The sequence below is a fragment of the Columba livia genome, chromosome Z (assembly GCF_036013475.1).
Source record: "Columba livia isolate bColLiv1 breed racing homer chromosome Z, bColLiv1.pat.W.v2, whole genome shotgun sequence".
Classification (NCBI taxonomy): Eukaryota; Metazoa; Chordata; class Aves; order Columbiformes; family Columbidae; genus Columba; species Columba livia.
Genome location: NC_088642.1, coordinates 11,783,898 through 12,360,613, shown reverse-complemented (window position 1 = coordinate 12,360,613; position 576,716 = coordinate 11,783,898). Strand labels below are relative to the sequence as shown.

The 576,716-nt window shown below is 39.9% G+C and overlaps 8 protein-coding genes and 3 long non-coding RNA genes across 23 annotated transcripts in view; 5 read left to right on the top strand and 6 right to left on the bottom strand.

Moving 5' to 3' along the window:
• Positions 1-52,025, bottom strand: part of LOC102097653 (histone-arginine methyltransferase CARM1) — a 61,053-nt gene extending 9,028 nt beyond the window's left edge. Inside the window, exons 1-10 of one of the 4 annotated variants that reach the window (XR_010469212.1) lie at positions 51,603-52,025; positions 33,740-33,865; positions 28,127-28,230; positions 27,806-27,910; positions 18,560-18,670; positions 9,887-10,064; positions 8,753-8,843; positions 4,517-4,598; positions 2,557-2,743; positions 1,261-1,350 (exon numbers count right to left, since the gene is read on the bottom strand). Coding sequence is in view for 3 of the 4 variants with exons in the window: in XM_065047238.1 (XP_064903310.1) it covers positions 1,261-1,350; positions 2,658-2,743; positions 4,517-4,598; positions 8,753-8,843; positions 9,887-10,064; positions 18,560-18,670; positions 27,806-27,910; positions 28,127-28,230; positions 33,740-33,865; positions 51,603-51,771 (1,142 nt within the window). In the remaining variant the exon portion in view is untranslated. The remainder of the gene's footprint in view (positions 1-1,260; positions 1,351-2,556; positions 2,744-4,516; positions 4,599-8,752; positions 8,844-9,886; positions 10,065-18,559; positions 18,671-27,805; positions 27,911-28,126; positions 28,231-33,739; positions 33,866-51,602) is intronic. The other 3 variants (XM_065047238.1, XM_065047236.1, XM_065047237.1) reach the window with 3 other exon arrangements.
• A 6,372-nt stretch (positions 52,026-58,397) lies between these two features.
• On the bottom strand, positions 58,398-175,466 carry RFX3 (regulatory factor X3). Of its 5 annotated transcripts, none has more exons than XM_065047229.1 (17): positions 174,897-175,350; positions 119,051-119,175; positions 110,940-111,037; positions 99,667-99,925; positions 90,492-90,566; positions 85,494-85,675; positions 84,850-84,969; positions 79,513-79,634; positions 78,192-78,304; positions 77,276-77,391; positions 76,632-76,786; positions 71,292-71,389; positions 70,842-70,991; positions 69,236-69,444; positions 68,119-68,272; positions 66,062-66,104; positions 58,398-65,236 (listed from the first exon to the last, which is right to left on the bottom strand). In XM_065047229.1, the coding sequence occupies exons 2-17, from the start codon at positions 119,165-119,167 to the stop codon at positions 64,998-65,000; spliced, it is 2,250 nt and encodes a 749-aa protein (XP_064903301.1). In that variant the 5' UTR covers positions 119,168-119,175; positions 174,897-175,350; the 3' UTR covers positions 58,398-64,997. The 5 variants fall into 5 exon arrangements, with proteins under 5 accessions (XP_064903301.1, XP_064903302.1, XP_064903303.1 ...); XM_065047230.1 differs by lacking the exon at positions 174,897-175,350 and adding an exon at positions 174,482-174,877; XM_065047231.1 differs by lacking the exon at positions 90,492-90,566 and having other exon boundaries at positions 174,897-175,466.
• Positions 175,467-234,310: 58,844 nt separating this feature from the next.
• GLIS3 (GLIS family zinc finger 3) lies at positions 234,311-409,013 on the bottom strand. 6 transcript variants are annotated; one of them, XM_065047226.1, is made up of 10 exons: positions 408,815-409,013; positions 368,058-368,265; positions 361,027-362,152; positions 284,781-284,942; positions 283,236-283,346; positions 269,158-269,299; positions 260,092-260,254; positions 249,122-249,303; positions 239,750-239,932; positions 234,311-238,393 (listed from the first exon to the last, which is right to left on the bottom strand). In XM_065047226.1, the coding sequence occupies exons 1-10, from the start codon at positions 408,873-408,875 to the stop codon at positions 238,278-238,280; spliced, it is 2,454 nt and encodes an 817-aa protein (XP_064903298.1). In that variant the 5' UTR covers positions 408,876-409,013; the 3' UTR covers positions 234,311-238,277. The 6 variants fall into 6 exon arrangements, with proteins under 6 accessions (XP_064903298.1, XP_064903296.1, XP_064903297.1 ...); XM_065047224.1 differs by having other exon boundaries at positions 234,311-238,583; positions 408,815-409,008; XM_065047225.1 differs by having other exon boundaries at positions 234,311-238,583; positions 260,092-260,251; positions 408,815-409,008.
• LOC110362343 (uncharacterized) lies at positions 408,348-412,552 on the top strand. Its single transcript, XR_002419654.2, has 3 exons — positions 408,348-408,568; positions 409,717-409,795; positions 409,980-412,552. It is a non-coding gene; the product is annotated as an uncharacterized LOC110362343 (long non-coding RNA).
• A 29,019-nt stretch (positions 412,553-441,571) lies between these two features.
• On the bottom strand, positions 441,572-447,937 carry LOC135577360 (uncharacterized). Its single transcript, XR_010469103.1, has 4 exons — positions 447,464-447,937; positions 444,953-445,057; positions 443,248-443,833; positions 441,572-442,058 (listed from the first exon to the last, which is right to left on the bottom strand). It is a non-coding gene; the product is annotated as an uncharacterized LOC135577360 (long non-coding RNA).
• A 12,036-nt stretch (positions 447,938-459,973) lies between these two features.
• Positions 459,974-523,081, top strand: SLC1A1 (solute carrier family 1 member 1). Its single transcript, XM_065047222.1, has 12 exons — positions 459,974-460,228; positions 478,146-478,286; positions 501,288-501,380; positions 503,133-503,247; positions 506,280-506,322; positions 507,774-507,881; positions 509,275-509,459; positions 511,481-511,588; positions 516,404-516,526; positions 517,060-517,254; positions 517,778-517,912; positions 520,931-523,081. Exons 1-12 carry the CDS (start codon positions 460,138-460,140, stop codon positions 521,175-521,177), a joined length of 1,584 nt encoding a protein of 527 aa, XP_064903294.1. The 5' UTR covers positions 459,974-460,137; the 3' UTR covers positions 521,178-523,081.
• A 4,414-nt stretch (positions 523,082-527,495) lies between these two features.
• LOC135577359 (uncharacterized) lies at positions 527,496-531,660 on the top strand. The gene is made up of 2 exons (XR_010469102.1): positions 527,496-528,635; positions 530,537-531,660. It is a non-coding gene; the product is annotated as an uncharacterized LOC135577359 (long non-coding RNA).
• Positions 531,661-536,257: 4,597 nt separating this feature from the next.
• LOC135577358 (uncharacterized) lies at positions 536,258-538,257 on the bottom strand. Its single transcript, XM_065046637.1, has 2 exons — positions 537,936-538,257; positions 536,258-537,777 (listed from the first exon to the last, which is right to left on the bottom strand). Exon 2 carries the CDS (start codon positions 537,688-537,690, stop codon positions 536,635-536,637), a length of 1,056 nt encoding a protein of 351 aa, XP_064902709.1. The 5' UTR covers positions 537,691-537,777; positions 537,936-538,257; the 3' UTR covers positions 536,258-536,634.
• Positions 538,258-542,056: 3,799 nt separating this feature from the next.
• Positions 542,057-543,744, bottom strand: LOC110356681 (Trans-acting transcriptional protein ICP0). Its single transcript, XM_021283623.2, has 2 exons — positions 543,394-543,744; positions 542,057-543,235 (listed from the first exon to the last, which is right to left on the bottom strand). The coding sequence occupies exon 2, from the start codon at positions 543,146-543,148 to the stop codon at positions 542,093-542,095; it is 1,056 nt and encodes a 351-aa protein (XP_021139298.2). The 5' UTR covers positions 543,149-543,235; positions 543,394-543,744; the 3' UTR covers positions 542,057-542,092.
• A 16,607-nt stretch (positions 543,745-560,351) lies between these two features.
• LOC135577357 (uncharacterized) lies at positions 560,352-562,215 on the top strand. Its single transcript, XM_065046636.1, has 2 exons — positions 560,352-560,817; positions 560,976-562,215. The coding sequence occupies exon 2, from the start codon at positions 561,063-561,065 to the stop codon at positions 562,116-562,118; it is 1,056 nt and encodes a 351-aa protein (XP_064902708.1). The 5' UTR covers positions 560,352-560,817; positions 560,976-561,062; the 3' UTR covers positions 562,119-562,215.
• A 3,749-nt stretch (positions 562,216-565,964) lies between these two features.
• On the top strand, positions 565,965-567,540 carry LOC135577353 (uncharacterized). The gene is made up of 2 exons (XM_065046633.1): positions 565,965-566,239; positions 566,398-567,540. Exon 2 carries the CDS (start codon positions 566,485-566,487, stop codon positions 567,538-567,540), a length of 1,056 nt encoding a protein of 351 aa, XP_064902705.1. The 5' UTR covers positions 565,965-566,239; positions 566,398-566,484.
• The last annotated feature ends 9,176 nt before the right edge of the window (positions 567,541-576,716 follow it).

Sequence of the window (576,716 nt, the reverse complement as noted above, 5' to 3'; positions counted from 1 at the left end):
ATTTGAAAAAGGGACTTCAGACTCCTATCATCTCTTCTTTCCACACTTCCAGGACAGAGAGTACTCATTTCACTCAGACAATTCCAAGAAATCACAGGAAACATCTGTCCTGAATGTGGCAATATGATTCTTCACAATGGTAGTTTTCATTCTCCATACAACACTCCCCAAGAAGGCCCTAGTTTTCACTTGCAAGAGGTATTTCCATAATATATAGAAAGGGGCTGAAGGTTTGAAGAAAGGGATAGCACAAGTAATACCATGAGCCTGATCCACTGAGATTCCAAGTGCTGAGACAAAGAACTTACAGAGTTGCAGAAACATGAAAGAGCTGCTGGTGAAGCAACTGCCTGCCCCAAAATGGAGACCTTCTCAGTGGAGGACTTCAGTCAGTTCCTACAAGCCTGCAATTTTCTCTACTGTTTTAACTGTTGTGGAATTTCTGGTTCCTTTTTTAAGATTAAAAACTTTACTATCAGCTGTTAAATACAAATGCACATATGTCAATTTTCTTTTAATGGATATACTATTCTGAATTCTTGTCAATCCTCATTTCAAAGGCTAATAAAAGGCATTTGTCAAATAAATAGAAGTGCGTTTTACATTTTATTCAAAAACATCACCTCATCTAAAACTACATCAATTTAACTGGGAAATCAACAAATCCTATCTAAAAGCTAAATATAGATAACTGAAGTCACTGTATTGACTACCTTAGCAAGTTCATCTAAATTCCACCTAATGTCCTGATTTTGAAGTAAATGTCTGGTGCTATAGTGAAAAATCTTCCCAAGCTTGGTGAAATTTTCTCCATTTTCATTTTGTTAGCTGGAACTTGCAACCTGCCTTCCTTTTTGCCCACAAAAAAGACCAGGCCAAATAGGGAAATCCAACTTACATTCAAATACTGCTGCTTTACTTACAATGTAAACCAGAATGGTATATAATACTACAGAGAATCAGCGTTGTGCAGAACAGTGCATTTTGATCTTCCATAATTCCTGGATGTGGTCTACCAGATATAATGTGCACCCCAGTGCTTTCAGTGCATCTGAAACCAAGATCACCACCATCTAGTCATACTGCTAGCACTAGGTTGTCACACTTGTTATTGCCTCTAGAAGGCATCATTTCTTGAATATGAAGGAATTGCATTACAAACACGGTCAGCACCAGATAAAGGTCTAATTCTGGCACACTTTGTATGAAAGGTGCCATTTTTTCGCCTGTAGTTAGTATTTAATAGGAAAAAGTACTTACAGCGATCCTATAAATGCCACATCAAACCAGAAGGCCAGGCCATGGATTAGTCCAGACTGTATCATTTGGAAAACAAAAGGGATTTCCACTCTGCAGGAGAATAAACAATATGTTGCTGAAGTAATTTCCAAAAAATACTGGAAATTCCTCCAGAAACCTGCCTTGTAATAATTTATGTATTTCCTTTTGTATCAGTTTATGTCTCAATTTTCCACATATTTAAAAGGATATGCTCTTTTTCTCTGTTCCAATAGAATTAATCAATGACAACAATTTAGGTGTTAGTTTTTCATGTGCCTTATTCAATAGTAGAATCAAATATGCCACTACACAACTGTTAATGCATAATTTGCAGCAACACTGCAGACTGTTATAAATATGGAGATTCAGTCTTCCCAGTGGAAAATTTCCCATTCCCAGTAAAGAACGTGGATTTAGTTTAAATGCTATTTTGAACAGGAAAATGTTCCACTACAAATTTGACAAACAGAACTACTACTGGACCAGAAGGAAAAATTGAGCTGCTTGAACAAGAGCTGGAATATTTTCCCTTCCAAAAGACCTATTACTGGCTATGTAGTTGAACCCAAATCTCATCCAGTTTTGCGGAAACATATCATAAAATCAGCATTCAGGTATGAACATGTTAGTTCTGAGAACCACTGAAGGAAGTCAATGCCAGCTAGCTGAAACTAGAAAGACATTCTGCAGCTGTTTCATCCCTCTTAGAGCAATTATTCTTTCTCACTAGACCATGTCGTACAATTAGTTGCGAGTAATGTTCAAACAATAAGGGTTCAGAGTTTCAAAGACAGTACATGATATTTTCCCCTTATGACAGTGTCTTGCAAGGACTTGAAGTACTTCCTCAATTTCTCCCATCTGGTACATTTTATTTCACAGATGTCCTGGAAGATTTGAAGGAGCTCTGGAGAGAAGTAAAGAGATGCAGCTGACTCCTGTTAGGACTGGAAAATGTTTCTAAAATAAAATGTACAAGAGTCCAGCAAGGCAGCTTGTGATGGCACCATTTGACAAGGTCTTTTAGGATGTCTACACAGGAAAACAAAAATTGTTTTGTAACTAGATTTATGTGTGTCACAACACATAATGCTAAGAAGAAAAGACTGTCCTCCAGAGCCCATTTTATCCCCTCCACTAGGAAAATTTTGTGGACTGATCTCTGATGTTCTACAGGCTCATAAATAGGCTTCGTTGTTAATACTAGACAAATCGTCATGCAGATGAATGCCCCGGTCCATTACGAGTGTTGTAATAAGCATCCTGGCAAGCTACCTTCTCTCCTCCACATTCACTACCAAAGCTTCCTTCTCTGAGCACCAACGATCAACAGCCAGTTACAAAAATGAAAGAGCACGTTGCTGGCATCTGCTGACCTATGTAAATCTTCCTCAACAGCTTCTAGGAAGTTAATGGTGTATTTCACTGTCTCGGCCATCAGAATTCTCACATCAAAAGTATCCTATGGGGTGGAAAAACAGAAAAAAAAAAAAAGAAAAAAGAAAAAAAAAAGAGTTGAAAGTGTTACTATACTATAAACTTGTTTCATGCTAAATAAAATGGGAAAAAAATGACAAAAATGAACCTGCACCCCAAGAAACTTACTTGAAGTGTTTCATTTCTTTGACATCCCTTAGAACACAGTTAGATTTTGCAATATTATCAGGATTTAATATATTTGATAGCTTACACACCTGTCAAAGACTGCTTTATTCAGCCTAGAAAGAAAAAAATTGTCCAGAAATTGATCACATGTAAGAATGGTGGTTTTACTTGGCTGGTTTATTTAGTGTTGTTGTCTTATTATTAGTTATTTTTTTGTTTGGTTTGTTTTGTGTTGGTGTTTTTTTTTTTTTTTAAACTACACACATTTATTGGCCACTTCTGCAGCACTGCATGGTTGGGTAAGCCAAACTAGGACAGTATGGAAAAAATTGAAAATTAAATTATCAAGTACAGGAAGCAAAATTACTTGGTAGAGATTGCGCTCTAGAAAAAAATTAGTCAGTCAGCAAAAGAAAACTTTTAGCTTCTTTTCTTTCTTTAATCACATGTGCTAATCCTATTCTATCACTGTTCACAAGCTCTTTCATAAGTAAAGCAAACTGAACATAAAGCCTTGTATCACATTCCCTGCCAGTGAACGCATCTCAGGACTAAAATCTGTCTACAGAGTAAGGGGAAGCCAAGGAGATATGTGATTTTTTAAAAGAAATAACAATTTAATGTGGCTTTTATTGAGCAACACATCTCTGATCTTCAAGGGAGGAAGAATCTCAGCTGAGAAATCAAAGCCAAACACACAGGATGCAAGTATGTGCTGCAGTCCTATGGATTACTGCATTTTCTAACTGAAAGCTAAATAGCTAGTACTGAGAATGACCATGCTATAGTCAAAGATATGGCCAAAATTTATGAAGAAAAATGAGAATATTCTCTTATCCATTTCAAGTATTAAAAGCAGTCGAGTGCAGAAGGTCACATCAGTTGTCTGGTGGCCCTTCCAGATTTCTGGGCAGGTTTTAGAGTCTCCGTGCAACAGCAGGTACACTGTCTGTACTTAAACTAGTTAGCTTAAAGCTACCCAAGATTTGTTGCAGTGAAATTTCTGAGACCAAACCTTTTAATTGCACCTACACTGAAGCTCTACACTGCGGCAGGGAGTGGGAATTGTTTAGGTTTTTTCCCAGAGAGGTGAGAAGAATTTCTCCCACGTTCTTTCTAAATAGGTACCCTGTAGACTTCTATTAAAAAGAAGGAAGGGGAATGGCAGGTGCTAGATCCATGTTAGCAATAAAACAAGGATATTTACATATTTTTAAAAGTTTGTTTCATAGTACAGAAACCTGCTTGCTTGGCTGCTTTCTCTTTTTCTTTAATTTGTGGGTCAGAGATGGGAAGGGAAAAATCAAGGTCAAGTCACTTGTTTAAGTGACTGGAAACACTGAGGGAAGATAGTTGCATGTTAGGAAGACAGTTGTTCATGCGCTGTGGCTTCCTAGTATGTGCATATCTCTAGATCTGTTATCCATAGCAAAACCAGGCATATAACATATAGTAGTTAACCCTTGACAGCAGCTCTGTTCACACTTGCAGGCTTAGTTCCTGGATCTCTACTGAACAGAGACAGAGCTCTGTTAAACTAGGAGGCTACTGTACCTGTATGATTTTGTAGAGGGAATGAGATAGGGAGAGGAATAAATGCAAAAAATAACCCCCAGACATAAAAACCTACCACAATAGGTTGTTGGAAATACTCATCCACAGCTGCACTGTGCAGACTGGACAGGTTGACCCCATAAAAGGATTCTTGGTACCTAGAAACAGTAACATATAAAATGTTTAGGAAAAGATGGTTTTTCTGGGTTCCAACCAGGCCCAGTCACAATAACTGTAAATGGCAGGCAAAGCATGGCTAAGCACCTCTTTAACCTTTCTCTTGTCTGTCACAAAGCCAAACTGCAGCCTCCTTTGCTTACCTTCCCCACAGATATCCTATACAGCACTGAGGGGATCATGTCACCTCAAATGGACATGCAGAGACATTTCATGCCATGCCTCTGAAAGAACTCACATAGCAAGCAGAGAATAGGGAGAAGGACTGAGGGACTCAACCTCCTTTTGTAATCTTGAGCTATTCAAAGGCTGGGGTGGACCCTGTATAAATCAAAATAGTGATGAGGACACCTGTATTGCAATTCTTATTCTTTTTATTGACATTAAAGAGGAAAATAAAGGTCATCCTATACCGAGTGGAGAAGAAGATAGTATTTTTATCTTACGAAATTATGTAAATGTGTATTTAATGTATACTCAGAGTATTTTCAGTATGAAATTTGAAATGAAAATATACATGCTTGCTGTAATTTTCCTCCTGCATAAAACCCTCTGATCAACTAATTGAAAAATTTAATAGGTACTTTGCCTTCCAGCTAATATAAACAAAAGAGGATGGAAAGGGGAGAGGGCAAGCAAGTTCACGTCCTTGGGATGGAAACTTCAAATGTTTGTCCTCATTGTTACAACATCATACAACTCATAAAATATCATAACTGTTTTCAAAGTAGATGGCTTAATCTAAACCAATCTGGCAATATCCCTTGAATACTGATAAATTCTGCATTACTAGTTCTGTGCTAATTGCATAAAGGAAAGATGCCCAGAAGACTGTATGCCTGACATACATCTGTGAACATATCTTGCAGGAGAGAACTCAAATAAGCACAACAGAGGAAATGAGCTGACACCAATAACTGCAAGAGCTCTTTTACCCTTTTCCATATGTTTGCTGTACTGTATAATTGAGTTTGTTATTTACCACTGATGAGAAACAGACAAAATGCACACTATTTTTAACTACTTTGTGTGTATATATGCTTTGTATCTTTCTAACTTTACAAGCTTTTCACCAACAAAGAGAGTACTCTGCTCCTCTGTGGCAGATGATACATCTCTTTATGTATGGTAAATGCAAAATAATATGCAACCCTGAAGCTCAACAGTAAGCCAATCTATAGACTTGAAGAGAAACAAAGCATTCTTACACAGTCTCATAATTGTTATTACAGTACAGATCCAAGACAATAATTCCCAGGTATCAAAAACATGTAGCTTTTCCTTTATATAGTAAGCAGGCTATACTAACTGCTGCATCTAATGTTAGAACACACAGCATGATTTATTGCATTTTGAAAGTTTTTTAAAGTCCTGGTGCCTTTGACAGCTGGAAGTTCAAGCTGCAAATCTAGATATTTCTTTCAGTCTTTTGCTCAAGTACTATCACCCAATTGGATCCAAACCCATATCCAATCTCTAAAACACAGGACGTAGATTTAGCTAAATAAGAAAGGATTAATTACACACAAAATGTATCTCCTGTTTCAAGTAACAAAGCTGGACAATGAACGAAAGCTGTTTCTTGAGGCCTGGAATTTGAAGCTTAGCAAATCACAGGCTGTCACCAACTATTTACTGCTCATTTACTTCAAACATCCAAGAAAGCCCTGAGAAAACGCTTTGTCTGAAATAGAACATTTATAGCTCTCAATCTATCATGATATCCAGACCTTTTAATACTAAGAACACAAATGTCCTGGAGTGGTGCAGAAGCGGAACTACTGCACTCTTAGAATATTTTGATCCCACATTTGGTTAAAGACATTAGAAGCATTAAATTGTTGGTCTCTAGAACACACAGGAACTTCAAGAGTACTTAATCTTCTTGCACAATCAATGTCCTGAACATACATCCATTAAAGCTACAACTATGTGGACCAATATGAGGACTGATACTATATCCCTCTGCTCAGGGCATGTCTCAAGACAGCAATAAATTGCGTTGTAAGCACACAAACTATTTTGTCTAGGAATAAGTCAAACAGAACCTGATATTACAAAAAGTATCATGAAGGGTATTTGTGTGACATTTCTGTGGTTAGTTTGGTTGATACATTCTCATATAAAAAAATAAAAGTAGGTAATAAAAAGATCTGTCAAAAATGAGAGACATCCTTTAGCAAAGATGGGTAGATGATGGGCTGTAGTATGTTGTGATTTAGATACCAACCTGATTGCTATCATAATTACAGAGTATTACTACAGTCTGTGATAATAATGTTAATCACAAAAACATTATTGGTGCAAAGAAAAATTAGTTAATAAAGCAGACTTGAAAAATCTGTTTTTCCCCTTAATGCAATTCTCTGGAAGCCTTGCAGTGGTTGACAGATAATTCAGCTTGTTAAAAACATGCATGTAGAACATCTGGAATCAAATCATGTCAGCATTTTTATTTTTTTTTTTAGAATAAAGATGGTGTATTTGTGTTAACAAGGTATAAGAAACTTATCTAGCTGGACTATTCAGTTCCAGATGTACACTTATTAAAGAACGAAAGGGAGCAGATTTTTTCCCACCACCAATAACATGCCCGTATACCTCAGTGTTCATGGAGATACACACTCATACACTGTATCTACCCTGCAGGTATTCCACAGGGGTCTTATATTTATTACAAATTAAGATGAAGCATCCCAAGCAGTCTGAAATCAAATACTTTCATATTAGCAGTAACACCCAGTCCTGTATAGACCTGGAAAAAAAAGCTATGTTTCTGCCTCAAACTAGTATGTATGTATCTATGTGTGCATCTGTTTTCTTTCTTAAGTGATTAAGAATCTGCATCATGGTACAACGCTGTGCTTCAGTCTTGTAATTTGCAGTCTAATACATATCATTGATGTCATGTATATAAGCAAAAATAACAGGATCATTGAGAACAGGGACCAGAATGACATTGGAGATGTGAAAACTTATCAGAAGGTACTTCTACCTTCTTTTTTCAGTCTCTTAACATAGAAAAGTACTGCTGCAGTTTTTGTGATTGTAAACATACGATAGGAACGTTTTATAATTGGCCGAACCTACCCAGTGAGAAAAAAGGGCACAAACTGGCTGTATAAAGTAACATTGCTGGCAAAGAATTCAGCATGTAAATCACTCAGATTTCTCTCACTCCTTTAATCAGTATAGAAATAGTAAGATTTCATCATAACTCTACTTCAGAGACACCAGAAGAAACCTTCAGTTATATTGTAATTTGGGCATGGAAGAAAACGTTGCCTTTAATCTGAGAAACCAAAAAATAGGTTTAACAGAGACTACATAAAATTAACATTCCACATTGTAAGCTGAAAGAACAGTTGAAAGGCTAAATTTATAATCTTCCAGAAGATTTTAAAATAGTTAACCCTGGAGTTCCACAGTACCTTTTATCCAAAACCTTTAAATAATAATCTAGAAATGGCTAATCTACAAATTAATGGATTTGTATCATATAAGGGACTGGAGACGTTTAAAAAAAAAACTTGCCCTTTGCTAAAAAGGTATCACGTCAATCTTGTCATTAGAATATTGCAGTAAATGTTTCCTCCTATATAGAACACTGCAACAGCTCAACAGTGGATAGTAGCAGGAGGACACTCCGAGGCAAAAGGGGTACAACTTCCAGTTAAAGCTGCATGAAAAGTGTAGGTGGAGAGAAAGTAACTACCAAATTAGGAATTGTTCAGGACATGGGAGTTAATACCTTTTCTCTGTACAGACTGCCAAGTAATCTTTCTTGTGCTCATGCACCTGGGACTTGAGTCAGTACAACTATCAGCGTTCACAGCATACTACACTTTGGTGCAGCAAAGGAAACACTAGCACCTGTTCAGCTGTTTTTCTTGTACTCCATGGAGTTAATTTCTCTTTCAAAAGAGACTCAGTCAGCTCTAGCACTTTCTGAGACATCCTTCAGACTTGTAAAATAAACAACATGACTGTAGGTCAGAGCAGAAGTGAGCATGGAAAACATAAATGCATTCTCTTCCAGTGTTGATAGACATTTTATGCTGAATCAAATAACTGGTTTAATTTTTGACTTCTACTGAATCTTTGATAAAAATAAAATAATGTAAATAATCATTACCAAAAATTTGCTCTGGAATAGTGTTCCATGTACAGCTGCTCATCGGAAAAAGGAGCCAAATGAAAGTCACTGTATGTTGGGAACATCATTCCTAGTAAACAAATGACAATACAAAGTAGAAAGGCAAGTGTTCAGGAAGCATTTTGACAACACTGTTAAATAAATTATCTAACATTAAGCTTGCCCTGTGTAGAGTAAGGAGGTGGACTCAATAATCACCATGAGTGTCTTCCAGCCCAGGGTATTCCATGATTCTCTAGTCCCACAGGTATCTCTACAGGAATGTCTTCACTCGTGAAAAAACAGCAGTTCAGAAGCAGCAATTGCCATACACTTCAGATATCTCAACATTTAGTTTAATTAACATATGTGCTACTGGAATGTGAATATGCTAAAGCAGTTAGTAAAAAACTCAGCCCAGAAAAACTTACATACTTACTTCAGAGTAAATACTGAAAATTTTACAAACACAAAAATGTATATTACACTTTTTTTTTTAATTTATTTTTTAACAGGTGCTCAAGTTAAGAAACACAATTTTATTTGCATGAAGTGGCAAATCAGTGACAGAGCATGGAATGAAATCCTGGTCTACTAGTTTGCAAGAATGCATTTTCAGTAGAATCTCACACTCCAATGGCTCAGGAAGACAGAGAAATCACCTTCCATTATTTTCTGTGGACAGTGCATTAGACTGCATAGCAGCTTAAATAAAAGCCCTTGTGTTCTATTGTGCATGTGCCAATGGAAGCAGGAACAAAAGCTTGGTCATTTTGAGCTGCAGTTCAGAACACTTCTTTACCTTTTTTCATCTGGTATAAAACATAATGCATAGTTGAATGGGAGGACAGATAAGAGAAGGGAAAAGGAAACAGTTTTCCTTTTGTAAATACATCCTGTAGAAAGAGTCTACAGGAATTGAAATAAAACCTATACCAACTCATAAAATATAAGCTATTTAAAACTGGCTGTGGGGACAATATTAACATGTTTGCAGAGAATTTGGGACAGAAACTTTCCAAACCTAACTGATACTAAATATTAGTGACTTACTCAAAATGACACAATTTCAGCTCACTTCTTAGACAATTATTCCTTTCTCTATGCAGGGTTTAACTGTGGTGCCACACTCACCATTTGATTTCAACCACTTTCGGGAATGCAGGTAACTTTCCAGCATCCTTTCATTGAACAGCATATAACCCATCGGTTCAGAAATTACCACATCAACACTCTCAGGCAGGGAGATCTCCTCGATTTTTCCAAACAGAACTGTGATCTTGTCAGAAAGGTTGTTGCTTCTCACCAACAGCTGGAGGGAAAACAAAAGCACACAAAAAGTGTTGACTCCTTTGATTAGCAGAATTTATATCTGAAATCTTAATTAGCATTAAACCCCCTATAGTGTAAAACAATTACCTCCATCTGTTAATCACAATAAAATAGAAAGGTAACATATTCTTCCTTTCTACATCAAAATTTCTAAAGACTGAGGGTCACTGGAGCAAACTCAGAGAAATGTATTGTGTGGAATCAGCAACTGACAGTACAAGTACTATTGTCCTGTAAGAGAGAACTGTAATCAATATCTACAAGAAAAAATAGCTAACAGAAAAAAGTGGATATTTCAATTCAATACAGAAGATTATAAAGAAAGGGTCTTCATAATTCTCCAAATTTTTAAAAATACTGTCTTAAGTGAGTTACATAGTCATGAAAAGATAAAGAAAATCAATTCAATACAGAAGATTATAAAGAAAGGGTCTTCATAATTCTCCAAATTTTTAAAAATACTGTCTTAAGTGAGTTACATAGTCATGAAAAGATAAAGAAAATCAAGAGCTGAAAAGTTTGCATTGAGGAATGTCTAAGCATAAATGGAGCAAAGCACTATATTCACATAAACACATTCAAATGGGCCAGTACTTACAGCTAGGATACTGAAGATTTATCTATTTCTGTGTGCATAGTGAACCTCAGAGCAAAACGTTTAATGAACAGAAGAAATTTACCTATAATTTTATGTTCAATACAGCAAGCTTTTAAGGAAAATAACAACCTTTTCAAAGCCTCTGTATATCTACATATGGATGTGTATCCTATTTAGCTGTACTGTACTCAGACATATGGGGAAATATCTAAACCTCTAATGTTTAAATAATGAGTAGAATCTGGATTCTTCTGACACAAACTTATAAAGAAGCAATTATTTCACAGTAATCTGAGGTACACATTGATTTACAGATACACCAGGAAAAAGAAGTATACACAATCCAGTAAGCAATAGAAAACACTCCATCACAGATGTACTTGCACTGGTATAATTGTAACATCAGCAGAAGTACATAATTACTTCAGCAAATCTTTTCCAAAACAGCCCGGGCCTTAGGTAACAGCGATGAAATTTATTACTTGTTCTAACTAGAGAAAGACAGACTCATGTTGTTATTAGCTAATTCACTGAAATGTGAATATGCTAAAGCCATTGGGACTGCTGGTACCCAGCCCAGAATAATTTATAGAACAGACCAGAATACTTAATAAAGGACTTAATAAGGTCCTAATAATTTCATGATCCTATATCAAATATTTGAATTATTTAGCTTCTTTCAAACAAAGTGAAATGCTAGCCATTAAATACCTTCTCAACACTCTGCAGTGAAGTTATAACACTTTTTTGCTTATAGCTAACCTAATAAATATAACATCTGTGTGAAGGACTTGCATGAAAGCTTGAATGAGTGTATACAATGAAGGATTTTCAGCCATAACCTGCCAATATAAACTACATGCTAATATGATAATAAAACTAGAAAACAAAACCAAACCAAAACCCACTGTACATTAATATGCTGTCAATTAGGTAAATATCATTGCTGCTTCTATTACTGACAAGCATTTGTTTCCAAGAACAGGTTGACAGATTTTATTTGAAAAGTCCTTTAGATCAGATAATACATGACAAGACACATTATGTGATTTTATTTTGGAAATGAAATTAACATTTTGCTCACAGGTGAATTCTGAATCTAAAAATAACAAACTGTCAAATGACAGCTCAGCAGCAGCATGGATGTACAAAAGGCAAGAAGCCTAAATCATTTGAGACCCTCAAAGACTGCAACATTACTCACATAGTTGGCTAGAGGGCAGCAGAATATTACAATATCTCTATCACATCCAATGGAGATGCTTAGAGTATAAAAATGTTTACTTTTACTTTGAGACCACACCTGGAATATTGTGTCCAGTTCTGGGCCCCTCAGTTCCAGAAGGACAGGGAACTGCTGGAGAGGGTCCAGTGTAGGGCAACAAAGATGATGAAGGGAGTGGAGCATCTCCCTTATGAAGAAAGGCTGAGGGAGCTGGGGCTCTTTAGTTTGGAGAAGAGGAGACTGAGGGGTGACCTCATTAATGTTTATAAATATATAAAGGGTGAGTGCCACGAGGATGGAGCCAGGCTCTTCTCGGTGGCAAACAATGATAGGACAAGGGGTAATGGGATCAAGCTGGAACACAAGAGGTTCCACCTAAATTTGAGAAAAAACCCCTTCTCAGTGAGGGTGACAGAGCACTGGAACAGGCTGCCCAGGGGGGTTGTGGAGTCTCCTTCTCTGCAGACATTCAAAACCCACCTGGACATGTTCCTGTGTGACCTCACTTAGGCGTTCCTGCTCCAGCAGGGGGATTGGACTGGATAATCTTTTGAGGTCCCTTCCAATCCCAAACATACTGTGATACTGTGATATTTGAAGTAGCATGGAGACATTTAGAACAAATTTTTCATTGCTATTCTGTATTATTATTATTATTATTATTATTATTATTATTATTACTATTATTACACAACCTTAAACAATATTGTCAATTTTTATTTGGTTTCTACCCTCAGACAGTGCAAAACAAAAAAAAAATTCAAAGAAACACTGTCAGTACTAATCCTTCCCTTTAGAGTGTAGTATGACTTGGGAAAGCTGAAGTTCCTGTGCTTTTGGCCTTCTAAACCTTATCAGAGATGGAAACTTCATTTTTAAAAGGAGTTTAGCTGATGCTGGGTTTTGGTGACAAAGTCTCACAGAAGAGAAACCTCTGCTTATTCACACAAGATTCTTCTCCATGTCCCACTAATATGCTCTAACAGTGGTGTGAAGAATCAAGGCAATTTTGCATTGATAAACTCTGATTAGTGCTCATTAGGCTCATCATTACAAGAACAGAAGCAAAAATCAATTAATTCAGAGTAAATATTGGAGAGCTACAGTCTGCCACAAATTCCATGCATCTCTTCTGTACAAGAGAAAGATTCTACAGAAGTAACAGAACCGATTTACAACAGATACAGAACACAAATGTTTTATATCAAATGCACTTAAAATACTAACGTCTACTCCCAGGCAATATTAGTCCAAAACTGAGCTTTAAAAATAAACAAATTAACTAATCATTTTGAAGAGGTGACAAGCTAACAGCTACAAACTAACTCTTTGTCCCAACTACCTCCATCTTCTTCAAACTAACCTTATTTTTGACAGGATTTTAAAATTAATTCACCCTCTGCAGCACCTTAATGAATTGAGGGTTTTACACATAAGAAAGTTATTTCTGCCATCACCAATATGGCTTTGCTGCTCAGGCAGGAATATTGGCCAAGCAATTTAAAAGACTTGCCTTAAAAAAACTATTCCTTCATTTCTTATACTGAAATTCCCAAGCCATATCTTCATTTTGACAGCTTGCTGTTTTTTCTCATATAAATTGAAGCTTATTTTTTACATAACAGCAATTTTTGTGCCTCTTAAAAATCTTATGGGCAAATGAAGAACAAGCAGCTAAGGGTGATGGCAGCAGAGCTTTTTGACTCAGTGCCTTTGGGAATCAACAGCAAATCTGTGGCACAAGAAGAGGTATATCTGACTGGGTGTGTTGACAATGTTTTCGACTCCCACACAGTATTTAATAAATTCCTAAAATCACCAAGTTATGAGGAGCACAATCTGTGTGAACAAAAGGAGTGAAGTACTTTCAGTATTTCATAGCTTTACTAAGAAAAAAAAATTTCCACCCAGTACCTTATAATTTTTTCAATGAGTGAAATAAGTGTGTTGTTTTCAACAGCTGCGTGCTCTCATGATTCTCCTGGATTTCAGGAGACTTTGAAAGCAGGGCAAGATTACAATGATGGGGGATAAAATTGATACCACAAACCAGAACACAGTTAAATTTGTATCTGGTATATGCACTCACTTCAAATGAGTTGTGTCAGTCTGACACCACATGTGGTCTTATTTGTGTCTGGCTGTTTCTTCCTTTACCATTTTTCATGCAGCATTCATAAAAATCAAATGTTCAAAAGTCTTTAGTAAAACCAAACAAATAAAAACAAACACCAGCACTAGATCAAAACTGATTTCTGTAATAAGTTCAGGTAAGCAGAAGCTTCTCACATATCTCTCTCCTCATGAAAGGTCCCATTTTATATCCAGACACAGCTGATCTCTCACCCAGTGAAAGAAAGACACAAAAAGATGCCTAATTGTTCTGCAAGCCTGATAATCAATGTCATGGATTATACAAAGCTATGAATAATTCAAGCCTTTTCCATATGACTTCCCCTAGAAATATCATGAAACTCTATAAAATATCATTAACTGTTTTACGTTTTGACACCGAGATCCAACCCAAAATAAAATATAGAGTCTGTTTTCTGTGGAAACCAAACAAAAGTCTGCAAAAATTCTTCATGGAACAAAAACAAAACTCTGAAAACGAAATAATTGACTCCCAAAGGAATCTCAAAGCTGCAAACACATCGAAGTATTTCACATAGATTTAAAAGATAATCTGTGCAAGCACTGCTATATATATATATAACTCTGACAAAACAGTAAACAGCATGACAGTACCCTTAATACTGAATTAGAAATACTCCAATGGCCTTCTGTCTGATTGAGCCACTATATATTTTTTAGAGATGCTTAAGAACTACATGTTTGAAAGTTCTTTTGTAATCAAACTTATTAACATACTGAATGCTAGGTGATACAGAGAAAACATAACTTCTTCCCACTACATAGAAGACTGATGTAGGTGTAAACATACATATGTGTTAACAATATGCCTTCGTGCAACACTAAAAAAAACACTAACAAAATTGCGAAGTTAATTTGATATACACATTATCTATAGATTTTTTCAAAAGTAAACAGCAAGAATGACAGATGACCCACCCAAGCCCCTGTGCAAAAACGTGACAGAGCCTTTAATTGGCTGTAATCACCAGTTGTCATAGGTAAGAGTGCAGTTATGCAGCTGCAAAAGGAAGTCAAATTAGTAAGGTTAGTTTATCAGGCAGCTTGATACATCTCCACCTCTAAGAGTCTGCACTTCAGTAGCAGCTGCATTTATCCAAGATTTTAAGTCACTTTCCCAGCCTCACCTAACAGGAGGTCTCAGAAGTAATTACACTTACATCAGAAGTTAAAATATAAGGCTTGGTCCACACTTCAGAGTTCATGTGAACTGCCAAGCCTTTTAAATATAGAGGTAAACTAGGAGTCTGTGAATTAGATGTTTATCCTCCACTAGTTCCAAAGAACACAAGGAGTAATAGAATGGTTTGGGTTGGAAGGGACCTTTAAAGGTCATCTAGTCCAACCTCGTGTTGTGGGCAGGGATGTCTTCCGATAGACCAGGTTGCTCAAAGCCCCAACCAACTGGACCTTGCACACTTCCAGGAATGGGGCAGCCACAACTTCTCTTTCCAGTGCCTCACTGCCCTAACCATAAAAGGTTTTTCCTTCGGTCCAATCTAAACTTACCCTCTTTCCATTTAAACCATTACTCTCTGTTCTGTCACTACAGGCTGTGATAAAAAATCTGTCCCTATCTTTCTTACAGGCTTTAAGTACTGAAAGGCCACAATAAGGTCTCCCTGGACCCTTCTCCATGCTGAACAGGCCCAACTCTCTCAGTCTGTCCTCACAGCAGAGCTGTTCCAGCCCTCGGATCATTTCTGCCCCTCCTCTGGCCCCTCTCCAACAGGTCCATGTCTGTCCTGTGCTGAGTGCTTCACAAGTGGACACAGGACTCCAGGTGGGGTCTCACCAGAGCAGAGCAGAGGGGCAGAATCACATCCCTTGACCTGCTGGCCACGCTACTTTTGATGTAGCCCAGGATATGGTTGGCTTTCTGGTCTGCAAGTGCCCATTGTCCATTTTTTCATCCACCAGTATCCTCAAGTCCTTCTCCACAGGCCCTTGCGCTTGGCCATGTTGAACTTCATCAGGTGCTCACAGGCCCACTTCTCAAGCCTGTCAGGATCCCTCTGCATGGCATCCTGTCCCCTAGGCATGCCAACTGCACCACTCCGCTTGGTATCATTCTTTCAAAATAAACCCCCAATCATAAAGAGGCATTTACAGTAAATCAAAGAAATCTCTCAGTCAAAATTATTACAGCATTAATTTGCATTGTTCAGATATAATTTCCCTTCAGTCAGCAGTTCATTGTATTGGTTTCTAGTGTTTTGTATTAAAATTAAAAAAAAAAGTAATAAGACTCATTAATCTCACATTCAACATTACCACACATATCTGAAACAGAAGAAAAACATAATAAATCCATATACAAATGAGATAACAAATGCATGGAAAGTAATGATTTTCTCTTAATCCAGATACTTGATAAACCATACTAATGAAATCCCACTGTCCAATATTAAGAGATAACAAATATATACCTAAGGCTAAGCATCTTTATACCAAATAAACTTAAATTCTTAAAATATACTACGCATTAATAGATCAGCTGATTTTCAATACAGTTCATGAAAAAATTATGACTATATGACTATTATATTTCTTATGAAAACTTTAATCCCATTTGGGGAAGAAGGAGAAAGAAATTACCAAAAATCTATGAATTATCAAACAGACTCTGACAGTATTCCCCAGTATTTACAGCTCCTTAAGGCTTTTAAGTTTTCAAAAAAATACACAATATTTGATACACTGCAGATGGGGCATGTGCTGTTTCACAACTAGTGATTTTGCTTACTTCTGACTGGCATCAAGTTCAAAGCTGTGGCCAAAAGGTAAAAAAACCCATATCCATTATACTCACTGCTACACGTTATACTACTACTAGGAAAAGCAAGTTGTCTTTTTGCCTTTTTATTATGCTTTCATAAATAAAACTTCTGTCTTTCATGAAACAAATATATTGTTCAAAATCATATCTGTCTTCAAAACCCTGTGTGAAATGAGAACCACCCTTCACCCTTGCCGTTGAGAGATACCTTCTGTATATTAACACTTTCAATGCTTTGCATAAATCTGACAAAACGACAGTTATCAGGAAAAAAATTGCCTTTAATTACAAAGAAACTTTCTAATTATTCAAATTATAATAAGAATATATATGTTCTTTCAGAATGTACATGCTAGTTTTGACTAGTAAATTCTTGCCAATTCCAAAAGTAAAACGCACATAATAAGAAAACATTTGTCAATAGCAACACAAATGAGGTGAAAGTGGAAAATGCTTGTATGAAACAACACCTTTCCTCAATACATAAGTTAATGCAAAATGCATATGGGAAGATTATGGAGTCCTGTATTTACACCAGAATGAAAACCACCACAAATTTATACATTAATGACTGCTTCTATCTGAAGAGAAATAAAAAAATATAATATCCACATTTTCTTATTTAAGACCTGAACATATTACCTCAATTTCCAATACTAATGCATTTCCTTCACAGTGTTACAGTCAACAGCAGGTGTTGGCCAGCCTTCACCAAGAGCAAGGCTGGATTGCTGCATCAGGACATATGGGAGCTTTCACTGAACTGCTGCATGCTGTGGGCTTAGAGAACTATGAACTCCCAAAGTTGCTCATGAACATTTATATTATAGCTCAGTAAAGCAAAAAGAAAAATAAACATCTAGATACTGCAAACTTTTTCTAGGTATGGGATGAAAAATCCTCCACTTCACCACTTTTCACGCTCTTCCACATTAAAACTATTTTTAAAACTCAGCTAGAAGTGGTCAGTGTAAACAAAATTTATAACAGTAATGCTCACACTTCTCCCCACACATTCTGATATCCACCTAAATAAGCAGAGACTGTGAGAAAAAACACTGAGAATTTTGCTGCTATTTAGGATTAGCACATTTTAGGAAGTGAACTTCTCCTTCTCCTTCTTCTTCTCCTTCTCCTTCTCCTTCTCCTTCTCCTTCTCCTTCTCCTTCTCCTTCTCCTTCTCCTTCTCCTTCAAGTTACCAATATCACTATGAAAACTTTTTTTTTAATCACGTTAGAATGCTTAGGAAAAGCAATATCAAAAAAATCAAGTGCATTCTTTGGACATGTTCTTTTCAAACCCTAAGAACACAGTTCCATAAGAAAGCTAAGAGGCCTAACCAAACACGCTTAGTGGGAAACTAACTCAACTGCCTGATAACACAGATGTCCAAGAGCCTTAGGAAAAAATCCACCCAAACGTTTTTGCACATCACCTATGAAAACAACATCTGGTTTAATTTTTTTTTTCCTCTTCTGAAAGTAAAAAGTTTAATCACCGTTACAAGACATCACCTTTTTTCACAAAAACAACAATCATACGCTTTATTTATTTCACGTTAGAACATTTAGAGCACCTTCAGCAATTACCTTCCAAAAAGTGTTGGCCATTAGAGACCTGACTTCTTAGGAAAATCAAATGGAAGCCTTTTTCAGGCACAGTTCTAACATTTTCACTCTACACCATTGTAACACTTTGGTCAGGTGAAAAACACTTACCTCTGCATATTTTGCCGCTGAACTGGCTTCAACTGCATAGACTTTTCTGGCTCCAGCCTGCACTGCAAAAAATGAAAGGATTCCTGACCCGCAGCCAACATCTAGGACAACCTTGAAAACAAGAGGCAGACCAAAAGAAACAAAATAATCAAAGAGTCACGTCCTGACACCTCTTTTAAGTGACTAAATTTTCACAGCTGTAACCTGCATTTAGTAAACCTGGCATTATGTCAAAATATTACTAATTTCACTCCAAAAAGTGAAAAAGCTTCTAAATTAAGAGTTTTAATGCCTTTACTATTTATTTTAGCAGCAACAGCATATATATTTAAAAGATTGTGGATTATTTTTACGTGTAAATACATCATTATGGTTTGGTGGAAATAGATTTTTGTAACGAAATTCCTTTAGGAGAAAAAAAAAGAAAAACAAATGCAGTCCGAATACACTGGGAAAGAAGGGAACGCGTGAAAATAATAATTCTTTGGAGGACTGCAGAGTCATGTCTTACTGAATCACTCTCTGATGTGGAAGTATCCTGAATAAAACCAAACTATGTATCTTTGTTCAAATATCGGTTCTGCCTGCTGATCTTAGTATTAGACCTTTAATTGCACTGCTTGATATGGTGTTTCACAAAGGACCTCAGTTAAATATAAATCCCAATGCCTCATTTTCTCCATCAGTCAGGTGGCTCACTTGTAAGCCAAAATGTTAACTGAAATGTTTCAAAGGGTCAAAATTTTTGTTTCAGTGTATAGCTTAATGCAAAGTCAGTGGCTGCTGCAACAGTCCAGACAATCCCCCAGTTCCTACCTTCCTTCTGTTGTACAGGTCACTGAACACTGCTGCAGAGGCGTATATAAGTACATGGAAATAGAGGCTAGCTGCTGGAGAAATTATTACAATGATGTGACTAATGTGATCTTTGATGCAAAGCCGACTTCTACACTGCCCAAGAGAATCAGGCTAATACCAGTACCTTGCTTCCCCAAAATTTTAATACCAACTTTGAGAAAAATCTCACTGAGTGTGACAACCTTGAAGCACTCCCCTCATGCTTAGCAGAACAAAGACATTGTTATGCCTTAAATGTCTGGGTTTTGTTACTTTGGGAGAAAGAGATAGATGACACCTCATCTTATCTTTCCTGAAGTTTTATGGCCATGGAGGCAGACACCTTGGAAGATAGGGACAATTAACAGTGTTGCTGTAAAAGGTCGCATAGCCTGATTGGGATGATAGAGATGAACCATCTGTTAGACAACCAACTACTAGAAGAAACCATGAACCAACAGCTACCCCTGACGGGAAAGACAACTCACTTCAGGTCAATACCATGAACTTTCCCCTAGTTTGAAGACCCCAGATCCATTTCCAGAAGAGTCTTCCTAATTAGTATGAAGAGCAAGCAGAGGGAGGAGACAAACCGCCTTCTCCTATCTCGCATGTAAATGAACTGGGTTATAAAACATCCTCACGTATGATACAGGTTGGTGGCTTGTAAATCTTCAACGCGTCCCCCCCTCCAGAGGTCATCATGGGACCAATGTACCTGTGGATTGGTGATATGTTACTCTCCCTCTCTGTGTATCTCTCTCCCTTTCTATTTCTGATATCCTAGTTTTCCTCTTCTCTCTCTCTCTCTCTTCCTTTTTCTTAAACATGTAAAGTAATATCATTGTAAGTTCTGCTGCTAAAGTCTTGTTAAGTTTTGCATTACAGTTACTAATTGTTGCCAATCCACCATTTTTAGAAAGGCTTTTGCTGTCAATGTATTGATAAGTTCTGTGGTACTATAACATACTTTTGCCAAGTCACTAATTGCTGTAATTTGTATACCACCATGTGCTTTTAATAAATTCATAATTGAACCCCAAAGTGAATGTCTGCCATTCACTTCACATTGCCACACAGAATTACCCGGAGTTAACTCACACCTGATCTCATCTGTTGAGTCAGGGCGTGTGTCGCGTTCAGAGTTAATTCCGCTCATCCCATCTGCTGGGACAGGACACAGAGCAGCTCACCATTTGGGCTCCTCCTATGTGTTGGTACTTGACTGAAAACAAGAAGCAATGGTTTTCCTGTCCCTGTGGCTGAAATTCCCATTAATTTTTTTATTCAAGATCTGAAATTCATGAGGCTGTTAGGTGACAAGCCACTTGAAACTGGAATCTTCTAAGATTTCAGTGGGGAGACTGAACAGGAGATAGTTGGGATCTTCACAGGCACTTTTTAGAGGCAAAAGCCTTGAGCATCAACACTTCGCTGTGTAGCTGGTATCATAGATAGAAGTTTGGCCTTTATGAGCACAGTACCTTCTTGAGGAATTAGGACTGATGGGGAGAGACAGGACCATGGGGTGAGTGTATCTTTGGCATCAGTTTTCCAACCTAACAAGGTGGGCTGAAAAACTAGGTACATGTTGTTGGAGGTCATTGTAGCCTCAAGAGAAGTGAAGGCATGAGGAGAACTGTTCAGGAAGACAGCACAATGCACCCCTTGTAAAAGCAGCACGACAAGGGAGCCATCTGAGATGCACATATACTAGCACACATAGCATGGGAAGCAAACAGGAATCTGAAGTCCATGCACAGATGCACAGCTTTCACAGAATCACAGAATGTTAGGGACTGGAAGGAACTTTGAAAGATCATCCAGTCCAATCCACACGCCGGAGCAGGAACACTTAGATGAGGTTACGCAGGAGTGTGTCCAGGCGAGTTTTGAATGTCTCCAGAGAAGGAGACTCCACAACCCCACTGGGCAGCCTGTTCCAGTGTCTGTCACCCTCACTGTGAAGAAGTTTCTTCTCAAATTTAAGTGCAACCTCTTGTTTTCCAATTTGTACCCATTACCCCTTGTCTTACCATTGGTTGTCACTGAGAAGAGCCTGGGTCCATCCTCGTGACACTCACCCTTTACATATTTGTAAACATTAATAAGCTTTCATCTCACTGGGGTTACAGAGGCATGGTGGGATAGCTTGCATAGCTAATGCTACAATGGATGGCTAAAGGCTGTCAGAAAGGATAGGCTGCCAAGGTCAGGAGGAGGGGTTGTACTCTGTGCAAAGAATGACTCAAGTGCATGGAGCTTTGGGAACAGGCAATGAGCTAGCTGAGAGTTTATGGGCAGGGATGAGAAGACACAGTGTAGGGATACAGATATTATTGAGGTAGGCATCTGATCAAAAAGAGGACGTGATCAAGAAGAGGAGGGAAATGATGCTTTCTGGAGGAAGCCTCATGATCATAAGCCCATTACTTATCGGGAAATTCAACCACCCTAATTCCTTCTGGAAGGGTGGTATGGTGGGGCGCAACCAATTGATTTCTGGAGTATCTTGATGATTTCCTGATAGTAGTGATCAATAAGCTGAGCTGCTAACAAACATCCCCAGCCTCTAGTGAGAGGACAACTTCTAGAAAGCAGCTTTGTAAAAAAAAAAGAGACCTAAGGGTCCTCCTGACAGACAACAAACTGAATACAAGTCAGCCCTTGCAGCTGAGGCCACCAGCTGCCTACTGGGCTGTATTAGAAAGAGTGCAACCAGCAGAGGTCAGGGAAAGGCCATTTTTAAGATGACACTTGGGGGTCTCTGCACTTTTGATCTCCTCAGCACATGACACCTACGGACACGTGCAGTCTCATGGAGGTCCACCAAGATAATAGGTGAGTGAAGGACATGACATGAAGAGAGGCTTGAGAGAAATCAGTTTGTCTAGTTTTAACAAGAGGAGGCAGGCTAATGGAAGAGCTTACTACTGTCTTCATCTGCCTAATAGGATTTCAGAGAAAACTGAGACAGTCTTTTCTTGAAGAAGACACACGGTGATAGGACAAGAGGCAACAGACAAGTCATTACACAAGAAATTCCAACAGGTATAGTAAAACTTTTCACTGTACGGGTTGTCAGACACTGAAACAGGTTTCCTACAGAGTCTGTGGCATCTCCATCCTTGGATTCATTCAAAATGTAACTGGTCAGACCTTAAGTAATCTGGTCTAGTTGGCCTTGCTTTCAGTAGAGGTTTGGACTAGAGATGTCCAGAGGTTCTTTCTGACCTAAATTACTTCAATTAATTGAACTTGTAACAGCATAGCTTCCTCTTCAAGTGGCACTGGTGTTATTGCTGGCATCTCCTACAGAAAGCTTTGCTACATGTAGACAGGAAAAGGATCCTAACAGAGCTTTAGGAGCAGCCATTAAGACAAAGTGCTGTGAAATAACAATACATGGTACTAGTATGTGTTTTTCTGAAAAGCAGAATTTTAAACAGATACTTGGGTGATAATAATGTCATGCATGTTGAGAGGAAAGGTGGTAGACTGTACGTGCTTCAGTATTTATTTTGAAATGTGAATGCAGCGACTTCACTGATTATCAGAAATCAGAATCAGGAACAACCTATACTCTGCCCTCCTGTCCACAGTGCTGTGCTGCTCCTGCTTTCACCTAGGTAGATGAATAACTTTCTTAATGTGAATTTAATGGGAATTATCCACATGTACAAACATGTTTGTATACTTGAGTACGTGCATGATTAGAGTCCTGAAAAGCACTTTTGAATAGATAGGTTGGGGGCAGAGGTCAAACAAGGAAGAGCAACAACAGAGAGAACACACAAAACCAAAACCAAAAATGTCATATATCAACAATGACATTTTTCATTCAAAATTACTATATATCAGCAAGATTATACAAAGAAAAAATAATATATATATACACTTTTTTTTAGCATTTGCCTTTGGCTGCACATTGTGAATGTTTAATTTGTGTGATCCTTCATCCAGGATCATTACAGATATTCTAATTCTAGTTGCTTTACTTTTAAGTAAACTATTCATAAATAGACTACAAATGAAAAATTCAAAAGGCTCAAGCGTAAACTTGTCAGCCTTCATTCAGTTTGAAACAGCATTATACACTGCTACTGTAAAAATTTATTTATGAGTCTTTTTTTGAGGATAACTAATGAAAACACTTTGAACTCTCCCTTTTGTCTCTATAACAGTTCAAAATCTAAGACGAAGTTTTACTAAAAAAGTTACTGAAAGCTCTAAGGTGAATCCTTCCAAGAGAAAATATAAAGGAGTATTTGTAGGTAAGAATTGCCATATTAATGTGAAGAATCCAGCCTCAGATTCATTACATTCTGAATGAGTTCTCCTTATTCTAGTAAGCTTCTATAGATATAAATGGTCAATCCATGCACTATTCCCAGTTGTCCTAAAGTAGTTTACCTCTGACAGACAGTATTTGGATTTATCACCAAGATCCCTCTCAAAGGCTCCAGAATTAATTTTGTCCAGCACAAGTTAGAAAACCTGTTGAACTTTCTCAAGACTTTTTTTTTCAAAAACAAAGCTTAGAGTAAAAAAAAAAACTTTATCACCTCATATTCTTCCACTATATGCAATAATAGTTGTATAATAAATTACCACAGAATTTAGCGAAGTAGATAGCAAAGGTGAAGAAATATATTGGGGGGATGCAGAGTAGGTAGGAAAAAAGATAAATAGCAATTGAATAAATTTTTTTCCAATAAAAATAATTATTTCCCTTTTGCTTTTTTTATCTCCTCACTGCCATTATTAAATGTTTCTGCCTGCCTTACAGTTTCTTTATGTAGGATAAATAAAGTTGCATGTTACCAACAGATCAAGTTTCAGCACAATGGGTTTCTCACATTCTCATGGGAAAGCATTTTGCTACAATGTAGGAAGTTCAGTTTTTTCAGCTACATTTATCCTGAAAAATTGCCATTTCTCAACAGAATCAGAAAAAAAAGAGAGATCATTTTCTAGGTGGGTGGTCAGCACCACCCAGCCTGTAATAGTCCTACTATTAGGTATGCTGAAGAGAAGCCAAAGCACCTCCAACATTTGGGAAAATAAACAAACCAAGAGCTAAGGCAAGCAAGCTGTACTGCTACACAGCAGCGAGATTTCCTACAGAGGCAAAGAGTATGCAAAACCTCAGTTCCTTACTGCAGGCACAAAAAAATCGGAATGGATATGTTACCTACAGAGATAAATCTGCCTTTTCCAATGTGACATTGGAGCATCCTATTTGGCAAGAAGCCAATGGCAAATCAAATCCTCTCTTCTGTTTCTTTTCCCATATATTCAAGTTACCTATTCCACTACATATATAATCCATTAATGATACAGTAGCTCCGTGTACCCATCTGGTATCATCCAATACCACATGCTTTGGGGTTTGATTCTGTTTAGACTAGATATTAAGAAAAACTTCTTTATGTAAATGGTTGTCAGGCATTGGAACAGGCTGCCCAGAGAAATGGTTGAGTGACCATCCCTGGAGGTGTTTAAAAGATGTGTAGATGAGGTTTGTATGGACATGGTTTAGTGATGGACTTGGCAGTGCTAGGTCAATGGTTGGACTCAATGATCTTAATGGTCTTTTCCAACCAAAATGATTCCATGATTCTATGATGCTCATAGCACAACACTAGTTTACTAACCTTATCGAATTAAGAGAGGAGGATTGTCTCAGGTCTGAAATAAATTACAGAGACTGAAACATATTTGTTTAATTTCTATAAAGGTTTTATTCATTTTTATGAAAGTAAATAGTTACATGTAGTTCTGAAACATGCACAGTTCACCTAAGTTGCATGGCAAAGAAAAATTATCAGCTGTACTTGGTTTTGTTACTAAATGTAATAGTTAAAACATAATGATCTTAAAACATTGCAGACAAATTTCACATTTACAACTCTCCTCACTTTGGCCATAAATATGCTACACAATTAAAGAAAAATGTTTTGTTTGGTATTTGTTTATATGTTATTAAAAACTATTTTCTGTGATGTAATAAAGCCATTTGTACTGGCATGAGCTGAAGTCAGAGGCTCCTTTTCATTGGAAGTGCACACAGAAAGATAAGAGAAAGTAAGGGGAAAGGAGAAGGGACAAAAGAATGACAACAACATGAAAAATAATTGCAGCTTCATTTTCACCATTGTTTTTGTTTGCAGTCTGATGGCTAAACATCATAAACAGAGCTCCCATGGTCTCAGCTGACATTTTGAGACCTAGAAAACATTTCTGCTAGGCTGCTGCTTACAAACTACCTATTTGCTTACAGAAGGTCACATGTAGTCAACTTTTTTGCTGTTTTTATTAATTTGTTAAGAGAGGTGAGCAGTGTCATAGCAAGAAATGAAGATGACACAGTATCTAGTGATTAAAGAGCAGAGTGAGCTAGTGAAGATGATCCACTGGAGAACTCAGTGCTGATTAGTATAACTTTGTGGAAAATCTGAACTGTTCCTGTGCAATTCAAATCCTAAATGAATCATCATCATCCACAACAACAACAAAGAGCCTAGACAGCATTTTGAATTGTTTGGTGAAGATCAATGCTCAATGGACAGATGCAGTCCCAGGCAAAAAGGTGAAGAATCATGAGAAGTACAATAACAAGTAACTAGGGAGTTAGAATTCTGCAATATAAATCAATTGTATGGAACCATCTACACTACCACACATAACTACTGCCAATTTTGCTCGGAACAGGCGCTGCAAAATGGTGACACTGAGAAATATGCACAGAAGACAACAGAGAAGACCACTGACCTCGGAAGTGAGGCTACATAAGGAGAGACAACAAAAAAATGACACAATGGAGGAATGATATAAAGAAAATTAGAACTTCAATCCTCCTTTGCCTCACAACATAAGAGCAAAATGACAGCATTAGAAGGCTGATAAATTAAAAATCTTACTAAATTATATACTTTTCTGAACAACATGTGATTACTTTATAGAATTTGTTGCTGTATTAAGGGTAGAATCAGAGAAGAGTGTGCATGGGGACTGGTGTCCTGGAGAGGGTCAGACAGTCTCTAGCTAGTGTGACTGATTGAAATGGGATGGGGAGGTGGAGGGAAGTAAAATATACTAGGTCTATGCTTTGCATTTCAAGAGCCCTAAAAAATGAAATTAGAAAATTACTTCATCTGTGGCTAGGAGGCACATTATCCCTGATCTCCTCAGTGTAAGTTTTCTTGTGTCTTTTGCTGAAGTATCTGATTTAGACAATGTGAGAGGGAGAGGACTAGCTAAAGAAGTAACAAACATCATTATACTCATTACAGTAGTCTTCAAGATCTAAATACATATTTTGGAGATGACTTTTGCATCTGAAGTTGTAAGTATCTGCATTGTTTCCAAATCTTTGCCTTCTACAAAAGGAGTCACACCAGCCACTTATGTGTTTGTTAACTTTGTAATGACTGTAAGGTGCAAAAACATTCAGTGTAGACCTCCATGAATGAGATATAAACTAGAATACATTTGCAGGTATTTGCAAGAGACTATATGGCACAATAGGAAGTACACAATCAACAGTTAGTGAAATTAACGTTGTATATGAACTACAGGATGCCAAATGGAATGATAACAGCCCAAAATGTTAAGAAACATATATGTGTAGGTTCCCAGACTGCCCACAGAAGACAGCAGAGGAATGTGTAGCTCATGTTTGGATCCATGTTTGGTGCCATTCATCCTGAGGATGTACCATCACCATCATGCACTGTCATCCATGTGCTCGACATAATGCATTAATAATATTCACAGAATGTTAGGGACTGGAAGGGACCTCAAAAGCTCATCCAGTCCAATCGCCCTGCCGGAGCAGGAACACCCAGATGAGGTTACACAGGAATGTGTCCAGGCGGGTTTTGTATGTCTGCAGAGGAGACTCCACAATCTCCCTGGGCAGCCTGTTCCAGTATATTCCATTACCCTCACTGTGAAGAAGTTTCTTCTCATATTTAAGTAGAACCTCTTGTGTTCCAGTTTGAACCCATTACCCCTTGTCTTATCATTGGTTGTCACCCAGAATAGCCTGGCTCCATCCTCATGACACTCACCCTTTATAAACATTAATAAGGTCACCCCTCAGTCTCCTCCAAGCTAAAGAGCCCCAGCTCCCTCAGCCTTTCCTCATACAGGAGATGCTCCACTCCCTTCATCATCTTTGCTGCCCTGCTCTGGACTCTCTCCAGCAGTTCCCTGTCCTTCTGGAACTGAGGGGCCCAGAACTGGACACAATATTCCATATATTAAGCAGACATGAATTAGAATACTCATACACAAAGTCCGAGGTGAGAAAAGGCTCCGGTCTGATCAGCATTGATCAGGGCAAGTTGAAGTTTAGAGTCTCAGCAGCATACTGGAACATTTAAGACTTTTAACAGACCTTACCTTGTCTGCAAAATCTATGTGGTTCTGTATGATAGCTCTGTAATAAGTGGCTGTCCTCACAAAATCCTGCATCATATTCTGTTGTTGAGACAGACAGCCATAAAACTAAAAGGAAAGGAGGAGAGGAAAAACAGAAAAGAAAAAAAAAAAAAAAAAAGATAAAGCCCAGCTTCTATCAATCTTACCTTAAATTACTTAGTAATTAAGTTACCCAAGTCCTAAGCACCCTCTCAATAAACCTCAGCTACCTAATTGACCTGGTTACTAAAGCCAAGCAAACAGTAACTTAGATTTCACAAACTGGCACTGAAGTTTCATTACCTGAAAATACTGAGCAGCAGATGCTTCCTCTGTTCGCTGACTGAACACAGAGTACTTCTTCCGGCTACAGCATCTCTGCAATGCATTTGAAAATGTGTCATATTCTGGAAAAGAAAAATAGAAAATACTTGAATGTAGCAAAAATTACAAGGATAGTAATTGAAGACAGACATCCAAAGACAAGATAAGAACACATTCAGTCACACTTGAAAGGAATGTTTCATTTGGCTTATGATGTCCATAAATACACAGCAAACAGTTTCAAATTTCATTAAACGGGCAAGTGATCCTGCAAATACCTGGTCACGACTAAAAGATTTTAAGGAGCACCCAGATGCATTCAACAGTGTTGTCAAGGAGTCTCTATTCAGGTTAGCTAACTCCTGGTGACCTCTAAGTGAGGACTGGTTGAACATAAAGCCTCAACCTGCTGTTTCAGGTTAATCTACACAAACCAATCCAAGCTACACACAAAGAAGCACTGAGGGTTATTGAGAAACATGTGGATTTGAGTGAGGAGGTTTATAACTAAGAACAAAATATTCAAATTCAATTGGCCTAAAAAGCCAGGCTGAGGACCACATTTTCTTCCTTTAGAAGAAATCTAGCTAAAAAAGCTGACAGGTATAGCCCTTGGGCTTCTGTAGACTAGGTCACTTCACACATTAGATAAGTAACACAAAAAATCATGTGGACCTGTAAAACAAATAACACAGAGGCTTTTGTGCCCAGCTTTTAAGATTAAACCAGCTCCACGAGCAAAAAGTAGTTCCATGATGTTCAAAAGAAAGGTACATGACAATAAGTGGAGAAAATATCTAGAAAAAAACACTACAAGGAATAATTGTCAATAGGGAACATAGCTTACAACAATAAAATCAGGGATGGAAGTTTTGCATCTTCTGTTCATACAAAGACAAGAGAAGACAGGGAGAGCAGACCACACTACATTTATAATTTGCTAAACCAGAGAGACAGGAAACTCCTACAACAGTTCATGACAAGGAAGAGTGGTCAAAATTACAGACAATGCCAATCTTCTCCTGGAAGATGCAAAAATCAGCTTAAAACATATTAGTCTTTCTGTTCTTTCTCTGCATGAAAAGACAAAACCAGAAGAAAGTCTGACACTGGACAGTGGAGATTTTTTCCAGGTAATTACACATTGCCTTAATCTTCTCCCTTTTTTTTTTTTCCTATCTGAAGGTAAGAGATGATATTACAGATTCAGTGACATGCTTGACTCCTTTCTTTTCTAGTCAACCTTCAACATTATTTTCATGCCTCTGCAGAGACTATTTAATAACCCAGAAGACTGTCTTTAGTCCTTGTTGTCTAGGAATGACAATGAATTTCAAAATCACAACACTAAAAAAAACCCTGGAAAAGCTTGCCTAGAGAGGTTATGCTGTAGAAGTTTTTTTCCTTGGAACTTTTCAAAACATTACTGTACAAAGCTCTGAGCAACATGGGGCTGAACCTATTTTGCAAAGGAAGCTTCACCAGATGACCAAATGACTCGTTTTCCAATTAATTCTTTGATTATTATCAGACACTTAATTCTGTTGAAGCTGAACAGGTCAAACTGATTGCTGCACATGTCCAATGCCCACCAGTGTTTGCAACAGCCACATAAACGAGTTAACACAGGAAAAGCATCTAGAAATCTCAGAGCCACTTTGTGACAGTAGATTAATTTAGAGACTGGAGTATGACACAGAACCAGTTTCTGCCCCAGAGGTGAGAAGTTAGGGATTACAAATGTGATCAGAAGGAAAAACCTTCCTGCTTTTTTAAGTCATTCCAGAAGCAGCACGTCCTACCACTCTTTTGAGACTAGCAAATGCTGGATTTCACAATTGCTGCAAATTGCAGACGTGTAATTATAGTTAAGGCATTGAATAAGTTCTCCTCTCAACAAGTTGCACCTCATTGTTTACACAATAAAACTCTGCAAGAGTTTCAAGCTGCAAGATTAAATACATTTGTGAATTTAACTGCTTTCTAAATTAACTCAAATAAAACAAGATTCGGGTAATCAAACTCTATTTTTTTTTTTTTTTAATTTTCTGAAAAAAAAAAAATCACTACTTTAGACAGAAACTAGCAAGCAACCATGGAGCCATTTGGTCCTTTACTTCACCAAATTTATTATGTGACACAAATTCCTAGGTGTAAACTGCTGAACAGCACCCTTGCAACCTGTGGGTCTTGAGGCGTATCAACCAGTTGTTCCCGTGTACACTGCTTTGGTTTGTATGACCGAATAGTCTCAGTGGACGCTATCTGGAATTTGTTTGGATGAAATTAAACCAAATTATGCACTCCAGGAATAAACTTGGACAGGCAATAGCCATTTAGTCTATGTGACCAGACTAGATCTAATCCAAAGTAAACACACTTTTCATTCTTGCCTCCTTCCCTCCTCAAATGAGAACAGTCTGCATACCAAGGCCCCAGCACCAATTGTTCTGTTCTACAAACTTGTTCTGTCTGGACTGTGTGACTTGCTAATGGAATCATAGCTCATTAGATCCATATGCCATTACATGAAATAATAATTTGGGGAAAAAAATAAAATCACAGCAAGACATACCATGTTCCTTTACTTGAATTAACTGCAGTAACAGCATGTATCTTTACACATACAAAACTCAATGTATACCTTTAATATATTTCACCTATATATATATATACATCTACAGACCCACACTCATATGTCTCTAGGTCAGTTCTGTATGCGGAGATACACAAGTACTATATGTTAGAAATAACAGAAAACAGTAAATAACACCTTTTTCCCCACCTGTACTGTGCTTCTATGCAAGCAGCACAGGTATTAGAGCTGGCACACAATTTTCAAGGTGAGTTGAACTAGAAAAATAACACCTACAGACACCAGCCATTGGCATGTCAAATGCCTGGATGTACTGTGAAAGTGCCTGGAGACCAGTGTTATGAGGTTTGAAAGGAACCTGCCTTCTACCACAACCCTGAAACAACAATTCATCCTGTGCTCAAGAACTAATTCCATGCTAAATTAAGCAGCTTATTTCCACTAAGAAGCAGAGAGCGGCATACCAAGTCTGTCACAGATGAGTTACAAACTGGTTGGTTGGTGTATTACAGATAGATGATCTTTGTTTTTGAAAGAAAAGCCTGTAGGCTACTAACTTTCATTTTTATTGCCTGCTTGATCATACTCAGATGTTTAACATATGTTCAGCAGGAAATGAAAGATACAGTCTATGACTTATGATTGTCTACATGCTGGAACCAGAACAGCAATTCTCTGTGTGGGCACAAGCAGGGCATGAATTTCCCTCTCTCCCCATTCCTCACTCCTAATCTTTCTCTATGTTTTTATAAGACAGAAGACTTAAAAAACCTTATTGCATTTTCCTAACTATCACTTTTAACATATGATAAAGGACCTTTCAGTACATTTTTGAATAACAGAATTATTTTTATTTATCATGCACACTTGCAAATACATAAAACTGAGGGTAACACCTACACGTCTACACAGCAAACATCAAAAGGTTAGCTTCAACTTATTTGGAAAAACATAAAACTTCCTCAAGACTAGACAATGTTTGATTTACCCAACACATAGAAGAAGGTACCAGCAAGCTGTTTCTATGGCATGAGGAAATAATATTCTACAAGTAACTTTCAGATTAATGCGGCAGCCAATACATTCCATTTAATATCAACAGGTTTGTAATTTAATCTGAACAGACTTTACTTTGACCAATCCATTATATTTCTGTCATTTTATCCATGAGTTGTTGCATGGATTAACAGGCCATTTCACTTTATTTTCTGCTGAGTTTTAAAGATGGAAAAATATAGAAAGCAATCATTTTTTCACATTAACAAGCAAAATCAGAAATGATACATTAAGAGACTTATCTATACTGTTATTATCTTTTCACAATACGTAGCTTTATAAATGAATTAAACACAAATCACGAAGGAATATAAGCTAGAGAGGACTGAATTTACCACTTACCACTTTCCTCTCAGGAAAAACAGCAGACTGTACAGAAATCAGCTGGATTTTTTACAAATACTTGTTTGTAGAGGTGGTGAAGAGCACTAAGAGAAACTTATTTTGCCTTGGGATCCCAAACTATCAATGCCTTTTGGAATCAGAACTGTCCTAGGTAGGCAGGACATAGTAGAGATTGCAGACTAAAGAGTACTGACAAACTTGCCTGACTCCTTAATTATGAACAGTGAGCTAACAAATTGCTAAACAACCTAATCTCAATTATTGCTTCAATTATGATGTGGGTTTCTGTAAGAGACATTATTGTATTGCAGTCTCAAGAGAAATTATAATAACTTAATGGAAGCATAACACTGATCTGTAACATTCAGATACATACATTTGAAAAACAAAACCAACAACAAAACGGAAACTCACAGTCATTCTCAGCTTACATTCATACTGTTTTAGCGAGGCAAGAGGTTGAAAATGTGAATAGTTTTTCCTGACAGATACAGATGAAAAGCTGTAACCAGGTAGGACTTCAAAGGCCACCAAGATTTTGCACCCAAGAGAAAATACAGTTAGTCTAAAATCTGTATTTTCTAGTAGAATGGGACTCAAGAGTTCATGTATTGTGTCTACATGATACAGGACTAGCAACTCATTGCACAAACAAACCCATCTAAATCCAAATTCTCATCCTTTGATGCTTTGAAACATGTATGTGTCTTTAAATAAGCTGCCAAAAAAAAATCTAATTGCTTTGTGCATCAGTTTCCACAAAATATAAAATTAAAATAACTATAATAGCCTCCTGGAAATCACCAGGCCTACTGATGTAGGCTGCTATATAAGAATGCCTGTTTACTACTAAAGAGGAAGCTGTATGTTACTTATAGTCACACAATTTCAAAATGAATTGTGGCCATGCTGCACACTACTCGGAATAGATATGCAGCCTTCAGAATACCCTTGCATAAAAACTAAGAATGCTTTTCCAAAATCCAATATAAGGACATGAGGATATCACATATTAAAAAGTCTCAGCTGTTGGATTTACAAAAACACATTGCATGGAACTATAAAAATACAGATCTCAACATTCTACTAAGATACAGTCCCATTTCTACAAGAGTGAGTTTCTCTTTCAGCATCACTAAACACAAAATACTTATCCTAAGAACTGTAGGTGTATGCTAAACTACCTCAATTAACTATACAGATGTACAGATCTGTAAGACAATTTCCGAATGGGGAGCAAGAAGTGGCAGATTTCCCACAAAAAGCATTTGCGAGTTATATGAGTTTACAAAGTAATTTGAATGTGTTGTCTGCTCTTCCTTTCTTCAGAAAATTAATCTGCATTTGTTTTGCAAAAATGTTATGTTCGCTACATGAATGGTCCATACTCCACAAAAGGCAGCTGGAATGGGCTAGTAGCAAATGAAGTCGCACAAATTATCATAACAAAATGTAATATTTAAATTAAATATTAAATTAAATATTTAAATTAAATAATAGTCAAATATGAAACAGAAATAGAAGATAACAGATTTTAACATTAATTTTACCAACACAGGGAGGAGAAGATACTCAGAAGTCCAAGATGTACTTACCAGCTTGTGACCTGAACTGAAGCAAGGCACTATTGTATCCCAATGTAATCAACACAGACTGTCTTCCCACACGACAGTATTCAGTGTCTCTGTTAACCAAGCATTTAAACACACAGACTCCATCAGCTGAAGGGAAAAAAATACTTTAGAAAACTTTTAGCAATTAAAACCAAAACTATATAAAGAATTAGATGTCCCTTTTGATTAAAAATATGTACATAAGCATGTGTCTGAAGTACACAACTTGGTGAAAATACACTTTATCTGACGTTTCTTAAGGCAATTTTCCAGCAACCAACAATTTCCATCACACTCATCATCCATAGTTTCTTGAAGTCGCCCTGTCCCCAGATGAAGGAAAGAGATTTGACCGAATTAATTTTTACCTGAATCCTAACAAGGTCTTAACATTTTTTAACGCTTCTTTTGCTTCTGCAACTGTATGTGCTGATGTACTGATAACATGATAACAGAGACGCTGCTCTGGCAAATGAAATGGCAGTGTAAAGAGTTGGGGATCAATTACATTGACTAAATGAGGAGAATTAAACTAGCTTTGTCCAGCAAACACACATTACAGACCACACCATGTATGACAACTATCAACAAATCTACTGTGTGAGAAAAAATGATGCAATTTTTCAGACAATGATGAACCCGCGAGTACTAGGAACAGGCACAGTAGAGGGTAAGCCTGTATGCTGGGCTCTTTGGGGAGGGGGATCCAAAATCAGAGGCTTCCATGGAGCGGTACATCAGCACACATTGTCTCACCATCATCCTTGCAGCTCTCAGGAGGCAACTGTGTGAGCACATCAAGCAAGATGCACATTGTCACTTTCAGAAACCTGACAGAGGTCCGAAAGGAAACTTCATGCAAATAGCAGTTATGGACATGGTATACGATATGTAAAGCTTTTAGGTTATCAAGGTTTTGTATTACGGATATCTTCATCACTCAAGCAGCAAAGCTTTGGGACTTAATACCCCTGGATCATTCTTTCATGCATTTTAGCCTACTTTGCTGACAACAACTGTTTATTATGCATCTCCCACACACATTTTATCCTTCTGGAGATAAACAATACAACCACACACACGCACACAAAACAAAAACTAAACAAAATGGCAACAACCAACCACCACCACCACCACCAGAAAACAGAACCAGAAAAAAGCAAACCAAAATGTTTAGGACAAAATAGAAACAAAAAGAAAACTAAAAGCAAAAGTTCACAAACTGGCAGTAACACAGAAAAATTATACACTGCAATATACTAAAGGGCATGCAAGAAGAAAAACTGAAGGAAAGCCAGAATGAAGGGGAAGAAAATACACATCTTGAAAAGCAAGAGATGTAATAAATATATTATTATTATTAAAAGCTACTAAAAATCTATCTATGGTTTGTTAGCAAATTTCACAGACCAGAGTGAGAAGGCATACATATGCATATACCATACAGGCACCCCGTGCATTTCTGTAAGCCTTATACTTCACAGCATCTGCTGTGATGAGAAGTGAACAGAACAGACAGAAGGACTACTATGATGTTCCACACACCAAGCAAAGTTTAATCACACGTAAACAGACCTGGGAATGATTTTTAAATCTTTGACGTTTTGCATGAAGAATTAGGATAAATTCCTGCCTCATTTCATGTGTGAGGTCCAAAGACAGAGACTGTTATGCAGAAAACTGTGCACAAAATAGGGCTGGAATGAGTCCTGCCTGATAACTTACCACACGAATATAATAAAATCTTCAAACAAAAAAATTTGTGTATTCATTCTCAGAATACATTTTAAATTCAGAATATGTAACATGGAAGAAGTCTTTACAGAGCAGGATGAAAATATGTTGATTTTTTTTTTCTTATTCAGGTCTTCATTTTGAGTGAGTTTTGTGTGTGTTTGGTTGGTTTGGTTTGGTGTTTTTTTCACCTGTTAAACAGTCCAAGTGTTTCATAAGATCACACACAGGACCTTGGTAGATCCTCATTATAAAGATATTCATTAAAAGGAGTTTCAAAAGTTTGCTGCATCAGAAGAATAAAGATTATGTTATACATGGCCTCTTCATGGTGATTATTTCAGACTAAACAAATCCTTCAATAGTTAGCACAGTATTGCTCAATAGCTGTGTTAACAGCCAGTCATCCTAAAGAAACATGATTATCAGCATGTGAGAGCTGAACACCACCCTGCAAAGCACAGAAAACTTTATCCCAGAATGGATATTAATTTGTTCCTGGGATAGTCACACTGTAGGGTGGTCATTCACAGGTTACATTTGATCATGGCAAAGATGATGGTACCCAGCCAAGCTCAGAAAAAGCAGCACTTCTAAAGTGGCAGAAAGTAGTCAGAAGTCTGTCAATGGCCTCAAGGCTGCTTCTTCCTTAAGTAAATGATTGGTAACCTCTGGAGAGGATTCTGACCTGGAGTTAAACAGCACCCTGATCATGGATGCCTGCATGAAAAGAAACCACCATCAGACCTTGGTTCCTGTCCCGATAAGGAAACCTATGTACACAGAGTTTGCTAAAGAAAGTAAGATGTGTCATTGGGAAGTTTCATGAGAAATTGACAGCTGAGAATATCTTAGAGAGATTAAAAAAACACAAACAATTGTGAGTTGATCTAAAAATGCAGATAGACATACTAAAATGCTTTCACTTTTATTTCTACTTATGTCCTTCTTGAAATATGCATCTATTTTGTTTATATAAATGATATTGTGTATATATATATATATATATATACTAAATTTTACTGTCTGCATGGGTTGCAATTATAAATTTATTCTACTTTAAATTCCCAATGTACAGTTAACAGTGATCACACTAAGACCATACCAAACAGGTCATATCATAGGAGTATTAAGTACTTCAAGTTTTGCTGGTTGCTTGAAACCCCTAAAGCCACAACCATCATATACAATTCAGAATCTCTACAGAAATATCGTACATTCATTTCACATATTTATTGCCAAAAAAGCAAATCCATGAATAATTAATCTGTCTGTCTATCCAGCCATGAAGGGCTGGTATTTGGAAAGCTAAAGTTCAACTAGACTTGAAACTAGAAAATAATGTCAAGAACAATGAGAAGAGCTTCTTCTACTGCATCATCTTTTTAAAAAACAAACAAACAAACAAAGACTCCCTAAGAGAGCTGATGGTAAGTCAAAGTATTGCCATTCATAAACAAAGACAAAATTCATAAACTACAATATGCACTGTTTATAACCTGGACAGTGGTACAGTGGCACCAAACATAAGGTGGTAACACTCCGTTCTTCAATGCAGCTCCTTAAAATAAGACCCCAAACTGGGAATTCCATGTCAAAGTGTTCATTTTATTTACAATATGAACAGGTTACTAAAGGAGGGTCCCAAGGACATTTCCTTTACCCTTGTCTCAGAAGTCAGTATTTAAAAAAGATACATTATTCTCTCCTAAGCCTATGGGAACAGGTCACATACAGCACCTTCTCTTGTGGTGAGAGAAATGAGTTCCCTTCCACAAGTCTTTATGTTTATTCAATATGTGAAGCAGATTTTACCAGACTTGACTGCAAGGACTGTCTTTTTGTCTCTTCCGACTATACTGTCATGCATGTAGATATAACCTTACAACTAAAATGGATTTATGAGAAACATGTCATGAACACATTAATTTCAAAATCTGTGGAATCATACAATTTGTCTTAGCAGGGTTTGAGAAAGAATTTAAGAAAATGAAATGGAAAAGAAAAAATGGCATTACACTAAGTAACAAAACAATCCCAAAACAAACAAACAAACAAATCCAAACCTTGCTACTTGCTGATGTTTGTTTGTTTGCTTGGTTTGGCTTTTTGTTTGTTGATTTGGTTTCAAAGTCCTTATAAGAGCTCATATTCAAACAACAGATAATAAACCCATCCCATCTTTTGCAGCTTTGACTCGCTAGTGTTCAAGGATACAAATGTTTCTGAACAATTCCTCTCAAAGAAATTCTAGGTTTCCAAATCTAAAAATCAAGCAAGCACATCTTCTTCTATGTCACAGCCTACTGCATACAGCACCTGCAGAACACTACAAAAAGCTTTACAAAAGTCAAGAATAGCTGTTCAGAAGAAAACCGAGCATATGACTAGCATTTTGTCTGATAGATACTAACAATAAAAAGAACATTTGTACGAAGATTTTGTCCAAGCAAAACAGACTTAATGGACAAAGCCTGAAGTCACTCCACCAAAATTTAAACACAGTGAACCTAAATGACTGAAGTTTCCAAGAAATCTATTCACAAACAAGAATGCGAGAGGGTTGAAGGTCAGTCATATACTGAGTGGCAGGGGGAGAAGGATGGAAATTGTGTTCTTTCACTTAAAGTTACTGACCAATGGATACTCTGCTTAGCCGATAGTCAAGGAAGAGGATTTAAAAACTATTAAACTCAGACAGCATGATGTGGCATTTCTCAAAGAATAAAGCAGAATTTACTTAAATAGATTCACGCCTAGCTTTCCTACATGGCCCCTATTCCAGTCCCATTTCTGAGGAAGCTGGTTTATGCAGCTGTGCTGATTGGCAATCCCATCTTTCCTAATTCTTGAATTCTCCAGCTGACTAAAATAAAATTTGGCTGACATGCCAAAACCATGCTTTTTTTTCTTCTCAGCTCACGCACGAGTCAACACCAGAGTCAACCACTGCTGGTTGTACATAAGTAGGAGATGAGGGATTCATAGTCATGCATAGCAGTGGAGTAACTTTAAGCAATCACAGAAAGGGTTGGGACAGAGAGAAGGAAGCTCTGAAGTCAGAATGAGAAAGGATGAGGAAGACACTATGATAGATGCGAACAACGTAAACTAGCTGAAGGAACACCAGGATTCATCAGTTCTGCTGTTCATAGAATAATTTTTTTAGTCAAGAGATCCTCTCAACAGTCTTATTATAACACATTAACTCAGTGTCATGGCGTTCCTCTGCATTCACTACATCAGGCAATATTGTACCATGAAGAGAGCCTAAAACCTTCCTGGCCCCTTACAGAAATTCTGCAACAGGAGAACATATAGACTCAGTGTCTGTTAATCACGTACTTCAACCACTAGATCATCTCCGAGTCAAACCCAACTTCAAATCACAACTTAACAAAACACAACTTCATTACAAGAGAAAGGTATTTATACTGTATCTACTTGTTTACTTTGAGCTCGCCTGCTTCATTGATTCTGTGTCTGTATGTTCAGGACCCTAAACTTTCCCAAATAATGGCAAAAGAGTCTCCTGCAGAAAGCCCAAAGCCATTTGCCTAGAGTTAGGCAGCATGAATCCTGCACACCATGAGGGCACTTTTCTAACTCAGAAAACACTTTTGGAAAACCAATCCACTTACTGTAAGTTGCTTATAAATGTATGGCTAAGAAATAACTTCTTATACCCCCGCAAGTGTTAGTTTCCTCAGAAGCTAATATTAGAAACAAAACACATGCAGAGGTTGCCGCTATTGCATAACCTATTAGGCATTAGGAAAACATATTTTGAATCATACAATCTACCCTTTTCTGGATAAAAAAATACATGTCTCCGGACCATCTCATTACTGCTACCAAAGCAGTTCACACAGAGGGCAATTAGCGTACAGTAATTACAGGGTACTTTTAGCCAGAAACTTATGCTGACATACAAGTACTGTCCTGTAATACAATCTTACTTCCATTTCACTTTCAGTGTAGATTGAAGAATGTACCTAGGCTTTTACAGCCAGTCATCAGCTGCTCTGCACAGTAAGCACACAATTCCAAAGTGTCACAGAATGGTTTGGGCTGGAAGGAACCTTTAAAGATCATCTAGCTCCAACCCTCCTGCCAGGCACAGGGGTATTATTCCACTAGGCCAGGTCACTCAAAGCCCCATCCAACCTTCCAGGCATCCGGAACTTCTCTGATCAACTCGTTTCAGTGTATCACCACCCTCATAGTACAGAATTTCCCCCTTATATCGAATTTAAATCTATCCTCTTTCAGTTTAAAACCTATCATAACAAGCCCTGGTAAAAAGTCTCTCTCCAGCTTTCATTCAAGCCTTCTTAAGTATAGAAAATCTGCAATAAGGTCTCCCCAGAGCCTTCTGGTGAGGGAGATGAAGGAGAGGGAGAGGGAGAGGGAGAGGGAGAGGGAGAGGGAGAGGGAGAGGGAGAGGGAGAGGGAGAGGGAGAGGGAGAGGGAGAGGGAGAGGGAGAGGGAGAGGGAGAGGGAGAGGGAGAGGGAGAGGGAGAGGGAGAGGGAGAGGGAGAGGGAGAGGGAGAGGGAGAGGGAGAGGGAGAGGAGAGGAGAGGAGAGGAGAGGAGAGGAGAGGAGAGGAGAGGAGAGGAGAGGAGAGGAGAGGAGAGGAGAGGAGCAACTGAATTGAAAACCCCCTATCTTGCTGGAAATATTTCTAAGCAGTGGCTGTTTACTTAGAAAATACATCTATTCTACCCATAAATGTCTTACAGAATTGAGCAGTAAATACTTACTTTTGTACTGGTCTTTCTCCAATTAAGATATTAAATGAACTACTGAAGACTATTTAAAAACCAAAGTGTTTTTTAAATACTTCCCCAGGTACATACTTTTTGAAACTAACTGTTAAAGTTAAAAAAAAAAAAAAAAAAAAGTTAAAACATTTAATCACCAGAAAAGGCATTTGCCACACAGAATGACTTTTCCTAAGTATGTTTTCGGGGAACAGAAAATGTAACACTTGTTGATGTTTCCCTGGAAGGTCTCTTCATCCTGTCTCCCACGACAAAATATTTTTCCTTTAAGATTTTCCTGGCCTTTATGGTTAAGAAGAAGATGATGCTTATATTAATTTAAAAATTACTGCTAATCAGCTTTAGAAGAGAGATAATTTGACACAGTTATGTACCATAAATCCCAATTTGAATACAGGTCAGCACCAACTGCATGTAGGAGGCTAATGCCAAAAAGACATTTCCAAGCACTTCACATCCTTCAACATCACATTGTCTTTTGCCATTGATGCAAACACAAAATGAAAGAAACACAGCCCTACCAACAGTGGGCTTCAAATACTCCTGCTCACTAACCACCTGTATCACACTGCCTGTTCATTCAGCTGACTCATGATGCCCATTAAGACACCAAACACCACAAAGAATGTTTACCCCCCACAACTAAGTGTAATGTAAACATCCCTCAGTAATAGTTAACCAAAGCTGGTACACTCACACAGCAAAAGACATCTTCCAAAGACACTGACTCAAGCCTGGAAGTTATCTACAGGCAACACAGTCTTGAGTTAATATGTAAGCCGAGCTTTGCGGGCAGAGCTGGTTTTTATGGTGCACTTGTCAGGGTGCAGGTGTGACAGCCCTCGAACAGAGCTCTGCCTTTGTCTGCAGTCATGCAACCCAACGAATAAAACATGGCATCACAAGCAGATCAAGAGACACCAGTTGCAAGCAGTGTTAGAAGAATACCACGGTACAGAACAATTTGTGCCAATTTTAAGAGTGTTCCTATTTATTCGGTCAGCCTCAAGAAGATTGTCATGTTGCAATAACAACAAGAGACTAGAACAAGTTACTTCTAATTACTGGTGTAACTGACACATCCAGGTTTCAAAAGCATAACTTGGTTCATAAAAAATTCTGGAGACAGAACGACAAGTTGGGATTTAGAATCATGGGCTCTAAAATTTTTCTGATACACAAGCCACCTCATCCAAACACCCACCTCTGCCTGTAATCTCAATAGTGATACCTCCTCTAAGTATTTACTGAACCATTTAAAACCTCATATCTGACTAAAACTGGCACCCATAAGGTGTAAAGAATCTCTGCGACATAGACTTACGATGGTGACCATTTAGGACAACTGCCCTCCTGGTACCCTGACTGTCTGGGATGTAGTTTCTAAGGCACTCAGAGATCAAGCAAATATGCTGAAATAACCACCAAGGGAAAATGATTTGACACACAGAATAGGAGACCTACTTTAATTGTACTACAGCAACCCTTAGAGAAATCAGGTACTTAAAAAAAAATTAATATTTATTCCGACAGACATTAAACTGAGTTTGAGAAATTTATTTCTCAATTATACACTCATATCTGTAAATGTATTAAAGAGTTTCTTTTCTACTATAAACAGACACGGTTTTATTTACTTGAAATCAGCAAGTATCAATCTCAGATAACTGTGGTAAACCACTGCAGTTTAGACACGCTGCACCAAAAAAGTGCTGGGCTTTCAAGTAAAATAGGATAAAGGAATACAATAGCACTGTATAAGCTACCTCCTCTTACTTTTAAAGGACTTAGCATAAGAAAAGCAAGAATAGCATATCATAATACCTCAGTACTGCGACTCATAAATTGATTTGATACTGCTGATGTTTACTCAGCTTGACATTTTCAGTACATCTCCTTCTTTGTAAAAAAACACTTTGGAGAGGACAGGCCTCGTGTAAAGTTACCAGATTTGCAGAAAGAGGCACCCACACTTCTTTTGTCACTTTCCAAGTCCTTTTCTAATTACAATATAGATATACTTTTATTTTTTCAAATTTTATGCCCATACATTTCTGAGAGCATCATTACATTTCAACTATAGTTTTACAAAAAGAAGACTTAAAAATAATAAGCTACCATAAAATTATCAAGGAAAAGCTGCAATGATACATGACTGTTGACCACTTGCATTTAAATCCTAACAAAAAACCAACGGTTTAAAAACCACAATATCCTCTGGACTGGAAAGCCCAATATTTTCAAAGAAAAGCAGTATTTTTTTAATGTGAATTAAAAGCAATATTTTTTAAAGAGTTAGTGAGTTCAGCACAGTAAAAAATGCCATCAGCAATTACACTGTATCCTTTGAGATACAAGCTTCTTTCATTTTTCACTCAAGACTAAACTAACATGCTACATTTAATATCTAAATATTTAGTGGCTACTACAAAGCATCATTAAATGTCAATTTAAAAAATAAAGTTTGTTTCCTGAAAACATTATATTTTAAAAATCAGAGAGAAAATGAGGAGAGCAGTAAATTAAGAATTAAAAATTTAGAATCTCTTATCTATGGATCTCTAATGAAACTAGCCTTCTGATTATGAGTGACAATTTTAAAAGAGGGAAATCAATAAATTGTAGTCAGTGGCCAATACATGTATAAGATTTGTTACATTTTAGTCAACAAGTCAGATGTATTTATCTTTTTGAGCAGTAGTGAGTTGAAGCCTCAAAGAAAGAAACAAAAGACGCAGACAAGTCTTCAGTCATCACTGATCTGTACTGCCTTATCTCAGTACCCTGCAGTAGCCATGTAGTCTCCTGCTGCTGCTTACGAAACAGAAATATCTCAGTTTATTACTTTATTGTACTTTAATTATAGCTGATATGTTTGATACAATTTTCCTACTTCAAGAATGCTTTTTGCACTTCACAAATGTTTTTAACATATTATTTGCCATTTAACCAGACAACAGTGTTACTTCATTTCTAGTCAGAAACACACAGCCACTGTACATGGCAGAGTACTGAAGTATTAAAACCAGAACATATTAACTAATAATAAAGATTGAAGAATTCTAGAAAAAAAAAAAAGAAAAAAAAAGGAACAATTTTCCATTAAATATTCCCTTCATATGTTTGACCCTAGTATCACTCTGTCTGCACCAACACTCCCTTGCATTCCTTTTATATCACACTACTATGGAAATCAAATAAGCAGACCTGCCTTTAGGAAAACTAAGTTCCTAATACAGGATTTCTGCTACAGTTTTGGAAGTGACTGTAAAGTACAGAGCATATTTGGAACATTCCGTACATGCGACAGTGTGAAATGAATGGAAAGCCTCTCTCTAGTAGACACTCTTTAGCTACCAGAAGAACCTGGTATACAAGCAGCTGGCAGTGAAATGATCAGTCCATCATGACCTCAGTGCAGATGGTTTGTTTTCCACATGTTTGTTATTAAATAGTTGCAATTTGTTTTCTAGATAAAAAGAACCTGATCCTACCGACAGATGTAGATGTAATGCCACCCATGCTACTTCCAGGAATACTGTCAACTGAAGCCAATGGCAATAAATCACAAATACTATTAATAGTACGCTTTTCTGCAGGATCAAGATTTGTGCCTGACTCACTCAAAGTTATACAGCTAAACACAAATGGATGCAAGATTTTCACATTTCTCTTTCAGATGGAGAGTTCCTAATTAATTTATAGATAGCAAGTAAGATTATTGAAAGGAGAAAATAATTTATGTTGACATTTACCTAAAGATGCAAATATATTTGAACATAGCTTCAGTTTCCCCTGGAGTTTAAATAAGTTAAAACGCACCCACAGAAAATTCAAGACAGAGCATGAAAAGATCATAAAAACAACAGAGCTAGCAACAGGACTCCTGCTAGGCTACCACAAACATGTGCAAATATCTTCTGAGAGGATTGTGACATTACTACTGTATGTAAATCCTTCTACTTATTTAAAAAAAACCCTAATTCAATCATCTGTAGTACACATAACAAAACAGTACTGGGTTTTGGGGTATAAGAGACAGAAGTGCAAGCCTAATGCACTAAATGTGCCAGCTAGTAAAATGTATGTGTGATGCCAGCTTTCAGTTGCCATGTTGTTGCCTTGACTATATACACTGATCTCTTTAGGTGGCTTTGGCTGGAGAACACGGAGAGGCAGGAGCTGATCCAGGCTCCCTTGAAGCCGATAAGAACCTTTTCACTAATATCAGTTGCCTATAAATAAAACTCCCCTGGCATCTATCCATTCATTTTCTCTGTGCATGCAATTTAAGTAATTCAGCAAAACAATCCCATGCCCCTACAAACCTGTATAACCTCCTTTTTTTTTCCCCCAAAGCAAACCCAAAAAAGTAAATTTATTTCAGAAGGAAGTACATCCTTCTCCCTCAACTAAAAGCATATCCTAAACTCAATCTAAGTATTTACTGCAGCATGTACTGGCTGACTCCTAGATTTAAAATCTTCCTGGTAAAGTGTCCTCTTCCTTAGCTTTGTGATCTAAAATCCAAAGATGATTCTTCATTCTTTCTTTCTTTTTTCTCTCATTCACCTCTATGCTCTAGTTAGGCTGGGAAATCCTTGAGAAACAACTGCGTTTATTACAAATATCTCAGCAGCACTGCAAAACATTTAAAAGCAAACACATACAAGCTAAGTAGAAATTTTCATTGACGTCTGTCACCTACCTAGAAAGTAAGGGGAAAAAATTATACAAAGTACAAAAATGGAAAATCATGCATCATTTTCCATGATAACTATTTCCATCCACACTATCTCTTCTTGACATAAGCACTAGATGTTCAAAGTTCTAATTTAGTTCATTTCAAGCTACAGCAGAAGTAATAAAATCTGAAAGTACCATTATTCAGCAAGGCATTTAATGTCTTCTGGTTCATTTAGGATTCTTAATTTATTGCCTCAAAAAGAAGATTTCCAGCAGTTTCATTTTACTAGCACATATTTAGGTCTGAGAAATTCCTACACTCTTTCTTCAAGGCCCTTATTCAGAGTTTAAGTTCAGAAAGAGCTGGAGTCATCTTATAAACTCACTCAAGAAGTCTTTAAACCTTTGCAAACCAGGCAAAGAAAGCTAACTCTGAAAACCTTCCTAGAAAGTTGTACTACTAGTACTATTATCAGGGCCATCAAACTGTACCTTAAAATGACAAGTTAATTAGTACAAGAGAATGAACCCTTTTTCCTGAATGTTCAGGTTCCTCGGGTGATCTTGAACCTGATGTTATTTAACTGTGGGAGGGACTTTGCTCCCCCAGTGCCCATCTTGCAGTCCATCCAAGTAAGAGGTGTGGGAAGCATGGTTGCTAGCAAAGACTGAGGCAAAAGAGTTGTGGACTACCAGTCTTCTCCTCATCCACTATTACCAGTTTGCCAGCCTCGCTCATTATGAGGGAACACTTTCTTTGACCTTCTTTTTCTAGCTGAAGCACACATGGAAGCCCTTCTCACCATTCCTTGTGTCATTCCTTGCCAAGTTCATCTATAGGTGTGCCTTGGCCTTCCTGACCCCACCCCTACACAATCGGGCAGTATCCCTATACTCTTCCCAGGATACCTGTCCCTGCTGCCACCACCTCTGCATTTCCTTCTTGCCCTCTTTTTTGACCAGCAGGTCTCCAGTCATGCATGCCAGTCTCTTGTATTCCTTTCCAGATTTCTTAGAACTGGGGATTGAGAGCTTTTCATTCTATGGAAGGCACCCTTAAAAATCTGCCAGCTCTGTTCTACTCCCTTGGTTCCTGAGTACAGTTTCCCAGGGGGTCCTATTGACTAACTCATTGAAGAGCTGGAAGTTGGGTTCCTAAACTTCATGGTTCTGACTTTACCCTTTGCCTATCCCACATCCCTCAGGAATGAAAACTCCACCAGTGCATGATCATTGCAGCTGAGGCTGCCTCCAATCTTGGTGTCACTGATCAGCTCACTTGCACCGGTGACCAACAGGTCCAGTAACGCACACCCTCTGGTAGGGCTGTGTATTATCTGGCTTAAGAAGTTATCCTCGGTGCACTCCAGGAGCCTCCTGCTATAGCCTGCAGCTCACCCTAGTACTTTTCCAGCAGATGTCGGCATACTTGAATATATAGTGGCTTCTCAGTGTAAGGCATTATAGGCAACACTATTTACTATAAACTCAGTTTCAATGCTTCTTGCCCCAGCCACTATAAAGCTACTTCAACCCATCTATAGATGGTCTTATCACAGTATCCAAGCACCTCACAACTTTAAAACATTCAGCTTTACCATATGGCTGATGGATGAGGAATTCCTATCACCACATTTTACAGAAGGATTAGGTGTATTATTCATGCATACACTTCATGGGAGAGCACAGAACTGAATCCAGACCTCTCAAATCTCACATTTGCATGCATAGCCAGGGGACCACATTTGTCACAATACACAGTATATGCAGTGTGATGGTACAATATAAGAACACAAGGAAAATTAGCTACAAAGAAGCAGAAGCAAAACCAACCAACAGAAGGCCTAAACCACCACCACAAACCAACTAAGCTATACAGAATATACAGTAGTTGTTTTATGGGTAATTATTGAACTTCCTGATTCAGCCTTTAATTTATTATCTCTGTATTAATCTACCTGCCTATATAAACACACATGTGTATATATAGTTACACTATCTGTATTGATACAAATACCAAAAATGAATTATAATTACCAAACAATAAAGGTGAGGCATGCTCCTACTGCAAAACTTGCACTTTTTGTTTTACCTGCTCTCTCTTCCAAGGTAAAAAAAGGGCCATGACTGACTAGCAAACTGCTTACCTATTACAAAAGTTCTGCATGGAAAAAAACCCCTAGCACTTGATATATAATTAGAAAAAACCTACCAACCATATGAAATGTAAGTTTAAGAATTTATCTGGTCAACTAACCACTGGAATACTTAGTACTATATGAAACAGCTAACAGGAAATTGCAGGATTACTGTTTCTAGCCATACCTCCTTCAACCACTTTACTATTCCTTCACACAAACTATCCCACTTCAACCACTGTCTGACCTGCAATTTTCCCTCAGAATAGAATAAAATAAAATAAAAAAAAATAGTGCTTTTTTGGTCCCCCCCTGAAATCCTTTGTGCTGCCCTAAAGATGTAGAAAGAAGAGGAAAAGGACAACTAAGAGCCTCCATGTCACCTGCATGTCAGAAGTTATATGAATGATATGTATAAAATATTAACTATGTTGTCTTTTCTAATTTCCTCTAGCAACTGATTTTCCCCCACTAGGAAAATGAAGATTTTCACAGTGGAAAAGGAAATGGTGAATTACACCAGTTCTGCTGTTAAGAACTATTGGCAATGATTGCCCTCTACCAGCACAACGAGGCTGCTGATGCTAGAACTATCTGTGCAATGCAAGCCAAAAGTACTTCAGAGAAACAGTAGCTAATGGTATTTCAGAGCAACTAAACAAGAATATAACAGCATTAAAGCCGAGCTACTGTGTATATGAGCAACCTCCAGACATTGCCAAATTTTGAAACCTCCAGTTCGACCTTCACTGGTCCTGGTTTAAGATAAACACCTGTTTAGCTCCCAATTGTCACTGGAAAGGGAATCCAAAAGGTCTCCCAGCCCTGGAGAAGCCACCATACTGCCACACCTGTGTCTTATGACCCTTGCTCATCTGCTCTTAGGCTTCCTTTGAGCCAAGTAGGTTGTACCCTTGGATTTTCCCCTGATCTCCTGGAAACAATTCCTGGACAGCAATTTTCTACTTTCTTCCGAGAAGTTCTCACTATCCATACCAGGACTTTTGCAACTCTGTTAGGATCATTACATAAACCAGTTATAAATTACATTTTTAATATCCCATCCTCCCACTACGTCAGTCAACAGGGTTTCTTCTTCTGTTAAGCACTCTCAAAAATATTTTGACCCAAGGTCAGAGTTCTCTCAGCTGCAGCAGGCCACCTTTCAAGAATAGCTTTGCAGACTACATTTTAATGTTCAAATCAGTGGTGAAGGACTGTCGAAGAAAATCAGTAGGACCGGGTGATGATCTATCTTATTGACAACACCTTTGCTCCACAAGAGTCATTGGTCTCCAGCTCTCATTGGATTCACAACTCACTAGAAACCACTGCCTCCCTGATGGATGCTTCTCTCAAACTGTTGCAATACCAGCTCAGCACTTGCCCCACTGCACAGCACTCAACATACTCACCTGCTTGCTGCCTTGGGCACCCGTACATTAGAAACTCCAGTGTTGCTTCGCACTCTAAACATATTCATACTATATTGGGAAGATTCTTGCATTCCCCTGTCCCACATATAAAACAGATCCATTGCCTGATAAAGCATAATCCTTCATTCTTCTTTGTTTTAACATCTGCATTTATTTGCCAGTTTCTACATGTCTCAGGATCATAACCAGTTGTTTCACCTATGGAGAAATTCTACTGCTTTGGGTTCCTTTCTGGGGAACGGAGTGGTTGCATTGATTTCTCTTTACTTTAGACGCTGTATTGCCCCATGTGCATCCACATGAAAGGGAAATGTTAAGGCTGGAGCTGGTATAATTCTTACTGACACTGCCAGTAAGGAGCGTGAATGCCAGCATTTGATCGACCACAGCAGAACTCACACGTTGGCCTTTAAAATCAGCATAATTTTTGACCAGACAGTTTGACCAGGGGCACATTGAATGTGCACATTAAAAGTGTATGCTTTGTTCTCCAGAAAAATACTTCCTGATAAATATTCCCTTACCAGTGAAGAAAGTAGAAGGTATCCTCAACTAGAATGGGGGTTTGTTTGTTTTTGTGTTGTTTGGTGTTGCTTGTTTATGGGGTTTTTTTGTTTGTTTCATTTTGTTGTTATTGCTTGGGTTCTTTGGGCTGTTTCTGTGTGATTTTGTGGGTTTTTTTGTTTTTAGTTTGTTTGGGTTTTTTTTTTTTTTAATAATCAGAAAATACAGCAAGATCTGTTTAAAGAATCACAATAACTACAACAAATTATTTTTTCCAAACATAACCAATACATAGCTTTGGGATATGTATTCAGGTACAAAGTTTGAAAAAAAGTAATTTTTATTGTTTCCATGTGAAGTATGCACCTAAAAAAAAAAAAGTCAACACTTCAAATTACGTCAATTTCTTTATTGCTTAAATAACCTGTATCTTACCAACAAGAACAAAAGGCACCATTGTATGATCAATTCTACTCAAGATTTGTAAAACAGTTTTTCTCTTCATAGCAAAATTGTCCTTCTTAGGTGAGACAACATAATAGTAAGATCACTGTAATGAGCAGATACTAATGCTAGAAAAAGACACTGCATTTGCAGCACTAATAATAGGGTACGTCATCTATCTGTTTACAGACACTTTCCTCTCACCTACCACACAAAAGTATTCAAATATCAAGTTACTGAAAGAAGTAAAAGCTTGCACCTCAAAACAGGTCTGCAAAGTTCTCCTCCCTTGGCAATAATACATTGATGCCCACTGATGCACTCTCATCCAAAACTTATTAAATGAGTCTTTAGTAAATGACCCTCTAGTGTTGTTGGGTATTAAAAAACCAAACAAAACCAAAACAAAAACAACCAAACCAAACTAAACCTCCATGTCTACAGAGTTCCCAGTTGTGTCCCACCTGAGCACTTCCAATAAAACAAACAAACAAACAAAAACCCCAAAACCCAAACAAATCAAAACAAAATAAAACCACCAAAAAACACTGATAACTTTGAATTTCACTCTGCTGCCAAGAGGTCTTTCATTCACTTGTATGCATGAATGAACCACAGACCAATCTTCAAATTAATACAATGCAAGACAGAAGCACTGATTAAGCATCATCACTCATGATTTCTAAGGTGACATGTTAAATGACTGATAACGCAAGCAAATATTCAGTATCAACTGGCATCTGAACCGATTTACACTGCTGACTGAAAAACGAACATGACTGTAATCCATCTACTCCGGCAATCCTTTCAGAAGTTACTGAGGTTGCTTTTGAAAAATCAAAGTCACAACAGGCATCGTGTGTCTAGACCTGCTCAGGATTGGTCTCATATTCACCCATCTCACTGAGAGCATTTCTAATTACTTCCTATATCTACAGCAATTTCAGTTTTCCCTGGTCTTCCCACCACCCAGATTCAAGCAGGTTGTCTTATTTTAAAATACTGGCTCTGCTTCTGTCCTGTAAATACACAAATCCAAAAGAATGACTGCTTTGGAGAAAATCAGCAAAGTGTGTGCATGCTGACATCACCTGTGCGTCTTAATACAGCCTACCGATCAGGAGCAGAGCCAGGGAGGCTTCAGGGCTAAGCGCTGCCCTTCTGGACCAGTTCAGACTCTCCCAGCAGCGCAGCAGACCCGAGGCACTGCCCTGCCCCGCTACTCGCACAGCACGGCTGCCCTGCTGCCAGTAGCAGGAGAAAGACAGAGTGCTGTTTATACAACTACAGAGTGGCTTATTTGCTTCCCCCCCTTTCCAGTTTTGTTATTTTATCTCTTTGATTTGGCTACATAAGAAGAAACCAAGACGTCGTCTTTCAGATGGGGGCGGGGGGGTGGAATATCTTCTGACCGTCCCTAGCTACAAACTCTGTAACGCTTAGAGAGGAAAAATCACCCCGACATTCGAGTTTGTACCTTTCCCCGATAAAGCAGCCTTTCACTGCCGAGGCTGGCACAGCAGCACACAGGGCAGCGCTTTGCCCACCGTGCAGACGGGACCAGCTCCCGCCGGCTGCCGGCGCGACGCCCGTCTGGAGTTCGAGCCGGCTCCTCACCGGCAGTTCATCGCTTTTCCACTTACCCGGCAGCCCCAGAGCCCGGCAAGCCCGAGGAAAGCAGCTACAGTGGCCATCTGCTGCATGAGGCGAATTGAGCCCGGCAGGGACAGGGCAGCCGCTGCCGAGCCCGGCGCCCACCGAGGCAGGTGCCGAACCCCCAACCGTGCCACGTCGGGAGAGACGCGGTCCCACCGCCCACAATGCGCACAGCGGCCGCTCCGCACCCCGGCCGTTCACGGCCGCTAACGGCCCGGGACGCGCCGCCCGGTCCCCCAGGCAGCCCCTCGCACCGCGCTGCAGTGACTGTAGGGGCTGATAGCCGGGCGGGCCACAGACCCGCTTCTCCCCGAGCCGTCAAGAAATACCCGGCGCCGGCGAGAACCAGCCACTTCCCGGCGGAGGGGGAAAGCGCGGACCGCCTGGGCAGCGAGGTCGGAGCCCCGCGGGAGGAGGAGGCCGAGGGCGACCGGCAGAGGCGCGCCGGGGCTCGGTACTTAACCGTCTGTCACAGCCACGTCCGCGTCCTCCTCTCTCGCCCGCACCTCCAGCTGCAGGGCTTCCTGACTGAGGCTGGTGAGCTGCAGCCCCGCCGCCAGCTCCTCCCTGGCCAGGAGCAGCTTCACGCTGCACAGCAGCGGCTGCTGCGTGTGCGGAGACGGAGCGGCCATGATCCCGCCGCCCACCTTCGCCGACAGCGGCTGCCGCCCGTCCCGCCAGCCTCGGGAAAACGGCTGCGGCGGAGGGCCAGCCGCTCACGGTCCTTCACCGGCAGAACACCTCCACGGCTCACACGCCTCCCGCGGCATCCGCACCGAAACCCCGCCTCGAAGAGCTCCCCAGCCGCCGCACGGGTCCCAGCGCGGGGAGCGAGGCGGCTGCCGCCAGGCAGCGACACCTCCCGCTGCGGCGTCGGGTCCCGGTGCTGCCGGTGCGGAGCGGGCGCCCTCCGGCGGCCCCGGCGCTGTCCCGCGGGGAAGGACGCGGGGACGCGTTGTGGGGAGACGGTGACATCGTGACACCCGCTCTCCCGCCGGTTCGGGCGGCCAACGGCCCCTGCCCACGGCCCGCGGCGGCTGGCCGAGAGCCCGGGCTGGCAAAATGGCAAGTACAGTTATGATCCTGCTAAGTGAGTTCAAAGGTATAGGAACTGGTGGTGGTAAAAAAGAAAACTTCTTTCTTTTCCAGACATCGCAATAATCTTTGTCTATAATGCATTAGCTACCTGACCACTTCTTTTATTTTTTAAAAAAAGAAAAGTCCACCAAACTTTCAAGAATTTAAAACCAATTAAATTCACTTTAATAGGAAAAGGATAAAAAAAACTTAAATGTGTTACATTATTCAGCATAGGTATTGTTAGATCTTTTGGCAATTTTGTCAGCAGAAACATCTTACAACAAGACATTTTCTTGTCTACCTGTGATGCAGTTGGTGTAGCAGAAGCATGAATTTCATTTGGATTTGCCAAGATAAGTGAATGGACATACAGTGTACAGGTAGCAGGATCATGCTTTCCAAAGACACACATAACGGACCCACTACCAGAAGTCCATATGAAGGGAATTACATTTTATGTGGTGATGATTAGCCATATTTATGGATAAAGTGGTTTTGTTTTTAACACATACAGCCAAAGTAACTTCAGAACTATTCTGCATTTACTTCCTGTGGAAAAAATTCACCTTTGAAAGCTCTGAGGACAAGTATCATTGCAAGAGCTACTGTGAGCCACATCTGTGACCATAATAGATGCTCTCAAAAGGCCTTTCAGAGAAGTCTGCCTTGACCCCACAGCGAGGAGACAGCTGCACCTACCAAATGTGAAAGAAAGCACCAGGCAGCGCTCTCTGAGCTCTAAAACAAGCAGCGTTTGGGGACGTCTCTTTCACGCAGAGATGAGATCCGCAAGTTGTGTGGGAGCATTATTCCAACACTGAACAACATAGAAGTGACAGCTTTTCTACTTGCTGTGTCATGCTCTCAACCTGAAACAACTTCAATATCATGCTGCTCACTGGCTGATCCATTCGGAGCCTGGGCTGCATGCCATGTGTCACAGAGGGACCCTGAAGTTAGTTTTAGGCAGACAACCAGGTCCAAAACAGGCTTTTATTCTGTCTGGGAAAGTCTGGGAAAACAACCAATTAGAAATGGTGTTTATACAATCAGTTAATCCAGTAACATAAAACACAGATTCAGATATCAACTTTGAGGAAATTATTGGGGTATAGCAAATAAGAATAATGGAGATCCACAGTGTGCATACATGTGGCTCACCAAAAACAATGCCAGAGCCGTCCCTGACTCCAGGAAAAATACACCCACGTGTTTAGTGAGAAATTATATTAAGGATATACACTTGCCTGAATCTGGCAAGGAATTATTAAAGAAAATACACGTGCTTATATTTAAGCACGGAATACACTCACATGTCTAGTGAGGAAAACACCTGCCCAAGTGGTGAGGAGTTATTTAATACGCTCGCTTATCTGGCGAGGAAATATCTAAGTTATCACTCACCCACACGTGGATGAGGCAGTCCCATTTTTCTTTCGGGAGGTTACCTTAGATGGCGTCCCAGTCCCGGGAGGGCTCTCGGCGGCAGCATTTGGCCCACGCTCCGAAAGGGCCATACAAAAGGCAGCCTCGGCGGACCCTGTTTATGGTCTCGTCAGATCTGGCTGTGGGCAGTCTAGAAGCTTTGCGGCTTCTCTGCACCCCACTACTGTGGCTATGTGCACCTCTGCACCCCACTACTGTGCCAGGTGCGCCCCCTCCTCTCTCCTAATGACTCTGGCCTGGGTCATACAATAAGAGCCATTAACTTGCCCCGTTGCAGGAGAGGGGGGAGGTGTTGGGGAAGATGGGGGTGTGCACACATGCAGCTGCCACATCAGTTCTCAGCAGAGGAGAGGGGCTGGGGGAGGGTGTACTGCCACACCATGGTACTTCAGCTCCACGCCTCTCCTGGTTGGTGAATGTCAGCTGTCCAGGATAGGGCAGTCCCATTTCTTTGCTATGTTACTTACTGCTCCTTTTGTTTTTTGCTGTTTGGCTTTCTTTAGCAAAAATAGAGGAGAGAGTCTAAACTTCACTTAGGCACCAGAAACTGTTGAAAACCAGGGAAACGAAGGGATGGAGTGATTGCTACCATTCTGAGCTAAAGTCATCTTGACACTCATATGGGCCAGTAAATTCAATCCCTGTGTTGCAACTACTAACAAAAGCTGCTTTACACACAGTCCTTTATGACCATAACTTCAAACAGTGTGGTGTTATAGCAGCTTCTACAGCTGTTTCTGCTGTTTCAATATTGGTGGAAGACAGTATCACCTCAAATTATAGCTCTGCAAAGGGCCAGTTCACACCCCCTTCTTATGAAGTACATACTAAAGGGTATTCAGATATTCCTGTTCACAATAATATCCCTGGTAGCTCAAACTGGCCTTTGACAACTCAAGTATTGTAAACAGGCTTCTGCCAGGAATACTTTATGAAAGAAGACAAAGAATCTGACTATTCTTATGCTATCAGCAAGTTCTCAGGACTTTCTAACCAACAAATGTCTCCAGCAGCAGAGACATTAGTACAGAACACTTTTAGTAGCAGTTTGAGCAAAGGTGGCTAAATCAGAACGGCGCCAGGATACCATCTACTACTGTGGCTCCATGGTGGGGAAAGGTAACAGCCAGCTGCAAAGAGAACAGCTTGAGGCAACAAAATTTCTAAACCACTACTAGATAGATCTTCGAACATATGCTGGGTTTATTAACTACTAGATACTAAATACGTACTAACCGACTATGCCCTAAACTCTGATAACGAAAGCAGCAGCAGATTTTGTGGACAGTGTGCCAGTGAAGATGTCTATATGAAGACTGATTCTTTCTAGAACCATTCTTATAAAATTGCTTAGAATAAACTGTCATCAACAGCACATTGTGGTCAAGGAGGGGTTGTTTTGTTAGGAAAGTCCTACTGTTATGTTAATTGGGGACATATACAATGGTATTTAGCAAATTTTGGAATGAGCTCCTCAGAATCAAGTCAGAATAAAAACTCTCTCTAGCATACTGTTAACAGTGCCGAAGACAGATCAAGGTTTCTTCCTTGCCTCAGTCAGACACCTTTGCATAAAAATAACTGACTTATATTTCAGGTGGTTTTTGGCATAGACCTTGATATGGAACTAAACAAGTGATACACATTGGATTGCTGCAGGCTGTATGACATTTTACATAATTGAAGTGAATGCTTTAGATAAGTCAAAATAAATATGCTTAAAATAAATTAATAATGTATCTTACTTGTTTGATATCATTAACATTGTACAGAAGATGACCTTACAGAAGTAATAAAAATAAGCTTCACTTACAGCCCTTCACATACTTGTGTTTTCTTACAGGACCCGGTATTTCTGAATTTCCCCTCCATTTCAGCTATGCTTCATGCTTTGAGGTCTGGATAATTTTGGAATGCTGAACTAAACTTCCATTAGTTAACCAATTAAACCACTGGAATTAATATCAACAGTAGCAGAGGCTGAATTCTGCAGGATCTCACTGCTCACTGGTTACGCTGTCAGTGGAAAAGGAGTGAGTAATGTAGGCTGTTGGCTCTATCAGCTGTTGGTGTGTGAGATCCCTCTGGAGGGAGATGTCCCCTTACAGGCTGTTTTCTTGTGCATGTGTGCTGGAGCAAGACCGACTTAGTGTCAGCATGGCACCAGCTAGGAAATGAAGTCTTAGTCTTGATGAGCAAACCAATTAGGAGTATTCTGTAAACATACATGTGGCTGGCACTGGTGCAGAAAATTTATAGTCTGGTTTGACAGGATGCATTGCGGGAGACAGTATTGTACTCTACTAAGCTTTTGGTCTTTATTTGAAATTAAAGGATAGGCAATGGTTGGACTTCTTGAGAAACTTCCTGATAAAATTTAGGATGCGGCTTTTCTATCTTTACCACAGCTCTGTGTGAAATACCTGTTTCAATCTTGGTATCCAATACTCATTTTGATATTCTAGCACATATTACTTGGTGGGTCCTTCGCAGTTAAAACAACATTCTGCCTTTCTTTATATGAAACAGTGCCTGCAACATGTACTAGAGACCCCTAAGATATATGACTATATATTATACTTCCACAAGCCCACCAAGGTAAGCGCTATGTACTTACCATGGTGGAAGCAACCAGCGGATGGTTGGAAACATATGCCATACCCCATGCTACAGCCTGGAATACTATCTTGGGCCTTGAAAAACAAGTCCTTTGGTGACACGGCACGCCAGAAAGAATTGAGTCAGACAATGGCACTCATTTCAAAAAGTCTTGTAGACAATTGGGTCAAAGAACATAGTATTGAGTGGGTATATCATATTCCATATCACGCACCAGCCTCTGGGAAAATTGAAAGGTACAGTGGTTTGTTAAAAACTACACTACAGGCAATGGGTGGTGGAACCTTTAAAAACTGGGATTCACATTTACCAAAAGCCACTTGGTTGGTCAACACTAGAGGATCAACCAATTAAACTGGGCCTGCCCAAACAGAAATTCTGCGTGTTGTAGAAAGAGGTAAAGTCCCTGCAGTACACATGAAAAATATGTTAGGAAACGCAGTCTGGGTTACTCCTGCCTCAGGCAAAGGCAAGCCCATTCGTGGACTGTTGTTGCCCCAGGACCTGGAAGCACCTGGTGGGTAATGCAGAGGCTGGAGAAATTCAATGTGTACCTCAAGGGATTTGATTTTAGGTGAGAATATTCAATATTGAACTGCATGATGTTAATTGCTCTATGCCATACTAACAGTGTTCAGTAAGTGTCTTTCAGATCAACGCAGTGGTGATGAATCCAGAGCTGGCTTCAATAAGTGGCGCCTGACAACTTCTCAAAAGTTGATGTCTTTAACCAACAAACTGCGGGCATGAGATGCCCTAGATGTACCATTTTTCCTGCCCTGGGAGACTGTTTTGATTAATGAAGCTTAAAGTCATTAACTAAATGTACTTAATGAGCTTTTCAAAAGGATGATCCATGGACTAAAGGAATGATGAATTACATCTGTGTATAATGTGTATATGTATATATGTACATATATGTGTGTATATATATATATAGTAGTAATTAACTAGAAGGTATTGCTAAGGCCTAAGCATGCCATAAAACGTATGGAATAAAAGGTGGAATGACCTGTTTTTTCCTTTCAGCTAAGTTCTTCTAAGGAACTGTACTTTTCTGATTTTGGCTGCGTGTTTTTCAGACACTGTTAGCTTCAGAGCTGATAAAGGTAGCAATGGTACGCAGAAGAGACCCAGGCTTAGACTTATTGCTATGGCACCCAGTGTTACTGATAAATTTTGCATGAGTGAGAGGGGCATATTTGCAAGGAGGGGCAAACAGAACAGGTGACTAAAACTGACCAAGTGAGTATTCCATCCCATCCACGTCATACACCCTAAAAAAGTGGGAGATCACGAAGGTCTTGCTCTCTTCGGCCATGGCCGGCATCTGAAGAGGACCCTGCCTGTTGTCCCTGCGATCCTAGGCCTGGTTCCAGAGCCTGCATCCCTGAATCCAGTTCCGGTTTAGTGTGGAGTCCAGACCAGGATTTCTGGGTGCCTGCCCTGCAGTTAGCGGAGCAAGGTCAGCTCTGCTGCGGCAACACTGCCCTACCCAGGAAATTCAAGATCGGTTTTGTGTTATTTTGTATTATTTTCTCTATTTATTAGTAGCATTAGTAAAGCATTTTTAACTTTTCCAACTTGCAAGTCTCCCTCCCTTTTCCTCCTATTCCCTTTCCTTAGTTGAGTGGGCGGGGGATTAACAAAGAGCATCTGCCATGGTTTATTGTTGCCCTGCAGTAAACAGTGACAATGACATGATCAGATTAGGCCTCTAAAAATGCCAAAACATCCAATGCATTTACAACAAAACTTGCAGAAGTAGGTTCTGCTGGTAATGAACTGACACCACTAAGTTCTGGAGGCCAAAGTCTGCATGCCCCTCACTCATAGCTGTTAACTAGCTAAATCTGTAATGGGACATTATTGTCAGTGATGAAATTAGTAAGTATATTACAATCTGTATTTACTGGGAATGTCAGAGCTACTTAACTGAGCTGACACTTCAAAATATTAGTTTATTTTGCAGTCTGAAACACTCTTCTTACTTAATTCTGTTGATGCTAAATACAAAATTATATAAAAGGCCTAAGTTGAAATATTTTTCTTGCAAAATCAATAGTACCACATTCCAAAATAGCTATAAAAAAAAAATTAAGCAATTCAGATATGTTTGTAACAAGAAAACAAATTTATTGATTTTAAAAGACAAGACACAATTTCGTTTTGAAAAACACAAGAAAGCTAGCCTGAGTTCAAGTCTGAAATATTCAGAAAAATCCTACTGTCTTTAGTATGTTCCAGTCATTTTTTTAAACAACACACTAAAAGTTAATATATATTTTTATAATTATAAAAGTTCCCCAGTTATTGTACAGTACACAATACAAATTGCCCACAAACTATTATTTCGCTCCTGCAGTTTTGAGAGGACATGATATACTAAAAGATTTAGCATTTCTCACAAAAATCACATCAGGAAATACGTATTTACAAAATCAAATACATTATACAAAAAAACCATCACGTTATTCTGTAAAGATGTCTTCTTTAAATAATTAAAAAGTATATTCAACTGTAGTCCAAAAACTGGAAAAGAACATTACATTATCTCACACATACAATCTACAAAAGTTGCTTACCTCATTTACATAATATATTCAGTCAACTGGAAAATAAAAGTTTGAATATGTCCTAGTGTTACGATGTTTCTGTGCTGTGGGACTGAATAATGTAATCTGCCACTTACTAAGTGAAATTTAAATGATGGCACCTAAAAAAAATACAGTATAAAACAAACGCAACAAAGGAAGTTTTCTAGAAGGTAAGAAAGCCCTGAGTGATGGCAAAATCACTGATTGGTAGCTCTAGAATTAACCTAATTAAAGTTTACCACCTTAGGCACAACTTTCCAAGTTTTTGAAAGGCACTCAAAGTTTCTTTAACAGCCTCATTGGTTATTAACTGTAAATCCAAATTTTTAGTGAAGATGAGTGGAGATGGGCAACTTGCTTTGGTACAAAGTGATATTTTCCTAGCATATTTTAAATTGTTTAATTGGGTTAAAGATGGATATTTAATGTTTAAATACAAGGCAATAACTTCAAATATTGTACTGAAGAAAACTTGGGGAACCATTTAAGTATTCTTTGTGTAAAAAGCTCTTGCTGGTATCAGTGAGTCAAAAAGAATTGAGCTGAGTTCCTGGTAAATATCAATCCACACAAGGTTGTTCCTCTGAAGTCTAAATTCCTCTTACAAAGACGTTCATTATTTCAGAGTAAAATCCATCCAGAACTGAAAACTGCTGTAAGATGTTTTGCACAATAACCAAGAAAGTGCTTAAGAACAACCAAAGAACGTTTTCCTGATTTAGATTTAAGTGAGGCTCATTTGATGCTCACAGGCTTGTTCTGGGCCTTCATCCCTACAGCGAATTTCAGCCTTAATGAGCAATTTACAAGAACAATTCTTACCAAATATTTAACTACTCAGGGCTTCCAATCCCAAAATGCTAATTTAGTTTTTCAACAGGAAAAGGGAAAAAAAAATCAGAATAAACAAGAGTTAAAATGATAGTTTTCAAACTAAGGCATATTTTACTTCAAAGAAACACTAGGCAGTCACTTTGTAAGTGGCTTTTACTATTTCTTACGTAAACTGGTAAATTAAACTCAGGTCTACTGGCACATAAAATCACTAGCAGCAATGATCAAGGCATGCAAACTCAGAAGCATTTACAATAAATTATGAATAAAAAAAGTTGTTAAATTAAAACCCTTTGAGTATTGCATTTATGTTAATTAATTATGCATGAATTTGCATTAACTGACTAAAAATGTTTACAACTTACTTGCACTATACTACTGACGTAATTCCATTAAATAACTTAAAGAGACCCTTTTTTTTGTCCTCAGCTAGACTTAAGTAAGCACAGCTGCACTTAGTGTTTGCTGACTGATTGATATTGCAAGAAATCAGTAGAAAATGTATTGTACTCTCATTTAGTAAGGTGGCATTTCTATCTTTAAGTTCAAAGAATATCTACTTGCTACTACACTTGTCCCCTTGTTCTTGTAAGCAGTGTTTGTAAGAACAAAGGGGCTTTTTAAAATGGCAAAAGGCTTGTGCAATTTTTAAGTTGTTTTTAAAATTCTGACATTCAATAAGGGCCATCCAAACTGTGCCCCTGTAGATGAATAAAACATTCATCTTTTAGCTAGTTATTATTGCAGTGATGGAGTTTTAAAAGGAATATCAATATAATAATGCAATTTTTGTTCTTATCAAAAACATTGCCAAAAACTTCAATGCAAACATACCAAATATTCTGCAAAATTTATTTTTTTTCACTAAGCCTTCTTCCAAGTCTTAAGATTCTCTTTTACAGTACCACAGTATTCCTATACTAACCTACCTCAGATTTTCAAAAGTCTGAATATATTTTCTAAACCTTTATATTCTAAAGGCATATTAAAGTAGACAACTTCATGTCTATAGAAACATATGCTTGTTTTTCTTAATGTATTTATGAAATTAACAAAACAAGGAAGCTGAAGTACCATTTTCTATTGGACAGTACTACATCAATGGCAGTGAATATTTTGCCTACATCTATTGAGCCTCCTATAACAAAACCATTCCCGTATAGTATGCAAGTATTTACTTTAGAAATAATTTTAAAAAAATCTACAACACTATCAGCTATTTCAAAGTATATCTTCAATGGACTAATTAAATTATCTAAAAAGCTTTGTTCCCATTATGTTACTTACAATGCTCAAAGGGTTAATGCAAGGCATTATATCAAATTAATTCTCTAATACTAGAACTAAGCACTGCATGTTTATGCTTCTATTCCAGTTTTTATTATTTGTTTGTCTATAATCACCAAATGAATTATCAGAGATACTAGAATTCCATTATTGATTTGTTTCAAACCATATACAAAGAGGATGTCCTGTTAGAGATACAAGGGCCCAATTTTCAGAAATTCATACGGCTCTCTTAATTTAATGTCTTAAACTCTACAATTATTGTTGTATGCTTATCTATTTTTCATCAGCTCTTTTATGGCTATTAATGGTTGTTTCTATTTTGGTGAAAAATTCTGAATTAAATTGGAGTGTAGTGCATCTCTATTAAAATTTTTTTCTAGACAGTGCAGATGGTGTGAATGCCAAAGATATCAGAATGAAAACAAAGGTGAGCAAAAGAAGTGGTTTAGATGTTTAAAAATACCTCGTTTTAAATTAAATTTGTATATAGACCTATACATTCCGGAATAACAGAATATTATCTATTTTCTTATTTTTTAACTAAAGGCAGTAATGCTGTGAATCATGTATTTATAGGTAAATAATTTAAAATCTATTTTCCAAATTTGTATGGAACTTTTTTTTTTTTTTTAGAGAAGGTGCTTAGAGCATGCTACAGTACAAAAGCAAAACACAGAAATAATGAAAGCTTTAAAACTGATTTACCATGAGAAATATGAAAATCTATCAACAAATTTTAATAAACATATAACTTTTGAAAATTGGGCCCTGTGTTCTGAAAAGGTAGTTCAACAACACCCATTTCCCCACACTGTTCACTGTGTTATTTGTGCTAATGGGGAAAATGCCTCTAAAACCACTGTTTCAGATTCTGTGTCAAGATTAGATAAAACACATAAACCATATCAACTCTCCTAATGTCTACCCTGTGGTTACACACTACACCTCTCCAGAGCACTAACAATAAACAGACTTCAGAGTTGGTGCAGCAATGCAACCACATGCTACACATTATAGAATATGGCCTGAGGTATTTGTATCTCTGTAGTTCAATGATTACTAGAACCCAACTATTAAGTAGCAAGAGTGTGCAAAATATTTTATCTAAGTGTTTGATTAAAATGTCAGTAAATGTAAAACCAAAAGAGAAGACCCCCAAAAACTGTAAGTACACAACACAGCTTACAGTAACATAGTTGTTCTAAAAAAATCTGGTAAAATCTTTAGAATTTAAGCATAGGAATACAAACTCCATTCAGTTTTCTGAACCTGGGATAGTTCCAACATGTTTTGATAACTTATTTTATTAGAAGCTGTGAAATACATTCCATTTTTGTATTCAGATTTTTGTTCAGTTTTGTTTTGCACTTTGTAAGCAGTGAACAACTGAGTGGAGCGTGGAGCTAAATAATGAAAGATACTCAGGTCCCACCTCTTTTGGCAATCTAGATTTGCCTATTACAATCGTTCTCAGCAACAACAAATCCAACATTAAACCAAGAAAGGACAATAATAAGAAAACATTATAGTTCCATCAACACAAAAATTAAACAAGTACTACAGTATTAAAAAAAGCTGAAAATGAAAAAAATGTTGAATTATTTCACTTTATTTTACTTGTAAACATCTTATAATGCACAATGAAGGGGAGTAAATATTTATCACAGCTTAGTTTTAGCATTTTTGGTGAAGGGTACAGATGTGCTGATTTCCAAGGAAAAATCAGGACACATTTGAGCAATATATGTGAGAACAAAACTTATAATGAGATTCAGTGCATTTATGAGTTTAGAAATATTGAATATAAACCTCACTTTCACTTTTAACTGGGGCAAAAGCCATCTACTGACATCAGTAGGAATTAAACCTACATAGAATGAGCAGAATGGGTTCACCTCCTAATTCTGCAAAGGAATGAAAATTTAATTTTGTACACCAATAATGTTAGGACATTTTAGTTAATGTGCAGCTGTATTTTGAGCATATGTAAACTCTAGCAACAAACTTGTCTGCTCTAAATATGCTGTTTGTTTTACATGCTTTTCTCCCATTTGGTATATATGACTGTAAAGTCATTTTCAGACACACTAGATAAACCAAAATAAAAGCCCTAATTTTCTTACACAGTCTTTTCTATAAAGTTGATCTTTTTGTGCTCTCCTTCACTTTTTGGCTTTTTATCTTATTTAACTCCACTACTTTAGTGTAGCAAATTAATGTGTCTGCATAATGAAATGTTTAAGAAGAAAAAATTGAGTTGTTTAATGTCAATTAATATGGTCTCTATAAACTGTCATTACTTCATAATTAAAATGCAAATCTGGCTGATACCTCACAAAATATAGAAATTGAAAACATGCACTGCGTTATGTACCTGCTCATTTATTTCTTTTTAGTTTTTAAAATTAAAAGTAGGCAAGGGTTTAGAAAATACATAACCATGCTTAGGACTATGGTCAATCTATTTTGACATTTGAAGTTGGTATTAAAGCTAGTTTTGCTTTCCAAATTCTCAAGCAAATTTTATTTGTAATAAAGTGAAATCCAGCTAGAAATGAGAAAAAATAGGTTTATTGTCATTCTAAGAGGGATATTAAAATCATTTAATAATAAAAAAATCCTTTTATTCTTTTGAAGGCTATGTAACCTGTCCTTACTTCTTAGGGAATTTGAAAATGACAGGCACACCTGTTGAATTAATTTAAGAGTTAAGAATAACAAAAAGTACTAAGTCTTAGCTTCAGTTCTGTTTAAGGCACCATGTAATAGCCGAGGTACAATGATCCCTGATGTACATTCTTAAATGGCAATGGTCCATCTAGCCACCTATTCAAATTCTACACAATTGGGAATAAGTACAAGTGAGGTGTGCCAGTTACACTGCCTTATCTAATTTCTGTAAAAATTTAAATCCACTTTAACAACAAGGAAATATTTTTGAAAGGAAAATGATGCAGGGTTGCTACATTCCTTGCATTCTATAAATCATCTTTTCTAAGAGCAGCAGATTGAACCACTAGTAGGAAAGACCTGGAATAGAAGAAAGTCATCCAAATGGAATGTTTTCCTGTATGTCCAGTTCAGCATAAGTAGCACGTACACGTAAAATTAATAATAATAATAATAATAATCAAGTCACTTCTTTTTTAGCTTCAGTTTCTAACAACTACAGTACCACTCAACAGCCTAAAGCACCTGTTCAGTGGCCCAACATATAAAATCAGTAGTCTTCAAAACAGAGGAACTGGTATGCAAATAATACCTGGAATTGCTGATTTTATAGGAAGCTTGCATTGTTTACATGATGGTCAGATAATTAGGTATGTTTATGATGTACACATTACCACATTCCTTTACTATTCTGTCAGTTAAACTCGTTTCTTTCTCACAGAAAGAAACTAGATCTTCCCAACTCTCCAGAATTATTATAAAAATCCCCATGAATGCTCACAATTTTATCAAAATAGTGTCTTCTAGTTGTCCAATGAAAAGCACCTTTTATAACAAATTTGATACATCTGCTGTCAAACAAGTATGCCTCCAGTGTAAATCAAAGAAAATACTTCTTTTGATATTTCACAGAAGTGCACCTACATACAAACCTATTTATATGAAATCATCACCATAACTAATAATTAACAGTAAAATATTTTTTAAAACTGTGAAAAAAATTAAATTATTATAAGAGGACAAAACATTAACATTAAGCTTTGCAAATATCTTACTTGCATTTGATACTAAGAAAACTCTTCATATTGAGCGGCCAATGTGAAATTATTCTGTTTACAAAAAAAAAAAATTCTCATTTTTTTAAACAGATCTGGCAAAATACATACACCCATTCCGTTTAACAGCTCCAATAAAATAACGTTCAGCACAGCTAAAATTTGACAACAGTCAACCTTCAAAGTTATGATCTTTATTTTTTTTCATATTAAACCGAAAGGGCTAATGTCATGGGGTGTGTCAGGGGCAAGGGAGGAGGTTTCATATTAGACTGCAGTATATGTATTTCCAGTAGCACTGCACTGTCTGATAGTCTGAGTAGTTGCAACAATGTGCTCATTATGAATTGGGTTCAGGAGGTTCTGCTGCACTCCACTCTCAAGCACTGGCTGCATGCAGCCCACCTGGAACGCCTGGTTTAGCTCAGTTTTCTCCCTCTTGGCTTGTGGCTCTCCGTTTTCATCCAGCTCTTCATCTATTTCACTTTCGACTTCACTGCCCTCATCTGCACAAACAAACCACCATGAAACTAGCATGAAGGGAAAACAAATCTAATACAAGTGATTTTATTTTGCAAATAATAGTTGAAATACAAAAGTACAGGGAAAACTAGCAATCTGATAATGCACAAACTGGAAATTTAAAATTTTAATGGAAAATGTCAATGATTGTCTTAAATAAGTTAACAGACTCTCGGCTTTAATCACTTGAGTTACATACTTAGTGTATGTGTAAAAAAAAACCTGCAACCTCAAAAGCCATCTCAAGCAATGTTAACTTCATACTGCAACCTGTTTCTCTTCTCTAAGATACAACGAACAGCAAAGTTTTAACTCTTGGTTACAGATAGGGAAACTGAGGTGAAGAGATCTGTGGTTACCTGACCCCAGAATTTGACATATATTTTTATGGGGTGACTTGACCCCAAATCACTCAACTAGTCAGTATAAGAATGTATGTCAAAAATATGGCATGAAGAGGTTATACGGAACTAATTTATTTCTGTCCTCTCCACTGACAAGTTATCTGACAACTACTTGCATGCAATTCATCCTTCTTCACTCAGCAGAACATTTACTACAGATAAACGTACTCAAACATACTCCTGTTTTTCTTCTCACAGCTGTTATCCTCCTCTATCCCATCAGATACAACTAAACTCTGTGTAAAAACTGGAATATGTATTCATATAACATACACATGCATTTTAATGCACGAGGCAGCTCTAAATCCTGTTTCACCGTATTTTTAAAACCTAAGGACTTATTTTGCTTAAAGAGACATATTAAGTCTATACAGAATTATGCACTGGAGAGATTAAAATGCTTACCTTTATCTATATTTCCAGGGGACACAGCATTTAAATCACCAAACTGCAAAATAAACAATAAAAAAACTGGACACAGTCTTAAGCAAATGTGAACTTGGGCTATCTGTGACAGAGCAGATCTGTGCTCCACTGATTTGAGGATAACAGTCAAGTGCATGACCTTGGCTGCAGCCACATCCACAGTACACCAATTCATTTTCGATTCCATCCTAGTCTTGTGCTTATTAAGACAATTATCACTAAGTAAACCCTAAAAAAATAAAATGAGGAAGTATAAACTTTTTTAAGATTACTTCCTCTGGGCCTTTGTTGCTTGAAGTGAGCCATTTCTGTGTTGTATAAAGCCATAAATTATGATGGAATATGTTATAAACTGCAAATATTTTAGCAAAGAGCTCTTTTTAAAATTTCACAGAGACAACTTCAGTTGTGCTGGAACAGAAATAAGTATGTGTCACAGTGTTGCAAATCTACCCCTAAGGCAGATGAAAGGGACTGCTAAGAAAGTGTGCTATCTGGTAACTCATTTACTTACACCAAAAAAAGTCCTTCCCTGAATCCTGTAAATTTCTCTTAAATAAGAATTGGCAGAGCAAAATGGCATCAGTGAACCTCAAATTAAAGCAGCACCTTATTTAGATAAATGAATTTTTAAACATAAATTATGATACCAGTCTTCTTCATAAGAATTTTGCCAACACCTGTGTCCAAAGCTGGGAGAAGAGGGAGAAAAATGAGAATGCTTTTCTCAGCTGCAAAACCAGTTTATACTGGTTTTAAGGTGCTTGTCAGACCATAGTCTTAGACTTCCTCACTATATTTCAGTCATAATCATTAAATACACAGAAACATAAAAAGACATGCATTTGCTGAGTATTTAATACTTCTGCCCCTCTCACCGCCAAAAGTTTTGGGTTACTTACTTCCTGATAATATCTCCATCTTCAGTTTACATAAAATTTTAGAAGTTCCTACACTACATTTATGTCTAACATACATTATGTCTGTTAACAAGACAAGAATGTAGGAACTGTATACTTGTACATTACTGCTGATATAAGGCAGAGATTAAGAAAATATACTGTTGGTAGGTCACTAAGCAGAAACTTAGTTTTTCTGAAACACGTCATGCCATATGATATAAGGTAATTTCACATATAAATCTTGGGTATTTCCAATTTCTCTTGAAAGTATAGCATCTACTTATAGTATTTAATGAACCTATCAATATATTTTGAGGGAAGAAAGATATCTGATGCCAAATCAACTTGCAAAATGACTTGCAATTTCACAGTAACATAGAATATGATAGAGTGACTCCCAAGTGTAAAAATGTAACAAACCTGTCCCATTAACTATCTAGTGTATTTTCAAACGTATCAGTTTTCCAGCACTTTCGAAGTGTAATTCTTTGATGACAATTCATGCATACCTCACCATCTCAAAATAAAAGGTTAGATGAACTACTGGAGAAAAGAGGGAAAAGATAAACTTTGTCTTGCAGATGCCATAGACGAGTATAAAAAACTGGTTATGAATTGAGACTCTTGTTCTGTTTTTTAAACCAATAATCTTTGAAAAACATGTATGAAAATCGATTGTGTTGCAAGCCTCTGTGTATTTCTGTTTTTATTACATGCACATGAACAGTACTGTACAAGCCAAAATTCATCATGTAAGCTGTTATTCCCAAGTCAGTGAGGGTACCCAGCTCACTTGTGTTAACATTTGTGTGGAAATTAAAAACTTGTGCAAATACTCGTAAACAGAACCATGTAAGCAGCACTCTGCTTTTTCAAATTGTGCACATGAATCTGCATGCAGATTTGTAAGGGAGCAAGCTCATTTCAAAATAATTGGTTCTTAGAAATCAATGTGGTTTTAGTACTCTGACAAGCAACCAATGAAGCAAGTTTGAAACTGCTGTATGTATTTGTAATCCGATCTACTGTTATGTTGCAGAACATCCTGAAGATCCCAATAAATGTTTAAAAAATTTTCAGACACATACTCAAATTCATCACTAAATCAAACTCATCTCTTACACATTATCTTACCTCTCCCATAACTGCAATAGGTGTCTCTCCTGTTGCCTGAGCAACACGATGTTCTACTAAGTAAAACATGTATTCATCGTAAAGCAAGCGGATCAGATGAAAAGAGCCAAAGCTAGCAGCACTGCGCAAGGTTAAATCTCGAATCACCATTGAGCTATTCAAAAATAGAAAAATATATATATATATTTATGTATTATATGTCATAGTCACTTTAACACTTATCCATGTAGACATTTCACCTCAAAACCCATATTTCTCAAAAGTAATGCTATCAACAAATGTCTGATTTATGGTGTGTTTGGAGAGAGATGTCCAGGAAAGGCCATTATTTGCTCCTCTCCTTTCTCTGAAGGTATTGTGGACACTATATTACATAGGAAATAACAAGACCGTTTAAACTTACTTTGTTTTGATATATGCATAACTACCAATACTTGATGTATATTAAAAACCTAACTTGAAAGAAAACTGTGTTGAAAACATAACTAAAATGGCAAGAAAACTATTCGATTTTAAATGAAATAATGCTTAAATTAGTCTCTTGTTGTTGTGTCCACCTTCACAGTATAAAAGTTTTGATTGCCACAGTTTTAAAACTTTGAAAATTAAAATTACATACTGTGTTGACAAATATTGGTATCCTCAGCAAGCAGTTACTACAGTCATTTTCAAAGAACACGGTTTACTCTGATAACTGTGTCAATAAGCAGCTAACATGGAATGCTTGTCTTAATGTTCATTTACACATTAAAGACAGGTTTTGTCTTCCCCATCTAATAGACAGTGGTTTAATAAATACTGTTAAAAATAGTGGCTTAATATTTTTGCAGTTATTCAACTCAAAAATTTCCTATTATGTTTGCAACTCAGGACAAAATTCCATGTCCACTCATTTGCACATGGCCAAAAATAAACAAGGATCATATAAGTAAGTCCATGCTGATTTGCAAGTTGCCCTGAGTTCAAGGTTAATGGCAATAATATTCTGACAAAAAACCCACATTTTTCATGACCTAACAAGTCACTGTTTGATGTTACATCTGTCAGCTTTACTACAGTGAACAATTCAGCAAATAATAGAATAGTCAGAATCCTTTAGAAGTCTGTTAAATGCTACCTGTAGAAAGACCATTTTAACAGAAATTGCCGTGCTGCTTTAGGAAAGCTAGGTCTTCCTTCATATGGTTTCAACGCTTGCATCATTACATTATCAAGCCAGGCAGCCCACTGCTCCAGCGTGCTCTGCTGTTGAAGAGTCATCTTGAAATCTGTTTCTAGTCTCTGAACCATGTTGTCGTCACACTGGCACACCCAGGAAGCCTGCTCCTGTTAGAGCACATGGCAGTTCTTGAATTAACAATACATAAGCCAAAGCACAGAATGTAATTCCTTCTCAAATATTAAGCAATTCAACTGATAACATGGACATAACCCACTTACTAGACAAACCAAGTAGTATTTAATTTTATGTCTAACATAATTTTGTTGAAAGCAAATGGGTGAGAAAAGCATGACGTAACAAACAATGGAAATGACACAAGGATCTTGCGGTTTTCCACATTCACTTTCACGAAGGCTTCTACTTTCCTTATTCATTATTTTTCTACTGTAATACTCAGGATTTGCCACCTTTTCTGGGACTACACACAGCGCAAGGAGAAAGAACAGTTAAACAGGGGGCTAAAGTAATAAAAGAAGTAGCAAGAAATCAAGTGCAAGGTTCCTTTTGTTCTAAAGAAACTTAAGCTTAAAAACAATTTCTGCTATATCATAAAAGAAAGCTTCGTATGTAAACAAATATTGTTTTGTCTGCTGACTATAGGCAGTAATAGATTACACATTACTTAAAGCAGAATATAAACTACATGCAAATGGAGAAACACACTCTGCATAGAATAATAAGCAGTTTAGTCAGTGTTACCAAGTCTCAATAAGACTAATAGTCAATTCAGAAAAGTAAGAGACAAAAATGAAGACTTAACTAACTGCAAGCTATGTGCTTAAACTCTAGTTATCTTATGCCAGGTTAACACTGCAACATTCACAGACTCTGTAACCATATTAACGTATTACGATACTTAATATATGGTATCTTCAGTCAAGCACTCTTGAATTACTTTTGTTAAGATTATTGACAAGTACATTAAAACACCCATTCAAAAGGAAAAATGCTACAGCTAACTGGAAACTAATCCTAATCTGTATGAATATAATCAATTACTCAGGAGATCTTGTAAATGTAAGCATATGCACTTAGATAATGTATAGTGATGGTTTTCTATTTCAAATAATTAAATAGTCTAATAAAAACACATGCATTACATAACTTTTAGAGACATTCAGAAGCTAGCTACTATCTGAGATCTAATTATAAGATATAATTCATGCTATTATTAAGACATCGTTCATGGTACCCATCCTAAGAATGTATTGCTTTACATTTGCATAGAAGTTGGAAGAATATGTGCACTTTAAGACAGTAAATGGAAAAGGATAATGGTTCTGAGCTCTTACATTCCTAAAGTATAAACTGTCTGAATCACTGCATATATGAATCAGCAAAATGTTCTCACTTCACTTTTTTGATGGAATAATAACATGTAACAGTAAAATTCAAAATCATTGAGGAAAGAAGAAATAACAGTTTTGGTGGCTGTTCTTGTTTGTTAGGTTGCTTTGGTTTTGTTTTTTAAAAAAAACTGTTATTTAAAGCTACGCTTTACCTGAACATTGGCAAAATCAACACGGTTAAGATCATTGAGCATCTGGTTGATTTGAGAAGTATTTTGAAGCACAGCACGAGCTGCTTGAGCCAGGTGATTAAGAGATGTGTATCTTCGCAGAGTCTGGGCAAAGGCACTTACAGCGGCAACCTACGAAGAAATCAATTTATTTTAAAATATTTTACTCTTTATCTGTAGATTAATTATACAGATTGAGTCTTTACCTTCATGTTAATATTCTGCATTAATGAGCCCTCATACGTCCACGTAGCAGATCAAACCATGTTTTCATTATCATTTCTGGAAAAACTAAGCTTTTTTCTCTCCCAATATTCAATGCTTGATGCTAGACATGAAATTTAGTATTAAAGGTACAATGCTACTGCTTTTAGATGCTACTGCCCACCTGGTTTGCCATTGCAAGAATAATACTGCAACAGTTTTGTCTACCTTGGTTTGTATCATCCTCTGTGGAATATTGTTCATGGCATTTGAAAGCCAACCTTCAAGGCTTTTTGCAAAATTGCGAATGGCTTGGGTCAAGGCACCTGTGCATTAAAGAATAAAAACAGAAGTAAAGTACCTATCTTGAAACGTTTCGCATCCTCACTACTTACGTACTGAATGTTCAGGTCTGCTGCTTTTACTGACTAAAAGACAAATCCAGCCCAGGTTCAAAATGCCTCATTCAGATATAGATTGCACAATAACAATTTTAGTTTTGGCTTAATAAACAGTTCTGACCTCCTCACCTGACAATCTTTCAAGAAGTCTGTGACCAGCAGTGTTCTTTTGGGCACTCCTACAGAAGAACATCAGTAATTGCAGCAGTTGTTGTGATGGAAATTTCCATCACAAACTTTCAGCTTCACATTTCATGTAAACACCTCTTTTCAAAACCAAATCTCTGGAAAAAATTCCAGTTATGGGAGTACTGCACTTTCCTCAAGTAAGAAGTAACCTTAAGCCATGTCATGATGCTGCTTACTTCAGCTTTAAAGAACAAAATCCAACAAGCAGTCCTTAAGGATAACATCAGTAAGCAAGATATAGGAGTGTGTTTCACTGACAAAAAGTGGTATTATTCAAACGGCTGTATAATCTATGTGCATTTTTTGTTTACTATAGCACTCACAGAACTGCTGAGTGACTGACTAGAGATTTTGAGGGAAATTGAAGAAGCCCTTACAGCAATCTGCACTACTCAAAATATGGTTTAATTTCTCAAAACTGAAGGAGAGGAAGTATTTTCCCAAGAACCTGTGCCTGGAAAATAGAAAATTCTATCTCCTGAGCAGCAGAAACCTCACTTTCCCATACCTATCACTTGTTTGTTGTCATAACAGCATTCAAGTGATCGCAAAGAAGAGGCAAATATTACAAAATACAGGTTTCTTAAGACTAGTAGAGAATGAATGCAACTGCAAAGGTGAAGAGGAAAATTCTAGACAGTTTCTTTTCAAACTCTTTTAGCTACATGTGAGAAGAAACAGTCCAAGCAAAGGCTGAATACTTTGGTCGAGTGAGAAATTAATGCTTATAGAACTTGTCTCTGAGAAATCCTCTTCAACCATTTGAATGAAATAAAAGAAAAAATGTATTCTTCATGACATTTTTTTCATGTCTTCAAATTTGCTGTGATAAGCAATAGAATGCATATCAGTGATTTATATAACTGACCACACATTTGGATGCTTAGCTGAGCACAATTTGATTTTACAAAGTATGTGTATTAGCTGAACACTCTGTGGTAACAGTTTTTCTTCTCCCTCGAGGTTTCCAGATGAAGACCAAGGTTTTTTTCTTCAATCCTGTCAGTCACCTAGGTCACATGCTGCTTTGTAAATTATTTCTGTGCACTTGCTAATTAACTATGTATTTACTCACATTTTCTTACCTATCGAACAAGAAAATGCAAAATGGGAGGAATAATGTAAATATTGTACGAATGAAACTTAGATATTAAAGGAAAATATTACTGCTTTTTCACCTCTAATTTGCTTATTACTCCTTTTCACCCAACTATATATCACAAAATTATTTCCATCACTGTACTGCTGATCTCCTTTAAAAATAAATATGGACAAGCACATTCTTGTTAAGAAAGGCCTTTAAATAGGAAGAGAAGCAAATAAAAGGAATTCTAAGTTCTGAAGAAATTAACTGAAGTATATAATCAGGCATCAGCATTGTACAGAATAACCATGCATTTCTAATGAGCTTTGGGGACATAATTTTAAATACAGAATTTTTTCTCATACTCCATTGCTAAGTACACATCCAGCCATTACCAAAAGCTGAAGCACCTACATCCTCAAAGCCACCTTTTAAGTTCATCTGCCTAGAAACAAGAAAACCCTTTCAAAGAATCACATCATGAGTACGGTGCAAAGTAAACGGCCTGAGTTAGTTCAGTGTTACTAGACGTACCCTACGCACACTAAATGGTGTTGCAATGCCAGTTACTGATAGAGAGTTTCATTTGGATAAGCACCTAAAAAGCTTCTCAGCTGAAAAGCCTCTGACATGCAAATCTCATAAAATCAAGGCTTTACATTCTCTCCAGTACTTCAAATTTTTGTCTGCCCAAAATCATGTAATACTGTGTGGAAACTTGTTCAGCACAAATTCTCCACCTATGATCCTAAATCACAGGCAAGTTTGTTACTATCCATTGTGCCACTGTGAAGCCGCAAAAAGTTAGTTCTAAAACATAATAGCTCTGGTCCATTGTCAAAGACATTAGATAATTGCGGTCTTTATTCCTGACTCAAATGGACAGCATTTAAGTTTTCTTAGGAAGATGATTTTTTCTCTTTCATACACAGCAATTCTTCATTCATTCTGTGAGTGCCAAATATGTCAGATGACAAATTTAACATAGAGGTTAAAAATAAAACAATATTTTCCTCAGTACTCTCCAAATTAATCTATATTCCTATTTTGAGCAGCCACTGTTGGTATCTTTTCATTTATTCAGGAAAAAAAGGCATAAATATGCTTTAAGGAAGCATTTATAGTCCCCTTCTGTCTACAGCATCCAAACTTTCATATAAACTACTGTTTTCCAGCAGAACATGATGAATATGTCTATTTGGACCAGCTCTATTATTGTCATAGTCAACCATGAAGCACAACCTTAAGCCTTCCCCTTGGTCTCTTGTAATGGGTGGAGATACTTTAATTCAAAATCAGGAGTTTAAACATTAATAATATTTCAAATATTTAACAGTGAAGAGAGAATTTGTATGGACCATCATTATAGGAAAGCTGACTCAAAAAAGCTATTCAGTTAGCTGGTCCTAAAGACAAAAATAAGGAAGACATACATAAACCTGTTGGAGCGGGTCCAGAGGAGGCCACAAAAAATAATGAGAGGACTGGAACAGCTCTCCTATGAGGACAGGCTGAGACCGTTGGGGTTGTTCAGCCTGGAGAAGGCTCTGGATAGACCTTTTTGTGGCCTCTCAGTACTTAAAAAGGGCCTATAAGCAGGATGGGCACAGACTTTTTAGCAGGGTCTGTTGCTACAGGACAAGTGGTAATTGTTTTAAATTAAAGGAGGGGAGATTCAGGCCAGATATGAAGAAGAAATTTTTTTAAAATGAGGTGGTGAAACACTGAACATGTTTCTCAGAGAGGTGGTTGATGCCCCATCCCTGGAGACATCCAGGGCCAGGCTGGACGGCGCTCTGAGCAACCCGATCTAGTTGAAGATGTCCCTGCTCATGGCAGGGGGGTTGGACTCAATGACCCTTAAAAGTCCATTCCAACCCAAACTATTCCATGATTCTATGAAAATACATTAGCTGTGTTCCGAATGTAGCTCACTGGATGGACTTCTGAGCAGAAAACCACTGGATTATTTACAAAATAGAGAGAGCAGTCTCTTGGGATTTATTTGTCCTGGGACTAGATGATGTGTTTGCATCAAGAAGTTGGATAACTATCCCCAAAACATGAATTTCAAACACAGCAGGTATCAATTATTCAAATAATACAGGTAATACTAGAAAGAAAGAAATAGCATGAAAAAAACCCGATGCCTGTAGGTATTAATACTAAGTGATTGTGTCTGATTTTCTTTAAACCTTGTACTGCCAATGCCAATGCATCTTAGGAAATCAGGCAGGCAGACAACACAAGCTAAAGACCTATCATATAAAAACTTCTTTAGAGACTGCTAGGCATTGCAGGATAAACAAGTGAAAAACGAGGAAAAAGCAGGTTTCATGAAAAACCATGTCTGTATCACCTCGTTATTCAGAAAATAATGTGCTTTTGGAATAGACAGCTTTAATTCAACATATTAAACTTTGTAATTTCATTTCTGTTTTTTATTTTTAATCATTATGATTTGCTTGTGATAGACTTTAATACTCTAAAAATATTATCCTACCTACTTGCATTGGCATTAGATAGAAAAGTAAAACATCAAATGTAAGCTAATGCAAAATAATTTCTAAAAGTAATGGTTGTCAATAATTGCATGTATCTGAGAAAACATTTTTCCTTTATTCTGCTACATAGGTGAAAAGATAAATTACATGAATCTATACCAAGAACTTGCTCTTTCCTTAAAAAAAAAAAAAAGGAAATAAAGAAATAAAGAAATAAAACATGCCTTTGTAAATGGATGATCTTCAGGTTTTATAGGCATCCAGTCCCAAAATTTCTTTGTTATCATGCATAATTTACTAAAATCTAATTTTACGTCAATGACAAGCAAAAAGTCAATAAAACTTTTCTGCAAGACAGTACCTGCAAATGTTTTTATGGAGTGCTTAATACTGCTGGAGTCACTGTAGCAGAAGTGTTCACAGCATGAACAGCTTTGTTAGCTGAAAAGCTACTTAAGGCCCAAATTTTTTTAAAAAATATTAATCCCACTTTATAAAGTGAGTACTGTTTTCTTCACAGAATGGACACAGTATATAGGAGTTACATGATTTATAGTGGGTTGGTGACATGATTTCTTTATAATATTTAGTACTACATATGTGAGACAACAAATGCTTTATAAAGGTGTTCAACATTCTTCACATAAATTCATATTCTACCAAAAATACCCCAAAAACCACTGCTGGAGCAACAGTGGATTCTAGTAAAATTAACATTGAAAAGAAAGCTGTACTCTGGGTAATGGTTGAATGGCCAAACAGTTACTGACTCTTTCATGCAGGATGTATGACAGAAAAACCAGTAGACTGGAACAATAAGCTGGACTAAAAATTTATGAGTCAATTATTTATTGTCCTAAGAGTCATCAAAATTGATTTCAGCAGCCACTGATAAGGAACAAAAGACTAACTGTCCAAAAATGGAATCGCAAAGATGATACCCTTTTTTTTCAGAGTGATCAAAGATTAATATGTAATATTTAAACTAAAAACTACCCAATTTAGTGGAAAGACTGACTGACACTAGTGCATATTGGCCCACGGCCACAGGACTTAGATGTCTTAAGTCTATCAGGTAGTCTAGGGCCAGGATAAAAAGAAACATTTTTATCTGAAAATACAACACACAGAGAAAGAAGTACCTTTAACATGAAACTGTCCCTTGAAAACCAGATTTTCCAGCTGGGCTAAAATCCTCAGTTATTTTTAAGATACAAAGCATAACCCTCAGCACAACTACCTACACAACAAAATTAAAGTTAAATAATACACAGCAGTTTCCTGACCTACAAACCTATTCTTAAAGCTGCCCTGTGCAGTGCAGGACTACCACCACTATACACATGTATGCACAAAAATATTTACAAAATGTTTCAGGTATTCAACTTACTAGGAATAGGTCTAAGGACGTCAGGAATGAGAATCTCCACCAAAGCCTGGTACATCACATGGTCACAGTTACACATCCATTTCAGAATAGACTCATTCTTGCACAGAGTAATCAGCTTTGCTTTTGGAAGTCGACTTTCTATTTCACTCAGATTGCTAGTGTGAAAAAACACAGGAAGTAAATAAGTGATAATGCATTTACAGCATACAAAAACCTGCAATGAGTGTTAAATGTACTGTTTTATGAAGATATCATAGATGTCTCAACTACATGCAACAGAACTTCTTTACATGTTCTGTTACATGGAAATGGATTTACAAAATGCCTCCATATCTCTGCTGCCTCTCACAAATCATGCAGAGGTGTGAATGACCTTTTCGGCTTAGAAAAACTGGATTGTATACTGGGAAAAAACACGTCGCTGTAGTCATCTAAGCAAAGTTAAAATGGATGATACAATCCTTTCATGACTGCACTGTGGCATACACCCAGGCTATACAAAAATTCCAGATAACATAAATTTAATTTGAAAAAGTGACAAATGGAAAAAATATTACCTGCAAGTAAAACCAATTTTTTTTTTTTTTTAATTTGACACTTGCATTATCATGAGAAGCAGTGAACAAAGAGATACGTGTACTGACCTTGGTTCAGTAACAGTAGTGCCATCAGGTGGAGCAGAGGGAGAGTAGCGCCAGAAAGTTTGCCACAATTTTTCTATCAGGCTGAACTGAAGATTCACAACCACATCCAGTATAGCCTGAGAAATAAAACACAAGTACAGATCACCTTCTGCCCAGTTCCCCCCACTCCCAACTGAACTAAATCTATAGCTTTTTTTCCTTCATTGTGGAGTGGAGCAAAGGCAACTACACATTTCTCAAGTTATAAACAATATCTGCCTAAATATGTTTGATATCCACAAATTATCCAACACTGTAAACGGGTATGCACAGAGACTTGAGTAAGGCATGTTCCATGCATGGAAGCCTCCAGAAACGTGCATGGTCTATGTAAACCTACCAAAGGAATTCACCGAAAGAAAATATTTAATGCTACTGCAAACACAAAGTAAACCTGCCATTTTGTTCATTTTCATAATTCAGTATAAGTTTGAAAGCACATTCAAAATTAATTTTAAAAGACATATTATTCAATATCAAATGTTGCTAAAACATTTCAATGTTTCTTTAAAATGTGAAAAAGTTACTGCTTTTAATGTAAGAAAAAGAAAATATAATTTAACCTGATTTACATTTCCTATTGACTAAACCAAAGACCTGCATGTACAACCTGAAGTCTAGTTTCTCTAACATTCTGAAAACATACACATAGCTACATTTCATTCTCAGTGTCTATTATATATTACTTCTTTTCACTGTAAAGGGGACTTTCCAGAAAAACTATTTTACTAACGGTTTTTCCAGTGAAATAATCAAAATATCCTGGGGGAAAGCCACATACCACTAAGATGGCGGTAATATATTTGCCACTACCATCTTGTGTTGACCTTCACTTGAAATCATGAACTTTAAAAAATAAATGTTTTCTAGGAAATACCTCACAGTGCTCTCGATAAAGACTCTGCAGCGATTTGATGTCCTCAAAGGTAGTACCATCTGGTAGAGAAGATATTTCAACTTCTCCAAACTCTGGAAGTACTCGAGATGCATCTGTTTCCATGACAACATAATGAAAGAGGGCTATTGTGAATAGTGCAAGTTACAGATTAAGAATAAATTTAAGGATGATGCAATGAAATAGATTCCAAAAGGTCATCATGTTCAAAGAAAAGTCTTTAATACCTGTTGCATGTTTAATTTGTAAACAAATTCAGTCAGTATTTTTTAACCAAAACAAAATTAAAAAATTATTCTTGAAGATATTAAAAGGATGTTGTGTACATACTATACCTATTTAGAAAAGCAAACACACATATATTCAGAATATTACAGAAAGAGGGAAAACGTCTATGTCAGTGTATGAAAGATGAATCCTTAAACAGTTTTTTTTCCTCATTCAACTGAAGAGTTTCTCTGTAGCCAGGTATGATGTGGCTTAGTAGCCTCAATTTGAAATTGACTAGTCTTTCAAGTAGAGCCCATGTGTGCTTTTACTATTTGGCACAAAAGTTTTGAAGACACAAGCTGATACTAGATAAAAATGCTGAACTGAAACGTACATGGAAAGGAAGATTCAAAACATTTCAATGCTACACTTACGATTGCAATAATTTCAATAACAGCAAAATTAGGCCAAAGGATTTGGTGCTTGAAAATCCCAACCAAATAAGCCTACATCTTCTGCAGTAACACAGTCTGTCTATAATACATAAACAAATAACTGAATCACCATTTGTTTCTGAGAATATGTACTTAGCTGGATCAATTAATCCACAAGTTCGACATTTTAAAACATGAACTTTGGGGTACTGGCTGAAACTATTTCGCTCTTTCCACTTATAACACTACAGCTCACTTTCAGATCAGCTCACTAGATGACTAACCTGCAATGGTAATCCAATGCCACTGTTACCCTCTTATCAAAATGCACTGTAATGCACATATAGGGAACAACTTTCATGGCACGAATTTCAATATGCGTGTCTGATATAACTTAGCACAGCAACTGCATTGTGATTTATATAATATTAAATTTATCACACAAATACAGAATTTGCATATTTTTCCCTTTATACTTACATGACACATAGTAAATATTCCATAAAGCTTACAACACAGAACATGTAATTTAAGTCTTTTTTTAAAAAAGGGCATGATAACTTTATAAGCAACTACTGTCCTTGTGTGACTTGATATTCACAGTGATAATGAAGTTCATCTTATTTATTTATAGAGCAGTATACAACCTGCTTTTATACCTAAAAACTGTTGATGATGTTGACTTTGGGCAATTACAGTTTGTTCAACAGATGTGCCTGTCTGTTGACCACTTCCTGTGAAGCCATCTGCAACTCCATCCACTTTCTGCATAGGCTTATACCTACAAAAATATCAAGTACAAAATCATCATTTCTGTTCACTTCCTCATAAATAAGATCACATAACCTATGTTCACTGATTTCTCCATCTCAAAATGAAAATTTGTGGAAATGTAAGAAAAGAATTTACACATTTTTATTTTGTAAATAACAGAAGAAACAATTACTAAGGGGAGTTAGAATATTAACAATGAATTACAGAATTCATAAAGGTGATCTTAGCAGCACCACTACCAATTTCCTGTGGAATTTAGATTAGGAACAGCATGCCGTAAGACCAGCTAATTTACACCAAAAGGAATCAAATCTTTCCCTTTCCAAACAGACTGACTTCCCAACAGTTACATAATTACAAAATAATGTTTCATTACCTTAAGAGAAAACAATACTGAGGACAGTGAAAGACTGCGGCAATCCAACAAACTCTCATAAACACAGAAGGCCTGAGAAAGCTACCTGGAAATCTAAGCTCTTCACTAGTCAATTCTCAGAACCTTTTATAAAGGACAAAAATCACCCAGTTTTACAAATGGGAATGCTGGTTTGGATGGTCAAGTGCTGTCTTGACCATCAGTCTGACGGGTTGAAGCTCATGCCTGTCACTTCCAACACAACCGAGAATTTACTCTGTGCTGGGTCTTAATGGTAACATCTTGGACACTCTGCACTCTTGAAAAATAATTGTAGCCACTGGCAAAGAAAATAAGAGAAAACTCAAAGCTCAATGAAGTGTGTTTCAACGATACTCAAACTGGTATTGTTGTGCAGACCGCAAAACTCCATGCTAACTTCAGAAATGCAACAAGACATTTCACTTTTTTTTTTTCACTTTTTTTCTTCTCCCCAGTAAACGCAAACCAGCTTTGTCTCATGTAATTACTTAGGTTTCACTTGAAAAGAAAGTTCCCATGAAAAAAATCCCTTCAATATTTGGGCATTCCAGACATGAACCTGAATATACAATAAGAAAAGCCAGTCAGAAAATATACTTTTCAACAGAAAGACTCCTGTCCTAAATAACAAATACTTTTAAAACTTGAAGAATTTCAGTGCTTGGGAAAAACGACACCTATGCCTATCCTATCTCTAGGACATTTGCATCAGGTTTCACTTTCTGTAATGGTCCACTGTAAAACTGTATTCCTATTGAAGTCAATAGTGAAACTAATCAACTTTAATAAAGAATAAAATTTCACATCTGGTATCATGGCAGCACTGAACTCTTCCGGATGTACTTGTTATTACTTGATAAATCTACCTGCAATCCAGGCAGTTCATCTGGGAAGAGTTCTTAACTTTTCTTTCATTACGCATCGTAATTAAAAATACCAGGCAGAAGATCAACTTCCAGAAATATTCATAAATCTAGACCCATATTTTCTGCAAAATGTATTACCTTACAGATGCTTCAGCTCCTGAAACAGGATTCACAATAATTTGGATACATAAAACAACAGTCCTTTAAGAGTTTTTCAGTTATGCAAAAACTTTTTAATTAAAGTATAAAAGCAAACTTAATCCTTTGGTGCTAGGAATCATGATTATGCACCTACCTACTCCACTGTGCTTTATACAAAATACATGGGGCAAAATTCTTAATTCTGGCACTGTGACAGGTAGGTTGTCACAAGAGTTAGCTACTTGCAACAGCATTAGAAAATCACTTGCAAAATGAAACCAAAGAACAGAGAAAAAAAAAGAAAAAAAAATATTTTTCAGGAGCTTCAGATGAAGCACTAGCAGGCAGTGGTTAACTACTTTAAATCTGCTTCTTTTATGTAGAAGTAGAGCTTTGGCAGTTTAGACATTGAACAGCTCTCCACAACTCTTTAATTGAATTTGAGCCACTTTTGGTGTATGGAAAAAATAGTTACAATTTCCTAACTGGTAAGAGTTAAATTTTCTAAAATTCTCCAGATTTTAGAACATAGAGGTTAGCACAAACACAGTAAAAGGTTGTGAAGCCTTAAGTTAACAACAGACATTTTCTCAATTTGTACAAATCTATGAAAGTAAAACAAACAAATAAAACCAAACAACAACAACAACCAAACAAGAAACACAAAAAAACGAACCAACCAACCAAAGAACCACCCAAAAACAAACAAAAAACAAACCAACCCACCAAAACACTGAACCACTGAAATTCGAACATGGAATTGAGTAATTCAGAAATGGCACTGAATGATATGCTGGTCTCACTTTGCAGTTAATTTAGAATACAACTTCACTGACTTCTATAGTCCAACTGTGACATATGTTCATTAACAGAAACAGGAAGTTTCTCACTGCAGAACAGATTAATAACTTCCTGACTAAAATTCATGTGCAGCAAACAATCCATATTGATTAATAAGATAAAGCAGGAAGGAGAATTATAATAAAATGCCTGCTTGCTTTGAAATGCACATAGGAAATTGTTAGAAACTGCTACTCTTTGGATTTTACTCTAAGTCTCAGAAGTTAGTATTTTTCTGAAAGACCAAACTCATGCTATTACACAACTTATAATATACTCCCTTTTTCTTAAAAACTAAGGTTTCTATTCTTCTGGTTTGCTAGAAAACAATCTATAGAAGTCCTAGAAAGAAACTGGCTCTAACCTATTCACTCTAAGGATTCACTTCAATTTGATTTTTACTTTATATTGTGATCTATCACCAGGAAACATGAGAATACAGAAAAGAGAACAGCAGAAAAATACATACTATTTTCTACATAAAATTAATATCTAAACATCTATAGGAAGTAGTGATTAATAATTCCTGGTTTGAACAACAATATATGTGTTATCTGTATGTTATAGTGTACAGTAGATAACAATTTAGTTATTATTTTTTTTTTTAAAAAGCTGAACACTCAGCTCCCATAAATGAAAGCAAAAAGTTATAATTGTTGCGTGCAAGAACGGAAATACATATTTGAAGTTATCTTGGAAAGATGGAGGTTTACTTCTGGAAATACAATTTAAAACATACATTGTTATAAATGCCATTAAGACAAGCATATCTCAATTTCACTTAAAATTAATGAAGCAAAATATACAGACATTTCTATTTCAAGAATGTGGAATAAAGCTTGACATTGTAGGACCAAATACTACCCTAAAATTAAAAAGTAAGGCTACAAATAGGGAAAAATAGACTAAACCTCATGATCGTCACATGCTAGAGAGCGTCCGTAATGAAGTAAACAGGCTAGATTGTGGAATAATTTTATATGTATATATATCATAATTAGCATGCTACAACGAGACAAAAATATTCTGGAATCACCACACTTGACTTTAAAAGTGCCTGTCTCTGTTAGAAAATGTTGCAGTTTTTCCAGTTTAGATAAGCATGAATAAATAAGTTAAAGTAATAGTGGCTCATGAGTTTCAATGAAAATTTACTATATTTTGTTGGATAAACATCTTCATTCTGAAAATTTCTATATTCTATTCAGCATTGCTAGTATGTTTGATGGTATGCAGAACAGAGACAATATACATTTTTCACCGTGCAGTTGTCAAAGTCTGGCTAGCTCCTTGATCTCTGCATTTTATTTATTTAGGATGCTGGGATTCTAGAAAGACAGAAAATATTTTACTGAGATCTGTGCACCCTGTAGTAGGAGATGAAAAAGAAGACCCTCAGAACTAGTTCATATGAACAGTACACCAGCAGGACTACGTGAACAATACTTCTGTTTCTAGGGTACCTAACCAGACATCTCAAGATTTCAAGGATGTAAAGAGAGAAGCCTGTATTTTGTCTTCAGAAACAAGAAGGTAAGTAATGCAAGTTCCTAAGCAAAGACATAAAGCTTCACCTAGGAACGTATATTGGGACAGCTGCTTTTAAGGATTTAATAACAATATCATCATTATTAAGATATAACAATATGGTTGTCTTTCCTGCAATCAGTATTGCAGACAGGTGATAAAGGCTTCCACTTCTCTCCTTTTCCTATTCACCTGTCTTAGTGGTAGCCTCAAATGAATACAACGCATAACCGACTTTTCTACTACAGCACAATATTTTTCACAGAAACAATTCCAGCTAGAACAATGTGGCATATGTCTTCGTGTATACATGTGATTATGAGTGAAATGAACATGTTAGTGAATGAGCCTGAGTGGGTAAAATAAACTTGCTTGGAGATTTTGTAAAGATCTGTCACCCTTTCTTACCAGGAAATCCTGCGATGATTTTTTAACAAAAATTTCCTGCGTGATTGTATTGGCAGACATCTCACGCTTCTGTATTATGCCCAGAACAAGGCAGTTAAGACCATGAGTCTTACCATTAACACATACTTAGGGCTGTTACTACTTCTGGAAGTGACAGTAAAATAATTTCAAATTAAAGTGATATCTTTGTTTGAAGTTAAAGGTGTTTTCCATGTCCCAGTTGTGTCCCAGACCACAAAATATACTTATTAGACTGTTTATTTGGGAGGTAATAGCTCTGAAGATGCCTTGCTTGACAGGGTGCTGTTCTACCTGTGAGTTTCACGAAATCACACATCTTAGATATTTGACTTTAGGGTAACGTGGAAGGCTAGTGAGATAAGTCAAATAAAAATTAATTTCAAAGAAAGGTACTGGTTTCAGTTTGTTTTTTTTTTTTTCTAAAATTTTCTATTCAAGATAGTTTTCATATGCATATTCACATGTTCTTTCACCACCAGTATATCCCTTTGTGGTCACTGTGCCAGAGCTTTCAAATACTGCTGAGATTTCACAGGATTCTCAGGAAAAACAGATGCTGAGGGAGAACACTTCAATCAACTTACAGATGAACCATTATGGTCACATTCGTTCTTCACAGGGAGAGGAAAAAAAGATCAAATTTAACTTAATCATATGCTTTCTTATAAGCAGCTTGTAAATAAAATGTAATGAAAAAAAAAACAGATAAATTTGAAATTCACACTCTTGCTACTTTTCTTCAGCTTGTAGGATTAGAACACAAGATACTTAAGAAGAGTCTGTTTATCCCATATTTCAACTATTATTACTTTTCGAAAATTATGAGAAGTTCTAGGCAAATACTCTTTCATGTTGATCTAACTTCAGTGACATTAACTGGATATCTAAGAGAAATTTTATTTTTTCACAACAGAGAAGCTGAACAGAAGTTGCATAAGGATTTCAAGTTTTCCACATAAAGAAAATCAAGGCTTTACGAACTAGAAATATTAATGAGTTATAATGTCCATTCCACACTTTACCTCTGTTTCTGCTGCATGGGCTGCTGTCTCATAGCCATATATTGCATGTCCTCTTGTAGTCGATTAAGAGGAGAGTCTGGCTTGACACGAATCCCATAGTAATGATATTTGGAGTTTCCCCTTTATGAAAGAACAAGAATGAAAAGAACAGTCACATTAGTTTTATGCTACTACATTACATTATGATTTCTATTGACTGGAAAATAAAATCCACAAATCAGGCATGACTCTCTTACCTGTTTTACATGGGTGTCAATCTACCACCTTTGGGAAATTAATTCACTGTCTTAAACAAATATTATCCAGAATTTTAACTTACAATCCACTTGAGTAAGAAAAGTGCAAGTAAATACGACTTATCTAGTCATGGAGAAACACAATTCTTAGTACTTTCCTAACAAGAAGCTACATTTGTGTTGATGAAAATCTCCAGTGTATTTGTCAAAATGTAAACAGTCAAAACCAGAAGTATAATAACATCTGGAAAAGCAAAAAACTGTTTAACATTAACAGACAAAACTGACAGAAAACCACTGTAATATTTAAATACAGGTTTTACTGATTTTTTGACTAGCACACAAATTTCTTACTCATAACTATTACTTATATTTTCTATTATAGTTCAGGATTTCCTTAACACAAACCTAGTTCCAAGCCTTCTGGTCCGTAACCCCATGAAGATTGACCGTATGAGTTTTCCAAAGGAGGCAGCATTGACTGGATCCAACTTGTGTTCCTGACAGTGTCGCAAGTAATGGTTGTAAAGGGTACTTCTTGGAAGGCTCACTCCTTCTGCAGTTTCATAGTTGTCTAAAAGCCACTGAAGCTATATCACACACAAAACAACAACAACAACAAATCATTATTACTTCATTAAAAATCTCTTAGCCATACAGTATTAACTTATGACAGCTCTAAAACAATTTTTCAGATCTATTAAACAATTACTTTCTTCTTCAAACACTCCTTAAATGCTAGGTATACCATAGCACTTTAGGATCTTCAGAATTACCAGGAAACAGCAGAACTCATTGCACTTGTGACCTCAGATAAGTGTCCACTTCTCAAAATATTTTTGATTCAGTACCACACACCAATACTTGATAAAGATATCTATGCTTTGGAGACAAACTGTTAGTACTGCAAAGAAATAAAGTAATTGTGAGTGTAATTTAAATCAGTTGCAGAAAACAAACTACTTAGTTAATTAGTTAATGTATTTGTAAACCTTGAATATGTTACTGTTTTTCTTTGCCTGATGATAAAAAAACATTACGACACTTATCCAAATAGAATATTTTATACTCTCAAATACACACACAAAAAAAGCTATTGCATGTAAGTCAAAGAGCAACTTAGATGATATTGAAAATAACTGGTACATTTCACAGTATGGTTGGGACTGGAAGGGGTACAATCCTATTCAGTTGTAGCCTGTTTGCCTTTGACTTTCAGGAGGAAGAGATTCTTGAAAAAATATTAACTTTTTCATGTAATTGTGGTAGTTAATTCTAGACACATGCAAGGAAAGACTTTTTATGTAAGATCATGGGACTTCCCAAGTAGTGCACACTCACAAAACACCTCTAGCTGTCACTGATATACAAAAATATAGAAAGGACAGTTTAATATCCTAGCTTTAACATTACACGAGAATGACAAAATAGATTAAAAATAATATAGGTTGATGACACATTTAAATTCCACTGTTCTGGATATGCTACTGTTTTCCTTGTCTTTCCCCAGTACTTTCCATGGCTTCAGTTCCTTCAAATTTTCCTTTAGATATAGCTTGAATGATTCACAAATTTAATCTTCTGTTTAAATGTTATTTCCCTGTTTTCCTAAGTATTTCTACCAAAATATTACAATGTGAATACTCAAGCTTGCTAAGATCAGAGTTCTTACCAAAACTCTGGATTTAATTCAATTATCCAGTGAAAATGCAAACTGAGGACGTAGCCTCTTCAAGACTTCCTACAAACTTCGCTGAGCTAGATATTCACAGAAATGCACAATAATTTTCAATTTGGTCCAGCAAAGCAGCAACTAGTATAACTAAAACACAAATCATTAAGCAACAATAAAAGATACACATGGTCTATGTGTTAATTCCTTTGCAGAGTTATTTTGTGTTATAACAGTGCACAAATTCTGTTCCATCCATGTTCAGTGTAACTTATCATGAAGAGAACATGAATATATTTGTGTGCAACAGTCATAAAATGTTTCAGTCTGGACCTTTTCTTTATTATTAAACTGTTACGTAATACAGTACAGATGATAACAAGTATATTGAATTTATAGTCACAGTGAGAAATTCACCAATGCAAACTCAAAAAACTTTCCTACAATTTTTAGTCTAGACAATTCAAACCCCATTTCTATATTTGGTTGTTACTGAAAAATATGCCCATAACTTTTGGCTCTCAAATGTAAGCTCTAGAAAATCACACAGGTATAAGATGCAAATGCTTCCAAAACATATAATATTTAGCAAATTTTGCAGGTAATTTTTCATTTCAAATAATCAAAATGAAAAAGTACAGTTCGTCCTCTATATATCATTTATCATATCATTATTTTAAAAGCCTTAACATTCACAACTGCTTTCAAATTGAGTATCTGCCATTTTGAAATAAAGCTGAAGAAAAAGCATAATTGTACACATTAAATTTTATCTGAAAGTAATAAACTTATTTCACTAATGACCTGATGTAAGCCTGTCTAGGCTTAGAAACAAAGGTAATTATATATTTCAACTGTTGTATTATACATATATTTAAAGTCTATTATTACATCTATATTTACATAATACATATTTATATAACATTTGTCATATATTGTTACATCTCTAATTTAATCAGAACAGACATGGAATTTGAAGTATTTCTGTTTTCCCTAAAGGGAAAAGCTTTGTCAATCCCAAAAGACTAACAAACAAAAAATAATTACTTTCCAATTAAGTTCTGTGTGTAGCATTAAAGACATTTTCCTCCAGATGGTTTCTAACCTATTATGAATGACTTTAAGTGCACTTCATTAATGATATGAATTTCTAACAGATGTTACTTCAACCATAAATTCAAAAAAAAACCCAACCCAAAACAAAAAAAAACAACCAACCAATCAACCAACAACCCCCCCCTACAAAACAAAATAAATCAAAAGATAAGGGGAATATAATAATTTTGTCCCTGGGTGGAGTTAGTTAGTAGCAAAAGCTTCAAGTAATTACTTGCTAGATTATAGCCTGAAAGAAAAAGTGCAGTTAATACATTATTTTAAAAGAAAAATTATCTCCAAACATTAGAAAACTATTGTAAACAACTTAACCCCCCCTATTTCTCTACCAAGATGAAATACAATTCTAAAACTGAGTTGTTCAGGTTTGAATCCTGGCTTTGTAGTTTGTAGTATTGACCATACTGTATGGGTTAAGATGGGTAAACGTATGAAATATTTACAGAGTTGGACCTGTTAAATTGACTGTGACTGCAATTAAGCTGCAATGTTTATAAAGCATTCAACTATCAATTAACTAAACAAGTCAATCTCATGCAGAAATAAATCAGGAAATAACAGAAAACAGAGGAGAAATTACAGACTCCTTAAAATGAGCACACATGAATTTAGGCACAGAAAAAATTCTAAAAACCTCATGGAAGTACCAAAGGGGAAAATCACAATCCCAAAACGAGTATTTTCCCACTACTTAATGTAACATCTGTAAAGTGAAAGTTAATTAAACACAAAATTTAGAATTATATTTTAAAACTTATTAAACCGAATTATTTAAATAAATGCTACACCATTATAAGTCAAAATCAAGAACAGATTAAGACTAAATTTGAACTTTCTTCATACTGCCCTTACTTGAGTTCAAAGACAATAAGCATTGCTCTAAAAACAGGTAAAACATCCATTACATTTGAGCTAGATAAAGGTTTTCCAAAATGACCAAGGCTAGGAAAGACTGATTGCCACAAAAATATGTGGGTTTTTTTTCTTTCCACAGAGTTAAAGATACCAGAAAAATTTTGAAAAAGACTTCACCACAGTCAAGAAATAAATATTACAACAAGACTTAGCGGTTGGATGTGAATCTCATTATTAGGACAAATTGTGAATAGTACATAGGACCAGGAATGAGTGCAACATAGTTTACTGGGGCCCAGCAGCTTATCTTGTAATTTTTCTTGTTTTTTTTACGAAGATTCTGCACTTCAAAATGAGATTAAATGCAAACTTATAAATAGTTCAAGTATTCCAACTCTTAACATGTATTTCCAACACTTTACAAAAAAAGTTACAGTGCCTTTAATAAACGACATTTAAATGATAGTTTTGGTATTATCTATCTACTATTATTTAAGTAATAATTTTGATACTTTTTATTATTCAAAACAATTATTTTGTAAACATCCGAGGTGGAATCTTCTCTAAAACATTTTGTATAATTTCTGTAATACAATTCTCCTCTTTCAATATTGGCATTTTACAAATGAAAGAAAAAAGTTTGCTTAAAATTTCCACAAAATAATTCTAGTTTTGCCTTGGACATAATCAGAGCCATACAGAAAAAATCCAAATGCCAAACCCAAACCTGCTAAAACATACATTTTTAATTTGATTTCTGAGGGACAGCTTCTACTGCCATATTCTTACATTAGGATCACAAATCAAACTTAAATTTCTTTTCTAAAACAATAAACAAATTTTAATTAATATAATAAGGCTGAGAAGGTAAAAAAAAGAAAGATGAATGCAAACTAATCAACATGGCAAAAATACAAAATACAAAGCCACAAATGTAGACAGGGGAAAAACCAAAACAACAACCAAACAAATATTTCAAGAAAGGCTAGTAATCTAGTAACTTACAAAGCAATATTATTAGTTATGTAATAAGTTTAAAATTAACTATTGGCCTTTTTCCTTTAAAGTTACATACGATGGGTTTATCAATACATTTTGAGATCAAGTTTTTACCCAAATATCTTTTAGTTTCACAATGGAAAGTTCTTAATTGTAAGATTTGCAGAGTAAGAACAAAGGAAAAGGCAGCTGAGTAAGACATATTTGTGTGCTTCAAGCTAAGAGATTGCTTTCATTTTTTCCCAAGTCATCAGAACGATCTTTAGGATTCTTAAGGAATTTCATAATGAACATAATAAAATTCATTTATCCAGAATATATGAAGAAACAACGAAAAATAATCTAAATATATTGCTTATGCATGCTGTTTATTTCTTCTCTTCCTCTTCACATGCCCCAAAATTAATATGGAGTACCTTGACTTTGCTTTGTAGACAACTTTATTTAAAATGTCACAAGCCAGATAATTAAGAATTGTTTGAACTTTATATTGAAATTTACACTGCAATCTGCAAAACAGTCAAATGTGTTAACTTCTCTTAACACAGGTGTAGAGCATCTGAAACAAGTAACACTCTGCAATATACCATAAAGACATTTCATCTGACAAAATTAAGCCATGGGAGATGTAGTAGAAGGTTACAAGCAACTAAGATGAGAAGAATAAGAGCAAAAAGTAGTAAAAAAATAAAACAAACATTTAGAGGCAGGCTAAGCATGCAGAACAAGCAAGAGAGAGTGTATGTGAAGAAGAGACAACTTACATGGCTGTTGAGAAGAGAGCTTCTGTGAGTGGACAGACCATCAGACTTTTGCAGTGTCTCAATCGCCATTTCAATCTGATAATAGATGTCATTAAAAAAAGGACTCAAGACGAGATAGTAAAAAAGCCTGATCAGAGAAGTTTTGACAGGTTGCTTACAGATCAATAGAAATGCCTTCTTTATTCCTGGCTATGGTATATGTTCTACTAAAAGGCCTCGTTCCAGAGTCTCAGTGGACACAAACCTCCCCAATGAGGACAGAAAGGCATTTTGCTTGCATATATACTGCCAGGTCACAGCCTCAAAGTCTGTTTTACCTTCCAACCTGCTCAGGAAACTAAATAAGTAGATTAACTGGTGAGCTGCACTGTAACAAAAATAACCCTAACAAAAATATCATTAATAAAATAGAAAAATAAATACATCCCTAAAGAGAATTTTAAGAAATCCTCCATACGTTTTCCCTCCAACTGTATCATAAAGAGACGTGCACAGATTGTAATAAGAATTGAATTAGAAACAAAACTTCAGCACTCTGGAATCAAATCCCAAACCAAAATAATTCAATAGCTTTTCCACCATTAGCTTCACTGAGACAGGACATCACCCTTACTCCTGGCAGCACTCTTTGAATATCCCAAGCTGTTAAAGTAAATGGAAAGTCAGGAGTTGCACAGACTTTACGATCCAGCCTTCAGAAAAGATGATTTGTTCACAATAATTTTGCCTTTTAAAAGGAAAAAACATCACTACTAAAATACAAAGTAGTATTTCATTTATTCAAATGAAAACGTGCAAATACTTTCACATCCTTTCCCATTCTTTTCTTTTTTAATATCAATGGATATTTTGATCAGTTTGATAATAACAGCATTGAAGAAAAAAAATTAGAACCTAACTGTAATTTAACTGCAGAGCTTGACAGGCAAAAACAACAATGAAAATGACAATGGGATGCACAGTAAGAAAAGGCATGCAATTAATTAGCTACATTAAATGGCCAAAATGAAAGCAAGGGAAAATACCACCTGTACTTTTCAAAACACTCATCATGCTCCACATAGATATTTTTTATGACCCCTCCCTATCCTACTTCATATATCACAATATTACGCACAATTTCACTGGCATAATTTATCAATATTGGCTAAATTCACATTCTGTATAGCAAAAACAGAAAAATACTGCACTTGATATCTGAATTTACTGTACGTATCAAATTAGTTTCTCCCCTTTTTATGGGGAAACTGCCAAGAATCTCATTGTAATAATTGTGTGGGATCACTTCTGTCTCTCTCTTACAACTGTTTAATATTAGCTATACAAGCTTTTTTATAAAAAGTATGCTATTGAAAATAGGCAATTACTATGTAAGAAAACATTTTCACATGACAATAATGTTTTCTTTTAATATTCTGTTTTCTTCTTGCTTCAGTGGAAAATATTGTGTGGTAAAAGTATTCAATCATAAATGAAAATCAAATTTTAAAAGCATGAAGCATGCTAAAAACTACAAGCTTTAAACATCATCATAGTATGGTCAACTTCCTATACACTGTAGCCATAGAACCTCCCTTCTTAACATAATGGTACAATCAAACAACAAAGACCACATACACATTTAAATCTGAATTCTGGATCTTAGGTTATTGTTCCAAAACGCCCACCCCCCAGCAGTACATTAGCACTGAAGTTACACCTCCTGCTGCTCCTTCCCCTACTGCAGGGCTGTCATTTTGTCACCGCAACTTGTGGCATTGTTTGCTCAGAGAACCACTCTGTTAAAAAGTAGTTGTAACTGTACTTGAAAAAGTGGCAAAACAAATGACACATATTATTCAATGCCATATTGTTTCAATGCCTTTTGTTTCATTTTTGCCATTTGGGGGATTTTTGTTCCTGGGGTTCCGTTAAGTAGATTTCACGGGTACGGCCAATGAAGACGACAAATCTGTGTTCACTTTTACTGCACAGCATAAGCCAAGCAGTGCTGGTCACCACGAAAACATGTTAAATTAATTCATCAAGCTCCGAAAGACATGTGATCTGTTTAAAATGAGGCTTCCCCATATTCTACTATGACAATCTTCTCAAGAGAAATTACTTTTTCTACTAAGTATTTTGTTCAGTATTTCTAGTCTAAATTTTGATAAAATGAACTTTCAGCTTTATCTAACACATACCTATCTCTTTAATGACAGATTATTTATAGTAAGTTGTTCTGAGGATGTCAGGATATAAAGAAAACAATCTACAGAAGTTTAAGCCCTAAGGTTTTGCTATTAATCTGGATATCCCACAATTTATTTTCTTTCCCTGCTTGCATCTGCAAACCACCCTCCACCAACAGCAAAGCAGACAACTTTAGGTGGTATCTTAAAATTCAATTTATCGTTGCATCATGTTCAAAAAGACAGCTCCTGTCTATCTCCACAGGATGTGAAATTCTAAGGGAGCTTACATCACATGATCAATTATGAAGGAACTAGTAATTCATCATACATGTACAAGAAAGATTAATTTGGTGCAGCTAGCTCAGTCCTAGGTATTTGTGACAACTGTGCTTACCTACATAAGGTGTATATACATCATGAAGTCACCTGAAGCTACAGGATAAATGGACTCAGGGCTTTCAAAAATGTGACACTCTCTCTTAGGATGCCACAAACATTATTTACAGTGGCTTTTAATTCTGTTTCAGGACAGAGTATTCATGTATGTCATACAGTTTTCTGAAACTTATGCCAGAGGGCTGTGTTAGGCAGACAAGCTTACCCAGGAAAAAGAAGCTTGAAAAATGAAATAGTATTGACCACATCAAGGGAACTCAGGTCTACAGCTGGAAGAATTATATTTAAAATATTTGCATGCCTCACAACAAACCTGTAGCAGCACTTTTAAAAAGGTTCTACAAAATTTTGCTCAAGAGAATGAAACAGTACTATAAAAAAGGCAGGATACACTTTTAAGTTTTCCAGAATGAAAGAAATGTAAATACACAGAAAAGAATAAAAGAAGATGTAAAATAGGAGTGGTATGCTGACTTAAGAAAGAATGCTGATAAACCTTAAAAACTTAGAAAAAAGCTTTTTTCTCCTAAAATGGATTAATTTCTAGTTACAACATCCAAGTTTAATATACATAATAGATGTTGGTCAATATATCTGCTGCAAATGCACACCTCCAGCAGTCTGCATGCACAAAAGGTACGCATACTGACCAATGAATATAATATGTTTTCTAGTTATTACAAAATAATATATTAAGTCAATGTTGGGGAAATAGTGCACTTAACAGCCATAGGCTGGAAAAATAAAAAGTGTTTGTAGTTTAGGTCAGATTATTTTCTCCCTCCCAAATTTTCGAATGAAACATTGCTGCTTGTGTTTATCTTCCTTGCTGAATGTTTTCAAACATACGGTCAAATCACCATCTCTCCCCTGGATTATTTGAATACCTCATCTCTATTATACACATATTCAAACGGATTCTAAACTTCCTTTCTTCATAGTTATTTCCCCTGTACTTGGTACAAACACTTAAAGGACAATTGTTAAGCTGATTGTACGGGCTTCTAGAACATATATATTCCACCTACCACTGAAAAACACATAGAAATGCACTGGAGATACACCAGAAAATTGAAGTTGAGAAGTTAAAAGTAAAGTTTAGTTCAGATTATTATTAAAACCGAATTTGAAAACATTCATGGCAAGACAGCCTTAGAGAGATGCAGAGTGGCCATTTAAGAACAAAAGTGTATTTAATCAGAAACAAAAAACTCCAGTCCTTTAGAAACGTGATGCCTCTATGCCACTGATGATCAAACTGTTATGAGAACATCAGTGGCAAGTCACCTTGCATCCAACCTACGCATTTTCAAATAAAAGGCATTAATAGAAATTCTTCTCATAAATTCAACTATGCCTATTTTTAATATCTTATGATTTGAAAAAAAAATGTGTTTCTTACACTATTTTTTAATTGGTAATGGGAATGCTACAATGGAATAAACTCAGTTTCCAACAACACTACATCTTCATTTTTGATACATCAATATCAGAAAAAAATATTCAATTGCCAAAACTGGCAACAACCTATGAGATGCTACAGAGCTTTTTATGCAGAAAACACACCATGAGCCCATGACTAAAAGCTGAAACCAGACTGTATCAGAAGAGAAACCAGGAACATAGGCAGGTGAAGGCAGAATGCAGACAGGGTAGGTGTGCCTGACCTTTCTAGGGTCATTCTCCCTTTTCCCCACAATCTTTGGCTTGTGAAAAGGGCAAAGTCTCCACTTAAGGCATCACAGTGGAGTAGCAAGGCACTCAAACTGGCAAAGAAACACATAAATCATTGTGGCCACACAGCTGGACTGAAATCCCTCTGTTGGGCTGGAAGAGAAAAGGAGAAGCTATGATGCTCCACAGGTCTGGTTGATAAACCAAAGCAGGAGGAAAAGTCTTGGAGGCAGAGGTTTATAAAAGCACCAGGTCCGCAAATCCTCTAAACTTCCCACCCTCCAGTTCATGCTACAGAAATGTTGGGTTTTATTTTTTGTTTGTGTTTTTAGCAGCATTAGTGATTAACCACTCTTATGGCTCATTTAAAAGCAGAAAAAAGCCAAGAACTAAAAAAACCCATTATCTGCTTACTTGTATCCAGAAATTGATGGCTTTTTTCACTAAAGATGTCACCGTGCTCAATTGAAGTAAATGTCTTGCTAGTATAAGAGTACAGATCAAACAATCTAATAATCCTTTGTAGCATAAAAATCTGTACATATTTGATTGGATTGGATATGGTTTGTGTTACACTAAAATGGATCCAGCTAAATAAAATTTACAAGAAAAGTTGGGGAATGGAAGAGGAAAAAGTTCCTATACCAAGATAGATATTAATGAATAAAATCTCATCTCAAACTATTTTCCACATTCTAACCTCTCCACCTTTAATGGATGATTGAAATATGTGTTACTTTTTGTTCTTAAAATAATTATACTTCCACTGAAACCATATTAACAGGATATGATATTTACACTGGGCCTTCTTCTTGTTCTTCCTCCATTAATTATGACATATTTTGCATAGGTACCATCTTTCCTTTAGAGGTAAGAGCAAATTTTGCACACTGTGCTTACTACCAGTAATAATAATTTGTAGTGATACATTATATCCATATTAATTTTACTTTTATTTTCATGGACAGTTATATTTGCACTGAAACAGGACAAATTTATGCAACAGCATAGGTCTCATCATTGTAAATGACTGATGAATGACAACTATAATTGCAGATCAGTCACAAAACTTGTTAAAAACCAAGACTGATAGTTGGGAGCCTCTCACTGGCTGACAAGCAGAAAAACAGACTTATTACAAGAAATCATATGATTTTTTTAACCTTGTGATATTATGAAATATGATGATTAGATAATTCTGTTTTATCACAAGATACGTCCTCAGGCAGTTACATATGGAAAAAAAAAAAATGGAAGGTGATTTAGAGTTCACTATTAACAGGACAATACAATTTTCTAGTTAGTCTCTTAATTATAGCTTCCTCTTTTTAATGATAGCTGCCAATAAACCAACCAGACAACTCTTTCATACAGGTTTCAACACAGAAATTCATTTCAAATACATATCCATTTAGGTTAAATCACTTCTTTTTCAATGCAATCACAATTTATTCTTGACTAATCCACATATATTCACACAACAATGGTAATTTTAGAAATCTGTTTATGTACCTAGTATCTTATATAGAAGGTCTTATAATCTGAATCTCTTTCTGTTTCAGAGAAAAAAAATCCTTTTTAGTAGCCAGAAAAGTAGTTTAATAGGTCAGCAAAGGATATAATGGGAGGAAGCAATGAAATTGATGGAAATGAAAATAGTAAAGACAATGTTAACAAATGTTCTTCATGCATACTAACATAAACCACCACTGTAGATACATGGGAATAGTTTTCACAATGCACAATTCTTAATATTTTGGCTATTAAAACGCTGCTATTGCCTGCTGTAGCTGCAGGATACCTTTCCTGAATCAATGTTCAACAGAAATCAAAATGAATGAAATGTTACAAATGAAATATTAGCTCTTCATTAAACCCAAAGCAGAATTCAGAATTACATTAAACCATAAAGATAATAAAGTGAAGACAGTCTTAAAGTAGCAAGCATTTAAGCCTCTTTTATTGATTTTTTTATAAACCAAATAGCATATCTGGTGAAAAGTAAAATAGATTTTAAAGTTTTGTTTATCTAAAATATAGTTAATATAATGGACTTAATTTATACTTTTTACTTTTAACCTGAAACTGGTTTGTTTTTTTTTGTTTATTTTAACTTAAGCTAGATCTATCAGAAGTAGACAACATCAGTAATACAATTAATTGATTTGTTACAGAAGGTAGTGATTTCATCAGTGAGAGTGAATAACAAACAAACAAATGATGTTATCAGTTGAAAAGAATAAATAGAACTTGTATCTCTATGGCCAAAGTAAAGAGAGCTCGTGACAACCACATGTGTTATTGTAAGTTCTTATTCTTTTCTATATCCTTTGTCTCCATATGAAACTTCTCCAAACAAATTCAAAATTCAGAAATATTTTCTGAGTAATTATACTAGCAAACTAGCCTGGAAACATATTATTTTGATATCTCAAATAAATTCTCTACCCAAGAATGAAAAAAGTCATGATGGTAAAGATCAAATGAGGATCACAAGTGAAACAAGCTCTACCTATGTAACGTGCAATCTAAATAAAATACTACATTGCTCTATTTTGCATTGTTTAATTATGCCCTCTAGTAAAACTAACACAGAGTTAGTGCTTTAAAAATTATAGTTTAAGCTGAACCTTTTGTGTTTCAATAGACTCTTGAATATTTCAGCTGTTCCATGCATACCAAGAGTCTAAAATTATAAAATCAAAAATCATGTTGTGTTCCACTTCCTCAGTAAGGAATGTAGTGCAAGTATATTCTAAAGTCTCATACTTACAGAACTACACTACACATAATAAACAGAGGAAACATACAGAGGAAACTATTTTAGTGTTAAAAATCTGATTTAATAATTGTAATCTAACTGGAAGTATTTTTTTTAAACTTCTTTCTAAAGGCAAGTGATACAGCAGCATAGCAGTCACTTGTAGCAACTGAAACAGGCTATTTCATTGACACATGAAGCAAGAGAAAGAGGTTGCTGAAGGCATGACCCTTAGATTTTGGCAAATTTTACTTCCAATTTGGACAAATAAAAAAAAATATTTTAATTTGCAAAATATAGCATGTAGTTATGATATCATTCAAATAATTCTAGGATATCCAACTTCAAAGTAAGGCCGCTATTTTTCGTTTGTGTTTACTGGATGTATTTAAGCCTCACTTGATTTCACATTCAGTTAAGCATATCTACCAACCGAATTCTATTGTCAGTGAATAAAACAAAACTTACAGCACGATATGCAAGAAACAAAAAAGCATTTGTTCATATTTGATTAAGGAGAAAGCTAGCACGGTCTCTAAAAGAGGCAATACTTGGGTTCAATGGCAGAACAATTTAAAACAACTAAGAAAACAAACACATGAATATCATCACCATTTAAGTATTTAAAGAAACATCACATTCCAAATTCCATTTTGTCTAGAAGACCTATTCCTTATTTATGCCTATCATAAACTCTTTGTTTTGCCTGTACTCGGCAATCATAAAGTCAGGTGAAAATTTCCAAGAAATATCTTCCAGATAGGTAAAATGAGAGAGTACTTTAAAGGAGAAAGCAAAACGGTTAACTTTATTTTAATTAAAAGAATCAAAAGAGGAATGCTGTTATTCTGTTATTCTATTAAAGTCACATAAAGTACAGGCAAATGTTAATATATACCTTTTTTCATTTTGCAACTAAAACATAAAATTCTCTGTTGCCAGTTGAAAGCTCACACGTTACTGATATTTATACTATCCATTAATTACGATTCTTTACAATTTTTATCCTCAAAAAATAAAACTACAGTTTTTAGATTAACTATTTTTTCCATTGTACAAAAAAAATTTGTGTTTATCTATACCAACCACCTTAATAATAAAAATAATGAGATTCTATCAGATCACCTAAATTGTCCAACACTATCATAAATGTTCATCACAATTTGAAATAGAATAATATTAGATTTTTTACTTATTATATTGGTTGCTAAAAATAAAGCCCCCTAATTTCATTGCCCTTTCGAGTACCGATGAATCTGTATTATTAATGATACATCATCTCCTACACAATATTTTTCAACTCTTCCTACTCTATGTTTCACATTTCTTTTGCCCATTACTTCCAAATCTCTGCATCCAGACCAGAATACACAGAATTAGGTTAAAGTATTCATGAGGGCTATGCAGCAAAGCTAGAAAAGGTATAAACCCTTACTGAATAAGCTCTTGAGGGAAAGTTCCGTGTTTACGTTTAAGTGTCCACAACATTATCTATTACAGTTGTAACAGAATGTATCTTCCCATAGTATTATAAGACAGTTCCATAATTAGCTTTTTAATCTGGAGCAGACTTTGGAGATATATTAGAGATGAGTAAGAACAACATGTTAAAAGGTAGTATCTCAATATACTGAACAACTTGAAGTATTCTGAAATAAGTGAACAAACCTATACTAATATTGAGAAAACAAATCAAACACATGCACAGAAGTTACAGATACCTTTCTGTAACTGACATTATTTAACATTTACGTCTAACATAGTTACACTCGACAACACTGAGTTTTTCTTATGTTTTCAGGAAAAATACAAAATGTTAAAAGAGGCTGGTTTAGCTCCCAACCTGACAAATATTCAGCTCAGACAAACTACTATGTGAGCATTCCCAAAACATTCACTGATATTAGCTGAATGCAAAAATTTAACCTATGAAATGTAAATATTTGCAAGCTGTCAAGGGAAAGGTCTGCCTTCAAGTTTGTTTTTACAATGTTCTTACTTCTGTATCTTACAGATCTATAGATATTTATTACTTATTTTATAAAAAGTATTAGCCTGACAGCATAATATTACTATACATTCTGTCAGAAAAAAAAGTGTCAGTCTGCAGGAACATCTAAGTGACTAAGAAACTAGTCTCAAAGATTTTGCATCAGTCTGAAATACTTACTGTCGCTGGGGAGGCCCGCGTTGTATGAGTCACTGAATGACCAGAATTTTCCATTGAATTGCCAATCAGATAGGTCCCTCCTGAGCTGCTAATGAGTTGTCCACCTGTGACACCCATCTGAATCCCTCCAGTGCCCACCATGCTATGAGACGAGACCACTGTTGTCACCTGTGCAGAACTTCCTTGAGTATCAAAATAATTTCCCCCAGTGTTTTGGCTGTACATCTGGGTTTCTGTGTAAGGATAAGTTGTTGATCGGCTTCAAGAAAAGAAAACAAAAAGGAAAAAAATTATTGGTATTGTTCATTCAGCTGAGGGAAATGCTACAATTCTAAAAGTGTGTGTACAATAGCTATAATCAAATGAGACTGGGAAACAATCCCTGCTTCCACAGAAAATAACAGTTAATCAAGTCAAAGCACTAAATAACTAATTCAGTGATGGTGGCAAACCAAGTATGCGCCACACCTTAAAGAAAAAATAATTAGTCTTACCTGAAAAGGAGAGAAGGGAAGTATGACAAAGAATTGTGCAGATGGGTAGAGGAGCTCATCCAATTACTAATATATTGCAAAGCAATGTATACAGCTCTATCTGCTTTCACTTTTTTTTTAATCTGACAGTAAAATTTTTAATTTTAGTCTGATGTTGTATATTTTGTATATTGAGCATGTTGCAAAATTCCAAACAACTCATACAAATATCAGCCAAGAGAGTCCTAAGTTCAATAATCCAATGTTATCCACTGTTCTTAAACCATTAAACCTCTTGGTTGAAGCTTGAAATTCTGAAATCATGGATATTTTGCAAAGTGCAGTTATTTTTACAGGGTGAATTCAAAATTTGACATGAATTCACGTTACGATTAAAAAATATTTAAGGAATAACACCAAAACGGAACTATGACTTGTAAAAAGGTCACAAAGATGAAAGAAATTAAGGTATGCAACAGTAACATTTTAAACATTGCTTTCATCTTTAAACCATTCCTGCTTCATTAACCAGCCAGTTTACTCTAACAAACTATTCAGTTACTGAATCTTTGTATCATATGTTTCACATTCTTAATCACTATCTTGAATCATTACTCTTCATAGTTTATTTATAGTTTTTGAATACATATTTGTTCCCATGTACTAAATTTGATCTTCAAAATTATTAAGCAAACAGCATTCATTGATTCAGAGGCCAGATTCCTCATTTTGGAAAAGTCTATTTGGAAATTTTATCCTGTTTTATGAATGCTAAGCTTTGCATCTTGGCAAGCATGATAACAGAAAGGTGAAAAAGATAAAACCTACTCAGTTTACCCAACAATTTATCTTCTTATTTAAGCAAAAAATATGTAATATTGCTTGTAATCAACAGGCAACGCCATTTTGAAATTAGAAGTTCTCCATTAACTTGGAGTTTCAAATGCTGAGATGTACATAGTCCAAGTAAATATACTGTAAAAGTATTATGATTCAGAGGTGCCCAATCTCCACATAAGTCTCCAATTCATTTACTATAATCAACAAAAATACAAAATCATGCAACACACCATGTAACTAAGCAAGTTCAACAAAAATATTTTTGTCCAAGAACACGAGAGGAGGAAGCAGCATCCACGTTTTTATGCAGTGAGCTGGTGATTAATACACCTATCCAGGAACCTGAAGTCAGGCTTATTTTTTTCCTTTTATCAAGGCAGGGATTAGTTTCTTATCAATGTACAGAAAAGGTTGTGGCAATTTACTGCTTGTTGTTGTCATTTTTTAATTACGAAAAGTTACACAAGATTAATTAATTGGTAAACAATAGAGTCAGAAAATAGTAAGAAGAGTAAGAATGACTTAGCCTCAGAAAATAATTACTTTTGAATAAGTGAAGAACAAATGGCACCTTATCAACAACCAAAGTCAGAACTTCTGTCATATTAATTATGGACACAACAGAATATCCCATCCTCTTCAGAGACTTTAGAACTCTAAAACTTTACTTTTAAAATCGAAAATGTTTTATATGGCTCATACTACATTATTTGCTCACACCCCTCCTTAAGCTACTTCAACATTTTCCTTTTTATTTTGAATATTTCAAAAGCCTCAAGATCAGCTGCAAGAAACTTGAATTTAATATAAAATAAATGCCTTGCGGTCTACTGAAAACAAAGCAAAATAGTTCTTTTAGATATTAATGTTTAAGTAGTCAGTTAATCTATCAACATTTCTTTGGGAGAGCTAAAATCAGTTGGTCTTTATATTGTATTATTAATAGTAACCTGCACATGTGTTTGGGTACCATATAGGTCCCAACTGATCTGTTTTATCAAGCCAAGGTATCACTGTGACATGTTGAGATACCACCATGACATTGTTTATCTTGTGATAAGCAAGATAACCACTAGCAGAGCTGGTGCTGCTCTGTCTCAGAATCACACAATTTACAGAATGTCACAGGACAATTTAGGAAAATGTAGTGATGGAAGCTCAGGGGAAACAGTTCATGCAAAAGACTGTCAAGGGACTGAACACAGTAATTTCTCCCAAAAGAGAAACTTGGTATCAATATCAGGTATTGGTAAGGAAAGGAAGAAAAGGATAAAGCCATTGTTGACAGTAAAAATAGACATGGCTAGAGGAAAAAGACTGTCCAAAATATGTCATTGCATACAATAATATGACCCCTCTACATAAAGCTGTAGCAAAGAGGAAAATACGATGTTATATCTTTCAGACACACACAAGAGATAACCTGAAATATGGAAGTGATATTCTCTGCATAGGATTTGTGGCACAAACATGCCACACTTTCTCAAATAATCTGACATATCTCATACAATCAGCTCTTTACCATTGCAAAGGCTGTAAAAGAATTCCTAGCTCTTCTTTTCTTTAACAGCTGAATATAAAGATGTTCTAGGGACTAACCTCAGCGTTAACTTGAAGTCTTCTGGCTCTTTATGAGAACACCTTGGTGATATACTGTGGCTTGAGATACAAGTTAGGCAACAGAATCTAACAGTTCCTCCTATCAAAACACTGGCAATGCAATATTTACTAGAATGTGGCATTACAAAGCTCATCACAGTTACTAATAAGTTTGAAGTCTAAGTAGTTAGCCTGCAGAATCCTAGTTTCCAGAAGGCTGTGCAAACTTGATGATGTTTGCCCTGAGAGCAAGTCACACATAGTAAAACACTGCATGAATTCAATTTAGATTAAGCAAACCCAGATTAAGTTTCCAACTGGGAATTAATGAGACCAGCATGAGTTGGGCTAGGAATGGAAGGTGCAACAGTCCAAGGCATTGTCCATTATGCCTTACTACTCACATACATTTTGCAATGATCTGCAAAATATAATGCTAGGAATAAAACACATGGAGTTGTGCTATAAAGTTGTTAATAAAGTATTTCTGGCACATGAAAACAGAAAATATCTAAGTTCAGTACGTCTCAGCATTAACACACAAATTAAGTGCAATGTCAGAATTACAGACACTGACATAATGTTACCAAGCTTCACTTTCAAAGACACTTCTGTTCCTTCAAAGACACTGACAGTTTGAAGAAAGAAGACAAATAAAAGCAATGGTATAGAAAGAGTAAAACATGCTGTTGTCCCCCCTTAGTTTTCAATGCGCACATGCACACATGGGAAATAATTTATTCCCACCCGCACCTATGATTTGCTTCTATGTAAATCTCAACTCTATTGACTACTATAAATCAGTGTTCCTGCCATGTCATCACGTCTCAGTAATTTACACAGGCTGATCACAGCCCCAGATTTTTTGGGGGCAAATAGTTGATGGGACAGACTTACCTTTCCCATAATTATATTTGCCCAGAAAACATCATCTACAGAATTACACTGGTTTTATGAATTTCTTAGAAATGTGTGCCTTGCTGCAAGATTTTTCCACCACTCTGTGTTTTAGTAAAAAAATCCAAACATATTTATTTCCTTTTCTGGAAACTGAAAAATTTAGAGTGTCTTTAAATAAAAAATCTCAAATCAGGTTTTAGGTTGAAATTATATTCCAGTAACTTCTGTGTCTTGCAAAAAAGTAATTAACTATTGAGTTCCTATCACTCTCTGTATGTACTGACTTGGAAAACTCAAATCTTGGCTAAAATGCACACAAATCTCCTTTTTTTTTTTTTTTTTACTTGAAGATGTACACCTTTTATACGATAACTTGAAATACCAGCATCCCTTCACAGTGGCTGCAGAAGAAAACCATCTTAATGCAAACAAGAAAACCATTGACTTTTTTTTTCTTTTAATTTTTCTGTAATTCTAATTCAAACAAACAGGTAACAAAATAGCTATTATCTTACTCATCAAGTAATAACTTCAGAATTAGTCTTCTCTGTTTTGCTATATATTACCCACATAGCTTAGCAGGCAGGCATGTATGTATTTTTCACTGTAATGAAAGATCATGTTCTACAGTACTTAATTAACAAGGTTTATTTCCTGGGACATAAATATTATAAACACTAGATGAAAAAAAAATAAAATTTAATTTATATGTAAAATAGCCAAAAAAGTATTTAATGTCTGAAAAATATCCTCAAGCTCCTGTAAGATTTCAGTATAATCCTCCAGTCCTAAGACTGATAGTGAGCTTCACAGAAACTAGAGAGAATGGAATCCTTTGTCTGACATGGAGGGAAGGCCTGACTTCAGCCAGTGCATCGCTGCAGCCTCTTGGAGGTGGTGCCTCATGAACAACAGGAGGAAGGGGAAGGGAGTCACATATACCCTGACAACGAGCAACAACACATGACAATGGAGAGGGCTGAATCATCTATCTCACCTTGTCTCATACAATCTCCTGTCTCTCCACAAAGAAATCTACTCCTGTAACCAGAATATTGATTCAGGGCTCTTTAATTACAGATCAAATCCCAAAGAAGCCATAACCTTATTTCACAAAAGCCTTCTCAATTGATCTAAAGATAGAGGTGGAAGACCTGGTAAGGCATCGTTACCTTTCACCAGTCTCCCTTTATCAAACAGAACTGCCAAAACCAAAGATCAAAACCAACACTATGAAAGGGTAATTAATGCATCTATAACTAGAGAGCAAAAATGCAAAGGTTTGCACCATAATAGTGAATAATTGCCCTGCTGTATACATATACATATACGTTTATCTATACACACAACTTAAAATATACCATCTAGGAAAAGCCTTGTAAAATTTACCAGAGAATTTTCAATATAAAGAAATCCTATTTGCCACATTCAAAAATTAAAGTAAATGTTTATGACAGACATTCATTATCAATAAAAAAGATCCTCAACGCGCAGTCCAAAAATTTTTCCACATGGAAATAAAGCAATAAAAGCACACTGTCACAGAAGCACCCCGAGGTTAGTTTAAGGGACAACAGGGTCCAAAACAACTTTTATTAAACTGGCGAGAAACAGGGTTTTAGCACTGCAAAGTGACTTAAATACAGGTTCGGATATCAGTTGAGGAGAATTATTAAGGGGCAGCAACTAATACAACAGGCGGTCCACAGAGTGCATGCACTTCACCAAAGCAATGCCGGAGCCGTCCCTGAGTCCGGGAGGAATACACACTTGCCTGTACACGGTGTGGGATTATTTTAAAGAGATACACGTACGCGTATTAAGTACGGAACGTGTACACTCGCGATTGTGCGAGGGTAAATTTATAATACACTCACAGTCCTGCGAGGAGAAATACAGGTGCAAATATGCACGGAATATTACACGTGCTTATGTGGGAGCATGGGAGGAAAACACACTCACGATTGTGCAAGTAAATAATTTATAGACGTGCTCATATTGAGCACAGAAAGTCACACGTGCATATGTGCATGGAAAGTATAAATACACTCGCAATCCTGCGAGAAGTTTTACTCACATACGTGGCGTCAAGAGAGGCGGAGTCTCCATCCCCCGGGGGGCTCTCGGAGGCAGCATCTCGCTCCTGCTCCAAGAGACCCGTGACAATGGGCGGAGAATCGACGAGAGTCCCGTTTTCTATTGGCTGATCAGATCTGACTGTAGGCATTCCAGAAGCTTCTCTGCACCCCCACCCTGGCTGTGGGGGTGCCCCTGAAGCTTCCAAACATCCCCCATACCGGCCGCAGGCGCCCAGCGGCTCACTTGGGCCTCGGCGCTCCCTTCTCCTAGTGGCCCTGGCCAGGGGCTCTGGGGCCAAACAAAAGAAGCTGTTAGCCTCAAACAGCAGAGAGAGAGGGAGATGTGCCTACTCCTTCCATGATGAAGGAGGGAGGGAGAGAGAGGGGGAGAGAGAGGGTTTTGCATCCTGCCACACACACATAATGCACAACTGCAGGAAAATCCCATGGACCAGGGAACAAAGTAAATTAAAACAGAGGAGAAATCTTAAAAATAATATTCTCAGGACCTGTAAGTTAGACAGATGAGGAAATCCTAGCTCCAGACTTCTAAAAAGTCTCATTAAGTATTGCACACCTATATTCCAAGAAATATGCTATTGCCACTGTTAGGAACATGTCACAAGGGTTGTACTAAATCTGCAAGACCTCAAGACTTGGGCTTGTAGGGCTTCCTTTATCTAGACTTGTCTGTGCTAGCCTAAAGCTTTGTTCTAGCTTATCTGTAACAGTAATTGTTAAACAATCAGACAAAGGTCACTTAATATGTTTCCATTTCAGCTTGGCTGTGATAGGATAAACAATCCAGACCCTAGATTAAAAATGTAGCAAAGAGGATCACGGGTATGGGATGACAGTATTCAAGAAGCATCCAGCAATTGTGAAACACACCATATATAGTAAATTCAGCTGTAATATTGAAATGGAAACCAATGAAGAATGAATAATTTGTAGACTGGTCTAGAAAACATATTAAAAATCACTGCAAGTGGACCCAATATGAGCAGAGAGCCCCGCACCACCCATTATACTTCCCCAAGCATAAGACCTATGGTGATGGTAACTCACTGTAACACTTTCTCAGATGGAAGCCGTTGTCTTTGTATGCAGCAGGTAAAAGGGTAAGCATAACACCAGGGAAAAAGGGATGGATACTAGGAAGTATGAGGAAAATAACTTTAACTGTATTGATAGTATTTCTTCGGTTTGACCATTAAGATTGCAATTAGAGTAATAATAAATTCTTAGTTTTGCCTAGAAGGTGTGTTTTGCCCATGTAAAATACAGCTTTTGCAGTACAACACACTGGTTAAGAATTAGGTATGGAGACACAGCAGCAATTCTTGGACAATTCCAGCAATTAAAATCCTCTTTGCCAAACCAGAATTACCAGGCAAATGGTAAGAAGAAAGGTCATGTCCAGTATAGCGGACTCACATGGCTTCTTAATATGTGTGTAGCCATGATATTCTTTATTCTAAGCTGCCATGTAAGTCTGTACATGTCATCACAACAACAAAGCACTTTTGTTTCACAATAGAGTGACATGCTTGACAAGCAAAATTGTTATTAAGCAGACACAATTGTAGATAATATAATTCAAATATTCTCATACAATGTATGTGACAAGTTGTAGGTTACACCCATTGTATTATCATTATGCCTCCAATTATAATAAAACCAAATAACGTTTAAGCATAGACAAATCATGATATAAAATGTGTGGGAAGCACGCACTTACTTCTTATCTTTAGAATCAAAAGAATCAGGTAACTCTTTCCTCCTGTATATTCTTGCTGCATCTTTTGTTGCTATCTATGCTAGTTTACAAGAGCTTTATTTTGAAACAAAGAATAATTCTTTCATCAGACATGCTGTAACACCTATTCCAGAGATGCCTGTACACAGATTTAATGTCTTCACCCTAACTATGGGTTGCAATCTTCGTATTCCATTGCTAGAGCAGTACTGCTACTTGATAGACCAGTACTGCTACTTGATAGACTATGAAATCATCCTATATCTGATTTTGAGTTAGAATTAAGACTTTGATTTAGCATGGTGGTAAAATAAATAAAACATATAACCACAGGAAGACAACCCAAAAGACAAACCAGTGATCAATCACTCTAATCAGTTGCATCCTTTACAAACCTAATCCTATTTTCTGAAACAGGTGATTTTCTGAAACAATTTCCAGAGTGGAAGTGGTCAAACTGGCCATAAAACACTCTTGTGAATCTTTCAGGATCCACAAGACTCTTTTTTCACAGATTTCAGTATGAAGAATTAAAAAAAAAAAACAACAAACTGCAATCTGAACACTTGCGTAAATATTTTAGAACAAGAGAGACTCATCTCTGTGTTTTCTGTGACAGCAGAACTTGACACAGTCTATGCCAGCTTCGTTTACGGATATGGTAAGCTTTTTGTTCAATTCCAAATACTCTGAAATGTCACTCCCACATTGATACAGCTCTGACCAAGCTAAGCCAGTGGCAAAACAAGAAGAGGAGAAACAAAACCCAGATCCTAGGTAATCATAAAATCAGCAAACAGAAAAACAAATCTTTAATCTCTGAAGAAAGCTAGCCATTAGCTTCACCTATCAAATAAATGGCATTATAACATATCATACATATATTCAATAACTCTAATTTACAAATATTACATTCTTCCATTCTTAATCTGGAGTATAAGTGCATGCGTGAAAAGGTGTTTCACAATACATAATCTTTTTAAATTCTGAGCAGAACCAGACTGGTCCTGTTCTCCATGAATGAAATAAAAATCTTTAGAAAGGTTAATGTTCCTAAAAGTATTAAATAACAAATTGGCTGTTCACAATGCTGTTTTTGACAACAACATAGGTTTAATTCTTCTTCTATAGGAGGGAAAGACAATCTGGATTAGGCTTACTTCCTAAGGAGAGCTTTGTGATTATGTTAAGGAAGTCTTTCATATCCCATTGATTGATTTTGCAGAAACTGACAGAGGGATTCAGATACAGAAACAGAATAAAATAATGGAAATGTAAAGGTTTGTACTAAGCAGTCAGTAATATCTGGTTATGTTTTTTGCAAGGACTCTACACAGCCATCTATTGGACGACTCATACACTGCCAAAAGTGCATGTGCCAACAGCTCACATAAGAATTTACAAGTGATAAATGAAAAGAGAAACTTGAATAGTAGCCTATTTAAGAATGATTTATTTTGGAGGCTAACAGTGGACTATCATGGTTGCAATGAAGTCATACTGCTGCTGAGTGTTGCTGTACGGCACATGCTAGAACTCCAGTATGAACTGGAGTCAAAGACAGCCAAGCAATCTTCTACAACTGATACCTGTAACATGTTCTTCCTGATCCCTTTAACAGCAGAGTGCAGGTCATGGTTTGCTTTCACCTGGAGGGGTATGTAGTGCACCTGGAATTGACTGCCGCAGAGGTGGAAACACAGCCCTAATATTTGCCATACTCCATTTTTTGCTGTACACGCTAAAGACCAGGTTTGGTTTTTTTTTTTGCAGTTACAAAAATCAAGTAATGAATACTCTGACCAGGAACAAAGGGGCCCTGCCTTTTGGCCAGGAGGAGGAAAGGCACAACTGGGTTTACTGGATTGGGTGGGTGCGATGGCCTGGCACATTAGTCTTCTGGAAGATAGCTCATGCCATAGCACTTAGGCCAGTCTGGAGAGGACAACGCGAAAAAATAAGCACAGCCAGGGACTATAGTCCCATGATGGGTGCCAGAAAGGACTGTCACGGTTTAACTTCAGTCAGCAATGAAGTCCCTCACAGCCACTTGCTTTGTTCCCCATGATGGGATGGGGGAAGAATCTGAAGGTAAAAGTAAGAAAACTCATGCATTGATATAAAGACAGTTTAGTAAGTAAAGCAAAAGCTGTGCATATGAGCACAGCAAAATAAGGAATTCATTCACTACCTCCCAACGACAGGTAGGTGTTCAGCCATCTCCAGGACAGCAGGGCTTCATCGTGCATAACAGTAACTTGGAAAGACAATCGCCATGTCTCTAAATGTCGCCCCTTCTTCTTCCCCCTGCTTTCACTGATGAGCACAATGTCACATGGTCTGGGATATTTTTGGTCAGTTGGGGTCAGCTGTCCTGGCTGTGTCCCCTCCAAACTTCTTGTGCACCTCCACCCTACTCACTGGCGGGGCAGTCTGAGAAGCAGAAAAGGCCTTGGCCCTGTGTAAACTCTGCTCAGCAGTAACTAAACATCCCTGTGTCAACAGCACTGTTTGCAGCACAATCCCAAAACATAGCACCAGAACATGTACCACGAAGAAAATGAACTGTATCCCAGCCAAAACCAGTACAACAGGAAAATCTAATGCATATTTAAGACCAATTGTTTTGGATTTACAAGTGAGAAGAAAACAGAGAAGGCAGTATGTGAAAAATCAATTAAACACAATATGCTAGTAGTGATGACCAAAGAATGTGGCCAGTTCTAACATCAGAAGTTTCTGATCCAAACAATACTGCTCTTCCGATTCACTTTCAGATTACCATCAACAAATAAGAACTTTCAGACAACGAAGAAGTTTTCAAAATCGTATTTCTTGCAAAGCCAGTAACACAGAAAAAATGGCAAAAAGTAGGTGAATGAAAAAAGAGGCAGAGAGGCTCCGTCCCAAGGAACATGATCCTACTTTGATGTTTGATGCTACGTCAAACCAGGGATTAGATGAGGTAACCTGCAGCGGTCCCATCAAACCTAGGTTATTCTATGTTTTTCAGCTTGTGTATTGGAGAAAGGAACTTGAAGATGGAAAAGCATGCTCAGGAAAGCAGGAAATACACAATAATATGTAGAAAAGAGGCTAAAGAAGCAGCAGAAGGAGACAATGTTACTCTCTTTTGCCTTTCCTCGTTCCTTTGGAAAAAAATACTTATTTAATTAAACACAGGCATGAAATTACATTACTACTTTTTTTAAATAATAACGACAGCTGTTGCACCTTTCTATGCATTTGCCACTAGAACTGCAGCCAGGAAGACGGAAGCCCTGCCTTCTGTCCTGAGGACAGAAGTTACACAGTATGTCCTATGCACAGAACCTACACATAAACTGAAAAGCACTTTTTCAAACAACATTACACTGTATATGTAATTTCATGTAAATTCAACTAAAACAATCACAAAAATTTTATTCACACGAAAGTTCTGCCTTAATAAAAATAGCATGAGTTCGGCTTCAAATACAAAAAACAAAACAAAACAAAACAACAACAACAACAAAAATCTAAAAAACCAAAACTCCAATTGAATAGTTTTTATTTCTAAGTAAAAATATATATTTTACTTCACATTTTAACAAACATTCAAATTTCAATCATTTGCCAACTTACATAGCTCCATTCGTGTAGACTGTGTCACTTCCCTCCACATACTGAACCTGGGCTGGGTAGACATGCTGTACCTGTTGCACAGTCTGCACTTGCTGAACCTGAAAACAAGAACACCAGAAATTCGGGATATTGTAAAGAAGGACCCATGCTTCAGTGCACCTAATGGCTTCTAAACAACATGGGATTTCTCTATTCTCATGATTACTAAAGGTATGTTGTAACGACAGCTAGTTACTTTTCTTACACAATATTTGTGCTGTTAGTCTGTTAAATGGAGCCCTAACATTGAAGATGCATGCTCATGGAGCATGCACACCTTCAGTGCCAAAGACAGAAATAACAGGAAAGGGTAATAAAGATGAAATGAAGTGTAACTATGCTTTGCACCAAGATGAAGAATTACATATACTATGGAAGAAGGTAGTATTTGGCCATATGTATGCCTTTTCTTATTCCATTTCAGCCCTGAAAAGTACAAACCTTAAAATCATAGCTCAAGTGTGTTGCAGTAAGTTTAGAAATAAAGGTTCACATTAAGATGGTTTAGCTCTTGTTTAACTGGCGTTAAACTACAGTGATACTAGTTTTTTTCCCAGTAATGCTTTGACCGAATGTAGAATTACGCATCAAAGCCATCAGAGTATCCCTGTTCCAGAATTTCATCTGCTATGACAAACTCTGACAGAACCGGGTTTACGTCAATGAGCTAAGCAACAGACAGTAAGGCACGGATTATATTCACAGACACTGCTGAGATAGAGTGCCTGTTTTGTAAAATCACATCAACACAAATCAATTCCCACAAGTCACATACTACGTAGGGAAGCTCCTTCTTATGCAAAGTTCCTCTCCAGTTTTCATTTTTTGTCTTCTACCACATTAAGGATTAAGAATTCCGTATTTTACACCTGTAATCATTTAGAAAAGCCATGTTTTGGTTCAAGAGCTATCCAGAATCTAAAAGATGCAAAAGGACTTAGAGACTTCACAGACTGGCACAATTTTACCTAAGGGACTGGATAAAGAAAGTGCACATATTTAGTAAATAGATTTAATATAAATTACTTTTAAGCAACTTATTCCTCTCAGATATTTTATTATGAGGCAAATTCAGTGTGATCCAGTTGGTCCTAAGGACTGCAAACAACATAATCCCAGGTGAATCTGGGTTTCCTGCATTTGATAGATCACCTCCAAGAGCTCTTAGAGAATACCCTAATACATTCAACTCTGCTGTATTTTTAAAAGTTCTGTAAATAAGCACAGTTTTGCCAGTCTTTCATAGCACTGTCTGAGACTGTGAAAGGAAAACCTAGATTTTCACAGAAACCTTACATTAGGTTGACATGAAAACATGAATTCTGAAAAACACAAAATACTCAAGGTTTTGAGTGCAGCTATACTACCATGTTAGAAAATCAAATGTTTCTGCCTATTAACAGAAATGAGACACAACATGATGGTTAAAATATCTATCAAAATCCAAGGTTTGTTGATTTCCTACATGAATCATTATATAAATTGACAAATATACCTCAAATACTATTTCTCAATTAAAAAAAAAAAAAATTAAAGATGTTTTCTAATTAATAAGGTAAGGTACTGCTGTGTACATTTCCTCTCCTAATAATATTTAGATATTTAACTTAAAGATTCAGTTCTCAAAGTCAACACAAAACACTCTGATCCAAATTAGGCACGTTACTAGGCTTTAGAACATTTTTTTGAATTAAAAACCATAAATAGCTGTACTGTGCAAACCTCCTTTCAAAGAATTAAACTACTTCTATTTCCATCACCTTTGACTTCATAACTTAAACTAATTATAATTTGGTGGAATGAGCTTGACCCAAATCCACTATAAGAAAGTTATGTCTGCAAGCTTGCAATTAATTAGTGTCTCTCAATATTCACATTTGCCAATCTGTGACAAAATTATGTACTCACGCAATTATTGGCTAAAATGCATATATGCTTCACAGTAAAGCACATATTCAATATATTATGATAGGTTTTTAAGTTTGACTCTAGAAGTATTTATTCCTCTTGATTGACTCAAGTTCTATGACCTTTAACCAACAGGAGAAGGGGAGTCATTGTTGATAAGTATATTACAGAACACCAAACTGATCTACTTAACCTATACAGTGAGAAAACATATTGAAAGTAGGCTCTGTTTTTAAAACCAGTCATCTGTCACCTGCCATGTGATGGATATGCTCCATTTTTCTGATCTAGTAGCATAGCTGGGGAAACATTGTGGAAATGATGCTGCTGTCAGTATGAATTCCATGTTCTTGTCCAGCCTCTCACAAGATGCACTTTGTACCCTATTCACACACACTGGATATGTCTTAATCCCTATATAAAACCCCACACCATTTTTCTATTAATAAAGGAAATGTGATTTTTGTCCCTGTAACCTGCATACTGATAAAATGGAACTCTACAGTATGTACAAACACAACATTAAAAACTTCCTATCAGTAAATGCAGGTCACGTTCCCATTCTATAAAAGGTATTATATTCTCCCTATATTCTTGGACACAAGCTGCTACCATTTCAAAAACAACAGATCAGCACTGTGCAACACCTTTACCATAGAACTGAGAGGATACTGCAGTGACAAAGTGGTACATAGTATATCAAAGCTCAGTGTCTATTGGAGAGGAAACGAAAAAATTCCAATATTCTGACTTGGAACAACAACAAAAATTAATTAACCATAAAACAAAATATCAAAAATTGGTAAAATTCAATTTTTCGTGGATTAATTTCAAATTTTCAACAAATTTTATAAAAACTCTTTAGTAGCCTACTATGTAGCACTACTGGATAAGTCATTACTGTTTGAGTAAACAAAGAAACTTATTTTTTAAATCAACATTTAAGAATGGGTACACTACACTGCTATTAAAACATCTTTTCTACATCTGTAGATCAAAATGTTTTTCCTTTAAATTTTCACAATGAAGTTCAATACAAAAGGGTCACTGTATTAGGTTAATTTTTCCCTAATAAGGTAATAAAAAAGACAGTTTATTAAAAAAGTTATTTTGCTTCAGCTTCTCAGACACTCAGTACTGCTATACTTAAATTGATTATGGGACCAAGAAAGCTTTAGTGACTACATCATATTGCAATGTACATAGCAACCTTAAAGTAGAGAAAGTTAGAGGTATTTTTCATTTCAAAGAATTATAAGTGAGTAGCCCTTACGATGGACTTGTTAACAAAAATTCTGCCATGCTGAAAATCTTTGTTATATATCTCCAATACTAATTTTATTCCCTGTTTTATTGCACTTTGGGAAAAATGTTTTCATGAGAAATATAGTGCCTCTGGATTATCTTTTTAATCTTCAACAACAGGAAGAAATGAAATGCATATTATCTACTTTCTAAAAGCACAAAATTATTTGTGATTAGGTTGTTTATGAGGAACCAAAAGGCCACCAAACATAGCTTTTGTGGAATAAAAAATTCTTCTTTTCTATTTATCTTTTTCTTGTACCTTTTCTTAAGCTGTTAAAGGAATTGTATCAGCTATGTTCTTCAGAGTCAGTGGCAGAGCAGAAATTAGAGGTCATAGAAAGAATATTCAACAGCGATCTAAAACTAAATGGCACTCTTGTATTTAAAAGTACTACAAGAATCAAATAGTTCGGTGGAAAACAGAGAACACAATGAAATATTTATTAAAAAGTGACAATAGGCAAGTTCAGAAATGTTATGGTCCATCAGGGTGGACTGGTGAGCTAGTCATGGTAATTGTTACTATTGTCTGGCTATAAAGCAGAAAATTAACTGACTTGTATAGGAAATAATGAGTTAAGTAGGGTCAGACAGAAGATCTTTCACTCCTTTTGCTTTAGTGATTCTAGCCTGAAATAAGTAACTGGACTAAGATTAGAAGTAAGCAACTGAAATGTTCCAGGAGAAGAGGCTAATGAAAACTTATTTCAAAATACATATGTAATTACAACTACTAGTTCAAGGGGGAAAAAAAAGGAAAACAAATTATATCGTTAATTACACTACCTCAAAGGAACAAATGAGGAACTAAGTTACATTGTATCTATGAGTTTGTCAACAGAAGTCCATAAAAGCATACTGAAATAGAGAAATTACACTGAGGAATAAAAACAAAATTTAAGAGAAAATTTTGATTTCCAATAAAAACTGCTTATGCTTAAAGTACTACTAAGCAAAGAGTAAAACAATGGGGCAAAATATGTAAGGATTTTAAAATGCCATTTAAAAAAGAACATGTAATTATCCACAGTGTCTAAGCAAACAACTTGAATGTGCATAGTTTTCTGTTCTCAGAGATAAAAATAATTTTTGTATGTTCATTAGTCTGGATTACTTTCGGCAACCAACATATAAATAGCACATGCTGTAATATTCTAAGCACATTCATATTTATATAAAGGCTAATGCCAGTTCATGATTATGCTTTTCATATGCTAAACATGATTTTGCATTAAGAGCAATTTTGATCAGCAGAAGTCTGTATCTCCAGTTAATGATACAATGCTTTGTGAATGCAATGGCCATGATGTATGGTAAATACGCAGAAATGCTTTGTTCAACTTCTGATGCATGGATATACTTTCATAAAATAGATTATATTTGCAGTTTTATTTCTCCAATCATTCCACACTGCTTGGTATAAACTGCAAAATGAAGTTAATTTTGGATCCTCAGAAGCTTACTGCACTGCGATAAAAACCTCCTGTTGAAAAAACGATGCTACATCAGTGAAAAATTCCTGTATCGGGGGAAGCAAAAGACTAAGAAAATTCCTCAGGCTATTAAAACTGAATTTGATTAAACTCCAACCTTTTTGGCTTTACTTTTGTTGCTTTTTGTCCCCTTACCATTCCCCTCTATCCCAACTCAACAGTGACAGCTGCTGTGCTGCATGAAACCAGCTGCCACAGTGCCACTTTTACCAGATGGGAAGCCGAAGTTTCCACCAAAGGTACTTTTTTCTTTTTCCTATTTCTGGAGTATCACAGCAGAGTTTCATGAACTCAATATTTATACTAGTTATATGCAAATTAGGGAATTGTTTTCGCTGAAAATATCAAAAGATACTATTTAGCTGTTTGCTCAAAAGACAGGATGCTTCAGTACAAACAGCTGCACGAAAAAGGCTCTTAGTCCATCCTTCCATTTATTCAGAATTATTCACTACAAGTACTAATACATTACTGTAAACATAATATAGACGTTTCAGCTACACCAAATTGTTGCATATATAGACACTTACGCTACAGCATCTTTGAATTTAACAACAGTCAAGTGCCCTGTTGTTTTAGTAAAGTATAATCACAAGAGCCTACAATTCAAATGTGAATATTCACACTTATTTTGGATACAGCATATGTCTTAAAAACCATAGGAAAAAACCCAAACGATATCTCATATACTATGCACCTAAAACCTTTCTTCCAAATTTCAACACTGGTAACTTCAAATCTGCAGAAACAATAAGCACTCACTCTGCCAATGAAAGTATGACTTTATGAAATTAAAAATCTCTATGATTTTCCTATCAAATGTACATAAAGCTAAAATTAACTTTAAGCAAATGCTGTCTGTAGACAAATAATTCCTCAGGGCAGAGCATACCTAAAACTTCTTCAATACAATGATTTTTTCCGCATTTGATACTCTCTTTTTTAACCCTACAGTTCAAATTACCTACCCCACCTACATTCTTCATCGCATTTCCTGCTGACACACCACATTTACATCTTTACTCTTCCCTTTCTCCTCACCTCACATTCACTTCCATAATGTAGCTTCTCTCTACACAAATCTTCCACCGATACCATGTTCTAATCACTGCAATACTGTCTGTACTGGATTTCTAAACATCCTTGTTACGTCTTCAATCCCTGCAAAATTTTGGAGAAACTCCTTTTCCTTGACTGGGTTGATCCCTTAGCTTTCCTTTCTGAAACATTGTGCCAATCCTTACAGCAAGTGTTAGGAGTCAAGTGGAAAAATATAATCTAATATCTCCACAGAGAAAAATAATCCAAAATAATGGTGGAGTGAATACTCAAAAGCAGCAGTACTAAAGGAGATGTATGTAAAGTTGATCAGGGACAGTTCTACATAGACATTGCAACAACTTAAAAAAAAAAAATCAGTTTCCTTTGCTCATTAAGGTATAATCAAGCAAGAAAAAATTGCAAACTACTCCTGGACTTCCATGTTTTGAGATGAGTATTACAATAATAGAAGATAACTGGAATAACTTCAGAAAAGGTACAGTCAGTGCCAAAGATTAATGTATCATTTATGTGGGAAAATAAGGGGCCAATTCTATTCTAGAAGTTTTCAGAAAGGTAGAAACTTTGGAGAAGCAAAGTGTATGAACACTAAAGCCCTGCTCATTCGTCATTTGCTTACAATAAAATGAGAGCAGAAATGCATTGGAGACCCTACTTTTACAATTCAACCAATCCAATGGTTAGAACTGCAACACTATAAAGTATTCTATGTGCCACTAATTGCTTCCTAATCTTCAAACCCTCATACTGCTTAAGTACTTCATATGGATAAAATTCAGCATGTAATATTAGACCATAGTATGTATATCCTGTTTGTTTAAAATAAGCAACTGTGTAGCACTACCAAATTGCCATCTTTTAGCTGAAAAGATGAAATAAAGGAATAACAAAGAAGATATCACATGAACTACATCTATTAAACATCTGTCACCATGAAATAATATAAAAATCACACAAATTATCCAGATCTTATTTCACAAAGAAGAATAGTCTTGCACTTCACAAACCTTATAAAAGAGTTAACCAGCCAAAATCTACAACGGTTAGCTATGTTCAAGCATCATGGAAGCTTCAATTAAAAACTAACATAGTATTCAGAAGCCTCTGAGAGAATTATTTAACAGTCTGAACTCAGGAGAAAATACTTCAAAAAATTCTTGTTTCACAAGTGGTGAATTCTAAGCAAACACACAAAAACATTTATATACAATTTTACTAGTCCAAATTCAATGCTTTTCTGAATAATTTATTTTTTATAAAAAACAAGCATGAATCCTAAAAGATACATGAAGATACAAGCAGAAATAATAGTAATGGAACTATGAGGTACTATAAATTGAGTCTGCACATCCGGAAACAAATATCAGTGAAATGTACATGGCTGTGGAATACATATATAAAAATGCACCACCTGGAATTTTAGAATTAAATGAATGCTGAAGAATTTAATTGAGGGAAATGTTCTCCACTGGCACAAATTATGCTATTTAGTAAACTATCTTCAGTTCTCATATTATTGATTCTGAAACTGTGAAGTCAGTTGTTGGTGAGAAACGGCATCAGGTGTCACCCAGAGTACCTGTCACATGGACAGCTCATTTGTGTATTCCAAAAAAGTCTTGTACAGCTGTCATGGCTTTCACATGCAGTCCATTACCTCCATACTTTTCCTTTTTTCCTCCCTATTTTATTCAGCCATCACTCCTTTCAAAGCTTGTGTGTGCTGCATCGGTGCGTGACTGTCTAATGTAACAGAGATATGCACAGTGCTGGCTGCTACAAAAGTCGTCTTACTTACCTGGCAAATGCACATCACTAATTACCTATTGTCATATCAAAAATACTTTCAGGACACTGTGCAAAGATCTGCAGAGAGTCAAGCCTAGAGATGCAAAGAACAGTACTTTTAATTTTTACATTTGTACTTGGATGTCCAAATGAAAGGAGAAATTATATAGCAAATAATATAAAAATATATTCATTATTTAAAGCAAAAAATTGTAAACGTTCAGTAACACAAATTATATTTCTACAAGCTATTACATGAATTCCTTAATAACTTTCAGTTAGAAACATGTATGTGTACTACTGGTGCTTGTCAGATGCTGTAGTTAATGAACAGATCCTGAAAACAGCTTGCCTTTCTCCAGCTGTTTTGATTCCAGCAAAATAAAATTGATAAAAGCAAAGCAAAAGAGTTCATTTAGCAGTCTTGTACAAAATCAAGTTCTCCACTACATTGTGAAGAACTATCCTTCCTGATTTTTTTTTTTAATCTTCCCAAAATTTAAGGTCACCTACCTGTTGCTGAACCGGTACTTGCTGTACTACTTGTGTGGGCACTGCTGCCTGGCCAGCCACAGATGTCTGTAAAGTCACAGTCGAACTTGTATCCGACCCAGTCTCTGATGTCTGCATTGTTATCTCTAAATAAAATTAAGAAATAAAATAAAAACGTTAGTGCATTACTTCTTTTTTTTTTTTTTTTCAATTTTGTCACTTCTATTAGCACACTAATTTGATACTTATCTCTATTTGGATCTCAAAATTGGTATGAGCCAAAAGGTTTTTCCCCTTACTAGCACAGGAGTTAGTACAAGTGGGTTTTTACTTTACTTTTATCTTACCTATATTCAAAATATCTTTTATTTACATGTTCAGAAATACATATTACTTTTCTGAGTTTTGTCACTTCAGGAATAACTCAGAAAATTCAGCAGCAAATCGTCTCTCAGCTTGAAAATACCTGGTCATCATTCAAAACTGCTTTTTCTCTGGCTTACTGAATTACACCAAAAACTAAACATTCAAATTCTAAGTCAAACTTCTCGTAGTCCACAGAATGAAGACCTGTAATCTGGACAGCAAATTCTGAAAAGCATTTAATGAGTCACAGTGACAAAGGAACTCTAATAACCTTTTTCAGTAGTAAGTATTAAAGCAACCTCTGTATTTTTAAATCTGAGAAGAATAAATGTTTCGGCACTAAAACCATATAGAAATACACACGCAGTGGAAAAGTGCCTTGCATCGGAGCCCTGACATTTAGAGGGGACAATGGAAATTTGAGCAGAATACAGAAATCGTTTGAGAATTAAGCAAAATGCCTTACAAACAAAACTTAATCAGAAAGACAACCACGGATGACTTATACCTTACCTAAACATGAAACATAGACTGGGAACTACAAAATTCCTCAATTTTGCACAGCAGAAATAACAATACAATTGACTGGATGACAACCAAAACCAAAGTTAATTCAAAATCAGGAATTAAATAAAAAAAAAAAAAAAAAGTCATTTAAGGAATGGATGATTAACATGTGAAAATAATAACCAGATAAGGAAGGTTCACCTGGTACCTTCAAAACAGAAGGTTGTATGCTTCTGTGAAGAACTAGAGCAAATACAAATTATTAGTCTGTAAACCAAATGTTCTGGGATCTAAAATTTTACTGCCCTTAATGTATATTGGCTACAGAATGCTTTGGCAACCTGAGGACTTGTATCACTAAAAATGAATAGCATTGCCATACATAATAAATGAGATTTATGTGAAAAAAAATTCTCTAAGTACTGAATGAACTATCAAGTGATTTTTCAGTTTAACTCTACAAACCCATATGGCTGACAGAGAAGAAACTAGAGTTTAATTCCACCTTCACTCACTCCCCCAAGGAAATAACAACCTCTCCCCAAAAAAAACCTTACGATATTTTTTTGAGACAAAACCATAACAAAAAATTTGTCTATTCATGGGCATAACAACATAGAGTAGGAGGAATTCATTGCTGTATCAAAAAAAATGGAGAGCCTCTCAGAATATACAACATCCTCCTTGCTTGAAAACTGAACCAGCTGCAACAACAGACCTTCCTTTCAAGGCTAGGATCCACAGCAGTTTAATCTGATTTAAAGCTGCGGTTCTGCAGTCGCTCACTCCAACTACCTCTGAATCACTTTGCTGGACTGGACAAGGTTGAGAAGTGGGCCCACATGAACCTCGTGTGGTTCAACAAGGCCAAAATGCAACGTCCTGCACCTGGGCCAGGGCAAACTCTGGTACCAGTTCAAGCTGGGGGATGAAGGGGTTGAGGGCAGCCCTGCTGAGAAGGACTTGGGGGTACTGGTGGATGAAAAGACAGACAGGACCTGGCAATGTGTGCTTGCAGCCTCAAAGGCCAATTGTATCCTGGACTGCATATGAAAAAAGCGTGGCCAGCAGGTCAAGAGAGGTGATTCTGCCCCTCTACTATGACCAGACCCCACCTGCAGTCCTGTGTCCAGCTCTGGAGCCCTCAGTACAGGACAGACATGGACCTGTTGGAGAGGGGCCAGAGGAGCCACAGAAATGATCAGAGGGCTGGAACAGCTCTGCTGTGAGGACAAGCTGAGAGAGTTGGGGTTGTTCAGCATGGAGAAGAGAAGGCTCCACAGAGACTTTTATTGCAGCTTTTCAACACTTAAATATGGGGAAAGACTTTCTAGCAGGGCCTGTGGTGATGGGACAAAGGGTAGTGGTTTCAAACTAAAATAGGCGAGATTCAGGCTAGACACAAGGAAGAAATTTTTTACGATGATTATGGCAAAATACTGGCCCAGGTTGCCCAGAGATGTGGTCGACGCCCCATCCCTGGAGACATTCAAGACCAGGCTGGACAGGGTCTGAGCAACCTGATCTAGTGGAAGATGTCCCTTCTCATTGCAGGGGGGTTGGACTAGATGAACTCTAAAGGCCCCTTACAACCCCAACTATTCTATGATTCTATGTTTGCTGTAAATTAGTAAATTTCATATTTTTTTTGCCTACAGAAAATGCTGTACAAAATCCAGAATAGTTACTTAACACTAAAATCATGCTACAGTTCCAATATCAGTCCATCATAACAGATAGCAAATAGTTTTTCCCCTTAATTTCAATATTAATGAGAACACTTAACTTCCAATAATAATATCCAGAAATAAAATTTTATTTACTTTCCAATATGCAATCATCTTAAAGTTTCTGCAGATAAATTAATGCAATATTGTGCCATATAAGATATCCTTAAGTGCACTAGACCAAACTCATGCACTATGTAATCTGTAAGCATAAATAAACTGAATCAGATATTTAGAAAACTATTTTTTGCAAAGGCAAAAAAGGGGACTTATACTTTATATACATATGCCTAAACATGTATGTATAAATTATACCCATAGCAGTGATTTTTATACCTTTTGAAAAGAGTCACATCATAGTACAATGGGATACCAAGTACTTTCTAGGGTTTCCAAAACGTAACAAATGCAATAGACAAAGGCAACATTCCTGATGGAATACTAGTGAGTGGAGTATTTCAGTTTTATACTTAAACAATAACCATTTTCCAAATTTGAGCAAATCATGTCTTACACAGTCCTTGCAGAGCAAAATATCACTGCTAACAAAAAAGAACCTAAGTCATAAAAAGATCAACATTCATAAAGGAAGAAATGTAATGAAACTGGCTTTTAAGGAAAAATATGAACTTCAAACTACATTTAACTGACTTGTAAATGATCTTTCAGTTAATGAAGTCACAATATTTAATAAATAAGTATTCCTCCTATTTAGAAATCAAAGCCAACTGTTATTTAACAAAGGCCAATTCCTATATATTGAAATTATTTAGAAAACAATTTATTTTTGTAGTCGCTGTTTTCCACAATCACACATAAAGGTCATTGGGGAAATGTTTTATGCATAAGTACTGAAAAATAGAGAGAAGGAAAAAAAAATGTGTAGCATACACATGATGCTGTCTGGTCCAAACAACAGTTCTGCCAATTCAGAATTTAAAACTTTTCAAAAGCATTAGAATAATCCTATGAATATGTCTACTCACTTAGGGATGTACCTTCACCTTAAGGTATTAATCATTTGTACTTAGTCCTCAACCTGTTACCTTTGACTTGGAAAATTTCTTCAAAAGTGAAGTAAAAAAAAAGCGCCAGGTTGTCTGAGCAAGCCTGCACCTGCTGTCATTCATAACCCAGACAAAAACACCGAGAAGCTGGCAGAATAGTGGAAATCAAAAGCTAAGTGCTGAGCAGCTTCCTAAATCACCTCCCTGCTGTAAAAGTACTTCGAGTCAGTTTCTGAGCACAATTAAATGAGTCAGTTTAAGCCACCAGTTCCAATAATCATTTAAGATACTGCAGCTATAATGGGAAACAAACGTGAACAGTTGAATAGAGTCAAAAGACATTGTTTGATACCAGCCCTTAGCTTTATTTGGCTATATGTTGGTTTTGTGGTAACAGTTTATAAACGTGTCAATCAGTGGAAGAGAACAGAAATGCCACTACAGTCAAACAGAGTTTTGACTGGTGAAAGACCGCTCTGTATTGCCATTTATCTGTTAATTGCTATGTTACGTCTCAGGCAGCACAGGATCACTACAGCTGCAGTTCAAGATGCTCAAGAAACCAGAGCCAGGTACTCTCACTGAAGTGAGGCGCATAATGTGTTCACTTCCTTGTGGCAGTTGTCACGGATTGCGTCTGGCTGACATTCGCATCAGCCCTTTAGGGAAAGGGAGCAGCTTCATTTTGGCTGTAAACCAGCTGTCAGCCAGAGAAACTGTGGAGAAGCTCTGCGATGAGCAGACTGCAAGTGCCAGTGCCAGCCGGCAGTCTGCTGTTAGGCACTGAGGGATGCTGAACAGGAATAGCCAGGAGTCAGATATTCTCTGCCCAGTCCTGGAAGTCACCATGTCCTAAGACACATCAGGACACATGACAGAAAATCCAGGGTTAGGTGAGAGAACACCCAGAAGGAAATGGAGAGATCTCAGAGGACCCCACAGCACAGGCTGGGACTATCCACAGTACAGCTGGCACTGCTACACTGACCTGCCAAACTTCAGACTACAGGATGGGGGAGACATGCAACTTGTAACATGCATGTACATTTTTCATTAAAGTTTATCGGTGACTGAGTGCATTTTACCTCCACACTGTCAATTTGGTGAGACCCTATATTTAAGTATACAATCTGATGTGCTTCTCTAACTCAGAACTGTAATACACTTTTATTAATAATCTGAGAGACAGGTTAACTGACTTAATATGAATTTATTCAAAAGTGTTTAGGTTGCTTCCATTATTCTGCCTAAGTCTCTATCCTAAGTGCAGTTCTTCTCTATAGCTCAATACACAGTATAGATTTTTCCTTGTAGATGCCATACAATATGTTTGATAATGAAGCTTTTTCATCTTCCTGTTCACTGGAAGGTTTTCTAGCACCATGTTAGTGAAGCAGTCAGTGTAATTCTTTTACATAGTATCAATACTGAGCAGTTACATTAATATATTTTTATAATCTAAACTAAGTCTCTTTCACAAATACTGCATATAGGTAAAGAACATGCATATTACAACAGAAAAGACATCATCCTTGCCTAATGGGGCTGTCAGGTGTATGACTAGCAACAGATAAATGTTTGATAAAGATTCTTTTTACTCTGGCTAATTAAGCGGTTGGACACACCCATCTGTTAATGGTTTTACTTTGTATGTGAATGTCAGCTAAACAGGCCACACTCTGAAAGAAGGCTAATTAACCCCTCCAAGTGGGAGGCCAAGCCCAGCTGCTGAATGTGACAAGATTAGTAATTCTTTAGTCTAATGGGAAGAACACAGGCAAAGCTACTACGCTGAAAATTACCCCTCTCCTGTATACTCTGTGTAATTTCATGTTGTCTGCTAAGTTCCCTAAAGATGTTTCAATACACTCAGATTCTGAGTTGGAATCCTTCTGTCTTCTAGATGTGAAATATCAAGATGGAATGGTTAAAGAGTCTAACTTGATCCATTACTCATCAAATGTGTCAGATTTATGATTACTGCTTATTTTGTTCCTGAACTACTTCACCCCGAACTAATTTACTTTTTTTAAGCTACCAGTGTTTGCAAAGTTTAGTTCAGCTCATATGCTTTATTGTCTAGATCAAATAATGTAGCAAGCTTTAATTCAATGCAGAAAATGAAAGCCTGTAATTTACTTTCAAGTGCAGCAGGAAATTTCTTTTTTCTCCTCTAGAAGGCTAAATAAAACATCACAGAAGGTAAAGTGAACTAGATCTCATAATCACATGCAGTAATAGCAGGCTTTAATGGTCAGAATAAAAGGGTAATCTTAAGATTTTATCTATTTATAATGGTGCATCACCAATACAATCATTAAGAATTTCGGGCAACATAATTTGTTTCACAATAAAGGAAAACTACTCAGAACATAAAGTTTCAACAAGTAATGCAGAATGCTTGGTTCCTGAACAATAGTATAAATGGAAACAAGTTTCAGTAATACAGTGGAGTTTTAGATAGGAATTCATTTTCAACTTTTGTGTGAACAAAAATTTTATGAACAATTGCCTTCAAACAAGTGATGTTATGAATTTGAAGAAGTAATTGATGTGTGTTAGCAGTAAAGCAGAAGGGAGTTTATACATGCCATTCACAGGAAAAAAATATATACTGTAAGTAATTTTTAGATACTAACGTATTTTCATGTCAGAACATCAGTTTCTTACTGAACACTATTTGATTGTTTGTCCCCTGCCAAGGTTCTCAGGTATACCACTGTAGGCAGCTGGACTCTGCTGATAAAAGGACTAGTTGCTAAATATTCCAGTTAGCAATGTGAACGTCATTATGTTTTGTCCAACTTTTCATGGATTTATGGAAGGAATAATAGTTAACTGGATGGCACAGAATGAAGTATATAAGTTGATTCTCTGGATTCACTTATTTCCAGTACAAAACCTACAATAGCAGAACAAAAAGGGGAAGTAAAGAGAGATACACTGGAAGGGACCAATATGTAAGTGGCAACTCTTGGTAACTCCTTCAGAGAAAGTTCATAACATCAAAAAACAATGTCTTGACAATCAGATTATTAAGTACCTAAGAACAGTACTAGTCAACAATTGTCATGATTAAATTTTGTATCTCCAGCAGATCATAGACAGAACATGGATGGTTAGGCCCAATGACTACTTTATGACTCTCCCACTGTGACCTACCTACTAATTTTACCTGCAAAAACTTCAAAATTGTATTTAGTCTTGGTGGACAATATATCAATATTACACATCAGCCCTACACATCAGTACACACCAGCAACAGGACTACATTCACAACAAAAGGACAAAACAAAACTTCTGAAGAGTTTTTGTTGTGACAAGACAACACAGGAACGTCCTTGTTGCGATGGGTATTTTGTTGTGTTTAGTCAGAAACAAGTTTTGACAAAAGAATGAAAAATAATTAGAGGTATTGTAACTATCATTAACTATCATTATGCATAGAATTATTTCTGGGAGATCAAGTACATGCTTATCCCAGCCCATGGAAGTTATGCTGGCCCACACAGAAATGTTCAAATGCCAGTGACAACCAGTGGAGCCTGGGGAAAGAGAAAAAGCGCCCAGTTTCATTCTAACTTTCTGTGTCAAAGAGCTCATAAGCCTGGTCATCTTGATCTCAGAGACTAGGAACCATCAAAGACCATGGCCATCAGAGTCAACAATAATCATCAGATTTATAGTACTGTAAGCCTATGGCTTAGTTAATGTATTTGATTAATGCTTGATTCTTAGCTTTTAACAGACTAATTGGCTAGTAGTTGAGCATATATAAATGCCTGCCTGAAATCTGGAGATTTGGTTGGTGCCTCTCAGAATATTCCCTTTACAGCAGTTCCCAATTACCCAGCAATAATAGCTGCAACAATTCACACCACAGCTGTACCAGGAAATCTGCTTGGTATGGTGCCAACTCACGGCAAAATGGAGAGGAAAGCACTGGGAATGCAAGATAACTCTGAACTACAATGGAACTAAACAGACTTAAGATGTCAACACACAGGGAATATGAAGGGGACAAGGACACATAGTTGTGTCCAGATGTAACTTCATCATACTCACCTATATATTGTCATTTTGCACCTGACAGCTGTCTTGCCAAATAAGCCTTGCTTCTCCTTATACCTTCCTCCTAACTTACCCTTCTACTCTAGATTACCTTTACCCTTGCTCGTGTTTCTGCTGAAAGAGCATCTGAACCAAAAAAAACAAAAACAAAAGAAGGTTAAAGTTATGTAATATTAGGTTAGTGGAAAAGGAAATGCGTTTTTTACATTGTTGAAATTTGCTGTCTGATATTGGAATATATTCTTAAATAAATGTGGTTATGATATACATCATTTTAATATGCCTTTGTCACTTTATGTTTTTTTGCTACTGACTTATTACTTGCTGTTTCTTTTATATTTATTTTCAACTACAGGAATGATGTTAGATAAAAATTGAATTAGAGTGATTTTCTTACTCAAGTTCAAAATGGGTCCTAAAGTTGGGGGGACAACTTGCAACATCAGCAATGCCTTTGGCCCAGGATCTGCTGATGAACATACAGTGCAGTGGTGGTGCAAAAAGTTTCACAAAGGAGACGAGAGCCCTGAAGATGAGGAATGTAGTGGTTGGGTATCAGAAGCTGACAATGACCAACAAAGACTAATCACTGAAGCTGATCCTCTCACAACTACATGAGAAGTTGCCAAAGAACTCAACATCAACTGTTCTACAGTCGTTTGGCATTTGAAGTTAATTGGAAAGGTGAAAAAGCTCAAGAGGTGGGTGTCTCAGGAGCTGATCAAAAATAAAAAAAAATGTTGCTTTGAAGTGTTGTCTCCTCCTACTCTACACAACAACAACAAACAATTTCTCACACGACAAAAAGTGGATTTTATATGACAACTGGTGATGACCAGCTCAGTGGCTGGACTGAGAAGAACCTCCAAACCACTTCCCAAAGCCAAACAGGCACCAAGAAATGTCATGGTCGCTGTTTGGTGGTCTGCTACTGTTCTCATCCACTGCAGCTTTCTGAATCCCAGCAAAACCATTCCATCTGAGAATCTGCTCAGCAAACTGATGAGATGGACCGAAAGCTGCAATGCCAGCAGCTGGCACTGGTCAACAGAAAGGGTCGAATTCTTCTCCACGACAATGCCCAAGCACACATCACACAACCAATGCTTCAAAAGTTGAACAAATTGGGCTACAAAGTTTTCCCTCATCTGCCATATTTGCCTGATCTCTCACCAACCGACTGCCACTTCTTAAAGCACCTTGACAACTTTTTGGAGGGAAAACATTTCCATGACCTGCAGGATGCAGAAAATGCTTTCAAAGAGTTCATCAAATTCCAAATCACAGATTTTTACACTACAGGAATAAAACTCATTTCTCAGTGGCAAAAAAATGTGTTGACTGTAATAGTTCCTATTTTCATTAATAAAGATGTGTTTTAACCAGTTATAATGATTTAAAATTTACGGTTCGAAACCACAATTACTTTTGCACCAACCTAATACTTGAAATTAAAAGCATTCCAAAGCATAGAAATCTGTTCTGCTCAGACGCACTAACTAAAAAGAAGAAAAAGCACTGGAAAAAAAGGTGAAAATTATATTGAATTAGGTACAGAATGAGCTAAAGTTTTGTGAATTGAAATCACTTCAGTGCAAAGCTTCTTTACTAATCACATTCAGACACAAATTATCTGGAATGCCGTGGGCAGAGCATGTGAAGTCTTCTTTCTCAGAGCAGTTAACTCAGACCTGGAGCTTCAGTTAGCCCTGAACACTGGCATAGCTTCCTGATCTCTGTGCTCTATCATGTAAATGTATCCTCTGAACCACCATAACTGAAAAGCATTTTTTTAACTATCTCAAGGGAAAAAAAATGTTTTTGGTGTAAAGACCTGATCAAATAATTCACAAGAAGCTCTGGAACCCAAAAGTTTGGAATTTAAAACAGAAGAATTTTTAAAAATTGGTATTTTGAATAATTTCAGGTCCTAAACCAACAGCAAATTGGTGGCTCGGGCTTACTTATCAGGTGGCTTGTAGGGTTTTAAGCCATTTATCAATGGACAGCATCCTTCTCTCTTTTTAAGACTACTTAAGACTGTTCCTGGCTTGACAGCATTTGCTATAGTAGAAAATTTGTCCCTGGCTTGAGAGCATTTGCTGCAGTAGAGCATTTGTCTCTCAAGATACTTTGAAAGCTTTCTTTTGTATTCCAAATAGAATTCGCAAAAACGGAACTGTTTAATGGATTGACAGTGGAATATCTGTTAATTTATTTCTATACAATTTAAAAGGTTCTGTTCTAATGTAAATCATAGATTAAAAAAAATCATAGATAAAAAGATTCACATATGCTTTATTTGTGCTTGTAGCTGTAATTATGCATGACATTAACTTGCTTCACTGAATCACATACACATTGAAGTATTTCTGATCTCCCCAAACAACCTCGTTGTAACATGTATTCAGTGCTGTGATGTTAAAAACTACTAAGTATTTAGATACAACTAACACTCTGTAAAGAAAATGGGAAGTTAAAAGATAGATATATCTTTGCAGCAAAGAAGACCAACAGCAAGCAGCCTTGACTGTATTAGGAAAGGTATAGCCAGCAAGTGCCACAGTTCCACACCTTCACACCCCATCTGGAATGCTCTGTCCAGTTTTGGACCCCCAGTAAGACAAATAAATTACAAAATTAAGTCTAGCCGAGGGTCAAGATGGTAAGGGGCCAAAAATACTTGATGTGGGAGGAAAGGTTGACCAAAATGAATTTTCAGCCTTGAGAAGTCTGCATAATGCACCATTTCTTGAAGAAAAGATGCACAGGTAAATTGTTTGCCTCATACATTTCTTGACATACCTTTATAACTTCAGAAAAGATGCATCAAACTACTTTTAGCAGTAAATAAGATTATTGTATGTTTACCAGAATTTCTCTGAGATAGACTCCCCACACACTCAGTCTTGAAAGGTACCAATTTCCAGATGAGGTGTATTCTAAATGGTAAAGATTATGCTTATGCTAGTGACTCTAATTCTCAAGTATACCAGTAACCCAGTATTTTTGCTTAGACAACCTAGACTTCAACTCATAAAAAAAGCAGAGGCACTTAAGCAGACTGCCTAGATTTCTTAATCCAACATAAACAATGCTAATGACATTCTTTCCATAACTCATTTATCTCTTAACTCATCTCATATCTTGGCGAACAAACAAATAAATCAGTAGCTACTGAATAATACATTAACCTATATTCAGGTTAACTAGCCACTCTGATGCTTAGCCACTGCAATTTTCTAGGCATCAAAAGAGTGGAGATTTAATCAGAAAATCTGGAATGTTTTTGTTTCTTATAGATAGCTTCACTTACATTTAAGAAGTCCATACATAGAAAGTGAAAAATACCGATGGGCTGCAGCAGCCAACAAGATTGGTTAAGGACAGAATGCACTCAAAATAAAACTAAAAGAAGTTACTGACACTTCGGTTCCAGATTCTACTGCACTTTAAGAATTAAAACAGTTTGTCTGCCTCAGATGCACTGTGCTGTACACAAAAGAATAGTGGGCACCAAAATGATGCTCCAACTGCTCTCAACAGTACACTTATTTAGCATAGAGAGAGATAAATGCTACAGCCTATTCTACTAAGGTTCAATGAAGTATACAAAAATTATCAGTCATTATATGAGGAGTTCTTTGACAGCAAAACAAAACTCGCCTGTCAGACGGCACATGATTAGCTATGTGTTTTAAACAAGTTTGCTGAAGTGTTACTGCTCACAGTATATATGCCAATGCAGCTATTATGTTTACATTTTCATATCTGAGATCAATTGACAGGTACCACACTGTCTACATCATGCCTAGAAATGTGATGATTTTGGTTTCTGGTGAAGAGCAGCTTTCTTTTAATTCTGTGGAGTGTGACTCAAGTTTCTTCTACAAAGTATAAAAAAGTGCTGTGCTACTGCAAGATTTATTTTCAGCTTAGGAGAATCAATAATGATTTGCTGTGTTGCATTGTGTTATTCCAAAGTAAACAACACTAATCCCAGACCAAATAGTTCAACTTATTTTGTCTTTGTTCTAATTTTCCAAGTGAAATACTAAGCACTTCCCTGTATTATGATGTCAACCAAACAGAATTCCCTTTTCTATTCTAAGAAAAAAAACCAAAACCAACCAACCAAAAACCCACATAGAACTCTGAAACCATAATTAAGATACTTACAATCAATTAAAATGTCAGAACCTCGTACGTTCCCAAATGATTCTCCATTTTTGGTAAAACAAGATAATGACACAACTACCTCAATTGCTTTGAGGAGGCAGGAGAAATAAGTGTAGTTCAACTGATATAATATATAAAATAAGTTAAGTGACAGTACTTGAAGGAGTTTAACATATGGACAGATTCATGCTCTGGTTCCTGTTAATTTTATTTTCATTATGAATGTGGTTGCAGAGAAGTCAAATCTAAATGGTTTATTCACACTTGAAATGTCAGGGTTGCCGCTTAATCAAAGAAGCAGCCAGTCATATCTGCTACTTTTAAAATTACTATATTTAAGTACTTCAAACAAAACAGAAATTTTCTTTCAAATTACATGAATCTAGAACACCAGGATGAACTGCACAATTATCACACAGTACAAGAAAATATACTAACAATACACTGATGAAATTCTCTTCCCTTCTTTATTTACAAGGAGGGACACAGCGCATCTTCTAAAATAAGAGTACGCCACAATCATATCCTTATCAAAGTTCTGTGATATCTACAAGAATCAGTGTTTTTCTCTTCTTTCCCTTCCCATCTCTCCGCACACCTTCCCAAGATTCTCAGGTTCCTGGACAAAAGTTCTCTACTCTGCAGAAAACTACCTGCATGTTGCTCCCAACTCAAACCTCTAAAATCCAGTAGTTCTGCACTTTGAAAAACAATCCATTGTATATTTTCCCTCTCGGTATCTGAAATGTGTCTGAAATGTGGCACATCTTATATCAACAGAGATAATTCACTCTTTCTCTGGTCTCCATTTAGAGATGGTGCACACAAAGCAAGTACTACGCAATGATCACCTAACCAGATACAGCACATTAGGATGAAAGGAAGTGTCTACAGTATTCACTGCAAGTTGTGTGTGACAAAGTTAAAATCCTTCTCTCAGCCTTTGCTCCAGAAGCGGGAATTTGCTTTAAAATATAAATAAATTTCATTTATTTTATATATCATAAATATAATCAGCTGTTACATAGAAAGTTAAATATTAAAAAATAAAATAAAAAAATAAAACAACATAATATAAACCAAAATACACCGAACAGCAACAACAGACAAGAAGTTCTGTGCAGAAATAATTAAAAAATGTTTCTGAATGACAGGACAGAAAGAATGAATGTGAACATTTATATACATGAAACCATGTAACCCCTCCAAAAATGTATAAAGTCATTTAAAAGTTGCCTCCTCCAACTAAGTTAAAACAATTTCTAAGATAATTCAGATATTCACAATAGAACCATCTTCACCTATATAACACTGAATATTTAAACTTAACATTGGCAGAGTTGGATGCCACATAACCTAGACTTTTAGCATGCAAAGGAAACACTTCCGTGTTTAAACTATTGACATGTATGTGCATACGCACCACAGATTCCACCCCGAATTTATGAAACACCCCCCGTACAAGCTCTCTTGAAATAAACTATCTTGTAGCAAAGACCCTCAGCTGCATTACACAAAGTATTGAATACAAGTCGATGGACCTCATGATCTTTGCCCTCTCATCAGCACTGGTGAGGCCACACCTGGAGTGCTCTTTTCAGTTCTAAGCTCCTGCGTTGTGTTTGCATGGAAAGGTTTTGGTAGCAGGGGCCTACGTAAGTCGCTTCTGGGAGAAGATAATAGAAGCTGCCCCCATGTCAGACAGAGCCACTTCCACTTGGCTCCAAGGTGGAGCCATCACTGGCCAGAGCTGAGGTAATTAGTAATGGTGGTAGCATCACTGCAATAACATATTCAAGAAAGAGCAAAAAAAGCTATGTAATAACAGCTGACAAAGACTGAGAAAATGTGAAACAATTATGCAAGCACCAAAGTCAGTGAAGAAGACGGGGGGTGCTTCAGGTGCCAGAGCAGAGATTCCACTGCAGCCTGTGGTGAAGACCATGGTGATGCAAATTGTCCTCCCACTGCCCATGCAGGTCCACGGTAGATCGAATATCCATATTCTTGGTGGGCAATGGCTGGGGCACAGCCCCAGAAATTCCTGTGCTGTCACCAGGGGTCACTTGTGATGGACGCAACCTCTTTGCTGTGTCCTGGTGCATTTTGTCCAGGCTTCCTGCAAGTGCACATGTACAGCACGCAACCTCCAGCTGGACTGCAGCCCTTCTCCACTTCTAGTGCAGAGACCTGGCTGGTGCAGGTGCTGTGACAGGTCCTACGTGGCAGCTGTTCCAGAGTGGTGGCCCTGAGGTACCACTGAAGGTTCCCAGCTCCTTAGCCTTCCCTGGCCATCTCCTGCAGGTGCCCTGTGCTGGTTCAAGTCATGCTAGCTGGCTGGTGGCAGTGTAGGGGGTGCAGGGTCTCTGGCTCGGGGGCAGCATGCTTGGGGCATATCTTTGCATGCTTTGCATATCTTGTGGTAGGACATGGTGTCAGGCATCAAGAAGGCTCTGCAGGACAGCTGCTCTGCCATGACAGCCAGCATGAACCAGCTGCAGCGGGTAGGGTGGTGGAAGGCAGCAGCAGACAGCCCTTGTCCCTCCTGCCTGGACTACATGGACAACGCAGCCTATACTGATTCCTGGCCCTATGCCTTCTGCTTCAGCTGCCTCCTGCAGTGGGCTGCCCAGAGAGCTACTGACCCACTGTCCTTCAGCCGCATCCTGCACAGAGTGAGGGTGGACGAAAACTACCTGGAATACATGGTCGGATCATCCCCCTGCTCGCAGAGGACTGTGGCAAGGCACAGGGTGCCCAGCAAGTCCCTGCAGCGGTGCTACCACTGTGCCCAAGGCCCATCAACAAGGAGCCTGTCACTGCTGATAGAAGGGGGCCTGCGGGGAGGGATCGTGGGGTCTGGAGGGACACAGCTCCAAAGACCTGTGACACCTCTGCCCTGGCAGCTGCAGGGAGCACCCAGCCAGCCCTGCCCATGGACCTATTTCATACTTCAACGTCCTGGTGCTGCAAGCTCAGGTTATTTGCTTTGTGGACATTGACTGAGGATCCAGAAGCTTTTTAGAGTGTGTGCCTTTCAAAATCATTTGGTACACTGCATGTGAATATGCTAAACTGTCTGTAGGGGTAGGTGTAATTTTACCTCCTTCTCTAAAGCTAACATTTTGATTTGCACTACATAAATCATTACATAAAAAAGCTGTCATTTACTATGCCAAGAGAGACTGTACGAAAAATAAAATCATCCTATGCAGTGTAACTCTGTTGCACCTTTTAAAATGAGCCATAAAATGCAGAATCAACACATGTAACAGTCCTTGTGCTTGTAACACAGCAACCTGCTGAGATACACTACACTGTGCCAACTCCATACATTCCATTCCTTATTTTGTCTATTCTGAATGAGAAGTTTACAACAAAGCAATTACATAAGTTAAACCAGGTTTACAGGTTTATCAGTGAAATTAGTTACTGTAATAACCCATGAAAGCAATTTGGCTCAGAGTGGCAAACCAACAACAACAAAGACGTGCTTGCGTAATAAGTCTAGCACCACGCTTAAGCTGTACTTAGCAGAAGTGTCATGTTTGGAAAACTACTCCACGTCCACCAAGTCTGCTGATATCGAGCATCCATCACCGCCACAACCACTTTGTTCCTCTCCATGGGCTTTCTTGCTGGCTTGCATAAGATCCAGGTATCCTTGTTTGCAAGTCGTCACTTGGCTTCAGTTCATATCAAGTCAGGCCCTTTAGCAGCTTCTAAAAAGAGATTTATATCCTCCAAGCCTTCCATCTCCCCAGGAGCACAGCAGATGCCTTTAAAGAGAAGCGGCAGCATGAACATTTCTATTGACATGCCATTACTACACACTTATGAGAAATAAAACACTTCACCACAATTTAATTCATGCACAGAGATATTTTATTAACTGGTTACGATGGATGCCAGTCATTGGTCAGGCCTTTCCAAGCTCTTGTTGCAGGTTTTTCTGCTCTTCTGTGAAAGCCACTGTCTTTTCTTGACTCGTTCTTTGATTGCTGCAGGCCCAGATAGGAACACTTCCGTCTTCTGCTTCCTCAGCTAGTCAGTCAGCTGGAGCTTTTTAAAATGTTCTGTAAGGACATCGGCCTAAGGATAAGGAAACAGATATAGCACAAGCTTGCACCTCACAGTGGTGTTAAAAGGAACTGCAAGGTTCCACCAAAACAGCAGGCAAAGGCAGCTCCCAACAGCACTTGCCCTTTCTCTGTGAAACCTACCTGGGAATGGTCCTCCTGATTTGCAGGCCTGTCAGATGGCTCCTCTACTTCATGTGGTCTTTTCTCAGGAGTCCTGCTGAGGCTCGTCCTTATTGTCTCCACATCTATGTTCTTCTGAAGTTGGTCTTTTGTTCCGGATTTCCACCTTTGCAGGGAGCCTCAAAAGCTGCCCCAGTAATAAACAGCGCATGGCCATCCTGGCAGGCAGTTTGGTGCCAGAGGTGGGGCTCCAGAACTGGGCTCCTCTTTGCACATGGCAGAGGAAGCTGTGAGGCCCCTTGGTGGGCCACCTCTGAGGACAGGCCAGTAGCCCCTGGGCATGTTCCTACCTGGCTGTGCCCCTCTCCCCACCCTACCCTCCTCATACCCCCTACTTGTCCCCTGGTACCTCCCTCCAGCCCAAACATATCAGGATTTGTTCACTGGACTTGTGAAGTGAGGAGGTCCCAACATACTTTATACTATTATTTAATTACTTTCCACTCACATTTAAATTTTAATTCATTTCACTAGTTCTAACAAATGTTTTTACATATTTGAGGCATGCACTTCTACATATATATATTTATATACCTTCATACTATATAAAGTATGTATATCTATACTGTATATAATATTAACATAAAACTATATATAACATATATCAAAATACAGGAAAAATAAATATTTTTATGTCTTTGTAAAGCATTTTAGATCTAGGTTTACTATGTATATACTTACATATAAATGAACATACATTTGTAAGTGGTATCTTTCTGTTCGAAGATGATTAAGCAACCAACTGGAGAGTGTGCTGAGGTCACGTGCCTTTGTTGCTGTCAGTACTGGCAGCCAGTGGTGGGGCAATATGTAAGCATGTGGGTTACGAAGCAGCCAGAGATGACGGCTTCCTGCCATGAGATGATGGCTAAAGCAAAGTAGTGGCCCTGACTCTGAAGAAGGAGGGGACCTCCAGTTCTACCTTGCTTTGGGTAAATCAGTGTGTGCTGCTGTTCCAGCCAGTCCCAGGGTGCTCTGCACACATGCAAGGGGACAGTGATGACAAAGCAGGGGCTCCCAGGGACAAAAAGGAGAGGTGGGGTAAAACCAAATGATTATATGTATATATATATATATATATATATATATATAATATAACACTTTATATATATATAAAATAATATATATTAATCTTTGGCAAGACTTTCAGTCTGACTTCTGAAAAGAACTTCCTATGACCTCCAGACACCAAACCAAATTGTACTTAAATTGCAATTTTTTTTTTTTTTTTTTTTTCTAAATACAAATGATCCTTGCTTTGTATTAGATTACTGCATGCAGATAATTTGCACAGTTTAAAAAGCAATCAGATGGATTTTGTTGTTTTCGGTTTAAGTAAGTTTCCAACAAATGAAGTTTCTAGGTATATTTAAGGAAGGAAAAATAAAAAAGATGAATCACTGGGGAAATAGAGCATTTTAACAGGAGGTACACAAGTAGTACACAAAATGCAAAAGCAGAATCTGACATCAAGAAACAGCTATACTTCCTTTAGTGAGCTATCACAAATTTAAATGGTTACTGTTAGCATACACTACAATAAACATCACAAATTCATTCAGGAGTTAATATATTACATTGAAGTCACAATGTATTAATACTTTATCATTCAATTTTTTGAGAGTTGTCTAACTTTTGTATGAGGATTGATGTATCTTTATGATAATCAAATTATTTAAAACTTTGGTTATTAGTTTATGATAAGCAGTACATTATTTGAAGCATTACTGTATTGGAGCCAGAAAGCAGACTGAGAGAATGGAGGAGAAGGTAAATAACTAACAACGAACACAGAGTCTGAAACTGGCAAGGAAAAATGATATCCTCTGCAGTGTGTCTCATGTATTTGAGAAAAAAAAAATAAGCTCTACTCAGATTCTTCCAGCTCATACAGGAAGAACAAATGCACAACAAAATATAATAGCATAAGAGCTGATTCTGTCATCAAGTTCCTAGGATGTCCAGTCACCACAAGCAATTCATTGAGACTGGGCTCTTCTCAAAGCTTAGATCCCATTTGAATTTGCGATTCACTCCAACATGATGTAGTGAGAGCTTCAAAATAAGAAATGAGGAAAGAAGGTTGAGAAAGATATATTTAATTCCATTCATGATTTTTAAGTAAATGAGAAAATTAGCTAATAAATTAATAAAGCAATAAAAAGCAAAGAGAAAAATACTACTATTACTGATGAGAACATAAGCAAGGGAAGTGAAAGTTAATGAAAGGTCTAATATGATTAGGAAGTGGATTTAGATAATTACAATCTTATGTGTCAAAAAATATCAAAGATTTTGGACCCTCCCCTCATTTCCTGCCCAAAAAAGAAATAGAATTACTTGGAGAAACATCTGAAATTCGGTCCCACCATGTCATCAGAAACACAGTACCACAGCCGTCATTACAGGAAAATAAAAATAAGCTAAAATATGAGATTTGTGAAAAGAGAGCAATGAAGATTATAAAGCTGTTTCAACTATTGTGTTGCATAGATAAAATGTGTCTGTTATCAAAAGCATAACAGGTCAAGAACAGGTATGAATAAACATCTCTGTGGTATTTAAGAGAGACAAATATTACTGGAGAAGTTTATGATAAGAGGAGCCTAATTTTTGAGTTGTAGCTCAGAATCTTCTGTTACAAATTGCAGGTACAACTATCATAGCTGCCATGTTTCTTTACTAAGTAGTCCTAAATGTATTTGAAGCACCTCATGCTACAATCCCTAATGGTTGTGCAGTGTACTGTTTTTATGCCACTGGAGGCTAAAACGATTTTCTTCATGGAATCAGCCTACACATGTTGTATAAATTTGATAGAGAGACCTGTCATACAACCCTTACCAACTAAACACAGAACCAGGGTATACACACCTTCAGGTATCCCCTGTGAGTGACAGGCATTTTGCATAAGCACACAGGTTCTACCGTAAGACCTGAGAGAGAATCCTGCACCACTAATGACCTCTTATGACCAGGAAGCGTGCATGTTCAAGTCTGCAAAGTTCTGAAAGATGGATTTAGTGGTACATGTTTTTCAAAATAAGAGTTCTGGGTTTTAGCAAGAAAGGGTTGTCACAGGTGGCACAAAGTCCATCTGCAGCCCAGACTTTAGTTGAGTACACGTTAGGATTGATACTGGGTACAGTGCTGTTTAACATTTTAATTAATTACTTCAATAGTGGAACAGAGTGCACCTTAGCAAGCATGTAGGTGATGCAATGCCAAAATACAATCAATTTGATTTTTTAATTACTTTAAAAATTCACTTACTTGCATTGACACACAATGATAAGGATCAATCTTTATGAAATAAATGGATAAGACTGAAAAAAACAAAACAAAACAAAAATAACACCACACTGATACTCCAGTTCCAAAACATTTTTTAGAGATTGATATATGATGAACAATTTCAACCCTCAATTTAGCCTCATGCCTTCTCTGTCGATTAGGATATTGTCAATTTTGTAATAAATTATTTTCCTCAAACGGAAGCTCTTAAATCCAATCAGAAAATTCCATGGAATAAGTACTGAGGAAAGAAAACATGGTGAGCTAAGACTCACATGTCTTAAATCCTAGTAATTTCCTTCTAAATTCAGCAACATAAATGAGATGCAAAATCAGGGTATGAAATTATGTCAAGTGTATTGACAAACTCAAAAAACACCACACTTTTGGAAACAAACAAACAACCCACCCCACAAACTAATACTTAAAAACTCTAAGGATTAGCTAAGAGGAATCAGATTCCTAAATACTTTTGGTTACACAGACCTAGAGAATTTGTTCTGGACAACACATAGAGAATCAACAACACAGGGAACAGTTTGCAGGTTTCTAGACTGGCATCCTTATTTCTAGATCTTCTTTCATCTTCAACTAGAATTGACATATACTAGAGCTAAGCTTACAAACTATAAAAATACATTAGTGTAAATCATAACTACCTCTCACAAAATAAAACCATAAATCTTAAATTATTTCATATCAAAACAGTATATTTTTAATATATCAGTTTATGTCCCTGTGCCTTCCAGAGTACATATTTGGATTAGTTTTGACACTGCTGCTTTGTTTCTTTCAAATGGGGTAAAAATGCTATTTCATACTATAAAATACATATTATTTACTCTATAATTTCCATTATTGGTAATGCTGAGCTCATTTTCAAAGTAGTATTTTAACCATTGTTGTTTCCACACTAGAAGTGACAAAAGTGATAATTACTTTTCAAAATTAACTTCTGAGGTCTGAAATATTTAGGATTATACATCTAGGATAATTTTTAGGCTCTGCAACACAGCTTTTTCTTGTAGAGAGGAATGTAGCTGTCAATCATTTCTTCTCTGGCAACATAAATATGCTTTGCAGCTTTTACTTGTCACTCCCATTATATGTAATGTAGGCAGCCTAGCACCAAAACAATATAAGGAACTGCAGAAGTTGAATACATACATTATTATGATGATGACAGAGAAGGCAAGGAATGCCTTGCAGCTCCATTTGCTTTCTTTACTAAGGAAGAAAAAGCTAATTATCTGCAGTTATCAACAATGAAGACCTATACCTATTTAAGTCAACATAAGCCTTGGACAAGCTAAAGTATTTTTCACATTTAAACCCCATTTTTTCTCCCTCATTCTGGAAAGCAGGATTTTATTGTAAAACACTAAGTATCTACACAAAAGTGAACAAAGACATACAAGACATAAAACTTATAAGGATTTTATTTCCATAAACATAAACAGAAATTCCCTATATTATTTTAAAATATATATGCCATACAGAATGAGAATATTCATTTTTTCATTATCACATCTAGAATTTTGACAGTTGTGAAGAATATACATTAAAATATAGTCTAATAATCACAGGAAGAGTTGTGGTTAGTAATTTAAACTTTATGTGGAACTGTTAAATTTTTAGACTAAAAAGGCTGGGTATCTCACAACAAGGAAAACATTAACATTTATATATCAATTCAAACTTCAAAGAGAAAACTAAAATCTTGTTGAGCTATGAAATGTATCTAGAATACTCTCTCTACAAAGTTTTATGGACACTCACCCATGGTGTAAGCTTTAAACCCTCTCTTCTCCTGTCTTCTTCTAGAACAATTCCTCATCCAGCAAAATATAAGAAAGGTCAGAAAGCAGGACAGGGAAGAATGGGAGGAGGAAAGAAAGGGAGACTAGAAAAGGACAAAAAGTACACTTTCTGTCCTCACCTTTCTAACCAGTTAAACTACAGAAATTGGTGCATTTAGAGCTTTCAGGAAACATTATTCATTTTTTCCTACATATTTGTCAAAACCAAAGATTTACTGAACTTGTAAGAATCTACTTATGTTACAGCAGTTCTCAAACTTTTCCTTCCCTAGTCTTACATTGAATGTATTGATCTTTTCCCACTTTCAACTATAGCATGTACTTATCAAAACATGCTTTCTCAGTTGGTGAATTAGCCCCATCTTCCCTCATGTCTGCTTCCACAAACTCTTTGATTCCACTGTACCAAACTTGATTTTCCAACAAGATATTATATTTTCAAACTGCCACCACTGTCAATCAACTATCTAAAGAGGAAAATCTCAAAGTATGAGACAACAAGTGAACAGACCATTTTTGTCAGATAATCTGAGAATTCAAACACTTGGCTACTTTTAAACATTCATTCTTAAATTGACACCACTTGCTACTAAGTTATTTGAAGAAAAAACATGTTGCTAGAATCCTCTGCAATTCCAGCCATTAGTACTAGCATTTTATTTCCAATAAAGGCAAAAATAGCAGGAACAAAAAAACCAGCAAACTTCCTCAATTCCATCATTAAAATGACCTCTTCCAGCAATCAGGTGTCTTACCACAGTCAAGGAATGTTGACTAAAGGTCTTCCACTTGACACTTTTCTGCTAAAATATTAATCATTTACTTCCATACATTTCTTTTTTTTTCAGCCAGCTCATCAGCAACAGTCCAGAAACCTCACAGTGAGATTACAGTAAGCTGTAATCTAATGGCATACACATTCAGACATTAAATTCAAAGCAATTTTAAACACTAAATATGTGAAGAATGCTTAAACTTCTGAATTCTATAATGGAAAAAATTAATTAAAATCTTTACATATCCAGAGAAAAAAAACTATGAGGATGATCTAAAATTAACAACTAAATGATTATTGAATGTACTGTAAGTTAGTTTACATGAGTAGATAGAGAGCAGGTAAACTTGCATCAAATGCAAATGTGATAGTCAGGAGTCCCACTGGAACACATACTGAAATAAAATTTCAATGCTTTTGCAGGACAATAACTTGATTCCAGAACAGACAGCTGAAAATAAACACCCATGCTTTTTCACCTTCTAAAATTACATACATAATTTAAACTCACTAGATCAACTCCTGCCAGATCACTCAATCTTCATGGGAATCAAGAGGAACAAATACTAAAATGTTTACTTCTATAGTGTATTAAGGGGAGGCAAATGGTATAAGCAGACTGTAACGTTTTTTTCTTATTAAAGAATTTTATGAGTACAGAATATTTCCAGTCAAAAGTTGAAATTCATTCCTATATTATGCCTACATATTTTCCTGGCAAAACTTGTATCTTATCCAAAGATTTCTGCTGGTTTTGCTTTATGAGAAGAAGTTAAAGTAACATTATTATTATAAAGGAACTGAACTGCATATATTCTGCTGTCTTTAAGTATATATTTTAAGAACAGTAATTAAAAATTATGTCTTTTCCTCTCATTAATTTGCTTACAAAAATTTTGGGGAAAAAAAAGATAGACATGAGGCCATTAACAGAAGTTGAACTGATCACCTTCCCAAGACAGCTAACCCAAGGTTTAAAATACTAAGAGTTTTATTAAACTTCAGCTCTGAAAACAGAAAAGAATAAAAGACAACTGCAGAAAAGTCCTTGTAAGAAAAAAAAAAAAACATAACTATTCTTTTCCAGGAAACAGAGGAAATCCATTCTAGAAATAAAATAAATTGGCCCACAGGGTGGCAGAAAAGAGACACACATACACAAAATAAAAAATATGCAAGAGATATTCCTGAATCCTATTTGAAGAAAATCATCTAGCTTTAGTAGCACCTCACCTAGTAGCCTGACAAAAACAAACAAACAAACAAACAAACAAACAAAACCCAAGATGGTCAGGAATAATAATGAGGTAAGGTACCAATGTATTCATATAGCTTACTTAACAGATTCATTATAGTGTGGATAACTAGGCTGGTAGTATATTCTAATGTAGTTACCACACAATTTATGAATATTTCCTATACATTTTCTACATAGAGTAGTATCTACACATGCAGTTTAGTAAGCCCATCTGTTTCCAGAAGTGTGTTCTGTCTTCCCCTTAAAATAAGAACATTTTTCCTAAATTCTAGGTTTTCTGATAATTTTTTATTACAGTGAATGCTCCAGAGTTTTACTGTTAGCTCTAGTTTTGCATTGGTATATTGGTATTCCAGTTCAGCCTAAAAATAATCAGGACTGAAGTCTGAATGTTTTCAAGCAAAGTAAAAAATACGCACACACAAAACCAAACAAAAATGCAAACAAAAAAACCACAACAAACAAAAATACACACACACACGAAAAGGAACTTAACATTTCTTAACTAAAATCCCCGTCATCACTACACTCATAGTATCTAAGTGATACAGCTACAGAAGCAGCACAATGAAAGGAAAACAGTTGTTCAGACAAGTATCCCTGAACAGATTATGGCAGAAAAGCTCAAAAGAAGTCTTTAAACTCCCTGAAACCTTAAACATGAAGTGCACAGAAACATTACAGACTAGCATCTGTTAGGGAAATTACACACATACAGTAGATTTTAATTCCATATGCATGACTGTATGAAATCTACCAAGCATTGATAGCTACACAGAATTCGAAGCCATATGACAAATATTTATTTAACCTGGATTGTTTCATTGATTTTCCTTGTGGTAGTATGCAGAAATTTCTTTAAAACATGAAATAGTTTATATTAATGAAATACGATAGAATACTTTTGTTTTTGTTTTGATTTTTTTAATGAGCATTGTTATGCTCATTCTTACCTACATATAATTTTAAATGCTTTTCATTAGGTATACCTCTCAGTAGGTCACACCAATATATCACTTATCTGGCCACCAAGAAAAACTATGACACTAAATGTTCCCCTACAGTGAATAAGCATGCAAAGCTTATTTCTTAAAATTCAGGTAATGAAGATGTTAATAGCTCAACTCCAATATCACTGAAGACAAGCTGATAAACTGATTAACTCTTCCTATATTATGTTATGACCAGCGACAAAGATAGGTTTCCAAAATTTCATTAATTACATTCACTTCTGAAATTTAATTATGAACATGTGAATTACACAGACCTAAATACACTAAGAATGTAGCTAAGCTGCAGCTAATCCTGGAAGTTCTAGTCCATGGAAACTGTATTTTGGCTGCTTGCTGACTTCATTTTAGAAGAAACTGTGGTTGCTTATTATGCTGTTTCAGTGGTTTTACTAATTTAGACAACTGCAAGACCATTACAGAAGGGGTGCACTGTGCAACGTGATAAAAATAAATACACAAATAATTAACAAAGACTTAGATTATTTTAACCAATTTATTTGGTATGTAATGGGTGTACTAACCCACTTGTTTTTCTCATCAATTTTTAGAAAGTCACTTTTTAGAAAGTTTAGAATTCAACTCTCTAATGGGTGGCACAAAAGAGATTATATGCATCTTATCAGAGGGTTGAATTCTGAAATAACAGCAGAGCAGTCTCTTCAGCTGTACACTCTAGTAATATATACAACACTGATCAATATCTATGACCATAAATCATTTAATGGTTTACATTATGCTACATATTTCACTGACTAAAGGTTAGAAAAGGAATTTGATCTATATCCAGTAGAAAATATTTTCATTCTCTATGGAACCTCTAGGTTACAAAGACCAAAATAACTCTCATAAGAGTCCTGCTCCATACAGTGAAGATTCTTGACTAAGAGTCGGGATCTTTAAATTCAGTACCCTGCTTTCCCACATTCTTTTTCATGGTTTTTGGTATGTCACTTTGCCTGCCTGAGTTTCACCATTTCAGTCTCTGAAATGGAGAGAGATGTGTTTCTCTGCTTCACAGAAATGTCCAAAGAGGAAATACAGTGACATCTCTGATCCATTGAGATCCAGTAGTAAAAAAATGGCAGTATACAGCACAAAGTAGATCATTCTCAGGTTTCTAGGACTGAAACTGCTAACAGGAACAATTGAGTTCTAACAGATATTTCCTATCAAAATATGCTCTGGTAATGCTTATGACTGATAAATCAATTTCCACGTGCCCTGTCATCAGCAAAAGGAATAAGCTCATTGCTGAACAGTAGATCACTTGGTAAGATATACAGTGACAAAGCCTCAAGTATGTTGACAAGTTCAGGGATCTTTTTCATCAAAACAGCATAAAAGAAAAGCACAGAATGTTCCTGCAAAATTTACTTTTATCTATACTGTCACTGTACTCTGCTTTGGCTCTGGCATTTAACCAGATTTATCTCAATAGGTTTTACAATTGATTTATTTAATGACTAAATTAATGAAATCCAACTCACTGCAGAAAACCCTAGTACTTTGTTTACTTCCTTATATTAGTCTTTTACTAGCAGAATCTAAACTATCATAAAGCAGTTTTAATAAACCAGAATCAAGTCTCAAAACAGCTTTGAAAACATTCTAAATAAATAATATCTTATTGCATCCAGAATGAACCTCAATTTTCTCAAACTGTGATAACTGAATAGCTCAATTATCCAATGCTAAGCCAGCATGGAAGAAAATTAAACACAGAAACAGTCAAGGTTACCAACACCCCTCTGCAGTCAGTGTCATACCAGGGAAGTAAATATGATCCTAAGCAAAAGTGAACACTAGGTAGACCTCAATTAACTGGGAGAGAGGGGTAAGGGAAGTTTAATAAAATAAACTAAGACGTGGAGGAAGATGTAGTTATTTTTAATGAGAATATACACAAAACAATTATGTTTCTGTGATAAATGATCAAGAACAGCAGCATGGACCAAAAATGAAGTTAACACTCATATCCCTATCCCCACACTGCATGTTTTGTGAACTGACTAACCTGAAGATACAGACAAAATGGTCAGTTCTTTATACCAACTGCAGCTGTTTGACATTATATACCTAAATCACTTAGACAAGACTCTTGGATTCACTAGAGAGTATGCTCCAAAACTACAGCTTTCATTTATAAAAATACCTTCCAGATTTCAATATTATGAAGGTAATTTTGCAATGTGAAAAACTGTAAATTAATCACAGAGATGACATTCCAAGTTTGACACAGATTTGAAATGTTAGCACACAGTTCAACAGTTTCCCAGAAGAATTCATCATTTTGCTGTGACTGCATGCCTGTCTTCACACCCCACTCCACTCTCCCGTCTTCAGGCCATACCAAGACTTCTCTGAAATGCCTCATGCTTTCCTATTGGACAGTAATGGGTTGTGTTCTGCTCTTAAATTGTCCAGACAACAGACAAGCCTGGACTGCAACAAAACCAGTATATTAAAACTTACTGTCAGGAAGCAAGTGCATAAAAACCAGATTTTTGTCGATGACTGACTCATTAATCAGTCAGAACAGGCATACTGAGCTACCTGCAACACCACATCCCGTGTGGAAGCAACCATGAGAACGCATAGAGAGGAAACAGTATTCAGAATAGACTACTAAAAATAACCAAGGATAACCAATCAGACATAACTGTCTGCATAAGAAGGCCTAAAATTCCTAAAAAGTTTCTAATTGTCAAGTAGAAAAACGTTTGTTTATCCTTATACAGCAATGAACTATGGGTAATTAACTGCAGGAAAGATTTATTTTCAAAAGAACAGTCACATCTTTCTTAAGGCTGTATCTTCCTTCATTTCTGCCTAGAGTGAAATTTAAGAAGAACAGAGATAGATGGTTGTCCTATTCTAATTCTTTCTTTCTCTCTACAGTCCAAAAAGAAAATGGCTGATGCAAACATCAGCTCTGGATATAACTGCAAATAACATCAGAAAAAGAAATGTCATGGGAGCAAATACAAGAGATATCAGCAGATTTCAATCTCCACATGCTCTTCCTCTCTCTTTAAAAGAACAACTCAAAGAACCAGAAACTTCTCGAGTTTCTCCAGTCCAACTTCTCCACAAATAGTAGTCAACCAGAGCAGATCGCCTGTGATCACATACATACAGGCTTTGAATATATCTCCAACAATGGAGACTCCAAAATCTCTCTGTGCAACCTGTTCCTGTTTTCTACCACCTTCACAGTATGGCATGTTTTCTTATGTTCAGATGGTACTTCTTGTATTTCAATTTTTTATGGCCAACTCTGTGTCACTGGACACCATTGAAAAGAGTCTGGTTTCCCCTTCTTTACACAGTCCTACCAGTTACTTATGAACAATCCTGAGCCTTCCCTTCTCCAGGCTGAGCAGTCCCAGCACTCCCAGCCTATTGTAGGAGAGATGCTACAGACCCTTCATCATCTTAGTGGAGTCACTTGAGTATGTCCATGTGTCTGTTGTACTGTGGAGCCAAGAAGAAAAGAAGGATCACCTCCCTCCACTCCCTGGCAATACTTTTCCTCATGAAGCCTAGAAGGCCACTGGTCTGCTTTTCTACAAAAGCACATTGCTGTCTTGTGGTCAACCCACTGTCCACCAGGACCTCCAGGTCCTTTCTAGCAAAGATGCATTCCAGCCAGTCAGCCCCCACCACGTCCTGCTGCATAGGGGTATTCCTTTCCAGGAAAGGACTTGGCATTCCTTTTTGTTGAACTTCACGACGTTCCTGTCAGCCCATTTCTCCAGTTGGTCAAGATCTCTGTGAATGGCATCACAACCATCTCATCTACCAATCATTCCTCTCAGTTTTGTATTGCCCAAAAACTTGCTGAGTGTGCATTCTGCCACACCATGCCTACATCACTGGTGAAGATGTCTGAAAGTACTGGACGCAGTATCAATATCTGGGGGCACGCTGCTGATGACTGGCTTCAAAGCTGGCCTTTGTGCCACTGATCACAACCCTGTGAGCCTGGCAGTTCAGTCAGCTTCCAGTTCTCCTCAGCATTCACTTATCTAACTCATCAGCTTGTCAATGAGGATGTTATGGGACAGTGTCAAAAGCCATGCTAAAGTCAAAACAAACAAGATCCTCTGCTCTCTCTACCCTAATCCATCAAGTCAGTTATCCCATTGTATAAGTCTGTCAGGTTGGTCAAATATGATTAGTTCCCAGTAACATTCTTTTCCTTTATACAGTTTGGAAATTGGTTCCACGATTATTTGCTCCATCACCTTCTCTGCCATTAAGGTGAAGATGTTTTGCTCGTAGCTCCCTGGATCTTCCTCTTGAAGTCGCATGACCTTTACTTTCATTCAGTCCTCAGGAACCTCCTCTGATCACCATGACCTCTCAAAAATAATCGCGAGTGACCTCCCAGTGACACTGGCCAGCTCCCTCAGCATTTCTGTGAGCATTCTACCAGGTCCAACAGACTTAAGTATATTCTATTTGTTTAAATGGTCATAACCTGATTCTCCAATACAGAGGGTAAGCCTTCTTTGATTCAGTCTTTCCCACTTGTCTCATGTATCTGCAGCTCCTGAAGGCAGGTCTTGCCCATAACAACAAGGTGAAGAATGCATTGGATACCTTGGTCTTTTCCGTGTTCCTTTCCACCACATCTGCCCCAAATTGCACCCTCAGAACTCATCTTCAATTATTGTCTGGACATTTCATTCCCCCTTCGCCCTTCCATACACTTCAATATTAAAGTAGTCCCTGAAGAGAGTGTTTAAAGTGACTTATTTCTTATAATGATCTGCTGTTCTCTTGTTATCAAACTCATTGCAGGGTATATAGGATTGTGATATGACAATTATTTTAGTCATACTACCACAGTTTGAATGATATTTTGTTTATTCAACTCAAAGCTAAACAATGCACTTTACCCATTACACATTTGCCTTACATATTGAAGAAGAAATACAGAATGAGACAAGTGTAGGAAAGAACTGTATATTCACTAATATATATATATATATATAATATAACACTAAATATTCAGGGCATCATTACCTGGCCTAAGATTTCATTTTCAACACTACAATGGTTTCATTTCACATATTAAAATCAGCAATAACATGGAAAGCTGAAATAGTATTGGAACTTATTTGGAAAAAAATCCTCAAACACATGACATAATTGACAATAAACTGTAATGAAATAACTCAGCCAAACATCTATGGAAGAGGAAGTTGTTTAAAAGGACTGATGTATGGACAAATCTCCAACACCAACATTTTTACTGAGCATTGCCAGTCATAAAATAACATTATTTTAAAATAATAACAGCAGATACTTGCTATGTTCACCCATTTTCGTAAGAGCAGTGGCACGCCAACTTATTATTAAAAAGAACTACACTTATTTTAATGTCACGTTTGTCACATCAATGCAACCTTCTAGTTCAAACGCAATTGTGTCTTCTATAGGAAAGGAAAAAACAGTCCTATCTACTGACATTTTGATCAACTACAATATTATTTCTCTAATGATTGCACGCTTAATTTTTTTTAAATTTCAACAATGTACATGACTGTAAGGTGGTATCACTGCTGTTCTCATACACCTGAAATAGTTGATTGGCATATTTTTCATAAGACATGAATAACCACATGTTACGGACTGTGATTTTGGCATGGATGTTACATTCCATGATGAACTAAGAGAAAACTGAGTAAAGGTTGCCTTATAGGTCAGTACCTTCAATCACTAAAACAGGAAATTCCTGTGCTTCTAAAGAGATCTACAAATTACCCAATTTCCAAACACAGGACTTTTGGTCTAGTAAGTCTGAAAAATCAAATCCTGAAAGACAGCAACTCAAACTCTGTATCTGGAAAACGTTTGAAAGAGACTCTCATTGATAAACTAAAGCAAAATAGGTAGCAGCAAATATTATTTTTCCATAAGTTACATTTAACATTGTCTCATCACAGTTAGCATTTTCAGAATAATCAAGAATTCTATTAAAAAACATCAACAAAATGAAATGCAATGAATTAGTACAAGTATGAAAGTGAAGTTATACAAAATACTTAGTATTATTTAGATATCCTCCTATTTATTACAGTATTCTTTCACCATTTGGCTTCTGAATGTCTAATATATTCATTCCATTAAGCTTAAAGGAATCTGAGAGATTCTCAACTGTCAGCAATACAGGAAAGTACCAAAGAAAATCTTTAAAGACTGGGCACCTCAGAACTTTCCAGTAATGAAAACCCTTGTAATAAAAGTAAAACATGAGCATTCTGAAGAAATACTTCCCAGAAAACCCATGGTGATGCCTTTCAAAACACAGGAATTTAATGGAAGAGAATCCAACAACAATAATTTAATATGAACAGTAGATAATATACTAGCTCATTGGTGATCACTGCCAAAAGTTCATGAATGATGAGTGAGCAGACAGCAGGAAACAATGAGCACAATCATATGGGCACATAACCACAGATAGCCCTCCTCAGCACAAAACTCGAGGAAACAGTTGGATTAAGATGGCAACTACTCCTTTAAGGCAGCTGATCTTGTCTACTTTAGATTTACACTGCCAAAGGCCTAAACAAGGCCTAAACAAGCCTTGTGAGACCACTGTTGTCATCACTGTTTCTCTTTCAGAGAATACAACTGACATGCAAAACCGCCAGATGCCCTTCTAAGGTCAGTACTATAAATACAGAATATTAAAAATGAACCCACATTATACTTGAAGATTCTTCATACTTTTTTATTAATATCATAATCCAACAGAATTTTTTTGCTTCATTAGCATTTGAAATATGTGGTCATTTCTTACCAATTGAAAAGCTAGAAACAATAAGAAGATTGCTTTCCCAACAATTAGAAAGCAGGCATACACAAACACGCATTTCTAGCAATTAAATGCAAGTTACTTTTCTGATCATAAAGTGCTGTCCTGAACTTGAACCTAATGATGACCTGTCTTCACACATACTAGAGAAAACAAAAGTGCTCACATAATGCTCACATTCCATTAAGCCAAGAGAGATACCCTCATCCAATGGAAAGGTTTCTTCTTTGAAGTTTAAAAAATTAAACTAAAATAATTTCAGAAATATTTTTTCAAATAGTTCTCTACTTGCACAAATGTCCAACAGTGTTCTGAAAATTCTGCATTCTTTCTGCATGTCTCCCAGGTTCACAAGGAAACTCATTTTGTTTTGCCCATTTCCTACAATATTATTGTTTCTGAACTAACAGACATAAATCTACCAACTTGAAAATTTCATCTACTTCTTCAAAGGGTCATCAGCAAACATTTTTGTACACCTCTGTCCTCTCTAGATAAAAGCAGGGCTGATTCACAAGAATACTGCATTGTAGCTTCCTACACCTGTATTTCCCACACAACTCATTTTAAAATCTTCAAGGGCATATCGAGAAGAGAGACATACACAAATATAGCTTAAATGCAAACAGCATTCTGTACTTACATCTGATTAAATGCTATGTTTACGTGATGTAGGCTCATTAAGTTTGGTCTTAAGTATTTAATTAAACAGAAAAAGAGCTCATTTACGTTCTTTGCACTTCTTGGCAGATAATTGTGCCATAAATACAGTATATGATCCCAAAGTGAATATTGTATATTGGTAAATTCATTCAAGAAGAATAGCATACATGCTCTAGTAGCATATAAATAGCAGCCGGGTCCCAGAAAATTTATTACATCTTGTAGTCCTTCATATAACAAGTACATTGAATGCCAATATAGTCTTTTGCTTGAAAAATGTTCACTGCTTAAAACTCTTTCTTTACCCATTAAAACCCCTGTATTTTTAAACACCTTGCAATTTTACACAGCATTACACTAACAACACACAAACTAACATTGTTTGTATTTGTTATTTTAGTAATGGTCAGTGTATTGAAGAAAGGAAGACATCTCTACAAAAATTAAACAGAAAGCAGATGACAAGTTCATTTCATAACTGGTGCCTGGCCTATTTTTTCAAGTTATGCTTTTCAATATACAGATATAAAATTAAAAATGAGATAAATAATTGTTTCAACTTAAACATAACTGTTCTTAGACTAAATCAATATAAGAATACAACATGTTTACATTAAATGGAAAATTCTGGAAATAAATTTGCATATGAACAGCAGTAATTAAAAAAAAAAATTAGGAGGGAGCACATAATGCGATGCCACAACACATTGAACAGCATGGAAATTCAGTCGGAGGGATAGACAAACAGGCAAACAGACTGCAAAGATTTTTTTGCCAAACTTATTTTCTATTGTCCCTCAAACTTTAGTGATCTACCTCATCCTAGCCTATTTTTTTACATTTCCAAACACTTAAGTAAATTTCCTACATGTACAAAGCTATATTTTAAAATAATCAATTAAATAAAATCAGGAATAAGCCTATTTTATTTTCTTGTTTGCTTACCTTCCTTTTTGTTTCCCAGTCTCCAAGATTTTCCATTGTTACATGCTACAACACTCTACATGCAACTGTTTTTCTGACCTCTCAGTTTTTAGTTATCATTTTAAATACTGCGGGTTTTTTCCGTTTTTATAAAAATGGTAAAGTTCTAAGAAATGCAAAGCATCCTTTCAGATGCAATTTCTACTTGAACTCCACTAAAAACATAGGAATCAAAGTTACACTCATTACTATCATATTTGGCACAGCACATTATCTAACCTCCACCTTTTTGTCTGTTTGTTTTAAATGGGAAGGGGTTGGTTTGTTTGGTTGTTTCGTTTTGTTTTTTAATCATGAAGGAAGCAGCTCAATAAGTTAGGACTAGGTGCAATGAAAGCAATTAACCTGCAAATATAGTTATTCTGGTTTGTTCAGTAAGAAAAATACCGGGAAGTAACTATTCTAAGCAACATCATCTGGTCTAGAAATAAAGATAGGTACCAATAAAAAATACAGAAATCCAGCTATTTAGGAGAAGAGGCATGGGGAGTTGAACAAAGATAATGACTGCAGTACTGGAAAGTAAATTACATCGTTAGAGAAATTCTGAAAGTAGTCTACATGACTTGGGAATACGTATTTGCCATAATACTGGACACTATTTCTTATATTGTAAGATTAAAATGTTTCAGTCTCCTCTGAAAATGTCACAACTGTACTACATAAAACAATTCTTAGTAAAAAACTCTAAAAAGGTATAATCTCTGAATCTGAACCTATAAAAGACGATGTTTTTGTTTGGTTTGTGGTGGTGTTTTTGGTTTTGTTTTGTTTTGCTTGTGGTTGCTTATTTGTTTGTTTGGAGGGGGGTGTTGTTTTGGTTTAATTTCTGCTTTCTATGTACTAGCTAAAATTTCATTATCAGATTTTAGTCTCTTTCTAAATTATAAACCTCTAGTTTTCCTAAATCTTTCAAACTCTCCCAGTCCTGCAGCTGTGGCAGAAGCAGTTACTTTACCATATAAATACCCTTGTAATGCACAAAATTAGTTTGCAATCCACAAATGCAACTCAAATGCTCTTCAGTAGATCATAGACTAGGTCATGCTGCTAAGTTTTTTTAAACTCCAGGGTTTAAATTAGTTACAAACTTCATATGAATTCAAATACTGTTCAGACTAGCACTTAACTCCAATTTAAACTAACAGACCTCACATGCCTGAAACTTAGCACCAGCTGAGCAGTTTGCCTAAAGATGGCTCAGATGAACCAAACTACATTTCAAGATATTCTTCTAGATTTGGATTTATATATGCTACATTTTAATATAATTTTCAAATATAATTGTATAAAACCATCTTGTTTCATTGAACATATCCAAAATACCTCTCTGTCACCATAATAATATCCTTTGCAGTGAGGATTCCAGTGCTAAATGATGTTGAGGAAAAACATTTCCAGATGAACAGTTAAGCTGCGGGATACTATCTGCAGAGTCAGACCTAAGATGTCAATTTAAAAGATTTTTTTTTCAGAATTCAATTTTTAAGATTCCTGTGATAAAAGAAAACATTATTGATCAACAACAGAATCTACTGAAACAGCTGAATCCAGTAAAACATCCCTAGACAAGTCTCTAACATCTAGGTGTTTACATTTTACAATTTTCTTCTTCTACACTGTATAGCCAGTAGAGTTGCCCCTTTTATCAGTAACTAAAAATTTAAGTTTTATGTTCTTAGAACAGCTTTCATCTCCTCAGAAAAAAAATGGTGCCATCTGAATGGAATATAACAGCTCACAAATAACCAATTTGGGCTTTCTATTGAAGTAATTGTCCTTTACCATAGTGACACTACAACCACCATTCCAAAAGCAGGCATAGGAACCAAAGATGACTGTTTATCTAGTGTAAATCTACATCTTTACCCAACAACCAGTGTTCCAATTTTCAAACCAGTTAGCCAGGTCCAAACATTTAAACTCAAATATAACCATCCAGAATCACATCTGTTACTATTTTCAGATAAATTTTCTGCCTCTCAGCCCAAATCACCCGTTTGCCTACATATTTCTACCTTTTACATATAGCAGGTCTTGAAAACATGAAATACTGACACATTGGCATGATCTAAGATAAACTTGTCTGGCAGCTACTGTTTTATTCACTACCCCTTTTTACGGTTTCTTTACAAGACATTTGCAAACTTTTCTAAATAACATGTTAGAATTTTAATGATTTAAAATTACCTATTTTATTGTGCATCTTACAAAACAAGAACTTTTCATAGTACCCAAAAGCTGAATCAAGGCAAGATAAAAGAACAAATACTAACTTTGGAAAAGTCCAACTATGACTAGCAACCACTCTCCAGCAGTAGCTGATACCATATGCTCCAAAGATACACATTGAGAATCCAAATAGTAGGCCATTACAGAATAACCTCCTCCAGGGAAGCCTCTTTTCAGCTTCATTAATTCAAGTGTGACTGACCATATTCCTTCCATAATATGCACCTACCTGTACAGCTAGGGCCTTCGATGAAGTCCCAGGACAGATTAATTTATAAAAGAAGTTGAGATTTACAAGCCATTTAACATGGGTATTAAATACCTTCTTTCTTTGATAACTCATTCAATGTTTCTTTGTTTTCTCCTATGTTTCAGACTATTAGGCTTCAAAGTCACTAATTCTAAGCAGCTTTGTCCGGGTTTCAGTACCACAACTTTTCAAAAGTACCTTCATTTTGCAAAGAGGTTTGCTGCTTTGAGAAAGAGAATCTCCCTAAATTCAGACTAGTTTATTATGAAAAGAAAACCATGACAACTGTTTGTACTCTTGCTTTATTATTACATCCGGCCTGGTCACTATTGGAAATTCAATCTATTATTGTTGCTAGGAGCTGGTTGCTATGCAACCTAAAAAGGTTATGCAGCACTTTCAGGCTGAGAAGCGTTGAAAACACGGCAGGCCTCCTCCTATGCTCTAACCAGTTTATTTAAATAGATTAACACTCTCCTCAGTCAATTCCCAACTCCGAGCATACCCTTAATAAAAAAGTTAGTGACAGATTTGAACAACACAAAACACATGAAAACAGAAAAATTACACAAAAGCAATATATCTGATCTCTATTGCATGCTACAGCAAAGTACACAGCAATACTTCCTCTAATTCATCATTTAAGTTAGGAAAGTTAAAATCCGTAAACTTCAAAATCCTTCAATGTTTAACCTTCAACTAGCTAGTATAATGGAGTTGCACAACATGGTCTACACAGATATTTTATAATAAACTTTGACAGAACAATACATTAAGTTTCATACTCTGGATCACAAAGCAGTACTTAAAAAAAAAAATGTATAAAAGTAACTTTTAAATGGCAGAATAATACTAAGTATTTATACTCTATATCAGATGATGGCCTGCAACTTGGTTTTAAGACTTTGCAATCAAACCAAGTTCTGCCTTTGTGCATCTTTGTCATCTTTACAGACAATGCAAGTCAAATTTCACATCTACATACACGTCTGCAGATGCATTTCTTTTGGCAATATTTTTGCAAATCAGCTGGAGAATGCCTAAAAAATGATATGCAGAAAATCATAATATTATGGCTTTTCTTCACTCTTTCTAACAATCTGAGGCCGTTTCAGCCTGCATCAAAGAAAAAGTTGTTATACAGCACCAGAATTAAGAAAGACATGTTTCCTCCAGCTTGGTCCTTTAACTGGATCCATACTACAACACACTAGCACAGGTTGTGTTTGCTGATTGACTCAACAGGACGCTGGGAGTATAAAACAAGTCATAACTGTCTTTTCTTCAGTGGTAGTATGCTATTTTGCTTACCTCCCCAAACTAATTATTTTGTTGGTATCTGTTTTTCTCAAACAGCTATCCCCCTTTTGAATAAGATGGACAGCCATAACAGAAAAAAGTACAAAGCTAAGAAAGAAACACACTGTCCCAGAAGTTGTTGGAAATGCTAAGATTATCTATACAATAGCTGTAATAGCCAGAGCTACAAAATAAATTCCAGAAGTCAGATAAGGAAATGCTAGGGTAAAAAATATGAAGACTGTTCTGAGGACAAAAATCTCAGAAGGTTGGGGATAAGACAGCAAACTTTATCAGAATGCATTCATTAACATAAACTCTCCTGACTAGAACTTCTCTGGTTCTCCAGAACTTGTAAATTTGCAGAATCCTTTTCTAAAGCAAAGCCAAACTTCCCACCTATGTTAGGATAAGACTCAATCCCTGCACTTGAGGGATTCAGACTAGTAAAGCTGACACTCACTGGTATAGCAGAGCCCACAACCAAATACCGCAATCAAGCATGCTCCATCAATTCGTACAGCCAAAACCATAAATCTAAACACTTACTGAATATGATCACCATTCCTAATTTACTTTATATAATTTTATGAAGCAAAGATCACTGTAATATTAGGCTACCCTAGTGATCGTGACCTAAAAGATGACAGGCAGCTTAGAAAACATCAACAGAGGTATAGCTAGAACAGTCTAAACATGTTTTACTGTAAAACTATCTCCTGGTTTGTAATTACAAACTAGATTTCGGTTATCTGAACTAAGTTATATAGCCACCATTTTGTTAAAGCTTGTTAAGTGCTTCTGTGTTGCTCAAGGATTTATTAGAGACAGGAAGGACTTTGACAAAGAAAGCAGAGATCCATGTACCACTGTTCCTTGAAGGACCCTTCCTAAGTATGATATTCTGTTCAATGTCACTGAAGCAAGTGAAGCTTGCAGACACCAAGGTTTTGTTTACACAAAACAGAATAGGGTCTTGATTAATTAAATCTAGTGAGGCACCCTGGTTGTCTTTATTGACAGCTCAATAAAAAAAATTCAACCAGAATCTGGCCAAAATGAGCTTAAGGCCTAGCCCAGTATTCCTCCATCCTTTTATCACAGATCACTCACCTGTAGGACTGGCCATTCAAGGAAGCTGTGCAAGCTGAATCTTCATTTGGCAAGTAGCAAATAAGCTCCTGGAGACAATTTCACATTACCAAGCTGATTTAAGAAGTTAATTACTGTCTCCCTTAACTCTAGAACTCCTGCATAATTCACTATCACCACAGTTATACCAGAGAAAATGCACACAGAACTGCCTCCTTATGTTTTCTGTTCAGAAGAAAAAAATTGTAATGAATGACATGAAACCGATAACCTGTGGCTATTGCTACAAGCAAAAAAAACCCTAAGCAAACAAACAAACAACCTACCAAACAAACAAACAAACAAAAAAAACAAACCACACCACACAAAACCAAAACAACAAAAAAACAACAAACAAAAAACAACACCAAACCAACCCTGTATCATTTAAGGTGCTAGGTGCTTAGAAAGGTTATTTCAGACTTCAGAAACAGTGTATGGGGGTAGCAGTCCTGCAGAAAGTCTTTTCCACTAGTTTCTACCAGATGTCAAATCATGTAATGTAGATGGACTACATTTGGTTTTATACACTCTCTATAAACACAAACGAGAGACATATACATAGACACTGTCACTCTGCATACACATATATTTTACATGCAAATATATATACATAAACATACACATCTATACATACAAAACAGCTGCTTCATCCATATATAATACATATACACCCAGCCAGCCAAACTAAGTGGCATATGTTGTCACCCATACTTCACATTTTTGAACGTTTTCCATTACATTATTGTTTTAATTTCATTTTATCTTTAAAAAAAATAAAAATAATTTTTATGCGTAGTTCCTCTCACACATAAGTAGTTTCAGAAGATTAAAATTCTCAGCAATGCTGAGAATAACGTACAGGGGGAGAAAAAGTTATTTACTTGTATGTATTTAAACACATACATATTTTATGATACTTAAACCCCAGCTACTTCAATACTAAGTTTTAGTAAATGCAGAAATCCCAACAGTAATTTAAAAATGACATAGCCATAAGACTTCATTACCAGAAACTGGCAATATCAGGCTTTTATCTGTGACTCAACTAAACTGCTAAATTTCTCTGGTGATACCATTTAACAATGTACAAATCACTCAAATAATCATCTTCCACATACAAACTACTGACACCACACCCTCAGATGAGTAAACACGCTACTAGCTGAAGCTATGATTTTCTCCCAAACTGCCTTCCTACAAATTTATTAAGGTGTTTAGCTGTAAAGTCAATGATTTAGAAACTGTTGTTCCTGTGTCTCCAACACTCCCACAGCTAATACAGAAGCAGCACAAAGAAGTTGAAGATAAACAAAAGAACAAAGGCGGGATGAGTAACAGTAAAAGGCCAAGCACATAGGAGAGCAATAAGGAGAAGAAGCGCGAAGGATAGAGGAAGAGTCATTAGCTGAGATGCAAGTGAAAGCTAGTAGTGAAAGGCAGGGAAAACAGCGGGAATTAATGCATATCATTAATAGTTCTCAGCTTTCCGAAAAATCTCACCTTTCCTTCTTTAAAGCTAAAAAGAAGGAAAAATACTTTGAAAGACACTATCCATATATCCTTGGAATGACTATAAAATTGGTGTAATGTATACTAGAAAAAAAACAGGCACATTGCAGGCACAAGTTTGATTTTCCATACAGAGAGGTCAGAAGTGTCCAAAATTTACAGTAATACAACTATATTTCACTTAAAAATAAACAAGACTAGACGTGTTTCAGTAATTGTTTATAATTTTTACTGAAATGTAATACATTCTCAATAACTACATTTATGAAAACTACATTGTTGTGCTCAGTCATATCACTTATCATTTGCAGTAGGTATTAAATTTTAATGACCATGAGAGCTAGAAGTTTCATATTCAGAAAAAACAGAATTAGATGTAAGACCATGCACTACAAGAACAGTGATCACAGTGAAATAAAAACTTGCCCTTTTAATTTTGAACACATATGGGGCTTTAAAAGTAATGTCTTTCTGTTATTACAAATTTTGGCAAAAACTAAATTACAATTGTTATTCAATATTAAAACCAATTATAGGAAACAAGATTACTATTATTTTCACCTCTCCAAACATAAAAGAATGGCCTTAAACAAGACTTTTATATTCTATAAACAGTCAATAACAGAGAAAGCCAATTTTGTTATAGTTCCCCTAAAAACTTGAATTTTTTGTAACACTAATAAAAGTCATAGTCCGAATTATCAATGTAACATTATCAAAATAATTGGCATAAAACGAAAATTATGATTGTAAATTACAAAAACTATCTTTAGACCTCAGTATATGGATAGTGCACTCAAATATGAAAACATAGATTAACATTTATCACATATAAAGGATATAAATTGTTATGAATATCTATATGGCTATATGAATATAAAAGACTGGAAGAATCCAGAACAACTCTTAAAGAAACATGGATCTCTAAACACGCATAGCTTCTCATCCCATTATAAAATGAGTTTTGTACTGAAAGAGAATTATGCAATCAGAACATTTCAAATCCTAAAGCCCAGTATCTTCTGAACTAAGCAATACCAAGGTAGCACCTTAAAGCTGATGAATATTATTAGACTCACTTAAATGTTTAAAAACTACTGTGGATGAACTGCTCAAAACTGTGACCAAGAAGAAACTATGTGTGGAAAGAAGTGCAGAAAATTATGGCTCTAAATACTATGATAATACCTTGCGATTAGTCAGACAAATTTTTCAACAGTTAGCCTCTAGCTGCCTTGAAGTATTGTACATATTTTTTTTTCCAGGATACATTCTGATAACCCCAAGGAAGTATCATCAGCAGCTCCTCCTCAGCAGCTCCTCAGATAGCCCTACCAAGTCTGGGAGCTTGGCTTTGTCACTCCACAAGGTTATCAACAGGCTCTGCAGAAATTTTAGAGGCTATGAAATGAGCACACCTTAAAAAAAAAACCAACACACACAAAACCAAAAAACAAATAAAACCCAAGAAAAAAAAACCCCAAACAACAGAAAATCTGATTTTAAGATAATCTCAGAGCTTCTTGCTCCTCAGTATGATTTTTTCCCCTAAAGTCTTGAGACTTTCATATTCTCAAGTTGCTTGTAAGAGAAACAGATTCTGAACTTCTCCATACATATTCTTTCAATTTATATAAAATTGGCTACAAGTATATTCCTCAGAATTTATTTTTGAAGTGTCAATTTTGTGTACCTTGACATGAAGCAGGCTAAAGTACCCTGAAATAAAGCTAGACACTACCAAACAAGAAAAATAAGTGAAGGCTGGCAAAAAAAGAATCATAAAACCCCTGGAAGCAGAGACCAGTAGCTGTAGGCTACCCCTAAAAGCCCAGCCAGATATATGTGAGCAATATGCGATGCTTAGCAGCCTTGTCACACTCCACCATCTCAGGTAAACTGTTAAATATTAAACCACATGCAAGTCAGGCATCCAAGAAGGAACAGGAAAAAACAGTAAATACTGAACTGCACAGCATAGTAACTAAAAATAAGTGTTATAAAATAATGAAAATATAATTTTAATTACAAAATATACATAAAGAGATATCACTGCCATCAATTGTAATATAATAAGGTAGCAAAAAAAGGACTAAATAATGAATTGCAAAGGAAAAAGATGTTGACATCAAGGAAGATTTAAATAGTGGTATAAACTTTTATATCCCGTTTAGGGAAAAAGAAAGAAAAGAAAATGAAAATCAATCTTTAGGTATACATAAAACTTTCAAACAAGTATTTGCAGAGAAATTACAAAATTGGGTACATTTAGAAAAAGCTACCTTATTTTAAAATACTGTTTAATGTCCTAAAGATATTCTTCACTTTGACCCATCACAAGAATTTTAAGTATCTCTTTAAAAATCTGCCACTTTGTATCTACAGCTTTGTATCCACATATTTGAAGTACACTAATTGTAAAATTAAATTATCATTTTCCTAATACAGTATTAAAGTTAGCTCAAAAGGAAATCAAACTATCTCATTCAGCTTCAATAAAAGCATACAAAAAAAAAAAAAAGGAGGAAAAAAAACAATACACAAAGACAGATGGTAACTGATGATAAAAGTATTCATGTCCTTTGACATCTGGGTATACTTTTAGGAGGCAACTAATATTTCACCAAGTTTATAATGATCATTCTTTTTTTCAAGAAACATATTCAAGCGAAGAGCAAATCCAGCAGCAGCAATTCTATAGGAAATACACATGAAATATGTTATGTTGGAAGCAACTACAAAGAAATTCTCCCACTGTAACAACATCATTTTACCAAACATATCTGAAATTCAGTATCACACTGGACAACATTTAGGGTATTTATATTAACCATGCCTGCTTTCTCATGTGACTTTTCCTAGTAACTCAGCTTTCACAATCAATATTTACTCACAAGACACTGTTACTATCATATATATTTCCAAAAAAGTGTTTGATTCTGTTTTCTCAAGAAATGATAAAAATTTTTTTTGTAAAAATATAAATAGAATAATACACACAGAAATAAACCAAAAAAATCCATAAGCCAAACACTCCAAAAAACTCCTACATGTTTTTTTGTCTACCTTTAGTGAAACACACTGAGTTGTAAACAGTGTGTTCTGTTCTGCTTTTCCAACCTGACAGTACTCAGCACCTTAGACACAGTGATCTGAACAAGTCTCAGCTTATATTTCCTGGACAGATATAAATATTGTTATTGTTGTTCCATGCGTGACTTAAAACCTATCATTTCAACATTTATATTAGATTACAGGCATATATTTATAAACAACATGCTAAAATTATTAAGTCCTCCTTACTTATCACTGCATTTCACTCAGAGAAACAGTTCTCTGAGCTCTTAGCTAAGACTGACTCTAGAAAGCACATGAAAACATGAAATTGTGAAAAAAACCATGCATAATGGTACTTTAGCTAGGATTATCTAGCATGGCCTTTTTCCTCAAAACCAAAGACACCAAGACAGAAAAAAATAGGAGGTTCAGCATAAAACTGAACGGAAGTAATAAATACTGAACAACAAATCAGCATGCAGAAATTAAAAAAAAAAAAAAAAGGAAATCCACTAATTACAAAGAAGAAAAGAATGTAATTAATCAAGCTAGTACTGTACAATAGTGAATACTTAACAAATCTCTGTGCTTACAGTCATTGTACTTACAATACAAATGGAATACAGAGAATTGCGCAACTGGATCCAAAGCATGTTTGTTCACTTTTTTCCCGACTTCTAAGTTTACAAAACATTCCTAACAGAAATTTTCATATTGTCTGACAAAAACCTTGATGCTCAGGTAATGTAAAGACCATTACTGTCAAAAGATTGTTTGAAGAATGGTAATTTTGAATAGTTTTTATAATTGTTTAGTAAGATTTGTTTTATTAGGGTCTATCCTACTGCACATATAGAGGATCAGAAAACAATTCAAATATAAAGAACATTCAGTGACAATATGTATTGCAGGTATATGCCATGAACAGCAGAAACCAGATTTTATTTGTAAGTCTTAAAATAAGGATGTAAGACTATGTAACTTAAATCATTTGATTGTTTTTCATAACTGGCAAGTGACAGTAAAATAATATTATCAAATAGATACCATTAGCTATCCCATTTATAATATGGGAACATAAAAATCTAAACTATGACACATATACCACCAACACTAAATACTACTTACTCTTTGTATTGCTCATAAGAATTTATATCACTTCAATTTTCTTGGTATTAATTCTAATCAGAGACTTGCAAAAATCAGACATATAACCTTACTTGACAGGAACGTTCTTAAAGACAAGCACAGTAAAATACAGATATTTGAAAAAAGTACTGACTATGTTATGGTGTTAGATCCCTTAGGACACCAGGTTTCAATGTGCATGCAGTTATTTAGTTCAAGAAGCAAAAATATTTTACTCAAGAAAAAATGGACTGCAAACACTTTATGGAAACCCATGTCCCTCTTCCACTTAAAATCCTCGAATTTGAGGGAGGTAAGTTTAACAACTTACAAATAAAATCAAAATGGTAGTTTTGAATAATGTATTTGTTTATTTATGCATTAATCATTGAACTTGATTCAGCTAACAATGAAACACCTGCATTTAAATAAAGGCATTACTTTCTAATACTGCCTTGATTATCAAGACTATATTTATCACAATTAGTAACTTGTACAAAAGCCTTTGCTTGTCCCTCAGGCAGTGCTGAACAAGAATAAAAGAGACATTAACTTTGCTATGGACTTTGGTATCTGAATGGCCACAATGATAGTACCCCAGCCAAAGCACATAAACAAAAAATCCAAAACAGAACCACTTCAATCAATAGAAACTATTTTTGTCATTTCACCAATAGCAGTTACTGCCATATCCTCTTCCTCAGAGCATTGCTTTGTCCCAAATCCTTTTTCGGACAGAATACAGTTCTTGTCAAAATTAATAGGAATACAGGTTAGTTATATGAAAATATTTGAAATATCCTCATCAGAGCAAAAACCCTCTTCAGAGTCCTGGCCATTATATTTGTTGAATACCACTTACCAATCACCAGGCAGTTAGCCATATACAGAACACCCATAAACTTGTCTCAATAAAGCAAGGACATTATCCAATTTATTTAAAACATTTAAATAATTTCCAATAAAAATTTTAAGTTTGCTCATTTTCCTCTTCTTTTTTTTTTTTTTTAATTTCATCTTTCACTGCAGCAGAAGCATTAAGAACTGCAAACAAAGATTCTAATAAATAAGCACAAAAACTCCACAGAAATCAACAACTGGGATTTAGTTTTGCCAAGTGTTCAACATCTTCCTTTCTTGTTTTTTATATCTCTTAGTTCATAGTTGTCTTCTCCTGAAGATATCTAAGAAATTTGTTTTTCTTCTATTTTAGTTCTCTCTACTGTTATTATTTTTGCCTCTGCAGGGCTCCAGTGAAAACTCTCAAGGTTTCATTGTAAAATATTTTATAAATAAATGCACGGAATTCAGTCAATGTCGAGTCCTAAGTCTGTGAAATCTAGAAAACAAAGTGTTAGACCAAATAACATAACTGTAGTAATGCACTGAAGGAAAAAGGAACACAAGAGTTCTGTGCTGTTAGGCAGACAGTCTCTTGGGTACTCAAAATATGTCTTTGTGATATATCTCAAGACAACGGTTTTGTGATTTTAACTCTAGAGACAATCACAGTATCACAGTATGTTTGGGATTCGAAGGGACCTCAGAAGATCATCTAGTCCAACCCCCCTGCCAGAGCAGGAACGCCTAGATGAGGTTACACAGGAACATGTCCAGGTGGGTTTTGAATGTCTCCAGGGAAGGAGACTCCACAACAATCCCTCCTCATTTACCCCCAGAGGTGAAGATTCAGTTGCAGCCCATAAGAAATGGAACGGGCTAACAAGAAAAAGAAGACAAACCAGAGCACAGCCTAGAACTTCTGCTGTAGAACGAGAATCACAAATAATACCATAGCATAGTTCAGGCTGCCACAGATTTCAGGAGCTCTCAAGTCCAACTTCCTTCCCAAAACAGGCTCAGACTTGGCATCAGACTAGCTCCTCAGGGATTTAGCCAGTCAGGGCTTGAAAATCTCCAAGGACAGAGATGGCAAAATCTCACTTGGCCCAAGCTGCATGGCTGGGCTGTCCTCCAGTCTAAACTTCTCTTGTCTCAAATTATGATCATTGTCTCTCATGCTCCCACAATGGACTGCTGTGAAAATCCTGGCTGCTTCTTCTTGATTACCTCCTTGTAGGTATTAGGGAAGGCTGCTCTTAGGACCCCTGAAACTGTCTCTTCTCCAGACTGAACAAGCCCAGGTCCCTCAGTGTCCCATCACAGACATATGCTCCAGCTCCTGACCATCTCAGTGGCCCTCTGCTGAACTTACTCCAGCTTACCAACATCTTTCCCATAATGGCATGAGGGTGCAGGCAAAACTAGATATGGATGTAGATGTTGCCTAGTAAGTGTGGAGAGGGGTGAGATAATAATTTTCCTCAATTTCCTGCCTATACTCTTATTCATTCAGCCCATGAGACACTGTTGATCTTCCCTACTGCCAAGGCATGCTGTGGCTCATGTTCACTTCACTGCCACCAGAAACCCAGCACCTCCTCCACTGAGCTGCTTCCCAGCCACGCTCTCCCCAGCCCATGGTCTACAGATTATTGGCTGAGGGCCTGAAGATCTAGACAGCTGCACAAGACTGGTATTTCTCTGCCTTTTGGCCAGTATATTAATGTAGAAGTAGGTCAAAAGGGAGTCCTTTTCTCAGTGACCACTTTTGTACTAGATTTCACTAAGTAGCACAAAAATACCATACCACTTTCTAACATTCTGTGAAACACAGTCAACCATATTTGAAAAAAACATACGTAATATAGAAACAGCACGACAGCAATGAGTGATGTCAAAATCAACAGTTTTATCCATTGCCATAACACAAGTAACTCCATTTGACAAGACTGGGCCACCTAGATTAAAATAAGATGCCTGCTATATCATTCTTATTCCCATGAAATTATATGCCACATTTCTTTCACTCTTTGAGGAAAAACAAACACTTAGTGCACTAAGCACCTTCTGCTCCTTTGGTTTTATGGCAAATTTAACCACTTTCATACTAGCAGGTTGAATGCTGTAGAGTATGTAAAAAGCTTTTGAATCAGTACATGAAAGGCAGAAGTATTCCATGTAGAACAAACATATTTTTAAAAGCAAAACATAAATATTAGCCAATGAGAGCAGATTGTTGTGAGTTCAGAAGCACAGCTATAAAAGTTATACTTGTGACCAGGAAGCTTAGTTTATGGAGATGACACAGCTAATTTTATTAAAGGACTTAACATATTATCAATCAACATCTCAATCCCCACTGTTAACACCCACTTACATTTTCAAGCCACTTTTAGTGGCGAAACCCTGCTACATTGCCCTTCCTGTACAACAAACTTTGGAACAAGTTCTTTAGCATTTCTGATCCCAGCTTCCCACACACAGACCTACCTTTATCACAGATGACCAAAACATAACTCCCAATTTCCTATCCACCAGATACATCTGTTTTTCTGCCTTGCCATTATACCTTTTCCTATATTATGAATGTGCGAAGAAAAATCTTACACTTCATTAAATACATTAGTTATTTTCATTACAGTGAAAAAAAAAAAAAAAGAACTGCTGGCTACAGCTTAACCTTGTTTTAGTAGGCTACAGATAGTCTGCCTGTTGATGTTGAGCTTTTAAGAAATTCAGCTGTGTCTGAAGAGTTACTGTCCTTGGATCATAACGTGTAACCGAGAGCACAACTAAGCTGACATAAGAACCTTTGAGTATCCCAAGTTTATGACTGTGCTCAGGACACAAGTCATTACGGGGTGCTAATATTTACAGCACTGAGTTCTTGCAGATTCCCACCATACAATCTAGTGTGTCATCTTGAAATCAAGCAGTGGGAATCCCTAAAAGGCAGCCTTCCATACATAAAGTAATCCTAAATTTCCTCTTCATTTCAGTTGCCTGAAATGTGTTTGTCATACACATGACATGAATAATGTATCTTCACTAGGTCATGAAAGTTGGTCACTGCACTGAAATCATGATCCCATGTCTAGTTCTTCCTTTTAGTCAAGAAATCTCAGTTTCTTCAGAATTAAATTGGGAAGAATATATATACTAAGGTAAGGACAATCAGAGAAGATCCTGAACACCTTCAAATCTTGACTGTAAAAGATAAGAAAATTCTATCCTCACAAATTTCTGGAATTAGATCATCCGTGATCAAAAATACAGGCCAGTATCAGATGTTAATTAATTCATCACAATCCCTCAAATGAGTCAAGGAAGCGGCTTTTATCTGAATCATGGCAGGTAATCTTAGTATCTGAAATTTAAATCTTAGTATGACCTGCCTCCCTGAACAACTACTGATATGAGATGGTACCTGAAATCTGAACATTCCGGACAGCACCAGCTCATAAGGTTATGCCCTTACACTACAGGCCATTTGGTTTACTTGAAACACCATTTAAAAAACACACCAAACAACTGCAACCAAACCAGCATAAAAACACCACCTTTAAACCACCAAGAGAATCTCTGTTCCATAAACCAGCATGATAAATTATGCTATTGCTTTGTAGGACCAGCTCTAATCCTCAGTCTATTGCAATTAAACCTTCCCCGGGTTTGACATAAGTTTGCTAGTGAAGTGAACTCCAGTCACAAAACCCGAATTCTGTAAACCCGTCCGAGGGTGAGAAAACCCTAAGCCTCTATCATCTCCACATAGCTTCAGGCCTAGTACACCAAAACCTCTATGAATTTACCTGCTCACTATTGTTCCTTGCAATACTCTGTCAGGACTATGCTCCTTATGGTACAAAGACGTTTCAAGAGCAGTTGTAGAAAAACAGAGAAATGTAGGACAACCTTCAGTTAGGAAGCACCTGGCAAGCTAAGGAGAGGCAATACCATTAAAAATTGTGCTTTTATCTTAGCTCATTTACACTTGCCTCACTTCAAAACAGAATCTGAACGCAAAAGGATTTCCACAAAATAAGGGAATGGAGCCACATTTCTGTACAACATATCTCCATTCTAAAGCTAAGCATGTTCTAGTCCCTAAAACAACCACAAGGATGGTATAGTTCACAGAAGAGATTTTGCGCCTTTCCGAAAGGCCAAAGAGTAATCTTTCTAGAAGTTACACGGAACTGCTACTAATATTTCCCACCATCAACTCTGAGGAGTTTAAAACATCCTGGATTGTACATTTTTCCATTCACTAAATCTGATAGGAAATAATAAAATGCATATAGGAGTGTTATTTATCAACTACCTTGCAAACAGCAACTCAGTTTAAGTGATTTAACAAAGAGTGGACCAAATAAAATAGGAGCGAACTAAATACTAAACAGAAACCTGTCTGTTGACATTACCTTAGCTACAACATGCTCAACAAAGTAGCATGTCAATTCCACCTCGTGTCTAACAATTTCATAAGTCAGCCACTATGCAGATAGTTCAACTGCTCCTCACCAGCAAGGGCTAATGTAACTCTGAATACAGCCAGACATTTCTGCAGAAGTAATCTCGACAGTATTCATAAATCCTATATTAATTTTATAAATGAGCACAGTGGTCTGTAGAGCTATAGATATTTAGTTAAACATTAACTTTCAGTAACTGTAAAATGCATGATCTGATAATTAAATTATTTTATTTTTTTAATCAGAAATTTTAAGTAAATTTAGTTTAACAATGACGATTATGGAACAACTCTTCCTAAAATGCACTTTAAAAAGCAAGCATGGGTTTTTAGGGTGAGTAGTTCTAAATTTTCATTACTGTATCTTTCCAAATTCTCCATGAGACACAAAGCAATTAACATTGAATCCTAATAATAAACATAGTGTGTAAAAACTTAAATAGAAATACAAATTAAAAACCCCTTGTGTACAGCCACATGTCCTTCATATGGAAAAACTACACCTTATCAATGTAGGATAGAAGTGTACAGGTGGAAGTGGTCATCTTGTCAACAACAATGTGGCGTGGGAAACATTCTTCCTTCACTAAAGCTGTAACTCTGTTGTCTCTCCTGCTTACATCAAGTTACAGAACAATGCAGAGGTAGGAATACAGCACACATCTTACTAGGAAAAAATAAGCTAGTGGATTATTCTGAAATCATTTTGCAGCAGTTAAATAGAAGGTGAATCTTCAAATTTATGAGACTTTTAACATAAGACAGAAATCCTGATATTTACCACTTCTTCCATTGGTAAGAGAACTACAATTATTTTGTTATTTTTGCTTTCACCTACCTATAATGAGTAGATTTAGTCCTCCTTAGTAAATACCAGTTCCTTTTTGCAGTTCCAGTCATCAAAGACTTGCACTGTCAAATTGCACTCTCAGCTGTTCAAAGTCCAAAACACTACCAAGGGATAAGGAAGAAAACACCCAGGTGATAGTATCTCTTCTTGCTTAGATGAGGCTACACAGATCAATAGCAACTTCTGTAAATGTTTTGTGGATAATGTTGGTCACACCAAAAGACATTAGCTCAAATTCACAATCCTGGTCATCTAATCCACTAGCAAGTAAACCCTTCAGATAGCCTATTAACATCCAATATAATTGTTAGATTAAGGGAGCTACATAAGCAAGACTGCTTTCCCTTGCTTCCCTTCCAGAATTTAGCTATCCTGGAGGGGGAAGAAAATCAGACCAAGGGTACTCCAGAAACATTATACAATGCATCAAAATTCAGCAGACATGAACTAACTCGTTGGAGATAAAAATGTATCTTCTAATTTTAGCTCCACAGAAACATAATAAATAACTATCTATAGACTTAGGAACTGTGTTGTAAGTAGTTCTGGCTCATATTAAACATTTTCATTCTTCTCAAGATAATATAGTTAACAACACAGAAAAATGATTAATCCACCAAGAAAAGAGAACACCTTTACTGAAGTAGAATAAACTGACTCAATGATACATGCAAAGTGACATACTGTACCTTTCAAAAGATTTGGTTGTTTCTGTTTCTGCTTTGCAATGTCACATGACTTAACTACACCTCTAAGTGTTTAGAAAATATCCCTGAAGTGGTATGTAGGAGAAAACACAGATCAATTACTATGAAGTAATAGAAGAGAGAAGCCATTTACTTGGCTTTGAGTCATAAGTTGTAGTGGTAGCATCCAAAGCCTGAACACAATCTAAAGACACAGTTCTTGTCTCAAAGACCTTATAAACTTATTTGAAATAAGACTTCAATAAGAACAACACGAAAGAACTAAAGAAATTATTTACTCAGAGAACATCTAAGAAGCTAAGCTATACTCAATGTAGTGGGTCTGTGGGTGGATTAAATGACCTTTAAAAATAGTGCTAGATATTTTTTTCTCTTGTAATTCACGAATAAAAGTTCCAAACGCTACAATTACACTCAAATTTAGTGATTAATATACAATCTTTAGTGTTCCCATAGTATTGTTATGGATGTCATGTAAGAATTTTAAAAAGCAGAGTTAGAACTAAGTTAGGAATTTACAAAGGAAGTTTGAATTGCTAGAATGTAAACTTTCAAGTCTCATTAAAATGCACATAGTAAAACAGGAAAATACTTTATTAAATACAACTTACAATATAGTCCACCACCTCTTGATTTTGTGCCACTATATTGGATAGTTAGGGGACCAAAGACAAAAAACTTACCACAATGGAACAGGAAAAGCAATCGAAGATAGCGTGCAAAACCAAGCAATTTAGGTATACTCTCCCAATTCTGGCATCCACCTTTGCAAATACTTCCAAAAGGAAACTACACTGAACTAGACACTATTATCCACCCATACGCATGAAAAAAGCATTGCTGTATTAATCTCACACTGTATGGCAAAATAATAGATATTATTAAACTACAGAACTAACAAGAATGCATTTCTAATCTGTCGGGTTCATGTATAGCCATATAGAAATTATTGGAATTAAACATAGTGGTACTCATACGTATGTAGAGGATACAATTTTTAAACTGGTGGGTTTTATTTGTTTTTTGATGGTTTGGGTTATTTTGAAGGGGTGCATATTTTTCTCTCCTAGAATGTATAACATACAATAAACACCACTCCAAAATGCATGCATCTCTCAGGTTCACCTAGCTTTTCAGATCAGCAAAAATTCATTTCAGTCAGTAAAAACTGTTTCACCTACATGCTATACAGACATAAGTTACGCAATTTACATGTAACTATATGTTCAGAGATTATATTTTAAGTGTGTATGTGTGTACAGACACACACATACTCAGATATGGAGCAACTCATTTATCTCAACATTTTTAGCACAATATTGCCAAAATAGTAAGTTTGCTACATTGCAATGTGCAGGGAAAAAAAAAAAAAGTAGAAATATTTCAGTAAGATTTAAACAACTCCCATATACATTATCAATGTATTTCAATGACAGAATTTTTAGGATTTTCTTTCCTCTTTGTATTTTAAAGAAATTAACTAAAAATAAACATAAATCCCATGTTATAAATAATAGGCTATTCTTATTAAAATATTCTTAAGTTAAATATTCTTCAAGGAAAAAAAATAAAGGTAAGTAATCTAGTGAAACAAAAGATTTCTTCAAGCAATGGATCTTGTCTTGGTGAGCATGAAAATTATTAGGATTACAGCTAACCACACAGTCACAAAGCACTAAATTTTACACTCAAACAGTCACATCTCTTTTAAAAGTCCAATGAGAGAGAATTAAAAAGTAACATGATTGTATTATATAGAACACTTCAAACTCTGATATGACAAGTTAACTATTAAAATGCACCTATTCACTGGGAAAATAATTGCCTACAAAAGTACATTTTGCTAATGGCAGAAGCAGAGCTCACCACCTGCTTTAGGCAGCTCTTTTGTAAACCTCTGGAAGTCTCAACACAATGCACCAGAAATGAAAGTGACACCTGTTTAAATCAGCCATCTGTCCCTAACAAACTAGATTTAGCCAAATCAATATATGTACTGCTCCTCAAATTTCCAAAATACAGGTACACATAGCATCTGTGAGAAAAGAGTAATATAGTTAAAATTGACAACCAACTTTACCAGCAATACATAAATAATCAACTTGTGGCTAACAGAAAAACATAATTTTAAATGTTAGCCTATTCATTTTAAAAGCCTCATTAATTTTTCAGCCCTCATTTTTAGTAAAAAAAGTAAGTAGTTTCATTCATAATTTTAAAATATACTGCTTTGGGTATCCTAATATGTTAATTTTACAAAGTTTGATTTTGAAATGGAACTCCAACTACAAGGACACTACAGTATCACTGAAAGCTTATTTTTTAAGCTGTCTGTATTTGTGATGCATTCACATGTCATTTCAAGTGAAAACAACTTTTTTAAAGGCTTTAGGAGTCATGTATCTTATATTTTTAACAACCTACTCATTTTTTTAAGTATTCTACATGACAATATCTGCAGCTGATATGCTTTTGAAGACTGCAGGTAAAAATACAACTAATATGGAATATTTTTAGAGTGAAGGAAGCCTTTCATAGGAGGACAAAGCATGAAAACCTGCAGTACTAGCCAGAACACCAAAAGGAACTACAATGATAAAAGATTGTTGACTTTTAGATACTTGCTTACATTTTAACTAAAAAGAGAGGAAAACAGTAACAGCTTTCCCTCTCAATGTAGAGTTTAGTAAACAAAAAGAAACAGTAACATCTATTTCTGTAGATAGTTTTGTGATTAACATACTCTACCAGACAGGAACAAGAAATGGGTTAGTGCTAACAAACCTGAACCTATTATCAAATAAAGCGCACGAACTTTAAACTCTTTAACAGCATGTGCCTTTGATTCCCATTTCGTTTACCTACACTACGTTCTGGAATGGGTTTCTCCACAGTAGCACAATTTAGGTTAGTTCACAAACACCACAACAGAGCATATGATCTTGAAAGGCCTATTAGGGTATGCTGAAACACAATCAGATATTTACATAGTCCAAGTCATGAAAACCAAGGAATAAAAAAAAAAAATTACAAACCACCTCACATTCAAACACTGGTTACCATCACAAACACCAACTATCTTGATAGCTGAAGGCATCAGGGAATCAGAAAGCATAATCCAGATCTCATCTGTGATCATTACAGTATTTCAGAGAGAATAAAGAGTCAATACTTTTCTCAGTACAGTCAATATTATTAAAAGAGGTGATTACAGCCGCATTATTATTTTCCAAATTGCAGTCATTGCCTAAATAAAATGTGGCTAAATAGTACTAAACCAGCCTTTGTTTCTGGACAGAATCCTGTACTTTTAATCCAATTTTTAAGAAACTTCTGTAGCTCTCCTCACACAGTTAAAACAGAAAGTTTGTCTCATAGCCTATGGACACACTTTCCTTTGCTACCAGGGGTCAGGATACCTGTTCTGAAAAGACAGATTCCAACATCCAGGAAGGATTCAATCCCGAGCAGTACTCTGTCCTGCTGCAAGAGGGCTACTCAAGAAAGGCATGGTGCAGAACTGATATCTTCTCTTTTCAACAACAGAAGATGCCAGCAATGATTTCACAACCAATGAATCTCATAAACTACTCAATAAAACTAATAACAAATACATTAAGATTTAAATGTGCCATTTAAGTGATACGGCATTATAACTCACCCTGAAAATTCTTAATGTCTTCAGAACTTATTTGACAGCAGGACCTAGAAAATTAGCACTCAGTGGTTTCATCTTGAGCAAAATCATTCAAAGATTACAATGTAGAGACCTTTGGTCTTTATTCAAAATAATGTATTTTCTAAGTTTTTGTTGGCCCGCGAAATATACATTAAGAAAAATAAAAAATAAAACCAAACCAAAACAGAGCCAACATGCCTTAGCTCAAGAAATATTAATATCAACAGTGCACACTTAGCACATTTTGTAGTCGACAGCCTCTTGGAAAAATTGTCCCTGTCAAATTCATTGGTAGTTCCAGCATGAGACAGACAAATATATTGTTGCTGAAACTGTAATGAGAAACCCTGCATTTTACACCAGGTTCTACAGATATAAAAAACATATATACCATTAAAATGTAGGTTTTAGATTAAAAACAAGAATATCCTTTTTCCTAACTATTTTAATAAATAAGGCAATAAGAAAGTAAATAAGTCATCACTTCAAAAAGAAAAAAAAGCTTGCCACAATGACAGATGGTTTCACAAGTCAAAAAGGGAGAGTGCAACTGGATATGGAGAGTTAAAAGAGAATTCCATTCCCATAACAGATGCCAAAAATTCACTTCAGCTGAAAGAATTTTAAAAGTATATAAAGTATGATTTGACACTGCTGACAACACAAATCTTTAGATCATAATAAGCAATCACAAAAAGATGAAAAAAACCAAGCATTTTTGATGAAAAAAAATGCAAAACATCCTCATTAATAATAAAATTTCTACTACAGCTCCTTGATAGGTAAAGATCTGCCTCTTCTCTCTTTCCCAAATGTACTCTCGAAATATAGTAGTAACAACAAAATAAAAAAGACTTTTTTTTTTAATACTATGTCTTTTTTTCTCCTTTCTTCGCTGTTCAGCACACAAACTGACAGTCCACGTCTTGGATTTCCTTCATTGTGGAGAGTTTAAGGAAACGGAAATGGATTCTCTCCACATGAACATAACTCACTGTGCACAAACTAGATCTACACATGCACTGTTCCATACTACACTGGCAGTATGAAAGCATCATTTAAAAAATAACCCCCTGCAGAAGGAGCACAAGAAAAAAACCCTGATGTTCTGTGTGTGTACGGGTGGAGGCATTGAGTAAACAAGAAAACACTTCACAGTACAAAGAAAATACAGCTTGCCCTAAAATAACCAGCAACATTAGTTATGAATAAAAGAAAAATTTAAAGCGCAGAAATGTGACTGACATGATCAACATGGTGAGAGCATCATTAAAAGCCACAGCGAGTTCACAAATATCTGCAGCATTCAGCAGTCACATCAAATCAGAACAAGGCCCCTACAAGTGAAAGGGGAAAAACACCCCCTGCTCCCCGGTGGGCTGGAGGACCCGTCTCTGGCTGCATCTTCCCTCCCACCCCCACGGTTTTTTGGGGGTTTAAAGTCAGTAACCTTAGACTGCGGCCAGAGCCTCGTTCCCCGATTTCCACACTCCCTCATCCGTGCAAACGAGAGTCCAAGGAAGATGCATACCCACCGCATTCAAGCGATTGTCTGGAGGTCCCAGAAGCGTGCCGCCGTCCCCAGCACCGCCAAGCCTCTCCTCCTCCTCACTCCGTACCGCGGCCAGCTCCCCTCCCCGCCCAACAGACACCCCCATCCCAACCGCCCCGCTCCGCACGCCGCTCCCCACCCAACGGCGAACCACCCCCGGGCGGGGGGGTCGGGCAGCTGGCCCGGGGTGCAGGGGCGCCGGGGGGAGAAGAACGAGGAAGAGGGACGACGTGGGGGAGGCGCGGGGGAAAGCGGGGGAGCCGGGAGGGCGACCCACGTTCCCCCCGCTGCACCGCAACCAAGCGCGCAGCCCCAAGGAGCAGCCCCGGCCCGGATGCTGCGAGGAGGGGGAGGGAGAGCGGAGGGAGGGCTGGCGTGCGCCCGACACGGACATTCACCTGGGCTGCGGCGGGCTGCGGCGGTGTTCCCGCTGTCGTTGCTGCTGGAGGTGGCTGTTGTTGTTGTTGTTGTGGGTGACGATGAGGAAGGGGGTGAGGAACAGCAGCAGCAGGAGGAGGAGGAGGAGCAGGAGAGGAGCGGTTGTTGTTGATGGGTAACAGTCGCCAGGACTACGGTGACTATGGCGCTTGATTCACAAGGCAACGGTTGCTATAACTCACAAAAGGGAGAGCGAGCGAGGGAGGAGGAGGCGGCGGCCCAGCCTGAGAGGCCCGGAAGAGGCGGGGCCTGCCCTAACGGACAGGCCGGGGCGGGCGGGGGCGGCTCCTCCAGCCAGACCGGGCGGCGTCCGGGCCACGCGGCCGCGCGGGGGGTCCGTGCGCGCGCGGGGCGGCGGGCAGGCGGCGGCACGGACGGCGGGGCGAGCGGGAGGCGGTGCGAGGCCCGCGCGAGGGGCGTGGCCGCGCGGGTGCTGCCTGGGCCGTGCCCGCGGCCGCCTGACGCCACTTCCGGCGGGCGGGAGGAGGGCGCTGGGCCGCGGCGCGCTGGCCGCTGCGGGGGTCGCGCAGCCCCCGCCGCCGGGCGGGACGAGCAGGAAGTTGGGCCCGTCGGCGGCCGCCCTCCCCCTTCCAGCGCAGCCTGTCACAGGAGCCCCACGCCTCCTTCCCTCGGAAAATGGCAGCGAGGAGCCGTCGGCGCTGGTGGTGCAGTCCGGCTGCCGCCATTTTGAGGCGGGAGGAACGGCGGAGCCGGGCCTGCGGCTCCGCGTGGCCCCGTCCTCCCCGGTCGCTCCGGCGGGAGGCGCTGGGCGACGCTGTGGCCGAGCCAGGGGCCTGGGGCGCGGAGTGGGTGACCTGGGTGCGCTTGGCCTTGCCAAGCGACCGGCCCTGCCTGGCGAGCGGTGCTGGCAGCGCTGAAAACCAGCTGCTCGCTGCCTGGCCCGTTGAGTCTTCGTGATACGTGTGGGCTCGGGGCCCGTGACTCCGAGGCGCAGGTGGTTTTCTGGATGTGTACGATGCCCACACATCCCATGGCCACTACAGTGCGTCTCTTGCCCCTTTGTTTTCGCACCTTCGGCTCTTCACTAACCTGCCAAGTATCTCTGCAGCTCCGTGCTCGTCTGTTGCTGCATGTGTAGCCAGTAATGCTTGCCAATAGTCTCTAAACCCCGTAGTTCGTTCATGACTGTTTCAGTGTACTGGTCTGTATCACAAGTGTTACCAACACAGGGGTTGGTAATGTTGATATGTTTCTCATGCCTGTTGCTATAAGCACCTGACATTTGCCTTGCATACCCTACAACCACACCACTACACCTGTCCCTACAGGAACACATGTAAATTGTTCTTACAAACCACTGAAGCAGTTTTGAAACATTAATAAACTTACTGTGGTTTTCAAGGCTGCATGTAACAGTTCTAGCTGCAACAACTTACGAAAAAATAGTGAAAAATCTGTAAGTATATAAAAATAATACCTTAACTGGTGAAGCTTTAGCTCTATAGCAACAATTTTGAATTAATAAAACTCAGCACTTCTAAAGCCGAAGCTATGTCTTACTACTCACTGTGGAACCTAATCTTGAGACGCTCTACTGGGATCTTCAGCCTCTGGGTGTTTTGAGAGCTCACACCTGCAGCAGTAGCCAGAAACAGTAAGATGATACACAACCATAAGAAATTTAATAAGGATACAAAATAATTTTAAATATGTTTCTACAATTTTTCCTCTCAATATCAATTTATCTTATCAATTTGATCTTTACCAATGTATGTCTCATCTTAATTTGTGAAGAAATTATATATTTTTTAAACTTGCCAGCACTTACCCATTACAAGATAATCAATAAAAATGTTCAGCCACATCACAGAACTTCTGTAATTAATGGCAGTATTAAAAAATATGTGGAATTGAAATATGAAAAAGCTATTGATTAAAAGTGGTTGTACTGTTAAAAGCCTTGTATTTCATATTTAGATGCAGAATGTACTGTATATCTAAAAAAAAAAAAAAAAAAGTATGCCCTCTTCTTAATCAAAATATAATCAAAATTTTTCACCACTGAATGAAAATGGAGCTGGATGGAAGTTGCTCATATACTTCAAAAAGTATTGTTTTTGTTGTCAGAATCAAAAATTTAACACCTCTGAAAGATAATTGGTGTCACATGCAGGAATTTATCCTTCATTTTTTTATGTTGAGAATGACAGTGGAAGAAAGGCTATTCCTGTGAACTCTTTTTTCTGATACTGAATATGTAATGCTTTCCGGTTTTGATCTTCAAGAAAATTATGCTGCCATCCCTCAGGACTTTTCCAAAATACAGAATGTTATAGAGTTTGTGTATTTCTTATGAGGTCATAATTAGTCTGTCTAATAATTTCACACAACTTGGCCCATTTTTTGTTAAATCCACTTTGTAGGTTGTTGGCATTTCCAAATGGTTTTCAGATATAGTCTGTCATTTGTAGCATATCTGGAACGTACAATAAGGCGTTCTTATCAGCTGTGTTGTACAGAACACATATCTATATGTCTTATGAAACAGTATAAAGGCAATACACAATATTAAAGTGTGTGAGAACAGGAAAACTGATTAAGACTATGGGTACATCTCATAAATCTTATTGGCCCAGTTAGTATGAGTTTATGCGTAGAGAAGTGCAAGAACAAGCGTGTACCTGGATTTCAGTTGTTTGTTAACTTTGCTACCTTAGGACCATTTTCAGTTCAGGGATTTTCTGAACCCTGCATGACCGATATGTCTATTTTATAACCTTCAGAGAATCGGTTCCAATAATTTGTCCAGTGTCCCCTTAAACTCGTGTATGAGCTTTGCATTTGCAACATCTTTTGCCAACTGTCTTGCAACTGTTATATGAAGAACCAAGCCCTTTTCCTTTCTCTGAATTCCAGTCCTATTGGTTTCTGTCTTTTCCATTCTTGTGAGTGCTCATAGTGAGGGGGAGAAAGCAAAAAAGATATATGTAGATGTTGATGTTAAGGGATAGACAATTTAGTGCACATCTGGAGGCTACACTGTCTGTCTGCTTGTGATGGTTCTTTTGAATACTGTAGGAAAAGAGGAATGCATTTTCCAGTTTGGTTGCATGGGAAAGGTACTGTGAAAAGGCATAGGATGTCTGCAGGCACCAAGACTGTATCATGAAGAGAATCTAAACGTGATAAGTGGGAGTGATAGGACATTTCCCTTGACAATGCACTGCAGATATGAAATAAAATGCTGTAGTAGGCATATCCATAGTTAATTTAGAAGCTGGATGTGTTAATTGGTATTTAAAGTCTCTCACAGTTTCGTTACACTGAGTTTGTGATAAACCAGAAGTATCAGTCATGATTTTAAAAATCACACTGAGATATATTCCTAGAACAGTTTTACCTATATAATGAGTAAAAATCCAGTATAAAAGAAATTAATCATTCTTCACTATCTGATGTAACAAATGTAAAAAACAGTGAGTAGGCATCTGTTAAGCCACATTGCATCTTAAATAAACAGATACAGATTTGTTTGTTGCCATATGAAATCTGAGATTATACCAGCCACTGAGAATCCACTTTTCCTTAGGAAAATGTCTGAAATCTCCAGCCCTAATCATGGAAGAAGTCCCTTTTATTACTGAATTCAGGGTTTGTAGTTGTTTAATCAGAGTTAGGACAGTCATTTAAACAATTTCTACAAAAATCATTTTGCTCCAGCTTTCTGATGTCAGAGAACGATGTTGAATTGATGACCATTGCAGATGTGGCAATGCCAGAGGTTTCCGAGTCTAAGCACTGTCTTTTGTACAGACACCAGGGAAGGTGTTCAGCTGTCTGGCCACACATGAGGCTTTAAAATTTCGCCCTTGTGCTCAAAGGCCATGGCATGAAAGTCTGTGGGTTAGATGGAATTATCCCCTTGATCTGTTCTGATTAAATCAATCCACTCAAGACAGTGACAAAGGATAAAGTAATTAATTGTCACTTTCTGCACCCTGATGTCCTGCTGGGTTAGTGCAAGTCCTTGCCTTCACCAGATTGTGGCTGGACTTCGTAACAGCTGTGAAGACCAAGTAAGCATTGCCCTTCCTAGGAAAAAAAAAGTTCAGATGGCTGAAGTAGTAAATGAATATTTGTTGAGAATGCAACACACAACAGGACTCTCTGTGAGAAATGTGCTACCTACTCCATGAGTGGTTAATTTTGTAGATGAATTTTAAAAATCTGATAGAGAGCTGCTCTAATACAACCATCCACCCTCAAGAATATATGCCTAGTAGATCTTAATTTAAATTCAGCATGCAATCATAAACAAAATCATCCCCTTGTTTACATAGGTTTGGCCTCTCTGCTGTAGTCAAATGGGGATACTTCGTCACTAGGCTGGGCTAGAGTAGACCAGTCCAGGGTCCAGGAAGGCCTGACATTTGTATACAATTTTGTTTGTGATATAATACTTTGCATATTGAGTCAGTTAGCGAAACGCATACAATGCTATGGACAAACAAATTTTCAGTGGGAGTTGTGATATACAATAAAGGGTTTTGTGGCCTGCTTTTGGTATAAATATGTAAGGTTTCACATGACATTTTTTTCCCCATTACAGTGAGACTAGAGAAAACATTTATTCAAGCCTCTTATGTGTATTTTCATTTATTTCTTAATTGGTACAATCAAATCTGTCAAAACCTGTTATATACTAGAGCTTAAAATCTGTGGCTATTTTGGGATTTATCTTTTCTTTTTGGCAGCATCCAAAATTACAAGCATGTAAAAAGACTCAAAAGTGCATGGCCCTTTCTGCACAGGCACAGTCCCGTTTACTTGACTGAGGCTCTATGGGGTTCCTCAACTCATTGTCACTGTCCTGGGAAACCTTCTGGAGGATGGTCTTACACAACCCTCACAGGTGGCACAACTGCTTTGTGTGCAAACCACAGGCGTGTGGGCTGCCGTGCAAATACTTGGGTTGTCACACAGCGCCTGACACAACGACATCAGTCTTTGTGAGCCCTTGCAGCTCCTTGCTGGCTCTGAGCTGCACCCCAGCAAACCAAGCATGTCTTTGTTCATGGAGGTGTGAAGCAGGTGAAGATGCTGGCTGTGCCTATTGGTGGTGGCTGCAGGGCTGTGAAATGGGGGCAGACACGTCTGTCGCAGCAGCAGTGGTCAAACAAGGTGGGCTGTGACTGCCTGAAAGGGCTGTCCCAAGAGGCTGATCAGGGAAACTGGGCTGCTGAACTGCAACAAACCTGGTGCTTCTTTCTATCAGGTGGAGTCAAGAAGAAGTAAGATTTCCAAGAGCCTGATAATCAGGTCAGCAGCCTGCTCCATAAGCTTGGCTCATCCTCCTAGGGATGAAGCAGGTTCCAGTGCTTTGAAAAACCTGGGTGTGAACTCCTTCACTACTGGGAGCACCACATGCAATTTCTCAGTGAGTGGCCAGCCATGTGGGTGCTTGTGGACCACGGTAAGCAGGGGTACCCTGGGTGCGCAGACCCCTCTCACCAGGCTGCTGGCCACAGAACTGCAGGGCAGAAATGGTGCGTGGCAGCTCAGCAGCCAAGCCAGCATAGGGGATACCTCAGCACTGACACAGCTGACCCCTGCTGTCCCCTGACACAGCAATTAGGAGAGGCAAAAGCCAAAACTCAAGCCAAAACATGGATGGTCAAGAAAAGTGGCTCAGAACGCCATTAGAAAACAGAGAGAGAAATAAATGTTGGTTTCATCCCTCTTTAGGCTTTTTTTCTTTTTCCTCAAGTGGTGTCTGAGTTTGCTCAAAGCACGTGATACTGATAATTTCTTAACACAGATTTCAGATGCTGTTCCTCCTTGCTGAGACCCCATTGTCAGTAGCACAGCATGGCCAATTCTTGTTCTGAGACTGTGCTGTGCTACCATTGGGTCTCACCAAGATTCCAACCACAGAACTGCAGAAGCATCCAGGCTGGCTGGCACCTCTGGACAGTGTCCAGTCCCACCCCTGCCCAGAACAGGACAGCCACAGGAGACTGCTCAGGGCTGTATCCACCCAAGTTTTATTATCTCCAGGGATAGAGACTTCACAGCTTCTCTGAGTATCCTGTTCCAGTGTTCAGCCTCCCTCACAATAAAAAAAAAAAGTTCTTTCTTATGTTTAAATGGAATTTTGTGTATTTTGATTTGTGCTTGTTGCTGCTTCTCCTGTCACTGGGTACCTCTGGGTGTTGTCTTGGTCCATCTTCTTTAGTCTGCCCATAAGGTAGTTGTATACTGTGATAATATCTCCCTGAGCTTTCTCTTTTCCAGGCTGAAGACTCCCAGCTCCCTCAGCCTTTCCTTGTATGACAGAAGCCTCAGTCTTTTAATCATCTTTGTGGTCCTTTGCTGGACTCACTACTGTATGTCTGTGTTTCTGTTGCATTGGAGAGCCCAGGAGTGCACACAGTTCTCCAGATGTCTCTCACCAGCACTGAGCAGAGAGGAATGATGACATTGCACCACTTGGTGACAACATTCTTCCTAATGCAGGAGGCTGTTTGCCTTTGCTGCAAGGGCACGTAGCTGGCTCGTACTCAGATTCTAGGACCTCGAGGCATTTTTTGTCAAAGCTTCTTTCCAGCTGGTCAGACCTCAGCCTATGCTTGTGTGGGAGGTTATTTCTCCCCAAGTACAGGACTTGGCATTTTCTATTCTTCAACATCATGATGTTCCTGTTGGCCCATTTCTCTAGCCTGTCCAGGTCCCTCTGAATATCAGCACTCAACTCAGTTTTGAATTACCTGCACATTTGCTGAGGTTGCACTCTTGTCCCACCATCTCTAGGCCATTGATAAAATTATTAAACAGCACGGGACTCAGTCTCAATCCTTGTAGCATACCCATAGTGATGACCCTACACCAGCTGCACCTTGTGCCAGTGACTACAACCCTTTGGGCTTGGCAGTTCAGGCAATTGTCAATCAGCCTCCATTTTGAAGTTCGTGCTTCGTCAGGTTGTCTGAGGATTTTACAGATGATAGTGTCAAAACCCTTGCTGAAGTGGAGATAAACAACTACCACTTCCCATTCATCCACCAAGCCAGTCATTTCATTCCCAGTCACCTTTTCCTCAAAATATCTGGAAATGGTGTCCTGGATTATTTGCTCCCAGTCACCTTCTCTGAAACTGAGGTGAGGTTGATCAGTCTGTAGTTTTCTGGATCCTCCTTTGGGCCCTTCTTGAAGATTGGGTGGATATTTGCTTTTTTCCCCAGGTTTCAGGGACCTCTTCCATTTGCAGTGACCTTCCAAAGATACTTAAGAATGGCATCACAATGACATGGGTCATCTCCCTCAGCACTTGTGGATGCAACTGGTCAAGTACTGTGCACGTATGAGTATCCAGTCTGTTTAAATGTTCTGTGAACTGATCCTCCTCAATCAAGGCTGATTATTCCTTGCCCTAGTCTGTCCCACTGGTCTTAGTGACCTGGGATTGCTTTATCTCTAAGGACTGAAGTGAGGAAGGCATTGACTACTTCAGCCATTCCCATGTTTGTTAGTTCTAGATCCCTGACCCATTCAACCATGGACCCACATATTCCCCAGTATTTCTTTTCCTTCCTTTACCTATAGAAAGCTTTCTTTTTCTCCCCACATCCCTCATCAGTGTCAATCTTCCTAACCCTTCATAAACACGTTTCCTAATATTAGGGTCTGCCCACTAGTCCTTGCCCATGAGCTCCCAGCCACCTCATCATCCAGCCCAAGGCAGAGATCCATGCATCCCCACTGCGCTCTCAAGTAAAAGGTGATGTCCCTGTCTGACCTGTCCAGTCTGTCCTTCTTTCAAGCCTTGTTTCTGCCCATTGCAGCACTCTGGTTGTGTGAGCTGTCCCAGCATTCTCCCTGAGCACCAGTTCTTGTTTCAGGCCTTATATTTACTGCCTATTAGTGCTTCTGAGCATTAAGTAGCTGTCACTTTCGTGATGGCTGAGGTATATTCTTCACCTTTGTGAATCACATGAATCCTATTACACTTTAGTACTTGGACTGTATTTCACAAGATATTAAATGCAATAGATGTGATAAGAATGCAGTCTTACTTTCCATGGCTTTTAATAAAAACAAGAGAATAATTTCTGAATTTAGACATCCCTTCTACAGAATCTAATCTAAGATTTTAGATAAATGCATTTTAAAATGACCGTGATTAAGTGCATGTATCATGAATTAGAAGTTATTTCAAGTAACTGTAGCATGTTTTATCTTTTATTTTTGGCAAGATGTAGGGGGAACAGTAAGATCTAGACTGTGCAAGTTGCTCACTGCCAACTTCAATGTCTATTCAAATACAGTGTTATCATCCAAAGAAGAACAAACACAGTTTTTGAAAACAGGAGAACAGAAGCATGAGGAAGTGCAGAGATTTTTCCAGGATCATGCACTAAGACAAGAGAAGATAAAGTAATTTGGATTCTTGTATTCTGCACCTTGGTAATAATATTTAACTTCTCCTGTAACTGGATAATTATTACGCCGGTTTATAAGGCACTACCAAAAAGCAGACATTTCATAGCAAACTTCGTCTCTTGCATTTCATGATATCAAGGATCAGGCATTGTTATCATCTCTATGGCCATTCACAGGGTACAAACTGCGAGTTGTGTTCAGTGGCTGCAGTGAGACAAGGAGGAATTTTAGCATGCAGTCCAAAACCCCTCAACTTTTACAGGACATTCATGGTCTCACTGAGGACAGAAGGAAAGGAATTTGGCTGAAATTGTGGGTAGCTCATGTCTAGGCAACGGAAAGGGAGTCGTGGTGGAAGGAAAGACATTTGCAGTTAGATCCAGACAGGTATAAAGGTGTTGCAAAAGTGAGCATGCAGAATCTAGAGTTAGCTTGCATTTGGAGCGCCCATAGAGTTTACAGGAAGATTTAGTTGCCACAGGAGGGATTCCCTGTCCCTCCTGAAGGCTGAAACTCATGCAGCTCCACAGTCCACAGTGCTGTGCACTGAAGTCTTTCATCCCTGCAAGGCGACAACATAGATCAGCAGAACCATGAGGCACTTGACTGATTCCCCCTGCTCATGTTACTCACTGGGTGTTGGAGAGCAAAATCCTGGGAAGGGGAGAAAAAGTGACGTTAAGTTATGAGTTTCTGCAAGTCAGAATGAAGAGGCCTGTAGGGGGATGGAGAGAATATGCCCTAAAGCAACAAATTGCCTCATCAGTAGCAGGTCTAATGCTTTCTAATGGTGAGGATCTTGGCAGATAATTTTGTAGCATGTGTAACTTCAAGGACAATAAATAAGGAAAAAAAATATCAAATTTTGTTACCTATGACAAGTGTTTTACTTACTGAAGCTTCTTACCCTTTGCCTCTTTTGGAACATGGTACTACTCTGCTGTGTGTTACCTTTAGTTGCAGGATGCCAACATTGCACGTTGCTGTTGATGTGAACAGCGACATCATTATGGTGATTATAAATGATCTAGTGTGGGGTTGTTGCTGTATCCCTAACACCACCTTTTGTATATAAAGATTTTGGTATAACACATGAGCTACTGAGACAGATCTAAGTTTAAAATTAAAGTTTGATTCAGGCATTTCTGGAATTCTAAGCATGACTTCATTATTTTAATATTATTTCAACTTTTTTTTTGGTTAAGTAGGGAATATCAAAAGAATAAGCATTAGATATAACTCTGTTGTCATGTATATTCATTGACAACTAGGCTCTCTTTAGTTTTTAAAATGCTCACATATGATCCTATGTATTTCTCTGTTTGTCTGCAAACCCCAAGAGCCAGGAGGCTGATTTCAGAAAAAATTAGTTTACATGTTTATGTACTTTCCCAGTAGCTGAGGAAAATACTTAATAGTGGGATTCTAGAATGTACGTAAAAATATACCTTATACGTACTGTAGAAATATATCTTAAATATACCTTAATTCTATTATGTACTTTCTTATAAAGCATCACGATTTCAATACTAGAATGTTTTATTTTTACAAGTTCTCACACAATAGTGCTCCCTTTATAGTTACTTTCCATTTTTCCCTTCTCACTCACTTCTTTTTGAGGGGGGTTGTATGTAGGGTGAATTCCTTGGAGATCTCAAGATTATTCCTTTTCAGCCAATTTCAGTTGAAAATAAATTTTTCACATATTCTATTTTTTATTTTAATATATGATGCAAAAGCAATGTTATTCTATTGGATTCTTCCCTCAATATATATTTCATTTTCCTTGTATTGGTTCAAATAGATTTAATCAAAATGTAAAAAGTAATTTCTCCAGTGTTGGTCCCTTTGATTAAGTCTCAAGGCTTCATTCCTAGAAAATCTATGAAGTTATTAGTTTACTTAGCACCATAGTTAATTTCAAAGTATGATATTTTCACTGTAGACCAAATAACATTCCAGTTTATACTGATAATTAAAGTACAACCCAATCTGAAAAGTGACTACATAATATGGAGCCTTTTTTATGAAAGGAAGGCTCTGTGTACAGACAAGACACAGAAGTGGTGTGAACCCTGAAGAGCTCATAAGCAGCACGAGACTGGGCAAGAACTTAACAAGAGAGGAGGTAAAACTAGCATTCGCAGGTGCATGTGAGCACTGTAGGGGTTCCTGTCCTTTTACTGAAAGAAGAGCCCAGCGATTGCTGCCCCAAAAGAGAACAGGATTAAAGGGAGAGCCTGAGGTTTTTCAGTGTTTGCTTGTTTTTATGCTTCAAGAGGAAGCAAATGGCTTGGGGCCAGCTCCGGGTGCATTTAGGCATTGCAGAAGGGAATGTGCCAGGCATTGACTTTCTCCAGTGCTCTTTGGCTTTCTGTCCTTACTGGCATGTGTTTATGCCTTCTTAGGAAACCTTTCGACAATGGCAGCTAAAGCCTGAGTGACTACAGTGCAGGAAGGCAGAGGCTGGGTAGCGTTTAAGAGCTATCACAAATAAGTGAAAGCAGAAGAAGAATGTACCTGTGGTGCTGCAGGGCTGAGCAGCTGGACTGTGGATGGTGGCATGCTGCTACCCCTGCAGACTGCTATTTTAGGGAAAGCACCATTCTCTTGGCCCCCTCCATTGCCTTATTGTGTCTGTCTGGTAGTACTGGAGAATAAAAAGCTTGCAGTGAAGTTTTGAATGCATAATGCTGCAAGTAGCCTGGATTTTTTTTTTCTGTAAGGTGGATTTGTGTGAGTAAATCTCTACAGACAGTGACTGCAACCTGACACACAAGTCCTTCTCTAATCAGTTGTTGTTGGAATAGTAAAGGGAGAACAGCCAGCTCAGCACTTTCATTAAGCCTCCCCAGGGGGCTCTAATACTCTCTCAAAGTTGTTCTGAGATCTGAGAGCTGATTTTCAAATATGAGAAAATTGGAGTTCTTAGATCAGTCCAAAGCAAACTAGGCATAAAACTTTAAAGCCTTCTGCATCAAGCTTCCATAGCATGTGAAGCTTCAGTCATGGAAAACTGTCCTTGAGGACACAGCTGGTTTTTGCCAGTCCTGCCTCTGCTGTTTATAAAACATTGAAAAGTTTTCCCCTCTGCCCCTCACCAAAAACTCATATTGTAATTTCTCTGTCTGGGCTAAGAAGGAAATAATGCATCTTCTGTTATTTTCACCATCTATATGTATAGCTGGATGTATGTAACTAGCAGATATCGGTACTATACAGGCATTAAGGAAATGGTAGTGCTGAACACCAGCTAGTGCTGAAAATGCAGGGAGGGTGTAAGGAAGCATTTTGAGATATCATAGTTGCAGTTTTGCCAAGGTATCAGTTTCATGCAAAAACATTACTGGGAACATATATGAGCTGTAATTAACACCTGGTTTACAGCTGGACAAAAAAATACTGCTACAGTATCCAGGATCAGCGCCATCGAATGGCAGAGGATGGAACAAATCAAAACAGGTAGCTCAATAAGAGTCTTATGGCTTCAGAAAATGGATGTGCAGATTCTACTGTGTCCTTTTACTGGGAGAAACTGGGGGAAACTCAGTCCTGACCGGTCCCATTTGGCAAGGCCAGCAGCCACAAGGCACCAGCTGCCTGGCAGGTCAGTGTTTGTACAGCCCACCAGCCACCTCTTTGGCCCTAATGGCAGCATTTGTAGGAGCCAGCATCCAAAAAATGTATGCCAGCCTCGTGAGGTGAATATAACTAGTGACAGAGATTTTAAAAGACTTCCAGGAAAACAACGTAGGAAACTGTCATGGTTTAACCCCAGCTAGCAGTCAAAACCACAACAGCAGCTCGCTCACTCCACACACCTCCCCCCAACTCTAATAGGGGAGAGAATTGAAAGAGAGAAACTCTTTAATTGAAATAAAAACAGTTTAATAAAATAATAAAATACTAACATACTACCACTACTACTATTACTAACATATATAAAATGGGAGTAGAATATCAAATAAGTGATACTCAGTGCAGTTCCTCAGACACTCCATCTGCACTGAGCAGTCAGTCCCAGGAAGACAGAGAGAGAAAGAGAGCACCCTGGTCCTGAACAGTGGATTCTGTGGAGAGAGAGAAAAAGCCAAAAGAGGCAGAAAGGCCCAGAGGCCTCTGCAAAACAGCGGCAGGGCAAAAGGTCAAACTAAAGGAACTCCCAAACAGAACTCCACAGAAGTGGAGTGGGTCTTCCCAGCCAGAAAACCCAACACCCATTAAACTTGAAGCATGATGCTAATGGCATGGAATATTCTCATTGATCAGTCTGGATGGCAGTCAAAATCTGTCCCGTCTATGCCCCCCTTCCTCACACCTGGAGACAGAAAGACTTCAGCTCCCAAACAACAACTAAGATACTAGCAAGCTCTTACGTTCTCTTTGTTCCACCTCAAAACCACTGGAAAGTTACTTGCAGAAGAACATTAATTCTGTCCAGGAATGCTATCTTATTATTCTCAAACTAAATCTAAACAATGACCATGCTAGCTATCAAAAATAAAAGTTTCTAACTGCATGAAGAAAATTAACTCACTTTCAGTCAAACCAGTACAGAAATTAAGCTTCAGTAGTCCTGATGCTGCTAGAACAATTTTATCTCTTTTTACCTTTGGAAAGCTAATGTAGGAAGAAATATTTAGCAGCACGATGGTGTATCATCATGTTTTTCTTAATAAGTTACCCAGCCAGAAGGTGTCTGCAACAGGAGAACATTAATTTAGTAATAATATTTCCACTTTCACAGAAGTAACAGCATGTCACTCTGGAGACAAAGTGACATGAAAGAAACAGATTCTAAGAAAATTCTTTTTCAGATCTTTTACACGCTACTTGTCCCTATAATGGCATTAGTGGGTGCTGATTTCAAAAAACAATATTGCCAACCTAGGCGAGTGAATATAACTCATCAGCACCCCAGAAAAATAGTGGGTTTCAGATCTTTAGGATTTTTAGAGACCATGCTTGTGCAGCTTCAGTTTACCTTTGCAAATATTCTTCCTGAGCCACACGCTCCCTAAAATGGAGTAACTTTTAAAGACTGAAATACAGCCTTAAATACATGTGAGATAATTCCTAATGTTGCTGAAGGACAACTCTTTTAATTCTCAGCCTTTTCAAGACAAAATTTTCAGCTGCCTTTCCAGCCTCCTAAATATGATTAGTCCCTTACAACATTTTACTTGGTGTTGCCTCTAATAATTTTGCAGTCGTTTCTTCTTCATGCTCTTGTATCTCATTTACTCACCTATTCATCTCACTTTAGGCTTCCAGTGTACACTTTCCGACATCTCTTTTGCTCCTCACACTTCCTATTTCTTAGCAGCATTTCACAATGCCCTGTTAATATCCCTTGTCCTCCCTTGTGCACAAAATCACAGCCCATGCTTGTAATTATGATTCTCATTTCATTAAAACCAAAAAATAGTAGTGAGTATCTTAGGATCAACTTCTAAAAAGGCCTGTTTACTGAAAATTCAGCTCTACACTGATTTAGTGCATGTAGGTGTCCATATGAAAATGATCTGTTTCAGGACAAGCAATGCTTTGCTTTTGAGCTAGAAGGTCTATATCAGGACATAAAGTTCAAAAGCTGCTGATATAATGCATAGATAATGATATCTTTGTCAGTTCAGTTCATCACAGTATCACAGTATCACAGTATCACAGTATCACAGTATCACAGTATCACAGTATGATACATTCATATATGTAACCTGCATGCTTTTTTGCAGTCTGAATTCTCAGCTGAACGGTATTAGCTTGCATGACTTAATCAAAAACCAAAGGTTTACACTTTTGGAGAAATGTGTAGAAAACATGTCCATTCAGTTGACTTCAGCCCTTCAGACAGTAATGCAAATGCGTGGACATTTGTGGGGGCGGGGTGGAAAAGGAGACTGGTGAAAATTACCTGTTAAATTCCAAAGTGCGTGCAGCAAGGTTTGTCATTAGGATTGAAATGAATAAATGAACGCATGAAGGTAAAGAGCTAGGATGCCCTGGAAAAAAGCTGGAGCCTGTCCAGGTGCAAACCTGGTGCATTATAATAATAATAAAAGCATTTTAAACTCAATCCAAGGTGGAACTAAGAAGCATTTAACCATATCTTTTCAAAGAGGATTATGTAAATTGACTGAGGGAGGAGACAAATGAGAGCATTTATGTAGGCCTAAGGACAACACTGAAATAGTGAAAATAGTTCAGAAAATAAAAAAAATTACAAAGGGTTTTCTACATGCTGAAAGATTATATAAATTAACGCTGGAGGAAGCCCTGCTAGAGCTCACTAAGGGTTTACCTTTGCACTTGATCTGTGTCATCCATTACCAGCTGTGATGTGTAAAAGGAATGTCTCATCAGCTGAGCCTGACTTGGGGCTCAGCGTACTGCTCTGGAGCCCACTATCCACTCCTAACTAGTGTAAATGCCATTAGCTCCCAAGAAACAAATAAGAATTTCTGGAGAGACTGGAACAAAACCTACTACCATGATTGTAACTGCTACTGCAGTAAGATGCAACCACAGTTTTTTCACAGCATTTAAAAGAATCCTTTTGGCACAAAGATCTAAACAAGGCGAATCATAACCAAAAGATGAGAAGGGAGATAGACAAAGCAAAATTACATAACGTTGGCAATACTGTCATTTTATTACCCTTGCAATACACACATTTAATTAGATATAAATTTCCCTTAAATTTTAAACTAAGCATGGTTATTTTTCTCCTTCTGTGGCAATAGAGGAGATAATGATAGGAAATTACTGAAGGAGTGAGGAAGGGTGGAGAGAGGTAGAAGAGATCTTAACGCAACCAGCAAAACCAGCATGTCAGAGTTCAGTAAATGATGAGATTTCTCACGGGCATTTAATTTTTCATATCAAAGGACTCAGGTGGAGGCCTGAGAGACCATGGAGAAGGGGGCAGATGAAGCTGTAATTTACAGCCTTCATGGTCTGTCCACGCTGGCCCTGAGTGCATAGAAGAAGCTGAGAAGCTTCCAAGGTGCAGCTAAAATCCCTCCTTCAACCAGCTCCTACTGTTTCCCATGGGGGCTGTGAAAGAGGAGGCCTTGAGCCCTGGCGAGTCTGATCTTTCCCAATTACTTCTGTGTTACAGTTAATATTGGATTTACTGTGCCAGGAAACTGTTTGGCCACAGATGTGAAATTAATAATGAAATAATTAGCAGAGACATTATTTCATTTCCTTCACAGTATTAAAATGAATGTTAGTTCAGTATTTGAGAGTAAAGGCCATGATTTTATATTAAAATGGAGAGTGGGAAACTAGTTGAACTAAGCACTAGCTGTCACCAGGGAGCCTGACCTCTGCAGTCTTATACAGAGACCTGTGAGCTAGCTGGCATCACACCTGGTGAGCTCACATGGCGGAAGAACTCCATCACGAAACTGTCATCAATCCTGCAAAAACAAGAACAAGCATATTTTAAAGAACAAGAACAGTTCAACTAAATCCACTGGAATGACTGTTGTGTTTAAAGTAAAAAATATATATATATTTTTTTAAATCACAGCTTCAGAACTAAGCCTGCAAATCTTTTCAGCTGTGTGATTGAGTCCTTTTTTAAAAATGAAAATTACACAAATGTTTAATTAGGACTGATCCAAAAATCCATTCATTTTCCTTGCACACTTGTCGAATCAGAATGGTTTGTGCTGGAAGCGACCTTAAAGATCACCTAGTTCCAACCCCACTGCCTTGGGCAGAGACATCTTCCAGTAGACCAGGTTGCTCAAAGCCCCATCCAACCTGGCCTTGAACACTTCCAAGGATGGGGCAACCACAGCTTCTCTGGGCAGTGTCTCACCATGCTCACAGTAAAGAATTTCTTCCTAATGTCTAATGTAAGTCTGCCCTCTCTCAGTTTAAATCCATTACTTCTCATCCTACCACTACACTCCCTGATAAAGGGTCCCTCCCTGTCTTTCCTGTAGGCTCTTTCTAAATACTGAAAGGCTGCAATAAGGTCACACCAGAGCCTTCCTGAAAATTCTCCAGGCTGAACAACCCCAACTCTCTCAGCCTGTCCTCGTAGGAGAGGTGCTTCAGCCCCTGATCATCTTGGTGGCCTCCTCTGGACCAGCTCCACCAGGTTCATGTCCTTCTTATGCTGGGGGCCTTAGAGCTGAATGCATGTATCCATATTTGGGATTGACCCAAATCACATGCGGGACCTTACCTTGTTGACCTTAATGAGGTTTGAATGGGCCCACTTCTCAAGCCTGTCAGGGTTCCTCTGGATGGCATCCCTTCCCTCTAGAGTATCAACTACACCACTCAGCTTGGTATCATCTGTGAACTTGTTGAGGGTGCACTTGATCTCGCTTTCTGTGTCCCTGACAAAGATGCTAAATAATACTGGTCCCAGCACACACTGCTGAGGGACCCCACTCATAACTGATCTCTACCCAGACACTGAGTTGTTGACCACAGCTCTGAGTGTGACTGTCCAGCTAATTCCTTATCCACTAAGTGCTCTTCCTACCAAATCTATGTCTGTCCATTTTAGAAACCAAGATGTTGTGTGGGACCATATCAAATGCTTTGCACAAATCCAGGTAGATGATGTCAGACACTCTTCCCTTACCCACCAGTGCTGTAACCCCATTGTAGAAGGCCACCAAATTTGTCAGTTTACCCTTAGTGAAGCCATGTTGGCTGTCTCAAATCACCGTCCCATCCTCTATGTGCCTTAGCACAGTTTCCAGGAGGAGCTGCTCCACGACCTTGCCAAACACAGAGGTGAGATCAACTGGCCTGTAGTTCCTTGGGTCTTCCATTTTTCTCTTTTTAAAAATTGGGGTTATGTTTCCCCCTTTCCAGTCATTGGGAACTTCACCAGTTTAAATGAATATATATATCCTTTAATCTTTACTAACCTTCTTGTTTGGCTGAATAGCATCTTCACCTTGTCTTGGAATTGCTGGTTTGTTTGTAACAGAGCAAGATCCAGCCCTCCTGTGTGAAAAAGGTAAATTAGATTGTATTTTAGTCTCAGTCATTAAGTATAGCTAGTACAGCTCTTTTCATTCCTGGACACCTGTAATTGATTTTAGAATTTTCCTCAAAGTATTTATAGTAATCTTAAATTCTCTAAATATATAGTATCAAATTTATCAACAGTGTTGGAAGTATAGCACACTGTTAGAGCTGTTATTCCTACATCATGCAGCCATCTCCAAACAAACCTAAATATGTGTCAGAGAAGTTCCTTTTCTCTAGGTTTCCTGCAGCAGAGACTCAGGCATGGGTTTCAGAAATTCTTCAAAAATAAATAATTTATTTGCAAGATACATCATAGAGCAGCTTCAGCTGGTGCCTCCTGAAGAGGGATCCTCATCAGGAGAAAATGTAGACAATTATACCCTCCACCCCGCCATGCATCACTCTGCACCACTTGCAAAATTAGAGTGTGGGATCTCCCCGTTCTTCATTGGATCTCTTCATTTTCATCAGGCACGCTGTCAAAGTTCTGACTTCTAGTTGCTATTTCTTGCCTGCAGCTAGAGAAGAGTAAGCTCTTGACAAACCAAAACATTCTTCTATTTTGTCTTCTTTTAGATGTCATTCTGTTCCTTTATTTATCTCCAGGGACACATCCCCCCTTATCTTCTGTCTTGAAGACTCTGAGGCCTTTTTTATTTAACAAAGAAGAAGGTATCAAAAGTTCACGACTTGCAGAAGTTGTGCTATGCAAACTTACTTATGCTAAGCAAATTCTATGTGAGCAGTTTTTGAACAAGTTTTACAAGAAGCGATGTACCAAATAATTCAATAAGCTAAGGCAACCTATTCTCTAACATACAGGAAAGAGTTACCTTTTACAGTAAGCCACACTGAACACAGGCAAGTCTGCAAAAAGATAATATAATGAAGTGCAAAAATCCTCAGCAGATTTATAGACAATTGGTATTTAAGACCCAAACAGATTTGTGTGGGTTAGATTCACATGTAAGATATTATAGTGCTTCCGAGCTTTGTTCCGAAGGACTTAAAGGTAAAGTGATAGTCTCTTGTGCATTAAATATACTGATACATGTATAATTTCTAAAGTATAGTCTACAGAACAAGGATTGTTTAAGTCTGAGTACACTTGGAATCTGGCCATTTAGGTGAATTCTGTTCTTTCATTTCTGCTTATCATGCTTTATTTTTACCTCTGAAGAGCAGTAATGAGGATATTGAAACGTTTCATCATTTCCTAAGTTACCAAAGATACTATGCAGTAAATAAAGAAGGCATCTTAGAACATATTAATAGATTATAGGAATTTAAGGAAATTCCTTAGTGCTTGGGAGGATCTATATATGCCAAACTACAGGCTAAAACTGTTTTGAGAAATTAACTAGTAGCTTGTCATTAATGCAAATTATTCCTCAGCTACAGGTTAGGTGAAATCTGCCTAGGCCTTCATGAAAATTACTGTATTGCGCATAGCAACTGAAATAATTCAGACCTTTCACAGATCATATTCACACTGAGTGGCTGAAATTCACATTTTTATCTGTCTTTTGAGTTGGACGTTAAGATTCAGAAAATGAAGGTAAAAAAACATTAGAACAAAGTAAATTCCTGACACATGTTAATGAATGAATTGGGAGTAAAATAAAATAAAATAAAATAATATAATATAAAATAGAAGAAGGAAAGTATGGCTAAGGTTGGAATGCACAATGCTTTCTAGGTCTTCAAGCTAAACAATTTTTCATTAAGAGTAAACATCATTTTTTTCTATCCACCTTATCGCTCTCTCTCTTTTCCTTTTTTTTTTTTTTCATTTTCTCTCATGATCTGTTCTCTTTACCTTAAGAAGTAGTAGTAGAGCTTTTGTTAAAACATGGAACATAAACAGATAACAGTAAGTTCAGAAATTAGGCTTCTATGTTAATGCAGTTAACTTAGCCAACTAAAATGGAAACCTCATGGGACTATTGCCTTCTGTCTGTCTTTGCTGCTCAAAAATATGTGATCTCAATATAAAATGTTGAAGTTATCCAGTATGATGGTATACTGGTTTTGATCCTATCTTCGTATCATACCTAAAACTCTCACAAAAGGAAGGCAAATCAATAATGATATTAAGAAATTTCACTTAATTTGCACATTTAAAACTGACTTTTGGCAAAGCAGCAGATCTACAAGGGAGACTTGGGTATTGAACAGTGATGAATAAAGAGCTCCACATATTTCCCCATCTGCTTTTCCAATTGTTAAAATAAAAATATCAAATCTAAGTGGGAATGAAAATGTTATTTTGTACAATGTTGGTCCTTGCAACAAATGTTTTTGGAGTTGTTAAATTTTCTTTATCTGAAATCTTCCTCAGTGCTGATCCTATCCTGCAAATTTTATTTTCTTGAGATTGGTCATGAATAATAAGGTGCTATTTGGCAGAAACTTAAATAATGCCCGTGGCTTTGTATTATCACAGCATAACAAAGATGACTGGGCAACGTCCCCCAAAGATCCTAATGTCAGCTGGTGAGCTGTGGGGCCAGGTTCAGCTTTCTCCTGGCAGAAGAGAGAGAGAGATGAAGACAAATATCTTCTGTGTTTTTCTCTTAAATTGCTGCCAATGTTTGCATTAATAGCTACAAGGATATTATCGCAGGATACCCAGTTCACAGGGATATGTTTAAACAATAGCCAAGTAATATCTGGAACTGAAAATAAGTATTAGCTGCAGGCTGTCCATGTAAATTAAATAACCATCCAAACAAACTGAAGGTGTTAAGCCAAAAGCCTCAAAGAGTAGCCTTGACCAGTAACCTTGGCCTCTTGAAACTTTTCTAGTAACTCCTGGTTGGATTGAGGTTAAATGTGGACCTGAAGTTACTTCTGAGAAGTGTGCAACTCTGGGTGTATCCACCAAAACAAAAACAAAAGTTTTACCTCCTGGGCTGGAAGGAGTGATCAGCTATGTAACTGCTGATCTTGATGTTTAGTGAATTCAGTGCTAGTTAGAGGCTCTTGGCTGAAAGAAGCAGGTGCCCCAGCTCCAAAGCATTTATAAGAGAAACCAAAACCTGGTATGATCAAAAGAGACAGCAAAGGCAACTGTAGATCAGGAGCACAGGTTTTCCTTTCACCAAGGCTACCTATAGGAAAAAATAACAAAGCTGCAGAGTTTTCATTGTTGTCCCCACATTCTGATTTTAACAAGGCCAGAGTTTGGGGATGGGTGGTGTATTACCTGATGGCCTTGCAGTCATGCACTACACTGCTGAACCTTCAGGTTCCTGGCTGGCTGTTATGCTGTTCAATTCTGTCCTGCAGTGCCTAGCACAGGCACCTCCTATTTCCCATCCTCTGCAGAGTGCTGCACATTAGTGTTCATTGCCGCGAACATGTGGAAGGGAAGGTGGCTTACCACATTTCCCAAGACCAAGAAGATGAACTGCTGAATGACACTCTGAGGACCCTGCATGTCCACAGTCTGTTGAACACCGCAAAGCCCTACTGCTAAGAGCTGCTTCCAAGCACCAGCTCTTGTCTTTTTACGGCATATCAGATGGACACATATGTGGTCATCAACCGCTCTGAATTTTATGGCCATATTGGAGAAACAATTAGAAATGAGGATGCTGGAGAAGGCCATATGGAGATGTATAAAATCAGAAGATGACGTATATTCTATGTGCCTTGTAAGCACTCAGAGGAGCTGATTTTACAGTGATATTCATGACTCCCAGAGCCAGATCACCTCTTTAGTCATAGCCAAAATTACTCATTTTAATATTAAAGTTTTGGCATATGGCCTGACTTGTGAAAAAACTGAACTGTAGTCACTCAGCCAAACTTGAACATGGTAGTCAAAGAAGCTTGTTTACCATAATTATTCAGGACCTCAGAAATAAAGCAGACATGACAGTCTTCATATAAAATAAACTGCTATTCAGACAGGTGTCATAAATTCCTGCCATGATTATTCTTCACATTATATGAAGGTTTCTCAGCGTTTTTCATACCAGATGCATTCTTTCAGTTAATCGGATTCATAAATCTCCCTTTTAAAATAAACACAATAGATTGATCACAGCCTTCTTATATATGCTGTACAACTTCAAGTTGAGAGACTAAGCTGAAGTACTCTTTAGTAATAAATAAACGATCTGCACATTTATTTCAGCAGAACAATAATGAAAGAAAAAACTGTCAGCCTGATTTTCATCTGCGAATATGTACTTCATGCATCTCAGCACTGAAGATGATGAAAATAGACATATTTACATTAGCACTACCTCCAGTCCATGCACGAATAATAGTGTGCTTTACTGTTGCATACAAAATGATCTGGAGCTAAGCATAATGCTTTAAAATAAAACCATTCCTCATGACTAGGGAAAAAAAAGAAAAGAGGAAAAAAAAAAAAAAGAAGAAGAAACAAACAGCTTGTGCTGACAAACACTGTCAATTCTGTGTTCTGTCTTCTCCTGCCTTGTGCACTTCGGTACCGTGATGTAAAAGCCACATTCTTGCATGTTCATGTTTTGTTTGAGGACCATCTGCCAGGGACTGTGAAGAGCTGACCGAGCATCTGCAAATGCAACTCCTTTCTGCAGAGAAACTTCTCTGTCGGCTGCGGGAAAGGCAGCTCCACCTACTGACATTTCTCTCTGTCTGCTCTTTAAAGGGTGGAGGAATTACTCAGAGGTGGCATCTAGTCATTTCCCGGTGGAAATGCTGTTCCCAAAAACACTGAGAGGGCATTCCTAAGCTTTAAAGCTAGAGGTCCACATTTTCTATCTTAGGTGGACTCAGACATTCTGTAGGTTCACAATTTCTTAAAATGCAACTTTCTGATAGTAGGAGATCTACCAGTACCTTAGTGCATTTAAAATGAGCTATTGATTTGAGTTTCAGAATGCTCTGTCCTGAAGTAACATGCCTATCTGTTCACTTCTGATCAAGTAATATTTTTTGGCGTTGCAGGTGCTTAAACATTTATTTTTGGAATCTAGTGCATGCTGTGCCTTTCAAAGGATTTTTTTTTCCAGAAGCTGCAAAATTCTCACAGTTATTTCCAATGCAACATTACTGCATTTGGTCCATCAGGGTTTTTGGGGGCTGATACATATATGCATACTCGATGCCATTGAGGAGGATAACTCTCTGCTTGGGTGGATTCAGGATTTGGATGCAGATGACTCACACAATGTGGTCCACAACCTTGCGAGCGCTGCTTCTGGCTCCTGTAGTGCAAGTCAGAGGAGCTGACACACCTCTTGAGCAGCCAAATGTGGAAAGGATGAGAAAATCTGTTGTGCTGTGAAGATCCTAGATGGACCGCTCTAATAAGATGTTTGGGTGGGAATGAGAGTTAAATGAGCTTGATCTGAATGCTAATGTAGCTGTAAATAGGGCTGACCTGATTTCTACTGAGTGAGTGGATAGAAAATGCACTTATACAACCTTTATTCTGCTTTTTTCTGGGGGAGGGTAGGGAAGAGGGCTACTGTTACAGATATCAAATACACATACTTACCTGAATCTTAAAAAAAACCAAAAAATCTATATGACACAGCTGTGCCCCCGGATTTTGCTGAATTTTGAATAGTTTGGCTTAAATCACTCACTTCAAAAAAGTTAACTTTTAAGTCAAACCAAGCTTGCCTTGCTGATTTTTCTTCCTTGTGCAGTGTCTTAGAATAATTCAATCTTTCTTTCAGAGTCTGATTCACACTTACAAAGATGAAAAAGGTTTATTCAGCATCAGCAATGAAGTCTACTCTGGTCAGTCCATAAAATATCCAGTAGGTGGCTATTCAGCTTAAACAGGCAATTAGTAGTGACATATTGATCTCAGCTTCCAGTAGAACCTTGCTTGCTCAAAGGAAGAACTGTAAAGGTGGAAACAAGAGAGTATCCCAGTGCCAAATATGGTGGTGTAAATATCAGCTGGAAAAACAATAGTGCCTGACAGACCACCAAAAAGAATCTGTAGCTATGAATGTGTCTTCCACTAGTATAATGCCCAGTTCCAGGCAGAAACAAAGTTCTCAGACTGGATCTATACATAAAGATCAAAACTGCAAACTGTCCTACAGATTGAGGGCAGATGCCTGAGAGCTTCACCAGCAGCGGGTGTCCTTACTACAGGTGCATTTTCAGCCAATATCTGAGAAATCAGAGCGCAGCACATCTCTAGCTGGGGATATCTGAAGTCTGCAGTTACTGAAAGTTGAAGCATTTTCTGAGGGAGGAAAAAGAGGGGATAAGGAGAAATAAAACAATGGGAGGCTAGCTTTAGGGAACTCGTCTAGTCTTTGCAGACTTAGAGCAACTGTGAGTCCAGGGAAACAGGTTGAAGGTCATAACTCACTAAACAGAAATAAAACTGTTTAAGAGAGCAGGTTACAGCAGATAATCAGGAATCTGATGGGGACTCTATGCTGAGCATCAGCCCACTGGAGTATGTGTCACTGGAGGAAGTGACTTGTTCGTTTTCACTGAAAATGCTGCTGGTGACCTGAACCCCTGAGCAGAGGGAATGCCACCTGTCAGAACTCGCACCATCAACAGCACAATTTCATCTTGTTGTCCCATCCTTGGGATCCCTGGCTGCTCCCACTGTGGGGCAGGGAGAGAAGAGGAGAAGGGCAACAGTGAAAGAATGATGCAGATGCTGGGTGAGCAGGCAGGATATGGGGGCGCCTGTTTCTGGCTGTCTCACCCTCCTAGTAACAGGGTCATAGCGACCCAGCCCTGCCAGGGTAGCACTGCTGGAGACTATATATAGGTAGCTCTTGCCTGAGAGAGGCCACCGCCACTGCTTGTTTTGGGTGCATATAGCTCTCCAGTGGCAGTTGAAGGAGTACTAATTCCAGCACTGAAGAGATAAATGTGCCAGCACTTCTACCAGAGAAGTATCGCAAGTGTTTTCAGGTTAGCATGAGAATGGTTCAACTATGCTGCTGTTGAAAGCAAAGTTTGAAAGAGACATCCTGTTTCTATGCCTCAGAGTGACAGGACTCTCGTTCACCAATGCTGATGTTTGTTTGCTGAGTAGCTCTATGTGCATTAGTTCGTCATCATGCTGGAATACAATTTACCACGTGCTCAGCACAAGAGGAACTCGTTATGGTCCAAGGTTGGACGTGTTAACATAACATTAACGCTCAGTACTTACAGTTTGTTATGCAGATGTGGTTCCCTCTGTTTTCTAGGACAAAGATTACGCGTGTTGTAAGCACAAAGCCTTGAAAGATACATACAGCAGCTCCCAAAGGCAAAACAATTTTGTCTACTGTTTTTCAGGTGATTAAACACAATAATGTTAAAACTCCTCTGTAATGAAGTTGTGTCACTGTGCAAAAAATGCATTCAACTGATTAACTGAATTAAAGCATTCATGTTCAGAAGGATAAAACAACATTGCGTGTTTTTTCAAATTTTTAAAGCAGTTTCACAGAAGCAAGGCTGCTGTTCAGAATAACTTCAGAATGGATCAAACTCAAGAAACCAGGGATTAAATGTGGGTGCCAGAAAAGAAGACAGACCTTGATGATAGACAAACAGATTGTGCAATATTATAAATGATATAAAAACATGGAGCTAAAGGTAAAAAAATAAAATCAGCTTCTCCCTAGAAGTAAAGTCTGCGAGCACCACTGCTCAACAAAATACGTTCTTTATATCTTTTATTAATATTTTTCACCAAGGCTTATCACATTTTGTCACTCGTTTTCAATCAAAACAGAAAACTGTCCTGCAGGTCTCTAAAAATTTCCTGTCATGTGAACAAAGGATATGAATATTAACAAATGCTTTCTGAGGTACACTAATTTTAGAAAAATCAGATGTAATGAATGCCTTCATATTAATTTCTCGTTGGGTTCCTGCCTCTTATATCTCTTCCAGTTCTTTATCCCCTTCTTGTCTCGTGCAGTGTTACTATTTCCTCTTAGAATCATAGAATCCTATATTGGTTTGAGTTGGAAAGGACCTCAAAGATCACCTGGCCCAATCCCCCTGCCACAGGCAGGGACACCTTCTGCCAGACCAGGTTGCTCAGAGCCCCATCCAGCCTGGCCTTGAACTCTGCCAGGGATGGAGCATTCACAGCTTCTCTGGGCAACCTGTTCCAGTGCCTCACCACTCTCATAGTGAAAAATTTCTTCCTTATATTGAATCTAAATCTACCCGCTTTCAGTTTAAAACCATTACCCCTTGTCCTATCACTACAGGCCCTGGTAAAAAGTCTGTCCCCATCTTTCTTAGAGGCCCCTTTTAAGTACTGAAAGGCCAATCCCTGGAGCCTTTTCTTCTACAGGCTGAATAACCCCAACTCTTTTAGCCTTTCCTCACAGGAGAGCTGTTCCAGCCCTCTGATCATTTTTGTGGCCTCCTTTGGAACCTCTCCAACAGGTCCATGTCCTTCTTATTTTGGGGGCCCCAGAGCTGGATGCAGTACTCCTGATAGGGTTTCATGAGAGCAGAGTAGAGGGGCAGAATCACCTCCTTCCACGTGCTGGTCGTATTTCTTTTCGTGCAGCCCAGGATATGGTTGGCTTTCTTCGCTGTGAGCATACATTGCCATGTCACAGTGGGTTTCTCATCAACCAATACTCCAAGTCCTCTTCTCCATGGATATTTTTAATCAATTCTCCACCCAGCTTGTATTTGTGCTTGGGATTGCCCCAACCTATATGCAGGACCTTGCACTTGGCCTTGTTGAACTTCATGGGGTTTGCACAGGCCCACATGTCAAGCCTGTTAAAGTCCTTCTGGACGGCCTCTCTTCTGTCTTGATAAGAGAGTTAAGAACTTGAATTTTGCTGTTGGTTTATGTTGTGCTATTACTAAGCCACAGTGTGAGATACAGTAAGTTACTGTAGGTCCACTGAGCCCTGGAAGACACTGCTCCAAAACAAAGTGTGGACCCGTTGCTAGGGACTGTAGTGACAATGAGGACAGCAGTCTATTTGCCACAGCAATTTGATTTAACAATTTCAGAAAAGCTCAGGAAAGTTACATCATTTGCTATTGAACAATTCCTGAAGTTGGTGGGAATTCGGCACAGAGAAATAATGAAGAATAAAACTCTTAAGTTTATCTTGTATGGGTTATTTTAGGACACAACAAGAAAAAGAGCATGTAAAAATTATTTCTACATAGGTTTGTAAAAATAGTTTCTTTTCTGCTCTCTCTTCTTCTCACCTCTAAAAAACATAAGATTTTGTGGCTTCTTCTTGTACTCCAACTTTATCAGGCCTCAGTTTCTTGAGAATCTTTAAACTACCAAGAACATTAAATTAGTTTGTTTAATCTGAAGTCATACTTGAAATAGGTGACTGAGAATCACACTCTAAAGTGTGTACTCCATCATTGTTTAAATTCTCATTTGATTTTCTGTTTTGTTTTCCTGTTTTATTTTTTTTTATTTTTGCACGTAAGATTGCTGTTTGTTGCCATGGTAATTCTAATTGATTTCTTTTTACTGTTTTTTGCAGCTTTGCAGAAGAGGAGCCGTTCTTTATACCTGTTTTAATTACTGTAGAGCAAATGATCATACTGACTGCTATAAAGGTCTATAATAATCTTCAACATAGTCTTCTGTGTAGATCCCCAAATTCTTATATATACTTCCTGAATAATATCTGAGGTAAGGTCTTTCTTATCTATCCGCACAGATAAGAAATGCCTTTTGGGGCTCAGAGCCATCCTCATTTTCAACTGTAATTATGTCAACACTCTTTTCTCTCTACTAATACCTCTTCAGCATTTTGTGTTAGGCAAACACACTTTCACTAACTTGCAGTTTAACCACCTATCTGCGGCCTCCCACACTGGAAATTTCTCTCTCTTTCACCAACCATAAAATATTGATTTTCATTTTTATTGCTTCTCCCAGTCTTAACCTCTATGTTTTACTTGTTCACCCTCAGGAATTCAGCCCCTTCCTTTAATCTGCCCACAGTAGTAGCCTTTGTTTTCTGTTATTTCTCCATACAAATAAACACTTTCACATACTTCCTTGTTCTAGGAAAGAACTTTCAGTAAACATGTAAGGTTAATCTCCATTCCAAATGTAGTGATAGAAATCAAGGGCATCTTCAAATACCTCTGTAGAATTGTCCTTTGTCATTCACGGTTTTAAAAATGCAATTAAATGCAATTATTTTTAATTGGCATTATTTCAGGCATCAAATAAGTGAAGGGAAACAAACCACCTCATATGTTGTGCTGCTGTCTACACTTTGTAATCTATTGTGGTTAGTCAAGCAAAAGCATTCTAGTTTTGTGTAATGTGTGCACAAACATATATATAATAATATCTACTAATAAGTGTGTATGTAAGTATATACCTAAAATATATGTCTATATATCTATTTTAATTTTTTTTAAGTTCTAATTTAAATATACTCTTTTTTTAAATATAAGGGGAGGAAAGTGATGATTATAATTTTCTGTAAAAATACGAAGAATAGAGAATTCCCAAACAGAAGAGTCTAGAAGTTTCTTGAAAAGAGGTGATGATTTCAGTAGTGTAATAGCACCAGAAGGTGTGCAGATGGCTTTGACAATAGGCAGCAGTTTTTTCTTTATTCATTGTCTTAGAAAGGTGAAACAAAACCAGAGGAGTCTCAGGACAGCTCCACAGACTCAAAACCAAGCCAATACAGAAGCCAGTTTTCTGTCTCTTTGTGAAGCCACATACTTTACTTGTCTGCAAACTCTCTAATGCATGTTTATGTTTGCTTTTCTCCTTATCAGACTGGTGCAGGTCCATTTCAGAGAAGTATCTACCTGCCTTTCGCAGCAGCTTTCACCCTGAGTTAGCATGACCTCTCTTCTGCCACAGCAGCAAAATGGCAGCTTGTGAGCAGCCTCCAAGGGGAAGTGCGGTTGAATTCCCTCTGCATCTTAGCTCGCTGAGAAAACTCAGGACTCCCTTGTCACTTCCCACACTGAAAGAACAGAGCACGACAAATCTCTTTTTGTGGCATATTGAGGTTTTGCTGCACTACAACCCTTGTAGCCTTGTTTTCTTCTTTTTGTGCTGGAGAAACAGTGGCCAGTTATTGTATAGACTGTTTTACAATAGGGAATGATGAAGGTTTAACACCATTAGTCACATTATTGTTCAATATGTGAGGATAATTCTTTTTAGATTCACAGAAGTTAACAAAGGGCTTTTCTAAATTGATCTTGAACATCTTAAAAATAAATCTGGGGCTTTAATGCTCTGTAATTATCCTGTCTATTATCTCATCTGCCACTTAATCTTTCGTGCTTTCTCCTGATCTTGTAACTACATGGGGGGACTGCAATTTAAAAACAAAACAAAAAAAAAACAACATAAAAAACATATCTGGGCATTTTTTAAGATTTCTTTTAATCTTTTGAAGCTTCATAATATTCACTTGACGGAAATTAGGTTTGAATCTTCATGCAGAGATCAGTGGCTATTTTAAAGTTGAAAATAATACCTAATTATGTTATTGCATAAGAGTTCCTGACTGTAAGGCAAAACTGTTTTTCACTGTGCCTAAAGCACAAAATAGTAATTCTATTACTTGCCTAGCTTAAGTTGTGTACAGAGTTTTTCTGCTGAGACAGAGCAGCATTAAACTGACTTCGGAAAGCAGTTTTGTGGGGGTGAATTTCTCATGAATCTGAGGAGTGAAGACATGAACTGGTGCTGAGTCCCACACAGGATTAGTTGCATTGCTTCAGTAATGTTGGCTTAGAGCCAACACACCATCTAAGAACTGTAATTTGGCTTCATTCTATGTTTTAGTGCATTTTTCACTCAGATTTTATTATAGGTAATCTCAAATTAGTAATAACTTCATCAAAGCTGTTGTTTGAAGTCTAAGTGGTCTGGTACTTGGTTCCTGGCTTATTTTGACAGTGTAAGACCTCACCACCATCTACCTAGTGATGTTGTAGAGAGAAGACCTACCTTCTGCTTGTCATTTTCTTCATGATACTGAGGGATAGACATGAGGATTAAATGCATAGAAGTTCATTCAACAATTTCCCTTACCATTCTAAGACCATCCTCAGAGTAAAACAGTTTTCTTCAATGGAATTTTGTGCATTTCACAGTGTGCTCATTGCCTCCTGTTCACTGCCTGTCACTGAGCACCATGGAGAGCAGTCTCTCTTCTTTACTCACTGTATCTGGTATTTATAAATATGGATGGAATCCTTCTGCCTTCTCTGCTTCAGGCTGAACAGTCTTGACTCCCCCAAACTTTCCTCACAGGAGACATGCTCTATGTGGAAATGAAGTGAGTCCTTCAACTGGACTAGGACAAGTTCAGAGCAGGGAAACAAAGCTGGGGAACAATATGGAGCACAAGTCTTTTGAGAAGTAGCTGGGAAAACTGGGTTATTTAGTCTGGAGAAAAGGAGGCTGAGGGGAGACCTTATCACTGTCTACAACTACCTGAAAGGAGGTTGTAGCATAGAGGGTGTTGGTCTCTTCTTTCAAAGAGCAAGTGATGGGACAAGAGGAAATGGCCTCAAGTTGCACCAGGGGAGATTTAGATCGGATATTAGGAAAATGTTATTCACAGAAAGGGTTGTCAGGCATTGGAACAGGCTGCCCAGGGATATGGTTAACTCACCATCCCTGGAGTTGTTTAAAAGATGCATAGATGAGGTTCTTAGGGACATAGTTTAGTGCCAGTGTTAGGCTAACAGTTGGACTTGATGATCTTAAAGGTCTTTTCCAACTAAAATGGTTCTGTGATTCTATGATCATGTTTCTGGCATTTCTGTGGCCTCCATCCTGTAGCTCCATGTCTGTCTTGTACTAGGAAGGCCAGAACGGGACACTCCAGGTGTGGCCTCACCAGTTCTGAGGAGAGGGCAAGGAACACCTCCCCTCAACCTGCTGGCAGCACTCCTCCTAATGCAGCCCAGGTGACTGATGGCTTTCTGGCCACCAGGGCACACTGCTGGTGTGTTTTGCATTTTGGTGTCACTCAGTACCCCAAGGTCCCTTTCTGCAAAGGTGAGATGGATCACCTGCAGAAACACTGTGCAGAGGCCTTGCAGGCTGCAAGGGGTCTCTGCCAGCAGGGCTGGGGGTCTTTGTGGGATGCAAGGCAAGAGTATATGGGGCTGCCCAGATGTTACGAGGGGATGCTGTTTAGGGGGCTGTGCAAATGTGCAACACTCGTGCTGGCATGACTGGGGAAAGGCTTAAAAATTGGAGCCTGGGATGGGTACAAGTAAAATGAGGGGGGAAGTAGCATGTTTCACCCCATGGCACAAATGTCTTTTGCTTGAAAGGCAGTCCCTGAAATCCCAGATTGTTTGGGGTTTCATGCTTTGCTGTCCCAACAGAGACCAAGCCAAGACATGCAGATCAACAGATGGGCGTCATTCCCCTGAAGTGGCTTTTGGGAAGCAGGCAGCTTCTTCCCAGAAGAGAACAGCAATCCCCTACCTGCCTCCCAGCCATGACCACATGGTTTGATGCTGGAAGAGCTGGGCTGCTGTTGTAGAGGAGTGTCAGAGAACAGCTCAGGGCCTGTTTGGGTGTGGAGACACCAGAAGGAGGCCCCAGCAGGGAGAGGGCTGTCAGCATCACCTCTGTCCATGACACCCAGCTTTGCTTCTGGACAGGCAGCTCCGCTCATGGAAAAGGGACTTGGACAGCCTTACTTGGAATGGGGAGGCTGGGAGAATGTGAGTGAAAATAACTCTGTTGCAGGATATACATTGAAGAAGTTCACAGCAAACTCCTAGACATTCTCCCCTTTTGCTTTCCTACACCTTTGAGAGTCTGCTAGAAAGCACTGCCTGCAGTGGCTTGTGCTTTGATTTTCATAGAATCTTAGAATCACAGAATACCAGGTTGGAAGGCAACTTGAGGATCATCTGATCCAATCTTTCTTGACAAAAGCACGGTCTAGACAAGTTAGTCAAGCACCCTGTCCAGCTAAATCTTAAAACTGTCCAGTGTTGGGGAATACACTACTTCCCTGGGGAGATTATTCCGATGGCTGCTTGTCCATTGTAAAAAATTTCCCTCTTGTGTCCAATTGTAATCTCCCCAGGAGGGACTTATACCCATTGCCCCTTGTCTTTTCTATGTGACTCCTTGTGAAAAGACCTTCACCTCAAGACCTCACACTTGTCCTTGTTGAACTTCATAAGGTTCTTGTTAACCCACTTTTCCAGCCTATCCAGGTCATACTACAGGGTGGCTCTCCATTCTGAAGTGTCCACTTCCCCACTCAGTTTGATGTCGTTGGCAAACTTCATCAGGGTATACTTGATGCCATCACTCAGATCACTTATGAAGATATCAAACAGCGTTGGCTCCAATATCGATCCATAGGGGACTCCACTTGTGACAGGTTGCCAGTTTGAAAAGGAACCATTTACCATAGCCTGTCATGTAGTTTCCCATGCACTGCAGAGACCACTGGCCTAGACTGTAACACATCAGTTACTCTGGGAGAAGGCTGTGGTAAACCTCATCAAAAGCCTTGCAGAAATCCAGGTAGACAACGTCCGCCACTCGCCCCACATCAACTGAGCAGGTTTCTTTGTCATAGAAGGTGAACAGGTTTGTCAAGCGTGACTTACCATTGGTCAATATGTGCTGGTTATTTCAAATCATGTGCTTTGTCTGACTTATAGTAGCCCCCAGGAGTATTTGTTCCATAACATTCCCAAAGAATGAAGTAAGACTGATGCGCCTATAACTTCCTGGATCCTCCTATAAGCTCTTCTTGTAGATGGGGCTGACATTAGCCTCTTTCCAGTCTTCTGGAACATGCCGTGATCTCCACTTCCCAAAGATGATGGAGAGTGGCCTCACAAGACATAAGCCAGCTCTCTTAGCAGCCTTGGTGTGTGTGAGACAAACACTCTGAAAAGGTTCTGGATCCTTATTCAATATGCCCCTGAACCTTTTCTTGTTCAGGCTGAGTAGTCCCAGCTCTCTCAGCCTTTCTTCATAGAGGAGATGCTCCAGTCCCTCCAACATCTTAGTTGTCCTTTGCTGGACTCTCCAATAGCTTCTCATCCCAGCCCAGACCACTCCAGCTGTGGCCTTACCAGTGCTGCAAAAATGGCATGGATCACCTCAACCTGCTGGCACCACTTGTCCTGATGTCATGCTGGCTCTTGTCCAGCCTGGCATCCCTCTGAAGCCCTAGGGCATTCTTTGCCAAGCTTCTGTCTGTGCAGCTTGCCCATATGTTGGTGCATAGGTTTATTCCTCCTTAGGTGCAGGGTTTGACATTTCCCTTTGCTAAATTGCATAAGATTCCTGTTGGCCCATTTCTCCAACCATTTAAATGAAAGTGTTAAAAGAAAACACTTGTTTTGGTAATTGCAAGTGATAAGACAGTGGTAAGAATGTCTAGATTAAAATACATGATAAGGTAAAGTACTTTCTTTTACTTCAAGGGAGACCAGAGGAAAGAGGCACGAGAATGTAGAATTTGTTTTTCATTCTTTTTATAGGCAAAATGGTGACATCTGGCCATATTGTCTGCAGGGTGAAACACAGCAATTGTGCTAGTATTTCTTCACTTTCTTTAACATGACTCCTGACCTTAAGAGGCTTATTCCACCTCATATTTGGCCTTCAGAAGACACAGACATCACTAAATTAGATACTGTAACTCCTGTGTAAGTATCTTCCTTAGACCTTCTTTCTTCTGTTGACCTGAAACAAGAGAAGAGGTGATTATGGCCTAGATGCCTTTGGGTCTTTTGTTACAGGAGGACAGAAACTCACTGTGCTCTCCACCATTTTAACAAAACCAGGTAGGGTTGCCACCTCAGTCAGTTGCAGCACATGTGTTATACCAGCTGCTGCTCCTAAATCTTAACACCTGCAGTTTGGGTGACATTTGTTTCAAATCCAGAAGTGCCAATCTTTTCAATAAACGAAACTCAGTCTTGCTCTGGGTCCTGTGCTAGCCTGAGGGCTAGCAGTTCAAACAGACTACAGTCAAAGTGTCCTGCAGTGAGGATCACTCCCTCCAAGTCAGGGCTGATGTATGTACAAAGTGCTGTGTGTAGGAAAGCTGTTAAGAATGAAGACAGAAATATTACTTTTGGAGTACAGTCTGTCACCTCTCACAACAGTAAATTATTAACTGATGTATTTTATAAATAAAAATACACGCATATATACAAGCTTGGTAGTACAATATTTGATGACCGAGACTGTCTTCACTGAGAGAAAGAATGCATTTTGTATTAAAAAGAAGCACCACAAGTTGACCATCTAAATATAAATCCTACCTGATACATGGCATTTTAACCTACTACCTAAACTGTGATAAAGGCAGCCTTTGCTATGTCTCCTGTGGGACTTAGCATTTAGGCAGCTAATTTATCTTAGCTCACTTAAAATTAAAGCACATGGTTTCCAATACAGATTTAATGTTAAATATGATAGAAGTCCAGGTAGCACATGGCACAACAGTTGATAATCAGCTGTTAATAATCAGGTTTATTTAAAAAAAAATAATCATAAAAGGTTTATGATAGAAACTCAGAATGAGGGAATTCCAACAAAAAACTGATGAAAAAAAATGATACATGAGAAAAAGAAGAAGGGAAGGGAAGGGAAGGGAAGGGAAGGGAAGGGAAGGGAAGGGAAGGGAAGGGAAGGGAAGGGAAGGGAAGGGAAGGGAAGGGAAGGGAAGGGAAGGGAAGGGAAGGGAAGGGAAGGGAAGGGAAGGGAAGGGAAGGGAAGGGAAGGGAAGGGAAGGGAAGGGAAGGGAAGGGAAGGGAAGGGAAGGGAAGGGAAGGGAAGGGAAGGGAAGGGAAGGGAAGGGAAGGGAAGGGAAGGGAAGATCTTTTTTTTTCATTAATAAAGATAGTTGACAGGAGGCAGAATTTCCCAGTAGTCCTAACAATAGGTTTAGCCCCACCCATCAGACATACCTTCTGTCTTCAGATCCTCCTATTCTATTATCACAGCACGATCCTTCTACAGTTGAAATTTATGCAAATTAATACTGTTAAATACAGTGTACATCAGTGACAGTCGTAAATTACACCTATAGCACCTGAGTCATTCTGCAGTCTGTAGCCTGTAGTGAATTCTTGAACTAGGCTTACAGCCTACCGTACGCTTTTATGTTTAAACTACTTGAAAACAAACTCGAATGATAGCAACTGACAGGAAAAAAATCCAAACTTTTAAAAGTATTTTGATACACACTGAAAAATTTATGCAGGCTTAAGTTTGAACCTAGATATTTTTATAAATAAGAAACATCTATCTAGAACAGTGTTATGCATCTCTGGAATGTTCTTGATACAAAAAAAAAAAAAATCCCTTCAAATTTTGAAGTTGATTTCTGAAAAGCATTTAGATAATGTATAGAAGTTCTGGCTTAGACTTTGGCATGCATCACATGAAAACACATATTCGATTATCTCTCCCTGAGGGTATGTAATAACAATGTCGCAGAGAGCTATAAGATCATGTATTATCTGTATTCCAAGAATATTGCATGTGAATGTTAAGGTGCCCTCTGCATGAGCAATGGCCTCATAATAGGAAACCATGTTGCTTGGCACACGTGAATGTCCCAATCACTTTGGAATGACTTTTCCTTTCATCCTGGAGCTGCATGCATAATGTTGCAGCTGACAATCAATTAAAAAATATCATCACCTTATCATGGTATCTCAAAAGTAAAGAAATTGCACTGGTTGTCAGTCTTGTCAAAAACTTCTTGTCACTTAGGTAGTATGTAGAAAAATTCCAAATGCATTTAAAAAGCCTGAGAGAGAGACAGATTTAAAAAGAGGGAGAAAAACCATGAAGTAGTTTTAGGTGCTACAAGCAGCTTTTGAAACACACCACTAATTCTTATAGTTTTGTAGTAACAAGTTATTATCATTTTTAAGTGGTCTGTACAAGTTCTGTATGATCAGCTGGGGAAAGTAAAACCAATAATGAGGGAAACAAGCTAACAAAGTAGAATAAAATATTTCACAATAGTGAAAGATTCTTTCTTACTTTGCTAGTTCAATGGATATTTGATGATACTTGCCACAACAAAAAACCCCACATTAACATTTGGGCATTCATTATCTTTCGTATGTATAGTTATAAAGTGTTTGAAAAGCAGTTTGTAAGAGTGGAGTGTATTGAAAGTAAACACATTCCTGCAGGGGATTTCAGCTCAAACACCACAATATTATATTACTACATGTGATACAGCAAGTTAAAATGCATATGCACAAAAATGAAGCTGCCTGGTCTGCTTTTACTGTTCAAATTGAATGAAAAAGAAAAAGAAAAAGCCAGCAAAAGTGATGTAAATAAAAGATACTTTCTTCCTTACAAAGGATTATTTTAATTTTTTTGTCTAACAGTGCCATTTCAGTTTGTGAGGTCAGTCAAAAATACTTCTTACACCTACACATCCTTATAAATACCAGCACAAATTACACTGCCCTGAAGGATGACAATTGGTAAGATAAGTAGATTTCCATTTACAGAAATAATGCTTTTCCACTTATGATTCTCCAGAAGTTTCAGGGAGAGGAACTGTCCATGTGATTGAAATACTACATTTTACTTTTCTGCACTGAGTGGAGCACACTATAAAAGAAACTGAGAGAACACCATTGTTCTTTTTACAGTGGGTTATAAAAACAAAAACTATAGCTGATCTACACAAGTCATATGGAAGTCATACAAATAGATTGCATCTTAAACATGTTTAATACAATAAACCTTCTGTCAAATTACAATAGAAAACCCCTTTCTAGCTGTAAGAGTGGCCTAGCATCTATTCAGGGTAATGTCTGCCTTATTGAGCAATCAGATAATATTTATACCTATTGCTAAAAGCATCAAATTGTTTCTCAGAGTAACTGAAAACAGTGCTTGGTGTTTATATATCTCAAACAGTGTGTATACGTAGAAAATCACAGTGTGTCTGGTGCATGAAGGAAAATTCATGTATGGATAGACACAAATCTAAAAATAGAAAAGCTTTTCTTGTTGAAGATTACCCAGCCTTTAGGACCTTATTTCATGGCATTGGGCTGCAATGCTTATCTAATTTAAAAGTGGTGAGACATTTTGGTGAGGGCAGCAATGGGATCTGGTTGGGATCCCTCTGTCTTTTCTCTATTGGTTAGAAAAACTGCAAAGACCTGTATCTTCACTGATTTTGCGGTCACCCTCTGATGGCTCAGTGCCTATCCATGTAAAATAACAATGTGGACAATATATTCTCATTGGTGCATCTGTATGCTAACCCACTGGCCAGATGATAATGCAGTTCTAGTGTTTTGACTGAAGAGGTAGTTTTCCAAGGCCTTTATTATTGCCCTTTAGGTATGTCAGTACCACTTCTAGTAGGCTACTGTTAGTCACATAATGTAACTGATTAAAGGTGGAAAAAAATAATCCTTAAATATAGTGAGAAAAGGTTTCTTCATCACCCATATTATGTTACTGATCTGTTCTTCAGGACATTGACAGGGTTTCTTGTAACAATTTTACACATAGGGTTGGATCATGTGTAACTATAACCTAAAATTTCAAGTTACAGCCCAAAATAATAGTGACAAACAATGCGTCACAGGACGTCTTTTATTTTTCTCTCACAGCTGAAGAACACTCAATGGTTAATCGAAGTTGAACAGACTAGCTTGATCTAGAAAGGTTTATTTTATGCCTGAGAATGGCTTCAGTGTTAATTCTTGGAGTCATGGTTTTCTGAATCTGAAACCTTTTGTGTCTAGGGTAGATAAAAATATGTTGTATTTTAATGAACTTTTGACAGAAATCTGAGATTCTTGTGTTCCCTAGACCTGTTCTCCTGCAATTGGTGCTCAATAGAATAAAGATGCAAGGTGAGCTCAGCTTCCTCAAGAAATGAGGAGTATAAATTCCAGTATAAGTTGGGGGATGACCTAGTAGAGAGCAGTGTAGGGGAAAGGGACCTGAGGGCCCTGGTGGACAGCAGGATGACCATGAGCCAGCACTGTGCCCTTGTGGCCAGGAAGGCCAATGGTACCTGGGGTGTATTAGAAGGGGGGTGTTTAGTAGGTTGAGAGAGGTTCTCCTTCCCCTCTACTCTGCCCTGGTGAGACCACATCTGCAATACTGTGTCCAGTTCTGGGCCCCTCAGTTCTGGAAGGACAGGGAACTGCTGGAGAGAGTCCAGAGCAGGGCAACAAAGATGATTAAGGGAGTGGAGCACCTCCCGTATGAGGAAAGGCTGAGGGAGCTGGGTCTCTTTAGTTTGGAGAAGAGGAGACTAAGGGGGGACCTTATTAATGTTTACAAAGAAAGGGTGAGTGTCACGAGGATGGAGCCAGGCTCTTCTCGGTGACAACCAATGGTAGGACAAGGCGTAATGGGTACAAACTGGAACACAGGAGGTTCCACTTAAATTTGAGAAGAAACTTCTTCTCAGTGAGGGTGACAGACACTGGAACAGGCTGCCCAGGGAGGCTGTGGAGTCTCCTTCTCTGGAGACATTTGAAACCTGCCTGGACATGTTCCTGTGTAACCTCATCTGGGTGTTCCTGCTCCAGCAGGGGGATTGGACTGGATGAGCTTTCAAGGTCCCTTCCAATCCCTGACATTCTGTGATTCTGTAATTCTGTGAAATGTAGGAAACTCATGCCCCGACAGTACTTTCCACCGTTCAGCAGAACCAGAAAGAATATGTTCTTGCTTTGTCATTTTAGGGATGCCCTCTTTCCCAGCTTTGCCTGCATACCTTCTCCTGAAAGGAGCAGCTGGGCAGAAGGTAACAGCATCTTCCACACTTTTCACAGGATCTGCTGGAGCTGCAAGTGATCCTTCACCTGTCCCAGTTCCTGCCTCCCTAAACAAAGTGATTAATCTTATGGCTTGTTCTTTAGATTTCTTTAAGATTTCTGGAAGCTTTGGTCAGAAAGAAATTTGTCTGGCCTTGTTAGACTGGAGTCTAAGACAATGGGAAAGGGGCAGGGCGGGGGGTAGGAATTTAAAATGCTGTGTAAAACTCAGAATTGCCTGCAAATATGTTATTGGCAATTAATAAATTCTTCAGTCCCTTTATCAGTTTGAATGTTATTGATAAATTATACATCTAGTAAACAGAAGTGTTATGTCTAAACTCTGGTGCTTTAGTGCTTCCCCTTTTATTCTGGTGAAAAAATAGTCGTTCACTTCAGCTTTAAGTTTGCAGTTAATCTTGTGTCTTCTACGCATGTACTGGATTTCATTGCCAAAGACCAGGAATGGCTGAGAAATGTCTATGTCTGGTCTGTATTGTACATGAAATACTTGAGTTTGGGACTTGTCATAAACAGTCAGTTAAATTCATTTCTTATCTTAGATGTAAGACAGTCATAATTTTGATTTTTATGGGTAGGTTGAGGTTAAACACCTTCTACTTTATATGCATTTCCATGGTAAAATTACAGCTGCATGTGATTAATTCTCACATTTCAGCTTCTTTCTTAAAAACAAAACAAAACAAAACAAAACAAAAACCACAAACAAACCAATCACTAAAAAACACAACAACCCCAAAAACTCCAACCTATTTAACTTTTCATTCATAGTGTAAAAAACTCGATATGGTTATAGCTGTTTACTACAGCATATGCAGGGCACTTTGTGAGGCAACCACATACGTGTCCTTTTTAAGGGGACTTTCTATTCTGTGTTATTTTAGTCATTGTAGGAATTGGTATATTTAAGGAAAAACTCTGAGATAAATAATTCTATTATATAACTCTCCATTTCACTTAACTATTCCGCAGAGCAATGAACAGCCTTATTTACAATCACTGAGTCTGTTTGATGACAGACTTCCTATCACAAACACACTACCGCAAGAGGGAGAATTTCACACAGGCTTACCACAGAGCATACAAAGAAAGACCTGGGGTGGACAGGGACAGTGGGAACCTTCTCAGTGCCCTAAGCAATGTCTGGCAGTGCAGGAACTGTCTGCATTCACAAAGCTTCTTGTGGTTGCTGTACCGTTTAACACTTCCCCTTCTGTGGGTCATAAAATAAATAGGGTATTTGTACAGTAAAATAATTTTAATCTGATAAATTGACCCATTTTTAAAATACAGATGCAGGAATGTAGTTCTTTAACTTTAGATCTGCTTAAGATAGACTACTATCTTGTACATCTCTCAGGTCTGGTAGTAGTCCAGCCACAGAAGAGCTGTGTTCTTTGGCATGCCATGAAAGAGCTTTGTACTTTTCTTTCTGATTTTTATTTTTTTTTTTTTTTTTTTAATAGTGAGACTTGACTGAACTTTTCTTCCAAGTACATCTTCAGTTATCATTTCAATGCAGTGCTTAGTTTATTCACCAGGGGTCATCAAAGGTCTGGATTTTCTTTGTCTACTGAAATGAACTGAACGATGACATTTCACAGCTTTCTTCATGACTTGGCATTTGGAAATGTTTGTGAACCCTCTTACAGTTCTATTGCTCAGTCTGTGATAACTATACAATGCACTCTGAAGAATTACTTCAAATATTTATGACCACAGTGGTTGTTTAGGCAGACAACTTAGCTTGAGAGTCACTTTTTAACATATTATTACTTTCCTGTTAGTAAGTTTAAATTTCCCCTGTATAATATTTAAGGTAAAATATTAGCAAAAGCGGGAGCAATAACAACTCTTTGTCCCTTGCAGATGTTTGTATAAGCGAATACAGGATAAAGTAAACTTGCATTAGGTACAAGTCTGGTTTTCCTCTGAATTCTGGACTATTCACACAGCAGAGAAATCAAACTTTACAGACCTGCCTGCATTATAGCCTCTCACAAAGGCAGCAACAATGAAGAAAGCAGGTATGAATTTTCCTAATGAAGCACTTCTATAATAATAACTATTTTTTCAGCATTGGGTAAAATGTTTACTGATGGGAGTAAAAGATACAGTATAATGTAAGTCACATTACCTATAGGCTCTGGTCACTATAACACTATAAGAAGTGCCTATTCTGCTAGACAAAACCTGTCAGTGATGAAATATCAGGGCAAATATGCCCTCCCTCAACTTCAAAGACTTTTGGACATAAACTGAAAACAGTTTACCTCACTTTGCCTGGCACTTCAGGATCTAGCTTCTAATTCGAGCCAGACAACAAAATTAGTGAGAAGTGAGTGCTGGGTGGCAAGAGCAAAACCAGCAGCTCCAGCCACTGAGTTTGAGGTGCTTTTCTCTCTGTTTCTGCCAGTGAGTAATGGCAACTCCCTACCTCAAGGGTCTATTGTACAGGAAATTATTTTCAAAAGGCTGAGATAAGTAGTATAATTAAAGGATGCATATTGGCATGTCAGGTAGATAAACCATGTTGAATATGCAATATTCCTGACATACCATTGTTCAGAAGGTAATAAATGTCCTGGCATTACTTTGTCGTGCCTTAAAGTCCAAGGTTACTGCTGGTTGCTCTAAACCTTGTCCACTGCTTCCCATTATAAGAGTATTTAGTCATCACCTTATTTCCAGAAGACTAAATATAGAACTTGTGTCACATGGTTTAATTTCTTTTCACAGGACCTCTAAATGCTCTGTAAATCATGTCTTCTTCCTGAGATCTCAGCCACTTCTAAAATGTCCCCACTTTTAAAGCATCCAGTTCCTTGAGTGGTAAGTCATTATTTCTGTTTCATGTTTCTGTTTCATGCTTGCATTATCATATATCTTGTAAGAGATGCACTCGTATTAAAACTTGTCCTATAAAGATAACTTTTCTCTCCTTTGTAGATTTTTGATTTCTAAAATACAACCTGAGTTCATGCCATATCCTGTCAGTGGGCCACTGGTGCACTGGTATGTTTTCTCCATATTATTTGAAGTGCATCTGCAAGATCTTTTATCATTGGTACCTATGTCACATCCATTTGAAATTGACCAACAGAGTCCAAAAAAGTTCAAGGTAGATTTTACTGACAGAAACATTTACAGATAGATAAATTAGAAAAGTAAAACTTAGTGTTGTCACATTCTCATAAATATGCCTCAAGAAAGAGACATCTAACACAGCCACACATTGTTCAAGAGGGAATATTTTGGCACTTTTTGGCACTTCTGTGCTCTCATTTTAACATATTCATAACAATTACCATATAAATGCTTGTCACCACCTCAGGTTTCTGTCCTTATCTAGCTATTTATATATATATTTGTCTACACATATCACTAAAATCTTCAAATGCTTTTATGATGAGGGGTTTGATTATATAAGATTATATACTGCAGATTCATCAAGATGAACACAATGAGCTCAAGGTAACCAGACAGAAAACTTACATACTTTGGTTGAGATCAATGCAACAGTGTTGATTTAAGCCAGCTGATTAACCATTCCTAATTCAATAGAGGATTCTTAGGTCTGTTTAATGATTGTTATTAACTGCTTGTTTCTGGACAGTGTGCTAAGTAGTTTTCAAGAGACAGGCATCTATTTAATGGGCTAGACCAAGCATAAGAGAACCGAGGCAGAATACAGCAGTGAGTGAAATACCAGCACTGATACTGTCACATCTCAATACCTTTTCCAACAGGTTTTTCTTTTAATATATTGAAAGTTTAAATACAGATTTAGAGCTTTCCTGATTCTAATTCTATTTATCTTAGTGTGTACTAGGTATGTAATCAGAGACATAAACAAGAAAGGCTTCAGCAAATACAGTCTCTGTGAGAAGCTGTCATGAAATACACTGAATGTGTATAAGAAGACCTTAAGAATTTCCCATTTGTTTCTCCCATATGCTCTGATCTTCACCTGCTCAGAATGCGCCTCTTACACTGTGTGTGTCTACAAAAGGTACCAATACAGTCTCTTGCTCCCAAACAGGAAAACACTAACTAATGTACTTTTAATGCCTTTAATGGTGTGGAGTTGGTGGTCACCTTCTTCGATATTGTTGATAGACAATGCTATCTTTGTAAGCTTAAGTGTTTTCCACAGTAACCCTGAGCAAAGACCACTGAAATACTCCAAAACGGCACCCGGGAAAAGGTGTTTCACCGGCCGTTTCTTACCTGGTTTCACATCACAGATCTCAGAATATTTACTTGGCAACACTAAGGAAAATGGTGTCAATACTCCTTATACACTTGGGCAATTTTGTCTCTTGAGGAGTAACAGCAGCAATTAGATACCTGAAGATTCTGCTAGTCTAATGTTTTGTAAGCAGGCCTTGCTCAGCCCAGCCATGGAAAGTCACTGCTTATAATTTTTTTTTTTTTTTTTTGCAACTTTGAGTTGCAAAAGTTGGGGATAGGGACAAGGCAACAAGCTGTTGGTGTATCTGCACTCAGTTCAGATCTTCGCCTGCCTCATTTTATGCCTGAAGAACTTCTACAGAAAAAGAGTAGGTATACCTGCATGCCAGTCTGCAGAATCAGGGTCGCCAAGCTTACCATAGTGTCAGTCTCTAGCAGAACCAAATCCGTGTTGCATCATTTAACAGGTATGTCTGCCAAACTTGAGTCATGCTGTCAGGCCTCTTCTGTTGGACCTAACAAAGCTTAAACTGAATTCTTTGACATACATATTGTAGAAAAACTTTTCTCAGAATCAGAAATATAATGAATGACCAAGAAAAGCCTCTGAGTCTAGTTGCAACGTATTTCTTTCTCACCTTCTTTTATATTCAAATTCAATGAAAAATTGCAACTCATTGGAACAAATTTCTTTTAGCAAAGTGAGGACTTCATATTACTCTTTGGAACGATCTTTGAGACAGCTAATTTGGAACAAAAAATTTGACCTCTGCCGTAAGAGGAACTAAAGCCAATGTATATGCATATGGACATCTACAAAACATTCCTGATTTACAAATATGCAGGTTATCTGGGTTTGGGTGGTGAGAGGGCATGTTTGGTCATTTGTTTGTTTGTTTGTTTCCTGACAGGCACAAAATTTGTCTTTATTTGTCTTTCATTTATGAAAAAGCAAAAAAAGTCAAAAGTAGCACACTGATTCACTATCAGTGTTATGGGTTTTCAAATTTATTTCATTGTGACAACAAGATATGTTGCAGACAATGTGTTCTGAGTTTTAAATTACCTGTTAAATCTGAAGTGCAATAACACAGAAGTTGACAGTTTGAGGCATGAGGATGCTCCAGCTTGGGGCTTTACCACCCATTGCCATCTTTAGAATGGATGTCAGTGATTCAGGATTCATTTCTTTCTTCAATCTATTTTGAAGTCCGTTAAAAAAGTTGAGTAACATTTACATTCTTTCACAGATGTTTATACTAGAACATAAATTTGAAAACTATGATAGTAACACAGAATACTACTTGCTATGATAAATGCCTCTCCCTGACTAAGCAAGTGTCTCACAATACCTTGCCATGTCTTTGCAGAAGAGCAATGCTGCAATTCAAACTACTTTGTAGAAAGAACAAAGCTATGAGACCGGGACATGTTTGTATGCTTTTATTTATTTCTTCTATTTAATGAAATTGTTACAGCTTTCTTAGTTGAAGCTCTGTTTAGAAAGCAGTTAGTGTATTGATTTTAACATGACTCTTTTCCTTGATTGCCTTTAGAAAACTGCTGGCTTAAAATTATTCAACTTTACCTTTCATACACATAATTTTTCTGATTGGGGAAACAGCATAACTCTAAGTGCAAGGAATCAGGCTAAAAGCAATCTCTAAATTCATTGCTGTAATTCTATGCAAACGAGTGTATATACGTGGAAGTCAGATTAAGCAAAAGAGTAGAAGTTTGCTTTTTAAAAGTAATTAACTGTGTAGACCATTATCCCTATATATGGATGCAGCATATGAGGTACAGGTAAATATACCAAAGCCAAACATTTTGAAGCATACAAGAGGACAAAACAGATAAAATTTCTTGTCAGAAGCAAGGAATGATGCTAGAAAGTATAACAGCAAAACACAGTGAGCAGTTGTAGTACCACTTCCCATCCACAATCTTTGCTGACTCTTACAGAAAAACCCTCTAGCTTTGTTGTTGTTGTTTGTTTTCTAGGTTTTGGTTGGATTTTGTTGTTTGTTTGGTTGGTTTTGTTTTGGTTTGTTTGTTTGTTTGTTTGTTCTTTCCTTTGTCTCGCCTATGTCATTTGTAGAAAAATTTACAAGGTTCTCTGAAGTAATTGTGAAATCTTTTCATTTCACGCATTAAGAAGCCATAATTCTGGTTTGAAAGTTTCTTCTTAAGGTTTAAAGAAAGAGAAAGGGTGAGAAGATTTTTTGTGCTGTAAATCTGGATTCTGCTATCTATCTTTTGCATGTCCTTTGCTTGAAGTGCCGTATAATTATCCTCATTAAGTGCTATACAGTACTGGAATTCCTTCAGCTGACTGTTGTCACCTGGCAAATGTGCAGCAGCACATTTTCACATGCATCATGCATCATTACCTTCCATTCCCAATAACTTTGAATATAAGGGGTGCTGAACTCTGACAAATCTTGGGTTTTCATAATGTGTTTAAAAGTAATTTTCTAAGGCATTTGCTGACAAAAACATTGAGGGACCTATCTGCTTCTCAAGTTGACTTCTGAGGCAGGAATGCATTTATAATTAAAGATCAGTAGTTTATTAATTAAGTAGTAATTTAAGATAGTCAGTGTAGCTGGTACCTTTCAAACCTGTGTTGATGCTCCCTCCCAAATGTCCTCTTTGACTGATAGTCTACTGTTAAGGTATGGCATTATATTGTATTTCTTTGGCATCGTATGGTATTTCTTTTATTTTAAGTGGTGCTTTAGTTAGAATCTGCTGGAGTTTCCATTAGAATTGCTTTTTTCATAAACATTTATTAGTTCTGGATTTTTCCAGCACTGCAGGGTCCTTTCTTATTCGCTTGCTAGCTGATGGTATCTGTATTTTTAAAAGCTGTTAATCAAGTAAGTCAAAATGTCATTGCTAATTTTCTGTTATAATGCCAAGCACTGTTTGTGTTAAATCTGCAAGTTTTTCACAATAAAACAAATGGCTAAAGTGAGAAGTGAGAGACTGGAAGTTTGATACCAAACACAATACTGAAGCTCATTTTGTTTACTTTAAGAGTACTTGCTGTACCTATATGCAAAGCTTGATGTTGTTGATTTGTTTTGCTAGCACGTAATAACATTTTAAGTTGTGCCAGGGATATGATAAGGGATTTGATACAGGTTGTCAAATGCTTTCTTCAGCCCCAAATATCTGTAGTGAGGATTTTTTACTATTCAATGCTCCATGTTACTACTATTGCTAGAGTAGATGTTCTGCATCAAAAAACTAGCCTGCTCTTCACCTCAGCTACTTTATTCTGCTTTAAAGAATTTTCCTGATGCTATACTTAGAAGAAATGAGTAATTTTCCTGTTCTTATTGTCAGAAGATTTCATTGCTTCCCTAATCTTGATCTTCACCTTCAGCTTTCCCAGATTTTAACATTCTATTTTTATTTCCATGTGACTTGAGACAATGCACTGGTTTGTTCTGCATATTTAAATTATTTTACAGAGGGATCACAGGGTGTTAGGTTAGTTTTGTTTGTTTGTGGGTGATGTTTCCGGGGTGTTTTTACTTTTATGGTTATGGCTGGTTGGTTGGTTTTGTTTGTTTTGTTTTTACATTGGCCTTTTACTATTACTTGTTTCTTTCTTGTTTAAGGCATTTCCAGACTTCTCTGTGTGGTGGATAGTGCAAGCTTGGCCATTAAAACTTGCTAAGCAATATTTTACAACTTCACAGCCAAAACTTTTAACCTCTTCAGCAAATGTACCTCCAGGAGATGTTCCATTCAGCAAAGAAAGAGAAAACTGAAGTTAAGAAAAAATTAAAAGACATTTCCCCCATTGATACAATGGAGGAAAAAACATGATAAACTCCAGTTTCTGGAGAATGAGGTTGCAGGTGAACACTTTTCAGCTGAAGTCACCAGCTCACAACCAGGAGTGAAGCTTGTAAAGCTGTTCAGTGGGAGGAAGCCGCCTGCTTGCCTGAAAACTGTCATCCAGTTTTATTTCACAGAAACGGAAGGAAAATCACAACACGACAAGTTACAATTCACAGAAAAAACAGGTCTTGGCACCTTTGTCAGAGTGTGCTAGCCACATTATGTGTTTCTCCATCCAGAAGAAGCTGTACCTCTGTTATCTGTCACTGCTGTCTGCTTCCAGTTTAACCAACCAGAAAAGCCTTCACTTTGACATCTGATTGGTCTGTCCTGCCTTCTTTTGAGAGTGTCTTGAAGCCTAGGGCACATCTTACATCCAGTGAAGGTTTTTTAAGACCACTACATTTTTAGGGTACAGATTGTATTTAATAATTCTGAATAGTGATGCAGCTTGAATGTTATCTGACTTTGGCATCCTGACCAAATCTCTCTGCCATGGGTTGTTCGTTTCAGGGATTGTCCAGGGAAGACCTTGCAGTGTGGTATCTGCCTGCCAAAGGTTGCTTGATATCCTGGGGTTGACAAGTGGGCAAAGAATTCCAATGTCAGCAGGTAGGCCCATCCTGGACTCTGAAGGAGTTTGCAGGGCCACTCTTTGAGGTGCTACACAGCAGCTGGAAGAACATGTTAGCAGTAAGCAGCACGCTTGGAAGGCTGTTTGGGCCTGTTGTAGATACAAAGATATTAGAGCAGAGCTGTACCAAATGAGCTGATTGTTTGGTTTATTTTTTTAAAGGAAAAACTATACTTTTCAACTTAGGGCAAAATGGTAGAAACACCTACAGCCTACACAGATTTAAGGCAGCTTGCTTTCCTTCTGAAGCTCTTCACACATTAAACTGAGGTCTGTACCAATGTGTTTTAGTATCTTAACCACAGACTAAAACACAGAGCATTGGCACTTTGCAAAGTATAAAATCATACCAGAAAAGTAAATTTAAAAGATAATCAGTAAAGAAGTTTAATGTAGAAACACAAAGTTCTACTGCTTTCTCATGTTTTTCTTCTTTGTGTAAAGTCAACTGTCACTAAAAAATGCCAGCACATTGATTAGTAAATAGCTTCTCAAGTAACCATCGATGTGCTGTAATTTTCTAGCATGAAGTAAAAGATTCTGCAAATCAAAGACTGGAAAGAATCTTTATTTAATATTTAGATGCATTCCAGTACTGATTTTCTTTTCAGAGATTTAGATCTCAGCAGTTATAATTTTGTTTGTTTTTCTTCTTTGTGAAGTTTCTTCAATAGCATGGGACTTGGGTTTTTTTAATATCTTTCTTTCTTAAATAAAAATGTCCTCTTCTCACAAGAAAATTGAGCAGTCTGGTATTATAAGGACAGATCACAAAGAGCAGGTGTTAAAGGGTTTAAGAGACGAGTGAAAGAGCAGAGTATGAAACTTTGATCCAAAGATCCATTATTACACATATTCTCTATGGTTTCAATAGTCTTCTTCTGTTGGAAAGTGTAAATATGAGAAGGAATTAAGATTGTGGTTTTGCACCAAGAAAATCAGTTAAGAAAAACAGTGAACTGACATGAATTACATTCGAGTGTTTAAATGAGTAAACATTTAAAAAGTGTATACAGTATAGGAAGCAGAGGGAAAGCAACTAACATAAGGGAAAGGCCATTGCAATTAAAAAAGACCAAGTCTAGGGTAGGATTTAGTCTTGGGGCTTAATCAACATGAGTCATGCTTTCAGACCAGTGGTAGTGAACTACCTCAGAAGTTTCTGCGAGGATTTTGACAGTGAAAAAGAAAAATATTTAATTGCAGTTCAAATGATATCCTTTGTGGTTGAGAAAAAATATATTAAGTGTGCTTGGTCAATTTTTGTAAAAATGTGCTCATGAATAGTTACAACTGTTAAAAAACTACAACAAAGAAGAAAAATAATAGGCTTTATTGTTTTAAGATAATACAATACAATAAAAAGCCAGCATTTCTTGGAAGTTTTGGAGTAGGTTCAGAATGCATAACAGAAGAACTATGAAATCTGGACCCAGTTTTACTACAGCTAATTATGACTCAAAACAGCCAGAAATTTCACAAAAAAAAAATATGATTTTCCCATCACTTGTCATATTGGAGATTTTTATCTTTGCCTTCTCTTCCAGTTGCAGCCATCCTACAAATACATACAGACAGTTCGCACTGCTTTGCAGTACAAACTGTACAAGAATATGCCTGGAATTAAATCTAAACAGCTCTCAGAAAAAATAATTGTGTTAAATTCTGCTCAAGATGCATGAATTGAATATTCATAAGCATCTATGGTTCTTTCTAGATGTCTCTTACAGAGATTTTGGCACAATGAGAACCCATCAGATTTGACATCTGCATTTTCAAATCCGTTTAGTGTATGGATTATGGATAGTAGAAAAAGACGAAAGATGCCCAGTGCAAATAGTTTCTCTCAGCATTTTCAAAAGGATTACTTAGATGTACCATTATTATCATATGGTGATCACAGAAATGGGATTAATGATTAGTCATGAAGTATATGAGTTACGAAGCTTTCTTCTGGTGCTCAATTCAGAATCTGTTTTCCATTGTTGCAACCTATGAGAAGAAAAATAGTGTAAGGGATCTCTATGTAAGGATTTTTTTTTTTAAAGGAGCAGTAAGAGATGTTTTTGTCTCCGAGAATAAATTACTAACTGTTTTGCTATGTGCTCTCTTTCTCAGCTGAATGTAGGAGCACATAATCACATCAGTGTAGACTTCACCATAGTTTCACTGTGGAAATGATCCCATTTTATCCCCACTTCGTCTGACTTTTCAAGACTGCTAAGAAATACATTTCTCACTTCATTCACTTTTAGGTCATCTTACACTGCTATGTGTTCCTATGGCAGGTGTTCTTTTGGAAAGTGAAGAACATGACATTTGTGACACATTTCTACACATCATTTGCATATAGTTTGAAGTTTCTTTATACTTTTTATCCATACTTTATACTTTTTACTCATAACATCACAAAGAAGATTCTCAGAGCAAAGTAAAACTGCTACCAGCCATCTTAAAGATCAAAATCCATCTAAATATTTTTACAGCAGAAAGAATGTGCTTTTGAGTCCTTAGTGTCAGTGCTCCAAGGGAGTGGATCTGCACTTGCTTTCCAGCACAGTCACTTTCTGAGGCTCATTGCCTGATTCTCACTCTACTAATACTGATTTACATCAGCTTATTTCCATGGACTTCAGATAAACTACTGTGCAATGATAACCACCCTCTTTAAGCAAGTAAGTACATACATGCTCATAGAATCATAGAATCATAGGATCATTTCGATTGGAAGAGTGACCTCAAAAGATCACCTAGTCCAATCCCCCTGCTGGAGCAGGAACGCCTGTTCCTGCATGTTCTTCCTTTATCTCTGTACATGTATAGTTTGTAAGTACATTGTATGACATATTGTACTATGACTGTTTTTAGTCTTTCCTTCACCATTTTTTCCTGAAAAATTAATGCTCAAGAGCTTCAGGATCATCGAGCCCAACCACAACCTAAGCTAACTCCAGCACTAAACAATGTCCCTAAGAACCTAATTCAAATGCCTTTTAAACACCTCCAGGAAACAGATCTTTCAGTCTGTCAGTACACATAGCTATCACAGTAATTTTCCAAAGCTTTTTTGTCAAAGCAATATTTCGAACACCAATAAGGCATATGGCACATTTCTGCTCAATGCAAGCAGTCCATGTCTTACCAGTGTATGCATAGAATTAAGTCCTTGGAAGCAGAGTGACACCACTCCAAAAGCAGGGTAACTTAGCTCAAAAGCAGAAGCATCACACATAAAGAGAGGCAGTCAGCAAACAAAATCGGCACTGTTGAGCACTCAGGACTGAGAGGGTCAGCAAATCTAGAAAGATCACATACCAATTAGATGAGGCACGTCAGCAATTTCAGGAGAGATGGAGCGGTTTCTTGGAATCCTATAACTCAGCAAGGTTATTTGGGTTGGCATAGGGTTGGATTTTTTTTAATAATTTCTATGCATTTTACATGTCTTGTGCAACTGCCACATTTGTTACCAGCGCTGTTACTCTGAAACAGCCAGGGCCTTAGCTGCTGTTTTGTTGATGTGTAGATCTTTTTTTTCTTGTTTTTACACAAAGTAAAAAAATCCCTTAATGCTAGAACAAACAAGTGCTTACAGTTGATCTGCTGCTGGAAACATGTCTGTTGCTAATTTAACTTTTTGTTTTCAGGACAGTATTGAAGTAACTCAGTAGCAAATCTCAGCTCAGAAGGTGCTTTTGTTCTCTTTGTTGTAAATACTTTTTAAGTTGTTTTACAGAACAAAGTGTCCTTGAAGTTCAAACATCATGAAGACACCTTTCCTGACATCCTGACCTCATTAATTATATATATATATATATATAATTATAAATATGTAAATGTTTATTAATTCATTATAAACCAATGTTTATAAATATGTCACAAGGACGGAGCCAGGCTCTTCTCAGTGACAACCAATGATAGGACAAGGGGCAATGGGTGCAAACTGGAACACAGGAGGTTCCACTTAAACGAGGTGACGGAGCACTGGAACAGGCTGCCCAGGGAGATTGTGGAGTCTCCTTCTCTGGAGACATTCAAACCCACCTGGACACCTTCCAGTGTAACCTCATCTGGGTGTTCCTGCTCTGGAAAGGGGATTGGACTGGATGATCTTTCGAGGTCCCTTCCAATCCCTGACATTCTGTGATTCTGTGATTCCCAACAACACACTGGAAACCCATGACCCCAAGGAAACAGACAGGTATGGGGCCTGGATCCTTCTTCACGTAATGCAAAGCCTAGGCAGAACCTGATGTCACTTCTTTCAGTGCTCTCCTCTTGCTGAAGTCAGATGAAGGGGATTAAGCCTCAAGGTTGTTTCACTCAGCTCCTGCATTTTAGACAGAAGGTCTTATCCATAGCAGAGCTTATTGACCTTCACTCAAGAGCAGCTGATATGCTCACCAACATCCCTGATTTTTCCTCAGCTTCTGACCTTTAAGTAATACAAGCAGCTCATAAAAGATGAGTTTGTTATTTTTAGAGCTGCCCGATGCTGATAACCTTGTATAAAGACACTGAGCCCAGAAGATAATCTGGGAAATGGGTCTTTCCAATATATCCTCCCTCCATAGATGCAGATTCACAAATGGGAGCCATCTTTGCTCTGAATCAGGTCTGGAGCATAACTTGATTCTGGGTTTCAATTTTTATTTTATTTTTTCAGGTGTGATCTGGCATTCTTTTTCACCCTGTTGTTTACGGAGTGCCCTTGAACTCCATTACATTTTGTCAAGGAGCAAAGATATATGTTTGGAATTTCCAAGTACAATTCTAGGATTAATTACTGAACGCTGTAAGGAAACTCAGTGAAGCAAAGAACCTCCTGATTATTAAATGTAAAATACAACCCTGCAGCAACAGGGCCTTACACACTTGTGCAGGTTAAATGATGTACAAACAGGTGAAACACTTCTAACACACTTACTAGTTGACATTTTTCATCAAGTGCCTCATCTCCTTTGCTGAGAAATAAGAGCCTATTTCAGGAGCTCATGAAATGTTGTTGCACAGAAAGCTTATGTTATCCTAGATGTCTGGGTGAATTATTAACATGGCATCATGTCAGGTGCTCTTTGTTCCCTTTTTCTCTCACTTCTGATAATTAGCTGAAACTCAGCATTCAAGAATACTGCCTTTGTTAAATGCCTGCAGGATGAGGTAAGGCTATAGGATTAATTCCAACATTTTACAGACCCACGCACAGTCTAGCAGGAAGCAGCCTTCAGAGGCAAAAAGTAGATTACTCACTTTTTCTCTCCTTTCCACCCAAACCCAAGTATATAAAATTTAGATGAGCCTTTATTGTGGCACTTCCTAGGTCTGGTTTGGTATTCGTGCTCATAGCATGCTCTTTTTCTGTACGTTTTAGCAGAATCACTCCTCATTCACTTCAGTTCAAATTGGGCCTGAACTGAAGTTAACATTTCAATGTCACACTTTCATAGACTTTTCTATTATCCCCCACTTCAGCAAAAACAGAGAGAAAAAGTGCACAGATGTTCTTCCTCACTTTGCGGTGGGATTTTCCCTACCTCCCATGTAGAGTGAATTTGACAGTGATTCTCAGGGTACTCTGTAACTGCCATGGCAATACCAAGGAAGACCGCACATCTTGTATTGGCTTTCTCTCTAAAAACATGAGACAAAGAACAGAGAGGATTAAAAGAATAGGAAGGAGTGAATGCAAAATTCTCCTTTGGAGTACAGTTTGTGCAGTCAGTTATGTCAGGGAAAAGTGGATGTACAACTCTGCCATGCCAGAATGGTAGTACTTCGTGACCATGGCAACTTGCTATTAACAGGTACATATGGTAAAGTACCATTGAGAATCTGCTCAAGGGTTTACGTGGAATTGGAACAAGGCTCTCAAGTGCTGTGAGCATAAAATCAAGGTAAGACAAATTTAGAAGGCAATAAACCACCACTGGAAGGTCTTCCAGATTATAAGCAGCCTGCATCTTCCATTAAGTAGTAGATTCTAGTTTTTATGATGTCTGTAGCGGCTTAACCTAGACTGAAACTACATAATTTGTAGTCTTATAAATGTTACTGGCAACTTCAACTCCAAATAAACTTTGATGATGTATTGTACAAGAGCCTTGAGAGCTTTGAAAGGAAAAAGCTTTTATCAATTCACAGTATCACACTATGTTTGGGATTGGAAGTGACCTCAAAAGATCATCTAGTCCAATCCCCCTGCTGGAGCAGGAACGCCTATTCCTGCATGTTCTTCCTGTATCTCTGTACATGTATAGTTTGTAAGTACATTGTATGACATATTGTACTATGACTGTTTTTAGTCTTTCCTTCACCATTTTTTCCTGAAAAATTAATGCTCAAGAGCTTCTTGAATCTACATTTAAAATTAGTTGCAATTGCCTGTGATCAGTTCCCTGCTATTGCTATAATGATACTTCTGTTTGCAGTTGAGACCGTTTCATTACAAGCTAATTGTTCATTATTGTTTTCAAGTGGACAACTAAGTTATTGATGTATCATCTCATTTGCCCTTTGATTCTTTGAAAACCTGTGTATTTCCAGCCCACTTCATCCTCACCAGAGCAATGATACCTCCTACGACACAGCACGCCACACTTCTCATACTAAGCAGGTGAGGAGATGTAGCTTTTCCACGCACAGGACCACGGTTTTGTAGTGGATCTTGGGAAGAGCAGCATGCAACTACCCATTGTGGGGGGCGGTTTCTAACCGCATTCTGAACTGAATTCCACAATTAGCTTAAACTCTAGAAAGTAATTGGATAGGAAGTCCATGTCTGCCTCCAGGTGATCTTGTTGTGTTACATTATGAGCAAATTGGCAAAAAGCACTTAAACATGTCAGTGGTTTCTTTTTGCTTTTAAGTTAATCCCAAACTTCAATTTAAATTTAGATTGGGTATGATTCCCAAGAAGGACATGTAACTTAGGGCAACGTTAGTTATAGTCTTATCTTTTTCTGCAAGCAGAGAAGGGCAAATTTATACTCATTCACATTTGTGCAGCCCCAAAATGAGTAAAACATCTAGTGTGCTTTGTCAGGAAAATTTTCTGAAAAATCAAAAAGTACTACAGGGAAAGCTTTATTCCTCTCTTTTCTTGGTATTGATTTTAGCATAAAAGGATATTTTAAAGTCATCAAACACAATGAAACAGCAGTAATAATAATAAGTATTGGAATGTCCAGCAGGAATTAATTTGATGATAGGTTTGTCCTTCAGTTTTTCCCTGGTACAGGTGGTCAGAATCATATCCAGCAGGTTGGTTTTGCTCAGTAACCATAATTCTCCCAAGTCTGGTGTAAAACTCAGTGGGTCAGTTTCCTCAGGATTCTCTCTGTTGTGGGATTCTCACTTGGCACAGAATCACAGAACCATAGAATCATTTTGGTTGGAAGAGACCTTCAAGATCATCTAGTCCAACCATAACTTAACTCTGGCACTAAACCACGTCCTGATAACCTCGTCTAAACACCTTTTAAACACCTCCAGGGATGGCCACTCAACCACTTCTCTGGGCAGCCTGTTCCATTGCTTCACAACCCTTTCCGTGAAGAAATGTTTCCCAATATCCAGTATGAACCTTCTTTGGTGCAACTTGAGGCCATTTCCTCTCATCCTGTCACTTGTTACTTGGCAAAAGAGACCAACACTCACCATGCTACAAGATACTACAGAGAGGCGTAGACAGCAATAAGGTCTCCCCTCAGCCTCCTTTTCTCCAGGCTGAACAGCCCCAGCTCCCTCATCAGACTTTTCCTCCATATTCTTCCCCAGCTTTGTTGCCTTTCTCTGAACTCTCTCCAGCACTTCAACGTCTTTCCCATAGGGAGGGACCCAAAACTGAATACAGGATTCAAGGTGCAGCCTTACCAGTGCTGAGTACAGTGCGATGATCACTTCCCTAGTCCTGCTGGCCACACTATTCCTGATAGAAGCCAGGATGCTGTTGGCCTTCTTGGCCACCTGGGCACACTGCTGGCTCACGTTCAGCTGGCTGTCAATCAACATCCCCAGATCCCTCTCTGCCAGGCAGCTTTCCAGACACTCTTCCCTGAGCCTGTAGCACTGCCTGGGGTTGTTGTGACCCAAGTGCAGGACCCAGCACTTGGCCTTGTTGAACCTCATACAATTGGCCTCAGCCCAATGATCCAGCTCATCCAGATCCCCCAGAGAGCCTTCCTACTCTCAAGCAGACCAGCGCTCCCACCCGAATTGGTGTCATCTGCAAACTTACTGAGGATGCACTTGATCCCCTTGTCCAGATCATTGATAAAGATATATTAAACAGTACTGGCCCCAATGCTGAGCCCTGAGGAACATCACTTGTGACCAGCTGCCAAGTGGATTTTACTCCAAAGCCATTGATCTGTGCAGAGAGAATGTTTGAGGTGGCACAGGCCATGGCCAGCTCTGGGCAACACTGGTCTCCAGTTGCTTCAGCAAACCTTCTACTCTCAGAGTGCTCCAGTTTGCACAATCTGCAACCCCTTGGTCCAAAGGAGTATGAAGATCACTTTTAGTCATGATTTCCCTTAATGCCCTTGTTTATTTGCTAACAGCCTTCATCACAATGACTTGACCAATAGCCATGAGGCTGTAATTCTTACAGTGAAAGTAACATCTCCATCAGTAAGACATGAAAAACTAATCAGACTAAGCAATTTGGCTTCAGCTTGTTCCTGTATGTTATGTGTCCTTTTAGAGGTTGCACAGTGATGTGAAAGTAAAATGAGGAATGATGGGATTGGCAAACTCAATTCTTTTTTGTCCTTTGAGCCATTGAGCATTGTCTCATTAACAGTCACGTTGGGGTTAGGGACCCAAGAAGAAAGCACAAAATAAATGCAATGAAGCCACTTATGTAAGTCCTTTTTAGCTAGAAACAAACATCTGCTCTCACCTTTATTCAGAGTATGTTTGCTCAGCAATGTATATAGTGTGTGGTTTCCATGAAGAAGGCCCACAAAGCTGAAAAGCCCAACTGCCAGCACAAATTCTGCATCAGTCTCTGCAGTGAAACAGAGCTCTTGAGTAATTGAGAAACACAACTGCAAGTAGTAGAAAAATTGTAGCAATAAGTAAGAGTACCACAGTGGATTTTAAGGCCACTTTTTACTTTCTGGTTCAACCTTTAAGCATCATTTCCATTAGTGTGGTATTCTCACCATATCGTAAATGTTGAGTCAGCTTTAGTTTGAGTAATCATGGTAGAAATCACTGGTATTGTGCAGATTCTACTTCAGCTGGTTCCCTAAAATTAATTTAATCTTTTAAATCTAGTTTCTATTCAATAGATATCTAGATCACAAAATTGCTACCATGTCTAATGCCTTTGTGAACTGTCTTAACAAAGCCAAAAAGACAAAAATGGTATTGCAACTAGACAACTTTTACCCCACATTCTTTTGTTTGCTTCTAAAGAAGGACTGAAAAAAAGAATGTGTACAATAGAATGCAGCTTCCACATATTTTAAGCTTCCAAAGTAAAAATCTCCATTTTGCAGAAGTGTTTTGACTCTTCATTGGGTGAAAGTCAAATTGATCATGAATAAATGTTTAGTGCAATAATGGTGCCATCTAACACTTTCTACTTCCTTGATGGATAAGCTCGTCCAGTATTACTGGTTTAACCTTTGCCTAAGATCATCACTCAGGTACTAATCATTTAACTTCCATTAAAGTGAAGTATCCTTCCTCTTCCTCCCACCAAAGATACATGCAGCATAATAATAACAGTGTGCTATGCAAAGCGGTGGGTCAACAACTGAAATCACAATGTTGTCTGTCTTGTTTTTGTGATGATAAATATGTCAGCCACAGTTCTAGCAGCAGCTTTGTCTTGTGTATTTTTCAATAGATTTATGCTGGAATTTTCAGAGAATTTTCAGGGAATTTGGAGGCCAGGACAACTTGGTTTTCTTAACCTTAATAAGCCTCACTGTGTCCGTTCCTGGAATAGCTGAAGTCAGGTGATTTACACCTGTAACCAAGCCTGTACTGTGTGCACTGATTGGCAGGTTCAAGTAAATTTTTGCTCAAAAGGATAAAAGGCATGCTATTGAGAAAACGGTTATCTTTTCTTCTGTCTGCCTAGATGTACTTGCAATACTTTATCCTGTGTAGCGAGTTGCAACCATGCATGAAGTTTGCCATTTCATAGTTATAACAAAGGTATGTTGTAACTTTTAACTGCACACACAGAAAGGCATTCTTTGTTACAGTTCACTGAACTAGCTCGTCTCATTTGTGAATCATTAATGATACTGACTGCTGGGTAAATTTACTTCGGTTGTAAATCTATAAAAGGCATGGGAAGATGTGGTAGAATGATTTTTCATACTTGGCTTTTAAATAAGAACACCATAGTTTCAAGGAAGGTAGAGGAAAAATATAAATTAACATTTTGGAAGGAGACACAGCAACCTTGAAAAGCTAACATTTTTCATTCTGTAATATTGATCTCACCATTCTTTTTCCTGTAACGATATATTGCAGTGACTGAGTATACACAGCTGTGCAGAAGTTGTCCATTATGGGAGGAGTTTTTTAAACCTGCTTCTTGAGTGGTTACAGTGGTTTGCAGACAGTTTAAAAATCAGGTAACTCAAAATGCATTTGATATTATTTGGGGTCATGAAGTGATCCGAGGTAGGAAACAGCAAGTCTGAACATGAAGAAGCATTTCACTGAGGATCACTGGCCTATAAAAATAGACAGCTGTGTTTTTACACAGACATAATCACTCTATTACAAAGTATCTTGAGCACCGTGTGCAGCTCTGGGTGCCACAGGATAAAAAGGATATAAAGTCACTGGAGAGTGTCCAGAGGAGGCTATGAAGTTAGTGAAGGGTTTGGAGGGGAAGCTGTATGAGGAGCAGCTGAAGTCACTTGGTTTGTTCAGCCTGGAGGAGACTGAGGGGAGACCTCATCATGGCTACAGCTTCCTCACAAGGGGAGGAGGAGGGGCAGGGCTGAGCTCTTCTCTCTGGTGACCACTGACAGAACCTGAGGGAATGGCAGGAAGATGAGCCAGGGGAGGTTCAGGTTGGACATGAGGAAAAGGTTCTTCACCCAGAGGGTGCTGGACACTGGAACAGGCTCCCCAGGGAGGTGTCACAGCCCCAAGCCTGACAGTGTTCAAGAAGAGACTGGACAACACCCTCAGACACATGGTGTGAACTGTGGGGTTGTCCTGTGTAGAGACAGGAGTTGGACTCGATGATCCTTGTGGGTCCCTTCCAACTCAGGACATTCTGTGATTCTCTGTTCTTGTAATTGATGCAGTAAATACAAATGGATTCATATTCAGAATGGAAGAATGCTGTTTGGTTTTTTTCCACTCTTATTGAAGGAGATACCTGTATAGCAAATGGAGCTTTATTGAACTATTTTCCACTAGGGCAGAACTGCTATAAATACAGGAATATACAGTGGCTTTAGCACAGGCACATGGGAGAACTCCTACAATCACATACAAGCAATGAAATAATAACCATCCCCCCCACCTTGAATTTCTATCTCGTGAGAAATTCTGATGTTTCTATTCTGAAATACAAAAAAACCACACACCAACACTTTACAGAGCAGAAAGGCCAGAAGTGTCTTTCATTCAGAAATAATGTTCTCTGGAGGAATACAGCTCCCACATAACTTCTTTACTACACTTCACTATTTTGCTCTAGGAGGGTTTCCAGGCCATCATGAAAAACTGATCTAGCTCAGGCATCCAGAGAAAAGCACATGTTTTCGAGGTGTTTCAAGCCATGTTACTCTCCATTGCAAGGAGAATTTGTATACTTCTCATTTTAAGAGCTCCCTCTCCATGAAAAAGAAAAAATGAATTCTGAAATGCCTGAATTCAGCAACTTTCTGTTCTTCATGGGGGCTTGCAGGATTCATTAACAATATATGCTGAATCATGGGGCAAGTTTCCTACATTAGATTAAATTCAGTGTAAATAAGATGATGCTAGGCTAGAACCATTTTAAGTAAAGCTCCACTAAGCTCACATGTACATCAGCCAGTGAATTTGGGCTTGCCAGTTTTTGCTTTGCTCATGGTTGACTCAGAGGCAGCCTTGCTAATAATTTCATAGTAAAATCAGCTTGGACCATTATTTTCAAAGGACTCTTTGCAAACATATAACAGGATTTTTTTTGTACTTAACTAATTTATTAGTTTGTATTTTGTCCTTAGATTTATAGTCTTATTTACAGGTGGGGTAAAAGGTAACCTCTTCTTTCCTAAACATGCTGGATTCTTAGGATATGTTTTGAATAATATGGACATTACCATGCATCAGCTTCCACATCAGTCTTTTGTTAGCCTTTTGTTTGCCTAATGCACAGTAAAAATAGATGCTCTTTTCCTTGCATCAAATGGTCTGAAATAACTTCTTAAGTTTTTTAATATGTTAGGAACAATAACCAGACAGAACAGCACAATCTCTTTACATGTTGTATCGCAGAACCACACGAACAAAGAAATTAATAAAAATTATCACAGCACATAGATGTAAATAAATGGTCTTCTTTTATTTTTGTCTCCACCCAGGGTGTAAACCCACACTGAGGCATTCATTTATCTCTACAAATCTCTAGGTTCAATATATCAATAATTAGATCCAGATTTAAAATTCTGAACAAAGTGTTTTTTAGAAGAAATCTCTGAGATTTTTTTTTCTATTTCTGTTTCTAATTATACTAATCCATACAAATACTAGTAGTTTTATGGTGCAGAACAATGGCTGGAGCAGTATTCTTTAAAGGCACCTGACAATACAATGTCATTGAGTTACAACTTTCCAGTTTTATTTTGCAGCATGCACATATACCTTTCAATTTTACCTTTTACATAAAAAAAAAAAAAGAATTTTATGAACTAGGACAAAAATAACTTATGTTTATATGAAAAATAACTGTAACAAATCACAAAATTATACATACTAGTACAGAAAAAAGTATAGCTAATTCATTTGAAAATTTATTTTTCATGGTGTGCAACAGATATATCCTTAGAGAAAATATTGGCCAGATGTACAGTATGACAAATTGAGTTCGCATCTGTATATGTAAGCATGTATAAATATGCATGTCTAGGAAAAACATATTCCCACTTTCTTTCCTCACCAAAGTGCTCTGTGTAAAAAAATATTACACAAGATGCTGCTTTCTGTGCAGAATAAAGGGATTTATTTCTTAAATAAACCCCCATCCAGCTAATTTTAAATTGTGGTCTTTTCTTTTTATCTGTTCCTAGGAAATTAAAAAAGAATTTTAAAAACCCTACAACCAACCAACCAAATGTCATACAAACAACAAAAAGTGCTGTTTAACAAAATCTGCTATAAAATTACACAGGGAAAACAGGGAATAAACAGTTAAAATGTAATTTCCATACTCAATCACACCTCTTCAAATAGAGTAGAAAACAGGATACAATGTGACAGATGGCCTAAATACTGCAATACTTCAGCATCCAGTATTAGTAAACCATAATGCCTATATGTATGTATGTATACACATACATAGGGAGATCCAAATACACACATGCACTCACATACACTCACTTGAAAATTTATTTTAAACTCCAGTGTAGACCCATTCCTAATGCAGATATAAATAGATTATTTGAGTCTGAAAAAAAGAGAATTGTATAAAAGAATGATTGTAAATAATTTCATTAGAATATTGTTTAATGTCCATAGTCTAAAATAACTTCATCTTTTAGATATGAGTCCCTTTAGAAAGTTAATAATCCAGCAAGTAGAATAAAAACACAAAAATCACTGAGGCACACGTATTTCCATATAAGTCACTAACTGCCATTATGCTATGTATTTTCACAAGCACCATTTTTCATTCTAACATGTGACAAACACAATTCCATATTTAAGTATCCAAAAATACATAAGATAAAATGGTTCTTTTTTATACAATCGCCATCAGTGATATAAGTTGATCCCCTAAAGACAGTCTGACTCCAAAGAGCATAATGAAATAATAATGAAGAATCCTCTTAGTCTTTGATACAGAAGTAAACAAAGGCATACCTTTTTACAGACTGGTAGCCCACTCTCATGTGCTTAATTTGACTGTACTCTAGTTCCTTTTTTTTTTTAAGATTAAGGCTCATAGAAAGCTGTAAATATATATATATATATATATATGTTATATATATTAAAGAATGAATTAATGACTAGCACGTTTCTTTTTCAGATGTAACTGATGAACCTCCAAATTATGAATACCCTTTTTGAATTCTGTTGGCTTGCTTTTCCTTTGGTCAGGATCTTTGATGATGTATAAGTACCCCCTCTCCTGGATAGCTTGCCTGTTGAGATACTAGAAAAAATATTCAAAAGCTTTAAAAGTCAAGGTGGTACAGATCTGAATTCAACAGCTATATTTCAATTTTGTACAGAGCAACTGTTCTGGACAACCATGTGGTTAAAAGAGCACTGAAAGATTCATATAGACAAAAGCATGTATGTACATACACATGCATATGTACACACCAGGCCTGATCCTGCACTTACTGACTTTGTTGGAAGAAAAATGTTCTACACATTTGAAATTGAAGTGTTCAGTGTGCCTAATAACTCCTGCTGAACCAAATTATGCATGTGCAGTAACTACAGACAGGGCTTTTAGATGGCAAAAAATTAAAGCTTTATGAAAAAGCAAAACCCACTGTCAATGCACTGGGCTGTATCATACATTAATGTAAACAGATTGTCTTTTTGCCTTTGTATGTCTAGCTGTGTAGGCAAGCCTGATGTCATTCAACCCAATGCAAACCACACACAGTAACTACTAGACCTACCACTGTGAGCTGAAGCAGAGGGTCACATTCACTTGTGACATGAGAATCAGAATAAAAGCGGGAAGAATTTACTATAGAATTATCTGTATTTAAGCCATATTACTTCTTGTAATTAATGTGCATGTTTTCTCCATATATGTTTTGCATTTATTGGACAAAAATCTATTAAATCTATAAGCACATATGTCTGTATATAAGAATATACTTCATTAATATACATTGCTAGTCTTTATAAACATCTGGATATAAATTAATCTATGCAACATAATGGCAACTTAAATTATGAATTTGACCCAAACTGCATTCGACAACTCTCAAAAGCTTCTCGGGATAAGAAAATTATTGGATAAACACTTTTAAAAAATTCAACTTTCTAGAAGAGTGTTTTCAGAAGAATAGTTATAGTCTAGCCTGTAAGAATGAACTTTGGATTTTAGTCCTCCTTATTAAATTGGGTCATGAGAATACTAAGTTGCACACTACACAGTAAGGAGTCCACAAAACAGATGAATAGGGTTTAATAACCTAAAAATTCACTCTTACATAAGATAAGAATTGCTCCCAAAGTACATAGGATCACAGTGATGACACATCTCCACTGCAAAATACTGTTTTTAGCTCATACTCTTGTAGCTTTAACAAAGGGCAACCTCATTTGCTTGCATCCTGGACTAAACTGGAGGACCAGAGCCTGACATGGAGCAGAAAAATCGAAACAACCAAGCCAGTTCAGTTTTACATCTCTAAATAACCAAAGGGAACATAACAAACTTAAGAGTAGCTCTTCTTCCTGAAAATGTATTATGGAAACAAAAAAAGTTAGGGCTACAAAAATTTAATCAAATTAGTACAGATTGCTTTGAAAAGAATCTGTGGAATTTAAGAAAGAATGCATTTTCTACAAGGTATTTTAAACCTTCCTACAGAGTACTATAGCACATACAGCAATAAAGCTCTACGATATAATTAAAAATCAGCAGAAAGTTAAAACGTAGTTATTTTTATCTAGCAGCTGTGCTAAATATAGACAAAGTCCATGTACCTTCTCAGGTAGTGCATTTAACCCTTCTTATTCATTGTATAAAGTACTAGGGCTGAAGGAATATTGGAAAAATAGTAGTGGCCATATTGTATGGCTTAAAATACCAAGGGAGGGAAAAGACATCTAAACTGAGGCCGGTGAGAAATCCAGTACCAAAGATATTTGGCTCAAGCCTCCAATGGGTGGTGTCAGGATTATGTCTAATTTCTCTCCCTTTTTGATGATGGTGTGTGTTTAACATTGGAAGCATCACATGCGAACAGGTTGTGCAAAAAGCTGTGTGCCTTTGAAATGTTTGTAGCATGCTCTGGTTTTCCTTATTTTCCTAAAAAACCAACAAAAAAACCAACAAAAAAACCAACAAAAAAACCAAAGAACAAAACACGGAGTTTTCTAAAGCTGTGTTCTTCAATAAGTCCACCCATTCGGCTTGAAAGGATTACAGCCAACAAGCAGTTTTGTTATGCAGTCTGTGAATTCCCTTTGAGAAATTAAAAAGAAGAAAGAACAAAAATGTAGAGTTGCTGTGCCACAGATGAAAAGAAGGAACTGCTAAGGTTTTGGCAAGGTTGCTTTCTCCAAACATTCTCCTTCTCAGTTGACTGCTTGATTACATGATGAATGCTTGTTGATTGCTTTCTTCCTCTCCATTATGTATGTATATCAACCTATATCCCCATACATACATGGCAGTTTCATGGAGAGAAAAATTTCGTAGAGAAGTACCTGAAGGGCAAGATGAAATAGAATCAAGTTCTTGTAAGTAGATTTACATTACTTTATCCTTCAGTGTAGACAGAAGAAAGCTGGCTAGAACAACGATCCACTGCATTTACTTGTAGGAAACTGCTATCCTCTGGCATGCTGCGAGCTGAATCACCAAAGATACCTGTGGACCCTGCTGGAAAGTCATAAACTGGAAAAAATACAGAAACAATTAATTAACTAGGATAACAATATAATGGAGAACGTCCTAATACTTATGCAGAGAACTGGAAATTGCTTTACACAAAACAAACAAAAAGTCAACAAATATATGAAATCAATAATCACATAACTTACTACTTACCACAAAATGAATTTCAGTTCTGTCAGAACCAAGTCTGAAGTACAGCAGAGTTAATCACAACTAACACTTGCTCATTTAACAGATGCTAAAATTGGGATAATGTACAAAATAAATTTCATGCTTGCTTATTGAATTTCATCATACTCAACTTACGATAAGAGGCAATAAAGTATTGTAGAACTCATTTGCTGCAAAGCAGACCATGGCACAGAAATTACTAACTAGTACGAGTGATAGTAGTAAGCACAAGAGCAACCATTTGCAGAAAAAAATCCCACCTTTGGATTACATCTTTACATGTGAGTGGGATGACTCTTTGAAGTTAGAGGTGCATTGGCTTTTTAATGCACTACAGAAGGACCAAGACATAAAGGAGATTTCAAAGTGCAATAAATGCTAAGTGAAATCATCCTTTGTGGCAGGACAATAAAGGACTTGGGCATCAATTGTGCTTAGGCCTTAAAATCAGGCCCACGGTCTTGTGCTGATTCTCTGCACAGAGGTAACTTTCACCCTTCCAGAGCAGCATGCAAGTCCCTTGCATACTTTTCAGCTAGGCAGAGACTAAGTCAAGTGTGCACAGAGAAGTGTGCACCCAGGCAGCTCTTGTCATGGAAATGTGAGTATATTAAATTCAAGGCTGAGAAAAATCAAATGTGCATGAAGCAAAACCAATGGTTTGGATCATCTCAGGTCCCTACTACACCACCTACAGCAGAGTGGAGTGGCTGCGCAAACATCACACCTGGCTCACTGGGCTGTATTTCAAAGCAAATATGTGAGCTGCTGACTGTCTGACTCCGAGAGGTTAGAACATCGAGGAGCCCTCAATAGTCTGCGGTCTGCACGCAGGACAGATGTTACTCTGACCCACAAAGGTCTGAAAACCATCTCCTCTTTGTGTAGAGTCAAGTCTGTCGTGACAGGTCTCAGTCACATACACAGCTCATGCAGATTTGTCAGACTCCACAGAATGTACACAACCATCCATGAAGTCCCTGGATGTTATTTACCTGTAACACCAGAATGAGCTGAGAAAGTTCGGTGGAAAATGCCGAGCCCTGCCTGGCCCACTGATGTGGGAACTAAGGAGTCTTCAAAAGGAGGAACCATATCGCAAGAAGTGCCATGTTGTACGTTCTTCTGAGTGTCAGCATAATGTGGAGGGCAGAAAGTCTGAAGCTGCCCATAAAAGCCTACAAGGAGAAGAAAGTGGTCAGTGAAAGACCTGGAGAGATAACAAGGGATAGCATGTGGAACCATGGCCATGAGAATGCTAAAAAACTCAACTGCAGTAGCACCAGGACTTCAGTTATTTTCCACCAATAAAGCTGCTTTGATATGAAGCTCCTTAAGACTTCCTCCAGTTGCTACTAATTCCAAACACAATCTACTTCATGGATACCCTGGCTCCAGCACAAACTGTGAGAAGCACTGACTGATTAGAAGCAGAAATTTTTCAGGAAATGTCTCTTTCCTCTGCAGTCCTGCTTTCTGAACTGGTACTCTTCAGATTTCACACTGGGCTGCTGCCTGCAAAATCTAAGCAAATGCTCTATTCAAAATCAAGGAAGATTATCCAAGAAAGGTCTGAATTAAACTGGAGGGTCTGTCACTGATGTCAAGACATCTGGCTGGTGGTGGAGACATGCATATGAGACTCAGAAGGGCTGCTATAGCTGATGATCCATGGGACCTGCTTTTTATAAATACAGGTTGAGAGTATTGCTCACTTATCAGCAGCAACGAGTCCACATGGAAGAGAACAGAGACCATTGTGCCACATGACATAAAAGATCCTCACCAGGTTTTTTTGTGCTTTAAGTTGGGTTTTTTCCTTAAATTACATTTGAGAGAGGCATATAAGCACTGAGTAAATTCACATTGAAGTCCATGCCAAAATACATATTTATATAACCAAAACCATGCTCCTTGGGGAAAGAGGAATACACATGCAATCTAAGAGGCATAGAAAGATGTTCTGCAGTAGATAGGGCTGAAGATTTTTCTCATGGAAGTAAGGTCTTTTCTCATCCTAAAAAACCTGCTGCTAAGTCTAAGTTTTGGTGATTTTGTTCAGAGTCTGAAGGATGGCTTTTATACGTAAAAGACTGTAGTATGCATTTATTTCTGTTTTCTACAATATGTTCTCAGAGTACATCAGAAATGAAACTATTATAAATTCAGTATTACAATATATACATATTTTTCTTTTAAGAAAAACTGTGAATCAAGCTTCTCTCTGCAAGTGCTGTGGCTCCTTGTTCTCACCACTCTCCTTCAATTTATAAATTAAAAAGGAAAAAGACAGTGCATTACATCCAAGGTGTTACATAGAAATTGTAGGCCCTGACTGTCCAAAACCAGGCCCAGGATTGATACAGTCTCTGAAGGTTTTATTAACAAACAACTTATTGCCTAAGGGCTTGTGTGCTATTCTCTTGATGAAGAATATGCTGTGGTAAATCATACCAAAAAGCCACTGTCAGAAAAATGCCCCCCTACTTCAGAAAGCATCTTGAGGAATTTCCTGTGTCTCAAGTTTATTCCAGAGACATTATAGTCAATAGAAAAAGCTGATCTGCGGGGCTGTCTCCTCTAGCCAGTCTACTTAACCAACATTGGCAAAGTCCTTCGAGCTGAATTTCTTTTCAGTCTAGAAAGATCAATAAAAACAAACAACTACAAAACCTCCCCTAAACCCTTAAATCATCAACACCATAAAAAAAGGAAAAAAAAAAAAGGGAAAAGAGGCACTGAAAAACATATTTTAATACATTCTCTGTATTGCAGATACTGGCTTAAAATTCAAGAACTTAAATGACTCCACACCCCTTAAGCATCTGTTTATTGTCTTCGCGATATTATGAAAAAGGAGGAAACCTTGTTACTTTCAGTGATTATTAATGTTCACAGTTTTGACTTCAAAGAGCATTTACTAGTAGGAGGGAATAAAGAATCCTAATCTAGGTAGTTACAGGGCCAGCCAGCTCAAGTTCATCCTTCCATGTGTTTAGGAATTAACTTCAGTACATCCTACTGTGTTGATAGAAAAGCATATTTATACTAGACATTCAGCTTTCATGCCTGGGATCTACTGATGTCCATGAGTAGTAATAAACCATGAGTAGTAAGCAAATTAGTTGACAGGTTTAAAAGCTAATCTCCATCCCTAAAAGTAATGGGATGTTTGGGTGAGCAGCATATTACAAAAGGCCTTTGAGTACCACATAACAGTTCATAAAGTATCAAGGAGAGATCCCAGAGGACAGGAGATGAATAAGGAGACAAGATCCTTGAATGGGAAGCAAGAAACATTGAATCACAAGCTGTTGATAACTGAGATGGACATGTCTGAATATTTCAGTATCTTCTGACACCTGAACATAACTATTGTCCTATTCATTCATTACTAGTGATTAGAAATGCCTCACATGGGGCATCTAGTTTTGACTTATGAAAAAAAAGTTTTTTAAAAACAAAAATTTATATTGGTGCCATTCCACACCCTGACCCAAAAAACCTTCCAACCTCAGTTCCCTTTAAAGGTATAGTCTACGCTTAGAAACATGTTATAAACATAAGGTACCTGGCAAACTTTTTCAGCATTATTGCTAGGAGCTAGGTGTATTTCCATTAATTTTCCCATGGAAGTGTGCTCATGGAGATGCTGTTTGCTAAAGCTGCACTAAGTGTTTATGTACAGATAACGGATTTCATAAATAATAGGGATGGTGAAAGGAGAAGGACATAGTGGAAAATATGCTGTATCCCTTTATGTGATATAACTGATCTTCTGTCAAGCCGGAGGAAGGACACATGTCTGTAAAGTTTTATGATTCTAATTATTTTTCCTTTGAGATCAACTTCTGTGGTCTCCACAAGGAAACATACAAATGTTGGCATGCACAAGATGTACTTGAATTAAAGCAGAAAACTCAACATTTAAAAGCATCAGAATAGGCCAGGACTATGGACAGGAAAAGACAGTCTGAACCTGCACCCAGGAACTCAGAAGCGACCTTATGGGGAGGCCTGGGTAACAATGGTAAGTGACACATAGTCTTTGCACTTCATTTAGTAGTTTTGCAAGACACTTCTGTGTACACACAATGAAGTAAATGCCTAATTTACACACATTTTACAAGAGTTTAGATCAGGCAAACAGTCACATGACAGAACACTGAAACAATTGTCGGTGTTGTGTCTGAAAACCTGAATGAAAGAAATAGTATTTTGACTTCATATAAAAGAAAGAAAGGAAGAAAGAGAGAAAGAAAGAAAGAGCGAAAGAAGAATGAAAGAGAGGAAGAAAGAGAGGAAGGAAGAGAGGAAGAGAGGAAGGAATAGAGGAAGAGAGAAAGAGAGAAAGAGAGAAAGAGAGAAAGAGAGAGAGAGAGGAAGAGAGAAAGAAAGAGAGAAAGAAAGAGAGAAAGAAAAAGAGAGAAAGAGAGAAAGAGAGAAAGAGAGAAAGAAAGAGAGAAAGAGAGAAAGAGAGAAAGAGAGAAAGAGAGAAAGAAAGAGAGAAAGAAAGAAAGAAAGAAAGAAAGAAAGAAAGAAAGAAAGAAAGAAAGAAAGAAAGAAAGAAAGAAAGAAAGAAAGAAAGAAAGAAAGAAAGAAAGAAAGAGAAGGAAAGAGAAAGAAGCATGGCACAGCAATCACAATTTGCAGACTGTGCTCACTCTAGAGAGGCTGAATACTCATAGATTTAATTGTCTTCTGCAGGGGCTGCAGGCACTTTGCAGACCTCGCTGTAAGATGAGAGTTTCAACCTTTTTTTTCTTTTAAAACTTAACTGCAACCAAACTGAGTCAGACTGCAAAGCATGCTAGGAATTTACGTCCTAAAATGTTCAGTCCTGACATTTAAGAATCAACTGTAGTAAAATAAAATAAAATTAAAGAAAAAAACAATAGCCATCCAAAACTTGATTTAGAAGCTATGTAGCTATTGACAGACTTTGCCTCCTTTAAAAATGCTTTTAAAATCAACTTTTGTCTCAGCCATCAATAGGACATGCTGTGAAAGTTTACTATTGAGTCAGACTAGTTACCAGAAACAACTATTTCAATTTATAGTGGTCTGAGCCAGCTGGCAAGACCCTTCAAGACACATGCTGAAATGTCCTTTCACACTGCTCTGTGCTCATTCTCCATTTGTCCCTTTCTCACAGCATCCTGTTCCCAATGCAAAACAATCTGGCAGTAATTTTGACTATTGCTAGCTGAAGTCTGGCAGAAAAACCACTTACCCTGGGGTTGAGCTATTGTGAGTCACATCCTCTGTGTTTGTTCATTCCCTACTTATGCAAAAGAATATTGTCTAGCAAAGTCTTACAAGCTTTGATACATTGGTACATTAACCACTATACTGCAGAAAGAACCAGGGAAGTGCAAAGAGCACTTTCATTTACTGATAACTTCCCAAATAATATTTTTAAGATGGAAAGAGAGCACAGATAAATAATTCAGCTTTCCTAGATACATGTTCTTTTAATGATTCAGTGTCATAAATATCCTCCTTACAAAACAGAGCCATAAAAAGGAAAGAGCAGAATAAAGCATACATTGTTCTCTTCCCCTCAATTATTTAGCACTAGTCTAAACGTCGTTGTCCACATTTGCAGTGCATCAGGTCAGAGTGTAAGTCTGAGCTTGAACTCGAGCCCAAACATGATACAGCAAAATCTCCTAATTCAATATCAGGAGCTCTTCCCTTTATCCACATAGTGCCATGTCCAAGATAATCTACACTACTGCTGAATGTTGGATAACATGAAACCATAGGCAATTCAGATCCTAGACCTGACCATAGCTGGTCCCTCCTTCAAGATCACTTCTTAGATAACTACCTGTAGCATCAGTTTTCTGTGTTTCCCTGCAGCACTGGAAAGTAAAAACACATTGGCTATTGAAGTTCCAGTAACTGAGCATTTCTTCTCAGGACTGCAACTCTGGATTGTATCAGTTGTTCTCTTATTAAACTATTTAACATATACACACACACAAACACACACAAGGTTATGTCAATTGTGTTTCTTTGAATCAGTACACTATAGCCAAGGTCCAAGACGTCAGGATACAGTTGTTTTTCTGGCATGATAGTGTTATTTCCCGAGGAAAGTGAAATATTTTAAAATATGAAAAAATAGCTGCATACTCCAAGAACCCCTCTAGAAGAAGTAGCTCTGGTTCTTTATCACATAAAAAGCCTCATCCTGAGAGATACTGAGCATCTGAAAATCACAGGTACACAGACGATCTCAAACTCACAGCTGAAATTGTGGCCCACATAAGTTTGTGACAGACTCCTGATCCCATTGAACTGATGTGGACAAAGATTTTGTTACAGGTATTTAATGAATGACTGTCACAGTCACAATTTTGATAAGGCAGGAAGTTTCTATCAGACATTTATTTCCTCCTCAGTCAGCATTCTGTCTGGCATCACAAAGAGAGGATATTTTTTCAAGAAAATCATTACAACTGCCACTAAGAAATATACATAATGGATGAGCAGGCTTTGTTACTATGGTATGTAAAAATTTCAACAGTCTTTGGCTTAAACTAATTCAATATAGTGTTCCTCTGCAGTATATTTCTACAGTGTCCACTAGGTGAATTACACAAACATAAAGTAATAATTTGGTACCATATAAGAGTGAAGAACAAAAGGAAAAGAAGGAGTAAGATATGAGAGTCACTCATTGTACTGTCAGACTGACTTGCAAGCGTGAAAAACTACAAATGTTTCTATATATTTAAATCTGATTTTTTGTAATTAAAAGATAGCTCTTACTAGTAGAGCTGCCTGTACAGAAATACTAGTATAGATAACTCATACTAGTTAACAATTAAAAAAAAAAAAGTAACTTTTTTTTTTTTTTACTGAATATATTGCATGACTTTTTTATTTCTTCCTTTACTCAGCCATTATTGGTCATCAGCTTAACCCACAAACACATATGACATGAGTTACTAGCACAATTTTAAAGGACAGTCAGATTTCTACTGCAAAAATGCTCACAGCATCCAAAATCAAGTCAACTACGTCCATGCCTAAAGGAGCTTTCTACCTCACTCGCTACTACAAACACAAGAAGCTTTCTCACTGTGAAGGAGGAGATTCTATTGCTGTTCTTTCCTACCTCACACATTTCTTCTGACTTGTCTCAGAGCAATACCTTATTCTTCCAGCTGTCTGTGTGCTGCAGGTGCCTGTGTTTTTCAGGTACCTCTGCTGAGATCCCTGTAGTTGTTCTTGGCTGAAAAGACTCATCAGTACAATACAGGTCCTAGACCAACTGGAGCCAATTTCCAGAACCTGTACTGTCTTCTATTCTGCCTACAAACAAATAGTATAATGGCATACAATAGTGTCAAGCTGGGACGTCATCACTCCAGTCTCCAGCTCAGGATAGTTTCAGATTTACTGCCTATGTTAATCCAATAAGAGATACTACAGTCTAATGAAAGAAGAGCTTAATTTCTGCAGCTCAGTGAGTTGACTAACACCATCCCTTCCAAACAGCCCATGCAGCAAAGGAAATTGTGAATTTCACAAGAGGAAGGAAGGAAAGGGAGTATTTAGTCTATTATAAGATGTTATCCAAGGCAATAAAAAGCCCTCTCTGACATTACTGTGTGTCTGATGCTGAAAAGCACTCAGAAAAAAATGATGAAATCTGAACTGCAGACAACATTCTTCCATGAAAAAGCAGTTTCACAATACAAATACTTATCAGACATAAGAGGCTTGTCAGTCTTGGATCTCCTAAGTCTTTTCTTTCTAAAAGATAGTGCTCCGAGATCTCCATGAGCTTCCAAGATTATCAGGTTTTCAGTAAGGGAGTCTGTTTAGAATTTTTTTACTTCTGAAAGCTTTTGGGCAATGAAACTTCTTTAGTACAGCCAATTTCGATGGAGTTGACAAATTTATGACTACATATTGAGACAAAAATGTCACCTTTGTTTGGTAGTGGACTGAGCTGAAGTGGCTATAGTTACAGCACTTTGAATAATGAAAAGGCAGATTATGAATTGCAGGAGACAGAAACTAACAGAGCTTCCCGCAGACTCTTCTTATGTATCAGATAGTCCAGGCTGGTGAGATAACTCCATAGCGGTTTTCTACACTATAATGGTGTAACCAAGGGAGATGGCAATCTTTTATTGCTGCTGGGAAAACATGACCATGAACTCTTAAAACGTTTGCTTTGAAAAGGAGAGTTTAGGCAAGAATTCCAGGCACACAGGACAAACAAAGCTTTCAGTGTAGCACATGGAGGAGAGGCAGCTGTGCTTAAGTGGGACGGAGTACATTCAGACAAAACACCTCTTATAGTGACAATAGGTTACTTAATGCTTGAAAGAAAATTTAATACCCAAATGTGGCTATTGCATTGCATCTTTCAATACTAAAAAAAAAAAAAACAAAATAATTCAGACCACAATGTCTTCCTACCAGTTTTAAGTGCAGAGATTTCCACAACTGCAGCTTTGAGTTATCTATGTGTATATAATTCCTGTCAGCAACATCTATTTTCAACATAGATTTTCCTAGGACAGTAAGGCAAACATAGTAATGCTAGTGTGGGACTAAGTATGATATGGGTATAAGGTCCATGCCCTAGAGGTTCTCCATTTTTACATCTGCTCGGAAGACAGCATTAAGCTCTATCATAAGTGTGGCTTCCCCATTGTCCATATAAAACATTCACCCAGATCAGGGTATCTACTAGGACTTCTTCTTATAATGTTTTTAAGGACTCATGTCTCTTGTCCTTTTAAATCGTCTTGGGACTGTGGGTGCAGGGGATAGGAACACAATAGCATCAGTCTGGCCTGCCCTAAAGAGAAGACGCCCAAGCAGATATGGAGCTAGCTGCACCAGCTAGTGCATGTCCTATGTGCAGCTCTTTGGGAGGCAGGATTCTCAGGAAACTGTTCACCTTTGGAGCAACTGGCTGTGATACCAGCTTCTAAAATTGCTGAAGCTCCCATGGCCCTGAGAGGAAGAGAGTGGTGAAGCCATCTGTGCACTCAAAGACTATTCTTTTTTCCACACAGAAGGACATACCTTAATGTCTGGATGCCTTTCTGTAATATGAATTCTTGCCAAGTACTCAGCAAAAAAAGGAACTGAGTAAAATGTATTGTACTGCGGAAACAGGATGGCTAACCTGGTCCCTTCATGCCACATATGCTAGGAATTTATTTGACCTGCTCTGGGATGTCTTTGAGTATCTCATACAAAAAGTAACAGTACTATGTTGGCCCTAGATTATTAGTAAAACTTTAATCAGAGAGTAGAGAAAGCCAACAGTAACTGTTTACATCCATTGGTAAACTTAATGTTCTGCTAGTACTAATCAGCGCTGTTCAGGGTTATCAGTTCCTGGAAGAAAAGAACCTGGCTCAGATCCTGCTCAAGTGTGGTCTACTATGACAAGAAGAACAAAACAACACTGACACTTCCTTTCTTCACTTCATACTCATGAACTCTGGGAGATGCGTCAGTGTCCTATCTCATCCCTTTGCCTAAAGAGACTGCTTCCATCAGTGGAAGAAAATAAAGGAAGCCTTGGCTTTCTCAAGATATGTTTCCTATGATATCTGCTGTGGTGATTCTCAGGAAGCCTAATCAAAAAGCAAAAACCCAACACCTATAAAAGTCCAGTGAATGTAAATATGGCAAACCATATATTTGAACAGTTGAGAGGAACAGCATTACTGCTGTCAAAACATTTCTGAAATGTTAAGGTAATTACCATTCAGACTCCATACCCGCTAGAAAAACAACAACAAACAAACAAAACCCCATAAAACCAACAAACAATCCAACGTTGTTTTCAGCTGTTGTTAATTTTCTTCTTGGCTACAGAAGTTTATACTCGATTGAACAAAGAGGCAGAGAGAAGTCTTGTAGAAGCTCTTTACACAGCACAAGTGGGAACACAGCTGTAAGGGACATGTATGTTAATAAAAGCAGAGGTCTCCATCACTCCACAAGTGCAAGGGAGACAAATATTCCACCTCCTGAAAACCTGTTAACACTTTATATGTAAACTCAGGAGGGATGAGAAGTGTAACATTGGAAAATTAAAAGCAGAGGCCACAAAAAAATTATTTGCAGTTTTATTTCAACAACAGCTCTGAAAATCAGTTTGAAGAGAAGCCTGTAACTCTGTAGTAAGACGAATAACAATTAGCTAAGCTAAGAATATTAAGGAAGTCTGAAGGCAGGGTCCTGAAGGCTACTTCCCAGAGTCTTTCAAAAGGAAATGCACCTTAAAAATACCAGCACCAGCCCCCAAAGAACGGCATTTGAAGCCAAGCAGCAGTGGCAAACAATTAACATCAGTGATGATGATTCTTCTTTCTTACCTTGGATGTGGAGGCTGTTTGGTTGACAAGAAGGGTTTGCTGCTGGCTGGTATGTCTTTAGAGACATTCCTGCAGATTGTTGAAGGTGGGGAGGTTGTGGAGTCTGTCTCTGCATAGTGGGATGCGGAACTGAAATTCTCTGGGGGCTGATGTGGTGAGGAGAAAGAGCTGGAGCAACAAACCTAGGAGTTCAGAAACACAAATCTGTAAAATCCCGAACAGGTAAGAGCTAAAGACTGTTTCTACTTTACTTAGATTACTATGTTTAGTACTTTGCATAGATACAGACTTCTAGAAGAACAGTGTGCAATCCAAATACAGAGAAGATGTATTTTTAAATGGTGACATATCATTAGATTTGACAACTAGGAAATGAAAAGAGTGAATTGCACCCTTGTCATCGAAAACTCCTCTTAACTTCCATGGGTGGGTTTAAGTCTTAATGGGAGGAGATGCCTCAAGGGGCACCTGATTTCTGCAGCATTGCCAGCTGTCTCATTGTAAGGTTTTGTATCAGCTATATCTGTCAATAAATAGCTGTCCTTCCTCACTGGAAGTGAGTGATCAGTTCTAGTCATTGGACACAAGGAGTTAGATATTAGGTTCAGGTTTTGAGTTCTATACATCTTTGTATGTTACACAGAGCTATTTGAAAACAAACAAAACCAACAACAAAAGCCACTAACAAACAAACAAAACGAAAACACATCCCACCCCCCCCTCAACCAATCAAAAAAACAAACAGAGAAAAATCCCACATTTTGAAGTGAATTTAATGGCCAGTATTAGATTGCTTCCAGTTGGGCAGAGTCTGACCACATCAAAATGTTGATCTGGACTCCATTCAGACCAAACCTGGTGATGCAGCTGTCAAAGAGGTTCATCACTTCAATGTTATGTTTTGCACAGCTTCGTCGCTACTGGCACTACAGGGATACACACTGCGTTGAGTATTTTACACAAGGATTTTACAGAATTTGTAAATTTAACTTTTTTCTACATGTCCTTAAAACGGCATTCTTCAAAGTACATTACACATAGATGCCACAGTCATTTTAGCAGATGGAAAGCTGAGGTTAAAAGAACTCTGGTCTATGCCCCTGATGACCAAACTACCCGCTAGACTAATGGGACCTGATTAGTAAATGAAACAACCTGGGCTCAGGAATGGCTCACAGCCATTTTCTCATACACGAGAGGAGAGTCAGGAAAGCCCAAAGAAAAGAGTCAGGATATTTCTGCAAGAGGGTAGAGTGAAAACTGATGTGGTATTCCTGTCACACATCAGTTTCTCTCTCCAGTGCTAAAAGCAAGCTGTGAGCCTGTGCCAAGCCAGAAAACCCACCTGCCCTTCTCTGTGGTGGGTGTGCTTGGTGGCTGCTGCTGGGGGGAACTGGTGCTTGCAGCTGACAGTCTGCCAGGATCACAAAGCCTGGATCTGGTCCCTGTTCTCCTGAGATTGGACCACAAGACACCAGACAACTTTTTTGAAGTTTTTTTTCCTCCAGAAGTGTAAGGAAGCTGTAATCTCACCCTGAATACAACAGAAGGTGCAACTGTGGTAGTTGTATTACAGAACACCTCTGGTCAGGGTCATCGTACAGGATATTACTGTAGTTAAATCCAAGATACCTGACAGCTTTTATGCTGAAGCTCAGAATCAGTTTCTGCCACACATAATCTGTGTGATTTTGACTTAATCTGAAATCTGTTTTATACCTTTCCAGTAGATCCATAATTTACATTTGGAGTATAGCAAGTGTCAAAATGACCTTTGGATGATTTACTGCCTACTCAGTGTTCTTTAAGAATCAGATTTTTAGGCATATTAGATAGGGTTTGGATGGTATTTGAGCTGATTTCATATTGACTTCATAACCAATATATTATTCAGATATAGATGGAGGAAATAAAGATGTTGCTCCTGAGTCTCTAATGACCAAACATTTCCTTGTTCCAGATAATTGATGCAATGTAGTCTTAAAAACACACTAGGCAGGAAGAGAATAAAGCATGCATGCGTTTCACAATAATATTAGATTTTTTTTTTTTTTTAAAGGAGAAATCAATAGCTGTATTGTGATAAGAATATCAGAGGTTTTTCAAAAACGCTACATCTGCCTGGTTATGTTTCCTTGAGTAAGGAGTTAGATGTTTGTACAGCATTTACGTAGAAAGACTGTTACTTGCTGCCAGAGGTTAAAAGCAATGCCCAGACAGTCTTTTATTACTGCTATTAATTAAAAAATAATGGCATATCTTCCCTGGTGTTTTCAAAATTAATTTGTGAAAATTGATCTCTGAAAAAATGGCTTTAACCAGCAGCCAACAACAGGAAAAAATGCTTTTCAAAATGCAAAGTGAAAAGCATTTTTACAGATTTCACTTTTAATTTAGAATCCCAAGCCCCCTCCTTTGGCTATACTACTTTGTACAGCCAGACAGGACTCATTTTTAGTAGATTTTAGTGGTGTTCATAATGATTTATTAACCACTTCCCGAATTCCTGGCCTACTGATATGGGTGACTATAGTTATCTACTTTTACTTCCCTTCTGCCTAACAAAAGAGAAACTCGGACTTGTCTCGCTCCAGATTTGTCCCTGAACAAATCACAATGTGTTACTGGGGGAAACGCAAATTTAATTTTGTTCCTGAAACAATCAGGACCAGGTTGTAACCACTGCCACCAAGAATTGTGGCCAAGCCCTGGAGACAATGCAATCAGGAACCAGGCAGATTCTCAGAAAGGTGCCACAAAATCAGAGCAGGAATGCTTCTGGAGCCTTTGAGTAGCTTCTCCCTTTCCAACAGTAGCTATGAAAAAGTGTCCTGCTGAGAAATGACTAGATTTGGTAGTAAGTAAGACAGATGATGAAGTTACTGAAGCTTACCTAATGTGATGAGACTAGTTAAAACAGTACACATATAGGGTTCTTTTTAATGACCAGTACTGGTCATGGCTACACTCAAAAAATCTTTTACGCTAGTGTTTGCTGGCCCAAATGTAAACTACATGCACAATCAAAGCAACATGTGGAAAAGGAAGAGGAGAGGAAAGCTAATAGTATATCTATATAGTATAAATGGTGTATTTATAGACTATTTATAAGTATTCATACAGTTTATTTTAGCATGGTTGGCCACCTGGAAATGGCCATTTAGTGTGGTAGGGAAAGAGCTTTTTATGTCTCTGTAACAAGGATATATACAAGGTGTTTCTTCACCCAGGATCTCAAGTGCTTTGAGACTCCTTGACATAAGAACTGGATGTGCTGAGTTGTTTGGGCATAAAAGAGCTAGAGGGGTTATTTTTATAGGTGAAGAAAATACTGAGAACTGGGTGGCAAAGAAACCATTTTTGTTAAACTTCCCACCAAGCAGAACTGCCATTGCAATCCAAGACAGTGGAGACAGGTATTGCAACTGTGAAATCAAGCTGTCACTGTTCGAGCCGACTGGAAACAAGCAAAGCAAGAAGAGAAGTACCATTCAAAGCTCTGCCTGACACAGCTTTCACATGGCACTCCCTTTTTTCTATGGGAATTTGAAAGACTTATCACCTCAGAGTTATTTTGGCTGATGTTCTTCTAGGCTGGAAGTCTTTCATTTAATTTCACACTCCCAGCCTCAGGAAGCTCATGGAAGTACACGACTGGCCCAGGAACATTGAGCGATTCCTGTATAAGCACAATGTCCAATAGACTTCTCCCAGTTTCACTGCTTGATGTCTCAAAGAGCTGTCAGCTGCATCCACTTTACAGAGCTCTCTGTAGCTAAGAAGCCAGCTCCCCTTCCTAGGGGCAGAAGGAAGAGCAGGAAATTTGGTCCATGACTGCAGCCAATGTGCTGATAACCAGAAAAATTCCAGGTCTCTTACAGATTTCAGTCTCATCTTCAAAAAAAACCACCTTTCACTCACTGTCACTGCTTCACCTGGCCACCTTCTGAAAGAGAACAGCAGCTCCAAGCTGCAACAAGAGCCTGAGTTTTTCTTGCCTTTTATTTTTCAGATAATGAAAATGGAAACAGAGAGAACACAAGGCAGCATCCCAAATCTTTCTGATCTTCTGTCCTCCTTTCTCAATGCTTCAAACCTCACCCTGCAGAAGCAAGGAACGCAGGAAGGCTGGGACACTGGCATTGTGGAGGCAGAACTGCAGAATGACTGATTGCAAGACAGACTTACAAGTGAGAAAGACTACAACAAAGGAAAGCTGGAATCACATATCTTCTTTGTGAGGAAATCTGGAAGTGGCTAATCTAATTGCTATATATGTACACACATGCGCATAGACCTAATTATGGTTGAAAGAAGTAATACAAAGAGTTCACGTTTCAAATTGCAGACAAAAATTGTCAACATGCATTTAAAAAGAATATAATTTGGCAGCCAATCACATTGATTTGGTGTCTGAAATATAATTTCTGAACTTTTGTTTTTAGCACTAATGGTACCATGAAATCCCCCTCATGCTTCTGTCTTTCCTCTCTCAAATTCTCTTTATGTGGCCATATTCATAGCATATCAGAAAGTACATTTTAAATATGAGTATAAAGATTAACTTGAATCACTATAGAAGAAGTGTAAGGGCAAACTTAGTTAAAAAAATACATTGTGAAGACAAATTTACTCTAGCCCTTTCTTTGTAGTCAAAGAGAATCAACTTCGTCAAACAGGTCAGAACTGCTAATCTATTCTAGGAAACAGGAGTTAAGACTTTTGACTGCCTTTTGGTAAATAAATTAGATAATGCCAAAACTGTCTGATGCTCTTTTTTTTTTAAAAAAAAGAAAAAGATATTATTTTTGCTAAATCTAGCACAAGATCATTATTTCATATTACATCAGATTATGTGTTCCCCCCTCCATGCTACATCCTCCTTTCAGGTAGTTGTAGAGAGCCATAAGGTCTCCCCTCAGCCTCCTTTTCTCCAGGCTGAACAGCCCCAGTTCCCTCAGCTGCTCCTCATCAGATTTGTGCTCCAGACCCCTCACCAGCTTCATCACTCTCCTCTGAACTCTCTCCAGTATTTCAATGTCCTTCTCATTATGAGGGGCCCAAAACTGAACACAGGATTCAAGGTGCAGCCTCACCAGTACTGAGTACAGTGGCACAATCACTGCCCTGGTCCTGCTGGCCACACCAGTTCTGACACAAGCCAGGATGCTGTTGGCCTTTTTGGCCACCTGGGCACACGCTGGCTCATGTTCAGCCACTTGTCAATCAACACCCCCAGATCCTTTTCCACCAGGCAGCTTTCCAGCCACTCTTCCCCAGGCCAGTAGCGCTGCCTGGGGTTGTTGTGACCCAAGTGCAGGATCCAGCCCTTGGCCTTGTTGAACCTCATACAATTGGCCTCAGCCCAATGATCCAGTCAGTCTAGATCCCTCTGTAGAGACCTCCTACTCTTGAGCAGATCAATACTCCCACCCAGCTTGGGGTCATCTGCAAACTTGCTGAGGGTGCACTCGATCAGCTCATCCAGATCACTGATAAAGAGATTAAACAGAACTGGCCCCAATACAGAGCCCTGGGGAACACCACTCGTGAAGAGCTGCCAATTGGATTTGCTCCATTTACCAAATGGTGGATCTTTATTTTGACAGAATATTTGTTAAAAATATATTGAAAAGAAAACATCTGCATAAAAATTATGGAAGAGGTTAGAACACAGTTTACCCCACCATTAATCCATGCTATCCTATGGCACGAAATGCTACTAGCAGGAATTATTTGAGGAAGGAACTATGTAACTATGTTGGATGCAGCTATATCTTCATCCTCTGCTTTTTCTCTTTGCACTGAGAAGTAAAGTGTGTGCCACCATTTAGACAACATCAATCCTTATGGTTGCTTTCAATATGGTTCCAAAATGGAAAATGAACATTAAAGCTGAAAACTTTGTTCTTTTTTTTTTTTTAAATTCAGAGGTCAACATTTACTTTTAATACTGTATAAACAACTTATTGGGTTGCTTCTCTGTTAACTGGCTGAGTTCTAATCCTTTTTATTGGGCTGAAATAGTTTGGGAACATATACAGATGTTACGCAGTTGACATGGACAGCAGATCAGGCTTTCACCTTACTACAGCTGAAGTTTTGGCTAGACAGAGGACAAAACCACAGGCTCCCTGTAGCAGGCTGTTGTCTCCAACAGTGTCCTATACATTGCTGCACTTTCTGACAAGGTTAAGTGAGGAACAATCTACGCCTGATCCCTCTAATTGCCTCTGTCTTTCTAGGCAAATCCAGAAAATCCAGGGTGATGTCTCCATTGCTGCTATAAAAATTTCTGTCATTCTACCGTGATCTCACATTTTGTTTTGGCTCCAAAAGTTACGCTGTGTGCTACACTCTGTGTGGACTTTGCAGCTCCTCGGTCCACTGTCAGTGGGGGAAATATTCTATTGTAATACAGTATTCTGTAACCCAGCATACTGCCCTGTAACTTAGTCCAGGTAGCTACCAATGACAATCAAATAAACATGGTTTCCAAGCACTTGTAAGGAAAGCATAGCTTTTGCCAAGTACAATTTTGACAGAGCAAGTCTCTTCCCTTAGAGTCATGAAAGCATTCATTTGACCAAAATAACAAAAAGCTAAATTTTTTACATACCTACAATACAGAATGTTTCTCTCCAATGATTTTTCTGTTGGAAATTGTTTTTTAAAGGAAGGGAATCTTCTCCCACAACAGTAATATTTTGGCCAACACAAACCAAAATTTTTATCAATAGTTTTGTTCAGGCACTGAATTTGCACTTGTCTAGCTCTGCCTCACAACCGGAAAGCAATGATGCCACAGTGGGTTTCCATCTCCATGCTGCCTCCGGGGAGTAGATTGCATGAGCCAGTAGACTTTAATTTTCTATCCTTCTTTTCTATCATTAATAAGTGTCCAAAAATCCTTTTCATGCTCAAGCTTTAGGAACACAGGAACTGCCACTTCGGATTAAACCAGTGGTCCATCTAGCCCAAGGAAGGGACAGCATGAAGAAAGAACAGCCTTTCTGCTCAGCATCACATACTTTGGTGAGAAGAAAAAGAATTTAAATTGGATTTAAGGTGGATTTTAAGGAAGGAAACTGTGAGGGGCCATCTCCATATACAGATTCCCTGGAAAAAGAGATATATAGAGTGTTTCAAAAACATGGAACCAATTTCAAATATACAGTGATTTCAAGTTTGGTCCATCTTTTTGATACACCCTGTATAACTTTAAAATGTCTCTTAGCACTTTCTGTGGCTGCATTCTATTAGGGAACTGAATTTCTTGCAAATGCAAAGAAAAAGAGTGCCCTTAAAAAAAAAAAAGTGGAAATAGGCTGGAGTAAAATTCAATGCTTTGCTAGGTCAGCTCTGGTTCAGGTTCAGTATCAGACTTGCTGCCATCTCCATTCTTTAGCATCTGTCATGTGTATGTGTCATTTGCGCACTGACAAAGAAAGTGATAATGTCTTAGCAGACAATCCTCCAAAGTGTCTCATGTCTGGAAAGAAATTACTGTACTGATTCCAAACCCACATTGTTAAGGTCTTTAAGGACTTTCTTTGAGGCAGCTCCTATATGCCACAAAGAAAGGGCTTTGTAATATGTGAAGACTGGATGTGTCAGCTCCCTGGTTAGAACCACTCAGACGCTTTTGCTTCTGGAAGTCTGGCTTGGAGCTACTTATTATTTTATAGCTAAAGCACAAAAGGAATATAATCGCACACTCAAATAAGCAAAAAGAATCACTATTGTGGAACTCATTAGACCATTACAGTAATGATAAACTGAACAGGTCAGTCCTAAGTCCTTCTTTCCAGCTTTCAACAGTCTCTAGCAATTCCTGTGAAGCCAGGATGTGTCATGCTGCAGGGACACACCACGAGCTCTGGCTCACAGGAAGGTGAAAAATCATCTGGAACACCAAGTTCTGGTCTCACATCAGTTAACAGCCTACTTCTTGCAAAAAAGCAAGGAATAAAAAGCAGAATTGCATAATCCAATAAATAATAAATAAACTGATATTTCAAGAATTTGGCATCATCAGTTTTGAGGCACTGAGCTAGACATGTTAACTATGCCATATAAAAGTCACACTTTTTTAATCTGAGTTTTAATTAGATCATTTTTTCAGCTTCCTTGAATGCCTGTGTCATCTTTTATTATAAAAATGAGTGAAAAAGAAGCCAAGTACATATGCCCTTTTATACAAATGTTTTTGGGTACTATTACCATTTGGTACCTTAATTTAACAGTTGCCATATTTCCTACTGGGGGAGCACTGAAAGTTAGTACCAAAAAGATGGAACAAATAAAATGTAAATCTGCATTTTTATTATGCATGTTTTCTCCTTTGATAAATGAAGTTGCTTCTTGTATCCAAACTCTTTGTCTGACTTGTGCATTGAGTTTTGTTCACAGAATGAAAGCAGTGTAAGATGTTTGATTCAATTTCTCACATTGATAAGGCTTAATGAAATCTACACTTTCCCATCATCTAGGTGGAGAAAGATACAAAAGAAGCCCTCCTATTATTTCTCTACCTCATGGTACCTGGAGATTTACAGAAAGTGCTTATTTCCTTCCGCTTCTCTCACTCACAAACCTGAGCCCGCTGTCCAGAATGGAAGGGGAACATGACTGGCCCCAAAGCCACCCAAGCAGCCAGGCCAGGTGGATCGGCTTCACCCCAAGCAAGGCGAATGCTGGGCAGCCAGTCCCAGCTCCAGAATGACCTCAGGCACCCACAGCATGGGAGGAACAAACCCCACGCTTGCACCACTAAATCCTGCAGCCCTTGCCATGACAAGACTGAGGCAAACAGAGTGATGGCACACCTTCCACAGACACTGGTTTTGGCACTTTCTATACACAAGAGTTGTTTTGTTCTGTTCACATTTTCACAGCTATCATCAATCAGACCCATGAAGTGGTGTAAATGACAGCCTACTTGCAGGGCCCTTTGAGTGGACTCTATTAGATGCAGATTCTGAACTAATTTTTCTCTTAAACATTTCCCTTAATTTGTACTAGATATTCTGTAACCAAACCAACACTGCTGTAACGCTTTTTTTCTTTCCTGAATTTAAATTGCCATTTGTCATGTTACCTAAATGAAGATAACTGGCACTTTTTTTTGTTTGTTTAAATTCAAAGTAGCTCCACCTATGGGAATTAGCACTTGAAGCCTTTTTAGAGAGAGTGTATACAGTTAACATATGAGAAAGGAGTGTATGACACTAGTTTTTTATTGTTGTTGTTCTGCAGAGTCCTGTAGTATCCTGAGGTTTGTAATGGATTCAAGTCATGCTCTAAACGTGTCTGCCATGGTCCTGCACAAGTGAGTGCCTCAGAAATGGGTTAACAGGAGATCACTGTTCTTATAATGAAATTTATGTCTGTAATAATTATTGATTTGTTCCTACCTGCCACCTCGTGCTCTGACACTTGTTGGATATGAATGTTGAACAGTTCACACACTGCAGAGAAAACCATACCAGGAAGGAAAAGCCTCTAGTCAGGCAAGTGAACGTGGGCAGCCCCACAGTCTGCACAGAGGGTTAGGGCAAGGGAAAAAAGATCAGGATCCTGTGTCCGAGAGTGGGGAAGAAGAACTAAACCACTAGATGAGCTTCAGTGACAACTAAACAGCTCCATCCCAGAGTGGTGTACAAAAAGCTCAACAACTTCCAGTGGCTCCAGATCGGGCTGAATTCACGCATGCAATCTGAAATGGAAAAGTACTTTCACCTGTTGTCAATCCCTGAGCCAGCATGTTCTCCCATCTTCCTGATACAAGCCAGAGTGAGTACTGCTTTCCTCCAAACAAATTACACCCATTTATCAGTAATTGAAATCTAGTGCATGTTCTTTTCAGGTTTATAATTGGATACTTTGTGCTCTGCAAATTACTGGCATTTCTGTCACTTAAGGAAATTATACACTTTGAAATACATTAATGAGATACAGTAGTTTATCATTTAGAACACTGAAAAACAGGGAGATTGATAAAATAATGTTTAAGTATCTGTACGCATATAGTAAGAATTCAGTATTTTATGTGATGATGTATCTTACTGACTTTTCCACTGAAAACCTTTTTGCTTAGGCCTCTTAAGTCTTGTGATCTGGTAGACTTCCAGTTCAGTGAACTAAGTGGAAACCTGTAATACCATACACTACACAAGCAATTGGAAGGATTGCTGAATATAATTTAGGGAATGAATAAACATGAAAATTAAACCACTTACAAGCAATCTGCTTTCACATCACTGAAATATCTAAAATCATGGAAACAGCAAAGGCCAGGGTGTTTGTACATAGCCAGTATAAAATAAATCATGACTATGAATCAAGCTCTCAAACCAGTGAACTAAAAATTCTTTCATCACCTGTTAGTCTTTATAAAATACCAAGAAAAGAAAAGAAAGGAAAAAAAAAAAAGAAAAAAAGGGAAGGGAAGGGAAGGGAAGGGAAGGGAAGGGAAGGGAAGGGAAGGGAAGGGAAGGGAAGGGAAGGGAAGGGAAGGGAAGGGAAGGGAAGGGAAGGGAAGGGAAGGGAAGGTGAAAAGTTCCTGTAGAAATACTTAGTATAGAGAAAATATTGTCAGAATATGACTCTCCTACCACAAGAAAACAGAAACATGAATGTCAGGGCCCTCATTCTGTAAATTGTGGCTGGGGTCCTCTGAAGTTTAGTGTCCCATCCAGTAGGGCTTTCCTTGCTCAGAGCATTGGTGGAGATGAAGAAAGGATGGGAGGAAGTCCTTGAAATGGAGATGGATGGAAAGCTCCCTGCCTGGGACAGGATAAGAGCCCTTTTCCCCTCTCTCTCTCCCCTGAATAAACCCATACCCAGAGGTAGCCAGGGGCCACCACCACCAACTTTCTGCACACCGATAATTCAGACTGCACCCGTCCTGGCAGCTCTGAAGGCAGGGCCGCCCCAGGCTCAGGGGGAAAAGCCGGAGCTGGTCTTACCTCTCTGAGTCCGCAGCTGAGAGAAGAGGTAACTGGGGGGGAGGATGGAGAGGACTACCCTGTACGTGCTGTCCTGGGGAGGGGTGGCTGCTGGGGTGGGACAATGACACTGCCCCAGCTCCTGTTCCACTTCGACTTGTCTGTGTGCTGGGGAACACGGCTGCTGAAAGCAAAAGGAGAGAAATAACCCTCATCAGGCAGGCGATACCACTGATAACTGCCCAAATACTAATGGGTAACACCTTCCCTAAAGCTGTAGTGCCAGTTCTTAGCAACTGTTTCTTCTCAAGTGCTCTTTTCTGTCTGAAGTGGAGGAAAAAAACACATAATAAATAACTAAATAATTTTTGCTGTTCCCAATGATACTTTCATAAAACCAGGCATGACATGGCTGTGCCCCTTGTCTTGGGAATTTTGTCTGAATAAGGCTACAAATCTTCTACAGCTTTCTGTTGTACAAGAGGTGGCAAATACTTCCTAAGATACATATTTTTAGAGCTAGTAAATAAAAAGCACAGTTTTGTAAACAGTAAAACACCTTACACATTTTCCCCTCAGCTGTAAAAATCCAAAATTTATTGAAAAGGGCACCCCAAACTCAAATATTGCTATTATTTCCCCCAAACTACCCAGTAATGCATACAAAAATTTTGAACTATCATTAACAGTTTCATAATTTTTTATGAGGTTGCTCTTGTATACATTCCGAATAAGGAAAGGTTCTAGATGATTAAACAAAACACAATATCAGACTACCTCCAAATGTCTTAACTAGTAGACCCTGAGTCCCATAACTATATCTTCAGGAATTCTTTAAATTAGGCAGTCAGAAGGTGAGACATTCATTACCAAATCCCTCTGAAAATCCAGTTACTCAATTATTTTTACTGACATCTGTGTAAGGTGGCTTATGTCGATGTTGAATGGCAGCCAAATACATTATCTTAAATATTTTATGAACCCCGAGAACAAATTAGATAGGCTGTCTACAACACGAAAATGATCTCTCACTGTTTGGTTGTCATAACTTCCAGTCACTTTATAATAAAGCAATGTTTAAGCTTAGTTTACAGAGTAAAAGTCTACCTGTAGAACTTACATTAGTGAGTGTTGCAGGTAATGATTCAAATTTATTTATAAAATCTTAGAATTTAAACCAGCTCTCCAAAGGGCATTGTCACCAGTAAAAGATCCTTCTAGGCTAAAACACCTGCATGGATGCTGCAGTCCTAGCAGAATAAACATTATATTAGGAGTAACCCCAGCACAGATCTGTCTTCAAGAAAATTATTTCACAGGTCACCATTTTGAATGTTGCTACTCAAGGTCAAAAGGGTAAAGAGTCCACCTCATCTCTAAGTCCTCAGCCTTTTTCTGGAAAGCCTCTTTTCATCCTCACAAACCAGTTTTTGTGCCCTACTAGTTGTTCACCAGGCTAAGGCAGACATAAGGCAAGACTCAGAGCTTTGATTATGCTGTAGCCTCATTAGTGGCAGTCCTGGATATCTCCTAGCTGATGGAGATGACAGATGGTCCAAGATGACAGATAGGAAACCCCTTTGTGAATAAAAACTTATAATACAGATGGCAGCAGAGGTAATGTCAAAGTTTAGGGAAAGCTGTCATGAGCCACACTGGTGGACAAAACTGGAGGATAAACCCCTACCACATGGCCAGGAGGACCAAAAAAAACGCAGGTGGCTGTCCTTGGCCTTTACTGTTTGTTAATTTTCATATGGACCAGGGCCTCCTAATCACAATCCAAGTGACAACAGACGTCTGAGAGTAGAAGGCACCTCAGACCTTAAGAGAGGCACACAGGATGCAGAACCCACAGCAAGGTAACTTTTGTTGTTTATTCACTTTGCTCATGCACCCCAAAAATCACTCTCTCCACACCCATCTCTCAGAGTAGCATCTAGAGAAATGCAGAGGGGAAAACATAATGGCCTTTTGAATTCATTTTATGGTTACATGCAGTGCAGAAGAAAACACTGAAAAACAACCAAATGCACATTCTTGCAGAATAAGGAGAGAGAATATTTAACAAATCAGTACAATGCAAAAGAAACCCTGATTATCTAAATAAAACCAGATACTATTAAAATTACTCCATTCAAAAATGGGGTAACTTGCATTTTTTCCATCAGGAAAACAATAAAATGTGTAAGAAAATACAATGACTTAGTTTCCCAATACTGTGAGCTTTGAGTATAAAAAAAAATCAGGAGTAAAAAGGATGGACTCTGACTGGGTCTACAGCATAAAGGAGCAAGTGCTTTTCTTCCCTGTCATAGCTGATCTCTACCAAAGTGCTGATATGGATTTCAGGCAAGTATTTTTTAAGTTGTGCTTGCACATTCCTAGTTGGTCCAGGCTGCAGTGACAGCACAAGTTCCCACAGCACTGCCCAAGACCTGGGCACCATCACAGCAGTACCTGCTGCTGTAGTAGCTTTTGGCTGGGTTTCCCAGCAATTTCTCTATCCTTTTTCTGTTTCTGATGAAGAGACAGTACACTGCGTAAAGTAAGAGCTAACTATGGCAGGGAGTAAGTGAAATCACAATGCTGGCAGCTGCTTCCCCATGGAAATGCTGCTGTTAAAACATCCTAGAGTAGACATGGCCTTGGCCCAAGCTACTACCTAAATCTGAACGGAAACACTGTCAGCCATTGGCAGTCTACAGACACATGGCAGTCAACAAATATTGTCCGTAACAGCTCATTTCCGTAGCAGAGCTAGTTTTAAGAGGCTGACAGAAAACTTCAGACACTATTTAAGAAACTGCTAGATAACCTGACCACTTCTTCTTGGGAGCCTTCCCAGTGGTTTGGCTGTAAAATGTGAGTTGCGTGTTCAGGGTTCTGGCAGGAAATATCTACACAAAGGAATGTCTTTTCAGTACCTGATTCCACTAAACACCTGATTTGAATGGTATGAAACCAGAATGGGCACTGTCTCCAAGGTACCATCAGGTAGGTCCAGAAAGAAAGATGCAGAATTAAGTGTATTATTGAACAAAAAGGCTTCCTACAAACGAGGATTTTCTCTCTAACAATACCAAATAAACTAACACACTTAAAGTAATTTTTAAAAGATTCAGATATTCTGAAAACAAAACAAAAAACCAACAAATTGTTGATGCTGTTCCTCTGTGTCCCTTTAAAAAGCCCTTTAAAAATTCCCTTTAAAAAGCTACACCATGACTTACAAGGTGGATATAACCTGTTAGTCCTGAATGTGAACCTCAGTTTGGGTTCCACCCAAAAGTTTCAGGCACAGAGAGGGAGAAGCCATGTCTTCATTTCTGAAGACCCATCAGAAATCAATTCATCCACACATAAGAATTTTCCACAAGAATATCTTGGTAAAGGCTTCTCTATGAGAAGCTAAATTCACATGCAGTCTCATAATGCACAGGAATAAATTAGGTGGTTGGAAGAGAAAAAAAAAAAATTATTTTGGGTACAGTTCCTTTAAAAAAAAAAAAGACAGAAAAGCAGCATTTAAAAAGTTTTAGAATCCAAAGCCTTTTTTTTTTTTTTTTAATGGAATGATAAACCTGTCATTTATGGAGTATTTTTTAAATGCAAAAGAAACACCCTCTCCTTTGCAAATTATCAACAATGGTGTAAATTACTGTCTTGGATTTATTACTGTCAAATCAGCATTCTGTCAATCTATTTCTGCCCCCAAAATATCTCTCCTCTTACCACTGCCAGCATGAATTTGGCATAGGACTGAGACTTCTTTCCATATAGAATAAGACAGTGTGCAGGTTTCATTTTGTAGCTCAGTCAATTAAAATTACATACATACATTGCAAGAGTGTTTTTCTAATTATTATATTTAATCTTCCATTTCTATAAGGAGTATTTATGCAATCCTTGTGAACAAGTGATTTACTAGTGCACCGAAAAAACATCTGAAATGCTTTTTGCACCTGGGGGCATGACCTCCAGATATCCTCCCCTCTCACCTCCCCTAACGAGCTCATACTCTCCCAGAGGATTTCACGGCCAAGAATATGTGGGCATGTGGTGTCTAGAGCCATAAGTGGTAAGCCCAGCAAATGTAAAACATTCTTCCTGTGTTGTCTTTTTACTGCCCAGCTCATCTGTAAACCTGACAACTCCAGTGTACGTGGAACTTGAGAAGCCATCATGCATTAAGTAGAGCAGAAGTCAAAATCACATTATGAAGACAATAAGCCTGTCTGTCACATGGACCATCCACATTGATGGTTTCTGTATCTTTCTTCAGATGTTCTGCAGGCAGATCAGAGATACTGGAGGCATCCACGTCCTGGAGGTACCAAGAAAGCTGGAGAGCTTACAAACTCCACCCACTCAAGATATTTGCATAGAAGAAGAAAACAAGTTTAGGAAATAACATTGTACAGTAGTCCAGTCTCATTATTTGGAGACCTGGCCAATCAGTCTCTGTCTTCTGAGATTCCCTGCCTCAAATATTTAGAAATCTGAATGCTTACAACATAAAGTGGTTTTGTGATCTTCCACAAGTAAAAACTGTCCACACAATCTACTAAGAATCCTTTGCTTTACTCCACAGCTCAGAAAATCGGAAAGGAAAATTAAGAAAGTAATTGCTGAGTCAGAATATCAGAGTTAGTTTACAGGTAATTATAGGCTTCTGATAAAAATGGTAAAATGGTGCTTGCTAAAAGTCTCCCAATTGCTACCCAAGATATTCCCAGAGCAGTCTGTAATACAAATAAGAAAAGCCGCATGGTTCTCATTTTTCAACATTCTTTCATCTTTTCTTTGAGCTGGACAGGAGGAACATTTTCTAGTCCTGTTGCTGCGTATTTGCAGTGATGGGCAGCCGGGCTGATTAGCAGTTGAGGAAGGTGGACATCCTGGAAACTCCCATAGTTTCTGAGATTAAGAAATAATTAAATCCCTGAAGCAACAAGTTGGGGTCTGGATTGCGATTCAAAGACATTCCTGCCATGGCATCTTTACATCACATTTCTGCCTTTCAAGACAGATTGTTCTCTTTCAGTGGACTGAAGTTTCTGAAGTTCTGTCTCACCATGGAGAAAGGAACTATAAAAGCTGCAGTTGCCTTGTTGCTTACAATGTTTGTACCATTTCATCCAATTCATCATTAAATGTTCTCTTCTTCACAATGTGAAACTAGTCATTACACCAATTTTTGGAGAACAATTAAGCTGTCTCAAAATGGAAATTATAAACTCAGAAGTAAAACTGCTGAATAAAAGGACAAGTCTGAAGGGAAATAAACTATCCTCCTGAAAATAGTAAGATAATAATATCAACACTTTTCAGCCCTGTGTAATATTTATATGGTCCTGCCTGGTAATACATCACATTTGGCAGGATATGTGAATATGTATGCCATGCTTAAATTCAGCCAAAAAGGTGACAACGGAGATCCTCTTAATTGTTGATTACCCTACATCACCTCCTCTTTTGCATCCACTCCCTATGCATCAAATACAACTCAATTTTTCACTGCAATGGCCGTTCATATCACCATTCTCCTTCCTCATTCTTTTTTTCTTCCAGTAATGAGCCATAACTGCTCCTCCAGGCTGTCAGTTTTGACAGACAGACAGACTGCTTCTCCCTCAGACAGCTCCCACACTCTCCATGGTGCCTAATGGTTATGGAGCTCACCCATGGGGATAATTTCCTTAATAAAATTATTTCATTTTTCCTGTATGAGTCCTCTATCCCTTACCTGCCTGTTTTATCTACTTAATGCTCTAACATTACCTTAGATATAAATTCCTCTGAGAATGAATTTTCTTTTGATGTGTGCAGAGCACCTAACTCACTACTGTTTCATTGGGGAAAAATAAGAACACAAACGCAGAATTAAAGTGTTACTTAAGTAAAGCACATCTTAAATGACAGGCATAAAAGCAGTTAGGCCAAAGTTTCAGATATTATTTAAAATACACTTAGAATCTCATTGCAAATCCTTCTGTAACTTTACTGGTGTAATTTTTAATTTCCAGCTTTCAAAGAAAATCACACACTTGACAAGCTTTAGTAATATCATTTGCTTGCCCTGGAGTTGAGCATAGTGTGACGTTCAGTAACTATTTATAAATGAATGACACATTCTGGTTTATTCTTAAATATGAAATAGCCAAGTTTTAACTGAGCAGCACAGTAAAAATAATTTATTTGTATTGCATTATTTATGATTCTTTCAGTCTTAGGGAATCTAGATTGCACTATACAAAGTAAGTTGATATAAGTACATAGTAGAAAAAACATCATTCATACGTTCTCATGAATGAAATGCTCACATCTACATTCCATGAGCTGAATAAACTCAAAAGTGTATTTATTTTTAAAAAATTAAAATTTAGACGCTACCAGAAACTTTGCACTCCAGTAGAAACAGACTTTGAATTTCTGTTTTACAAAATATCACTATGCTTAACCCTGAAGGAGGATGTATGATTGCTTAACTTTAGACCTGAAAATGTAATTTTGTGTTAGTTTTAAGCAAAGTATCTGTCATGTAACCTCACTGTATTAATAAGATTATACTCAGTTCAAATTTCTTTTTAAAGTCACAAAGGCCACAGTACAGGGAAATGGTGATGATCACGAGCATTTTTGCACTTGGGCAAGTGGAACCAATCTAGCATCCAAATGTTTACTTTTATTGTTTCTTACCTATCTCTAATAGTTTGCTGTCAAACCTTTATTCTTAGGAAAAAATAAAACTTACCTATACTTTAAATGTGCATAAACAATAAGGAAAGTAAACTTCAAATGAGAAAAGTTTGATTTAATGTCACTGGAAGAATGGAAAATGATCTCTATTTCTACTGGAAAAGTAGCACAGACACATTTTAGCTAATATTCTGTCTCTAGGAGCTCCCAGTAAAAGTTACATATTTTATTTCTCAGAAAAGTCTCAACTTTTTTCTTTGTATTTAGAAAAAAATGGTATTTTCAGAAAAGTTTGAAGGGTAGCTTCTCCAAGGCAGGACCCTTAAGCTTCTGCATGTTTTACTTTTCTCTCCTTGGGGCATGAGTAATTTTCATGTTGCCATTTCAATAAAATAATTCCCTTCCTGTTAGAGTAAACTCACTTATTCATATGGAATATCATTATGTATCAGTCCTGGTGTGTAGTTAATGAAACAATTCATTTCAACTGGATTGGGTGGTTGTCAAAATGGAGAGACACGAATTTATCCACCCTCAGTTAATTGGTGTGAAACAACACAAGTGAATAAAACTAAGAGAAATCCGCCGAGTTATAGAAAGCTGTGAACACATGGAAGGGAATACAGTTTATTACTTACAGATAAATTAATGCTGATAAAAGCATGTTGATCAATACTATAAAAGTTGCCGCACAACAGGAAGCAGTGCCAAGTAAAAACAACACCACCACCCCCAATAGCTATTGTATCAAAGAATGTCCACAGGAGTGCTGTAAACCCCAAGTATTGAAAGACAAAGTACGCATGAGATTACAAAAAGTAATGCCACACTCTCAGAAGACATCTATGGGACATCACAACTGCAACTGCCTGCTAAGGGCTGTCTGGACGCAAGAGCTTTACTTGGCTTAGGATCCTTACAGGTCATGGACAGTAGTTTGTTCAAGCCGCTGTCAGCCCAGGTTGGGACTGACCCAGCAGCCAGAACCTGACACTTAATCACAGTTTGGAAGCTGGACTGGTAGAAGAGCTGAGTGCTCAAGAGATTCCAGAGGAAGTCTGCGAGAACGTCCTCAGTTTCTGAAAACACACTGTCCCCACCTAGCTTCCATTCTAGCTAGGGACTTGAAAGGAAAAGGAAAAGCTGAGTCTTCCACTCTTTCTCAGTTTTGTGCATTACACTTGGTAATGCTAGTAAATAATTTAAAAAATCTCAGCATTCTTCACTATCCAACTCCCTCTCAAAGTACAATATAAAATAAGCATCTGTAACTAACACCATGTCACTAGAAGTTCCCTGGCCAAAATCAGATATTTAAAATCTGAAATTTCCGTTACCTTTTAAATAACAGATGCCACACCACACTCAGCCTACACTCAGAGTATGGCATTTAAAAATTAACAGCATACAAGTAATACCAACTATTTTATAAATTAGGATACAACCAGTCACGGGTATAAATTACCTGATTTTTGTGATCATCACCAACCAGTGTGTAGCTCACAACAGCCTTGAGAAAACGTATCATAGAACTAATAGATTTACAAGTCTCCCAGCAAAATAAAGCCACTTACTGAAGTGCTCACTTAATATAATGTTATTTTCAGTAGTGCACATAACATTAAGCCAATACTTTCACTTCCTACATCAGTTTCTCAAATAAAAGTTGAACTTCTAGAAGATGTAATACATTCTGCCTGGAAGTTAAAAACAGATGTCTTGACAACTACTAAAATACTGCATTAAAAATGTTAACATCATGCCAATCATTGTCTTCAGCTTTGAGATGCATTATCATTCATAACTTATCAAATGTTTCAAATTTAGCTGAAATGTGAACAACAATAGTATATTTAGCCAGGTATGACAGAGTTAGGGATTTTAATATGAAAATCTCAGATACTTAACTGAAACAACAAAATAGGATTATCACATCTATAGCATAAATGTGTTTATTGGCGTATTTATAGTCATGAGAGCTCACAATGCTGCATTTAAGCCATTAATATAGATCTACTGGAAAACTGGTATGTGATACATGAATAAGGAAGAGGAAAAACACTACTTCAATTTTAAATGAAGCTTAATAAATTCAAGAGGTCTACACAGAATAGTGCAAGTGAATTGCTAGCAGAAGTCAAACGTCTATAGGGCAAAAATATGGCTCTTTGTTGTGGCAGGTCTTTTCATGTGCAAAATATGGTTTTTCCTGCCTGCCTCCAAAAAAAAAAAAGCAAAAATTTATTCGAAATCTATCTTTTTTTATTACTTTGCAGAGTCTATCCCTCTCATGAGACTGATATGGATTTCAGAGTAAATCCTAATCTGCAAAATCATCCCTAATCTTAAGTGAGCAATAATATAGCAGGCTATCTTCTCCTATACCTGGGTAGATATCATGAGCAGGCCCTGGGGAGCGTCCCACGGTGTTATCTGCAGCGTCATGCGGTGACGAGGGCAGCTGGAGGGGCTGGATTGCGAGGCAGTCATTCAGGAGGTCCTGGCCAAGCTCTGAGCTCGATCGCAACTAAAACACAGGAGATGGAAAAGGATAAACTATTGTAACATGGGGGGAAAAAAAAAAGGAAATAAATCACAGAAATCCTTAAGACACTGAAAAGTTATAATGAAGAAATGTTGAAGGGTTAGAGACAGAAAGGGAGAACAAGCAGAATTATTTTTTTTTAAATCCTGGCTAATAATCTCCCATTATGGCAAGTATTTTTCAAATATTAGGAAGGAAACTCTTCCAGATGCTTACCAAGACTGTACTCAGGACGAGGGCTACTTGTATAGACAGGATCTTAGACAGATGGACTTACTTGTGTGCTCTTGTCTTCATACAATGGGAAAGAGAGAAGGGTGTCCTGATTCATGGATAATGGAGATTTATCAAACGTCTGACATCTCTCAGCAGAGGGATATTATAAAAAATATAAATATTTTCCTGCTGTTTTAGTGTCCTGAAGTGTCTCACTGAAGGACCAGAAAAACAAAGGTGATAGTGGCAATGGAAACAAGGGACTGGGAGCAAGCAGCCAGGTGTGGTATCATTTGAGATGGTCAAGACTGAAGTGGTACCACTTTATACAGACCAAAGTTGTCTTGAGACCACACTGTTGAACTGATTAGTACTTCATTTGTTTCATGTTATGTCTGAAGTGATCTGAAAGTGAGTGGTCCATCACTGCCACTAATCCCAGCTGCACACATGGCCACTTCCCTGGAACCTCATTCATTAACAGCAGGTCTGTTCATCTGGCTGATCCAGCAGAAAACTCACTGCAAATAATAAATAAATTCATAAGGAGAGTCTTCCTTTGGATGAAATTACAGAAACAGTCTCACCCTGAGGCTACAGTAGAATAGAGTAAAAAAATTAAATTCAAAAAAATAATCCCCAAACTTATAGGAGGAGAAGGGAGAAAGCCTCCTGCAGCACCCTGACACAAGGCTGTCCTAGATGTAATGCAAAACTGGACTCAGAGGTTTCTGGCAGGTGGATGTCACCGTGGGCTGATAGCACTGTTGCCTGTCCCAACCCCCTGTCTGATCTTACTGTCATATATAACAAAAATTTGCCTGTTCCTTATGGCCATCTTGGCTCACAGGCTGGTTGGTGTAGTCATTAAAAAAAACCAGAGGGTTTGTGCCTATATGCACATGGGCCACTGCAGTGGCTGAGATGTACATAAATACGCTGTCCTGTCACCCATACCGATGAAGAGACAGTTCACGCAGCCTGACGGACAGGCATCTGACCTAGTGCAGCAGGATTTGCTGCATTCGCGCATCGGATTCCCAAGAAGCAAATCTCACAGATGCAACTGATGCTTCTCCTCTGTTTCATGCCATCAAAGGTCAGCAGGAACAGTAACCAGAACATCACCCAGCACCTCTAACAAACTATTAACGGGAGGAACAGCAACAACATGAGAAATTCCTGTCCATCCTATACTCAGAAATAAAAGAAAAAAAAGTAAGAGGGAATGATTCCAAATGCAACTGTAGGAAAACCCTTTACTGCGCCACAAAATGCTAATAATCATTATAAGGACTTCTGATGATTTGCAGTAGTATAAAATCATTGCATGTGGGCAGAGAGTTGGTCTGACACATCGTAAGTACCTGAGGTACGGTGACTGTGAGAGACACTCCACCGCCTGTGATACCTGTGCACAGACTGTGCACGCTGTAGATTACTCCTTCTCTTAAAAATTTAGTGAGTCATTGTTAAGCCCAAAGATACACCATCTGTGTGAGGTATATTTGTTATTCTAGGAGTTGTCACTCTAGAACTGTGCAGAGAGAGGGAAGCAGGAGGAAGGAGGGAAGGAGAATGAAAGAGAGAACTACCCTGGCAAATGTTCTTCATTTATAATCCATATCTACAATCTGTCATAAATCCAAATGTTTGTTTGTTTTTGTTTTTTTCCAGTGTAGTATGTATGGTTGTCTGCTATTATCCATTAATTATTCTGTTTTTATGCTATCACTAATAATGTGTTTTTTTCAAGAATTTAAGTGCATGTGAAATTAAATGCCAGTTATATCCAGATTCAAAGTCTTATTAGTTGAATTATTGATGAGCATTATGTGACTTCAAATTTCTATGGAAGCTAATATGAGAATAAATACTAAAAAATCTGACTTCTGCAAAAAAATCAGGATTCTGTCACATAGAATACAGATTTACAGAGGTCACCTGTTCACCTGTGCAAAGTTTTGTGCCTCTTTTTTTTTTTTTTTGAGAAACTGATCAGTTTTCTTTGATCAGACTGCACTCATGGATGTAACAGAGAGCACAACAAGGAAATGAGAGACAAGTATTTACACACTAGTTACACACAGTAAATAACAACAACTGCCTATTTTGCACATTTTTTTATTTTGCACTGTTCTGGACATTTCTTTTTCATTTGCAAATTCTGGGACTGAAAACTTAACAATCTACTTTTGAGAACAATAAGGTCAGAAAGTTACCTTGCTGAATGATGAAATCAGTAACTAGCAATTTTGCCATGCTGAGTACAGGCATTTTCTGTGTGCTGTAATGTAGCCTAAATTTATGGTTGACCAAGGTGCAAGTTAACAATCAACTGCTTAGCTCACTTAAAACTTCCCTGTATTAATTATTTGCTTTAAATAATAGACTTTCAATTTTAATAGCTCAGTTTCATGGTAGACTTGTGAGGATTTGTATTTGGAAATCTGAGACATTCCCACTATCAAAATGTGGCAGTTTTTTAAAACACCCCAAACAAATCACTGCCAGTCATGTTTTACAATTGTGATACTTTTGTGACAATCATGTTTATCAGCTTTCAGAAAAATGGATGGAAATTCTACTCCTGTACATTTTAGACATGGTCAAATAATTACCCAAGATAAAGTGATACAAGCAGAAGTAATCAGAAGGGACTACATTCTTTGATTTTCAAGTTCATTATATTTTAGTCCAAGAGCAGAATAGTGCTGGTGATTTGATGTAGGACATAATTACAGAGAAAATGCCTCTGTGTAAGGAAAGATCATTTATTTTATTTTTCTCTAACCCATGTGTGTTTTATCTGAGATCTGCATGCTTTTGTACAACTTGGCTAGTTTCTCCAGCATTATTCTTGTTCAATAGAAATCAGACACCATCAAGGAAAACATAAGAAATGTGTGTTTATGAATACACTTAGTCAGAAGAGTAGCTGTTTAGGATTTCTCAAACATTGTTAGTGTGTTTCCAAAAACCATAAAATAGGATCTCAGTAGCTTCAAAACCTGCCTACGTGTACTCAAATTAACTCTAGAAATTCTTCAGCAAAGTCTGGACTCCTTCAGTCATTCAAACATACTAGTTATGTCATCAAATCACAGCATTCTGTACATATGCTGAGCACCTAGTAGAGTATTCCCATATGTAAGGCAGACATTGGTTGTATGTATTTATTTTGGTCCAGATTAGATCTGTGTCTGCTACATCTAAGACCAGCAAAAAACCCTAAATACTATTATGTTTTATTGAGAGGAATTGATTTACACTAGCTGTAACAGCTTTATAAATGTGTTCTTTTTTCATTATAAGCCTAAGGAGGTCTTTCTGTGTTCACATAGTCTCTGTATTAAGTTTACTAAGCGCTATTTGTCAAGTAGAGAATAAACCAGTAGTCTTCCACTCATTTTTATTGTCTGTAATTTGAGATGGCACTGGTAGAGGGAAGCACGACCCATCTACACAGAGCTACATATTGTACTAGCTTTTCTGAAAAAGTAGCCAGAATTTAATATTTGCTTGTACAGTTAAGAGTAAAATTATGTCCTGTTAGCACCATGACATTGACAGTACACAGATGTGACCACTAGAAAATTACAAGTTCAATATGAAGCCATGCTATGTGACTGTGTTTAGTCATATCATAGGTTTGCTTGCTAAATCATCTTTTTACTCATGTAGATCAGCTTACAGGTCCAGTGCTTTCTTGCACAGCACTACATCTTTTATAAACAGACAATAAGAGTTTATACTTGCTGAAACTTTACTCTTGCTAAGTGTCCTAATTCTTGCCTCTGGAGGCTGCAGATACCTTGGGGCAAAGAAGCAATGCAGACAGAAGGAATTCATCAATAACTTTTGTTTCCAGTGAGTCATCTGGGCAGGATTTCTAGAGAGCCAGAGCATTCATTATTCTGCTGTCTACCGCAACTTTCAGATATGTGTGCATGCTATTTTCTTCTGCTTTTACCTTTCATTTCAGCTAAATGTTCAGCCAGGAAAAGACAATAAAAATAAAATTAAACTAGTATATCTGCACAATAGGGTTGTCAGGTTCTAAATGAGAAGTAGTTATTTTTGCTCCACTCCAAGTTTTTCTACAAACATTCGAGTTCAAATACGAAAATGGCTTCTACCTATTTGACGTAGTGTAAATCAGGAAAACATACCAAAAATGTTTTTCAGCCTCTTGCATTAAAAATTAAAATGACCTGCAACCTACACAATCACCTAACTTTGGCAAATTTCAAGTCAAGAAGAAATTCTGATTTTGAAGCAATACTACAATAGGAGAACACTGTTACATTAAGTTTGATGGCACCAAAATGAATCCTGCCTTTATAATATATGTGGAACAAAGAAGTTTGTTTTGATTGATACTATTCTAATATGAGGAATGGTACGGGTTATTTGCTCATCAAAATGACACAGAACACCAAGAACACCATTTTAAGGGGAACAATTGCAGCAGGGATAGATCTGAAAGGAAACTTCAAATAAAGTGGCTTGGTGAGCACCTCCACCAGCTGCCTCAGCACCCTTGAGTGGATCCCATCCGTACCCACAGACTTGTGTGTGTCCAAGTGGTGCAGCAGGTCACTAACCCTTTCCCCTTTGGATTATTGGGGCTTCACTCTGTTCCCTGTCCTTGTCTTCTAGCTCTGGGGCTTGGGTAGCCTGAGAAAAATTGGTATTATTATTAAAGACTGAGCCAAAGGTACTATCTACGTTAGCCTTTTCCTCACCCTTTGTCAGTATGTTCCCCCTGCACCACTAAAGTGTGGAGATTCTCCTGAGCCCTCCTTTTGTTGCTCATGTATTTATAGAAAAATATTTTGTTGTCTTTTACTGCAGTAGTCATATTAAGTTCTAGTTGTGCTTTGGCCTTTCTAATTTTCTCCTTGTATAACCTCATGGCATCTTTGTAGTCCTCCTGGGTTGCCTGCCCGTTCTTCCAAAGGTCAGGAACTGTCTTTTCCTGAGTTCCAGTCAAAGCTCTCCATTCGGCCAGGCTGGTTTTCTCTACCACCTTGTCTTTTGGCACATGAGAATGGCTGCTCCTCCATCTTTAAAGTTACATTCTTGAAGACCGTCCATCCTTTCTGGTCTCTTTGTCCTTCAAGACTGCCTCCCAAGGGACACTGTCAAGCAGGTGTCTAAAGAAAGACAGGTTCCTGCTCCCTCAAGCTCACCTTCACGCATATGCTCTGGCAGGGAAGTGAAGACACACAAACACAGAAAAGGATATTGTTTGCTACCAAAAATGAACCTGAAGAATATAAAATGCTATGGGCATGCACTGACAGCTGGTTACAGTTTTGAGACAACCTGGTTGTTTTTTTTGGCATGTATGAAAACCTAATGAAGGTGGTAACACTTATTCCTCTTGCACTTTTCAACACATCATGCTGCCAAAGCTCACAGGAGTACAAGCTTGGGGCAGAAACCAAATGCAGGGAGGAATCGCGATGTGAAACAGAAAATGTTAACATTAGAGTGAACCAACAAAACCCTGGTTCTAACAATGGCCACAGCTGCCAGAGCACCATGAAAACCATAGGTGTGGTTTCCATGTTTCCTCCTCCCTGGAGAGCACTGCTGGGAAAGCACATCCCCAGAGGGAGCTCCCTCGCGAAGAACATCCCACCACAGCCGCGTTGCTGCCGCTGCAACATCTGCGGGGTAGTCGACCACAGCCAGTCCACCATTGCTTGCAGGGTCTATTTTGCTGTGTCTCACTGACCACACTCAAAAGAACTGGTCATTCGTAGTTTTCTAACAAATTGATGATTGAATTCCTTAAACACTGCTGCCCATTCCTAATCCCTTTTTGCCAACATCCCTTTCAGGAAAAATTACTGCACGACATGGTGCCTGATTTATATTTCATTTTGAAAACAGGAAGTAAAGGGATTAAAGTCGGGGATTAAAACACTTTCTCTTTACAGCATTTTTTCTGCAGAATAGTTTCTTAGTTGCCATGGGCACTGCTCACTGACCCTTAGCCCCTGAATGCACTTCGTTTTGCATTAGTGACATCTCTTAAATGGACTCCATAGAGAACAAATGAGGGAAAATATCCTTATGTTCAACTGCTCTAAAAGCAAGAAAACAGATTTGCTTCCTTTTCTATCTGTTCTCTCCTTTTTGCAGTTTTAACAGTGAAATCTGAACTAAGAGTCTGAACACAGGGTAAGTGAAACCTGAAGGATGCAGAAGCAAACTGGGCTCACACTGTAAGATCTGTTTGCTCCCCATGAGGCAGGTGTTCACAAACAGAGCAGTTTTGCCAAACTAATAGAGTCACATAATGGACAATGTCACTGGTAACTAGCTTAGTGCATTAATAACCTGCTGAAATACCAATGATGTAATGCTCTAACCCTCCTTGGCTCCCTCTTTCCTCATCAGTTAAACATTCTGTGTTAGAAAAAATAGAAAATAAGTGAAGCTATTTCCTGTAAGAAACACATTAAGCATTGTGGCTCTTGATTCACAAAAAAAGCTTCATTCAAATACTGAGAAATTAAAAGAAATTAAAGGAAAAACTGGAAAAAAGTGTTGCAAAATTAAATAAACCAAAGATACTGGGGGAAAAAAATCACCAGACATTGTTTTGTTTTCATGTTCTCCATTAAATCTAAATGCTGGTGTAAAATTTAGTAATTCTAAAATTTTAAAAGAAATTGACAGCTTCATCAATTGTGAGGAAAAATAAACATGTAGTCACAATAAAAAAGCCTGCTTCTAATTTAAAACAATGTAAACAATGAACAATCAAGAACTGTGCAGCACTGTAAGCTGTGTTTGCTGAGGGGTTAATGTACTTGCTGATAAAATCCACAATATACAAAGGTATTTATATAAAACTCCATGTTAGCCTGTAATGAAAACATTTGTATGTCTTATTTCCAGAAAAAAATACTGTTGAGTAGGGGGATATCACATCTCTAAACACCTACTTTTTTCCCATTTCTCTTAATATTTTCGTTGTAAAATGGATAGGTTTATATACATTATACACAATAGAGCTCTAAAAGAGAAGAGGTGAATTCTTAGAAAAGGGATGCAAAATGACCAGGCTTCAGAAGTATTCATTCATTGAGATCTGCCTCTAAACATGGGGATTTTATATCCCCTTTTGCTAATACAGGGGTCGCACAGTGGCAGAAGAGCAACATCTGCAGAATCATTACTACCTGTGCAAGGTGGCCTCTGCAGAGCCCCCTCAGTTCAGACGGGAACCCTGGTGAAGGTCAGTGCAGGCCACTCTGCAAGGCAATGCCATGGACTGCTTTGGTCAGATGATCCATATTCTTATTTCATTCTTTCCAACATGCTCCACACCTACAGTGGACTACTCTGCCTCTGCTGCTGTCTGTAGTAGAAGTGGATATGTTTGAGATTTAATACACCTTTTCTCTTTATTGTAATCAGGAAAAGTATTCTGAAAACTTCCAGCTATTGCTACCTGATTTGGTTTTGAAAGAGCAATAAATGCGACAAGAAAGAAATGATGCACAAATAGCAGCAGTATTAGAGAGACCCCGATTGCCTGTCCTTTCTTCCTCCCCAGCAGAGTAACACCTGAAAATATCTCCTTCCAATGAGGTATCACAGGAACAAATCTTGAAAGAGTTCATCTTCCTAGAGAGAATGTTTTGACAGCTCCCCAGAAGCCACTCTTCAGCCACCATTTTACAATTGACCAATCTGTGTCAAAAAGCAAGATTATTAGGTAGAAATGACTCAAGCTGGAAGTCTGCACACATATTCCTTATCTCCTGAGGCCTCACTAGTCCCTTCATTCCTTAGTGACTTAGCAGACATACCATATACACCATGATTCAAAAAAACCTCCACCAAGTGTAAACAAGTTTCAGAAATGACCTTTAGATCACCCTTCCCAAAGCTATGCCTCCATGATACTTGCTTTCTGACAGAGTATGAATATTCCATCCCAGAAAAAGCCAGGAAAATAGACAAAAGCACAACTGCTGTGGTAGACTTAGAGTAAGTACAAATCAACTAAATAAATAAGGAATAAAATACACTGAAGAGTAACCACTGCATGCTTTAGCTGATCTATTCTCCCCTGCACAGTACTGAAAAATGCAGTAGACACCTAAGAGTATCACATACTATGCAATACACCTCCTGAGGTGTTAAGGTACCTGGTCAGCTGAATCCATGCATGGTTACCCCAAGACCTGTTTGAATGAGCTGAGATGATGCAGGTTTCCAGGAGACAGGCAGCTTTCAGAGGCAACTGTCAGGTAAGCATTCAATATCTCACAGCTTCTCTGTATAATGTATCTGATCCATAACTAATTACACAACAAGATCAAAGACGTGGTCTGGACACTGTTAGAACTGCCAAAGAATCAAAGACGGATCAGCTGAAAGACGATATTATTTGGTTTAAGTCATCTTCCAGTTCAAGGCCGAGGCTAAGACTTTTACATTCCCTCTTGCTGGTCCTGTTTATCTGAACTGCTCAAATTATCTTTTCATTCTTCCCACAAAGATGGAGCTAATCAGTTGTATCCTTATCCATGACACTTTCCTTTAATCAAATGGAAACAATCTTTTAAATCTCTTTGTTTTTGTGGCAGGACACACTGACTTAAAGGACTCTTATACATGACAACAGTTGTTTACTGGTGTAATTATGGATAAAGTTAAAACAGTATGTAAAAGCACAGCCACTGCATTGTTCAGATTATAACGTATATGTTACTAAACTGATCTTGTCCTTGCCAAACAGCTGTATGAAATCAGAACAACCTTTTGTTCTTTTTAAAATTACCTTCTATCTGTTTGAAAATGCACTTTTTTAAAAGATAAGACCTTTAAAATAGACATTAGACATTGCAAATGTTCATGACAAATTCTGCACAAATCCAGAAGAGAGTGCATTCCATTCACAGTGGTACTTGCATTATAATATTAAAAGCAAATTAAATACTTTCTTTAGATTTATAAATATAGACTTCTTCAGCAAGATTCCTGCAGAAATAGCAAAATGTTTTCCATGGTATACTTGTATGAAAAAGATAATGTTCTTATACTTGTACAAGGCTTAGTGCTTGCTCACACAACAAACAGATCTTAATGAATAATAAAATGGTAGTATCTGCCTTTTATACTGGTTTAAAATTACTGGATATGTAATAGTGCAGACTCTGGATTTCGTTAATGATACTTTGCGTAATTTCATTGTCATTAACTTCATTAAAAAGACTTATATACTAAAAGCTATGGCTTCATATTTTCAAATACATTATCATCAGTTTATTGATGAAATAAATTTGCTGTTTAATGAAAACACAAAGTGTAACCAACTGAAAATAAGCTTACTTCCATCAAGTAGTTTCCTGGGTTATGACTAGTCAGAGACTCCACAGGATGACTCAAGGAACAAAATTACTTAGCCCTGTTGAAGATACCAAAGCAAAGCTCTCAACTGTAGCCCTCCTTACTAAAGCTGTTCTACATACAAGAACTACAGGATCTAACAGGGACAATGATTAACCTGACTTCATAATATTTCTACTATTACCAGCTGCACCTAATATCTTAGGCTGGCAATTATAAAGGCCACGCTATACTCAGAACAAAAAGTATCAATGTATAATTGGTGAACAGATTTTATGAAGGCATAAAAATATTGTTTTGTGTGAAGGATAAATAATATGAAGATCAGCTGAAGCAAATACCTGCCTCGCTCATCCTTCTGTTTTCCTCACCTTTTCTTCTGATTCTCTGCACTTCCACAAAGCAAGCCAAAGCAAGCATTGTTTTCAGTGGCATTTGAAAGAAGAAATGAAACAGAAATTTCAACCCATTAATTTCTTTCCTTGCCCCTTTGCTTCCAGAAATCTTGCATGTTTACCATTGATTCTGGGAAACAATCATCTTAGGCAACTATAGCCCCGTATCATATAAAAGCTGCTAGTTCAGGAAGAGACTCAGCTAAAAACTGGATTTCTCTCCTTTTTACAGCTTCCCAAAAGTTTAAAAAACCAAACAACCAAACAAACCCAAACTTATTTGTCTTTCTAGTCCTGATCTGCCTTGAAAATGCAAGGAAGACTGAAAAAGCTGGACAGCTGTTAGGTAATTATGGATATGAGGTGAAAGGAAAAGGTAAATGGTTCATGAGATCCTAAATTAACGTGAGGTCCAAGCTAGCTAAAGATTATCAAACACACAGCATGTCAAATGTTTAAGTGGCATTTACCCGTAGGTACCAATATACTTTCTAAATTGACAATTTAGTTGAAGTCTGCATATGAAAAAAAAATGAAGGAAAGAAACAGAATTAAAGATGAGAGAATATAGGAGTTTTTGGGGTGGAAGGAAAACTTTGGACTGGTCTTACCATGGCATACATACCTCACTCATCTACAGATGTTCAGTTTGTGTTGCATAGCTCAAAGACTCAAAGCTACAAAGGTGGAAGATACAATAAGAAAGGAAATTGAAAGAGAAAAGGATCATAAAAATGGAATGAGAGAAGGAAAAAAGCACGAGAGTACAAAAATTAAGGCTAGGCAGCATGAAAGTTATTTTAAAGTAGAATTTAGAAGCAGATGCTTCTTCCAGATCAAGCCCAAGACCCCTCCAGACTGCTCTGAGTTACATACACTGTGTCCACCAGCGGCTGGCATTTCAGGAGGAAGAGTGAGAAACTGCAAATAAGCAATACAGAACAACCGCACTTCTCCCTCATCTATTTAACTTCTTGTTGACTTCTGTCCTGAAGCATGGTCTTGAAGCAGCGATATCCCATGTAAATCTTGTGTTTATTTTTTAACCCTGCCTCATTAACCACAAAAATATCCAGTTCCATTTCAATCTCACTCAGGCTCTCAGCTTCCATTATATGTTGTGTAATAAGCACCACATGGTAACTGTTCAACTTAGAAAAAAAAATCCTTTAAGTTAGTTGTCATTTCAAAGCTGAAAAGAGGAAATGACTAAGAAGAGGACAGATTTTTAAAGTAATTGTAGTCCAGGGGCATGTTGTGCATTAGCATTCCTCTTGGCATCACTTCATGCTCTTCCCTGCTCAGAAGGACCTCTATCTTTCCCAAGGGAAAATGAAATCCAGGCACAGTCAGCAATTTTTATATTTTAAAATTATAGGAAGCAATGCTTTTTATCCTACTAAAATATTTTAGAAATACAGACCAAATGTTATGATGCATAGAGATTGTACCTAAAACATTCTGCTACAGACTTTCAGCATTTGTTCCCATGTGTTTGCATGGTATTAGTGCACGTCTGCCCTCATGTTTCTGAAGAATTTTCCAAATTACACAAAGGTGATTAAAACAGGCATGGCTCTCTTTACTCTTCTGCTTTCCTTTAAAAAGTAAGTGAACGTTTATTGTAATATCCACTAAGTTTCTTGCATAAAACATATTTGTGCTGGGATCTTCTTGGTCTGTAGAATTTCATCCCATTACCTGGAGAGATTCTCGGTTAAATGTATTTGGTGGATGGTTGGAGTCTGGGGTTTGGGAGGAGCAGGGGATCAGTGGCTGCTTTACGAGATTTGCAGGTATTTTTGCCTCACATGGTAAGCCATAAACATATAACAACAAAAGTTCCTTGAAACAGTTCAGAGAAGGAAATTTATTGATATCCCATTGCATAAACTGGCCCCATCTTAGAGGGCCATGGAAAGGGCAAAATCTTTGAAGACAGATCTAGAAAATCTGGGCTGAAGACTCAATACAATGTCTGGCACAGGAGGTAGCTGATTCTGCTGTTATGAATGTACTTCATCCTGCTATTTTAAGTCTATGCAACATCAAAGACACATTTGCAGGTATAGTCTTGAAGAGCCAGGAACTTAAGACACCACAATAATATCACTTGGTGTGCACCGGGAGGTTAAAAGGAGGATTAAAAGCAGTCAGGCATGATATATTAAATGAATCCATGACTAACGGAGTGTGACAGCAAAGGGTTTAATTCTTTTCAACAGAATAGATCCCTAGGGCTAGAAGTATTACTCCACTGTGGCTTTATCATCTTGGAATTTTTATGGTTATTTTTGATGAATTCACATTTTTGTAAAGACTTTTTTGACATTAAGCCAATTTTCACTTTTAATTAAAGCCATAAATAACCTTAATTCTGCATTAAAAGGTTTATTGTTTCTTACTTTTTATTATTATTACTGCCAGGAAATATTTCAAATACCAAGCATGATGTTAGTCAGCAATTATAAGTCCTCAAAGGTCCAGTAACTATGCTGTACCTTATAAACATTGTACATTGCAAACTTGATCCATGATTTAAGTATAATATCTGGCTTCATAGATGCTACAATTTTAATTTTCTTTTTGAGGTGCTTTGGCTTATTTACCCTTCCATTTATCAATGTATCTCAGGTGACCAGTAAACATAAATAAATCCTTATCAAACAGGGATGAAAAAATAAGCATTTTTAAGCCTAGAAAGTGCCCATAGAGAGCCAAACTAGGAGTAAAAAGGGCCATATTTAAACTGTTTAGCTCAAAGAAGGAACGGAAAATGAGCAAAATCCAATAGTGAATGAAATGTAGGAAGGAAAATCCCATACTGCATGGCAATCTGACAAAATTAGAAGAGATAACATATAGAGTTCACTTTCCATGACAGTAATATTACAATGCAGTTTAATACCTATATTCAGATCCATTATGCCAGTTTCAGTTGAGGTATCACACACAAATTTCTCAGAAACCAGCATCTTGATAGGCATTTGATTTAGGTGCTTGTAAAAGGCAGCGTCTGTGTGGCTGAGATGTCCCCCCTACCTGGACAGGCAGGACAGGGCTCACTGATCCTGCAGCTTTCCCACCTGGGCAGCATGCACAGGAGCAAGGAGCCAAAGCTCTGCTTACTAAGGTGAAAATGAATGAAAATCCATTTTTGCTGCTTTCTATGAATGGAATGTGCCCATTTGATTCTAAAATTTCTGAACTATAAAATGTTTTACATGGGGCTGACATCTCAAAAGTTTATCTATCCCTTTTATTAAGACAATTTCCTTTTAAAATGATCCTCAATGATCTAAACAATCTAGTGAAATACTGCCAATATTTCAGAGAAGATACAGTGAAAAATGCTTAGGAAAAAAAAAAACAACATTCCCTTAGGTTGCAACTCAGCTCTTCAAAGATGCGCTTATACTTATTATATAAACAACTGCTGACTCATAAACTTGACATCCACAGGGAACCAGCGTTGTGAAATGTCTTGGTATTTGGAAATGTCTGGCATATGGAAATAGAATTTAGAGCTTAATCTCGCACACTGCCCATCTGCCCCCAAAATCCATCCTTTCATCTGAGACTGGCCATGCAAACTGGATTTGGTATTACTGTGTATTTACCACATGGCACAAGTTTAAAAACAAAATTTCTGTTTTCAAAAATTGTTTTTGGTTTGCCTCATTATGTATGTTTAGTGGTTAATCATCACATCAGAAAATAAAGAGTGTTAAAGCAGGCAGCATGATTAAGTCGAAAACAAAATTATCATCTACATAAGAACCATATCTATTATTTCCCATTATTGTTTCTTCTAGTCGACACTCTGAAATCAGCACAAGTACTTCAAGATGCGTTGAAACATCCAGAATTAGGACACTGACTTCTCCACACAATCTTTACATCAGTCAACACAGTAGAAAATTTACCTTTTTCCTGACTTGCTGGTCTTTGGAAGAATGGGCTTTCACATGCTTTCTCAGGGAACTTGGATCTGTGTATCTCTTAGTACATCCTGGAATCTGACATGCATAAGGTTTCTAAGTCAAAAAGAAAAAGGATAAAGCAGCTGTTACATCACAGATTAGTTTAACTCAAAAGAAACTCCTTTGAGCCTTCAGATGCTGCAAACCACATTACTACAGAAAACAAATGTTGTACATTATTACAAGCAGAATGCTAGGTGATTTATTAGAAAGGAAAAGCAGGTAAGTAAGGCTTATAAGGAACATAAACCAAAGGAAAGCTTTCATTATGCCACCATTAATTGTTACCTTTTTTTTTTTTTTTAATCAGTACAATGAATATTGCTAGTTATACTCACAATTCTTCCACCCTCAGAGCAATCTTTGACTTAATCAGAAATTACATTCTTTAGTAAATCAGGTAAAGAAACTGCAGTAAAGGCCCAGACAGGCTGTTTAGGATTATAGGAGAATCTGCTTCAGGAAGAGAGAACAAGAAAAAGTGTTAGTTTACTACATTACAAAGAGAGCAAGCAAAAAACCAAAGCAAGCATTGAATACTGAAGTTCCAAAAATATTACATACCAAAATACACATTCAAATGTGAAGTACATGAAAAAGTCCTTCAGCTCATATTTTCTAATAACACATGCCATTCTAGAAAGATATCAGTGCTGTAATACCTTTATAGTTTTCTTAAAAGAAAGCCCGATAAGTCTAACTAACCAAATACACACCTCTATAAATATCTCCTTCTGCCTGTTGTAACCTGTTTGTCTTCCCTGAATACTTGTACGTCCACAATACCAAGTACTAAATTAATGTTAGATCCAACTGTTTGCTGATATTAGCTATTTTGCAGTTTAGCCATTTACATTTCACAAGAATTTCTGAAAACACCGTATATAAATGGTGAAGTTTCCAACCATACTATTGACTATTCAAAATGGTTAATTTAAGTTTCATGACAGCCATTTAATTCAAAAGGCACTGTTCTTGTTTTCTTTCTGGACTTCTGCCCTTTGGAAACTGCTTGTCTCTGAAGAAACAGGATCTTTTGTTATGAAACAAAAGTTTTTAAACAAGTCTCAGCTGTGACTCAAATTCACAAGCAACAATTTGTTGGCACAAACATTTTTAGTTTTACAAAATTATTTTTCCTCTCTTGACTTTTGGGTATATGCCACAGCCTTGACTGAGTTTTTGTCAGAGAACAGCAGTTATAATTGCAGATGGATTCTGTGTCTTCAGCTTCCCAAAAAATCACCTAAGTGGGAGAAAGTTACTGCCTCTACGTGCAGCAAAACCCATGGAGCTGTGGCCTTTTGCTTGGACTATTTTGTTCCAAGCTCACATTACTGGGTCACTTCTGAAACAGCTTAAACAGCCTCATCATGGACTTCTCCCTCCTGTCTTCAAGGTTATGGTCTACCTGCTGCCACCAAGCTGGAGGAAAGGAGCACACGGTCTAATGTACAGGGGGCTGCAATGTGACTTCTGCTTCCTTACAGTGTCCAAGTGTGTCCTCTGGTGCTTGGCGCGGTCGCTGGAGTTGCTGAATGCTTTCTGGCAGCCAGGGTGCTGACAAAGGTACGGCTTTTCACCCGTATGGCTCCTTAAGTGAATCTTGAGATTTTCTAGTCTGGAAAAGGCTTTCTTGCAACCCTCAAACTAGAAAAAAGAAAGAAGTGATTTGAAAGCAAAGCACACACAGCAAACAAACACCGAGCAGGAGGGTGAAAGGGCTTGCAGAGGGCTGCCATGGCTGGATGCCCCTCCAGAGCTGAGAAATGCCTTGCTTCTCAATGTGGGTGTTGCCACAGGGTTTGAACCATTTAGGCAGTAAGAACATACTTATCCCCCCTGCACATGGCTGAATTAGGAAACTAAGTCCTATTTCCACTTTACAGACCCAAAGAGCTCAGAGTGCAGCACCATTCAGCTGATGTGGCACACACAGGCCCAGCTGATGCTGATGCTGATGGTCCCAGTAGCGCACAGAAAGCAAACTGGTCACTGTGGAGTTCCCGGGTCCTGCCCTTGTCTCAGCCTTGGGCGTGTTTGGGTCCTACTGACCGAGCTGAGCACAGCACCAACCCAGCCCACAGACCAACAACGAAATCACGCAGGGAAATATCAGTCTGCTCTGCCTTGCTGCCGGTGATGTATAAAGTACATTGACTTTTGAAATGTTTCTTTACCTTTCTGCCACGAGCAAATTCATGAGATACTAAAAATAATGGACACCCATTGAAATGGGATTTAATTCCTACCAGTAACCAATAATCATGTGGCACAGTATTTCTACACCTAATTAAGTATGGCATCTGCAGTGAAACCTATGTTTATGTGAGCAGAAAAACATTTATTCATCTGTTTTGTTCCCATAGTATACTTTACTTTATGGAAAACTAAAAACCATCAGTTCTATCTGGCAACCAGCATTTTCACGTAATTTCAATCACACTTGAGTATTTATTAGTATTAGTTAAAAATTCTATTAGTCAAGACCAATTAATCTCACTAGTTTCAGCTGCTGCATATTCCACCATGCAGCATCTAAAGCATCTGCTGCATAACATTCTAGTTTGCAGTTCTTGTATACTTACAAAAATAATAATGCATTAACAGAGATGTAGACATTTTAATGCTAACACAAAATCTTCCACCAGTTCTCTTCCTATTAATTTTACTCACTTGAAAAGAAAAAGGCCATTTTTTACTGATGTTAAAATGACAAAAATAAGTTTGATCATATCTTATTCAGTGCATGTATGTTTACAAAAGAACGTGTAGGAAAACACCGACATAACTCTGATCATAATTAGCATGCCTTTCTTAAAACTCTGTAAGACTCTCAAAAAAGATAAAAAACAAGACATAAAGTTTTCATAACACAATTTTAAGCACTTCATGATTTTGGATAAATGCAAGAGAGAGTTATAACTTCAAAGAATAAAGTGCAGGGAGAAAATACTGAAAAAAAAAAAAAGTTTCAGCCTCCCCAAACAAGTCGGGGAGGCTGAATTTCTGTGCAGCACTCCCTAAGAGCTTCTGTTTAGTTTTAGCAAGGTAGGAAACATAGACTGAATGTTGCCCAGGAAAACAGAGTATATAGGAGAAAATACACATTATATTTGATAGGCAATACTAAAATTAAGCTTAAGAAATTAAAGCCTGAAAAATGGGATGAATCACCCCCACTACATCATAACTGCAATTTTATCTGCCACACACATCCATTTCAGAAAATGTCTCAACCCAGGAAGCTTTTCATTTATATATCACCCTTTTATCCAAAGCAAAGCTACGGTGCTTTTAATATTATCCAGTTTTGACCACTAAATATTAATTTATGCTTGTACATATACTGTTGCCTCTATGTTTATGAATGTTTAGTATACAAGCAAAATATTACTGCAAGTGCAAAAATACCTTTTCCTTTAGGCAACTATTAGTAGATAATACTCCAGGATAAGTTAAAAAAAATACATATCTCTTACAATTGCTTGATTAAAAATACCACATTTTTAAGGACAAAGAGTGGTGAAAGCATAGAAAACATGGGAGCTAAAAGACTGACAGAACAAATAGCCTTTGAAAAGCAAACTAGTTCAAGAGTAGCCATATTAAACTAACAAAGACACCTACCGATTAGCCCATCTTATGTAGACATGTTATTATTTTTTATTAAATTCATAACAGAAAAATATAAATTCGAATGATAATAACTAAGCTGTACATAAGCATTAAAGAAATTGTAGTATCTCAAACAACCTTCAATTTCATAGGGGAAAACTCAGCCCAGTGAAAAATTTTTAAAAGCATGCCCTGTAATGTTTATTTCACAAGTTGCTAAGCTTTGAATATTCACGCACACAAACAAAATTAAACATGTGTAGATAGTTGTTTATATGATGGAAAAATCAGCGTTGAATTTAACTGGACAAGAATGTTTAACTGAGTAGAACTGGGGAATGTTATCTTACAAATTTAAAAATTGTGATTTCTGAAGACTCCTGCATTGCTGCTCATAACTTGGAAGCAGAGAAGATAATTCTGAAGATGCCTCTCCCTTCCAGAGCCCTTAATTACTGTGTCTTATATTCACAAGGCTATATATAATAGTGTATTGCAGAAAAGGTCATTCTAGCAAAACACAGAAACTACAAGCCTGTATTATTAGAAAGACTGTCCTCACACAACAGTTAACGAATATTTACTATAAAACCAGACTTGCTGAAGCCTTGGGAATCTCTGACACTTAAGATTAAAAGAATGAAAATATATTCCTTCCAACAAGACAGAACATAAATTCTTTCCTGATAAACAGATTTCAATGACAGTATTCCAGAGAAGACAAGATTACCTATGGGGGAAAAAGAGTCAAGTAGATGGTACTTGTATTTTGAAATGAAACTCTTAGTAATTTTGAAGTTATTAACTGTGGTAGAAGAGGATGTAACACCTTTATTGCAATTAGTCACTTAAGTACATGGCATGCATTTGGCAATGTGGAGCTGTTTAACACTCCTAAACATACTTCCGACTAAACTAGATTTTATTTGAAAGTGTTATATGGAATTACTTGTGTAATGTTTTCCTAAACTGCAATACAGAAATCATAGTTACTAAGCTTTTGTTTTCACAGTTGCATGCAAATTGAAACCGTTAAGTAGCTCATAAAGAAAATTTATTCTTTGTACTTCTGAAACTTGGTAGCTTTTTTAAAAATGTACTCATTGGAGTGTCCATATCCATGTGTAATTCACCTTTTAATACAGATAATTGTCAACAGAAAGAAATAATATATTTACAATGAAAGGTAAAGTATATCAATGAAGAGCAAAAGCAGTGCTATGACTTTAAAATGCTTATGTTCTCATGAGTGTGCTGTTCATGTTTGTATGCACAGTGTTCAGTGTATTGGGCAACCATCCTGTAAAATTGCAATATAATTACATAGATTTATATAAAATACTCTGTGTAGTATGTAAAGCCCTGCTGGATGTACCACGCACTTCTGAGCCCTGTCAAGAACCAGACAGCAAGCTTCATTATGAAATACATTTAGACCCTTTCACTGTAGGCAGAGCATGGTAATATCTGTGTGCATACCTCAATGTTAGTAACAGATATTCACTGGCCAAGTGTTCAAGAAATTACTAAGTTTTCACTGTAAAAGGAACTGCTCTGATTATCTCAGTTGATTAGCAGTCTAACAAAGACTAAAGACCTCGCTCTGTCAAACAACATCTGTCTGAGATCTGGTCCATTCCCAGAAAAATATCTAGTCTTGATTTTATAAGTCAATGAAAGACAGCTCAGCTTCCTATTAATCCATCTATCCCCTAATATTATCTGGTATTAAATATCTTCACTTTTTGCCATCTGAATTTGTTTTGCTTCAGCATCCAAACTCTGTGTTTTCTTTTGTCCTTATCGCTGTCTACAAGTACCTGAAAGGAGGCTGTAGCATGGAGGGTGTTGGTCTCTTCTCCCAAGTAGCAAATGATAAGGCAAGAGGAAATGGCCTCAAGTTGTGCCAGGCGAGGTTTAGACAACCCCTTCCGTGAAGAATTTTTTCCTAATATCCAATCTGAACCTTCCCTGGAGCAACTTGAGGCCATTTCCTCTCATCCCATCACTTGCTACTTGGGAGAAGAGACCAAGCCCCTCCATGCTACAACCTCCTTTCAGGGAGTTGTACAGATCTCCCTCCACATACGGTTAAAAATTGCCATGTGATTCAAACATGGAAAGCCTTGGTGAAACCAAATCATAGTGTATATTGTCCTTTTCAAAAAGAGAACTGCAGGCATTTCACAAGCAGTATTTTACATTCCATTACTCACTGATCCTCATCTGGGACACAACTCAGTGCAAAACCTGCTTTGGATGTAGCATTATCTGTCTATGATTCCACGTTTGAATTACATTTAAGATCTACTCATTAACAAATTATTAATTAATAATATTGGACTATTAAAATATTGTGTGCTTATCATTTACAATTTGATTTAATATTTTATTCAGTAAAATATCAATACAGAAATGCAGTTGTTATTTTCTTCTTCTTTTTTTCCATCCCAGACTGTAGAAGTATTAGAATAGCTTGATAAATCATGCTCCCTCAAATAGCTGATGGATATGGGAGAAGAAAAGCAAGCAAGCGGGACTCTACAAAGGCAAAGAAGGACTCCAAGATGTTTCATGTAGCCTTTTGAGTCTCTACAAACAGCATGAGAAAACTTGATATGTGCTGAAAGATCCCAACTGGTACGAGTCTGCCTGCTTGAAGACAGTACGAAATGTTGCCTCTGCCTCCCACAGATTTCCTGTCTTGACACTGAATTGATCCCATTCACAACAGCAAGCTACTACCTGAGATTGCTTTGACAAGCTGCTTGACTGGCTTACTTTAGTAATTTTCATAAGCATAAGGAAAACATAAACCATTTCTGAGTTATAGGGAATGCTGTCATATATGAAGGCATATGCGTAAATGGAGGGAATGGTATCCCTAAAAACTACGGAGGAAAAAATAAATCCAGAGCAGCACATACATAACGTCCCAAACCAAATCTCTGAATGGTTCAGTAGTCATGTAGCATTTTTAAAAGATTTATCAGCAAATAATGGGCAAATTAATTATTTAACAATCTTTTATGTCTATCTGTCAATTAGTTTTGAATGCTCTGATATGCTGACCAGGTCGGTTCTTCTGTATCAGCACCAAGGCAGGTGCTATGACAAGGACAAAGCGCCTTTCCCCAGCTTTGCGTTTATCACAAGAACAGATTTAAGAGCTGTTCTGTATATGGCTTTCAAACAAGAGTGATGCATTTCAAGCACTAACTAATAGCCTTTTAAAAAGCATTTCCCTTCCTGAAAAGCATTACCAGGGTGCTGCTCTGCAAGAGATGTAAGGACTTTCAAAAAACTGAGAGTAAGACTTCATATGAAAACCTTTTAAATAGCTTTTTATTCTGCCAGATTCTCCTGCCTGGCAATCACATAATTAGTGTCAGACATCATTCAAACTGCTGACATCAGGTGCTCACCAACAAGAAGGCTACATGCCACAGGTGAGATTTAAAAGCTCAGGTTCATTTCATATAAAATAAGTGCTGTGCTTTTAACCCTTCAAGTGTTTAAATGGGGAAAAGTATAGCATTTGGAGCAGCACTTCATTATAGTGCAACCATTTCTATCTGAACGGAATACATTTTGTGACATGGTGACTGAATGCTTTGCTGGATGCACAGTACTCATGTAAGGCTGTATTTTCCTCAAAGTTATGCAGAAGCTGGGATTTTTTTTTTTTTTCTGCTTTTATAGCTAAGCTTATGAAATGACAGAAAATCTTGGAATTCTTTTCTCCAGCAAGTAATGACATACTATGTTTGTATGTGTTCCGTAAAATTACAGCAGATGCTTGTTGGCCCAACCTTTCAACGATAATTATGTCCAAACCTTGTTGAAGTCAATAGGTGGTCACTCTCTTTTTTCCCCTCTTAAAAAAAGCAGTTGTCTCCACTGCAAAATCCTCACTTCAGGTATTTTTGGTATATTCCATTAAAATTCTATGATTCAGCGTTTCATAAGTATAAATGCAAACAAAAGATAATTACAGACTATGACAAAGCCTGAAGGAAATTGATATTTATCTTCTTTGTAGTTCCTACTTTTAAGCCAAAAGGCTTTTGATACTCAACACATGTACAAGAAAGTTCTTATTATGAGTCAGAGACTTACGGGACTAGCCAGTGCTTACAGCTATAAGGCTCGTATTTTAAGAGCTTTTGACAGAGGAGCACATAATGTTTTTGTGTATATGTGCAGATAGAGCAAGATTAATAAACTATATCCTAATCGGCTTTCAGTTTTCCAATACATGCAGCTCCATGCTGCTGCTGTAACTGACAAATACAATGAAATCAATGAGAAAAAAAGGAAATACTAATGCAGAGCAAAAACTTACACATTAGTTAACATATAGGAAATTGGTCTACTTTTCCAGACAGGCATAAAAGAGAGGCTAGCCTATTGCATTCTCTTTGAACAAAATCTCACTTCATCAGTCACACTGTACACATCTGGCAGAGTACTTCCATGTAGACACATTACTTATCAATAAAATGTGATTTTAATTTTATTTCTGAGGAAATTAGTATTCACAGAAGAGACTCTGGTGTCAGTTCTGACGGGACAAATAAGAACAGTGGATTAAGGATGCCACCAAATCACAGTAAAAACAGCTAAGGAACTGTGGCCATCCAAAATAACCATTTATTGTGAGAGCTCTCTTTACAGATGGCTCTTTATGTGTTCTTGATAAATGCAGCATGCTCATTTTCATTTTTTAGTTCAATATTCTGGAGATCTTCATGCTTCTCACATTCCAGAGACCTGCACCACACTGTATACTCTTACTTTCTTGGTAATACCATGCCTAAAGACACAAATACCTCAGCTGAAATGAAGCACAGTACATTGAATGTTACTTATCCCCTGAAATAATGGTGTCAAGAGACTCATTCACCATGGAAATGTCTCTTGTTTTCATTAGTTTTAGTAAGCATGGCCATTTCAGCCTTGGGAGCTATTTCTGTTGCTGTAGAGAAGGTAAATATTATGACAAGTCTCTTCAAAAGAAACTATCACTGAATACATCAGCTGCTACCGATTCAAAAACCATATGGTAGTGAAACCATTGAAGGAAGAACGAACAATTTGGGAATTCTTTCACTGCTTCCTTTTGGAAGAGAGTGCTTCTGATTTTTTTTTCTCTTTTCTCTTCCTCAGCTTTCTAAAAGGTTGTCTTTAATCCTCTTGTAGCTGAGGTCACAATCTGTATTCATGCAGCTTTCTCTACTAAAAGTAGTAAATGCTCTTAAAGCAGTGACTTATCGCCAAAACCCTAAGAAGTCATCTAGATTTGACTACTTCTTCCTTCTAGTAACACTTCAAGAACTAAATAACCTTTTGTCAAGTAAAAAAAGCAGTTAATTTCTTGTGAGTATTTATAAAAAACATATGCAGGAACACTATCTTCTCCTCCAATACAAATTCAAACATGTAGCTACATGTCATTTCTGTAGTTCAGATCTCTATAGGATCTCATGGCAGTGACGTGCTATAAATTGAGACCACAGGCTTTCAAACACGGAGATGAGCAACTGTAAATCACATTCTCACTGTGAAGATTCTGTTGTTTTAGAGCATTTTGTTCTGTAAATGTCACGAAGGACTAAATTTTGATCTCTATTATGTGAGGTGAGAAAAAAAATAATCAAGGAGCTGCTGAAACTATAGCTCAAATGGGAATGAAATATGAGTGTAGAGGGTTCTTCCTCACCAAAGTCCATGTCCAAATGCAGATTATTCATTATTCATTATATTTTCTATAAGTAGAAACAGAATAAAATACGTATATACACAGATATAGGAATATTCTGTTCTGTCCTATCCTAGCCTAGCCCAGCCCAGCCTAGCCCACCTATAAACAGGCAAACTGCGACTGAAAGATTCAAACATGAAGCTTTCCTACAAATACCATCAAAGTATTTCTTCTTAAATTTATTTGAAAATGTATCACTTGATTTGCCATTTTCACCAGATGCAATGATATTAGAGACAGGAAAGCACTAAGAAGATACTCTAGACTAGAGTATTGGTGAACTCTTGCATTTAAGGTAAGGTACATAGCTCACAATTGACACTGGAACCATTTCAGCACACCCATAACTCCACTTATTATTTACAGAGCAAAAATTAATTTTTCTAACAGATTTTTTTTAATTGAAAAAGCCATATAGATCACTGCCAAGAGCAAAATAGGCAGCAAGAAATCCATTTGATCTTTCATGACCACAGCATTTGCCTAGAGAAACTATGTTGGAATACAGTACTACATGTCCATAAACACTAACTTCATGTCCAAAGAAATTATGTACTTAAGTTGTCCTGGAAAAAAATAAGTTTGAATGCCTCCAATTTTGACAACCTGACACAGATGTAAATTAAAAGGCCTGATTAAAAAGGTTTTATTAAAGCAAAAGGCATAATAGGCATAATTAAATTGTTTGCTTGTTTATATAAAGTGCCTGAGACAGAAAACCACAATACATGCAGGAGGAGGCATCATTAGGGGAATAAAATATGCTTGGCCAAACCTTGACTTGAATTTATAAGTTCAAGATTTACTGTAAAAATGCGTGAAACTATATACTGATTAAGGCAACTCATTTTTAATACAAAAGCTAGATACCTGCTGCACTTTTTTTTTTCTCCTGCAAAACTGGCTCAATCATATATAACTTCTTGCATAAAGACAATTTTAATTTACACATATAAACACAATATTTTACTGTTAACATAATAGTGGACTAAACTATGTTGCCGTTCCAATTTGTAATGGTGAGAAGCATACCATTTTTCTGAGTAAGCTCTCTCACACGGATACACAGAAGTGTAATGTTTGATTTAAAGAACCAAAAAGTCTTCGATTCTCCATTATGCAACAACCACCTCATCAGGGGACAGAATTTTTTGCAAATTTAATATGACTGAATTTATTTGACATTTTTCCATCAGGGGGTAATGCTTCTTGAATGTCTTTTGTTGAATTAACGAGAAGTGCAAGCCACTCAATCCACAGTGTATTCACGGTCCACTCAGTCCATAATGTAGAAAGGACCATATCTGTTATACTCTGGTAGAACTAAGTAATATTCAAAAATACAAAAGTACCTCTTGGATAATAGTTCTTGTATTTTTTTCTCTATATTATGAATGATTTAGAAAACCACATCTGTGAACCAAACAATCTTACTTAACTGCTGAAGAAACAGTAAGAAAATCAGATTAATGTCACGAGTCTATGAAAAAATTAAGGCTAAAAATAGGAATATTTTTTCTTCTTTTTTAATTCTGTATTTTGACAAAAAGAATATATTTTATATTCTATTTTAATTAAATATATTATCATAGCACTAAATCCAATGAACATGCTTCACAACCTTCTTCAGTTAGTTTCTTCAGAAGGATGAGGGAAACTTGAAAACAGACATCCATTTCAGTAGATGCAAATTAGAGGATTTAATTATTTTTTCATAGAGTAATTCAGGTGTTTCACTATGAAACAGAATAAGCAATTTAGCTGCAACGTCAGAGCCACAATGCTGTTATAAGAAGTATATCACTATGCAACTGTAACATTTCATTTCATAGATGATACTACTTCTGCACAGGTAATGAGAGGGGGCTGGAGGAAAGAGCTTTCCTCTAAAATGATGTATTCACACACATATTGTTCCCTCAAAAGACTGATTGCTGAATAATAAATCACAAGAAATTACACACATATTGTCAAAAGTACTCTCTTTAAATTTATAACGGCATACAACCAACTCCAGCATTTGAACTTCAGATGTCTAAGTAAATGAAATGTATAGGGTTTTTTTTCAATGTACTTATAATTTTCTTCTAAACCTACATTTTGAATCTTGCTATATCAATGAATCCATCCAGTATCTATGTGAGAAGAGAGGGAAAACATTACTTTTGTCCTACACAAATGATCTGAGGCCAAATATATAGTGGAATCGATATGGTCATACTGTGGGAGTGAACACATGTAATTAAGCTGAGCAGCCTTACCTCTGCCAGTCCTAATATTTTATAATAAATGTGCAGTCACAGTATCACAGTCATGACCAAAACATTACAGCAGTCATGAACTCAAGAAAAATCTCCTTCTAAATGAATTATTTGAAAAATGTATTCCTTGCACTGCCTTTTAGTAGATTATTTTAAAAAAATATAATCTGTGCATCTTCATAGCTACAGTTAACTGCTATACTTGGATACTTGGATATGAAGATTACTTGGCTACCCTCCAATTGTACTATTAACTTTGAATTTCCACCTGTTTGGGGAAGAGACATGAAGCATACTATTATTTTCTACCTCAATTGCATTAATACTCAGACTTTACCATGGTAATGCTATCTCAGTGGCTTTCATAGGAAATTTTAATCTTGACAATTGTACATAAAAAGCAGGAAAGAGTATGTTACTTTGTGATATTTCAACTATTTGGAGGCATGTAAATCATACAGAAGTTACATTCATGGCCATAGTAATCAGTAAATATTCAGCATTTTCTAACATTTCAAGTGTTTAATTTGGGTTTACAGTTGGTCTGAGGCATCCAGAATACACTGTGTAGCATTTAAAATCCAGCTCACATAACTCAAAACTACATGACTAGAAATTAGAAAATATCATATTATAATGTTAGTTTTATGAATTTCAGAACATTTAAAACTAAATTAATTTTGGTAATTCTATAAAGAAGGACGCATTTGAAAATACAAACTGAAGTTTTATATCAAAAGTGTGAAAATTATGTTTAGACTTTTCCCATTGATTTCTTCCTAATTCAGTTGAGGTAATTTGCTGATTCTGACATTAATCTGTTTATTCCTTTTGCTAGCCCTTAGCTGCATTTCCCAATAAATAAAATACTTATCTCTGCAGCACATTTTATGGTATTAACAGTAGCATTCTGCTGATTTAGTCTAAAACTCATACCAGGGCCTTACCTCTGCACTCTTCTCTGTAATAAGGAAATTAAACTAAGCAACCAAAAGTTTTGAGTTAAATGCAATTTCGGCTATTTAGCAGCGTAGCCTTAGCTCTTCCCATTTGTCCCTCTTAAAGGGGAAATCAATGATAAAACTCAGAATTTGAAATCGTAGCTTTACCCTGTTCTGAGCAGAGGTACTTACACTGCTCTCCTTCCACAGCAAAGCACTGGAGTTTAAGAGAGATGGATTGTAGAAAAGAACAGTAGCGGGGAAACAAGGCCAAAGTGCTTGCATTGTGACCAGTGGGAGTCCATCACAGTAGCGAACAGCCAGAGGATGTTTCTTTCTTACTGCACAAGTAAACCATAGTCAAATTTCCAGCAACATTCAAAGCTCACTTCCCAACTCAGTACATGTTTTCTATTCTTGGCTGCTTAGCACCTTCAGCTTCTTCCAATTAGGTCCTGTTTGTTTAGTTTGAACAAAAAGAAGCAAAAGGCAAAAAAAAAAGCAAGCTCTACAGAAAGGATTAAGCCCTATATCTTATGGAGAAAGAACACAAATTCTTTTCGAATCTGGAGTATGCATTCTTTAGTCTTCTGCCCTGCTGGGAAGTGTAATAAGAATAAAGGCAGAAAGAAGCTTTCTTTTGCTTCATTTCATTTGTTCAGCTGAAAACATACTTTTGATTATCTGGAACTAAATCTCAGAATTCATGACAACTCGGACAATACTCCCACATGTTGTACGCCTATGAGTTAAAAAGAGAGCTGGGAAAGCTTAGAGAAACCCACCTGGTGAGCAAGCTCTCCAGATTCAAAAGGGCAAGACAGAAGGTTGCGTGGACGTGAAGCAAGCAAGCTGTGACTGTGAGAAGATGGTGACAGGAGTTTAAGTGCTGGCAATGCAGTTCTTCAGTAAGCTGTGGCCTCAGAAGGAAAACAATTTTCAAATTGACCAATAGACTTGACTGATGGGTGTGAGTTAGCTAGGGATGAGAAAACCAATGGAAGAGGCCAAAGGCTGGAAAAGGTAAAGTGTTGGTTACTATTTATTTGCAGTTGAATTAACTGAAATCTAATTATTATGCTTTGAATGTAATATGAAAATGAAGAAAATTTAGTGAAAAAAACAGAAGACAAAAGAGAATGCTAACAGCAGAAATAGGCACATTCTTTTTAGGACAGAAAATCACCTTGCCTGTATGTGCTATGCCAAATTGCGAAAGATTTTTGCTGTGATCCTGTGCCAGAAAACTCTGTAAGTTATCTTCGTCCTTTTGGTGCAATGTACCAAAAGAACCAATTTGTACAAATACAAAAGGAGAGAAAACAAGGCTGCTGTTCCTCCCCTTCCTCCTCCCTCTTAACATCAGAAAAGACACAGTAAAGCAGCAGCATGATCTTCAGACAATGGTCAGTGTTTGCAGCTTTCTGACATCCAATTTAATGTCACCAAAGCTCATCTCTCAACTAAAACAATGTGATGCTGAATCTGGGAGTACAAATATTAGGGCTGGACATCGGTTTGGAAGCAGGCAGGACCTCTGCTAAATCAACAAATGTGTCTGGGTACCAGAGAAAGGACTAGGGGTTCAGAGCAAAGGCTGAGCACACAGGACACAATACAAAGGACCAGGCAGGGCACAGAGCTGGACCAAACCCAGCAGAGCTGCTGGCACACACTTGCTCGTTGTAAAACTGTGTCTGGGACACAATATTTTTTTTTTTTTTCTGAAGAACTCAGCAGTCAACAGCTTCTGCCTAAGGGCAATGGGCACAGCTGGTCTTTTCTGACTCATGCAGACTGTAAGAAGGTTCAGGTTCCCAAAACCAGAAGATAAGGTAATGCAATACCTATGCAGATGCTCTTGCAAAGCTTCGCTCATTTCAGTCACACATACAGGGGCTTTTGGTCCTGTCTACCAAGACGCTGCCTTATGCAAACAAAATCCCTGTGAAAAAAAGGCCTGTGGTGATGGGACTGTAAGAGATTAATGCAAAACAGCTCTCTCAGAGTGAGCCCAAAAAGTTGCTCATCTCTGAAAAATGTAATAACAAGGAAAGTTGAGGAATATGCTAGTAAAGATTCTGTAGTGTTGATTATTTTTTATTCTCCATCTTTCTAATAAAGTTAAATCTCTCATACACTATTTGCATCCCCTAACCAGCCTTTAAAATAACAAAGACATCTACATAGCATAATAAAGCAAGCACGTACTTCATGTCAGGCATAACTTACAGGTGTGCCGAATTCTCTTCTCTCCCTGTGGCTTTTGAGAAAAGCGTCATGGCAGTGATGTAGAAATAGAATTACTAAGTAATTTGGAAATAAGCCAGTTTCTCTGCCCTACAGAACAGATTGTCCAATGAATCTAGCAATGCATTTCTTTCCCCTGGATGTGTAAGTAGATGAGTCTCATACACCGTACACGAGTGATTCTCCCCATGCAACTGGGGCTTATGCTTGGACGAACCTTATGTGACCAATATAGAGCAAGTGGAAGAATAAGAAAATAGGGGAATTCAGTAATAAATGTAGGGTGTTAAAGGCATATTCGCAAGCCTTGATGCATCAAATAATTTTGTTCCTATCATGCAAGAGATGTCATTTTCGAGGAAAGCCTTGAAGGGTTTCCAGACTTCACAGAAGCAGAACGCTCCAGGAATAAATCCAAGGCTATGATGAGAGAAGCCAGTACAGAGCATGCAAAGCCAGGCAGAGGAATGAAAAGCACAAAATGAGGTCAGAAAGAAAAAGAAGATTGGTGAGAATGGCATATTACTAAAGTACACATATCCACTGCTCAAGTGAAGTGTTTGTTCAATGAGCGAGTTAAAAGATTTGTACTTATTTATGGAGTGTGTCTGGCACAACAATAGGCTGTGGAATACGTAGAGGACATTTTATATAATAAGAGGTCAACAACTGTGCCTAATTTTTACTGCTCCTGGGTACAGCCAATAGAACAAGATCCAATATACCTGCAGGTTCAGAGGCACGAGCAGGGGATGAGATGTGCAACTCTTTGAGGGCAATGCTAAGAAGCTTTGAATTTCACCAAAGAAAAATAAAAGGATGACTGAGTAAATAACTATCCTCAGAACATATCACCAATGCATGAAGTTAAGGGCTTTTTTTTCTCCTCTCCTCAGTGGACACTGCATTCTTCTTAGTATGTATTTCCTCTTGGCAACTGAACATTTATCCCATTCACTGTGAATCACTACAGCCTTCAATAGTCTTTGAAATAAGTATTTTCCCACTGTGAAAGGGTGTCTTAGAGAACCTACAACACATACTAGAGCTATTTTTGCACTGTTCGCCAAAAACATTGTGCTTATGTTGTTTAACTGATAATGAAAACTTTGTTTTCTCTTTTAATTGTCTGTACCATTAAAACAAAACCAGATGATAAAAATACAGATAAGTGCAAAACGCAAAGACTAATCGAAAGTGAACAACAGATGAAGCTTACATGAACTAATGGAAACAGGAGACTAACTCTGAGCCTGGATTTATGTCCACCTACTAATCAAGAGCAACGCCACAAGTGCATGTCAATGTGCAGCACAAAACCAGTTGAAAACACAGCAGAATAGTACTCTATTGAACTTTACCTATATGGTGTTTCTGTTTCAAAATAACTTTGTGTTTACAGTGCTACTGAAAAGGTCAAAATCTGGCTGGACAGATGCCCAAATGCAGGGTGAGCAAAACTGGTATCTGTATTGTAAGTCAAATTGGTAAATCTGATAGGTTATTGTTACTGACAGCTTAGTACAGAACCCTGATTATCTTCAGACAACAGCTTCTCTGATAGAGTGTGTGGGAACGAGGAAATGACGAGTGAGGGTAAACCTGGCATGGTTTCAGAGACCTGGAAGAATTAAGAAACAGAAGTGAATGAGTGATCTCAGGATGGGTCCTGTTGGACTAAGCACTTACTGACTCCAGTCACACCCGCAGCACTGTGAAAAACATATGCGACCTCTGTATTCTGTTATTCCCTTTCAATTCTGTGTACAAATAAAGCATTCAAACCAGAGTGGTTTATCTTTGAAGATAAACCTGAGTTTTAGACCTCAGAGATGACTCAAGGAGGGCTCAGTGGAAGTTCTGGGTATACTGCACTGGCAACTTCTATTTCATCTAGAAAACTGACCACTTGCAGAAAAAGTGAGGGTTTCATTTATTTATTTTTGTTTTCATAGTCAGTCAGAGGGGAAATCAGAGCCCAGCAAAGGAGAAGGATGATGGTAATGTTGAGTGTGATGGTAATTAGTAACAGTGCTAGGTTAATGGCTGGACTCGATGATCTTGAGGGCTTTTTCCCAATCAAAATGATTCTATGATTCTGCGATATTACTGGTAAGATGGTGCTACAGTCTCCTTTTTTTTCCTTCATTAGTGTTTGCTCCTAAGAAGGGCCCATATCTAATTACCTTTCCTAGCCCTTCTAGCAGCGACGTTTTGATGCTTATGATACTAACCGCATAACACTGTCATTCCAAAACCAACACACATTATGGGATCCCGATATTAAGGCTAGGACCCTATAGTGATTATAATGTCTTTACAAGAACTATGTCTAGATCAAACATTAAACATCCTCTTTTAAGTGCATGCCAGCTGTTACACTGTTACTTAAGTTACTTTATTACTTGACTTTGGCTGCTTTGTCCTATAGTCTGAAAACCTGAGGAAAGCCTGAATAAGTCTTTTGCATTTAGCTAATTCAACACACATATGTTGACACACTTACCTGAAGCCACTACCATCAATAAAGGTCTAAAGCGTTCTTACAAAGATTTTCCTTTGACTTCTGCGGCAATTTATATTAGGAACACTGCTTGAAAGCCTCAATTACTTCCTTTAGTGTCCTGATCTCCCACCAAACAAAACCAAATTGATTGAAATACAGCCCGTTGATGCTTTTGTATCACTATAGAAGCTGATGGCAACCTTCCACCTCTTTTGCTGAATGGCATAATTGGCCTGCCAGAGAGGATTTGGGATTTTAACACGTTCCCTGTTTGGCTGAGCTAACCAGTTATTCTGCAGTTGCTATCAAGGCTGCAGACTTTTCTTCGTTGGGGTCATTAGGCTTGTCAAAACTAATTTGTCACCACAACTGCTGACCTCCATTGCCTCTGACAGCAGCACAAGTGTCAAACTAAACAGGACTTTGCATTACAAGAAAGTAAATTACTGATCAGAGCCCTCCAAGCATCCTGACCGTATGCCACAGTCTGGCCTTCTGACCCCAGGAGAGTTGGAGACAGTACCAGCTAAATGACATGGGCTGAACAAATGACACTACTAATCATTTTGCAGAATAAGTAAAAAAAGCCTCAAATGGCTAAAGTCAAAGAACAAGCAAAGGCAGCAGGTGACCTGCATTGATGATATAATAAAGTTTGGAGGTGAAACTTGAAATTCAATGAAATGAATGCAATGAAATTCACTTATTCTGAAAAAAAAAAACATTCTATGAAAGAAGTGACCATCTGACTCAGACTGCCCTTTCGGAAAGCAGCTCAGACGCAGCAGCTGGCAGTGAGCACAATCCAGCTGATCATTACTGTTTAATTCTCTGTGTATTCTTGACCACTCGAGTCACATCTCGATCAGGCCAGTGTCAGGTTCTTCACCTGATATATTACCAGCAACAAAGCAAACAAACTTAATACCAGTCCACACTTGTTACAGTGGGGTAAAATTTGCCCCAGAAACATCTGCATATACCTAGAATTTGCTTCACTGAAGGTACAGGATATGAGTCTTATAATGGAGTTAATTGCTTCTAATTATTCAGATCTCTATTATTTTGGTGATAATTCATAACCTGATTTCAATCTTTCCTTCACTGTTGCAACTACATTCCGTTTTATGGGGTAAATTGGAATAAGCACCATGTCCTCAGTTGCTCTAAGGTGTTTGACAGTAGAATTCACTTGAAAAAATATGGGAAAAGTTTCTCTCAGCATGTTCCTGACCACTCAAGGCGATGATTCTAGAAGTGCTGTTATCCCCAATACTCTGAGAGGTCCTGCTTGGTTGAATTAAGATGACTTGTACTGCCATAAGCTCATCCCATGAATAAATCTTTGCAGTGTCAGGACCTCCACACTTGTGCAGTAAATGAAAAGTTCTGTAAATGCAGGGAGGGCAATAGGTGTTCTGTTTTCCCCCTAGAACCCTTGAAATGCCATAATCTTTTCTCCATATTTTTTGTTAGGCAATATTTTTCTAAGCCTTTGGAAAGACACCTCTTTAATGAAAAAAGGCAAATGCAATACACCTCAGCAAACAGGACCTAGACTTAAGAGACAATGGCTGTAGATTGTGGTTTGTTGGGGTTTTTTTTGTCTATGTGAATTAACTTTATTTAAACAAGGCTGAGTGATTTATGGTTCATCAGCAATGTAATGACTTTGAACACCACAGTTCCCATTTAAGAACGGAAAACTAAAGGAGGAGGAGGAAAAGAAACAATGAAGAAAGAAATGGAGAGTAGTGCTGCACAGGATCCCAGGATTTTGTTGAGTCCTAATGATGTCATTCAGTATTTAATCTCTAGTGACAATAAGGGTTTTTTTTCCCCCTCCTTTCAGCAAGAAAGCAAATTCAACATTAACAAAGCCCTGTGTTTGAAGCCAAGATTGGATGCGAATCTTAAGTTGTTCCTAGGCTGCTCTGACCCTTCCCCCTGGACACAGAGAGCAGCTACAACTGAAAAAATATGCTTTAAAAGCCATATAATTGTATTGAGCTTGTATTTAATTTATATTTGGGATAGGGCCTTACAAAAAGGCTATTAGATTAACTGGCAGAAAAATAAATAATGGCAACAGTCATTGTGGTATGAATAATTGGGCAATTGCTAAATATTGCAACTCACCGAGCATCACAAACAAAAGCTTTTAAAAATACGCATTCTTTGACCAGCATCTTTGTTGTTAAAATCAGGCACGGGTGAACCAATCAGAATAAGAGAGAGTGAAAGTAAGAGCAGAGAATTAAATGGGCATGTCAGTCTTCATATTCCCTAACTACTAATCACTTCTAGAGGGAGACACTCAACATTTAAAACAAATTGCATTATCTCTTGATGTTTTTATTTTACAGAACAGCATTGACACTAAGAGCTAGTGTATGCAGAGAAAGGGGAAAGTTTTTTTTTCTCCTTTTGTTTTACTTAACACTTAGCACCTACAGACAGGTGGATAAACGGTTGCTCTCATGTGATGTACACCAAAATTTTACAGAGTCGATGTGTTTGTACGGTCCAGTGAATATCCACATCCAGTGTTTCTAGTTTACATCAGTGAAGCTTAATTCTAGCAGCAAAAAGTAGACAAGTTTAATGCAAGAATAATGGCTACGTGCATATGAACTGTTCTGTAAAGGTTCCAACTCAGGAAAGCAGCTCCTTAAGCTGCAAAGTAGATTTTTTTTTCGATTCCCATATAAAAGAATAGGAAAAAAAAAATAGTATCGTTTTTACTCTCTGTAAAATAAAGAGCTATACTCATCTAGGTGTTCTTGCTTTGGCAGGGGGGCTTGAACTAGATGATCTTTTGAGGTTCCTTCCAACCGCTAACATTCTGTGATTCTGCAGTTAATTAATGAGGACTGTTACCATACTAAGCATAATTTAGTGTATGTGCTCAACAGGTGTCAGGCACTGACAGCAGGTGTGAGAGAGAAAGAAAAGATGCACCATGTAAAAGATGCACAATAAGCCACGTACATGCCAATAATCCTCAGTCACCTCATAACTCCCCTAATGTGCCCAAAACATGTAACTGGTCCAGGATCCAACACGATGGAATCAGAGTGGTTCAGATTACTGTCACAATTTTAACCAGAAATCTGGAACCCATGAGACCCATGACTCCTAAGGCACACAGAGGAATGGACAGCTGTGTCTTGACAGTAGCTTTTCAGACCAGACATTCAATCCAGCACTAGACTTAAAAAGTTAAGTCTCAAGGTCAAGCTGCCATTACATAATTAATTAATTAGGTATTAGGTAATTAATTAGGTACCTAATTAACATCTGCAATGTACAAACACTCCTGCTTTCTATTTGTATGGGAATAAGGAACATTTCTCAGCTTTAAACTTACAGGTTCCTACAAATCCATCCACTTACTTGGTATGTGGATCTTGCTATTATAGGAAATCCATGTTTTATACATGTCAGAATGGACAGAAGCTGACTAAAGCTGTAGAGTTGTGAAAGACAGTGCAATATAGCTACATATAAAGACTGTGAGTTAGGTTTTAAATTATTATTTCAAGTCAAGTTTAAATCACATTTCTATTCAGTTTGAACATTCCAGTACTCAACATGCTTTAGCACAAAGATTTGTAAAAAGCTGATTTCAAAGTGAGATGCATGCCTACTTAGGCAAAATAAACTTTTATCCAGATATTGCTAAATATTTACGCTGGCCATACAGGAACATAAGTAATTTTAAGTAATAAAACACAGCTTGTATTTTACGTAGTCAGAATCGTATCAGAAAGATGTAGAGAAAAGATTCAGAACTCCAGAGGCCCCTTCCAAACTCAGCCATTCTGCAATTCTGTGATCATGTGGAATAGGCACAATGAAAAAGATTAGGATCCATATGCAGACCTGAGCTAAGAGATGTGAGTCACTTCTGCTCTGTTTTTTGCAGAGCATTTTAGCAGTGAGAAATTAATGTAAGATAAAAAATTACCTATAAAATAAGAGGTATTTTGCATTCCTTTTAATTAAATACAAATATCTACACAAGTGCAGGAACACTGAGAGTCAACCGGAAAAATACATAACACCTGAGACTATAATGTGCTATAGGAATGTGCTGTTCTACGAATATAAAAGAATAGGTGTGCTTACAATATATTCTATACCTAATTCTGGCTATATAAGAAAAATTACATCCAAATCTGCATTTTTTAGAATTATCAAATAAGTTAGTAGTGACTTGCACTGAAAAACACTTAAAGATCTTGGTGAAAAATTTATCATTAAAGAGACACTGTTTGCACTTTCAAAAATACAAACACAAATCCGCAGACTACAGCTTTGAACCAAAAGTACACTTTCCCAGTTAATTTAACCTAGTGATTTTAGTATTCAGATGTTCTCACTTGACTGACATATAGAGATGAATTCAGTGAGATAAGGCTGTTGATGTCTACCAGTGCCAGCCAAAGATGACTCCAACTTTAGCTGCTCAGTGCTGCCTAATGTTTTGCTAATTGCTCCACCAACACTGCTGATGGATGTGATGATATGACAGTGTTCTCTCACCCTCAGGAAAAGCCAGGCAGGTTAGTTTATAACATCCATATTTAAGCAAGATAGCTGAACACAGATGCACATGATTATGGAAAATCTACGCTATTAGACAACTTCCAAAGTCAGCAAAACAAAGGGACAGTTAGTGCCAGCAAAAGGCAACTACTGGGGAAAGCTTTGTGTTCTGCCACTGCACTGTCTGCAAAACAACATATTTCTGGCTATGATCAGCCTGAAGCTTTTTCAGTTGTAGTTTTATTTCAGTTTGTGAATACTTGTATTTCCAAGGAATACAAATTCCTACCTCACTATTTTGTAGTCACATGATTTTCAATAATTTGCCAGCTGATAGCAACCTTAGTGGAGATGTCTCAAGCACATGAAATGCTGAGAAGAGCTATTCACCACCTTTTTGGTGGGTGTGAATTTACAATTTCATCCACAGGCACATGAAATCGACAATCTTTCCACAGATGATAAAAAAGGAGCAAAAATGAAGGAAGATGACAAATCTGCTAATGTCACTTCCACAGGGAAACTAAATTCATCCACAGATTCCACTGCAAGTTATTAAGCTCTCACTCTTCCAAATACAAAGTAGAATTTCTAAAAAAAAAAAATACCCCCCCAAAAAAATACCAAAACCAACCAACCAAACAAACAAACCAACCCACATTAAATAAGGTCAGCAGAGAAACTTCAGCTCAGTCAAGGCTGGAAACTCGCAGGGAAATGCAGTGAAACGTCTCCTCTAGCCCTCCTAGCAAGGCACAGACAGGGATGGTTCCACGTTTGTGTGTCAGTTCTGCCATGTAAACAGTGATTGTTCACCTGTGTGTAAGGCTGCATGACTTAATTATGTCTTGCGTCAAAACTATGTTATACTTTTGACTCATTATTGTGTTGGTTGTGTCCTCTGCTTTGCTATCACAGGAAGCAATTCTGTAGTGAGCTGTACCAATAATGCAAGTAAACAACTTAGATGGTGCCTGCCAGCCGTAAATTTGAACGAGCTGTGTCACCAATTTTGCAAGTAGCAAAATGAGCCAGGGCATAGCACAGTTATCAGATGTTGCCTACCATTTTGACTACGCAACTTGAAAAATTTCCCAGACAGTTTTTCAGACATACTTATGATCTGTTTCCCCTCAGACACAAGCACCCCAGGGTTTTGAAAGGCAGGTCTTCAGCACTTGAAGTTGAGCACAAACAAAAGGGATGTGCTCTAATTTAGGAGTTCTTTGAATATTTCTGCTTACAGGACATACTATAATTTCTCCAGAAGTAATTTCTCCACACAGCAGTGGAAGAAGTGACAAGTTTGATATCCAGGCCACAATGAGGGAACACAGCCTGTGACTTCTGTAGGGTCAGGACTCAACCCCAGTCTCCTCATTCAGCCCAATAACTGCAGTACTCCTCCCTTCCTAAAGATAACAGTTCGTTTGGTAGACTAATACACTTTTCACCTGTATACACAGAAATTGATTTACTAATATTATTTTTATTGTTTTTACAATTGTGTCTTACAATATTTACATTATTTCTATTTTCCACTTTAATTGTATTAATTTCCACTTTAATTTTAAAATTGTTTTGATAGTGATTAACATGATTAAGATTTATCAGATTGCCATTACCTATTGAAATTCTATGCTTTTACCATAGCTTTTGTGTTTGATAATTAGCCTTCCCTCTCTTGCTTTCTTTAGCAGCCAGCAAGCCAACTTTAATTTTTGGGGTTTTTTCTACTTTAAATGCAAGGAGAACGCTGTTACAGTAACTTGGAAACATTTATAATTTTGGCTTCCAGTAAGAGGTTCTGGCACTAAAGCTCAGAGAAGAAATAAGTAAACAAGATCCCAAAGGAGGTTCCTTGGAAGAAGGGGAGAAAAATAAATAAATGTGCTAACACAATTTGCATTCAGATTTCAGGCTTTCTGGCATCTGTTTTATCCACCAGTGATGGAAGATATAACCATGGTTTCTCATTAAAAATATGCAGAACATGTATCAGGACAAAATAATTTTGATTTCTTACTCAATTTTGTAAAATCAGAAGTATTCTGTACTTTTTTTAAAGGAGGCTATTAATCATTAACTGATTATCAGGACTGAGTTAAATGTCATGACTATGAACCAAATTGAAATGCAATGTAAGCATACTGATATTAAATAAAATGACAATTGAGGCATCATTTTGATTTTTTATCACCCATATCCTGAGACTTCATTGACAGATGAAATCATGTGACTTGATAAAATGCAAGTAAGGCACATGCCTTTCTAAATCCTCTATTTTTATCACTTTATTTCCTCCATAAGTGAGGTATACTGCAAGTTTATAAGGAAGAACTTATAATTTCATATTTCTGCTATCAAGTTATTCTCCATCAGGCAGCTTGGACTTGATAATCATTATTCTAATCAGCTTGGTATATGTGTTCTCTATAAAAGTATTAGTGTGTAACCTAAGGTCACCTTCAGTTGTATACTGAATATTGTAGCAATGTAAATGTCAATTATATTTCCATGAATATGTGATCACACCATAGCTAAGCATACTTCCTTAATAAGAATTTTTTTGTTATTGTTGCTTAACACTACTTGCAGAAAACAGGCAAACAAACAAACAAACACAAAAAAACCTCAGCTCTGTGATTAAGACCTGTCCACAACTGAAATAATTAATGTCTGTTGAATTTACAAACCCCAGATTGCAATGCCAAAGTCTAATATAATATGCAAAATTCTGAGTCCAACACAACCAAATGAGAGGTCTTCAGTTTTCTGACTGGTATCTTTTAAAGCTTTGGCAGGTTGGTATATTTAGGTACGTAGAAGCCAGTAATAAAACTTCCTTCATACAGCTTATTATTCAGAAATGAAGATGATGCACAACAAGTGTTCTGACAACAAAACAGCAGGGGAGGAAAAATGCAAGTAGTGCTGACTTCTCAGGAACTTTGTAATTTCAAAAATAGTACTTGTTTCTATTTCAAAACTAGAAAGAAAACTGTTGATGTTTTCCACATGAAGTCTTCAAACGTATGTTGGTAATAAGACACTATGCTTGCTGTAAACATTACATAATTTAATGAAATAAAAGGCCTCATGTTATAATTAGTATTGCCTCTAACTAGGATTGTATTTGATTTGAAAATTTATGTCCTAATCTTCTCTGCAGTTTGTTTAAAAGCGTAAAATTTTATAAGTTTGACTACCAGTCAAGAGCAGATTTGGAAAAATTGCTGATGCTTATCTAGCCTAGAAAAATACTAGAGCTTTTTTGTTCATCTTTAGTATTTAGGAATTCAGTCCTTCTCATTATGTAAATAACAAAAAATGTTGCTGTTATGCTCAACATTAATTGCTAGGTTGTCTTTGATACACATTTTACTATTAACGAGGGCTGCCTTTGACACAAAATGAATTTCAAAGGAACGCTATTCCAGTGAAAACTCCTATTTAATAGCTACTGTTGATGTAGCTGATGCATTTAGCAAAAAAATGGTACTTCTTTCATTACTAGCAGAAAGATTTGGCTTATGCTACTCTCACAAAGTCAAAGAGCATTATTCACAACATTGTTAAAAACATTTTTTTCAGCAGTGGGGAGGTCATGAAGTTCACAGAGAATTTAGAACAAGATTGTTATAAGGCTTAAAAGAACAAGTCAGAATTTTTTTCATATATGGAAAGTTAAGAGTGCAGACTGCAGGTGAATGACTTCCTGGAATCTCAGTTTACACGATTTTAATATGTCTGACATAAAAAACTTGAGAACATAATAGCAAAAGAATGTAACCTACTGAAACAATTTCACCTTCCCAAGGTTAAATTAATTGCAGTCTCTTTACTTGCAAAACAAAGTGTGCATTTTTCCAGTCTTGTCAATGTCAATAAACAGCTGGGAAATCAAGACTAAAACAAGCAACACTGACTTTTCAAAACCAGGGTTATAATAATTTAGACATGTTTTGTTTTCCTTCATTTACATTGTGCAAGAAATGAGAGAACAAGACTCAGAACTTTCTAATTATGGCTATTTAGACCATAAAGCTGGATTTTCTCTCTAATGAGTGTGACTTCCAGTAACTGCAAAGGGTTTTGCACTGTTGATCAGGTATGTTTCAGCTAGAAAAATCACTGCCTTAAGGATGAATATACACAGACAATAATACAGAACTCTGTGGACAAAACTGGGCTATATCTCAACAGGCTGGTGTTGATGACGGAAGATGTGTAGTCTTGTCTCTCTAAATCATGTTCTCACTTTCCTTGTTCACCACTACATTACTGATCCCCCACAGATACACTTTTAAGAGTTTCCTTCTGAAAAAAGCTTCTTCCAAGGTCTGTGGCTGTGGATACTCAGGTCATTACCAGATGGATGAGTTTTGTCAAATCTGCCTCAGTTTTCAGCCTGATTTGGCTTGACAGTCTCTCTAGAAAAGCACGCTTTTCTTTAAAAGGGAACTGAGAAATCTCCAATTAAATTTATGTGGCACTGCTGGGCGAAGTAACAAACAGCATTCCTATTAGTTGCTGCAAAGAAAGTTACTCAGAAATAAAAAATGGAAATAATTTATAGTCAATACTTCAGAGTGACAGGTATTGACCGATAGAAGGGTAGATGTTAACAATGTCCTGTTATCCTTTCAGACTTAATGCAGCAGCATTAAGTGCAGCGTATAGCACAGTTCCCTCCAGTTCCCTCTTGATGTCCAATGAAACATGGACAGTACCATGTATCAATATAGTTCATATCAACACAGAATTTATTCACCTCTCTAAACTACTTTGGAGGCAGCATTTTAATTCTAAGTCATTTTCCAGGCTGGCATAGCCTATAGTAACATTTTGCTTGGTTTGTCAAACTTGGTTGCTGTTTTTTTCCAAGCAGAGATGGATATCTACTACAATTTCTGATTGTGAAGAGTGCTGGTGTATTTTTGAGAAAGGTGAAGCAAAGACTAAAGAAATTTCTTCTGCAATTAAAGCTAGAACAAAGATACTGTCAAACATGATATGCCTAGTTCCAGGGCCATGTCAGCACTGGTTCACACTGGATCAAACTCTGTAATTTTAGTCTTGATTTTAAAAATTCTCTTGGCTGACAGGAAGAAAACTATGAACACGTGTTTAATATTTTACTAAAACACAATGAATGTTATTTTCATGCTTGAATATGATGAACGCAACAATCCAAAAGTGTATTTGTGCTACTAAAACCTATATGAAATTGTTTTAACTTACAAAAAGGTTTAAAACTTTTGATTATATACTTCTTGTTTTTTTAATTACTGTAACACCTCCTTTCTCATGACAGAAATAATTGAGATGAACCCCCTGAGCCTTCAAAGGACAAAGAACAGATGCCTGAGAATGAGAGGGGACAACAACTCCTCAGTTGATAATGAGGAAGATGATGATCACAAATCAGAATTAAAGAAGGCTGATGACATCACCACTTTCCTACCTGTTGCAGGAAAAGCCCACCAGGAAACCTCCTCCCAGGCTAGACAGGGTGCTTGCAGCCACATTAACGGTATTTTTTTAGGAATAAACAGCTCCATGATCTGGATGCTCTGTATTTTCCACATGAGTGAGTGCAAGCTTGGTGTTGTTGAAAACTTCATACACAGCGCATACATATCAAGAAAGTTTACGGCATCCATGGAAGATTATCAGCACTGACGAACAAACAAGCCCACAGCTTTCTATATGTTTTAAGCTTCCTTTTTTTTGCTGCTATGGAATCAGGAGCTGAAACAGCTCCCCACTGCTCCCACACCTTTGGCAGGGAAAATGGTTCACAACAACAGGATGCCCATGACGAGCCTGTGTCTGTTGGCTCCACATTGTGATGCTGCTGCCCATGCACTGGCAGCAAAGGATGCTTTTGTAAACAGCTCAGCTTTTGGAGAGTCAAACACAAGCACAACAGAGGTGCTAATACCTTGCTCTTTGCTGGGAGTACTATATTAAGTTATTTGACTGCTTCACTGCTCAAAGAAATTTTCCTTCTTTCCTCATAAATTACGGCCTACTTGTTTGTTTCATTCAAGCCTATTAAAACCAAAGGACATAGAAATCACAATAAATTCCTACTTTTTGAAATGATCAAAATGACTCTCAATGATGAGGATTTTATATTTGCATATAGGATCCGAACAATAATTACACATACTAAATAACAGAGTCGAAGATGCAAATTTCTGGATAATTATCATTAAACAAATATAAAAAATACATATGAAGGCTCAAAATTATAGTTATTCAGAAAACATAGACTAAAAACCTAGAAAATTCAGAGTTAAAGTCACAACCAGCAAAATAGCTTGATTCAGATACAAGCAAGACCAAAATTTACTGATCATGAGCTCATGCAACTAAACAACTTAGAAATACATAAAGCATAAAAATGTGCTGAGAAGCACACTCTCCAATTCAAATGAAAAATAAATATTTAGGAAACACATGAGATGTCACAGATTCCTCTGGTGAATAATAGTGAACATTAAGAGACCCTCCTTCATTTTCTAGGATCTCCTAGGAGCTTCACAGACATAAGAATCTGCAAGAAATCTCGGTGATCTTTGAGTGCATGGAGAAAAACTGAAGTCAGGCTAGCCTGTTCCTCAAGAACATCACTATGCAAAGTTTTCTTCAAGGTATAAGTTACATAAAAGAACACAATCTTGGCCCTCATGTGGTCTTGCCAACGAAATGCTTAAAATTTACAAGTAGCAACTTCCAGAACAACATGTTTTTGACTAGAAGTCATATATTATGCATATAAGCCTAGGGGAATTAATAGGGACATCTTATTCAACAGCAGTTTAACTCTCACCTCAGCCATAACTGAAATATGAGGGTCAATTGTTTTAACAGGATAAAATATCTGTGTTATTTAAACCCATGATAATAACATGATTTGTACTTTATATCAGGAAATAGAAGGGTTCTGTAAAAGACTCGGGGAGTGTGTGTGTGTCAGTTCAAGAAGAAATATTTCTTAAATTCATGTTCTGTAACCACATCTATTGAAAATGGCCTAATGGAAAAAGTACTAGTGACCATATCTTCTGTCTGAATCGGTACAGACTTTCTGGCTCTGTTGTTCTCCTGTTTCTTGCTTGCATTCTTTCAGAATTTTATTCTCACTTCCCTGTAACTGGCTTCCAGCAAATCGGCTAATTAAATACCACAGTGGTGACAGTGAATTTCAATGAGTACTATGTGATTACTCTGTGGACTCCTGCCAGCCTCCCAGCTCAGCCAACAGACAAGTTCTGCACTGTTCAGCTGAAGCAAGTTCATCGTGTTTCTGCATATACTGCCTACAGACGCAGTAAAAGATGCACTGGCATTATACTACATGCTGTAGGAACAGGGTAGCTAATTGTCCTTGCAAGTACTTTGCAGTAAAGAAAATTAGGTATAAAGGAAAGGGATTGGCATATGGAAAGAAAAATACCACTGTTGCAAAGATGTCAATGTCATGGTTTCCATTTAATGAAAAAGCTTCAGTGAGGGGATAAGCTAAAGAGAAAAAAATGCGAAGGGAGGAGGTGAAGAATGTAAAGAAGCAACAATGGAGGTGAAGAAGGGAAGACTGGAGGAAGCTTGTTTTATGCAGGGCAGAGAAAACCCAGGGAAAACTCTCAGTGAAAAAATTCTCTCTCTTAGCTGTCTCAGCAGATGCTTCTATCAGGCTGAGTATTTGAATGCAATTTTCTTCCTGAACTAGATTTGTTTAAACTGTTTTCTAAACTGGATTTGGAGAAAAGCTGTTACCCAATTTTGTGGCCCCCAAAGTGGCAATGTATGTCCCCTGCAGGTGTTGAGTTTAGATGACAAAACTGAGGCAAAGACATGCCTATCTGAGCCATGGTTTATTCCCAATGGTCAACGTTGAGGTGAAAAGCCTAGAGAAGATTTACCTGGAGACCCTGCAGCCCTGGTACCACATTTCTAAGCTCCAAACCCTTGGAGGTGTTCAAATCCAATGCTTTTTATAAAGTGTCATTACAGATACAGCCAACCAGACATGTTGCTACAATTTCTAGGTGACTTGGTCTTCAACAGTACTGTCTGAGAGCACCTATGTAAACATCGAAAATAGCAGGAAAACAGGAATTTAAGGAGATAGGATAATCAAAACAAGAAAAACATCCCACTCCACATTTCTTGGTCAGATTCCTGGGCATATTTGTGAAGCTTAAAAAAACAAGCAACCAAACAGAATCTACTATAATTAAGGATAAAATATCTTCAAGTTTCTAATAAATTGATACATGGTCTTCCAAAGAATCAATGCTAAAGTCCCATGTATGTTATTATACTGCAAAACCATAACACTTAGATACTCTATATGCCACTAGCAGGGGTGTGTACGCATGAGTAGGGAATAACCACAACTTTAAAATTCACAAAGAAAAATCCTCTCAGTTGGCCCTTACCAGGGCTCCAATTTAAACACTTTTGATTAAGGTCTAAATACAAGTCATTTTGGAGCTCAACAAATGAGATCTAAATCCTTAAAATTCTTTCTTCTTATTTGCAGTACAACTAAACAATGTCCCTCTGATTTGTTCCTTGGAACAGAAACAGAACTTCTAAGAGCTTCTCTAAATAAATACCTGAGGAGTTATAGGACAAATTTTTTTCACATGTTCTGCTTGGGAGCATTTTGTTTTGCAGATTATATATTACCCTTGCAATTACTATTTAATAAGAGCTCCCATGCTCCTGAACAGACAAAATTAGTGCTCTTAATGGTATTCCTGCCATGAAACACTCACTCATGTTCCTTACTGTGATTCTTGTAATTTTAAAACCAATGTGCTAAGTTAGGTTTTGCTTTCTTCTAACATTCTGCACATGAAAGCAACAGGTTTATTAACACTGTGCTGTCCAAAGTACACAGATGCTAGCAAAAGCAATTTATCAAATAGACCTTATCAATTTACAGTGATGTTTTCACTGTAAATTCTTCAAAATTGTTTCTTAGGATGTTTTGGATAACCCTGATATAAAGATGTGTTCTTGCTATACGTCAGTATCTTATGTCAGTACTGAGTTCTTTGAGGAAAAGAGGTTTGTTCCTCTATGGTCAGGATATATAGAGTCCTTGAGAGGCTCAGTACATCCAGCTTCTGCAGTCATGGTCAGTAAAAGAAGCTTCACAGACTTGCAGTGTATTTCCTGTGTCACTGGTATGAGAGGATAAGGAGTTCATACATCATGTATGCTTCTTCATTTTAAGAGAATTCAGAGTATAAGCAAGACAGAGCGAAAGAGAAACACTGTGGTTTTATTTTTGGTATATTTATGAAACACTCGTGGAAAAACAGGGTCACATAAACACAACTTAGGGTGCAAACAGTCCACATGAATGGAGTACTGTGTACATGGACGGAAAAAGTCAGTGATACAGGTCTAACTTGGGTACAAACATCCTGCCTTTGGACACTGTGATTTAGCAGAATCAGCCCTTGAATGACTACAAGAACAGACTCTGTATTTAGTCATTCTCAAAATACCATGTGTGAGAACAGCTTTCCATTTGCTATCCACCAAGGATCAGCTTTTAAACATTTCAGGAGTTTTGTTCCAATATCCTGCTGTTCTAAATCAGTGATACTGGGCTCATGTAAAAACCTGAATCTTTATTTCAACTGCAGTGTAATTGTGAGGCTTTTTGTTTTGTTTTGGTGGGGGGGCGCGGAAGTGTGTGTTTCTGGTGGTGGTGGGGTTTTTTGTTTGTTTGGGGTTTTTGTTTGTTTTTTAAGCTATTCTGAATTGTCCTCTGTGAGTTCATAATTTCTTTACAGAATAGCACACTTTAAGTCCTTTGTTTTATTGCAGAACTATTGTATTTACTTGCTAATGCAGAGACAGAAAAGAACACAACATTCCAGAATACACCCTTTCCCATGATTTGTTCTGCCTCTAACAGCATGTGGTAAGACTACTCTGCATTTTAATACAACTGCATAAATAACAAAATAAGAATGTTTACTATGTTATCTATCTGGATAAAAGAAGAAGAAAAGGCTAGCATATGAATTACAACACACTTCCAGGAGCAACTCAATTTGCCATTTGTTCTGGTAGTGAAAGGTTTAAACCTTTGCAAGCTGATGTGTTCTTCAACACTAAGAGCTTTATTGCCTTCTTCTTTTTCAGTGTCTCTTTACAGAATAAAGACAATATTTTCTTTCATCTCTGTGGGCCTCTCTATCTACCCATGGTACAAAACTGACCTAGGAAATAATAAAAATATAAAGCATATAAAAACTCCAAGCAGCTGAGGAATTTCTTTTCTGGAGACACTTTCCTGATTGTACGTTATATCTGTGAGCTTGAAGTACTGCAGACATCACGTTTGGGTTCACAACACCATTAACATCCCAAGAACCTCTCTAGTTACTACCTAAAGCATAGCTAAGAATGCTTTAGTCCAAACATTGATGTGCTTCGGTGCCATCACCCGAAATGCATGGCTTTTCCTTCTAACTCCCATGCTGAGGGTGCTCTTGTGTTTCACAGTTTTAACCACTATATAACTAAAAAATACCAACTTCGTTCATCAGCTCAGTTTTGTTTATGCTATAAATAACACAAATCAGCACTTAACTCATCACAAAAAAGAAAAGAGAAAAACAAAAGCTAGTATTTCTGAAATGACATTGTGAGGTCTAGTGTTTCTGGTCAAAAAAATAAGTTGCTTTGCAACAGCAAGACTGTTAAATAAGCAACACTGTGCTTAAAAGTAAAATGTATTTCAATTAGGAGCATAATTCGTGGTCTAAAGTGAATAATGCAGCAATTTTCTATAGCTTGTCTTAGTGCTAAAAAACTGCTCTTATATCTCAGCCTAGAATTATAATTTTATACAATTTTATCATCATTCTCTATGCTTGTATTCATCTTATAAATCTGAAGAAAATTATTTAATGGGGAAAGGGAGTAGTTTTTCATGGCCTTGTAATAGTTTAAGCAGGAGACATTAGCATAGCTATAGTGCTAAGGACGTGTGCAGTTTCAGCACAGGAATATGGGATGTGGAGTGAACAGCACAGCACAAAGATGTATTGCCCATACAGTCAGACTAATAGAGTGCTTTTGTAAATAAGCATCCTTTTCACCAAGATATTCCACCAGGGAAGGGGAAGGGGAAGGGGAAGGGGAAGGGGAAGGGGAAGGGGAAGGGGAAGGGGAAGGGGAAGGGGAAGGGGAAGGGGAAGGGGAAGGGGAAGGGGAAGGGGAAGGGGAAGGGGAAGGGGAAGGGGAAGGGGGAGGATCAGAAGTTCTGTCTACTCTAAAATTCATGAAACTTCACTTTGTCTACATAACAGAAACTTTACTTCGTATGTATCAGATCTGTCCTCCTACATTTAGGCTGCACATACCTTAAAACCATTTTAGTTACCTGTAGTCTACAGATCTTTATCCTGTGTGTCAAGCCCAGACAGTTATGAACTATTTAATTTTATTTATTTTATTTTATTTTGTTTTGTTTATTTTATTTTATTTTATGGAGCTATCCAATTGTGGTTTAAAAATCTCTGTATTTCTTGGAAGCTACAATGCTCACTGGTAAAATATTTCACCACATCTTTATCCTCATAGTCACGCTAATGACTCATTAATGTTGGCTTCCATAGGTTCAGCTTACCTAAATGAGGTTTTTACTTCGTCAGCTAAATTTTGCTTGCTGAGTAATGCCAAGTATTTATTCATATGGATAACTGCAGAATGTGATCTTGCAACATCTTAATATTCTTTCCAGCTGTGTTCTCTCAGTCTGCTTTCTCACTGTGCCTCATTCTCTCCACTGTAACACGTGTTTTCACAAATGTGTACAGCACTTCACAAGCATTTTCTTTCATTCCATGTTCAAGCTCTTTATCCTTACAACAAGTAGCACATCAGATTCCTTCAGCCATGGCTGGCCTAAAAGAGCTTCTTTAAGAAGTGTACCCTTTCTAGAAGATGACAGAAGAGGTGGCAGAAGAAGGATGGAAGATGCCTACAGACAGCATTTTGCCCATGTCCCTACTAGAGAACAGAAACTTGTAGCCTCAGCTGAAAGTATTGCTGACTGGCATTTAGTTTTTTTTTCTCAAAGGCTTCCAGAGCTGTTATTGCATGGCTTCTGCTGGCAATCTAGTCCAGAAATTCACTGCAGTACTCTTCCTAGTGACACTAAGTTTTCCTAACAATATCCTTTCCTCAAAAAAAGTCTCTATGCCCATGAGGGGCAGAAAAAAAAATAATGAATTGACCCTTTCCAATAACATTTTATGAACCCAAATAATTTATACCTGCTTTCCACTCTTCTTTAGTCCTCCATTCCTTAGCTAAAGCTAACTCAGCCCTTCAATGCTGTCTAGGTCATGTTTTCTAAACCTCTGATCCTTCACATGGGTCTTACTGGAGTCCAGGTTTAGGCTTTTCAACTGTTCCAAGTCTGCTTGAATTGCAGTGTTGAACTGGACAAATTATCACTGGATCAAGAACAAGCTAATGATGGTATCTTATGTCTCACACATAGTACTTCTGCCTGTAAATTCCTGTGCTCTAAAAGTCTCATCTGCAGCAGAACAGCTTTATTTAATGATATTCAGCTTGAAGATAATTACTGTATTTTTTTTTCCCTGAAAATCTGTTACATGGCAAAATGTTACCAGGTCCCCACAAGGTTCATTACTTCTGCATAATTACAATCCTCTATATTAATTCTTACTTAATACCAATTCAAAGAAATTCAAGATACCCCTGTATTTCAATCCTAGTCCTTCAAGATGCAGACCATCTTCCACCTTCATCTGCAAAGTGAATAACATGTCAGACTGCTAAGTAAACTACTGACTAGACATGGTAGATCACTGTGAAACCTCACTCAAGATATATCCCTGTCTCTGTCACAAATCACGGGGGTTTGCTGGCAGGGTACCTCTGGCAGCATTACTCAGCCTGTTTGGCATTCACCCTTCAACCATTCTATGATTATATTTCTCCAAGGCTTATAACATGTATCACATACAAGCATCAAAAGCTTTCATGAAGAACAATCACAGCATCTACTAACTTTTAAGTGTCCTATCATAAGTGGTACTGGGATTAGAAACAAACAAACAGAACAACACAAAACAAACAAACAAAAAAAGAGCACAACAATTGCTCTTTAGAATGAACCTGTGCCTTTAATAATAAAGCAGGTATTTGAGAACCAGGATTATGTCACGGACATGTCTTTCCTCAGTTGAATGAATCCAAATTATTTCCTCAGCTGTCTGACTTCAGTCCTTATTTGCACACACTGACTCACAGAGAAAGGAATTTGTGGAGGGAGGAATCACTTGAATCACGCAGCCTGACTCGGCATCATCCATAGAGCTACTCACTGTATTTTCCTGAAGTCTCAGCTCAACTGTATTTACATGTCTGCAGTGATAACCTCTGCTGCTCCCTCGTCTGTCTAGTCTGCTACCACATTATTCATGCCATCGGGACTTTTTCCTACCTCAACATCTAACGCCTGAGTAAATACAGAGTGAACAAATATATGAGTCAAGTTTTCTAAACCCATTTTCACTTGGTGTCAAAGCAATGTCAAATTACTAGGTCACTTCTGGACCCCATATATTTTCAGTGAATTTATTTTTATTTTTGAGAAAGAAGTTTAAAAATTAAAAACTTAGATGCTTAACACCCACTAGAAATATCAAACACAACATAGAGAGGACAAATAAAACTGTGAACAACAAAATGTCATTTGATTGGTCGATTAAGATTTCCCTGGTAAATATGTCCATGTCTATTGCCTCTGACGGGACCTTACAATTGTATGTGAGACCAGAATGGATGTTCCTAGTCATGTGTCAGCAAAAGTGAATGTGATGACATACAGTTTTAAACCCACATTAATTACGTACAAGGTTTTTTGATTGGTTTGTTATTTTGTTTTAGTTTTTTATTTTAGTTAAAGCTTCAAAAGCGCATGGACTAAAAGTGTAAATGTAAGGGGTTTTTTTTCCATCTTCCTTAATTTTGGTGCTCACTGTTCAAACATGGGTGCCATCAGCAAGCCCTGCCTCACGTGCAGACTGATGACAGCTGAAGTCCAGCACTGACACTGTTCAGAACTGACTGGAAGGTTTAAATCCCCATTTTGTATGCTATAGTCCTCATATAAGTAATCTCTTGTTCCCTTAGGACTTCATGAGTGTGGCTAAAACTGTGGTACCAAAGGTTTGATCCAGGCACTTTTCACATCTTACAATGTATTGTAAATTGCACTATGAGAAATAAGGAGAGCTCGAAGCTGCAGTCGACTTCTGCTGAGCAGCATCATCATTCATGGCAAATGGCTTACAGCTGAAATCAGTACACCATGATTCAGTGAAACAAGGGGCCATATATTCAACAGAACCAAAAAAGGGTCTTCTGCAAACCACGGGCACATGCAGCTCAGGAGACAACTCAGCTCCTGTATAAGACCTGGAAATCCATATCTGCCTGTCAGGTTCAAATAAACTGTCATTTTTATGTATGTAAAGATCAAGAGGCCCGTATATTAAACAGCAGAACCTCAAATACATTACAACGGTAATTTGATGATCAAAAAGTTAGGCTCTAGATTTCTAGATAATTAAATAATTATTTGCTCCAATGTTAATTTATGGAGAGAGCCAAAGCTCAGTTATAATTTTTCTCAAAGGTTAAAGAAAAATTCCAGTAGAAATCAAAACAGTAGTAGAACATGGATTAAGGAAGAGCAATTGCAGAAAACTGCAGATCTTCAAGATCATCTTATCAGGTTAGTCCAGGCCTAAAGGCATACAAGAAAAAAGAGCTTACAGCAAATGCTAACAAAGTTAGTTTAGAAAACTGACAGGCCTAGAAGGAAGTTCATTAAAAAAAAAAAGTTTAAGAATGACCGAAGAAGTCATTGAGCTGTAATTCTGTAACTCTTTACTAGAGGAAGAGATGCCGAACACAATTAACATGGACATCCAAACAAACAAACAAAAAAATCTTGAATGCGCAACAATGCCTAGAATGGTATCAGATACAGTGTACTGCACAGACTGCTTACCATAACAATTGTATATAAAGTCTGAGCATGGAAATAGTAATCCAAGAAAAGGACTGATACCCCACAAACAGTACTACACATCTCCAGGCTGTTTAACTGTGCTTTTGCAACCTTCAGTGTTTACCCGACTGCATTATCTAAACTCCATGAGTTCTCCATACTGCTTTAAATAAAAATTGCCACTTTCTAGGTAGTTGCCTGAAATCTGTGCTGTAATTTAGTCTCACCTGTAGATTCATCCTGATAATTTTGAGAAACTTTGATGTATACGTGTTTCTTACAATACCACACGGTCTGCAAGATTAGACCATCAAAGAGCAACGCAACTGTTCACCTCATACTCAACCTTGCAAATATTTGCCCTAAGCACCCAGGGTTTTTAACACAATACAAAAACGAAACAGAGGTACATGACACAATAGGTGTTTTCAAGCAGGTACCATATGCCACAGCCAGTGACCCTCTCCAGCAGCATCTGGGAAGCCCAGTTGTGCCCGAAGGCCACACCAGCTGTGCCCAGTACCACCAGCCAGGCGTGGCGATGTGGTGACAGTGCTGCAGGAGGGGACCCAGGCTCTGCGGTCCCTGCGGCGCTGCCGCAGACCGTGATTACAGGGTTGCCGTCCCTCTCAGGCAACCCTGCCAGCAGCACAGAGGAGCACTGGCTTCCCTCAAGTGAATCAGATGTTTAAAATACCCAACCTCTATTTCTGTTGTTTTGGTGGTTTTGTCTCTTTTTTTTTACATGAAATCTGAAATGAGACTGTGAAGGACAAACCCATACCTAGGTCCTCTGAAACGATGGACAGCCCCAGGGACACTTCAGGAAGCAGCACAACTTGACCCAGCCTCTCTCAGGCTTGTCTCTGAACCATGCTTCCCAGACAGAACCTCAATATAGCCTTCCAGCCTAGGTTGGTCAAAATTTCTGCTGTATTGGTGAGTGGATAAGTGACCTCATCAGGTAGCAGAATGTAAAATATGGATTCACTATAGTCAGTTATATCCTGGTTTAAAGCAGCTATTGACGGGAGAGTAGAAAGGAGTATTTCAGCAAGGATGTTCTCTCTTTCGTGTTTCAGCCTTGCATGCTCAGCCTGTGCTGCAAGTTTTTAGCGTTGCTGCTGTGTCTCATGCTTCAATCAGGCTGGTCAGGAACATTAGAGAAATAAAACAGACAAGGCCAACTAGCTCAAGTAGAAACTTTTCACAAGAATAACTCAGCCTGCTCTAGATGCAGCTGTTTGGCACAATTATATAATCCACTATCTGACATAGACCATAGTGGATTATATGATTGTGCCGAACAGCTGTGTGTGCTTTGTACTGAATTATTTGTGTACAGGATATATACTTTTGGCTTCTAAGCTACATTTCCAGGTCATACATAATATTGGCTAAACTTGTAAGCTCTGTCATCTCAGCCACAAACTGTGACAGGCTAATCATAGCTACCGTGCTGCCGTCGGTTATGTCTGGCAGGGAACATGACTAAGAAGCCAGTTCTGGCCTAAAAGGTCAACAAGAGGGATCAAGCAGCAGCCAGCCAGCTCCCACCCCGACCTAAGTACAGGCCCTTACCCCGACATAGGTGTGGACCAAAACACCAGCTTAACCACTGACTATATTTGGCAAAGAAGTAGAGCCCGATCTCTCTGCTCAAATCTAGTTTCCAGGAGGAGTGCTCTGAAGAGGCTGCGCTACTCTGTGGTGCCCGGACTTGCACCATTTTTTCCACCTGTGAAAACTTTGCTAAGGAAAAGCAAATGCCAGCCCTGCCTAGCTTGGCAGTGTAGTGATGACTTAACGGATTGCAAAACAGATTAAATAATAGGTGCTACACAAAGTCAGTATGCATGACACTGCTTCATCCTACATGAAAAGAACACTGCCAGAAAATTCTTGGAAAAAAATTTAAGAAAATGCTATCCTGATGAGGAAACAAATTCCACACAAAAAAGGAATGCACTGCTGCATGTCACTGTTACACCAGAGCTCTTTTCAATCCTGGCAAATAAGTCTGAGCCTGTAAATTTCATTACTCTATTTACTTTAGGGGCCACAGATGTGCTTACCAGGCTCATGGTACATCAAGACTTGTTAGGCTTCTGAGGGACATAAGGAAATATTCAACCCGAGAACCTATAGTTCTAACACAATGTTAAGAGTTATTTTTCAGAATCCTAGGCAGGGTGCAAGAGAGAAAATCAATGCACTAGACTTGCAACTTATACATGTGCAGGACAAGCAAAGTTTTGGTTTAGATTTAAATTTCAACAGCATCCTGTAAATCCGACTTTTTAACCAGTCTTCACCAATTTATCTTAGGTTTAATGAGCATCTCTGTTATTAAATATCTAATGTTCAACTCCATGAACATGTGTGGTAAATTACTGATTTGTACTTGTTGCTAAGGCTTACCGTTCAGCATATATAGGATACAAAATGAATTAAGTCAAACAATAAGCTTTGAAAAGCTAACTGAATTATAAAAATAAAAACCCACCCCATAAACAGCTGAATACCAGCCTCAGCTCAAATTACATGCTATCTAGTTTTTGCTTTCAGCCTCTTTTTCTTTCCTTATGGGAAAACCCACAGTGCAGTTGGCAGAAATGTTCTGGGATCATACTCAAATTGTTCACAGGGAACAAGGATAATTACCCATTTAATTTAAGTGGCACAGGTGGGCAGCGATCAAACTGCAGATTTGTGCTTGGCCAGGTGGGCACCAGCAACTGTGCTCCCTGCTGTGTCAAAATGGTCCCTTCCAGTCCCTCACATTCTGTGATTCTGTGAAGTGCACGGTCTGAGCCCCTCCCATGCCATCCCTGTGCACAGCAGGAGGCTGCAAGAGCTGATCTCTCCAGCATCTTCTCTGTGTCTGGTGAGGAAGGACACCCTTCCTCCTCCTCTGTCACTATCACCTGGCCCATTGCCACCTGTTGTTCCAGCTCAGTCTCTTGCCTCTCACGCTGGACTCATCAGTAAGGCCAGAACATGACGTGTCTGTGATTTTGTGCTGCTGTTTACAGGTTAAGTCCTCACACAGCAGGGATTCTTGTTAGCAGAGCTGTGGCTATCTGTTCACCCAGAGAATAAGGGAAACACTCGTCTAGATAGCTTGTCATCTTTTTGATAGAAAATACATGAAATAAAGATGTCACATTACTACTTCTTTTTTTTTTTTTTTTTTTTTTGTGCTCAAGGGATTAAACACAGAGGAGCTGGATGACCAAATTAAGCCTTCCTAAAGAAATCACTGCTTATGTGTTCTGCAAAGACACAGTAAAATCCAGGCAGAAGATTACTATGTGGGCTTGCAGCATTATACTGCAGCACCCAATTTAAGCACAGACTGTCCTTCCTTAGAGTTATGCGGTTCTGTGCATACTTTAAAACTCCCACACAAGGTTGCGCTAAATTACTCTCTCCTTTTTAAGTGAAACATTGAAGAATACTGTCACTTGTTATTTGTCATGTTTCTCGAGGTTTTCGATGACGATGCCATTGTTCAAAGCCATTACAATCCCATCACCAGACAGGAGACGGTCACATAACACCAGCACCACACAGAAACATTTAAACACCGGAAAGATTGATTGAGGTCTCTATGATGGACAAAGTAGCTCAGGAATTTTCTGATATATCAACAGCAGCTACAGTTCTCAACAAGTAACACTTCTGTTGTTGAAGAAACAGCATACATGAGCTTGCTCTTATAGTCATGTTATCTAGTCTTGAGTGGTGAGAGAGGCACACATTAAAGCGTTTTATCTCTCTTCAAGAAATACTGTAATAAGATAAACTAATGCATTTAATCCACTAAAAATAATCAGATCTCAGATCTTCTGTAGCAATTTTTTTCCTTAGTGGAAAGAGTTGTTAGCTGAATCTGAACACTTAGTCAGAGACAACAGATATTGAGAGCAGAAGTCAAAAGTCAAAATCTTGTCAATCCTAGCCTTGCAAATAAAATATTATTGGATACCAAGCAAGTCACTTTGTACTAAACCCAACCAGGGACATAAATATGTAACTATTTCAATGCTAAGTTTTAGAATTGTTGCATGCAATGCACAGGGAGAAGAAGAGAGCCCAAGCAGCAGCCAGCATCGCATTCTCTGTTGGAGTCACACACCGATATGACTGGTATTCCCCAAAAATGCCAGCTTGGTTGAGCCCTCAAAGAACAGACAGAACACCTGTTTTCCAGGCTTGACTGTGAGTCAAGAATCAAACCAGGGCTGAGTCACTGCACTCTGTCACCACCACACACGTCCTAAGCCAGAAACACAGGTGCCCACGGGACTTCAGGGTCAAGAATTTGCATGCCTATGGGCATGCCCAAAGCCAGGCAGGAGCTTACCAGGGTTTTCAGGACTGGGATGCCAACAGAGGGACACGGTGTCTTTTTCTGGGTCTGGGCGACTTGTGCCTGACTGTCCCTCTGTAACAGACAAAGACTTGCCCTCTAATAATGTTCTGTGTCACTGAATAAACACTTCGTAGCCGCACTGAGGGGTGACACAGCACTTCCAACCCATAAAGAGAAGCAGCTTCCTTCCTGCCTCATCCTCCATTTCAGTGATTAAAGTTGACATTTTAGGAGTCAGGCTTAGGAGTTAACTCTCCAGTGATAGGCAGAACAGAAACCCAGTCCTCTGAATGAGGTATTTATTATCACTGCATTAGAACTGATAAAGTCATGTATAAAGAAAACTGCAAATATTTTCCACACAAAGAAAGAAAGGGCAAGAGGCATCTAAACACGCCCCCCACCCCCCCAAATTTTATATGTTGGCTAGTTTACATGGTCAACAGGTGGAACACTAGGTTATGTTTACACAAAGTGATACTAAGTGATACTAAGAACAGCATAACTGCACTGTTTACCCATTTAAAAAGAACTACAGAACTCTCAGCTATTTTTCTACCTGAAGTAAAAATTCCTGCTTCTATAACAAATTAACTTCCAAATCTGTCTTTCCATGCCAATCTCTCCTTTCACCTGAGCTACCAAAGTGCAGGCAGACACTAAAAAGTATATGAAGATCAGACACTACAGAAGTTGTTCAAAATTATAATCATCTCTCTCAGCTTAAGGGAAGCAACAAATGCACAAATTCGCTTAAATATATTTTTCAACAAATTTTTGATGTTTTCATGTAGAGAAAAGCTTTTACTTCTGAACTGAGTATGGTGATTAAAAACTCTGTTACAGTTAGCTCATCAGAAATGCCTCTGAAAAAACCTGAACTTAAGCTTTGGGAACCCATAACACATTCCGAACACACAGATACTTGCAAAAGGTGCATACATTAAACAAGATAACATGAAAAACAGCAATTTACAACTAACCTATCAGGCATTTTTCAAGAAGGGAAAATTTCTTGTAAAATACTGATTGGGCAACTGGAAATTTTTTCTCTGAAATGATTTGAGGTTCTAAACAACTCATTTAGTTTCAGCATCTATTTAATTATAAAAGATCTATCTTGGGTGTAAAAAACTTAATTTTATGTATTTGAAAATTTTTATCTCAACCTTTTAACTTTTGGCTTCATTACTGTAGGTTAATTTCCCATTTCCGAACTTCAAATGACTACTTCATCTAATCTCACTTCCTATTTCACATTTTAACTTAATAAGTATTTAAACATATATTTTTGTTTTTCCACATTTCTGAGGCGGGAAATACAATTTAAGTTGGAAACATTCTTGTTAAACAAGCCAAAATAAGTCTTTTGTGACTCACTGCAGTTTTCTATCCCTCCTGTGCACTAGAAAGGATATGGGACTGTCAAGCCCTTACTTTTAGGAGCTGGATGTTTACCCTGTTCTGTAGGAGCTCATTCGTTTTAATGAAACAAGCCTCCATTCAGTTATCACTAAGCAGTACAAAACCAACTGGCCAGTATGGGTTGCATGTTCCTTTTGTGAACCCCTCTACTGAGTGATTCGGAACTAAAGAACTGAGCTTTGTGAAGAGCTGTAAAGACTCACATTATGCTGCAGCGTTCCCCAGATCAGCTCTTGTTGCAAGTGATGGCAGCCCTCTGAAAGGCGTAAATGCCGGCCTGAGCCTGCCAGCATTTTAAATCTGTTGTTCTAATTAGTATGAAACAAGTTTTACAAGTTGGCAGCAGCAGCAAATTAATAATGGCTGCATCACACCAGCAGTAAACAAGGAACGAGAAAAGATGCAGAGAAAATCTGTGCCTGAATATTTTTATCCCAGCTTGGATGGGAACTTTGTTACAAGAAGAAGGGTCTAGAATAAAACGCACGTATTAAGGACTATTTTCTGCTTAGTTGTTCAGTTCTTCTGCTAAAACACTGAAGAATCAGTAGCAAGATTAAGTAGTCACAAGAGTCTGAACAGTCCTGTGGGCAGTGCAGGAGCATAGTTACTTTTGTTATCATGCTCACACGAAACTATAGCAACGGTTGACCTTGAAAAGCTACCAGTTTATGGCAGCCAGCATCTCCTCTACCCACCTATGTACTGGAAAAAGTGGGCAGAGACATTGCAGAAAGCCCAAGATGTACCAACTAATGACTGTTTTAGGATCAGATTAATTGCCCCTTCCAAAATGTCTGTCTGTCTCTGCATCTCCCTCCACCAAACTTGGAGAGCCTCGACAATTTGCTGAGGAGAGGTGAATCCCACCACTGGAGTGCAGACATTACAACAGCGTAAGAACAAATGCAAAGAGCTGTATGACACATTCCACATCCTCATAGTGGTTTTCTTCATCATCTGTGTAATGCAAGAGCTCTAGTTGCTAACAACTACAGATTTCACGTTACACCAGCAAATTAAAATATAAAATTGTTTTAAAGAATACTAACCTACTGGTGTTGTTTCTAGGAAAGATTCATCTACTAACAGTGATTCAAAAGGGCTTTCAAAAATCGTGCACCATACTTCTTTGCTTGCTTTGAAGAAACGCCAAAGTGTGCCTATTTCTGTAGCTCAGGAAGAATATCAGTATTGTTTCTATTTACACATGATGTTGCTATTCAGAACATATTTTGAGAGGTATTATTTTAATTACAAATATACTCAAATTTGAAACAGTGCTTAAAACATAAATAAACTAACAGGAAAAGTCTAGTATGGTAGAAGAGCCTGTGTATTAATTTCAAACCACACCAAGAAAAAAATGCTACAGCCCACTAATATTTAGTACCCTCTGTACCTCTGTAAAATATAATATCATTTTGGTCATCTAGACTTTGGTGAAAATTTTAAAATGTGACCCTGTTTTCGTTGTTATTCATTACTTCAAACACACTTTGGGCAAGAACAAAGGTATCTAGACAAACTTTCCTTTCCTAGCAGCTGAGTGGCCCTGCTGAGAAACCAAAGTTAGTGCAGATATCCCTCCCTTACTCCTGACAAAACTGAAGAGAAACTAAGCTTTCAGTCTTTTGCATACGTACCCTTACAGGTAGTTGATTTCACAAACTTCATTGTTTCAGTTACTGCTCACAGGCTGGAACATTTCTGTGTGCACTTGAGAACAGAACAAGTTCTGCTTCACTCCAAATGGAAAGACACAACATTGACTTACCAGGAGCCTGGGCAGGCACAGCTCTCACTCAGACTGGTTGTCACGCAGCTGAGCCCGACAACTAACTGGTGTTCTGCTAAATCCTGCCTGCTTCCCAGTGATGCTAACCATGTTTTATGGAGCCTGTGGAAGTAGAAGCTTGTAATTGCTGGTGCTCAGATCCCCTGCCACAAGCAAGGGCCACTGGAGCATCACGGTAGCTACAGGACTATGGGACTCAAGAAGAGCCTTGAAAAGTGCCCTAGGCTTTCCAAATCGGAACGTGAGACTTAATAAATCATGTAAACAATGACATCTCTCATAATGTAACTATGAGTGAGAGTATTTTCTTTTGAGGTGATTAACATGCAGTCATCTTCCAGTTTTGACATTCCATAAATATTATTCCTTCAGTGATTGTTTCTCTTGAAGTTCAAAAGAGAGCTGCACAGCTTGTTACCAAGCAATAAAGATTACTTTTGCCGACACTCATGGGAACCTCTAATTACATGAGTCAGTGGAGGTTTACAACTGAACAAACAGTTAAGAAAAATGGAAAAAGTTGTTACAGAAGAGATAACATCTGATGAAAAGTGTGATGCCCAGCCATTTACTCATGTCTTACATGAAGCATCTATTTACAAAGGAAACAATGATGGAAGGTAAAAGACATGAGGTCCTGTTAGAATGAATTTTTTGGGTACATCCATAAATGTAATAAGCATTGTATTGAACGGTTTAAAAAATAAAAAAAAATTTAAAAGGCATCCCTTGAGTCTTACAATATTAATGGTATATTCTGATCAGAGAACACAGAAACCAATATTTTGCTACTTTGTGAGCTGTTGCTTTTACTGTAATGCTGAACCACTATTTTTTTATATCTTTAGTCTTGGCCTTGAGGACCAGATACAGCATTTAGCTTAACAATAAAGGTTTATTTTAATGGCAGAAATAGCTCAATAAATATTTCCTGACAGCTATTTGGTGTTACGTTGTGAAGTACCAGGATCCTTTTCCTCTCTCAAGGAACAAAATAACCAGTTATTTTATGCTAAAAACAATCCTTACAACAACCAGAAGTGCCATTACAGAAAATCAGAAACTGAGACTCTAAAAGCCTGTATATTGGCTATATTGGGTATATTGGGTATATTCTGATCACTGATTATTTTTATCATGCTTATTTTAGTGTCTCCTCATGCTTGGACTAGCTTCCTTTATAAGAAAAGGCCAAAGGGTCACCTGTTCTCTCGCATATTCATTTCTATCATCCCTGACTGTAAAACTGTTCCATCTGATCAGCTAAAAGACTACACTGATTTTCTAGAGGGCTTTAAGTCGGAAAAGTTCAATTACCTTCAGAAAGCCTTGCTGTGCTATTGACTAAATCATGTTCATTCCTCCTTTTCAGTTCTTCCTGCTTCTATTTTCATGCAAGCAAAAGAAGTAAATTTCTTCTAGATATAGTAAAGAGCTCTAAAATTTTCAATTAAATAGACATATTAAAGGGTTGAATGCGGCTGGTATGTATTATCTACAGCCATGCAAGACAGACTAATCTGACCTGCAGCTGCTTCTTTTCATTGCTGGGGAGCAGATCATACCTGGCCTTGGATAGCAAAGAATGAGGTGGGAAGCAGGAAACTGAACGAACATCAGTTGAGATATGCTTCTCTATGTGACAGGGGCATACAAAACATAAGTTTACATAGGCTACGCAATATGCTAGATGCCACATTAACACAGCAATTGCTCTTACCGCTATAGGCATATTGGTGCAGAAAATCATGTAATATTGCACAAAGTCACTGTTGATTTCTGGTGTGCATCTTGAGTCGTCTTAAATTATCCTCATTTCCAGGAGGCAAGTGAACAATCCTATGATAAAAAAGCTTCTTAAAAGAGTCTCTAGTTAGGTACTGAAAAGCAAAGACAGCCCAAGCTATCAGGTGTTCCTCGTCCTTCCTGCATGGCCAACAGAGGAGTCAGACACCAGAACAGGCTGTGCCCAAGTGCACACCCGCATGCTGCGGCATCCTGGTCTCAGCTGGGAGACACAGGTTCCGAGATAAGGAACCGGAACGTGCTGCAGATTCTTCCTAGCCTGAAATCCTAGGAAATCGAAGTGCTGGTCCTTGGTAGGACAGAGGCATTAGCATGACAAACTTGTAAATCATTATGGTATTGTATGATGATTAACTTATTCTCAAAAGCTTTTCAAGCCAGAAATGCCGCTATCCAAGGGTTCATTGTATTTATGCCACTGGAATAGCTTTCAGGATCATTAATATTTTCTATTTTTTGAGAATTCCCTTTGTGAATACCTCTAAAGTTTATAATAAAAATAGTTAATCAATCTTCAAAGCCTGTTTTGCAAGTCCAATTTATGTGGGGGATTAATTTGTTGTATCCAAAGCAGCTGTATAACAAGTTTGATAAGTATTTTTAACATATTTCACTTCAGCTACATTTTGAAACCTTTACTTGAGCCCCACAGCCTGCGTTTATATTTTTTTACAGTCAGAAAGCTTTTTAAAAAACGTGTCTCACCAAAAACATCCCTGTCAGTATGAACTTCATCACCCAAGCAAGTGCTGAGGAGATGTATTGTCTTTCTGGAAAACACGGGGTACCTGCTGCCTGATCCAACCCAGCCTACCTTGTGGTCATTGCCTATGAGGTATGGCTGAGTTCTCCATTTCTAACCTTTCTGATCCCACCGTGTATATTTCTGATTTTTTTTTCTGAGAAAAGCACTCCATGATTACAATAACTTTTGATAATGGCGATAGGATTTCCATCTAAGCTTTTGCTGTAAGTTTTAATTCCTCACTGAGCTATCTTCCTTCCCTCCCACTTTGGACTGGCAGCTGCAACACTGTGATATCTGACTTTGTAAAAGGGTGGCCTGGAAGCCTCTTTGATACTGTAATGGTTTTCTGCATGTTTTTCATAAAAATGTCCAGTCAACTCCCTCGAATGAAGAACAGGAGTCCAGGAACAGCGTCCACCCTAGAGTGCTCTTACCTTCTGAAGACTGAAAGACAGTTTTTCTGAAGTGAGCACTGGGTAAAAACAATTTTAAAACAGCATAATAGTAACAACTCTGCCAGAATTATTCTTTGTTTCCACAGCTGCTAGCTCAACAGGCACTGGAATAACTGAAAAAAACCAACATGACAAAGACAGACACCATAATGTGTTTTTACTTTTGCACACATAGGCTTAGCTGAAGATAGGGAGATATGAGTCAGCAGCTCCTACTGTAGTTTTCAAACCCATCTGACTATTTATGCCCAGTACAAAGCAGGTGAAGCAATACAGTACCAGAAAGGTGAGAGAAGATGTGGTTGAATTGCTAAATATTTACCAGGGATACTGATGTCTGCTCCAACACCTATTTTCAGTAAATCTACTTTTTAGAAGACTAACTCAATTGTACTGTGTGCTATGGACAGACAGGGCTGAAAGGAGACAGCCATAGTTCTGGATTTCAGCAGAATAGGGCCAATCTCAACCCACCGCAAAAGTCAACAGGAAAACAAAATAGAGAAAACAACTCAAACCACTAAAAATAAATTGTAACATTAGGCTAGAAGGGCCTGCTCTTCTTGAACCTGAACAAGTTTTCTAATTCCACAGAGCTGCATGCATAAAAATACCTTGAAAACAAGTACTCTTCCTTCACAGCTTATTGACACCGAAACAACAAACACTTAAGCATGTGCTTTACTCATGTCCCACCATCCTTCCTGAACAGGTCTGCTGCCCGAATCTGAACCATGGAAAAAACACTTACCTATTTGCATATGAGCAAGCACATAATTATTTCCGTTTCTATCTTTCCAGCTCACTACAGTAAGCCCACAAAAGCCTACAGTGCCATGGAAATTCCTTCAGTCCTCTACTGCCTCTCCCCACATGCAATGGTTTCTTTGTCTCCCTGGTACTAACAACAAAGACACCCTCTAAGATATATAAGCAAAATACAGCAGAGAAATATAATATCTGAATAGAAGAGAATATCTAGGGTGTGTATGTCTATGTTCGTATATTTAATTATATAGAAAGTTGAAAAGGAGTAATAAGGACACAATCCACCAAACTGCTAAAAATAACTTTTTTTTAATGAAAACTTCACAGTGCTTCAGCTTATAAAACGCATCAATGGAAATGATCGTGTCCTTTCATAGAATCATACAGTGGTTTGGGTTGGATGGCGCCTTTAAAGATCATCTAGCCCGTTCCTGCCCGCCATGAGCAGGGACATTTTCTACTAGATTAAGTTACCCAAAAGCCCCATCCAACCTGACCCTGAACACTTTGCAGGGATGGGAAAGAAGATATTTATCCTTTTAGGTAAAAAAAGATCTGCTTGGAAATGTAACTGACTGGTGGCAGTGATTCTTTCAAGGTCTGACCCCAGTCTGTCCCTCCTCCACACTCACATTTTCTCCCTTATGCATTTCTTTCTGCCCCCCCCCCTTTTTTTTTGGGGGGGGGGGCAAAAGGGGAGGGCACAGCTGTAAGCATTAAGTACCTACTCTGCTTGCAGTATTTAATATCAAAGAGATTAATTACACAGGCTGACTTGCCCTTTCTTATTTAATTCCTATTCCGTGGTTAAGAATATGTCTGCCTTCTCATACTTTTGTAATGTCTCTCCAGCATTCTCAAGCAGTGAACATATACTTGGTCTAATTTCTCAAACATATACTAAGATCCAAGAGTTGACAGAAAGCATTCAGTTGTCTTCAGGAATTGGTTTATAACAGACTGTACAGAGGAAAAAAGTCTAAAATGTCAAATTATTTGCTCGTTGGCAAGAGATTGGGATGCATACTTCGCAAAGAATTACCTCACATGACATAAAGCGTCGATTTAATTCCTCCCTTGTGAAGTGAGAAAGGTCAAGATAAAAGCTCCTATTTTTGTGCAGCACACCCTTTAATAAAAGTAAGTTCGTACAGATGCAGTAAACAAAATCCCAGTGAAGAACCTGAAGGAACCAAGTCAGGAATGGACCTGCTTGTTCTGCTCACATCAACAACTGCATTTGGTATGTCCACACATCTGCAGGTCTGTACATGAACAAATAACTGAAGCTGAAAGTTTTTGTGTGTTTTTTTAACAAAAAATGTTCCCTGTGGAAAGTAATATTTTAGGTTAAACTGAAGTCTTTAGCATAAGCAGAATATCAATGATTTATGCAACACCATCAACTTGGCCAAGCAGCAAGTCCCACAACAGAAGTAAAAGTATGTTTATAATTAGTGCCTAATGTGTTACCAGGGAAGTCTGGAAATTAACCAATCCAGAAACAGTTTTTATCTATGATTGTATATAGTTGAGATGTGATTTGTATGTTATGTAGGAAACCATTCCTATGTGTAATACTGGTAAATTACTCCAAGATTTCTCAATGAAAAGTAATTTTTAAGCATGGGCAATTATCACTTCCTTGTTCTAGCAGAGCCAGATATTCTGAGAAAATAATTACAGGATATAGTTTAAAATATCCATTTATAGTTCAGAAACTGTACGAATTAAGTCAAAATGTCCTCAAACTTAAATAAAACCCACCTGATTTCCAGGTGAATCCTGCTCTCCTGCAGTGTCTGGATTAGCTCACCTGTATCAGCCCGCAGGAGACAGAAGTGTTATGCATGCAGGAATCAGCTCTGGATAGGAAAACAGACAGATATGGCCTGGAAAACTCTGATGGGAGAAATGTCTCGCAGAGCATCCTGTTCCCTCACCATGGTGTTAGGCAGAAAGAGAATATCACTGTTGCTCCATCCTTTAAAATGTTCCTTCTGCATTCACTAGGCCTGTGTTCTGGGGTTACAGCTGTGACAGTCCTTAAACAGGGCACAAAAAAATATAAGCAGGGTATTCATGCTCTTCCCATACAAAAAGCACAAAGCACACTGCGGTTAGGGACAAAATGGCTAGAAGGCTTGTTAGCCTTTTCTGGAATGACAGTATAAATAATATTTTGGGTTGTTTTGTTGTTGTTTTTAATATTTGTTCAACTGTGTGCAGTATCAGCAGGTCTCTGACAATACTGATTAGTTCTATTAGCATCACTTTCCCATTCAGTGAGGTAACACTGCTAGAAGCAAGGTACTTTATGTATAAAACCAGTCATTTCAGTTACGGAGAATCTGAAAAGTTCTCTAAATGGGAAAAAGCTAAAACATCACCCAGTTTACCTGTAACAACAGCAGTAACAACATCAAATTTGATGAACGAATACATAAAGGCAAAGTTTTATAACCGATGTGGAAGAAATGAACAATTGTGGCATTTCCAATACATAGACCTGGTTAAGCATCCTGCAGAAGAAGTCTGCCTCAACAACAGTAATGTGTCTTCAGCTTCCTGGGAGACAGCAGGAGCTGGTTGGAAAATTAAGAACTGGTGGGCCAGCAGCATGCACATATGCACAAACACACTGGTACAGTGGAGCACAGAAACAGATGTGGGGGAAAGAAACCCAGATGCTTCTTCATGCTTTTCTAAACAGCCACTGACAGCTGATAATATTTGCAAAACAAGATGAATGTGTAGTTTTTGAGAAGCTAAAATATCACATCACTTTGTCCATCAAGTAGAAATAGCTACTTATTAGCATTGAAGTTTAACATGGGTGAACAGAGAAGGTAAAAGAAAAACAATGAGCGTTGATGGGATATAGTATGGTCTTTGCTGGCTGTGAAGAGAGCATAACGTTGGAGCATAATTCAACAGGCCAGCTCTTTGTGAGTTTCCCAGGCTGTATTTTGGGAGTGTGCCTGGGACTCCAGGTAGCTGTGGGTGTTACCTGGTTACCTGTGTGGGTGTTACACACAACCACAGTATGTGTTTGGCTTCCTCTGCATCTGTCTTCTGACGACCAGAAGTAATCTGCAGCAACAAGAAGTCTGTGGCCATAAGGAGCACGGCTTTCTGCAGCCATCCAAAGTGGACAACCTGGCTGGCGCAGAGACCAGCAAGGAGCACAGAAACAGCAAAGAAAAGTTGAACAGAAAGTCCGAGATAGCATTGCAAGTGCAAAGCAGCACAGTTCCTTGAATCTGAGAACCAGGTTTTATGAGCAGGATCTTATTTCTGATGTGGCAAAACTGGTGGGGTGTGTGGCAACTTACTGCTCCTCGTTGCACAGGGTCGAAATACCAAGCAGTGGCCCAAGCTGAAATCTCAGCTCTGTGGAGCCAGTGGCCAAATAAGTGATACGGAAGCTCTGCAAAACTTACTGTCCATTAATTTGTAATTTTGCTTCCCAGTTTGTTGATATCTTGTTAGGTAGTAATCTTTTTCATTCTTACTGAATACTTCAATATTCAGCAACGTTAAAAAGCTCCTTTCCTTGTGCTGTCAGTACCCTCCATCACACATGAGGAAACAAACTGAAGCAGCGCAATTACAAAACATTTTGATGTCCAGCATAAACATTTCAGACCATTCAAAACATAGCTGAGGTCTATACATTTTGTATGGATGTTTTCATAATCCACATGGGGATAAACTTCCAAATATTGGTATTCTGACACAGCCAACTTATTTCATGCATGTGTGAGCAGACATAAGCAAAGACCAACATTTAAAATGTTTACAGCACCACCTGAATACCAGTTGAGCAATTCCTAGTTTCTAAAGCATGATGAGACCATCAGCTATATCTAGACTGGCATCCTGAATAACACAATCAGTAACTTCTTGACTACAGGAGATTATTTATGCTCATTGTCTAAGTAAACTTTACATAGTCCATTAACTTATGATTTAACTAGAGAATATGTTTTTATTATAAAAGACATCCAATGGCAGCAATGACGTTGGAAATAGAAGGGGAAATTAATCTAAATAACCATATAAATAAATAATTTTCTCTTTTGACTTCTAAATTCATTCACTTTTGAAGTAAAATAAGAAATTCTACCTTAAAAAAGGTAATTTCCTTGTGGATTTTTTTTTTTTTTTTAATTTCCTTGATACCTAATATTGACTTACAGCATTGGATACGTGCCACAGCAAAGCTCACTTTCCCACAGCAGGGTTTGTTGGTTTTACTTTTGCCATCATTGCTTGTAGGCACTGAAAAATGTCACTGGCCTCACAGATGGTACACTAAGAAGGTGCCTTTGAGTTCTGCACTCACAATCCAAGAGGACATAAGTAGGAACAGAACTATGCACCTACGCTCTGCTTCATGATGCCAGTTGTACAGAAGATACTCAAACTGCATAAGAAGATAATTCATTGCATTAAGAGAATAGTTAAATTGCATTTGTACAGAAGATACTGCAGTTGTACAGAAGATACTTAAAATGAATAAAGTCCCATTATGCACACAAAATGCATCAGTAACACTACTGGGCCGAATACCTTTGTGGTGCTTACAGATGCAAATAACATGAAAGCTGCAGACAAATTAGTTGGTGAGTGAAATGACAGTGGCGGAGAATGCAACTAGAACGCTACAACATGTTTTGGGGAAGGCGGTGCTCAATGCATACAATGTACACCTGTAGAAACAGAAGAGGACTGATACAGGGAACAGTACTGAGAAACCACAAACCTAAATATGGACAATCAGGGCCTGTGCTGATCCAGCCATCCCACAGGTAGCCTGCCCTGGCAAGACCTCTACCGAAACTGAATACCACCCACAGGATGCTAAGGGAAATCAGTAGAGGACTCCTTGTCCTCCTTCGGATAAATCCCATCTCCTCTCATGGTACAGCACCAACCTTCCACAACAACTATGAACATCATGTTAGAGTTTTGACCATGAAAATCAACATATTTAGCCTCTCAAGTCTGGATTTTATGACTAATTCCTACATCAGTGACAAGTCTCATTAAACTATGTACCCCATGTAACACTCCTACAAGAAAACTCTTTTTCCACCAAATACAAAAAACAATGCAAGATTTTCCATTTACTGCCAACAAGCAGAACAAGTAAGCAAGACATCCTCTAGTGAATTATATCTATACAGTATGTATGGACTTTGCAAAAACACAAGCAGTTAAATTGCACTGCAGAATTATACATGATGATATGTTATAGTGTCAGATATACACCTAGTGATCATGCCTACAAAACAGTATTGATATGCAAACCTTCTGCCCAATATGTCAGTAAATACGGAACGCCACTGTGTCAATATAAAGTTCTATGAAGTGAAAACAGAGCATACATGAGGCGAACATTTGTATACCTCTCTACATTGTTGTCATGCACCCAAACCAGAAACCATGTGATTAAACTGAATGTAATCTATAACAAGGAAAATGATAAAACAATTTTAAAAATACCTGATGTAACAGCACACAATTTTAATTTGTTTGCACAGTAAACACACGGCAAAATTCTTGCCTTGGATATACTGATTCACCACTGTTTACCTCAACTGATTGAAATAGTATGATAGTTTTAATGAAAATGTGACCACTCCAACTAAGAATGTCACATTGGATCCACACATCACTCAAACCAGTGTAACCATAACAGAAGGCAACGGGTTTATCGGGAGTCTTTAGAGTTTGGTTCCGTCCTTTCAAAAAGCTAAACAGCTTACTTTATGACTGAAGGAAAAAAAGCCCCCAATAGCCCTTAGCAACACAGCCTGTGGTAGCTTTGACACAGTTTACAAGTATATCTAAGGATCATTTAGCTTTTCCTTAAATATGTAAATTCTGTTTTAAACATTGTTGCAGAGGTCAAAAGATTCTTAAATTATCATATTGCAACTTCATCTTTTAGGTAATAATTAAACACTGTTAAACCATGTTTAAAATGTTTAGAAAGATGTTAAAATATTTTCAGAAGAATGCTATTGTAAGTAAAGAGAATCACATATTAATATCTGCAGTGACAGATTACAAAAAACTGTTATCCCTCCTGAATGACTGAAACAATATTTTTAATTACAGACTGTAGCCCATGTATTTTATTTTATTGAAGCTTTTTAACTGCTTGAAATTTAAATTTATTCAGGGAACTGTATTTTATATCTGTATTTATGCAAGACTGAAACATACTTTTCTTCAGCTACACATCATGTAGGAGTAGTAACACAGCACAATGCATACAGTTTGGTCATAACTTTTTGGAAGTATTTACTTGCTATTTAAAATACATTTAGTTTATTACTTCATTTGATCCACTTAGTAGAAAAGTATTAATCTAAAAGTTGAAACTATACAAATAAAAAATAGAAAAATAGCACATTTTTAATACTAAGTGTAATTAACCATGCAAATGAGTTACTAGCATAACTACTGACTCCTCCTTCCTGAGGTTTTCAAGATTAAATTTCTTTCTGTAAAGAATATTGGAATTATCTATAAGCTATTGATTCACAGTTTATAAAGTATAAAACTCCCCAGTAGGTTGTTGGGCCAGATTATGTAACAGACTGTTCTTATTTTACCTGTGTCCCACTAGCACTACCTCTTAAAATAAAGTCCCTCTCACCAAAAATAGAGATATATCCCTTTTGTCCTGTGCTCTTGAAATATTTACTCATTCATTTCAGGGTCTGCTGTATTGCTTCAAACCTCTGAATCACGACTGAATGATAGAGACAGGGCTTATTCAGAATTTATTAAGCATATCAGCTGAACTCTTAATCTCACTAAAAAATCCTTGTTTGTGGAATGTTTCCAGGTCTCACAAAATATTAACAGGAATGGGTCAGTTCATGACATGGTAAATATTTATACTCTTAAAGTACTTAAAGTACTCCTTAAAGTACCACTTAAAGTACTCACTAAGTACTTAAAGAGAGTAAGAATTTTAAATACTGGGGACATGTATAGATAGGGCTTAATTTCCCCTTAGCACACACGCTTTCAGATTGTTACGCTCTTATGCTTTCGTATGTTGAGGTTGGGGTTTTTTAGACCACTGGAGTATACTACACACCAAGCATTCTGGAAATGTAACTCAGTCTGCTCCACTTAAAAAATAAACAAAACAAAACAAACAAAAAATAAATAAAAGCCACAAGCAAAAAACCCACCACAAGTTAGGCATTAATTAATGCAATTAAACAGTCATCTTCTGTTTTGCTGAGCTCAGGCATTCCTAGTTTCTCTATACTTTGAGGCACAACTGCAGACATTAACTGCAATGCTGCTGCAACTTTAAGTGAGACCTTTGGAAGCAGAAAGGTACATACACTACACACATTAGCAAAAATGTGCTCAAAGCACCCAGGTTTGTAGTTAATATGTTTCTAATTTGATGTCGCAGCTTAGTTTGCATTGCAAATTTTCCAATGCTGTGTATGCTTTTCTTGGGCACGTGTGGTTGTACATGCATCTCTACTGATGTATCTCATTAAACTACAGCCAGGCTTCCTCCTCACCTAACTGATACAGCACTTAACTGGGTATTGGCAGAAGTGAAAAATGCCACAGCAAATACTTACAAGAAGCATTGTTTTCTTTTTTTCTTCTTCTTCTTTTCTTTTTTTTTTTTTTTTTTTTTTAATAACAGCTGCCAATTTGATACTGTCCAAGATCCCTCCTACAGTGGGGAATCCCCAGACAAGACAACATTGCATACTTTTTCTCCTGTCACCATGTGTCAAGAACTGCCTTCAAGTTGAGAAAATGGTTTGAAAAGCACTTCAGGAGACTAAAAAGCAAAAGATGCTTGAGGATCTAGTCCCATAGTTGCTTTATTGCCATGGCAGAAAACACTAATATACATAGGAGAAAAACACATGTTAAAATATAGCAGCGCCTCAGAAATAACATAGGGTAACATGAAATGTCACCAGATGGCACTATTAACATAGTCTTCACATTATTTTACACATGTGAGCAAGTTTTTAGCCTTAAAGGAAGTATACCTATTTTATTGTTATTGTTTTGGTTGTGAGGTACACGGAAGAAGTCACAGCTGGCAGCAGACTCTTGTTACAGCCTGGGGGACAAAGTCCCTCCCAGAGAATTAAGCAGCAGCAAAGAGACAGACTATGACTCTTGGGTGCAAATCTTATGCTGTTTACTGCTCATTCAAGGGAACTGTGCTTCCAAAACTTCAGTGAGCTTACTGAGGACCACGGACCTCTTTTCTGAGCCTTTCCACAGAGAAGACTGCTGTCTTCAGACACATGGCCTGTTGCCAAGGGCCAGATGGGACAACGGAGTTGAACTACCGTATCTGTCGATGCAGCTGTAATGACATTGCGTTTGCCCATACAAATAAATTAATTACACACAGACCTTCCTTCCCCCTGTCTCCTAGGAGAGACCATATTCTTTTCACACTGAAAACAAAATTCTAACAGTGACAGAGAAGAAGGTATATGCTAGAAACTCATCTAATTTGACACAACTTTTGCAGTGATGCGAGAAGTACAGCAAACCTTTCCATAAAGCGATGTATCCTGGTGCTGCCATTCAGTGTATAGGCAATTAATGTACTTCAAAAATTTGAAGAGAGACTCTGAAAATTATGTATCCTGTTCTTTGCATCACTTGCATAATGAGTCTTAAATTCTTCTGTTTATGCAGATTGAAAATTATTGAGCCAAACAAGTTCAACTGGATGAATGTAATGACAATATTTCAGAGTAGTAAGATTTTTGTCTTAAGCAATGTTCATTCCTCTTGTAATATTTCATAACCATGAGTCAGAATCACTGAAGAGGAAAACATCAATGAATATCCTGCAAGTACAGTTGGCTAGTCTCCCTTTCCTCTTAAACACCTTTACATAGTGGACTCCTCAGAAGAATACTCCCGAGATATCAAGTTGTGATTATTTTTTTTTTAATCCAGACTGCTCTATAAAGTAATGAAGATGTTCTATATATGTATATATAATGCAAAGAAAATGGAATCTACCTAAACCAGTAATTTAGCCAGATGTGCATTACCTGAAAAGACTGCTAAGACTATATGCTCTGACTTGGTCAGGGAGTTGCATAGCTAACATCTTGTCAAAATTCAGGAAAGTAATTATTTCCATGTGTAATTGGCTGTCAGGTGAAAATTGGAATTTAAAATTTGAATTGGTTGTCAGTATCAATTAACTAACCTACCAGATATACTTTCCAGTGTTTTCCACAACACATTATGTAATAAAGAAAAATCAAGATGCTGCGTAATTTGTTCTTCAAATAAGGAAACGAAGAGGATTCAAAACTGAAATCCTCAATAAAGTGAAGGTTGTAACTACCAATAAACCTGCACTCTAAAAAGATGAGCCTTAAGCCACCAGTCTCCTGACAACCATCATGCTAAGTAAGTATCAGGTTGCCACCTCTGACTGGGGTTTATTCTATGTGCTTCAGTTTTATTATAGAAAACGTGAAACTCCTGGCAACACTCTCAAAGAATGTGCTGAGGAGTATAATGAATAACTCTTTGCATTAGAAAGATTCACAGGACTTTGATCAGCGTCCCAAGAAGCATCAGGTCACAATGACTGTACAAGCTGATTAGGGTCGACCATCATCGGTCTACGTGTAAGCACTGCTGTTGTCAATTGCCAAGTCAGCCATGGCAAAATATACTCAATAATAAACATTAATATCTGCTGCAGTACCTAGGAGTATAGCTCCTTAATTTGTATTGAAGTAATTATGAGAATATTCATCTATCAGTCTAACTCCACAGAAAATAAAATCAAGCCACAGTATCTTGACAAAAGGGAATGTGGTAACTTGCATGTTGGTGGTTCATCTTGTTGCTAGTTTCATAAAAGAAGATCGGAACTCATATCTGGAACTAACTGGTAAATTTTTTGTATTTAAAAAAATCTGAGTCAACAGCCAGGTGCATTTTAAATTGAAGGACACAATACTTCTATTTTGTGATCTTTCTTTTCCATTCCACAGTCAGCATATGTATTTAATTACTGAATTCAAGAGACAAAATATTTTTAAGATACCAGAACCTACCCATCTTCTCCTTCTCTCTCCAATAAAATGATCCATCATTTTTATTATATTCAGTCTTGGACCTACAACATGTTACTGTATACGCGACACTGAGAATACACACCTGTTCTAACAGGCCTCAGAAATGGCACATGTCCTGTGGATTTCTTCTCTGTCCCTGGACCAGGCACCTAAGAGGTCGCAAACCACGGTGGCGAAGCATGATTCACAGACATCGTGACAAACTGAGACCAAGGTGGAAGCTACGCTTTGTCAGAAAACTCAAGCACCTCTTAACAAGTTATTTTCTCTGTCAGTGCTTTATCTGTCCCACCCAGGCAATCAATTATACGATGCCACAGGGCAATGCCTTGTTTTAATTAGGAACAATCCAATCTAAATAAAATAACCAAGATAAGGCTGGCCACAGCTGTGCTCCCCGAAATCAGTTTTGCAGGAGATGAAGAGCAAGACTGTGAAGCTCACAGAGTAGCCTGGAACAACCAGGACCTGGCTCACAGGATTCAGTGGGAGATCCTCATTCACTGCTCAGTCCTCATCCCTACTTGCCCTGCATTGGAAAGGAATCACTGATCCTTACTGCTCTGTTATTGCTAGGTATTGCTTTTTAATCATTTGCCCATGGTTTACTTAGGTTTCCATCCTAACCCAAATCCAGATTTGCAGCACAAGCTTCTCAGATTGCTTATTTCAGCCACTGGATGACAGATGCCTTTGACAAGGTTTTTGAAACACTGCATGTCTTCACTTCTTTGATCTGGACCATAATCTAACCTGATCATGATATCCAGCTCTGACTTTGACCGTTGCCTATGTCTGACCACTAGAACTGACTGTGTCTATTGCCAGCAGGGATTTCCTGGACACTTCAGTTATTTTAAACTTAGAGACAGTATAAAAGTTAATTTTTTTTTTTTGTAGATGCACTTTTCTCTTGTCTCCCCATACTCAAAACCACCTGGGTTAATTCTGCTCAAATTTGAATAAACATTAAGACCATAAGCATAAATGATAAACATTGTTGAATATTCTGTTTCTTGCTGTATTCTGCTTTCCTCTGCATTCTGACATTTTTTATTAGATCCACCTGATGTTTGTGTGGATAAGTACCTCTACAAAAGATCTTTGAAGTGCAAAACAAAGCAAATTATATTATAAAAGCACATGGCAGTGTCATCTATAAGATATGTGGATGTCAGCTTGGTAAAACACAAAGTTTAAAAAGAAACAGAGACCACTGAAAATGAGAGCAGCCCCTCAGTGCAGAGTTCTTATGTGGGTCACATCATCCAGCTGCAGGCAGACCTAAGATTATGGAGCAACAACACATGCAATGACACATGCCCTGGCATAATTACAATAAAGTTGTTTTCAACACATGGAAACTTCTGGGGCAAAAGACTGTAGGCTGCTTACACCTTTCCTTAAGAACTGCACTTTTAACCTGATGGCTGGACATTGTCTTTTATATTATTTTTTTTTCCTGTGAGGCACTTAGAACTACTTAGAAATACCCAACTGTTTGCAATGGACAACTCACTCTGAGTGTTGTTAAAATATGCCTTTCCTTTAGGTTATCAGACATCTCATACTTCCCACCACTGTTGCACAACGTTTCAACTGGGATAACAGAAGCCTGTTAGTTCCTGAACTCCTTAAAATTAGGCAGCTAAAACCTGCAGCTTATGGCCAACCTTTCATGTGGATTAGTGCTGTTGCAAGTCAAGGGGTTTCAACAGCAGCTGCAGTTCGCTGGAGCCAAAGAACACGGTCTTCACTTGGGATCGTACGGCACAGAACTGAGCATTGCATGGTACGCAGCCCAGAGACTTCGGATTGTTCATTTACCTAACTGTGAATTCCTATTTGTGAGTCAAAACTGTTCAGCTTGAAAGCTGCTGTAATTAAGCTGACATGCCATTCAGTGACCTTGGCATAATCCTAATGAGATCTAAGTTACAGACAACTACTGAAAAAATAGAGGTATGGTTCAAACAAAGGAGAAATTACTAACATTTTCCATGGGTGAGATCAATGTACTTCACAGCAGAGAAATATAATAAACTGCTTTATCAGCTAAGTCTCTTTATCCACCACAAAAAGTGGCTTGTATCTGGACAGTACATCTAGGAACAGAATCAGGCAAACAAATTACTCTAGGAGATTAATTGACTGCAAACCAAGGCCTTTACAGCATTTGTTTCAACAGACGCACCACAATGCAGACATGCCTTTTAAAAGAGTCAGCAATCAATACTACCCCAGAGTCAGCTGAGCTTTGTAGTTACTGCTGTGCACTGGCAGGTCAGGAAAAGTCACTTATCCATGCTGCTGTCATTCCCATTGATGGTCTCTTGACCAAAGTGAGAAGTCAGTTTTGTTCTCTACCTGAGAAGTAATCATCCCTTGGAACACCCAAGGAACACACATTTTCATCTACCTAAAACTAACTAAAAAGTGCATTTTAAAATAAGGTTGCCATCTGATGCGCTTGTACAGCAACACTGAAAAAGCTTCCATGTTTAAGAATACTTTTAGGTCATTGATGTTTTATATTAAAAAAAAGACTATGTGTTTAATATCTTAACAAGCAAAGAGTTGTTAAGAAGATACTCAGAGATTAGTATAAAAAACTAATGACATTGTTAAGCAATAACAGCCAATTTTAGCAGAAAAAGTGAAATGACAAAACAGCATATGCTGTTCTGTTATTTTGGCCTTGTTTAAAACGTACAATTCCAGTTGCCAACTGGAATTTCACTGCAAGTTCAGCAAGACAAGAGTCTTGTTTACAGCTCTAGCACAGTCAGCTTTAGTTATTCTTAGAGGGTAGGGTGATACTTGAGACTTGATTTCCATTCTAATATTTCTGAATCATTCAAGTTTCTCAAAATAAATATGTTATTTCTCTGAAAGAATTAGTGTCTTGCAACTTAGCTATTTGCAGTGGCCTAAACCTGTGTTACTTTTCAATACAATTCTATCAATCTAATTAATGTTCTCTCATCCATATGCCAGTTGGTATAATTCCTTGAACAGATCAGAAAACGACTTGTGATCCTTCCCAACATCTGGGCATTCTGAAACATCACACCTTAAAGGGCATCCACGATAAGGCTAACATGTTTTTTATTATTACAAATCATGAAGATCGAACACTTGTTAAGTAGCCAAGATTGAGATATTTTGGTGGCTGTTCTAACAGACAGCAAATGAAGCCAGTGTGTTTTACACAATAGATCTTTTATGACGAGATATTTATAACAAAAAAAAAAATTTAGCTTTCTGAAACTGCAGTTCTCAAAAATCAAAATGTCTGTTTACATATACCTTATGAAGCAAAACTAAGCATAACAGGTTTTAAACAGCTGCTTTACATAAGAATGTGATTCATTCATAACTAGTTCCAGATTCTAACACATGCAGTTGTGTGGAATGCCAACAAGGCCAGCTTCACATGTCCTGGGACAGTTTCCCTGTGTGATAGATGTATGGGCCATGTACTATACACCTGCATGTTTGTCAGGATGCATCTCATTGCCTTTCCCTGAATAATGAAACAATGGCATGACAAAATCAACCTGACCTCCTGAATACCACCGATAAGTAGTTTCAGGTGTTAATGACATTTTCCCCAGGAGGCCATGTTCAAGGATGTCAGATATTTCTTTGTGAAGTGCTCAACAACCTACAGAAAATACAGCAGAAGCACCCTGGGTATTGTTATTGCAAGGACAGTCATCAAGCTCTTTGTTGCCTCCCTACCCTTCCACCTAATTTACCACTTTGGCCACAAATCTCTTGCCTATGATCAACAGTTGACTTACAGCAAGGTTCAGGTTTTGCTCCATGGCAATCAATGTGTATGTTTAATAGAGCCAAGTGCCTTCTACAAGGTCATTACTAACTAGGAAAAAATACTTGTAGGGACCTGGACAAGGTCAAGAAGTGAGGTCCATGCAAACCTCATAAAGTTCAACAAAGCCTAGTGCAGGGTCCTGCACCTGGATCGGGGCAACCCCCGGTATCAATACAGGCTGGGGGATGAAGGGATTTAGAGCAGCCCCGCTGAGAAAGACTTGGGAGTACTAGTGGATGAAGGATTGGACAAGAGCCAGGAATGTGCACTTGTAGCCCAGAAGGCAAATCTTATCCTGGGCTGCATCCAGAGGAGCGTGTCCAGCACATTGAGGGAGGTGATTCTGCCCCTCTGCTCTGCTCTGGTGAGACCCCACCTGGAGTCCTGTGTCCAGCTCTGAGGCCCTCAGTACAGGACAGACATGCACCTGTTGGAGAGGGTCCAAAGGAGGGCCAGCAACGTGATCAGGGGGATAGAACAGCTCTCCTACAAGGACAGGCTGAGAGAGTTTTCGTTGTTCAGCCAGTAGAAAAGGAGGCTCTGGGGAGACCTTAAGACCTTATTGTGGCCAGGGGACAGACTTTCTAGCAGGCCCTGTTACGATAAGACAAGGAGTAATGGTTTTAAACTAAGAGAGAGGAGATTCAGGCTAGATGTGTGTCCTGTTTTTTTTAAAAACAAGTTTATCTTTTAGTGATTTTGCCTGTCAGCTAAAGCCTTCATATTAGCTGCATTTTCCTGGAGAACCAGATACACGTTTTGTTAAACATAGCAACGGAACGTGCGGTTATTGATAACAAATTGATGAACGTCTCGCGAGAGAGGCAACGAGAAAACAGGCGACCAAGAAACTGACCAACGGAGTATAAGATCCCATTTAGGTGAATACTTCATATAAAAGTGGGAGATCATGAGGATCTCGTGCTTCTCCTCCTTTTCCTTTTTCCTTATGGCCGACATTAGAAGAGGACCTTGCGAGTCATCCCTGCGAACTGAGGCCTAGTGAGAGACAGAGTCCAGCTCCGGTTGGCTGCAGAGTCCAATCCAGGATTTCAGGTGCCAGCTCTGCAGTTGCTGAGGCTTTCAAGATTGGTTTTGTATATTTTGTACTATTTTCTATATTCTTTTTAGTAGCATTAGTAAAACATTTTTAATTTTTCCAACTCTCTTCTCTCTGTCCTTCTTTCCTTCCCGATCGCCTGTCCTTAGTGGGAAGGGAGGAGAGGGAGGGGCTAACGAGGGAAGCGGGGGAGGTTAACAATACACCTGCAACGGTTTTATTGTCACCCCACAATCAAAACCCTCGACAATGTGATGTAGAAATTTTTTACAGTGGGGGTGGTGAAACACTGAACATGTTGCCCAGAGAGGTGGCTGATGCCCCATCCCTGGAGACATCCAGGCCAGGCTGGATGGGGCTCCTAGCAACCTGATCTAGTTGAAGATGGCCCTGCTCATGGCAGGGCGTTGGACTACATTACCTTTGAAGGTCCCTTCCAAACCAAGCTGTTCTATGATTCTCTGACACTGAATGCCCGTACCCATAGATTAGCTAATTTTCTGACAATGCAAAATCTTGTATATACCAGTAAATGAAAATAACTACAGTACTTTTTCCTAATATGAGAATTTGTTAATCAGCTGTTCATATTTTCAACTTGAAGAAGCTCAGATAACCTAATGTTCCTAGCAACTCTAGTATGACCAGAACCAGAAGACAGAACCTCAGAACACAGCATTTTATCTTATCCCACAGGCTAATATAAGTGAAAATACTCAAAGAAATATATAAATTAACTAAGTAGATAACAAAATAAATAAATACAACACATAGTGCCTGCTCCTTACCAGGGACACATGTATTTCATTTACTTTTTTAGCTTTCTCAAAACGTATGTTTCTTTTCTATGCAGGTCAAATACTTCACAACTTCCTGTGCAACTTTATGTAACACATTTAAATTACTTTCTTCATCTGTGTTTGAAGTGGTGCCTTTTTGGAGAGGAGGGTGTTATGGCAATGACACAATGTTTTATCAGATCATTACCTTGAAAAAATTAAATCACAGTGAATTCATAGAATGGACAATTATTTTTCTGGGACTCAAGTCAAAACATTTTTCTTTGTAAGGATTATAATCAATTTAAAAAGAAAACCCTATCTGTTAATAAATTAGGTCCATGGTTCATTAAGAGTACTTGCATTTTGTTTAAACTTTTAACTTCAGAAGGAAAAACATGCAGTTTCTGGAAATTCTACTGATAAAGCAAGCCAAAACATTGAACAAGTTAACGCAAAGACCACTGGTACCATGCAAAAATTGGAAGACTTCAAGCTATTTAATTCAGCTTACTTTTACCATACAAAAGGAACTAAAAATGTAGTTATTTCTTTAAAAAAAAAAAAAAAAAAAAAACTCGGGGAATATATTACACCACAGGGTATATATGTATGTCAAACCCACAGTAATGAGTCAGATTCTAAAACACTAGCAGAAAATTTCTTGTGTCTTCCCCAGTGTCACTATAGGGGTAAAACAGAATAATTGTGATTTTTTTTCAGAGCTTAATAAAGATGACCTTATTGTTTGTATGCCTCATGTCACTAGTTCACTGAGGGAGGCTTTCAGGATCAGTAGATAGTACCTATCAGTACTATCAGTAAGATAGTACCTATATAGTCTTTCACAGACAGAGGTGACCCTAAACTCTGAGCTTGCTGTATACGTGCCAGAAGAGGTCCAAATACCACATATCCGTGATCAGTGTTGTGGATTGATCCCACTGCACAGAATTTCACAAGAACTATGAAGAAGGATCTTCACAACTAACACAAAATGAACTTAATCAGCTCTATAAAGGTTGAAAATTGGGAAGAAAAAAAGCCACAAATTTCAGATATGCATAAAAGAATGACAGCCAAAATCATCACATATGACGTAAAGCCTGCTAGCCTAATTTTCTTCTCTTCTTTTGACAGCATGCTGAAGTCATCAGACACAACTATGTCCTTCCTCCCCATCCTCCAGAGAAACAAGCAGCAGCAGCAGCAGCAAGAAACAGCCTGTACAGGCAGCAAGTTGTCTACAAAGACACAGCACAGCATCTGTTTCCAGTCTCTGCCACCAGCACAGTCTGTTATAGAAACATTCTACATCTGTACATCCCCAGACACTCTCTGTGTCCTCACCTGAGACATGATTCCCCTATTACATCTAAAATGGAATGTGCAGCTGCCTCACCCTATTGCAAATTTGCCTTGTGTGCTCTGAGCCATTAAAGGCCTCATGCTACTCTGTTATATTGCATACCATTGTAGGAAAAAACATGTATCAAGACAAGGCCTGAGATAACTGACCAGCTTTTCTCATTTTCCAGGAATATAAACAGAGCACAGCTCTGTCTCTCTTCTTCCTTTATAAAGGCTGGTTTTTTACTACAACAACTTTTTATTGTTGTTCATCTTTACCAAAGCAGTTCATTCCCACTGTTTGTTCCTCTTCAAAAACTTCCAATGGCTTTTAGCTAATATTGCATCCAAACTTGACAGTCACGGAAATCTCCAGGAGCTGGATGAACATCGTCCTCCTTAGAAGAGGTTGCCCAGAGAGGTGGTAGATGCCCCATCCCTGAAAACATTTATGGTCAGGCTGGTCAGGGCTCTGAGATGATTAAGGGAGTGGAGCACCTCCCTTATGAAGAAAGGCTGAGGGAGCTGGGTCTCTTTAGTTTGGAGGAGACTAAGGGGGGACCTTATTAATGTCTAAAAGTGTATAAAAGCTGAGTGCCATGAGGATGGAGCCAGGCTCTTCTCGGTGGCAAACAATGACAGGACAAGGTGTAATGGGATCAAGCTGGAACACAAGAGGTTCCACTTAAATTTGAGAAAAAACTTCTTCTCAGTGAGGGTGACAGACACTGGAACAGGCTGCCCAGGGAGGTTGTGGAGTCTCCTTCTCTGCAGACATTCAAAACCCGCCTGGACACCTTCCTGTGTAACCTCATCTGGGTGTTCCTGCTCCGTCAGGGGAATTGGACTAGATGATCTTTTGAGGTCGCTTCCAATCCCAAACATACTGTGATACTGTGATGTCCCTGCTTCTTGCAGGGGATTGAACTAGATGACGTTTAACGGTTCCATCCAACCCAAACTATTTTATGATTCTATGATTCATCTAAGCAATCAAGAATTCTCCTTATTCAGCTCACTTTAGTTTTCTCTGTCTCCCTCAGGTTCAGAGAATGGCCAGGTATACTGTTTCCTTGCTGAAGAGATGCCACTTTAGCTTGATGGTAATGCAGGGTCTGTCACACTAGTGAAATACAGCATAAACGAGAGGGATGCTAACATATTAGCCTTAATTTGTCTGCAAAAGCACATGGTGGCGGATTCAGTGGCCTACATCTTCCTGCATAATAGAAAAAAAATAAAGTACTCAGATATTGGTATGATGAAAGAACTAAAGTTAGTAAATGGAAGTGTTCATTTTGCAGTCTTCCAAGTCTTGTAAAGACTATCTGCAACATGTGACCACTATGCATCTTCAACTGATAAGCACAAAACAAATGAAGAAATTAACTCCAAAGCTTTTCGCTGTGGGTGGCTGAAGGATGAGGAGTGAACATGAATTTCTAAAGATCCTGTCACCATTTTTCAAGATGCATAATGATTCAGACTCAGTATTTGAGATTAGTGTTGCATTCTGTGGCCCTTCAGCAGCTCTTGGCAATCAGAAGCAGAAGACCTTTGCCTTCAGAGGAAATGTTAGCTCTCACTAATATGCACAACAGACTTTTGAGAACCTTATCACAATTAAAGCAGATCAACAGTCTTGCAGATGGCTTCCTTTTAACCGGGAACCAAACACTTCATTGATTCACTGAAATGCCAGGTTCCCAACCCAGTCTTCATAGAGATTCATTTAACTGAGCTTAACAGTCTGAGTTTAAATGCTGATATGTTGTATATTTTCAATTACTCTGCCTACAGAGCTATCAATTATAATGATTTCTACAGTATTTGCTCAATCAGTATGTCTCTTTCCTCGACAAGTTATGTGATAATGGACCTGCTTCAGTGGTGCAGACATAAAATCAGTATAACAATTTAGCAGCTCACATTGTTAATTTACACAACAGATTCAGAACACATTTGTTCAGACATTCAAAAGCCAAGAGTCCTTGTGAATCAGGCAGAGCTGAGCAGCCTTGTTTCTCATCAGTGGCTCGTTTTTAAAAACGTACTCTCAATACAGCAGTCTCAACATAAATATGCCTTAACTCTGTTCACGCATAGCTCACTCCTTTAAACAAACAAAGCAGAACTCATGTTCATGCCATCTAACAACTTCTGTAACAAATTACCGTCAAATACTTTATACAAGGTTCGACAAGTGTGTCTGAATCACTTGGAAATGGTAAGACCATAGGACTGAAACTTTGTCATACAAATTATGTAAAGCCACTGGAAAGAAATCCATGCATTTTTGCAAGCAGGCAAAGCAGGCTTTTTGTGGAACAAAAGAAGCCTTGTCTTTTCCTATTATGTGACGACTCCTAATTAGAACCACTGATTTTTTTTATTGTCAGCCCAGATAAGCTTGTTTGCATAGCTGTAGTTCCTTAAAACAGAAATCTGAATGTTACTAGGAAAATAAATCCATCAGCAGTACAACAGACCTTGAAGAACAGTGGCATTGCTTGATGTTTACATCTGATTAACCTTGGAGGCAATTCTGCAAATGTTAAACAGTAAAGAATATCATAAAAAGCCAAAGCAATTTAATTTTGTTTGAATGTACTTATAGAAGTGTACCAGGAGTACCCATAAAGGCACACTGTCATCTTTTCCTTGAGCTTGTTCTCAGCTGATGACAAACAGAAAGCTTTCAAAGAGGAAAAAAAGAGAGGGAGGGAAATTATTTGTAACAACTGTTTGCATCAAGCACACTACTTCACGGACAGATGAGGAACATTACATTTCAACATTTCATGCAGAAACAGCTCTTGAAGAAGAATTTCTTACCACAATGACATCTCTCTAAATTGATTCACTTGGGATCTTGAACTCTGTAATGATGTGTGTCAATTCATAAAAGCTGAGTACTTACAGAATAAAGTTGCTATAAATCCTTAAAAATTATGGTAAGAAAGTATCAAACATAAATCAAAACAATCTTTAATAGACAGGAAAAGCAAGCATTTTGACTAGATAAAGGTGATACCAGAAAACAATCACCATGTGGCTATATCAATGTTTAGCTAAGCCAGGTGCACTGAATAGAGTTAACTGAGTCCCATGGCAGCTCCAGACAAAACAGTCACAGCATCCTCACTACCTCCTCTTTCTGAATTTCCTATTCTCAGCTGGTTCAGCTCTCTACACAGACACAGGCTGCACCTTCACAGTGGCAGCCTCCAAAGACCTTGCTGTTTCCTGGCATCCTTGTTCAGAAAGGTTTGCTCAGCAGTTACCCAAGCCCTGTCAACACAAGATCAACAGCAACTGCATTTCTCTAATAGAGGACTCCACTGCGCTAGCTGCATCAGTAATATCCCTGTCCAAGAAGCTTATTTCAACCATTTACAGGCAGAGCCCACTAAAACCACATTCTGAGCAGTGCATAATCCTTACACTGTCCCAGTCCTTTGGAAACCTACTCTGCAACTATCTGTAAAAGTGCACAAGATTTTAGCATCTGCTAAAGGCCACCTCAGCTAATTGGGACTGCAAGGGCGGTAAAACAGAATTGCTTCAGGAATCAGAGGGAATCAAGTTGATTCTTGTGCTCCGTGGTGTTCAGGCTACTGTGCCTGCGGCTGATGGTAGACCTGACCACTCTCTACAAGTACCTGAAAAGGAGGTTGTAGCATGGAGGGTGTTGGTCTCTTCTCTCAAGTAACAAGATAAAACAGTCTCAAATTGTGACAGGGGAGGTTGAGACTGAATATTAGGAAAAAATTCTTCATGGAAAGGGTTATCAAGCATTGGAACAGGCTGCCCAGGAAAGTGGTGAAGTCACCACCCCTGGATGTATTTAAAAGGTGTGTGGACATGGGGCTTAGAGACACAGTTTAGTGGTGGGCTTGGCAGTGTTACATTTGTGGTTTGACTCGATGAACTTAAGGGTCTTTGCCAACCTAAATGATTCTACAGTTCTATGTAAATAAGCGTACAAAGCTGCATTCAAGACATGCCATTGAAATCAATGGAATCACTGAGTTGTGTGTCACTGACTTCAGGATTCTGCCTGGAAGAACCTCACAAACGTCTGTAAGACTATTGCTGTGCAACTTAATTTACCCTTTAAAAATTCACAGAACCAGCCCCCCCCTCTTGATTCTTTTAAAGTAAGTAAAAATATCTTAAACTGAACCTAAATCCTGAAAAAAATGTCAAAAAATATCTTAGCATGGTCCAAATGCTTCAGAATATATTTGCATTTGGTTTGCAACATACTTAACTAGTGCAACTGTATAGTGCAAAAAAAGGTATGTGGCATTTTTCCATTTCTTAATTACTCTGTACAAATAATCCAATGACTCTTCTGTGATGTGTAATCATCAACATTTGTTTTTAAAGCCTATGTTCACAGATAAAGCATCAGAACTAGATGTCTGCAAAGTTCTCCACAGAGCACCAGAAGCATTAATTAAATTTCTAATCCTTAGGAAATCATTGTCTATCACCTGAATAAAAGCTAACGGTGTTTCATTTTGCTTGAAACTGTATTTACTTTCTGAAGACGTAATATTGCAATGCACAATATAATCTGTTAAGCAGTTTTCTCCACTTCTCTCTTCCTTTCTTTATAACAGAATCATGTTTTCTGGGAATGGTTTATTTCTGGTTTTGTTGTGGCATTTTCCGTTTCCCCATATTGTTAGGCTTTTCTATCAGTAAATGGAAAGCTTCATAATTCACTCACTCTGTTCTTGATACAGGTCCAGCCATCAATCAAAAAGAATGCTGAAAATGCATAGTAAAATTGGCAGAAAAGAACATAAGTTATCTAGAAAGATTTTATGACTTGCAGAGTAATCCAGTTTCCAAATATTTTACCCAGACATGGTCCAAAACCACAACCGTAGTATTCACCCTTCTAGCTTTGAATTCAATTAATTTTCTAGTTTAAAATTCTAGTATTAAAAACAAACAAACAAACAACAACAAAACGACCCAAAGCCAAAACTAAAACCCCGGCCCCCAAGAAAACAAGACAAAAGCATAACCAAGCTACAGATCTTCTGCAGTTGAAATCTTGGCAGATACAAAGTTTGGTTTGGGATTCTAGATTTCAAGTAGATGACTTTTTAAGAGTGCTTCATTTTTTTTAGTTTACCATTTATTTATAGCTTGGTAGAGCAATGGAATAACAGCCAAAAAATGTTCAATTACAATCATATTATAGGGAAATTAAAATAAATAAAATATAATCTTTGTGCTTATTCATAAGCACAAACAGGCAACCAATCAGAAACCTTTCCACACAAACATCAGCATTTGTGCAATTATGAATGTTCATTGTCATTCTTAGATACTTCACAGTCATTCTGGATTATAGTGAAACTAAAAAAATGCATGTTTTAAAAAAGTTAATTAAAAATCTGGCTTAGATTTTTCAAATATCTAAGTCAAAAGGAAGGAAAAGCTGTCTCAAATACTTAACAGTAAAATCAAATTATTCATCAGAACAAGAACAAAATTAGAGGTTTCATAAGTTTTATTCTGCACCATAAAATATGGTTCTCTGACTACCATTCTTCACTGCCATCAGTTCTACATCTGCATGTAGAAAGGCATTCACTTTGCTTTTTTGAATGCATGAAGAAATGCTTTAATATTAAAGGTCAGTATTTTGGATACCATAAACCTTCAGGTGCTCACTGACCTCAAGAGGAAGTTGTGCATCTTAAGCAGCCACAGGAAAAACACATATCATTACATTTTGGGCTATGGACACATTACAGATTTCATACTGAAAGTATAATCATAAAAAAGCATTAGTACCATTGTTGAGACGTAAGATTTATTAGCTTGGGCTAATTTGATGTAATCACATGAGTTTGAACCGGTTGTGAAGGCACACCCACAATTCATAATTTGTTTTCCACTTAAACAGCTAAAACATCATAATCAAAACCAGTTCTTAAGACCGCACAAGATTGTTGGAGTTATGAAGTCGCAGTTTTATGCTTGCAAGTTAAAACTCAGCTTTTCTGTGTCTATACACCATGATATAGACTAATTAGTCACACATATCTGCCTTTTCTGTGGTATTTCTGTTTCTGTTAGTTTACTGAATTAGTGAAGAAATGGACAACAGGGAACTGTAAACTTGGTGTTTTCTAACTTTCAGGAACTTGACTCTACAATTAAATTACTGTTCTTGTAACATTGTTTAAGACTAGGTGCTCAATCACTACTTCAACAGAGCAAAGAATTCTTCTCCAAGCACGTAAGTGAAAATGGTTTCAAAATTTTTTATCATTTCCATTTTCTCAAGACTTCAGTGCAAGACAGGATTTGATATGGTCTTTCCTTATCATCAAGAAACAGAAGCATGTGTTGCACATATAGTACATGTCATATATAGCACGTTAATGAAGCCTGAAAATGGAAAGAAATTCCCTATTATTTTTACAGAATGCATTTCTGATTTTAATCAAAATTTCTTCTTGAACACCATCTTCCAAGTACATGTTCTTCAACTAGTGCGTGCACACACACAAAAATCTAAATACTCATGCTCGCCCAAAGATGTTTACTTGTGTCTCAAGAAAGTATTATACAAATGTTTTCTTTGTTTGTTTGTTTGTTTTACCCACACCTCCTGTTTTACACGCTTAGTAGATTGATGTGTTGTGGGATAATTTCAGATATTTAGCAGACGTTAAGTGAATGTTGCTTCAAATCTCACAAGAAATAGCAATTTTATTGGTTTAAATCACATTAAGCAGCTGAGACAAAAAGCTCAGTACATGTGTTACTATCCCATACTTTAAAATACTAATGGCATTGTGCTGAAGCATAGCTCAGAACCTACAGAAAAAAAAAAATATTTAATTCCATTTCAAAAGAGGAAGCATTCCTACTGTACCTGAAGGGAACAGCAAAGAGAGCCTGAAATTTATCTCCAACAACATGCTGTTAATACTTACAGCAGCAAAGCGTTTGACACAGTCTCCCATAGCATCCTAGTTGCTAAGTTGAGGAGGTGTGGTCTGGACAATAGAGTAGTGAGGTGGGTTGCAAACTGGCTGAAGGAGAGAAGCCAAAGAGTGGTAGTCAATGGTGTGGAGTCTAGTTGGAGGCCAGTATCTAGTGGAGTTCATTAACAATTTAGACGAGGGACTAGAGTGTACTATCAGCAAGTCTGCTGATGACACTAAGCTGGGAGGAGTGGCTAACACGCCAGAAGGCTGTGTTGCCATCCAGCGGGATCTGGACGGGCTGGAGAGTTGGGTGGAGAATAACCTGATGAAATTTAACAAGGGAAAGTGTAGAGTCCTGCATCTGGGCAGGAACAACCCCAGGTTCCAGTATAGGCTGGGGAATGACCTATTAGAGAGCAGTGTAGGGGAAAGGGACCTGAGGGTCCTGGTGGACAACAGGATGACCATGAGCCAGCACTGTGCCCTTGTGGCCAGGAAGGCCAATGGCATCCTGGGGTGTATTACAAGGGGGGTGGTTAGTAGGTCGAGAGAGGTCCTCCTTCCCCTCTACTCTGCCCTGGTGAGACCCCATCTGGAGTACTGTGTCCAGTTCTGGGCTCCTCAGTTCCAGAAGGACAGGGAACTGCTGGAGAGGGTCCAGCGTAGGGCAACAAAGATGATTAAGGGAGTGGAGCATCTCCTGTGTGAGGAAAGGCTGAGGGAGCTGGGTCTCTTTAGTTTGGAGAAGAGGAGACTAAGGGGGGACCTTATTAATGTCTAAAAGTGTATAAAAGCTGAGTGCCATGAGGATGGAGCCAGGCTCTTCTCGGTGGCAAACAATGACAGGACAAGGGGTAATGGGATCAAGCTGGAACACAAGAGGTTCCACTTAAATTTGAGAAGAAACTTCTTCTCAGTGAGGGTGACAGACACTGGAACAGGCTGCCCAGGGAGGTTGTGGAGTCTCCTTCCCTGGAGACATTCAAAACCCACCTGGACATGTTCCTGTGTGACCTCATCTAGGCGCTCCTGGTTCAGCAGGGGGATTGGACTAGATGATCTTCTGAAGTCCCTTCCAATCCCAAACATACTGTGATAAATATATTAAGCTTTCTGTTCGCATATCATGGCAATAAGGCTAATTAAGTACCTCTTATTGCAGCTGAACTTGAAAAGTACAAAAATACTCACTATAAAAGAAGGAACACTGAGTAGAAAATACTCTCACAGGTACAGTCAAGGAGACTAAAAGGTCAGAAAGCTAATGCTCCTGTGGAGTTTCCACGGCCAACAGGAATTATCTTTTTTTTGTGCTCCAGAGGAAACCTGAGGGAATCTGCGATACCATTCTGTGGTAACTGCTGGCAAACACTACAGATTTTATCTCAACCACTGATGTACTAACTGCTTGCAATTCAACATCAATTTTTCATTCAATTTGTTCTTTAACTTATTCCTACAAAGTAAAAGCTAGTGCATAGATTAATACATAAATACAACACATTTGAACCTGTCATATGTAGTTTGTATAAAGAAGTTTAGGAATAGACACTAAATATATATTAACATGTCATTAATAATGTTTTCCAGTCTTTAAACCAGGTCACTGAAAATAAGAATACACTCCAGATACAGTAAGTTGAATAGAACCTGAAAGATTTTTTTAATTAACAGTAAGTGAGCCTAATGCATTTTAACAGCTATTTAATGAACTCCTATTCCAAACAAGGGAACTTCAGCTGAGGCCCCTTACATGCAGGTGCTCTTCAACTTCACAAATTTCCATGTAATAAAACAAGGACAAGCATAGCCACCTACTTTGGTTTCTTGCAAAAAATAAAATGCAGGACTCCGTGAAATTTGCAGTTTTTAAAATTAAAGTGCATTTTTTAGAATGAGAACCAATCGTTTAAAAACGGTTAGGAATTAAAAATATATCTTGATTTTTCAGTACACAGAGAAAGTATATTGGAATAAAATGCCACAATTTAATGTGAACATGCAGCTTACACAGCAAATTCAGTTAAAGCTGGACAAAAGAGCCTGATTCACAGAAAACGAACAATACTGCCACAGAGTTACACTGCCTTAGCTTATTGAATTACTTGGTATACTAATTCTTACAGAACTTGTTTAGAAGCTGCTTCCATAGAACTCACTTAGCATAAGTAACTAAGTTTGCTGTGAACTTCTGAACTGTCTGCCTCGTTATGCAAAAAGCAGCATATGGAAGAGAAGATGAGAAACAGAATAATGTTTTGGTTATTGCCAAGGACTTACTCTTCTCTCCAGCTGCAGGTGCAAAATACCAACTGGAGGTCAGGACTTTGACTGATGTCTAGTCTAGTCAGCAAAAAAACAAACTACCTGCAGAGTTAAGAAATGGCCTGGCCAATGAAAATGAGGGGATCCAATGAAGAACAGGGAGACCCCAGACTCTGATTTTACAATTGGCCCAAACAGATGTGTGAGCAGTGAGAAGCCTAGATTTTAAGAATATAATTGCCCAAGGCTTTCTTTAATCGAGGTGCCCACTACCGGAAGCACCCAGCTCAAACTGCTTTATGCTGTGACTTATAAATAAATTATTCATTTAAGAAGAATTTTTGGAATCCATGGCTGACTCTCTGCTTCAGGAAACCTAGGGAAAAGAAACTTCCTTGACAACATGAAACAAACCTAACAAGACCAGTATGTAATTATTTTCCACTCCACCCTAGTTACCTTTGTACAGAGGGACAAGTATGTTCTGAGTTTTTGACCTTAAGAATGCTTAACTTTGAGTTTGGATCTGATTATCAGGATTGTCACATGTTTTTATGTTCTGCTGATTAATACCCACCCTACGACACTTTTATCTTCTAGAATCGAAGGAGACTGCTTATCCAGAACAAAAAGGAACTAATGACGAGAGTATTGCTTGTAGCTACAGTTTGTAACTTCAAGTTTTTGTTCCATAGATAAATAGAAACTAGTTTAGATGTGGCAGAAGAATGTTGAGGTCAATGGAATATTTTACTTGGCCCTGATATTACTGTAAGCATATCAAACATTGCAGTCCTAGCTGTTTTTCAAGTTGCTTCTCAAATGTACGTTTTCATAATCACAGAGCGATAACAGAGAAGAATAACATGATTTTATGAAGTTCAGCCTATACTTAGTTGTGCATCTGACTCCACATTATCTCTATGAGTGTTACAATACAACTGCGACGTAATCCTGACATTGGGGACTAAAACCTTGCAAAGCTTGCTGAACTATCACAGCAATCCATTGGGATGCACAACACAGTATATAATAATACAATTTCAGCACTCAGCTGCACAGAAACAAATACTGCATGGTAAATATACTGACTAGGAACTATTGCAATATATGCTTTAAAAAAAAATTGTCTCTTGCAAAATGCCAGAAACCATCAGCACATAAAATGCTCACACAATTACTAGTGTGTGATATCACTAAGGTGACTAGCTGCAACCGGTTGCCATTGATTATAGTGTGTCTTGACACACTACATGAAGAGTGTTCCTCCCAAAGACCTATGAGTTCTGCTATATTCTCTGCAATAAATCTGGATGGTTCACATAATGTAACAGATGTGTGTTTGGCATTTTTCCTTCCCTGCTTGTCTACTAGACTGCCTCTTATTAGTCTGCAAACTACAGTGGACATAGACTTTTACTTCATAATGATTTTATCAGAAGAGACATCATACACACAGAACCAGAAAACAAATTATAGAAAGACCCGAGGGTGAAAAATAAAGATTATGAATGCATTGATTTGATTTATCACTTTAAAGCATAAATTCATACAGGTTTGGTGAAAGATTTCTTTTGCATAATTTTTTTTTGTTAATTACAGAAATTATACTTCATTATCATCTTCTCCCTAATATCTCACTTAAAATCTGTTTAAAACCTGAAATGGTATTAATATCGTAAATGTCACTGCTTGGTGAGAAAGATATGAAGTGTGGCTGAAGTAGCATTTCCTAAATATATTAAGAGACCCCCAGACCATGGCCCCTTGGCATTAGAAAACCAAATATGTTTTTCCAAATTCATACCAGTTGTGAAATGGTATAGGAAGAAAGCAGCAAGCTGTTTCATTCCTGCTCTGCTAAAGAATGCCACTTCTGCATGCTTGTCCCAAGAAAAGGAGCCCATGCTCCAGATTTACACCAACATTATGAGGGTTATCATGTTACCCTGAATATTTCTGCATCTCATTACACTTCTAAACATGAAAGCTAGATAAGCATGCGGCTGCTGCTTCTGATACGCAAACTTCTTGGCACTATACAGCACTTCTTGCTGAAGTTCAGTAAAATTAATCACACTTTTTATTGTTTATGAAAGCAATCTCTGAGCAGCTAATATAGACACATCTCATTTTTTTGTGGCAAAGCATGACCTGGCACACACTTTAGTTTAGGGCTCATCAAGTAAGCTCATCGTGATCCAAAATACAGACTAGATATATAGTCAATCAAGAATCTGAATTACAGAGATTATAGATGGTTCACTGGAATCTAAACATGAACGGATTCTAGGGTTTATTGGATTGATTATCACCCCATGTGATTACATATGGAGAGACTGACTTGCACTGACCCTAAGAAAAACAGCAAGAAAAACATGACTTTGGGTTTTGAATGCTCACTGCTGGAATCTGTGAACAGAGAAATTGTCATGTGTTTTCTTCCTATGGTATTCATGGAAACGGGGGTGTGGGCCTCATTTTTGTTAGTAATGAAACAAACAACTGCTTTAAAAAATACCAAACTCTTCTCAGTTTCTCATGGTAACATTATGCAAGATCTCACATTTTCCTCATGTCAAAAAGGAGTAACATAATGCCAGAATATTTCAGGATAAATTGTGCCATTTATTCTGCAGCACTATTCCCACATGTGTCCTTCATGCAGGTACTTATGTACTGATGCTACTTAAGTTTTGCTTTATCGAGGTCTACTGTGCCACTTTTGCAATCCAAAGTTTTTAAATTCAGAAAATAAAATTTTGTGCAAACCTATCTGTTGATACATATCAAATTAAATAATACCTTTCCTTTCTATCTAGGTGGAAAGATGGAGTGGTCATTCACCCACACAGACTAGTTAAAAAGCACACCATTAACTACGAAAAACAAAGGCAGAATTACAACTTCTCTCTATTTTCATGAGTAATGGAGAACCTTTTCTTGGTAAGAGAGACAGAATTCAGACTTACTGTGCATTTGTTGGGCTTCTCTCCTGAGTGGACTCTCATGTGAATCAGCAGTTTATAACGGGCATTAAATGGTTTGTACCTTCGTGGGCAGCCTGCCCAGAAGCAAGTGAAGTCCTCTCCCTTCCTCTGGTCTATATGGATCTTCTCTATGTGCCGCACAAGTTCCTCTCGCTGGTCGTACAGCACGCCGCAGTCAACCCAGTGACAGCCATGCTTGCCACTGAAATCATCCAGCTCACCGTCTTCATCCAGCAGGGAGCCAGGGGCAGACGGAGGTACGGGCACAGGGTGAACGCGACCGGGGAGGCTGTGTGGGTGCCGGTGCTGGTGAGCGTGGTATGGTGGGGGTGGCCCTTGTGGGGGAGGTGGCGGCAGTAGGGGTGGAGGAGGCACGTCAACCATACGGCCTGAGAAGTCACCCAGCCGTTCGTTTTTCAGGACACCCAGCAGCTGGTTGTCCGCAGGAGGCAGGCCCTGCTGGATCACCATGTTAGGTGTGCTGGCCATCTGCAGGCTGGCTTCCTCCAGCTGCTGCATGCGCTGGTACTCGCCCGCCCCGTTCTCAGCGTACCCCGGGAAGGTGACGTTGCCATTAGCCATGAGAAAGCCCTTCTGGGCAGCTGGAACAGAGCAATTTTGGGGTATACAACTTCCTCTCACTCCCAAAAAATGCCCATAGACCTCAGGCTGTGGGGAGATACTTGCTGGTGATGTCCTGGAGCTGTTGATGTAGGCCACCAGAGAGGTTGGGGATGTACGGATGATTGTATTGAAGTCGATCCCAATGCCGTCAGACAGAGGAGACAGAGAGACGGCTCTCTTTTTGGAGCGGGCTGATTGAGACCGGGCTGAAGAATGGCAAGGACTAGAGTAAGGGGAATGGTTATTCTCCATGCCAAGCAAGTAGGACGGTAACGAGTTATAGATGCAGTTGCTGGACTCAGATGTTCCAGGTGAAAAATTTAGTAAGTCCCCCAGCTCACTGTCATTTTGTAAATCTTGTTCAGGAGGAACAGAAGGAAGTGTCTTGTACCCATGTGACCACTCTTTCTTAATGGTCAAAGCAGAATGACTTTCTGACAAGTTTAATGTCGTAGAGGCCAGAGATTCACGTGACAAGAATGACCTGAAACAATGGCACAATAAAGTAAGCAAGGAGTTAAACAATTCAGCAGTTCAAATTTCATGTCTATATACCACTATAAAATCATTCTTCTATCTTCACACACACATAAATTTAAAGTAATGTGAGGAAAGTTCTCCCTAATTTTAGGTACTCAACTTTAGCCCTCTCAGTTAAGGTACCAGCAAGCTTACACAGGCAATACATATGCAACAAGGTCACTTTGGAAACTACCTTTAAAATTTCAAGATTTTGAATAAAAGTTGCTGTTAAAGTTCTTTATCTGTTACTGCAGAAATCAATGCTGTGGTGTAAATGGGTTTGGGCTTCTGAAACCAGAGCATTATGTTCCTGCCTTTTATGAAGCTCATATTGATTTGAGTTGACTACTATTTTTGCTGGCAAAGAACAGGAAGAAAACTGATTAATAAAGAATAAATATTTAACCTGAATGACTTTGTCAATTCTAATGCAGGCAAATAGTATTCTCTACAGAAACAGCTTAAGTTTATACATACAGATAATATCTAACTTTACAAAACAAACTAAATAAATGAATAATGTAGAAGAACTGGTTGAAGGGGTTTATTTAGTTTTGATTTGATGATTTATTTGCTTCCAAGTCAGCAATCAAAATTTTTCACAAAAATGTACTCTTGCTGTTATCATTGGTTTTTCACAGAAACATTAAGAAATCTGTTCATGCTGCAAATGTCCTACAGGTAGCTTTTAAAAACAAAACAAAACCAAACCACACAACAACAACACACTCACAAGCCCTTGAGCATATTTTTTTCTACAGAAATATATAAAAAAGAAATACAAGGACATCAAGGTCCCTAATTCATAGCCAGAAATGCTGGGTAGAGGCCAAGTAGATTTTTGTCTTTATGTTTCCAGTTCTCATCCTGGTGGACTTGGATTTCCTGTCAGCCAGTGGTGCTATCAGTATACTAATTTATATTTTTAAGGGGCTGTAACAGTAGGAAGAACCAGATCTGTACCAAGATGAACCTGGGGATCTCACAGGACAGGGAGTTAATTCCTGGGTTTATTATTTTCATAATACACTTCTGATGAAGCAAGGCATTTCAATGGTGGACCAAGAACATAAGAAAGTTGATTTATCTTCTAAATCTAAAACACGTTTTTGAAGGTGGACAAGTCAATCACTGCTTCTCAGGTTCTCAGGTTCTTCTCAGCTTTCTCAGGAGAAAGAAGATACACAATTGTTCCTCCTATCATACAAAGACTTCAGGGGGTCAAATTAACTTAAAAAAAGACAGCTAATAAGTGCTAATGGGTACCTTAAATACTTCTTAAATACTTCTTAAAGCTCCAAGTAAACAGTATATTAAATATTTACATGAAATAATCCAAACAACCAGTCAGGCAGGGAAGGAATAATATATTCTTACTTACAAAGGTATGTTCCTATAGTCAGTTATTTATATTTCTTTTACTGCAAGGTTTTATGCTGTGACAAACTTTAGATTTCTAAAAGAGAAAATATGCAGCATAAAGGAAGTAAATAAAAACAAATCTCTTTCTTGATCCAGATAGTTACATCAAGCACCTTTGAGGAAGCACTTCTACTTATTTTACTTGCCTTTTTTTTTTTTTTCTAAGGGGGAACCAAGTTTCTATGTCTGCTCAGGGTAAGCAATACCTTCTGAGCTCTGCAACACCTTCTTATAGAGACTGCTTCAGGAAACAAGGATCCACAGGGCAGATTTGTTAAGGCTCATAATTGCATTCTATGTCTGCACCACAGCTCTACTGCAGGGACTGCGGCTTTGTTAGAAATATGTGAAACTACTTATTTGAGAATAGGTGGTAGGCTAAAACTGGGGATACAAATCCCATTTAAAACACCAGTCAAGGCAAGAGACCAAGAACAGCTCCTGAACAATGTCTCTGGTGATATTCCCAGTGAATATGGCACTGTTTACTAGATTTCCATTGTTTTGCTTGGTAAATCAACTTTTCACGTCTGAGTTCTGTGGATTACCTTTCAATTAGATAACCAAGGTTGAAGCAATCTATGAAAACACCAGGTAAAGTCATTCAGACAAAACAAATGTATGTAGTTTTCCACATTTAGCCCTAGCCACAGAGTTCGAAGCTGAAAAATCAGTGTCTTTGTTATTTTATTCTGCCCACCACACAAGCACTCCCTGAGTCCTACTACTTAACATTACAGCAGTTCTGGCACTTGACTGTCAACCAACATGAGGAAGCAAAAGTCCTTTTGCAGTGACCTTGATTTAAGGGCTGGCTTGTGCTGCCAGAACACAGCTCAGTCATTGCCAAAGAGCTGGAAGAGAGGAACTGGTGCTCAGGACACCCTGGCTGCCCCTTCAGCCCCTTTTTGTCTAGAGGGGACGTTTGGCACAGGCTGGAGGGGAGAGGAACCAGTTTGCAGGTGCTGTGTGTGTGTGTATTGAGATGGCTGACAAACAACAAAAATGTATTTTTTAAATATCTCCTAGACTTGCTGTGGTGACCTATGGGACAGGTGGGTGAATGCTCCTTTGCTCAAGATACTTGCTTTGTAACCGATGGTTGATTTGCTGTATCAGAACAGGAAACATCCTGTTAACATCGATTGTCAGTACAGGATACTGTTACAGAGGTTATGTTACTTCATCAGGGTTTAAACAGCACTTTCAAAACAGAAGGCTGAAGAAAAGCACAATTAACATGCTAGCTACAATTTGCATTGCAAGAAATGAGAAAAATGGGATTGCTATACCAGGTTAATCTTGTATAAGATGTAGATCTAAAGGGATAATTATTTGTGAAAATAACTGATCCAGGCTGTTGGGCCTGTTATCAACGGGCTTTGTTAAAGCACAGTTCATTATGGGGCATTTAAATCATGTTAGTATGCTGGGAACCCAAATACAGATCCACAGTCTTCAACAGTGCAAGAAAAGTAAGTGAGGTTTGATTTTTCCATGCTAGGCTAAATATATTTATATCTGGAAAACACAAATAAGGGGGGTTTTGCCAGTTTGGTTATTATTTTTATTTTCTCTTTTATTTTCTAAAAAAATCATGCATCAATGTAATAAGTCTATTTTTGTAATTTCAATAATTTTAGATGCACAGAAGAACCAGTATCATTCAAAAAAGCTACTAAGGCCTAACATAAGGGGACATATCCATCAAAAAGGCTGAAGAAAAACTGCATTTTAAAAGTCTCGTAACAGGAAAAAAATTAAAAGTTGGCCCAGAATTTCAACAATACAAGAAGTAAGAGCCAGAGAACCTGAAGAAGTTTGGTTCTCACTTAACCCTCTAAATTCAAAAGTAACAAAGATTCCAGCTCCCAAAATAAAGAAGAATTCTCTAAAACCCAGCCTGCACTGAGACTAAGTAGTATTCCGTGGGAAAATAAACACACCTAATATGAAAATGAAGAGCCAGCTATACCATCTGTGCCAGATTCTCAGATGGTATTAACTGCCATGTCTGTTTACTGTAATCTAAACTAGCTGTGAGTTTGGATCAAATCTTTTATGAACATCTACAAGAGATTCCTGCAACTACTTTCTATTCTCTCCCTGCGTAGAAAGACCACACTGTCAAATATAACCCAGAATATTAAGCATAAACATGGAAGAGTTAAAATTATGTTTTCTTATCTTTTTGCATGGTCTTCTATTTTACTAGCCAAGAACCCTTTGCTCTTTCCTACGTCCCTTTCTGACTTGCATCAGAGTAAAGGGAAGTATTATATCTGGTTTCAAGCAGCATAACAGAATATTCTGAAAAGATTTCTGGGAAAATCTCAAAAAATACGGAGGAAGGTCTTCTCCCTCATGGTCTGTATACACCAATATATGATGTTATCTGTAGCAAAACTCCAATTTTGCCAACATTTTTCTTTCTTCCATCAGTAAAAATCAAGACAAGTCACTTTGGTTTGGGTCAATTCAGCAAATAATCAGGTTTGGATAGAGTTGCCAGAGGATGGTTCATGATGCCCAAGAGATGCAAACCAGAGACACACTTAGCTCATGACAGATTATGGAGTCAGTTTAGGCAACCAGTTTAGGCAAATGCAGTTTATTGCTGAAGCAATTAAGATATATATATATTAAAAAAAAAAAAAAAAAAGGGTGTTTCAACAACCCGTGAATTTAAATCTGACTTTAAACTTGTTTTGCACCATAAAGTGGTCAATTTGAGGGCAAAATTGCTGAAATGGACATTCTTTGGGTGACAAACTAATTTTATGACATCTTCATTGATAAATCATTAAAAGAGACTAGGGACGCTAAAGCCTCAATTCTGCCAGAGTTTCAACTTCAATTCACCCTTAGTAAATGTTTCTTCAAAACAAAAACAAAACTGTATAACTTAGTACTGACACAGTACACCCCACCACACATTCAGATAAAAATAACAGTCTTCGGAACCATACAGGAATGCCTAAAACTTATTAAATAAATAATAATTACTTAACGGCATTTTCGTATCATCAGTTTTTTTCTGTCTCAAAGGCATATCTCTGGATTTCTCATTTGTCATCATGTTAGCACTGAGTGGTTCTCCCTGACATAATTACATAGGAAGCACAATTAATTTTGTGAATTGTCCTGGGGGAACTCAGTCTTCACAACTGAAGTGGCAGAAATGTCACAAACTACCTGCTAGTAGCGGGAAGCAAGGTTTTCTTCAAGTTACATAATATCAATTTTAATTACTTCAGTAATATTCCTTGGCTTGTAATAAAGTGATACAGCAAACTGTAAACTGTTTTGAGAATAAAGACTCTTGTGGCCTTTTGTAAAAAAGAACAGTTACATTTCAACTCACTAGGCAACTATTGCACAAGACACATCTACTAAAGTGGGGACATGGCTTCTAAAGTAACACACCAGAATGTTTCTCACCATATGTTTAACTAATATCCAAGTATGTGCTTAATGTATTTATACAGAGGTTGTCCGAATAGCTATTTTCCCTTCATTTTAGGAAAAAATTATTCACAGAAAGGGTTGTCAGGCATTGGAACAGGCTGCCCAGGGAAGTGGTGGAGTCACCGTCCCAGAAGTGGTTTAGAAGGCGTTTAGACGAGGTTCTTAGGGACAGGGTTTAGTGCTAGAGTTGGGTTATGGTTGGACTCGATGATCCTGAGGGTCTCTTCCAACCAAAATGATTCTATGATTCTATGATTCATGTTTGTCTACAATACAGCCAAAATCTCAAAACTTATTTAAGCATTTAAAAATCAATTAACCAATATTTATCTGCGGTTTAAGGCAACACTTACAGGAAGAGGCCACAGTTTTTATGAAACTACCAACCAGAGTTAGGAAAATGGACAAGTTTCAGGAACACAAGTCTAACACAGATAAAGTTAACTGCTGGCTCTGTGCAGACTGGGAACAATTGATCTGATTAGCTTAATTATATAAACAATTAAATGATTTGAAAGCAAAGGTATTTGTCGAAGAGAGAGGAATACTAGAAGGGCTTTTATTTTTTCTGGCATCAAGGTTACTTGACAGGCACCAACCTAACACTTTTAGCACTATGGTAAGCTTAAAATACATCACTGACCATGAAGATGCAACACATGGACTATTTCTGCTTTCATCCTCTATAACATTTCCAGTCCCTAGTACAAACATATAGTTAAGTGACTATAAAAATCTTTATCTAACAACAAAGCCCTATCAAACATTGAAAGTGTGTAGGCAAATTTCACCCATTATTTGAATGATCCATACAGTATGATTGTAGCTAATGTGAACTAAATTGAGCTGAATTAAATTTCCTGGGGCATAACAGAGCATAATTTAGGCCATTTTAATAATCAGAGAGGTTGCATTTAAATTACAGAATTAAAATACCATCTTTTTAAAGTACTGAATATAAAAAAGTAACTCGGGACCTTGTATCTGATGGAGAAGCACTCAGGCTGGAAGCATCCATAGACCTCTGTAAACTAGGGCTGATCTGGTTGCATGCTGTTGAAACCTGATTAGCAGGGGGTGAAACAGGTCCCATCTGTTGAACTGTCATGGGACTGCTGGTGGCTATTGCGTTGTTGCAGCTGCCTTTTCCAGTGGACTTGCACACGGGTCCATAACCAAGCCCTCCTAAAAATAAAAAAGGCAGGTTAGTATTCATCTCCCAGGACCCCATGATCAGGCCACAGAACTCACATCGTTTTCAAAAGTAGAAAAAGTAACTGTAACTGACTGTTTTCAGATGAAAATGAAACAGAGGACCAATACAAGGATTTTGAAAACTTCTCCAAGCAAAAAAAGCAACATTCTAACGGAGAATTAATAAATTATGCACATTTAAAACATGTGCTGTAGTACATAAACTAAAGACCACACATCAGAGATAAAATATCAGAAAAAACACCTCTGGACGAGTCCAGGTAAAAGAACAGCCCTGATCTGAGGACAGCCAAGCCATGAGCACACCTTTCTCTGAAGAAGGAGGGACCAGAGAACCCAGGGAGGCTGCAAACACCACTGTGCCTACCAAACTGCCCAGCTCCGAGTCACTGCAGACCCTTCCATCATTCCTACCACTACCCATCCACAAAGCACAGGGACAGTCTCCGCTCCAGGGCAGAGTTACAGCTGGAACCCAGCGTTCCTCAGAGGCCTGGGGAGAGGAATTTGAGCTGGATCAAGCATTCTGGACTTTTTTCAAAAGGCCACAATCTGCTCCTAATCACTGCTGCCATGACTCAAACTGGTGGCTATTATACAGTAGCACGAGATGATTACGGAGGTAGCTGGCAAGTGGGATATTATCTGCAAAAGGCTCTGTGTACTTTCTGTTCTGATTTAGGCCACAGATGGTGGTTTACAATATACTCTGCGTTAAAACACATCAAGTTGAAACAGTTAAAATGCAGGTCATAATATGGAAGCTGTTGGCTACCTAGCAAATTCTCATCACAGCTGAAAATTAATAATGAGATTATTCACTTTTCTAGCTGCCCCCCTGTGTTCAGACTACTCCCCAAAGCAGGACAGCAACATCAGAAGAAACAGAGATTTCAATAAGCATTTCCATTTACACCATTTTCTAAATTAGATCTACTTTTGACTCAGTTGTACAACTCATTTACTCATTTTTCTCACTGGCATTCAAACTGGTTGTGGACTTATGGCCCTCACAGTCATAGGAAGAAAATCCAAATCCTTCAATGTCCTCCAGATCAAACAGGATTACCTTAAAAATTTGCAACTCACCCTAGAAATTTCAAATTATAGTTTGTTTGGGTTTTTTTTTAAAAAACTAAAAAAACAAGACGATAAAGAGATATGTTTGCTCTTGTTTCAGAGGTCTGTTCCTTTTTGCATTTTTTTCAAATTCTTCTTCTCTTTGACTAAATAGCAACACCTTACATATGTGTGAGGAACACATTCACAGCTTTCTTTCAGTCCACTGGGATCCTAAGTACTTCGTAAATTCATGTACAGATGTTACAAGGTGACTGCATGATCCACCACCAACAACATGTACTCCTTGGGAAGAAAAAGAGCTTGCTTACTTCTACTACATCAAAACATAAATTACAAATACAGCATCTGGCTGAAAACTCAAGGGGAAGGATGGAAGAAAACGTTTAATAACCCATCCTAAAACTAGCTAGAAGGACTGGAAATTTCTGAGGACAAACATGTAAAGATTGATTCCTTCTACTGAACTTAACTCCACTGTGGGTACCAGAAAAAAAAATAATAAAATACAAACCACAACTTCTAAGCTTTGTGGGATTATTGTGCCCCCTTAATAAAGATGTCCAAGTAAATCAAAAGAAAATGGGAAGACATTTTATTTTCTTTCCTGTGCAGTAGTTGTTATTTTGAACTCACTAAAGCTAAATCACTGTGCTACTCAGTTGTCACTTTTACAATGTTACAGAGTGCTAAAATGGAACCAGCTGGCAAAATTAGGGCAAAAAGCATAAGTTGCCACTGGCAGTAATATGAACACTACTCCTCTTAGGAAGAGTGGGTGGGGTGAAGTTAAGAATTTACATGTCACCAAATATATATTGATTCTTCCTTGGATTATACCATAATGCCCTTCACTCATAAGCCCCTTTCAACAAATTTCAATGGGTAACAATAACATCTACTTTGTCATATCCAGGAAATCATGGACTGTGCACTTGTAAGGTTTTCATTTAGGGTCAGTCCATATGTCATCTAGTCAGTTCAAATAACCATCTGCAACCATACAGTGAAATTGCTATTTATACACGATTAAACACGAGCTGCCTGGAACTCACTTGTCAGAAAAAAAAAATCCCAAAAGCAAAACCACAAAAGGGAGCCGTGTCAACCCAGTACAGTTACATACAGAACGTGGCATCCTGAAGACATCCTTGTTTACCTTTTAATTATAGGGTCTGCTCATATTATCTGTGCATAAAAAGCACCTTGGTGATGCTGAGAACAGCTAAGAGAATTTGTTCTGTAAGGATGAAGGCTAAAGATGGTCTGGTCACTGTTCACTGATAGGAAAAAATCAGAAAAGGAGTACTGTGGAGAGATTGCATTACTGGGATGACAGGCAAAAGAAATGCAAGACTCTGGTCCTGATAAACATTTGCCTGAGCATTTCACTGATGCAGAAGTGGAAGAAAAATGCTTTGTTCTTTTTATCACTGATAAACATTTGCTGTTATGGGGAAAAATTAAAAAGTCTTACACTTAAAAGGTGGAGGTGAGGAGAAAATTTAACCAAGAAATAACCATTAACTCCCACCATCCAAACGGATCGCAAAGTAAAAAACTACTGGTATGAAAAGCAAAGTCGTAACATTTTATCCACTGTTTCATACATGCATAAGTATGCCAAAAGACAACCATTAATACCTTGTCTGTGCCCTGCAGCTCACAGAGCAGTATTAGCTTGATCAGAATCAGGTGTGAGCATATGCACAAGATAGGAAGCTTATGTTGGCTTTAAGCCAGCTGCAGGATTACACGCCATTTCTGATCTGGCATAAAGTTAAATGTGTGCAACATGGACATCCGACCTGCCATGAGCCTGCTTCTGAAAGGCGAGCTCTCAGAAAATGTGTCTACAAATGCTGAATAAATGTGAACTGGTAGAATGCCTGTGTCCCACATTGGCACCTGGCATCATATACGCATAGTACAAGATGAGCCTTCTGTCCAGGTTTGCTGTATCATTGACCCAAAGCCTGAAAATTTCAGGATGGTGAAAGGACACCCAGCAATTCCTTCATGTGTTGAATCCACATCAGCAGAGATAAATGGTAACTTCTTTGGAGACATCAGTGGGTTTTGAATGAGACTGTAGATTCTGGGAAAAATACGTGGACCTAATATTTTAAATGAGCAAGAGAAGCAATTTCTTTTCTTACACACTAAGATGTATATCAGGAGATAGTCCAATAAAGGCAACAACAGTTGAGAAAGTAGAATCAGCCCTGAGCTGGCTCACAGGAAGAGCTACGTTTGATTAGCATGTTATTGATTCCAAATATACCACACATAAATCGAAATTGCTCTTTATCAATAACTAACAGTAACAGTTAACAAGTATCAGCAGTAAAAATATTTAATGGAAAAAATTTAATCCATTTACTTCCTCATTCGCTAGCATGCCTATTTTTCCTGTTTATTCTCCATAGCTGGTTAATAGCTAAGCTTCACTCATCATTGGCATGCAAAAAATATTTCACTGCAATCTTCTGAAGCACGTTCAAAGAATACAGAAAAATACAACTACTTTAACCTAGGCTCACTGAGTTTCAGAAGATATTATCTTTTTTCATATCACTCTCATACTTTCTGGAGGCAGACTCCAAAATTATTTCCATTTAAACACATTTTCTTTTCTCTTTTCTTCATCTCCAAGTCAGGAGTGCCGACTTGTTAATTCTGCCAAGGTTATAACATGAAACTGCTTCACCAAACCTTTCAAATTGTAAACTAATGCTTCCCATGTATAAATCATAGTACAACAAAAACATACAACAACAAAACCAGGTTTAATTGTTTGGTGTTCTGAAATGCACAACATACCGAATACACAGCACCAGATCAAATTCAATCACCTCTTAGATCAATGTGTTCTGCAATAACAGAATCAATCAGGATGAAAGAAAGCTATTAAAATTACCTGAAAATCTGTCCTGTTGTTACTGTTAGAATAAGAGCCAGAAATAAAAGAACTGCAACAAAAGAGCAAAAAGGTAATTTCCCTAAAGGATTTTCTGTCTGTTGACATACAGTAGTTAAGAGCTTCGGAAATAGTCGGTTTTAAAATTTCCCTTGTAACTGGCTTCCAGTGTTGTTAGTGTGGATTCTGTATTCACCAAAACCAGGAGAAAATGGCACACTCAAAAAAGCATACCGTAAGACAATAAATACTAAAAAGGACAGAGAGATCAAAGTAAGACTGTGACAATGTATTCTTATACAGGTTACACAAAAGTCACCAAAACACCTTCGAAACAAATTTGGGTTGGTTGGGTTTTCCACAACACACTGAATCATCTGGATGTAGCAGTCCCCAGCCACCAGACACATCTCTGCCGTGTTCCACCACATACATCTCTGCCGTGTTCCACCACACACGTCTCTGTCGTGTTCCACCACACCCGCAGGGTTCTTGGCGCCCTAGTTGGAGGGGCCCTGCAGTAGCTACTGACTGAAGAAACTCCAGGGTTTGCTTGGTACACTTGTTTCCAGGTGGGAAATACCCCAATATATCTCTCCTTTAGACTGATATACAATTCCTTTCAGGTCTCCCCTACATCAGTTTTAGTCATATTATTAATGATTACTAGAGAGCTATCACTTATTCCCCATGTCCTTCAACACAGTGGCCACCTTCTGTTGCTCCCACCACCGGCTAAGAGACACTGTTGCATGCCACCTACCTGGAGAGACACACCAGCCACAGGTAGTGGATGTCAGACCACTTCAAAACTTCCTTAAGTGTGTTAAAGTGGAGCTTCAAAGGGGTTAAAGAAAGGCAGAATAGGGGGCAGATGGCCACTTGCCTCCCTTCGCGCGGGACCAGCCAAAATCTTTGCCTATTTGGGAATCTGGGCTCCTTCACACTGGTATCATCTTCTGAGCCCAAGTCTTTTTTTGGGAGATGTTGAAGCTTGTAGATTAACTACAAAAATTCAGTCAAAATTACATTAGGTATGAGCAATTTTTGTACAGCATGCAATCTGGAATTTTTCAGGGTACAAGTAAATTACTAAACCATGGGTCAAAAAGTTGCCAAATTGTGACTTCTATTGCAAACCTTGTGAAATATAGTAGTTTCTCAGCTACACTGCACCACACAGACACTACACATAAGTGCAACTGTGATTACTGGCTTTTATTTTCTTAAAAAATAATTAAAAAAAAAAATAAAAATCAGGGCTTTCTAAGTTAGAGAGAAAATTCTGAAATTGAAATCCTAAAACCTCACTTTTTTTAACCTCATGGCTATGATCTTAGCTCATGGTTTTCTTAACACTTACAATTAGCAATGCCATGTTAGAAATTTCCTCCCAAGCCTTTGGCAGTGTCCACTCTGAACAGTGAGTCAGACGATTTATCTGACTAGTATTGGCAATTCCCATGGTCTTAACTGTTTGCAGAGACTCAACCTTTCCAAGAAAGAAAAATAATCTGGAGGAAATAACACTAAATAGAATTATATGACCACACTGTATTATGAGAAAACATTATGTATGCACTTTAAAAGCTCTCCCTGCATTGAATCTTGAAAAGGCAGTCTCTTTACAATCAGAGTACGCTTGGTAAATTAGCTTGCACTAATTTCCACTCTATTTGCCATTCATTGTATGAAGTAATCAAGCATGTACTTTCAGCAACTCTACTGTGAGACAAAAGAGACTGACAAAGCACAATGAAAAACAATGTCTCCCTTCAAGTGGAACCAAGGTAGAAAATTATCCAGAACTGACCGGTGAAAACAATACCTCACAGGTGATTAACTTAGCTGGTTTAAAGCAGACAGCAGTGAGATCACCTGCTTCTGTGGAACACTTTAACCACTAAATTTAAACAAATGAAAACACTGGTCTTGTAATGACTAAACTAGGAATATATTATGAAACAGTCGGGTTCAGGAAACTTCCAGGAGAAAACACACAGTGTAAAAGAAAGATTTTCAATTAGATCTGCAGACATTTATAATATCTGATATTAATTCTGAATTGGTTTTATTCATACCAGGAAGGCCTCACACTTATTGAAAGACTATTTTGAAAGCCACTTTGTTTTCTTATTTTGTGTAAAAAGTATGAAGTTATCAGTTAACTACTGCAAAGACCAGTAAATGTTTAACTGAACTAAAATATAAATGTTTCAGCTGCAATGAGTAACATCTTATTTGTTATCAGTGACATTAGATGACTTCTGATTTTGTCCCTGTTATGATAATACACAGTATGTGCTCTTCTATTGCAGAAAACACACAACTTGTCAACTTTAGTTTGTGCTACCACCTCCCTTTAGTATCAGTTACTCATACCAGCTTCTGCTAAGTTTCTATCCACAAAACTTAGCCAGAATCAATACACTGTGAAACTTCTCCTAATCTTCTCAAACAACTGGTATGAATCAAGAAAAACTCTACAAATAATGTAATACATTACTCTGCTAGTATATTAATCTAAGGGTGAATAATTACAAAGCGTATCAATAGGAATCCCTACATGGAAGAACCATTTTGGAAAGAATTAATTTACTTTCTATTTTCATAGTATCTGCACTGAACTAGATGTGAAACAACATGTCTCCTTGTGCAAGAAGAGCCAATTATGGAGGGGCAACAAGAAAACACTTTAGAAAAATAATTCTCTGGACTCTGTAACACTTATCTCCCACAACAACTTCTAGCACTGTTCAGCCTTCATGGCACATTTTTGCTTTTTTTCGTGTTAGAAATACATACTTAGCATTTTTCCCAGTAATTCCTGAAGCTTTTTCCTCAATTTTAATTAAAAGATGCCCAGATCAGATAACATCTGTTATCTCAACATCCTTAGTGTTCTAGAAATTGCCATGTAGGAGCTTTGCTATCTATAACCACAGGCACATGCAGATCCATTACTGAACGGACTTTATAGTTCCAAGTACTGAAGCAAGGCAGCATAGCATCGTACCTCTTGTTCACACAGTAACTTCTGTTTTCTGGCTGTTTATTGTACTATCTAACACAGAGGCAGCCTTCCTTGTGCACACCTTACAGAATCACAGAACGTCAGGGATTGGAAGGGACCTCGAAAGATCATCCAGTCCAACTCCCCTGACGGAGCAGGAACACCCAGATGAGGTTACACAGGAAGGTGTCCAGGCGGGTTCTGAATGTCTGCAGAGAAGGAGACTCCACAACCTCCCTGGGCAGCCTGTTCCAGGGCTCTGTCACCCTCACTGTGAAGAAGTTTCTTCTCATATTTAAGTGGAACCTCCTGTGTTCCAGTTTGTACCCATTACCCCTTGTCTTACCAATGGCTGTCACCAAGAAGAGCCTGGCTCCATCCTCGTGACACTCAAACTTTACATATTTATAAACATTAGTGAGGTCACCCCTCAGTCTCCTCCAAGCTAAAGACACCCTCAGCCTTTCTTCATAAGGGAGATGCTCCACTCCCTTAATCATCTTCATGGGTCTTCCTATACTCACTTGTCCCGTCAGCCTGGTTGTACAGGCAGTGAGTAACGCTGGGAAGAAAGATGCAGACCCCTTCCTTCCTCCAAGCCCCAGGCACAGGGAAGATCTTTTGTCTCCTTTACTCACTTAGACGTGGGGATGACAGCTCCATCCTGCAGAGCACCAAGAATAAGTGGACACACATCAAGTTTACACCGCCTTAACAATCTATGACAACTTCCCCCCAGAAGCTGGAGTCCTGAGCAGAGGAAAGAAGAGCAAGGAGGTTGATTTCTACCTCCAGCATGAGCCAGGTCTCAGCCTCTGCACCATAACATATCACTGCCAGTCCACATTGCATGTCCTGATGCAGCAGGAGACATCTGGTCAGCAAAAAGCGTGCAATAAAGGATTTGTTCAGTGTTAAACTGTAATCTCATGTGAGGCTCGCTCTCTAAATCTTTATAGATTTACCTTTACATTTGACCACTGCTTCTCAAAAAAGCATCTCTTTAAGAGACCAAAATACACAAGCAGGAGAAGAGAAGAATAAATGCCAACCTGTTAAATACTGATACTAATTAAGAATGAGTGGCAAATGTTAACATGGAAAGAACTGCAGAAACTGGCCCTTGCAGTATGCAAGCGGGAATGTAAGTAACCTGCAACCACTTTCAATGTGTTTTTGTTTCACAGACAAAGTCCATTGTTCAAGGATACTAAAGGGTAATTTTTAAAACTGCATTGTCCCTAAGTTTCTGAGCACTACAAACAAACAATTTTCCCTTTTTCCTTTGCATTAAAAACAAAATAATGTCTAATATTGTTTCTTCTAAAAGATAATACGAGAATGTTATTTTAGTTGTCAGTTTAACCACGCAGAAATAACAAGCATACAGCCCACATAACGTATGTATTCTAAAAAGCTTTGTACTCCGTTAATTTGTTTAACTATTGCTTTCATGGTTCATTTAAAAGTTTCATGATTCATTAAATATCAACATATTTTATCAGTTCAGAAAGCTTTTCAGTAAAAATACAATTGTCTTTTCAAGTGATAATCTTGCTAACTTATATATACATTTCAACCATGTCTATCAGACACTATCAAAGTCTGAATTGCTGCAGTAGCAGTATCTCAAAGCATTATGCAAATCTCATGCCACACACAATGGATTTTTTTTTCCCCTGAAGCAAAAGTATTTTCCAAGAAAAATAAAATGGTTTTGACATGTGTCATTTACCATTTAAAAAGTTCCTTCACTGATCTCTGTTTGTTCCACCTTCACAACAATCAGCTCAAACAAACCTTGGATTCAGTAGTTGTCACTGTTTTGTCAAAAGCCCTTAAGTTCAGAAAGTCAGGAAGTCATGCCCTTAAGAAAGTGTAAAGATCAATGAAACTAATAGTTGCAAAGATATAGACACCAAACAGCTAAACGCAACTCAGAAAAAAATCAACTTCTGTCATTAAGAGAATATTTTTTCTGCCATAAAGTTTTACTTACTTATGCAGAGTATGCATTTTCTCAATTCAGGATATAAGATTACCTCAGAGCAGTTTAGAAGAGCATTTTCCCGACTGAGAAATTACTCCTTAAAGAGTCCACCTGCATGATTAATTATCACAGCTTCTCTGGAAATTTCTACTTCCACGTGCAATCTTGTTCTATGAAATATATGGTCAGTAAGGTGCCTTGCAATAATAAAATGACAGTGGTTCTTATTATTTAAGTTGACTTTCAGAGGAGGCCACTATCAGCATGCTTTATGTTACAGCCTATTAAGATTCCTTAAAAGCTGAAATGTTATTACATCATGGTCCAAACAAAACCTTTCACTTGTCTTTCCACTCTTATCTCTTCAAGTCAATGAGGCAAACCCTGGGAAAATTACACAAACAACCACAAATATTTAATATCTGTATTGTCACTACATGCTTCCACTCCTCTCAAAGATTTAGACATTTTTCTTTCAATTTCATTCTTTCATAGCCCAAGACATGCTAATTAATCAGAATTTCCCAGGTCTTTTGTTGTTGTGAACAAAAATAAAAGATTTTTAAAAGTTCATTCCATCTTGTTAAAGTGAGTCCATCTATCCTCCACAAAGCCAGGATACTAAGAGGGAGGATTAAGACTACTTGAATGGCTTAGGCCCCATAAAGACAACCCCAGCTCATGCCCTTAGCCGTCATCCTTGCCAAAACTGATTTACAGAGAATGACATCTTAACCACAGCTATGACTCTGTGAAGAGGAGGCTGCTGCGTTGGCAGGGCTGGGCATCCAAAGTTGGCTACTGAGTAAGGCGTGATGCAAAGACACAGGAAACCACACTGGCATACCAACACAACCATGTGTGCACGTCTGCAAGGGCCGTCTGAAGGGTGGAAAGAAGTGTTCATGGACAAAGGCATAAAAAAGGCAAAATCAATGTGTGCTCTGCTGACACGAAGCAGCTTTGTTAATGGGTAGAAACCCACACAAATATCCTGATGGAGACTGAAACCTTTTTAAGAAGCTTGTTGTCCCAACTATGTATCTCTCCTCCATGCCTCTAAAAAAATCAAGCAATATCCATCTTTACATTAGTTTGATCTAGAGAATGCGCTATATATCTAAGAGTAAAATGTTAAAAACTGATTATGTGATTTTTGAGAACTTCATCCTGTTGACTTTCATTGAAGTTAAATTCCCAAGCACATAAGTCATTTTTATGAACAGAACACGGCCTTATGGGATGGTTAGGTAATTTTTCAAACTTTTTACATATGCAGGTGTTCACGTATTCTTCTTCATATAATTTATTGTGTGTTTCTTCAGTATTCAGGCTTGACTTTCATTAACTTGCAGGGATTCTCTGCAATTCAGGGACTGCAATTCCCTGAAGTTAATGTGAGTAGGATGTAAATCAGCACCTCTTGCAGCCAGCTGTGGTTGTATTTCACTGTCACTGAAATCTATGCTCTGTTCTAGAGTTTGTAAAACTTTATGCTAAAAAAAACCAAAACATATTTGCTTTTTAAGTACTTTTGATGTCCCCTGCATGCTATAGATGCAAATCAAAGCCCACTCCTCTTCCAAAAGCCTCTAGAAGACTTAACAAGGCCAACAGAGTTAAAGCACTTATAACTGAAGACAATAACCAAAACAACGGTTGTAGAATTTTTACTTTTATATGCCTAGCTCCTCTTCTTCATGAAGCATTCAAGAATCAGATCTGCACAAGCAGGCTGAATGGAGTGTGGATTTGTAGTCTGGGTTTGGGAGAGTTTTCAATGCCCAGATGCGGTAGGTTGACCTTGACTGGCTGACAGATGCCCACCCAGCCAGTGTCTCAGTCCACCCCTGCACAGGGGAAGAAAATAAGATGGAAAAATTCCTGTGCCAAGATAAGGGCAGTTTCATTTTAAAGCAAAAGCTGCATGCAGAAGCAAAGCAAAATAAGGAATGTATTCACCACTTCACATAAGCAAGCAGGTGTCTAGCCACTTCCTGGGCACAGTACATGTTGATGTTGCTCAGAAAGACAAATTCCATAACCACAAATGCCCCTGCATCCTCCTTCTTTCCCTCAGTTTTTATTGCTGAGCACAACATCACACAGTATGGAATATCCCTTTGGTCAGTTGAGGTCAGCTGTCTGGGCTGTGTCCTCTCCCAACCTCTTGCTCACCCTCAACCTACTGGCCTGTTTCTTGTGGTGTAGAAAGCCTGGGCACTATGCAAGCACTGCTCACCAAAAGCCAAAATGTTGCTATGTTATCAACACTGTCTAGTCATAAATGCAGAGCACAGCAGCATATGGGCTGCTACAAAGAAAGTTAACTCCATCCAGCTAAATCCAGAATACCCGATATAGAAGAAACCCAAAGAAACGTCAGGAGACTGCTCTGAGAAAGGCCAATGTGTGAGCAAGCGCCTCAGTGGGGTACGGAGGGTAAGCACTTTGCCAGTGAAAGTCCGGACTGCAGGATTACTCCAGACTTCAAATTTACTTCCAAAAAAATTATCAGCGTCTATTTTAAACAGAGGAACACTTTGTGATTTTATTTTAAAATATGGGAGAAAAAGTGAAATTAAACATTAGACAGGTAGGAAACATTCAGTTTTCTGTTCAAATACTGGTGTTGTGGGATTTCACAAAACTTGCATTTTCTGGAAAGAAAATCACTAGTTTCATAACCATGGATGTCCCATTGGTTTCAGACAATAGCAAGGACTTTGAAAATTAATAGGAATCCCTTCCTTCTATTCACTCTGAATAATTCTTTGAAAGCAAATGCCTGCTCTTAAATCATCATTAAACAAAGGTAGTTGCTTTTTTAATCAGCAGCCATTTCTTAAAAAGGATGTTTCTGCATGAGAAACCCAAACAAAGAGGAATCCTGAAGCAGATTGCAGCCAAAATTGCAAACTGAGCTGCCTGTTGCAGGTACCACAGAGGTGTTCTCATTCCCTAATGAACATCCTTTCCAGGACTAAGAGCAGCACACCAACCACAGCCTGCCCTTTCGGTTGCTCCAGGAGGCTGTAAGGTAATAGCCCATCTCATACAATTTTCAAAGCAAAAGCTAGAACTTGGGGCAAGCAGTCCAGAATAATAACTATCTCATAGGAATATGCATGTTCACAGGAAAATATAAGCCATCAAGTTTCACATAAAACTTCCAACAGCTGCTCCAAGGTCCTGTCTTTAGGTCTGGCATTACTTCCATATAAACGCATGAAAGAGGGAGGCAGTCCTGAAGGGCAAAGGAGTCCATGAAGGCTGGTCACTCTGCAAGAAGGAAATCTTAGAGGCACAGGAGCAGGCTGTCCCTGTGTGCCGAAAGGCTGGCTGGCAGGGAGAAGTCCAGCCTGGCTGAAGAGAGAGCTTTGGCTGGAACTTGGGAATAAAAGGAGAATATATGACTTTGGAAGAAGGGACAGGCTACTCAAGAAGGTTACAAGGATTCCATGAAGTTATGCAGGAAGAAAATTAGAAGGGTCAAAGCTCAACTAGAGCTGAGCCTTGCTACTGCTGTAAAAGGGAACAAAAACTATTCTTTAAATACATCAGCAACAAAAGGCAACTGAGAAGAATCTCCACCCTCTGGTGGATGTTGCGGGAAACATAGTGACAGAAGATGAGGGAAAGGCTGAGGTACTAAATGCCTTCGTTGCCTCAGTCTTTAACAGTCAGAACAGTTGTTCTCTGGGTACCTAGCCCCCTGAGCCAGAATACAAGGATGGGGAGCAGAATGAATCCCCAGTAATCCAAGGGGAAATCTTTAGTGATCTGCTACACCAACTAGACACACACAAGTCTATGGGGCCAGATGGGATCCACCCAAGGGTGCTGAGGGAGCTGGTGGAGGTGCTCACCAAGCCACTTTCATTTATTTATCAGCAGCCCTGGCTAATCAGAGACATCCTGGTTTACTGGAAGTTGGCAAATGCGACATTCATCTACAAGAAGGGCAGGAAGGAAGATCTAGGGATTACACACCTGTCAGTCTGACCTTGGTGCCGGGGAACATTATGGAACAGATCATGCTGAGTGCCATTGCATGGCAAGATACAAGAAAACGAAGCTATCAGGCCCATTATACATGGGTTTAGGAAAGGCAGGTCCTGCTTTACCAACCTGATCTCTTTCTATGTCAAGGTTACCCACCCAGTAGATGAGGGAAAGCCTGTGGAAGTTGTGTACTTGGACTTCACTAAGGCCTTTGACACTGTTTCCCACAGCATTCTCCTGGAGAAGCTGGCAGCTCATGACCTGGATGGGTGTTTCTGCGATGGATAGAGAACTGGCTGGATGGCCCAAAGACTTGTGGTGAACGGAATCAAATGCAGCTGGCCAGTCACAAGTGGTGTTCCTCATGGTTCAGTACTGGAACAGTTCTGTTTAATATCTTTATCAATGATCTGGATGAGGGGATCAAATGCACCCTCAGTAAATTTGCAGACAATATCTAGCTGGGTGGGAGTGTTGATTTGCCTGAAGGTAGCAAGACTCTACGAGGGATATGGACCTGCTTGATTGATGGAGTAAGACCAATTGTATGAGGTTCAACAAAGCCAAGTGCTGGGTCCTGCACTTTGGTCACAACCCCAGGCAGTGCTACAGGCTTGGGGAAGAGTGTCTGAAAAGCTGCCTGGCAGAGAGAGATCTGGGGGTGTTAGTCAACAGCCAGATGAACATGAGCCAGAGTGTGCCCAGGTGGCCAAGAAGGCAAACAGCATCTTGGCTTGTATCAGGAATAGTGTGGCCAGCAGGACCGTGGCAGTGACCATACCTCTGTACTCAGCACTGGTGAGGCTGCACCTCAAACCCTGTGTTCAGTTTTGGGCCCCTCACTACAAGAAAGACATCGAGGTGCTGGAGAGAGTTCAGAGAAGGGCAACAACACTGGTGAGGGGTCTGGACCAGAAGTCTTATGAGGAGCAGCTGAGGGAACTGGGGCTGTTTAGCCTGGAAAAAAAAAAAGGAGGCTGAGGGGAGACCTTATCACTGTCTACAACTACCAGAAAGCAGGTTGGAGCATGGAGGGTGTTGTCTCTTCTCCCAAATAGTAAGTCATAGGATGATAGGAAATGTCCTTAAGTTGCACGAGGGGAGGTTTAGATTGAATATCAGGAACAATTTCTTCATAGAAAGGGTTGTGAAGCACTGGAACAGGCTGCCCAGGGAACTGGTAGAGTCACCTCCCTGGAAGTGTTTAAAAGATGCATAGATGAGGTTCTTAGGAACATAGTTAAGTGCCAGAGTTAGGTTATGGTTGGACTCAGTGATCTTGAGGGTCTCGTCCCAACAAATTGATTCTATAATTACACGATTCTGTGAAAGCACGAGGTGCATACACCAACTAGGTATCCTTCCTTTTGGTAGATATTCATGACTGTCCTCAGGATCAGAAAAGAAACTTAACAACTAAGATTGCCCTTTCCCTTCTGCCTAATATGCAACATGACTCTTCCTAGTTCGCTAGGTGAAAAGGCCAAGAACATATACAGTTTCAAAGGGCCTAACAACTGCTGGAGACACCCCAAATTTGTCAGCTAAGACACAGTTTTAGGCCCTTTTACAACTCTTATTAAAAGTCAGGTGCTCAAATCTGGAAACCAGCAGAATTTTCTGCAATTCCAAATAAATATCTCTTAAAGTGTACCAACATACACTAGATTGTAAATTTTTGCTCCTATGCCCAGTCAGCTATTTACTCAACGGTCCCTTTGATTTCTGGTCCAAAACAGGGACTAGTCAGTTTCAGCTCTAATTTTTCCCTGTGTTAATAAGAGTAAAGTTTTCATCAAATTATCTTTGAAAACAAGTTCTTGGGATGTTGTTTTAATTTAATTCCACAAGAAGCAGCTAAACACAACCATAGCCTCACATAACAAATATCTGCCATACTAACAATGTCCTTGTTTCTCCTCAGGTATTATACGTGGGTACTACTAAGAATGCATTTGAAACTAAACCACAGTGTATTTTACCACAGACAAGCATATTTCACCACCTAATGCATACATACACAGGCAAAAAAGTACAGCTACCCACATGTCTAACTTTGTCAGGTCTTAAATTAACTCTTCATAAACAGGCATCTCTGAAGTCTGAAGTCTTCAAGACAACATTTTGATCTCCACGTTTTCTACTCTTCTAATCCTGCTACTGCCATCATAGAATTTTTGCCACTGTGTTTTTCAAAAGGGTGCAATCAGTGGCAGGAACAAAATGTTGATATTTCTAAAGTTATCAGTGGGCTAAAGCAGGGTGCTTCATTGAAATAACTATGCAATCTTTGTGATATTAATTGGAAAAGGTACAATGTGATCAGTCAAACGAATTAACAACCCAACAGCTTGACCACATGCATTGACGTAAATCCTCTGGAACAGTGCGTCTCACATCAGGAAAGGTGTGTAAATTCTTAAGTATTTATGGGACAGGATTACAGCTGTGATCAGAGTAAACCTATACATTTTATTAACCTAAACAACTAAATCATATAAATTTCAATAGCCACAACAAAGTTTTCTGTTTTAAAGAAACAATGAAAATGCCATATCGGGAGTATCTTTGTTAGGATTGTACCTCAGCCCTTGGTTTCTTGTTTGCAACTCCTAAAAATTACTTCTTTCTCCATGAATTTTTTAAAATAAAGAAATCTTAGTCTAGCTATAACATGCTAGGCAGTCACAAAGGGAAAATGGAGATTATTATCACTATGTTCAAGTCTGGTTTTAACAAACGCCTTGCAAAAATTCCAGCATCTAATTTAAAAGACTCATTTTAGTAATCTGTGGGTAAAGAACTATTCAAATCATTCAGTTTGACCATTAATGAACTTATAGGTTAGCATGAGGTGAAGGAATTCATGACAAGAGCAATCATGTGGAAAGAATCTGCTCATGACTATTTGTTCTTGTTTTGCAGAACTTTTTTTTTTAATTTTATTTCTTTTTCTTTTTTTTTTTTTTTTTTTAATCCAATCAGCATGGATTGGTTCTTTCTGGTTTAACATTCTACAAAGTTTCCTAAGTCTCCCCAGACAGTGAGGAATTCAGAATCTTTCTTGAACCAGAATCCCTAAAACTGAATATAAGAAGAAATACAGAATGAAAGATGCACAGTGAACTTTTTGTTTGCACAGAATCCATGTCCTAATGTTTGATGTATGACTGGACAAAATTAGGTTAATTGCTGTAGCAGTTAAGAGAGCATTTTTATTAGTCAAGAATGGGCATATATTTTTCTTGTATTCTCAAACCCTCCCAGTTCTATTTATAAATCAACACCTCTCTATAAATGTCAATTTTTATTAACATGAACTGGGAAAAAAAAAAGGAAGTTAAAGATCACACTCAACATATTGTTCAGCACAATAAAACTTGGCCAGAAATGTGCCTTCCTCCTAGAGACATATACATGGTTTTGTGGGATTGTTTCTGGAAACAAATGGACATCCATGCAGTGAGCAAGACTGCATCAAGCTGACCTAGGCCACAAGTGAAGGGTCACGGAAAGGTCCTTGACTACACAGAATGGGGAAGAAAGTTGATGAAGCAAGAGGAGAATGAGGAATTAAAGTAGTTTGTGGTGAGACATGGGAGATGATGAGTGTCTAAGATAGCGACCAATCATGTATTAGCTAGAGACATGTAAGTAGCGCGTAATCTAACTATAATTATCCAACTATAAGTAACGTAACTACAAAATCAGCAGTTTAAGATTATATAAGCTGATCAAAGTTTGCATTAAACGGCTTCAGTTTATAACTCTCATAGAGTTGTTGGAGTCCACTCTTCTCACGCGCAGTTTCACACACATCTTTTTCCCGACGATTCTGCCGAGTTACTCATTACACATAGAAGGAGTGACAGAAGACATTGCATACCTCAAATGGTATTAATGACTTCACATCTATCAACATTTTTCAAGCATGGATCTGTGTGTAAATGTGCTCATGTACGTTTCTTTTTCACAGTCAAGCTAAGGGGGACCAGCAAAGGTACTGAGAAGATCTTGCTTGCCCTCTACCCTCAACATCAGGCATGTGCTCCCACACATTTTGAATTCCCACTTGGTGTTTGTCAGCTTACTCGTGCTCCTCCCCTACCTGCCATCAGGGGGTGAAACAGAAGGAGAACCCGAGAGGTGTCTTGGCATGGTGAGCCACTTGTGTGAACAGAAGGGCTCTGGACTCACCAGGGACACGCCGTCCAGGAGCACGCTGCACATCTGCAAGCGCCACTGTGGACATGCCACTGGCAGACAAAAAAGGCTCCTCCTCTCAAGGTAAACAAAAATAGCTTTTCCTTGGTTCTAGCTTTTACAGGCAAACACCAGCACTGTTCTTCAGAATACTGGCTAGACGGATATATATCAAACCATCTGCAGACGCCCGAAAGATCTGAAACCTGCTAAAAAACTATTTACCTAAAAATTCAAAAGCTGGTATTCACAAAACCTTACTTGCATTGTAGCTCATAATCAACTCATCACTACATATTTAAAAATCAAAAAGGCTGTGCAGAATGTTTACACAGTTTTGCATGGTGCTAACAATAGTGAAACAGACCGTTTTGTTTGTATATGCAATTATACAAACAAATTATACAATTAATGTTTGCACAGTGCTTTAATGTATACAATTTTTTTCTTTCAAGCGTTGTTCATATTTATCAGGTGGCAATATAAACAAAATGAGACCAGGGTGTCTCAGCTGCACTCTGCAGTGCAAGAACCCAACTAAATGTGACCACTGGAGACGTGTGTTGTCTGCAATTGCCGGGTACTTGCGCAGTCCAGCTCCCTACCTGCAGCCGCCCCCGGCAGCAGTTGAGCGTGAACTTGTCCCACACCTGCACTGAACTCAGTCCCCACCTCCACTTCAGTAAATGCAGAATGAAATTTTTTAAAAGTGCCAATAAGTTTCTTAATTCACTTCCACTGCACTCAGACCTCAGGATCAGTCAAAGTGAGACCGTTGCTGAAGGCTTTAAAAAAGCCCATCAGTGAAATGTGCAAGCACATATAGCAAAATCAAGCTCATCACCGTGCAGTCAGTGTTTTGAGGCTTCAACATCCTGGCAGGCTTCCGTGAGCACACAAGAAACAAGAAAACTTCAAGTACTTTCTAGGTGCTTTTATACCCCGTACACTGTAAGAGTAAGAACTGTACAACGTGTGGTAACGCTCCCTTTTTTTTCCACAAGGTATGTTGTGCTTTAGGCTGTTTAAAATGAATAAAACAAGAGCAGGGTTCTTTTTCTTGTAATGCAGAGACTCTAGCCTGTTTCATTGTATTCCCTTCACTCTTGGCTTCCATATAGAAATTGTCTTTCTTTTTTTTTCTGGAGGCCACAGAGGACCAGAGTGCAGCAAGATGGGTCTGGAAATTTTGCTTTCAGTGGTCTGCCTTCACCTTTCATGTATAAGGCCATAAGACAATCACAGTTTGTATTTCAGAGGAGCAAAGCTAAGATGCAACAAGCACACTCAGACTAACATAGCAGTGTCCAACGACCGGACAACAACCAGTACAACAGGACTGGCCCTACAGTGTTTGGTCTAAACAAAGGCAAACAATAGTGAAGAAAAAGTAAACAAAGTGAAGTGTAGAAAAGAAAGTAAAGCAAAACTGCATCTTCCTGGTGAAACCTGTGAACTTTGAGGCACAATGCTTCCCAGGTCTCTCCCTCAGGAAGTACAGCTTTGCAAGGCTTCTCAAGTAACCTGAACATCATTTGCGCAGATTTGGTCCTTGGTGTTCCCCTTGGCTTGCAGCAGGGCAATTAGCAGCATATTCCCTTTGTCCAGCTGGCAGAATTATATTGTGGTTAAGTAAACACGGGGCATGTACACTTTGTTCTCCTCTTCCTCCCACAGATATCCCTTCACACACTTTCAGCTCTGACACCCAAACAAATTTCAATCAACAATGGTCTTACCAGAAGTAAAAGGCAAAGCAGTAAAATCTGCATGAAAAAAATTACCCTCTTGTGCAAGTAGAAGACCTCAATTATTCACACAGCTGATGTTTCACACTGCAGCTATACCTGCTCTGTACCTATGTCTTTCTGTAGCTTATCGTGCGTGCTGTCACAGTAGCTTTTCATTACTCTATAAAGAAACTGGAGACGTTGGGGGAATTTGAACAGTGCTTTCAAAGTCTGAAAATAAAAGGTAGCAATGATGGGGAAATAACGAGAGCCCAATGAGGACAGGAGAAGATAGATTGGAAACAAGAATACTATCACTGAACATGAAAAGCAAGAGGTAGACTTATCATTGCCCTCCACCTAATTTGATTTTGCTGCATGTGCTAAAGTACCACTTCCCCAAAAAGGACCTTCTGACATCGAAAAATGACAGGTACTAACCTGTGTCTTTACTGAGTTATTACGCCTGCCAGGGCACTAATTTAGAGATGCTACTGCTCACCCTTGCCAGAAATTCACCCTTCATTGGCCAAGTACATTTCAGACAAAAAGAGATAGCCTGACAGGTAATTGAGCCGTATGACCACAGGCACCGTTCAGACATTTAGACACTTCTCTAATTGGCAGCTGTACCTTTTTTGCACAGTAACAGCAGCAGATTTTGGCAGATACAGTGTTAGCAATGATTCAGAGTACCTAGACGAGAAATTTCTAGTGAAAAAAGTCGCAAAACTGTAGATCAGGGAAAGAACATTTTTCCACAAAAGCTAACAGCCATGAATACAACGCAGGTATGTAATTTCATGTGTGTTTTTGCTCTTTATTTTTTTTTTAATGTAAGAGTGAAAATCTGGCATAATGTCCTACTGCAATATAAAAAAGCCACTGATGTGTTTTTTTGCTTGAGAGATGAGAGTATTAGCACAAGCACAGAGCAGCAATCAGTGGTCACGATTTTTCTGGTCACAAATTAGACAGTTTTACTACTTGATTCACTTGTACATAGGAGTAAGAAGTAGTTTGCACCTTGTATTTTGAATTTGTGTTGCATCAGTCGTGAGCATATAAATTTAGCATGTGCGCATATATTACTATGTAAACAGATAATAAGCAGCCAAGTATTAGATATGAACAACCAAAAATAGTGATGATCATTTTCTTCCTTTCAATAATTCAAAACAGTATTTTTAAAATGTTTGCAGTTGTAAAATCAGATGCTTTTCCAGTCTACACCTTATTATGTCTTTAACATCTTGTTTTTTCCTGTTCTGAAATAACCCGGGGCTTTCAAAAAGCTACAGAGAAGACACTTAGACAAAAAAACAAACAAACAAACAATCGTATGTACTCTTTGTCTCTTTTCTTTCAAAGCTACACTTATTCCTTAGTAAGTGACTTATCTTTGGCAATTCATAATCTAAACTCAATTAACTTTCTTTCAACACTATTTTACCATCTTAATTTCAACAAAGGTTCTCCTGTGAAGAATACCAGATTATGGAATATAATTGGAATGAAATAAACAAATCAGTCTAAACCTCTAACACAATTTTTTTTCCCACACTTCCAACCGTTCTGAAGAAATATCCAGTATAGACATAGTTTACCATTAGATTCTGTGGAAGTCTAATATTTGCTAACAAGGCTTCTATGACTTGTCCACAGAGGCTAAAAATAAACTGCTCCAGCAACCTTTCATTCTGAGTTCCAACTTCACCCTTTGACAGGGAGAAGTTGTTAACCATCTAGAAGAAAAATCTTTCCAGCTCCACAGATCCTATCACCTCTCTGAGGCTATTTTAAAGGTCTCTCAATTAAAGAAGAAACTAACCGTGGAGCCAGGGAATGCTCATGCGATATCTTTTGTTCATCAGAATGTACCAACTCCTGCTCTGGAGACCAACAGAGGTCATAGACATGTAGCAGGAGCTTTACAGGTCGTATTTGCAAAACTCTCAGGTCACACTGGGGCTGACCTTCCCGCTCAGGAGGCCTTATACAGAGTAACCAGCCCAAGAAGGTCCATGTTTTCTCCTCGGTTAACTTTCATAGGACCACAGTTACCAGCGTTTGTGACTGCCTTCTACACAATGCACAAAGGAATGTCCATTTCCTTCTTCTGAAAGGACGACTTGTGCATCATGTTCTAGGTTTGAAGGCTGAGAATACTTCAGCCATTTGCCCTCAGGAACAAAATAAACAAAAATCTTCCTTTTTCCCCTTATAAATGTCAGTGCACAACAAGAAGAAAATGCACAAGTCTAAACAGGTCCTTCAATCTACAGAATATTAAGACACAAATCTATGAAAATCTGCACAAGAACTGAAGCCAATCTGAAAGCGTACTTATAATCAACACAAGTGCACAAGCACTTGCTAAACTTGAATCGACAGTGGTGTTCACAACAGATTTAGACCCATATTTTAATTACATTTTCATATTTCAGTCCCGGTTGCCCTACATATACTGAAATTTTCACCTTTAGTGGCCCAGACTTTGATCCTTTATTCCCATTAGCCCTTAACTTTACACAGTGTAGTAGTATTTGGTAGGCAAACGGGGTTCAGAATCTGTCACTACAATGTCTTCCATATCAGATAATAATGATGTCTGGCAAAGCCAAAATTTAAAATCATGATTGGTTCAGACTTATTTTTCATATTAGACTCATAACTGGAGTTGACGATTCGTTTGTTTGGTTTTTTCCCCACAAGAGAGAGAATTCTTGCAAGCCCCAAGTTTCAGTTTCTCCACCTCACAAAATTACAGTTTAATGTACTTCCTCTTTACCTAAGCAAGTTTTCCTTTTCCATCAGTGCTGTTTGACAGAACTGGTAAGGGCTGAGCTGCAGGAAGGTAAGAGGCACGCCAAGGACATATGGAAGACAAGAAGTCAGGGTTATCTGAAGCATGGGATGAAGCTCCAGGGCACACTCTGTGCAAGCATGCTGGTTTCTAGAAAGGTTTGATGACAGAGCAGATGTAGAGGGAAAGGAGAGAGGATTGTGATGCTGGGGCAACCAGGACTTACCCTCCATCCTAACTGGTAGGGACCAGGGGCCTTTGGTACCACCAGTTGGGGGCCATGTGGAACAGGCATGGGCGAAAGGTTTTCCAGTAGCAAATTGAATACTTTTTCTGTCTTGGAGAATGACCTATTAAGAGAGCGGCGTAGGGGAAAGGGACCTGGGGGTCCTGGTGGACAGCAGGATGACCATAAGCCAGCACTGTACCCTTGTGGCCAGGAAGGCCAATGGCATCCTGGGGTGTATTAGAGGGGGGGTGGTTAGTAGATCAAGAGAAGTCCTCCTTCCACTCTACTCCGCCCTGGTGAGACCACATCTGGAATATTGTGTCCAGTTCTGGGCCCCTCAGTTCCAGAAGGACAGGGAACTGCTGGAGAGAGTCCAGCACAGAGCCACGAAGATGATGAAGGGGGTGGAGCACCTCCCTTATGAGGAAAGACTGAGGGAGCTGGGTCTCTTTAGCTTGGAGAAGAGGAGACTGAGGGGTGACCTCACTAATGTTTATAAATATATAAAGGGTGAGTGTCACGAGGACAGAGCCAGGCTCTTCTCAGTGACAACCAATGATAGGACAAGGGGTAATGGGTACAAACTGGAACACAAAAGGTTCCACTTAAATTTGAGAAGAAACTTCTTCTCAGTGAGGGTGAAAGACACTTGAACATGCTGCCCAGGGAGGTTATGCAGTCTCCTAATCTGGAGGCATTCAAGACCTGCCTAGACACCTTCCTGTGTAACCTCATCTGGGTGTTCCTGCTCCGGCAGGGGGATTGGACTAGATGATCTTTCGAGGTCTCTTCCAATCCCTAACATTCTGTGATTCTGTGATTCTTATTTGTTTTTCAAGTATTTCCTGGGGCAGATTCAAAGCTGCTCTGCCTCTCAAACAGCCAATGAGCTAAACATCCCAGCAAGATATCAACCCTACCTAATTTCTCTACAGGACTTGTCATGAGGTCAATAAAAGTTTCAAAGCCTTCAGCAGCTTCCATATTTAGCAAGAAAATGATCTTTCTTTTTGTGAGAAATTCAAAACTGTCATGGAAAAAAACGTAAAGAATTAATGCTGCAGGTCTTACACAAGGTTCCAGACAGAGTTAGCAATTTTACTATTAACTACACAAAGCCTCTTTTTGAAACAAACGCTTCCCATCTGCATCTAAGTTAACAGTAATAAAAAGACTCACCAAAAATTTGGTTTCACTGGGTTTTGCATACTGCCCAGAGTTTGTGTGATCACAAATTAATTAATGAATATGAATTTATAAATCTATGTAAAATTAATTTCCCCATCCCTTTTCCCTCTCAGTGCATCTCTAAAATGCATTCAATGATCCAAAATGATTCTTATTATGACTTCTCTGCTCCCCCTCTCACCTTCACACCAAAACAAGTACAGCTAAATAACAACCACTTCCACTGCAACCAATCAAGAGGCCAGAAACAATATTCCCATCATGTGAAAACCCAGTAATTTCAGAGAGAAATACACATGGCTCATGGCAGAAATTTTCATGTTCTTATGAACAGACATGATGCATTAAAAAACAAATGGCTTTCACATTAAGTAAGACATGCAACAGTATTTCACACCAAAGAAGAAAGTGATTGAGAAAGTATATACAAGATGGGGAAGACGCCGACGCAGCAAGAGGTCAAAATAGAAAGCCACTTTAGGTGGTGCGGGAAAGGTAGCAAGAGTCTGAGTACAGATTAAGTGGGCAAAAGCTACCGGCCTTGCACCTCTGTGGGCAAAGAAGAGTCGGGCAGCAGCATGAAGCATCCCGCTGCCCTGGAGCTGGGCAGGAAGGGTACACGGGATATCGAAAGCGTTCCTCCAGCAGGCTACAGGCTCCCAAAATGAACAGCATTTCTCTTACATTACAAAAGGTTTTTAAAACATTTCCTCCTGTTTGAAAGCCAACTCATTTTCTAGCTACATGCTTAAGCAAATAAATATCCAAGAAGTCCTCTCCTGCTGCCAAAAGGATCAAAACATTACCAAGAAACAGTGTGGATTGTGTGAGAAGATAAATTTCGTTAATTAATTGACAGTAATGCTGTGTCAGTAGTTATTAGAAGAAAATTTCTTTGGGAATGCTGATTTACAGACCAATTACAGTTTTGTTAGCTGGACCCTGAAAGCCAGTTGCAGATTTACTAACAGATACTCAGACATAGGATATAGCAAATGTAAATTAAATCTGGACTACATATGCTACTGCTGAACTATTGGCTTATCCTCTGACATCAGTCATTAGAAACATCTCAATAGGACAGAACAAGGAGGTTAAAGTGTATGTTATGCAATTAAGAACTATATTTAGCTGCCCGAGTATACTTCCTGTTGATAGTGTCAGCAATTATGATGACTGCCTGTCATACTATACTGGTATTTGAATAAAGAATGAACTATAAATTCAAGCAAATTTTAAATTTATTCTGGGTTCTCTCAAGTGCCTTTTTAGTAAAAGTATCTATTTTAGTTTTACTTTTCTAAGGAAAAATTACTAAACTGTATAGAAACATGTTTTTTAAAAAAACTTCTGTGCTCAAAACACTTATTTAGGATGTTTCCAAACTATTAATGTTAAAATTCTTGGTGACTCCAAAGCCTTTTCAGCAGCCAAATCTAATTCAAGTCTCAGAAACAGACAGACTGAAATGAATTCTGTTCCTAAACTGCAAAGCTAATTGTGTGTGTGTGTGTGTAAAAGGCAGGATGTAACGCTAGTTAAAAGCACTCTGCTTAGTCTTAGGCTCCCCATTCAAGTAAAAGTAAAGAAGCGAATTAAAGAAAATAAATAAATGAAATAAAGAGAAACATTTTAAATCAAAACCCCAAGATTTGAGGATACTGAAAATCAGGGAAACTTCGTATCTCGATTTTAGTCCAGTCAACACAGAATACCACCTGAACAGAAGAACACGTACAATTTCATTGATGCTCGTACAAGATCATCACTCACGGTGCTCATAACCAACAAAACCTGAATATGTTATAATGTTAATAAAACACAGTCCAGGCTAAAAAAATTCACTCTCTGTCTGGACAGAACCCCTTTCTGGAAATAACACGAGAACTTTCCTCTCACCTTGAAGCTCCCAGAGTGGTTTGCAGGTGTTGGATGCCACAGCTCCAGAGTTGTTACAGCATTATTTACAATGGCTAATTCAGAAAACTTACCTTAAGCCTTGGCATACCTATTGCATATCGGCTAACCAGCATTCTCTGTCACAGGCATTAGCAGCTGTTATCTTCACTAACAAGTGGAGGACTGAATCAGACGTTGCATGGAACGTTCCTGAAACCTTCCTGGCACTATTCAGCAGGGCTTTACCACTTAAACACCACAGACTCAGAAATCACATCTGCCAAATTCAATCACTTAAATTTTTAGCATTATCTTTGACCAATAAGAAAAGCAAAAACATTTTGGGGGAAACGTGGCTTTAAAGCTAGTCATTTACAACTGTCATTTGCCATTCCCAGTTTGCAAGCTCTTTAATATGTCAGTGTTTTTTTAGCCACACTGCAAATTTTAATCTACTAGGTATTTTTAATCCACTAGTTTTAATCTACTGTTAAATATTTCAGTAACTAATTCTTCAAATCTCAGTTCTGTAAAGGATTTTTACCAAATACAAGACACGAATCAGGCGATTTTTTTTCTTTGTAAAAGCAGAAGAGCCTGGATTCTCCCCACAACAATGGTTTCACAAGACTGCAGGGACCTTCCCCTCTACTCTGCCCTGGTGAGACCACGTCTGGAACATTGTGTCCACTTCTGGGCCCCTCAGTTCCAGAAGCGCAGGGAACTGCTGGAGAGAGTCCAGAGCAGGGCAACAAAGATGATGAAGGGAGTGGAGCATCTCCTGTGTGAGGAAAGGCTGAGGGAGCTGGGTCTCTTTAGCTTGGAGAAGAGGAGACTGAGGGGTGACCTCATTAATGTTTACAGATATATAAAGGGTTTACAGATACATAAAGGGTTTACAGATATATAAAGGCCACGAGGATGTAGCCAGGCTCTTCTTGGTGACAATCAATGATAGGACAAGGGGTAATGGGTACAAACTGGAACACAAAAGGTTCCACTTAAATTTGAGAAGAAACTTCTTCACGGTGAGGGTGACAGACACTGGACCAGGCTGCCCAGGAAGGTTGTGCAGTCTCCTAATCTGGAGGCATTCAAGACCGGCCTGGACACCTTCCTGTGTAACCTCATCTGGGTGTTCCTGCTCCGGCAGGGGGATTGGACTGGATGAGCTTTCGAGGTCCCTTCCAATCCCTGACATTCTGTGATTCTGTGAAGGAGCGTTATCCCACTGCTCTGTTGGAGACCCAAAGACAGCTCCTTTAGTGGGAGACAGATCTCAGTCCAATGCAGCTTATTTCCCTGCAGAGGAGATACAGACCAGATAGCAATTGTCAAGCACCTCCAACGCCTTCTCTTTTTTTTTTTTTTTTTTTCTTAAAGAGGAAAACAGTGCAAGGAAATGAACATGGACAAGAATGCACTTGTAAAGTACTGCATCCACTCACCATTGTTTAAATATATTTTCTTCTTCATATTAATCTCAAATAAAAATACTTATTTTTTAAGGCTTCATGTAATTAAAAAATAAATAGGCTTAAGGCAAAGTCAGTCAAAGCAGCCTTTCTTGAACACAAAGGAGTGTCTCCTGAATGAATATAACATTTTATTCTCTTGATCTGCCCTCCAAGAAGCAGGAAACTGCAAAATAACTCTGACCATGCAGACAAGAGTTACATCAATGTGCAAAGTAATCTACTAGACCCCACTATGAAGTTCTGAGCTGGATAAAACCACCACTGATTTCAACAGGAATCTGGCTGGAACAAGATTTGGTGTCATTTCAGGGAACTAAATTAATGAGGATTTTGGACACTTTTGCAAGGGGAAAGTGTAGTAAGGGAAACAGAAGCTTCCTTGCCATTGCACACAGCTACCACAGGTCAGCCAGTGTGCCACGGGATGCCAGTTGTCCTCACTGGCTGAAGTCCACACACTCCAAGCACCAACAGAAGACCTACACACTGGCCACAAAACAGCTGAAGGACGTGCTTGCCACCTGCAGAATCTCACAGACATCGGTATAAAATGACTATATTTGACTTAGCCCCATAAATATGATGGTTAAGTACAGACGACAGACTTCTCTAGCTGTTCCCCCAGTCCCAAAATGTTTCTTGCTTTAAGAATGAACGTTCAGTTTTAAGACAACAGAGTGTGTATTGGTTTTGCAAGACCAACTATTCAAAGATAAATTAGGAGATCAAAAGCCCCCTTATAGCCACCAGAACTGAAGATGTTTGTTGGCTGAAATTCAGAAGTAGTACCACTTTACCACTGAATAAGTTTCACTGGTAAAGTCACAGCACTCAAAAATGACTATTTTTCCATAATTCTGTTTACCCCACAAGGTTACCGTGGGAAATAAAAGATAAAAAACACACTTGGCTGTTGCAATTCATGTTAATACAATGACTACAGTAAGCATTTCATGGCAGTATATTTGTTCTGGTACCTTACACATAATACCATATTAAAATGTCTTTGTTTGTTCAAGAGAGAATAATCTCTCCATTTACTTATTCACTATAGACACATCACACCCATCACTATATATTGTGACGTTACCACTGTAAAGATCACATTATAGCCCTGCCAGGAAAGACAATATGATTCAAGAAGAACATGATGGTAATAAGCAAAAAAGCCAAAACAATCTGCAGAATTCAGTATTTACACACACCTGTCCTCAGCTGTGCACTAGGCTGCTTTTTGGCCTCCCGCTCCCCCACATAAAGGCACAACCAACCTGTTCTCTTTCTGTAGGAGCACGTACAGCTCTGAGATTAATTTTGTGTTTGACATCAACAAATCGCACTTCAGGTGGAGATCTAAAAGCACTGTGTAAATGTAAAAATAACATTCAAAAATTGCCCATGAAAAAAATAGCAAATTCAAGAGACTTGCCTATATTCAGAGCAAAATACTCAAATCTCATTTCACTCAGAGGGAGAGGTGGCCTCAATGCAGTTTTCAAGAACTTTCAGGTACCAAACTTCCAGAACTTTTGTATTTCAACAAGATTTTCTACTCCAAATTTCCCCTACAAAAAGGTGGTTGAAACATGCATCTATCTGTATGAAAACAGATTTTGCTAGTGCCACCTCCTGGTGATAACAAACACCTGAAAAATCATGCAGTAAACTGAATATTCTCAAAACAAAGTAAAGTGAAAATGTAATCGTTCAGCCTGTTTTGGTTTGCTTGTTTATGATGGCTTGACCCGAGGCCATCAAATCTTCCTCTCCCCCTTCTTTCTTGAAGGGGAATACAAAACTGAATAGTCATTTTTAGGATGGTATTAAGTGCAGATGCAGAATCATCCTTTAACCAGTGACTATGGAGAAAGAAAAAATAAATGCTGCATTCCTGGAATAGTCACCCTCTCAGGCAGGTACATCTGCCGTGGTTTTACCCTTTGGGGATTTTGCTGGGTGGACATTCAAAGGCATACTGAGATCTCCACTATAGGGAGTCGGGTCGTGAGCTTGGGGTAGCCTCCCCATCCAGCTTGCCCATGGTTTTTTTGCAGCCTTCCAGCTGGAGATACTCTTTGGATGCTACTAAAAACAGCAAGCTGCCACCATGGCGAAAACTGGTGTCATCAAGCTATTGATAAATACACCCTATCACTTTCAATTGGTTTGCCCCAGTCTGAAAGGTTAATATTTGGTCTAAGAAAATTATAAAATATGAGCTTTAATTAAATCTACCCCTTCACTATACTGCATTTTGGACAGCTGCAATTAATTTTAAAGCTCACTGTCCAGACTCACAAAGCAGAGGATAAAGGTATACAACTGGGTATGAGAGAAACTAAATTACACTTTTAACATCGAATGGGTAACTGTTGGCAGGATGCCTAATACTCTTGAGGGATTTTTACAGTTCTGTGTAAAGTAGATCCTTTTTGGCACAAAGCCTAACACTCATCAGCGAATTTTTCTAAGTTGCCTGAGGCCTTTATAACACATAGTCCAACATGCACCCACCAGTTATTTCTGTTTTCCTAAACACTTCATTCTCAAACAAAATTCTGAATGCTCAAGATAAGAACTGTAAAAGTACACAGTTGAAGTCAATGTAAATCACTGCCTTCCACAATTTGTGTTCAAGAGTTGCCTGAACATCATGAACCAAGCCTGAAACACAACAGATAGGAAAAAAAATTCAACCTGAAATAAGCGCTCTAAAGCAGTGTCTTGCAACAGAAATCTGTGCACCACCTGTTACGCAAAAATGAAGTAAACTTCTTCTGCATCCTGTAAGAGGGACACCAAGAACCGCAACAAGCCTTCTCAGACCTGACCAGGACTGTTGGTTACTCAGCCCTAAAACTAATTGCAGAATTAAACTCAGGGAGTTTCATGTTATCAGCTGTGCCCTTTTTCAAAGACCTAGACCAGAGAAAAGAATCCACCGAGACCCAACCTTGTTGTCTTCAGAATGGACTGTCCCAACAATTACCAGAGCTGCAAGCAATTATTTCCTTGCCTTGATAGATCCCGGGTTGTTTTTCAGGCATATGAAGGCCACCGAAGCATATACAAAGCTGGAAAATGTGTCATGCTGCATAAAACTAAGATCATTATCAATCACTTTGCTGTAACTAAACACTGTCAATAATCAAGCTTTAAAACTGCTGATAATTGATTACAGAAAACAACTGAAAAGGAAAATAAGTCTTGAGCCAAGCTTTCTGCATAAAGAACTGCACAGAATACTGATGAACATATTTTTTTTCAGACTGCACCAACAGACACATTAAAAAAACAATACTAGAGAGCAAAATGAGTATGTTAAAGAGATTTCAAGTGTGGCTCAAGCTGCTTACTTATTAACACTTCTGCACATAACATTCCTCACAGACCTGCGCAGTTATTGTTCAAAAGTGAACACGGCTCTCTTGGCAACTGGAGACAAATGATCCTCCCTGAGCAAGTTCACAGTTTTCACACAGCTTAGTGACATTGGAGCTGCTGCTTCTTTCAGAGACTCCACCAGAAAAAAAACTAAATTCCCAAGATTTAATGCCTGTCAACTATTTCCAGGATAAGGAAGAGCCTTAATGATCTCCATCAAGAAATGGAGATGAACACATGAACATGAATGTCAGCTGACTCACTTTACTAGAAAAAAAATTACAGTAACACTTGCAGGAAAATAGGGAATGAAATATACAATCAGTTCTTATGTCAAGGAACAAATTTAACACTTCAGGAAACACAGAAATTGAAGATGACAGCTGTCTTTTCAATGGCCCTGATAAGGAGAACAAAAGGTGTCCATGCCCATCTGCACAAGTTTCTTCATTTATTATTAACAAATGTCCAGATTTGCTTCTTCAAGTCCCATCTCAAGTGCACTCATGTCAAGTCTTCACCACTATAGCATAGTCTTAGTCACATACGCAGATGTTGATTACACTGGTGGAACAAAAGGCCAGACTGGTTTTCAAGGCTTGAACTCCTCACATCTGCAGCATCACCTGCTGCAGGGGGAACAGGGGACGCAAGCAGATGGCTACAGCTACAGCTGTCATGACTTAAGAGCTGCTCTCAATTTCTAGAAAGTCTTCCCAGTCGTACCAGTTCAAACCACAATCACAATAAGGGAGACCAGAAGCCAGGCTGACAGGCTGCCCTTCCCATGTCTGTGTTGGACCTCTCCATGGGGTTATGAACATGATGGCTGGAGATACAGCACTGACCACAGGGATTCAGAACAAGGATCCAGCTCCCTCAGTACGACCCTCCCCACAGTGGTTCTTATGAATGATGCTGAGGGGAAAACACCAAACTACTCCACACAATCCCCTTCCCTAATTACCTACACCAGCAGCGATGGCCTTCAAAAACATGTAGAAGAGCTACTAGGTTTTCTAGAAAACAAAATACTATTCGCATGTGTATGAAGTGCAAGACAAGCTGGTAATAAATCCTTGACATCACCACAGTTAGATCACAGTTCTAATTTGAACTATTCAAAATTTAAACACTTTTTAAAAATCACCTTCTTAGTAGAACACTTGCTAGAATGCTGGGGTATTTTTTAAATTATATTATTTTTCATTGTAAGACTTCTGTCAAAAGATATGCATTCAAGAGAGAAGCTGAAGACCAGTGCTGGCCAGGTTATGGTTCTTGTGTCTTCCTTCACTGTTCTCACCCCTTCCCCTTTCTGCTCATTCTTGGCTGACATCTCTCCAGCTCACTTTCACCTAGGTGGATACTGTCAGTGAAGACCTCTTTCTAGGTTAGAGTAAATCTAAAAAGTGTGAAACTGAGTATTCAGAAAAAGCAGTCAGATGTATATATCAAACAAAATTAAAGACTGTAGATTTCCAATGCCAAATATGCGTATTGTTATGTCTGTATTTTGCGCCTTGTTTCTGTGTGAAAATATCTAATATGGGTACACAAAAATGTGCACTCTTAGGAAACAAAAAACAAATCTGTAGCATCACATTTTTCTGTACTTAAAAAAAAATCAACCATTACTCTTTTCTTTGTATAACGTAGTACTAGAAAGCAAATTATACCATCAGTACCACGCACAAGGTAAAGCTGCTGAAGTCAGAGATGCACAACCAGTGCACGTTCAGACTTGCCTTTTTTCTCCATACAGTAACACAGCACAATGTGCTTCAGGTTCTCATCATGCACAAAAGCATAACACTTTCTCTTGGTGTGACTTAGGTGCCATCCTTTCTAAAAGACCTTTCGCTTTCAAAGTTTTGCAACATTATACAAGATAGAGTCTTCATGCAAAGTAAATACTTGTGTGTTGTGGTTACTGTAGATTATTACTGTTCTCTTTTTGTGCGCTCAGCACCATCTCCTGACAAAAAAAAATAAGCCTCTGCAAAAAAACAAATCACACAACTGGATTGTCCCAGAATATTCTGGTATTTCATCCATCATAAAACGAAACTCCTGTTGTTGTAGAATGCAGGGAAACTATTCCAAAGCCACCAAGTCATTTTGTTGTGTATCTTGCTGCTTTTTACTATTCTATGTGTTTTCAAGTTAAAAACCAACCAAACACACATACAAACAAAAACCAATTTTGAATAATCCAAACCTCTATAACTGATATTGAAACAAGTGTAAAAGGAAAACTGTTGTCTTCCTGAAATGAAAGTTTAGCTAAAATAAGTACCTACCAAAAGACATTTCTCTCCATGTACCCAACACTAGAAAAGGATAAAATACGAAAGAGCTGCACAAGCATAAACTGCATGAATAGTTCTGTAAGGTTTATGGTCTTGTTTACATATATGCTATGCTTTATATAGCACAGCAAGGTTCAAAGTCTTAGAAAATTATCTGGAGGTGACAAAGTGAAGGAGACTTAGCTATTCCATAGCAGATACATTCCCAGCATGTATGATCTTCAGTGCTACAAGTGGTCCTATTAATAACAAGAACTTTAAAGGATGAGGAATTACTAATCCCAATCCATAGAAACACGGAATCTGAACTCCATTGCATCTGAAGGCCACAGTATCTTGTTTATCCAGCGCTGTTTATACATAAGCTTCCCTAACACCAGCCGTTCAGCTGAATTCTCCATTTGCTGTCCCACAAAACAGCAGACTACTTAAGATAAGTGAGAGCTGATCAGGCCAAGAAGGAAAGATGGAAATGACAGAAGCGAGGAACAGAGCAGTCAGGCACAGCTGATCAAGATCCCCAAACCAAGGACATTATATCAGGGGATGCTCTCCTCACCCTGTGATGCTGCTCTGCAACACATACTGCAGGTGGATCAGATGTAGGGCTATTTTAGAGATCCCAGCATGGATCCCTGGGTTTTAGGCGTGCAATTTTGAAGACAGCAGGAATCAGGCTCTACTTGTAGTGAAAGAGAGGAGAGGAAAGTTCCTGCAAAGCTCATTATGTGAGGACTCCACCTCACTTCACTGTAGCAGAAGTATATGCTGCAAATCACACCCACCGTCACCACCAAAGCGAGCACCAGAGGGGTGATCTCAGAGGTCACCCCATGAATATGTATGTGCATTACCACTGCTCTGACTCAGCAGAGCACTCAAGCATGCAGTTAACTTTCAACTTGTTCTGAAACGATACTGGTTTCAAGCCTGCAAGCACTGCTGAAGATGGATGGACTTCCTAAGGTTTCAAACGGAAGAGGCAAAGAAAAACAAAACGGAGGGAAGTAACACACTTGGAATAAGGCAGGAAATCTGTCTCCTTTTCTGCACTTTCACTAAGATATGAAGCTTTTTATTATTATTATTTTAAACCGTTTCTTTTCTATACTATAAATTTTCATGCCTATGTACATTCAGTTACAAAAGTGTGATACCACAACTCCTTAAAAATAGCATTCCCATCTCCAACATGGCCAGAGATGAGAAGTACTGAAAATTTAAAAGTTCTGTTTTGACTTCAAAGACCCAAGAGCAGACAGTCAAGTACTTTCTCTTAAATCTCCGATGCACAAGCACTTAGTCACAGAGGACCAGCCTCCAAATCTTGTGAGGGCTACGCATCATTATTTTCTACAGCATAAACAGTGTTTCAAAAAAACAGATTGCAAATCCATGGTCAAGACATGCTCCAAAGTGCTTTACAGCTTGTCCAGCCTAAGCACTCTAAAAAGCATGACTACATTGCTGCTTTCACCTCTAAGCATCTGTTAGTCACCAGTGGAAAGTTGTGTTCATACATCCAAGGAGTATTTCTGATAGCACTCACAAAATTCTGGTGCCACAGAATATAAAGTAACTATCTCGATTTGTTTAGTTAAGAGATTATGTTACCAAAACAAAGTCAAACTATGCTGTTCATGAATAATCTTAGGACAACTCAGGCGTTATGAGCACTTGCTGTGTAATGCAAAGCCCCTGAGAATAATCAAACAATTAATGACTTTTGTGGAAAACAGCAAAACATTTTGTTTCAGTAACTCTCCCTTTGTAGTAACAGAGTAGTAAAGAGATGGGATTCCATCTACTAAAACCAATACCATCTGGGAGCCTTACATTCACCTGTAGACATTATTTCCAAATTCTTGCTGGTTTTCCTTTAAAGACTGCGCGGCTGGCAGTCCAGGGGCTGTGGGACGTGTAATAAAGGCTTCTCATTTGCAACCATTTATTTCCTGGGACTTAGAGCAGGAAGGTGAATAGTACTTTCAATGATGTTACAAGAAACAAAGTACAGGCACTATATGATCCACCAGGGAAAATGAACAAAGCCAAGCAATGACTTCGAGCTCTAACACAGAGAAAACCTGCCTCTTCAAAAGCTGAAGTTTGCAATAAGGTCAGCTGCCTTCACATTAGCTAAACCAGCCATGAAATTAAGTGAATGTTGATCCAAGTGCAAGACAGCAGCCGCGAGTGAATAGGCTCCCTGATAGGAAGTTGTCATTAGGATGAAAACGGCTATCACCCCTTTTTCTCCTACATCTGCTAATTTAAATGGTGTCAAAAAGCACACATAGTAGGCCAGTACTATGCAGATAAGAGGCAAAACAGGAAAGAGATACCAGTTAACATTCTAAAGCATGTGCATGCAACAAAAATGAAGAGGGAAGAGCAAAACCATAGAAATACCTCCATAGTCCTTCAAACTCCATGGCGCTTCACAATAGAAAAGTATTGCAAGAAAGCACAGCACGGAAGTATTCATAAACAGAACTGCAATCACTTCAAAAGTGGGTGTTTATTGCAAGCTCATAGATGTGACATAATTTAAATGTAACCATACAGTAGCAAATTTTCAAGGACATCTTTCAAATTATACCTATAATTTTTGAGCTCTGACTTGTCGTCGTTTATATTTTTTTTGTTATTTAAATCTCAGAAGTCAAGGCTGGTAATGGGTTTAAGAGATCACCTCAGCCACAACCTACCCCAAGGCTAAATCAACTAGATCTAAACATTTCCTGACACAAAATAGATTTGTAGGCAATAGTTGCACTTGTCAGCCCACATCACTGGGCTAAGATATGGCACAGATAGCGTAATTCCAGCCCTAACTCAGCTGAGCAGCATATGCCCAATTTACATCCCCAGGCTCATACGTTTAACATTAAGCACAGGTTAAAGTAGTTGGTTCAGTCATACACTCAATGTCTAATTAAATTGCTCTGACAAACAAATTAAGTTGATGGAAATAAAACTGAAGTTTGGCTTCAATTATGGTTTTCAATGATGTATACATTAAGTTTTAATTAAGTATTATGATCTTGCCACAGCAAAATACTGAACCATAACTATTACCTTCAGCACATGAGATTTTCAACACAGAAGCCAATAAAACTATAGCCAGAGTTTTCATTAATGAATTTCATGTATAACTTTTATACTTAACCCTTTGCTTACTATAATTCTGAAATGTCTTTTCTCCATTGTGAACTATTAAAAAAAAATAATAATAACAAACCAGAAGAAAGCACCCCTGCTCCTTTTTCAAAACTACATTCATAGCACACTTCCAGATAAGAGCAAAAGCCATCTAAGTGTCTGCATATTATTTTCAAAGGTAAGATCAAAATCCCTGCTAACATTAATAAGAGAGACATGCCTTAACCACAATTAAAATAGCCATAAAAGATTTATTCTACATACTATATTCCACTGTTTCATTTTTATGCTATGGGAATAAAAATTGTAAAGCACACCAATTAAAAGTAATATTATTTATTTTCATGCCTGGCTGAAGCATAAATCACTCTCTGCAATTCAACCAAGGACAGGGAGAGCTGAATGTTCTCAAATTCTCGGAGTTTATTTTAAAAGCAGAATGTACCTTGCCCTAACACAGGTGACTAGATCCTTAGAAAAGGACACACGAAGGCAGTTGTTTCACTGGCAAGGCTATACACCATGTCACTACAAATTGGCTACAAATAAAAATCATTCTTGCCTGTAATTCTTGTCTGCAATTTTCACTACGTAGAAAAGTACTAACATAATCAAGAAAATACTATACATGACAAACGCATTAGCTTTACTCAACAAAGTACCTTTAGTTTAATCAACAGAAGAATATTTCTACATAGCCTACACAGACCTACCGGCCCTATAAAATCCAGGTCAATATACAACTTGCATTGTTAGTAGGTTTGTTTCCTTTGCTATTCTTCTCCAGTAATATTATATCTCACAATGATTAACACTGTTCTACAGTATCATTGTCTCCATTTTATCGCTGGCTACTGATGGGTTTTTAACAGTTGAAGAAAGTCCTCTGGGCCTGTAATTTCTTTCCTCATGCTAGTAAGGTATATTTTGAACCGAATGACCTGAAAGTGAAAACAAAAAACCCTTTTTTTATGAAAGCAGAAACAAGTAATTTCTCTACAATTTTTTCGCCTAGTCTCTTTCCTGACTCTATGCTGAAAATGTATAACATTACATTAACATGCAAATCAGTGCTTCCTTTCTTTAAAATTTTAAAGCACCTTGGAGAGCATAATGTTTCAGATTTTTTATTATTGATATTTTGTGGTGTTTTCAATATGATTTGCTTGTTCATGAGTGTCTTTTCATTAGTTAGATTTGTTAAGCATCAATTTCTATCACGATCTCAGGACCTTCTCATGTTAAAGTCAGAATGGCCAAACCAATTCAAACCAAAACAACAGTTTACCTAGAGGAGCATTAAAGCATGCATAACTAAGTGCCAATTGCACATAAATTATATTGTACAAGTCTGACTTTTGCATCAGATCAATAAATAGCTCCCGATTATAGCTACCTGTAATAGTAAAAAGAAATGAAGTGATCTTGGAAATTGTAGGAATACAGTGCCAAATACAACAGCTTATTTAAAAATAAGCCTAGAACTCCTGAACAGGGTTGAAGCTTAATACACTAAGTTAAAACACAAAAGAAGCAGAAAAGAATACTATCCTGAGACTGAATAGCTATGCTGACAAATTCTGGTGTTCTACCGAAGGAACACAAGCACTTGCCACCTTCTAATGAAATATTTCTGTCCATCAGTGAGATATCGTAGTGACCTTTTTATACTCCCACAGATGTTAAAGCATCTATGTTAAAGCATCTGCTTCTAAAGACTCTCATTTCTTAAGCTGACATTACTCAAAGCTCTGTGACTCTGCATCTATCAATAACAGCATGACAACATAATTACTCAAAATCCATAACAATGATTCATAAATTCACTTTCACAAAGCCATGTAGTAAAATCTAAATTAAAGCTGAAGACCTGGAAAATCAGAACACTAATCCGTCAGGAAGCAAAACAAAAGAAGAATTCACAAATCTGTGCCTACAGCACAGTACACCGTACTTTTACAGTGCAGTTTTGAGAAGTAATAAGAGTTGACTTATTGCTTCACTCACTGATATAAAGGGTAAGATACATTTCAGCCTCAATAAAAGCTGAATTACTCCACTGCAGAGATCAGTTTAAGGAATTGTAATAAATCCAACTCAGGAGATACTTTCACAAAAGTAGTTATCAGACACTGGCACTTCACCCACAGGGTAGCATGCACTACCCCAAGCCAAAAGAGAAGATTGAAAGACAATACACCAAACAGCCCCTCCTTTCTATTCCTCCACTGCAGACACCTCACCAACAACTACCATACAGTGCAGAAAGCAAACATGGAACTCCCTTGGGACTGTACGCTCCGAGACTGTGAGTGTCCTCCCTCATCCCCACCACAACCGGGGACAGCCAAGCCTCTCAACATATTCCCCTCCACGATCTCCTTGGAACAAGCCCAGGAAAACAGGACTCAGGTGGCTGAACTACCACAAGGCCACCCGAAGAGGCTTCCTCCCCTTTAAGCCCTGCTGTCCCCTGCCAGCCCTTCCCTCCCTGCATGACCATGGCATCTGGAGCATCACCCGTCAGTGGCACCACGGTGAAACACTCAGAAGTCACTGCCCCCCTGACATCACAGCCCTGACGAGTCAGTCTGGGTGGACACAAGGACTGGGATGGAGAGGGGGAAGTGACAACCACCAAAATCTACAGAGATGCCTTACCTGAGCGTCACTGATCACTCATCGTCTACAGAAATGGGGCCCTGGAGGTTACTGAGGTTTTTGTGCCTCACAACCGCTTGCAAAAAGGGCAACCCCTAAAATAGGTGTTAGCCACCAACTTACAACTCATTTTCTAAAATGCGCACATGCACACGTAGGAAGGGCTGGTACTACAGCTCTTCTGCAGTTATCTGGCTATAACTCACAGACCGAAGTACGGTAATAAATTACTCTTAGAAAGGAAAACCACACAGAGAATTGAGCAGAAAAAAAAAAACAAAAACATAATAGCTGAGAACGTGGATTAGGCTTGGAACAATACGTACAGTAAAAATCACGGCTGCAATAAAGGAAGACAATGTGGCTTCAAAACTGAAACTACAAAATAAGCTTTCCACACAATTTATGGAGAATCTTTTCCCCAACCTCCATGCCAGCCAGCATCTAAGAAGTCACAAACTACTGAGAATAATAAATAAGCCGCATTAGCATCCACTGGTTTGGTCATTTGTACCTATTTCTTGACAAATGTGCTTTTGGACTATCACAGGGAGCTTCATTTCGAACTGCAGTACTCTGATAGTATCACATTTTTCTTAGCCCCAGGTGGTCAGCCAAGGAAATGAGGAAAGAGTCACGTAATCAACAATTTCTAATTCTCGAACATCAGCAGAATGCCTTCTTGATACAGTATCCATGAGCAAGGCAAATGAAAGCTAAAGAAGGTCCTCTACAGCACCGTGAGACAACAAGCCCCCAAACAGGACTGACTTTCTCAGAGCTAGCATAATGAAATATACTAATTACTTATTACTTGCATCACTATAATTCCTAGGAGGATTAGTCACAGAAAGGAATGCCTTTGTGTGAGGGACTGTGCAAACACAGAGCAGAGCACAATCACCGATACTGCTGCAACTGCCACAAAAAGGGCAGACAGTGGACAAGATGATGTATATCCTAGTGTAGTCAAGATTAAGCATTTTTACCATTCTGCCAGAAAAACAAACAAACAAACAAACAAAACAACAACAACAACAACAACAAACACAAAACAAAACAAAAAACCATCAAACTTCTCAGGTTTTTATTATGGAAATTAAGATCTAAGCTTTTTTTCTATTAGAACTGTCAGAGCTGTGCTACTGCAAGTGGTTGCTGTAACACAACAGCAATATTATTCTCTTTAGGGATAGCCACAAACTTCAGACAAGCTGCTTGAAAAACCCAGTATTAATCCAGTAGCAGTGAGTAACAGAGCTGCAGGCATGCTTTCTGACATGCTGTCAATAGCCACAGCATCCTCACCCAGTAACCAAATCCTGCCTCATGCACATGTAACTCACACCACTGCACTGCTAGCTTAGCCTATAATGACTTTGGACTTTCCAGGAGTGCAGTCGCAATCACTAATATTGCAGCATCAGCAATGGTGAGAGCTTCAGTGCAAGCAGGACAAGAGAAACCACCAACAGTGTCCCCATGTGAGCTGGCAGCAATGCAGAGGCACAAGCTCGGACACCTGCCTTGCCCTGGTGCCCTCGCTGCAGCCACCACTTGTGGGGCAGTGTGGACAGCCAGCACATGCCGCTGGGCAGATGGCCTGAGAGACACCTACCACCCCCTTATCACACCCATAGCTCATCCCCAGACCTCACAGCTTAAGTATTAGCAGCTTCAACAAAGTCCAAAAGCTAAACAGGGTCTCAGGAGAGGAGGACACAGCTGAAAGCCATGAATCTCAAGCCTATTAAGAGGCTGGAGTCACTAGCAACGCACAGGCCCGCAGACGAGGCAGACCTGTCACCTCACCGGGCAGGACACGTCTCGTTTTTTTGCCCACGGGGCCACTGCCTGGACGACGGCACGGCCCGGGCAAGACACCGCTCGGCATCGCGGCCATGGGCGTCCGCGGGGCCGTGCATCCCTTCGGCCGGCACCCCAGGCTCTCCGCCCGGGCTCCCGTCGCGTTTCCCGCACTGCTGACACCGCCCGCGGTGCCCTCCGCGCCGCACGCACTGCTCACGCTGCTCCGCGCTGCCCTCCCGCTGCGGGGCGGCCGGCAACACGCTCTCCGCTCCGCAGCCTCCTCCTGCCGGGTACCTATCTGCGCTTATTCATCAGCGGGATGACAAATTTGCCGGGCGGGCGTCTGTCCCGTCCTCCCAGACAGCGGTGCGTCCTCATCTCCGCAGCAGCTTGTCGGCGAGGTGAGTAACTGCGAAGTAACTTCACCACAAGAGGGTTTGGTTTGCTTTTTCTTCTCTTCTCCCCCCGCGCTCCCCCCCGCTCTGACACGGAGGCCGGGAGCCGCCGACTCACCCTCTCCCCGCCCGGCGGGGGGCCCGGGGGCAGCTCTCGGGAGCGGAGCAGCGAAGGGGCCGAGCCACGCCCGTCTCCCCCCCCGCACTCCCGGGTAGGGCGCGGAGCCGCCGCACGCGCCCGGCGACACTCACCTCCGGTGTTCCCCGCCGGCAGCGTGCAGCGCCGGGCCCGACCGTGCCCCGCGGCTGTCATGTGCCGCCGGCCCCGCCGTTAACCCTTGCGGCGGCCGGCCGGGCCGGGGGGCTGGCCCGCAACAGCGCCGGCTCCCCGCCGCAGCGGGGCCGCCTGTCCCTGCGGAGCGGCGATTACTCTGTCACGCAGGGGGAGCGGGGAGCCCCGTCGGGCTGCCTTGCTCCGTGCGGCCTGTGTGTGGGGGCGGCTCTACAGGCGCTGGGGGCACTGGGGTGTCGGGGATGGAAGGGCGCTTGGCGGGGTGACTCTGTAGGGTCTGGAAGATGCCTGGGGGGGCTGCATAGGCGCTGGGGAGTGTGGCACTACAGGGGATGGGAGGCCTGGGGGTTGCCGAGAGGCTGGAGGTGGTTGCATGGGGGTGCTGAAGTGGGGGGCGGGGGGAACTGCGGGGCTGCACAAGGGTTGCCAGGGGGGTTTAGAAGCTCTCTAGGGGCTGCAGGCTAACTGGAGGGCAGCCTGGGGGCTGCATATGGGCTTTATAGGGTCTGCGTGGCATGGAGGCTGTAGGGAGCTGTAAGGTGACCTGCACAGGACCTGTCTCTGCAGTGTATGGTAGGACAGAGGAGCAGGTAAACAAGGGAGATAGTACCATAGGGCTTGGGAAGAGAATAAGAGGTTGATGCCTGGTGGCACTTTCTTGTGCACATTTTAGAAATGTGGTGTGAAGGCAGGAGCTCTTCTCCATTATCAGTTGGGGATCCAGTTTTCAAACACCAGGGACTAGAAATGGGATAAAGAAAAGTTGTAAGGGAAACATTCAGGCAGACGTGCTGCCTCAATCCCCTCACACAGAAAGGCCCAGGGATATTTAGCCCCCAGGCTGATTATCTGCCTCTTGCAGAAACAGTTGCAGCCCAGAGGTATGTGCTAAGACTACCCACTGCTCTGCAGTCTCCTACATGCAGAGGCAGCGCAGCCCAGTAAGTGAAACCTGTTGGTTGTCTCAGTTTGTGTTGGGTGGGTTTCATTCCCCTCTCCTGTAACTGGGGAACTGAGAGTGTAAATGAAGATAAGTTAAAAAGCCAGACTTGGAGAGCAGCAAATTGCCTGTTACTCTAATTGGCATGCACATGCAAACCTCTTAGCAGAGCATCTTGTCAACAGAGAAGTCTCCGAGCAGAGGAGCCCACCTGCATGCATGGGCACTGGAAGAGTGCAGCAGGCTCAGGCCCTTCATCCAAAGCAAGATCAGCCCAGCACTTAGGGAAGATGCTAATCCCAGTTCTCCAAAAATGACCCTGGCACCGTGGCTGTCCTGATTGCTTCTTCCAAGAAGGGGAGACTGTATCCCTGCTGTGCTGCAAGAACCATTGTGGAGGGTTGAGGAGGGTGGATGCGTCTTGGTGTACCCAGATTATTTGGTTTCCTCAAGGCTAGCTTTGATTTCCCTAGCTGAATAAGCTTTTCCAAGCTAAAGTTCCTTTGCCATTCACTCATACTACGTCAAATTAACGTGACCCTGAAGTTGATAAAGAACACACAATGTTGTCTTCTTACATACCCACAATTGTTTCCATGTGTATGGATGCAGTGAATCACTTCTAAATAAAAAATACTATATATAGCATATTTAAAACAAAAGTGTTTGTAAGATATGCCTCACTTTAAAAAGGATATTACAAGAACTGACAAGTGAACAAGGGGCCTTTACTGTGCAAAAGCACGAAATTTGCTTGTAAGTCCTGCGAGTTAAAATATCCATTTTGTTTACTATCTCTTTATTGGTAGTATATGCCAGAATTTTCTATGCAATTATATTTTAATTGGAACTCATCACTAAAAATTTCCAGGTTTATCCTTGGACTCACATAGTAGCCATTGTAATGATACTGGCAGACTGACGTTGCAAATGAGTAATACAGGTTTAGACAACAAAAAAGGCTCATTAAATTAAAAAGAAAATTGTCAAAATACCAATTGAATTTAACTCTGCCAAAGTGATGAAATAAACAATGAATTTTCTTTAAATAAATTAGTTTAAATAAACATTGACAGTGTTGTCAGAAACCAAATCTGACACACATTTTAAAAAAGCTATTTATTGAGTCATCATTATCTATGGGAAGCAAACTGCCTGAGTTCTTAAACTGAAAAAAGTGATGGATCCTAGCAATGTACCACCTTGGCAAAGGTTTAAAACACAAGGTAAAAGCAGCCTTTATGCACAGGATAAGAGTTTTTACTGTCACGGTTGAAGAATGCTGAGAAGTATCTTGAGCAGGGAATAAAGAGGACAATGAAGATAGCTCATATTACCAAAGTTAACTTTAGACACTGCAACTCACATCTAAAGATCGTCCTTAATTTTTGATGCACTGAAAAAGCAAGGGGAGTTTATGCAAAACCAACCAGATAAGACTAATAAGTATATTAAAAGTGAGTATACCCCAAGTTTTTTTAGTGGGTAACACCATTGCATATTCATAACCATCAGTATGAGCCTGTACTCATTCCACACATAAAGCATCCATCTTGATGGTGAACAGGCTATGCCTTAATCCTTCAGAAAACTACTACTGTTTATCAGATTAAATTTCTCTTTCTCTATTGCAAATTTGCTCCCCTCTAGCTAAAAGCATGTACCTAATGGAGGTAGTGGATTCAGAAAAGGATACATTGAAGTTCCCTGTGTAGGAATCCACAGCAACAACTGTGAACTAGACCTGAGGGTAAAAATTGTATTCTGTTACTTCAGTCCCAGTTACATTTTCTTAGTTCCATAAAATATTGTCATTACCTCTTGAAGAAATGTATAGTTATGTACTATATGAGGTTTCAGTGAAACTTTAAATTAAGCTTTCAGATTACAAACTGTCAAACACAGAAGCATTTTTACAAACATTTTTTTGAGGAAAAAAATATGCTTTCTCATTTTTCTGCCTCCCCGTCCTGTCTCTCATAGGCTTTTGGAATAAGACAGTCTCCAACAGTTCCACTCCATCTCTTTCTGGCCCGTTTCTGGTTGCGTTATGCCATTGGGTTTGTTGTCCAAAAGAGTTTTACTACCAGGCATGCTGGAAAAGACACCTGCTCGTATAAATCCTTGTCTCCTTTGTCCTAGAGAAAGACCACCTTTCTGGGTGAGCCCTGAAAGGAGATGGTGAGTGGCTAAAGATGTCTTAAAAGAGCTCATTCAATGGGTAGAGAGAAGCTGCATGAAGATAACATTATTATGGTATTTTTGGAGGGGTTTTGAGTATAGGAATGACGCTCTGTGCAGTGAAGCATAATTTATGGAAAGTCAAATTATTTCATTCAGGAGCCAGAGGAAAGCTATTGTAGCAGAGGGAACAGAGAATGTGTAACTGTTTTTAGTGAAAATTAATTGCAAGGGAGTTTCAGGTTGCTACAATGTACCTGAAGAAGCTGGAAATAAGACTGGTGAGTGGAATAAATTTTCCAAATTTCATAAAAATTTAATCAGGGAGAAGACTTAATAGCAGCAATGCACTTTAGCTAACACAGTCAGATATAAATAGTTAACTGACACTTTTCACTAGATATTTCATGCACTGGGGTTCAGGTCACAAGGTGTAAACACCATGGACATCAACAAATAGGTGAAGGGAACAGAGGGACTGCATTTGCTTGGGAACCTCAGTCTTCATGCCTCAACAGAGTCTGAAGTCCAGTTGAGTTTAATGTGGTAAATCAAACATGCCTGTTTTCCATTCAGATAGTATAAGGGATTTCAGCATCAAGAGCTGGCATGACATCCATTCCATTCCCTAGTATCTACTGATGACTGACACTGCTGGAAATAGCATTATAGGTAGGATGCTAACTGAGGGTGAAATAAGAAGCAAAGAAGGAAATTTCCCACAGTCCACCTAGAAACCTTAGAAGAAAATGCTGCGATAAAGTGGAACTACTGTTTGTCCTACTGTAAGATCTTCTGATATTAATAATGATTTATTTTGTAGGCCCCAGCAATTTTAGATTGAACAGCTGATAAGTGCAATGTTGAAACTCACTTTTCTTGTTTGGGAGAGTAAACATTTTATTAATCACTTCTGTGGTATGCCCATACCACTGCAACTTTTATCCTACTCTTGTTTTTGTACCTACTCACTTCAACACTGATTTTCGGTGTTGAATTATACTTCATAGCCTGTAACAGATACCTACATGTATGTCGTTCTCTTTCATAGTACTCCAGGATTTCCATCCAAGGAACTAATGTAGTTCAGAAAATACTGTTGGAACGCACATTAAAAAGTAGATCCTTAATCAATCAGATGCTGAATAATTCACCCCAAACCTGCAACACCCACATGCATGGCTACTCACAGAGAGATCTGTTCTCTCTTTCCAGGTAATGGGCTTCCTGTGGCAGTGCTAATAGCTTCATGCATGTGCTTCCCTCATACCCTTCTCTAAATCCCATGTCATCTTTGAGAAGGGGCACTCTGACTGCTGAAGACAGAATGTCTTCAGAAGTCTGCCTGCTGACAGCAGGAGAAAGTTCTTATGCTCCTTTTCATACTGAGTTATGTCCAGTCCGACTGTGCCCACGTCACATGGGTTTTGTCCCAAGCCATAGAAGAGAGAAGAAGAGTGGGCTGTCACTTCAGTAAACTGATTTGAGATGAACAGTCATCTTTCCTGTGTTCAAATACAATAGGAGAGGATGATGTGTGCACCATGTAGGTCACTACAATTAGTGATACTGTATCATCCAATCTGGTAGATGAAAAATTTAAAAGTCGTAAAATAGTTTAGAAGCAGGGAGAGGTTGTCCTCACTATAAATATTCCTTCTCAGGCTTGTCCACTCAATGCTAAAACCCAAGTAAAGATGTCTTGACTTTGTACTTTCTACCATGTCTTTAAGAAAATCACCCAGACTCTCTTATTTTGGTTCTTTAGTATGTGTCCACTATGGCAAAATGTGCAATTTTAAAAGTATGTGAATAATTTAATGCTACCCTTTTTTTGTTCAATTTTACATGTAATTAGTTCTGATAGAGGTCTAACTTTTTCCTAGGATCATGTATTTCACTATCAGAATTTGTTTCTCTCATGTTTTCTGCTTCTGTGCAGTTGAATATACTTCCTAAAGGAGTATTTCCCTAATTGGTGTCAGATAAAGACTCCTATAGTTGTTACTGAAGTTAAATCAAGGTCTGGATATAGGTCTAGTCACAGAGTATTCTCAGAAGTTTGTACTTAGACATACGTTAGAAACAAGAAAGATGTTGACATGCTAGTCAAGCGTCAAAATACTTAGTTCTCCCAACAGTACACACTCATATTCCCAGGCCTGTTCATATAACTGTATACACATATCTTCACATTTAATTAGCTCTATAAGAATCTAAAAGTACAGGGATTTAGTGGGTGAGAAACTCAGATCCTGAGTCTTGACTTAATTTTGTGTAAAGCAACACTAACAACTTCTCTCTTTTTATCCATTTGTAAAATGGATATATAACCAGTCATGGTTATCTAGTATGGCAATCTTTCCTTAATTCCATTTGAGTTTAGTATTCTAAGCTGCAGTAGTGTACATTGCACAAGCAATATGTATCTGTTCCTAATTCCCTATTATTGTAGTTTGTTCTTGCTAAAATGACCCTAAACAGAAAAGAGTAAAACCAAACCATATGCTTCTCTCCTGCTATGGATATGACGTGTCTCTGAAGTGACTCAAAACACACAAATGCACCTAAATTTATTAGTAAGCTATGGCTTTGTTAGTGTGACATCAATAAATTTGGCATATATTTAATTTAACACCACAAAATTGCAGAAACAATTTATTTTAAAACACTGAAATATGACAAGTATCCTCTTTTATAATAATTTTAAAAGTACAAGAAACTTTTGGAAACTGAATATCTCTGAATTCTGTATTTTTTTCAGTCCCAAAGGCTTCAGCTTGACTGTGGTTCAGCACATTTACATTACAGCAAATGTTGCAGATTAGAACGCACTATTTTAGTTTCCATTTTCAGATTTCTACACCTATATACAAGCTGTAACTCTGAGAGACCATGGTGGAAAGTACTTCCCAAGACTTCTATGTAACAGCATGAAACCAAATGTTCATACATTTAACCTGAGAATTTATCTTAGTAACTTCTTATTTTGAATGCTTCCTGCTGCATTTTCACTTATCTGTTTACTTATGCCCCAACCCTGGAAATGCTCAAGGACAGGCTGGATGGGGCTTTGAGCAAACTGGTCTAGTGGAAGGTGTCCCTGCCCATGACAGGGGGATTAGAAATAGATGATCCTTGTGGTCCCTTACAACCCAAACCATTCTATGATTCTGTGACTCTATGGTTCTATGATTTCTTATATTACATGAAATTCTATTCTATGATACACCTATGCACTTCACTAACTTCAGTGAGCCTGACAGTACAAATCCAGATGCTTAAGTGATGTAGGTACATTTCTATCAATTTTCTTCACATTGCTAAAAACATATTCTTTTCCTCCTGATATGCTGCTTCTTTGTGTATTTAATTTATTCTGTAAGGACGCTTAGAGCTCGCTTTTAAAATCTCTTCAGTTAAAGCATAAGTTACTAATTTTCTGTGCTCTGTAACTGGATGGGTTTGCATTTCCATGAAATCCTCTGGCATTCATAGACTTAAGATGCAACTGACCTGGAAAAATGACATTGTCAGAAAAACTCTACAACGTAAGGATTAGAGGAATAAATCATTTAGCTTTAGGAGATAAATCTTCCAAGCTCTGCAGAGAAGTGCCGTGATACCTAATGATATCTCCTGCCTTTCCTTATCTAGGTTCCCAGTTACACCTGTAATGAAGACAGGGTCCTGACTTTCAGAAACTTACATAAATTATTTATTGTGCAGCTGAATTCAGACTGCCTGGTTTTGCTGCTTTAGATGTGAAATGTAGTATGTGCTAAAGCAGTTCCTTTTTTTCTGACAGTTCTGACAACACATAATGTTGCATAGCCTAGGGATACATAAATTCTTGTGGAAAAACTTGACTACAGAAAACACAAAAATTAAATACTAATAGTCTTTAAAAACCATCGTGTCACCTTTTTCTTTCGTATTACCATCCAAGACCTTGACAGAAGCTATTTTTTTTTCAAGAAGAGGTACTATCTCTCTGGAGACAATATATGTACAGACATACACACATACATATGCTCAAGAATCCAATCAAAAGTAATCATATAGATGTCTAATGCAAGCCTATGCCCATTAAAATAAAACTATATTGCATGTCAGTAACAAATGTCACTACTTATGAACATTTTTGTTGCATTGCATTGCTCATATGCTCTTTTTTTTTCCCCTGAAATTTACACGTCATTGCATGTTACTATTAGAGGAAAATGTTTCCAAGACCTGAAAAAGTAATTTAATTGTTTTGGATTTCAATTAGAAAAAAATAAAAATATTTTAAATCAAGCAAGTTTTAAATGTTTATCTGGATTGCAGCCATGATTTTCTGTGCCTGACGAAGTAGAGATGCTAGAAAAGAAGGAAAATACAAAAAAAGATGCAGTCTAGCTAGAAAGTGTGGGTGAACTGGAGGCTTTTACTCAAGCTGATGATTTTTCAGAGCATATGCGTTTGTGCAATAGCATAAATCAAAACCTGACCTATTAAATAGATGCTCATTAACTTTCATTGCTGTGCCATGAATACATTCATAGGTGCTTTTCTACTCGATGTTGTAGTGGCTGGGAGAGAACTGCTGTATGCCTCTTCAACCAGCCTCTCTCCTTTGCCAGGTATATGTGTGCTCTTTTGGGTTCCTCACTGCATGGAACACGTTGGTACTGTTTTAAAATTCTTGATGTTACTGAGGAAAAAAAAAAAAAAAAGAAGTAAGAAAAGGGCACCTACTGATGAGAATTAGGCACTGAGTCTTATTTACTGGGAGCTTGGCATCACATTTTTTCACTCAGGTCTTACTGGAGCTCTTGAAAACATATGCCTTTGAAGACCAAACCACCTCAGGGCTTATTAGAATGAAATTTAACTCTCCTTTCTCACTGCTCTGGATGAGGTATTTCGGAAGTCAGCCAACTATTAAGTTCAATGGTGAATCTTTTTAAAAGTACAGATTAAACTAATAAATTAATAATATAAACTGCATGGGGGAAAAAAAAGCCAGCCACCTGTCTTCAATTGCAATATTGTAATCTCAGCTTCCAAGATAATTTTTGTTATGTGGCATAATAAGACTATTAGGTGATTTCTTAGGACCCTATGATTATTCTGCTTAAGACAGAGCACCCATTATAACATAGTTCCACTCTGAGATTAATCTGCTTCTTACTGTATGCCTTTTACTGTATGGACAACAGAAGATACTGGTTACTCAAATAAAAGGCATAAAATAAGTGGATTTATTTTTGGCTAGTATTCAAGTGTGACAGGCTCTGGAGTTACTTTTTGTTATTATAAAGTAGCTATATTCAAGTATCTTTTTTTTCAAGATTCTGCATTTCACTATACTTTCATGTCTTCTATACTCCTAAGCTAGTCAACAACCAGGAGGGTTTATTAGTTAGAATCACAGAATCGTAGAATGGTTTTGGTTGGAAAGGACCTTTAAAGATCATGTAGTCCACCCCACCCTACAATGGGCAGAGACATCTTTCACTAGATCAGCTTGTGAAACCAGACGTGGGACACTTAGAATGACAGGACAGCCACAGCTTCTCTGGGCAACGTGTTGCAGTGTCGCACCATCCTCATCATAAACAATTTCTTCCTTATGTCCAATCTAAATCTATCCTCTCTCAGTTTAAAACCATTGCCTCATGTCCTGTCTCTACAGGCCCTGGCAAAATGTTTCTTTCCATTTTTCTTTTAAGGCTCCTTTATATATTGAAAAAGAAATCAAGAAGTTAAGTCATAACAGAATGTTTGCTAATGTCTTACTCTCACAGTTACATGGGATCTGTCTGTGAAGCATACATGACATTTTTATTTGTCACTGTGCAAACAGGGACGAGGTATAAACACTGTTTATAGACAAAGAGCCTTCAGCCTGCACTCAGTGTTAATGTGACGGAATTGCGAAACACCGTTGCAGTTGTTTCAGAAGTGGGTTTGCAGTGACCTCTGTAGGACAGACCAGAGGCAAGGTCGTTGATGGCGCCAGACTCACTTTTGGGAAGTCATAATCACGTTGGACACAGCTGCAGCTTCTCCAGCCTAATCACGGTGCAGATCTGCTGCCTACCCATGCCAGGATAAGAAACTGTCGACCTTCAGCCACTGGCACCCCGAGTGCCTGACAACTCTGCGTGTGACAGACCTCCCCACTGGGCTCTGGAGCCTTTTAGACATGCCAGTGACAAATGTGACTGCACTAAGGTTTCTGAAGAATTATTTATGTGGAACCACCTGTCTTGCTAGGTTTCAAGGTTTACAGCATGCAGAGATCCCATGGTAACCAAATCTCTGACTCAGCCATCACAGGGAGATACAATCACCAATCACATAACGTTCAATTCAATCTGATGATTTGGATTATTTCTTTAGCAACTGTGCTGCAAGAGAGGGACAGTTTGTGCAGAATAAGGAGTATTTTGATCTCTGACCTCTTGAGCATTTTTAACTGAGCAATAGTGTTTACCAGTTCCTTTACATAAAAATCAATGGGAAGAAAACAAAGGTGAACACATTGAGTTCTCACTCCACAGACTTCAAATCCAAGTCCCAGTTTCTAAACCAAAGAGACGAAATTGATTCCAGTGTGCGCTTAGGCAAAATCTCTTGATTAGTTCAGAATTTGTGCTTCTCACGTATCCTGACAAACTGCAGTAAATGATTATGTCTCATGACTCCCCTGTGCTGCAGTACAGCCTTAGGGCTGATCATCTGGGAAACAGCATTGCAGCCAAGAAGCTCAGCCTTGTCCTTGGCTGTACTGGCAAGGGCGCAGACAGCAGATTCAGGGAAGTTATCCTGCCCTGCTACTCACTCAGCACTTGTGAGGCAGCTCTGGATTGCTGGGTCAAGTTTTGGATCCCCAAAAATATAGGGATGCCATGGATACACTGGAGCAAGTTCAGCAGAGGCCCCTGGGCTTCTGTTGACCTGGAAAAGGGATGGGAGATTTGGGGAGATCTTTTGCTTCCTCAGCTTCATAGAATCACAGAATAGTTTGGATTGCAAGGGACCTTCAAAGGTCATCCAGTCCAACTCCCCTGCAATGAGCAGGAACATCTTCAACTTTCTGAGAGCCCCTTCCAGCCTGACCTTGAATGTCTCCAGGGATGAGGCATTTATAACCTCTCTGGGAAAACTGTTCCTGTGTTTCACCACTCTTACAATAAAAAAAAAAAAAAAAAAAAAATCTTCCTTATATCTAGTCTAAATCTACCCACTTTCAGTTTAAAACCTTTACCCCTTGTCCTGTCACTAAAGGCCCTGCTAAAAAGTCTGTCCCCATCTTTCTTAGAGGCCCCTTTTAAGTACTGAAAGGCCACAATAAGGTCTTCCTGGAGCCTTCTCCATGCTGAACAACCCCAACTCTCTCATCCTGTCCTTACAGCAGAGCTGTTCCAGCCCTCGGATCATTTTTGTCCCTCCTCTGGCCCCTCTCCAACATGTCCATGTCTGTCCTGTACTGAGGGCTCCAGAGCTGGACCCAGGACTCCAGGTGAGGTGTCACCAGAGTGGAGCAGAGGGGCAGAATCACCTCTCTCAAACTGCTGGCCATGCTTTTTCATGCAGCCCAAGATACGATTGTCCTTCTAGGCTACGAGTGCACATTGCTGGCTCATGTCCAATCTTTCATCCACCAGTACCTCAAGTCCTTCTCTGCAGGGCTGCTCTCAATCTCTTCATCCTTCATCCTGTATTGATACCGGGGGTTACCCCAGCTCAGGTGCAGGATCTTGGCCTTGTTGAACCTCATGAGAGGTAAGCACAACCTCTGGAGAATGGAAAGGGTGGAAGCTGGTGACTTCTGGCACAAAAAGGAAGGCTTGTATCTCAGCTGTAAGCTTCCAGCTATAAAATACGTTCACTGCCCTCAAATTTGAAGAGTCTTATGTGCCTTCAAGCAAAGGATCTGACACTATAGCATGCAATACCACCAAGAAGAAACAGCGATTAATTGTAATGGGTTACTCCTTGCTGCAGGGGACAGAGGCACCCATCTGTTAACCTGACCTATCAACTACAGAGGGACCTGGATCCAGGAAATTGTGCAGGGAAAGCTGAGATTTGTCTGACTCTCTGACTACTACCCCCTGTTGATCTTCTATGGGGGCACAAATGATACTGCTAGGGTAGACTTGGACAGTATCAAAAGTAACCACAGAGCTCTGGAGACAGTAGTCAAGGTCCTGGGCACCCAGGTGGTGGTCTCAGTCCTGCTGAGGAAAGGAAAAGATGTGAGGAGGAAAGCACTAACAGCACATGTAAATAATTGGCTGCAAAAGTGATGTTGGTGAGAGGGCTTGTAGTTCTATGACCACAGGACCCTGTTTGCAGATCAGTCTCTAGGACAGATGGGATTCAAATCACTTAGTGGGGCAAAGCTATTTTTTGCCAGTAGGATGGCTGGACTCATAAAGAGAGCTTTAAAATCAAGAAAACTGAGCTTAAATGAGGTCACTTTCACGATTTTCCTATATGCAAGGTGGTGCCTACAAGGCACAATTATGGAGATATCCCCAAAACTCTCTCCAGCACCTCAATGTTTTTCTGGTAGTGAGGGGCCCAAAACTGAAAACAGGATTCAAGGTGGGGCCTCACCAGTGCCCAGTACAGGGGGATGATCACTGCCCTAGTCTTGCTGGTCACACTACTCATGATACAAGCCAGGATTGCCATTGGCCATCTGGACACTGTCCTGGGCAAACAGCTCTGGATGGTCCTGCATGAGCAGAGGGTTGAACTAGATGATCTCCAGAGGTCCAATCTGACCTCAGTCGTTCTGTGATTCTGTGTTATTCATAGGGTAGATCAGTTATATATCTTGATAACAGAAATGACAAACAGCTTCAATTTCTTTTTCCAACTTAGGCCTTACATGGTGATAAATTGCCTAATGCTCCTGCTGAAAATGCCTCTGGAATGGTGAAGTGCCAGTAGCAACGCAGGTGAAGCTTTTTAACCAATTTAAATTCCTATATGAGGGAGCAGAATTAGGCCAGTGAGCAATCCTTATGATATGATTTTGCCATTGCTTTCAACAGGTCTAGTATTTTAGATAAGCATCTCTGAGAGATTATTTTGTAATTTACTTCTGCTATCAGACCTCTATCAGATGTTCAACACATGGGCAGTTCAGATGTTTAGTATTCTGCGTATGAAGTCTAAGATATGAAATCCCTGACTTTTCTAACATTTTTTTCCTTCTGGTCATGCAAAAGTAATTGTCCCAAGGTGTATCTTAACCCTTCTGGTGTTCCCAAAGAAGGGTGAGGTGCTCGCTCATCATGTTATTTCTGTATATTGTATGTTCTCTTACTAGTTCAGCCCGAGATGCGCTGATGCTTTCTTTAGTGTTAATGATGCTACTGGTACCAGTGCAGACTGCTGTTTCCACCAACACCGATGGCTTCCATTGGTTCTGACCTGGGTGCTTGGCTGTGACTTGATAGGGGAATCTCCAGAGTCCTCCTCATGGAAATTTCAGCCCCTAACTGAAATCTAAGGCTCCACTGATGTTGCAGGCACTGCAGTTCATGTATTAATAAGCATAATATGTCTGTGGGACACTTAAAAACACTTCTCAAAAACACATTGTTTGCCCTTGTATTAAGTAATTCACAAGGTCAGGTTTCCTTGGCCAGCATCCCTGGGAGCTATACGTTACTACCCATTTCTATTCCTAGCCCCAGCACATACATAAACAAAACAGAGAATGGCAGGGAAAACTGCCTAGAACAACAACAAAAAACCTCAAATACGTTTCCTGCAAGGGTCAGATAAAGCTATCCATGTCACCATGACCGTGCTAGGAAGCCACAAAGTTACTTCACTTGACAGTTTAGTCTGCTCACTCACCTTATAGTGACACTTCTTTCCCTGTTAGTGAACAGGATGATGTATTTTTGTTTCAATAATAATGCTGATAGTTCTGGTATAATGTTTGGACTCGCTATGCAACTTTGGGGAGGACAAAGTATCCAAATCATTTTATTGCAGCAGATCACACACAAGAGGACTTAGGACTGTGACATTTGCAGTCCCCTTCTTCTGGCAGTTATTATACATAAATACTTCTGCATCGATCTCTTTATCCATATCCATATCCATATCCATATCCATATCCATATCCATATCCATATCCATATCCATATCCATATCCATATCTTTAGTTATCTTCAGCAAAAAGTGCTTGACTTTCCACATGTGAATGATGAACTTTCTACTTACATGCTACTTAAAAACTATTACTGGTTTGATTTCTTCTGTTCTCACTTCTTTCTGTGGCTAGAGTATGAGATTTCTTTCAACACTTAACTTACACAGAGCTACAACAAGCCAAAGGAAATTTAGCAGCATAACAGGCAGAGAAAATGCATTTTTTCCCACTAACTGCTGTCTACCTAAGGATTAACTGGCAGCCTGAAGGAAGAAAAGTTTTGTCGAGACTGAAGATGTAAAGATGCAAAACTCATTTAGACATGCCCTGCATCAAGTGCTCTGTTCCAAGTTATTTTGGTAGCATTTCCTAACAATCTGAAAAACAGCAATTCTAGAAGAAATAGCAATGTCAGGTGCCTACAAACCTACAAATGCCACAAGCTGCCAGGCTGCCGACTGACTCAGCTACCTGCCAAACCAGATGCAGTTCTTATTGACTTACACGGGAGCTGAATGAAGGTATTGCTGAGGTGATGGCATCAGTGTTCAACTGATAGCCAAAATAAGACAATCTTTTGGTTATCTTCTAATCAAAACATAGAGATCTACACAAGTCTACCAGCCATCATGTAGCCCTTGTTAGTATGTTTATACTAAACTGCTGACAAGTTTTCTCTCCAGGAACATAACAAATATAAGATCTTATCAGTTTTCACATTCCTAGTACTTTTTTCCCACACAGCTTTTATACTACATCTAGACAATCCAGCCTAGAGGCTGAATAAACCCCAGGCTACGGGAGAGACAAATCTGAAGTTCCAGGTTTGATTACTTTCCACTAAATTCAGGCACTTAGCTGTTTTTTATTCCAGAATAATTTTATATATATATATATATATATACATATATTTTATATATGTATATATATATATATTAAATAGCATGGAGAAGACCATAGGGTGCTTGCTAATACAGATGTCAGAAATTGGCTATGAGGATTCACAAACCATAGGAACAGCTGAAACTTGACATACGTAACAAAAAAAGCATACTAAGACACTTTTTCTTGGCACTTCTCTTGCCAGTGACCTAAACCGATTTTACTCTAGTTTAATTTTGTTAAAATATGTAGTATCTCACCAGTGTGAAGTTACATGCTACATTTCTATCAGTTGCAGAACTCCATCACAGAGCAATAAGGATGTCTCTGCAACGACAGCAAAAGCAGCAGGTGCTTTATACCTTGAGTTAATTTACCACAAGATGTCACCATTGTCAAATAGAAGAAAGTAAAAATTTCACAGCCTTATTTAGGAGCTGTATTTGCAAAGCCAATTTACAAAATACACATCCTGTCAAAATCATCACTGTTGTAAAATCTGACCTATTAAAATAGGAATTTTTATAATACATGCAAGTGAATTGTGGTACACCAAGGTATAACTTTTCTAAAATCTCATCTACCGATGTTGCCTATTTACTAAGTTAAAATGATTACAGACGTGTTGTTTGTTTCTTTTGCCTCCTGCTGGGTACGTGCACATTGTGTCAATGATACTGTTTCTGTGGATAACACTAGAATAACTAGAAAAAAAATAGAAATGGAAGTTCAAGAGATTTAGCCACATGAGAGGTCTTTATAAGCTAAGAGGGGAAAGAGACTCCCATCTGCCTGCAACTTTAAGTAGAAATTTTCTCTTAGCTGCATGTTATGTCTTTCAAAATTACCTTGACAATGCTGTGAAGTGAAAAAAAAAATATTCTATTTCTAGAATCAAATTTGAAAGGGCAAAGTGTATTCCTAGAGCAGTTTTTAGGAATGAAGTGTGAAACATTTTTCAGTGGTGCATTTTGGCACTTCCTATTAAGGGAACCATGGACTACTCAGCGTAGTCATCCAAAACAAACTAAATGCTGTTCTCTTGAGGTGTTTCCTGGTAAATACTGCATTCAGTAACACTTGAATTTATTCAGAAAGCACAGCATTACAAGGCAGTGTAAAATCTGTCAAGGCCTGAGGTGCTTAGCATGGTCACTATGTTTCAAGCCCTATGTCTTTATAGAGAGGCATCAGCAATTAAATACTGCCTCTCAGGTTGGAGTCGTCTTTTTGCAAACCAGCAAGGTCGGGCATACAAGTGTCATGAGCAGGGAGAGTTGCAGAGGTGCCTCTTTTCTTTGACATTTGGCTTTTCTGTCCCATCACCTGGTTTGGAGTCTTCTTCAAAATGTTTTTTCAAGATGCCCCAGGTGAAGCTAGTCTGCACAGAGTGCAGGCAGGTTGTTTGCTGCTTCCCAGTAACAGCGTAATTGAAGTCTAATTCTCTTGCCCTTCCCTTCTGTCCTAATTCCTACAATATAATTCTTACCATAGGATCTGGCATTATATCTGTTTCCTCCCTTGTAATCTGCTAAGGAGCTATTCAGACATCAGGTTTACTGACTGCAATTGTCACAAAGGGCTATAATATATCATGAATATTAACAATGCTGGAACTAATTGCATTTGGATGAATAATGGAGTGAAAGTATGAGCAACATGAAAACCCACATGTAACTACTAAGTATTCAGCTATGAATTGTTTAATTAGGCAGTAATGAAAATATACCTGGGTACTATGAAGTGGATGTACAACAGAGGAGTATGAGTTCTATTGTAGTGAAACTGTCTTATCCTAACTTTTCTGCCTGTCCCACCTTCTTGTTGTGCATGTGATATCACAAAGCACAAGCCACTCACCTGTGCTGCCAGTGTAATTATGAAGTTGTAATAATCCAATTTTGGAGAAACTGAAGAGACAGTGTAAAGAATGCTTTGCAGATATCAATGGAAGAAAAAGAATGAAAACTTGTAAAACTCTGATCCAACCACTAATGAAGCATAATGTGGCACAACTGGCAGCAGGGATCAGCACTACGAAGGTGATCCTGCACTTCAAGAAAGAAGGCTGGGACACACAGGGGCCTGCACAAGGATTGCTGTCCACACAGCGAGGCCTTGCCTTGGGTCTGCTGCCCTTCCCGTGGGGCTTGCTGCCTCCCAGCACCCGCAGCCCTTCTCATGGTGCTGCTGGGAGAGAAACACCATCAGCAGGCACGGGGATCCCCTCCTTTTCCTGGGGCACCTCTGGGCATGCAGTGCTGCCTGCAGGGCATTTTCCTTTCCTCTCTTTCCACCCAGACATGTTTACTCCCAGCTTCAGCCCACTCCGCCCCTTTGGAAAGGCGTTTGCTTCAGAGCCACACCACCCCTCCTAATTGGTTCTGTTCTGCACACAGTGGGCAGGTCTGGTTCTGCCTCTTGCCTAGCTGACTGGAACCGGCTGGGGCTGGCTCAGAGTAGTGACAAATGTCCTCATGCATAGACTGTCTTTTCTGCAGCCCAGAGCAGCATCAGCTCTGGGCTGGAAGGGGTCTGCCATGTGCTGCTGGTGGTGTGCCCATGGCAGGATCATTCCTCCTGGTGACAGCAGGGTCCACACAGCTCCTAGGAAACTTGTACAAGGGCTTGTTCCTCATTGGGGCGTCAGCTGGCAGGTGGGACACCTGGAGCCTAAAGGCAGGTGGTGGAGACAGTATGGAGAAGCTGGCAAGGGCTGTGGGCAGAGCTTGAGAAACCCATTGTGAGTAGGGAAGAGGCTCAGCTGAAAGCACCTCTGCCCCCCAGTGCCAAACTCCACGGTCCTGCTGTGCAGGGTCCTAACAGGAGACTCACAAGTTCCTGCTGTTCTCCAGCACAACTGTTCTGGGCACCTGGAGCAACCACCATGTAGTGTGTCTGGGCAGCCTCTGGCAGAGCCGTGGGGGAGCTCAGCCTTTGCCCTGCCAGGCCTCCCCGCGGAAGTGCTCCTGCAGCTGGGAAGTCATGATGGGTCTCTGCTGAGGCAGAGGAGCCTTGAGGGTGTTTTGGAGATGGCTCTGGTCCTCGTGCTGCAGAGACTCAGGGAAGAGGTGCGAACTTGGAGGAGGGAGCTGTTTCCCACTGGCCATATACCTCCAGGCCTCTGAGCAGCCTCCCCAGCAGCATGCTGGTGCCGTGGGACTGGGGGACAGTCGGGATGAGAAGCGGTTGTGCTACCCTGCTGTTGCTGCTGCTGCTGCTGTTGTGTCTTTTTCTGTTGCTTCTGCTTCTTCTGCCCTGTCTCACCACGGCAGGGTCGTCTCCTGGGAGGCTTCCCAAAGCCTGTCTTCTGGCCAGGTTTTTGGCTTATGTGGCACGGAGCTGATGCAGAGATTGGCCCCATCTTTTCCCTTCCATAGGCACGTCCCCTCTGAGGAGCACCTGGGCACCAGCTGGAAAGGGCCACCACGCTGCAGTGGGGGAGAAAATGAGCAAGTGGCCACCAAGCCCAGCCCCACATCACTGTAAGCCACTGTCTCCCACCTGGAAGGAACTTGTGATATCCTGGTGGCTGTTTGCTTGTCGCAGGTGTTTCCTTGGTAACAGATTCAGGGCTCTTGCTGAGTGTGCCCCCCTGGGCAGGCAGCATTCCTGCAGCAGAAAAAACAGGTCATAAGCTTGGAGCAGAGCTTCGTTTCTTCCAAAGATGAAGAGGAGAAAAGCTTCTCCAAGAGCACATGGGCCATTAACAGCCCTCTGAAGAAGGGGAGCTGGCAACAACCTGGCAAGATATGCAGCTGGGCCCACTCAGGTCCTAGAGAGCATATCTGAGGGTTTGTCCCTCTGCTGGGGACATCAGCTAGTGGGTGAGACACACAAAGCCTAATGTGGAGCTGGGTTTTCAGGATGGGGAGGCTGTCAAGGGCTGTAGGCAAAGTAGGAGCTGTGAGGCCTGGAAACCTGCTGTGAGTGTGGAAGAGTCTTAGCTCTGCACGAGTTCTGCCTGAGCTCAGCCAGAGAAAATGAGCATAAGTTCAGTGCTGCCTTTCACCTTATGATTGTACCAAGCCTGCCTACCTCGGCCCAGACCCGTGGCCCTACAGAACCAGCATCACTGTGCCCCACAGGAGATGTGGAGCCACCTATGTGACCACAGGGAGCCAGCTACCATGTCCATGGATTTGTGGGATACTGTAGTAACCGTGGGATATCCCCGTATGATAGAGTCTGAGAGGCCAAAGCCTCATCCACCCTCCCTCCCCAGCCATGCCATCGGTGCCCTGCCTGCGAGGACATCCTGCCTGGCCCTTTGTCCCCCACTCCCAGGGTGCAACCAGCATCCCCACCATACAGGGCATAACCCTGGCCCTGCTCCAGGGAGGAAGGGCCAGCAGCCATCACCTTTCAGGGATCTCACATGCGCTGGACCAGTGTCCTCGAGAAGGGTCCTCAGGCTTTTTCTGGTTTCTTTGCCCAGGGTTGGTCTCAGTCTGTCAGTGGCTGTGCTCTCCTTCCAGAAATCCCTCAGCCCAAGCATCTCCACTCTGTGAGTACAGCACGTGTCCAGTGCTCACGCGGAGGCGACGGGTGCTGGTGGCTCAGGGCAAGCAGAGGGAGGCTGGCAGTGTTCCCATGGGGAGATCCTGAATCCTGCAAAACTGCTGCTCCTTAGCTTGTAAGAGAAAACTGCGCATGTGCTCGGCTCTGCCCTTGAGCACTACTAACCCCAGGACTCTTTTGGGAAAGAGGTGGTTGCCTTGAAAAAGAAGAGGGTCTTCAGGATCCTCACCTTGATGAGGCTAGGTGCTCTCCATGAGGACTGGCTTGCTGCCAGCAGAGGCACAGAGTGCAAGCTGGAGTAAGAGAAAGTGTAGTTGGGGGGGCCTTTTTGCCTGTAATGGCTGCAGCTCAGGGAGCTCTCAACATGCTCTCTACATGCAGAGCAAGGAGCGGAAATGGGGTGTAGCTGTGAGGCATCAAGTTTTTCCTGAAACCAGGGCCGTGCAGAGGCCTGAGGCCCAGGGAGATGGTCCCTGCTTGGAGCCGCTGCCTCTCTCTGCACCCCTTCCCCATGTCCTCATCCAGCCTCTGGCCAGCATGGTGTAGGAGGAGACTCTGTGACTACAGGAATTGTTAGAAAGCCTGGGTAAAACAACTCTCTTGGAGATGTGAAATGCAGCTGGTGCTTTCTGTGTCACCTTGATGCTGATGTGGAGGCTGTGGACATAGGATGTGCCGTGTGTCAGTGACTGGTGTTGTGGGACAGGGAAGGCAGCTGAGGAGCACTGCTGGTGATGGGTGGGTGGGTAGATCGTCCTCCGGCTCCAGGCAGTGACCCATCAAATCAGCAACAGCTTCTGCCGTGCCTCCCTAGAGCCGCTGGCTCTGGAAAGTCCTGACAGCTCTGGGACTCACATTAGGGCCTTTCTCTTTCAGTTGCTGCTGGGGCTGCCTGCAGCTGAGCTGAGGTCCCTGCGGTAAGAGCCCTCTCCTCTCTCCTGACCTGCAGCAGCTTTGCTGGGTATCGGCAGATGAGCCCACACTCACTCGCACAGCGCCCAGGACTCGTGCCTTTCGCTGCTGCCTGGGCCTTTTGCTAAACCTGGAGCGGGAAGGAAGCACTTGCAAACTGGGGAAAGAAGAGGGGGCTCCAGCACCTCTGTCTCTGCTCCTGCCCGGCCTGGAGCCTCTGGGCTGGGCCAGGCAGCTCTCTGACAAGATCTGCTTTCCTGCTGACTGCAGGAACACGCTCGCTCTGTGGAGGGAACAAGCCCAAGAGGTGCAAGAGCTGAGGGATGAGGCGGCACGGCTGGCTGCAGAGATCAGTACTATGATGAAGGTGATCCTGCACTTTGGGCAGGAGGGCTGGGATGAGCAGGGCTCCACACAAGGCCCTTCCTGGGCCAGCGTGTGGTCTTTTCCTGCTCAGCCCACACACCCGTCCCTTGCCAGGGGCTGCTGGTTGAGCTGCTCCACTGTAAAGCCCCTTCTGCTGGCCAGGTCTGACGTGGTCATTTCCCTGTTCCTTTCTGTCTTTCCCAGGAATTTCAGCAAATGAGAGACGCAAAGTCTGCAAACACGGGGATGTCTGACTGGGCTCTGAAAACCCCAGGTGCGGATGGGCGCAGGCAGGCAGGGCTCTCATCACACTGAGCTCGTTGTCCTTAGCGCTCCCAAACGCAGGCTGTGCTGCAGACTCTGCTCTCTGGGACAGAGGGAGGCGGCACGAAACCACAGGGGCCAAGAGCACGACTGCCACGGGCTCAGCCCAGCCCTGCCGTCAGAGCGCCCACTGGAGCCCCGGCCATGCCCTGGACAGCATTTCTGCCCTCTGCCCTTGCACTGAGCCTCCCTGGGGAACAAAAGGGAGCGGACGGGTTGTTCTTTGCTGTCCACACAGCGAGACCTTGCCTTGGGTCTGCTACCCTTCCCGTGGGGCTTGCTGCCTCCCAGCACCCGCAGCCCTTCTCATGGTGCTGCTGGGAGAGAAACACCATCAGTAGGCACGGGGATCCCCTCCTTTTCCTGGGGCACCTCGGAGCATGCGATGCTGACTGCAGGGCTGGCAGGCAGCCCCACAAGTGTCCTGCAGCCACCAGCTCCTCGAGGCCTGGGGCTGTGCCTTTGGTGCAGGTAGAGTAGCAGAAACCCTCAGTGCTGCTTCTCTTGTGTTTTATAGAGTTGGGGGCCAGCCCTGGAGCATCTCCCCTCAGGCCAGTGGCGTTCCTCAAGGCCATGGCCACTGGTCCCATGCATGACACCTGAGGTCTGACACAGGGCTTGGCTCCCTAGAACACGGCAGTTGCCCTCAGAAGGGGCCTGAGCTGCGCTGAGCTTGCTGCTCACCATCCCTGGTCACTGCTGGCTGAAGGAGCTTCTCCTTCGCGACCCCATTTCCCCACCACAGCTCTGACTGTCCCTCTCCCACTGGGGCAGTGCAGGGTGGGGGAGGCTGCAGAGCTGCTGGCCAAAATGAGAGTTTTCCTGAAAGCCCTGACTCCGGTGCAGGGTATCAGATGGTTCCCAGTGGCTGGCTGTTGTCCTCTTTTCAGAACCAGGAACACAGATGGGCGCTTCTGCCCGCTTCCCAATGCACCGCTCACGTGGAGCACAAGCCCAGCCCATGGGCGCAGTGCCGACTGTGCTTCTGGCTGCACAGGAGCCCAGCGGGGCCCATCGTGGCCTCTTGTTCATTGCTCTTGGCCTCTGCTTTCAGCCGGACACATCCCCGGGATACTGCTGGCCGTTCCAAGGGTCTCGGAGTGAGGTGCTAATCCAGTTGCCCACACAAATACAACCAACAGCTGTGGTCATACAACACACCTCAAAGGCAGCCTCTCCACCGGGGACTGTCAGCAGTGGCCCCCGAGATTTCACCGTCTCTGTAAGTCTCTGCCGGGCACTGGGAGCTGGGACCGGGCACGGGGAAAAGCTGTAATGGGGACCTGCAGCTCTCTGTGCGTTAGCCAAGATTGCTGTGCTCCCAGCTCTGCTGTTCGCTGAGGGGACGTTGCAAGGGACACATGGGGCAGTGACCCCCTACGATTTGCTCAGTGTATTTTGGCCCAGCATCTCCAGGACCCTGAGCATGAGACAAGAAGGAGACTCAGGCTCACCGCATCCTGTGACAGACTGTGCTGGAGCTGCGGGAAAGGAGTTCAGATCACTTGCACAAGGAGTGTGGATGGTCCCTGCTGGGGCAAGGGCCTGACCCTAGGCCAGAGAAGCATTGGCTGGATCGGGAGGGAGAGTGGCATACGGCAGGGCTGCAAAAGCAGAGCAAGGGCCACATTGGCCCCACAGCCATCGGGGTCCCCAGAGCTGCCTGGCTGCACCCACCGGGCAGGTGGTGGCAGGGAGGACACCCAGCACCTTGACCCGGCAGCAGCACTTTCCCCAGGGCAAGGCCCCGGCCCCAGTGAGCTTCAGATTTCCAGAGCCGCCCACCACGCTCCCTGCGGCCCAGAGTTTGCTCTGCAGGGCACAGGGGCCTTTGCCGCCCGGGCGGGAGAAGGGAAGGAGGAGAAGCTGCCGCCTCAGCCAGGGCGGGAGCTGGACCTGGAGCAGGGGACGGGCTGGCACAGGCAGACGTGTGGAGCCTGCTCTCACTCCTTACACCCCAGGAGTGACACTGCTTTTTGCTGTGGTTTCTTTGCAGAATGGGATCCCCAGAGCCTTTCGGTTTCTGAAGCTCGTCATACAGAGCAACTGGGGAAAACCTGGATACACCTGCATTTATCGAGTGCAGGTGCATGGGAAGATCGTGGAAGCGAATGACACCGGCCAGGCAGGGGTGGAGGCCTTGCCCCAATGAGAATTAAAAGGCAAATGGAGAAACAGAGCAGATGATGTGGCTGTTAGTCTGGTGCACAGCAGTGTTGTATCACAGGCCCTCTCAAAGCTGCCACCTTCTGCCCTTTGCAGGCTGAGGCCTTCCTCCGGCTTTCCGCCTTCCCTCCGCCATGGGGATGTTTCCTAGCTGAGCAAAAGGAGACGATGCTCCCGTAGCCTTTCCTTGCCACAGTTCCCTGACAAAATCCTTTGGCACAAGGACTGTTCCCCATCTTGCCCCAAGAAGCAGTTTGAGGAGCCTGGCAACGTTTGGGGGTCATGATCCTCAAGGCACTGGGCTGTTTCATTCGGGGGACACCTTGGCTCTGGGGACTGGGCCCAGTGGGGGCCCTCATGGGGTGCAGCCATGTCTGGGACCCATGAAGAGTGTCTGAGGTGCATGAGGAGGCCTGAGGAGCCCAACAGCTGAGTTGGAGGGATCCTGGCTCAGCTCCCTGTGTCCGCTTGGCAGCCCGCTGCTGATAAAAACTGTTGCTTAGACTCCCCAGACCATTCTGATGCCCAGGAGCTCCACTCGGAGCACACAACGAGCCCTGGTGCTCCACCACAGCAGAGCAGCACATGTTTCTGCAGGGGACTCACACTGAGCACTGTCCCTCTGCAGCTCCTGGGCTGATGCTTCAGCAGCGCTGCCCATGGGGACAGGCCAGGCTCCTGGTCACTGGGACAGCAGCCTGAAGCAGGACCCATCCCAGTTCTTCCCCTCCAGCCAGAGTGCTCTGGGCTCTCCTCTGGCTCTCCGCTGTCCTCCTCTGCAAGAAAACCTGCCGGTTATTGCCAGGGCACCAGGATTTTTGGCTTTTGCACTTCAAGCCCTTATTCCCCTGCTGCTCATCAAGAGAGACACTGCTCCCCTGCCCTGGAACTCCAACACACAGCCATCTCCCAGCTGAATGCTGCACACACAATCATCTGTCTGTGTCACAGGGAGATTGGCCCAGTCCAGCTCTGCATCTTCAACAGCCGGTACACAAAGGGTATGGACCTACCCATTCATCGCAGACTGATGTCAGCTCTGAAGCCTCAATGTGATGGTTCCACCATCACCCCATTACTCTGCTAAGTGTAGCAATAGGTGGCCTGAAGACCAATGCACTGTCTCTCCCACTCCAGTAGCTGCAGCTTTGTGGGAGAGCTGTGGCACCTCTGCTCTCCTTCCACCTCACTTTCTTCATTTCCTTTGGAGTGTAATATGGGAATAGGCAAGTTCAGGTACAGAATTACATCGTTGTCAAGCTAATTCACAGGACGGTGGGGGAGGTTGGTGGGGTGCTGCCCAAGAATTGCACTGCCCCGATGAGATCCAGAGCTTTCAGCATGGTAGTTGATGGCTCTTTAGCACCTTTTTTGCCCCACCTGTGCATGTCCTCACATCTAAGTTGCTGCCAAGGTGCCAACAGTCACATCCCGCGTGCTCTGGGGCATGGTGACTCCTCAGGATCGCCTCCTCTTGGCTGGGGGAGCAGGAGGGGAGGGACTCTGTCAGTAGACAGAGTCCTCAACAAAAGAGGTGGAAAGAGAAGCTAAGAAGCTTCTGAACCATGCTTGTAATGACCACAGCCAGATCTGACCACGCTATAGCATGGTGGCCCTGCCCAAGATCCCCTTGGAGTTGTCTTCTAGGAGTAGTGGGTCTGTGAGTGGAGCCCTCCCCTTAGATTGGGATGCCATCTAAGGACACTTCTGGGATTGAATGCCCTCACCTCTTCTTTGATGAGTGATTTTCTGTCTTGATGTGTCTTTGATTAAACCCTTGCCCACCCTGGGGAAACTATTATTTTCTGCTGGGTACCCTTGAGCGAAAGAGGCCTCCAATTCTGGTTTTTGTGCATGAATGCATGTTGTGGATCCTTATTATTTACATGTGGTCATACAATAATAATAATAATAATATCCTCGATTGGTATCCAAAACTGTGTTTTATAATGTTGTTTGAGTGCTAAACAATTTAGATAAACCCTGTTTCTAGTTTTTTTCTTGGCTAAACCGTTCTGGTTAAAATAAAGTCTGTTTGGAGTTTGTTGCCTCCCTAAATTGACTTTTGGGGTGCCACCAAGACATTTTAATTGGCATAGTCAGCAGGACGTCAGAAATGGAGGAATTGTTATCGGGGTGTGGCTCTAATCCTTCCGCACTTGCCTGCACACATCAGTTGGGAGAGAGGTGATTCAGTCCTGGAGTGGCCACGGCCATGTCTGCTGTTACTGTTTGTGCTGTTCTGTGCGCCTGCTTAAAGCCAGCACGGGACCACCACAAATGCTATAACCAATTGGTGAGGCATGACTCTGAAAAACAACTGGAAACAGATTGTTTGAAACTGGACTTAAGGCAAAAAAGCAAGTGGACATGTTCATTAGAACAAAACATTGAGCTCATGTTAACCCAAGTGCAACCTCCCCAGTAGCATTGCCCAAATTAGGAAATTGATTTTGGGCACAGACCCTGAGGACTGGGATGGGGGAATCTGGGAGGATTCTGATGAAAACAGTGTTGATGAAGTGGAAGAGGTAGAGCTTTGCAGTCACACTTAAAGGACAAAATAATAGGAGTAAGCTTTAGGCAATGTGCAAATAATCTTCACAGACCCAGAGAGTCCCAAGCATTGGAATTAAATATCAGTGTCTTATACCAAAGCTTTTCCTTCTGCATTCCATCAGCTGGGCAGGAAAGGCAGGAACATGCTGATGGGAGACAATAAGCTCTGCAATGCAGGCAGACCCACCAGAAATAGGCATTTCATATAACCCTTACAGTCCACAAGTCCTAGGTCATCTCTGACCTTTCATGCCACTCCTTTCATTTCAGAAATCACAGCCTACTTATTTCAGGTTGGGTGAACACTTTTAATATCGGGATTCCCCAAGGAAATGGAATGGAAATAGGATACTAGTCTTCGAGGTTGTACATCATTAAGTGACAGTACAGCATTTTGTTATAAGCATGAGACAAAGCACATTTTTCTTATGTGTATCAAGTTTTTATGAAATTATACTCAAAGACAGACCAGTTGTATAATATAATTAACCTTTTCAAAGAAACAACTCTGAACAAGAACTGGCTTTTCCCAGCCCTCATTCACCCTGTTTTGTATTGGTGTGACATCACACACAGAGCTAAGCCAAACCAAACCAAACCAAACCAAACCAAACCAAACCAAACCAAACCAAACCAAACCAAACCAAACCAAACCAAACCAAACCATATGTCAGGCCATGAAGTCAAGCCTTCAAAAGCCAGAAAATAACTAAATTGAGGCTGGTAGCGTTGGCAGCCATTTCTGGAAAACAGCGATGAAAATTTTGAGGGCAGGTGTTCAGCTGATGCCAGGCTGCTTGTACGCAGCCTCCCACAGTGACGAGTAACTTTGCATTGAGCCAAACAGGCTTCTCACGCCCTCTGATTATCTTTCCCATCATGGTCTGGCCACATGCAAAATTAAATCATACAGATTTTTTTTAATCATACATGAGAAAATATGGCAGTATTGTAATCTGGAAGGTTATATATTGCAACATGAAGTATGGATATTGTGGATAAACAGTTCTGGAGTACAGAAGTAATGACTTAGGGCTTTGCTGTTGCACTGATTTTGTGATAGTCAGCACAAAGAGAAGGAATTAGAGTAAACTCCCATGTTCCAGACAGTTTTATACTACAATCACTGATAAAGACGGAACTACAAAGTTATTGATATGAATATCTAAAAGCAGTATTAGTGGTGGTGCTGTCTTGCTATTCTGTTCTGTTCCAGCATGTCTTTTTGTAGTACTGATGTTACATTAGGACCAGTTCAGCCACTGAACAGAATGCCACAATGCAGAAAATAAAACCAAACCAAACCTTACATCAGAAGAGTTTTAAGATATAAATCTTAAATGCCCTGATTATATCATAGTTACCTGTATGACCTGATTCCCTTCACTGTTGGTGTCCACACTACCAAAGAGCAGAACATCTAGACTGTGACTGAAAGCACAAAAATACCGATCCTTTCTCCCCTGGCTGCACTCTCCTTTAAAAACCCCATACACTCCTCCAGGAATGTGGGTGTGGAAGTGGCCAAATATGTTATGCATTTTTCTGTGTGCTGTGTGCAATGATCCACAATGAACAACTTCAACAAATAAGCAAACCTTGACAGCGTCACCTCTCTCTTGTTTTTCCATTAGCTTTGTAGATATTCTGAGAGCTGTCACTATAACATATGAACAGTTATTCAATGTATAAAATTACAGTATACCATTGGCTTTGTGGCTCCCTGTGAAGATGGCTTTCGGTTTTTGCTGAATTTTGTGGACTCACTGTTTAATTTCCTTCTTTCACACTGGACAGCACACAAAACATCCTAGTGTTAGAAAGCTGAATAGTGTCCAGACCCATGCATACCTTTGGTGCAAAGGTTTGGAAGAATTATCAGCCCCTCTGTTGTTTCCTGTTCCCAGAACTGACAGTGATGCATGAGAACGCCCTTCCAGTTCTCTTCAGCAATCATAACTCTTCCTATTTTCATATCTGGTTTGCATAACAGTGCAGGAGGGGCTGTTTAGCCAAAATGACATTGCAAATGTAGGCTTCATATGAAGCCTCTCCATTCGCAGCCACCTCAAAAGAATTGCAATACCATCAAACTTGCTCTTTGCATTGCCAAACTATAATGAAAGGCTACTTTCTAATGCATCTTGTGACAGCAGGAGGTGATGACAAAGCTATATATAATGAGTGGAGTTTGCTTTCAAATAATAAATAGTGCTTGATTGCTGTCTACTGCAGAAGAAACTGGGAAGAGCAAGGCAGGATTCCTAACATTTTAATGCCTTCCTAGGTAGGATTCCTCACATCTTAGTGCCTTGCATGTGCAGTGCAGCTAGTCTGGAGGTGTAACAGACCACAGGGCTGACAGGGAGCTCAGAAAGTCACACAGTTCCCCCTCCTGCCCAAAGCCAGGATCTGCAATGCCTAAACCACAGATGCCTATCTTGAAAATCTTGAGAACAGGTTCAAAAATGAGCTATGACAAAGGGATGATCTGCCAGAGCCTCAGTGGTACTAATTTACAAGCTTGGGTGTTTCATCAAAACATGCAACTAAACCCAAGAGGCTATGGAATAAATGCTGGCTGAGAAGCTACCCTTTTACAATAGACACCTGGATGCTTAACACTGCAAGGAAGGTAACACTGCACTTGGAATTAGCACACTTGGAATTCACATCCCTGCCATGACTGAAGGTATACCTTAATCTTCTCATTCAGCATGTTACCGTAACTTAAACAGACAGCTAAGAAGAGCCAATCACTTACTGAATTTTGCACAGAATAATACAGTCTTTCTTGTCTGCAGATCTGGCAGGGCATGATGAATCAGTGGAATGGGCAGGAGCACTCACTAACTTTTGGAACAATTTCACTGATGGGGGAAGGGAGGAGGCACAGACAGACTGCAAGAGGTACAGAATCATAGATCATTGAATCATTTAGGTGGGAAGAGACCTTTAAGATCACCAAGCCCAAGAATGAACCTACCACTGCCAAGCCCATGTCTAAACCATGTACCTAAGAACCTCATCCATGCATCTTTTAAGCACCTCAAGGGATGGTGACTCAACCCCTTCCCTGGTCAGCCCATTCCAGTGATTCACAACCCTTTCAGTGAAGAACTTTTCCTAATGTCCAATCTAACCCCTCCTGCAACTTGAGGCTGTTTCCTTTCATCCTATCACTTGTTACTTGAGAGAAAAGACCAACACCCACCTTGCTAGAACCTTCTTTCAGGTAGTTGTAGACAGCGATAGGGTCTCCCCTCAGCCTCCTTTTCTTAAGGCTGAACAGCCCCGGTTCCCTCAGCTGCTCCATGTAAGGCTTATTCTCTAGACCTTTCATCAGCTTTGTTGTTCTTCTTTGGGCATGATGCATCACCTCAATGTCTTTCTTGTAGTGAGGGGCCCAACACTGAACACAGGATTCAAGGTACAGCCTCACCAGTGCTGAGTACAGTGGCACAATCACTGCCCTGGTCCTGCTGGCCACACTATTCCTGATACAAGCCAGGATGCCGTTGGCCTCTTTGGCCACCTGGGTACACTGCAGGCTCATATTCAGCCGGCTGTTGATCAGTACTCCCACCCAACTTGACATCATCCACAAATTACTGAGGGTACACTCAATCCCCTCATCCAGATCATTGATAAAGAGATTAAACAGAACCGGCTGCAATACTGATCCCTGGGGAACACCACTTGTGACCGGCTGCCAACTGGATTTGAGTCCATTCACCACAACTCTTTGAGTCCAGCCATCCAGTCTGTTGTGGGGTTTGGTTGTTTGGGTTTGGTTTTGTTTTTTTTTTTTTGTTTTTTTTTTTTTTTTTTATCAGAAAGAGAAATATTTTGCCCATGCCTGCAGTCAAAATAGCCGTGTTGTCTTGTTGTGTTCTCCAAAGTCAGAAACTCTGCCATTTTTAAATTCGAGTACACAGTCTTAAACTGCTTGTTGGCACAGCAGGCTGAAGGTTTACACTGGGGAAAAAACGTGACATTGTAAACCAGCTACACAGTAGAGATCAGAAAAACCATCTGCCTAGGTTCTTGCACTACACTCATCTGAGCTCCCAGGTTGCTACAACACCAGTGCATTTCAGGGGGTGGCATAACTTGCCTTTGCTAGATTCATGCAGCACTGAAGCAAACTTAGATGTTTTTGGGGCTTTGTGATGCATCCAGGTGCAGACATTTTACATGACTGTCTGTGCGTTATAGAATCATAGAATAGTTTGGGATGGAAAGGACCTTCAAAGGTCATCTACTCCAACGTCCTTGCAATAAGCAGGGACATCTTCAACTAGATCGTGTTGCTCATCCACCAACATCCAGAGAGCCTTGTTCAGCCTGGCCTCGAATGTCTCCAGGGATGGGGCATCCACCACCTCTCTGGGCAACCTGGGCCAGTGTTTCACCACGCTCATTGTAAAAAATTTCTTCCTTATGTCTAGCCACTAGGTCTTTAGTGTTTTACGGCAGATCTGTACAGAGGTGTATTTGTGACGCTCAGCCCTGCGTCTCACATACTTCTGGTACTCAAGCTCATCTCAACAGACAGCAATGTCTGCTTAGACTCCAGCTTCTGTCCTGCAGCACCCGGCAGCCGCTGAACCAGAGAGGCATCTCCTCAGCCTGTGAGCGAGCAGCAGACCAGGCTGAGCTGCTGGGGCACGGGCCAGCCGGAGAGTATGGCACACACAAGGGGTCACAGGTATCAGGACCCTTAAGTCCAATTCTCTTCAGGCTTACTATCAAAACAGGGACATTCAGGTTAATGTCAGATTGACCTCAGACAAAGTATTTGCTTACTTAAAAAAAAAAAAAAAAAAGATAATTCCTTGATCTGTATTTTGGGGGCATAAAATTAACGCTTGGAAACACTTTTACTTTGTAGAAACTGTTATGATAATAAAAGCATTCAGAAGTAAAAACACCGTGAGAGATCTCTTTCCATACCTGAGTTTCTTTTCACTTACAGAGGCATGTTAGACATTGACTTCAGATAAAATCAACAGAGTAATCTTTAAAGGAAAGAAACAGGGCTGCCTCTATAATGTTGTTCTGTGGCTTGAAAAGCTAAAAAGTATTAAAAAAACAAACCACATTTTCAAATATCAGCTAGTTTTGATGGACTTGAACTATCAAAATATCACCTGCCATTGTATTTTTTTTTTGCATTTCTGAGCATGCTGGAACTAAATGGTTCTAAGTTGAATGATACTGTTCAGAGAAGCAAAGCTAGAAGCTAGGATACTTCAATATCACAAACTGAAATGAAAATAGATTTCAGTGGGACAGAGCTAAATCTGGATGCAAAAATCAACACCATGCTTTATAATCACCTGCAGTCAAAAGAATAATTTCAGTTCTATCGTGTTTGTTAACTGCCAGATCATTGACAATATTTTTCTAGATCAAAAACTTTTGGATCTGGAACCTTTATATCTTTTGAGAAATGTACAGGCTGGTTACGGCACACTTTGTCAGGCCTTCATAATTCAAAACAAAGAGCCAGCAACGTGGTCCTGGAACAAGGAGAAAAGAAACCCCTTTCCTCCTTGCTTCCTCTCCCCTGTGTTCAAGCAGCGCTAAAAAAGCTTGAACATTGGATCATTTGGTCAGCTATGTTAACTGCAAAGATTTTCTCCCTTCAAACTGGGTATAACTGGAGAGGCCTAAGTCTGGCCTCACTTACAACATTGTTTAAGCACTGGATGTATTTGCTGCTGCTGAGCATACATATCTCAGGAGTTTAAGCTTATTATGCAAACACTTTCGCATACTATTCTGCATTGGGGAAAGGTAAGCTTATTATTATCTTGAAAATGTTTAATTATTTTGATCTGGAGTCTATAACTTCTGACATAACTTACATTTCAATGAAGGGTTAAATATTTGCAGAATAGTTTCTTCCTATATGGGTAACTACCTTAAAATAATTAATTAGACTTTGAAGAGTTCTTGGTGGTCTTATATTCACCATGATGGAACTTTATTTAATGGAAACATCAGAAGAATCCGCATAGGATTTCTGAATTGTTTTCCTTCGCAAGTCAGCTAAAATACTTTCTGTGTGATTACTGCGTGAAGCAGTAAACATGCAGACAAGTGTACCCTTGGAAGAGAGGAGACGTAAGGGGAAAATTTATTTTCAAAACTTGTAGTTTCCATGCTGAAAATACTGTCTCTCAGTCTATGCATTCAATTTGTTCTCAGAACACCTGAGCCAGCAACAGGCAAGAGTATACATTTGTCACTACTGAATTGTGCACTGCTACCCTTTGCTTCTTTTTTCCTTCTGCTGAAGCACAGAGACTTTCAAATGCAGAGCCTCACTGACTAGTCCTGATTCAGCTGGTTTGGTGACAGAAGCCACAAGATGCAATGCAGGAGGTGGCAGGCAAAGAATATGTACTCAGGTCTGCTTTTCCACAGAAAAGTAAGCTAACATGGCTGTGCATTATTTTCTCTTCCTGCTGTTCCCTCTTCAACATCTTCCTAAAAGATTGAAAACCTTTCCCACACCATAATTTACCATTTGGCTGGGTTAAGGGGATCGGGGATTCCAGCTAGGGAACTTGTACCCCCTTTGTCTCATAGATTAAATTACAGCCTCCAGAAAAAGCAGCATGTTGCAAGGTGATACCTCCTTCTAGATGCTCCAGTGCAGAATAAGCCTGCCTGCCCACTCTGAGCCATTATAGATGGCAGGTAACACCCAAACATCCACAAGGCAGTATCCACTATTTTCCCACAAGAACTACAGTTGACGTTACAAAATCCAGCCAAAGGCAGATGAAGGACGCAGAAAGGATGTTGCAGACTCCCCTTTTCTTCCACACTACACACCTACCTGTGGTGTAGAAACAAATAGACTGAAGTTTACCAAGTACTGACCTTTTCTCCTGCTCTCCCATCCATGGAATTTTGATTGGTGCCTATAAATATGAGAAAAGTTTACCTCAAGTAAATGCCTCTGTAGTTGCAAAAGCAATATTAATTTATGTCAGCCTGAGCCAAAGTCAGCCATGCACACCACTCTCTGGTACAGTGTTTTCTTACTAGATTAAGAATAATTGGTGTAAAGCACTGAGCAGAAGCCACTGCAGAGCCAGGGGGAAAAATGGATGTGCATTGTGTAACCTTCAGAAAATGTCATAGTAAAGTGCAACACATCTGCCTCCAGCTTTCTTTATGTAGCTTTGGCCCAGTATTATTTTCTGTCAAATCATCAGCTCTTTAAAAAAGAGCACAGCTCTCACCTGCTGTTCCTTGCATTTAAAGCACTTTACAACTAAGCTACTAAGTTCATTCTTGCCACATACTTATTCCATAAATTATGGTTTTTAAATGCTGTAAAGACATTAAGCGAAATAATAGTGGCTAAAGCTATGTGCTGGGGACTGGTAATGCTTGCTAAATTAGCATGCCTTTTCCCATTCAGCTCACCTGACTTTCAGCTTTTCTAGTTTTATTTAAATTTAATCACTCAAGCTGAAACTACATATAGCAGCTGTCTGTCATGGACTGATAATTTCTCTTAATTTTAATGACAAAATTTTATCAGAAGTGTTCAAGAATACATTGCTTTGCTAAAGTTAGAAAATGCTGGCAACACATCCATGAGGAACTTTAAAGTCCCCTTTAAACCAGGTAGAAGGTATGTTGTGTTAGAAAGGCATCAGAAGAGAGGCCAGATCACAAAATGACTATCAGTCTGTTTCCCAGTCCTGATAGCACACAATGGTGAGGCAAGAGCTTTCCACGCCTGCTGCTGAAGAGCTTAACCAAGCTGTAGAGACAGCAATTAGACTGGTACTCCAGTGAGGAAAGTAACTGTCCCCACTTCATCCAGTGTCACCAAGGTTCCTCTTCCACCCTGAGAGACAGGTATTTCTCCCTTTCACACCAGGTAGAAGACAGACAACAAAAAGAAAAAGCAATAAATACAACTGATAAAATTAAAGCCTTTCTTAACACTTACCAGTGCTTCCATGATACCTTTTCTGCTTTTAATGAATCATTAATGCAAATTTTAAAAAAGCTGTTGATTTGGAGCAGGCCGGTGCTTCTAATGCAGGTGTGAACGTTTGACTGGAAATGCTGTGCAGAGATAGCATCATGTTTTTGTCTGTGCCTTTCCAAGACTGATTATTTCTTTGAAATCAATGCTCCAATCCTGTGTAAGGAAATATCAGGTGGCATTGTCATTAAAAACTATGTAACAATACATATATATGTAGGAAAGCAAAGAATCAAAGTCCAGTGGAAACTAACTGTGGAACCTACTGGCTTTTGATTATGCAACTCTAATAAAACACTTTTTGGGTTTGATTATAATTGACAATTTTGGAAGTACAGTGTTTTCTATATTTGGAGATACATATATGTAAGCTGGTCTATTATAGCAATTGAATCTGCAGAAACTATGCTTTCTATTGTTAGTGATAAGTGTGCGTACGCACATACCCACGCTTCCTTCATTAGCCCACTTAAACACTTCAATACCAATAAAACAGATCCCTTATTGCAGGTCCATCCCTGAAATCCATATGCTTTGCCACACCATGGTCTTCCAATTAATTGTAATTCCTGTGCCTTATCTACTCAGCGCCTGAATTCATCCCTGGATAAGCTCATTGAACTATATCTTGTTTGTGAGGAATCCTCTCCACAATAACCAGCTGTTTACTGGTGTCCTACAACAGGATTTGGATTTGTGGATTTCTGACTGCATCACAATTACATGCTAAACACTGCCTACAATTATGGCTTTTTTTCCATAGCACAAAAATGCATACAGCTCTGTGAAGTCAATTCCTTACAAGATCACAGTATTCATTAGATGGTTAGATTGTATTTTACTCACAGTTAATTGAGAGTTTATATGTTTTGGTGCCTTCTGTCGCATCTGCTTAGCAATGTTTTGCTATTATTTAATAACCAATTTACTGTGTCCTTCATATATCTTTATTTAAAAAGCCCTCATTCTTTTCCTTTATGAAATTAGACTTTGCTATGATGATGGGTAAGAAAAGAATAATTATTACTTGTTTCCAGCATAAGCAAAGCAATTTAGAGAAGTGCTAATATAATTGTCAAACAAACAGTTCATTTTTTCCACAACGAGCATTTGATGTAGTCAGAAAATGACATAGATCACAGTTCATTTATATTATTAGAAAGCATGAAGAAAACTCTGTCAAAAGCCTCTTTAATGATTGTTTGCTTCTCTTTCCCTTCCCACCATCTCTACCAAATAACATAGTCCAGATGCTTTAACATCTGTCAATGTGGGTCTGCATTCAATGCCCAAGAGAAAACAGAACACACACAGAATAAAGAGAACTCTCTTAAACATAACCTACCTTTCATTATTGCTCTTTCACACTTGTTTTCAGAGCATCTGTTGGTTTCTCTAAGCAACAAATAGCAAGTCTGTGATATTTTGCAAAGGAATATAAGCAGTTAGTAACAGTGTACTCAGGAATTTATAATACTTTTCTTCTTGTCTACTTGGATCTCAACAAAGAGACATATCAATATAAAAACATAGATGTGGTGTGTTTCAGCTAAGCCACAGAAGGGAGTTGGTGAACAGGCTGACAACAACAATAAAACATCTTTTTCACTGCTTTTGCAAGAATGTGCTTACCTATGCTGCTTGCACACACACACACACACACAAATCAGCCATCTTTTCAGGGAAATTGCCTAGAATTCCACGGAAATTTGAAGAGCAATGACTGCCTAACTGCTCACAACCTCCAGCTCACTCTGAGCACGTGGATCATGCTCTCTGAGCACACCTTCAGGATCACTCTCTCTGAACAGAGCTTCAGGGGAAAATGTAGTATAAGACAGCACAGGATAACTTGCACTTAGCTGGATAATAACCAGTGTAGACTGAACCTGATGCGTTCTCTCTGTGTGGCGGAATGTAGGAAGGAAAACCTGTATGAGAGAAAGAACATAGTTTTTTTTTTCCCAAGTTTGCACTGTGTATTTCTACAAAGAGATCTATTTCTGAAATGTGCCAACATTCCCATATATGGAAAATAGGGATATAGGTTTCTTATCACAGTATCACAGTATGTTTGGGATGGTATATACAGGATTGTGCAATGAGCACATTTGAAACACATACAGAAATGACTTTGCAGTTAATGTCAGCCACATTTCAAGGTATCATAAGATTGTTGACAGTTCATATATTTGTTAACAGTAGCATGAGTGACTCGTTAGTCTCAACAGTATTCTCCCTCATTCGTCCTTCTATCTCAAGTCTGGAGCACGTACAGAGGATACGAGGTGTTCCACCAAAATCAGATACCAGTTTCAAGTACTTTGTAACTGAACCCACAGATTATCCACAATCAGATTCTCTCTCTTTCCAAAACCACGTGGAACTAAAGTTAATAAAAAGAAGCAAGCATTCTGTGAAAATAAACTCATGTAATTCAATTTCTCTGTAAGGTTCCTACCTTGCCAAATGCAAGCTGCACATATCATCTTAAATAAATATAGATATGGTTTATAATACAGAGGAATGGCAGACATCCTTCTTGAGTCTCCCTGAATAAAGAATATTGCACTATAAGCAAGGAAGGTTTTCTAGGCCTTCCAGACATAAATCTCTCAATCAGGCACATGAGATCAGAATAACACTAGCAGTAGAGCACAATCCAGCTTGCTGAAGTCAGACACTGCAAAGGGTCCATGGCTAAATTGTAGGAGTACTTTGTCTCAAAGACATTCAGAAGAAAAAAATCCCTTTCTTACTTTTTTTTTTTAATAGAATGCCTCTGCATTTATTAATTATTGCTTGTGTAAGCTCTGTTGCGATGCAGCGAGGTGAAACAAGTGCTTGATGGTACAAGGACAGTTTCACTGAGCATAAAGAGAGAGTGAGACAGACAAATCCATCATGCTTAGCCTGCAGATCCAAGTGTACAAAGCAGAGCATGCTGAAAACCTACCTCATGCACGCAAATAAAGGCAACAAATGAAAACACAAGGGATATACATGACAGGATAAAATGAGGAAAATACAGCATTGAAGATCATCCTTACCGCTCTCAGGAAGGAATCAAGGTGCGATTATCAGAGTAGTATTTTCAAAGCAAGAAGTGATGTGGAGCATTCAGTTGGAGATACTGAAGCTTAGTTTCCTAAGTGCTGAAGATGAGCAAGTCAAAGGCAGGCATGGCACGACAGAAAACAAGCTAATCTACCTACTGCTGAGAACACAAAACCTAAGCAATTCTGAACTATTTCCAGTTCAGTTCCTACTTTCCAACTACTTAAAATCACAAATAACTGAATTGTTAGACTCCCACTCAGCAATATGGAATCTATTAACGTAATCAATCAGAGTAATGTAATCAATCAGAAGCAGTCACCTTATTTTAGCATGCCAGCTCCTATAAAAAATAAAACAAATCTTATTCTTGCATAAAAGCATTGGAATTATTTTACTAGTTATGATTATGTTTATTATACTACAATTTCAGCAAAATAAATGATACAAACAAAATAATGCTATGTAGATAATAAGAAATTAATTAGCATGGGGAAAACAACTATTTAAGTGCTTTTCATGTTATTGTTGTCTTTTGTTGTGAAGCGTTAAATTTGAACTAAAAAAAAAAGTAGTGCCTAATATACACACATAGAAGTTTCTCAAGTACAATTCCAGTAATCTCACTAACTGCAATGAGATTAGTTCTGTGATAAAATGTGAAATTAGATGAATAGGACTGGTCCATAAGAACACACAAATAAAATCTAAGAAAACAGAACAAAATAAGATAGAACAAAATATATATTAATATACCTATAGTAATACTACGTTATAAAAATGTCAAGTAATTGATTTCAATAAATGTGCATACATTCAGTGAGTCTGTCCTCTTTCCAAGAAAACAATAAAGGAAAAAACAATATCAATTTGCCTCCAATGAGGGAGCCAAGGGAAAATATTTTTCTGCCTTCTAATCTTGTTCAAGCTTTGTATTTCTTTAGTTTTCTCTTCCTTGGAAAATTCCCTATCAGCTTTTACTGTCACCTCATTAGGGACCACACTGCTTTGCTGCAGCCTGTTAGATGCATAAAGGGGTGGATGTGAAAGAGGCATTGAGATCTTGACCCATGCGATGGCAGAATGCCAGCTGAACCCACAGAACAGAGAAACAGGAGGGCTGCCAACTTACAGGCACCACGCTGATAGCTTGGTGCGGACATAACTCTGAAATTGACTTGTCAGTCTGCAGCAGACCTGCAAAGCTCATAAAACATTTACTGATAACGTAGTATGCAGACTTATAATGCCAGCACTGTTGTTATTACCCAGAAGGCCTCTTCAAACAAAAATTTGTGTTTGGTTACACACAACAGCTTCACGAGAAAAACAGTGACCCTGGCATATTTTTAGATTTCAAATTTGCTACACTGGGCCATCCAAAGCATTTCCTCTTTACCATAGGGAAAATAGTAAATTTCAAATAAGAGAAAAGGGGAATTTCTGCAGTGTTAAAATGAGCAGATCTGGAAAAGTTCTCTTCACAGCAGGTCTTCTAGTACTGTTATGTCTATGTCATGATGATTCCCCTTGTGATTCAGGTGTGATTTCCCCAAGAAAATCAGGACCATGTAGTCTAACTTAACTTCATTTGTAATGATGTCATCCCTAGATCATCTACCCTATTTACAGTTATAAGTTATAGCAAGAATTTGTAGGAACTTACCATTTTATTCTGGCTACAGAGTTTATCATGTCACACCAGAGAAGATCCCATTTCCTATCTTTTTGTTGACTTACTCCCACCCAGAATGTTTATCTCACTTTCTGCATGTATTAAGGGAAGAGCATAGCCTGTCTTATAGCAGAGTTGGGGACAAAAAGGGTTCAATATAATTGATCAAGCTGCTATGGACTAATCTTCCTGCGTCTTGGATGACACATCCAGACTGTGTGTGCCCAAGTCCAAAATGCCCCTCTGGTTGTTTAATTCACAGGGAATGCCTTAGTTTGCATCAACTCCCTGTGGTTTATGTTCAGGCCCTTCTCTTCCAGAATTCAGAAAAACTGCAATAACAAGCTTCCAGCATCACACTCACAGCTAAAGTAACATATAATAGTAATTGGAAAAATACTTTAAACGGTGAATTGCAGACCTCTTTGCCAAATATGGACTCTGATGAATATTTATGTTTTATTTTTCAAACTGAGAAAAAAAAAAAGGTAATGGGGGTGGGGAAGGCAAGCAGTAGACATTTCATTAAAAGGCCCTTTATTGCAAATTGCCCAATTGCCTAGATAGGATAATTTCCCTAGTAATATTGGCATATGGATCACTTGAATTATTCTTTTAGTCCATTCTACTAATTTTTTCTCTCAGCACATGCACTCATAAATCCCCTGTTCTGAGATTTTCTGCCTCGTTCTGTCCAGGTTTTGCTGTTTCTTGCAATTTGTGGTCAATTGTATTGCCACTGGATCTGAAAACCAGGTGACCAACCCACCACTGAAATTCATTTTACTGAACAAACATCTCTACATACATATCAGAATGTTCTCCTTACCTTCCTGTAAAGATGACATTAACAAGCCCATAGGAAGGAATATCAGCCCCAAATTATCCACATATTCATTCACCATGAAGTAAGAAATTGTTAGATGGTTATTTTCAACATACGGCCTCTTCCAAACAAACTTATACACGATTCATTGGCTTGTCCTTGAGGTGGTGTCACAGTAGACCTGATGATAAGCTCTGTTTCAAGATCCTGCCCTCACATTCACAGAATTTGAGACTGAGCAATCCAGTACTACAACAGTCTCTATCCCCGTCATTAAATTGTCATTAAATTGTCATTTGCAAGGCAGACTGTACTTTTATTTTCAAGAAAACAGGTGGTCTCAATCCAAAAATAACAGCATTTAAGGTTAATTAGGTTTGCTTTAGACCGATGCAACTGGAACACCTCACAGGCATCTTAAATAAAAAGGAGTACCCCCATATCAGCTGACCTTGTGAGGAATATACAACAACATGATTCCTGTGATACGAGTCCTGCTTTGAGAAGGAAGATGTTTTACTCCTTCCTGCTGGCCGATTGCATGAGAATATGAGAGACTACTGCCATGGTCATGTCTTTATGTGGTCACAAGATCCAGAAAACCTGGAGAGCTGGAGACACCTCTGTGAAAACTCTGAAGCAAATCCACAATTGAATCTATTAGCTTGAAAGATAATATTCTGCTATACATCTGAACCCAGGTCCTCTTCCATTCTTTAGCAGGTGAAAAGAGGGCATAAGTAGGGGGACATGCTGGCATGGAGGTTTCCTCACCAACTGGGCCATGGTGGGGAGAGGGGGACAGAGTTCAACATTCACTGCGGCGTACACACACACATATGTGTATATATGAATTTATATACATAGAAAGGACAATCTGCAAAGAGCTTCTTGAGTACAGTGTGCTCCTGCCATGGGAAGGGTTTGCCGTCTGCAGCCTTTTGAAGTAGCCACACTGACACTGAGCGGCACTGGGGGTTCAGTCACTTTCACGCAGTTATTTTGCTAGCACAGGATAAAATAAGCTGCTCACTTGTTAAAATACATTTGTATTTCAGTTAGTTGAAAACCTTACCATGCAAATTTGTGGTACTGCAGTTAAGTCCTGATGCATGGAGGAACCTCGTGTCCTGTTGGATGACAGAGTTTCCACTGCTACTTCTCAAAAACGTTTTGCTTCTCTAAAGGCTATTTTCAGAAAGATTTATTTGTACTCACAGGACATTTCTGTCAGAACTGTGAAAATGTACTGCCATGGATAAACTGTAAAGCTTGCTAAAAGCCTGGGTTGAAGTCCTATTTGCTGCTGGTGACTACAAGTTTCTGGCTGACTGGAAAAGTCAGCGGCTTCAAGCCCAGGAGCATTTCCATGACAACATGGTTTTAAAACCTTGTATTTTAACACTTAAAATGCATATATATGATTTCGTATGTTTTTCTTTCTATTTCCTACTTTGTAGTTTACTGATCTCTAGCTTAAGGATTTCTTAGAAGCTAATTACCAGGTAGACTAAAGCCCTAAGGCAAAGTCTGAAGACTTCTCCTTTGGTGACTGTTAAGCAATAAACTAGAAATCCTTACCTCCTGTACAGCATTGTTCCATTACAGTGTTACATGGGCCTTTGGTGAGAAGCAAGCATCATCATCCTCATTTAACAGGTGTCAGAACTGAAGCACTAGAAGGCATAAAGAGGACTGAAATAGTTACAGGGTAGAAGAGAAGACACTAAGAATGACAGTAAGTCCTGTGTGTCCTGTGAGCTACTATCAACAATATCGCTCACATGATATACTGAAACAATGACCATACCACTGTACAAACTGCTTGCATAATTTGCACTAAAATATAGTCTCTTGTATACTAACAGCTGTGTGTAAGATTTACTTACCACACCGGCAGAGCATTCACCTGGCTCCTCTGCACCACACTGCATTAATTTATCCTCCTTGCTCCTAGCAGGCTTTTTCTGCAGCTAATGCACTGAGACAGATGCTTGGCTGTTAAAGGCTTTCCTAAAACCATGAAAATTTGGCCTATGACTTCCAGTGCAGCTGAAACAAAGCCCAATGGACAAACTTCAAGTCTCAAAATAATATTGCCTCCAAACCATGGGAAATTTTCAAATATCAGCTATTTTCTTACAGCTATAGCTGCTGGTGTTCATTTCACTGCCATTCAGGGAGGGCTGTAATTTGTCAGCCGTCCCTTCATCTAAGTTTGTGGAGAAATGCTGACACATGGTGGTCACCGTGTTCCTCCTGGGGTGATACATCCTTTGCTGGCTTTTGTCCCGCAGCTCTTGAAGAAATTTTGTCTTTCTCAGAAGTAGTTTCAAAGCATGGAGAAAGGATACACAGGATGACAGTTGTAAGGGTGAGGTTTATCTTTCATCAGCAATCTTTCACAGTTACAGGAGGGTGGATGGAAAGGACCCCCTCTTATGTTTCAGAATTCTTTAGAGGAGGGCAGACATCTTTTTTTTTTTTAAGACACAAAAGCTGATCTGCTGCTGCTTCTTGTCCACCTCCTCTCTTTTTGACAAGCATGGTTTCCTGCCACTTCCAGAGTCACAGTCATACCCTGCAGCCCATGGTATGGATGGAAAGAGTCATACTTGTGAATATCAACCATCAGATAAGGTAGGATCACACCAATGTTTTTAATGAGGAAATGTCAAAGGAAAAATCTGCTTCAGATCTCACAGAATCACAGAATGTTAGGGATTGGAAGGGACCTCAAAAGATCATCTAGTCCAATCCCCTGTATATTTGCCCCAGTAACAAAAGGAATGGCATCTTTGTTTTCTACTAGTCCTATTAGATAGGGACACTGTTTGTAATTCCTATGTTACCCTAACTGCCAGCTAACATTTGAACTTTTGCACTGTTTAGATATACTTTGTTTCACAGTCTTTCTGAAAATGTAAACATGTCTGACTTAATGGTACATCTCCAATGCAACATCTTATACTCCACCTATGTTTATCCTAAATTTAGAAGATCCATACTAACCCCAGCATCAAGCACAATACTGACTATGCTGCAGAAGTTAATTGCCAGAACCTAATTACACAATTTTTCCCAAATCTCCTAAATTTCTGACAGTTGTATTTGGGCCATTATAGGTACAAACTGTCCCAGACAACAAAAGTCACTATGTACACTGAATTGCAACAAGATTTTGCAAGTACAAGCTGGAATCCCAGAACTGCAAATCAATTCAGCATAATTTTCCTTCTGCTGGCCTCTATTTTTTTTTCTCCAAATCCACCTTTGAGTTCTGATTTCCTGACCTCTGCCATTAGTCAGCACTTGTCTATCCCAAGAACACTACAAGTTGCCTATTTTCCTCCATACTGCAGCCCAAAGTGCCCATTAGAAAGTAATGTTGTCATCACTTTCAAAGACAAATAATATCTGCTAAATCATTTCAGGAATTAGGGTTTCTTATCCTCTTCTCCAATTTCATACTCTGAAAATACTGAATAGGTAAGGTATTTAGGGCATAGAGGCCACTGCAAATGGTCTTCTTCTCATTATTAGAGGTTGCTGTTATTACCATATAGGTTCTGAAAGTGCCCTAAGGCTCAGTTGTGGAGCAGGATTTTATTAGGAAAAGCAATACTTAAATACGGACTGAAGTGACGTTTCTGTCACAAAGACTCCACAGTCTACGAAATAAGACTGCCAAAAATAATTACAATTCTCCAGATATGCACACAACAGACGGCCAACAAAAAGTGTTAAAAGATGGAGTCATTCCCTAGAAAATGATAAGGCTGGCTTAAACATCATGTTATTTTTAAAAATTTGAAAAGATGAGTTCTGCTTGCATTTGGAGTGTTTATAGTGCGTTACCATTATGTTTTTTGACTTTTTCTTGATACTCTTTTGGGATAGAATTTGAGTTTACAGCTGGATGTTAATATTTGAATGTGCTCAGGCAACTAAAAAATATGAGGCTTAGACACAGTCCACGAATACTCTGAGTCTTGAGATAAATGTCTTCATTAAAATAAGTCTCCAAACAGTGTGTGGGTGAACACAGCTCTCCAATTCCATTTGTGCTATTTGTGAAGAGTGGTAAGGAGCAACTGTCTGCAAGAATCAATAATTTCATAATTACATACGTATTAGAGTAGCTACATCTATTTTATATATATATGTATATATATACATATGATATATTACATAATGAGTCATTCTGCAAAATTGCTGGGGCAGCAGTAGAATATTATCCAAAACTTTTCCCACTATTATCCTAAACTTTGTTCACTGTCACCATATATTAATGCATATGCACTTTTCACACTATGGAGATAAAACAATGTTACTTCAACATGGCAAGGCTACATCATCATCTACACTTGAGCAACAATTTTATTCTACTAAAAGATGGTATTTGTTTAACATACTTTAACCTTTCAGTTTTTCAAGACAGGAGCTGATTGCCAGTACAGTGAGGATCCAGCCTTATCACACAGTCCTGGAAGTCTGATGCCAGTGCTACTGTGAAATAACTCTTGCTCTGAGGTGGAAGTGTCTTGTAGGTATTGGTGTGTCAAAGAGCAATAGTAAATACCCTTCTTCCTTTGCAACAGCCACTAACAAGTCACATCTGCAAGTAATTATGCCTGATCTGCAGCCCCAAAATCTTGGAAACCTATATCAGGTCCAGTTCAAATTCCTGTGACTCGTTTGCCTTAAGCAGTGTGCATTTCTGAGTCAGCAGGTGGCTAGCTATTGCAGAAATCAGAAGGTCAGCCTCCACCCCAGACTGCAGATGATAGGTCTTCTCTATCTCATCCTGTCTTACTAACATCTGGGCATAGCCCCCAGTTGAGGACAGCACCCTTATGAATTTATATGAATGCTTAAAAATCATAGAATCATAGAATCATTTTGGTTGGAAGGGACCCTCAAGATCATCAAGTCCAAACATAACCTAAATCTAGCACCAAACCATGTCCTTAAGAACCTCATCTATGTGTCTTTTAAACACCTCCAGGGATGGTGACTCCACCACTTTCATGGGCAGCCTGTTCCGATGCCTGACAACCCTTTCCGGGAAGAAGTTTCTCCTAATATCCAATCTGGACCCTCCCTGGTGCAACCTGAAGCAATTTCCTCTCATCCTGTCACTTGCTATTGGGGAGAAGAGACCAACACCCTCCATGCTACAACCTCCTTTCTGGTAGTTGTAGACAGTGAATAGTTACTGAATACAATTTTGCCCATGAAGAGATCATCTTTCCACACAAACCTCATCCCTGCCATTCTGATATTATCTGCCAGGCCTTTTTAAACACTTCACAGAAACTTGGAAATTTTGAATGATTATCCAAAATTAATTCATTTATTATTACTACTAGAACTCCCTCACACATGTTGCTAAAGAAGAATCTTCATCCTTGACATTGTGTGTAGTTAGGAAGTAAAACTGTTTGCAGTCATGTTGGTCTAGCTATTTTCCTGGACATCTAATGGGCTGAATAATTAATAGAAAGGAAGAAGCATTTTTAAAACCATTACCACAATATGCACCTGGATTTACACCGCTGCTGGCGCACGATCGCTCCACAGCTATGTCATCAGACTTTCTAGGCAAATGAGAACTGCTGGACTTCGTAAAACGTACCTTCCCTTGATGACTTATAGAAAATGGCTTTCCTTCAACCCTCTGTAAGTAGCACATAGGTACCATTTAGATCTCCATTTGTGAAACACTTTTTCATGCTGCCTTCCCACTCTGCTTTACAGCCTTCTGACAACATAAGAAGTCTGCAGCCAGGAAAACCTACAAGCATTGTAAGAAATGTTTACACAACTGAAAACACGAAAGAAAAAAAAAAATTCAAAGCATTTCTCACTGATAGGAATTCCTTTAACTACCACATGGGCATGGTCTCTTCCAGCTTTTATAAAAATGTGTAACAATATTCACAATATTCTTATTGGGACCAGGAACACAGCTTAGGAAAAAAGAGAAGTGATTTAGAACACAGTGTTCCAGATCCAAGGTTTTAAAAGTATAGCAGGGCACAACTATCAAGGAATTCTAGTATGTTTTCATCATTACTCTTTTATGTCAATTGGACATGAGTTCTTCTGATCTCACAGTGAAAAATTGCTGATAAAACACTAATGTTTAGTTGAGAGGGAACAAAACTGGGTTTTGGTAGAAAAAAGATAGCATTAGAAAGCTATAAACTAGCAACAAAAACCCCATCTTCAGCTGTCTTCCTCCCAGCTGTGATCCCATTGGCTTCAAAAAAGTTAAAAGAATCCCATTGATCTGGCACAGGATTTCATTTAATTAAAAAAAAAAAAAACAAAAAAAAACAAAAAAAAACAACAAACAAAAAAAACCAAACAACAAAACAAAAACAACAACAACAACAAAAAAAAAGCAAAAAAGCCAACCAACCACACAAAAACCCCACCGCCCCAACATCAAACAAACAAACAACAAAATGAAACAAAGAAAAACCCAAACCAAACACAACAACCAAAAAACCCCCACTCTTATCTCCTTCTTGGTTTAAGGGCAAATTCTGACCATTTTACCTACAAATAATATATTTTGACTGATAACACAACAATTCTGAAAAATAAACTGTTGAGGAAAATACAGAGAAGAATGACTAATTTGATAAGGTCTACAGTGTCATTGGTAAGACTGAAAAAAATACTATGCAAACAGAAGATAAGGCAGCTACTGGTAATCTTACTGGAAGTTGTAAGTAGTGAGCAAGGATCCCTCTATGTATTTGGAACCAGCTACTGGAATAGAAATAGATATGCCTTTAAAATTAGAAGAGTGGGTTGGATTAGTTAAATACACCATAAGTGGTCTGGTAGTTTAAATTTAACCTATATTGGATTAAACTGCATCTTTGTGTGCAAAGACATTACTGTCATAAAACCAATAACCCCGTAAAAAATAAAACCCAGCACTCATCAGCTCTGTCCCAGGGCACAGTCAGAGCATGTCAAAGAGCTCTTGTTTATTTATTTTGCAGGCTGACTCAGCACCAGATTTTTTTTGTTGTTTGTTTTGTTTTGTTTTGTTTATCCAGCTGTATTACATAATGTATATGGCAGTTAAAGTTGGAGGTTCAGATGTCAGGAGACACAGGTAAGGAAAAATCCTGCAGTTTTGGGGTGTTTAGTTACAGTAAAGTATTCTTATAAGCATAAGACATAGCTTTGTGCATTTCCTTGAGTTTCATTTGGCTCTTCACTGAACTGCATCCAGAATCACACTTTCCATTTCCGTCTGTAATTTTAGCCTTTGTATTTGGCTAGAAAGCTGAAGAGTGGAACCAAAGCAAGGCGACTTTGCTAACAGCCTAATTCTGGAATTCAGAGATAAAAGCATTGTGCTTGATGGCTCATGCTTGGTTAACAGCAAAAAGATTTTACTCTTCAACTTACTGTATTCCAAAGACAAAATAATTTCAGTCACTTTAATAATAAAAGAAGCCAGTGCAGCAACACGGTCTAGTGCCAAAGGATGACAACTGGAAATGTTCGCAGTACTTAGAAATACTAGACTTTTTATTGGATTATTTTCTCATTAAGATGAGATGTATCAGACAGGAATTGATTGTGTTTTGAAATTTTATATGTGCTCCCTGGCTTTATGGTCTGAAAAAACAATTGCAAACTTCCTATCTGATGGGCTGGCTTCAAATAAAAAAAGCAAACTCAATTATTCTAACTGCATTCTAGGTAGATTATTAGCACCCATTTTTTGAAATCTTTGCTAAATACTGTTGTTTTACCAAAGCATCTTTAAAAAATGTAATACAATTCAGCAATTCCTGTCCTGTATCAAAAACAGCGTGGTCAGCAGGACAAGGGCAGTGATCCTTCCCCTGTACTCTGCATTGGTGAGGCCACACCTGGAGTATTGTGTTCAGTTCTGGGCCCCTCAGGTCAGGAAAGACATTGAAGTGCTGGAGCAGGTCCAGAGAAGAGCAACACGACTGGTGAAGGGACTTGAACATAAGACCTATGGGGAGAGGCTGAGGGAGCTGGGGTTGTTTAGTCTAGAGAAGAGGAGGATTAGAGGTGACCTCATCACTCTCTATAACTACCTGAAGGGAAGTTATAGCCAGGTGGGGATTGGTCTCTTCTCCCAGGCAGTTAGCAATAGGACAAGGGTCATGGGCTTAAACTCTACCAGGGGAAATTTAGGCTGGATATTAGAAAGAAATTCTTTACAGAGAGAGTGGTCAGGCATTGGAATGGCTGCCCAGGGAGGTGGTGGACTCGCCGTCCCTGGAGGTTTTTAAACTGAGATTGGACATGGCACTTAGTGCCATGATCTAGTAAACGGACTAGAGTTGGACCAAGGGTTGGACTCGATGACCTCTGAGGTCTTTTCCAACCCAGTCGATTCTGTGATTCTGTGATTCTGTAATTCCCTCTGATGCAAATTCTAACCTGTGGTCACCATAAACTATGAGGAAAAGGCACTTCATTAGTTTTCTGTGGATCAAATTAAAAGTCACCGAATCTTAAACAAATTATAATAATAGGCTGCACTAGGTAGAAAACATTGAAGGACATTGAAGAAACAAGTAAAACTCAGTTGCTTTTTTCCCCTCTCAGCTATGGTCTCTGAAAATAATTTTAAGGTAATATGAAGTGGAAAGCTTCCACCTGCTACACTGTGCACTACCCTGTACTGCACATGTTCCTGTAGGACCTCTCCCAGCACTGGAACACTCGGATGCCTGAAGAAGTTGAAAATCTTCCCAGTCTGTGAAATTATGTCCAAGTAATTAGCTTAAAATGCCATTTAGACTGTTTTACAGATTGGAAATGAATGTTGATACACAGGGCTACATACATACCAAGTTACCATGTGGTAATAACTTGTAAATGTAATAGTTATTTATGTGTTTATGTATGGTCCTAGGTCTACAACAAAGTGAACTGGGCTAGCTTAGCCTTAAAGAAAAAAATCATACATGTAAATGCATGGCACTTTTTCCCAGACAAACGCTGAGATTTTCAAGGCTGCTTCCTCTGTATGTTTCATTAACACTCAAAAAAAATTTAAAAATAAAAACATATTGCCATGCATGCAGTCTTACCCATGAGCTACTCTGAGAACTTTGTAAGCAATATAGCTAAAGAATGTATTCCTATCATCTGTACATATGAAGTGTATTGACATTTTTTCACACGTGCATCTTATTCATTTCATTGTTATCCCAGGATGTCTTGGAATGATACAAAGCTAAAAACAGTTTAAATAGAATTTAGATTTTTGTTTGCTCAGCAGCTGTGCTTGGTATCTGCGCAGGCAGTGAGTCTCCCAAAGTAGTAGTTCTTCTGGTCTTTTACCATAGCTAAGTTAATTTTTAAAATAACTTCAACATTTCAAAAATTATCCATGGGCTTGGGCTACCTTTACTTCTTTTCCATTTCATTGGGACACTTCTATTACGTTGTTGTTTTGTTTTGTTTTTTTAATATATATAGCTCCCCATACAGAAACTGCCAGCTTGATTCTACATCTAGGATCAAAGCCAATGTCTGTCATTCTACAAGAAGATCAAATTAAAAACAGCTTGCTCATCAGGATGTATAAAACATCTCTATTTCACCTGCCTAAGTATTTTTAAAAAGCTTCTTCAAGTTTCTATGGATGCCATGAGTTATCAACTTATTTTTTCAAGGTCATGTCCATGGAATTACAATTAAGTGGGGGAAAAAAAAAAAAGACATAATGTTACGAAAAAAAGACCATTATTTTGGCATGCTTTTTTTCTTAAATATTTTAGGGTATGAAACACTAGCAGAAAAGAATAGAAACGTTGTACTTTGACAGAAAACAAGAAGCATGTCAAGGTTTTCAATACAATTCAATATATATTGTTCTACTGTTGCAGAACATGGAAATAAGATATGTCTCTAGCCTTCATCAGTTATATAGCGTAATTGTATTATGTTTTTTCTAGAAGTTACACAACTCCTTCCAGATATTGCAAGCTCCAGGAGGACATATATCATCTACAACCACATTGCTTTATACTAGTAGGAGGGCATTTTTTGTGCTAGGAGTAATGCAGACAATTGTAGCTCTCCCCAAAAGGTACTATGAAATACTTAATGTGAAAAAGGATACTTAAAGCATTAGGAGAAACACACAAACCATGGAAACTCCCGTGGATGAAGAAGTAAACTCTATTTTAGCTGTTTTTCAGTAATGGTTGTATTTCAGTTATTTCCTCTAGCTCACCAAAACAGCTTGAAAGAAAAGCAGAGTATGTTGTAAGAAGGGATACATGAGAAAGTGAATAGACAGAAGTTAAAGGAAGGCTTAAACTCTGAATTTGTCTTGCAACTAGTTTTGTTGCTACTGTCCAGAGGGGCACCACGTCCTTGCCTCCTGGGACAAATCAGACCTTCTGCTTACTGAAAGCGACATCTGAGGTTCCCAGTATATGTGTGAGGAAATAAAAAAAATAAAATTACTCTCTGTGGCAGTGAGAACCAAGGCCAGAGAACCAACGCTTCTGCACAAGATAAGCCTGATCCTGCCCACCTTGAAGACTCATATGCCTTTTTCTTCCTATACTTCTTCAATGTCACTCATATTTTGCCACCTTTCTGTACCAAAGCCTGTAATGATCATGGTGTTTCTTACTGTTTCTTTGCATTAGTTATTTTTGGCTTGCTTTTTCTGTGGCTTTGTAACATGGTAGTATGCCAGCTTTCTTTTTAAGTGGCCTAGAACCTTTTCTGATTTAATTAAATTAATGTGATACTTACTCATCTCCTTCCTTTCTACCACTAGGCTTCCTTTTATTTTTTAATTAAACTTTCCTGATGATGACAGATGCAGACAAATTACTGCAGTTGCTCAACACATTTGAAAAATAAGGCCACTTTTTTAGGAGTCTCTACCTAAATTTATGCAGCTGGCTCCAGGTTTTAGCATTTGGAATAGATGACGGCTCCTGTATCTCATCCAGGTGGGTTTTAGTGCTCTTCGCTGCCTCAGCAAGGTATTTGTCACTGTCACCTAGAACAGTCACATCCATGTGAAGAGGAAATGTCACAAGCTATCAATTGCAGTTTTTGTTGATATAACCCAGGCCTTCATTACCTGGTCATCACAGACAGAAATAATGCAAACTTTACTCGGGTATGTTTTGGAACAGATAAATGGATAAATTAAACTTTCATTCTGCACTCACCTTCATGTCATTCAGCAAGACAACAGCACTTTTTATTCTGCTTGCATTTACTAATTGATCTCCAAGTTTGAAAATCATAATCGACAAGTTGATAAACAGCTGTTGAAAATCCTACCATAATTCCACACAGAATTAGGCCCCAACATTACACAGACTTTAATTATGCATATGGACAGGCAACGGGAAGGAGACCATGGTCAAGCAGTTGCATGGAAAAATAAATGCTTCTTCACAATTTTGGTATTTGAACATGCCATGATAGAAACCCAGTGGGAAATCCTATGAGACATTGCTGTACTCCATACCCCAAATTTTCCAACTAGGAGCACAGGGCAAAATACTTCTCCTTAATATTTAACCTGACGTCCCCCCCAGCGCAACCACTGGTGGGTTTCCAGGGGTCACACACACCCAGGGCCACCTCACCCGCCTGGGGCCCTGGGCCTCCCACACCGCCCTGCAGAGCATGGAGGCTGCTGGCTGGCAGCTTGGCAGCACAGGTCTCGCTGTGAGACAACCTCCCCTTGGCCACTGAATCACAGAATGTCAGGGATTGGAAGGGACCTCAAAAGCTCATCCAGTCCAGTCCCCCTGCCGGAGCAGGAACACCCAGATGAGGTTACACAGGAAGGTGTCCAGGCGGGTTTGAATGTCTGCAGAGAAGGACACTCCACAACCTCCAGTGTCTGTTACCCTCACTAAGACGTTTCTTCTCATATTTAAGTGGAACCTCCTGTGTTCCAGCTTGTACCTATTGCCCCTTGTCCTGTCATTGGTTGTCACTGAGAAGAGCCTGTCTCCATCCTCCTGACACTCACCCTTCACATATTTATAAACATTGATGAGGCCACAGGGGCTGTCAAGCATGGTGGGGGCTGGCTCACATGTCTCTGGCACAAAACCCATCAGCTCAAACCAGACCGGGGCATAAAGCATGAGGGGCGGTGCGTTTCGGGCATGGCACCTCCCCGCACTGCTGCAGGCTGCCAGCCTTTGGCAGGGCCCACCGGGCACCTTTGCTCCTTCTCGCCCTCGCCTTGTCCTGCGGCCCGGGGCTGCTGGCGGCTGAGAGGTGAAGCGCTCCGGGCAGCGGTCCTGGGGGAAGGCGGGTCCGGGAGGGGTGCTGCCCTCTCCCCTGCCCGGGCCGCGCTCCGGGAGGACGCGGGGAGAGCCCGACAAGCAGCGAGCTGACCGGCTGCCGGGGCTCACCCCGCGGGCCGGCTGCGGGGGGCAGGGGGCAGGGAAGATGAGAACGCTCCGCGGTGTGGGCAGCGGGGCGGGCAGGCGGAGGGGCGGGCAGAGGGCGGGGCTCTCTCGTTGCCAGGTGAGGTGCAACGTCTCCGCTTCTCCGCTGTAAGCGCGCAGCAGCGCGGAGCGCACGCACGGCGGCAGGCGGATCGGATCGGATCGGCTCGGCTCTGCACGGCGTGGAGCGCCCCAGGCCCATCGCCCCCCGCTATGGCGAAGGCGGGCAGGAAGGGATGCAGCTGCCCGGGCTTCCTGAGGAAGAACTGTCTCCTGCTCAGCACGGTGGCCGCCGTGCTGCTGGGTGAGTGAGGGGGCGAAGGCCGCTGCAGGGGAGGGAACGCCGCGCCGCCGCCCCTCGCCCGGCACGTTACGGCCCTGCCCGTCGCAAGGCCGGCGCGGCGCCAGACGCGGGCCCGCGGCGGAGCGCCGGGCAGCGCCAGCGAGGGGCGCTCCGCGGCTGCGGGACCGGGCCGGGCGCTGCGGGGCGATCTGCCGGCACCCCCGGCCCGATCCCGGCGGTGGCACGCAGAGCTAACGGCGGTAGCGGTGGCCGAGGGGCCGGCTGCAGTCCCCCGGCGGTGCGCCGGCAGGCTCAGGAGCTCCGCGGCGTCGCGTCGCCGTTGCCGCGGGGAACAGGTCCGCAGTGACACAGGGGCCGATCCAAAACGGGGGGTTCGCGCACGTAACCGCAGTTCCCCTCACGCCAGCGAGCCGGCCGGCGGCAGGGTGCCGAACAGCGGCGTGCCCGGAGCCCTGTGGGCCGGGCCTCCCCGGCACGCATTCCTTAAGCCCCCGTGACAAAGGTCGGGTAATTAGTCGAGTAAAACCGTGTTTTGCAAAACCCGCAAGTGCCCCGGGCGGATGGGTGTCAGTGAGCCCGCCGTGCACGGGCCCTGTGGGTGTCCCGGCCGCCCCACGGGCGGCTGTGCATTCGCACACCTGGGGCAGCACAGCTCCGTCTGTCAGGACCGCGCGGCGGGGCGGACGCGGGGTGCCCTGGCTCAGCCTGCAGGTTGGAGCCCCCCTGAGGTGGAGGCTGGAGAGCATTAGCAGTGGTAATGGAGTGCTTCTGATGGCCTAAGCAAGCAGCACAACTCGAGAAGTTTGGCAATGCCACCCTGCTTTCATGACTGTTTCCAGGGGTGTCATTGTGAAGATGGGAGGATTTCTCCTCTCTTTGAAGTTTCTGAAGGAGATGAGAGTTGGATGCCATCTTCTTAAGAACAGGTGGGAAAGAAGGCCAAGAGAAGCTGTCAAATTATTTGGCCAAAGAGACTTCTCCATAGAGTTTTTGTCCAAGTCACGCACCTTTTTTATTTTCTCCTGGTGATTATTGTGATGCTATGCAATGAGAGATTCTTTCACATTATTGCTCCCGTAGAGGAGTGCTGCTTTACGTATTTCATTAACAGCACCTGCTGTTTGATGAGTCTCTTTCAGATGACTTTTCTGGTGCTTTGAATTTTGGCTGGAACATACCTATTTCTGTGCATGTTTGTTCAGGAGAGAGTTATTCTTTTTGAATTCCACCTAGCTATATAGAAGCTATGATCAGAGATATTCTTACCTACACGTGTGTTGTCTTCCACACATTCAGTATTTGAAAGTTCTTGGTTCTTTTTCACCACTTTAGAAAGTGGAAAGTTTTTCGTAAGTTCTGTATACTGAGTGCTAAGGGCTTTCTTTGAAAATCTGGCTGTACAACTGGAGGAGTGTGTGTACGTGCCTGTGTTTGTTTGTGTTACAATTGCTTTTTTGTGTATTCCTGTCAGGTATATTGTGGGTTGACGTACTTACTTCCCAGTTACAAAAGTGGTTAAGAAATATTCCTCTCTCATTATCTTCAGTGAATGTAGGTAGAACTGAAGTGTGTGATGTGATTCTGCAAGCTGATCATCCTGAAAGATTTCCCTGAGAGCCACAGAGCCTGGCATTGTAGGAGCTGTGGGGACAAACTGACCCTAATATCCATAATACCTAATGGGAACTCATAGTAAGAGAGTGACAGGTGCCCAGATACCTCCTGTGTTTTTGAACTTCTCTGTCTGTGAGACTCTTCATAAAAATACCTTGAGCTTTGGACCAAATTACATTTTGCAAGTAGCTGTGTGTCTGCTGCATTTTCAGTATTTCTTGGAGGTGCAATAAGATACACAAGGAGAACAGTGAAATCCTGGTAAGGATAGCTCAGTTGAATTGTGTGTTATCTTTTTATTACAGCTTGAGGAATGTTTATAATATACCTGGAGTCCACAAGCCCTTCATCATTAAATTTATGTATTTACTGTTTTTTTTTAATATGCACTGGGAAATTGCTCTGAGGTTTATTAATCTGCTTGATTTGGAGGACCAATTTAGCATTCATGAACAGAAGAGTATCACTTATTTTGAAAGCAGAAAATATGGTCAGACTTTTCAGAAAAGTATGCGTGAGTGAGGAGTGGAAATATCAAATGCAGCAAGCTGTGGAAAAGTACTGTGAAAGCTGTCCGGCTGTGCTGCAAAGTGCCTGATAGTCCAGCATTATAATATGGAATAATGATTTTTTGCTCATCATTATCAGAGCTGTGTTCAGCATCTTAGTGAGATAGGCATACCTTTTCCTAAATTGAAAAGTGTTCCTGATTACTTATGTGCATCTCTGACAAGAGGAGACAGACAGAAACCCCTCAGAATTCCAAACACTTCTTCCTTCAAAGGTAATTATTTTGTGTGATGTATTTGAAGAATTCAATCACTTGCCTGTTATTTACATTAAAAAAAAAAAAGTTTCTTTTATAGCACTTGGGGAGAGTTATTTAATATCTGTGCACAAAATATCTTAAGAATGTCATATCTCTTTGGTCAAAACACCTGTATATATTATTCAAAGAAAACAAAACTTGGCACTCAAGAGATTATTTTTCTTTCCTTAGTAGAGATTCTGCATCAGACCATCAAACTGTTGGGGTGAGATCTATGAGCTCAGATTCAGTCAATTTCAGACTCAGGGCTAATTGATAGGCTTCTGGTTTGCACCATTTCAAGTGATGGATTTGCCTGAACTCAAGGCCTGAGAATGAAGTTCATTGAACAATGAAGTTCATTGTTCTTAGCGCATACTTGGAGTGTGCGGTGGGTCATCTGTGCTGGCCAGTGACTCAGGTGAGTTTTGGGCTCATCTGTGCCTCTCCTGTCTCCCTGCCCTTCTCTAGGAGGCAGAGGGGCAGGAGAGCAGCAGCCTCACACAGGTACCTGCAAAAGGAGGACTATCTTGCATCTCTTTGCTCCGCTGACCTTACTGAGCCCAAAGCAGCTGAGCTAACAAAAGCATTTTAGAAGTCTACTTGCTTCAAATGCTTCTTCAGCCTTTAATAAAGTAAGTTATATTGCCTTCAGTTTGTACAATCAAGTCAAAATAAAACAGAAATATCACTGAAATTTACTCACCCTGAAACAGGTTTCTAAAGGACAATTGCGAAGGTGAGAGTTTAAGTCACACTTCATAGGATTCTCATAGAGCATCTATTTTTTGTCATCACTTTGTCTGCAGGAGGTCACCACTGCATACAACCAAACCAGTCATGAAGGTGAAAAGACTGATGACATATAAATACTTATTCATTAGTCTTCAGGTCATAGCCTAATAGCTTGTAGTCCTGTGTAGTTCTTCAGCAGAACAGCCTTATTTTTTTCTTAGAGCAGAAGTCAAAGTGTAAGTCATTTGAGTACAAGTGATCTCAGGCATGAGTCTCAGTGGCACACTATAATAAAGCAGAGATTTTTTACATACTCAGGGGTCTACGCAAGTAGGTTGCAATTTTTTTTGAATACTTACATTTTTCAAATCTATGAGACCAATATATTTTTTGTAATAGTTCTGTGGCTGGAGAACATGATTATGAGGGATTCAGTTTGCATGAATTTGCAGGTTACACATACTCTTTTTTGTTGCTTAATGGGGCATCTGTTTGTCGCTTCCTAAACAAATTCAGAACTTCAGACACCTGTAAGCCCGCATGTGATTTGAAGGATTTTTTTAAACAGCGTATGTGTGGGACAGTGGAATTGTTTAGATATTCATCAGGAAGATAAGAGAAATTCAATATTTAGATTGATACAGCCACCAATCACAAGAGATTGTGAATGGCAGGTATCCCTCCTTCAGACAGCCATGTATCATGTTTGTCCAAGGTGCATAGATGCAGTGAAGGACCCTTCTGTGCCCTGACATTAACTTCCTCCATCCTCCTTCTCTTCACATATGTACATGACTCTGCGCTCATACTGGACATCTCAGATCCTAAGAGAATCGGGGCTCTGTGTCCTCTCAGCGCAGGGCAGGGGGAGCAGGAGCTGCCCGAGGTGACGGTGAGAACAGCCTGGGGACAGCTGGGGGATAGGGGGCTGGAGAGCAGGCGAATGCGGAGCTGCGGTGCCGGGCAGGGGTGGTGGAGCGGCTGAGAGCGGAGACAAGCAGGCGAATATCTCCAGCATGGCGGGACACCAGATGCTTGTACCTCCGAGGTGGCGTTCATTCGGTCTCTGCAGGATCAGACACCTTGCTTGTGCAGTTCCCTTGCTGGAAGCATGAGGCTGGCATCAAACTTCCTTTTCTCTCTGCATTGGGAAGAGAGATTAAAATATACACTGTTCATATCTGAAACACCAGCATTGCAGAAACTTTCAGTGGTGCAACTATAGCTGTTTTCTAGGATTTGATGAGTGCAGCAGGCACTGGAGCTTCTGTTCAGTGTACTTTATGGTATCACCCAAGCAGTCCATATGCCAAAAATTTATTATTTTCAATTTTAATGAAAATTATTATTTTATATTACAGTGTTAAGTAGTAATATCTCCCTATAACAATATTTCTTGTTCACAGATCTGTGTTTAAAAAAAAAAAGTCAGGTGCATTCACACCTGCTGACTGCGGCTAGAAGAGCTAGGCTTCCTGTGCAATCAGCTCATTTTAAAAGCACTAGCTCCCATTGAAATTAATCCATGTCAGAGCAGTGTCAGCACATGCTAGCACTACTGGAAGCCCACCAGTGCATTCTTAGAAGAATGAATGTCTGGCAGGGTGTTGACAATAACAGAACAATTAGTAGCATACCACGCTGTTGACGGCCCCTCACCACGCAGAAGGCCACCCTGAATCCGGGGAGCTCGCCCTGCTCCCCGAGGGTGGGGAGTTTCTTTCGCAGATGTAGCTTGCAGCCTCTAAACCCCATAAAGCTGTAAATTCTTTCAGTGTCTACCAGTAAGTTCTTTCAGTCTCTGACAGGTGCAATATAAAAATAAAAAGCCCATTCTGGATATGGAGTAAACAGCTGCAATGTTTTTAATAACCACTTCCTCATAACTTTACCAAAAAGTGACCTATTAGCTTAGTTTAGGCTTTCTTCTGTACCATTTCTCTTTGCTTGCACAATGCATTGTGAAGGTTACAAACAATGAAGCAGATTAATTACCTCTTCAAATACACTAGCAAAAACAGAGCTCTTTCCTTGACAGCAGGAAAAAAAATACGGAGAGTGTACTAAAGCAAGGGAATTCTAACCCTGTCAGTTCCTGACAAGTATAGTTGTAATGCAAACATCTGATTCCTTAAATTAATTCTGAAGCATAACATTTAATAAATTTGGAATTTATAACAAGTGAAGACCAGACCTCTTGAATCAACTGTAGTAGCATGGCAACTTAGCAGAAGTCTGTGGTGTGATTTAGAGCAGCACAGATGATACTTGTGACTTTTTATGCCTCTTTAGACAGTTATGATGGCTATCTGTCTGTTCTTCTCTGTCACACTGCATACCATTCAATACAGGATGGGATCTGTTCAGTAATGTTTGAATCCCAGCGATTCTGAATGGATGTCTGAATGTAATTTTAAAGACACAAGGTAAAATGCAGAATGGCCAACAGTTTTGTCTGAGTTTCACATACTACTGAGAATCAAAAATGCTCTCATCCAGAAACACAGCCAACAAAAGAAACCAAATATAATTAAGTTAAGCCTTGTTCCTCTTTTGCTCTTGAGCTGTTTTGAAGCAAAGAAAACCTTTTTTTTGTTTTTCTTGCAAGCAAAGTGTTTTCCTGTTGTCCATGTATTTCGTCCCTTGCTTTAACATAAAGTGAAGTGAAACTATTGCTAGAGCTCAACTTGTAAATAAAGGGAGCTTTGGAAGGAGTGAGCCTAACATCACCTTACACTCTACAAAGTCCCAAAGCTACAAAAGGCTATGAAATATTTATTTCCATTTGAAACAATAACACTAATACTAATACCAGCAAAATATTTACTGTTTCTTATTTCCTAATATTGTTTAAGGAAAAAATAGCACAATGTAATTATGATTTTTTTTCTATTTGCATATTAACAAAGCTAAAGACAGTTCTTATAAATTCCAACAAATAGATAAAGTTCAGGTTGAGACTGGTCACAAACAATACTTGCACTGTTTGCAAATCTACGTTTTTTTTCTGTATTACTAAAGCCTTACAGAATTTGTGGAAGGCATTCTTACTTATGGCAAGTCCAGTTCTAAACCATGTCCCTAACTGCCACATCTGTGTGTCTTTTGAACAACTCCAGGCGTGGTGACGCAACCACTTCCCTGGACAACCTGTTCCAACGCCTGACAACCATCTCTGTGAAGAAATATTTCCTAATATTCAATCTGAACCTTCCTTGGTGCATCTTGAGGCCATTTCCTCTCATCCTATCACTTGTTACTTGGCAGAAGAGACCAACACCCTCCATGCTACAAGCTCCTTTCTGATAGTTTTAGAGAGCAATAAGGTCTCCTCTCAGCCTCCTTTTCTTAAGGCTGAACAGCCCCAGTTCCCTCAGCTGCTCCTCATCAGGCTTGTGCTCCAGACCCCTCACCAGCTTCGTTGCCCTTCTCTGAACTCTCTCCAGTATTTCAATGTCTTTCTTGTGGTGAGGGGCCCAACACTGAACACGGTACTCAAGATGCAGCCTCACCAGTGCTGAGTACAGTGGCATAATCACTGCCCTGGTCCTGCTGGCCACACTATTCCTGATACAAGCCAGGATGCTGTTGGCCTTTTTGGCCACCTGGGCATACTGCTGGCTCATGTTCATCTGGCTGTTGACCAACACCCCCAGATCCTTCTCCACCAGGCAGCTTTCCAGCCACTCTTCCCCAGCCTGTAGCACTGCCTGGGGTTGTTGTGACCCAAGTGCAGGACCCGGCACTTGGCCTTGTTGAAGCAATTGAGGCTTCTGGCCTCAGCCCGTCAATGTAGCCTGCCCAGATCCCTCTATAGAGTGTTTCTACTCTCAGGCAGATTGACACTCTCACCCAATTTGGTGTTGTCTGTAAACTTATTGAAAGTTCTCCTGAGCCCTCCTTTTGTTGCTGATGTATTTATAGAAATACTTTTGTTCCCTTTTACTGTAGTAGCAAGGCTCAGGTCTAGTTGGTCTTTGGCCCTTCTAATTTTCTTCCTGCATAACTTCACGGCATCCTGGTAATCTTGAGTAGCCTGTCCCTTCTTCCAAAGTCATATATTCTCCTTTAATTCCCAAGTTCCAGCCAAAGCTCTCTCTTCAGCCAGGCTGGGCTTCTTACCCACCGGTTCATCTTTCGGCACACAGGGACAGCCTGCTCCTGAGCCTCTAAGATTTCCTTCTTGAAGAGTGACCAGCCTTCCTGGACTTCTTTGTCCTTTGGGACTGCCTCCCAAGGGACTCTGCCAAGCAGCCTCACAAATGGATCAAAGTCTGCCCTTTGGAAGTCAAAGGTAGAGTTCTGCTGACAGTCCTCCTTACTTTTCCAAAAACAGAAAACTCGATCAGAAAACTGGGTAACTTCGTAATCACTGTGCTCAAGGCCACCCTCCATCCAACACATTACCTGTGAGTCCTTCTCTGTTCACAACAGGTCCAGTGGGGCACCTTCCCTAGCTGTCTCAGCAAGTTGTCTTCCATGCACTCCAGGAGTCTCCTAGACTGCTTCCTCTCTGCTGTATTATATTTTCAGCAGACATGTGCTAAGTTGAAGTCCTGCTCAAGAACAAGAGCTAACCATCATGACACTTCTCTTAGCTGCCTGCAAAATAATTCATCAACTGCCTGCAGATATTTTGTCTGCCTCTTCATCGTGGTAGGGTGGTCTGTAACAGATGCACACCAGGATCATCTGCCTTGTTGGCCTTCCCCCTGATTTTTACCCACAAACACTCGTCAAGCTATCATTTCCCTTGTCGACCTCCAGACAATCAAAACACTCCCTAATATACAGGGCTACCCCACCTCCTCTCCTCCTCACCTATCTCTTCTGAAGAGTTTATAGCCATCCAATGCAGCACTCCAGTTGTGGGAGTCATGCCACCATGTTTCCAGCATATCAACTATATAATAGCTTTTCTGCTGCACAGGGGCTTCCATATGTTGCATTTGTATAGCTGCACGTCAGCTGGGGTATTGATTGTGACACCTTTTTGCAGTGAGAAGTTCTAATTCCTTTGTGACCATGGTTTCTGTCTTGTGTCTTTGCTACCATACAGCTTTTCAACCCCTACCACTGCTGAGGTGCCAGACTGAAGGATGTTGCTGGCATCGTGACCCCAAACACTGTCATGCTGCCCCGGGCTTATCTCTAATTATGCTGAAGATCAGAGTTATATTGGACTTTATGTTCCAGATTCATTTTTCTATCTACCATTGTTCCAGGTATTACACATTCCATGAGAATCTGGTAGCATGCCAGAAGATTAAATGTGTCGTGATAACCATTTCTGTGGATTATATATATTCTAAGTGTTTTCCCATGTTGCAAAACAGCTATTTCTTGGTCCTGTCATGCTTTTGGAACCACAAGCAACCTGGCCTTGCTTAATATGAACTGATTTTCTAGGTCATATCTGATTTCTCAACCCTTTGATGTCTTCATTAGTTTCAGAATAATGATGTTTCTGCATGTCACTATCTGTCTCTCTTTAGTTTCCACTAAATTGCCTTTCCAACTGCTTATCTCAATTTATTACAGTCAGAATCATTCCACTGCCTCTCCAGCAAGGGGATAGCTAGAACAGTATGTCCTGTTTACTGTCCTTCCTTTCATCACAGTTTAAAACAGAAGCTGTGGCAAGGTTCAGAATCTGCCAGATATTCCTGATTACTAGCCTTTCACCTTTCTTATACCATTGCCAACCATTTAGTTTCTTACATGTTTCAAGGGTCTTAAATGAAGCTGTATTTTTCCTGATGTGCTCCATTGAGCTAATATCTCTTGGGCTGCACAGGATGTACAAAGGTGCTTATACAGCTTTGCAATAGCAATCAAATCTTGTGAGAAGAACAGAAGATCAGTAAGCTTTTGCAAGAAAGGGTGAAATGCCCTAATTTTTGGTGGCATTGTAATGCTGCCATTTGTGTCATAATATGTTAGGCCAGGTAGCCAAAATATTAGACAATAGGAACAACAAAACTGGGGACGTGACAGTATCTGAAATGAGTGACGAAAAGGGTCGAAATGAAAGCACTGTCGTATAAAATTGCATGGATTTGGAGACATGGAGGAAACTGCAACACCTATACATGTCTGGATGACTGCAGAGGAGGTAGGTCATATTTAAAGAAGCCTCCAGCTGCAGATGGGTGGGGTGAAGGAGAATGGTAGTGGGTTTAGAAGTGACAGCTAGCAGGGTTCATGGGGAAGGTCTGCAAAAGAAGAAGGGCAAGTTACCATCATCACATTATATTTCAGTTTTACTGTAAAACACAAGAACGTGAGATAGAAAGATACCTCCTGGGCTATCACATCCAGTCCACCGCTGCTTCAGGTTACACCATTTTATATAAACTTCTGTAACATATCATGCTCCGTCTTAAAACTAGGTAGCCTCCTGGGTGCTGCACATCCTCCTAGGAAGCTATATTAATCAGTCTGATTGTTGAAAGCCTTACAATTTCCAGTCCAAATGTATTCTGGTTCAATATGCATCCATTTTTTAAAACATTGCTCTTTCTCCGCACTTCAACCATTTTCTGAATTTCTAGCTCACTCAGCCATGTTGGACAAACGAAGGTCTTAAATCTCCTTTCAGAAGGTAGGGTACTCATTCTTTTCATCACACTATAGTCCTTCTTTTCCCTGTGTTTTAGTTTGAGATAATTTTTCCTGAAGCCTTGATGAGTTTCACACACTATTCCCCAACAGAAGAGGTGCTTTCACCAGGACACATCCCAGTTAATGAGGAAATGTGTGTTTTATAGCTGATGGGAAGGAACTGTCAGTTTCTCCAGATTACTTAATTTATGACACAATCTTTATAATGTGGTGATTATTATGTTAATGTTTTAAGTACTGCACTACACAAATCGGATGAGTCACCAAGTTTGTTGAAAGGCTGTGAAAGAGGCAAATTTTATCTCTGATACAAATTAATTTATCTTAATGGAGTTAAGGACTAACCAATGATTGAATTCTTCACAACACCTCTGTATTTTTTCTGTATGTTAATGGACTGTTCCTATACGTAAGTTCTGTACAGCAGTTCTCACCAGTGTACTGAAATACACATAGAGATGCAGCACAATTGTAAAGGTTTTTTTCTTTACATCAGCTATATTCTTTTACCTTTACTTTCTTAGGTAGAAGTTACATCTGCATACTGAAAATACTTGGAAGATACGTACACATGAAATTCATCTACAGCATATTTAGATAACTGAGAGAAAATGAAGAGTCCAATAGGAGAGACTGTTAAATTATCAAACTGCTTAGCCATCTGCACATTGCCAGTCTGGGAGAACATTGGTCCACTGTTCAGATTCACAGAAAAATTGCCATTATTTCCTTTCCTTGGCTGGACAAAATAATTGCCCTTGTTTTGACTAAGGGTGGGGTGGGTCTTGTGCAGGGCTGCATTGCAGAGATGTTGCTCTGTGTTATCAGTGACTGCTACAGGCTGCTCTGTATTATCAGCCCTGCTACAGGCTTCTGCAGCACAGAAAGCACCAGGAGTTACACAGCTTTGTCGGTTGCTGTGGCCTTCACACCTGTGTAAGAGGAGTACCCCACACTGGAGGGGCTGGTTTTTCCCCCTCTGGCCAGTGCTCCACTTTGCCTTCATTCCTGAAGGTCCATCACAGGGAGCCACTGTCCACCCGAATTTGCCTTGTGCTGCAATCAAATAATGTGACAACCAGTGATAGGACAAGAGGCAGTGGGTTCAAACTGGAACACAGGAGGTTCCACTTAAATTTGAGAAGAAACTTCTTCTCAGTGAGGGTAACAGACACTGGAACAGGCTGCCCAGGGGTGTTGTGGAGTCTCCTTCTCTGGAGACATTCAAAACCTGCCTGGACACCTTCCTGTGTAACCTCATCTGGGTGTTCCTGCTCTGGCAGGGGGGTTGGACTGGATGAGCTTTCAAGGTCACTTCCAATCTCTAACAATCTGTGATTCTATGATTCTGTGACTCTGTCATTTGTGCAAAGGAATTTACAGCCTCTGCACCCTCAACAGGTTAATCAGAGAGAGGACACAGGGTCTCACCATGGTGGAGGAATGAACACACCTTCCTCCAGTACATTCCTACTAAATATTTTTCAGTAGACCAATATATGACTTGGGAGCTTTCTTCTTCTGGAAGATTTCTGAAAGGACTTTTCTTCAGGTATCATTGTAAGCAAGCTGGTAGTCTGGGCAACACCAGCATCCAGAGAGTTAAGATCAGTTGCCACGCAATTACACCCCAGAGACTCCAAATCCTACCTCTGTAGTTGCCTGCAGTTTTCTAAAAATTTTATTATTTTCATTCAGCATCAGTATGTTTATTGGAAGGAGTATTAATTGTCAAGTGGAGCGGAAAACAGTAAAATGTGTAACATTAGAAAATATTAAAAATAATCCAAAGAGAGCTGAATTAGTAAGGTGAAATAATGTTAAATAATTTCCTCTACACGCTCTATTTTAGTGTTCTATATTTGGCACTGTGTATTTCTTTGTAGTTAAGAGAGAGCCAGTAATATTAAATATACTCTAGAGAAAGCAAAAGCAAAATGGATTTTATACAGTATTACTAAAGGACTCAGACTGCAAAAGTCTTGCCTACCTGTGCTGTAATTTGACATGTTTATATTGAATGTTTAGTATTGTGTTTCAAGTCAAGTCACGCAACTTTTTTTGCCAACCTTTTCAATCTCGTGAATCATCTGTTGTGAAGATAATCCATTTAAGACTTACCAATATGACAGAAGTAATTGTATTTTAGTCTGTCTTCTGAACAGCATATAATGTGAAATTATGAAGAGCTTAATCACTTTGTTAATAGAACAATTCATGTTGCTACAGTAAAATTAAACAATCTCAGGTTTGAACCATGAGATGAGCCCATATTTTTTCTTCTTTCAATGCCATAACAAAGCAGAATTCCTATAACTCCCTCAGTGTCTATCAGTATTAGCCAGAATCACCAGCTCTGCTCCAGGAAATGGAGTTTCTGCATGCTGGACTTATATAAAACCAGGAAAAATAAATCCCACATTTTTTCAAAGAGGAACATGATATAATTTAGAATAGATCATTTTACAAAAGAGATGTTTGTTCTCCAGAAATACATACTGGGTTTATTTTCTTATTGTCTTTATTCCTAAGGATTATTCCCATAATAAAGTCAGTGGAGCTGAAGGTGATGTGCAGTTTCTGCAGTGTAATGCACAGTGGTGGAGTGAGAACTCCTCGCCAGTTAACACTCTGCATCCCATGTTGTCATCCATGAGTAAAACAACATATTAGGGAATTCTGCCTGGTAGATAACAATTTTACCTGGTTCGTATTCTCTTTCAGTGAGAAATAGAACTAGGCATGTCTATGTGTGGACTTCAGTTATTTGTTTCTAAATCATGAGTTGTTTTACCTGTAAGTGAGCATGAAGAAAGTAAGAGTGCATAGTGTCTTGCTATGTTGTTATCAAAAATGTAATCAGCTTCTGAAGAGCATCTAACCCACAACAGTGACAACATAAAGCAAGTAGCTGCAGTCGCTTCATGCTGCCTGTCCCAAACAGATTCAGCTACTCAGGGGTTCTGAGTTTTCAAATTCAAGATATGAATTGTGTTGACCCCACATAATTCCGCATAAAAGTCTTCAGGATTCAGCCATCACTCCTGAAAAACTGTAAACAGCCTCCACGTTTGGTTGCTCAGGTGGCTGCTGAGAGGACACCACATTTTTATGAGTTTACAATAGCTGTAGGACGATCTGTGACACTCCCCATTGTGCTTGTATGGATGACTCCAGAGATTATGGAATTTGTTTGAACAAGGTGTGTGTGTGTTTTTTTTTTCTTACTCATCTCTAAATCTGTGTCATGAACTGTAGTGCAGTACCTGAAGAAGAATGTACTAGTCCTATAGTTGTTCCCAGGCAAATAATTTGCCTTTTCTCTTAGACAACACTACCAAAACAACATCAATATGCAAAAAAGACATACTTTAGATGTAGTGCAGATTGTGATAAATGAGTGTTCACCAGATACCCAAATGTCACTGAGTTAACTTTGCAGATATGCAGAACCTACAGCATAATGATCTCCCAAGACACATTTTACCTAATTTCTGTGGTTCACTCACTGCTCACACATACACAGACCAGACCAGACCAGACTGGTTCTGCCTCCTTGTTACACACGGCCATCTTCTGGGCCATGGAGAGCCTCGGGCTTTGCAAATGTGATGGATCGAGTGCTGCACGCAGTGCAGTCAGTTGCAGGTTCTGTCCCCTGCAGCACCTGCTCCCCTTTCCCTGGGTAACACAACAAAAAAATGGGTCATCCCTTACAGATGAAGCATGTGTTCCCTCTGGCTTTATATGCTGGGCCTCCCGGGGCTGCCTGAAAGATGGGTGCAAACAGATCTCTCATTTTCAATGAGTTTTTTCACTCTGTTTTTCTTCTCTTCTTACCCTCACCCCTCACTTCTCTTAGTCTTCACTTATGGCCTTTCTTTGGAGGATTTTCTGTTGGTTATCAAGCTTGTAAAAGGACTGTTTGCTACCTGGGGGAGTAGTGCCAATGAGTCAAGACATGAGCTGTTTCAGATGGGCTCAGACAAGAGAAGTGTCCTGTAGCCTCTTTATGCATTCCGGTCCCAGGGACCCAGACTACACCTTCTGCGTCGGTGTCATTGGCTGCTGGGAGGGAAAACGTAGACACCATGCTGTACAGCATGTGCTGTACTGTGCACAGTTGCAAGGAGCTATTTCCCTTAGAAAATTAAAGACATAGGATTGTACTGTTTTTTCCGCCTTCATTCTTCCCTTTTGCCCAGTATTGCAGAAATCTGGGCTTCAGGCAGCACATGCCATTGGGCTGTAAGCAGAGGATTGCTCTTGTGGTGAAAATTGTAACCTAACTCAGCCACGTGGGCAAGAAGGAAAAGCAAAGAGAGAGGATGGAAAAGAAGGAAAAACAATTTAGCAGGGGCAAGAAGGTGAAGTGGTGGAAACTGAGGAAAGAGAAAGACAACAAGCAGGAAAAGAGATGTATTTCTCTTTTGAAAAAGCAGAAATAATTTATTCCATAAATGAAAAAAGAGAAATGAAAAGAAAGGAAAAATTCTAATACCATAGAATAGATAGAAAATCATAGAATAGTTTGGGTTGGAATGCACTTCCAAAGCTCCTCTAGTCCAACCCCCATGACATGGGCAGGGACACCTTCTGCTAGACCAGGTTGCTCAGAGTCCCATCCAGCCTGGCCTGGAATGTCTCCAGGGATGGGGCATCAACCATTTCTCTGGGCAACCTGTTCCAGTGCCTCGCCACTCTGATAGAGAAAAATTTATTCCTTATATCTAATCTAAATCTACCCACTTTCAGTTTAAAACCATTACCCCTTGTCCTATCACTACAGGCCATGCTAAAAAGTCTGTCCCCATCTCTCTTATAGGCCCCTTTTAAGTCCTGAAAGGCCACAATAAGGTCTCCCTGGAGCCTTTTCTTCTCCATGCTGAACAACCCCAACTCTCTCAGCCTGTCCTCACAGCAGAGCTGTTCCAGCCCTCTGATCATTCCTGTGGCTCCTCTGGCCCCTCTCCAACAGGTCCATGTCTGTCCTGTGCTGAGGGCTCCAGAGCTGGACACAGGACTCCAGGTGGGGTCTCACCAGAGTGGAGCAGAGGGGCAGAATCACCTCCCTCCACCTGCTGGACACGCTCCTGGTGATGCAGCCCAAGATACGATTTGCTTTCTGGGCAGTGAGTGCACATTGCGGCTCATGTTCAATCCTTCATCCACCAGTACCACGAAGTCCTTCTCCACAGGGCTCCTCCAAATAATATAATATACTGTAGACGCATTGCCTCCTATAGAGTGTTTTTGGTTGTTAGAAGTAATCACACATGTAAGAATTAGTTTCAGAAATGGCAGAGTCTCAGTAGCGTTCACATAGAGAAATTAACATTTTAGAAGATGTTCATCTATACTTGCTGAACGCTGCTGTAATCAGTGTGAGCACTGGTGACCATATGAAATATGTTTATGCTGGGCCACACTTTTTTCTATACGTTATAATTCCCAAGAAGAAAATTCCAGTTGAATTTGGTTATTGAAATGATGATCAAAAAGTTTTGCATATGTCCATTTCATAAGCAAATTTATTCTGCTTTCTTGCCTTCTCTTGTTACTGTTAAAAAATAAATTCCTATATTCCCATACTAAATTCAAGCAGCATATGGTTACTAGTTCAAATAAAAAGGTAGGTGCATCTTACTGTATTGTAGCATAGTATACAAGTTAATATGGATATAAATGCTCTGTCTGCTGAAGGAATAGCATGGACAAGGAAACGAGAGCAATAATGTAATGTCAAGAGATTGCTGGAATGAGGAAAACCTATTTTCAGTTACTGCCACTAGATAAATAATATCCTTACCTAAAAAAAATATAAGCAAATATAAATATGTAAGTTTAAAAGGTTAAGGAAATCCTGCTAAAATTTTGAGAGCACGTGGAAAATTTTTGTAGTGAAATCCAAAATAAGTGGAAAAGAGAACTCTGAAGAATGAAAATGAGGGTCTTTCTTCCAGCTAGTAATCCTGCTAAAAGTACAACGATCAGACTTTCCTGCTGGTCAGACGTGATGGTCACCGTCTGGAATGAAAGGCGCATGGTTAGAACGTGTCCTCGTCACAGCTGCTTGAGGTAAAGTGGCATTACACAACTTCTAATAAAAATATGGTCTAGTCTTGCTGCAGTTTAAGCATGTGCCTACTCTTAAATCGTGTGAATAGTCTGAAGACATGGAGATTACCTGTATGCTTAGATTCAGCTATTTACACTGACATTTTCAGGATCAAAGCCATAGCAAGTTACTTCAATACATGCAGCCATTTTACAAACAGAGTTTTAACGTTCTTGGCCTTATCTTAAAGTGCAGACTAATAGTTTTCGACACATTTAGTTCAGTCACTAGATTAGAAATAGATGTCATTGTGTCTTATCATACACTGGTCCAGGGCATTTACATAATATTGCAAGTGTCTTCAAAGCTATTAAGATTCAAGATTGTTGCAAGGAATTTAAACTGTCTGTGTTCGCTGCCACAGGTGACACCTAAATCAGAAATCTTAGTAGTTGCTTAGAGCAACCTATTTGCCTTCATTTTTGATCTCCTTATTAACAGTAAAGACTGAGTTAATTATCTGCTTCTGTTTTCTTTTAGCTTGTTTTACCATGTGCAGATAGAGCACAGAAAAGATAGTTTGTTATCTTTTCGTGCTCCCAGAGGCAAATTCTGTGAAGATAACTCATAGTTTACATTTCTGCATCAAGCAACATCCAGATAGCGTATGAGCTATCAGAAACCACAACCATGGTGAATCTTTAGGGAGGATTTTTGCAAAAATCCTTACTTTCTGGAAGAGAATGTTAATGAGTTTCTTCTTTAGTAGATCATTGGATATGGGATCCCTGTCTGTTTCTTTCAGTATCAACAATATGGACCGATTGTCTGTTGATTGCCTAAATCTGGTTTTGAACCTGCTGGTATTGTCTGCCTCCACAACTTTATTAAAATAAGGAAGGTACCCTATAAGCCTGTGTACTCAAACTTTACACCAGCTTCTTGAGCAATATAAAACCCTGCAAGTTTACATGAGCCACTGAGGCTGGTCAAGGTAGGCTGGAACACATTCTTGTGCTGTTGTAACAAATATGAAAAATACACACCACTGGTGCCACTAGAATACCAAGGGGTGTAAATAATTCCATTAACTTCAGTGAAGCTATTCATATGGATTAGACCTTTCAGCACTCAGTAATGAAGGGTTCTGAGTTGCCGTGTCTCTCACAGAATCCAGTTAGAAATTGGATCTCTTGATGCTCAGTTTAGCCAGGACTGAATCATTACAAAGTTTGTACATGAAAAAACAGTTGTAGCGGCTTCTAAACACTGACAAACACGTTTCATTTGATAGCCATGTTAAAATGAAAAATAAAAGTATTGCCAGTCAAGCTGAAGTAATTAGTCTTTTGGTCTATGATTGATTTTCTTTTGGTCAAAGTCTTACCTCTGATTTTTCTCAGAAGCTAGAACTATCCAATAATTTATATAATTCAAAGATAAGAGGAAGTAAAAAGGTACCTTATGCAATGGCTCAAACATGGATTGTATTTACAATCTGGTAATTTGTATGTTGGTCATGTAGTGGAATGAGTGTGAAATATGGTGAGTGTATTTTTGTTGAAAAATTCCCTGGTAGTCACAGTCTTTTCTAATTATGTAGTGCAGCAATGAGTGAAAGTATTGCTACTGGGTAGACATATTATTGACAGTACAAATTATCTAAAATATTTATATCAATCATATAACTTTCTTTAAACTTCGGTAGTGTTTATATATTACATTAGTTTCTTTAATGCCAGTTATGGGTCTTCCAGAGCTAGTTAAAACAGGTGAAAAGTCACTGCTGAACTGGACCGATAATGAGAGGGCATAATCAAGATTATTCCAAAGACATATCTAAAGACATCCTCCAAGTTCAGACCTATATGTGTCATTACTGCTCCCATCATCAGTATATAGAACAGGAGAGGAAACATCTTTTTTCTGATTTGCTTTAGAAGTTCCACCATGGCCGTAAAAATGTGCCTCTTGCTTGCTCTTTTGGTATTACTGTTTTTCTCCTATTTTCCCTTCTTTTCCCCCATGTCTTACTATAAATTACTGCTAATTTCTGTCACTTTTTTATGTGCCTTTAGGTATTGGAGTCGGCGTGCTGGTACGGGAATATGGCAAACTGTCTAACCTGGATAAATTCTACTTTTCCTTTCCCGGTGAACTGCTGATGAGAATGCTCAAACTCATCATTCTGCCATTAATCATTTCAAGTATGATCACAGGTATGACTGGAAATGTACTATTAGTTGATGGGATTATCAGTGTGATTTAGTTTCCTTTCTAAAAGAAATAACCTTTAAAAACAATTTGATGTAACTCTATAATGAAAAGTAGAGATTGCATATGTTTAGATTAAGCTTTTCTATATATAGTGAGAATAGGTTTGGAAGGATTAGCACCATTATCTGGTAATTAAGTTATAAAGAGCTGTCGGATAATAACTTAGATGTTTATAGATTCTTCTATCTCTTTCTCACTGTTTTCAGGAGTGGCTCAATCTGTTGCAAATTGCAATCCTAAAGCTGTAACTGCATATTTTCATGTACTGAGTTAACCATTGTGGGTAGTCTCATGCTGCCATTTCACAAGAAAAGAATAGCTGATCTTATAGTTTACTGTAATGAAAAGAGGAGATTCCTCACCTACACTTCCCTGGTCCCAACAGACTCCCATGAGGCACCTTGCATGAGCTCTGGCATTTGCCGAATCCTTCTGTGAGTCCATTCAATTCACTGACATGACAGAAAACTATAAATTAGGGAAAACTAAACAAATAAGTCAGTTTGGTATGCTTGGTTCAAAGGAGCATGGACATGTTCCTGTGCGACCTCACCTAGGTGTTCCTGCTCCAGCAGGGGGATTGGACTAGATGATCTTTTGAGGTCCCTTCCAATCCCAAACATACTGTGATACTGTGATACTGTGTGAGTTTTGGGGAAGTGCAAGAAAGTGTGGAGGCAGTGTGGCCAGGAGGGGTTTGTGGAGAGAAGAGCAAAGCTTCCCTCTTTCGGAAGAAACAAGAAAGCTGTTGGCTGGAACCCTGCCATGGCATACCAGATTGCTAACAGCTCACCCAGTAGGAAAGATTTGAAAGATTTGCCAGAGAGAGCCCAAAGCAAAGAGACAGAACTGGATGTCAAATGGCTTCTCTGGAAAAAAGCAAAAAAAAAACGCAAAAAATCCCCAAACCAAACAAACTTGTCTTTATTCTTTAAGCCTTTACTGGGCAAACAGGGGTTGTGACTATTTTATTTTAGCTTCCTACAATGAGTCAGGACACGTTTGTCACTATGCTGTCCCCTTTTGTCTTCATAAACCTCTATTTTGGGAATGTATTCATGTCCAGGTGTTTGTTATTTGGTCGGATGGTCATGGGAATACATCAGACATTTGACTGCAGCAAAGGAGAGCATGTTGTGATCAGAAAATGAAAGTGGAATTTTGATGGTGCTACAGAAGTGCTTTCAAGAATAGGGTAGTGAATACAAACTCCCAAGCTCCTCAAAGTTAACAGCTAAAAATATTACTAATTTCAGCAGTGCACCCCAAAGTGGGTCTATGACAGGAAGAGCCTAAGGGAAGCTGCCAAGGCCTTTGGGGCATATCCGTAATGCAGAGTGAAAGGAACCCACTGTTAGAGTTGAAGTGGAGAATGTCAAGAGCTGCAAGATGGAGACGTCCAGAAAGGAAAGCTACAAAGAGGCAGATTGAGAAATGGCACCAGAAAATAATTGAGGGCTCTGTCCAAAGGAGTGGAGGTGAAACCATTCTTAATACATAAAGGAGAGAAGAACAAGGAGAGGAATAAAAAGGGCTTGGTGTTTTAATAAATAGACAAAACACCAGCATTTTTATATAGACGTCACTCCCAGGTTCCCTTGCAAAACAAGTGTGAGGCTCTGCAAGTGGAACCAAACAACAATATTGAGGAAGGCGGTTCAGCTAAGTTGGAGATGTTGCAGAGGTTAAGTTGATCTGTACCGTTAATCAAAATTGTTGCTATAGAGAAAAAAAGGTGGATTGTTGTCATAGGAGACTCCATTCTAAAGGTAACAGAAGGCTCTGTGTGCAGACTGGACCCACTTCTTAGGGCAGTCTGCTGCCTCCCTAGGGCCAGAGTTAAAGGTGTGAAGAGAAAACTTGCCCATAGGACCTCAGATTATTATCCTCTACTAATGTTTCAGGTAAGCAGCAATGAGACTGCAGTAGGAAACCCAAAGGCAATCAAAAGGGACTTCAGGGCCTTGGGATGACTGGCTAAGGGATCAGGAGCACAAGTAGTGTCAGGATGACCACGAGCCAGCACTGTGCCCTTGTGGCCAGGAAGGCCAATGGCATCCTGGGGTGTATTAGAAGGGGGGTGGTTAGTAGATTGAGAGAGATTCTCCTTCCCCTGTACTCTGCCCTGGTGAGACCACATCTGGAATATTGTGTCCAGTTCTGGGCTCCTCAGTTCCAGAAGGACGGGGAACTGCTGGAGAGAGTCCAGCGCAGGGCAAGGAAGATGATGGAGTGGAGCATATCCCGTGTGAGGAAAGACTGAGGGAGCTGGGGCTCTTTAGCTTGGAGAAGAGGAGACTGAGGGGTGACCTTATTAATGTTTATAAATATGTCAAGCATGAGTGTCACGAGGATGGAGCCAGGCTCTTCTCAGTGACAACCAACAGTGACAACCCACGGGTAATGGGTTCAAAATGGAACACAAGAGGAACACATTCCTGTGTAGCCTCATCTAAGTGTTCCTGCTCTGGCAGGGGAATTGGACTGGATGATCCTTTGAGGTCCCTTCCAGTCCGTAACATTCTGTGATTCTGTGATTCTCCTCAGTCCCTCCAGTTTCAGAGTACAATGAGATCAATACCCAGCTGCAGAACCGGTGTCACTGGCAGAATTTTGGGGTTTTTGATCATGGGTTGGTTTACATGACATGTGGTCTGCTGGTGACAAATGGGATGCATCTTTCTCAATGGGGTAAAAGTACCTTGGACAGGAGTTAATAGGGCTCATTGAAAGCGCTTTAAACTAGATTTGAAGGGAGAAGGGGAGCAAACCAGGCACAGCAGAGACAAACTCAAGGGGCATACCAACATTTGGGGGATGGGGTGCTACCAAGGACCTTCAGTCTGCTGTCCCAGTGGAAGTAGGGGAACTGTGTGATAGCAAAGACACAAGGGTTATAGATGTGTTAGAAACCATGGAAGCACCTGAGACTAGTCAAAAAGGAATTAGGGCTTGTCACTGCAAAAAGGTGGTGGGATTAACAGCCCAGCTGAAGTGCATCTACACCAATGCACACAGCATGGGCAACAAATGGGAGAAGCTGGAAGCCACTGTGCAGCAGAAAAACTATGATGTAGTTGCCATCAGTAGATGACTCCCACAACTGAAGTGCTGCATTGGATGGCCGTAAACTCCTCAGAAGGGATAGGTGAGGAAGGAGAGTAGGTGAGGCAGGCCTGTATGTTAGGTAGTGTTTTGATTGTCTGGAGCTTGACAAAGGAAATGGCAGCTTGATAAGTGTTTGTGGATATGAATCAGATGTAAGGCCAACACATCAGATAATCAACTAGAGCTGAGCCTTGCTACTACAGTAAAAGGGAACAAAAGTACTTCTATAAATACGTCAGCAACAAAAGGAGGGTTCAGGAGAATCTTTGCCTGCTGGTGGATGCAGGGGGTAACATAGTGACAGAAGATGAGGGAAAGGCTGAGGTACTAAATGCCTTCGTTGCCTCAGTCTTTAATAGTCAGAAGAGTTGTGCTCCAGGTACCCGGCTCCCTGAGCTGGAAGACAGGGACAGGAATCAGAATGAAGCCCAAATAATCCAAGGGGAAATGGTTAGTGACCTGCTGCACCACTGAGATACACACGAGTCCATGGGGCCAGATGGGATCCACCCAAGGATGCTGAGGGAGCTGGTGGAGGTGCTCACCAAGCCACTTCTCATCATTTCTCAGCAGCCCTGGCTAACTGGGGAGATCCCAGTTGACTGGAGGTTCACAAATGTGACACCTATCTACAAGAAGGGCCGGAAGGAGGATCCAGGGAATTACAGGCCTGTCAGTCTGACCTCGGTGCCGACAAAAGTCATGGAGCAGATCATGCTGAGTGCCATCACAAGGCACATACAAGACAACCAAGCAGTCAGGCCAAGTCAGTACAGGTTTATGAAAGGCACGTCCTGCTTGACCAACCTGATGTCCTTCTATGACAGGGTGACCCACTTAGTGAATGAGGGAACAGCTGTGGATGTACTTAGACTTTAGTCAAGCCTTTGACTCTGTTTCCCACAGCATTCTCTTGGAGAAACTGGCTGCTCATGGCTTGGATGAGTGTAGTCTTCACTGGGTAAAGAACTAGCCAGATGGCCCAAAGAGTTGTGGTGAATGGAGCCAGATCCAGTTGGCAGCTGGTCATGATTGATGTTCCCCAGGAATCAGTATTGGGGCTAGTTCTGCTTAATATCTTTATCAGTGATCTGGATGAAGGGATTGACTGCACCCTCAGTAACCTTGCAGATGACACCAAATTGGGTGAAAGTGTTCATCTGCTGGAGGGAAGGAAGGCTATAAAAAGGGATCTAGACCAGGTCACTCATTGGGCTTAGGCCAGGTGCCTCAATTGCTTCAGCAAGGCCAAGTGTCAGGTCCTGCACTTGGGTCACAACAACCCCAGGCAGTGCTACAGGCTGGGGAAGAGTGGCTGGAAAGCTGCCTGGTGGAGAAGGATCTGGGGGTGTTGGTCAACAGCTGGCTGAACATGAGCCAGCAGTGTGCCCAGATGGCCAAGAAGGCCAAGAGCATCCTGGCTTGTATCAGGAATAGTGTGGCCAGCAGGACCAGGGCAGTGATTGTGCCACTGTACTCAGCACTGGTGAGGCTGCACCTTGAATCCCATGTTCAGTTTTGGGCCCCTCACCACAAGAAAGACATTGAGGTGCTGGAGAGAGTTCAGAGAAGGGCAGCAAAACTGGTGAGGGCTCTAGAGCAGAAGTCTGGTGTGGAGCGGCTGAGGGAACCGGGGCTGTTCAGCCTTTAGAAAAGGTGCCTGAGGGGAGACCTTATTGCCTAAAACTATCAGAAAGGAGGTTGTAGCATGGAGGGTGTTGGTCTCTTCTCAGAAGTAGCAAGTGATAGGATGAGAAGAAATCACCTCAGATTGTGCCAGAGAAGGTTCAGATTGTATATCAGAAGCAATTTCTCCACAGAAAGTGTTGTCAGGCATTGGAACAGGCTGCCCAGGAAACTGGTGGAATCACTGTCCCTGGAGGTGTTTGAAAGACTTTTAGATGAGGTTCTTAGAGACATGGTTTAGTGTCAGAGTTAGTTTATGGTTGGATTCAATGATCTTGTGGGTCTCTTCCAACCTAAATGATTCTTTCATTCTATGAATGAGACAGAAGCAAAGGAAAGCTGAACTCTACTTTTATCATGTTGAACTTGATTCTGTGACAGGAGATTCAGGAAAAGCTGCCAAGATAAGACTAATATACTTTCTTGCTTTCAAACAAGCTTTTATTTGTGAGTGAAGTTGGGCCTGTGTCTCAGAAATAAATGATATAATTAGCATAACCATGAAATGAATTATTTATTAAATGTATTCCTGTCCAGCATTTGCGAGGGCAAGCAAGAATCCTGCTGTTAAAAATATGATGCTGCTATTTAATGTTTAACATTCCAGTCTGAGTAAACTGCACTTTGTAACTACTAACATGAGCTTGGATTTTAAAGGTTGCAGATTGCAGGAGTGAAATCCTTATACAGAGATGAGAACAAGATGCTCTGATTCTGACTTTGGCATATCCAATTTACATAGAAAAGAAGGACTTGGTAGCCAGAAGCTACTTCAGTAGAATGTGTACAGTTCTGCTGCTCTTGAAGACAAAAGCACTAGCTGCCTGTGTGCAAATAATGCTGAAATGTGTGGCAAGCAAATGGACCAGGCATGTCTATGCATGCTGATTTTCACTGCTGACCTGCGTTCTTCTTTAGGATGTTGATAAGATAATTTGTGTCTTGTAAAAGAAATATGGTAACCTTCTAAACATCAGAAAGACGCATCCCAATTAAATAAGTAGGCCTGTGTATAATCCTAGCACACACCAGTAATTTTTCCTCTTTCACACAGTCTTATAGAATGGTTGAGGTTGGAAGGGACCTCTTGAGACCCTCTAGTACAACCGCCCTGCTCAAGCAGAGTCAGCTAGAGCAGGTTGTGCTGGACCATGTCCAGTCAGATTTTGAGTATCTTCAAGCGTGGAGACTCCACAGCCTTTTACTGCAATGTGTTTGACCAGCCTCACAGTAAAACAGTGTTTTCCTGTTCAGGAAAAAATTTAATATTTTTTAATTTTTGCCTGTTGCCTCTTGTGTCCAGGCACCACTGAGAGGAACCTGGCTCTTTTTTCTTCTTTCCCCCTATTAGGTATTTATACACATGAATAAGATCCCCCTGAGCCTTCTTTTCTCCAGGCAGAACAGTCCCAGCTCTCTCAGACTCTTGTCACATGAGAGATGCTCCAATCCCTTCATCATCTCTAGGGCTCTTCACTGGGCTTGCTTCAGTAATTCTGTCTCTTTCTTTTACTGGAAACCCAGAACTGGGCACAGTACTCCAGGTGTGGCCTCGCTGGTGTTGTGTTTAGGGAAAAGATCACCTCCCTCCACACGCTGGCAGTGCTCCTCATAATGCAGCCCAGGAAGCTTTTGGCTGCCTTTGCTATAAGTTGTTGCTGTCTTATGATCAGTTTGTTGTTCATCAGGACCCTCAGGTTCTTCTCTACAGAGCTGGTCTCCAGCCAGTCACCCTCCAGCACATGCGGGTGCCTTGTATTATTCCTCCTCAGCTGTAGAGCTTTGCATTTATCTTTGTTGAGCTTCATGATACAGCCACTCCTCTCAGTTTTGTACCATCTTCGAACATGCTGAAGTAGTGCTCTGCTCCATCATCTGGGTCATTGATGAAGATGTTAAATAATATTGACCCCAGTAGTGACCTCTGGGCTATACCAGTAGTGACTTGCCTCCAGCCATACTTGTGCTGGTGATCACAAACTTGTGGACCTGGCAATTCAGCCAGTTTTCAGTTCACCTCACTGTACAATTATCTAACCTGTTCTTCTGTCAGTTTTTCTCTGAGGATGTTATGGGAGTCAGTGTCAAAAGCCTTACTAAACTCAAGATAGACAACGTGACCTCTTTGCAATTCTGAATTTTAGCAGTGAAGCAAAAGTCACACTTTCAAAAAATACTGTTAGGAATAGAACAATGAGGGGAATGAAAAATTTTTGGGGGATCCAGGATGTGTCTTCAACTATGTCTGTAAAGAAGGAGACACCTCACTATTAGTGGCAGGGGCACATCTCTCTACATTTGTCTGTGAACCTTCCCTGGAATGAGACACAGAAGTATTTTCCTCAAAAGTAACCTCAACCTCAGCACCACAACCTGCTTGCTGGCTATTTTTGGTGAGATCAAATGTGTTCTGAGTATGCCTGTCTCCTCAGGATTTGCATATTGTGCAGACCCATATAGGGCTTTTATCCAGTGATCACAGCTGTCAGACCTGTGTACATGTTCACATGCTCAGCAGCAGACATTTAGGGCTGCGATAATATGAAATTACTGCAGTGAAACTAATGACACCACGTCAGCTGGGCCTGAATGACTGTCGTCTTAGTTCACAAGCTATGGGGATGCTCCTTAGCTCACCATGAGAGACAGTTAAACATTAAGTCATGTTATTGTGCTTTTGCTGCAGGCTAGGAGTGTGCATAGAGACAATTGCAATGCCTCATTTGGTATAATTGTAACCAGACCATAGTGCTGGGTCCAAAGGGATCTAGGAAGTTTCGATGCCTACAGGAGGCTATGTTGTGAATGTATGTCATGTCAAAACACTGGATTTTGGTGACTGGTAGCATTTTTGCACAAGAATCACCAAGACCTCAGTCTCACCTCTATGCCCAGCAAGATCATGGAGCAGGTACTCCTGGAAATTGTGCTGAGGCATATGGTGATTTGTGGCAGCCAACATGGCTTCATTAAGGGCAAATTGTGCTTGACAAATTCAATAGCCTTCTACAACAGGATTGTAGTGTTGGTGGATAAGGGAGGAGCAACTGACTTCATCTACCTGGACTTGTGCAAAGCATTTGACACTGTCCCGCACAACATCCTTCTCTCTAGATTGGATAGACAGGGATTTGGCAGATGGACCACTCGGTTGGTAAGGAATTGGCTGAATGGTCACACTCAAAGAGTTGCAGTCAACGGCCCAGTGTGGAGATCCTGACAAGTGGCATTCCTCAGGGGTCGGCAGTGGGACCAGCGGTCTTTAACTCTTCTAGGATTAGAATGCCTTAAAAGATAATGTTGCGTCCTGAAAACCATCAATTTATACATATGCTTTGGAAACAGTGAGCTATGCACAAATATATGTCCCACAACCCAAATCCCTGTCCACTTGGACATAATGTTATAAATCCAGCTCACACCATCACTTCATGGGATTCCAGGAGTTTCTGAAAAATTTAAACTATTATTAATTTCAACTTGTTGGGGGAAATCCTGTCGTCATGGAAAAACTCTCATTGACTTCTTCATTTACAACAGGAGCACACTTAGCCTGTTTCAAATTGAAAAGGCAAAATTCTCCCTCCTTGGTTAAATGGAGGGTTTTGTAGAATGTGGTTTTCCTTCTCAAACCTAGTTCCCCAGAGTGGAAGGCATTTTTTACATACTTATTTTATATAGCATATGAGTTGCACTTTCTGGAATTTTTCCACTGACCTGCCTGAAGGCTGAACTGTAACCTAGTATGAAAAACTAATATCAGCACTAAGCATTAATTTGTTTGGAAAAATTTTAAAAGGATGGTTAATAGGTCCTTGCTTAGGGAACAGAAGAGTCTGAGTAGTGCCATGCTCTTTTAAATTATTCTTAGTCTACCTAAGACCTGAATTTTAATTGTTCTCATCTCATAATAATATTAATGGGTGGCAGATATAAGTTTAATTTACTCTGACCCATAAGCCCACCACTGATAATTCAGTTCCTTTGTATCTCCATGAGATTTCTGTCCCTCAAAATACCTAATAGTACACTAATGCATCATTCATGTGAAGGAATTATTAGTATTTTCTGTTTCCTGCTATAGTGGTACGGGAAAACTGAAAATGAAAATCAAAAACCTAGAGTGTTAGTCAAGACAATTGCTATGACATCCGGAACTACAGCTGTACTGAGTGTAATACTTCACGCTCCAAAACCACTTCTGTGAAATAATGGTCTAAAAGAAGAAATTATTAGGCAAAGACCAAAAATATATTATTTTTAGGTGCCCTGTAGAGAGAAAAAATTGAGTGGAATCTCTTGTATAATTTGTGGGAGTTTTGAGGCTTAAATATCATAATTCTGGGCATATTTAAAAGCCTATAAAATGTCTTTGAAATCTTCAAAATTCACCATTCTAATTTCATTCAGAGATTGAAAATTCTCTAGAATTGTGCAGTATATTTCATTGCATGCCTGCATACTGAGCAGACCAGTCCCCTTTAATCACGATTAGCCTTCTTTTTAGTGGACTGAGATTCACAGGGTATGTAATGGCAGTAAATGTTTGCAAATCCGTTTTCTGTCTGGGTCACAACAGGACGTAGACTGGCGATGACTGTTTTCCTGGACAGTTGTTCTCTTGTGCTTGGGTACGAGCTGCATGCCCAGCCTGCAGGTCACTATTGAACACCAAATATCTGGCCTTCTTTCCTGCATCTGGGTCCCACGTTAGTCGCTAGTGTCAGGAGGTCTGGATCTCACCCAACACTCCCTGCCCTCTAGACACCACCAAGCACCATGGTTCTGCTTCTCATCTTGCTTCAGTTAGTCCTTGTAAACTGGGCTTATTTCAGACTGCCTGTTTCATTGATTTTCAAACCACAGGACATGGACCATGATATGGTCTTTCTTTGAGGCTAGAATGTTTTCTGTAAAAAAAATCCCCTAGAAGGTGGCATCTTGTATCTGATGAATGACCTTTCTTTGATAATGTTGTGAGGGTTACCCATAAATGCCAGAAATCTTAGCTGTGTAGCAGCAGTCACGTCTGTTGTGTTTTCTGCATCATGCTTCTGGTTAAAAGATGTGACACATAACACAGCAGGTCCATGTCTCAGCTCTCAAAATCGATGACATGATTTTGTCAGCTCTTCAACATCTGTTTTAAGTTCTACAATAACCTCTCCCTCATTTCTTATCTTTTCTCCCTGGTGAAACATTAATAAAGCTTTTCCATATTTTTCTGACCTTCCCTGTACTTCCAGTCTTCACAGGCATCTCCGAAGAGTCTAGAACAGATGCATAGGAGCTTCCTGGCTCTTGCATTTGTGCAGGGTCATCTACGAGGAACACCAAAATTCCTTAAAGCAATTGATGAGGTATTTATAGGTTGCACTCTGCATACCTCAGGAACAGTGAAATAAAGACAATATCAGTTGCTTCTCTAATAGCAGCTGTCTGTGAGCTGTAAGTACAGTATCTGCCTTGCTGTGGGTCTGCTGATGCTCCAGCTGCTACATTTCCCTGTCTGTAGAAATAAACTCTTCCTTCACTCCTTTGATTACTGCTTCGGCACTGTCCAAAGCATACTGCCAGTTCCACCTTTCCCAGTACCAACAGCACAGTCTTTTATTTGCACTTCTTGTTCGTAGTACAAGGATAATGATTCTACAACAAATCTGGTTTATTCCAGGTGACAATAGCCTGTTACAACTGTGTGAGGCAGAAAAACATCCCACTAAAGTACTTTGGCCATGTGACTTTTCCAATTTGCAGAGACCATTAGGTTCTCTGTGGAAAAAGTGTGTTGAATCACGGCTGATGGATAGTTATGTTGAATAGGCTATTTGTTTTTGTCCATTGTTCAAAATTAAAGTGTCAGTTTCCTACCTTGGATCTATGTTTGGGAAGTTACTAGTTTGCTTTATCACAATGCCACTGAGTTTGGTGAATGGAGACTAGAAGTACAAAATGGAATACAAAAGGCTGGAATGCAGTGAGAAAAAAAATCTAAGTAGAGTATTAATCCGATTGTTCTGATTTCTCATGTTTATCTTTGAAATTCAGAACAGTTCAAACTTAAACAACCTTTTTTTTTTTTTTTTTTTGTCTCCTATTAGTAATTTAAGTTAAAACACACTGAGGCTGTGCCTTTGCTCAGGAATGGCCCTGTCGGTTCCATTAGAGGTCAAACATCCAGAGATTTGAAGTACTGTAAAAGAGCACAGATAAGGAAATGACAAGAGAACAAATCTATTTTATTTCCTAAAATGCAGGGATTCCAACTCAGTTTTCCTTTGGTATCACCATTCCTGGGTGGTAACTCACCTTGTCTCTTAGTGTTGCGTACGTTGTGCAATGAACAGATGTTAAATTACTGTTAATGAGTTTTGCTGTCAGTTGTACAGAGGAATACTGGAGGTCCTGTCCCTGCTGTCCATGTGCAGTCATTGGGGCAGGGAGGACTGCAGAGTAATGGGCTATTAATGGACAAGGCTTTGTGCCCATCCTCTTCAGATTACTTCTGTCACAGTCACCTACTCCTCTCCCATCAATATCAGTTGACCTTATGCAACTGAGACAGCCCCTACATTATTTAAGGTTTTAAATTATAGTAATAAAATTTTGAAGTGCACTTCTGGTTCATGGAGCATGATTACCACCAGCTCTCAAGGGCAAAGAGCCCCAACACAACAGCCGCTCTGCAGCATCGCAGTCACTGCCTCCAGTCCCAGCCGTGTCACCGGGGGCTGCTGGTGGCACCACTGTGGATGGGGCTGAAGCAAGCTAGTGTCTTCCACTCTTCTGTTCTGGAGCTTAGGACGTAAACAACAATTGCGCTATATAAACCAGATGGCATTCACTTCTTAATCCATTTCTCTGTGTGTGGACATCATGATCGATTAAAAAATGTAGTGACAGGTTAAAGTTTTCTTTTTAAGAGTCCAGAAGCTAAACCTTCTCCACCTTTATGTTTTACCACCAGTAATTTTCTGGTAATTCAAGTACCTTCAGTACTCCCGGTTTTCTGTATTCATACGTATTTCACCTGCAGCAGTGCAGAGGCTGTATTTGTGCTACATCATGAACTGAATCTGATTTCTGTTATGAATCTTGTTGGCCTGTCCATCTTGGCAGATTGATGTGTCTTCTTCCCTCCTCATAAGCTCTTATTATATTCCACCCAAGGAACATCATATTGCCTGAAAAGGCATTAACTTGAGATTGTATAACCTCTAAGAGCTTTCTAGAGGAAAATTAAAATTTTCCTACAGGTAAAACTGTTTGCAAATAAGAGGAGCAGAAGGCATTACTAATGCTTGCTTTCTGTGCATGTAGACCAATGAGCTCTCTAGGGAAAGATAATGCTATGCTGCAATGCTGATTGTGCCAACTGCCTGCAGGGCAGCACAGCAGTCCTGTAGCAAACTCATATCCAGGGTCAGAAATTTTTCTTTACATCTTACCTGAATCTCCTTCCATTTTGTAAATGTTTTGTCCCTTTCGTTGCCGTAAGCTATTAACTTCCCATATATTCCTACCCTTCTATCTGGTATTTAGAAAGGTGCATAACAACTGCTTTTTCAACACTATCCTAAATCATCCAGGACATCCCTTTTCAGTATTTGGAATATTCTTTATAATATAGTGCATTGCATGCTTTAGTCTGTTTAAAAAAAAATCTTTTTTCAATGCCGCTTCAAAGTTAGAAGACCCATATTTATCATGGTAACCCAGTGGTAGTCTCACTAGATCGTGTAAGTACCAACTGAACATATTTTGATTTAATTATTTTGTAGTATTTAAATAGCACCAATAGATGCTTATTCAATATCTGCGTACCTCACACTCTCTCCCCCCTCACCCCTGTTTGCTAGGTTTTTTCAGTTCATTTTTAAGACATTCTTCTGCTGCATTTATACAACAGTACTAGCGGAATTGCAATCATTTGCTCCAAATAAGAGAGATTAATAAAATTTCTATCAAGTCTCTTGAAAAGTTATTTGCTACAAGCTGTTATTGATATCCCTTTCCTTTACAGTAAGTAACAATGAAATTTGAATAAACAGGAAAGCTGCTAGTATAGAGGGACTGACAGAACAGGAGTGGGAGACTTCTCATAACAAACACCAAAGGTAGAGGTAGTGGGTCACCAAAAATCTCATTTGAGAGACTGCATATCACAGTGTCTTTGGGACTTCCTTTTGCCATAGCTGCTTCATTACCTGATCTTCTCAGCCAACATCTGACTCAGAACTGTCCTCTTAATGACAGTTAGCTATATATGTCTTTCAGTTACCTAGTGGAAGACTAGATAGAAAAGATAATTTAGAGCCCCATGACACAGGAAAGGAGGAAAAAATAAAATTATTTGAGGTGCATCTCAAGTGAAAGATGATTGAGAATGATCTACAAGTAGTAACAGCAGCGTCTGAGTCCCGTGTATCTGATGAATAGTGAAGTCATGCACAGAATCATGCTATCTGAAGTCCTGAATGTGGGTGGTATTTCAGTAGATAGTTATGAATTAGTTGTTTGGTCCTGACAGTCTTGTTCATATGCAAGGAATGCAGTATTGCATTTCCTAGAGAATTCCACAGAGCAAAGGGAAAAGGAGCAAAAGATTGACTGTTCAGCCCTTGGAAGGAAACAACAGTAATTCCTGTTGAACATAATTCGTACACTTAGATTTCAAGGAGAGTATGAAGAAAGTGAGCTTTCAGGAGATTAATCGCAGTCAGGGTGAACTTGTACTACAAGTTCATTGAAACTAAAAGGGCAGAATAGGACAGAAAAGAGTGAACCTGAAATGGGAACCGTGAAATCACAGATGAGTCAAAGATGGCTTCCATAAAGTATAGGCTCTGAATTCACCAGTGTTATAGTGATTCCCCCTGTAGCAGTTATGGTCTGAAGTGTATACAGCATGGTTTTCCCTTCAAAAAGTGAGGATAGGCCAAGGACAAAAGGAAATACTGGACCGAGGACAAAAATACAGAGAACAGCTGGTTTTGGTACTCTTCCTTATTTTTCAGAAGCCCTAGAGAGGAGCTTTCTTCACACAGGACATAAAGAAGTAGAGGTAGGATTGCCTTGCAAAAGCAGCCATCCAAAGTGGATATAGCCAGATCACCAAGAGACTGGATGGGTGAAAAAAACTTCAGATTAGTTGGTGAATTTAACATTTAATCTATTCATACCTGAGTCTTAGGGTGTATGACTCCAACATGAGTCCATGTTTAGAAAGAATCGCTGTGGACTGATGAGTCACAAGGGAGATTGCATAGTTGATGCCAGAAACTTTGAGCACAAAGATCTCTCCAAACCTGACATCATGTTTATGAACAATCCTGAATTCATGGGACAGCAGAGAGGACCTTTCTCTGCCATGAAAAGGAAACTTTCCCACTTGTATCTGTCACCCAAATGACAAAATTTACATGGAAATAGGATTAAATATAATCTTACATGTTGAGATTCTTTCCTTTCCTGGCAGTAGCTGATGAGAGCTGGCAGTAGCCCATGAAACAAGAATGCAAATTTAGATTCTCTTAGAAACAAAGGAGTAAGAAAATAATCTATAAGCTTGCAACACAAGTCAGCACAAGCTAGAATTTGGTGTTCATTTACTCAAGCAAAAATCATGTGCCACTTCTGAAGACATAGGCCAAATACTGTCTTAGTGTTAGTAGTGTTTCCTATTGCGAGTAGAATGGAAGTATGGTAACTAATTCAAAATTGTCACTTGCCACTTAGAGTGATTGCTGTTAGGGCTTGGCTACCGGCTCTGTGATGGTCAGAGGATTAAATGAGAATGGTCAATATGAGGTGACATTCCAAAAAACAAATTAGAATGCAGAAGTCATACCACACAGTCAGATGCAGTTGACATTTTGATACTGCTCATGTCTTAAATTAGAAACACTCCTGGCTCTACCTTTTAAAGCCAAGGAACTTCATGCATTTTGGGCGGGTATTCATTTATCAAGGGCAACGTGTCTGCCCTGCTTCATTGTTTTTTTTCCCCTAGTACTTTTAGAAGAGTAAATCGTATATTTTTGCAACTACGCATAACGTGTGCACCCCGGCAATAAAACACCACTACTATTTTTATATAAAACATTGTGGTCCCCTTAGAAGAACTGCTTACTGAAATTCTCCATATGCATTTTAAGATTCTCCTGTGTTTTCCTATTTTCACATGTCTGTTGCAACATTCTGTAAAAATATTTTAAATTGACCTGAGTATCCTAGATGTCCATTGTATCATTTCTGTGACCTAGTGACTGCACATTGCAGCTGGAAGAGCCAAAATGGAAAGGGAGAATTAATATATGTGAACCTAGGAGAAGTTGAGTGTTTCCTCTAGCATCTGCAGAAATTCCTCAATTAAAGCAATAAGGCTGATGACAGTTTAGAGCAGTTTTAGAACTGCATTTTGTCCTTGAACCGACACCTTAGTCATATATAAGAAGGTGTAAAAGCCGTAACGTTCTACTCTTCATAAACTTTTGTTGCTAGATTTTTGTTGTAGTAGTGAATTAGATATCAGAGCCTTGAGAGAACTGTGTATAGTTGATGTGCGGCATACTTCAGTTATTGCTCCTCAGAAATGTGATGAGATCTTAAACCCAGTCGAGGAAGCTACAGTGTGGCTTGCAGTTGGGTGGACATGGAAGGCCCTGGAGTCAGACTCTTCCCTCTGGCTCTCAGTCACAGAGAAGAACTTGACACTGGTGCTAGGAGCTGGATAAGTGGCATTGATTTTTGTATACAGAAAACTCACATCTTGATCATCAAATGTAGCAGTGTTGGCAAAGGGAGGTAAACAGCCCAGCCTTTTGCTGATTGTACTTAATGATCAATTTGTCATGTAGATGAAGGGAGATGGTGGAAGAAGCAAATCCTGTCAGCTTCCACTGATCTTCAGAAGCTCTGAGAACAGCTAAAAAGTACTGCAGAAGATGCATTGGTGATGACACTGAAATTTGTAGAGCCACAAAAAACAGAGTCAATCACAGCACCAAATTGTAGATGTTGTCTCTCACAATGTATTGAAAAAGAATACCTGGAGGCATAAATCCTTGTGCTCGGTTGGGACACCTCTGTAGAACAGTATGACAAACTCTGAGGTTGTAGGTGTTTTCCCTTGGGGAACCAGAAAGATGATAATCACTGGAAGTCAGAAGAGCCCTGCGATTGTTTCCAGTCCTTAATGCAACCCTTTTCACTCTCAGATCTTACATGACCACAGCACTAATGAAGCACAGAGAACAACTCTAGAATTACAGTGTTTTACCTCATGCCATTGCCATTACATGCGCATTTACACAGGCTTCTGAAGTGAACACTGATACAAACCACACAACAACACAGTGCCATATCATCTTGTACAGAGAGCATTTTTTTACTTGACTTTTAATCATGTTGGATACTGATTTGCCTGTTTCAGTTTATTTTTCCCAGCTGTACACATCTCAGATAAAAGAAATCTGTAATTCATGGATCACACAGTTTCAGTTTTTGATGACAGGGTTGCTGCCTGTGAAGCAGAGCAAGTGTTCTACGCTGGACAGTACATCTCTAAAGTGTTGGTAATTTTTCTATTATGACAGCAGCTGCAGTCAATCAATTGGTTATCCACTCCATGCTGTATAAAAATATAGTTCTATAACAGATTTTATTATGATGAGGTTCCTAAATGTTGATACCAGCGTAACATTTCTATTTTATGTGGGAAATGTAGGTCATTCCAATAGGCAGGAACAAAAATAGGAGGAGGAGCTAATGGGGTAATAACCTTTCAACATCTTTGAAGGTTTTGTGAATGCATTGTAACTGGTTTCTTCTCCTGCACTCCATTAAATAAAATGAAATTAGTAATAGTAATGAGTACTTGATTTTTTTACCTGACTTTATAGGTTGCTCCTGAGGAACTGCCGTCAGTTCTTAGATGTGTTAATGGCCAGCTTCAGAGAAAGATAGAAAAAGATTTATAATATTTAGATACAGAATAATTACACATCAAAGACATTTCAGTCTAATCTAGTAGTTTGATATTGCTATAAATTGGTTTTTTATCTTTCATGTTATGTTGACTGCTGTGATTTGGGGTGTTTCTACAACCTTCCTGCAGGTTCAACACCTCTGTCTCAGCAATACTCAAGATAACAGTCGGCAATCTAGTTAGACATGTGATGGAAGATTATTTCCTTACAACTGGTCTGAAATTGCTACGTGGCAATGTAGCTAGTTGGTGGCACTTTCCAGTGGTCCTGTGTCAGCAGAGGAAGAGAATGAGAACTCCCTATTTTCTGAATAAATGTCTCAGACATAGTTAATGTGAAGCACAGTGCTCTAGGATTTATTACAGAGTCCGCAGTACTTTACAAAATGCAGAGATAATGACACTGCTCCAGAGCAGCTTCACTGGCACACTAGTGCAGGGTTTGAAAGATCTTAGCTGGATTTTTATTCAACAAAAACCTGTGGGTATTTCAAAGTTCGGGAGCCATTTGGGCACGGCGGACAGGTCTGGTTTGTCACTATGAATGTGTCTGAATTATTTATCTGTCTCTAATACCTGCAGAGTTTGTTGGGTTTTTTTTCAGTAGCTACTTGGTTGATTTTACCTGGCACATTATGAATTATTTGTATTCCCAAAGATCTGAGTAACTGTTTCTGAAAACAAAAAGCGAAGTGCAGAAATCATTGAGAACCCTATTACATCTCCTTGGAAACAATAAGAAAGCTGTAGACCAACCTGGAGGCAGGGAAAAGAGGGTGACTCAGTTGGCAATTGAGCAAAGACACTCCTGTATTTAATGGGAGTAGAGTTGTCATTAGAGGCAGAAGAGAGAACAAAGAAAGAAAATCCGAGGACTGGTTTGTGTTCAGGGTGTTCCAAAACAACCTTTCTAAGCAGCAAGGCACAGAAAGACAAGTGTTTATCACAAAAAGTTTAGAAAATCAATTTCCTGGGTTTGCATGAAACTTCAGCAGCATTGGTACCATTGATTTCCTGATGAAATTTAACAAGGGAAAGTGTAGAGTCCTGCATCTGGGCAGGAACAACCCCAGGTTCCAGTATAGGTTGGGAAATTACATATTAGAGAGCAGTGTAGGGGAAAGGGACCTGGGGGTCCTGGTGGACAACAGGATGACCATGAGCCAGCACTGTGCCCTTGTGGCCAGGAAGGCCAATGGCATCCTGGGGTGTATTAGAAGGGGGCTGGTTAGTAGATCGAGAGAGGTCCTCCTTCCCCTCTACTCCGCCCTGGTGAGACCCCATCTAGAATACTGTGTCCAGTTCTGGGCTCCTCAGTTCCAGTAGGACAGGGAACTGCTGGAGAGGGTCCAGTGTAGGGCAACAGAGATGATGAAGGGAGTGGAGCATCTTCCTTATGAAGAAAGACTGAGGGAGCTGGGTCTCTTTAGTTTGGAGAAGAGGAGACTGAGGGGTGACCTTATTAATGCTTATAAATATATAAAGGGTGAGTGCCACAAGGATGGAGCCAGGCTCTTCTCGGTGGCAAACAATGATAGGACAAGGGGTAATGGGATCAAGCTGGAACACAGGAGGCCCAACTAAATTTGAGAAGAAACTTCTTCTCGGTGAGGGTGACAGACACTGGAACAGGCTGCCCAGGGTGGTTGTGGAGTCTCCTTCTCTGGAGACATTCAGACCCGCCTGGACATGTTCCTGTGCGATCTCACGTAGGTGTTCCTGCTCCAGCAGGGGGATTGGACTAGATGATCTTTTTAGGTCCCTTCCAATCCCAAACATACTGTGATACTGTGAAACACGTATTTCAATGATTTGTCAAGACTTCATTGTAACTTTTCCAGTATTTTCAGAATTATAGCTTTGTTTAGGAACACTATCTTTCCCCCTGTGACACCAAAACAAACAAACAAACAAACAAAAAAATGTGAACACTTTTTCAGAGAGAAAATAGATAAGTTAATACTGGTCTTTCAGGAAGTTGCAACCTTGTGTTATACTAAAGTGTATGTTTTTTAAGTCTGTGAGAAACTGAAAGAATGGTTCATGCTTCCATCAGTGGCTACTGAAAAATTCTGGACCACAGTGTTTCATCTTTTGGCTCAGTTTTGTTTAAATCATACTATTTGGTTAGGTAAAGTAGCTTTCAAGAGTAGCATTTCAGGGAAGCAGCTCTAAAAGTGTACAACAAAACAAGATTACGAATGAAATGTCAGAGGGACTTCAAAAGTTGCAGATGACTGGTGCTGCTGTCATCCAGTCTTAACAGGACTCTGATGCCTTTACGAGGCAGTTACGTGTTCTAAAGTGAGTCGGAGAAGCTTTGTTCCGCATGCAAAAGTCAGTAGTTGAGCACAACACAGGATTAAACTGGTCAGTTGTTATCATTCCATTTTTCCACTTCCGATTTTCTGCAAGTCTCACAATATTGCCCTCCTTCGTGGTTATTTTTAAAAGAGGAAAGTTGTGGGAATACTCTAGCAATAGAGCGAAAACAACAGTTATAAAAAGAAAAGAAAATAGAGTTGGTGGGTTTCCTGGCAATACCACAAAAAAATCAAGTAAAAAAAAAAAGACCATATATAGAATAAAAAAAAGTTATTGCAATGTGAAGAACAGATGAATTAGGATTTTCCATTTTTTTTCTCCAGCACTTAAAATGGGATATCTGTATATCTTACCCAAAACTATGTGCGTCTTCTGTTCTGCTGAGAGTCCTGTACCATCCTCATCCCTGTTGCACTTTATGCCTCCTAATACTCTGACAAACAAAATTACTAACATCTGTCTTGTTACTTATCCTCCCATCCTTTATTCACAGAAGGTGTATATACGGTGCACATTTCATATGTTGCAAATTAGAGAAAATTGGGCAAAAAGAGAAAACAGTACAAAGAGCTTTGACTTGGCAACTGTAGCATAGAAAACATGGGAGCTGGATTGCAGAAGACTAGGCAATTGATTCCCAAATATGGCTCCAGGTATTAAAGCCTAAGCTCTGTTCTGCTGAAATAATATGGGCAGAGGGGTAGATAGATTAGCAGATTTTAACACCAGTTGGTGTCTTTCATTATCATCTCCCTCAAGTCTTGTGTGTCACAGCCGCAGAATTGCGCTCCATGCTTTGGTGGCCGTAGCTGAATTAGAGCATCTTTTGTAGGAAAATTTAAGTAACAAATCTGAAAAAAAAAGCAGTTTTAAAATTCCCAGGGATGGAGGAATACAGTAGGCAACATTTGCAGCTTATCTGCTCAAAGGCTGAGGGAGGGGAAGAGCAGATAAAATAGCTGTAAAAGTTTAGTGATAACCCACAGTAAATACCCAAGTTTAATTACCCTGTTTTTGTGATCTTATCTTATAACACTGCAGGCTTTCCATTTTGAGTAGCAGGTGTGCCATCCTGGTTTGAGAAATAAGTTTTCTTATGAACTGAAATCACTGTTAGATGTATGCTTTGTTTAATGTATCTTCCGTTAACTATTTCAACTATGTCCAAAGAAATTACGAAGGTATGAGATTAGTTCAAGGGAAACCCGCCTGGACACATTCCTGTGTAACCTCATCTGGGTGTTCCTGCTCCAGTGGGGAACTGGACTGGATGAGCTTTTGAGGTCCCTTCCAATCCCTGACATTCCGTGATTCCGTGAAACTTAATATTCAGTTGGCTTGAAAAGAAGGCCATGCTTATCAATTGTAATGTAGTATCAATTGCTCACTAATGACAGTAGGATATATTTGGAGGGAAATCTGGTTTTACATATTATGTTTTCCTATGTGCAACAAACTACCTTGAAGAAAAGGAGCTCAGCAGTTTAAAGCAGCCAGTGCAAACCTGTGTCTGTGGCACTTGTAGTGAAACCTACTCGGTTCTCTAAATAGAAGCATAGTCCTGAATGTAGGTTTTTTTTTCAGAGTACTGCAGTTTTCAATAAACAGAAGCCATACCCGTCATCCTCAGAGCATACTCGTACTTATTCAGTCACGGCTGCCTGGCTGATTCGAGTGTTTTTACAGGTACTAGCAAAGCAGCACTGACATGACGGTGGAAGCACAAGCTGTATTCCAGCACAGCTCACTCACTAACAGCATCATTATCCAGTTTAAAAAGGCAGGGGCAAAGTTTTCTCTTAATTATAGCTCTGTAACTCCAGTGCGCATAACAGCGTGCAAAGGGATTTCATTTGGAGACAGAAGAATGGCTGTAACAGGAACTAATTGTGGAATCTTTATAACTGAGTACTCCAGGGAAATAACCTTGCTTGATTGTTAGGCTCTTGGCTGAGTCAGCAAGACTGCCAGGCAAAAGCAATATTAAGGCAAGATTTGTGAAGCCCTCCATCCCATTATAGGATTATTATCTTCCACTGTCTGTCTTATTGCTATTTACAGCTGAAACAAGCTTTAGAATAAAATTCCATGATTTCTATGTTTTATTAGCTTTTCATTAAAAGATACGGAACTGTAGCAATACCAGTTTGCTCTCTTTTAAAAACATGATGTAAGGTCTTCTAACTTAATGTACCAGGTGCAAAAGTTTCAACATTGACAGCCTTTGAAACCACCTTCTCTATTGTCCATAGAACCCATTATTTATTACTATCCATTCTCAAGAGTTCTCACAGACGAATTTTCACAGCTGATCCCACAGCAATGCAAAAGTCCTCCTTTCTACCTGTTTTTTCCCAGTCCCCAATGTGAGAGATTAAAATGGTGGCACAGATTGTGTGTCAAATCTCGTGTTTGTGTCTCAAACAATATCCTTAGTGCTGACAGCCTCCTGTGATAGCTGTAGCATTGCTTTTTTTCTGTGCGTTGGTCTGTGCCCTCTTGCTACACAAATAGTTATCCTTCTTTCCTGTGCAAGTGAGATGGTCTTTACATCGTTATTTCTGCATGTATATGTAGTTCTTCTGTAGTCAGTCTGATGATATACTGTCTCATGGAGGACACAAAAAAAATCAAATAGATGATGAAATAAAATAACCTTCATTCTCCCCTCCCAGTACTGTTTGTGTTTTGAATAACAATTAACAGAACAAGTAAGGCATTATATGAATGCATTAGGCACAAGTTGTTACTGCTGTTGATAAACCTTCTGAAAAAGACTACACATGGTTAAAGTATGCTTGCTAAGATACTTTTTGAGCTCAAAGATCAATAAGTTACATTCCCATCCGAAAGATGTTTTGTTTTTTCTTCCTCGGTTTTTGAAACCTTTTCCTACAAAATCATGCTTCTCTGAAGTTAAACATCTTCATGGTATTTTTTTCCTTCCTATACACTTGAGTCTGGCCACTGTTTTATAATCTGACTTTATAAACTATATAAACTTCATACACTTTATAAAATATAAATGTATCACAATTGTCTAATGATAGCAGTGAATTATTAACTAGTGCAGTTACAGACAGTCAAGTTTTACAGTCACAATGCTCATTTTACCCTGGTCACTGAATTGTATGTGAACAGATAAAACTGTAAATCTTCTAAACAATTATAAAATACTTAGTGAGCAGTTTATTATAATATTGTTGCCGGAAGTTAACTTGACCTCACAGTAACACCCGCCTCAACATTTTCCCCACTTTCTTTAACAAAAACTGCCCTCCATTCCTGACAATGACAGATGGAAGCAGAGTAGCGAGAATAGCTCAGACTTCAGAAAAGCTTTAGTGAAAAAATACAAAAACAAAACCCAAAACTTGTCTGTATGTGCCTTTGAGCAACCTGAGGTAACCGCCCTGAGCAGCTCCCTTCTTGTGGTTTTACAGCCTTCTTGTGGTTTGACAGCCAAAATGTTACAGATGTGAAGAAAGTGAAGCTATTCTTTAAGTGAATATGGAAATCAATTGTAACTTGCTGTCATAAACCTAAGAAGTCTAATTCATCACAAACATCAGGGAATCAGAAAAGCTCAGTTATGTTTTTTTCTAGAAAAATCCAGGGAAAACAGACTTTTGCAAAGAAGCAGAAGCAAATATGTTGATCTACTACAGATATTTTTCAGAAGTGCAACTGTCAATTAGGTATCTAGAAATATCTTGAATAAGGAAAAATTTCCCACACAGAAATAAGAGACAATAAATAGTTGCATTAACAAAAAAAACCACTTTTATTTTAAGACTGTTTTTTTAGTGTTTTGTTTTTGTGTTTCTTTTTACAGGTGTTGCTGCTTTGGATTCCAGCGTTTCTGGGAAGATTGGCTTGCGAGCAGTGGTTTATTATTTCTGCACCACCGTCATTGCTGTGATACTAGGTACTCTGCGATACTGTAACTTAAGGTCCTCAGCATCACATAATTGAAAGTATACAGTACTGTGACACAGGATGGGGAGAAGACAGGAATCATACTGACCATCTTGACATACTTGTGGCCAGATACAGGGAGAAGCTGGTCCAGCTGTTCATGTTGGGCTGTGTTCATGTCCAATATGAACCCACAGGAAATTTCCCCACACATTTCGGTTCAGGGAAGATTAGGAGCTCTGCATGTAGGTGAACAGTCACCAGCAGCGGGAAAGCTGAATGAACATCAAAGGCCAGCCTTAACTACAAAGTGGATTTTCTCAGTAGCAAAATTACAGATTGTTGCTTATTCTCAGATGTGAGAACGTGTAATGTGTCTCACTTGAAAGAGTGACAGAATGTACTGCTTTCCTTCATCTCATTTCCTTCCTAAGAGGTTTGTCCCCTCTGTCACTGCCAGGCTGCACTCCTGCCTCTCTGAAGTCCACATCTCCGCTTGCAGGAAGTTAATTCCCTACAAACAACCTTGAAATCTTCCATATTTGCTTAAACAAACATCTTCAGCTGACTTATTAAATAAGAAGTAAAATTAAACCTTCCTCTGTCAGCTGGTATGTAGTTTGCAGCTTATCTTGGTATTTTGTTGAGCCTGAGTGAATATTGTGCCAAGATACCACCCACTGAAAAGAAAACTTATACTTATTGGAAGGACAAAATGTATATCGCATGTGGCCTACTTGTAAAACAAAGCAGTATTTAACAATAGAAGAAGAATCACATACAGACATAGAAGGCCAGAATAATTTCTAGAGGTTTCCAATACTGAGAGTAATATATCACTGTGGTTATACCGTTTAGGCTGTCTCATCTGTATGGGAATTTTCTGTGAATACGTAGTGAGGAAACTTAATAAAGGCTAACATTGATACGTATATCACATTGAAATTGTCCCTACGCTGAGAGAGGGGTTAAACCAGACAATCTCCAGAGGACCCTGCTGTTCTAAGTTATTCTATGATACTGTGATATTACTTGCTTCATTATGCTGGGTTATACAAATTCAGTTCTGCTTTTATTCACAGATGTCATTTAAAAGCCTCGCTCCTGGCTGGTTGAAGGGTCATCCAAATGCCTCTTTCTCCCTACACTGAGATTTGGTAGCTTAATTTGCTTTAGGTTTGTTTGGATTTGGGGGAGGGAAAAAAAAGGTATATTTGGAAAGGCCTAGTATTTAATATAATAGTAAAAATGCCTAAAAGGAAGCCATTAATAATTTCTTGCCCATAATTTTTTATTCCAGTCTGTTTCTCAAGCCCTTCTCTTATGTAACTTTATTCCTAACGAATTTCACCAGAACATCCTGTTGTACTTTGAGGTCACAGGGCAGTGAACTTGTGTCGATATCTGAAAGCTAGTAACAGAAAGAGCTGTATAAGGCAACAAGTAAATAGCAATTCTGAATATCACCGTGCAAAAGTTGCAGAAGTAATTTACTTTCTTGGTAAGCAGTACTGATTTAGTACCATGTGTGGGAAAGCAAAGCTAGAGTGCCCAAGTCCATTGGCAAGGCCACAAGTAGCTCATGTGTCCAGGGAACCGCACATTTAAGGACACGACCCTGAACAGCCCCGAATGAGCATTCAGGGGAAGCATTTGTTGAGTTTAGCTCATGAAGAATTTAGCTACATGGGGTGCACTAAGGCAGAACGCACCAGTGCCTCTGCTTGTACTGAGAGCTCTTCTTCTGGTTCTTCTTCTGCAGGGATTGTCTTGGTTGTGACCATTAAACCCGGAGTGACTCAAACAGCCAATGACATTGATAGAGTGGGCAGCACCCCAGATGTCAGTACTGTTGATGCCTTGCTGGATCTGATCAGGTGAGGTTTTCTATTTTAGTTTCCATACACTTGTTGCAGAAGTCCAAGCAAATATAAATACATTTGTGATGTATAATACAAAAAAAATGCTTTCTAATGTTGTTTGGATAAGGAGAGAATAACTTGTATTCCAACAGAATAAATGTCTTAGAGTGAATTCAAAGCAGTTTGTTAAAAAAAAAATCTCCTTATACCGTAGGCTTTGGTTGATAAAACAAAGACAACAAGAATTCCATCCTTTGCAGAAATTGCTTTGAAAGGTTTACCTGTTATGAAGAAAATATCCAAGAAGGCTTGAATGGTTGGCAGGTTACTCTCTGGCAGTTTCTGTGTCATCCAGCATAAACAGCCACCTGAAATCGCAGTGTTACGTTTCCGATCCTCACGGGGAACAGACCCAGTATGCAAATGTTTTTTAGATTTGCACAGTCAACAAGTTTGTCACATCATCAGCATCTAAGGCAACCTTATAATGAGTCTTTCCTCATCAGCATCCTAGAAAATGATGGATATTTTAAGTGGTTAGAAGAAGGAAACCTCTAGAAAAGTCTTCAGAAGACCCAAGCAAACATGTTTAAAGCATTGGAAAAAATTAATGAAAAATGATTGCACTTCCAGTAGTGGCTAAGCATTTCCTTCAAAACAATTTTTGTTGATTATTCTTTTCCTCCAACTGCAGTTAGTCTCTGTTTTGTATCACTGTTCCTGCTCACTATTTTCTTTTTGTAGAATTTTTACTTAATCTGTCATGTCGGGTGTGGAACAGACTACCCGTTGTATTCTGTGATCTTAAGGGTCTTTCCCAACCAAAATGATTCTATGATCCTGTGTAAGAATCAACTCACACATATCTAAAATCGGCTTTCTCAGCATTTTTATTTCAGGAAATGTGACTGGCACTTGCGGATGCAACTCCAGATATACAGTTCTTTGACATCTCTAAAATATACACAGAGACACACATATATATGTATATATCTTGTAAAAAATCACTGACCTATTTAGTGGCAGGTGTCTGCTGTCATCTCGGGCATCTCTGCCCCAGCACAGATGGAGTTAGACCTCTTGGAGAATAACTCAATTTCTCTGACATTTGTGTGTGATGTAGTTAACGGTCCTCAACCCCTCAGCCCCATATTCAATTCTTTACAGCTATTCCCAGCCTCTGTCCTCTCCTGCATGTGCATAACTGCAGTGACAGCTCCTTGGATGGCTCATCTCATTCCTCATGGTCACTTGCCCAGCAATCAATGAGAGGAGCTGTGCAGTCAGCCACATTATAAAATCTACCAGTAACTTCCATGTGAACATTTCCAGACATATTCACAGGGCTGATGTAGTTCCATGCACAAAAAGTCTTCCTGTTATAAAAAGAGGAGGTGTCACAGATGGAGTGGTGCACTTCACTCAGCAGCAATAATATATTTTATTGATATGAAACAGCTAACAGAATTGAATTGTGAGTGCGACAGTGGTTTAAAAATATTTGATGTCAACGTAAACTTGATTATTTACATCACAGAGGACAGGCTAAGTCAGACACCTTGAGGAGACCCTCCCGTTGGTCAGATAGTTCAGAGAGGATCCCCTTGCTTTCTGAATTCCTACTCAGCGGAGTTAAGGTGTGGCTGGATCCAGTCCTAGTCCCAGACTTGGTCAACAGGTTGTATCCGGAGGATTATATGTACATAACCAAAAGATAAAATCTCAGCAAAGCTTAAAAAGTTTAACAAGTTATTGGCTACTTGCCAGGGATGTGTTGTGACAAGGAATCTCTCTGGTGTCGAGGAGTAAAGGATCTGTGCAGTGGGTGTAACTGAGCAGTGTCCCTGCTGAGGGGAGATCCTGTCGTGCAGCCTGCTGCCATGCAGGAGAGCTCAACAAGCTCTGGGCTGTCCACTGCTTGTGGAGTAAGGCCATTGATATTTGCACACCAGCAAGATGTGTGGGTCACTGCACCCGACAGCCCTTGGCTGCTGTGTCTCCATCCCTCTCCCCAAAGTCCAACTTCAGCCAATGCAGCCGTCACAGCTGCCACTGCCCTTTAAGCAGGGGTTTGGGGTAGCACACTGCCACAGGTCTGAATTGTAGTTCAGAGTGTTCTGGGGTTTTACTACAGTTTATAGCTCACTTCTTGTAGACAGATTTAAGACTAAAAATTAGGAGTTTAACATCTGAAATCCTCTTTTAAAAGAATTACAGTTACTTTTCCTGCTTATTTATATTCATCAGATTTAAGATCCAAATCCAGACAGTCTTGAAAAGATTAAAGAAAATCCCAGGCTTGTACAAACTACTCTTGCCTCTGAAGAAATTTTGCTTTAAAAACTTGAAAAATATAGGCAGGAGTTTGTGAAAGGTCTAGAAAGGAGATAAAGAGTTTAGCTTCAATATATAAACTGACTTTCTGCACTGGACTGGGTATTCAATAAATACTTAATTAATGTTTTTTTCTGTAATCATTTGAATCTGAAGTTGTCAGTTGGAAAGGTGGCACACAACTGGGTTGCACTACTTCTGACCTAATTTTCTAATTTCTCAGCGTGAGAAAGTGGTTCTTGACCCTGGAATAATACATGGGAATCTTCCATCAGTCAAGATTAATTTCTAATATCAATACTAAAGCAGGGTATGCCCAATATCTGATTCTTCCAGCACAAGGTTCATAAGAGTTATTTTTTTTCTGCCTGTGTTTGACAAATTCCATAAAAATAGTATGTCCTGTATTCCTCATGCAAATGATGGAATGATGGAGCAGGGAAACAAATAAACGAACCCCACCACCACAGTGGGTTTAGCACCTTACCAACAGAAATGTCATGTACTGAAAAATAAGCCAGAAAATTCAATGACAGGTAAACAGTCAACTGCTTGTTTTGAGTCTTGAACCTTTAATTTCTTTGGATTTTATACACCGCTTTTTGGAACACAACTTGATCTGAATTTACAAGCAGGAGATTTTATCATTTTGTTTATAAAAACAGCTTGTTCTTGGTACGCTGTAATGTTGAAATTGCTTTACTTTTTGACAGGAATATGTTCCCAGAAAACCTTGTCCAGGCCTGTTTTCAACAGGTAAGTTAGAACATTCCTCCTTGCTGCTGTAGTTTTTATTGCTAACTACAAATTGTTGTTCTTTTATGTCCCCAAAAACTATATCAGGTAAGAATTACTTCTGAGAGGTTCAGGAGTATCTCAATCTCCCATAAAAAGACTTTTGGTTTTATTTCCATTATGATAAACACAATGTTGCCACCTATTAAGCCCTTGATGATCCCGTGTAAAAAGGGATCCTTGTTTAGTAGCTGGGTGCAGAAACCAAGCAGTGTATAAGACAAGGTTTTTCCTTTTGGGACAGAGTTAGAAGAACCACGTCATCACGATCGTTTTCCTTGTTCTTAAAACCCCTCAATGTCTGATGAAATCTACGTACCTTAGCCTCACCCTGATGGATCTGACATAATGTACATTGCCAGACCTGATAATCCATTTTAAGGAAAACGCAGCGAATTGCAGAATCTATTTGAGACATCTTACAGAAAAAGTGCGATTTGCAAGATGAAGGAGGGAACTGCTGTCTATGTAGCAGATTTACTTCAGATTCAGTCATCTTTATCTGTATATATATCAACTGATTTTTGTGATGCTCTCTGTTTCTCTTCTTTGTCTTCCCCCAGCAGCTGCTAACCAGTTTATCTGAGGTCTGTATGTGAGGTAGATAACCTTTCCCAGGAAATTATGTTAACTGTCCTGCTGTGCACACACTGAATATATTTCCAGTTTATGAAGTTCTTTTTGTAGTTTTTCTCATATGTTAATTACTGTCACCCGGCACTGAGGGGACACACAGAGATTCCTTTAGGGATCCTTGGTAGTATGACAACAGCACTAAGTCTTAGTTACAGATAAAGCTTTATTTTCTGAACAGGATATTATGATAAGTATAGCACAGAATTTGTAATCAGAATAGCACAGGATTTCTATAAGCAGAATCAGTGTAGTACAATTTTATAATAGCACCACTTAGCTTATGGTCTCTAGTCACCTGGACCCTCTGCTGGTTGGTCAAATCTTAATATGTGGTTTTCTGTATCAACATAACAATCAGAATCTATACTCAAAAATCACATAAAAGAAGACGAGTAACTCCCTCAGTCCTTGGAGGGAGCAGATGATGGTGGGAGCATCCCTGGCCATCGAGGGTTCCCACTCTCACTGTCCAGCAGCTGTTCTGGTCCCAGTTCTCCTGTAGGATTTGTGACTGCTGGTTTTACAGACAGTGCTCTGGGCAAAAAGCCCCCTTTCCATTGTCAGGAGCTGTATCTCATCCCCCAAAAGACTGCACCAGGTCCTCAGGGCACCCGAGGGCCTGAGGAATGGAATTCACTGCGAATCACTTGCTTGGTCTACAGCATCTGAAGTACAGAACCGTGATGGCTCCTATGAATTGTGAAATAATGTATTACTCTGTTTTTCCTTTTATGTTTCTAAATAAGTTCTTCTATTTTTTAAAATAACTTTTACAGTATAAAACTAAACGTGAAAAAGTTGAAGCTGCGACCAGCGTGGATAAAAATACCTCCATATTCGCCGAAGAACCTGTTACAACTGCTACGACATTTAAGGCTTCAGAGGTGTGACCTTTATTGTTGCATTCCTTCATAATATATGAAGTGAGGAGAAAGAACATGGAATAAATTTGGTTTAGTTGAGGTGGTTAGTGATTGAGAAAAAGAAGGAAATCATACATAGATTTTAGCAAGGGCACAGAACTTCAGTAAATGCTAGAGGTGATTGTGAGGATCTTCATGTAGGTTTAAGAACTCCAGAGGACTCCACTGGTTATAAAGCAGTCTGAAGATAATAGATGATGTGAGAAAAATAATCTATTAATATACTTCTTTAAATGTATATACTAATGAATTGTTAATTTGCAGAGAAATTAAAGCAAACAGTCTAAAGCAAAAGGCTAGATTTATGTCAGCACTAGGTGTTTAAGCAGCAATGAGGTAACCATAAGCACTGTAGAAAGAAAGGAATGGAAAATTATAATAATAATTCTTTAATGGAAAGCAAAACAATGGAAGGCAGTTATTAATTAATAGCTCATAACTATGAAAAAAAACATAAAGGGACAAAAGTGAAGATGAGATTTAACAAACATCTGATTAGAGGTTTGGAAGGGATATCGGTGTTGGTTTATAAAGCTTGTAGTTACTCTGGAGAAGGAGAAAGGAATTCAATAGTATATGAACACAGAACTATGAACTGTACCAAATCAATATGCATTTTCTTTGCTGCTTGCAATTTTCATTTCATAGTAATGAGAGCATGGGAACAGGAGCTATATGAAAAGACATGAATTAAATTCTGAAGCAGGATGTAGTGAGGAATTGCACCCTTTCCTTCATATGTTTATACTGCACACAGATAAATGTGTGAATAACGACATATTTTGTAGGATTTTTATGTTACGTGCATCCCATTCCACTATAAATTATGCAATTTCACTGATTTGAGCTGAATGGTAGATTTTAAACTTTGAGCAAAATTGGACTTTTTTTGACTCAGTTCTTATGCAACAGATTTTTTATCTGAAATCCAGACACAAACTCTTTAGTTGCTCAGAAATAACCACAAGGATGCTGCATCAGCTGTGTTTTGTTCTCCGCAGTAGGGAGTTAGTATTGAACATATTGAAGGCATGACTGTGGATACCTAGACCTTGCCATACTGTGTGTCAGGAGTCTGTAGAAAAGGCAACATAAATGAAGGGGTGCTTCGTTCCCTGCTAGGGTTTTGTAAGATCCTTGCATAGCTTTAAAATACAAAGCATTCGAAAACAATTTAGTTTAGTTAATTCCAGAAGTTGACCACTTGGCACAGCCAGAAAAGGAATAACGTGACTGGGGAATAGCTCCATGTCTCTTCAAGGAAATATCTAAATATGTTTTCATTTTATAACTCTTTTAAAGTAAATCCAGTGTTTTCAGTTAGTAACTTTTTTGTCTTGATTCTTATCTGTAGAACAAAACCCAAGAGTACAAAGTTGTGGGCTCGTATTCCAACGGCATCAATGTGCTGGGGTTGATCGTCTTTTGTCTTGTTTTTGGAATGGTTATTGGGAAAATGGGAGAGAAAGGACAAGTGCTGGTGGATTTTTTCAATGCACTGAATGAAGCTACGATGAGGATAGTTCACATAATAATGTGGTAAGTCCAAGGACATGCTGGCATTTTCTAACACCTTCTTTAAGTGGGTTTTGTCATTGGAGTGGTAGGAGGAGACTCACACCTCATGTTTGCTTTTGTGTAGTACTTTACAGCAAACAACTCTAAAACAAAAGCTGGTAAAAAGTTTTCTTTCTACAGAATTTGATCCTTTTGAGGAAACTGTAGGCAGGGGTTCCACTTATTGTGCACTAAAGAAATAGTTCTATTGGTACACAAGAAACCAGAGTTTTTCAGACATTCTTGGTGGAGGTTTATATCAAACCAGTACAACTGCCGTGGTGATTTGGAAACTGTGGAAGCACTGCCACACACATGCCCTTCTGTCTTGAACACTATTCCCTGGTAGCCATTATGTTCACAGCATAGCTGTCCTTGGAGCGAAGTTCTTTTAGAAATATAAATTAATATACAAGCCACAGCACAGAGCAAATCCAAAATGCTATGCAAAATACAACTTAGCATCATTTACCTTCTGCTAATAAGTTTGTGAGACAACATTCTTACAATTTTCTTACTAATATCCTCAGGCAGGAAATGCAATTTCAAAATGTAGCAACTCATCTGATATTGTTTGATTGGACTTCACAGTTATTCACAGAGCTTTTGGCCATGCAGATCACAATTACAGAATCGGGACTATAAGCACACACAATCCCTTCCAGAATTTGATCCTACGTGTGAAATGCCTTGTGCCATTTACTGCAATACTCTGCTCGTATCCATGTTTCACACAAACAGCTTATCAGACCTGGTCCTTCCACGGGTTGTTCTTTCATCCCAGCACACTTGCTTGTAAAACAATCAACATCTCCAGGGTTTAGTTGACACTTCTTGCTGCCTTTAAATAAAGGTCAATCAGTTTCTGCAACTTGACTTGTGCTAGGCACCTGGTTCGGTCCCCTCTGAGTTACAGCCCCATGAAATAGGCTGCCTCACTCTGGAGCAAATTACCACTAACGAGACCCAAGAGTTAGCGCATGCCACAAATACAGGATTTTATGGCTAATCTGACTGTCTGTAGAAACACAGGCTCCTAGTGTTTCTACTGATGTGAGAGCTGTTGTCTTGAATAAGGTGAAGTTTGATGTTGTTAGTGTGAGGAACTAGTTCTGCTTTCACCAAGTTCAGCCCTCAGGAGGAACTAGGAGACCCTGCTTTGCACAGAGACAAGGTACTATCTTATTTGTGAGGTTGCACACAGACATTTAATAAATTTAAAATTCATATTTTAAAGTGGACTACATTTTATATATTCACAAATATATAACTTAGTTTATACTACTCAAAGCTCTGAAGTGGCACGTTGTCTCCATGACAGCCTGCCTTCTGGTACCAAAAAGACCAGCTGGTGCTAACGTAATTCCTGATTTTTTGCCTTGAATTTTCTGTAGGCACTAGGTCCTGCAGCTATTCATTTCTGTAAAGCATGGCCTTGCCTAAGTTTACTGGGGGAGGAGGGCCCCTTCATCAAGCAACACACTGATGACTGTACTACCCCAACATACTAAAATGATGCTTATTCTGTGCAGGTGACCCACACATAGCCCCCAGCGCTGCAGGGCAGCTGCTGTAAGCACAGGAGACCTTTCCCATCTGTGTGAAATTGCAGAATGCACAGATATTGGTCTCAGCCCTGCAGACTTCTGCCTCCACGTAAGCTTATGGTTATGCACAAACATTTGCTGCAATAGGGCAAGGCCCTCTCTCCTTCACTACTTCTGTATATTCTGTGACACCAGGTCACAGAGCACTTGTTAGACTATACATAGCGGTACATTTACTTTGATTTCCTAATTTTTCATTATCTCCATTGTAGTCTTGCTGAAGGTGAATAAAGTCAGTTGTATAATAGAACATAAAAAAAAGCTTCAGTTGTGTAACACAATATTAAAAAGATTTTTCATGTGTTGTAAGAAGTTATACTGTACAAGAAATTATTCCATGGTGAGCATGCAATATTTCTGAGAAGGCATTTTTAATTGCTTTGTTTTTCTTTCTAGGTATATGCCAATTGGTATTGTGTTTTTAATTGCTGGGAAAATAATAGAAGTGGAGGACTGGGAAATATTTCGTAAACTGGGTCTTTATATGGCTACAGTAATAAGTGGGTATGTAATTTCTCAAACATGAAATTAAATATATATAGGATGTAGAACTCAGTTGATAACAACTCATTTATCCACAACACCCAGCCTTTTCTAGGTCAGAGACAAAATTTCTTGTCAGTTGAAATCCTGTGAGAATGTATGAGGACGTTTTGAATGCACAGTTTGCTGAACGTATGTTTTGTTTTGTTTTAAAAAGTTCCTGCCTTGCATTCTAAAAATATTAAAGCAAAAGCTATTCTTGTATTCATTGTTTCATCCTGTCAACTTTCTGCTGCAACAGATATCATTACATTTTTGAGACTGGTAGTGCTTCTGTTAGATACTAGAAGCGGGAAAGGGTGAGGTTGTGAATTATGGGGGTTGGCAGCCTGCTGAAAATACATGAATATCTGGATTAAGTTGGGAATGTCCCTGAGATGTGTGTGTCCAGGTGTACCCAGGTGTGTCCAGCTCCATTGCCAAAGAGGAAACTGATCCCTTCCCACTTCTGTGCAGAGCAGGCGTTGAGAGAAGCCCTGGGGATTGCACTGTTTGTTAATTACTCCTTCAATCCAAAGGTACCCGGTGAAGCTGTAAGAGCAGCAGTTGCTATCTGAATAACATAGCTAAGCATCAAAACATTTTTTCTGCTCTTTGTCTGGACCCTTGGCTGTGTAGAACATTCTAGAGGAGGTTACACCTGCGCAGTACAAAACCTTGCAGTTATGGAGCCTTAGAAGGGGCGACCTAACTGCTTCAAGTGGTACAGGTTATAATGCTAGACCATCATGTATCTCTGAAGACTGTCCAACAAAGACCCCTTTTGATAGATAAATGGATATTACAGTCCCGATAAGTTAAATGCATTTAAATTTCTATTTCCAATTCAGTGAAGCAGGCTATCTTGGTTCATTGCCTTAGCATCCACTTGTATAATTCATTCAGTATACTAAGGATTTATTCATGTTTTGTCTAGAGGCTAGATCCAAAGTTGTTCAAGAGCTTCTTTCCCCTTGCTTTCTACATATGCATGCAATACTTCGAACATCATTCACACGCTTTCTGACAGCCAAGCAGAAAGAAGGGTAATATACCACTCTTAAATGCAAATTTCTCTATAAATAGTCAAGAAGCATCTCTTCTTTTGTGCATTAATCTTTGCTAGATAATAATATTTATTTCAAAGTTGGTGTTTTGTTTTATGCATAAGCCAGCATGTTTGGACTAGCTGTTCAAAAATCATTTGTGATATAATGACTTTCTAAGCAAATATTACAGCTCCAGAAATAGAACTGAATCATGACTTTTTCCAAATGTTACAGTGATGAGTGCAAGTTATGTTTGTCTATGCATAATGCATTTTTGTGAGTTCTATTTAAACTGGGAAAAGAAATCAAATTTATAAAGGATGCAAAAGTTGATGTTTACCAAGAGACTATAAATCAAGAGACTAATATTTTCTGTGTAACGTATAAATGAGACCGTGACCACGAGTTAGGTGGGAATCATTTACAGAATGACACTGCATCACTTCTGCAGGTTATTAGCTCAGAGGAGGAATATGTTGGATAGATGATTACTGCCCTTTGACTTCAGTTTTAGATCAGATAGCAAGGTTTACAGTTTTAGAACTGATAGCACTTTTTATGACTGTTTACCTATTAGTAGTTACTATTTGTACTACAACAGGGCATATCTTCCTTAAGATATGTGTGAAGACACAGTGTCTTCTCCAGACTACTTCAATTGCAAAGTGAACTACCACCACGTATAGTCTTCTGTTTAGCTGGTAATCATGGGCTTGACAGGCACAACAATTTTAAGTAGGTTCCCATGTGCTGTCAAAAAGATTGTAAATAGTAAGGCTTCCCAGCTTTACGTCCTTGGAGAGAAAGAGTCTCTGTTCCGCTGAACTGGAACACAAGAGGTTCCACTTAAATTTGAGAAGACACTTCTTCTCAGTGAGGGTGACAGACACTGGAACAGGCTGCCCAGGGAGGTTGTGGAGTCTCCTTCTCTGCAGACATTCAAAACCCGCCTGGACACCTTCCTGTGTAACCTCATCTGGGTGTTCCTGCTCCAGCAGGGGGATTGGGCTGGATGAGCTTTTGAGGTCCCTTCCAATCCCTGACATTCTGTGATTCTGTGAACTCCTTTGCACATGCTGTGGTTTTCCCGGATGGGGGCCAGGGTGGGTCTCTGCAGCGTTTCTCTTGCGGGATGGCCTGCAGCGGGTGATGCTTGAGGTGCTGTGGAGGGGGGACAACAGCAGCACATTGGCTGCAAAGCTGACCTCAGGGTGGGCATATTGTAATCAGATGACAAGAGCAAAAATGACATTGTACACAAAAGGCTATAGGCTGCAGGGAAGAGGTGCTTGTTATTCTTTTTCTTTCTTTGTGATTCTTAAGCACTGCTCTTCCCAACATCTTTTTTGTTTTCATCCTTATTTGCTTGACCTTGTCTGTTTGCAGTATGTACTGTTCATCAGCATCTTTTGTAGCAGTTTATCATCCTCCCTTTAAGCCCCATCCCGAGAGTTACAGGTTACCTTAAACATATTTCTTGTATTCCCTATCAAGAAAAATGTGCAAGAGCGTGAGGGCTGGTGTGTCTTATCCTCCTCTTTCTTTCCTTTGACTTCCCTCTCCCGCTGATCTGTCTCACTTTCCCAGCTTTATTATTCATGACCTTCCACATCCTCAGCCCTTGCAGCTCTCACCCACCATTGTCTGCAGCACATCTCAATCATGAGGGGACAGACTTCCCCCAGTGTCTCTGCTCCATTGGCCACTAAATATCTTCAGCCTCTTGTTTTTAATGGTTGCAGTGTCGGGATGAGGACATGTTAGCAGTCACAGAGGAGGAAAATCAAAGTAAGAGGCATAATCAAGGGCCAGAGGACTCACAGCCTGAGGTGGGGGAAAAACAAAGAAAAAGCTGCAGCAAGCAGACTCTGTCTTTCTTGTGCCTTTCTCTCTTCTGAAGGCAGCAAGGCAGCTGCATCTCTGGACGCTATGAGGAATGCCAGTGTGGGATTCTAAGGGACAAGAATCTTCCTATGTTATAATTGAACGCTATTAGAAATTTTGTTTTCAGTTCCTGCTGATGATTTTTGTTTTAAAATTTTCTGCTACTTGCTGTGAGTTGCATTTCCTTCTTGAAAATAAATATTGCTCCTAATTTGTTTCATGAAAATCAGTAGTAGCCAAGCAGATATGCACAGGTACTTTGTTTTATGTAATGCCGTGTCCGTGCTGCCACTAAAAAAGTGCAGATGGAATTCTTTAAAAGTTGCCGTTTGGAAGTCAGTATGCCTCTAATGTAGATCTCCTTGAAATGTTTGCTGTCATTGGCATTTTGTTAAGACACTCAGTGACACCCATACCACTTGATGTGTTTTCCTATATGTTCTGCAGAATTCAATTTGTTCTCAGGCAACATTGTATAAATTGTTAGGTTTCTTTCTAGAGGTCTTTACAAAATGTTATCAATACTTTTTGTATTTACATGTGACTAAATAAATCATTCTTCACATTGAGAGTGAAAACTTTAATGACTGTTGATTTTAAAAAGATAGTTTTTCCAAGGAAACAAATAGTTAGGTTTTGTGGGTGATTTTTGGTGCTGTTGTGGATTTCTGTATTGTGGCTACTGCTCTCTTAATTGCCTGGCAGAACAAACGGTGCCATGGTTTATCGCTATCTTTATCAGCTGCTCTGAAATCATAAAGCACTATTACAACATAGTATTATTCTGAAGAACATCTTGTGAGGACAAGATAAAAATCCCAAGGTCATACATGACAGCAATTCTGGGCTTTATGTTTGCAGGCTGTGGCAATTTCTTGTGACAAGACGCTGATGTTGCTATAATTGTTTGTGACCTTGGAACATAGGAAATATTTCACAGACCCTTCACATATATTTCATTTCAGATATACTCACAGCAGGCTGTTTACCTCCAATCTTAATGCCCACAAAGCTCTGAATTCATACGCATTCGGGATTAATGCACAATGTTCAAAATTAACACACAAGTTGAAGGATTAATTTGTCCCTGAGACTTACCCAAATATCCAGGCAGATACAGCTGATCAGCTGAAGTCAGGAGGACAATTTGATGTTCTGCATGTCAACACGCTTAATTGTAAAAAGTAATAGTTTCAAAATACAGTATTTCAGCATCTTGCAACATTAAATATGGTGAGACTACATATATCTCATTTGAACAGTCTGAAATGCCTCTTTACATTTTAATTGTACTCCTAAGCTTACGTAGTTTTCCACAAATTAAGCGTGGACTTTTTATTGGATCATGTTTGAATTTTCTGCAGAAAGATGTGAATTACATCTGTCCCTGACTGGGAACCGTATTTACCTTTAATTCCAAAACGTGTTCTATAATAAAGGCAGATAAACTTGCTTTGGTTTTCAGATTTGTCTCTAGTCTGCAGTCTCAGCAGTTGGCAGTACAGTGCAGTGTTGTAGCATTATTTTAAATCACTCTCTCTGTATAATTTTAAATATTATTTATTACTTGAGTTTCCTCATTTTCCATCAGTTTAAAATTATTTTCAATATATTAAGTAATTCTTGATCTAGTTTGGAAAGAGAGACAACAATCTCTCTCCTTTCCAAAAGAAAGTGTAGAACAGTCTGCATTTTTTTTAAGATGGTACACTCTCTGTATTTTGAACATAGGTGTCACTGAAGTCACCTTTAGTGTTTCAGAAGTGTGCTTGAGGACAGAACTAGATACCTATTATGATCGTCCTATTAGAACACAGCGATGAGATGGATCCATTTGTTTAACTAGTTCATTTTTATTTTGCAGACTTGCAATCCATTCCATTATAATTCTGCCACTGATCTACTTAACAATAGTAAGGAAGAATCCTTTTCGGTTTGCCATGGGGATGGCTCAGGCACTTCTGACAGCCCTCATGATTTCTTCCAGGTAAACAAAAGAAACATTTATTTTCTGTAATGTTCTTAGTAGTAATGGCATTGTTTGTGCTCTGATTTTATTGCTACTTTGTTAAATACACTGATTTCACCTGGGCAATTCTCAGTCCCCTGGAGATTGAAATATTACATTCATAATTATTTCTGTGGTACCCAAAGGGTCACTATGGATGGTGCTGGCCTCGCACCAAACACGAGTCTGCCTCTCCTGGGAGGACACAGTTCTTCGCGGTGCAGTTCATTAGCCACAGACTTGCTGGAGCTCAAGCTGTTGCGCTGTTTCTGTGACTACACACATCATGATAATTTTACCGTGTATTTTTTAGGATAACTAAGACTTTGTTATTTCTTCCCACAATTAGAAGAGATAACAAAATTTACTTTGCTTTTTCATGGTGCAGCCTTCCTGCCTGCCTTAGATCTCAGTTTGAGTCTTAGAGCAGATCAGGCTCTGAGGAGAAGGAAGGGTAAGGGCAATGTTAGGCTGTTGCCTGTGCTTACTTTGTGTGTTTATCTGTGTTCCAGTTCAGCAACTCTGCCTGTCACCTTCCGTTGTGCAGAAGAAAAAAACTTGATTGACAAACGAATTACAAGATTTGTTCTCCCAGTTGGAGCTACCATCAACATGGACGGCACAGCTCTTTACGAAGCAGTAGCAGCTGTATTTATTGCACAGCTGAATGACTTACAGCTGGATATTGGGAAAATAGTTACTATTAGGTAAGATTAAAGCCATCATATACATTTTGTTGAAGGTATTTTTTTTCAATGAATGATACATTAACTTTGGATACCTCACAGGAAAGTTGGAACTGTCATTCACAGCACGGCAAGTAACAGAGACTTCTCATTTTGTGGTCCAAGGCCTTGCTGGTGCGACCTGATGAGGAGATGGGATGGGCCAGCACATGCAGCTGATACACAGCATTGTTCTGGAATTTGCCTTTATTCTCCCACTGCAAATATTTGCAAACCAAACTTGGCCGCTACCTCTGATCTGTCCAGTTTGCTTCTTAAGAAGTCATGCGTTGTCTGTTATTCCATAGTGTAACCATAATAGTACCTATACATGACTTGTCCCATAAACTTGTTGGCAGACTTTGAGTAGACACTATTCAAGAGGAAAACTGGAATGTTTGGGGTTCTTTCTTGCAGTGAAATAAGACTATTCATGTCAGAAAGCAGAGTTTCTGTGAGAAACATTTATTCTGAATGCCTTTTCTGGGTTTTGTTTGGGATTTAGTGTCACAGCTACAGCAGCCAGCATTGGGGCTGCAGGTGTCCCCCAAGCCGGACTTGTCACCATGGTGATTGTTCTCACTGCCGTCGGCCTGCCCGCCGAAGATGTCACTCTGATCATTGCAGTTGACTGGCTTCTGTAAGTTTAAAGCACTTGATACTTAATTATTTTTCCTTTTTCTTAACGTTTACCTAAGTTGTGTGGGAATGTGTGAGTCGGAGAAAGAAAGCAACAAAATAATTTAGGATTTTTGCAGGAATTGGACAAAGATTCTTCTCATGGCCAGGCTCGTTCAATAGAGTTGAATGCAGTAGTGGCTTTATTCTGAGAGAAGTCCTACTGCATGGGATGGCATTGAATAAGCTCACATCCAAAGGTTGTATCAACTTTCAAATAGTGGCCACTACATTAATAAATCATTATTATAATACTTAGGAAAGATAAATTTGAGAGCAGCGAGGCGTGCCTTGAGTGTCAGCTGCCACCATGTTATGCTAAATTCATACACCATTCATAAAAATCAAATGCAGCCACAAGCAGAACATCTCAGCTGATTTCCACAAAGCACATAAAATCCATACACTGGTGAAGAGGGAGTGGAGCACAACATGAGCTAAGCAAAGCTGGTCCTGGACTCCACGGCACACCCTGACAGGCTGTATGTGTGTCCGTGGTGCCAGCGTTACTACACTAGGGCTGCTCTTCACTGAGAGCTTTTAGAGACCCTACCCCTGATCAACAAGCACACACAGGCAAACTCAGAAAGTATTCCTTATGCCTGATCCCAGCCTCACCTCAGAGCACATCAAAATCCCCCAGTCCCATTAAGCAGCTCTTTCTGGAGAGAAGCATTTTCACCAGCAATTTTCTTTTGTTCAGCTTACACCAAATTGTTCCTCTGCTACTTTTGCAAAAGCCCCAAGGATCACAGAGTGTATTCAGGCGTTCAGAAGGACATCAGCGTTCAGTTTTGACCCATGATTCACTGGGAAAGAGTAAAAGGATTCACAAGTTAAAGAATATCACTTCAGTTTGTAATACAGTTTTTTTGCCTCCTAAACTGTTCAAGCTTTAGCGCTCAGGTCAAGCTCTTGTTCACCTGCAGTAACTCAGTATCGATGACAGTTCATTGGTATCAGTGCAGAGATCTTAGTAATTTCTTAGTCTCTGCATGTCCTCTTCTTAGGCTGATATTGACACTCAAGCTAAGTGCATTCCTGTTCCTACCCCACCCTTTCTAATCATTGTCTTGAAGGGTTTCTGGCCGTAACTCGTGCGTTTCACAGGTATAAATTATTTATTTGATTATATAAGTCAGTTTTGCAAGCTGTAGAGAGAAATGCCAGTCTCCAGAAAACCAGGGCTGTTTAGCGGATCCAAGAATCAGCTTAACTTCTGTATAAGCATAATTGCTTCAAACGAAACAGCTCCAGCCATGAGTACATTCTTATCATCAACTGTCTGCAAAAGGATACAATAGGTTTGTGTGCTCCGCAATCTTTTCATTTTCTCAAGCTCTCTTCTTCTCCCGGTGGGCATTTAGTTTTGTTAAGGATGGTGAAGATGAGTACGAACCGCTGGCTCAGAGCAGGTATCTAAAAAAGAGTGTAAGGACAGAACAAACGTATATTGGTTCTTTTCCCAGTATTCTCCTGGCCTCCTGCAAACTGCAGCTCACAGAGTTACTGAGCTAGAGGTGGTTTTTGTTTTAACAGTTCTCAATAGATATCTTCATGGTTTCCATGAATGCCTCATTGCTTTGGAGGCCCACATGAACTTCTGGATTTTCACAAGTCTTGTGGAGGGGAATTCCACAGCTTAATAGTATGTTTCACAGGGACGTATTTAATTTTGTTTCTTTTAATCTACATCCCGATTCTTTGGCACAATACAAATACATGGCAGCGACCTGTTCCACCATGAAACAGACAAAGAATTAAAGCTGTTTCTGATTCTAACTGATGCATTTTTCAGATTAAGGTGTCTTGCTGAGCAAAGCAAATTAAAAATTAATTCAATGTACCAGGGATCATTGCCAGTGCGTTTTGTACCTCAGCAGATGGAATGCACATCGTGATGCCGTGTAGATTATTAACACTTCCACATTTTGTACTATTTGCCAAGAATGTATTCTTTTGCAACCTGCTAGTAGTGGCTCATTAACAATCCTCTAGTTAACTTTATTATGTACATTTGAGGAGTACTTCCATGTTTTTAATGAAGAAGAGAAAAATTTTGATAAGTATTATCAAGTATGAGTTTCCAATGCTGTTGATTTCCTCACTTGTCATGCTGGTCCTACCAGAATTTTACTTTACCCCTCTCTCTTCCTTTCTCTACCATATGTTTCCTTTCCAAATGGAGAACACATATGCACTGTTTAGCACTGGAGTTCACCAGTTGTAGCAGAAGAATGTGTGTATGAGACACACAGATTCGCTTCACTTTTGTTTTTGTGAATATATCCACCTCAACCCCTCTGCACAGACAGAGCAATTTGTTCTGCCACAAAGCCCTTGTAGTGCTGTGTAGCTGAAAAGAAACACAGGGAATCATGGCCTTCCACTGTCCCTACCTTACTTGCGTGCCAATTTTCACACTTCGCTATATTGCATGGTTTTGTTGCTCCTCTGCCAAGTAGTGGCAGATTTTTAAGGCCTGCAAGTCACATTTCTGTTGGGAGAAAAATCAATACTACAGAAGAATCCTATACCTTAAATGACTTGTTTAATACAACTCTCCTCCAACAGAAGCAGTTCTGTCACAAGGAGAACCAGCTTGAGGGCCTGAGAAGTGATACTTAAATATTTTGTAAGGCTGTGCAAAGCAGCCTGATTATTGTAATAACAGACTGGTACAAAGCAATTTGTCATGAAAGTGACTCCAGGTTTCTTCAAATACATGTACGGAAAATTCTGTTTCTTGTTCTACAAGAATTTTTTTCTTTTAATAGCAAAATTACTCCAAATATACACTGGAGGGAAAAAAAACCAACAAACCAAACAAACAAAAAACAACCAACCAACCAAAACACACAAAAACAAACACACACACACAAGAGACAGTTCTGCATTTGCTAGAGTAGCTTATTTTTACAAAAAGTGTTTTCTAAGCAACCTACAGAATTTTTTGTCTGACGACATCTTTATTCCATAGGGATCGATTCAGAACAATGGTGAATGTCTTGGGAGATGCCTTTGGTACAGGCATAGTGGAGAAGCTCTCTAAAAAGGAGCTGGAGCAGATGGATGTCAACTCTGAAGTCAATATAGTCAATCCTTTTGCCTTGGAAACAACAGTACTCGAGAATGATGAAGCCGAGACCAAGAAATCGTACGTCAATGGAGGTTTTGCTGTAGATAAGTCTGACACCATATCCTTCACTCAGACATCTCAGTTCTAATGCCAGTAGCTTTCGTGTAAAACGGCAGCACTAAAGGACATGGCCATATGCAATATCTCAGAAAGCTTAAAGGTTAATTGAGAATAAATTGCATCTCACATGCATTTGTTTTACTACACAGACTCTGATTCTCCTTGCCAGTTCTTTCTCATCACCTCTCCCAACAATTTTAACTCACCACTTTTAGTCCTTGCTGATAGGTTGAAGAAAAAGACAGCTGTAAAATACCTTCTTTTTTTTCTTTTTTTTGGCAAGAATATACACTATTGCTGGGGCTATGAAATGCCTCTTTGGAATCAGCATGCTTATAAATGGGGATCTTAGCTGCGACAGCTAAACATGTTTTACTCAGGAGTAGCACAGAATTCCACATCTTACCCACATTACAAAGCACCTGTATGAAATCCCTTCTAACATCCTTGCCTTCTAATCAGATTGCACTGTACTTGACAACTACTGTAATTCTATCATGTGCCAAAATACTAATTTCTGCAGCTGAGAGGATACCACTTGTGCGATTCAGGAAGGAACAGACCAGAAAGGCCTTGTTATAAGTATTTTATTGTGAACAGGGTTTCGTTTTTCTTTAATCATGAAATAATTTGGCATGGAAGAATTTCCACTGTTTATGTGGCTGGGTTTCCCCATGCCTTTCATGTGAATGCCAGCTGCCGAGATTGGCCTTCAGATGTGAAATAAATTGCGGTGGGTTTGCTCTTCTGGCATTTGAAGACTTTTTGTAAAGTGACACTTCACCAATTTAGGTCCACTTTGATAGCCTCCTGGTACATTTTCTTCAGAAGCAGAAATAACTGTTTGTTGTTGTTCACCTGTGACTCAAATCAAATATTTATTAGCCCAAAAGTAGGCAGAGGTCACGAAGATGAAAACGGACTGCATAGCAATGCATAGCGCAAATTCTAAATCTTCTCTCCTTGCAATAAAAACGGCTGTAATATCAAGAATATAGGAGGCATCCCTTTTTCTAGAAAGAAGCCACTGTCACTAAACTTTTTACACAGATTGGTTAGTTCCTTGCTCCTTGGTTTAGTTTGCCAGTTGAACATGTGAGTTTGTAGCTGCAACATTACTACAGTGCCAGCATGTCAGCTAAACTGTATCTTGTGAAGCATTTCTGGACCCAGAAACCAATGTGTTCAGGTGGCTTGCTATAGAGTAAGAAGCACCAGGAACTTCCTCGTAAGAAATCTCCATTTTCTAAAACATTTTATACAAGATTTCCATGGTGCAAATATCACTCTCTTAAGGGAGAAGTTGCTGTAACAAATTTTTTTGCCTTGCACATTGAAGTTGTTAGCCATTTTATATGTAAAGGAAACTGAAATTCATATACAGTTCTTTGTTTGGAAATAAGCTTGTGGTAAACCTGAAATTGCACTCACATGCTAACAACAAAAAAGCTTCAAGTTCCTGCAGTGCTATGTACTCAATTCAACCTACACTTTGTATTTAAATAAAACAGAAGCGTGCCAAAGAGAACTGATTAAGAAAATAAGAAAATATTTACTGTAGGTTTTGATAAATTGCACCTTAAATCAACAAGTCAATGAGACATAACGCTATATTTAAATTAAACATTGTAAACTATATGGAAGTGTTAATCTAAGCATCTGTATGTTTTTACAAAATAAAGAAAATGTACAGATTGAGTAAATCCATCTTTTATCTGTGTGGAAATAGTATGAGACAGTCTTTATTTGTACAGCTTTGCTTATGAGAAGAGAAAACCCACGAGTTTCCACAACTAGACTATTGTCTACGCTTTGTCTTTGCCTTTTTAAGTCTCCCTTTTATGATCACCCCATTATGTAGTCACCTTGTTATGATGTACTGTGAACGGTGTTCCTAACTAACGTGTTCTAAATAAATAATGTCTCTCTTTACTCTGGTTTTAAGCCTACCATCCTCTTCTTATTGTGTTGAGTTCCTTTAAGCTATTGCACGATAAACAAAACCAGTTGAATTTAGGATTTATCTTCACTAGTGACTCAGCTGTGGCTTTGGCAAGAATTACTTCCTTCTTCCAATAAAATAAATACTTGAGAGCACAGTGCTGAGATTGCAAGGAAGCCCTCTCTATATGTGACCTGGGTTGGGAGTATACTATTAAATAAATGCAAAGCAGGGGATTCTTTATTTGTTATTTATTTGTGTTTGTATATATTTACTTCAACTAAGCAGGGGTTGATGATGCTGTTTTGCCATCTATTCACCATCAAAAGACCAAACCATATACTGAAGATACTTTTAAGTCCAAGGATGTTTTTCCTGACACAATATTCTGAGTATGTACCTTCTATATATGTGGCAACATCCCGTGTGGACGATGTGTCCTCTTCGCTGTAGCCTCCTGGTCTAGAAGCTTTAGAGGGTGGTGGAGAGTCTCCCTTCAGAAAATGACCTGTGAGTTTTGGCCATTTACACTGTGTTGTTATCTTCCCATAAGGTCTTTGAGGCTTCAGAATGTATCACAGGATTGGACCCTGCCTTTTGTGTATCCTGTGAGTCTTTAAATCGTAGAAGGTGGTGTAATCCACTCGCACATTCCCCCTGAAATAATCAGGGGCTTGAACTGGACTCTTAACGCTGAAACAAGAAAGCAGCTGGACATAAACACACATGGGTCTCTCAACATGCACAGCTGGATCAGCTCCACAAGAGTCTGAGCTGCGTAAAAACAGTCTTGACACGTACAGTTCACTTGTTGCTTTCCCTGATAAGAACAGAAACTGCCCAGTTTGAGATCTTGAGAGATACAACCAGCCACTCCCACAAGCCCTTGGTCAGGTTCCTCCCGTAAGTTTCAGTTTTCAGGCACCATTTGACTGTGTACAATGTACTTTGGAGCATCTCCTGTCACTCAGTGAGATGTTGAACAGAGGAACATGCACAGCTGCTACAGACAGGCAATTTTCCTGGTTTTCTGTGTTTCTGCTTGCAGCTTTTCCTTGCTCAAGCACTTGGCAGCACTTGGTGAACTGCAGAGCACAAGGAAGGTGGTGGGGTTGCTAGGCAAGGAACAGCAACCAAGTCACAGCACCTTGACCATGGCACCAGTATTGAATGTTGAAATTGTGGAAAGTGTAATGGGGAAAGGCTGTGATCTGTTCATAAATACTCTTTCTGGAATCCATTGACTCCAGTCTCCATTGACTGTTGGCAAACGCAAAAAAGTCTTGAGTAGACAAGATTTTTTTTTCTGACCTACTGCTCCTCATAGAGTTTATCAAGTGTTGCACTGATCTTCACAGTCTCAACTGGCCCCAAAAAAACTACATCATCACCACCATTCAGAAAAATGTGTGAGGAGAAAGGGGCAACAGAGAGAAGCTGTCATAGACCGACCCTAATCCCCATTCCCCATCCCCCTGCTCTGCTCAGGGTGGGATGGAGGAAGAAGAGTCAGCAATGAAGCTGAACCTGGGAAGGAGGGGTTTGGGTGGGAATGTGATTTAGATTTTGTTTGTCACCATCTAACTCTGTTTTTAGTTAGCAATAAATCAGTTTTCCCCAAGTTGTGTCTGTTTTGCCTGTGACAGTAACTGGTCTGTGATCTTCCTGTCCTTACCTCAACCCATGTTCTTTCCTATCTTATTTTTCCCTACTGCCCTGTTGAGGAGGCGTGAGAGAGTGGACAGCTGGTGGCTGGCCAAGGCTAACCCACCACAATGATGTATACTATATATACACATATAGAATTATGAATTAGTGTATAAATGTTTATAAATGTATATTTTATTTATTTATACAAAGATACATCATACACTGTGCTACATGATACAGCTACTACTACCCTACACAATATAATAGATAATACACATGCATTTATCAAGATACAGAAAGATATGTAGCCCCAACAGCAAAGGTATAAAATGGGTTCAACATTCTTTAATAAGAGCTGATGGAATGAGTAGGCCAGGTCAGGTCCTGCACTTTACCAGGCTGCAGAACAGGGACTATGTGTCCAATGGGGGAACTTGGAAAGGACAGAGGGGCACCAAAAGGGTGGTGGGCACAGACATGTTCCCGAGGGCTATGGACCCTCCCAGGAGGCCATCAGGAAGCCCCTGGTGCAAATCCTGTGACGTGCAGAGACTGATCCTGTGAGCTGGACCAAAAAGGAAAAGACTTAAAGGGAATCCCCCAAACAACCATGTGAACCAGAAGAATCAGCCAATGGGCTTGTGAACCACAAACTGGATTTGGAGGTAAGTGTCAAACATGGGGTGAATGGCTGGGGGAGTTCCCTTTGCCCGTGGTTGTGAGGGATCTTCTAACTGCCTGTAAGACCACTATGGGGGCACCTTACCAAAGTGAAGCAAAGTGTGAGATCAGCAAGAGATTCTCTTAAATGCCGTGTGAAACAAGGTAGCTCTAATTTGCTGCTGGTAATAATAGAGCGTGGCTGTTGATATTACCACCTATCTCAAACAAATCTTTGTCAAACTCTAGGCAGGCTTGTGCTGTTTTTTCTGTTCAGATGGACCGTTCACAAAAGAAAACACTGTTTGGGATGGACAGGTGGCAATACCTGGCTAGAGGGGGCAGAATGTGAACACACAGGTGGGAGTTCCCGACAGTGATTTCCTCCTTGTGAAGCAGCGAACGGACCTGAATTAAATCAGTCTTTCAGTAATTTCAGGAGACAGGGATCCCGATGTCTTTCTTCTTCATTGGCTTAGGTTGGATGTCTTACTCCAATAGCTTGTTTTTTCAGTGAGGACCTCTGAAGGTTCTCATCCAGAGTCCATTCCCATGGATAGAAATCCTTGGGGAGCTGGGGGTGGGGGAAGCCAAATCCATATGTCGGTATGATATGATACCAATTTTCATGTGCCATCTGTTCTGCCCCTTTTCCTATGCAAACTATTCATAATCCAATCAGCTTATTGTGAAATGACAAAGAAGTCACGCAGTCCAGGAAGACCTGTGCACTTCTCTTTCGAGAAATGGCTCGTTAAAAATCAGTCCTAGTCTAGTAAATAGAAACACCCATGTCAGCACTAGCCTGACTGCTTGATTGTTAGCAGCAGCAAAACCAACGTAACACAATCTTGAATGGGAATTTCTTGTGCAATCGCAGCCTTTGGTCTGGGAGGCCTTGTGCAGTTGCTGGACAAACTCACTGCTAGCACATTCAAAGACCTGAACTGACTTGAGACCAGGTCCCCAGTTTCACAGTATCACAGTATGTTTGGGATTGGAAGGGACCTCAAAAGATCATCTAGTCCAATCCCCCTGCTGGAGCAGGAACATCTAGGTGAGGTCGCACAGGAACATGTCCAGGCGGGTTTTCAACATCTCCAGAGAAGGAGACTCCACAACCCCCCTGGGCAGCCTGTTCCAGTGTCTGTCACCCTCACCGAGAAGAAGTTTCTTCTCAAATTTAAGTGGAACCTCTTGTGTTCCAGCTTGATCCCATTACCCCTTATCCTGTCATTGTTTGCTACCGAGAAGAGCTTGTCTCCGTCCTTGTGGCACTCACCCTTTCTATATTTATAAGCATTAATAAGGTCACCCCTCAGTCTCCTCTTCTCCAAACTAAAGAGACCCAGCTCCCTCAGCCTTTCCTCACATGGGAGATGCTCCACTCCCTTAATCATCTTTGTTGCCCTACGCTGGACCCTCTCCAGCAGTTCCCTGTCCTTCTGGAACTGAGGGGCCCAGAATTGGACAAAACACTCCAGATGGGGTCTCACCAGGATGAAGTAGAGGGGAAGGAGAACCTCTCTCGATCTGCTAACCACCCCACTTGTAATACACCCCAGGATGCCATTGGCCTTCCTGGCCACAAGGGCACAGTGCTGGCTCATGGTCATCCTGCTGTCCACCAGGACCCCCAGGTCCCGTTCCTTTGTGTTGCTCCCTAATAGGTTGTTCCTCAACTTATACTGGAACCTGGGGTTGTTCCTGCCCAGATGCAGGACTCTACACTTTCCCTTGTTAAATTTAATTAGGTTATTCCCCGTCCAACTCTCCAGCCTGTCCAGGTCCCGCTGGATGGCAGCACAGCCTTCTGGCCTGTCAGCCACACCTCCCAGCTTGGTGTCATCAGCAAACTTGCTGATAGTGCACTCTATTCCCTTGTCTAAATCGTTAATGAATATATTGAATAATACTGGCCCCAGTACTGACCCCTGAGGCACTCCACTAGATACTGGCCTCCAACTAGACTCCACACCATTGACTACCACTCTCTGGCTTCTCTCCTTAAGCCAGTTTTTCAAATGCTTTCTTCGTACAGATATGTAGAAAATCAATGGTTCACCTTGCCAGTCTCCTTCAGTGGCCTGGACCAGACACTGCAGAAGGAGGTGTGAAAACCCATGTAGAGTACAACTGTGTGAAAAAATACCCTGGAGAAAGTTTTTGTCACCCCTATCAATTGAATGTTGTCTTTGTGCTCTGAAAGATGGGATTTATGCTCCATGCAAATTTTTTATGTGTCTTTATGATACACTTTCTTTATCATGAAATAATTTTCTGCAGTTCCCAGGAGAGTTCTGCTGCCGAATGGTGCCTTGTGTAGACAAACACAGTGGATGTATTCCATTCCACTGGTTTCACGTTTATTGCTTCTGAATTTCACAGTGCGTTCTCATGATCCTTATCTGGAGAGGAACTGAGATTCAGTTGCCCTCCTCCCTAGCCTGTGTCCTTCTGTTGGAACTACGTGACCCTCCCCTACAATTTGTTTAGGAAGAACCTCATGTGCTCCGCTCCTGAACGCTCGTCTAGGTCAGGAATGTTTTGTGGGAGGAACACACAGGGTGACAATTGGTTTCTGGGGAGCAGGAGCAACCATTCTGGATGTTTAGAGGGCCATTCCCTAGTTTTGGTGTGTACAGCCTGCAGCATCTATCCTGTGCTCTCAAGCCAGACAGAGTCGCTCTGAGCACTGAAATCCCAGACACGATTGGCCTTCAGCTGTGGGAAGGAAAAGTGGGTAGTTTCCCGCTTCTACACAGAATTGCTTCCTTCTGATACAAGTAGGGCAACTCTGTTTTGCTTTTTCGTTGCAGAACCTTTGGAGATCGATGTGCAGCCGTGTGCTGTGGACTGCAAGTTCACACCAGTTTCTCTGAGCAGAGTTCAGGTCAGGTGTCCATCCTGCACCCATGTTGCTGAGTGAGAGAGTTTTTCACTGTGGCAGGCCTTGCTGGGTAGGCAGACAAGTAGAATGACGTTGCTGACTTTCTGCAACCATATTCTGTCCCTTCCTGTTCAGCACTTGCCATCTACCCTCAGCACGACTCTGGGGACGTGGATCTGATCTAAAATTGCTTTCTCCGCAAGACAAGGAAACAATGACTGTGCAGACGGTTCAACTCCTAGCAGGCCACATAGAGAAGCCCCAAATGCAGTCTGACCCAGGAGGATACAGATTGAGAAGTGCTGTGGGAGCTGCACCTGCACAAGTTTTCCCTTGTCTTTAAGGTACCATTTTGTTTCTCTTTGTGCAGAAAGAACACTGGGGATGTGTATTTCCTTCCACACCTATCATCCATCTGTGTGGAAACACTTAAACAGGCATACCAGGAGAGAGTATTTTTCTACCAAGCAAAGCTTTTTTTTTATCAGTAATCCCTGAGACATCAGTCCAGCACTGAAACACAGGGAATCTCAATTTCACTACGGTGCAATAACAAGATGAGTCATGGGAGTAGTCACAAGAAGTGCTTTCCTGGAGGAGTCCCTTGCTCAGGAATGATTTCTTGCTGATCAGTCTGTACCTGACTGGGTCCCAATTTCCACATCCTATGTAGAGTCCGGGGAACATGAGAACTGGTCAGGAATTTAGGCAAATAATGGCTAGACTAGACTTGGCTGGGCTGCCTTTGGCAGTTTAGGGCAATTCTCTCTCACATGGAGGAGGTCCAAGAATAGTGTTACTGTTCAGCCTGTGAATGGCCTCTTCAGGCCAATTTTACAGACATTGAGAACAGATCTCTATTAATCCATAACTTGCAAGAACAAATGCAGAGGAGTACTAAGAATTGTGTTCTGTTTTGTTTTGCTTGGCTTGATTTTCTTTTATTTAAGTGAAGGGGCCTTCTTTTGTAAATGTGATGCCTTTTATTCAAAAATATGAGAACTCCTGCCACGTGTCAGTATTTTACCTGTGTGAATTTTATCCGGGAACCTGCTCTCTCATACCTTTGAGCAAATGAGCTACTCAGCCTTTTCACGAGTGGACTTTGAATGGCAGAATCACAGAATGGCTGAGGTTGGGGGGAGGCTCTGGAGATCACCTGGTACAGCACCAGTTGTTTGTATTTTTTCTGTGAGGTGTTTAAGAGCGGCATGATGTTAAACTTAAAAAGAAATTGCTGAACCAGAGGCAGATGCTTTAGGAGGAAACCCATCGAGGGCTTCAGGTTCTAAGCACAGGATCTTGATGGCGTTTGGGATGCCCTGGGTTATCCTGCGTGGGCTGGTGCTGCTGCCTGAGAAGAACATGAGCCCCTCTCAGTCTTCCCTCAGGTCTCCCTGCTTTGCATGGGATTTTGGGTGCTCTTTTATGTCAAAAATGCTGGAAAACCTGCCTGTGTTTGGGCTCTGGAATCTTAACCTCCCTGCAGGTGCTACAGCTCAGTCTTACCCTGTGTCTTCATTTCTTTCCTGTTTTTACAATGGTATTGGTTTCCATGGTGTTGAAAGCCTTACACAGCTTATGTGCTGGAACTGCAGGGAGATTATGGCATTAGCATTAACTTTGTTTTTAGGTGCCTGGCAGACATATCTGTCTTGTGTCTTTCCCAGGGTCCAGACCCTGCAGTTTGTGCGGGAGAATGGTGGGGTGCCCGCACTGCCTTTGCCTCCTGAACCTTTGCCTTGGGCAGAGGCGGCTACCAGGGGAGGAGAAAAGAGTGTCGAAGGAGAAAGAGGAAACAAAGGCAGAGCCTTGGGGAAAGAGACTTCACGGGATGCAGCGAGAAGCAGAGAGGGCTGTAGGAAAGCATGAGGTAGGGAAGCATGGGTGTACAGGGAAGAGAGTGTTGATTGCAGTGGAAAACAGAGCAAGTCTGGAGGGCAGTAATGCAACAGGAGCTGGGGATAAAGGAGAGGGTGCAAGGGCTGCCCTGGGAGTATAAAACCTAAAGACAATGGCAGGAAGAAATAAGTAGCCTGAAGGCAAAGAGGGAGAAAAGAGGAATTCCTGGTGTGTGCCCCTGTTTGGAGATTTGATGTGGGGGGATGAAGGGATCATCATGATTTTATACGATGGTGTTTGTAGGATGAGAGGAATGAGGCCTGAGAAATAACACACCCAAAGGGATCAAATGATGTCACTGGAGAGTGGAACTGAGATGTGACTGCTGCATCTCTTTCAACAGGTGAAATGCCAGTGTGGATCTCAGCTGGGAGAAAATGGACGAGAGGGTGTGAAATCCCCTCAGCATGGACCAAGCAGCACTTTGCTTCTGGGAGTGTTAACATCACAGGTCGAGGGCCACTGCTGCTGACCTGACGGCGTGTCCTGGTTACCTGCCTTGCGGGCGTGTCAGGATTTTTGACCATTTCACTGCCATCCTACCCTTGATCCATACATACGCTTGTGTAGCTGTTGGTTGCCACTTACCTCCCTGACGAGGCTGGCCAAGTGCAGGGATGCTCTGTTGCTATGGAGTGCAGCAGAACAGAGGCAAGAAGGGATGTTTTGGATTTCCATTTGTGAATGAGCACAGCAGTGATATCTGTAGCATCGGAAGAAAACATATAGGTTTAAATAGCACTGCGTACCTGAGAAACAAAGGACAACACAGCTGCGTCCATATGCACCCGCTGTCATTGACAAGAGAACTGGTGAATCACTCTATTTGTTTTCTTTTTCTGGTTACAGTAATAACAGTTATTTCAACAGGACATCACTTTTCCCTGCAGTCCACCCGTCTCTTTCCCTCCTGTCGTCCAGAAAGGCTACTGCAACCTTCTGCTCTTCAGCATTGGCTTACAAAAGGCTATTGCAGTCTGTCACTGGTTCTTATCACAATGACAAATCCAAGCCTGAGTTATTTATTTCACAGTCAAGGGAGGGGCTGTAAATCCAAGTCATGGATGCTTCCTTCCACGCTCTTCTGGACAGGCTGTGAGTGGGAATTGCCCACCTCAGAAGGCAGAAGTGACGGAATTCCTGCTGTTACTCTAAGGTTTTGTATTGTAGCACAGCCCAAACAAGAAGACTGTGATGATTAATAACCTCGTAGGAGTTCAGTGGTAAGAGATCTTGCATGACTCAGGCTTTCAGGATGAGGCCCTCCATTTCACTGCAGCAATTTCCCTTTTGTTTTGCTAACTGGTCACATCTGTGTGTAGTTACAATAACATTACAAGTCTCCCTGAGTCTTGCATGTGCCTGAGGGAACCACTATAAGGAAAGAAGGGGAATGTATGAACAAGGATGAATGAATCAGTGTTGCTTTGTGCAAGAGGCAGAAATCAAATTAACATTTCCTTTTGCTTTCTGGTTCTAGCGACTGTGTTATTTCATAAATTGGGCAGTTGCTGTAAGGAGGCATGTGGCTCACAGCTCCCTAATTAGTTTCAAGTTTAAAAGTGTTTTCAGGGATAGGGGAAAGGGACCTGGGGGTCCTTCTGGGCAGCAGGATGTCCATGAGCCACCACTGTGCCCTTGTGGCCAGGAAGGCCAATGGTACCTGGGGTGTATTACGAGGGAGGGAGGTTAGTAGGTCAGAGAGGTTCTCCTCCCCCTCTACTCTGCCCTGGTGAGACCACATTTGGAATATTGTGACCAGTTCTGGGCCCCTCAGTTCCAGAAGGACAGGGAACTGCTGGAGAGAGTCCAGCACAGGGCAATGAAGATGATGAAGGGAGTGGAGCATCTCCCTTATGAGGAAAGGCTGAGGTGGCTGAGGCTCTTTAACTTGGAGAAGAGGAGTCTGAGAGGTGACCTCATTTATTTTTATAAATATGTAAAGGCTGAGTGTCAGGAGGATGGAGCCAGGCTCTTCTGGGTGACAACCAATGATAGGACAAGGGGCAATGGGTACAAACTGGAACACAGGAGGTTCCATTGAAATATGAGAAGAAACTTCTTCACAGTGAGGGTGACCGACACTGGAACAGGCTGCCCAGGGGGGTTGTGGAGTTTCCTACTCTGCAGACATTGAAAATCCGCCTGGACACCTTCCTGTGTAAACTCATCTGGGTGTTCCTGCTCCGGTGGGGGATTAGTACTGGATGATCTTTCAAGGTCCCTTCCAATCCCTGACATTCTGCGGTTCTGTGATAGGGTGAGATGCTTCAGCTGGAGAAATTCATATCACTAAACCCCGAGCCTTTGGATGATATTTCCCACTAATTTATCTGTATTTAGCTGAAATTTCCACTCAATTTGCCTATAGTATGAATGTCCACTTTATATCTCAGCAGCTGGAATAGCATTTGCTAATCTGTTGCAATCTGTTACTTACAATATCGCAGTGGGAAAATTCAATATCCAATCATAAACTTGTTTAGCAGGAATTTGAGGCTGAGAAGAAGTGGAAAACTGCAAAACAGATACCTTGGGCACAGCATCATGAAGGCGTTTTCTGCAATAGACAGTGATTACTGTGAGAGATACTTAATTGCCACCCTCAACTGACCTCAAACACTGAAGAACAAAATTCTTTATAAAATTAATCAGTGGGGTTTGTTTAGTTGTTTTTTTTTTTTGTTTGTTTGTTGTTGTTTTGTTTTTTTGGTTTGGTTTGTTTTGGGTTTTGTTTACTTTTTCTCACCAGCACTGATGTTTTCTAACAAGGAAGCCCATTTTTTGCGGTCAACCTAAGCAGACGAATACTCTGTGTAGTTAATGGATTTGTTGGTGGAGTTTTTGCAGGAGTGGATTTGCGATTGAAAATTGATCCTGCAGTATATGAGAAACATGCAGGATTGGCTTCATGGGTTGTCGGCTCTCTTCTGACTCTGAGCATCCCTTTGGAAAGTTGACCGCAACTTACCTAAGTACAGAAAACACTTCTCTGATGAAAAAATGTTTGTAATCCCAAAGAATCCAGTTATATTCACTGAAGATGTTCCACCAGTCAGAGACTGTTTTCGTCACAACCTTTACAGGGCAACAGGGGTCCAGTGCATTTCTCTGGACATTTCTTTGGCTCCGTCTTGTTAGAATAAGGTTCCATAATGGGGCATCCAACTCTGGAGAAGGCTCCAAGGGACAGAGAACAGTGTCTGTTGCCCTGAACTAGTGCAAATCTTTTGGAAACAAGTGAGGGGTTTCCTTTGGACCAGATACTTTTATCAGCTCTCTTGAAGATGAGCAATGAATGGACTTGAGGTGTTTTTGCCGGAGAGCTTCTAAGAATGGAATTTGTGACGTGCTTGAATGAAGGTCTGTCTATCTGAGCTGTTCCCTGTAGGACAGCTCACAGGAGTAAAGTAGTTGTTAACAGAAAGGTAAAGCAGACTGAGCCTCAGCCTGTTGATAATCTGAATTGATTCCAGATCCAGAAAGTTTATAAATGGACTACAGTATCAGCAAGAGGAACTGCAGTGACAATAGTGTAAGGGACCCTGTTTCCTCATTCTGGAACTGCAGCTGATTGTGGCTGCCACCTCTTTTGTGGCTTTAGCCTTCCAGTCACTTAAGCTCAGTCTCCAAGCTCAGGGTTCTAAAAAGGATGTATGAAATTCACCAGTTTCTCTCTCTATCAGTGTTGTCTTTGTGCACAAAAACAGTTTTAAAAGCTTGCGAATAACTTGTTTTCCATAAAAACCAGAGGGTTGGTGTCTCCCTCATTTGTGTATCTTTGCCAGCAGGAAAGAGCTTCTGCATTGGAATTATGTGCAGCATTTCTGATTAGATTTTCAAAGAAGATGTCTATTAAACTTCAGTGTGCCATGGTGGAATTGGAGCATCTTGCTCTCTGGGACTTTCTCAGAAGTTGTGCTCCTTCTCAGCTCTTCTTCAGGTCTGTTCTACCAATGGAGTGAGTAAAACTGGCAGAATACAGTAAAAACAACAGGTGTCCGTGATGGCGGCAGTACAACTGATGAGCCCATGATTAACACTTGATGAAGAGTAAGATGCCATATGTGCAGAGTCCCCTTTCTCTCCAGGGCCACATTTCCAAACCATTTGCTTTGCTTGCATCCCAGTCCTGAGGCATTTCAGTTGTATGCAGCCATCAAATCAAAGGGCAGATGCTCTCATCCTGCAATTTAATGGAACTCTCATAGAGCAGTCTCCGTAAATTAGGCACAGTTAACAATGGCAGAATTGGTGGGCATATTCTAACTTTACACCAGCACACTCCATTAAGACCTTAAAGGCCAAGCACAGTGACTAAAGACATCTTTCCCAAATGCCAGAAGATTCATACTAAGGGCTTTGAATCAGTTTTTTCTTAATCATGCTTGATTTTGAACTTCTTGTTGATGTTTAACTTTTGTGAGTAACAAATGACCAAATGCAACCCCTGTGCAGTGATCTTCCCTATAGGTGAACTGTCTGCAGGCAACTGAAAGTGGTCTGGAGCATTTCCTTACACAATCACTTACACGGTGTCCTGAACAGCGTGATGATTTGTGTAGCATGCCTGTTGTGTGGCCCATTCCTCACATGGCTTCCCTGGGAACGAAAGAGTTTGGATCGTCCCCTCAGCCCTGGGACCCTTTCTGCCTGGCCGGGTTGCGATGGCTGACACGGAGTCAGTCTGAAGGACCAGGGGCCACGTCCTGGAGTCCTCACCCATGCAAGACTTACATAAAGTTCAGTGACTTCTGTTTCACTGCAGACACACGATCGGTTCCTTTATCTTGGTGAGGCCCACTCTGACAACTCTGAAAAAGCACATCACAATGGCCCGTGCTTGAGTCTGAAACATTTTATGGAAAATCTGTTTCTCAAAGCTTTTTCTTAAGCTGAGTTTTCTCAGCAATGGTAGTTTAGAAGAATTTGCATGAAGCATTCTTGCAGATACTACCTGGTTCTTGTGCAGTAAAGCTATTTATGTTTTTGCAGGTGTGTCACGTTTCCCCATAGGTATGGGTTGCGAAGAGGTGACTCATGTTCGTGTGTCCCTTTGGGTAGGATATAGTATACACAATACTTGTGGTCATAGAATCACAGAACCACAGAATGTTAGGGATTGGAAGGGATCTAGAAAGATCATCATGTCAATCCCGCTGCCGGCGCAGGAACACCAAGAGGAGGTTACACAGGAATGTGTCCAGGTGAGTTCTGAAGGTCTCCAGAGGAGACTCCACAACCCTCCTCAGCAGCCTGTTCCAGTGTCTGTTATTCTCACTGAGAAGAAGTTTATTCTCAAATTTAAGTGGAACCTTTTGTGATCCTGTTTGAACCCATTGCCCCTTGTTCCACCATTGGTTGTCACTGACAAGAGCCTGGCTCTGTCCTAGTGACACTCACCCTTTATATATTTGTAAACAATAAGGTCACCTCTCAGTCTCCTCTTCTTCAGGCTAAAGAGACCCAGCTCCCTCAGCCTTTCCTCATACGGGAGATGCTCCACTCCATCATCTTCATTGACCTGCGCTGGACTCTCTCCAGCAGTTCCCTGTCCTTCTGGAACTAAGGGGCCCAGAAACGGACACAATATTCCAGATGTGGTCTCACCAGGGCAGAGCAGACAGGGAGGAGAACCTCTCTCAACCTACTAACCACCCCCCTTCTAATACACCCCAGGATGCCATTGGCCTTCCTGGCCACAAGGGCACAGTGCTGGCTCATGATCATCCTGCTGTCCAATCTACACTGCTCTCCAACAGCTCATTCCCCAACTTGTACTGGAACCTTGGTTTGTTCCTGCCCAGATGTAAGACTCTGCACTTGCCCTTGTTATATTTCATTAAATTTTTCCCTGCCCATCTCTCCAGCCTGTCCAGGTCTCTGGATGGCAGCACAGCCTTCTGGTGAGTCAGACACTCCTCAGAGGTCCATAGACAAAAGGCTTTTATTTTTGCAGCTCGACACAATTGGCAAATGACTTGCTGGCAGAAGGAATTACAACATTTAGACTCAATTGGTAAACATATAGAGTTTGCAGCACGTGTGGGTCTGTCAATCTTACGTTACTATATAACTTAAGAAAAGGAAAGCAGACAAGTAGAACTATAGGGAAGAAAGAAAGGAAGAAACGAGAGAGATTTGACCATCCCTGTGGCTCTGCTCTGTGTGTGATGGGGTTTGTAGGCACTTCACACCTGCTCTGCCCTCGCTGTAGGTGTGTGTCTGCATCAGGGTTTCCTGGGGAGGTGGCACCACCCACATGGCCCTGGGGCTGTGGGGACCCATGGCCGTGCCCCCCAGCAGGCAGGTGCCAGCCACGGTTGGCGCGGGGACAGGGAAAGGCCCCAGGAGAAGGGGGAGAAAGCAGCACCCAGAGACTGTGTCAAGGAAACAGAAGTTTATTTGCTTTTTCTTCCACTAACGGAAGCTGGAACCCCGCTAGTGCCTCCGGCGCGACGGCCTCTTGCGGGGCTGGGGAGAGTCCTGGGGGCCGGGGTTCCTCCTCTTTGGGGGGCGCCGGGGCCCCCTGGGCAAGGGGTCCGTGCCCTGGCCGGCAGCGGAGGGGCTGCGGCTGCAGCCCTGGGCAGAGGGTCCTGTAGGCGCCACCTGCCCCGGCTCCTGCTGGGGCTGCTCCTGCTGCGCAGGCCCGGGCGCAGATGGAAGGCAGCTGGGAGCCCTGCGCAGGGCGGCCTCCGACGTGCTGGCTTCATCCTCCACGTCGGAGCCCGCAGGGCTGGTGGGGGCCAGCCTGGGGTCGGGAGTCCCCACGTGGGAGCTGCTGGGGCTGGGGCTGGTTGCGCGGCCGTAGTCCTCCTCCTCGGCCCCGTAGGAGCACAGCAGCCTCCAGGCGTCCTCGCTGCAGCGCTCCACGATGACCTGGATGAGGTCACGCACCAGCGGTGCTGCATTTTCCTGGAGCTGGGGCTCCATGCACTGGACCAGGGCCTCCTCGTCCAGCCCGTGGCAGCACAGGGCGTACAGGATCATCCTCTGCGTTGCCACCGCCAGCCACCACTGCTCCTCATAGATGGCGTCCAGCTGCAGGCTGAGCCAGGGCAGCACGGGCTCCAGGAGGTGCTGGTGTTGCCGGAAAAGCCCTGCCCAGACCTGGGGCAGGAGCCCGTCCACGGCCGCCGTGTCCTCCGTCTCCACAGCCCCCTGCTCTTCCGGGAACGGCGTCCCCATGACAAAGAACAGAGGGGACGCCGCGGGGCCAGAGCGGCTGCTGCTGACCGGGCGGCTGGGAGCTGCGCTTGCCTGGGTGCTGGCCAGGGCTGGCTGTGCAGGGGACATGCCGACACACAGGCAGTCATCTCCCTGCACAGAGATCTCGATCTCCTCCATCTGGCCTCTGCAGAGTGGGCAAGTTGATGTCCTCTTAGCCCAGCGCAGGATGCAGCCCACGCAGAACTGGTGCCGGCAGGGCTGCACGAAGGTGACGGCCTTGCGAGCTTCCCGGCAGATGGGGCAGGTCCACGCTGTCTCGCTGGCCATGGTTGTGCTGTGCAGCGGGTTGGGGAGAGCTGAGGAGCAACAGCTGCTTCCCCTGGCTGGTCCCGGTGCTGCCAAAGGGCTTGAGCACTGCGAAAGGAGAGAGGCCACGGTCCTTGGCTGTCCCGTGCAGGGGAGGAAAAGGGAGCAAGGAATGCCCGGGCAACTCGAGCAGGACACCCTGCCGGCTCCGCAAGCCCCATCGGCCACCCCACAGCCAGCCCGGGGACGTTTCCCGCACAGCTCACCTCCGCTGCTGCAAGTGTGTGCCGCGGTGCCCGGCTGCCTGAAGCAGGCAGGGCTGGGGAAACACGGGGGATGGCTCTGGGATGGGAGCGAGAGCTGCCACCAGCAGCCCCCAAAGCACCACCCAGCACCAGGAGAAGCCTCGCTCTGACGTCCACGCCTCGCAGGCTGCTCGGCAGGAGTCCAGGCACGAGCCAGGCTGAGCCAGGCTCTGCCGGCGCCCGGAGATAAGCAGCGAGGACGCGAGGTCACAGTCCGTGGCTCGGCGATGTCACAGTCCGTGGCTCGGCGATGTCACAGTCCGTGGCTCGCTGACGTCACCCTCCACCGCTTGGTGATGTCCCAGCCGGGCTGCAACCCTGCATGTGCACGACAGCAGGAGAAAAAAGAGCACCTTGTTTATCGTTTTTGCTTCTACGTTTCCCTGCTGCCCAAGCTTGCTCACCTGCAACATGTGTCTTTGACTTGCTCCTTTAGTTTCTAAACAGGGAATTTTTCTTCTCTGCAGCCTCACCGGATTGGTGGTGATAGGCACAACAGCACTGTAGTTCTAGTTGTAGGGCTGCACAATTGTTCTGCATTCTCACAAAGAAGCGGGATGGGTTGCCTTGGTGCTCTCTGACTGGAGGGGAACACTAAACCAGGCACGTGTTCTCTCTGCAGGCTTTTTTGGCAACCGTTGTTCCATCTGCATGTGTACAAGGACAGGCCTCCGTCCAGAGAACGTCTCTAAAATAACAAAGCAGCATCTAGGTCATCTGAAGAAAGTCCAATTGCAAATTTACAATTGGTCCCCACAGGGCTGGGATTGAAGCTGTGCTTGTCTTCTCCTTCTGCCTCACACTGTTCAGTTGAAAAGCTGTCCTAACTGCGTGAAGACTTCAGAATTGGAAGAGTACCGTGCTAAGCAAGCTTCAACCGCTGACGCCTTCATCTCTGACAGCATGCAGGTCCTTTCCTGAAAGGAAAGCCACAGAATGGTTGAATTAATAAAAACGCGTATGAACGCTACAAACCCTGCATTTGTGTGGACTGTTTGAAAAGCCAAAGAAACCCTATTTGAAGTCCTTTAAGTTTCCTTGTCCACTCTTAGCTGTATCTTCAGGAACACCAACTTCTTAATGACATAATCCTTAATTCAGTAACTTCATTAGAGTCTTCTGTTGCTCTCATGCCCTTCCAAGACAATTTTGAGGATGGACAGATAACAGAAAGAGATGCACAAAAGCAGAATTTCAGGCCAAGGACCCCTGGAAAGTTTTTAGTTCAGGAGAAGCGTGGTTCTCTGGCCTGTTGAACAACGGACCCGGGAGAACCTCTGCCTAAAAAGTGCGGTTGTGTTGGGAACACAACATCTCCAGCAACAGAAAACTAAAACATCATGGGCTCACCCAGGGGACACTTGCAGAAGAAAGTGTAGGAGAGATTTAATTCTCTGTGATTGGTAGAAGATCTGGGAAGGGCAAGCGTGTTTCCTGGGATGTGCTGCAGAGAAATGAGCTCTTGAATGAGACATGTGAGGAGAAGGAAAAAAAGAGAGAGAAGGAGGCTGATAGATAGAGAGGACTAAACCACAGAGGCCGTGCTCTCTATCAGGGCAGGGCTTGTAGGATTTGAGGAGTGGTTTATCTGGCTTGGCAAATTCAGAAAGGTACTGCGGATCAAAGGCTCCGTGTGAGCAGGGATGCCCAGCCAGCTGCACCCATACCAAACCAAACCTCTCATCCTCTTCACCTCAGCAGCTCCTTGCTTTTATGGAGAAGGTTTCCCAGAGGTGTCATTAAAGACATCAAGTAAAAGGCTCAGGCGGGTCATCTGGGGAATGTTGGGCTTGCCTCAAGATGCACGCAGAATCCTTAAAATTAGGTGCTGCCACTGCTAGACGGTGCAGTTGCCATTCATCCTAACGGAGGGTGGGTCCAGGGCATTTGTGATCTCTTTGCCGGTGTGGGTACAAATCGAGGTGAGATCCATTGAAGCCAGGGATGTTTGAGTGCCATGAGATAAATGACAAGCTCACCAAGCAAAACGAAGGAGTTATCCTTACAATACAAATAAAGTTATCCTTACAATACAAAGTCGAAGAGGGCTTCCACTTGCAATTCCAAGTGCTCGCTCGCTCTCCTCCTCTGTCTTTTTTTTCTGTTGTTCCTCACTTTCGAGTTTGGTGCCATTTTTCACAGTGTTTCTCTAGAGAAAACCAGCTGGGAAGGAAGAAGAAAGTTCCTTGTGGACAGCACAGTCGCTGTCTTTTCTCCTGTATCTGTTGTAAAAAGAACTCTGCTTTGGAAAAAACATTCCTTACTTTCTGAGGCCTGTGGTGATCCGTATGCAAGTGACCGCCAATTTCAGGAGTGTTAATCCAGCGCTGAGGAAGAAACCAAGTGGGACTGCAAGTCACGGGGAGTTGTGTGACATCACCAGCATTTCCTTCTGTGATCTGACCCAGGACCGAAGATCCTGTCACCGCTGAGCAGAGCAAAAGGGTTTCTCTTTTACCAAAGGCACCTTGGATAGCCTTTGGCCACAGGGCTTCTGTGTACCAGCCATGCTGCTGGCAGGCGGGCCGTGCACATGCTGCCTTCATCTTCTCCAGCATTTCCTAACACCGTTTCCTCAGGCGTTCATGCTTTCAGACTTTCATTTAACATATTGATAGGCTGCTGTTTTACGGAAAGACTTTTTGGAGAAATGTTTAAGAGCTGGTGGGCAACCCCCAGGAAAGCACAGCTACCACACAAAGCGATGGCTCCCAGAGCTCTACAGCTTCCGTGACACATGGGAGGTGTACTCCATACGCTGTTTTCCATTTCTGTCCTTCATTTCCCTATGACGAGCCTACAAGGTGTACAAGGGATATTGACTCCTCTGTGTCAGAAGACAGCACCCAGAGAATCCCGAGCTGGCCAAAAGAGGAGGCGGGTGTGAGCTTTCCATCAAAGGGCATCAGAAGAGCCAGTGCCATGTGGCAGGGAATTTGTCTGGAGCAGGTACCTGCCATGGGTCTGTTTCAGCCCTGGATGAGCCTCTCAAAAAACTCAGAGCGACCACCGAAAACAGAGACATTCAAAGCCTGGGGCAGAGATTTGCATCCAGACTTTCTCTCTAGTTCCAGCGTGGCAAATCAGCTTTTGACAGGGAAAGAATTGCTGGTGTTTTCTCTTTCCGTCTTTTATCCAGAGGCTAACTATGGCAGCCCCAGGAAACAGCTTGATCGTTTTCTTTCTGCTGGGCTCCATACTATGAACAAGGAGAAACGTATGCTGCTTCTGTCACATCACTTTGCAGCATGCGAATTTTTAAATGGGTCTTTCGCATTTATGGTATGGCTTCCCTGTGTCAGATCGTCCCTCGTCGTTGCACCTCCCTGATCATCATTCATGACGTTTTGGTGGTTTAAAATCAGCCTGTCGTATCATAAAATTCCAAAAGGAGCATCAGATGGAGGTTTTGGAGTCAAGGGACCCCAAACCGGAGATGAACTTTGTGGTGCAGAGTCAAGTCCTGCGCAGAGGTATGGGTGGGGGCAGAGGTGACTCATGTTCTTCAGTCCCCTTGGTTGGAAAAGAGTACACACAATAGTTAGGATCCATTAAAAAAAGGCATTTATTTTGCAGTTTGCCTAATTGGCAAATGAAAAGGAAGAAAGAGAGAGAGAGAGAGAGAGAAAGAGAGAAAGGAAGGAAGGAAGGAAGGAAGGAAGGAAGGAAGGAAGGAAGGAAGGAAGGAAGGAAGGAAGGAAGGAAGGAGGGAAGGAGGGAAGGAAGGAAGGAAGGAAGGAAGGAAGGAAGGAAGGAAGGAAGGAAGGAAGGAAGGAAGGAAGGAAGGAAGGAAAGAGAAAAGAGAGAGATAGAGAGATTTCACCATCCCTGTGGCTCCTCTGTGCGTGTAATGGGGTTTGTAGGCACTTCACACGTGTTCTGCCCTCACTGTAGGTGTATGTCTGCATCAGGGTTTCCTGGGGAGGTGGCATCACCCACATGGCCCTGGGGCTGTGGGGACCCATGGCCGTGCCCCCCAGCAGGCAGGTGCCAGCCACGGTTGGCGCGGGGACAGGGAAAGGCCCCAGGAGAAGGGGGAGAAACCAGCACCCAGAGACTGTGTCAAGGAAACAGAAGTTTATTTGCTTTTTCTTCCACTAACGGAAGCTGGAACCCCGCTAGTGCCTCCGGCGCGACGGCCTCTTGCGGGGCTGGGGAGAGTCCTGGGGGCCGGGGTTCCTCCTCTTTGGGGGGCGCCGGGGCCCCCTGGGCAAGGGGTCCGTGCCCTGGCCGGCAGCGGAGGGGCTGCGGCTGCAGCCCTGGGCAGAGGGTCCTGTAGGCGCCACCTGCCCCGGCTCCTGCTGGGGCTGCTCCTGCTGCGCAGGCCCGGGCGCAGATGGAAGGCAGCTGGGAGCCCTGCGCAGGGCGGCCTCCGACGTGCTGGCTTCATCCTCCACGTCGGAGCCCGCAGGGCTGGTGGGGGCCAGCCTGGGGTCGGGAGTCCCCACGTGGGAGCTGCTGGGGCTGGGGCTGGTTGCGCGGCCGTAGTCCTCCTCCTCGGCCCCGTAGGAGCACAGCAGCCTCCAGGCGTCCTCGCTGCAGCGCTCCACGATGACCTGGATGAGGTCACGCACCAGCGGTGCTGCATTTTCCTGGAGCTGGGGCTCCATGCACTGGACCAGGGCCTCCTCGTCCAGCCCGTGGCAGCACAGGGCGTACAGGATCATCCTCTGCGTTGCCACCGCCAGCCACCACTGCTCCTCATAGATGGCGTCCAGCTGCAGGCTGAGCCAGGGCAGCACGGGCTCCAGGAGGTGCTGGTGTTGCCGGAAAAGCCCTGCCCAGACCTGGGGCAGGAGCCCGTCCACGGCCGCCGTGTCCTCCGTCTCCACAGCCCCCTGCTCTTCCGGGAACGGCGTCCCCATGACAAAGAACAGAGGGGACGCCGCGGGGCCAGAGTGGCTGCTGCTGACCGGGCGGCTGGGAGCTGCGCTTGCCTGGGTGCTGGCCAGGGCTGGCTGTGCAGGGGACATGCCGACACACAGGCAGTCATCTCCCTGCACAGAGATCTCGATCTCCTCCATCTGGCCTCTGCAGAGTGGGCAAGTTGATGTCCTCTTAGCCCAGCGCAGGATGCAGCCCACGCAGAACTGGTGCCGGCAGGGCTGCACGAAGGTGACGGCCTTGCGAGCTTCCCGGCAGATGGGGCAGGTCCACGCTGTCTCGCTGGCCATGGTCGTGCTGTGCAGCGGGTTGGGGAGAGCTGAGGAGCAACAGCTGCTTCCCCTGGCTGGTCCCGGTGCTGCCAAAGGGCTTGAGCACTGCGAAAGGAGAGAGGCCACGGTCCTTGGCTGTCCCGTGCAGGGGAGGAAAAGGGAGCAAGGAATGCCCGGGCAACTCGAGCAGGACACCCTGCCGGCTCCGCAAGCCCCATCGGCCACCCCACAGCCAGCCCGGGGACGTTTCCCGCACAGCTCACCTCCGCTGCTGCAAGTGTGTGCCGCGGTGCCCGGCTGCCTGAAGCAGGCAGGGCTGGGGAAACACGGGGGATGGCTCTGGGATGGGAGCGAGAGCTGCCACCAGCAGCCCCCAAAGCACCACCCAGCACCAGGAGAAGCCTCGCTCTGACGTCCACGCCTCGCAGGCTGCTCGGCAGGAGTCCAGGCACGAGCCAGGCTGAGCCAGGCTCTGCCGGCGCCCGGAGATAAGCAGCGAGGATGCGAGGTCACAGTCCGTGGCTCGGCGATGTCACAGTCCGTGGCTCGGCGATGTCACAGTCCGTGGCTCGCTGACGTCACCCTCCACCGCTTGGTGATGTCCCAGCCGGGCTGCAACCCTGCATGTGCATGACAGCAGGAGAAAAAAGAGCACCTTGTTTATCGTTTTTGCTTCTACGTTTCCCTGCTGCCCAGGCTTGGTCACCTGCAACACGTGTCTGTGGCTGTGGCTTATCCCCAGTCCTGGCACCGTGTGCAGGTCTCCTGCGGGGAGGAGTGTGGTGGGACCAGTCAGCCTGGACTGCCCATGGCCGTGTGTCACCTCCCGCAGCTGGGAGCTGCCTTTCCCTGTGCGACGGCGGGGGTTGCAGGGAGGAGTCGTAGTGCTGGGGCGTCTGATGGGCTGCAGAGCTCCTGCTCGTGACTTTGAGGAGCTCAGGGTCGGTCAGCGCATGGGCTGATGGGCTGTGCTGTCTCATCAGCTGTTCCTACCTCTGACTTTTATAACTATTTTCCCTCTTTAGGCCATGATCTTATTTTCCTTCTGGCTTATCATTATCTGTTATTTCCAAGGTTGACTGAGTGAAAGTCGAGGGTGGTAAAGTCAGCCACCTGGGTCTACCCATTAACATCTTGTTGGGTGACAGCCCATACTTGCCATTCACAATTCTTCTTGCCTACATCAATGAGAGAGGCAACACATGTAGACTTTTCAGGCAGTCTCTGGACAATTGTATTGCTCATTTAGTTTTAAACATGGAGTTTTTCTTCTCTACAGCCTCACCGGATTGGTGGTGATAGGCACAACAGCACTGTGGTTCTAGTTGTAGGGCTGCACAATTGTTCTGCATTCTCACAAAGAAGCGGGATGGGTTGCCTTGGTGCTCTCTGACTGGAGGGGAACACTAAACCAGGCACGTGTTCTCTCTGCAGGCTTTTTTGGCAACCGTTGTTCCATCTGCATGTGTACAAGGACAGGCCTCCGTCCAGAGAACGTCTCTAAAATAACAAAGCAGCATCTAGGTCATCTGAAGAAAGTCCAATTGCAAATTTACAGTTGGTCCCCACAGGGCTGGGATTGAAGCTGTGCTTGTCTTCTCCTTCTGCCTTACACTGTTCAGTTGAAAAGCTGTCCCAGCTGCGTGAGGACTTCAGAATTGGAAGAGTACCGTGCTAAGCAAGCTTCAACCATTTACGCCTTCATCTCTGACAGCATGCAAGTACTTTCCTGATCCTTCCAGCTACAGAAGGGTTTGAATCAATAAAAATGTGTATGAACTCTGTGTATGATTTCTGTTTCACTGCTGACACAGAATCGGTTCCTTTATCTTGGTGACACCCACTTTGGTAACTCTAAAAAAGCACATCATAATTGCCCGTGCTTGAGTCTGAAACATTTTATGGAAAACTTGTTTCTCAAAGCTTTTCCTTAAGTCGAGTTTACTCAGAGATTGTTGTTTAGACGTGTTTTGGATAAAACACTTTTGCAGATACTCTGGTTCTTGTGCAATAAAGTTATTTATGTTTCTGCAGGTGAAACAGTGTGGTGACTGCAGGATGCTTACCTGAAGAACTTGCTGTGGCCTGTGCCCACATTCCAGCTGTGTGCTGGTTCATATCTCTCTTGACATATGGCATTTCATTCCTTCCAAAGTTAAATAAACCCGTTGTTTGAAATAAACTGAAGGCTACAGGATAGTAGCTGAACACTGTGAACTACTGTCCTGGTTTTGTTAAAAACAAGATCAGTTCTGTTTTAGTGATTTTTCTTTCAGCTAAGTTTTTCTAGGTGTCTGTACTTTTCTGAGTTTTAGCCTGCTTATTTTTCCTCGGATGCTGTACTCAGTGCTGAGAAGAGACCAACGGAATGCTGAAGAAGCTCACGTTTAGATTTATTACTATGGGAGCCAAGAAAGACTGATAAGTTTTCCCACGTTCTGTTGTGAGAGGGGCTTGTTTGAGGAGGGGAGGATGGAAGAGGTGACTAGAACTGACCAACTGAGGATGAACTGAGTATTCCATCTCGTAATCGTCATACTCCCTATATAAGAGGGTGATCACGAGGGTCACTCTCTTCGACCATGGCCGGCATCTAGAGAGCACCCTGTCTGTCTGCCTGTGATCTATGGGCCTCAGGCCCTGCATCCCTGCAGCCAGGTTCCAGTTTGCTGTGCAGTCCCACTCATGACTTCTGGGGTCCTGAGCTGCACCTGCTGGAGCCGCCAGCTCCGCACACCCAGCTCCACCGCTGGAGTGACGCCAACTGCACATCCAGCATTCGAGATTGGTTTTGTATATTTTGTATATATTCTCTATTTATTAGTAGCATTAGTAAAACCATTTAAAACTCTTCAACTTGAAGTCTAAGTCTCTCTTCCTTCCTCCTTATCTTTCCTATCATCTTTCCGATCTAGAGGAAGGTGGTGATAGGAGGTGAGGGGGTAACAGGGAATATCTGCCACGGTTTATTGCCGCCTTGCCTTAAACCTTGACAGCTACTGAAGTGGAAATAAAGGGCTCTGCCATTACTTTTCATTTCTATAAATAGCTTCACCCAAGGTGTGGTATGTGGATAACTTCTGAATGACAGTTACTTAGGTATCTCCAAGCTGCTTAGATGTAACTTTTACAAAAGAATTGTTACAATATTCTAAGGCGATTGCAAAAATTCTAAAAGGCCAGAGCCAGGGTTAATCTGATTCTGTCACTTAAATTAGTTCTGCCTCTTCCCTGTACGAAGTATCACACCAGCAATTAATGACGCAAGCCTTAGTATCTGCCATCAAGGTGTGCTCCTCTTTATTTTCTGATAGCCCTGTTAGATTTGAAAGAATAGGCACAATACAACAAGAAAAACAAGGTGTTCATACATAAGGCTGCCACACTGTTAATGGTCCATTCAAAGGGGACCAAAAGACAGAGTTTCAGACTCAAATAACAAATAGAGGATTGTTAACACTATGTAAGTTGAAAGTAAATTCAACAAAGGCAGTAAAATTCACCCCAAGTTTATTACCCCAATTTTATTATTACCTCAAGTTTATTCACCCCAATTATATTACAGTGAAGAATCAGCCAAGTCCTATATGTGGTATCAAAAAATTACACAATGGTTACGCAGATGTTACCTACTTTATATTAGTCAGTGTTTAACTCTCTCCTACAACACTGGAGAAAATATTCAATGCTTTTTATTTGAATGTACATCTTGTGATGGATGAAACTCACTTGCACTCACTGAGAATGCAAGACCCTTGCCTGCAGGGGAGGTAATGTTCCAGATTTTTTTCAGGCAAGATTCTATCAAACTAACATAGCAAAATGAAGTTTTTTTCCTGTTTTTTTCAGCCTAAGTCTTCCTTGGACAGGGATAATCAAGGGCCTGGAAATGAAAAAAACTACATAAGATTGGTGCAAAGATCAACGAATGGGTTGTTTCCAAAATGAAGGAGGTGATAAATAGACATGCTACATCTCAAGAGCAAAACAAATGAAAATCAATCAGCCAAATGCAGTCTAAAATTTGTGAATAGCTTTTAGCTGTTGAAGTGAAACTCTGAGATTAAACTACATATATCTTCTACCTCTACAATTCAAAGATGGGTATTTTTGTTTCTGTGTATAGGATTTTCATTCACTGTTGTTTGCATAACAGGTGCTGGACTCCCTAGATCAGGAAAACTCTTCCCACAAAGCAGACAGTGTTCTACAATGACCAAAGGAGTGTTAGAGCCACCTCTGGTTGATGCCTGAACCACCATGTGGAGGTTCATAAGTAGATACAACAACTTTCAGAAGTGTCCATCTCTTCTCTTTACTCACTCCTCCACACCTTTTAAGAACAAACTAGTATTCTCAGCCAGAAGAGAACTTTTGATCATTCAGGAGAAGAGCAGAGTTCCAATTCCTTTTTCAGTGCTAGTCCTTGACAAGAATTTTATTATGGTTGGGTTATAACTTTTAATCCAAATGACAGTCTTTTATTCATTTCTACACTAACATGTAAAGTGTAAATTTTGCAAAGCAAAGACATAAATAATCAAAGAGCAAGAGAGTTTCGAGTTAGTTTTGCTGGCTCTCAAACACAGAAGATGAAGAAGTGGAAGTGTATGGCCTTTAAAGCTTGTTTCTATGGAGAGAAATTAAAATTCTCTCTGGAGAGAAGAAAAACAAAATCTAAGTGGTATGACTTCTCTTTATAGGGGTGCTTATGCAAGATCCTCACTTCACAAGACACGTGGAAGCAATATGCTGACTCCTCCAAATTGAACTAATAACAAATTAGGTGCCTGTATCCCCCTGAAAAAGTGAAAATGCAGAAAACCTGATTGATCATTTTGAGTTTCACCATCATTAAAATCTTTCTGAGGAGTAAGTGACTGCATATTACCTTCAGGCATGTGCTGAACCAGCAGATCAAGCAATCTGGGAAAATGAAAAACTCCAGTGTCCAAAGCATGGATCAGCTGTAGTTGACAGCCTGTTTAAAACATCATGCAGCAGCACAGCACTTACTATACTTACTATATTTTCCATTTAAGTGCTGTTTTGAAGGCAAGCTGTCATCCCTTTCAGACAGTCATGAACAGAGTACCTCTGCTGCGCTACGTTAGGCAGTCTTTTAAATATGGCAGACGTCCGTTTAAGTATTCTCCTTGTTGCTGCCATTGGTCCAAGTTAATGTAATCCTGTTAAACACAGAGAAGTTCTTAAAAATGGAGATACAAATATAGGTATGTATCTTGATATCTGTAGCAACCCATGCTAAACCGTGTTGACAAGGAAAGTTTTAATTGAAGACACAAAGCACATATTTACGTATGATACCACTTGTATTGTAAGGAATCTCTCTACAATAGTCTGAATAAATATTAACCTATTCCCCTAATGCAGTTAGAAAAAAGTACTATACAAATAGGTAAGTGATAAGTTTTAATTTCTGTTTTTCTGCTAAATTGCTGTCACTGAAACTTCTCAGTCCATCAGGGTTCTTCAAGCTCTGTCAGACAAATAGAGGACTGACCTCTGGGGCAGAGAACATTTCTTACTTATTTGGTGAACAACACTTAGCAAAGGGATTCATTCATTTACTTATTTTCCCCTGCACTGCTTTAATATAACCAGTAAAGACAGCATGTGCCTCAGTGGACTGCTACATGTTCTAATAAATATATAATTTCCTTTATTTAGGCTGCACGACCTTTCCTCTAATGGAAATAGAATGTGAGTATTTTCTCACTGTATCATATGTAGTTACAGAACTGCAAGGAGAAAATAAACAATTTACAATAAAAAGTTCACGAGGATTCTCTTCTTTAGTGATCACTGCAGTGCACAAATAGATGAAAAACACTGTACCTCCACTCAGTAGCCTGTACAGTGACATTTCAAACCGACCTCAAGTATATGTTGGCACAAATGTTCTCCTGTGTACTTCTATAGGTGTGCTGGTTTGGCTGAACTGAGGTAATTTTCCAGGAGGTTAATCACTTTTCTTATTGGTAGTCAGCACGGTCCAGCTGTTGCTCTCTGCAACTTCGCTGAACTCGCTGTGCTCACAGTGTCCACCTGCTGCGAGCACACATTCTAGTGCCCGAGTATTTGGTCTGTATTGTTTTTATTTTGCTACTGTTTTATTAAATCTGTTTCTACTTCAACCCACGAGTCTTTCATTCTCTTTCCCTTCCTTCCCTCCAGAGGACAGGTGACTGAGCAATTATTTTGTTGTTTAGCTGCCAGCCCAGTGCTAATGGCAACTGTTAATTTGGCACCAAACATGTTAATTTTGGCACCTAAACATGAATGTCTCAGTGTGAATTTGGAGTTAATTTGGTGCCTAAACATGAATAGCTCACCTGGGAGAGTTTCAGACTTTTCAGTATGAAGGAATTTGTATAGTTCTGTTGGTAGAGAGCTAGACTCACTGCCTGAGAGTTTTTGGTTTGAGTCTGGCAGCAGATTTTTAAACAGAAAGTTGGATTTTATTTGATTTGTCACAAGCATTCATTATTTCAGTTCGGGTGGTGTGGTTGTTGCACAGAATGCTATGGAATTTGTTTTTACAGCTGTGTTCAGAACTATACTGTGTATTACCTTATTTGCCATACAAATTACCTTACTTGCCATATACACCATACATTGCTGGTTTTGAGTGTTTTTTTACTTACGGATGGTGGGTTAAAGGTATCACTGTGCTGTGTTGTTTAGTATTAGGCTATAATACCGTAAAACTCATTCAAGTGGGACCGATGGCCTATTTATATCCGTTATTTTCAATGGTAGTGGGCGAAGTGCCCAGTGAAACAGGCACAGTGGCTCCAGCTGCCTCCTCTGGGCGCCCTGCAGTGGACTTTGTGCATCATTACACCTTCGGTTTTACATCGAGCCCCCGAGCTAATCACAGAATCATGGAATCATGGAATGTTAGGGATTGGAAGGGATCTCAAAAGATCATCTAGGCCAGTCCCCCCGCTTTAGCAGGAACACCCAGATGAGGTTACACAGGAATGTGTCCAGGCAGGTTTTGAATGTCTCCAGAGAAGGAGACTCCACAAACCCCTGGGCAGCCTGTTCCAGGGCTCTGTCACCCTCAGTGTGAAGAAGTTTCTTCTCATATTTAAGTGGAACCTCCTGTGTTCCAGTTTATACCAATTGCCCCTTGTCTTATCATTGGTTGTCACCGAGAAGAGCCTGGCTCCATCCCAGTGACACTCACCTTTTATATATTTATAAACATTGAGGTCGCTCCTCAGTCACCTCTTCTCCAAGCTAAAGAGACCCAGGTATGGGGAATAAATCTCCTTATAGCTTTTCCTTCCCCTCCAGGGTAATTACCACAGTTTCTGAGGATTTTGAATACCCGTGGGATGTTTAAACCATCATGTTCACATTGTTAGGCTTCCTGAATGTGTCCCAATTCCTGGTCTTGCTGAGGGCAGAATGTCAGTGCAGCTCAGGCACTGCGGCTGCTGCAGCCATCCCCACCCCCACTGCGGCCCCATTACAAGTACTGGAGCTACCCCAGCCCCTGTGATGGGCGCCACAGCTGCTTCAAGCTCCATAAGAGGAATTGTGGCTATGCAAAACTCTGGAGTGGATACCGCAACTATTCAAACCCAGGCAACAACCACTGTGATTACTCAAACCTCAGCAACGTGCACCATAGACACAGTATTCCCCAAGACAGACACTACAGCCACTTCCCCATGACAACAGGCACTGAAGCTAATGCTGATGACTTGTGTTGGTGGCTCCTGCAAAGAAGTAGAAATAAACAAAAGAAGAGCAGGTCAACTGGGAGCACCTCAGGATGAAGAACAAGAGGTTCTTCACCCAGTCCCTGTCTCTAAGTGAGACATATGTAAAGATTACAGCCGTCAGGAAGGCAAGCAACTTGTTGCTTGGCTGCTCTGCTGTTGGCATAATGGGGCTGATGGTTTGGACTTCAAGGTCAAGAAGACAAGCAGTTGTGTGTGGGAGATTTGAGGGATTTTCTTGAAGTTAATGGACATAGTATAGAACTGAACTGAACAGGCCTCTGAGGCCTGTGTGTCCAGCAAGAGAGCATGAGAGCAAGAGTTGAGCAGCCTACATGTCTTACGTGACTTTGTACAACCTTGAGTAAAACAAAAGAAAGACTGTCTAGTGAAGAAAAGAGTCAACAAGTCAGCTATAATATAGATACATTTTGTTTAATATTAGAGCTTGTGCAGAATTGTATAATCCAATCACCTATTAGTGTGCGGTGCATGAACAGTAGCTATTGACCAACTACAAGCAGCCTTCTGATGCGTGGACAGTGCGTGGACAGGTCAAAAGATACTTAAGGAGAGTTGTAACAAGCAATAAACGGCTTCGCTTAAATTCACATTGGACTGTGTGGAGTTCATGATTTTTCGCCCTCACAGTTGAGAAAATCAAGTATCCCTTTAGGGACAATGTCATATATCACCTAGGTAAATGGACGACTACTGAGAGAGGTGTTAAGAATTCGAGGGAAATAGCTGTGCAGGAGCTGATTTTTACTGACCTGAATGACCCGAACACACCACTAAATCCAGATGCACTCAGAGTTACCAGACCCATGTGGCACAAGTGGGTTCTGAGCGCACCACCGCCATCTGCTAGTACATTAGCATTATCCAAGAGGACAGATGATGTACCAACAACAAGTGACACAGATGATCACATGTGCCAATATACAATCAGTCTCTCTTTCTCTCCATGGGCTGGTATCTCAGATGTGGAAAAACCTGGTTCCAGAACCTCCCCTGTGCCAGGTTGTTGCTCTGTGCACCTTTACTCGCAGTGCTCACAGTGTCCACCTGCCGGTGTTCATTGCTGGGAGCAGGCATTCTAGTGGATAAGTACTTGCTTTGTACCATTTTTCTTTTACTGTTGTTTTATTAAATCTGTTTCTATTTCAACCCATGAGTCTTTCCTCCTCTTTCCCTTCCTTCCCTCCAGGGAAGAGAAGGTGAGTGAGCAACTGTTTTGCCATTTAGCTGCCAGCCCAGTGCTAAACAGCAATAATAAACTACCAGTTTCAAAGCTAAATCATTAATGAAGCTTTTTAGAAACAGATACAATAAGATGCAGCCTGAAATCTTGGTATCTGTTATGTACATTTTTTTTTGAGACCTGAGGTATATATACCTGAGCTGTCTTCATGTTTATAGTTCTATAGAAGTAGCTATTATGGCCAAGCTACAGATGAAGGAAATAAAGACCCGATAACACTGGAAGCTGCTAGGGAGTTAACTCAGAATAGCACCTGCATGATGCGCAATCACTTCTTGGAAAAAAAGAAAAGAGCTACCAACTGCTCCATTGCAGGATTAATCCAGGGAACCTGCACACCCGTCAGAAAGTATCTACCTAGGGCTGAAGTATTCAAAAGCTTGAGAAGGCTGAAGAGCTTATTTTTCAGATGTCATTTTTGCCCCTTGCAAGTGGATCTTCGTGGTCCTAATTTTCTCACCATCTCCATCTCCAAAAATAGAAAGAAAGAACAACAAACCTATCTGACAGGCTAATCAAAGGAGGAAGTCAAGCGGTCATTGTTATTTACCTATGGCACAGCAGAACAGGCTGAAATCATGCAAAGCCGGCCTTCTTCATCTTTAGAAGAAAAATCTTTTGTCTGTTATTATTTTTTACTACCGAGCTGTTCAGTTCATTGGCACCCGATTTAAAATACATATTTTTGTTTATCATAAAGCAAACACCTGGGTTGTTTCTGTTCTTTCTCCACAGTTCCTTAGTAACTTCTAAGGTGTCATCTTCCGCACAAGACATATGCCAATACAGGTTGTGAGACTTGTTCAATGCACTCTAAGGTTTAGCAGTTAACAGTCAGTGATAAACTCACTCAAAAAGATTTCAGCAAATAAAACTTAATTCTTAGAAAGAGAACTCAGTGTTCTTTTTTCTGTCTCTTTTCACTTTTTATATGTATATCACTAAGGATATCCAGAGCATATCTCATTGAGATAGTAATAAACTAGATATTTCTAACTTAACACCTTACAAAACTACCTCAAAACAAGATGACCATTCTAATAAAAAACATTTAATTCTTGTATCCTGTTATGTTTCACATATCAGAGCCTCTGGGCCATGAAGAATTAAAAAAAAAATTCAAAATCCCCCAAGTGACCCGCTTGCTTAAATGCATCCTTTACAGTGGTTTTGTATAAACACTGTTAAAAGAATCCCAAATTGAACAGGCTGCTTATTTAATCTGCCCAGAGATGATCATATTCCCCTACTCACTACTCCTATCAATGTTGTCTGTGACCAACTGGTCAAGCTTCATGAGCACACATTATTTACCTGGGATAGCTGCCTGAAGAGGCTTGTGTTTCATTCAGAATAGTTTGTGCTCCATTATATGTCTGCAGACAGACTGCTTGCAGAGAGATAAGAGAGCCTCCCTTTCCTGCTGTGGATGTCCAGGACAAGTCCTCACTTGTTGGCTTGATTTTAGTCAACTGAATGGCTGCACTGCAGTGATCTCAGGGGCACAGGAAGTTTTCTGCCACTACAGAATCACAGAATGTCAGGGATTGGAAGGGACCTTGAAAGACCATCCAGTCCAATCCCCCTGCCAGAGCAGGAACACCCAGATGAGGTTACACAGGAATGTGTCCAGGTGGGTGTTGAATGGCTGCAGAGTAGGAGACTCCACAACCTTCCTGGGCAGCCTGGTCCAGTGTCTGTTACCCTCACTGAGAAGAAGTTTCTTCTCAAATTCAAGTGGAACCTCTTGTGTTCCAGTTTGAAGCCATTATCCCTTGTCCCACCATTGGTTGTCACCGAGAAGAGCCTGGCTCTGTCCTAGTGACACTCACCCTTTATATATTTATAAACATTAATAAGGTCACCCCTCAGTCTCCTCTTCTCCAGGCTAAAGAGCCCCAGCTCCCTCAACCTTTCCTCATATGGGAGATGCTCCACTCCCTTCATCATCTCTGTTGGCCTGCGCTGGACTCTCTCCAGCAGTTCCCTGTCCTTCTGGAACTGAGGGGCCCAGAACTGGACACAATATTCCAGATGCGGTCTCACCAGGGCAGAGTAGAGGGGAAGGAGAACCTCTCTGACCTACTAACCACCCCCCTTCTAATACACCCCAGGATGCCATTGGCCTTCCTGGCCACAAGGGCACAGTGCTGGCTCATGGTCATCCTGCTGTCCACCCGGACCCCCAAGTCCCTTTCCCCTACACTGCTCTCTAACAGGTTGTTCCCCAACTTATACTGGAACCTGGGGTTATTCCTGCCCGGATGCAAAACTCTACACTTGCCCTTGTTATATTTCATTAATTTTTTTCCTGCCCAACTCTCCTGCCTGTCCAGGTCTCTGGATGGCAGCACAGCCTTCTGGCGTGTCAGTCACTCTTCCCAGCTTGGTGTCATCAGCAAACTTGCTGACAGTGCACTCTATTCCTTCGTCCAAGTCATTGATGAATATATTGAATAATACTGGCCCCAGTACTGACATTTGGGGCACTCCACTAGATACAGGCCTCCAACTAGACTCCGCACCATTGACCATGACTCTCTGGCTTCTTTCATTCAGCCAGTTCGCATCCACCTCACTACCTCTCTGTCCATCTGCTTTCTGCCTCCTTGTGCTGTCGGCTCCCAGCTCCTTGCTGTGATGCTGTTCCTTCTCTTCGAAGGAAAATAGCCAAGAAGAATGTCTACATGAAGCCACATGTGCAACTCCCTCTAAAAACCTCCATCCTGAACTAATACAGCACCATGCTGAAAGAGGTTTGAGCTGAGGTCTGACACCACTGTACCTGCACCAGTGCGATGCAATGCTCATCAGCCAGTTGGCACAGGAGTGCCCTGAGTTTGGCTCCGCTGTCCTGTTGAATCTCCAGGTCAGCATGCACACAGATCTGGCAGGGCATGTCATTACGTCCAAAACAGCTGCTAATACTCACTGGAGGAGGCTGGCCTTTGTTAGACCAGGAGCCTGCCAGAGCCAGTGCTGCTCACCGTAGTTTCGGCACTCATTTCACCCCAAAGTGTAAGGGATGATTTCCATTGTCTGTATGTGGCATATGGTTGTGGTTTGTGTTTGGAGGCTTTTTGGAAGTCCCCATTACTCTGCAAAATCGTTCTTACCTAAAGGTATAACTGTGCTTGCCCAGAAAATTTAACATTTAGTTCAGTTGAAAAACTACAATATTTCATTAAATGATTTAAAATAAAATCCTGTATATTTCTTAATTATTCAAAGTATTTTTTAAAAGTGGTGTTCCATGAATCTCTATTAAAGATACATTTCAGCAAGCTTTATACAAGAAGGAGAGACCATATATAACACAGTTACTAAGCAGGCAAAAGGTCTTTACTCTTTATATGAATGGGTAAACCTTTCAAATAACCAGCTCCAGTGCTGTAAAATTTTAGAGGTAATTTGAAGTGCCTAACCTAGAGAAAATGCAGACAAGAGTAAGGGCTCAAAGACTTCCATTTGCATCATTAATAAGCTAGGAAGTTCAAACTTTTTTGTAAACTCTAGTTGAGACCACAGTGTAACCATTTCATTAGCCACTCTTACCCAGCATCAGATAGCAGAAAAAGAAATCTTAGAAACAGAAAATTTAAATTTAAATTGTGAGATCTAAAGATTATATCTTTGAGTAAGAGGTATGATACAGTATAATACCAAAAGATACCTCCACCCAGCTGGAATAGAGGCATCAGGCTCAGAATATCCTTCAGGTCAGAATCCAACAGTCACTGGGCTGTTCCACCTTGTCAGAGACTGGAAGGATAATGTCTCAAACATCCTGTGAAAAACAATTCTGCAACCTCCAGCCACAGGAGATGGGGCAAGGAACAGATGGGATAATTGGTGATAAAGTGAATTGTGATTTACATATCAATGACAAGCTAAGGAGCCCCAGAAAAAAAAAAAGGTGGCTGATACAAGAGTTGGGGGACGTGTTGAAGGCCACGTAGCCCTGTGTCCTGCTAGGCTCAGTATGGCACTAAGGGAGAAGTCCCCAGACTGCCCAAACCCTTCAAGGTGGCCTGAGACCCTTCAGGACTTTTCCATCTATCACAATGACCACTCAGTGATGCCTGTGCAAAAGACCAAAGATTACACAAGCAGGTGATCCAGAGGAAAAATAAGAAGCCCACGAGCACACACTCCAGTGCACCCACCATCCTGAGGACCACTCCACCCACCAGGCTCACCACAGGAACCAAATAAGACACCAGAGGACACTGCATGTCACTGGATCCGAGACTACAAACTCCATCAGACACAAAGCAGAACCATAGGAATGGTGAAATATCTCTCTCTCTCCTTTTTTACAGAAGACTCTAATGAAGTCACTGAGCTAAGACTATGAATTATGAAGTTGGTGTACCTGATGATACAACTGATAGAGGGCAAGGAAAGCTGAGGACTTCAAATAGAATTTCTTTGGCTTTTCAAACAGTCCAAACAAAAGTAGCATTTCTAGAGTTGGTACACATTTTTATTAATTCAAACCATTCTGTAGCTGGAAAGATCAGCAAAGTACTTGTGTGTGGCCAGAGATGAAGGCATAAATCCTTGACACAGTCTCTGGGTGCTGCTTTCTCCCCCTTCTCCTGGGGCCTTTCCCTGCCCCCGCGCCAACCGTGGCTGGCACCTGCCTGGTGGGGGGCACGGCCATGGGTCCCCACAGCCCCAGGGCCATGTGGGTGGTGCCACCTCCCCAGGAAACCCTGATGCAGACACACACCTACAGCGAGGGCAGAGCAGGTGTGAAGTGCCTACAAACCCCATTACACGCATAGAGGAGCCACAGGGATGGTGAAATCTCTCTATCTCTCTCTTTTCTCTTTCCTTCCTTTCTTCCTTCCTTCCTTCCTTCCTTCCTTCCTTCCTTCCTTCCTTCCTTCCTTCCTTCCTTCCTTCCTTCCTCCCTTCCTTCCTTCCTTCCTTCCTTCCTCCCTTCCTTCCCTCCTTCCTTACTTCCTTCTTTCTTTCCTTCCTTCCTTTGTCTCTTTGTCTCTTTGTCTCTTTGTCTCTTTGTCTCTTTCTCTCTTTCTCTCTTTCTCTCTTTCTCTCTCTCTTTCTTCCTTTTCATTTGCCAATTAGGCAAACTGCAAAATAAATGCCTTTTTTTAATGGATCCTAACTATTGTGCGTACTCTTTTCCAACCAAGGGGACCGAAGAACATGAGTCACCTCTGCCCCCACCCATACCTCTGCGCAGGACTTGACTCTGCACCACAAAGTTCATCTCCGGTTTGGGTGGGGTCCCTTGACTCCAAAACCTCCATCTGATGCTCCTTTTGGAATTTTATGATACGACAGGCTGATTTTAAACCACCAAAACGTCATGAATGATGATCAGGGAGGTGCAACGACGAGGGACGATCTGACACAGGGAAGCCATACCATAAATGCGAGAGACCAATTTAAAAATTCGCATGCTGCAAAGTGATGTCACAGAAGCAGCATACGTTTCTCCTTGTTCATAGTATGGAGCCCAGCAGAAAGAAAACGATAAAGCTGTTTCCTGGGGCTGCCATAGTTAGCCTCTGGATAAAAGACGGAAAGAGAAAACACCAGCAATTCTTTCCCTGTCAAAAGCTGATTTGCCACGCTGGAACTAGAGAGAAAGTCTGGATGCAAATCTCTGCCCCAGGCTTTGAATGTCTCTGTTTTCGGTGGTCACTCTGAGTTTTTTGAGAGGCTCATCCAGGGCTGAAACAGACCCATGGCAGGTACCTGCTCCAGACAAATTCCCTGCCACCTGGCACTGGCTCTTCTGATGCCCTTTGATGGAAAGCTCACACCCGCCTCCTCTTTTGGCCAACTCGGGATTCTCTGGGTGCTGTCTTCTGACACAGAGGAGTCAATATCCCTTGTACACCTTGTAGGCTCGTCATAGGGAAATGAAGGACAGAAATGGAAAACAGCGTATGGAGTACACCTCCCATGTGTCACGGAAGCTGTAGAGCTCTGGGAGCCATCGCTTTGTGTGGTAGCTGTGCTTTCCTGGGCGTTGCCCACCAGCTCTTAAACATTTCTCCAAAAAGTCTTTCCGTAAAACAGCAGCCTATCAATATGTTAAATGAAAGTCTGAAAGCATGAACGCCTGAGGAAACGGTGTTAGGAAATGCTGGAGAAGATGAAGGCAGCATGTGCACGGCCCGCCTGCCAGCAGCATGGCTGGTACACAGAAGCCCTGTGGCCAAAGGCTATCCAAGGTGCCTTTGGTAAAAGAGAAACCCTTTTGCTCTGCTCAGCGGTGACAGGATCTTCGGTCCTGGGTCAGATCACAGAAGGAAATGCTGGTGATGTCACACAACTCCCCCTGACTTGCAGTCCCACTTGTTTTCTTCCTCAGCGCTGGATTAACACTCCTGAAATTGGCGGTCACTTGCATACGGATCACCACAGGCCTCAGAAAGTAAGGAATTTTTTTTCCAAAGCAGAGTTCTTTTTACAACAGATACAGGAGAAAAGACAGCGACTGTGCTGTCCACAAGGAACTTTCTTCTTCCTTCCCAGCTGGTTTTCTCTAGAGAAACACTGTGAAAAATGGCACCAAACTAGAAAGTGAGGAACAACAGAAAAAAAAGACAGAGGAGGAGAGCGAGCGAGCACTTGGAATTGCAAGTGGAAGCCCTCTTCGACTTTGTATTGTAAGGATAACTTTATTTGTATTGTAAGGATAACTCCTTCGTTTTGCTTGGTGAGCTTGTCATTTATCTCATGGCACTCAAACATCCCTGGCTTCAATGGATCTCACCTCGATTTGTACCCACACCGGCAAAGAGATCACAAATGCCCTGGACCCACCCTCCGTTAGGATGAATGGCAACTGCACCGTCTAGCAGTGGCAGCACCTAATTTTAAGGATTCTGCGTGCATCTTGAGGCAAGCCCAACATTCCCCAGATGACCCGCCTGAGCCTTTTACTTGATGTCTTTAATGACACCTCTGGGAAACCTTCTCCATAAAAGCAAGGAGCTGCTGAGGTGAAGAGGATGAGAGGTTTGGTTTGGTACGGGTGCAGTTGGCTGGGCATCCCTGCCTTTGATCCGCAGTACCTTTCTGAATTTGCCAAGCCAGATAAACCACTCCTCAAATTCTACAAGCCCTGCCCTGATAGAGAGCATGGCCTCTGTGGTTTAGTCCTCTCTATCTATCAGCCTCCTTCTCTCTCTTTTTATCCTTCTCCTCACACGTCTCATTCAAGAGCTCATTTCTCTGCAGCACATCCCAGGAAACACGCTTGGCCTTCCCAGATCTTCTACCAATAACAGAGAATTAAAGCTCTCCTACACTTTCTTCTGCAAGTGTCCCCTGGGTGAGCCCATGATGTTTTAGTTTTCTGTTGCTGGAGATGTTGTGTTCCCAACACAACCGCACTTTTTAGGCAGAGGTTCTCCCGGGTCCGTTGTTCAACAGGCCAGAGAACCACGCTTCTCCTGAACTAAAAACTTTCCAGGGGTCCTTGGCCTGAAATTCTGCTTTTGTGCATCTCTTTCTGTTATCTGTCCATCCTCAAAATTGTCTTGGAAGGGCATGAGAGCAACAGAAGACTCTAATGAAGTTACTGAATTAAGGATTATGTCATTAAGAAGTTGGTGTTCCTGAAGATACAGCTAAGAGTGGACAAGGAAACTTAAAGGACTTCAAATAGGGTTTCTTTGGCTTTTCAAACAGTCCACACAAATGCAGCGTTTTTATTAATTCAACCATTCTGTGGCTTTCCTTTCAGGAAAGGACCTGCATGCTGTCAGAGATGAAGGCGTCAGCGGTTGAAGCTTGCTTAGCATGGTACTCTTCCAATTCTGAAGTCTTCAGGCAGTTAGGACAGCTTTTCAACTGAACAGTGTAAGGCAGAAGGAGAAGACAAGCACAGCTTCAATCCCAGCCCTGTGGGGACCAATTGTAAATTTGCAATTGGACTTTCTTCAGATGACCTAGATGCTGCTTTGTTATTTTAGAGACGTTCTCTGGACGGAGGCCTGTCCTTGTACACATGCCGATGGAACAACGGTTGCCAAAAAAAGCCTGCAGAGAGAACACGTGCCTGGTTTAGTGTTCCCCTCCAGTCAGAGAGCACCAAGGCAACCCATCCCGCTTCTTTGTGAGAATGCAGAACAATTGTGCAGCCCTACAACTAGAACCACAGTGCTGTTGTGCCTATCACCACCAATCCGGTGAGGCTGCAGAGAAAAAAAATTCCCTGTTTAGAAACTAAAGGAGCAAGTCAAAGACACATGTTGCAGGTGACCAAGCTTGGGCAGCAGGGAAACGTAGAAGCAAAAACGATAAACAAGGTGCTCTTTTTTCTCCTGCTGTCGTGCACATGCAGGGTTGCAGCCCGGCTGGGACATCACCAAGCGGTGGAGGGTGACGTCAGCGAGCCACGGACTGTGACATCGCCGAGCCACGGACTGTGACCTCGCGTCCTCGCTGCTTATCTCCGGGCGCCGGCAGAGCCTGGCTCAGCCTGGCTCGTGCCTGGACTCCTGCCGAGCAGCCTGCGAGGCGTGGACGTCAGAGCGAGGCTTCTCCTGGTGCTGGGTGGTGCTTTGGGGGCTGCTGGTGGCAGCTCTCGCTCCCATCCCAGAGCCATCCCCCGTGTTTCCCCAGCCCTGCCTGCTTCAGGCAGCCGGGCACCGCGGCACACACTTGCAGCAGCGGAGGTGAGCTGTGCGGGAAACGTCCCCGGGCTGGCTGTGGGGTGGCCGATGGGGCTTGCGGAGCCGGCAGGGTGTCCTGCTCGAGTTGCCCGGGCATTCCTTGCTCCCTTTTCCTCCCCTGCACGGGACAGCCAAGGACCGTGGCCTCTCTCCTTTCGCAGTGCTCAAGCCCTTTGGCAGCACCGGGACCAGCCAGGGGAAGCAGCTGTTGCTCCTCAGCTCTCCCCAACCCGCTGCACAGCACAACCATGGCCAGCGAGACAGCGTGGAGCTGCCCCATCTGCCGGGAAGCTCGCAAGGCCGTCACCTTCGTGCAGCCCTGCCGGCACCAGTTCTGCGTGGGCTGCATCCTGCGCTGGGCTAAGAGGACATCAACTTGCCCACTCTGCAGAGGCCAGATGGAGGAGATCGAGATCTCTGTGCAGGGAGATGACTGCCTGTGTGTCGGCATGTCCCCTGCACAGCCAGCCCTGGCCAGCACCCAGGCAAGCGCAGCTCCCAGCCGCCCGGTCAGCAGCAGCCGCTCTGGCCCCGCGGCGTCCCCTCTGTTCTTTGTCATGGGGACGCCGTTCCCGGAAGAGCAGGGGGCTGTGGAGACGGAGGACACGGCGGCCGTGGACGGGCTCCTGCCCCAGGTCTGGGCAGGGCTTTTCCGGCAACACCAGCACCTCCTGGAGCCCGTGCTGCCCTGGCTCAGCCTGCAGCTGGACGCCATCTATGAGGAGCAGTGGTGGCTGGCGGTGGCAACACGGAGGATGATCCTGTACGCCCTGTGCTGCCACGGGCTGGACGAGGAGGCCCTGGTCCAGTGCATGGAGCCCCAGCTCCAGGAAAATGCAGCACCGCTGGTGCGTGGCCTCATCCAGGTCATCGTGGAGCGCTGCAGCGAGGACGCCTGGAGGCTGCTGTGCTCCTACGGGGCCGAGGAGGAGGACTACGGCCGCGCAACCAGCCCCAGCCCCAGCAGCTCCCACGTGGGGACTCCCGACCCCAGGCTGGCCCCCACCAGCCCTGCGGGCTCCGACGTGGAGGATGAAGCCAGCACGTCGGAGGCCGCCCTGCGCAGGGCTCCCAGCTGCCTTCCATCTGCGCCCGGGCCCGCGCAGCAGGAGCAGCCCCAGCAGGAGCCGGGGCAGGTGGCGCCTACAGGACCCTCTGCCCAAGGCTGCAGCCGCAGCCCCTCCGCTGCCAGCCAGGGCACGGACCCCTTGCCCAGGGGGCCCCGGCGCCCCACAAAGAGGAGGAACCCCGGTCCCCAGGACTCTCCCCAGCCCCGCAAGAGGCCGCCGCGCCGGAGGCACTAGCGGGGTTCCAGCTTCCGGTAGCGGAAGCAAAAGCAAATAAACTTCTGTTTCCTTGACACAGTCTCTGGGTGCTGCTTTCTCCCCCTTTTCCTGGAGCCTTTCCCTGCCCCCGCGCCAACCGTGGCTGGCACCTGCCTGCTGGGGGGCACGGCCATGGGTCCCCACAGCCCCAGGGCCATGTGGGTGGTGCCACCTCCCCAGGAAACCCTGATGCAGACACACACCTACAGCGAGGGCAGAGCAGGTGTGAAGTGCCTACAAACCCCATTACAAGCACAGAGGAGCCACAGGGATGGTGAAATCTCTCTATCTCTCTCTTTTCTCTTTCCTTCCTTCCTTCCTTCCTTCCTTCCTTCCTTCCTTCCTTCCTTCCTTCCTTCCTTCCTTCCTTCCTTCCTTCCTTCCTTCCTTCCTTCCTTCCTTCCTTCCTTCCTTCCCTCCCTCCCTCCTTCCTTCCTTCCTTCCTTTCTCTGTTTCTCTCCTTGTCTCTCTCTTTCTTCCTTTTCATTTGCCAATTAGGCAAACTGCAAAATAAATGCCTTTTTTTAATGGATCCTAACTATTGTGCGTACTCTTTTCCAACCAAGGGGACCGAAGAACCTGAGTCACCTCTGCCCCCACCCATACCTCTGCGCAGGACTTGACTCTGCACCACAAAGTTCATCTCCGGTTTGGGTGGGGTCCCTTGACTCCAAAACCTCCGTCTGATGCTCCTTTTGGAATTTTATGATACGACAGGCTGATTTTAAACCACCAAAACGTCATGAATGATGATCAGGGAGGTGCAACGACGAGGGACGATCTGACACAGGGAAGCCATACCATAAATGCGAAAGACCAATTTAAAAATTCGCATGCTGCAAAGTGATGTCACAGAAGCAGCATACGTTTCTCCTTGTTCATTGTATGGAGCCCAGTAGAAAGAAAACGATCAAGCTGTTTCCTGGGGCTGCCATAGTTAGCCTCTGGATAAAAGACAGAAAGAGAAAACACCAGCAATTCTTTCCCTGTCAAAAGCTGATTTGCCACGCTGGAACTAGAGAGAAAGTCTGGATGCAAATCTCTGCCCCAGGCTTTGAATGTCTCTGTTTTCGGTGGTCACTCTGAGTTTTTTGAGAGGCTCATCCAGGGCTGAAACAGACCCATGGCAGGTACCTGCTCCAGACAAATTCCCTGCCACCTGGCACTGGCTCTTCTGATGCCCTTTGATGGAAAGCTCACACCCGCCTCCTCTTTTGGCCAACTCGGGATTCTCTGGGTGCTGTCTTCTGACGCAGAGGAGTCAATATCCCTTGTACACCTTGTAGGCTCGTCATAGGGAAATGAAGGACAGAAATGGAAAGCAGCGTATGGAGTACACCTCCCATGTGTCACGGAAGCTGTAGAGCTCTGGGAGCCATCGCTTTGTGTGGTAGCTGTGCTTTCCTGGGGGTTGCCCACCAGCTCTTAAACATTTCTCCAAAAAGTCTTTCCGTAAAACAGCAGCCTATCAATATGTTAAATGAAAGTCTGAAAGCACGAACGCCTGAGGAAACGGTGTTAGGAAATGCTGGAGAAGATGAAGGCAGCATGTGCACGGCCCGCCTGCCAGCAGCATGGCTGGTACACAGAAGCCCTGTGGCCAAAGGCTATCCAAGGTGCCTTTGGTAAAAGAGAAACCCTTTTGCTCTGCTCAGCGGTGACAGGATCTTCGGTCCTGGGTCAGATCACAGAAGGAAATGCTGGTGATGTCACACAACTCCCCCTGACTTGCAGTCCCACTTGTTTTCTTCCTCAACGCTGGATTAACACTCCTGAAATTGGCGGTCACTTGCATACGGATCACCACAGGCCTCAGAAAGGAAGGAATTTTTTTTCCAAAGCAGAGGTCTTTTTACAACAGATACAGGAGAAAAGACAGCGACTGTGCTGTCCACAAGGAACTTTCTTCTTCCTTCCCAGCTGGTTTTCTCTAGAGAAACACTGTGAAAAATGGCACCGAACTAGAAAGTGAGGAACAACAGAAAAAAAAGACAGAGGAGGAGAGCGAGCGAGCACTTGGAATTGCAAGTGGAAGCCCTCTTCGACTTTGTATTGTAAGGATAACTTTATTTGTATTGTAAGGATAACTCCTTCGTTTTGCTTGGTGAGCTTGTCATTTATCTCATGGCACTCAAACATCCCTGGCTTCAATGGATCTCACCTCGATTTGTACCCACACCGGCAAAGAGATCACAAATGCCCTGGACCCACCCTCCGTTAGGATGAATGGCAACTGCACCGTCTAGCAGTGGCAGCACCTAATTTTAAGGATTCTGCATGCATCTTGAGGCAAGCCCAACATTCCCCAGATGACCCGCCTGAGCCTTTTACTTGATGTCTTTAATGACACCTCTGGGAAACCTTCTCCAGAAAAGCAAGGAGCTGCTGAGGTGAAGAGGATGAGAGGTTTGGTTTGGTATGGGTGCAGCTGGCTGGGCATCCCTGCTCACACGGAGCCTTTGATCCGCAGTACCTTTCTGAATTTGCCAAGCCAGATAAACCACTCCTCAAATTCCAGAGGCCCTGCCCTGATAGAGAGCATGGCCTCTGTGGTTTAGTCCTCTCTATCTATCAGCCTCCTTCTCTCTCTTTTTTTCCTTCTCCTCACATGTCTCATTCAAGAGCTCATTTCTCTGCAGCACATCCCAGGAAACACGCTTGGCCTTCCCAGATCTTCTACCAATAACAGAGAATTAAATCTCTCCTACACTTTCTTCTGCAAGCGTCCCCTGGGTCAGCCCATGATGTTTTAGTTTTCTGTTGCTGGAGATGTTGTGTTCCCAACACAACCGCACTTTTTAGGCAGAGGTTCTCCCGGGTCCGTTGTTCAACAGGCCAGAGAACCACGCTTCTCCTGAACTAAAAACTTTCCAGGGGTCCTTGGCCTGAAATTCTGCTTTTGTGCATCTCTTTCTGTTATCTGTCCATCCTCAAAATTGTCTTGGAAGGGCATGAGAGCAACAGAAGACTCTAATGAAGTTACTGAATTAAGGATTATGTCATTAAGAAGTTGGTGTTCCTGAAGATACAGCTAAGAGTGGACGAGGAAACTTAAAGGACTTCAAATAGGGTTTCTTTGGCTTTTCAAACAGTCCACACAAATGCAGGGTTTGTAGCGTTCATACGCGTTTTTATTAATTCAACCATTCTGTGGCTTTCCTTTCAGGAAAGGACCTGCATGTTGTCAGAGATGAAGGCGTCAGCGGTTGAAGCTTGCTTAGCACGGTACTCTTCCAATTCTGAAGTCTTCACGCAGTTAGGACAGCTTTTCAACTGAACAGTGTAAGGCAGAAGGAGAAGACAAGCACAGCTTCAATCCCAGCCCTGTGGGGACCAATTGTAAATTTGCAATTGGACTTTCTTCAGATGACCTAGATGCTGCTTTGTTATTTTAGAGGCGTTCTCTGGACGGAGGCCTGTCCTTGTACACATGCCGATGGAACAACGGTTGCCAAAAAAAGCCTGCAGAGAGAACACGTGCCTGGTTTAGTGTTCCCCTCCAGTCAGGGAGCACCAAGGCAACCCATCCCGCTTCTTTGTGAGAATGCAGAACAATTGTGCAGCCCTACAACTAGAACCACAGTGCTGTTGTGCCTATCACCACCAATCCGGTGAGGCTGCAGAGAAGAAAAATTCCCTGTTTAGAAACTAAAGGAGCAAGTCAAAGGCACATGTTGCAGGTGACCAAGCTTGGGCAGCAGGGAAACGTAGAAGCAAAAACGATAAACAAGGTGCTCTTTTTTCTCCTGCTGTCGTGCACATGCAGGGTTGCAGCCCGGCTGGGACATCACCAAGCGGTGGAGAGTGACGTCAGCGAGCCACGGACTGTGACATCGCCGAGCCACGGACTGTGACCTCGCATCCTCGCTGCTTATCTCCGGGCGCCGGCAGAGCCTGGCTCAGCCTGGCTCGTGCCTGGACTCCTGCCGAGCAGCCTGCGAGGCGTGGACGTCAGAGCGAGGCTTCTCCTGGTGCTGGGTGGTGCTTTGGGGGCTGCTGGTGGCAGCTCTCGCTCCCATCCCAGAGCCATCCCCCGTGTTTCCCCAGCCCTGCCTGCTTCAGGCAGCCGGGCACCGCGGCACACACTTGCAGCAGCGGAGGTGAGCTGTGCGGGAAACGTCCCCGGGCTGGCTGTGGGGTGGCCGATGGGGCTTGCGGAGCCGGCAGGGTGTCCTGCTCGAGTTGCCCGGGCATTCCTTGCTCCCTTTTCCTCCCCTGCACGGGACAGCCAAGGACCGTGGCCTCTCTCCTTTCGCAGTGCTCAAGCCCTTTGGCAGCACCGGGACCAGCCAGGGGAAGCAGCTGTTGCTCCTCAGCTCTCCCCAACCCGCTGCACAGCACAACCATGGCCAGCGAGACAGCGTGGAGCTGCCCCATCTGCCGGGAAGCTCGCAAGGCCGTCACCTTCGTGCAGCCCTGCCGGCACCAGTTCTGCGTGGGCTGCATCCTGCGCTGGGCTAAGAGGACATCAACTTGCCCACTCTGCAGAGGCCAGATGGAGGAGATCGAGATCTCTGTGCAGGGAGATGACTGCCTGTGTGTCGGCATGTCCCCTGCACAGCCAGCCCTGGCCAGCACCCAGGCAAGCGCAGCTCCCAGCCGCCCGGTCAGCAGCAGCCGCTCTGGCCCCGCGGCGTCCCCTCTGTTCTTTGTCATGGGGACGCCGTTCCCGGAAGAGCAGGGGGCTGTGGAGACGGAGGACACGGCGGCCGTGGACGGGCTCCTGCCCCAGGTCTGGGCAGGGCTTTTCCGGCAACACCAGCACCTCCTGGAGCCCGTGCTGCCCTGGCTCAGCCTGCAGCTGGACGCCATCTATGAGGAGCAGTGGTGGCTGGCGGTGGCAACACAGAGGATGATCCTGTACGCCCTGTGCTGCCACGGGCTGGACGAGGAGGCCCTGGTCCAGTGCATGGAGCCCCAGCTCCAGGAAAATGCAGCACCGCTGGTGCGTGACCTCATCCAGGTCATCGTGGAGCGCTGCAGCGAGGACGCCTGGAGGCTGCTGTGCTCCTACGGGGCCGAGGAGGAGGACTACGGCCGCGCAACCAGCCCCAGCCCCAGCAGCTCCCACGTGGGGACTCCCGACCCCAGGCTGGCCCCCACCAGCCCTGCGGGCTCCGACGTGGAGGATGAAGCCAGCACATCGGAGGCCGCCCTGCGCAGGGCTCCCAGCTGCCTTCCATCTGCGCCCGGGCCTGCGCAGCAGGAGCAGCCCCAGCAGGAGCCGGGGCAGGTGGCGCCTACAGGACCCTCTGCCCAGTGCTGCAGCCGCAGCCCCTCCGCTGCCAGCCAGGGCACGGACCCCTTGCCCAGGGGGCCCCGGCGCCCCCCAAAGAGGAGGAACCCCGGCCCCCAGGACTCTCCCCAGCCCCGCAAGAGGCCGCCGCGCCGGAGGCACTAGCGGGGTTCCAGCTTCCGGTAGTGGAAGCAAAAGCAAATAAACTTCTGTTTCCTTGACACAGTCTCTGGGTGCTGCTTTCTCCCCCTTTTCCTGGGGCCTTTCCCTGCCCCCGCGCCAACCGTGGCCGGCACCTGCCTGCTGGGGGGCACAGCCATGGGTCCCCACAGCCCCAGGGCCATGTGGGTGATGCCACCTCCCCAGGAAACCCTGATGCAGACACACACCTACAGCGAGGGCAGAGCAGGTGTGAAGTGCCTACAAACCCCATTACACGCACAGAGGAGCCACAGGGATGGTGAAATCTCTCTATCTCTCTCTTCTCTCTTTCCTTCCTTCCTTCCTTCCTTCCTTCTTTCCTTCCTTCCTTCCTTCCTTCCTTCCTTCCTTCCTTCCTTCCTTCCTTCCTTCCTTCCTTCCTTCCTTTCTTCCTTTCTTCCTTTCTCCCTTCCATCCCTCCTTCCTTCCTTCCTTCCTTTCTCTGTTTCTCTCCTTCTCTCTCTCTTTCTTCCTTTTCATTTGCCAATTAGGCAAACTGCAAAATAAATGCCTTTTTTTAATGGATCCTAACTATTGTGTGTACTCTTTTCCAACCAAGGGGACCGAAGAACCTGAGTCACCTCTGCCCCCACCCATACCTCTGCGCAGGACTTGACTCTGCACCAAAAAGTTCATCTCCGGTTTGGGGTCCCTTGACTCCAAAACCTCCGTCTGATGCTCCTTTTGGAATTTTATGATACGACAGGCTGATTTTAAACCACCAAAACGTCATGAATGATGATCAGGGAGGTGCAACGACGAGGGACGATCTGACACAGGGAAGCCATACCATAAATGCGAAAGACCAATTTAAAAATTCGCATGCTGCAAAGTGATGTCACAGAAGCAGCATACGTTTCTCCTTGTTCATAGTATGGAGCCCAGTAGAAAGAAAACGATCAAGCTGTTTCCTGGGGCTGCCATAGTTAGCCTCTGGATAAAAGACGGAAAGAGAAAACACCAGCAATTCTTTCCCTGTCAAAAGCTGATTTGCCACGCTGGAACTAGAGAGAAAGTCTGGATGCAAATCTCTGCCCCAGGCTTTGAATGTCTCTGTTTTCGGTGGTCACTCTGAGTTTTTTGAGAGGCTCATCCAGGGCTGAAACAGACCCATGGCAGGTACCTGCTCCAGACAAATTCCCTGCCACCTGGCACTGGCTCTTCTGATGCCCTTTGATGGAAAGCTCACACCCGCCTCCTCTTTTGGCCAACTCGGGATTCTCTGGGTGCTGTCTTCTGACACAGAGGAGTCAATATCCCTTGTACACCTTGTAGGCTCGTCATAGGGAAATGAAGGACAGAAATGGAAAGCAGCGTATGGAGTACACCTCCCATGTGTCACGGAAGCTGTAGAGCTCTGGGAGCCATCGCTTTGTGTGGTAGCTGTGCTTTCCTGGGGGTTGCCCACCAGCTCTTAAACATTTCTCCAAAAAGTCTTTCCGTAAAACAGCAGCCTATCAATATGTTAAATGAAAGTCTGAAAGCATGAACGCCTGAGGAAACGGTGTTAGGAAATGCTGGAGAAGATGAAGGCAGCATGTGCACGGCCCGCCTGCCAGCAGCATGGCTGGTACACAGAAACCCTGTGGCCAAAGGCTATCCAAGGTGCCTTTGGTAAAAGAGAAACCCTTTTGCTCTGCTCAGCGGTGACAGGATCTTCGGTCCTGGGTCAGATCACAGAAGGAAATGCTGGTGATGTCACACAACTCCCCCTGACTTGCAGTCCCACTTGGTTTCTTCCTCAGCGCTGGATTAACACTCCTGAAATTGGCGGTCACTTGCATACGGATCACCACAGGCCTCAGAAAGGAAGGAATTTTTTTTCCAAAGCAGAGTTCTTTTTACAACAGATACAGGAGAAAAGACAGCGACTGTGCTGTCCACAAGGAACTTTCTTCTTCCTTCCCAGCTGGTTTTCTCTAGAGAAACACTGTGAAAAATGGCACCGAACTAGAAAGTGAGGAACAACAGAAAAAAAAGACAGAGGAGGAGAGCGAGCGAGCACTTGGAATTGCAAGTGGAAGCCCTCTTCGACTTTGTATTGTAAGGATAACTTTATTTGTATTGTAAGGATAACTCCTTCGTTTTGCTTGGTGAGCTTGTCATTTATCTCATGGCACTCAAACATCCCTGGCTTCAATGGATCTCACCTCGATTTGTACCCACACCGGCAAAGAGATCACAAATGCCCTGGACCCACCCTCCGTTAGGATGAATGGCAACTGCACCGTCTAGCAGTGGCAGCACCTAATTTTAAGGATTCTGCGTGCATCTTGAGGCAAGCCCAACATTCCCCAGATGACCCGCCTGAGCCCTTTTACTTGATGTCTTTAATGACACCTCTGGGAAACCTTCTCCATAAAAGCAAGGAGCTGCTGAGGTGAAGAGGATGAGAGGTTTGGTTTGGTACGGGTGCAGCTGGCTGGGCATCCCTGCTCACATGGAGCCTTTGATCCGCAGTACCTTTCTGAATTTGCCAAGCCAGATAAACCACTCCTCAAATCCTACAAGCCCTGCCCTGATAGAGAGCATGGCCTCTGTGGTTTAGTCCTCTCTATCTATCAGCCTCCTTCTCTCTCTTTTTTTCCTTCTCCTCACACGTCTCATTCAAGAGCTCATTTCTCTGCAGCACATCCCAGGAAACACGCTTGGCCTTCCCAGATCTTCTACCAATCACAGAGAATTAAATCTCTCCTACACTTTCTTCTGCAAGTGTCCCCTGGGTGAGCCCATGATGTTTAAGTTTTCTGTTGCTGGAGATGTTGTGTTCCCAACACAACCGCACTTTTTAGGCAGAGGTTCTCCCGGGTCCGTTGTTCAACAGGCCAGAGAACCACGCTTCTCCTGAACTAAAAACTTTCCAGGGGTCCTTGGCCTGAAATTCTGCTTTTGTGCATCTCTTTCTGTTATCTGTCCATCCTCAAAATTGTCTTGGAAGGGCATGAGAGCAACAGAAGACTCTAATGAAGTTACTGAATTAAGGATTATGTCATTAAGAAGTTGGTGTTCCTGAAGATACAGCTAAGAGTGGACGAGGAAACTTAAAGGACTTCAAATAGGGTTTCTTTGGCTTTTCAAACAGTCCACACAAATGCAGGGTTTGTAGCGTTCATACGCGTTTTTATTAATTCAACCATTCTGTGGCTTTCCTTTCAGGAAAGGACCTGCATGCTGTCAGAGATGAAGGCGTCAGCGGTTGAAGCTTGCTTAGCATGGTACTCTTCCAATTCTGAAGTCTTCACGCAGTTAGGACAGCTTTTCAACTGAACAGTGTAAGGCAGAAGGAGAAGACAAGCACAGCTTCAATCCCAGCCCTGTGGGGACCAATTGTAAATTTGCAATTGGACTTTCTTCAGATGACCTAGATGCTGCTTTGTTATTTTAGAGACGTTCTCTGGACGGAGGCCTGTCCTTGTACACATGCAGATGGAACAACGGTTGCCAAAAAAAGCCTGCAGAGAGAACACGTGCCTGGTTTAGTGTTCCCCTCCAGTCAGAGAGCACCAAGGCAACCCATCCCGCTTCTTTGTGAGAATGCAGAACAATTGTGCAGCCCTACAAGTAGAACCACAGTGCTGTTGTGCCTATCACCACCAATCCGGTGAGGCTGCAGAGAAGAAAAATTCCCTGTTTAGAAAATAAAGGAGCAAGTCAAAGACACATGTTGCAGGTGACCAAGCTTGGGCAGCAGGGAAACGTAGAAGCAAAAACGATAAACAAGGTGCTCTTTTTTCTCCTGCTGTCGTGCACATGCAGGGTTGCAGCCCGGCTGGGACATCACCAAGCGGTGGAGGGTGACGTCAGCGAGCCACGGACTGTGACATCGCCGAGCCACGGACTGTGACCTCGCATCCTCGCTGCTTATCTCCGGGCGCCGGCAGAGCCTGGCTCAGCCTGGCTCGTGCCTGGACTCCTGCCGAGCAGCCTGCGAGGCGTGGACGTCAGAGCGAGGCTTCTCCTGGTGCTGGGTGGTGCTTTGGGGGCTGCTGGTGGCAGCTCTCGCTCCCATCCCAGAGCCATCCCCCGTGTTTCCCCAGCCCTGCCTGCTTCAGGCAGCCGGGCACCGCGGCACACACTTGCAGCAGCGGAGGTGAGCTGTGCGGGAAACGTCCCCGGGCTGGCTGTGGGGTGGCCGATGGGGCTTGCGGAGCCGGCAGGGTGTCCTGCTCGAGTTGCCCGGGCATTCCTTGCTCCCTTTTCCTCCCCTGCACGGGACAGCCAAGGACCGTGGCCTCTCTCCTTTCGCAGTGCTCAAGCCCTTTGGCAGCACCGGGACCAGCCAGGGGAAGCAGCTGTTGCTCCTCAGCTCTCCCCAACCCGCTGCACAGCACAACCATGGCCAGCGAGACAGCGTGGAGCTGCCCCATCTGCCGGGAAGCTCGCAAGGCCGTCACCTTCGTGCAGCCCTGCCGGCACCAGTTCTGCGTGGGCTGCATCCTGCGCTGGGCTAAGAGGACATCAACTTGCCCACTCTGCAGAGGCCAGATGGAGGAGATCGAGATCTCTGTGCAGGGAGATGACTGCCTGTGTGTCGGCATGTCCCCTGCACAGCCAGCCCTGGCCAGCACCCAGGCAAGCGCAGCTCCCAGCCGCCCGGTCAGCAGCAGCCGCTCTGGCCCCGCGGCGTCCCCTCTGTTCTTTGTCATGGGGACGCCGTTCCCGGAAGAGCAGGGGGCTGTGGAGACGGAGGACACGGCGGCCGTGGACGGGCTCCTGCCCCAGGTCTGGGCAGGGCTTTTCCGGCAACACCAGCACCTCCTGGAGCCCGTGCTGCCCTGGCTCAGCCTGCAGCTGGACGTCATCTATGAGGAGCAGTGGTGGCTGGCGGTGGCAACACGGAGGATGATCCTGTACGCCCTGTGCTGCCACGGGCTGGACGAGGAGGCCCTGGTCCAGTGCATGGAGCCCCAGCTCCAGGAAAATGCAGCACCGCTGGTGCGTGACCTCATCCAGGTCATCGTGGAGTGCTGCAGCGAGGACGCCTGGAGGCTGCTGTGCTCCTACGGGGCCGAGGAGGAGGACTACGGCTGCGCAACCAGCCCCAGCCCCAGCAGCTACCACGTGGGGACTCCTGACCCCAGGCTGGCCCCCACCAGCCCTGCAGGCTCCGACGTGGAGGATGAAGCCAGCACGTCGGAGGCCGCCCTGCGCAGGGCTCCCAGCTGCCTTCCATCTGCGCCCGGGCCTGCGCAGCAGGAGCAGCCCCAGCAGGAGCCGGGGCAGGTGGCGCTGGCAGGTCCCTCTGCCCAGGGCTGCAGCCGCAGCCCCTCCGCTGCCGGCCAGGGCACGGACCCCTTGCCCAGGGGGCCCCGGCGCCCCCCAAAGAGGAGGAACCCCGGTCCCCAGGACTCTCCCCAGCCCCGCAAGAGGCCGCCGCGCCGGAGGCACTAGCGGGGTTCCAGCTTCCGGTAGCGGAAGCAAAAGCAAATAAACTTCTGTCTCCTTGACACAGTCTCTGGGTGATGCTTTCTCCCCCTATTCCTGGGGCCTTTCCCTGTCCCCGCGCCAACCGTGGCTGGCACCTGCCTGCTGGGGGGCACGGCCATGGGTCCCCACAGCCCCAGGGCCATGTGGGTGGTGCCACCTCCCCAGGAAACCCTGATGCAGACACACACCTACAGCGAGGGCAGAGCAGGTGTGAAGTGCCTACAAACCCCATTACAAGCACAGAGGAGCCACAGGGATGGTGAAATCTCTCTATCTCTCTCTTTTCTCTTTCCTTCCTTCCTTCCTTCCTTCCTTCCTTCCTTCCTTCCTTCCTTCCTTCCTTCCTTCCTTCCTTCCTTTCTTCCCTCCCTCCTTCCTTCCTTCCTTTCTCTGTTTCTCTCCTTGTCTTTCTCTTTCTTCCTTTTCATTTGCCAATTAGGCAAACTGCAAAATAAATGCCTTTTTTTAATGGATCGTAACTATTGTGTGTACTCTTTTCCAACCAAGGGGACCGAAGAACCTGAGTCACCTCTGCCCCCACCCATACCTCTGCGCAGGACTTGACTCTGCACCACAAAGTTCATCTCCGGTTTGGGTGGGGTCTCTTGACTCCAAAAGCTCCATATGATGCTCCTTTTGGAATTTTATGATACGACAGGCTGATTTTAAACCAACAAAACGTCATGAATGATGATCAGGGAGGTGCAACGACGAGGGACGATCTGACACAGGGAAGCCATACCATAAATGCGAAAGACCAATTTAAAAATTCGCATGCTGCAAAGTGATGTCACAGAAGCAGCATACGTTTCTCCTTGTTCATTGTATGGAGCCCAGTAGAAAGAAAACGATCAAGCTGTTTCCTGGGGCTGCCATAGTTAGCCTCTGGATAAAAGACAGAAAGAGAAAACACCAGCAATTCTTTCCCTGTCAAAAGCTGATTTGCCACGCTGGAACTAGAGAGAAAGTCTGGATGCAAATCTCTGCCCCAGGCTTTGAATGTCTCTGTTTTCGGTGGTCACTCTGAGTTTTTTGAGAGGCTCATCCAGGGCTGAAACAGACCCATGGCAGGTACCTGCTCCAGACAAATTCCCTGCCACCTGGCACTGGCTCTTCTGATGCCCTTTGATGGAAAGCTCACACCCGCCTCCTCTTTTGGCCAACTCGGGATTCTCTGGGTGCTGTCTTCTGACACAGAGGAGTCAATATCCCTTGTACACCTTGTAGGCTCGTCATAGGGAAATGAAGGACAGAAATGGAAAACAGCGTATGGAGTACACCTCCCATGTGTCACGGAAGCTGTAGAGCTCTGGGAGCCATCGCTTTGTGTGGTAGCTGTGCTTTCCTGGGCGTTGCCCACCAGCTCTTAAACATTTCTCCAAAAAGTCTTTCCGTAAAACAGCAGCCTATCAATATGTTAAATGAAAGTCTGAAAGCATGAACGCCTGAGGAAACGGTGTTAGGAAATGCTGGAGAAGATGAAGGCAGCATGTGCACGGCCCGCCTGCCAGCAGCATGGCTGGTACACAGAAACCCTGTGGCCAAAGGCTATCCAAGGTGCCTTTGGTAAAAGAGAAACCCTTTTGCTCTGCTCAGCGGTGACAGGATCTTCGGTCCTGGGTCAGATCACAGAAGGAAATGCTGGTGATGTCACACAACTCCCCCTGACTTGCAGTCCCACTTGTTTTCTTCCTCAGCGCTGGATTATCACTCCTGAAATTGGCGGTCACTTGCATACGGATCACCACAGGCCTCAGAAAGTAAGGAATTTTTTTTCCAAAGCAGAGTTCTTTTTACAACAGATACAGGAGAAAAGACAGCGACTGTGCTGTCCACAAGGAACTTTCTTCTTCCTTCCCAGCTGGTTTTCTCTAGAGAAACACTGTGAAAAATGGCACCAAACTAGAAAGTGAGGAACAACAGAAAAAAAAGACAGAGGAGGAGAGCGAGCGAGCACTTGGAATTGCAAGTGGAAGCCCTCTTCGACTTTGTATTGTAAGGATAACTTTATTTGTATTGTAAGGATAACTCCTTCGTTTTGCTTGGTGAGCTTGTCATTTATCTCATGGCACTCAAACATCCCTGGCTTCAATGGATCTCACCTCGATTTGTACCCACACCGGCAAAGAGATCACAAATGCCCTGGACCCACCCTCCGTTAGGATGAATGGCAACTGCACCGTCTAGCAGTGGCAGCACCTAATTTTAAGGATTCTGCATGCATCTTGAGGCAAGCCCAACATTCCCCAGACGACCCGCCTGAGTCTTTTACTTGATGTCTTTAATGACACCTCTGGGAAACCTTCTCCATAAAAGCAAGGAGCTGCTGAGGTGAAGAGGATGAGAGGTTTGGTTTGGTATGGGTGCAGCTGGCTGGGCATCCCTGCTCACACGGAGCCTTTGATCCGCAGTACCTTTCTGAATTTGCCAGGCCAGATAAACCACTCCTCAAATCCTACAAGCCCTGCCCTGATAGAGAGCATGGCCTCTGTGGTTTAGTCCTCTCTATCTATCAGCCTCCTTCTCTCTCTTTTTTTCCTTCTCCTCACACGTCTCATTCAAGAGCTCATTTCTCTGCAGCACATCCCAGGAAACACGCTTGGCCTTCCCAGATCTTCTACCAATCACAGAGAATTAAATCTCTCCTACACTTTCTTCTGCAAGTGTCCCCTGGGTGAGCCCATGATGTTTAAGTTTTCTGTTGCTGGAGATGTTGTGTTCCCAACACAACCGCACTTTTTAGGCAGAGGTTCTCCCGGGTCCGTTGTTCAACAGGCCAGAGAACCACGCTTCTCCTGAACTAAAAACTTTCCAGGGGTCCTTGGCCTGAAATTCTGCTTTTGTGCATCTCTTTCTGTTATCTGTCCATCCTCAAAATTGTCTTGGAAGGGCATGAGAGCAACAGAAGACTCTAATGAAGTTACTGAATTAAGGATTATGTCATTAAGAAGTTGGTGTTCCTGAAGATACAGCTAAGAGTGGACGAGGAAACTTAAAGGACTTCAAATAGGGTTTCTTTGGCTTTTCAAACAGTCCACACAAATGCAGGGTTTGTAGCGTTCATACGCGTTTTTATTAATTCAACCATTCGGTGGCTTTCCTTTCAGGAAAGGACCTGCATGCTGTCAGAGATGAAGGCGTCAGCGGTTGAAGCTTGCTTAGCATGGTACTCTTCCAATTCTGAAGTCTTCACGCAGTTAGGACAGCTTTTCAACTGAACAGTGTAAGGCAGAAGGAGAAGACAAGCACAGCTTCAATCCCAGCCCTGTGGGGACCAATTGTAAATTTGCAATTGGACTTTCTTCAGATGACCTAGATGCTGCTTTGTTATTTTAGAGACGTTCTCTGGACGGAGGCCTGTCCTTGTACACATGCAGATGGAACAACGGTTGCCAAAAAAAGCCTGCAGAGAGAACACGTGCCTGGTTTAGTGTTCCCCTCCAGTCAGAGAGCACCAAGGCAACCCATCCCGCTTCTTTGTGAGAATGCAGAACAATTGTGCAGCCCTACAAGTAGAACCACAGTGCTGTTGTGCCTATCACCACCAATCCGGTGAGGCTGCAGAGAAGAAAAATTCCCTGTTTAGAAAATAAAGGAGCAAGTCAAAGACACATGTTGCAGGTGACCAAGCTTGGGCAGCAGGGAAACGTAGAAGCAAAAACGATAAACAAGGTGCTCTTTTTTCTCCTGCTGTCGTGCACATGCAGGGTTGC

Coding starts and splice junctions, on each gene's coding strand:
- RFX3 (XM_065047229.1), bottom strand. CDS start 119,167: ATGCAGACATCAGAGACTGGGTCGGATACAAGTTCGACTGTGACTTTA. Junction 84,970..85,493: donor ACCAGAAGGCTTGGAACTAG/GTTTGTGTTAAG, acceptor TCTTTCATAAAG/GGGAAACTCCAAATATCATT. Junction 65,237..66,061: donor CCCTGGAAATATAGATAAAG/GTAAGCATTTTA, acceptor TTGTTTGTGCAG/ATGAGGGCAGTGAAGTCGAA.
- GLIS3 (XM_065047224.1), bottom strand. CDS start 408,875: ATGACAGCCGCGGGGCACGGTCGGGCCCGGCGCTGCACGCTGCCGGCG. Junction 260,255..269,157: donor TGCTCATGATATCTACCCAG/GTATAGGAGAAG, acceptor TTTTGCTTTCAG/CAGCCGTGTTCCCCAGCACA. Junction 249,304..260,091: donor TCAGCTGCGGACTCAGAGAG/GTAAGACCAGCT, acceptor CTGAACTCCTAG/GTTTGTTGCTCCAGCTCTTT.
- SLC1A1 (XM_065047222.1), top strand. CDS start 460,138: ATGGCGAAGGCGGGCAGGAAGGGATGCAGCTGCCCGGGCTTCCTGAGG. Junction 503,248..506,279: donor GCCTTGCTGGATCTGATCAG/GTGAGGTTTTCT, acceptor ACTTTTTGACAG/GAATATGTTCCCAGAAAACC. Junction 517,913..520,930: donor ATTGCAGTTGACTGGCTTCT/GTAAGTTTAAAG, acceptor TTTATTCCATAG/GGATCGATTCAGAACAATGG.
- LOC135577358 (XM_065046637.1), bottom strand. CDS start 537,690: ATGGCCAGCGAGACAGCGTGGACCTGCCCCATCTGCCGGGAAGCTCGC.
- LOC110356681 (XM_021283623.2), bottom strand. CDS start 543,148: ATGGCCAGCGAGACAGCGTGGACCTGCCCCATCTGCCGGGAAGCTCGC.
- LOC135577357 (XM_065046636.1), top strand. CDS start 561,063: ATGGCCAGCGAGACAGCGTGGAGCTGCCCCATCTGCCGGGAAGCTCGC.
- LOC135577353 (XM_065046633.1), top strand. CDS start 566,485: ATGGCCAGCGAGACAGCGTGGAGCTGCCCCATCTGCCGGGAAGCTCGC.